The sequence below is a fragment of the Pelodiscus sinensis genome, chromosome 6, assembly GCF_049634645.1.
Source record: "Pelodiscus sinensis isolate JC-2024 chromosome 6, ASM4963464v1, whole genome shotgun sequence".
Classification (NCBI taxonomy): Eukaryota; Metazoa; Chordata; order Testudines; family Trionychidae; genus Pelodiscus; species Pelodiscus sinensis.
Genome location: NC_134716.1, coordinates 10,164,631 through 10,656,725, shown reverse-complemented (window position 1 = coordinate 10,656,725; position 492,095 = coordinate 10,164,631). Strand labels below are relative to the sequence as shown.

The 492,095-nt window shown below is 44.4% G+C and overlaps 7 protein-coding genes across 18 annotated transcripts; 4 read left to right on the top strand and 3 right to left on the bottom strand.

The window, feature by feature from the left end:
* The first annotated feature begins 60,663 nt into the window (after window positions 1–60,663).
* On the top strand, window positions 60,664–240,091 carry SVEP1 (sushi, von Willebrand factor type A, EGF and pentraxin domain containing 1). 3 transcript variants are annotated; one of them, XM_075931436.1, is made up of 50 exons: window positions 60,664–60,807; window positions 89,576–89,831; window positions 91,431–91,607; window positions 124,153–124,311; window positions 124,566–124,745; window positions 129,389–129,568; window positions 134,319–134,516; window positions 137,836–137,954; window positions 141,623–141,752; window positions 143,973–144,080; window positions 144,343–144,474; window positions 147,265–147,459; window positions 151,261–151,382; window positions 153,984–154,092; window positions 155,622–155,813; window positions 156,160–156,393; window positions 157,686–157,847; window positions 160,769–160,930; window positions 161,711–161,872; window positions 162,414–162,505; window positions 164,837–164,933; window positions 165,955–166,068; window positions 167,182–167,295; window positions 169,153–169,354; window positions 170,083–170,240; window positions 171,326–171,527; window positions 172,212–172,387; window positions 174,828–174,952; window positions 179,278–179,401; window positions 179,939–180,109; window positions 181,752–181,925; window positions 184,844–184,963; window positions 185,857–186,033; window positions 188,482–188,566; window positions 190,596–190,787; window positions 192,857–193,024; window positions 195,551–196,223; window positions 197,802–200,581; window positions 201,622–201,847; window positions 202,939–203,094; window positions 209,653–209,716; window positions 212,845–213,018; window positions 213,852–214,025; window positions 215,262–215,435; window positions 217,845–218,021; window positions 218,628–218,798; window positions 221,089–221,184; window positions 230,217–230,312; window positions 234,275–234,368; window positions 237,029–240,091. In XM_075931436.1, exons 2-50 carry the CDS (start codon window positions 89,744–89,746, stop codon window positions 237,057–237,059), a joined length of 10,386 nt encoding a protein of 3,461 aa, XP_075787551.1. In that variant the 5' UTR covers window positions 60,664–60,807; window positions 89,576–89,743; the 3' UTR covers window positions 237,060–240,091. The 3 variants fall into 3 exon arrangements, with proteins under 3 accessions (XP_075787551.1, XP_075787549.1, XP_075787550.1); XM_075931434.1 differs by lacking the exon at window positions 60,664–60,807 and adding an exon at window positions 71,855–72,660; XM_075931435.1 differs by lacking the exons at window positions 60,664–60,807; window positions 213,852–214,025 and adding an exon at window positions 71,855–72,660.
* On the bottom strand, window positions 67,889–71,480 carry LOC102446578 (uncharacterized). Of its 2 annotated transcripts, none has more exons than XM_075931437.1 (3): window positions 71,382–71,480; window positions 68,998–71,136; window positions 67,889–68,695 (listed from the first exon to the last, which is right to left on the bottom strand). In XM_075931437.1, exons 2-3 carry the CDS (start codon window positions 69,577–69,579, stop codon window positions 67,952–67,954), a joined length of 1,326 nt encoding a protein of 441 aa, XP_075787552.1. In that variant the 5' UTR covers window positions 69,580–71,136; window positions 71,382–71,480; the 3' UTR covers window positions 67,889–67,951. The 2 variants fall into 2 exon arrangements, with proteins under 2 accessions (XP_075787552.1, XP_006118056.3); XM_006117994.4 differs by having other exon boundaries at window positions 71,313–71,474.
* Window positions 240,092–245,761: 5,670 nt separating the features above from the next.
* LOC112545100 (thioredoxin-like) lies at window positions 245,762–291,950 on the top strand. Of its 2 annotated transcripts, none has more exons than XM_025182499.2 (5): window positions 245,762–245,955; window positions 275,843–275,947; window positions 284,663–284,722; window positions 286,711–286,776; window positions 291,835–291,950. In XM_025182499.2, the coding sequence occupies exons 1-5, from the start codon at window positions 245,926–245,928 to the stop codon at window positions 291,895–291,897; spliced, it is 324 nt and encodes a 107-aa protein (XP_025038284.1). In that variant the 5' UTR covers window positions 245,762–245,925; the 3' UTR covers window positions 291,898–291,950. The 2 variants fall into 2 exon arrangements, with proteins under 2 accessions (XP_025038284.1, XP_025038285.1); XM_025182500.2 differs by lacking the exon at window positions 245,762–245,955 and adding an exon at window positions 274,415–274,519.
* Window positions 291,951–306,895: 14,945 nt separating this feature from the next.
* LOC102459221 (thioredoxin) lies at window positions 306,896–322,369 on the top strand. Its single transcript, XM_006118848.4, has 5 exons — window positions 306,896–307,031; window positions 315,645–315,749; window positions 317,557–317,616; window positions 320,716–320,781; window positions 322,153–322,369. Exons 1-5 carry the CDS (start codon window positions 307,008–307,010, stop codon window positions 322,213–322,215), a joined length of 318 nt encoding a protein of 105 aa, XP_006118910.1. The 5' UTR covers window positions 306,896–307,007; the 3' UTR covers window positions 322,216–322,369.
* Window positions 322,370–327,854: 5,485 nt separating this feature from the next.
* On the bottom strand, window positions 327,855–347,055 carry PTGR1 (prostaglandin reductase 1). Of its 3 annotated transcripts, none has more exons than XM_014571414.3 (10): window positions 346,825–347,055; window positions 345,853–345,968; window positions 344,427–344,472; window positions 343,363–343,422; window positions 337,786–337,950; window positions 336,366–336,483; window positions 334,976–335,131; window positions 331,232–331,337; window positions 328,857–328,975; window positions 327,855–328,075 (listed from the first exon to the last, which is right to left on the bottom strand). In XM_014571414.3, the coding sequence occupies exons 2-10, from the start codon at window positions 345,956–345,958 to the stop codon at window positions 327,965–327,967; spliced, it is 987 nt and encodes a 328-aa protein (XP_014426900.2). In that variant the 5' UTR covers window positions 345,959–345,968; window positions 346,825–347,055; the 3' UTR covers window positions 327,855–327,964. The 3 variants fall into 3 exon arrangements, with proteins under 3 accessions (XP_014426900.2, XP_006118911.2, XP_014426901.2); XM_006118849.4 differs by having other exon boundaries at window positions 346,867–347,055; XM_014571415.3 differs by lacking the exon at window positions 346,825–347,055 and adding an exon at window positions 346,176–346,290.
* A 17,566-nt stretch (window positions 347,056–364,621) lies between these two features.
* SMC2 (structural maintenance of chromosomes 2) lies at window positions 364,622–401,674 on the top strand. Of its 3 annotated transcripts, none has more exons than XM_075931432.1 (25): window positions 364,622–364,774; window positions 365,816–366,050; window positions 367,608–367,757; window positions 369,350–369,472; window positions 370,696–370,734; window positions 370,914–371,024; window positions 372,893–372,937; window positions 373,575–373,808; window positions 374,882–375,031; window positions 378,292–378,525; window positions 379,408–379,567; window positions 382,115–382,232; window positions 384,096–384,234; window positions 385,451–385,570; window positions 386,571–386,775; window positions 388,515–388,650; window positions 392,916–393,040; window positions 393,826–394,019; window positions 394,563–394,706; window positions 394,973–395,167; window positions 395,671–395,871; window positions 396,748–396,864; window positions 397,285–397,445; window positions 399,381–399,528; window positions 400,694–401,674. In XM_075931432.1, the coding sequence occupies exons 2-25, from the start codon at window positions 365,883–365,885 to the stop codon at window positions 400,880–400,882; spliced, it is 3,606 nt and encodes a 1,201-aa protein (XP_075787547.1). In that variant the 5' UTR covers window positions 364,622–364,774; window positions 365,816–365,882; the 3' UTR covers window positions 400,883–401,674. The 3 variants fall into 3 exon arrangements, with proteins under 3 accessions (XP_075787547.1, XP_006118912.1, XP_075787548.1); XM_006118850.4 differs by lacking the exon at window positions 364,622–364,774 and adding an exon at window positions 365,138–365,269; XM_075931433.1 differs by lacking the exon at window positions 364,622–364,774 and adding an exon at window positions 365,169–365,259.
* Window positions 401,675–403,938: 2,264 nt separating this feature from the next.
* Window positions 403,939–488,120, bottom strand: ECPAS (Ecm29 proteasome adaptor and scaffold). 4 transcript variants are annotated; one of them, XM_075931431.1, is made up of 50 exons: window positions 486,668–486,916; window positions 483,222–483,342; window positions 476,247–476,377; window positions 470,424–470,557; window positions 466,985–467,103; window positions 465,341–465,490; window positions 461,986–462,157; window positions 461,294–461,433; window positions 458,801–458,882; window positions 458,470–458,589; window positions 458,206–458,291; window positions 457,898–457,976; window positions 456,632–456,681; window positions 455,994–456,060; window positions 455,779–455,901; window positions 453,138–453,241; window positions 452,210–452,333; window positions 448,586–448,666; window positions 447,512–447,725; window positions 446,704–446,795; window positions 444,486–444,620; window positions 442,660–442,825; window positions 442,029–442,201; window positions 441,266–441,367; window positions 439,546–439,669; window positions 438,403–438,548; window positions 437,229–437,283; window positions 436,329–436,443; window positions 435,264–435,329; window positions 434,835–434,952; window positions 432,743–432,910; window positions 431,564–431,643; window positions 428,516–428,621; window positions 427,427–427,474; window positions 426,510–426,631; window positions 424,460–424,610; window positions 423,764–423,829; window positions 421,134–421,223; window positions 420,821–420,887; window positions 419,779–419,870; window positions 419,618–419,684; window positions 418,808–418,999; window positions 417,275–417,483; window positions 416,491–416,534; window positions 412,121–412,313; window positions 411,211–411,355; window positions 410,435–410,540; window positions 410,162–410,250; window positions 407,424–407,495; window positions 403,939–406,690 (listed from the first exon to the last, which is right to left on the bottom strand). In XM_075931431.1, exons 4-50 carry the CDS (start codon window positions 470,535–470,537, stop codon window positions 406,551–406,553), a joined length of 5,364 nt encoding a protein of 1,787 aa, XP_075787546.1. In that variant the 5' UTR covers window positions 470,538–470,557; window positions 476,247–476,377; window positions 483,222–483,342; window positions 486,668–486,916; the 3' UTR covers window positions 403,939–406,550. The 4 variants fall into 4 exon arrangements, with proteins under 4 accessions (XP_075787546.1, XP_075787545.1, XP_006118913.2 ...); XM_075931430.1 differs by having other exon boundaries at window positions 470,424–470,540; XM_006118851.4 differs by lacking the exons at window positions 483,222–483,342; window positions 486,668–486,916 and adding an exon at window positions 487,158–488,120 and having other exon boundaries at window positions 470,424–470,540.
* Window positions 488,121–492,095: the final 3,975 nt, after the last annotated feature.

Sequence of the window (492,095 nt, the reverse complement as noted above, 5' to 3'; positions counted from 1 at the left end):
TCCTTTCTTTTTTCCCTTCTCTCTTTGTCTCTTGCTTGTCATAATCCCTGATGAATAGCTGAAATATACCACCTGTTCCACTGCTGATTGTGCTTTGCTTTTGCTTAGTAGATACATCTGCCAGAGCACAAGATGTCTGACTCTGGGAACTGAAATCTGGTCTTGTTTATCAAGGAGACTGTCAATTTTTCAGATTTGTTGCAGCAGACTGAGAAAGCAGCATCATGTCCTGCAAATAGACTCTTGAACCCATACAAGCGCTGGCAAAATGAAAGATTAACAGTGATCGGGAATGTTGCTCAATTTCTTCTCTGGAGGATCAAGTGTATTTCACTGTAATCTCAGCAAGAGCGTGGTAAATTCAGGCAACAGTTGATCTAGTCATTTTATGAACTGTACATGTTAAATCTAGGCATGATTATCTCAGTGATTTCTTATTATTGTCCAAGTCTCTATTGAAAAACAAGACACATTTTCAAGGGGGCCTCAATCCAACACCTACACATGCACCCAATTTTATTGTATGTTAGCAGACTTATTCAGCATTGCCCGGGTCTTTCAGGGCACAGCCTTGGGTACGTGGAGGGGGACAGGAGGCCGGAGGCGGGGTTAAAAGCATGTTTTCTCCCCCCAGTTTCCCTACTCTCCCAAGGCCTGTTCTCCTTAACCCCATGCCACCTCCCCAGCCTGCCCAGGGCCTGTTCTCTCCCCCTTAGGACACCTCCACAAGACGCAAGGACTTGTTCTCGCCCCACCCCCAGAACACACCCCAGGAGGGCTACTTACTGGTGTGTTGGCAGGCAGGATGGCGGAGCCCCTGCCCTGAGGGTCACTCCCATGGTGATACGACTGCCCCCAGAGGACACACTGCAGGACAGCTCTGCCCTGTGGTCTCACTGCCCCCAATAGACATTCTTATATCACGTCCTTCTGAAAGCAGACCCTTCCTCTGTAGGTTATGGGAAACTGTCCCTTTTCCAGGGCTTCCATTTGTCCTGACCTTGCTTTACATTAGGAGAAGAGGAAGCTGCATACCAAATTCGGTGGCCCTTGCTCTCACCGTTTAGGAGGAGTTCTTGAACAAACAGTCTTGCAGACAGACAAACTGATACACTCCAATATATATTTATATCTATCTATCTATCTATGGGTATGTCTACACTAGCTTGTTAGTTCGAGCTAGGTAGGCAAATGAGGGCAACCGGAGTTGCAAATGAAGCCCTGGATTTAAATATCCCAGACTTCATTTGCATGTTCCCAGGTGCCGCCATTTTTAATTCCCCCTTAGTCTGAACTCCGTGCCCGCAGCTACACGCGGCAGAAGCTTTTTGCAGAAGCGCATTGCAAAAACGATGTGCTTTTGCACAAGACAGTGTCCACACTGCATAGACGCTCTTGCGCAAGAAAGTTCTGATTATCATTCACAGAATGGCCATCAGAGCACCTGTGCTTTTTCTGATAGGCTCTTTTTGTGCAAGAAACCCCTGTTGAGCATCCACACACACCTTTTTGAGCTAGAACTCTTGCGCAAAAAGGAGTTATTCCTTGCAGAAAGAGGTGTACCTACACCACAAAAAGCCCTCTTTTCTGCCATTCTCCTGTACATTTTCTTGCGCAAAAACGTGCTTGAGGTGTGGATGTTCTGAGGGTATTTGCACAAAAACCCTGTAGTGTAGACGTAGCCTGAGGGAAGAAGATTCACATGCTGCATTTGAGTATAGCTGTCAGTGCCCTGTTCCTATAAAGCACATAACTAAAATAAGAGTCTCTCTTTGTTCCCTGGCAGATCACTATAGAATAACCCTTTACTATGCATGGGTCGCCTTCAACTGGGAGACTTCCCATTTCTTTTCAGTGAAGTACCAGCTTGCCAGGAGTTAACCTTGCACTGCTGAAAATCTTACAGCCTGGTTATCCTCAGCGACAGTGCCACAGGCAGCCATAGCTGTGTTTCTGAGCAGCTGGTGGTGGTCTTGATTTCTCTACAGAGTGACACCCCAAGCAGGTGCATAAAGTCTTGTTGTTCACTCTTCTCTAGTTTCAGCTCCTCTGACTTTAAATGTAATAAGAGGATTGTAAACTCCTGGGTCACTATGCCCATTGATTTATGAAACCTTCACTCTGTCACATGGTGCAACGGCTCAATGAGTGAGAAATTTGAGACACATTTAGAAATATTTTGGAGGGCCCGCATGGAAGTCAGGCAAGTTTACCCAACTTCTTACACTTCTGGTGGGGCAGGGGAACATCCCAGTGCATTCCCATTTGGCAAAATAAACCCTTGTATGGAAATGGAGCTACGTGGCCCATTACTAACTGAAGTAGAATGGATTTTATTATATGGAATCTTAAACAGACTAGAAGATGCAATCTGATACATGTGACTCCAAGGCATAACAAGAAAACCATGTATTAAAACCTGAAGACTGAAAATTCGCATAAAGTCTCTCATTGTAAAGTAGAATGCTTGTGTGTCTAACACAGTGATACTCACAGTTCTGTGATTTGGAAGCCACCTTTGCACAATTGCAGTAGCTCTGGTGCAATAACACTTTTGGTATTCACAGATTATCTCAATTTTTCAGTAAGTGGTGGAAGAACAGCACCTGAGGACAGGAAACCGTGAGTTAGGAGGAGGTCTGCGAGACCCCTGTTTTAATGATATCCTGTATTTGGGGCATTCTGCCTCTTGTCCTGCGTCGAGGCTTTATACAATGCACTTGACTGTGGCTTTTTGGCAATAACCTTGCAAAGGAAAATACTTTGACTCACATGCAAGATTTTGCACTGTGAATAAAACATTGTGCACTCCTGACCCATATTCATAAGCTTTGCCCTGGCTTTCCCACTCAGCACTTGTTTATTTCCTTAAGGTACCTACTCTCTGGTGAGGTCATTCATTTTCAACAGGAGTAACAGTGCAGTACTTTGGGGATATGTGCAGCCATTTTTAAAAATCATTACCAGGGCTGATATTTGTATTAAAACAGATGTTCCAAGTTATCCCTGTGCATCCCCTTTCCATACACCTGCCAATTGCATTTCCTTCCTTCCCCTACAGCATGTAGGACATGATCTAAATCCCAGTTATGTCTATAGGAGCCTTTCTAACTGCAGTCGGTTTTGCATAAGGCCCTTGGAGCCTGGCTGTGGTAAACCAATATGACTTCATTCATATTAATGCAATTAAGCCGCACTAAGCTAAGTCAATTTTCTGTCCCTGCAAGGTCCATTGTCTTGGGAGAGTGTCATAGTCCTGATCTTTATGTGTGGTGGGGGTACCAACCTCACACCAGAGAGGAAGGGGTTATGAAGTTGCAGCTGCCCCTGCACATTATGTCAGGAGCAGATGAAAAGTTCAAAAGGGGAGCGGCCAGTAGGATAGTTCCTGGTGCCTGGGCAGGCTGAGGGGGGGACACATGGGGATAGACAGCAGTACATGCCTTTCCTGTGGATGGTCCAAGCATCCCGAAATGAAGGTAGTAGGCTCTTTGTGAACACTGGGCTGTACTGTGGCTTGGCCTGTGAAATAAGAGAGGCCAGTGACTTGTTTTCTGGTACTGGCTATTTGTTTCCTTTTCTTTTTTCTTAGCACCTTTGCTCTTTTCCTTCTTTCCTCATACCCTCGAACGAGGAACTCAGCCAAAGGCTGGCATTCTGTCCCTGGGGCTATGACTAGACTGCAGCACTTTTCTGGGATACCAGAGGTATCCCAGGAAAACAATACCGCATCCAAGGAGCGCATCCACTTTTCAAAAAAAAAAAAAAACGGAAAAACCAGCATGCTCTTTTGCCACCCCTGTAAACCTCATTCTACGAGGCATAAGGGATGTGTCAAAAGAGGAAGTTTTCCCAAAATTTGATGCCTCTTTTGAAAGAAAAGCAGAAAAAGAGAAGCAAATTGCGAACGACAGTTTTTTCCGACTTTTCTTTGTAGTCTAGATGTAGCCTGGGTGACCAGCTGCCCCAGGATGGATGGTCAGAAAGTGAGTGAGTGCATAACCCTATTCCACCCCATGGGGGTTCTGCAGAGGGAGTAGGATAGTGATGTTAAAGGCATTGTGGATGCTTGTGTGATGTATTCAAAGAACTGGTTGGAAAACAGGCTTTTTCATGGAAAGTTTTTGACCACAATGAAATAAATAGCGTTTTCTCCAAATTGTCCATGGAAAACATCTGTTTAGTAAAAAGTGCATATAGAAAAAAAAAACCCTCAACTGCAAGCCAAAATATTCTGGCCAAACAGCAAAAATATTTTGATTCAGAAAAGCTGCTGTGGTGCCTCAGGGAGTTGTAATTCAAATGCCTAATGTCTCATGAGGCTCCATAATCTCTCCTCTTGGAAGGGGGAGGCAGTTCATCATGAGAGTCCCTGGCCACGTGCATCATGGTAGTTGTAGTACGTCAGAGGCGCCAAGCCCATGGAAGAGAATGTAGTCAAGAGGCAACTGAACTACAACTCCCATGAGACACAGCATCAGCATTTACTAATTGAAATGTTTCGTTTTTCAGGTTGGGGGGGGAGAAAAGGTTGGGCAAAAAGGCTCAAAATTTTCTGTTGAAAGCTGACACCTTTCACAAACATTTTAGTTTAATTAAAACATTTTGATGGAGAATTTTCAACTAGCCACAGTCAACTGTATAATAAAAACAAATATTGCACCTTAGCACTTACTATACTGTTTTCCATCTCAAATTTACCTCCAGCACAGGAAAATAAAACTGACCTCAATGGATCAAATTTTTCCCTGTTGCTTTGCACTCCCTGGTAGGGTTGCCAGGTGTCCGGTATTCACCCGGACAGTCTGGTATTTTCAGCTCCTGTTTGGTAAAAAAAATTCAGAGATGTCTGAAACACCTGAGATGTCCGGTATTTTCTGAATTTTTCCCCAGCCAAGAGGCAAAATTGCCGGGCACCTGGCAACCCTACAAACACTCAGTGCCCGGCCTCTCCACCATGCCCCCCGGGTCTTAGTGCTTCCCCTGGGTCTTAGAGCTCAACCGCGCCCCTGATCCTAACCCTGCACTAACTCTTAAAGGGGACATGCTGTTTTAATGCTGCTTTATTTTAATTTTTTTTTGGCTTACTTGGAATCCTTTATTTTTTCTTCATCAACTTTGGTCTCCCCCCCCCCACACACTTTTTCTCCCCCCCCTCCCCCTTCAGCAGAATTTTTCCCAGTTTTTTTTTTGGGGGGGGGGGGGGGAAGATGTTCGGTATTTTTGTTTCAACCATCTGGCAACCCTATTTGCTGTTCTTCACACTATAAAGGTGTCAATCAGAGTCATGCAAAATATTTACAGATCAGCATGGAAGCTCAGACAAGTCACAGCTTTTAGGGTTTGTTATAACCTATAAATCCAGACTAGGCTTTTCAAAAAGCTACCTAACACGCACATGGCCAGTTTTTAAAATGTATTTTGGTGTCTAAAGATACAAATAGTTGTAGTGGGATTTTCTCAAATGCCGACCTCCCACAATGAGAGCTAGGCACCTATGCACTTTTTTGTAAACTCCCTTTAGCATCTATCTGCATCTTTAGGAGGCAAATAGCTTTTATATTTGGCCTTTTAGAAGAAGCTTGTGAACAGTTTTGGGAGAACATGGGCTGATTTCTGGGGGTGCCTCAAAATCTTGTGAAATGGGCAGTTTCTTGCAGTGACGCCCTCTCACTTTCACTATGTTTCACCTTGAGATTTTGAGTTATTTGTAACTCAAACGCAAACAGAGGTGATGTGAATCCTGGCTGAACAAAACCAGAGGGGGAAAAATGGCACAGAACAACCAGGATTTGCACAGCTCCGCTGCTCATGTGTTACAATGGTGTTTTTCAGGGAGCATCCAAGATATTTTTATTGTCTCAATTATGTTTATGCTTGGAGATGGAGAAGTAACACTGCACTCTTAATAACAGAAAGCGAGAAATACAAATATGAAAGCATTGCTGTGAGTTAAAAAAAAAAGAGCTCTCTTTGTAGGAGTCCTTCTTGTACAATGTGGTAAGTGTTGATGGACTTCTAGACTCACCTGTCGCGAGAACCACAGGTCTGATGATGCATAGCCAAGGGGGGAAGGACAGAACCAGGTGGACCGTTTTAGCAAATAAAATATATTTATTTATGACAGTGATGAATTTATAGCATTTATTCTAAGATTTTTAATAGACCGTGTTAATAATGAATTTACAGTATTTATTATATTTATTCTATGATTTCTAGTTAAACGTGTCAGAAATATAAGAATGGAATGGCAAGGGGAATAGTCTCTATTCTAAAGATATCCAGCTATACTGATTAAATAACAGTGATAACTACAAACTCTATGTACTACCCAAAACAACTACAACACTAAGCTTATACAACAAAGAAAATCAAATCATACATACCAACTTACACAGCACACGGAACATTTCAAAGATATCGGTTCGATTGCGAAGGCCTTGGTTACTTCCAAGAGTCGGGGGAGGTGGCTGATCGGTTGATCAGGCCGGCAGCGCTTTGAAGCATACGAGAAGGCACACGCATGGTGGTACGTGTGTTGCGAAGACCTCCTCGAGCGAACTGTGCGATGGGTATTCATCCCCAAATCTGCACATCGCTTTCCCGCGCTTGCATATTGCTATATATGGGCCAACGGTCACCAAGTGGGGGGTCTGTGTCCCAGGGGTTGGGCAGAAACTGAGCAGGTTTCATGCGACCAGGTAAGCCCTCCAGTTCTCACGCCAAGGTGACGGGTGGGAGAATCTAAAGTTATTTTCCCCTTTTCACACCTTCCCTTTTTCTAAAGGCAATGGTATGCAGGAAGGGTGCGGCCAGTTTCACCCAAGGAGTACTGCAGCCCACTATAGCAAGAGCAGCCTGGCCAAACTTTTTACTGGGGGGGCAGTTTTTTTCTAACATCACCCACATGGCTAACTGATATTTCTCTCTTCTACAGCAACACTTCAAATGGAATCAGGGACCGAGGTGCACATATTCTTAACAAGGTGAAGGCAGAGCTGTCACAAGCCAGAGGAGAATGCTTGGGTAGCTGGTTGTGTAAAGGCGCTAACTCCTAATTACCACAAACAAAATCCCCTCAAGCTGGAGGCAGGGAGTAACAAGGTGACTTACAGCCCTGGGAACCCCAAGAACCATCAAACATCTTTAAGCAAAATGAACCTTCTTGAGGAGACACGTAACAACTCCTGTAGCTTTGTGATGACAAAGGCGGCAGCACCCTGTCCCAACAGGCACATGATGGGTGAGTAATGCTGGGCTTCATTTCCCAAAATAGTTTAATATGAAATCATAGTAAACTGTGCTGCTAAGTGATTCTCCTGCTGCAAGCCTTCAACAGAGGATTTGTCATAATATTTGTCTCTTCTGAGAGATCTTTGCAGTGTCTTGGCAAATACAAAAGCATTGGGCCTCATTCATCCCTGGTGTAATTGCACAGATTCCAGTGGAATTACATGAGGGCTGATTTTTCCCTCTCCAGCTTTTAATATGCTCCAGCTGCAGAGAGTGGTGCGTGGCGTGCATGTGTGTGTAGCAGGAGGGGACTTCCCAGTGGCAGATTGATAATTTATATGTCCTCTGGTGCATAGGCCACTTCTGTCAAACAGTTCACAAGTCCCTGGCTCGCCATCTGTTATCTGGAGTCATGGGGCTCCATCTTTGAGAGAATCCTTCTAGGGAACATGCGACCAAGTCAGCTATGATGACATGTGGGTTTGGAAAAGTGATGATGAGATTGATCAGATTTTCTGCATGAGCACTGAGGAATCCTACCAGTTTGTAAAATCATCAGCATAGGAACGAAGTATATAGTAAGGTTGTTAACGCACGATTAATTTACTGGTCGAATAGTTGATGGAATTTCCAGCCCAGTGGGAGCTCTTGTGCATTTAAAAGTTGGAACGCTTCATGGAGCCCAGGGCCAGCAGGAAGTCCAGCTGACTCGGGGCTCACATGGGCACTTCTGCTTTGAAATGCACAAGAGCCCCTATTGGGGACTCTTGTACTTTTATAAAGCTGGCACTCCTGGGCTCCAAGCTGCTTTGAAATGCCATGTGGAGCCCGGGGTCAACTGGGGATTCCTCAGCTGACCCCAGGTTCAGTGCACGCTGCTGCTTTGAAATGCCGGGTGGAGCCCAGGATGAACTCCCCAGGTTCCACAAGGCATTTCAAAGAGGCAGCGTCGCTTGGAGTCTGGGATCAGTTACACCCCAGCTGATCCCAGACTCCATGCGCCGCTGCCGCTTTTAGGTACCTCCCTTTTCTCCCCATCCTTTCCTGCCTCTATCTGTTATCTGGAATCATGGGGCTCCATCTTTGAGAGAATCCTTCTAGAGAACATGCGACCAAGTCAGCTATGATGGCATGTGGGTTTGGAAAAGTGACGATGAGATTGATCAGATTTTCTATCTGATCCTCTCTGATAGAGGCAGAAAAGGAGACAGGGGAACAACTAGTCGACTATCCTGTCTACTATCTGATAAGCATTTTCTTATTGGATACTTGACTAGTCAACTAGTCCTTTACATCCCTAGTGTATAGGTCTTAGGGATACCACTTTAATGGCAGAGCTGCTATCACAGCGTGACATGAGTAAGTGTTGTGGATAACAAAAAATTACCTCTGAAGACAGGACAAGAAGCAATGGGCTTAAATTGCAGCAAGGGGGATTTAAGTTGTCTATTAAAAAAAACTCCCCACCTATCAGGGGGTATGTCTACACCACCCTCCTAATTCGAACTAGGAGGATAATGTAGGCATACCGCACTTGCAAATGAAGCCCGGGATTTGAATTTCCTGGGCTTCATTTGCATAAGCCGGGCGCCGCCATTTTTAAATCCCGGCTGGTTCGAACCCCGTGCCGCGCAGCTACACGCGGCACGGACTAGGTAGTTCGGACTAGGCTTCCTAGTCCGAACTACCGTTACTCCTCATTCCACGAGGAGTAACGGTAGTTCGAACTAGGAAGCCTAGTCCGAACTACCTAGACCGTGCCGCGTGTAGCTGCGCGGCACGGGGTTCGAACCAGCCGGGATTTAAAAATGGCGGCACCCGGCAAGATGCAAATGAAGCCCGGGAAATTCAAATCCCGGGCTTCATTTGCAAGTGCGGTATGCCTACATTACCCTCCTAGTTCGAATTAGGAGGGTAGTGTAGACATACCCAGGGTGGTTAAGCACTGGAGTAAATTGCCTGGGGAGGCTGTGGAATCTCCATACTGGGTGGTATTTAAGAGCAGGTTAGACACCTGTCAGGGATGTTCTAGAGCAGTGATCTCAAACCCATTGATTGCGATTGACGGGGCAGTTGCGGTGTCTCCATCAGGCAATCTCTGGGTTCCCTCTGAACTGCGCAGCTGTGCACAAGAAGTTTTAGATCCACCCTGCTCATTTGCAGAGCCGTGCAGCAGCATTCACCAACATTTGCTTTCCTGCTGGAACAAAAGGTGAGTGGTAGTAGAGGTGGCTTGATGGGTTCTGGTCAGGCCACGTGGTAGCAGGCGGCTGCCCCCCTTTGCTCTGGCTGGAGCCAGGGTGTGGTGAGCCTGTCCCTGCTGGGTTCCAGTTCCAGCAGACCATATACTGACTGGCAGAGAGAAGTGTACATTTGCCTGTTTTTGACCTCTTGCTTTCATGATTTCTTTGTGCATGCTTGTGCAATAACAACAATCATATGCACAAATCCCATATGCAGCCCCAAATCCCCAACTTATTTGGGTAAACAATTTGCAACATTTTTATCCTAGCAATCATACAAGGAATTTGAACTTTATGCAAGAAGAGACAGGTAGATAATTAAGGATCTTTAGAAATAAAGGAGGGGAGAGCTTAGAAGGCAAATAGTAAAGTGAATACAAAATGTTGGCTGCTCAGAGTTGGATAGAGTGATGAGAGTCATTGTGAAGAAGATGTGTAATGTATAATTATAAATACTTGACTTTAGGTTTATACAGCATGAATTAAAATTAAAAATAGACTATTTATTCTACGACATTGTCTAAGGAGTAGATCTTGGGTTGCACGTAAATTCAAAAAATGACCTTCGGCTGAAAAAGGTTGGTGGCCACTGATCTAGATGGTGCTTGATCCTGCCATGAGGGGAGGGGAATGAACTTGATGACTCCTCAAAGTCTCTTCTAGTTTTTGTATTTGTATTGTATGATTGTATGCTTCTATGACAGCAATATATTTCTTCCAAACTCCTTAAATGTTGTTATAGGGAAAAAAAGGAACCAGATGCAGATAGTTGGAAATCTAATCAGTCAGTATTTCTGAATACCTAGCAGCCAAGGAATGCTGGAAACAAAATATTAGATCTATCCTGGATCAAGAGCAATGGAACAAAACTATAAAACTTCTTATATACATTTCAAGGCTCCTCCCTGCATGGAGCATCAAGACTAGGGGAGACAATGGTTCATTGCATGGGGCTATAGAATGGAGATCCTTCAGTAGGACATTGTTATGCTGATGGGGAAAAAAGGATTTCTTTCATTCCCAGTCATTAGGCTAGAAAATTGTTATGTGTGAGGAGGGGAAATAGGGAATGATATGTTCCCACTTTATTACCTCCACCAGTTATACCTATGACCACATCTACATTAGACCTGGAAGGTCGGGTTAAGGCATGCAACTTCAGCTACATAAAATTCATAGGTGGAGTTGGCTTATCATAAGTTGAGTTCCTGTTGACTTCCCTTATTCCTCACGACTGCCAGGAGTACATGCTCTGGGTGGAGCTGCCCTCAGGTCATGCAGGTCATAACTAGGCTGACTAAATCAAATGCCAGAAGAACAGTCTCTGCTAGTAGAAAAAACAGGACTATGTAGCACTTTAAAGACTAACAAGATGGTTTATTAGGTGATGAGCTTTTGTGGGCCAGACCCACTTCCTCAGATCAAACAGTGGAAGAAAATTGGCACAACCATATATACCAAAGGATACAATAAAAAAAATGAACACACATGAAAAGGACAAATCAAATTTCAGAACAGAAGAGGGATGAGAGGGGGAGGTAAATGTCTGTGAGCTAATGATATTAGAGGTGATAATTGGGGAAGCTATCTTTGTAATGGGTAAGATAATTAATGTCTTTGTTTAGACCTAGGTGAAAAGTGTTGAATTTAAATATGAATGACAGTTCAGAGGATTCTCTTTCAAGTCTGGTGTTAAAAGCTCTTTGAAGCAGAATGCAGGTAATCAAGTCGTTGAGACAATGCCCTTTCTGGCTGAAATGGCAAGAAACTGTTTTTTCTTTGTGATCCTGTCTAATATCTGTTTTGTGGGCATTGATTCTTTGGCAAAGTGTCTGAGACGTTTGTCCAATGTACATAGCAGACGGACACTTTCAGCACATGATAGCATAAATTATATTTCCTGCTCATCCAGCTCTATGGTTCTATGATTCTATGATCCCCTGCAAGATCTCCTCTCCCACACATCTTCAGCAAGCACACTTCCTAGCAGTGTCTTTGCCAAAGGCTATATCTACACTACACTGATCTATCGGCCCGCAATTTGAGTACCTTTTTCCGATAGCTTTTTTAGAAGAGACTTTTCCGAAATTTAGCCCCTCTACACTGGGCCAAATTTTGGAAAAGCCTCCTCTTTTGAAAGAGCCCTTCTTCCTCATGGGAAGAGGAAGACAGGGTTTCCAAAACAGCATGTTTGCTTTTCCACACAAAAAAGTAGAATCATAGAACCATAGAGCTGGAAGAGACCTCAGAAGGTCATCAAGTCCAGCCCCCTGCTCTAGGCAGGATCAATCCCAACTAAATCAACCCGGCCAGAGCTTTGTCAAGCTGAGACTTAAACACCTCTAGGGATGGAGACTCCACTACCTCCCTAGGTAACCCATTCCAGTGCTTCACTACCCTCCTAGAGAAATAGTTTTTCCTAATATCCAACCTGGACCTCTCCCACCACAACTTGAAACCATAGCTCCTTGTTCTGCCATCTGTCACTACTGAGAACAGCCTTTCTCCATCCTCTTTGGAACCTCCCTTCAGGAAGTTGAAGGCTGCTATCAAATCCCCCCTCACTCTTTGCTTATGCAGACTAAACAAACCCATACATATTTATGGATCATGCATATTTATCCCTCCCCGGAAAAGTACACAGGGAGGACATGACTCTTGGTGCACTCCAGTGCTTCCCAAAGGCAAAACTCATTAGAAGTCTGCGCATAAGTCACAGTGATGAAAGCTTGTCTCAGACTGGATAATTTAGAGAGGAGGTGACTTCCTCAAAGGCTAGAAACTCATCCCAATCTTCTCTTCAGTCTGGTGAGGAGATTCTGCAGTTTCCAGGAGCCATCTTTGGCCCAGCACTGGGGTTAGAGAAGTAGATCTGAAAGTTAAATCAAAGAGCAGCCAAAAGACCTCAGTGCATTAGCTGGCAGTGATAGTAGCTCAAATCCACACCCGGGACAGTGCTAGTGGCTGTAACTATTAGTGGCAGCATCAGAAACCGGACAACTTTCCCATCTCTGATCTATGTCATGATTTTTGTTACTTTAAAAACCAAGTTGTTTTCATACATACACATGACAATCTGAATGTCACCTCACACATAAATATCCCAACATGAATATCTGAAAGGAAAGATGTGCCTAAGAGATTTAGGAGCACAAGTCCCATTGAAAGATCTGTCCGTTAGGTTTGGGTTAACTTTTTCATTGTAGTTATAGTAAACTCCCATTAAATTCAATGGAAGTTGTTCCACTCACTCATTGGACCTGACAAGCTATTGGTAGGTAATTAAGGGAATCCACCATCTAATATCTCTGTCCTGCAACAATTAATCATGCAAGTACTTCCACTGAAATTAATTTTTAATGGGACCAAGATGAATATGAATGACTCATGCAAATGAGGATTACAGGACCAGTGACCAAATGTATCAATAGGACTTATTTGATTTAACCACAGTGTTGTCAGTTCTTGTGATTTCATCATGAGCTTTGTGGTATTTGGTGTTTTGTTTAATGCCTGAGCTCCTAGAGTCATGTGATTAGGACAGCATCTCTGCTGCACTTAAAATACAATTAAGTAAATTTCTTATCTCTTATCGTTGTTGAGAAAAGCTTGGAAATGTGACCCTAAAGGCACCAGAAGGAAAATAAAAAGACATCAATTTACTGTATTTTCTCCGAGGCCTGGTTTGCAATGTTTGAATTTTTGGGGTTTGGCAATACTGTGGTTAACCATACATTTTGACCAAGAATGCTCAAAAACATTATTTCAGTTTCTGGATTAGTTTTTTAGGACTGGTGCCAGTGCTTAATTCAGGAATTTCTTCTTTCCTAATGTTTCATGCAGTTCTTATTTTAGTGCAGTTTTTACATTCCAAAAACAACCACTTCTCCCCAAAAAAAGCCTGAGTCATCCCCAACAGATGAAATTCCTTAATGAACACATTTCCAAAAGTGTTTTTAGTTTCAAAACATCACTCTTTCACAAGACAACACATTGCTAGAAAGGCTAGTTTTAACTACTTTTCCATGAAGTGTCCTTTGGTTGCAATACAGCGATTAGAGTAATTATCTTTCCTTTCCTGGTGTCTGACATCTTGGGGCATGTCCTCACTCACTCTAGCAGAGACCAGTGATAGAAATGTAGCCGTGTTAGTCTGGTGTAGCTAAAGCAAAAAACAGGACTATGTAGCACTTTAAAGACTAACAAGATGGTTTATTAGGTGATGAACTTTCGTGGGCCAGACCCACTTCCTTAGATCAAATAGTGGAAGAAAATTGGCACAACCATATATACCAAAGTATATAATTAAAAAAATGAACACATATGAAAAGGACAAATCAAATTTCAGAATAGAGGGGGGATGGGGGGGAGGTAAATGTCTGTGAGCTAATGATATTAGATGTGATAATTTGGGAAGCTATCTTTATAATGGGTAAGATAATTAATGTCTTTGTTTAGACCTAGGTGAAAAGTGTTGAATTTAAGTATGAGTGACAGTTCAGAGGATTCTCTTTCAAGTCTGGTGTTAAAAGCTACCAGGAGCACTATTTGGCTATGTCTACATTATAGGGTTTCTCTGGGATACCATCCCGGAAAAACTCTGCCGCGTCCAGGAACCCTATAATGTACTCATTCCTATCCATTCTACATAATAGCCATTGATGGACCATTAATCTAGCTAGCTTTTTTCTGAACCCTGTTAAAGTCCTAGTCTTTGCCACATCCTCTGGCAAGGAGTTCCACGGGTTGATTGTGTGCTGAGTGAAGAAAACTTCCTTTTGTTTGTTTTAAACCTGCTGCCTATTAATTTCATTTGGTGTCCCCTAGTTCTTATATTGTAAATAAGTAAATAACTTTTCCTTATTCACTTTTTCATAGAATCATAAAATCATATGGCTGGAAGAGACCTCGGAAGGTCATCAAGCCCATCCTCCTGCCCAAAGCAGGACCAACTAAATCAACCCAGCCAGGGCTTTGTCAAGCCAAAACTTAAAAACCTCTAGGGATGGAAATTCTGCCACCCCCATAGGTAACCCATTCCAAGACTTCACCACCCTCATAGTGAAATAGTTTTTCCTAATATCCAATCTAGACCTCCCCCACTGTAATTTGAGACCGTCCGTACCAGTCATGATTTTATTGACCTCTATCTTATCCCCCCTTAGTCTCTTCGGGTATGTCTACACTACCACCCTAGTTCGAACTAGGGTGGTTAATGTAGGCAACTGAAGTTACAAATGAAGCCTGGGATTTAAATATCCTGGGCTTCATTTGCATCTTGCCGGGTGCCACCATTTTTAAATCCCTGTTAGTTCGGACTCCGTGCCCGCGGCTACACGCGGCACGGAGTAGGTAGTTTGGATTAGGCTCTCTCCCCGTGGAACTCCCTTGGTGGTACAGTTGACCCCAGTGGATGCTCAGCAGGATCTTGAGTACTATGTACAGATGTTGTCTTCTCACCTCAAAAAAGATATTTTGGCCTTAGAAAGGGTTCAGAAAAGGGCAACTAAAATGATTAGGGGTTTGGAAAGGGTCCCATATGAAAAGACTGGGGCTTTTCAGTTTAGAAAAGAGGAGACTGAGGGGGGATATGATAAAGGTCTATAAAATCATGAGTGTTGGGGAGAAGGTGAATAAAGAAAAGTTATTCATTAGTTCCCATAATAGAAGAACTAGAGGACACCAAATGAAGTTAATGGGTAGCAGGTTTAAAACTAATAAAAGAAAGTTCTTCTTCACACAGCGTGTAGTCAACCTGTGGAACTCCTTGCCAGAGGAGGCTGTGAAGGCTAGGACTATAACAGAGTTTAAAGAGAAGTTAGATAATTTCATGGAGGTTAGGTCCATAAAAGGCTATTAGCCAGGGGATAGAAATGGTGTCCCTGGCCTCTGTTTGTCAGAGTCTGGAGAAGGATGGCAGGAGACAAATCACTTGATCATTGTCTTCGGTCCACCCCCTCTGGGGCACCTGGTGCTGGCCACTGTCAGGCTACTGGGCTAGATGGACCTTTGGTCTGACCCAGTATGGCCGTTCTTATGTTCTTATAGCTCTCCCCTGCAGACTTGCTGCCCTCAGTGGACACCCTCCTATTGTGTCCCGCTGAACATATTGTTTTCCCTTTGCATGTTATGGAAAACTGTCCTTTTCCCAGGGCTTCCAGTTATCCTGGCACAACCAAACCCCAGGCTGGCTTTCAGTTAGGAAGCTGCAAACCAAATTTGGTGGCCCCTCGCTCTTCCCGTTTAGGAGGAGTTCTTGACCAGAGTGCAGACAGACAGAGGCACTCTAAAATAAAGACCTATAAAAACAGACTAACTCCCAGTCACAGGAGCAGCTCTGTCTGAAGGCTCTGCACAGGGAGAACAATTGGAGCTGGCTCTGCAGGCCACATCTTTAACCCAGTGATGGATGTAGCCTCCTGATCCAATGGGTGCATTTTGCTTCTGCTGTCTCCCCCTGCCAAGCGGCCACCAACCACCTGCAGCCTGTGTACCAAGCCCCTGTGGTGGGGGAGGCCTCCACAATCAGGGGGACTGCAGAGCAAGCTAGACATGAACTCACTCTGCAGTGGCAACTCCAGTCCCCTAGGTGTGGGCTCAGCTCAGCTGCAGCCATTGTGACCTGGCAGGCAGGGTCACAGCTCTGGTTTGGCCCAGCCACGGCTCTATCATGATAGAGGTGGCTGGGCCAAACTTGAGTGGCACTGCCGCCCCTTGTACCAGGTCTCAGTGCACGGAGCAAAGAGCTGGGTCCCACAAGAGAGGAGCCACCCTGGGTGCAATTGTGCTCACTTCACCTTTGGCAAAACTCTTAGAATGACGAGCTCGTCCTTTTCCTTCTTAAGGCAGCATTCAAATATTTTTGGTCTCGTTTTCTCCAAGATCTCAGCAGATCCTACCACGTTACAGCCATGTTAATTTTTGCAGAGCTCTGTGTTTGTGGTGCTTCTAGCTGGGTGTATGTCGAAAGAATTACAACGAGAGTCAGCCTGAGGTGACTCTTGCACAAGTGCCTTAGAAGGAAATGATGTAAACACCCCCTTTCTCTGTATCTATAAAGATTATGATTAGAGTCAGGATTGTGACCTAGGCATACAGTGCAGCACCGCAGAGGTGCTCTCTGTATGGGATAGCAACACTCGGTCACAGCACAGGGTCTGTCTTCAAGGTAGAGTTAAATCAGGTTATCTGGAGTGAGAGCAGCCACACTGTGAAATGAAATCAAGCTGCATTGTCCACACCGCACTCATACCTGTCTGACACTCACATGTCTGGGGCCGAGCTCATGGCTCATTGCCCTGCACCGAGCTGCGTGTCCATATGTCTCTCCATGAATTGTGGGAGACCTTGCCTGTCCTTTCTGGGAACATGAGGGCAGGGGAGAAGGCATTGGAGGTCGAGTAGCATTCAAGTGGAGTTAGCCAGTATCTGTGCTGCAGAGTGACTGCGTTAGCAGCAGAGTCGTCGTACTAACTCAAGCTGTAGCCTACACTTCCTGTCAGGCCAGTCAGTGTGAGCAAAGAACCACCACGCTTGAGTTAATGGGCTTTGTGTGGGCAGGATTCGAGCTAAGGACAATACTCAAGTTAATTGCCATGATCACAAGCCTGCCAAGGGGGAAAGCAGCTGCTGAGGTGGGGTTCGTCCAGCCCCCTATGAAGAAGAGCAGAGAATGGGAAGATAATGGGGAGAGCCTGGATTCTTCAATTCCCCTATCTCACTCTCACTACCATGGCCAGCACAGCAGAGTTAGTTTGGAGGGGCCATTATCTGCTACTGGTACAGACCAATATCACATGACTTTTCACCTTGAACCAAGCAGGACCAGGGAATTTAATTGTGACCCTCTGAGTCACATTTTATTCTCTGCTCTGCTCCTACAGCAGTGTGGCTACATTTTGCTCTTTACAGAGAGCAGATTGTAATGTCGCCCTCTAGCCCCGCCACAGAGCAGTTTTCCCCATGGACTGCAGAGCCTTTGGCGGAATGAGCCCCACCTGAGGGGAGTCAGGTACTTCCCCAGAGAGAGCCAGGCTAGCGTGGAGAGAGAGCCCAGCTGGGAAGAAGATGGAATCAGCAGGTGGGACATTTCTCTAGCCAGTGTGGCCTAGGAGAAGCCCTGAATAACCAGGGAAGTTACCAGCAGACCCAAGGGCTGGGAATATTAGGGAGGTAGGAATATTGGGGGGAATGAAGTGAAAGTAAAGGAGCCAGAGCAAGCTGCAGGGCCAGAACCCAGAGCCGAGGGTGGAACTGGGTTCCTCCCACAGCTCCAAGGCCGAGGGCCTACAAGCCCATTGTCAGGATTGTGGAGTCTAGCAAGGGGGCTGTAAACCAAAGGCTGACTGAGGAAGAGTCCCACAAAGAGTGGAATTTGTTTTCTTTCGGCTCTTAGTCCGGACAGTTGAGAACCGAGAGGAGTGGAGGGCTGAGCTCTTGACAGGAAAAAGCATATGAGCAATGTGTTGGCAGAAGGCTTGAGTCTAGCCTAGCGAGCGGCCTGTGATGCCGCGAAGGGCTGCTTAGCAGTGAGTAGGCTTTGTTAGAGCGAGTCTGCACTGCAGGGCTTAACTTGAAATAAGCAACACAAATTGAGCTACATCATTTGTGTATCTTATTTTGAAATTGGGAGCATCTACACAGTACTTATTCTGAAATAGAGCACTCTGCCTCCGACTTCCCTTATTCCTAGTACAAGGACGGTACAGGAGTCGGAGTAAGAAGTCCTCCAGCTTGACAGTATTTTGACAGTATTTCGAAATAACCACCTGCTGTATAGATGCAGACTACGTTATTTCAGAATAGCGCTAGTTATTTTGAAATAGTAGACATACCCTAACTAGAAGCCCTGTGATTGATCAGTTTGCTGTTTTATAATAGTATTTTAATAATCTAGTTTAAGTGTTGTCCACAAGATTAAAAATTACATGTGGAGTATAAGGTTTATAATTGCACAGCTGAATTACTGCAATCATGGGTTTCAGAATTGTTACAGTTAATTGTTACCATTGTAAAACTTCATCAGAAATCAGTTTTTCTTGGGAAAATTTCTCTCTCCGCATATGCCCTGTTTTAATTTGCTCTCTGAAATATTATAACTGCTGTCATTTGAAACCACAAAAAAATCCATTTGCATTCATGGAACTATGTTCTTCTCAAGCACAGGACAAAATCTTCATTAGTGAGGTGCAGTATCACCAGCAGTGATACTGAGCATTGGATCCTTTAAAAAAATAGGTGCTTTAGGCTCCCTAGTGCCCCTTGTCCCCAACTCTAACCACTAGTCAATACTGCGTCCTCAGCTGGTATAATTAATTTCAGTGGCATTATGTTGTTTTACATCAGCTGCTGTTCTGATCCATGCAAAAAGCCCATTTGTTTACTGTAAGCCTTTTTTTCTAAATAAAGTATTAAGGGGAATAGCGTATCCTATAGTACATAGCACACAGGGGCCCAAGTTTGACCCCGCCACCCCTCCATCATAAAAGAGGGGCCGCTGGCTGCTAGAGGCAGCTAAGCCAAAGCAGAGCATCACTGCAACTCAGTGTTCCAGATCACAGTTAAGTGCTGCTGGACTAATAAATGTGCACAAACCGCAACAAGAATTATTTGCAATTTGCTTAGAAACTCTGACTCTCTTGACTGGATATCCTGACATCTCATGTGCAAAGACAGGAAAAGCTCCATTTTGTTTTCTAAACAGAGTGGGGTCTGATTATATTGCTGGAATAGTCATGTTTATTTCCCTGCGGTGTTTGTTTCATGGCAGCTTAATAAAGTCTGTAAATGTTGAGCCAGAGTAACCATTAGCAATGGAAATAATTACAACTACTTCAGTGGACTTTTGTGCGTGTGTGCAATATTACCGTCTCACAGTCCCGTGAGTCATAATGACCAGATGGAAATTAATTTGTGTCCTGGCTGTTGGTCTTTTTTTTTCTTAATATAATCCAGTTTTCCTTTTCACGTTTCTCCCAAATGTCTGGAATGTAACAAACCAGAGTCACATTTGAAAATCCGCTCAGACCGCTCACATTTATGTGCTCAAATAGTCTAGTGGTGGTGGCCATGTAAGTAACTACACAGGTAGATGTGCTTAAATACATAGGAGACAAATTCTGTCCTCAGATCTATATATGATTTCCACTGACTTGTCTGGGAATTGCAGGTATATGCCTAAAGGCTGGATTTAGCCCTTACTAAATGCACCAACGGGCACAAACTATATCCTGTATTTCCTGTCTCGGTTAGACTCACTGGAAGTTTGTCATTAATAAAGATACCAGCAAGGAATTCCAAACACTTGGAGTCCGAGGCTTACCTGTGTCGATGAAGAAAGGCTTCTTTGTCGGGGCATCGCGTCCAGACTCCCCCGATCTGCCGACAAACAGCTGATCGGCAGATCGGGGCAGCCATTTAAATTTAAATGAAGCCGCGATTATTTTAATCGCGGCTTCATTTCCCTCTTCCGATCTGGCTAATCTACATGCCTCCGTCGAAGGAGGCATGTAGTCTAGACACACCCCTAGAGAATTCCTGAAGCCTTTGGAAGCCTTCCTTTCAAAAGAGTTCACTCTGGCTCCCACTGGGACGCCTGCTTTTTTTCTAAACAATAAGCACTTACTGAATGGAGTATGAAAATCTTTCATGAGGTTGATCCTGAACCATACACGTTAATGGGAAGATGCCCACAGACTAGAACAGCAGCAGGACCAAACCTTGGCTACCTAACTTCTTGTGATCACTACCAAATCTGCTTTCACTTGTGAGATTTGCTGGGTTAGCAACACTGAAAAATAGAGTATAGTCTGTGCAAGTTTTCCAAGCTGGCCCATCATCAGCATGCCTGACCCAATGGAGCCATTTCTAGGTGTAAGAGAACAGTTCGTTCTCCATCACCACTAACACCTTGGCTGAAACTATTCAAGAGGATGACAATTGTTGAGCTGGTTTTTGTGCTGGGAACATCAGTCCCTTAGAAACAACACTAAGACCACTAACTCAGGAAGGCCACCACACAGCTGTCAAATGCTAATGACTTTCAATCATAAAACCTAAGCCAAATCAGAACCTGTAGGTGACAAGCATCACATCTCAGTATAGATCCAGTCTGTCTTCTGTCTTGTCTTAAATATTTCCATCCCATAGTTTCAAGCATTCTTACTCTGCACTAATTATTTAGAAAAAGCAGCAGTAATTGGTTTCACATTATCACAAGAAAAAAACACAAACGCAGGAGTCCTTCATTCTATTCCCCACCCAACATTGAAGGATTTTAATTCTTCAGCAAACTTTTTCTTGCTAAGTCATGTAATACAGTATTCACATGTGATTTCATCCATAGTATTGGCTTCTAAGGTAAGTATAAATGTCATCTTCAGGGTGTCGTCTGCTCTAGTTTTAACACTCTGGTATTATGTTGTTTGTGTTAACACTGACATCTTCTGGTTGCGTGTGAAACTTTACTGAAGGAATTTTTTTATGAAGAAAGGCAGGTATCCCAGAGATAGATGACATCAGAATTTTTAATACTAAGAAACTATTACTGTTTTGTTTCAGCCTTCTCGTGTCTTGTGTTATTCCAGAGCTTTGAGTTAAGGAGATTAGTTGGTTTGAAGTACAGGAAGTCCCCGGGTTACGTACAAGATAGGGACTGTAGGTTTGTTCTTAAATTGAATTTGTATGTAAGTCGGAACTGGTACATATTGTAGGGGAAACTCTAGCCAAACATTTCTCCAGAGCTCAGTTTTATTCTCCCACACCTCACTTCCCTCCGTCCTTTATTCTCAAGCTGAGGTGTCTGCTGAGAAAAGCCACTCCATGTCTCCCTGGTCTGCTGGGGGGAACCCAGCAGACCAGGGAGACGCGGAGCGGCTTTTCTCGCCACGGAGGATGCGGGTGGCGGGACCGCGGCGCGTCTCGGCGGTCTGCTGGAGAGGGGAGCGCAGCTAGTGCGGGGTTGCCTCACCCCATTTGTAAGTAGGGATCCGATGTAAGTCGGATCCATGTAACCCGGGGACTGCCTGTACTTTATTCACTGCTCAAAATATATTCTTAGATGTTTAAGGCCTGAGGGAGCTGTTTAAGGCAGTGGTTTTCACACTTTTCTCATGACCCAGTTGAAGAAATTTGGTGATGTCCGTGACCCAACATATTTGACTGGAGTGTGGGCTCCAGGGTGGGGCTGAGGATGAGAGCTTTGGTGCGTGGGAGGGGGCTCGGCTTTGGAGGAGGGGTCAAGGCTGGTGAAGGAGGTACTTACCTTGAGCGGCTCCTGGTCAGCAGTAGTGCTAAGGCAGCTTCCTGCCTCTCCTGGCACCACAGACCATGCTGTGCCCCAGAAGCAGACAGCATCAGATTCACAGCCAATGGGAGTATGGAGCTAGTGTTAGGGGCAAGGGGCTGTGTGCGGAGTCCTGTGCGCTCTCTCTCCCATATAGGAGCCAGGCCTGTTGCTGTCAATTTCTGGGGTTCAGTGCAGTCTGTGCTGCCAGGACAGGCAAGAAGATGCCTTCACACCCCCACTGGTCACCTGATTCCCCTGTAGCAATGAGACCCAGTGCCTGACATTCCACCATCCAGTACTGGCTAAACTACTGATTTAAAATAATCTAGTCTGAACAACTGTATAACACAGGCCACAACTTCACTAGTTACCTCTGTATGGAGCCCAATAACTTGTCTTGCTAAAGCATGCCCTCTAGAAAGGCATGTTCATATCACAAAAGCATTTCCACAGAAGATTATAAAAAAGGCTAGTAGCAGAGCTGGACAGATGATGGAAATTCCACTTTGCAAAGAGAGTTAGGGATTTTTAAAATTTTACTTCATTTCAAATTAGAACAAAATCTGGCAATTTCAGAATTCTCCCACATGGAAAACACTAATAGTTTGGGTGTTTTACAGCATTTTTTTATTCTATTATACTTTAAATTCAAAATGAAAAGTCACTTAAAAATGTAAAGTTGAAACATTTTTCATTCTGTAAATGTCAACACAGGAGGATGTGACACTGACAGGGCTTTTTTTTTTCTGTCTCCAAAACTGACTTTCTGAGAAACTGACTATTTTCAAGAAGCATGTCCATTTCAGTGAAGCTACATTTTCAGAAAGAAAGTAGTTCCATTTAGGTTTAGCTCTTCCTAGATATTTAATATATTTAGTGACATCTTGCCCGCAAAACAGTCTGTGCCATGTAGCAAAATGAAGCTCAAGACTAAAACTATATAGGGTGTCAGTTATTTTATTTGTATTGATTTTGTTTGCTCTCTTGCTATTTTAACCAACAGAACAAATGTGATGGAGCAATTACTCTGGGAACAACATAGCTTTAAAACAACTCCAAAAGGAACTAAATCTTGTTTGTGGGTGTAGCGGGAATTTATGATTACATGTAATTATTTGATCTGGCTAAAATGTCAAAAATGAACCCCTAGAGTTTGGATCTGGGAGGCTGAGAAAGTGACTTTATTTTTTTTAAAGCATTGAGCATTCAGAGGCTCCTAATGACCCTAATAAACACTAATGGATGCTTGATATTTTTGAAATCAGGGGTTTCTGCACTGACAGAGAAGACATGAGTAATTGCCAGTGTAGGAACTGGTCCTAGGAAACAGAGGAACAAGGCAGTTTGGGGCTTGTGGGCAGACCACAAGGCAGACCCGGATCTAAACAGAGATCCAGGTCCACAGCTTGTTACAGAGAGAGCTCATACCCCTCCCCAGTCTGTGGCGCCACCTAAAGTGGTAGTACAGATGTCTCTAGATCAAGGGAGAAGTGGGATGGAAGAGGAGGAGGAGGAAGAGGAGGACCTTATTTAAGTTTTGGGGGAATTGGGTTTGTTGTGGCAGGGCAATGGGGGTGAACTCTTGCTTTGGCCAAAAGAGCAGAAACACTAAACTCTCCACTGGAGGAGGCCTTGAATAAAAAAGAGAAACTGAGGCAATGGTGCTAGAAAGTAAGGACTTTATGACAGAGACTGAGAGCTAAATCAAATGGTGCTCTATGTAACACATCTCCCAAAACACAAAGGCTACGTCTACACTGGCATGATTTTCTGGAAATGCTTTTAACAGAAAAAGTTTTCCGTTAAAAGTATTTCTGGAAAAGTGCATCTAGATTGGCAGGACGCTTTTCCGGAAAAGCACTTTTTCTGGAAAAGCGCCCGTGGCCAATCTAGATGCGCTTTTCCGCAAAAAAGCCCCGATCGTCATTTTCGCGATCGGGGCTTTTTTGCGGAAAACACTACTGTGCTGTCTACACTGGCCCTTTTCCGGAACAGTTTTCCGGAAAAAGACTTTTGCCCAAACGGGAGCAGCATAGTTTTTCCGGAAAAGCACTGATGATTTTACATTAGATCGTCAGTGCTTTTCCAGAAATTCAAGTGGCCAGTGTAGACAGCTGGCAAGTTTTTCCGGAAAAGCGGCTGGTTTTCCGGAATAACTTGCCAGTGTAGACACAGCCAAATGGTGTGAAAGTTGTTGACACAGTGAATATGTTGGCTCTATCTGTGCATGTTCCTTATACAATTAAACAGCTTTGGATTACTCTGCAATGAACTAGGTTTCTCATTCAGAGACCCATTTTCCATGGGGCATCGTAACTTAGACATAGGCTGAAAATTGTTGCATGGACAGGCCGTACAGAGAGGATGCTTATAAGAACAGCATTGCCACTTCTATCAAACTATCCTTTCTGGCCCAAGTCCTCAGGAATCCTGGAGACTTGATTTTCTAGAGAAAGGCAGATGTGTTCCTCCTGTTCTGCACTGACAGACGTGGGAGTAAGTTGAAGGCACCAAGACATGTGAAACAGATTGTTCCTTTCTAAGTGGAGTACTTTGCATTTGTCCTTATTAAACTTCATCCTATTTACCTCAGACCATTTCTCCAGTTTGTCCAGATCATTTTGAATTTTGACCCTGTCCTCCAAAGCAGTTGCAACCCCTCCAGCTTGGTATCATCTGAAAACTTAATAAGCGTACTCTCTATGCCAATCACTAAATCGTTGATGAAGATATTGAACAGAATCGGTCCCAAAACAGACTCCTGCAGAACCCCACTTGTCCTTCCAGCAGGATTGTGAACCATTAATAACTACTCTCTGAGAACAGCTATCCAGCCAGTTATGAACCCACCTTATAGTAGCCCCATCTAAGTGGTATTTGCCTAATTTATTGATAAGAAGATCATGCAAGACCGTATCAAATGCCTTACTAAAGTCTGGGTATACCATGTCCACAGCTTCTCCCTTATCTACAAGACTTGTTATCCTATTAAAGAAAACTATCAAACTGGTTTGACATGATCTATTCTTTACAAATCTATGTTGGCTGTTACCTATCACCCTATTATCTTCCAGGTGTTTGCAGATGAATTCCTTAATTACTTGCTCCATTATCTTTCCTGGAACAGAAGTTAAACTGACTGATCTGTAGTTTCCTGGGTTGTTTTTCTTTCCCTTTTTTGTAGATGGGCACTATATTTGTCCCTTTCCAGTCTTCTGGAATCTCTCCTGTCTTCCATGATTTTTCAAATATGGTAACTAAAGACTCAGATACCTCCGCTATCAGCTCCTTGAGTATTCTAGGATATTCTAGGTGACTTGCAGACATCCGACTTTTCTAAGTGATTTTTAACTTGTTCTTTTTTTATTTTATCTTCTAAAACTACCCCATTCCCACTAGCATTCACTATATTAGGCATTCCTTAATCATCAGACTTCATGGTGAAGACCAAAACAAAGAAGTCATTAAGCATCTCTGCCATTTCTAAATTTGCAGTTACTGTTTCTCCCTCCGCACTGAGTAATGGACCTACCCTGTCTGTGGTCTTCCTCTTGCTTCTAATATATTTATAGAAAGTCTTCTTGTTATCCTTTATGTCTGTAGATAGTTTGAGCTCATTTTGTGCCTTTGTCTTTCTAATCTTGCCCCTGCATACCTGTATTGTTCGCTTATATTCATCCTTTGTAATTTGTCCCAGTTTCTACTTTTTATATGACTACTTTTTGATTTTTAGATCATGCAAGATCTCCTGGTTAAGCCAAGGCAGTCTTTTGCCATATGTTCTATCTTTCCTATGCAGAAGAATAGCTTGCTTTTGGGCCCTTAATAAGGTCCCTTTGAAAAACTGCCAACTCTCTTCATTTGTTTTCCTCCTTAGTTTTAAAATATTTAGTTTTAATCCTCTACACAAGACTACAGACATTATGGGACTTCCAGCAGAATCCCAACAATGTACATGATGAGAGTACTACTGTCTACTAGCCTGACAGTAGTACCAGTTAGACTGAAATTATCTCCTGAAAGAAGGGGGAAGCTACACTCGTTGCTTATGGCAGGACAGAACAATTGAAAACAGGGAATCCCGTAGGGAACACATTTATAATGAGAATTATGGGGAGGAGGTACATTTTGTTGATTGAAAGGGGAGGAGCTATAGATCACTACACAAATTTGTGTGATGTGACATGTGCAGAATCATGTCATTAAAGGCTATTTCACCTGCTAAGTCATGCAAAAACTGCCTGGAGGATTTTGCCTTGATTTAGCTAACTTGAGTTAGGCACGCATCTTTTTTTCCTAGAAAAGATGCGCCCCAAAAGGGCAGAACCACGCCTTTTACAGTGAAACATTCTAAGGCTAAAAGTCTGTAGCTCCAAAACCTGACGTATCACATAGAGAAGGAGGATGAAGACTGCTCAACCTGCCCAGATCTTCAGTAGCTGTGATGCACAGGACACTTGCTGATGTTCTCAGCAGGCGCTGTGGTGCAGGTTGTGTTAGGAGCAGAATAAAAAAAGTAGTTAAGGAAGGAAGCTACAGGTTCCTAGGGTTAGACAAGAACACACAAGTGGAGAAGAGATAAGGGTAGGCTTTGCAGAGGGGCCTCTGGCAGAAAAGAGAAGAGGAAAAAATCATTTTGTTCACACCCTGAATTTCTAACATTGCAGCTTGACACACTTAGAGTTATGTCAGCCCCTCCTGTGCTCTTACTCCTGTCTAGTTGCTGTGGAGCAGTGCCCACATCCAGGAGGGTTTGGCAGGCCTCTCAGGCCACCCACAGCTAAGAAGGCCTCATTGGGTGGGCTCTTTTGATCTGGATGATTGGGAGCAGACGATGAGATGTGCTGAGGGGTGGAATTGATGGTAGGCAAACTTCAGATGCTGCTGTCAACAGCTCTGGCTGTAAAGAAACACTGGGGGGTGAGGATTGCTACTACTGCATGGAGAATATGCTGCAAAATTTGACCCTTCCAGACTTCTAAAGTGGGCATGTGGGATTGTGAACTCTCTTCCAACTCGGTAGCATAGCCTATGGTGACTCCTTTCACTGTAGCATCTTATTGACATGGAGTAGAACGACAATAGATTACTCTCTTTGCTTTGTTTGAAACCACAACGTTCATGCAAAGATGAAGGTAAGTCTCTCAAATATTTTAGGTAGCACAAAATTAGGGCCTGACCTAAAGCCTATCACAGGTTTTAGACTAGCCCTCTAAAGAGCAAGGAGGATCTGGATAGAAATCCTATAGCAACGGACACTAAAAGCAATTCAGTTCATAATAAAAAATATATTCACACTGGGTGCTACAGTATTGGCTCCAAACTTCCAATTTAGGTGCTTGAAAACTGATTTGATTTTCTAACGCAGTTAGCAGCAACCAATGATTTCAGTGAGAGCTGCTTTAATGGATTTGAAAGGTCACTTATTTAAGGTACCTACATTGGAAGTTGGGTGCCTAACTTGCAGTGCACATTTTGAAAACCTCACCGCCACCGTGACTTACTTCCTGTCTGCACTGGAGCATATATTTTAGAAACACATCCAATCTTGATCCAAAAATTCCCAGTGATGGGAAGTTTACCACAACCCTTGGTAAAGTGCGCCAAGGGTTGGTTGCAATCACTGTTTACAAACTTGCGCCTCTATTTCCAGTGTGAATTTGTCTCGCTTCCACTTCCAGCCATTGAATTACACCTTTGTCTGCTGGATTAAAACCCCCATTATCAATTTTTTGTTTTCCATATAAGTAATTACAAACTACAATCAAGCCACCACTTAACCTCCTCTCTATTAAGGTAGATAGATAGACTCAAGGAGCTCAGTCACTCCGTTTGTTTTCTACTTCTCAGAGGCACCAACAGTTTCTGTAGGCCCCTGGACAAGATGGGGAGGGGCAACTCTGTGCTCCCAGAAGGGGCAGGGCCTCATGTGGAAGGAGCCGAGGCATCCAGACCTCCATGCCACTGGCATCACACCAACACCCCAACCCTTAGCCCCCTCCAGAACATGTGGTGTAATGGTCTGGGAGAAATGAAAAGAGCCTGGGTCTACCACTACCGCAGAAGCAGCCACATCAGCTGGGAGCCCTGGGTCCCTTTGACTCACTGGGCCTCAGGGCAACTGATCCCTTTAACCTGCCCTTGGCAGGCCTGCTAATCCTGTAATCATTCTTGTGGCTCTTCTTGGAACCCTCTCCAATGTATCAGCCACCTTCCCCCCAGGCTTGTAGGCACTAGAAATGGACACACTTCCAGCAGCGGTCACACCCAAAACTGCATTGGCTCTTTTGGCCACAAGTCTTCACCCTACTAAGTCTTTTTCAGCATCACAGCTTCCCAGGCTAATCCATTGTTCCCACACTTACTTTTGGTGATATTAAAATTCATATTGTTGGCTTGTACCCAGCTTACCAAGCAATCCAGGTGGCTCTGTATTAGTGACTGTTCCTCTTCCTTATTTGCCACTCCCCCAGTCTGTGTCATCCACAAACTTTATCAATGATCTTATTCTCCTCCAGGTCGCTGATTTTTTTTAAAAAAGCATTGGTTCTGGCTCTACACCATTCAATCTGTTCGGGGCCTGTTAGAAACACATCATCTTGATGAGGAGTCCCTATTTTCATTTTGAGATCTGTTAGCCAGTTGTCACTCAATTTGGAATGTGCCCTGTCAATTTCATACTAGTTTTTCTTAATCAATACATGGTGGGTACCAAGTCAAATGCTTTACAGAAGTCTAAGTATATAAGATAAAGGCTTAAGTCATCTAGTATCCTATCCTATGCCAGCCCACAGTTGGAAAATCTTGTCCAACATGGACAAGTATTTTCTCTCTCTATATATATATAAAAAAATTCTTGTGGGATAACAGAGTGACATCATCATGTCATCTGTGTCCTCATGCCACTGTTTGCCTCTGCCTCCATCCTCAGCTGTATTCTGTGGCCGACACTCCCCCCAGCCATCTGGTCCCCTCTGCCATCTGAGCCCGACTCCTCCCCCCATGCTGTGCTGGATACCTTCTGCCAACCAAGTCCAACCCCTCTCCCCTGGGCTGCCCTGGGTCCCTTCTGCTATCTGAACCCAACTCCCCCCAGCCCTCTTACCCCTCCCATTGAAACCCCAGCCCGCTCCTGGCCAGACACCTACCCCCCAACCTGCTCCTGCCCCCTACCTCCATCCAGACACCTACCCCCAGCCTGTTCCTCCTCTCCTGGCCAGACACCCTGTCCCCAGCCCACTCCTGCCCCCTTCCTCCCGGACAGACACCTACCCCCAGAGAGAACAGAGTTGGCAAGCGTAGCGAGCAGAGGGCTCTGCCCCCTAGTATTTCTAAATAATCATTCCTGCAGAAACCATGCCATAGATGCCTTCTAACTAGTCTAGAGCACAGCTTCTTACCAACATTGTAACACAGGGACTAATCTTGCTCCCTTCCTTGCCCACCATAACCTAGATGTGCAAGGAAAGTAGGATTAGGGCCCACGCAGCTTGTTGCTTCATCCGTGGCTGCATACAATACTAAAACTGGCTTGTCACTGTGTCCAGTCATTGTGAATATGGCCTGAAGTCATCGTTGTCATCTTGGGAATTAACACACTCTGTGCAAATGTGTTTAACATAAGGTGCGATGCAACATGTTGTGACGTTATTATAGTAACACTGCTACTTCTGTCCCTCACCAACTCCCCTCAGAGCACTCCTTGGTCATTTTATCTGTTGTTATAGGCAGCGACAAATGCCGCATGCTTTGAAGGTACACTCCCGTTGCCTGTACATTAGTACTTTGAATCGCCATTGTAGTGATCACATGTAAAACCTCTCTCACTGTGCCCCAGGTTGCCAGGCAGCATCTCAGAAAAGAATAAATAGAACTGGTGATTGTCACTGCACAATAGCTGTAATCTGAACAAAATGAGGTATGCCGTACTACACAGTGAGGTATGCCGTACTACACAGTGAGGTATGCCGTACTACACAATGAGGTATGCTGTACTACACAATGAGGTATGCCGTACTACACAGTGAGGTATGCCGTACTACACAATGAGGTATGCCGTACTACACAGTGAGGTATGCCGTAATACGCAACAGGGGAGCTGATAGCCATGCTGCGCCCCTGGGAAAGGTTGGGAGGCTGGCTCCACATCCCATGAAGGGACGAGGCCTCCAGGAGAAGGGGCAGGGCAGAGCAACCAGCCCTTGGCACCACCCAGAGCATGCTGCACCCTTCTTCCCCAGTCCTTAGAGCTGCCCAGAGTGGCCGCACAGCACTCTGGTGGCACTGCTGTTGTTGCAGCAAGGGCAGTGGCTGGGAACCTTGGGCCCTTTAGAATCACTGGACCCCAGGCAGGTGCCTCATGTCTCCCCACCCTACTACCCCTGTGGGCAGGCCTGCACACCACTCATACCTTACGACAGTGAGGTTTACAGCCTGAGAGAGATCAACACAGAGAACACTCCAGGGAAACAAATTCATTGCCGCAGTGGATTCACTAAGTGGTACAAAGCTTACACGAGGCAAAAGTTCATTTCCTGGGGCCACAACACATCAACAAACTGATGCTGCCATTTAAGCGCCTTAGAGTCCCATCGGAATCAGTTAAACACATGGGTAAGTGCTTTGCTGGATCAAGCCTCTACCCTACAGCACAGGAAGGGATTTCCAAAGAAGCCAATGGGGATTGGGATCCCAACTCCCTTATTTTCGTTAGATAAGCTCAGTGCAGATTATTTTTGCACATTGCAGGGAAATGTGGCTACCTTCTTACTTAAAACCACACCCTCTGGGTGGGCATAGAAATTAAATCTTTTCTCTGTTCTTAGACCCATGGCGTGCAGCATCCCATAGCACATGGGCTAACGTGGGAGAAGTTAGGGAGAAGTACAGGTTGAACCTCTGTAACCTGGGACTCCCTGGTCCAGCACTATCCGTCATGCGGCAGGACCATGGATGTTCCAAGACAAGAAAGTCTGGGTGGAGGGCTTGTGGGTGGGATGCCCACTGCTGGGAATGAGGCAGCCAGGCACAACCCAGTGGGGCTGCCCGGTGGAGCCAGGATCCCAGTGCCCCAAAGCGGGATTGCCTGGCAGGGCCAGGAACTCAGCGTCCCACAGCAGGGCTGTCCCGCAGGGCGAGGAGTTCAGCACTCCGCGGTGGGGCTGCCCAGTGGGGCCAGGAGCTCAGCCCCATGCCAAGAGGTTAGTGCTCCACCCAGTGGCACAAGGAGTCTGGCACACAGGGAGTTGGGCTGCCAGGCATAGCATGGAAGGAGGTGGGGGGAACAGCAGCACAATGAGGCTGGCAGCAAGGGGAAGCCGGCCAGGAGGCTGGTGGCTGGTCCAGGGCTTGGGGGGAGCCGGTAGCAAGGAAGCCAGATATGACGTCCCCTGGTCCGGCAAAATCCCTCATCTGGGACCAGTCAGGACCCGAGGGAGCCAGACCAGAGAGGGCCAACCTGTATTTTAATATGGCAATGTGTTCGCTATGTAGTATAGGGTTCTTGGGTTTGGGTTTTTAAGTATACTAGCATGGGGTATTTGGAAGCTTTTGTGTCAAGCTAATACTCCTCTGGTCAGATGCTGAACTCTGTTAGGCCCATGTAAATCCAGAATAGGTCCACTCAAATCAATGTAGGTTTCCTGGATTTACACCAGGGCAAATGAAGTGAAAATCTGGCCCCATGCTTTTAAATCTCAGAGGCTGAGCCTTTACTAGGAGGAAGAAGTCTGCTCTTAACTTGAGTTGACTTGGATTTCTGCCTTTAGTTAGTTAAGACTATGCAGTCTGAAGTAAAGACTATAGGGAACCATGCTAACACTTGTGAAAACTACTTTATCTTCATTAGGATGTTTCCTTACATTAGCTAACTTAAAGAAACGCTTTTTTCTTACCTAGGGAAGACAAGGCCTCAGGGCTGAGCTACACTTAAGTTTTACAGCATAACTGTATTAGAAGTCTGTGGGGTTGTTTTAGCTTGTTTTTGTTTTTTTCTGTCCCTGACAAAGTTACAGCTTATTCCGGTTAACAATCAGTATAACTATGGACACTTTGATACTGGTGTGACTCTGCTATTGTAGCTGTGTTGGTTAAATATCAGAGAGAGAAGATGAGAGAACATCTTTTTTTTTTTTTTGGTCTAGTAAAATATACTATATCACCCACTATTCTCTCGCCACAATAGAGGATTCACTACATGGATATAGTTGAAGCTGCAATACTTTAAGACAAGCCCTAAGTGTTTCCACAAGGGATTACAGGGTTAGGTAGAACAGAGGAACCCTCATTTGTGGGTTTTGCACAAGGAACCAGCACTGCACTTAAGCCCTTAGGGTTTAGTGTCAGTTGTGCTGTCACCCCTCTCTTACAACCCTTTGGAAACAAGCGCCCAGAGCTGATAAACACACACAACTGGTTTCCTGTCACCTGTGTGGTGCAAGCTGACAGACAGAGGCTGTCACTTACAGCTGAGATTTTTCAAAGCCTCTTATAGGATTTGCAGGCCCAGGCCCCATTAATTTTAATGGGAGTTGGTTGTCAAAGTTTCTTAGTCTGAAAATCTCAGTCACTGTTGCTGTTTGAATATCTCACATCTGCTAAGGTTACTAAAACCAGCCATGACTTCTCTCATTTTCACTTACTGCTGGCTTGGTGTGGAAAGGTGTCCCACCGTGGAGGACGGAATAAGACAAACCTTCCCAGAAACTTTGTGAGGAGGAAAGAGTTCCTATATGAGTGCTTGAAGGAGATGTGCAGGAAAGATTCCCAGTCCATCTCCAGACACATTAACAAGCTGTTCCGATGAGTTCCCACACCCCGCATAGGCAGATCCCACAGATCTCACCCAGCAAAGTTGAAAGTCCTGGCCAGAGATGTCACATCCGGGCATTGTGGGACACCTACCGGAAGCCAAGAATGTCGGTTTTCACAGTGCTGCCTCTGTGGAGGTCGAATTTACCATTACTCCTTGTGAAAAGCAGGAGTACTGAAATCAACTTTAACAGCCCTTAACATTGCCAGAATGGGCTTGGTGGTGTGCACTCATTCTTTAGAAAATCAGCCTAATGCAGTCAAGTTCAACCTAAGGCTGAGGAGTAACGAGGAGTAACGGTAGTTCGGAATAGGACCCTAGTCCGAACTACCTAGTTTGAGCCCCGTGTAGCCGCGCTACACGGGGTTCGAAGCAGCGGGGATTTAAAAATGGCGGCTCCCCGCTTATGCTAATGAAGCCCGGGAAATTCAAATCCCGGGCTTCATTAGCAAGTGCGGTATGCATACATTACCCCGCTAGTTCGAACTAGCGGGGTAGTGTAGACATACCCATGGAGTGTAACATCAAGAAGACAGAGTGGAGAAATCTCACTGCAAAATGTGCTTCCAGCACAGACAATGTCTGTATTTGAAGATTGCTTAAAAGAAGCTGCTTGTCCTTATTTTGGGCTTTCTTCTAAGAGTCCAAAATGTGTTTTTTCACGTGTTCCGTTTCCAAAGAAAACTCCTGCAGTTATAGAAGAGCACCACTGGAGGGAAGCAAGAATCAGTGTTCTCATTCACATCAGTCAATTGCTGCAGCTTTTATTGTGCCTAAACATGATAGGTCCAATTCAGATGCCCTTTCCTGGGGAGACTGCAATGCTTCTATCTAGACCAAAGATAGTTGGTCTCTTGAATCACTAAATGACCTTTGAATCTTTACTCATTCAAAATTCCTGTTAGGATAGCTTTTTTCAGTCCCTATCAGCACAACCTTTAGCTCTTTAAACATCTCACTAGTATTTGAGGCATGCCCTCCATTTCAGAGGTCAGACAGCTGAATCATCTACCTGATTGCATGTATTACCATTTTTGCAGTAGCAAATGTTGTTAATCTGTTAGACTTTCTGTGTGTAATAAAGCATTAATAATTAAATGATGGAAACATATGGGTATGATTCTTCACTGTATTTTGAAGTTATAATCTGTGCAAACTGGGAGGTAATATTTGCCATCTTTGAAGCATTTTATAGCCATTTTGTACTTGCTTTGTTCAAGGCCCAAGACTGAGTATAGGGCCATATATCTGCAGGAAAGAGTAGAAGAACTTTCTGGAAAGTCAGATCACTTTTCAGCGGCAATGGTCATGATAAACATGTGCACACACGTCTAGTTAGTTACTGAGGTAACTGGGCCACAAATATATTGGAATGGCTCACAATTTTTAACATATTTAGCCTCACAACATTCCTGTGAGGTAAGGAAGTGCTAAATCCCTAATCTAAGGATGGGGGGAACTAAGGCACTGAAAGGCTACACAGATAACCTGTGAGGTGCAGGAAATTGAATCTAAATTTCCCAACTCCCTAGCTCTAGATATCCCAGCATAAACCAAAAAGTGATAGGTGCAGACCCTTCTATACTGAGTCAGAGTTGCTTCAGCACCAAAGGCGTCTCACTGCTTCCCAACTGAGGGCAAAGCTATCAGTGGTGAAACTTCTTCTGATCTTTCTACAGATGCTTTCTGAAAATTTGATTACTCTGCCATTCCTGCAAAGTCAGAACACTAACGGAGTCCCCAAAGCGCTTCCCCACAGAGCTGGTAATATGAGTCCCCTCCAAAGAGTGACTTTTGGTTGGTTTCTTTTGCAGCAGCAGGTTCTCAAATTGCAGTCCACCGAGCAGAGGGTGCTAGCTCCATCTTTGCTGCTGATTTTTTCAAGCTTAGAGACTGCCTGCCTGTGGAAGCACTGGAGACGAGCAACTGTAGGAGAAATGGAAAGATGGTCTTGCAGTGACAACGGGGGAGAATCTTGTGTGATCAGGGTTTGATTCCTAGTTCTATCACACTTCCTGTGCACCCGTAGTCTGCTCCAAGTCCCTCCCCTATAAGAAAGGGCAAAAATAGTTCCTTGCCCCAGGAGTGTGATGAGGATGGATGTGTGTTAATGACTGGGCATTAGCACAGGGATGAGAACGACACAAATAACTGAGTAGCATATGTTATGTGATGCTGTAGCTATGTGAGGAAGAAGAGCCCCTAACTGCCAGCAGGAACAAACTAAGAGTTGAGCAGAGATATTGCCCCTACCCTCCTGTCCACACAAAAAACCTTCTAACCCCAGGCTAGCAGCAGGGTTGCGAGTATACGCCTGAGCTTGGCATTCACTTCGTGCTTATCACACCAAGGTGCGATTAGTCCTTCAGACTTGTCACACAATTCCGGCTGAGCCGTAATTGCTGGCTTTCCCCCTCCCTTCTGCGCTTAGTGCTGTACTTCCACAGCCGTGGGACAAAGAGGCTGCCCCAGAAATGTGTCCAGTTTGCCAGGAATTGATACCAGCTTTCCAGTAAAGCTGTGGCGTGAAAATGATAAAACCCATAATGTGGGGGAAAGGCACTCAAAATGATAACTTTGGGGTTTAAAGAAAGAAATGGCGAGGCAGAAGCCAGCCGGCTACAAATTACTCTGTGGCTGGCAGACTGGATTCTTTCATGACATTCTCATTAAAAGTTCTTGCTGCCAAAGGCAGCTCCCTTTCATCTCCAGAGCTGTCTGCGTTAATGGGCATGTCTGTGCTGCCCCCTCCCGAAAGCCACAGTCTGATCCTTGGTCTCCGGGATGGGGGGAAAGTTCAGGCTCTGAGACCCTCTTCCCTCATTTCATTTCAAAGCCCGTCTACACCCCCAGCCATTCCCCCCTCCATTCCGAAGGGAATGTCTACTCTGCTCTTTCCAGCTCTGTAGTGCAAGCCCCAGTAAGTTCACAGGGACTCTAGCACTTGCTGCCACAAGGTTTTTGTTGGTTGTGTGGCTTTTCCAGCATAGATATGCCCAGTAATGAGCACCTCATTTGGGAGATATTTACAAAAAGTCTAGTTCTCATGTCGTTGCCACAGACAGTCGGACTATGCTAGGACAAGGGGGAGGGAGAGAGTACAAGAGCACCCTGCAAATGAATTCAGAGAGCAACCCAGTTTAATACACTGCTAAGAACCATGGACTATCCCACCAGAGCCCCACTCTAGCATGTGAGCTACTAGAGCATCACTGTGGACACAGGTCTGGCACTGGGAGGGCTTTGCAGTGGAGACGCTCAGTGCGGATTAGGCTAGCCCAGGCTAACCCTGCAGCGAAGACGTACCCATGCGTTCTCAGTGGAAAACAAGCCCGTCTTAAGTTGATGCTGAGTAGGAGTCAAGAGCATCCTCATGAAGATTGTTTTCTTGGGAGAGGGAGCGGGGCGTGAGAAAAGCAAAGAGGAGCAGAGGATGGGGAAGAGAGCTGGAGGCGACAGGGCTAGACAGATATAAGGAGTGGCAGCTAAAATAAAGAGAAACAGGAGACAGTGGGGTTTGGAAAGGGAAACAATTTGATTTTCAAAGCTTAGTCAGTGTTCATTCACTCATAAGATCAGAGACAGGCTTTGGTTTCCATGTTAACCACACATGCACAAATTCACTTCGTGCCCAGGCTGTTGGAGACCATGGCAGGGATGAGGGGTGAGGAAGTGGCCAGGGGACGCTCATGCTCTCTGAAGAACCTGACATACACAATATACAGAACACTGGAGAGGCCTGTTTAGAGTAAAGACATTATTCTCAGGGACCATTTTGTTGGGCCTGAAATTCTCAGACTATTAAGTTGCTGCTCACCCTCTGCCACTGAGAAAGGAAGTAGGGCCTCTGCCCAGATGATAGTGCTAGCCTTTGCCCCAAGCGGCCTTGTAGAGGGTGTGAGGCAGAGCAGGAGGTAGAAAATGTGTGTGTCTGTTTCCCTCAGCACCAAGTGTGTCACTGGTTCTGCTTTAGAACCCCTCATCTCTGTATTTCCCAGTCTTCTTTATTCCCCCTCGGACTGCAGAGTGTTTATTACCTTTGCATCATTAGTGCTTTTATCTTTGAGAGGAATATCCCTTGTGGAGTCCCGCAGACACTGTTGGAACTGCAGGCTGTCACTTTGAAGAGTGTCCGGAGGAGGGTGCAGTTTTTGGTGCTACTTGCAGGCCAGGTGGGTTCTGCGACAAAGCATGCAATTACCAGAGTCAGTCTGGAAAGAGCAGGCTTAAAGCAAGGTGACATGAGTTGTGCCTCACTGCCTTGGAAGGTAGGTTTTTGAATCTGTCTTCTTGTAGTCCCATTCTCGTCAGGGTTTCTCTGTTAGCCTCACAGCACACAAACAGAAAATGTCTATAAAAAAAGCATAAATACTCTTGCTGGAAGGTTGCAACATAACACTACTTTATTTCTCAGGCTTCAGTACACCAAATAACCCATATACAGAGAGAGAAGGCTGTTCCCTGAGGAAGTGAGGGTTAAGTCATCCCATCTGGCATTCTGGTGGCTTTCTCCAGACAGAGTCTAATCACACAGTCTGCTATAGAGCCCTCACCTGCAAACATAACCAGGCATCTGGCCACCCGCAGTTAAATTGCTTGCAATTCCAACACAGTTCTCGATACACCACATCCCATTTTTCTTCTATCCCCACATCCAAGCTTTTACTGAATCTTACAGCTTCTCCATGGACATCATTTCTGAAATCTACTCCTCTCTCCTCATTCCGCGGCAGAAATCCAGCTGTATCCCTTGGTTATCTTACCTCGACGTCTGTTTTCTCTCTGGTCTGCTAGAGAGAGACAGACCTCTCTAGCTCTTCCAAATACCCAACATTCAGCTTCTGACTAGCCCAGTCCCTTCTGCACAGCCCGTCACTGGTTTCTTTCTGACCACTTTTATATTGTATCCTCACTTTCAAAGTGCTGCACAATACCCATTCTTTTAGCAGAGCAAATCCATCATCCCTGACTGGTGAATCTGGTCCACTTTTCTGCTTGACTCCCAGTCCTGAAAACATTTAGGGGGCACATGCAAGATGTCCTGTTGAAGTCAAGGAAGCTAATCAAGTGAGCAAAGTTAAATATATGTTTACATACATGCCAGCCTGGGGTATATTGAGTCTTGCAGAGCTGTACTTTCCTAATCATTCTAGACAGTCTAAAAAATGTCAGCCATTGGGCTGTTTGTGAAGTTCATTTTTTTTTCTTTAATTCATTTTTTCACTGTTGTACTAGGTGCTGATCCTGTGGGTGCTCCGGGGCTAGAGCACTCATGGGAAAAATATGTGGGTGTTGTGCACCTACCGGCAGCCACCTGCATCACTTCTTTCCATCTGAGCAGCACCTGCTCCCTCTGTGATTAGCGTTTTTGCAGCGTTCTGGATTGGGGGGGAGGAGCGAGATGCAGCATGCTTAGGAGAGAGATGGAACTGGGTGGGATGAAGTGGGGACAAGAAGAGGAGGGATGGGCATTGGCCCTTGAGGGGACAGGGTGGAGTGGGGGCAGAGCCAGCCGTCCAGCACCTCCGAGCAGTTTTCAAAGTCAGTGCCTGTGGTCAGCATTGCATAGCAACGTTTCTGCTCCTTGATACCATTTTTTACAATCTCTCCTAATTTCGGCTCTGAGACGACCAGCTTAGTTATGATAAACTGAGTACTTTGATCTGACAACGGTTAAATGAAACAAAACATACCAAACCCACACCACTGATACTGATTCTGCCTTTCTAGATATGATTTAAGGGCCCGATTCTCTAACATTGCTCCATCGAACATGAAATACCTCAGTCCAGTTTCTCTTAAAATTTCATTTCTCAAAACATTTGATATAATGTTAAAAATGTTTTATATATTAAATATGTAGTTTCCAAAAGCTCTCTCCATTGGCCTAAAACTGCCTACTGTCTCAGCAGGAGCTGAGCTAGGCCAACATGAAGGGTGGGATTTTCAAAAGCTGAAAGTAATTTATGTAAGAGGTCTAGTGACTAACGCAAAAGTAGTGGAAGGGATGGAGATCCTGGCTGGCCATCCCAGTTAAAACCACTGATTCATGGAGACCCGGAGCAAGTCATTTGATTCTCTTCATGTGTCACTTAAGACCAGCTGTAAAACTAAGTAAAATGAAAATGCTAAGTGGGGACCAAATGCTTTATATGAGCTGAGTGCTCTTGGGACAAGCACAGACAAGTGGGCTAAGAAAGTTTTGTTTTTCTATCACCCAGCTACTCTACTCTGTTTAGCTACTCTTACCTGTATTGCAGTGTTATGGGTATGGTTGAAGCAAAATGCAGGACTATGTAGTACTTTAAAGACTAACAAGATGGTTTATTAGATGATGAGCTTTCGTGGGCCAGACCCACTTCCTCAGATCAAATAGTGGAAGAAAATATGGGTATGGTTGTGCACTATAGAACATGGGTATGGTTGTGCACTATAGAACAGTGCTAATAAAATGCAGTGTTTAACACTATGATTTTCAAACCTGAGTACCTGCTGTTGAGCACCTAAGTAAAAGTTGCTGCTGTTGTCAACGTATGAAAAGAAAGACATGGGAAACACATCCCAGTTGTGAAGGGTGAGTAGAGTACTGGTGTCGGCCCGTGTGTGTGTGCGTATGTAAGAGAAGGCTGTGAGGTAGCAATGGAATCTGCTTTTGAAAGCTGGCTTGAGCTCCCTGATATTAAATTCATAATGTGCCCTCTTTCAGTAGAACAAGGTCCTCGCGTTAACACCTTGAAATGATAGGAAACGGGTATAAATAATCTAATGCAGCTGTGTCCAACAGCTGAAATGTGATGTCGCTGCATCAGAAGGAAGGGCTGATTACCTCACTCCCACCCTCATGCCTTGGGTTGCAAAAAGAATGTACCTTAAGAAATGACCGCATGGTAGACAAAGCGTCTTAGACTTTCCCTTGTGGAATAGAGCAGTAATGAGTGAATATGGACAAAAGTTTAAACTCTTTCCAATTCTCAGACTTGCTAAAGATTTGAGGCTGCATTTAGAGACAAAGCCTGGCCAGCATGCATGCAGGCTATTGCTATGTGGGGGAAATAACTCTTCAGCTTGCCTGACATTAAGTACTTTGATGAACTTGAGGAAACATGTAAACTTAGCTCTCATTCAGCTAGGCATTAAAACATGCACTTAACTTTAAGCCCATGCGTTATTCAGTTGACTTCAGCGGGAGTATCCATGTGCTAAAAATGAAGCATATGCTTAAAGGCTTTGCTGGATCAGAGCCTGCATTAAGAATTATTTCTTGGAGGAGGAACTTTTATCCACTTTTCAATGGGGGTAAATATTTTTGACTGGGAACTCATTTAAATAATTTGAAGGAGCGGTTATGTAATTTTGAAATAAGTACACAGAGCTCATTAAAATTGGAGAGGGAAATAGAGCTAGAAATATCATTCCAAGGCTGACAATTATTTCAAATTATTACCAGGAACTTGCACACAAAAGTTTCACTCAGGCTCAGTACTTTGCTTATACAGAGATTGGTTTGGTTTAGTTTGGTTTCTTTCTGTTTCCCCCTTCTTCATTTGGGAAGGGAGGTTGTTTGTTCGTTCATTCCTGTTTCTTTTTCTGAAGCTTTTACATCCAGTGTCTCTCAATCACTTCTGCTCGCTGTAAATTGTTCCTGGACTGTTCTTCTCCCTAGTGCTCTCCCTGAGCCTGCCCATAATTCAGGTTTCACTCCGGCAATTGCAAATGTTTAAACAACCCTTTTTGAGAAAGAGTCTCTCTCTGCCCTGCTTTTCCTGGGACATCTGGGATACACAGAAGTACAGCTCTCCAACATCTCTTGCCTCTTCTTGCTGACTCTGCCATGTAAGTGAACCCTGCTGGGCTGCACATAGTGCATGACTCCCATGGTGACCAGCTGGATAAAGCTTATAACAGAATGGCTCCTGCTGGAGCAATCGTTTCTTCCTTTGAGACAAAAATTGGACCACTGTTCTGTTAAGTTCTCCAAAATCCTGTGTTATCTCAGGGCCATGGAAAGAAAGAAAGCCATCATGAGGCTGTTGGATAAATCTCTGAACACACACACACATACACACCAAGTAGCTGCATAGTGGCAATCAACAAATAAACAGACATTGCCAGAGAATGAATTGCTTTATTTCCAAACCCTAACATAAGCTGGGTTTGGCTGCTATTTTTGCAGATTTAAACTTCTCAACTTGCATTCTGCCTGCTAATTAATTGCCACTAAAACCCCTCTAACTCATCAAAGCCCTGAACTGCTTGAAGTCCCTGGAACGCTTTTGTAAAAGTGATGCCATCACCTTTTTCTCAAAAATATTGCCATAAATAAAATATAGAACTGTGGCAGCCTAAAGCGTTTATTTTTATGTGAGGAACTAGTTTGTTGTTTGTTAGTCACCCATAATCACTCTGTCACTCAAAACTCTTAGGGCGCGTCTACACAGCAGGGCTAAAGCCAAATTAAGCTACACAACTTCAGCTACATCAATTGCGCAGCTTAAGTCAAAATGGTTTAGTTTAGCTTTTGGTGCTGTCTATGTAACTGCCACCAGGCAGATTTGAACCTGGGATCTCTGAAACAGAGTATAGGCACCTCTATCCTCTGAGCTAAAAGCCAGCTTGCCTCCCAGCCCATGCTGTAGAGGTCACTTGGTCCTAACTTGCTGTGGTCTAGGTACCACTTGCATTGCTCAGTAACCACACTAGGGCTATGTCTACACTCCAGGCTTCTTGCACGAGTAATATGCAAATGAAACTAAGTGTGGAATATTGTCGAGCCTCATTTGCATACCTAATGACCCACCATTTTTTTCAGAAGAGGTTCTTGCGCAAGGAGTGTCTACACTGCCCCTTCTTGCGCGAGAAAAACCCTCTTGTGTAATGCCGTTACACCTATTACTTGACAGGAAGAACAGCATTGCGCAAGAGGGTTTTTCTTGCGCAAGAAGGGGCAGTGTAGACGCTCCTTCTTGCGCAAGAGCCTTTTCTGAAAAAAATGGTGGCTCATTAGGTATGCAAATAAGGCTCGGTGATATTCTGCGCTTACCCTCATTTGCAAGAAGCCGCGAGTGTAGACATAGCCTAGATGTGTGGGTTACATCTACACAGCGGGAAGTTGAAGGTAGAGCACTCTTCCACCAACTTCCCTTATTCCTTGGAAAATGAGGGTTACAGGAATCAGAGTAAGAAGTCCTCCAGCATGACATTATTTTGACATTATGAAGTAACTGCTTTCAGTGTTATGTTGGAATAACTGATAATAACTGACGTTATTCCGAAATAACACTGCTGTGTAGATGTACCCGGGGGCTATGTCTACTCTGGCGGGTTCTTGCACAAGAACCCGCAAGAGCGTCCACACTGCCCGCCTGCTCTTGTGCAAGAAGATTTACAGTACAGCATCAGAAGACAGGGCTTCTTGTGCAAGAGCTATGCTCTTTTCTAACAAGTGTGAGCCCTCTCTTGTGCAAGAGGGCAGTGTGGACGTGCAGCAGGGGTTTCTTGCACAAGAAAGCCCATGGCTAAAATGGCCATCAGAGCTTTCTTGCACAAGAGAGCGTCCATACTGCCATGGATGCTCTTGTGCAAAAGCACATGGCAGTGTGGACATGTTCTTGCACAAGAGTTCTTGCACAAGAACCCTTGCACAGGATGTTTTTGTGCAAGAACCCGCCAGTGTAGACATAGCTGTAAAGTGCCACACTCCATTACATATAATGCCTAATAGAGCTTGACTCTTCTTATTTCCACTTCTGTGTTAGTCACATCATGTTCTGGCTTCCAGGGAGTTACTCATGATGCACAATAGAGATGGGAATCAGGTTGGGTTGTTCAGCTTTACATTTTTGTAGACAAATAAGCTCTTTTTCCCCCCAGCAACCATTCAAGAGCAATGTCAATTATCGGTAGTCTAACCAATCTCACTTTAACTCCAGTTCACAAGTTTGGGCAATCTGTTAAAAGATACCTGCACTTTGTTTGAACTATGCTTGCTAGTGATGCTATACAAGCTTGCAAGTTCTTCAGCTTCTGAAATTCAGCATTGGTCCTGCTAATAAATAACTGATGGATTTTTAAATTTGACTATGAACCCTTCCTCTTGCCCTGTGTTCTAGCCAAGCGTCTTGTGAGAGAGAGTCTTGCTCATCAGTTCATCCAGCTCAGAGAAAACCTACCTCTGTCTGCTAGAGATAGGGAAAGAGTGCCCCATAACTGAGGCTAAAATGCATATCTGACAAAGTGGGTCTTTGCCCATTAAAGTTTATGTTCCAATAAATCTGTTAGTCTATAAGGTGCCACAGGACTTCTCGTTGTTTATCCCACAATAATAAACAGATGCATGCAATGTTCTGGGTTGCTTTCTTGGAGTTGGGGGGACTCTTGGAACATTCTCTGCATTTGACAGAAAAAAAGACCCTCTGAGGCACCACAGAGACACTAAAATAAGAGAAATAAGCACTGCAACAGCTGTGTCAATGTCAACAGGCATTGTTTTACCTTTGAACTCATCCATGGGTAAGCCACAGTGTGAGACTAAAATGAAAATGAGGAAATCAAGGAAAATAATAATGCAGGAAGCTTGAAATAATGTGGGTCTCATTTCTTTTAACATAAACACTTTTTCTGTAACCTTGGTTTCAAGCTTCAGTATCTCTGCTGCAGATAACTTGCAACAGTAGCACTATGAAAATCCCAATTTTGTGTGTGATCCAGTTTAACATGGGACTAGCACGTAGTGAGTCAGGTGTGACATACAGGCTAGAGTCTCAGGCTGGTGTATGTTGGCACGGGTCTTCTGAAGTCAGTAGGAGCTGTTGATAGCTCCCCTTGTCTTCAGTGCAGCTGTGTCAAATGTTATGCCAGTTCCGATACTGGCCCTACGTTTATGCTACTATGCAATGCCTGACTCAGAAAATTAATGGGTTGGTGGAACTGTGATAAATGAGACTGTATTCTGCCCTGTCTTTATCTTCTCCCCTTTGCATTTTTTTCATTGACTTTATTTGAAGAACCTGTTGGAACACATTCAGTGTAAGAGGCATGTTTTTACTATATAGAAATCAAAACAAATTAACAAGAAAATCATGAGAAATTTCTGCTCCCTATTTACTACAGTCCAGAGCCTGATGCCTTTGCAGCAAATAGCAAAACACCTTTGGACTTAAGTGGGGCCAGCACTCAGCTGTGTGAAAACCCTGTTGGCTACGTCTACACTGGCCCCTTTTCCGGAAGGGGCATGTAAATTTCAGCAGTCGTCGTAGGGAAATCCGCGGGGGATTTAAATATCCCCCGCGGCATTTAAATAAACATGGCCGCCGCTTTTTTCCGGCTTTTAAAAAAGCCGGAAAAGAGCGTCTAGACTGGCCCCGATCCTCCGGAAAAAGTGCCCTTTTCCGGAGGCTCTTATTCTTACTTCAAAGTAAGAATAAGAGCCTCCAGAAAAGGGCACTTTTTCCGGAGGATCGGGGCCAGTCTAGACGCTCTTTTCCGGCTTTTTTAAAAGCCGGAAAAAAGCGGCGGACATTTTTATTTAAATGCCGCGGGGGATATTTAAATCCCCCGCGGATTTCCCTACGACGACTGCTGAAATTTACATGCCCCTTCCGGAAAAGGGGCCAGTGTAGACGTAGCCTGTGGGTAGAGGAAATCCCGCCCCTTCACCCCAACAGAGCATGCTCCAAATGCTGGAGCAGTACAAAAGAGACTAGCTCAGCTCATTCTGGGCTAGCTACTGGAGGAGAAGGACCTCCAGCAGGAGCTCCAGAGACCCGGCTAGTGGAAGCGAAAGACTCAGGAGACCAGCGCAGAAGGAGCCCAAGGTAGAGGTGGCTGCAGGGGAACCAGAGGATCCAAAGACCACATGGAACAAACCTGCACCAATGCTGGTAGGAAGTGACCCAGGGAGGGTGTCAGAGTATTATCTCCCACGCAGGTGAGCTCAGTGTGTTTCAGTCGGAATTCCCACTGAGCGAGTGGTAGAAACCTCTGCTAGTCACAGGGCCCTGAGTGAAGCAGGGTGGGCCCAGATTCCCCAACTTGAGCTGTTGACCTCTTATTGACTCTGGCCATTAGATTATGCTGCCCTCAACTAAGTGCCATCCCCTGTTGACACTAGTCATTAGACTGTACTGCCCTGAGTTAAGGGCTGTCCCCTATTGACTCTAACTGTTGAGATACACTGCCTTGGACCAAGAGCTAGCCCTTATTGACTCTGGCTGTTAGGCTGTGCTGACTTGAGTTAAGGGCCATCCCCAATTGACTCTAACCATTGGGTTAGGCTGCCCTGAGTTAAAGGACTACCTATATAGACTTGAGCCATTTGGCTGTGCTGCCCTGAAATAAGGGCTACCCTATTGACTCTAGCCATTAGGCTGTACTAGCCTAGACTGAGGCTTGTCTTTATGGACTGCAAGAGATTGCTGGCAATTCAGCAGCCAGAAAGGTGGCATCCACACCCCTGGGTACTTGCAACCCAAGATGAGGGGCACATACACCATGACACTTTCTAAGTGAAATACTGTACTTTATCCTTAGCTTCAGCTTACTTTAAAGTCCTCTGGACAACTACGTAAAACAAAATCATTATTTGAATGAAGACAACTTGTCAAGAAATGTATTCATGACATCAGAGAAGGACACCATGAAGCCAAGAGACCAGTAATCCCCTTGATCCTGAATTACTCATCAAACAAGTAAATTTCCATCAACAAACATGTTTGGGAAGTTTAATTATAGTAGCTGTTCCATAAAAGAATTTCCAGCTGTGGCAACTGTTTGAATTATATTGCGCATGTATGTCATCTGTTCAGACTAATTTAATTCAGCCCCTTTGTACATATGCATTTGGATACAGTCTCTACTTACAGTCAATCATCTTTTTATTTTACTGAGGCAACTTGCCTTACTCAGTGTACAGGCAGTCCCCGGGTTACGTACAAAATAGGGACTGTAGGTTTGTTCTTAAGTTGAATCTGTATGTAAGTCGGAACTGGCGTCCAGATTCAGCCGCTGCTGAAACTGACCGCCAGTTCTGACTTACATACAGATTCAACTTAAGAACCCCAAGTCAGCTGCTGCTGAAACTGATCAGCAGCTGATTCCAGGAAGCCTGGGGCAGAGCAACTCTGCCTCGGGCTTCCTGTAGTCAGCGCTGGTCAGTTTCAGCAGAAGCTGACTTGGGGACGCCTGGGGCAGAGCAGCTGGGGTGCTGCTGGGTTGCTCCAGTAGCGCGGCTGCTCCTCGGTGCTACTGGACCAACCCAGCAGCACCCCAGCTGCTCTGCCCCAGGCGTCCTGATTCAGCCGCTGCTGAAACTGACCAGCAGCGGCTGAATCAGGACCTGGGGCAGAGCAGCTAGGGTGCTGCCGGGTTGGTCCAGTAGTGCCCAGAGCGGCGCTGCAGGACCAATCGGCAGCGCCCCAGCTGCTCTGCCCCAGGGTCCAAAACAAAAGCCTGGTCTGCTGGGGGGGGCACACTAGCTGCGCTCCCCCCCTCCAGCAGACCAGGGACACGGGGAGCAGAGCCGCAGCGGCAGCGGGGTGCCATGCCTCTGAGGCTTTGCTCTGGCAAAGCCTCAGAAGCGCAGGGAACCGCCGCTGCTGCCGCTTCAGTCCGGGTGCCTGTGGTCTGCTGGGGACGGTCCCCAGCAGACCACAGGCACCGGGACTGAAGCGGCAGCAGCGGAGGGTTCCCGCGCTTCTGAGGCTTTGCTCTGGCAAAGCCTCAGAAGCGCGGGAACCCGCCCGGTGCCCCTGGTCTGCTGGAGACGGTCTCCAGCAGACCAGGGGCACCGGAGCAGCTTACGAACAGGGCTTTCTCGCCCCGGAGCTCGCAGGTAGCAATCCGCCACCTCGACCTCCGGGGCGAGAAAGCCCTGTTTGTAAGTGCGGATCCGACATAAGTCGGATCCGCGTAAGTCGGGGACTGCCTGTTGTGAAAGTAGAAAATTATACTGTAAGAGAAAGATGAATTGTACTGTAATAATTGAATAAGTTGAAGGAATTCTGTTTGTCTTTTAAGAGGAAGAAGAAAAGTATGTTAATGTTGATTGTAGGTATGCAGATCAAGGTGCTAGCCAATTTGGGCCTGAGTTTAGCAGGAAAAGGAACATTAGGTGTTAGACAGAAAGCAATTCCAGATAATCAGGGAGATATAGCCAGGAGATTGCTGTGTGCTTGATATTGAAATGAAGATACTTAACCACACTAATAATGTGAATTTTTCCACACCCTTTGATCTTGTTAACTTGGACTTTTGACTGTATAAAATCAAGGGATTTGAACCTTGTATGGTACTCACATTTTCTGAATGCATTTTAGCAAAGCTTTGCTGAAATAAACAGAAGCGGTCTAACAAATCTGTGAGTCCTGTCTAACTTTGACACTGTACACAATGAACACACAGGGCAGAATTATGGTTTCATGAACAGCCATAACTAGACAATTCCCAAATATTAAATACTTGATTTTTGCAACCTAAATAATATACAGTACTTCTAATATAGTATTTTTGTCTAACTACACTTCAAAATGTATATTGCAGAAGTAGAGAAAGTCCAGTTGGTATATGGAAACTCTTTTGTGCCTGGCATTGTGTTAATATAATTGGAAAGCAATACTAAAAGAGCAGGCTGGAGGATGACAGTTCTATTTTGCAGCTACTTTTGAGGTTGCAGCATTTAATTTCATTCCAATGAGGAACAAAAATAAAACCTTCCAAGCATGTTCACAAAATGGAATTGTGTTTTCAGCTCACAAAACTCGGGGTTTCCATTCTCCCAGCTCAGAAGTGACCAGAGAGCCCTGCAGAGCAAAACCCTTCCTGATGAAAACTTCGTCCAGACAGTTACAGCTCCACACAATTTTTTCGTTTATATGAAACAGCATATTTTGATGAAATTACACTTTGTCAACAAGTCCCATCTGGCTCTAAGGCTACGTCTACACTGGCCCCTTTTCCGGAAGGGGCATGTTAATTTCAGCTATCGTAATAGGGAAATCCGCGGGGGATTTAAATATCCCCCGCGGCATTTAAATAAAAATGTCCGCCGCTTTTTTCCGGCTTTTAGAAAAGCCGGAAAAGAGCGTCTACACTGGCCCCGATCCTCCGGAAAAAGTGCCCTTTTCCGGAGGATCTTATTCCTACTTTGAAGTAGGAATAAGATCCTCCGGAAAAGGGCGCTTTTTCCGGAGGATCGGGGCCAGTGTAGACGCTCTTTTCCGGCTTTTCTAAAAGCCGGAAAAAAGCGGCGGACATTTTTATTTAAATGCCGCGGGGGATATTTAAATCCCCCGCGGATTTCCCTATTACGATAGCTGAAATTAACATGCCCCTTCCGGAAAAGGGGCCAGTGTAGACGTAGCCTAAAAGATTAGTGCCTAAAACATGATGAAGTATAACCTGGCTTTTGACCTTCCTATGCATATTTCTTCTGTTGGAGTTGAATACATTTAGCTTGCATAGGGGGAAAGGAGTATGTGGATTAACACACTTGATTGCAGATGACCCTAATAATGTACTAAATGCCCAATGGATTAATATGCTCCATAGACACATGCAGGATATCCTACAGAATTAGCTGTGAGCATTGAAATCCCCCATAAGATTTCCTTCATGCAAGATATGTTTTTTTACAACACATTTTATTGTCTAGATTTGGGTGATTTCTTTTTATTGGCTAGCCTTCCAGCTGCAACTTGTTTTCAAAGCACTTTTACGTGATAAACACAATGCATCAGATTTTCAGCTGGTGTAAGGATAATGGGAGTCCATTGAGTTCAGCTAATTCTTAACATTCTTTTTCACATATGCCCTGACCCAAAGGCCATGGCACTCAGTGTAAACATGCCTACTGATTACAGTGGGCTATAGCTTGAGGGCCACACAAGGATTTTTGCTAAATACTGTAAAACTAATCACACACCTAGGAAAAGTTAACTCTACTCTTATAGCCCTGTAAACTACTCTTTTCATTGTTCCTCATCAGTTTTCCTTTTCTCGTTGTTTTCCTCACTCCTTCCTATGTGGAAATCTTTCCTCCCCTCCAAAACAAAGTTTTAACCTTCTAAATATGCTGTTCACTGATCTGACTCTGTAAGTAGGTACACGGTCTGCTTTCACTCTCTTGCCTTCAGTTTCCCCAATGATGGAGAGAGGACAAAAATAAAACCAAAGAATGAAAGAAAATATAAAATAAACATGAGGAAAGAAATAATAAAACTTGCATTATAGTCCAATGTTTGTTATTTTGAGCTAATCTTTTTATTTTAAATGGCTGTTGCTCAGTACTTTGTACAGACTGCAGCTGATAACTTTCTGTTTTCATTACTTTAAAAAAATTACATGAAATAACCATCAAAACATAACTTTGTCCAAGGGCACATTGCGGTATTGCTTAATACTTTTATTAAAGTTGAAAAGCAGTTTCCATTAGAACCTCCACTTTTCAGCTGGACAGAATGTTGCGTAGGAGAGGAAATGTTCCATTTTTGGGGTGCTGTGTTCTAAAAGTCAAGATAAATATATTCAGCTGTGTCTGAAATTGGCCCTGATTCAGGAAAACACTTAAACAAGAGCTTAAATGTAAGCATATGCATTAGCATCCCTCCCGAATAGGGCTTTCCTTGAGAAAGAAGTGGGGGGATGGGAAGGGTGCATACACACACATTATAGATAAATTCTTCCCAGTGTTTTGTTTGTCTCTAATTCAAAAATTAATAAACTAAAAAACAACGATAGACTGGTCATCTGAAGAAGTGGGCTGTGCCCACGAAAACTCGTGGTACCATCTACATGCTTTGTTAGTCTATAAAGTGCTACCAGACCATTTGTTGCTTTTTAGCTTATCCTGTACAGACTAACTTGGCTATCCCCTGAAGCTTCAAAAATTAATGAAGAAAATACTGACACTGTCAGTTTGACACATTGCTTATGTCCTCATATTTATTTCAGTATCTTATTGTTGTAAATCTAATCATCTACAACTTTTAGGGTAGGAAGCCCAGAGAAGTTGTGTTAAATTCTCTTAAGTGTGGGAATAGGATTTGCCCATGGAAATACAACAGGCTGCTGTCCTACCGAGAGCAGCACAGGCAATGAACATTTTCCAGCAGACAAACAGTTACTAAGAAAGGACTTGCAGGCACTGCAGAAACGGGTCTAGCAGTGTGACTCGTGCCTGATTTGATATACATATTTTTAACCTCCTTGGTTAAACAGAGATTCCTGAGCTTCCCAGCTGGATCTGTGCAAGGAAATAGAGGATGCATTACATGACTTACATCCGAGTAAAGATAAGGATATGCCAGAGACTGAGAGCAAAATGCTGCTACTGCCAGGCTCCAATTCAGCAAAATATTTAAGCATGTACTTAACTCTAGGCTCGTACTTACTTCCGAGTGAAGTCAAAGAGACTTAAGCACGTTCTTACAGGTAAGCACGTGCTCAAGCAATTCGCTGAATAGGGGTGAAATGGTCCTTTAAAGGGCACATGTCTCTTACGCAGTTAGCTATTGGGAGCATGGCCTGTAGTACATCGCCTAGTACAATGGGTCCCTGAGTGAGGCAAGGTAAAAAGTGCAGTGTTATAAAAGGGTGGCTTGCAGTATGGGCTGGAGAGCCAAGTGCTAAGTCACTTCTCTTATTCAGATAAGAGCCACAGCTGGATCAAGTGCTCTGAGTACAGGCAGTCCCCGACTTACGTGGATCCGACTTATGTCGGATCCGCACTTACGAACGGGGCTTTTCTCGCCCCGGAGCTCACGGGAGGCGGGTCGCCACCCGTGTCCACCGGGGCGAGAAAAGCTTCTCCCGGTCTCCCTGGTCTGCTGGGGGGGTCCAGCAAAGCCGCTGGACCCCCCCCCCTCAGCACACCAGGGACACCCGAGCAAAGCCGTTGCCTGGCTTTGCTCGGGTGTCCCTGGTCTGCTGGGGGGGTCCAGCGGCTTTTCTGGACCCCCCCCCCAGCAAACCAGGGGGACAGGAGCAAAGCCGCCCAGGCGGCGGGAGTCCCGCTGCCTGGGAGGCTTTGCTCCGGGGCAAACAAGCAAAGCCACCCAGGCGGCGGCTTTGCTGGGGTCTCCCTGGTCTGCTGGTGGGGGAGGGGGCGCAGCTAGTGGGCCCCCCCCCCCAGCAGACCAGGGAGACGTGGAGCAAAGCCCCGGGCCTGTGGTAGAGCAGGTGGGGCGCTGCTGGTTGGTCCCGCAGCACCGCTCCTTGGCGCTACTGGACCAACCCGGCAGCACCCCAGCTGCTCTGCCCCAGGAGTCCTGATTCAGCCGCTGCTGATCAGTTTCAGCAGCGGCTGAATCAGGACACCTGGGGCAGAGCAGCTGGGGTGCTGCTGGGTTGGTCCAGTAGCGCCGAGGAGCGGCGGCGCTACTGGACCAACCCAGCAGCACCCCAGCTGCTCTGCCCCAGGCGTCCCCAACTCAGCCGCTGCTGAAACTGACCAGTGGCTGACTACAGGAAGCCCCTGCCCCGGGCTTCCTGGAATCAGCCGCTGATCAGTTTCAGCAGCAGCTGACTTGGGGATGCCTGGGGTTCTTAAGTTGAATCTGTATGTAAGTCAGAACTGGTGTCCAGATTCAGCCGCTGTTGAAACTGATCAGTTTCAGCAGCGGCTGAATCTGGACGCCGGTTCCGACTTACATACAGATTCAACTTAAGAACAAACCTACAGTCCCTATCTTGTACGTAACCCGGGGACTGCCTGTATAGTCAGTTAAGGGGGCGGGGCTGCTCCAGCAGGACTTCAGTGGAGTCAGACCTAGAAAGGGATAGCAGAGTGATGCTGCCATGGGTCCCAGGGGAAGGGACAGTTCTCAGAGAGAGAGGGGCTGTGTTCAGCAGAAGTCTAGGTGGAAGACCTTGTCTGAGTGCTTTGGGAACTTGGTTAATATAATGAAAAACCCAGAGCCCAAGAAGGGCTGTGATCTGAAGGGAGATGATGTGGAGTCTGTTGAAGAGGGGAAGGTAGGGACAGGGAACTGGAGAAGCTCCCTGAGCCACAATGTCTGCTCGATTTGGCCGCCAGCCTGGCTACAGATGGAAAGGTAAATAACTGCTGTTGAAATCCACCAGGGCAATGCTATTATGTGAACATCTCCGCCATCAATGGTATTGGACAAAACACCCTCATCTCCTGGCACATGCACATACAGCCACAAACAGAGGCAACAGTAGCAGAATGTAAGGGGGGGGGGGAAATTTCCTTGTTAAGCAATTTTTCAAACAAACAAAACAAATCTTGAAAAATATACAAAACTTTTTATTTTTATAAACAGGTCTAATTGGGATGAATAGTTTAAAGCATATAAACATTTGTTCGCACTCATAAAGATAAATGTTTTAAACCTGTTATATTCCTTCACAATATATTGACTTACTCTTGCTTTACAGTCCTATTGTAACACTGTATAGGTACAGCTAGACTGTGAGGATCTATTAGGAAAAGATACGCAAAATGCAGTCTGCATTTTGCATATCATCTTCCAATACTTTTGTCAAAGAGGCTTTTCTGAAATTTGGCCTGTCTAGACTGGGCCAAATTTTGGGGAAAAAAGCCCCCTTCTTCCACGGGCTTCCAAAAGAGCACGTTTGCTCTTCCACAAAGCAGAAGAGCAATCGTGTTTCCTGGACGCAGCAGAGTTTTTTTTCAGGATACCTCTGGTATCCTGAAAACTTCCCGCAGTCTAGCTGTACCCAAAGTTTAACAGAAGACAGATCAAAGTAATAATGTACAGTTATGCCATCCTACCAAATTATGTAGACATGTTCAATTCAAAGTTGCTCGGGATACATTAAATATAGCTTGGATTCATTCTGTTTTGAACTTACTTGTAGATTTTTCTGTCCATCTAGTACCTGTATGACTGCAACAAGCTTCTAAAATAGGGGCATGAATTCTAATTATTAATACTGATGTCAGGGTTTAACATAGGAGTCCAAAAATGGCATTGTTATAATTATATATAAAGTGTGTATTGTAAATAAATTTGAGCACCTGAGAGAACGTAAGAACATAAGAATGGCCATACTGGGTAAGACCAAAGGTCCATCTAGTCCAGTAGCCTGTCTGCCGACAGTGGCCTATATCAGATGCCCCAGAGCAAGGGAATACAACAGGTAATCATCACATAATCCCTCTCCTGTCATCCATTTCCAGAGAAACAGAGGCTAGGGACACCATTCCTACCTAACCTCCATGAATCTACTTAGGTATTTTTGCAACCTTGTTAAAGTCCTAGTCCTCACAATATCCTCTGGCAAGGAGTTCCACAGGTTGACTGTGCGCTGTGTGAAGAAAAATTTCCTTTTGTTTGTTTTAAATATGCTGACTATTGATTTCATTTGGTGATCCCTAGTTTTTATAGTATGGAAATAAGTAAATAACTTTTCCTTATTCACTTTTTCCACACCAGTCACGATTTTATTGACCTCTATCATCTCCTCCCTTAGTCTCCTCTTTTCTAAGCTGAGAAGTTGAAGTTTTTTTTAATCTTGCAGGACCCATTCCAAACCCCTAATCATTTTTGTTGCCCTTTTCTGAACTTTTTCCAATGCCAATATATATTTTTTGAGATGAGACAACCACATCTGTACTCAGTATTCAAGATGTGGGTGTAACATGGTTTTATACAGAGGAAAATAGTCAAATTGCAAAGATGTGGGAAGGGTGATGGGAGGGTGGGGACAAAGACAAAGGACAATGGTCTCTTTGTTCTGTGTTTGTACATCTCCAAATACAATAGTGCAAGTCCAGGACTGGGGCACCTCTACATTGTTGCAATTCTATCACTGTGAATAATGAAGAAATGAGGAGTAAAGGATCTTTCGGAAAAGGGTTTTATTTTCTATTAATCCCGGTCCAAACAGCTGTTTTTCTTTCGAAAAGCCCCTTTAAAAAAAAAAAAAAAAAAAAAAAAAAGCCCTGCAGCCGCCATTATGCAAATGAAGCATGGGAAATTTAAATCGCAGCTTCATTTGCAATTTTGAAGTATCTAATTTACATCCCTTTTTCGAGAAAAGGGATGTAGTTTAGACACAGCCCTAGGATTTGTACCCTACATGGCACCTTACACTGCCAAGCTGTGGCTGTTGAGTATCACTGCTTGCCACCAGCCAAAATCTTTCACTGCCACAGGAAGGACTGAGGCTACAGGAAAAGGCTCTGGCATCTCCCTGCTACTTGACCTTTTCTCTTGCTACCAGAATCTTTTACTGTGGTGGGGAAAGTTTCGGCAGCAGCCCTGCTTGTAACTACACACCACAGCGTGGATGCAGTCTGCTTTTCACTGTGCATGTAGGTACCAAAGAGACCTCTGCCAGTGTAGACATAGCTGCTGAGAAATGACCAGGGGACCTGCAGTGCTAAAATCATGAGCTAAAGAGTCAGGTTACATCTACACTGGCATGATCTTGTGCAAAAAACTCTTTAGCGCAAGAGTTCTTCTGCAAAAACTCTTCCAGAAGAGAGCGTCTACACTGGCATGTGCTTTTGCGCAAGAGCATCCATGCCAGTGCAGACGCTCTCTTGTGCAAGAAAGCTCTGATGGCCATTTTAACCATAGGACTTTCTTGTGCAAGAAATTCATGTTGCCTGTCTACACTGGTCTCTTGCACAAGAACAGTTGCGCAAAAGGGAGCATCATAGTTCTTGTGCAAGAAGCCCTGATTTCATACAGTAGAACGTTAATTACTTGCGCAAGAACACGCGGCCAGTGTAGACAGGCAGCAAGTTTTTGTGCAAGAGCGGCCGCTTTGGCGCAAGATAGCGCCAGTCTAGACACAGCCTCAGAGCTCTCTCACTGGGGTCGATAACAGCTCAAATCTTTGTGGATCAGCACAGAAGAGGATTTGTAACAAACACTGACTAGTGGGTTCCACTTTGCTTTTGTTACAGGAGGGAGACAATATGTTTTTACGTGAATTTCATGTTTTCCCAAATGCGCCTTGGGTTATGTCTACACAGCAGCATTCTTTGTTGTTTCAGAATCCCTGACGTTATTCCGAAATAACAAAGTCCGCCTCTACACTACAAGCAGTTATTTCAACATAATGTTGAAATAATGTCGAGCTGGAGGATTTTTTACTCTGACTTCTGTAACTCTCTGTGACAGGGTCCTTGCTCTGCACTGGCCCTTTACGGGCAAAAACCCCAGCCCTGAGTGAGGGCTGCGAGTAAAGCCCCAGCTGAGGCAGTTCTGGCTAATGAGGGCCCAGCTGAGGACAATATAAAGAAGGGCTCCTTGAGGGAGTGGAGGAAGCTCACTCTTGCTCTGGCTAGAGAGTGGGAGGGACCTGGCTGCTTGGGAAGCAGGAGGCTTCCTAGCGGAGGAGCAGTGTTGGGGAAAAGCAGGCAGATCTGGGAAAGCTCTGGCCAAGCAAGCCCCCAGGCTGCAGGGCCTGAAGCTACTGGGGCTGCAAGGGGCAGGCAGGCGCAGCAGGGCCACACCCCTTTACCAGTGAGTGGCCATGGCAGGCTGCAGTTTGTCCCTCAGACAGGGGCTAGATGAAGACTGGCAGTGGGTGACTGAGGCAAGGTGAGTACAGGGGAACTGGGTCCTCCCTGGGAGGAGAATGGGGTGCCCTGGGAAGGGGAGAACACTGGAGTGCAAGAAGGGTCAACACCAGCCCCTGGCAGGGGGGCTCAGACACTAGAGTGGGCACTGCCAGAGGGCAGTGTCCTGAAGAAGATGCTGAGGTCCATAAATGACATGTCTGGACTAGAGGGAAGAGTGTGAACATGGGGGGACACCAGCTAGAGGGAGGTGTCCAGTGAGTCAACAAGTTAATTCCCAGAGTAACCAGCTGGAGGCACCAGGGTGGTGAGTCTGCCCCATGACACCCTCATTGCATGAGGTGTAAGGGACGTGGGAGGAAGAGAGCTCTTTCTTGGACTTCCTGCTGTGTAGACAGCACCAAAAGCCCCGTTAAGCTATTTTGACTTAAGCTATACAATTGACATAGCTGAAGTGGTGTAGCTTATTTCGGCTTTAGCCCTGCTGTGTAGACGTGCCCTCACAGATTTGGTATTTTGTCACTTTTATATTCTGTCAGATGTTACAAACTGTATCTATTTAAAAAGAAATTGGGAGTGGAGCCCTCTCCATTCACAGAGAACAGGTGCACTGCTCTACTGGAGCATGTCTACACTACAGAGACCCTTTGACTTCCTGCAGTGTAGATAGCACCAAAAGTCAAGGTACTTTGACTTCAGCTACGCGATTAATGTAGCTAATTTGACCTTATCCCGTAGTGTAGACGTGCCCTCTGGTGTACCTCAGTCCTGATCTGAAAGGACTACATCCAGAATACCAACCTCAGAGTCAGAAGTAAATTTGCTCTCCTTTGCCATTCAGTTTGTGGACTGGTTTGAAGATTTTGGCAATAAACCCCAATTCAGAAAGCACTTTTAAGCCTGTGGCTTATGTCCCTCCCTATGCAGCAAAGCACTTAAGAGAGTTAAGTACTTTAAATGAAGTACTGTGCTTAAATTTCCTTTGCTGAATTAGAGCTGAGAGGAGTGGGAGGTGTTAATTCATGGCTTTTTGCTGAGCGTCCAATAATGAGCATGAGGCAGGCCCCAGTAATAGCACACACATGGGTCCATATGTCCTGTTGCTGAGCATCACCTGTTGTAAAGTGAGAGCGGGGTGTTCTCAGAGGGCATCCCATTCTCCTTTGGTTTGCTGCTGAGCAGTGTGCATTCTGGGACTTTCCTGTTTGGACATCATGGGGACACATAGCAGAAACCCAGATACTACAGCTTCTTTACAAAATCATAGAACATCCTGTTTCCATGCTGTACATGCTTTGAGTGGACTAAGGCAATTTTTGAATTGCTGTCAGACAACGTGGACCCAGCAGTGTTCAGCACCGCTATACTGGCAATCTTGCATGTGCCGAGGCTGCTTGGGCTGTGTTTGAGCTCTGAGAGCTGGATGGTTTTGATTTAGGACTTTGTATGCTACACTGCTGCACAGATGACGTGGCAGCAACAGAGATTCTTCTAGAGGGGGGAGCAGAACATAGACAGGGAAGAAAAGCAAAAAAAACCAAGGAACTATTATTAGAGGACTGGTTGCTGGAGAAGCTTCATGGCATTCAGTGCAGATTTGGCATAAGATTGACCCACCATCAGGCCATTGGCATGCAGGCACAGGATGCCGTGGAAAAGGTACTGTTGTGCTGGGTTTTACAGTTTGGTAATGTTCAGGAGGCAATTGATGGCCTTCCGTACTTAAGATTCCCCTCCTGTACCAGGGCAATCAATGGGATTCATGCCTACTATTTGGTTCCCCAACACCAGAATTCAGAACTCATAAACAGAAAGGAATGTTCCTCTACATTAAGCCATTAGCAGTACTCAAACAGAAGCAAAAAGCTGTCTTACTACTGCTTCCATAGCAGCAAAATGACCAGGGAGTGTGCATTTGGCTGTTTGAAAGAGATGGACTAGATTGGATGATCTATTTGTGGAATAGATTGGGAGGAGCAGAAAAAAGACATCCCAAAGGTTATAACCGCATGCTGTGTTTGGCACAATATTTGCGAGCGAGATCCTTAGCAATGGGTTGAAGACAGGTGCAGAGACTTGTTCTGTTTGGGCAACCCAGGTGTCGTCCAATGCAAACAATTGGGGCAAGATTATCAGGGAAGCCCATTCTGAGTGCCCCTGTCTAAAACTGGGCAGCTGTTCATCCAGCTATTAATCTGTGGAAGGGGAGGAGGTGCTTTTTGTGCTGTTCAGTGTTTAATACCTGGTAGAAGTGCAGTGGCAGTCCCTATTGCATCTTGGCTTTGCCTATACATGTTTGTAAACCTTCTGAATTAGAGCACATGTAAATATTTTCTGTTAAAAAAATTAACTGTTAACTCCTTGCAACCCCTTTAAAGCCTTTTATTTTTAAACAATCTATTATGTAATAAAACAGGATAATGGGGGGGGGGAAGTCTTTATTTAGCAAACAGCACTCTCCAGTCCCCTTCCTCCAGGTTACAGCTCCCTCCGAGACCCTGCACCCCTTCTGACACTCCTCCACTAGGCCAGAATCCTCTCCTGTACCTATATCTCCTTCCTGACCCTGCACCCTAATCACCTGACTGGAGTCAACCCCATCTTTCACTCAAATAACCTTTCAGACCCCAAACTCTCTCCTGCACCCAGACCCTACCCAAAGCTCCCTTCCCCACCCCACCTCTGTCCCAGACTCCACAACCCCTCCATAGAAAAGTGCAGCTCTTGACCACTTACCAAAATCTTGGAGTGCCCCCCTCCCATCCAAAATTATTGCCCATCCCAGTCTACAGGATCAGCTTCCTCAGACCCAGTCTGGGAATTGTGGTGATTTGTTGTAGGGTAGGGATCAGACTTGCCTTCTCCCAGACCATAATCAGGGGCCTCAGTCTCAGAGATCCTGGCCTTCTAGGAAGATGTCTTCACTGGCCACCTATTGCTCATTCCTTGATAGATCTTGCTGCTCATCTATGGGTGGGGAAGGCAGCCACAAGCTGCCTGTGGTTGGGTGGCCATGTAGTAATGTATCCCCTGAGGGATTTTTCCAGTTGTCCCTTTCTACGCTGTTTGCTGTTTATCCAGCATGGCTCAGCATTCCTGTCAGGGCTCCTACCAGACATCTGCCTCACAATGTCCACAAAAGCCTTTATTCCCATGGTTCACCCCATTAGCTTCCAGCATTAATGCTTCTCTCCAGATGGCAATAAGATCCAGGATCTCAGCATGGCTCCAAGAGGGATGCTTGATGAACTGGAACACAGGAGATAATTGACCAAATCTAGCTATGTGCCTGCCTACAAACAGGGGAGGAGGAGACACAATCAGCTTGACCCCTGAGCAGGGGAGGGCACACAGGTAAACAGGTCAGTAACAGTCTTTTGCAAAGCAGATTAGAGGAGGGAGGAGAAGAGGGTGGTGGTGTGAGACTGCCAAAGTAGTTTGCAGCAACACTGCATGCACATAAACAATAGTACAGACTAACTCCCTTTGCAGCAGTTAGTTCACTTTGAAAGAGAATGCCAGAGATTGCAATCAATGCAGAATCCATTGCACTACAATTATGTTGTTACATAAGCCTTTTCAAAGTGGATTAATTCAAAAAGCTGCAGATTAACTACCCTGGGTAGGCAAACCCTTAGGCTACGTCTACACTGCCAGTTCTCCTCCCCTCCCTCCCTCGCCCTCAGAAAATATGCTAATGAGGGATTAATTAGCATAAATTGTGATCTCAGTAGTATTTTCTGCCAATCCATTTTGTGCAAAAACAAGCAGTGTAGACATTTTCTTTTTGCGCAAGAACCCCTTCTCCGCAAGATCAGTATACCTCCTTTTTTGGGGCACAAGGATCTTGTGGAAAAAGGGTTTTTTATGGAAAAAGAAAACGTCCACACTACTTGTTTTTGCACAAAAACCCCAGCATAAAAAGGGATTGGCAGAAAATATGCAAATGAGTCTGACTCATGCAAATCTTTGCCGAGAGTGTAGACGTAGCGTTAACGTCCATTGTGGCTGTGGGTTTTGAAGAGGTGCAGACCTCCGCCTGCTCAAAGTCACCAACCACTATTATTTACCAAAAGTATTTGCCTCTAACATGTATAGCATGGTGTCTGGTAGCTTTTCCAGGGATGGTTGTATTTCAGGGATAAAGGGGTTATGTACAAACAATGTGAAACACTTGAGGTAGTAAAGCACTGTCTGAATGTAAAAGTAACAGATACTTGCATATATGTGCTACTTGAATTCTAAATAGTTTTTTTCCTAATCAAGTGATAACCTTATCACTTCTCAAGAGAGCACTAGTGGCATTGATTTCCCATCAGCAGAGCCCCAGATGCCTGGGCAACATTGCCACCAAAATACTGCATCCCATAACTAAATTTACCTCATGGAGTTGTGTTAAATGCACCAGACACATGTTCCTATGTCATTGCACCTAATGGAAAGTGAAAGTGCAGAAGGAGATTAAATGAAGGTATGTGTCAATTAATGCAAAGTTCCAATCTATGGAAGTTTAGCTTTTTGGACTAGCAAAGGACAATACTTTAAATCAGTGGTTTTAAAACTAATCTGTGTCATGGGTGGTCCCAAGAGTGCAATCTGTACAGTAGAGGTATACAGAGTTATGGCAGCGAGAGCAGGTTCATCAGGGAGTCTCTCACTAACAATCGGCTCCACAAAATAGAAAAGCTGCCGAACTCCTGCAACCTACTTACTCCTGGGCTTCCTACTTATCCCAGGGCAATCTTTTCACTCTAGCAAATTAGGACGATGTTCTGACGGTACCTCTGTCTAGATATTTGTATAGTCCCATCAGCCCTTGCATCTGAGCATGGCCATAATCACTAATGATGGTTTCTTTCCTTGGGGAAACTGAGTCACATACCGGTTTAAATGACAGAATAGCTGCAGCCAAGCCTGGAACTGGATTCAGGAGGCCTAGATTCAAGTCCCGTGTCAAACTCCCCATCTTCCACAACAAAACACTTTCTGGAGGGGGTGCCAACAGTCAAGCTCATGCCTGTAACGAGAGGGGGGCGCTTGTAACTTGATCTCTCTCGCCTCCACCCCAGCGCCGGGTGTTGTCTCCGCACCGTGTTTCCAATTAGCCTGGCACTCCCGGTGCCTGGATTCGTCCCCCCAGCGCTGCTCCACGCCAGACAGCTGGGATCAATCAGGGCTCTCGGTGCCGCTGTGTTTGCTTTGGGAATGCGGACAGGCTGAGCTGCGGGGGGCTCTGGTGCCAGGGGATCCCTCAGCAGGAACTGGAGCCCTGGGGAGGGGAGAGCCGGGAGAAGAGCCGCGGATCGCGCCTGCCCCCTTCCCTTCCACCCCTCAGTAGGCAGCGAGCGAAGCGCTGGCAGGGCCGGTCTCTTTGCAGCCGCGGGGGGGCAGCGCGCAGGGAGCTGATCCCCGGCCCCGCTGGCTGCCCGAGGCGGGGGAGCGCGCGGCTCCGCTTTGCCTGGACCATGCGGCCCCTGCTGGCGCGCTGCTGCTGCTGCTGCTGGGGGAGGGAGGTGGCGCCGCCTTGCTGAGAGCGCTGCAGCCGCCGGCGCACACCACGGCCGCCAAGGTTGAGCGGCTGGGCCGCCTTCAAGCGCCAGGTGCGGCGGCTGCGGGAGCCGGGTTCCTGGTGGACGAGTCCTCGAGCGCGGGGCCCGCCAACTCCTTCAGCGAGCAGCTGCCGGAGAGAGGGGAGTGCGCTCCCGGGCCCCCCTTTAATTGGGTAACTGGTTAAACACTCGGTTCACATCCCTGCTTTATCTGCAGCTGGGTGTTTGACAAACTCTCTAATAGGTCACGTATTTAAACAGAATTCTTATTGAGTTCAGTGGGAATTTTGCTTTGAAAGGAAATCAATAAGGATTCCAGCCAGTGTGAGGCTCAGCATTGATAGGGTCAATTATTTCCTCCTCTTTGCTCCATATAGTTGATAACGGTATATAATGTTCACTTTCTAGTGTGCTCTAGAGTAGTGTGTGGAAATAACATTTAAAAAAACATCTGCAAGGTAATGCTGTAGTTGTGCGATTAAGCTATGCTATAGGCTCAATATCATAAGAATTTTCTAAAGTTTAAAAATTAACCTTAAGTAATTGTGTTATAAATACAATTTAAGTATGTTACAGCTCCATAGAAATGAATCAGTTTTCCTTCCCCTGTAATCCTAACAATCTATTTTTAAAAACAAGCAAAGAAAATCTTTGTTACACATAGATGATTTAGTTGTACAAGCACAGGTAAATAAGGTATTCCATGGATACAATAGTATTGCTGTCTTCTACATTTTCTTAATTGGGCTTGATGATCACTTCATGATATGGCAGTGTATTGAGAAGGAATGATGATACTACATTTTCACTGAACTAGCAGCATCCTATCTCTTGGTTTAAAAGATTAAGTTCTGTCTTCCTTCTTTCATACAAATTACAACTCTAGGGATATGCTTTTTTCTAAGAACCCAAAAAAAGATTTTGTTAGGTTTAAAATGCCACTGTTTGAGTTAACTTAGGAAAATACACATCAATGTAATAATCAGCTTTCTTTTCTTCCTCTGAACTATTATGTTCCTGTTCTCTATTGTTAGCTGCTTTCTCTGACAGCAATGATTTTTTTGTCTTTTTTCCCCCCCTTGTTGGCCCCACTTTTTTTTTCTGTCCCAATATGTGTAATACAATGAAATCCAACATCCTCATCTTTTCCAATTGGCAGAGTTTATTAAACAAATAAAACCAAGAGCCCTTGAAATAATTAATGAATCCCAGGTAAATCGTTCCAGGCTCCCAGAAATAGTACAAGTCATGTGTGGGTTTATCTGTAAATACAGGCAGTCCCCGGGTTACGTACAAGATAGGGACTGTAGGTTTGTTCTTAAGTTGAATCTGTATGTAAGTCGGAACTGGCGTCCAGATTCAGACACTGCTGAAACTGACCGCCAGTTCTGACTTACATACAGAATCAACTTAAGAACCCCAGGCGTCCCCAAGTCAGCTGCTGCTGAAACTGATCAGCAGCTGATTCCAGGAAGCCCGGGGCAGAGCAACTCTGCCTGGGGCTTCCTGTAGTCAGCGCTGGTCAGTTTCAGCAGAAGCTGACTTGGGGACGCCTGGGGCAGAGCAGCTGGGGTGCTACTGGACCAACCCAGCAGCACCCCATCTGCTCTGCCCCAGACGTCCTGATTCAGCCGCTGCTGAAATTGACCAGCAGCGGCTGAATCAGGACCTGGGGCAGAGCAGCTGGGGCGCTGCCGATCCCCAGCTACTCTGCCCCAGAGTCCAAAACAAAAGCCTGGTCTGCTGGGGGGGGGAAGCACACTAGCTGCGCCCCCCCCCCCCAGCAGACCAGGGACACGGGGAGCAGAGCCGCAGCGGCAGCGGGGTGCCGCGCCTCTGAGGCTTTGCTCTGGCAAAGCCTCTGAGGCGCGGGACCCCCCGCGGCTGCGGCTTCAGTCAGGGTGCCTGTGGTCTGCTGGGGACCGTCCCCAGCAGACCACAGGCACCCGGACTGAAGCCGCAGCCGCGGGGGGTCCCGCGCCTCTGAGGCTTTGCCAGGGCAAAGCCTCAGAGGCGCGGGGAACCGCGGCTGCTGCCGCTCCAGTCTGGATGCCTGTGGTCTGCTGGGGACGGTCCCCAGCAGACCACAGGCACCCGGACTGAAGCCGCAGCCGCGGGGGGGTCCCGCGCCTCTGAGGCTTTGCCAGAGCAAAGCCTCAGAGGCGCGGGGAACCGCCGCTGCTGCCGCTTTGACTGAAGCGGCAGCAGCGGCGGTTCCCCGCGCCTCTGAGGCTTTGCTCTGGCAAAGCCTCAGGCGCGGGACCCCCCCGCGGCTGCGGCTTCAGTCCGGGTGCCTGTGGTCTGCTGGGGACCGTCCCCAGCAGACCACAGGCACCGGGTCTCATGCGGCAGCAGCGGGGGTTCCCGCGCTTCTGAGGCTTTGCTCTGGCAAAGCCTCAGAAGCGCGGGAACCCGCCCGGTGCCTCTGGTCTGCTGGAGACGGTCTCCAGCAGACCAGGGGCACCGGAGCAGCTTACGAACGGGGCTTTCTCGCCCCGACTTCCGGGGCGAGAAAGCTCCGTTCGTAAGTGCGGATCCGACGTAAGTCGGATCCGCGTAAGTCGGGGACTGCCTGTACTATAGATTTGAACAGTGATGGGCAACCCAGGCTAGTGAATACACCGCACGAGTGGCCCTCCATCTCAGTAGGCCACAAGATTATCATAACCAAGACAGTCTCCGAGGATAGGGTAGTTTTGTTAATTATGTTTGTGTACCTAGAATTTGCAGGGTGTGCCGATTGAACCATAGCAGCGCTCTAATTGTCTGCAGAGGGAGCACATGGCTCTTACAGTCATTGTTGTGTGCAATTTGCATGCACCTCATGACCTTGCTTGATGTGTGTTTCAGTAATACTGGTAGCAAAAAAACCCCTATGTGAATGGAAAACATTGGAATCTGGCAACCTTGTACATAGTCAGGGCCAGCCCAAGCCCTTTTGGTGCCTTGGGCCCGAGCGTGCGGCACCACCCCAGGGCACATGTGCAGGCCTGCCCCTGGGGCACATGGTACATGTGCTGCCTGGCCCGGCCTGGCCAGCACTGCTGGCGCAGGCACCAGGCCATGCAGGGCCCCACAGCCGTGAGGGCAAGGGCACTGCTGTCCGGTGCCACGGGGCCGGCGCTGCTGGAGCCAGGTGCGTGGCTCCTGATGGCAGCTGTAAGGAACACCGCGTGCCCCTTACAGCTGCCATCAGGTGCCCCCCATCGGTTCACCCATGCCTTTGTCCGGCCCTGCACATAGGCAACCATAATCAAAATGTCTCGTGGTCCACATGTAGAATGGGTCTCCATGGTATGACGTAATTGTCACTAACTTCACTTGTCTGCCTCCACAAGTAGAGTACCTGAAGCATTGCTTTAGAATCTCATGCAAGGAGTGCTACACTTTTAATATATGGTATGTCATGTAATGCTGCTTCCAACAGATGCTGAGCCTTCCGCATTCAAAAAGTGAAAGGGTTCTCTTCTGTTCTTTAAATATTTCCACTGTCTGTGGAGGGATCTCTGGAAGATGTTTGTGTCAGAGGTGCTGTCTCTGCTGTGCTGTCATCCTGGATGTTTACCATGACTTAAACATTTACTAGACACCTAGCAGATGACTCCTGATATGTGGAAATATGAAACATGCATTAATTAGTGTGAGCCCTGAGTGAGGGCCTGAGAGAGCTTTTATGAGAAGTTTAGCTCCATCATTCACAGCTGCTGTGATTTTCACCAAAGTGCTGTTCCTGGATCCTATTCCATACTTTCCAGATGTTTGTCTAGTGGGTCTTTTTCACATGTTCAGGGTCTAACTCGGTGATGGGCTACATACGGCCCATTGGGGTTCTGTGTATGGTCCGCAAGACATTTTGTTTACCATTGCAGGGTTTCCAGATTCAGCTAGTTTCAATCCATATTGATTTTTCTCTTCCAGTATTACTAAACCGACTCACCTGTAAAGCAAGGGTGTGTCAAGTGAGGTGTGTGCTCATTGCACACAACATTGACTGTGAGGGGAGCCATGCCCGCCCTCTACATCCCATCAAAGTATGGCTGTGGTTCAATTGGCTCCCCCCACAAGTTTTAGTATACAAAGGCAGTTAGCAAAGGTACCCTATCCCAGGACGCTGCATTGGTTATGGCAATCTTGTAGCCCACTGATATGAAGGAGGGACAGTCATGCAGCCCACTCATTGGCCCTGGTTGTCCACTGCAAGTCTAAGCAATTCCCATATTTTGAGTCAGGAAGAATTTTCTCCCCAGGTCAGATTGGCAAAAATCCTCCAGGATCTCTGCCATTCTTCTTCTGTATGGAGCATGAGACACTTGCAGCTTTAAACTAGTGTATAAATGGTGGATTCTCTGTAACCTGAAGTTTTAAAATCATTATATGAGGACGTCAGTAACTCAGCCAGAGGTTAGGGGCCTATTACAGAAGTGGGTAGATGAGGGTCTGAGGCTTGTAGTATGCAGGAGGTCAAACTAGGTGACCCTTTTGGCCTGAGTCTTTGAGTGAGTCTGTATCATATCAGCTCTTGTCTAGTAGGTGTTTGGTACATTTGAAGACCCATACCCTTTAGCTGCTGAAAAGGAAAGGATCCAAAAGCTTCTTGATGCCACTTTATTAAGCAGTCACACTCAGTTTCACTGAGTATGTCAACACTGCACACTTGTTTCAAAATAAGCTATTCTGGAATAATTATAAAAAATAGCTTATTTTGAAATAACAGGTCTACACTACAGGCAAACCTCAAAATTAGTTCAAGGCAGGCTTCCCTAATGTAGACGAGCTACCTCGATTTAGAGCCCCAGGAGGCACCGGGGAGGAGTAACTTAGAATGGCCCTGGTGAGGGGCCATTTCGAAATAACAGTGGAGCATCTACACGTGCCTTATTTTGAAATAGCGACTTCAGAATAGACGTTATTCCTCATAGAATGAGGTTTAGTCACCCATTAGATAAGCTCAATCATGTACAAGGTCCACCAGGCTGATTGAAAGAAGAGGCAAGTTAATCATGTCAACCTTCTGAAACCATGGCAAGCACTGGAAGGGTTACTTAGTAACCCCATCCCTTGGAGCTGGCACTGGGACCGCAGGTACCGGAGTTAGCCAAGAAGGAAGGACCACAGCTGGGTGACACACTGAAAGTCAGTGGAAGCAGGTTCAAAAATTGATAGAAGCTTTAAAGAACACCTTTACCACCTGCCCTGGCTGGAGGATAGTCATAACCCGTTCCTCCCGGCCAAATAGTGTGAAAAGGGACCCGCCCCCTACCAACACGGATGAGGGAGACTGTGGAAGGTGAAGTCCAGACGATTGTAGACCTAGGGGTGATTGAGAGATTGGCGAGTGGAGGAGCCCTTTGGTTCTTGTCCCAAAACCTGAGGGTAGTCGATTCTGCATCAACTTCTGCAAGATCAATGTGATATTGAAATTTGATGCGTACCTGATGCCTAGAACTGAAGAGATGCTAGACTGTCTTGGAATGGCTCAATATCTTATCACCCTGGACCTGTCCAAAGGATATTGGTAGATCCCTTTAGATCAAGAGTCCCGGGAGAAAATGGTGGTCTCCACGCCCTCTGGCCTGTTTCACTTTGTCTGGATGCCTTTTGGCCTTCATGGGGCCCTAGCCACCTTCCAGTGGATGATGGACCGATTATTAAGCCCCCATGCAGCCTACGTAGACAATGTGGTAGTCTACACTACAGCCAAGACTGGAATGAACATTTATTACAAGTGGCGGCTGTCCTTCAAACACTCCAGGATGCCAGCCTCATGGCCAACTCTAAAAAATGCCATATTGGATGGCAGGAGATTACCTAACTGGGGTACCGGTTGGGGTGGGGATTGGTGCCCCCCCCTCATGAGAAAAGTAGAGGCTGTCTAAAAGTACCCTGCTCCTACCACGAAGCATAAGGTACGGCAGTTCCTTGGGCTGGCTAGTTACTACCACCACTTTGTGGTTCAAACCTTCTGGCATCGTTGACCAAAAATAGACTGCAACGAGTACTGTGGTCTTTGGAATGTGAGGAAGCCTTCCAGACCCTGAAGGACGCATTGTGTAGAGAACCGGTCCTTTTCAGCACTGACTTCGACTGACCCTTCATTGTACAAATAGACACTTTGGAAGTCAGGCTGGGGGCAGTACTCACAAGACGTGGATGGGGAGGAACACCTTGTCCTTTATATTAGTCAAACTCTTTCTTTCCTAGGGAGTGAAACTATTCCGGTGGTTATGGCCATTAAGTGGGTGGTTGAAGCCTTATGCTATTACCTCCTAGGGGACTCGTTTATACTAATTACAGTCCACGCACCCCTCAAGTGGCTGCACAACATGAGAAATGCCAATGCCTGGATAATGCGACTGTATCTCACCCTGCAGCAGTACACTTTTACCGTACAAGACCAAGCCGGGGAAGGTGAATTCCAATGCTGATTGCCTGTCCCGGGGGGGGGGGGGGGGGGAGATCAAGTGCCCAGCCCCGTGGACCAGGAGCTGGACTTAAGGGGGGAGGGGTATGTAGTGAGCAGGGATGGCTGCTCACTGATCCTGAGGAGGAAGAACTTCTCTTTGAGCCCGGGTGGGCTGAGACGGAGCCTGCCTCTCTAATTCCACAGAGGCCCAGGAGTGGGGCAGGAGGCATAAAAGTCCAGCCCAGGAGCTCAGTAGGTACCCAGCCGCTGGAGGAAGCAAAGGCCTGCCCTGAGTTCCCATGCCAGGAGGGCCCTGAGGATCTGGCAGAGGTCAAGGAGTGGCCCGTGCTGTCAGGCCCTGGCCCTGAAGAGGAAACTTTCTTTACCCTACCCCAGAACACAGATTACCAGGACCCTGGAACCCGCAGTGGACCGAAAGCCAGGTAGAGACTGAGGGGGAAGTTGGAAGTGGCCCAGGGGAAGCAGACAATGGCAGCAGCAGGTGTGGGGCCAGATCCTCCAGCGGTGCGACCGCATGTGCGACACCATCTCCACCCTCATGTCACACATCGGCCATGTCATCCACTATGGCATGGCCTTGCCTCACCCTGCTGCCCTCCCTGTGCCCATGCCCTCTCCTGCCACACTCATGCCCTGCCCCCCCACTGCACCCCATCCTGCCCACCTTCCCATTCTGCCTGCCCCAACCCGGGCTGAAGGGCACCGAGGCCTCTGCACCCGTGGACATGCTGGAGGAGCCGCCCCTTCCAGCAGTAACTCCCTCTCCCAGTTCAGAGCCCCCTCCCACTGCCCACCCTTCATCCTTATGTAAATAAATAGTTTATTGTTGGTTAAACAAAGTTGTGTTTATTGGGAGGGAAGGCTTGGGGATGTGGATGCGAGACAGAAGTGACCTAGTGTGGAGCCTGGGAGAACATCTCCCTGAGGGCCTCTCGGATGCGCACCCTGTCGTGGTGCGCCTGCCAGCTGGCGGCTGTCTGGGGCTGCTCGAACGCCTGGCCCTTGCCTGCCATCCACCCTGGGAGGAAGGCCTCCCCCTTCTGCTCCACAATGTTGTGCAACACACAACATGCTGCGACCACCTTAATGTTCTGCTCACCCATGTTGAGACTGGTGAGCAAACAATGAAATCTCGCCTTCAGCCATCCGAAGGCCGCTCCACCTGGTTGCGGGCCCAGCTCAGGTGCAGGTTGAATCTTTCTCAGCTGAGGTCCATGTGTCTGGTATATGGCCACATCAGCCATGGCATCAGGGTGTAAGCTACGTCCCCCACAATGCACGGTGTCATGCGGATGTCCCCAACCATCAATTCCCACTGGGGGAAGAAAGTGCCCACCTCCATCCTGTGAAACAGGCTGGAGTTTCGGAGGATGCAGGTGTCCTGCACGACCACCCCACATGTGTCTATGAAGCGGCCTCAGTGGTCCACAAGGGCCTGGAGCACCATCGAGAAGTACACTTTGTGGTTGATAAAGTGGGCCGCTCGATGCTCCGGTACCTGTATGGGGATGTGGGTCCCATCCATAGCTCCCCCACAGTTGGTGAACCCCCAGGGCAGGGAAGCCAGCCACGGTTGCATCCACGTCCCGCAGGCAGATGACCCTCTTGAGCAGTATGTCGTTGATGGCTCTGACAACCTGCAGAAGGACACACAGAAACACAGGGAACACATAGAATGAGCATGGAGGGTGCATGAGCCCTTGGGGGTGCCTGCCTCCTCCGATGCCCTCTCCTCTCAAACACACAAGGGCCTCCTTGCCCCGGCACCCCACCACCACCAGCATGGCTATGTGAGGGAGGGATGGCACCATCCTCTGGGTGACAGGGCTTCCCCCACACCATACCCTCCCAGCCTAGAGTCTTCCCTTTTCCTGGGCTGGGACTGCAGCCCTTCTCTCTTCTCTCCCCCCCCCCCCCCCGCCCTCTCCCAGGGCCTTACCTGCATCAAGCTGGCACCCACTGTGGACCTGCCCACCCTGAACTGGTGTGCCACCAAGCAGTAGCTGTCCGCGGCAGCCAGCTTCCACAGGGTGATGGCGACCCTCTTGTACACGGGATGGGTGTTGCATCTGTGAAGCACAGGGGCAAGCCAGGCACACAGGTCTAGGAACGTCTGCTTCCGCATCCAAAAGTTCTGGAGCCGTTGCTGGTTGTCCCATTGCTCCAGGATCAGCCAGTCCCACCATTCAGAACTGGCATCAAGTCTCCAGTATTGCCTCCCCACGGTGGGGTAGGGATGCCACAGCAAAGCTGCCGCATCCAGGTAGAGAGAGTCCAGACAGCTCAGCGTCGAGCTCATGCAGGAGTAGCGAGGCAGCATAGAGCAACAGCTGCACGCACTCCAAAATGGCCGTGTGGAGCCAGAGCAGGCACAGGGCCATCCCTGGCTCCATAGTACAGCAAGGAGAAGGCAAAAGTCCCCAAAGGCACTAGGGCACAAGCTGTGGTGTCCAAAGAGGCTGAGGGCAACCACAACAAGCACTGCTACAGCTTTGAGTCCCTGCCAGAGCTCCCAAAGCATGCAGCAGCAGAGAAACAGCTGTCCAGGGAGAACCCTTTAAGTATGTCTCAGAGAGGCTCCAGTCCCCACCCCTGGAAGGTCCTGGTGCCCTTTTGCCCTGTCCTAAGTGGTTCCAGGGGGGAGGTCTTTGTGCAAGAGCATCCCTCCAGTGTGGATGCGCTCTTATGCAAAAGCACTTCACTTTTGCGATGTGCTTTGAGCAGCGTGGATGTGCTCTTGTGCAAGAACTCTTGAGCAAAACAGTTCTTGCGCAAGAAGCCTGCGGTGTAGACATAGCCCCAGTGTAATGCATGCTTGTGTGCTGCTTATAGCAAGAACATGTATTGGAATTTGAAAGACATTCCTATACATAAGCGTGCACACACAAGCACACACCACATCAGAATGTTCATAGGAGGGTTTTTGGTAAGATTGTGTGTCCCATCATAGCAAAAACCTGACACCGGGGCTACTCAATACGCAGCCTATGCCTGTGGGTCACATGCAGCCCATGTCCCGTTTGTTTGCAGCCTGCGGTGTGGTTTGGGTTTACACAGGGCTCAACACACAGCCCGCGGGTGGGAGCCAAAACAGAAAAGTAGTCCATATAATGGTCTCCTGTTGATATGCTTTTTAGAAGTTAAATTCCTGGACTGTCACTGCTCATTAAAAGTGCTGTCATATGGGTGGATATCGGGTAAATATTGCATTTTATTAATATCAGTAGAACTGACTTAAATGGAGGTTGTGTGTTGTGTATTCATGCCTGTCGGTGTGAAAGAAGCTATTTGCATAGATATTTGCATGTCTATGCAACCATGCTTAAGTTGCGGTCTTCGGCATACGTTGTGAGTATCATTGTGGCCCCCAGGGCTTCCAAAATTGAGTAGCCCTGCCTTATACCGTCAACGTTAATGGCAAAACTCCTGTTGATTTCAGCAGGAACCGAATTTGGCCTAAAATTTTACATTTATTGTTATCACCGTAAAGAATAAATTAACACAAAGCATAGAGGGTCTGGTACTGTAGGGTATTTAGTGCCTTTGTTACCTTCTGTGGGCTAGACTTCACTGCCCTTCTCCAGTGTCTAAAAATCCCCACTCCCATAGAATGTACTAGATCCAGATTTCAGTCTGTGAGGAATTTCAGCAAGAATTGCCCAGTGTCAGCCTCCCTACATTCCAGCTCCAAAGAAACTAAAGAAATGAATTTAATTAAATAACGTTATAAAATCTTATGAAGAAACAATCTAATTCTTAAAACAGAATACAGCTATTTTATAACCCACAGATAAAGTCCATAGTTACAGTAAACATGAACAATTCAGTCCCCACAGACACAGTAAGAAGAGACGAGAGATCCCAAAAGCTTAGTTTTAGTTCACTAAAGTCTCAGTTTGTGACTCTGATCTTCAAATCTGCACCATATGCTGAGTCTGAATCATCTCTCAACTTGCTTGTAGGGAATCCTCAGCTGGAGTCCAGGCAGGCTCTTCCTCTGCTATGGATCACTGCTAGGCAGCCAGCTCACTGATTAGCTAGTCAGTTAACTCACCAGTGAACAGACTTAAAGAAAACCCTGTTACAAGAAAATACAAAAATGGAGACTAACAAAATAGAAATGACTCTTTTCCCATTGCTACATTTACAGAGAAGCTGGAGCATCACACTGCCTGAGAAAGTGAACTAAGACAGTCTGGCTAAAATCAAAACAGCATTTAAAGTGGACAATTAACACAGAAGAAGATATTTTACCTCCCAGGTTTTCCTTGCTAAAAGTAGCATTGCTTGTAATCCCTGGTAGAGGGTTAACAACAACGGTACCTGCTGCAGAGTGAGGGAAAGCGGTCTGCTTGCTTGTTCAGGGAGTGGAGGGAGTAACACTCCACTCACTCCTACCTCCCCAACAGAGGTCTCTTAAAGAGATAGCTCCCTATTAGATGCATGGGTTACACCTTCTGGAAGGTACATATCACTTTTAACTCATGCATTTGGATGACTTCAGGACACTAGGTACTGTGAAGGGTGGAGTCTGAGAAGTCCAGGCAAGTGGACATGTTAGGATGTTAACAGAAGTTAGCAGACACGTCAGAGATGTGTTCTCTTCTCACTGGGCATACACAGAAATGCGAGTGGAAGTCAGACGCAGGAAGCGAAAGGAGCACTGACACACACTCCCGGTGCCTGGATTCATCCCCCCAGCGCCGCTCCACGCCAGACATCTGGGATCAATCAGGGCTCTCGGTGCCGCTGTGTTTGCTTTGGGAATGCGGACAGGCTGAGCTGCTGGGGGCTCTGGTGCCATGGAATCCCGTCAGCAAGAAGTGGAGCCCTGGGGAGGGGAGAGCCGGGAGAAGAGCTGCTGATCTCGCCTGCCCCCTTCCCTTCCACCCCTCAGTAGGCGGCGAGAGGCAGCGAGCGAAGCACTGACAGGGCCAGTCTCTTTGCAGCCGCGGGGGTGCAGCGTGCCTTGAGGTGCATGGGGCAGTGTGCAGGGAGCTGATCCCCGGCCCCACTGGCTGCCTGAGGTGGGGAAGCACGCAGCCTCTGCTGGCGGAGGGGCCAGCAGCCCCACTTTGCCTGGACCATGTGGTCCCTGATGGTGCTCTGCTGCTGCTGGGGGGGTTTGGTTATGGGCTGGGCAGGTGCGCCGCAGCCCCCCCTCAACTTTACCGCCCTGGCCCTGGCCGCCGCTTCGCAGGGGGCTCTGCAGCTTCAGCCACCGCCACCAGCGGACACCACGGCTGCCAAGGTTGAGCGGCTGGGCCGCACCTTCAAGCGCCAGGTGCGGCGGCTGCGAGAGCACAGCGGGCGGCTGGAGCTGGTCTTCCTGGTGGACGAGTCCTCAAGCGTGGGGCCTGCCAACTTCCTCAGCGAACTGCGTTTTGTCAAGAAGCTGCTCTCTGACTTTCCCGTGGTGCCGGCTGCCACGCGCGTGGCTATTGTCACCTTCTCCTCCAAAAGCAACGTGGTGTCGCGTGTGGACTACATCTCCCAGCGCCGGGCACGCCAGCACAAGTGCGCGCTGCTCAGCCGTGAGATCCCGGCCATCACCTACCGCGGAGGTGGCACCTACACCAAGGGCGCCTTCCAGCAGGCGGCGGTAAGGTCCGGGGCACATGGGGTGGCGGGCACCCATTCAGCCCTGGCCACGCTCCTGCCGGGCACCCACCCAGCCCTGGCCATGCTCCTGCCGGGCACCCAGCCCTTGGCACACTCCTGCCAGGCACCCAGCCCTTGGCACACCCTTGCCAGGCACCCATAGTCACACTGGGCACACCCCTCCTGGGCACTCAGCTGCTGGGCACCCATCCCATTGGCACACTGGGCACACTCCTGCTGGGCATCCACCCTATTGGCACACTCCTGCTGGGCACCCCGCCCTGGGCACACCCCTGCGGGGCATCCACCCTGGATGGGCAGCCACTTGCCGGGCACCCTCTCCATTGGCATGCTCTTGCAAGGCACCCACCCAGCCCTGGGCACATCCTTGACAGGCACCCACCCCTGGGTGGGCTGCCACCTAGTAGGCACCCCTCTGGATACATCCCTGCCAGGCACCTAGCCCTGAGCAGGCAGCCACCTACCAGGCACAACAGTCACCAATCAGGCACCGGCCTCTGAGCACACAGCCACCCGACACCTGCTCACCAGTGCATTCACAGGGTGCACACACTAAACATGCTTACCCACGTGGGCACATAACTACTGGACACACCCATCTTCAGTGGTGCGTATGCACCTGTGTACATTGCCAATAGTATATTCAATATAAACTCAAGGGTGGTTGTAAGTGCATAAATACACTATGCATGGCCACACCTAGGAAAGAGACACATACTGTATGAAATCTACCATCAATTAACATACATGCACATTTTCTTCCTTACTGGACACTGTTCATGTGTTACCAATCATGTAACTGATGTATTCTTATATAAAATACAACTCATTTGTGTAATGTTTGTAAAGTGTCTCAAATGCTATGGATGAAATCTTTGACCCACTTAAGTGAATGGACTTTATTGGGTTGAGGAGTTCCCTCACCGTGTGCACAAACGAACATGGGCAAGATATATACTCGCAAAGACAGCAATTCTGTACTATGTTACATAGGAGTATCTACTATGGGGTTTTCAGAAGTGTAAACTAGGGTATATGTATGAATGTCTGTGTGTATAAACTTACTGATTAGAGGCATGTGTATTCATTTCTGTAAGGAGCTCTGGATCATAAGGGGTTCACAGGCATTACTGCAAAAATAAATGATATTGATAATGACATATTTCTACATAGGAATATTCATGTTTACACAGATGTCTAATTTTCTGTTATGTTGAAGTACACATCATGGGTAAAATTTTCAAAAGCACCTAACTGAGCAGCTTATGCTTCTAAGTCACATTGCAAAAGTAACATAGGAGACGACTTAAGTGTTTAAGGATACAGCTGTAATGTGAAATACATAAAATGTATAAATACAGCTCATATGTGTTTGCATGTGTTCAAGGTACCAGGTAATGTGAAGGGTTTGAGTTTGAGAAGTGACTGAAATCCAGGCAAGTGGACATGTTACGATGTTAACAGAAGTTAGCAGACGCATCAGAGATGTGTTCTTTTCTCACTGTGCATATGTAGAAATGTGAGTGGAAGTGAGACGCAGGAAGCGAAAGGAGCACTGACACACAGGGAAGCTACTTCCTCGATGTCAGTGTGAAGCAGTGAAGGATTTGCATTCATTTTTTTTTTGTCTTGAAGTTATCCTGCAAAGGTTTCTCCATAGAAAATAGTGGCAGCAATTAATCACTAAGAATGTGTCTAGACTACATCTCGCTGTCGACAGAGAACTTCATTTTTTGAGGAATACAGGATCGGTCAAAAAAAGGCTTTATTTTTTGACAGCTCTGCATCTAGACTGCTGGTTTTTTTCAAAAAAGCACCGTTTCGAAAAAAAGCAGTGGCCATGTTTATGCTAATGAGCCACGGGATATTTAAATCCCTGCTTCATTAGCAATTTCAATGTGCTTGATTTGCATCCCTCTGTCGACAGAGGGATGCAGTCTAGACATAGCCTAAAGATAAAACTAGGGATTGTAGTGGTTAGATGGATAACTATTTAACCCATAAGCAATTGCTTGTTGGTTAACAGTCCTAGTTAACCGCGACAACCCCCCTTTCTCCCGCCCATGTGCTCTGCATTTAAAACTCAGACTGGCAGGCTGACTCAATCTCAGCCCCGGCCTGCTGGTCTGAGATTTAAATGAAGAGCATGCGAGGGAGCTGCCTGCAACTCCGCGCTCCTGGCTCCACTCCCAGAAGCCCCACGCTGCTGCCTCTGTAAGAGGGGCAGCAGCGTGGGGCAGCAGGCAGGAGTCAATCTGTGCAGGGAGCTGGTTTAAAAAACAGCTCCTACTTGCCACCCTGTCCATGGGGCACCTCAGCTCACCGTGGACAGCGGCTGCTCCATGAGATGCCGGAGCAGCTTCTGTCTGGGGTGTTCCAGGCCCCCCTGCAGACAGGGGATGCTGCTGCCTCTGATAAAGACATCTGGGTACTCATCTAGCTCTGTCAATCTGTTTCTTCACTTCCCCAGGTGGGTATTGAAGTTTTAAGAATGCCTGATAAAGATCTTGTAGGTGTTCGTCTCTGTCTGTGGGATTGGAGCAAATCCGGTTGCATCTTAGGGCTTTTCTGTAGACAACAGATCATGTGATGTGTCTTGGATGGAAGCTAGAGGCATGTAGGTAGGAATAGTCGTCAGTAGGTTTCCAGTATAGGGTGGTGTTTATGTGACCATAACTTATTTGCACTGTAATGTCAAAGAATTGGATCTCTTGTGTGGACTGATTCATGCTGAGATTGATAGTGAGGTGGAAATTGTTGAAATCCCTGAGGAATTCCTCAAGGGACTCCTTCCCATGGATCCGTATGATGAAGATGTCAGTATTTTAAGGGAGTTATTTAGAAGTATTTTATGCTACTAATTATTAAACTAAAAAAGGACAGATCCTCAGCTGAGGTAAATCTGCTTTACTGAAGTAGAAATGTTGGGCCAGTGTTGGCAGAATTATATGTTACACCCTATCTCTTTCTAGACACACCTGATCTTTTTTAAAAAATCTGGTTTTCTTCTAACCTGATATTGATAGTGTGTAACAAGCCAGTATGTCAAATTCAGTGTTCTGTTGTTATCCAATTAACAAATGTGGCAAACAGTGGTTTACAAAATAATGTAAGCACATTTATTAGTGTCAACAATTTTAATGCTTAGTGTTTGTTTAAATAAGTGTATGCTGCTTGTGTTTCTTCTTGATGTCAAAACATAGACATACAGAGTTATTCTTATCCATTGGGCTGCCCTTGCTGATCAGACTTTAATTTCAGCATGTTTAAAAGATAATTATTTTCCAATTTAGTTTTAGATATTTTTTGTGCTGTATTTTAAAAATGCAGCTCTGCTCTGAAAACTAAAGGGTGGGGCTTACCGGTTAGCTAGTTAATCATTTACATCCCTAACTATGACGGTCACTTTTCAGAGTACAACCATAGTTGAAGTTAATTTGGTGCTGTGATTGAGAGCCCTGGATACTGAAGTTCTCTGTGATATTTATTCACAAAATAAGTACTGCATGGTTAGTGGCAGTGTGACAGGGCCCTTGCCCTGCACTGGCCCTTTCAGGGCTGGGGGTTTGGCCCTTAATGAGGACTGAGAGGGTAGCCCCACTGAGGCAGTTTTCACTAATGAGGGCCCAGCTGGGGGCTATAAAAAGGAGGACTTCTGGGGTGTGTCTAGACTACAGGGTTTTTTCGAAAAAACTTCCTCTGCATCTAGACTGCCTCCACGTTCTTTCAAAATTAAATCAAAAGAACACGGCTTTTTTTTTCCGACCATGGTCAACCTCATTTTACAAAGAAGAATGCCTTTTTTCGAAAGTGCTCTTCGAAAAAAGGCATTCTTGAATGCAAACAGGCCTTTATCGAAAGAGAGCATCCAGATTGCCTGGGCAAAAGTGATTGCAGTCTAGACGCTCTCTTTTGAAAGAGGCTCGTAGTCTAGATGTAGCCCTGGAGGGAGGGGAGAACTGACTGCAGCTAGGGTTGCCAGATGGTTGAAACAAAAATACCGAACACCCTTCCCCCTGCCAAAAAAAAAAACACTGGGGGGAGGGTGTTCGGTATTTTTGTTTCAACCATCTGGCAACCCTAGCTTCAAATTCTGTTGAAGGGAAAAACGGGAGGAGGGACGGGTGGGGGAGACCAAGGTTGTTGAGCAAAAAAAAAAAGGACTCCAAGACTTATTAAGCAAAAAAAAAAAATTTTAATAAAATCGCATGTCCCCTTTAAGAGTGAGTGCAGGGAGAGGAACAGGGGAGCAGTGGAGCACTAAGACCCGGGGGAAGCATTACTGCCCCTTGTAGGGTTGCCAGGTGCCCGGCATTTTTGCCTCCTGGCTGGGGAAAAAATCAGAAAATACATTTTAGGTTTCTCTGAATTTTTTTTTTTACTGGACAGGAGGTGAAAATACTGGACTGTCAGGTGAATATCGGACACCTGGCAACCCTAACTGCAGCTAGGGACAGAGAGCAGCAGGGACCAGACTGCCAGGGAAGCAGGAGGCTTCGTGGAGGTAGAGCAATGCTGGAGAAGGAAGGCAGGGCTTGGGAAGCTCTGGCCAAGCAAGCTCCCAGGCAGCAGGGCCTGAAGGAAGGCCCGAGGCTAGTAGGGCTGTAGAGAGGCAGCCGTGGTAGGCAGGGGCAACTGGTTCACACCCCTTTGCCAGTGATGAGTGGCCATGACAGACTGCAGTTTGCGCCTGAGGCAGGGGCTAGTTGAAGACTGGCAGTGGGTCAATGAGGCAAGGTGAGTACGGGGGAACTGGTGTTCCCTGAGAGGAGAACAGGGTGCCCTGGGAAGGGAGGACCCTGGAGCGCAAGCAAGATAAACACCAATCCCAAACAGGGGGGCTCAGGGATGAGTGGGCACTGCCGGAAGGAAGTGTCCTGAAGAGGATGCCAGGGACAAAGAAACACAGGGAGACACCAGCAAGAGGGAGGCATCCAGCGAGCTAATTCCCAGAGCAACCAGCTGGAGGTGCCAGAGTGGTGAGTCTGCTCCAAGACAGGCAGCACATACCTTTCCATACTATTGTTAATGATCTTAAGAGCTGCCCCAGAGGGGCCAGCTCAAGGAGTGAAAGGGTAATTCAGGCTCCTTGGCAGTTCAGATCTTTGACCTTCCTGCTGAGACTGTCTACAAGTGAGCTATTCAGCATCCTTTGGGAGGTCAGGTTGTGTAATGTAGACAACCCATCCAATAGGAATCAGTGCATTAGCACCCTGATAGGATAGGATATAACCATCACAAACATTTGATTCAGAATAAGAAAAATCAGGTATTTAACAATGTCCATTGTTTTTAAAGTTCCATTTGTAAATGCCAAAATTTGTATGATACCAATATGCAAACTCAGCTATTGCCCTCCCACACACTTCACATACCTTGCAGGGCCAGCCAGATGCTCAGAAGCTTTTCTTCTGCATATTCAAAACTTGAAGCTGATAGGTACTTGACTTATATTGCCTCATCTTCTCTTAGGGCGTGTCTACACTGGATCCAGAAGATGTAAATTCCACATAGAAAAGGCTTATTCATGCTAGCTCTGATTGAGCTATCGGATAAAAATATCAATGAGGCTGTGGTGGTGAGAATTACTAACTAGGGAGTGTTCAAGAGTGGTGCCATTTAAACGGGTAACCGATAAGCGTGAGCTCAGGCTTATTGGTTACACACAGCTCCTGGCCTGGCTCATGGGGAGCTGACTACTACCCTGCACTGCTGCCTTTGTATCAGAGACAGCAGCGTGGGGTGGCAGCTGGGAGCTGGTACACATGGGAAGCTGGCTGCCGCCCTGCGCTGTGGGTGTGTGTAACGGAAATTTTCTGTGATTATACGGCTACCAAGTTACTCACACTGTAACATCCTTAGTGCTAACTATCATGAATGCTTATGTAGGGTCGGGGTAGGATTGTACCCAGGGCAGCTAGTCTACCCTGCCCTTTACACCACCATGGTGACAGTACTAGTTTTAGCACAGTAGTTCAATCAAAGCTAGCATGGGTATGTCTTCTCAAGCTGGAATTTACTTCTTTTAGCTCTAATGTAGGCATGCCAGATAAATCTATTCTGCAGTCTGGGTTTAATTGGCCATTCTGGCAATATAAGCATAATCTAGATAACTTGGGTACCAGGAGCACTGAAGCTATAGCAGCACTGTTTTCAGTGCAGCTAGCTGCCAGAGTAAGTAACCAGAGTGTGAGGTGAGCTTGAGCAGCCTGTACTGAAGGCTGCACTGTTATGGTTTCAATACTACTGATGCCCAAACTAGCTACACTAAGTTCTCTGCGGTGTTCTTATGCATGCTGCAGTCGCATCCTATGATTGCAGTGAAGATAAACTCCTAGACCACACAAACCAAGTTGAATATCTGAGTATATCTGCACAGCAAAACAAAAACCCTCACATGGCAGTAGGTTTCAGCCCCCTGATTAATTGAGGGGTGTGACGGGTCAGCCGAGGCCCGCACTGAAACTGGCAGGGCGTACGGAGTGGGACCAATCAGTGCAGGGAAAGAGTGCCTGCTGGTGGCCCAGGGCGAGACACTGCCCCCCGACCCCGGAGCACCAGGACGTAACCCCACCCCCTGAGACCCAACGCTCCACATGTCAGGACGTCGGGGGAGGGGAGAGGAAGGGCAGCGTGGCCTCCGGCGGGCAGTTTAAAAGACGCCGAGAAGGTGGAAGCGGAGGGAGGACCACGGGGAAGCGATTCCTCCCTCTATGCTGGAGGCGGGAGCACTGGACCCCGGAGAGCCAGGAAGGGGAGTCCAGGACCCACGCCAGAGTGGTAAAACCCGGGGTTCCAGGACTGGAGGCCCTCAGGCCAGGGGGAGGTTAGGAAGCAGCCTGGGGCAGAGCACTTTTGGTGCCCGTGGGCTGACATGTTATGGGGTGGGACCCCGTCAGCCAGGTAAGGGTAGTACCCGAACCCCATAGGGCCCCAGGCTGGGACCCGGTGGAGAGGGTGGGCCCAGGTCCCCCTAGCCCCCACCCCATTATCTCGCATAGTGACCGCATAAGTAAACTTGAGAACCTCGAAAAGGACAGTCACCCCAGTGGGACGTGACTACAGAAGGTTGACCCCAGGGTGGGGTCCAAGGGCCACGGGGTTCCTTGGATGGAGGGCTCGCTGGGCCCTACTCAACCCGAAAAGGGGGGAGCTGGGAGCTCGCACCCCTCTAGCCGCTGGGCCCCGTGGGCTTTAAAACGGTGGGCTTACTGGGCCTCACTCCCGAGGCAGGAAGTGGGGGCTCGCACCCAGACAAAATCCATCACAAGGGGGCTCATACTTACAGGGCTAAAAATAACATTTGTGCTCAGGCTTTCTTGGCTAAGCCAATTTCAACCTGTTTTGCACTGCCAGGAGCAGGAGCACCATGTGTACTTCTAGCATTTGACTACGAGAGATCATTACAATCAGTATCACATGGCAATGTGTGTTTGAGTTTCTTGAATAATGCCAAAGATCTTAATGCACTAGACATCTTGTGGAGGTATTGGAAATTAGCCATCTAGCTGCCTGCCATTCATGTGTCATGTGTAGCACAGAAGCTCTTTCCAGATTGTTTCATCCCATTTGGTCTATCCGCTAAGCCAGTAACGTTCTCATAGAGTTTAAGGCCAGAAGGGCCCATCACGAGCATTTAGTTTGGTCTTTTGCATATCACAAGCCATAGAACCTCCTCTACCCTGTTAGTCACGTGACAGACTCATAATCTCTGGCTAGATTACTGAAGTGTTCAGATCTTGATCTCAAAACTTCAGGTTACGGAGACTCCACCATTTTCTCTAGTTCAAGCTAGGGATTTAATAGTGTAGTCGATTAACTGATTAACCGATAAGCAAAAGCTTATTGATTAATGCCGTCGATTAATGCTATATTGATTAACACACATTCCACCACCCCTCAGTAAATGTTTATCAGGCCTCGCTCATACCAGGTCTAGGACCTATCCCCACTGTGGCTCTGCATTTAAAATGTATTAGGAGTGAGGCAGACAGGCAGCCTGGCTCAGTCCCAGCTCACGCTGGGTCCAGGAGTTCAGCTCCCCACCAGACAGAGCCTGCTGCTGCCTCTGTAACAGAGGCAGCAGCACAGGGTGACAAGCAACCAGTTCCGGGTGGTTTTGAACTTGCTCCCTCACAGACCAGCTCCTACCTGACACCCCACTCTGATATAGAACCCTGGGGGACTATAGAATAGTCAAGTAACTAATAAGAATTCAAGAGGTTATTCAACTACAGTAATTCCTCATGTAATACTGTAGGGTTACATCTAGACTGGCCCCTTCTCCGGAAGAGGCATGCTAATTTCTAACTTTGGAATAGGGAAATCCGCGGGGGATTTAAATATTCCCCGCGGGATTTAAATAAACATGTCCGCCGCTTTTTTTCCAGCTTGGGGAAAAGCCGGAAAAGACCGTCCAGACTGGCGCGATCCTCCGGAATAAAGCCCTTTTCCGGAGGATCTCTTATTCCTACCTTTTCCAGAGGATCGCACCAGTCTGGACGCTCTTTTCCGGCTTTTCCCCAAGCCGGAAAAAAAGCAGCAGACATGTTTATTTAAATCCCGCGGGGGATATTTAAATCCCCCGCGGATTTCCCTATTTCAAAGTCAGAAATTAGCATGCCTCTTCCGGAGAAGGGGCCAGTCTAGACGTAGCCTAGATGTGTTTCTGAAAATGTTCGTGCTAAGTGAAAACGTGCTATCCAGGGTCAATTTTCCAAATAAAAATAAGGGAAAAGATGGGGGCTGCGTTTCAGGTGGTGGTGGCAAAGTCAATTTTTTGTTGATGCTGGGTCGTCAATGTCAGCATTCGATATCTAGCAACACAAGTCACCGCATTTTGTTAAAACACAAAGATAAACACGTGAGTGAGCGGAGGAGCACTGTGACTATGACTATTCATCCGCTCATGCGTATTACCACCGTTTCTGCCAACTTATACCACCGAGCGAAGTAATCCGCCACTTGATTATTTTCTTGTTATTTCGAGGACGGTTGTGTTATTCAAAAAACATTCCCTAAAAAAAAATTGTGCTATTGTGAAAACATGTTAAGTGGGCATGTGTTAAACGAGTAATTACTGTATTCAGTTAATGGATAGCTAACCTCCCTAGCTCAAACCAGCAAGTGACCTGTGTCCCACGCTGCAAAGGTAGGTGAAAATCCTTCACGGTCTCTGCCAATCTTACCTGGGGCAATATTTCTTCCTAGCCCAAAATATGAGTACAAGCTGGAAACCGTGCAGAACTGTTTTTTAAGAAGAGATTTGAATGAAGAGGGGGAGATGAGATGACTCAGAAGAAAGCAAAAAGATGAAAGGACAATAAAGGAAAAATGCATGTGTAGGGATCCATTTTGCTTGTACATGCACCAATCAGAATTACTGTAATAGGTGTCAGAATAATTGATTCACTACATAAGTGATTTGGTTTAACTGAAATAACTTCACTGTAATAGAACATTGCAACAGAATTAGCCAATCCCTGTCTGAAAATAGTAGTTGTGCTGGGCTTTTATCTAGAAGCAAGAGCCTGTTTCCTATGGCACTAATGTTCTAATCTATGCTCATTTAAGGCATTGTACCATCCTTAATTTGTGCATGCTGCTCTCATTTTGGAAATGTGGAAAAGGAGCAGTGTGCCTGCAATTATGTATTGGGCAAGAATGGCGTGCATTAGAGTAAATCTCTCCCTGGATAATTCAGGGAAAAAATCTTGAGAACACCAAATAAAACAGACCTGCCTGACTTCATTTATTTCCACTGTTTCTGTCCAAATGTGTGGAGAGCAGCAGTCTGTCTGAGGTCTTAAAACAAAATTACAAGCAGAGGTCAGAACCACTAGCTATCAACATAAGCCCCTTTTGAATGAGAAAAGCCTCAAAAAAATAGAGCAATCATTTTCAACCAGAGGTCTGGGACCCAGGTTCAAGGGGGTCCTCCAAGCAAGATCAGTGATAGACTTGCTGGGGCTCAGGGCAGAAACTCTAAGCTCTGCTGTGTAGGTCTGAAATCTAGGGCCCTAAGCCCACCACCTAGGGCTGAAGTAGAATCCTGAGCAACTTGTCTTTGTGGGGTGCCCTGTGGTATGCAGCCTTGGGTAACAGACCTGCTTGTTACTCCTTAATACCAGCCCTGGCTTTATGTGCAGAAAACAGTTGTGGTACAGGTGGGCTGTGGAGTTGTTACAGCTGTTGGTCGGGGGTGCATCAGAAAGAAAAAGATTGAGGAACTGTAAAGAAGAGGATGCATCTTCTAACAGCCAAAACAACAGTGACAAAAAAGTGGGTGAAATCGGGTGATAATACTTTGAAATTCTATTGCCTCTCCCATCCAGCAGCCTCAGAGCACTCTAACAAATGTCATGCGAGGCACTCTATGAGGTATGATTCCTAATTGACAGATAAATAGCAGAGTCACATGGCAATTAGATTACTTCTCTACTCAAAGCAATGTATTAATATCTCAAATGACCTCATGACAGGGATTTTGAGACTACTCTAAATTAGACCTTTATGCATCTTTCTGTTGCTCACAGGTTACAAATGAGGTAAACATACAAGGGCGTTGGTACAGAAAGGACAAATGACTCTGTGGATTGGTAATGAAATGCAAAGAAGCAGGGTGATTGCTCTCTAAAAACACTTCATAGTTTCTACAATTGATAGTGGTAGCTCAATATTTCCTAGGTATTCTCTCCACTACCTTTAAGGTGTCCTGTAAATGTTAGCAGCAGAAAATACTGTAAATCCTGGGGTAACATAATTTTGGCATCTAAGATAACATTGAAACCTAAGGGCAACAACTCTGCTAGTATGACTCCATCCCAGCATGCCAGGGATTATCTGAGCTGAATTAGTCCATCTCATCTCAGTTCTTCATAGACTAGTGTCTTAAGCAAAAATGGCATTTTAGCTGGCAAAGACCAGCTATTGAATGGGCACACACACGGAGCTACTCTCTCACTTCAGAGGCAAGGCAAGCAGTAGCAGTTCCTGTTCTGTACCTGTTCAGTGGATAAGAGGTCTTTAGTCTCAGATGCTGCCAATCCCTTACCTTTCACAAGCTGGAAGTTAATATTTAAAATATGGTCAGCTAGCCCTGGAATTCTTATAAGAATTATATGTCCTAACTGCTGAATTTCTAAAGCTGGATTTTGTGTACTAGCTTTGTTACACAAGACTACATTTTTACAATTCTGAGGGCTATTCCTGGCACAAGGGAGATGGCTCATCTGCCAGATACTTGTACAGACTGATCTGAGACTGAATACAATGCAGATGGTAATAACTTTTTGCTAATGTGAAAAGAATGTTGAATTTTGTCGTAGGAGTAAAAGGATCATCTGTTGGATGCATTGGATTGTTTCAGTCACAGCTTAAAACCTGAAAGAAGGGTAAAGAAGAAAAACTTACTACTGACCCAGCCCAATAATTAACCAGTATTTTGACTATTTAATTATATTTTTGTTCGCCCTTTAAAATTACTTTGCTGTAATTATGTATGGACCACATTTTCAAACAAGTCATTTGAGACCTAATTTTCAGAAATTCTGAATACAAAGTCAAGGGAAACTGTGTGTTTTCAGTGCTTCTGAAAAATAGGTCCTATCCAAATCTCCAGTAAAACTGACCTGATCTAGAAAAACCACTCATGCCTTAACTTTACGTGTGTGGATAGCGCTGCTGAATTAACAGGGAGGAGCACCTGAGGCAAGGAGCTCAAATGACACGCCCATGCCCCCTCGCTTAGGCCAAAACTTTGAAAGGTCTCAATTCTGCCTTCTTCCTCTTCTACTCCTCTCATAGGACTGCTCTGCTACCTACATATGCAGCAGCAGGAGACACAATTTTCTACACTCTAGGTCCTACTGGCGCCCTCCCACAGTCTGGCACCTGAGGCGGCCGCCTCAGTTCACCTCATGGTAGGGCTAGCCCTGGATTAGAGACATGAATAAAGTTACTTGTTATAGGGTAAGGATGGGATTTGAATCATTGTACTTGTTGGATTAACATTTTTAGAATAAAAGTGATGTTTACAGGAGTTTTTTGGGAGGGCTACTGGGAGAGGAAGCTATTACAGATTTTTATGAAATAAAACTGATGAAAAATGTCTGACAAATGTTTTTTGGGGGGGGCGGGAAAATATAATCCATTTAGCCTTCTCAGTGACCACAGAGAAGGGTAAAATTTTCCAGAAAATATCCAACAGTTATAGATCTACACTTTAAGTAACCTGTGTTTAATGCCATGTTCATAAAAAGAAGCAAAGCAACTAATTGGAGGATCTATCGCAGGGCTACTCAACACACGGCCCGTTTGTTTGTGGTGCAGTTTGGGCTGATATGAGTTTTAGTAGTTAAATTCCTGGACTGTTGTGAAGCCAAGATGAAAAAGTAGTCAATATAATGGTCTTCTGTTGATATGCTTTTAGAAGTTAAATTCCTGGACTGTCATTGCTCAGTAAAAGTGCTGTCATATGGGTGAAAATGGGGTAAATGTTGTATTTTATTAATATCAGCAGAACGGCCTTAAATGGGACCTGCATGTTGTGTAGTCTTGCCTTAATCTTTGTATTCATGCCTGTCTGTGTGAAATAAGCTATTTGCATATATACAGAACCACACTTAAGTTGCAGCCCTTGGCATGTGCTGTGAGTATCATTGTGTCCCCTGAGACTTCCAAAGTTGAGTAACCCTGGTCTATCATGTGCATATAACTAGATTTATCCAGTGTTGCTCTGGTCCTTAAATAAGCTATGTTTTCCTTCATTTAAATCCTTGTTCTGGGATGGGGTTAGGGTTGCGGGGTTCCGTATGCAGGCTTTCCTTGGAAGAGAGGGCTGTTAATTTTTATATTTTATTATTTTATTATACATTAAAATTTTATTTTATATGTTATTATACATTAAAATTGGCAAGGGCAGCTACTGCTTAGCACAGATTTAAATATCTAATGTTCTAGACCAGGGTGAGTCCTCTTTGTGTTGTAATGAAACTGTCTGACACTTTCACGAAGAAAGTAAGATAAAGATTCGGTGTATTAATTAGCGCACCAGTTGTCAATATCCTAGACAAATAACTCCTGGTTAATGCCAGGAGAGGAGAGAGCTGTGTAATGAGTTGGGGCTAGTAAGTTCAGTGCCCTGGGATGGTGTAGAAAATTGAAATTAGTCCAAAGGTTGCTGCTCCTTGGAACACACCCAGCTGCCGAATCAACACACCCAATGCTGAACTGGTGCTCTGACATGATGCTGCTGCCACGCACTATGTAGCCAGGCTGGCAGCAAGACCCACACATGCGGGTGCCTGTTTCCACCTCTATGTTGTTGGAAAAATCGCAGCCATTTGAGGGAGGGGACTCAGCAGTTGTGCATATTCCACAAAATTCTATTGTTAACCCACAACACTGCCATGATTTTCTTAGGGCCCTGGGGTTCTAGGTCTTAGGATGAATGAGTGGTAAACAAAAGGAAAGCTGGCCTGATAGATAGGATATTAAACTTGATTCCTGTGCCAGCTCTGCTACAGACTCCCTGTATGGCCTTGGTTGTGTTACTTAAAGTCCCAGTTCAGGACAGTCACAATAACTTCAGTAGGGACTTACATGCTAAAATAATCAAAGCCATGTTTTCTTTTCTGAACTGGTTTCTGAATCTCTCTGGGCCTGGGCAGATAATAATAATTATTATTGAGCAGGAATAAGAATTCTGCCTTGCCTATTTCTCTCAGGGATTGTCTCTCACTAGGTATATGTGCAGTGACCACCACAGTAGGGTCTTGATCTTGTCTGAGGCTCTGCTTGGCTACAAATAGCAAAATGGAGCCAATGGGAGCCGCGAGGCTCCGTGGCCGCGGCGCCAGTAAATAAAGAAACCAGTTAATGTGTTTCTGAAAGTGTTTTCACAGAGCACTTTCAGAAACACTGATCTAGATGGTACTTGATTCTGCAGGGAGGGCAGAGGACTGGGCTTGTTGCCCTCTTGAGGTCTCTTCCAGTTCTAGTGTTCTATGATTTCTATGATTTTATGATTCTTGCCAGCAAGTTAAGGAAGTATGCATTGGATACATGGACTGTAAGGTGGACAGAAAACTGGCTAGATTGTCGGGTTCAGTGAGTAATGATCAGCGGCTCGATATCAGGTTGTCGGTCGGTTTCTAGCAGAGTGCCCCAAGGATCAGTTCTAGGGCCGGTTTTGTTAAATTATTTGTTATTAATGACCTAGATGAGGGGATGAATTGCACCCTCAGCAAATTCGCAGATGACACCAAGCTAGGAGGAGAGGTAGATACGCTGGAGGGCAGGGATAGGGTCCAGAGTGACCTAGAGAAATTAGAGGGTTGGGCCAAAAGAAATCTGGTGAGGTTCAACAAGGACAAGTGCACAGTCCTGCCCTTAGGACGGAAGAATCCAAAGCATAGTTACAGGCTGGGGACTGACTGGCTAAGTAGCAGTTTGGCAGAAAAGGACCCGGGGATTACAATGGATGAGAAGCTGGATATGATTACACAGGGTGCCCTTGTAGCCAAGAAGGCTAATGGCATATTAGGGTGCATTAGGAGAAGCGTTGTCAGCAGATCTAGAGAAGTGATTATTCCCCTTTATTGAGCACTGATGAGGCCACATCTGGAGTATTGCATCCAATTCTGGGCCGCCCGTTACAGAAAAGATGTGGACGCATTGGAGAGGGTCCAGCAGAGGGCAACCAAAATGATTAGGCAGCTGGAGCACATGACCTAAAAGGAGAGGCTGAGGGAGTTGGGCTTGTTTAATCTACAGAGGAGAAGAGGGGGGATTTGATAGCAGCCTTCAACTTCCTGAAGGGAGGTTCCAAAGAGGATGCAGAGAGGCTGTTCTCTGTGGTGCCTGATTGCAGAACAAGGAGCAATGGTCTCAAGATGCAGTGGGAGAGGTCTAGGTTGGATATTAGGAAAAACTATTTCACTGGGAGGGAGGGGAAGCACTGGGATGGGTTCCCTAGGGACGGGGTGGACAAATTCCCTGGCTGGGATGATTTAGTTGGGGTTGGTCCTGCTTTGGGCAGGGGGCTGAACTCGATTACTCCTGAGGTCTCTGCCAGCCCTACGATTCTATGATTACCTACATAGTAATACACCCCACATGTTAATGCATTATCCTTATCTCGGTCCAAAGAGTTACAGTTTGTGGCTAGGAACCCTGAATGGCAGCACAAAATGCTACTTCTGCACTCTGGACTTGGGATCTTTAATTATTTTCTGAGTCATTGTTCACACAGAGTCCACTCTTGGTGCCTATGCTCTGTGCATACAAGCTCAGAGGTTTTGGCCAGCTGTGGGGGTGGTATAGATTAGACAGGTTTCAGTTAACCTTGACAGCCTTGCTCTGAACAGAAGTACTAGCATCATGACAGATGTTGAGTCATTGGGATTTGATATCTGATCCTCGTGTGATGCTTTGATGCCAATTAATGATGGATACTCCTGGTGCCCGCATATTACAGTAGGACATGTCCTGGGACAATGTCACTTCCTCCATGTGCACCCAGGGAGAGAGCGCTAGAGGGAGGTTAGGTTGAAATGGGGCCTGACAGAGAAGGCTCTGCAAGCCTCCTTGGATTCTGGAAGTAGAGCAGCACCAATGGCTCAGATTTGGGGTCCATCATTCTTGATTAGTTCCTGATGAGCCGTGATTCTAGTCTGTGCTCCTGAGCTCACATTCACTTAGGGTACGTCTACAAAGCAGTGTTATTTCAGAATACCTGACGTTATTTCAGAATAACAGTGCACGTCTACACAGAGAGCCATTATTTGGAAATGTCGAGCTGGAGGACTTCTTACGCCAACTCCTGTAACCCTTATTACATGAGGAGTAAGGAAAGTCGAAGGAAGTGTTCTTCCTACTGTGTAGACAGCGCCAAAATCCAAATTAAACTATTTCGACTTCAGCTGCACAATTGACGCAACTGAAGTTGTGTAACTTATTTCGACTTTTGCCGTGCAGTGAAGACATACCCTGAGAGAGCCCATTAGACTGCCATTATGTTGGCATTGATGTCTGGCAGGGGCAGAAATTTCCAGCTAAATAACTATGCTTCTAAAGGCATCTAGTCTGTTTCAGGACATCAAGTTTTAACATTGTAAGCAACCAAAGCTTCTGACATTTTTCACACAACCGCAGTGTTGGTGTACAGCTGACCTCTGTGTGGTGATGTATCTATTTCAAAGTCCTCAAAGGATTGGTGACTCTTGTACTAGCCACATGGCAAAGGATGTTTGCCTGCCATTTGAAACATATTTGCAGTATGGCATCTGGTTATACTCCCACCTGCGGTTGAAGGGATCTGGTAAATGGTTTTGCTCTGGACAGTGATTTTTTCAGGTGTGGAACCTGTGATAAACTGCAAAGTACCACAGCCAGGTCCTCAGTTGCTTTAGGTCATCAAAACTCTGTTGCCGTTTTCCAGGTTTACACCATCTGGCCAAATGGGTCTTAAGTTGCATCTATAGTATACTAGCCATCCTACTTGTTACCTAATCAGAGTTGATGAAACACTAATGAAGGACTTCTCACTCTATTAAGGACTGTGTGTTTGAATTTTATTTTTATTTTTGCCCTCTGCCTGAGCAGATGATTTTTACTTATCACTGTAAAAAGTGGCTTATTGGCCCAGGGTCACGAATTCACATCTGGATCGTGCCAGGAGTGTGCGCATATAAAAACGAGTCAACAGCTGGCTTGATAACCACCATCTCTGCTTAAAGATTGTTGATCTTCTTGTGCTAATATTGGGTGGTCTAGCAAAACTGGATTAAATCAGAAAACAATAAAAAAAAGGAGGTGCCTTATGGAAGAAAGGGCTGTGTATAAGTCAGCTGTTTCTAACCCTTTGCTTTGTACTGTTTTATACTCTGTTATAGCAAATACTGCATCACTCACGTGGAAATGCTACCAAGGTGATATTTCTTATTACTGATGGATATTCCAATGGAGGTGATCCTAGGCCCATCGCAGCATCTTTACGAGAATTTGGAGTAGAGATCTTCACATTTGGAATATGGCAGGGCAACATCCGAGAACTGAATGACATGGCTTCCCATCCAAAGGAAGAACACTGTTACCTGCTTCACAGCTTTGCAGAGTTTGAGGCTTTAGCTCGCAGAGCTCTTCATGAAGGTACTATATTTTACTAAATATGGCTACTTCCCTAGAAGTATCATGTCAGGTTCCATAGAAAGTGTAGGGTCTGGCTGGAAATAAAAGGCCTTGTGAAATGTTCAGCTCTCTTTTCTTCTGTATTTTTCTTGCATTTATTTGTATTATAGTCAATGGAAGCCAGCAGATTTCAGGACTTAAGGTAAATAGTAGATTTCTCAACAGATTGGGTCAGATTCTTCTCTTTGTTGTGCATCTGCATTGCCCTTTGGACTAGTTTCAAGGCTCCATTTTACCTGAGTAAGAACTGGATAAGAGTGTCAGGGTTTGGTCTGGTAGAGATTTTGCCTAAATAAGGACTTAGGGCCAGTTTACGATGGCACATGGTGCAGACATGCCCTAGTAAGGATTCCAGGTTTTGTCTAAGTATCAATAAAAAGCCTTTATATGGTTTTTTTAGATATAAAAATTCTATGGAGTGGAATGCTTTCTGATGTTTACCTTTATGAAGAATTGTCATTGAACCAAAAAAAAAAAAAAAGCATTAGAGTAGCTGTTAACATAGGGAGGATCTTCACCTGGAGTAAATAAGAGTATCTATGCTAGCTTGGAAGGAGCTATGCAGTTGCATATCAACTGAGGATCTAGCCATGAGTATTCATGTAGTTGTGATCTAAGTAAACGTTCTGCTTTAACATGAATATGATACATATCTATGACCAAATTGTTTTGGTGTAAGGTGGTGGTTTTTTTTTGTTTTTTTTAATGGGGGGAGGGGACTTTATGCAGAGGCATGGAGGAAGAGAATGTACCTATTAGTAACAGTCACATGTTCGGTGACAAATTGATCTCTTAGAGTCATCAAAGTTAAATTCATTTCGATGGGACCTAATTTGGGCCCTTGCTTCCCTTTTAATTCTTGTGTTGAGATCAATGATAATTTTACCTAAGTAAGGACTAAAAAGAAGCTGAGTAAAGACTTCAAGATTTTTTTCCTCATACTTTTCAGTGAGCATTTTAAGGATTTAAGGATATAAGCCATACATTTCAAAGAACTGAAGTTTAATGTCTATCTTTTGGTCCCTCCCCCACTACAGAAAGAATGTGGACAAATTGGAGGGTCCAGAAAAGGGCAATGAAAATTATTACGGGGCCTGGTGCACATGTCTTATGGGGAGAGGCTGAGGGAACTGGACTTATGTAGTCTGCATAGAACAGAGAGGGGAGATTTTATAACTGTCCTCAATTACCTAAAGGGGAGAGGGCCCAAAGAGGATGGAGCTAAACTATTCTCAGTGGTGGCAGATGACAGAAAATGAAGGAATGGTTCCAAATTGCAGTGTTTGGATATTAGGAAAAACTATGTGGTGAGGCACTAGAATGGGTTGCCTAGGGAGATAGTGGAATCTCCATGTTAGAGGTTTAAACCCATGCTTGACAAAGCCCCGTCTGGGATGGTTTAGTTGGGGTTGGACTGGATGTCCCCCTGAGGTCTCTTCCAACCCTAATCTTCTGATTCTGTGATCACCAGAAATGACCATAGATTTGGAACTATAAGGCTTTCAGCAATGTTTCACTAAGTTTTAACTTTGTGGTGTTTATGACTGATTTGTTATACAGATCTGCCCTCTGGCAGTTACATTCAAGAAGATATAGCCCAGTGTTCATATCTCTGTGAGGCAAATGAGAACTGCTGTGACATCATGGCAAGCTGCAAATGTGGCACTCACACAGGCCAGTTTGAATGTATCTGTGAAAAAGGATACTACGGTAAAGGATTACAGCATGAATGCACAGGTCAGTCTCCATTTTTCAGATTCCTCAATTTGTCTATATATCCTAAATGTAAATACAATTCAGATCACATGATGTCATATGCTTTTCTGTGTTCAGATCCAGAGCTACGAGCCTGATCCAAAGCAATGGAAAAACTCCCATTGACTTTATAGGTTTTTTTTATCAGGCCCATGTATGTTAATCTTATTGCAAGAAGTTCTTACATTAAACTCATGATAGGCTGAATGGTCTTGGATTTTCCCACATTGTCTTTCATTTGCTAGAGAAGAAAAAAGTTTCAGTTGCTAAGCAGAAATGAATCATATTTCAATAACACTTGTGTGACTGTTTTTCTAACAGCATTGCTAAAAGACTGTTTACAAAAACAATGTTCTAACTGAGATAGAGACATTTATTATATCCTATAGTAGAAAAGTGAATGTGGTATTTTTGAATTCCTAGATTCCATATAGTATTGTCCAGGAACCAATATGAAATAGGCACCATAGGTAGCTTCATAATAATAGACATTCATTTATTACTTTATTTTCATATATATCCTGAACTGCTTCAAGGGAAACAAGGAGGAAAATTATTCCACTGATGTTTTGTGCAGTTGGCTTTCAACTCTGATAAGAGTTATTATAAAAATATGACTGGATGGCTAGTAGCCATTTTGTCACTATGAAATACCTTTTTACAAACAAAATTGAATTCAATTTAAAGTTTTCTTTCAAACAAAAGATCACCTAAGGAAGTGCTTTTTTAACTAAATGGAATGATTACAGTAAATGTGTGGGAAATATATTTGAAAAAAGGATATACAAGTTTTGTCCAGTCTCATTAACTTTTATGGGAGTTGAATGTCACAGTTATCAAAACTCTTCTTAATTTTTTTCTCTTTAGTTTATAAACTAACTAAAATAAATGTACGATAAAGTTAATACTGATTTATACCAATCTTAATTGTCTCCAACTCTCACATGTGTAATCAAATTTTTCACCAGCTGCCTCATGAAATGTTAGCCTGCTCTGCAGAGTATGCGAATTACAAGAAGATGACCATGCTGCTGTTTGTTTATTTTTTGAAATTAATGTTCTGTGGTTGCTCATTATAATTTGTAATTGTTGTCAGCCTCAATGAATAAAGTGGGAAAAGACATTGGCAGATCTAGGACCTAACGATGAAGGGTTTCTTCTCAGATCTCTGTGAAATGGATGAGCAAAGCATATCATGATGTTTTGTCTGTATCAAGAGGAATAACAGAGAACAGTGAGGGATCTGAACTATGATGGGAAGGTTTATGAGATCTGACCTGCAGGTGAAAAGTGCCAGTGATATCATAGTCTCTGTATTCCCATAAGAATAGAGTCTGCTGGATAGTTGAGGCTCAATCGTACTGCATTTGTTGATTAGTAGCTTTTTGAGCACATAAGAGTGTTGGCAGGATGGCTGCACGTCTGTGAATGGCATTACAAGAGAAAAAGATGGGACTGATGGTGTTGACCAGCGGCAAAGGGATTTTTTGGGTTCTTCTTCAAGTGGTTGCTCATGTCCATTCGAATTAGGTGTGTGCACTGTGTGCACCGCATCTTCCAGAGCGTTTTCCCTAGCGGTACCCATAGCGCGGCGCCCCCTGGAGTGGCGCCGCCATGGTGGGACATAAGTACACCTGCCGGCACTGCCCCACCTCAGTTCCTTCTTACCGCCCGTGACGGTCATTGGAGTGTGTCTCTCTCTTAGCTTAGTTAATGGTTCCCGTTTCTCTTAGCATTGTAAATAGTTCAATTAGTTAGGTAGTTAGTGTCTACTTCATTCTTTGTTATTCCTCCCCCTTTGGGGGTGAGGCGTGCCAGGGCCGCAAGGCTTCAAGGCGTGCGCTGTCTGCGCAAAGTTCATGCCCAAAGGAGGCCCACACGACAGCTGTCTGAAGTGTCTGGGTGAGAGCCACCTCACAGACGCCTGTAAGATCTGTAAGTCTTTCAAGCCGCGCACTAAAAGGGAGAGAGTCTCTCGCCTAAAACTTCTCCTCATGGAGACAGCTTTACAGCCAGCACCGACTGGCCACCCTACGGTGCGCAGTGCACTGGTGTCCACGCAGGATGCCCTGCCTTGGGCCCGGGCCTCGGCGTCGAGAACCTGGCACCGGTCTCACTCTCCGGCATCAAAGAGGGTGAGAAAGTCTCGTGGGAGGTCCCTGTCTCGGAAGACCACGCTGGCCCTGCACCATGGTGCCGACTCACCGGTGCACACATCCTCTGCGGTGCGGCATAAGCGAGCAGAACGCCCCTCTAGCCCAGGGCAATTGCCCCCACACTGCCTGTCCACGCTGGACACCTTTGAGGTGGCGCAGGACCTCATCAATCTCACCACCTCCCCATCGTCATCGGTTGAGGTGGAAGGGTTGAGGTTGCCTACGCCAGAGGCTGTGTTGGCTCGGGCTTCACCTCTGCACCGGCATGCCCAGCAGGTTCAGGGTCCTTATGTGTCGGGACCATCCCCGGTGGGACCAGTATCGCTTACCTCGGCATCAATGCAGTTCTCGACGCCGGCTCCTAAGCCTCACTCGGCACCCAAATGGGCTCGACCCCCATCAGTGTTGGGTTCTCTCCCGACCCCTCATTTGGCTGCACCGGTGCCGTACCACCCTAGCCTTGTGGCAACGTCTGCGGCACTGTCACCTTCGACGCCGACTCAGAGTACCTTTCCGGGACTGTGCCTCCAATCGTCGGCACCGGGCTCTTCAGCACCGACGCACGTCTTGGCACCATTGCAAGCACTAGCACCGACCATGTGGACCTTGCCGGTGCCCCAGCCGACGGTGATGTCGTCCTCTTCAGGGTTCATCTCGGCACCGTCATGCTCTGCGCCGGAGATGCAGCCGGCTCCAGGATAGTGAGTTTGTGTAAATGGACGAGACTTCGTTGATTTTTGCACAGAGCACGTCACACTTCAAATTTCTTTGCTTTCAAGAATATTTCAAAGTTATTTAAGTAAAATATAGTCTCAATTTAAACTTTTTTTAATCAGACTTTTCTGGTTCTGCTTCACAAGAAGGAGCATACCTTTCACTGCATTTCTAGGGCAAACACATTCAACACTTATACCTACCTCTCAGTAGTCTGTAAAGTTAAATACTGATTTTATTAACTACTGTGGAAGTCAAATGCATTTTCCACTTGGCCAGGCATTATAAAACTATCCCCACCAGATCCTGCACTTTTCCTCTTCTGCAAAAAAGTGACTGCTCTACTACGAATGTGCCACTGAACAAGAATAATATAAACCCATGACTTCTATGCATGTGCATTTGGCAACTGCAGAACAAGGTGTTAGTTCAATAGCACATCAGCAATCTTCTGTTAAATCAAAGTTTTATGAGCTGTCCTATATGACATGCAATACCAATGAAGTGCCAAATTCTGCCATCTGCTGTGCATATGCATCATCTGGCATAGTTAATGAAAGTTGCACAATTGTATTTTAGGATAGGATTGGCCTGTTCTTGTAAATATAACTTAATCTGCTGAAGTGTTGTGTTGCCTCTTAGGAAGAGAGTCAGACAGAAGGGCACATGTGTTCCTTAGAAGAAAAACATTTCTTGAAACCTTGTTTTCTGAAACAGATTCCAGCATTTTTTATTGAACTTTTCCCTGCTGAGCATAAGTATGGTTTTGTAAAGCACAGGAATTTACAGACTGAATGCTAATTTGTATTCATGGCATAATGCGCGGGAAGGCTGCTGGCAAGTTTGTTTTGGTGGGACTTATTGATGAACTATGATTCATTTTGTTGCCTTTAATTTTCAATATTTTAAACTTATGTATACCTCTATGAATCATGTTTAATTCAAAGATAGGAAATTATTCTCTTCCTCTAAGTGTAAGTGTAAGTGTGTGTGTGTGTGTGTGTGTGTGTGTGTGTGTGTGTGTGTGTGTGTCTTTCATTCATATATAGGCTGTGTCACTGCCTGTCCTGCAACCTTGGATGCCTCACAATGCAGTGCTGTTGTATCTTCTAGCTTCTAAGAAAAGAGGAGACTAAGAGAGGATATGATAGAAGTTTATAAAATCATGACTGGTATGGAAAAAGTGAATAAGGAAAAGTTATGTACTTGTTCCCATAATATAAGGACTAGGAGTCACCAAATGAAATTAATAGGCAGCAGGTTTTTCTTCACGCAGCACACAGTCAACCAGTGGAACTCCTTGTCAGAAGATGTTGTGAAGACCAGGACTTTAACAGGGTTCCAAAAAAGAATTAGATAAATTCATGGAGGTTAGCAAGGATGGGTGGAATGGTGTGCCTAGCCTCTGTTTGTCAGAGGCTGGAAATGGATGACAGGAAAGGGATCACATGATGATTACCTGTTGTGTTCCCTCCCTATGGGGCATCTGGTATTGGCCACTGTCAGCACACAGGATACTGGCCTAGATGGACCTTTGGTCTGACCCAGTATGGCCCTTCTTATATTATGTTTTTATTATTGGGTGGGGCCTAGCATAGGGCGCACTTCCTGTGGCCAGGATATATGAGCAAGATGAGTGCTAGAATGAAGGACATGCCTGCCACCCAGTACCAGCCTCCCCAGTGATCCTGAAGGCCAGGTCCCTTGCAGGATGCCGTGCGGGGAGAGAGGGCAGTGCAGTGAAGAAAGTAGCAGGGATTGGGGAATAAGGTTTCCTAGGGCCAGGTTGTGAATATGCTCTGGTACGTAGATGGCCTGTGGGCTGGGCGTTTGAGACCCTTGGTTCAAATTAAAAAATAAAAGAAGTTTATTAACAAAAGAGTATAGGCTTTGAGTTCAAGTGTAAGAGAAAGTTAGAAATGGTTACAAGTAAATAAAAGTGAAAACATGCATCTAAAACGCTAAAACTTAATCTACAGATTTTGGTTCGAAGCTTTTTGTTCAGCATGGCCTTTCTCACCTGCAGTCATCCAGGGGACTGACCCTTTCCTTGGTCAGGATCTTTCCCAGAGACCCTTTGGTACAGGGCATTCATCATCTTAGGTGAACGAGCAAAAGAGAGAACGTGGATTATCTGTCCCCTTTCTTTTGTAGTCCAGTGTACCTTGAAAGTGGATTCTTCTGAAGATTGCTCCTTCAAGGCAAAGATTATTCAAATGGTAAAGGAAATGACATAGAGTCTGATGGTGGAGGAGTGTCTATGATCTTTCTTCCTGCTTGTGTTTGCTGATTTGCTTTGTCTTCTCTCATTTCCTCCCCTTTCTCATTAATGCCAGTGAGGTGTTAGTTTTCACATGGCACCTCACAAGACCTATTTTGTACAAAGATTATTACAATAGTGTGCAGGGTGTAAATGCAGGAATGCTTTGGATCACAATGTGCTTTTTATTACAATTATTTTATTTATGCCTTGGTTAGACATGTGGTTTATATGGCATTATATATGGGGCAACAGAATAATTGTGTAAAGGCAATGAAAGCAGTACTTTACTTCTCTAATGACCCCAAAATGTCCTTTGGGGAGTGTGCATAATTAAAAAATAGAGCTCCGTGCTTAGCGTCAGACAGCAGAAATTGGCCCAACACCATCTCCAGTATTGTGGCTGACAGTCCATATAAAGAGTGGCAGACCGAGTGTTCTCTGCTTTATACAAACAAACGAAGTTGAGTGAGTCATGGTCCAGACAGGAATCACACTCATTCAGAGATTTCCATGCCAGCTGTGACAAAGAAAGTCCATGGAAGGCAAAATATGCAACAAAATGGTGGGAGAAAGAGACAGAGAAATGTGACAGTGCTAAATTATACTTGGAGGTATACATCATTAGGAAGCTGCTAATATCTTGGCTGGCCAAGGGTATTGTATGGCTCTAGGTATTGTGCAAACCTAGTGAAGAATATTTGATTTACATCCCACAAACATCGCCATATGATCAAAGCAGATATCTTATGTTTCCTCCTTCTGCTTTTAGGTGCACCTGTCTTACATAGACTCTTAGATAAAAACACAGCAGCGGTCAGTCAAGAAAAAAAATTGCCATTTCACTCTGCCAGTGTACAGAAATAGACCTAAAATGTTGCTGCCATCCAATCATTCTTAAGCTAACCTATTAAAGTTTATTCTCTACAAAGCCGCACTGAAGGCTAAAATGTAGCCTCTTTATCTGCTTCCGCTCCTCTCTGTGGCTGGGTTAGAGAATGTATCATCTTCACAGCCTTCCTTTACTGGCAATGACGTTCTTTAGAGTTAGGCTCTCAGGAGCAGGACTCTTTGGCAACTTGAGTTCTTCATGGATTGGATCTCCTCCCAGAGATGTGATGCCACCTAAAATGTGGTGTCCTAGGTGGCCACTTTACCAGTTAATTTTAATCATGCCCCTTTAAAGTTGTCCTGTTGTCCATGACGTGACAATTGTCTACAGTCAATAAGACAAATATATTCTGTAGTGGTTTTTAACTGAAAAATATGGACTTCATTTTTACAGCACATGCAGTTCATGAAGATGATGTGTGGTTGGCAAAGCATGGATTAGTAAATAGAAGATTTATACCCATATTAATTTAAGTGCACATATTAACTGTAGTCAGGATGGTTTCTTTAAGGTTTTGGAGGATGTGAGGGTTTTTTTTAATTTGCTGCATGAGAGTGGAATATGAATACAAAAGTAAGGAATTTAAATAGTGCCATCTGGCTGAACTATTGAAGAAACTGTCTACGCTTCAAACTTGTTTTTAACAGGGCTACAACAAAGCAATTATAATCCAAGCATATGACAGCTCAGTTTTGTGAGCAAATACAATGTTAATGAAAGCTGTGCAAAGCCTTTGCCATGAAATCTGAAACTCCATGAAATTTTGGCTTCATTACAAGCTTGAAACCCAGATCAAGTCCATTGAAAGATTTGCGAGCACATCTGAGCCAGCATGAGTGAGCTTGAGCAGACTTTCAACCAGGAGCGGCCCGAGGCGGGCTGTGGCAGCTGGCACCCCAGGCGGAACACGCGATCGGTGCCCCTGCCTGCACGGCCATCAATGGAATGACATCATCATCGGGTGCCCCGTTGAAGGCGGCACCCTAGGCGACAGCCGAGTCGGCCTATTGCCCCTGCTTTCAACTTTGTGCTGTCAATGGGCAAAAATCTTGGTTTCTCAAGGTTTGGACCCAAATGTAGTGAACACAACTGAGCTTTTTGTTATCAGATTTTCAAGTTGTTCTAACTTAGAAATCCAAAGGAAAACTTTGTGGGAGGAGGGTGGTAGTGGTGTGTGAACAAGATTAAAAACAAGAACTTATTTTTGAGGGGCTCCTAGTGATTTTTACAAAACTTAATGTGTATGTTCTTTTAGTAACTGTTTGCTCAATAGAACAGGAAGAATCTTGATACTAATCAAGATTCCAGTAGGCTGTCTAGAGAATGGTAGACAGCTACTTTGGCATTTTATGTTGTAGGAAAGATTCTGATCCTCTGGGTAGCCCTTTCTCTGGCCAAGAAGTTCCCTAAATTTCCTCCTTGCTGTAGTAGCAAGTGGTGGGCTGGACCAGCCACTGTTCATTATTCATGCTCTGGGTTGTCATGCTCCAGAGTGTATGGCATTTCCAAGGCATGCTGTGCATTTTTCCTTGTAACCATCATGAAAATCACACTGGAGAAGCATCATCAGCTGGCTGAGATCCCACCAGTAAAAGTAGGGTGAGGAAAGAGATTTAAAAAAAGTGGAGAATGGAGAGATGGGTTCTATGACACTTCAGTGAATTTTCTGAGAAATGTTGGCCATTTTGCTGGTTGGGCCAAGGTGTGATTTGGTTCCTGTTTTATCCAAATGGTTCAGTCATCTCTAGTTTAGACCTTAGTAAAAAAGAATTTCTGCTGAGGCCAGGAGTTAGTAGATGGAAGAAGGAGCATCTGTTTAGAAAAAATATCAAATGCATGGGAGCTATAAATGGTGTTGTGTTCTAAGAACACTAGCCAATTAGCCCATCGTAAGACGGGATTTTCAGGTCTCTCCTCCACATCGGTCTTCTCTCCTGAGCCTCCGGTCTCTCGTTCCGTCTTTCTCTCTCTCTCTCCTCCTCCTACTGCCTCCCCCTCTCTCTCTCAGCTCTCCCCCACCTTCTGCCCCTCTCTCTGTCTCTTTCTTTCTCTTTTCCTCCTCCTCCTGCCTCTCTCTCTCTCTCCTCTGTCTCCGTCAGGGATGCACACGCCCGGGTGAGTCCAGCTCCCTGTCGGCCAATTCCCTCTCCTCACCCCCCACCAGCCAGTTCCTCCTCCCGATTTCCCACGGCCAGCCTCGCTGCCCCCGACTCCCACTCATGACCAGCTTTGCTTTCTGCAGGGCTGACCCCACCCCCGACCAGCTTTGCTTCCCACCGGCCGCCGCTCCCCCTTTCTCCCCTGGCCAGCTACACTGCCTCTGACCTCCCCCAGCTCTGCTTCCTGCCCCCACCCCCCTCCTCCCAGCCAGCCCTGCTCTTCTCCCGGCCGGTCCCTCCCCCCTCCGGCCCCCGATCAAGGATATCTGGGTTTTTTTTACCCTACCCTTCTGATGTACGTGTCCGGGGGGTGGGGTCATGTACGTCATCGCCCCGCCCCCCCTTCGCCTCCCACCGTGGCGCTTGGCTGAGTTCTGCACCGCTCAGCTGGGCTGCCACGGGGGAGCAAGTGGAGCAAGTGGCCGTTTGGGCTTCCCCACGGTGGCCCGGCTGAGCAGCGCAGAATTCAGCCAAGCGCCATGGCAGGAGGCAAGGGGGCGGAGTGGTGATGTTCATTGCTAGGCCCTGTCCCTGGCCATGTACGTCACTGCCCTGCCCCGTCCCTTTCCCTCCCTCTGTGGCGGCTCGGCTGAGTGCTGTGTGCTAAGCCAGGCCGCCATGGGGAGGAGAGGCGGGGCAGTGAAGTACACAGCCAGGCGGCGGGGCCGTGTACGTCACCGCCCCGCCCCGCCCCGCCCCGCCTCCTTCCCCTCCCACTGTGGCGCTCGGCTGAGTGCTTGGCCCCTCAACCAGGTCTCCGTGGGGGAGCCCAAACAGCCGCTTGCGCCACTGGCTCCCCCGCGACGGCCCGGCTGAGGGGCGCAGCACTCAGCCAAGAGCCACGGCGGGAGGGGAAGGGGGGGCAGGGCTGTGACGTACACGGCCCCCCCCCAGCTGTGTACGTCACCGCCCAGTTCTCTCACTGACACGTTTCCAACCCCAAATCCAGTGAGCCCATCTCTAACTTTCATGCAGTGACGTGTGGCTTCAGGCCCAGTGATTGCCCCTTCCACACCTCATCACACTGCCAGGGAGGGAAACTGCCTATCGCCCCCATTGGGGAATGGCGTACCCAGGCATGGATCTAGCCTGAGCTCCCTTAGCAGGCCCAGAGCCGCCCGAGGCTCCCTGAGCAGTGTGGCTGCAGCAGAACCATGACATCGTGGGGCTTCCCCCGTTGCCTGCTGAAACCCTGGGGGGGGGGGGGGTTATCCAGCATTTGGGTTTTTTAGACTTATATGCTAAAAAACTCAAAAGTTATTTCTATTTTAAATAAACATTTACCCACATGAACCCAACTTTTCCTGAAGCCTTTGGAAACTGATTTAATAATGTGTCACACTACTTGTCAGAGTAGAAAGCAAAGGACAGGCCAGTAAAAATATTCTTTTTTTTAACAAATATATGCCAGTAAATCCTTGATCTCAGATAATTTACTAGGAAATACTAGTTTAAAGAACAGTGTGGGCACTTTAGTTCTATTTTTCATTACTGTATGCTTTGATATGGTAGGAATGGCTCTGATTCAAATTATGAAGTCAGATGAGCAGAATCTTGTACTCTATTACCGTAATAATTTTGCTTAGACTACAAGAGGTTCCTGGCACTGAAGTAACTTATGAGCCACACATAAGTAACTTCTTTCATGAAGATTGGGAGTTTTGGATAAAAGCTGATTTTGTCTTACACACACAGTAAAAGAGGCTCATATGGCACTGTGTGACTACATCTACACTACAGGCAGTCCCCGACTTAAGCGGATCTGACTTATGTCGGATCCGCACTTACGAACGGGGCTTTTCTCGCCCCGGAGCTCACGGGCGGCGGGTCGCCACCTGTGTCCTCCAGGGCGAGAAAAGCTTCTCCCTGTCTCCCTGGTCTGCTGGGGGGGTCCAGCAAAGCCGCTGGACCCCCCCAGCAGAAAAGGAACACCTGAGCAAAGTCGCCGCCTGGTCTACAGGGAGACGGGGAGCAAAGCCTTGAGCACGCCCACAGCGGGACAGCTCAGGCGCGCTTGGGCTGTCCCGCTGCGGGCGTGCTCCGCGGCTTTGCTCCCCATCTCCCTGGTCTGACCAGCAGACCAGGGAGATGGGGAGCAAAGCCACGGAGCACGCCAGCAGTGGGACAGCCACAGCGCGCCTGGACTGTCCCACTGCCCGCGTGCTCTGTGGCTTTACTCCGTGTCTGCCAGGTCAGCAGACCAGGGAGACGGAGCAAAGCCGTGGAGGACTTGGGCGATCCCGCCACCCCCGTCTCCCTGGTCTCCTGGGGGGGGTGCAGCTAGTGCCCCCCCCCCCAGCAGACCCGGCTTTTCTTGCCTACCCCTGGGGTAGAGCAGCTGGGGGCTGCCAGGTTGGTCCCGCAGCGCCGCTCGGGACCAACCCAGCAGCACCCCAGCTGCTCTGCCCAGGCGTCCTGATTCAGCCACTGCTGGTCAGTTTCAGCAGCGGCTGAATCAGGATGCCTGGGGCAGAGCAGCTGGGGTGCTGCTGGGTTGCTCCAGTAGCGCCGAGGAGCCGCGCTACTGGAGCAACCCAGCAGCACCCCAGCTGCTCTGCCCCAGGCGTCCCCAAGTCAGCTGCTGCTGAAACTGACCAGCGGCTGACTACAGGAAGCCCGAGGCAGAGTTGCTCTGCCCCAGGCTTCCTGGAATCAGCCGCTGATCAGTTTCAGTAGCAGCTGACTTGGGGACGCCTGGGTTTCTTAAGTTGAATCTGTATGTAAGTCAGAACTGGCGTCCAGATTCAGCCGCGGTTGAAACTGATCAGTTTCAGCAGCAGCTGATGCCAGTTCCGACTTACATACAGATTCAACTTAAGAACAAACCTACAGTCCCTATCTTGTACATAATCCGGGGACTGCCTGTATAGTAAAGTTAAAGCTTTATATGAGTACAGATGAAAAAATGAATGGAAGGTTGTTGGGGTTTTTATTAGTGATCTAATTACCATAGCTCAGAGGTGGGGTTGGCCACACAGACCTATGCAAAAGCGAAAGAGACGTGGATCTCATCCTCTTCAGGACAGAACTTGTATCCAGAATCAGTCCTTTCAGCACAATGAAATAACAACCTCTGGAACCAAACAATGTATTTAACACCATAAACTGTCAATGTGATAGTTTAATCACAGCAGAAGACTTGGCCTGCATCACTGTAAAGAGAGAAAATTGATATTGTGTCCATCTGCTGTGGTTCCCATCCTATACCCTACCTTTATGTTTACCCTACCAAATGAACCAGGATTTTGCCCATAGTCATATTGCGACAGATATTAGGCCTGATTCAAAGCCCATAGAAATCAGTGGGAATCTTTCTTGTTAACTCTAATGGGTCTTGGATCTGTCCCTTTGAAATGAGTGACTCATTCCCTTTCCTTCTCTAAGGCTCATATATCAAGCTACATATGCCTTGTACCACATATGTAATAATTACAAAGCATCGTAGCACCTTCAAGAAAAACTATGGTTATCCCGAATCCTTCTCAATGTACACTGCAGCACTTGGCTTCTTTAGTGGCCAAAATTGAACTGTTCTTCCACCCCTTCCTAACATGACTTTTATTAAATGTTGAATATTTTTGCTCAAAATTTGATCTGTAAAAGTAGTAAGAATAAATGAGTATTTGGTACCATTAATAGGAAAAGTTAAGAATGCATAGATATTTTTGTTGAACTGTATAGAACTTTATTGGAATTTTGAAGTTTTCATCTTAAAAACAAAAGGCAAAATCTTTACACATAAGGAGAGAGTGTTTGGTTAATATGCATGGATCTTAGAGGTACTAGGCCAAATCTTCAACTGAGGTAAATGGGTGCAGTTCCACTCATGTAAATGGAGCAGCACCTACTTACAGCAACTAAGAGTTTGGCTCATTGTTTTGCAACTCTTGTGTTTTTCCATGAGCATTAAAGAAACCTACTGAGAATACCTAAAAAAAATCCCAACAGGATATAAGGCCCGTAAAGTTCAAGAAATGGGTGTTCCCTGATAAATTGCCACAGTAAACATCCATGCAAAATTTTGTGTGCAGTTTGCTTCTGCAACAATGTGAGAAGGTAAAGAACAAGGATTTGCCTTCATTATTCTGGCTATTAATTTTGCAGATGACTCTCTTTTCACATTGATTTTTTGCATATGTAATTGTTGGAGGGATAAGGTCAGGACAAAACTACAAGCAGCGTAATGTTGCCCCTGACATGTAGAAAGAAAGACAGGCCTGAAAAAAGTCTCACGCTGGAGGGGTTGTGTTAACATAACCTCTCTTAGGTGCACAGGGACCAGTGACTTAACCTGAGCCCCACCAGCTCTCAAGAAAAGCTTCTCATTCCTTCCCAATTCCCAATGGAGCTACTATCCTTTTGTCCCCACCAGAAAAAGCCTTCTTGCTTTGAGGTGCGGGGATTGCATTTCAATCTGCATTGTCAGGGCAACACTGCAGATTTCCTCCCAGAGTCATGTCTGTGTGGACAGTAGCAGTAGAGCACTTTTTTTTAACTTTATTTGAATCATTGCCATGATTTAGGGATATTAATGCCACAAAATGCTGATTTAAAATAAATGTTTGACAGTAATATAAAAAAGAAGAGCAGAAAAATTCACAGTTGTGGGTGGAAGATAGCAACACCTACACACACAGCATGTGGGCAATTTAAATTAATAGGACTGCCATGATTTTTTAAAGACACGTATGTACCTTCTGTTTTAAATATCTGCAGAGATGTGCTCAGCTCCACAGGAAAGGATAACTGACAACTTACTGTGTTTTCTTCTCCCGGCCATGATGTCATTCTGCTCTCTCTCCACCACTGTGCCTCCGTCTATCCCATCAAACCTATGTATCTCTGGAACCTTCCCTTTGTTAAAGTCTGGTGTAATAACCAGACTTCTCAAACCACCCATGCCCACAGCCACAACAAGGGACACATGAGAGTTCTCTATTCAGGAAATTTAAAATGCTGTGAGATTAAATCTTGTACAGGTTGAACCTCTCTAGTCCAGTAACATTCATGGTCTGTCATGATTTTAGTTCGTCGGATGTCCACTTATCATGGGTGTGGCCAAGTGTCCTGAAGTCCCAATAAGTTTGTTTACAGCCACCAGTCCTGGCTCTCCGTGTTCTGTGCTGTTATTTAGCTCGAATTTACCCCAAATGTCTTCTAAGAGCCCAGTACGCAGTGGAAGGGCTGGTAGTACAGCTAAACCTCTAGTGGTTCCGCAAATTCTCTGGTTTGGCACCAGTCAGGTGCCGAGGGTGCTGGACTAAAGAGGTTCAATTAATAGTCCCCAGTGGAGGCTCCTGTACATTTCAAAGTTGGCTGCTGCTGCACCCTTGCCCCCTCCCATGGAGCTGGAGCTGGAGGGAACTGGCTAGTGTGTCGACTATCCAATTGGTCGTTTACATCCCTAATCTCCACTCAAGCGAAGCTCACCATGGACGTCATTATTTGCAAATTTTGGTAAGCTATAAACTACCGAAGATCCTATCTTGGATCTGTGCTGGTCAATGTGAGCTGGAAAAGGGGGTGAACAGTGAGGTGGCAAAATTTGCAAATGATACAAAAATTTCTTGAAACAGCCAAGTCCAAAGTGGATAGTGAAGAGTTTCAAATGGATCTGCCCGAGTGCATGAATACTTAGGTTTAGGTGACCTGGCAATTAAGGGGATACAAGGAACTGGTATTGGTACTAACTGACAGCCTCACAGCATCTGGAAGAATAAAATCACTGAGAAGCAGATGAGGCTCTTGGAGGAGCTAGTAAGCCAGTGAAAGAAGGTCCTGCCAGTCAGCTGATACAAAGCAACTCCAGGGAGACCATAATCCAGAGAAGGAAGAATGAGAGTGACAAGCTAAGTATGTTAGTCCCCAGAAAAGACAATAAAGAAAAAACAACAATGACAGACAAAACTAGAAGCTAGAACCTCTTTTGGTGCTAAGATGGTGGTTGCTTTTGTAGATATTTTCTAACCGAAGCCACTGTTACTTAAGATCAGAGGATAGTGGATCCCTGCCGGTCCTTTTAAAAAACAAAATCTTTTTTTTTTTTTTTGATAACTCCGTTGTTCAGGTCATTTTAAAAACTCACGATGTTATATATTTAACGTAATCAGTAGAGGATTGCAAAAATTCAGAAAAGCTAGGGACGGCTATACAATCAGGACAACAGAAGTTTATTGAACTATATACTCAGAAAAACTTGATACAGAACAGTTTCACAATATTGTGCAAAACAACTGGCAAAGGCACCACTTCCGTTTTACAGTTACTGGCCTAAAATCAGTGCACATCCCTCAACACTTTCGAGTTAACAAAAAACTTTGACACTTCTCTTCGGCTGCTTAGTAAATAAACAGAAATAGTGGCATATGTTCTCAATCTGCATAGCCATGTACTAGGTCTCTGGTGTGTGGAGTTATTGCTTAATAGGGTTATAAACATTATTGTTAAAAAGTATATCTAAGGGTGTGTCTAGACTACAGGGTTTTTTTCGAAAAAAGTGGTCTTTTTTCAAAAAAACTTCCCCTGCGTCTAGACTGTGGCAGTGTTTTTGACCGTGGAAAACCTTGTTTTACGAGGAAGAATGCCTTGTGCTCTTTCGAAAAAAGGCGCAGTGTAATGCAAAATGTGCTTTTTCAAAAGAGAGCATCCAGACTGCCTGGGTGCTCTCTTTCGAAAAGGCGACTTGCTTTTTCAAAAGTACTGGTTGTAGTCTAGATGCTCTTTTTCGAAAGAGGCTTTTCGAAAGTATCTTTTGAAAAAAACCTCTTTCGGAAGAGGCTTGCAGTCTAGACATAGCCTAAGTGATAAAACAAAAATAACGGACATTGGAGAGAGGGTAAACTTGGTGCCTAATTTGGAGTGGCAGTTTGTTGAGTGTCTGGCAGAAATGACTTAATTGCCCTGCTAAACGTTTAAGTTGCTACATTCCCAAATTGTGATTCAGCAGCTGGAGCTGCTCTGATCTGCGAACTACAGGGGTCTGAGTGCCCCCCCCCCTTCCTGTGGTGCACAATTTCTGTTATTGTCCATGGGATTTACAGAGGATGCAGAAAAAAAATTTCCCAAGGAATAATGCTGGGCTGCAATTCCTTATTCATGCAGAATTATTAATACCAGTGCAAGAAGAAGGAAATCCCAACATCAGGAGTCCCTTAGCTATTGTGGATCTTCTGTGTTGGTTGGACCTCCCTGGTCCAGCTCCCCCCAGACGTGACCGGTCCTGGACAAAGGAGTTTTCTGGACCAGGGACGGTCTGGGAGGAGGCCACTAGCCTCCCCACTGGGCTCCTCTCCCCAGCCTCCTGGCCCCACAAGCAGTGGCAGCCTTGGCATTCCCAGCAACCCCATCAGCCTCGTGGCAGCCCCCCAGAACTCCCATCGGTACCATTGGCCTCACAGCAGCCCCGGCAACCCCACCGGCTGTAGACTCCCTGCCAGCTTCTATGCCCCACCGGCTATGGGTTCTGGTACCCCACTGGCCCTGCCTTCTGGCTCCGCTCTGAGCTGCCAGCAATCTCTGCTGCTGGGGCTCTCTAGTCCTGCAACATCTGTGGCCCTTCTGGACCACCACTGTTGTTGGACCAGAGAGTCCTGGACCACAGAGGTTCAACCTGTACTTTTGGCGGAGCGGCCATCAATGCCAATTTCCTCATTTGGGTTAATGGGAAGGTTTGTGGTAAATGCTTTGAACCATACGTTCTGCTTTTTTTAAATAGCATTGCCAATGGTTCAATTTTCAATTGGAAAATTTAGTTGAAAGTCCAGTCTTTGGGTGTATTGACTGTACACCAAACGACAGGTAAGTATGGGCGAGGAAGAGAGAAGGCGGTAGGTCGTTAACCCATGCCAGCCCTTAATTAGCCAGTGCTGCTTCCTACCTGCATCTCATGGGCAGGCAGGCTCTGTGTCAGCTCTGGGACAGAGGGAGTCCAGCTGGGGGAGGCTGGAGTTATGTGCAAGAGGGAGGTGGGAGAGCAGAGAAAGAGGGGGCAGGGCCTTGAGGATAAGGCAGAGCAGTGGGATCACCTGTGTTTTCAAAAATTAGAAAGTTGACAACTCTACCTTGGGGGGAAAAGAATCTCAAAACGCGTTCTAGAGTGAAGAAAGGGCAGCGTGGGGACAGATGGAGATTTTGGAAACCAAGTCTTGCTCTCTTGAAGTAAAACTTTCGTCCCCCGCATTTTAAAGATTAACACCAAAGATTATTTTTGCTGTGAAGGAGGCTGGGGTGCTTCTGTAGGGTGGTCTGAGTTACATGGTGTTGACCATACTGTTTACAGTGTGGGTTGTAGATTGTGGGATAATAGCTGATCAGGGTTGTTTATAGAGCCAGTGTTTCATTGCCCCTTCCTGAGTCTCAGCACAGGTTTGTTAGAAGGTTGGGGAAGCGGGGGAAGGAGGTTGGCTGTGTGTTTAATAAAAGGCCAGATTCTGCCTTCAGATGTATTCATGTGGCTTTCACTAAAATAATGCAAGTAAACTCATGACACTATATGTATATTTTGTTAGTCTCTCGGGTGCCACAGGACTTACTCATTGTTTTTAAAGTTTGCTTTTAATGGGAGACGTGTGTTATCCATCCAGAGGCAAAGTTTGATCCACAGTTAGGAATTTCTTTCTCTGTTTTAACTCACTTAGAATCAAAAGACTTACTGTAAGGATGGAGTTGTCCCACTGGTAGGTTTGTAGCTATTTTTCAGTCTGCCTTATTAAAGTACTTATTCATAGATTTCTTGATGTAGAGCTGTGTGTTTGCTCTGTTTCTGGTCTGCATCTCCTTTGGAGCTGTCTCCCCCTCCCTGCCTACAAGTTTACTCCCAACTCAGTTTAGACCTTTCCTGAAAAGAACTGGATTTCCTGTCCCAGTCTATGCTTGTGTGAGTGTTAATATGTGGGAAATGTTTATTGATTGAATATGTTTAAGGGACAAAAATTGTGAAAAAACAAACAGGATAACAGAGCAAACATTTAATGTTACTACAGGAATAGTAAAGTGGGAACTGAGTGCACATGGGGGACACAGATACATTCCTTTTGCATGTTTATATATTTAAATTCCAGGAAGCCGCCCACAGATCCAATGCACTTAAAACAGGATTATTTACAGTGCTTAGTGCCAAATGCTGTCATACCATGGATGATGCAAGATTTACTAAGGAACTTAAGTGTGTAATTATGTAAAGACCCATGTCCAGAAAAATCTTTTCTAACAGTTACATGTATGGAAGCAAATGCAGCATTGCTTTAGTTCACAGCTACTGAGTCAGGGTCAAACAGTAAGCAGGGATTTGAACAGAAATGCCTGTTTTTTAAAAGGCTTTTTATGTGGCAGAACAGCCGAAGTTACCTAAAACAATGACTTTACACACCAAAATAATGTAATTTCCTGGTGTGACTGCTTGGCAAGCCCAGAATTTGCTATGCACAATTTCCATGCCATAAAAATGTGTGGGTAACCATGGAATTAGGAACAAAGAGAAGCTATTGAAATCAGGCTACTGTATGAGTAGGGGAAAGGGCACACTCCCAATCCTCAGCTAATCGAAATTGACATTGCTGAAGCAAAGCCAATGAGGTTGTCTTAATATACACCAACTCAGGGGTTGACTTGGTGTACTTCATTTTAAACCCTTGATATTAGACCTGCATGAAGGTGACATTCTGGCTCCATTGAGGTCAGTAGGAGTTCTGTCATTTTCTCTGGTCAGGATTTTGCGCCCATTTATTAGTTTAGGCCTTAAATAAGGCGAATCTTTCTTCAGTGCCAGTCCTTATTCACTTTTGGTTTAAATGTGAGCCAAATGGGTAGTTGCATGCTTGCATTACTGAACTCAAGTGCCCAAATGCTGTACTGTATCAAAATACTGATATTCCTAATGGTCTCAGAGGCTTCCTTTCCCCTTCCTACTGTGTATTTTTAAAAAACAGCTGGAATGCACCTTTGATTTTTGTGAGCAACTAAAGTATTCAAATGGAATTAAAAATACATGTTTGCTGATCTCAGCCTGTATTTAAGACTGTTCACAACAAGAAAGTGACATACAGAATCCTTTGGAGTGACAAATGTTTTGTTTAATATTTTGCTGTCTAGCGGTGACAACAGGAATCAAGATTTCTGTTTTCCATTTCTGGAAAAAAATTGTCATGGTGCTTCAGGAGTTCACATTTGTTATCGGGTTGGTGAAATCTAACTATGGAACATACAACCCATGCAGGTTGTCTCTCCTGCTTTTTGACAGTCTGCCTTGAAGTTCACATTCATGCTTGTGACCTACTCCAGACAGCATGACTGTGAGATTTATTGTTCTTGAAATTTTTGCCTTTAATTTGCTACTGCCAAGGCATTAGGAGAATTTTGGGATGAGAATGCAAAGTAACTACTCAAAGAAGGCTGGATTTTGCAATTCTTATGGTTATTTGCTATCACAATGTAATACTAGTAATTCTTAGTCACATTGGTTTCAAGATACTACAGATTGGACCTCCCTGGTCTAGCACCATTGGGATCAGAGTGGTCTCAAACCAGGGAGTTTGCTGCACTGAGGAGGTGAAGACTTCCCTCTGGGCTGTCCACCCTGTTCCTGGTCCCAGCTGAGGCTGCTCTCCTGCCATACCATCCCTGCTACTGTTGGCCAACTGAGGCTGCACTTCTCACTGCTAGCCCAGCGTGGGCTACATCCAGACCCTGCCCGGTCGGGGTCTCTGATCCAGCAATATCCATGGTCTGCCAGATCACAGATGTTGCCAGACCAAAGAGTCTGGGATTTCAGAGATTCACCTGTATTTGTAACAGAAAGGTTGCCCTCAGTAGACCTGATTCTGTTCTCGCTAATTAAGATGTAAATCATCAGTAATTCAGCTGAAGGGAGTAGAATTGCACAAGCATAAAACTGATGTAAGAAAGGAAACCCAGAATGAATTAAAGTTGCAGATTTAGAATTGCAATGATCAAAATGATTTCATCCCTTTAATGCAGTTCTTTGAGCAAAAGCAAGTTTTTATATCACCCACTGATTCTCAGCTCAGCCCAGTGGAGTCCAGAACCAAAGGTGGTTGGAGCCACATCATGTATGGAGAGCGTTCCCATTTCAATATCTAAATGGCTCAGGTTCATTTTGGACAGATGGGGGTATATTAGCAAGTTCCTCAGTTCCTAAAGGATTGTGCAAAGCAGATTGCTGTGAAACCCACTCATAAGTAAACCTTTAATCTGATCCGTTATTAGCATTAAATGTGGAAAGTACGGTTAGCAAAAGGGATTATTTATGAAATGTAATTTGGTTTGAACAAATTATGCATTTTAAACTATGTGAAACCTATTAAATTAATATTTTAATCACTAAGTCTGATTCTTCTCTCTCTCACACTGGAGTAAATCAAGACTGACTCACTGAAATTGCTGAATTACACTGGTGTTTCTGAGAAGGAATTAAGGACCTGTCTTTCTCTGGCGTTTAGTGGATTTAAAAATTTAAAGAAAAATTACTCATCCACAATTTTATTCATATATTCAAATAAAAGACTTTGATGCTAACATACAGAAATATATATTTTCTCCATACGAGCTTCCATACTATCCTGTGCATGTAGATATGTGTTGGAATGTTACTTTTTACAAACTGGCTTTCATTTGTCACTTTTTATTTTTAATATTTAAAAAAGTGACTCAATACTGCAGCCTTAAATGTTCAATGAAATCTGTGAAATTAATGTTTTATATTTTCACTTCACCGTGCTAAATTGTTCCAGATGGATGATTTAATATATTAAGTTAGTAATTATAGCAGATCACCACATGCCACCAGAGCAGAATAGTTTCTATTAAAGTCTGCCCTTAGATTTTTTGCAGCTCTTACTAGGTTTCTGTGTTTCTAGTTCAGCTTCAGGTGGACTTTTACCCTATACTTCTGCCTACTTAGATGTTGTGGCGTTATGATTTTCTAGCTATCATATGCCAAATTTTCTTGCTTGCTTTTCCAGGGGAAAAAAACCCATGGATGCAGAGTAAAAATAAGCAGTTCATTTATGACCTTGAATATCATAAGCAAGATGTAGAGGATTCACAAACATAAGAGGCATATGGCACTTTCTTTGTGGGAGTTATTTGCACAAAAACCCCTTGCGCAAAAAGAAATGGCAGAAAATATGCAAATGTGTCACAATTTATGCTACTGAGTCCCTCATTAGCATATTTTCTGCTGAAAAAACTTGTAGTGTAGATGTAGCCTATCTAAAGAGCAGTGGTGCTACGGCTATTGTAATAGGTTATTCCTAAGGATGAGTTTAAATACATACATGCACACACACATATAAATTGGCAGGTATTGATCATCACTTCATTTATGCTAGTTGCTGTTAGTTATAACCGCAGAATTAACAGAATCCTTCAATTGTTACAGAGCTAGAAGAACGCTGTTTGGTACTCTCTGCTTGCCTGCACATGACCAGAGCTTTTCTGACATTTGTTAGACAAGTGTTTCCTACCTCCTAGTCATGGGAAGAGGAAAGAGAGGACACGCTCACTCATTTCCCTAGTATACACTCCCTGGGTTTCTTAGGAAGAATTAAATCCAAACCCTATAGTTGTTTCTTCAAAAAAAATCCCAGTGGTGGCCCAGTGCCTGTCATCTGCTCATCTTCTGTGGAAGGAAGGAACAACTCACCACCAACAGGAGCTGAAGTTTTTCAGTCTGAATGATAGAGCAGAAAGTAGGGGGAAGTGAGATTAGCTACCTATTTGACTGTCTGTTTTCATATCAAAGTGAGATGGGGGAAGTAGCCCAGCTGGTTGGCCCCTGAAGATGTCAGGACCAATAAGATTTGATTTACCCATGGCAATTAATATGGTAATCTTAATAGCTTAAGGAATATTGCTATCAATTAAGCCTTAGGTACGTCTACACTGCAATGCTATTTGGGGATATCAAAGTATCCCAAAATAGCTATCCCGCATCTTCACAGCAAGCCCGTTATTTCGGGTTTGCTTTTCTGATGTCCCTGTAACCTCATTTCATGAGGCATAAGGAACATTTTGGAATAACATTTTATCTCAAAATTTGGTGCTGTGTAGACAGCACCAAATGACAAAATAAGCTATTTCAAAATACCATGGAAATAAGATACACATATCTTATTTCAAGTTATGGTGCTATGTAGACGTGCCCATAATGACCTACCCAGAGAAAGTGCACATATTTTTACAGTGGTATGCACTGTGCAGAATGACTGTACTGTGTAACAATGAAAATACATGTCCTGTTATCAGGTAATATGTTTTTAAAAGAAAAAAACAATTGATGACAGCAGAACTCTTAGGTGTGGTTTCTAAAAAGATCATCTCTTACTTGTCCCCTTCAATTCTCTGCTGCAAACATCTTTTTTCTTCTTTTGTCAGAGAGAGAGGTTATTCAGATTACTTCCCCATGACTGAAATTCTCTCTTTTTCTGTAGCTCTTGTGCAGTTATAATCATCAGAGACCTTTCAGTTATCCAGTCCTTTCTCTGACATGGGCAGTGACTGAATTGAGTAATGTGATAGCATAAGGAGAGTCCATGTCCAGCAGTACATCTACAGTTTAGAGGTGCCATTTACAGTTTAAAGGATGCCTTCGCCTTAAAAATTACACCAAATTGCATAAAAAATAATGAGGGGCTGATACTCATTTATACTAAAGCCCACTTATACTTACTTGAAGGCTCCTTTTTATTGCCAGAGTAGTAAATGAGATTCAGGCCCTGGATTTTAATTGAATTACTGCCAATACCAGTAAGGCCAAAGTTTATGCTCTAAGACTTCCTTCTCAGCCTCCATCACAGAGTTTGTTGCAGACAGAGCTGAAGGAAAGGCTACGTGACTGAAATGATATTTATTATTTATATTATTGTTGCACCTCAGAGCCCCAGTTTTGGCTTAGGACCTTGACCCTATTATGCTAGGTGCTGTGCAAACACAGAACAAAAAGATAGTCCCTGCCTCAGACACTTTACAATCCAGCCTGTGGATACAGACAGATGGAGATGTACAAGGGAACAGTGAGACGATATTGGTCAGCATGGTGGGCTATGGCCTCAGCACACGGGGGCTACGTCTAGACTGGCCCCTTCTCCGGAAGAGGCATGCAAAGCAGGGCAAGTCAGAATAGGGAAATCCGCGGGGGATTTAAATATCCCCCGTGGGATTTAAATAAACATGGCCGCCGCTTTCTTTCCGGCTTGGGGAAAAGCCGGAAAAGAGCGTCTAGACTGGCGTGATCCTCCGGAATAAAGCCCTTTTCCGGAGGATCTCTTATTCCTACTTGCAAGTAAAAAAAGCGGCGGCCATGTTTATTTAAATCCCACGGGGGATATTTAAATCCACCGCGGATTTCCCTATTCTGACTTGCCCTGCTTTGCATGCCTCTTCCGGAGAAGGGGCCAGTCTAGACGTAGCCCAGCAGTCTTACCTGTTGTCCAGTCTTGTGTAGGCCTTGTGGCAAAGGAGAGCTCTAAGGAGGGTTTTGAAGCACTACACAGTGACTTCAAGCTTTGTGGATGTTTACACAGAGCTTCTTCCAAGCATGAGGGGCAACATGGGAAAAAGCAGGAAGGCACTTGTTTGAATATTTATAAGTGGGTGATGGAGCCAGCACCCTTGGCCGATCATAACTCCACACCAGACTGGCTGTTCTCGGTTGCCTAAAAAGCCTTGTGTAGTCTATTGCAGCTGGGCTCAGGCCGGTGGTATAGGATGTGTAAATGACACTGGTGAAGTTATTTCAGCTAGAGACTGATAGCCATGTAAGACCAAGAGAAGTTTGTGCTCGGTGTGCGGTTTCACAGGTGAAACAGATAAAGATTGAGGCTTGTGCCCTCACATTGCTAAGTGATAATTCTGCCTCTGGAACAAGATATGAGTGGGATAGGTCCTGTCGCAGTAGCAAATGTTTCAGTTATAAAGAAGACATAGAACACTTGGTGGTGATAGCTTTCCCAATGGGGAGAAACTCCCTTAATAATGCTAGAATAGTGATAGAGATGTAGCCGTGTTAGTCTGGGGTAGCTGAAGCAAAATGCAGGACAATGTAGCACTTTAAAGACTAACAAGATGGTTTATTAGATGATGAGCTTTCGTGGGCCAGACCCACTTCCTCAGATCAAATAGTGGAAGAAAGTAGTCACAACCATATATACCAAAGGATACAATTTAAAAAAATGAACAAATATGAAAAGGACAAATCACATTGCAGAACAGGAGGGGGATGCGGGGGGGGGGGGAGGAAGGAAGGTAAGTGTCTGTGAATTGATGATATTAGAGGTAGGGAGAGTGGGATGTTTGTGAGTTAATGGTATTAGAGGTGATAATTGGGGAAACTATCTTGGTAATGGGTGAGAGAGTTCAAATGTTTGTTGAGTCCTTTTTGGAAAGTGTCGAATTTTAACATGAATGACAGTTCAGAGGATTCCCTTTCAAGTGCAGATGTAAAAGGTCTTTGTAGCAGAATGCAGGTGGTTAAGTCGTTGAGACAGTGTCCTTTCTGGTTAAAATGGCAAGAAACTGTTTTCTCTTTGTGATCTTGTCTGATATCTGTTTTGTGGGCATTAATCCTTTGGCGAAGTGTCTGAGATGTTTGTCCAATGTACATAGCAGACGGACACTTTCGGCACATGATAGCATAGATTATATTTCTGGATGCCCAGGAATATGTGTTCTTGATCTTATAACTCACTTGGTTAGGTCCAATAATGGTATCAACAGAATGAATATGTGGACAAAGCTGGCAACGGGGTTTGTTGCAAGGGAAGGTACCAGGGTTGGTATTAGTGTGGTATGTCCTGTGGTGGTTGGTAAGAATCATCTTGAGGTTAGGTGGTTGTCTATAGGAGACTATGGGTCTGTCTCCCAGAGCCTCTTTGAGTATGGTATCCTGTTCCAATATAGGCTGTAGTTTATTGATAATGTGTTGGACAGGTTTAAGTTGGGGGTTGTAGGTGATGACAAGTGGTGTTCTATTGTTGGTTTTCTTGGGTCTGTCTTGAAGTAGATGGTTTCTAGGTATTCGTCTGGCTCTTTCAATTTGCTTTTTTATTTCTCCAGGTGGGTAGTTGAGGTTTATAAATGCTTGGTAGAGATCCTGAAGCTTCTGGTCTCTGTCAGTGGGATTAGAGCAGATGCGGTTGTATCGAAGGGCTTGGCTATAGACGATGGATCGTGTGGTGTGTTCTGGATGGGAGCTGGAAGCATGTAGGTAACTGTATGAGTCGGTGGGTTTTCTGTAGAGAGTGGTGTCTAATTTTCCATTGTTGATTTGTACGGTGGTGTCCAGGAAATGGATCTCTCGTGTAGAATGGTCCAGGCTGAGGTTGATGGTGGGGTGTAGGTTGTTGAAATCTCTGTGGAATATCTCCAGTGTTTCTTGGCCATGCGTCCAGATCATAAAGATGTCATCGATGTACAGTAGGTAGAGGAGGGGTGAAAGGGGACAGGAGTTGAGGAAACGTTGTTCTAGGTCAGCCATAAAGATGTTAGCATACTGTGGGGCCATGCGTGTACCCATGGCTGTGCCGCTGATCTGGAGGTATAAGTTGTTCTCAAACTGTAAATAATTGTGGGTGAGAACAAAGTTACATAGGTCTGCTATCAGGTTGGCAGTAGTGTCCTCTGGGATAGTGTTTCTAATTGCTTGTAATCCGTCTTCATGTGGGATGTTGGTATATAGAGCTTCTACATCCATGGTGGCAAGGATGGTGTTATTGGGGAGGTTATCGATGTTTTGTAGTTTCCTTAGGAAGTCAGTAGTGTCTCGGAGATAGCTGGGGGTATTGGTTACGAAGGGTTTGAGAAGAGTGTCTACATAGCTGGATAGACCAGTAGTGAGCGTGCCAATACCAGAGATGATGGGACGTCCGGGGTGCCCAGGTTTATGGATCTTGGGAAGTAGATAGAACAATCCTGGTCGGGGGTCAGAAGGTGATTCTGTGTGGATTTGTTCCCGAGTAGCTGTGGGGAGGCTTTTAAGGAGACAGTGTAGTTTCTTTTGGTATTCCAAGGTGGGATCAGAGGGGAGAGGTTTGTAAAATGTGGTGTTCGAGAGTTGTCTGGTTGCCTCCTGGTTATAGTCGGCCTTATTCATAATGACCACAGCACCCCCTTTGTCAGCTGGTTTGATTACAATGTCTAGGTTGTTTTTGAGACTCTGGATGGCATGGTGTTCAGCGCGGCTAAGATTGTGTGTCGCTTGTTGTCGTTTGCGAATAATGTCAGTCTGTGCGTTGTTGCGGAAGCTGTGTATATAGAAATCCAGATTGTAATTCCGACCGTCAGGGGGAGTCCATATAGAATTATTTTTCCTTTGGTGTTGATAGGAGGGATCTGGTAGGTCAGATTGATGTTCAGTGGTGGTTTGGAAATATTCTCGGAGACGGAGGCGGCGAAAAAAAGCCTCAAGGTCACCACAAAATTGTATCCAGTTTGTGGGGGACGTGGGGCAGAAAGAGAGACCCCGGGACAAGACAGACTTTTCTGCTGGATTGAGTTTGTAGCTGGAGAGGTTAACAATATTATCCGGTGGGTTGAGGCAGTTGCTGTTGTAGCCAGTGGTATGGAGCAGGTTAGAAAATTTATTGTCTTTTCTTTGTTGTAGGGAATAGAAGTGTGTATAGTAGATTTCTTGTCTGCTGGAACAAAATACTTTCCCCAATTATCACCTCTAATACCATTAACTCACAAACATCCCACTCTCCCTACCTCTAATATCATCAATTCACAGACACTTACCTTCCTTCCTCCCCCCCCCCCCCCCGCATCCCCCTCCTGTTCTGAAATGTGATTTGTCCTTTTCATATTTGTTCATTTTTTTTAATTGTATCCTTTGGTATATATGGTTGTGACTACTTTCTTCCACTATTTGATCTGAGGAAGTGGGTCTGGCCCACGAAAGCTCATCATCTAATAAACCATCTTGTTAGTCTTTAAAGTGCTACATTGTTCTGCATTTTCCTTAATAATGCTGGTAGTCACTTAAAACTGTGCTGTCAAAAATCCATGATGAGTACATTTCTATTTTGAAACTGCTGTTAAAAATAGGATTGTCATTTGCCTGGCCATTTCTTAACAAACAAACCAAACTATTTGCTTATGGCTTTGACTCAGCTATCTTTGAGGAAATGCTTAAAAACAACAAATAGTCTAATAGCACATTAAAGACTAACAAAACATGTAGATGGTACCATGAGCTTTCGTGGGCACAACCCACTTCATCAGTGCCCACAAAAGCTCATGATACCATCTATATGTTTTGACTTTAAAGTGCTACTAGACTATTTGTTGTTTTTTAAGTTTTTCCCTGTTACAGATTAATTCAGCTACCCCTCTGAAGCTTGTGAGGAAATGGTTCTTTCTAAGATATAAGTACTAGCTCTTCACATAAGATGGTTGAACATTCACATTTCCTTTAAAAAGAAAAGTCAGAATTTTTTGCAAGTGAACAATTTTTGTTAAGATGCTGTTTTTACGGGTCCTGAAAACCTAAGACTGGTAGCTTTAGCATCCCTGAACAGACATTAGAAAAGCTTTTCCACATAGCTTGGTTCAGGCACTGCAAAATAATTGGCTAGCAAGCTTTTTTTTTTTCTTCTTTACATCTCTGTGACTCACCTGAGCAGGAGCTGCTGGTTGTGTATTAGTTTGCATGATGATGCACATAAAGTTTCATGAATGGCTGAACTGATATTACCAGTCCACAAAACACAATTTGAACCTCACGGTGAAGCAATAGTAGCAGTAATTATCCTGACAGAAAACTGACATCTGAAGAACAATAGATTTCCTAATGGTCTGATGCTCTCAAAGCTTATCTCCAACTTAATGGGAATGGACAGAATGAGTAAGGGGCTCAGGGGGAGTGTTTGAGGGGATATTACTTTGAAGGTCAGTGTCCATATAGTTATAATGGCCAGTCATTCAACCAAATGGGATGGGAAAGCCAGCTAACAAACTATCCCCTGAACTGCTCAGGCCTTAGGGACCAATGCACCCCTCCCCCACCCAGAGCATAAAAGGGGGTTGCCTGGAGGTTGTAAGAGGAGGATCCTTTTGCAGATTGGAATGCTGTTTATTGCTCCAAGGCCAGAAAGGGCCATTATGAGCATCGAGTCTGACTTCCTGTAGCACACAGGCTACAGACTCTCATCCAATGAATCCTGCATGGAGTCCAGTCCAGGATGTGGAGTGGGGATGTGAACAGGAAACCAGTTAACCAGTTACCTGGTAGTCATCACCCTTATTGGTTAAATGGTTCCCCAGGGAGCACCCTCCCCACCCCCATCCACAGAGCTGCTCTAGCCCCACTGCAGAGGCTGGGAGCTTGGAGCCATCAGCAGCTCCAGCACATGGCTGGGAGTGGGAGCCCCACAAGCTATGGGGCTGGAGTGGTGAGATCCTGCTAGTCAGTTAACCAGTTAAACATTAGGTTAACATCAGTTTGACCGGTGAACTGATTAACTGGGATTTTATATTCCTAATCTGGAGGAAGCAGGCTAAAGCACATCCCTTGGACGAGGTCTACACCAGACCTGGAAGGCCAGCTTAAGGTACGCAACTCCAGCTACATAAAATATGCTGGAGTTGGCACAAAATGAGCTAAATCTAGCTAGGGGCATAAAGGGTAACAAAAAGATGTTCTACAAGTATATTAGGAGGAAGACCAAGGACAGGATAGGCCCATTGCTCAGTGAAGAGGGAGAAACAATAACAGGAAACTTGGAAATGGCAGAGGTGCTTAATGACTTCTTTGTTTCCGTTTTTGTCAAGATGATAGATGGTGACGGGATGCCTAACATAGTGAATGCCAGTGGATATAGCGTAGGTTTAGAAGTTAAAATAGAAGAACAAGTTAAAAATTACTTAGAAAAGTTAGATGGCTGCAAGTCACCAAGGCCTGATGAAATGCATCTTAGAATGCTCGAGGAGCTGATAGAGGAGGTATCTGAGCCTCTAGCTACCATCTTTGAAAAATCATGGAAGTCGGGAGAGATTTCAGAAGACTGGAAAAGGGCAAATATAGTGCCCATCTATAAAATGGGAAATAAGAACAACCCAGGAACCTACAGACCAGTCCATTTAACTTCTGTGCCAGGAAAGATAACGGAGCAAGTAATTAAAAGAATTTATGTGCAAACATCTGGAAAAAAATAAGGTGGTAGGTTACAGCCAGCATGGATTTGTAAAGAACAAATTTGGTCATATCAAACCAATCTCTTAGCTTTCTTGGATAGAATAACAAGTTTTGCAGATAAGGGAGAAGTGGTGGACGTGTTATACCTAGACTTTAAGGCATTGACATGATCTTGCACGACCTTCTTATCAATAAACTAGGGAAATACAACCTAGATAGGGCTACTATGAGGTGGGTGTAGTTATTAATGGTTCACAGTCCTGCTGGAAGGGCATAACAAGTGGGGTTCTGTAGGGGTCTGTTTTGGGACTGGTTCTGTTCCATATCTTCATCAGTGAATTAGATGATGACAGAGTACAATTATTAAGTTTGCAGATAATACCAAGCTGGGAGGGGTTGCAAGTGTTTTGGAGGACAGGGTCAAAATTCAAAATGATCTGGACAAACTAGAGAAATGGTCTGAGGTAATTAGGATGAAGTTTAATAAGGGCAAATGCAAAGTACTCCACTTAGGAAGGAACAATCAGTTTCATACATACAGAATGGGAAGTGACTGTCTAGGAAGGAGTACTTCCTAGGGGTGTTGTGGAATTTCCACCTCTGGAGATATTTAAGAGCAGGTTAGACAAACACCTGTCAGGGATGGTCTAGATCAGGCCATTGGATCCGGCCTGCAGAGACAGTGGGGAGCCCCAGGCAGGCTCTCCTGTTTGGTCTGCAGCCCCACACGCCTCTCAGAAACACGGCTGTGGAACGCTTTCGCTTTGAGTCCGGAGGGGAGGGGGAAAGTTTCAGACTCTGCTCCCACTCTCAGCACAGTCCCATTGGCCTGTTTCTGAACAGACCCTGGCAAGTGGGAGCTGCCTGTTTGAATAACAGGCAGCCACAAAGCTCAATCCTCCTGCTCACTCACTCAAAGACATGGCCGAGCAGGCAGAAGCATTTTAAGCTCTGCAGTCCTTTGGCTCTGCAGGCTGGCAAACTGGTAAGTCTCCTGATGAGAACCTGCCTCTGGCACCTCAGCCCTTCCCTTCCTCAGCCTTCTGCCGTACACTCCTGCCCCATTACTCCACATGCACACATACTCCTTCCCAGATCTGGCACCCCAATCTCCTGACTAAGATAACAATCTCTTCCTACCCTAGGTCACATCCCAAAACCCTGCACCTCAGTTCCCTGCCCTAGGTCACAACTACCTCCTTCACCCAAACCCCCTCAAAGACTCCATTCTCCCTCCTGCACCCCAGTCCTTTACCCCATGCTCCCTTCTGCGCTCAACCTCCATCCCACACTCCGCACCTCCTCTATTAATACCATGGAAGTGTGTGGCCCTCGACCACTTTCCCACATCTTGGGAGTGGCCCCTCATCAAAAATTATTGCCCCGGTCTAGATGATGCTTAGTCCTGCCATGAGGGCAGGGGACTGGACTCAATGACCTCTTGAGGTCCCTTCCAGTGGGATTCTATGATTCTAAGCCAAGCTTGGCACTGTCCCCATTGCAGGATGCCACCAAGAGCAAACACTCCCTTCAGCTTCCCCTACTTCTCATGATTTCCAGGAGTACACATGCTGGCCAGGACTGCCCTCAGCGTTCGATTTACAGGTCAATACTAAACCCACTAAATCAAATGCCAGAACGTTGATCTCCGACACGGCAAGTGAAGGCATGCCTTTAGAAAGTCCTCCAATCTTGTTTTAGAGAGTCCCGCTTAAGAAAAAGCCACATCATCTCTCACTGATCTATTTCAATAGTTAACTTCTCTCTCTGCTAAAATTTGAGTCAGTGAAAACTTCAAAGTATTAAAATCATCAGGATATTGGGCTATTCACGTCTATCTGCCAGGAAGCCTATTAAGAGAATTGTATTTCTGTTGTTGTTGCACAAGGTAGTGCAGTTTCCATTACAGCAGGTTGACAGTGCCATGAATACTGCAGCAAAGGCAATTTAATTGAAGTGTCTTCAGCAGTGGTGGATAACTATACTACAAAATTGTTCATTTTCAGTGATAAAGATTCAATTTTTCTAAAAAGCTTAATCTGGGCAGATATTGGCAGTCAGGGAAAAAAAAGTGTAATGTTTCTTAAAACTATTTCAATGTAATGTCAGTACAAATCCTGAATATAGAGTAGATGGTGCACTCTTGTTCATTTTTATGCTCTCATAAAAGAGAATCTTTTCTTTTTTTTAATGAAGTCACAGGGGAACTAGAAGCAGCTGACTGCAAAAACATGATATAAGTAAATGGCATTTTTGAAAGTGTTGTTTTCAAAAGTCACTTTAAAAAGAATCCCTGTTCTAGTTGTGAGTAAATTTGCCTGGCCTTTCCTTAGCAAGATGCAAATTGACCTTTTAAAATATTTTTATCTTTAATTCCTTCCTTATTGAGGTGCTTCCATTTGGAATAATGAGCTATTCTACAACATAGACCCAGCAAGCTGCTTTACAAAACGCATATTTTGCACCACTAGTCATTTTATCATCTAGTTTGAATTGAAGCTGCACGTTTTCAAAGAGAAACATAAAAAATATGATCTGTGGGATATATTTAAGCAGCAACCAAGTTCAAGAAAATAAAACTCTAAATGTTCTAGATATTTTTCAATGGATTCGTCCTTAGATGTCGCTGACTAGGTGCTGATTGTGTGTGTGTGTGTGTGTGTGTGTGTGTGTGTGTGTGTGTGTGTGTGTGTGTGTGTGTGTGTGAGAGAGAGAGAGAGAGAACGCACTATTTGTCTTAATAAGACATATGTCTAAGTATTTACCTTTACATTCACTCAAAGTACAGAATGGATCCACTTCTGTTAAAAAAGAAAGATATAGGCACAATCTGAGACTCTCAGAAATTAGACCTCTAATACTTGAAAAAGATAGATGACAGTTGGTGCTGGAAACAAAGGACATATTTTAAAGCATATAAGGTTGAGCACAGTTCTCTTGAAGCTACAGAGCCGAATTCTCCATTTTTTTGTATCATTTGCAACTGTTTACATCAGTGCAAAGAGGCTGTAAAACACTTGTAAACCAGACTGGTATGTTTTGCATCCACATTGCACTGATGTAAATAACATAAAAGTGGCCATACTGGTCAGATCAAAAGTTCATCTAGCTCTGTGTCCTGTCTTTCAACAGTGGCTAGTGCCAGGAGCCCCAGAAGGAATGAATAGAACAGGCAATCATCAAGTGATTCATTCTCTGTTGTTCATTCCCAGCTTCTGACAGGAATATACTAGAGACGCCAACCCAATGCAACCTTTTGCCCCATTTCCATAGTATTTGGGTACCTCACAATCTTTAGTGTATTCATCCCCAGAACACCGTTGTGAGGTAGAGCAGTGCTGTTACCCCCACTTTACAGATTGGGGAATGACTTGTCCAAGGTCACTCAGGTAGTCTGTGGCAGATTAAGGAATTAAACCCTGATCTCCTAAATTTAATGCCCTAAGAATTGAACTATCCTACCTCTCCTATTTCTACCTCAGTTAGTCCATATTATTTGTCTGTCTATTCTCTGTTGACAATATCTCTTAAATATTTCTCATGCATATTTGCCTACAGTTCAAATTGTAGAGTAGGATATAAACTACTTTAAAGGCTTTGGGGAGTAATTGTTTACATGAATTGCTCCATGTGCTATGATTCACACCATGTATATAGCATAGCCCCTAGATAATAAAGTCAGATGCCAGATTCTGTGAATTTGGCATGCCAAGAATTTTTTATTTATTGAGCCTGATCCTAATTTTGTCATGTTTTGGAAACCTTGGGCATTAGTCTGATCTCATTTATGCAAGTATAAATTATTAATAGCTCCATTACATCAGTGGAGTTACACAAATGTAAAACCAGATTGAGGCACCTTATATAGAAACTAAATTATGGGTCCAAAACTCACTGAAGTAAATGGAAAGACCTCTGCTGAGTTCAGTGGGCCTTGCTTCAGCTCCTCTGTGCATTAATAACTTTATAGACATACAGGAGAGACAGAGGTTCTGTTGTAAATTTGAATTAATGACACATAAACCGAGCTGGAGGGAGAGCAATTAAACATGAAAGGTGGTAATTTCCACATCTCAAGATACCCTAAAAAGGAAATGGGCGTTAAAAAATCCTTACAAAAAAAATTAGTCCAGGGAATTTTCAGAAAAGATGGAGTCTCCCCTTTTCTTCTTCTAAAAGTTATCTTTTATTTGATAGCTTGCCCATCTGGAACATATAAGCCTGACGGTTCACCCGGTGGAATTAGCACTTGCATCTCTTGTCCTGACGACAACCACACCTCTCCCCCTGGAAGCACCTCCATCGAGGACTGTGTCTGCAAGGATGGGTATCGTGCTGCAGGACAGGCCTGTGAACGTAAGTCTTTCCAAACAGAGAAGATGAGTAGAGATGACAGGCACATTAGGACACATTGACATCTTAGCCCTTCTTGAACTGTTTTGCTGTAAATGAGATGGGCAGGCGTCTGTGGGGTTTATTACAGTGTTTCATATTCATGCCTCCCAGACCATAGATACTATCAATGGTTTTTTTTAAAGCCACATTAAAGACATAAACAAACCGAGTTGGAAATAACACAAATAATGCTAACCCTGTTGTTGTATGATTAGTTGTGCACTGCCCTGAGCTGCAGCCCCCTGAAAATGGCTACTTTATCCAGAACATCTGCAACAACTACTTCAACGCTGCCTGTGGAATCCGATGTAAAGCAGGATTCGACCTAGTTGGGAGCAGCATACGGCTTTGTCAGCCAAATGGTGTCTGGTCTGGTTCAGAGTCCACATGCAGAGGTAAGGAAGCCATTCCTGTGGAAAAACCTTTTGACACGAGTTATGTTGTTGTTAATAAGGGTTTGAGGTTTGTTAGTTTTGCTGATTGACAGGCCTATAAACTCCAAATGAAGGAATATTCAAAAGAAAAATCCCATGCTGTGGATTTCATCTTCCGATTTACTAAAATGGGACAAGAAATCTTCAATAAGAAATGCAGAGTGATATAAACTGCTAGAAATACAAACCCTGGTAAATATTCTGCATTGTCCTTTTTTACACACCTATCCAGTTTATGACTAACTTTATTCAGCTAACACCAATGGAACTACAAGAATAAAGTTAAGATTTTAAGTAAAGTTAGGGTTAGTAAATAAGGGTATGTCTACACTACCACCCTAGTTCGAACTAGAGTGGTAATGTAGGCAACCGGAGTTGCAAATGAAGCCCGGGATTTGAATTTCCTGGGCTTCATTTGCATAAAGCCAGGTGCCGCCATTTTTAAATGTCCGCTAGTGTGGACTCCGTGCTGCGCGGCTACACGCGGCACGGACTAGGTAGTTCGGACTAGGTAGTTCCTCCTTTCACGAGGAGTAACGGTAGTTCGGACTAGGAAGTCTAGTCCGAACTACCTAGTCCGTGCCGCGTGTAGCCGCGCGGCACGGAGTCCGCACTAGCGGACATTTAAAAATGGCGGCGCCCGGTTTTATACGAATGAAGCCCGGGAAATTCAAATCCCGGGCTTCATTTGCAACTCCGGTTGCCTACATTGCCACCCTAGTTCGAACTAGGGTGGTAGTGTAGACATACCCTAAGAGTTTTCAGGATGAGGGTTTCAGAATATTCATGAGGGATTCATATGATGAATTAGATGCACATTGGCTTTGGAACCTGGGGGCATAAACTTCAATAATGAATATTCTTTCCAAATTTCTGGTTTATGATGCTTGGGTTTATTTTGTCAAAGGAAAAAATGGAGAGTTCCAGGCCACATGTATAATCTCAGAAGAGTTTTGACTGTGGTTCATTGGAGAATGACTATTTCCTGGAGAGTGAATGTGAAGATATATTAACCGGAAAGGAGATAATCAGAAGGAATGAATGAGGATGACATGCTGGGAATAGGGAGGGGGCTGAAAAAGTGTCCCCAGAGGACCTCTTGCGGCACTAGTAACTTTATTTGAACATTGCTTGAGTAGATCAGTTCGCAATTACATCTTGCTGCTGGCTGTGGCCTAGTACATGATGTAATAGAGGAAGGAATCCATCTTCTTGTTCCACCAATGCACATGCAGGACATCTTAGCCAGTTGTGCAGGTCTACAAAGAATGCGGGGTTCCTTTCTGACTTCCTACAGGCACTTATGCATTGAGACTGCTCTTCCACCTTCTACATCCTGTTCCGAGAAAGAAAGCTTGGAGCCACTCGGTGGCTGGTATGCAGGTCATGTTACTCATGGGTTACGTCTACACTTGCTCCCTAGTTCAATCTAGGGATGCAAATGTAGCTGACCGAAATTGCTAATGAAGCGGGGATTTAAATATCGCTCATTTTTTTTGAGGAGTAACGTTAGTTCGAACCAATGTATCCCAGAGCGCACTTCTTGGTTTGAATCAGCTGATGAGTGGAATAGCGCGCGGGCGAGATTATGCTAATGAAATGCAGGATATTTAAATTCCCGCTTCATTAGCAATTTCGGTCAGCTACATTTGCATCCCTAGTTCGAACCAGGGCTCAAGTGAAGATGTACCCCCAGGTAAAGAATGTGTGGTGAAGACAAGGGGAATGGACAGAGCCAGAGATATGCTCTCATGGCATCCCACCTTACATTGCATAGCAAATTGCTACATGATCTGATGCAGAATATTGTTGCTGACCTTATTCTCCCCCTACACCTTACAGTGACCGTGGAAGGGGTGAGAACTTGCAATGGGGGGGGGAGGGGTTTCTAGTACTTTGGGAGAGGTAAGCAAGATCCCTTGGGTATGGCCCTGTCTTTCCACTAGGCAGGGTACAGAGTGATATAGTTTGAAAATCCAGCTGTGGACTGATTGGAGTATTGGGAGACCAGGTCCCCATGAGACTCTCTCTTACAAAAGAGTCCTCAGAATGAAAAAGCTGGAGAGCCCCTATACGGAAGGAAAGGACTGATTAATTTTCACTCTAATCATCTGTAGTATTGTAGTCTCCACACAGAGAAGAACAGTCTCAAGCATGTAAAGTTTAGAGAGTCCCCCTCGCACGCTCACTTTTGAGGGAGAAGCTATTCTGTCTTCTGGTTTTGGGGTGCAGGTGGTTTCTTTTTTTCGGCAAGGTTTCAGGTTTCCTTTGAGCTGTTATCTTCACGTGGCATTAATTTTCCTTGAAGCATGTGGAAGGTATCTTTTTTTTCTTTTTTTCCCCTAGCAAAATACATCATGTTGAATATTTTCTAATTAAAAAAAACAGTCTAGCCATATGCTTTGTCTGCCCTATTCCATTCATTCACGAAATCATGCTTTAGAAAAGAGCAAGATCAAAGATACAGTTTATGGACTGTCTCATTAATCCTATCAAGTATTTTATCACATCAATTATGAAAGGGCACCAAAGGATTTTAATCCTTCACACTGCTTTAGATTTCTACGTTGAACATTCAACATTTTGGCATGTTTGCACTACGTAGCTGAAATGTGCCATGAGTGTGATAAGTTATGCTTAGCCCCATCAAGCACACCTTCTGCAGTTTGCAGCAGCTATATAAAATTAAGCTAAATACTGCTCAGCTACAAAAAAACCATTTAATCACAAAAAATGTACTGTGACAAAATATAGAGGATATATTTTAATGTACATTTATGGGGATTTTTAGTGTTTGGGAAAAGTGCCAGATTGATAGTCCTGCCAAGTGGATGGTCTTGTGGTTAAGGCAACTAGTCTGCAATTTGGAAGAGCTGGATTCTGTTTCTGGTTCTGCAGCACAAGGTTTGTAGCGTTGCTTTGTGTAGCCACATCACCCTGAAAGGAACAAAACAATGGCCATGCATTCCTTCCACACCACCAGGTGAGCAGAATCTGACAACAAAGGTAAGGAGACAAATGCTACCACCTGTCAAGATGTATAGCACTAATCACTTGGTGACCATTTCTCCATTGCTTCCAGATTTATTCCAGTTGCCTGCATAAAGCCTCTAGGAGTCCCCTGCTGGCCCCATGCTCCCCACAGCACTTTTGCCTTTGAAGTGTAGCAATAGCCCCACTATTGCTACACTTCGAATATGGAGGCATCCTTATCGACTAATCAAACAGTCGATGCAAATTGCATCGACTATTCAATTAGCCAGTTAATCTAAATTTAACATCCCTAATTGTAATATGTTTACTTACTGCAATTAAGCTAAAGAATAATAAAACTAGACTGAACAATGCTTTCTTGACTTCATTAAGTATCTAGTGACTGTACTCTAGAATGAGGCCAGATCTACACTGCCATTGAAAATCAGTGCAAGAATAGCACATGGATTTGGAAAGAGTGGCAGTATTCTGAACCTGAGTGAATATGAGGCAGCCATAATGCCTAGATGTGAGGCAGCTAACTGGGTTGCCACGCATTATAGTCTGATTAATAGTTGCTGCAAATCATGCAGGTTTTTCTGATGTGTTTATATTAAACTCTCTCTGAAAGAAACCTGATTTTTTTTTAAATCTCTTGAGGTTTGTAATCCTGACTGTTTGTGCAGCTAGATTTCATTTGATTGATAACTGATTAACTTTGTTCTCTTACTATCTTTAGGAAGTTATATAGTCTGTACACTTACATGCACATGTTTTCTCCTCAATATATGCAATAGACTACTGGAAAAAGGAAAGAGAGCTGCCAAGTTTGCTTAACTTTGAACTTGTTTGGACAGAAAGCTAGTAGTTTGACTCCTACATTGGCAGAGGGACACTTGGTAAAATGAACATTCTTAAACACAATATAGAAGTTCCCCAGGCCATTACAGTCATGAGTCATTCAAACCTTCACCTTCCCTCATCCAAGTCAATGGAAGTCATGGAAGCAAGATCTAGCTCTAAAAAAACCACAGTAGATTGCAAAATAGCCGCTTCTTTTCCTTTTTTCTATTCAGTGGTGCTACTGCTGAATTTGTTAGACAAGACGGATGCACAAGATCACATTTAATTCCATGTTTTTCTGGAGTTCATCTTCATTATGTAATAAATCGGTGTTGAGATGCAGCATTATGATTTCCGCAAGTAAGAAAACAAAACAAAACTTCACACTCAGTTAAAGCTAATCCTGCACTTCCAATGCAGAATCATTCATCAGATCCTGCCAGAGCTAACTGAACAAATCTTCCTGAGTTACTGTTCCTTCAAAGGAACTTCTTTCACTAGATATCCACCTAGCTTTCCCATCTGACATCTTAGAGGCCTGATTTTTCAGAAAGGGATAAGCCCCCACTTTGTGAAAATCAGGCCTCCCATAAGGTGTCTCCACATGAGCATGCAAAGTCACTACTTGTTTTTGAAACTTTAGCTCTATTTATAAGCCCAGATCACCAAAATGTTATTTTTACTTTATCCATTTGAATGACAAAGCATCTGAGAAGTGACATTGAAATTGCCTGTTTTAACTCTTGGTTTATGGTAAAAATGTAACATGCTTGTTTTCTCATTTGCAGTTCGAACGTGTCCAAAACTTCACACACCTGAAAATGGACGAATTAATTGTTCATCGGGTGATGTCTCCTACAAGACCGTGTGTTTTGTGACCTGTGATGAGGGCTATGAGGTGGAGGGAAACTCCAAACTCACCTGTCAAGGAAACTCTCAGTGGGATGGAAAGGAACCAACATGCGTGGGTATGGGGGTTTTTGTTGTTGTTGTTGTTTTTTTGTTGTTGTTGTTTTATGTCATACCATGGGGAGGATTGGTATTAGGAAAAGAAAACCTGACCTCTAGATGGCTGGTTGAAATCCAGTCCAGATAGGTCCCTCCTCTTCTGTGGATGTTTGGTAACCTGTATGAAACAATCCAGTTTCTAGTTGCCATGGCTCTCCTGCAGAAGAGAGCATGGCTGAATCTCAGTTACCCTCTGGAAGCCAGAGAAGATCCCTCCAGCTAAAGCCCTGAGGCATTTTGACAGCATGGAGGGAGTTAAAGCTACTGCTGCCTCCTTTGTTGAACTTCCTAGTACAAAGGCCAGGAGTTCAAAAGGCTGTGGTTGCTGCACATTGTGTCTGAATTACATTGGCAGAGCATTGTGGGGAAGCCTCCATGCCTAGGGCCTGCACGGGACCTGTTCTGTCAATAAGTAGAGAACTTTGGATGCCAGCACTTTTCATGACTGCTAACTTCATTGGACAATGTTAATAATTTTTAAAAGCCAGTGGGGAAAAAAGCAATACAGGAATCACGAGCATAGGTCCTGACTTTTCAGAAGTCGGGCTTGTTTGATACGCATGAAAATTGTGAGTGCGGGCAATGTTATTGGCCAATTCTGTGTCCAAATGGCCTATATTATGCCTAGAATTGTTTGCAGTTCAGGAACTACAAACACAGCAATGGGGATCCTGTGAGGACCAGGTTGAAATTGAGCCCCCGTGTAGATACATGCTTTAAAAACATCATGAAGATGAAGTCCTACATTTTGGGTTATTTACACTGTCTATTAAGAGCCTGATCTTGCTCCCAAATCAATGGGAACATTTAATTTAATTTCAAAAGAGCAAGACTGGGCCCTGCAGTGCTCTTGGATAATTATTATTGGAGAATTTACTGTACTCATCAATAGAGGCTTTGTCGTTTCTTAATTTTTCAATGTTTATACTTCAGTTCAATTGTATGACAAAAGGCTGCCTCTTGCTATAGGATGTTGTTGGATTCGTTTTGCACAATCAAGTAGCTTATATGAAAGGTTTTGCTGGATTTCTGAGTTACCCCCGGCAAAGCTCTGTTTTTGATGGTCCCAAAAATCCAGTACGAGCTTTCTTTTGATTGTTCTATTGCAAAAAGTGTTAGCTGAAAAATCTGGGCTCGTTCCTGCCTTGGCTGCACTCAAAGGTCACTTGGATAGACTCCCCATGCATGGAAAGCAGATGTGGAATTTTACTGATGGGATGACTGCAGGGTCAAAAAATGCTAACTAGATTCCCCAATAGCACATTTTAAAATATTATCCTTACTGATGTTCTAAATTACTCTCACTATTAAAAATGTGCAGCTCGTGTCTAGTATGAATTTGTCAAACTGCAGCTTCCAACCACTGGGTCTCAATATGCTGTTTTCTGTAAGATTAAGGAAGCATTTACTAGCATAAATACTTCCCAGTGTAGGTACTTGTGGGTTGTGATTAGGTCATCGGTTAACTTTCTTTTGGTAAACTAAAAAATATTTTACTCCTTAAGTTTCTCACTATAAATCATGTTTTCCAAATGTCAGGCCCTATTCACAGCTCTTTTCTGAACTTTTTCAACATATTGTTTGAAGTGTGGATATCACAACTGGACATAGCATTCCAGTAGTAGCTTCACTAATCATAGAATCATAGCATACTAGGACTGGAAGGGACCTTGAGAGGTCATTGAGTCCAGTCCCCTGCCCCCATGGCAGGGACCAGTTCTTGCTGTGTTACAACAGTTATTTTGGATTGTTAGGGCCCAGTTACTTGTATTTGCCACAAACTATAGGTATTTTTCCCAAAGGGGTGTGTGTGCATAATGTGTACTTAATAGTAGCCCTGGCCCACACAGTGAACCCTCCTTTTTTTGCCCCCCTCCCCCCCCCCCCCAGAGCTCAGGGGGAGCAAAATATCCATTAACAATTAACCCCGAAACCCGAGAATAGTTAATCTGGCCTATGGGAAGCCTTGAACCTCAGTCTTCCCTGTCCCCTCCTCCCCTTACGGGTCTGGAGTGCCAGGGGAGTGAGGTGTCTCAGTTGGGGCCCACATTAATGAGGATTGGGGTGTTTTGGAGAGGTGGGGTTTTTTTGGGGGGGTTTTTTGTTTTTTGTTTTGGTTTTTGTTTTGCTTTTCACTTGTGTGGTCCCCAATTGATTCTTTTTGTGGGTCAGTGGCCACACAAAAAAGGTTTCTCATTCATGCCATAAATAAAGACCATGTTTCAACCCTTTGTGTTGGACATAAATTAATATTTTACTTAATTTAAAATGAAGTTTGGTAAACTAACATGCAAAAGTTAAAGCACTGAATCTGTTTAATAATGTCAATTGATCTTTCCTTTCTTACTGGTTAAATTAAACTGTTCTTCCTATCTACTGCACTAGCAAAATGGCTTGGGTGTAATTATATAATTAACAGCAAGTTTCCATTAGCAGCTGGTAGTCCACAGAAAGATTTGTTTTCAGCCAGGTGCGCCACGGGCCAAAAAGTTTAAGAACCACGGTGTTACATTAAGTTCTGTTATCTACAATTAAAATATTTTATAGGCATGAAAACTTCTCTCTTTTTCTTTCTAACTTGCATATAAAATTAATATTTTCACACCACTGAACTCTTTTGTCTCTTGCCCTCTTCTATTCCATAAAGAATGGTTTAGAGCCAATATCTTAGATTTAATTTACATCAGGAAATGTTAGTCTCCTTGTATTGTAATTCTCTGTACAGCGCACATGATTGTTGCAGGAGTACAAAATTACTTGGCATCAATGCAATGGGCAGTCATGCCATCTAGTGTTGAAAGAATTAGTGGGCCCGCTTTTTAAATGTATTTTGGCCAGTCTGCCTCCTCAAGATTTATGTTTAAAAGGAAGAGGGGAGGGAAAGAGACAGAGGTCAGTTAGTATCTGGCTGAGCATTATTCTTTGTCCTTTATGTTGATATTAATTTGTTAGTCTTGTGAATTGTGTACTCTGCTCACTTGGTTTCAGTCAACTTCATGTGTTGCAGTGTTTTACAGACATGAGACAGATTGATCTTTCTTATATACCCAATTTTCACCCTGCATTTTCATTGGCACGAGAAACTGAGATCAAACTCTGTCCCACCCAGTGCTAAATTATTTTATATTTATATATATATAGACTGATGTGACCCAATTACACTTGTTTGTGCACCCTTTAAAATCCAGATTTATTGGGTCAGATCCTAAACCTGTGTAAATCATTGTAGCTCAGTGGAGATCAGTGGTGCTAAGGCAGTTTCTATCAGCTGAAGAGCTAGGCAATGGAGAGCAGAGGACCTGTAGATTTGTAGGAGTCTGAGAGGAAAAAGATCTGATAGGCCATCCAGACTTGTTCCTCCAATAATACAGGATTGCTTCTTATACAGGCTAGTGTTTTGTCCGATTCAATGATATATGTCCTAAATTCTGGGACTATCATCATTTCCCCAAGAAGACTCTTCAGCTTTTCTTCCTATTCAATCTAAACTTTCCCTTTTTCATTTTCTTCACTCCCAGTTCTAGTCCCCTTTGTACCACTCTGCACAGTTCCTCTCCTCTTATGTTTGTGCCTGTCATTAAATCGTTACCATGTTCCTTTCCCTAAATTGCCACTTATCCAACCAGCTCATAATTTAGCTTCTTGAATTTTTACTTCCTGATTTTTTTTTTCTGTTTGAACTCCGTACAGTTTGTCAACAGCTTTCCCGTAAAGAAGTGCCCAGAACCAAACATCATTTTTACTAGTGGTAATCGTTTCAAGTTTCAGTGCAATTATTCTGTCTAAAATAAACATATAAAGACTCAAGGTGTCTGCAGATTGTCAAAATGATAAGATAGGAAGTGTTATGAATAATTTAAATGTTAATTGTTATTTTTCAAAAGCAGGCATTTCGAGTACAGGAAACGTTTATAATACTTAGATGCTTTCTTTGAAATACATTTTGTAGAAGTGCCAGCTTTTCAAGGACTTGACAACATTATTTTTTGTTTATCAATTAACTGTTCTGAATCTGAATCTTTTCTACACCACCAAATGCCATTTAAAGAAAGAATAAGACTCTACCATTGCTATTTGTCTTGGGAAGCAAGTCCCATAGGTTTCCTCTCTGTGAGTTCCTCTCTCCTCATTCCATGAGGAGTAACAGTTAATTTGAACTAAGGATTACCATTTCACTGCCGCGTGTAGCCTCGGGCAGTTACTTCGGACTAGAGGAATTTAAAAATGGCGACCGGATGGGAACATGCAAATAAAGCCCGGGATATTTAAATCCTGGGCTTTATTTGCAACTTCGAATGCCTACATTAGCCTCCCTAGTTCGAACTAGGGGGCTAGTGTAGACATACCCTAACAGAGTTTAAAGAGAAGCTAGATAATTTCATGGAGGTTAGATCCATAAAAGGCTATTAGCCAGGGGATAGAAATGGTGTTCTTGGCCTCTGTTTGTCAGAGGCTGGAGATGGATGGCACGAGACAAATCGCTTGATCATTGTCTTCGGTCCACCCTCTCTGGGGCACCTGGTGCTAGCCACTGTCGGCAGACAGGCTACTGGGCTAGATGGACCTTTGGTCTGATCCAGTACGGTCGTTCTTATGTTCTTATCTTCTTATATGCTCTTCTGCGTCATATTATGGGGTTCTTGTTTGCTGGTAACTTTGGATGTGTGTATTTTCTGTGTCAGCTGACATCTGTGTATTTACTTCCTGTAGAGGTGTATTGCCCCATCTTCCAGAAACCTAAGAGTATGACAGTGTATCCATCAGATTGTGGACAGGAACCATCAAAATCTGGAACACTATGCCAGTTGAGCTGTGCCCAAGGATTCATTTTGTCTGGAGTTAAAAAAGAACTGAGATGTACTTCTTCTGGGAGATGGAGTGAAAATGCCCAAAAGGCTGTTTGTAAAGGTATAGATCTGAACAATAATTTCCACTTAAAAGTAGATGTAGTTTCAGAGGGAAGGAGATTACAGAGTCGGATAAAGATATGTTTGAACCCGAGGCAAAACCTAATTAAAATGATCTCCAAAATGTACTCCTTCTACTGTTGCCTAACCGTAGAGGTCAGTATTTATTACTTCATTACAATTTTACAGCTCTGAAAGATTGTTTAGGTACATTTGTGATGCACCTCACCATTAATCATCCCTATGGAGACCCATCCCAGATATCCTGCTGGGGTTTATAGTACTGTGTGACTTTGTCTTGGGAGAAGAGTGAACTTACAGATCAAAGAATGAAGATGAGAGAAACCTAGGCATTAGACATCAGTGGGACAAAGATAAGATGCCATTTCAATGAAGTGGCTTGAATTTTTCAGGTGAAAAGGTGTTATAGTGAATAGTTGGACTAGCATGTGATTTCTGTTCACATCTCACTCCCTCATCACCATGAACCCTTTCTCCTGTTCTTTCCACTTCTCTCTGGCTATCTTCCCCTTAAAGGAGACTTAATTATGGGGCATTTTAATTCATCTGATTTAAATGGGGGTCTTTGAGTACAGGTTGTACCTCCCTCCTTGGGCACCCTCAGGACCTGACTGGTCCCAAACCAGGGAATTTGCTGGTCAAGGGAGGGTTAATGCAGTGTGTGTGGGGGGGGGTCCGTTTCCCCCCATGTCCTTCAGGAGCTCTGATTTTCCCTTTTCAGTCAGCTCTGCTGCCACACAGGGCTCTGCTCTCCCCTGGGCCGGGGGAAGGGAGCTCTACTTTTCACTTGCAGCTTAGCTGCCACCCAGGGCTCCACTCTTATGCTGGGGTCCTGCTCTCCCTGCAGTGGCTGGGGACTCCACTGCCGTCCAGAGCTCCACTCTCTCCCCCGTGGCTTTGCCGCCACCCAGGGCTCTGGGCCCCTGATGGTGGCCAGGCCTCCTCTTTCTCCCCAGCAGCTCTGCTGCCACCCAGGGGCTTTGCTAGTGCCCAGTAGCTCTATGCTCCCCCCAGCATCCCTATTGCCACCTGGGGCTTCGCGCTCCACCTAGCAGCTTTGCTGCTGCCTGGGGAGCTGCACACTGCACCCAGCGGCCCAGCTGCTGCCTGGGAGCTTCGCGCTGCACCAAGCGGCTCTGCTACCAGTTGGGGGTCTCTGCGTTCCTTCCAGTATTTCTGTACTCCCTCCCCCAGCATCCTCGCTGCTGCCCTCAATTGTGACAGGGAGCAACACACCCCGCCCAGGGAATCTGCGTTCTTCCCAGCTGCTCTGCTGCCCCCAGGGTTCCAATTTGGCCCCTTAGTTTGACAACACTCCTGGCCCCGGCCCCACAGTGCTCTCACCAGGGTCACTCGAGGATACCAGACCAGGGATGTTGCCGGACCAGGGAATTCCAGATTACAGGCAGTCCCCGAGTTACGCGGATCTGACTTATGTCGGATCCGCAGTTACGAACGGGACTTTTCTCGCCCCAGAGGACTGGAGCGGCGGGATGCCCAGATGCGCTGCAGTCCCGCCGCCCCCGTCCTCTGGGGCAAGAAAAGCTGCTCCACGTCTCCCTGGTCTGCTAGGGGGGGAGCCCCCCCAACAGACCAGGGAGATGCGGAGCAAAGACACGGAGCACGCCCGCAGTGGGACAGCCCGGGCGCGCCTGGGCTGTCCCACTGCGGGCGTGCTCCAAGGCTTCGCTCCCTGTCTCCCTGCAGACCAGGGAGACACGGAGCACGCCCGCAGTGGGACAGCCCGGGCGCACCTGGGCTGTCCCGCTGCGGGCGTGCTCCAAGGCTTCGCTCCCCGTCTCCCTGCAGACCAGGGAGACACGGAGCACGCCCGCAGTGGGACAGCCCGGGCGTGCCTGGGCTGTCACGCTGCAGGTGTGCTCCGCGGCTTTGCTCCCTGTCTCCCTGGTCAGCAGACCAGGGAGACGGAGCAAAGCCGTGGAGGATGCGGGCGGTCCCGCCACCCGCGTCTCCTTGGTCTGCTGGGGGGGGTGCAGCTAGTGCCCCCTCCCCCCGCCAGCAGACCAGGCTTTTCTTGCCTACGCCTGGGGTAGAGCAGCTGGGGCGCTGCCAGGTTGGTCCCGCAGCGCCGCTCCTCGGCGCTACTGTACCAACCCGGCAGCACCCAGCTGCTCTGCCCCAGGCGTCCTGATTCAGCCGCTGCTGGTCAGTTTCACCAGCTGCTCTGCCCCAGGCGTCCCCAAGTCAGCCACTGCTGAAACTGACCAGCGCTGACTACAGGAAGCCCGAGGCAGAGTTGCTCTGCCCCAGGCTTCCTGGAATCAGCCGCTGATCAGTTTCAGCAGCAGCTGACTTGGGGACGCCTGGGTTTCTTAAGTTAAATCTGTATGTAAGTCAGAACTGGCATCCAGATTCAGCCGCTGTTGAAACTGATCAGTTTCAGCAGCAGCTGACGCCAGTTCCAACTTACATACAGATTCAACTTAAAAACAAACCTACAGTCCCTATCTTGTACGTAACCCGGGGACTGCCTGTACAGAGTTTCAGCCTGAACGCTGAAACGTACCAAGATTTGGCAAATCTCAGGTTTATGATAGTCTGAATTATTTTATTCTTCAGTAGCAATCCCACCAACTCTCTTGCATGCACGCACTTGCAAACTTATACACATGCACGCACACACACGCTCTATAGCATGTCTTCTCAGGGAGACCCTGATCTGTTCCTTCCCTAATAATGACTGTGACAAGGTGCAGTCACATATAACCCCTTGGGGTTGCTTTCTGGTGTGACGAACCCATTGACACTCACCTTCTTGCTTTCTGGGGCTTCTCACCACCCTGTCCTGCTGGGCCAGATCTCCTCGTCTCCCCCAGCTAGAGCTGAGATCACTGCTCCTTCTCCCCCTCCCCCAGAGCAGTGCAGACACAGCATCCAGGAAACCAACCCCCAAATAGGATCCGAACCCCAAATGAATCTTTCACTGTGTGAAAGTTTCACACATTGAAAGCACACACAGGCAAAAAGTCCCCTTTATCAATGAAAGGAGGATGTACACATTGATTGCTCCCACAGGTAACAGTTATTTACACAGGGCTTGATAGTAAATAACAGTCATTTTATTAAGTTCAAACAGTACGATTTAAGTGGCTGTAAGTGAAAACAGGCAAAGTAAATTACAAATGTAAAATAAAAGAAAATGCATAGCTCGTTCTAACACACTGAAACAAACAGGTGCAAAATGAAATAATGAGATGGTACTAGTGACCTGGAACAGTGCACGCAGCAAGGCAGCTGAGTAACCATTATTGATTTCTCTTTCTCTCTCTCTCTATCAGATATTGAAGCTCCACAAATCAGCTGTCCAGACAATATTGAGGCCCGGACTCTGGAACATCAGAACTCTGCTAATATTAGCTGGCAGGTTCCTGTAGCAAAGGATAACTCTGGAGATGAGGTAGAACTAAAACATGTACATTTCATTTTGATGCAGTCCCTTTTTAGATATCTGTTTTAGAGATCTGGAATATCTTTATACCACTAAAATATCTTGTTTCTTGATGAGAAGAAGTTGAGAGATCTGTTGTAAACTTAGTATCTTCAGAATTCAGCATTTTCTCTGTTAGGTTTATGAGATTACTGAATATCCTCCATGGTGTTTTATAGGCATCCGGTTTTGAACAGATAATTCATGCAGCCAAAAGAAAGAATGGGTCCTTGTTTATCAATTACAGACTGGCTCTTTAAAAGGGAGCTCTCAGAATATGAAGGAGTTTAGTAATCTGCCTTCCATACAGTCAGGTCCTTCCTCGAAGAAGTAAGCCAGCCTGTAACACCCAAAGGCTAAAAAAGAACCCACTGTAGTAAGTAAAATTCACTGCAGCACCATCAAGAAATACAGTCCCATTTCCTTAACACAATCAAGCTTTAAATACAGGCCAGCAACTTCCACTGAATTTATGGGCTAAAGGTGCCAACATACTCCAGTCAATGTCCAATGTTAAACAATGTCCAAGGCTCGTATGCAGAGATTTCAGTCTGCTTGATACCATGGCAAGCACACCATTAAAATCAGTCTCATTTTTTTAGTTAAAGGTAAAGAAAAGAAGGAAAAACTGCTAAAGCATTTGAAATGTAAAATATTGAGCAAAGCTTTTGTTTTAACAACATCCCTTGATCCCTTTCACTGGAGAGAAGGAAAAACCCCTTTAGAAGGAGAAACCCCTTTGTCTGACAGTCTCTTATTTTCTTTCCAGACTGCTGTACTCCTTTCAGGAGTCCAGATTATCTTATGTGCCCCCAAATTCCACCTCCCTTGAAAACTACTTACTTACAAAAATGGACACAAACAGACAAAAATGTCATAGCACACTATTACCAAAATATCGCATACTTCCTCATTATACTATATAATTATTAAGTACAGGCAGTCCCTGGGTTACGTACAAGATAGGGACTGTAGGTTTGTTCTTAAGTTGAATTTGTATGTAAGTCGGAACTGGTACATATTGTAGGGGAAACTCTAGCCAAACATTTCTCCAGAGCTCAGTTTTATTCTCCCACACCTCACTTCCCTCAGTCCTTTATTCTCAAGTTGAGGTGTCTGCTGAGAAAAGCCGCTCCGCGTCTCCCTGGTCTGCTGGGAGGGGGGTGCGCTAGCTTCGCGTCTCCCTGGTCTGCTGGGGGGAAGCAGCTAGTGCGGGGTTGCCTCACCCCGTTTGTAAGTAGGGATCCGTTGTAAGTCGGATCCATGTAACCCGGGGACTGCCTGTACGTCAATTGAAGTATTAATATTGAACTGACATTTCCATTTATAGCATATAGAGCAGTATAAACAAGTCATCGTATACATTTTAGTTTGTACTGACTTCACTAGTGCTTTTTATGTAGCCTGTTATAAAACTAGGCAAATTTCTATTTGAGTTGATGTACCCCCCTGGAGGGCTTCTATGTAGCCGTAAGGTACATACACCCCTGGTTGAGAACCATTGTCTTAAATGGCGTCAAAGATGGTAATAACTGTCTTTTTGGGGACAGGAGAAGAAATTAGTTGTGATGGGATGGAGCTGTTGTTCTTAAAGTCTAAGCCCATTTCATCCCATCTGGAATTCAGCTGGACCCAGCGAAGGTGGTGATGTATTCTGGCCCAGTCTGATCAGATTAAGGAATACCTGAGGTCTTCATGGACGTGGTGAGGATGGCTGTCATGAGTATGAAACTCACTCCTGTAGCCATTTTTCTCCACAAATCTTGCTTTTTAAGGACCCCCCCCCCCACAAGGGAATGGTGGGTGGAATAGGTCATCCATCATTATTTTGTTCATTAGTTAGGTCTACATTCAGATACCCAAATTTTGGTTCACTGATATCTGGCGCCACCTTTTTTTTGTTTACCGAGCGTGATCTCTTGAGCTATATCAGTAGGTCTTTTTGTGGGGACTAATTCTTCCTTCTTTCTCTTTTTATCTATTTTCCTGTCAACATTTGTTATGGGTTATTGTAACAACTTATGAATTTTTATCTACTTTTATAGTTAAGCTCGCAATTGGGCTAAATGTGTAGCCTAGTGATTACAACAATGGGAGGTATGTGTTAGTTTAGAATTTTTCTCCATACTGGTATGTAAGAAGTAATATTCTCTAAGTTGTAACTCTGGTATGTGAAAACTTTGGTTCCCAGCTGAGCCACTTACATTCGTGTGGACCTGATTCTCATTTATACTAAGGTCCCTTCCATTGTCAGCCAACGATCAGGGCAGTGTGTGTGTGTGTGCGCGTGTGTGTGTTTCCAAGAAAAGGTTTAACGTCCGTGCCTTTACTGCTAGGACTGGGGTCCCATCGCGGAGGGCAGCCAACAGGCTGACAGACGCCCCCAGAAGTTTATAGGAAGAGCTTATTACATCTCAGATTTCAGCTGCTAGGATACAGGATCCCTTCTCAGCGGGCAGTCTAGGGAAGACTGAGAGATGCCCCAATGGATCTGTCACCTGGGAGTGAGACGATCCAAAACACCCAAGCTCTTCCTATACCTGTCCCTTATGACCGGCTGAAGTTCTTTTAAATTGTGCTTGGTTCTGTTACAGCAACTGAAGGAGTCAGGTTAAAACTTAAACAGTTACAGGTTTATTAAAAAGGCTTATAAAGCATGTGGTTACAGTGGCTTTTGCTCTATTTCTTAACTGCTAGCAAATATAGATCTTAAAATGGTTACAAAGAAAATAAAGATAGAAAATAGAAATAATGGTACCAAGTGGCAGCTTAATCTTTAAAGAGCTCTAAATCTATGTGTACACTTAAGACAAAGGACCACATCCAGGTACAATTTTTACCCCCTTCTGTGCCTCTCGGTCCCAGCGTGTCAGACCAGGGTCGGTCCCTCAATTCCTAGGAAAGACGAATACGAAGTGGGCGTCCCCGTGGAACCTCAGGAGGTCAAACACCTAACCCAACCAGCAGATAGATGGCAGATTGACACTCAGAGTAAATGTGCTGCTGAACCCATCTTTATACCCATAGGTGCCCATATCCTCTTTCTTATCTAAGATGCCAAATTGTACTGGTCCGTTTTTGTGACGCCAGTTCTTGCAAGCAAGTTTCAAGTTAATTTACACTTGCAAAAGAGATAACTAAATTATGAGTACTGGACTTTTTTTTTACTGGGCGAGAGATGCCTCCCCCCCGCGGACGGCTGTGTGTTCGTATCAATATGGGTTTCAGTCAAGGGCACTCCTCTACAGCCCCTTGGTCAGCAATTGGTGTATCTCTGTTTACAGCCATTCAGGGTCGCTGAGCCCAGGCCTTCTGTTCAAGGCTTTTACTGCTTTGTGTGCCCTGCATGCTCCGGGAAAGCAAAGATGGATGTTACAGGGGGGTTCCTGTCTGGCTACACCATTACTTTGGCTATTAAAAAAAGTCTGTAGAATGGTGTAAAGGTAATTTATGCCCATTTTATGGCTCTTCTAATCTGCTAACGGGTGTAAAGTATTCTTAGTATAAATGAAAATCAAACCTAATCGGAAGACGCAGACATTTAATTTTAAAGAATTACTATTACATGCACATTTTGTAAAATAAAAATACCTGATTACTAACCTGCGTTTGTTTTTAAACATTTGTTCCTCTAACAGGTCTCAATTCATGTTACTCCAGCTTTTGTTCCACCTTCTTTCTTCCCCATTGGAGAAGTTGTGATCACTTACATAGCAGTGGACAAGTCTGACAATCAGGCAAGCTGCACATTCAGTGTCAAGGTTATCGGTAAGTGCTATTCAGAAGGACCTGGGAAGGATTCTGACAAAGATAACATGGTTTCATTTGATCAGAAATCAGAGATTCACCATTGCATTTAAGCACGCACCTGATTTTAAGCATGTTGAATTCACATGCATAAGTGCTTTGCTGAATGGAGGCCATCATTTGCACAATGTGTTGTAATTGCTGTCAAATGCTGGATTGTCAAATGCTCTGTTTGGATTGGCTGCAGCTAAAGGATTCATTCTGAATTTGGGGCTTTTCTGCATTTTGTAAATAAAGTTCATTGTTCTGTCAAAACATAAGCAGACATTAAGGTTAGTTAAATGGCATGCATCCCGTGTTTACTCACTTGCCATAGTTTTTAATTCCAGACCGAATGTTTCCCAAACCCACAGAGAGACTACACATTTCTGATTAAATAAATCATGCAAGTATTTGTTTGCCCAAGAATTTCAGACATGCTCTCTCTGTCAATGTCCTAGAGACATTCACCCTTTGAAAAGTTTACAGAACACAAATGGATAGTGAATACAGTTGATGCCAATGTGCAGTTTTTTTATGTGAGCAGATGTTCTCAAATACTTTTTTTTTTGCAGTAACCAGTTAGTTTTAGTGATGCTGCTATGAAGAGGTAAGGGGGTATATTTCTCTGCCAGGTTAGTTGGGAAGTTATCAGTGACTAGAAACTCTATGTTAGGTTTATAAAGGGAAAGACGACTTTCTAGCTTCTGCAATTTGGCTTGGCTGATGAGTTTAAAAAAATTGTTAAATAAGTACACAACGTTAGATGGTTTTGATGGATAAATATGCGTTGGGGCATGTCTGATGGCACCTGCCAGTGTTGTTTTCTGTTGAACCTAATTCTCTCACACCAGTTTTCTACCAATTTCAAGCAGAGTTACTCCTGAAGTACACAAGAGCATGTGACAGCAGAGTCTGGCCACTGTATTTCTAATTATAGACTCAACTAACAGTATGACTGACGTGTTTCTTGTTCACTTTGCTAGTAGTTTATTTAGGCAATTCAAACTTGATGGGATATATTTAGCAGTAATAAAGGTAATAGTTCAACATCCAGTGCATGTTGGTTAGCAAATGTGTGCATTTGACATTCAGCTGTATGCAGAGCAAGTGTTAGTTATGCCAGTTTATTATTCTGGAGACCTGATTCAAACTTGTATGTAGCTCATTTACCAATGGGTACTCTTACTGTTATGCCTAGGCTGAATTTAGTCTTCATTGTGATGGGAATATTGCAATGTAAGCTACAGTAAAAGGGTGGCTATTTATATTACACCTTCCTGATGGTTGATTTTTCTGATGCTCTCCTGCCACTTCTACGTATGAATTACACTCACTTTGAATACTTGTTCAGTGCCAAATCAGCATAAATTGCACTGCTTTCCCACTTACACGATTCTCTGAAACACATATCTTATGTCTGATTTAAATGGTATTTATGTCACTTCCTGAATTTTGCCCAGAGTTCTAATGGAGTATCATCTGCTTATCAAGTCCAATGTACCCTGGAATACTTTGGTGTCTGCTGTTATTTTTAACCACTAAACTCAGTGAGAGACAGTGCTCAGATAAATTCAGTGAATTAAGTATTATGATTCGGTGGCTATATGTGTCTTATGACGGATAGCTCAGTTGTTTTAGGACAGTGGTTTTTCAAACTTTTTTTATTTGAGGACCTCTAAAAATGTTCAAATGGAGGTACAGGCCTCTTTGGAAATATTAGACATAGTCTGTGGAGCTCTGTGTGTCCATGGCCCATAGCTTGAAAACCATTGTTTAAGGAGTCTTAAGTGGCTGTTTACATAGCTTGAGCCGAAGTCTTGTTGGTCATTTGGAGACTATTGGTAAATTTTTCTGACAGAGGAACAACCTCAGCTGCAAAGTTACAGTAAAGTATTCATTATTTAGGGGGTGTAAGATAGTGTAAGTGGCACAACAAGGAGGCCAAAGAATGATACTGTGCAGGAAAAACAACCAGTTGGTGAGTTTAAAATAAAGCCACTCTCCCTAATTTACTTTGCTTTTCCTAACCCAGAACTTTTATTCTTTTGACATATGTATTACAGTAACTTACACTCAGATATACACCCACTTATGCAGATTTACAGATGCAGAACTTAAAATACCCTTTACATCACCTGTGAGTTTGACTCACAACTTGTTCTGTAATCAAATTTCATGCTGTCTCTTCAACTTTTCCAGATGTAGAGTCCCCTGTAATTGATAGATGCAGATCTCCGCCTCCAGTGCAGGTATTGGAGAATGAGTACAGAGCAACATGGGAGGAGCCACAGTTCTCGGACAACTCAGGTAAGATAATGCACCTCAAAAATACACAAAACAGCCAAAGAGTTGATAGGTCCATACAGTTCTTACATGACACCTCTGAGATTAGGCTATCATTTTTAGCAAGTTTGAACAGGTCTGACTCGTTGCTTTCTGTGGTTGAGAACATCTTTTTCCTGAGAAAATGAATAAACCTAAATTTTCCATTGTGTAGTTGGCCTTTAGAGAGAGTTGCAATATACGAGGCCGGAAAAATGTTTTCACTGATTTTTCTAAACTGTTCTAGGAGCTGCACTGACTATCCATAAAAGTCATTCACCTGGAGATCTCTTCCTCAGAGGTGAGACAACAGTTCGATACACTGCCACAGACCCTTCAGGAAACAACAGGACATGTGAGATCCACATTATCATCAAAGGTTTGTTATTCTGATTGTCTTCTAGCCATTGACACACAAGTATTTAGTACTATTAAAAATGCAGCTATACCTGTCACTCACCACTGGTAAGTAACTAGTGTGTGTGTAATAGATAATATTTGTTGTAAATGAGTTTATGTATAACAGAGCCAATGTGCTTTTGCATTTCAGTCTCACTTTTTTTTACACCAGTGTAACTCCAGTCAAAACAGGTCCCTCCGTAAAATCAAAACTCTGTACTGACAAATTAGTATCCTGCATACATTCAAAATAGATATAAAAGCCACAAAAGGTTTTACTCGGCAGTTCAATAAAACTTCAGGAAATGTGTCCAATTATTTGCCAACAAGAAACATAGCCTAACATGCGATCTGCTATCTGTTCACCAAAATGGAAGATTTCTCTGGCCAGATTTTTTAATGGACTGTTACTATCCCATCAGGAAAAGGAACACTTTCTAGCCTTTAGAAATGTGTCTATATCTATATGTATGTATGTATGTATATATAAGTATGGGGATATGTGTTTATGCACAAACAAAAAGGGGGGAAGAAAGCCCCAACCAGCAGGCTAACTATCAGTTAGAAAAAAATCTATCACTCAGAAGTTAGCAAATGTAAATTTATGGTTGAAAATTCAACTTTAACTCTGACTCCTACTATTTGTGCCTTAAAACGGGGTCTCATTTCTACAAGTATTTAATTCATATTGTATTTAACATTGTATAAAGTGGAATTTTATGTAAATCCTTACAAAGAGTAAGTTATAAGAGAGCATACATTTGGCATGATTTTTCAGTCTCAATGAGATCTACAGAACAAGACAAGTTTGAATAATACAGATTTGGTTGTCTAAGGTTGTCACTGCCTGTGACCCAGTGGCCCCAAAACATGAGCCAGCAAGCCACAGGCAGCCAGCCCTCCACTGCTCCCCAGGAGCAATCTGCCAGCTCCCAGGAGACTGCCAGGGCCCAGAGAAGGCAGGTACCTTCCTGGTCCAGGGTGGAGATCATGGACCTTATTCAGGTTTGGGGGGATGCCCCCAACGTCCATGATCTCCGCACAAGATGGAGGAACGCGGCTGTCTATGGCAGGATAGCTGCCAGCCTGGCCGCCAAATGCCACATGCGAACCTAGAAGCAGGTTTGCATGAAAATCGAGTTGGTCCGGTCAGACCCCCAACCCTGAGCTTCCCCACCCCCTTCTTCTCCTTGCTTCCCCCTTCCAGCTCCATCCTCCCAGGTTTCCCCCTCCCCTCTCTCACCCTTTCTTCTCCTGCCTCCTTTCTCCAGTCTCACCAGAGTTTCATTCCCTCCCCCTCCCCCAGTTTTGTTAAAGAGAGTTTGTGTTCATGAAAATACATGTATTTTATTTGACATCAAGAAGCGAGGTTAAGGAGGGGTAAGTGGAAGGACGTGAGGGAGGAATGAGGCACAAGTCCCCAGTGGGGCAGACCAGGGAAGCTCTTAGTGCTCCTCATGGTAGAAGCTCTCCCGCAGGGCCTCATGGATACTGACAGCCCCCGATGGACCTCCTGGATGGCAGCCTTCAGAAAGTGCAGCCAGGCTCACAGCAACGCATCCAAGAGAAACACCAGAGTGCCCAGGGGCAGCTCTGGCTCCATGTTCCAGAATGCTGTGGTGTCCCGAGTGAGGGCAACCAGAGCATGCAAAGACAAAATGCTTTGCTGTCCCTCATCGAGGTAGGCAAGCAAGCAGGGAAACCTGAGAACTGGCTGTACGGGGGGAGGGGGAGGGGGGAAGTTCCTTTAAGCACAGGCCTCAGATAGTCTCAGGCAGCAGCCACACAAAGTAACTCCTTACCTGATGTCCTGCCGGACCTGGTTCTGGCCAGCCTTAAATACTATTCAGCATCCACTCAGTGTGGACGTGCAATTTCGAAATATCAAAATGCTGTTTCAAAATGCATTTTGTATGTAGATGCGTTATTTTGAAATAAGCTATTTTGAAATAACTATTTCGAAATAAGATATTTTGAAATAACGCTGTAGTGTAGATATACCCTTAAATATTAAGAGAGATTTCTAGGTGAAACTTAATTCCATATTAAAATTGTTTAAAAGTTATTGTGGTTTAGAAAATCAGGCTTACTTGTTCTCTGACTTGGCTTTATTTCAAGTTTTTGCATATTTCAAACTTGATATCATCTCAAACTCTGGGCCACTGACCATCAAACACTAACAATTTTAAAACTATCATGAACCTATTTTCTTCACTCTTGGCTTGGTAATTATATCTTACTGATGCTTTAAAAATCTGCCCAAATCTGAAGGTTATAGGCCTAATTTTGATCACTTATACACCAGCATGTATGAAGAGTATTCCATTGAAATGAATAGAATTACATCAGTGTAAAGCTGACTGACATCAGAATTGGGTCTTGTATGTAATGTATTGTAACTTACTGTGTGTATGGTTGTATACAAAATTCTAGTTGTTATTATACATTATGTTAATAGATGAATAATTTAGAAGGCTCTAAAGAGAGATACAAGGCTTTCAATTTTGCATTTCCGCACTTTTGAGTGCTTGATTTTTTTTTCCTCAACCGTTACTTTCCTGGATTTTTAACTCCCAGGATGGGTTTTTCAAAAGTACTTATTATTGGCTAATTTTCTTTCCATTGAAGTCAGTAGTAATACTCCTGTTGACTTTGGGTGGGAACAGTTAGATGAAGTGCTTTGAAAATTCTGTTCTTATGGGTTTCCTGTGTACTTGTTTATATTACTCTAGAAGCTATCCATATGTGAACTGAATATACTTTTTCACAGGTTCTCCCTGTGAAATTCCCTTTATCCCAGTGCATGGGGCTTTTATATGCACAGAAGATGATGCAGGTGTTAATTGCACATTACGCTGTATGGATGGTTATAACTTTACAGCTGAATCAACTGAAAACTACTATTGTGCCTATGAAGATGGTATCTGGAAACCACCATATTCTACTGAATGGCCTGACTGCTCTTGTGAGTTTTTATTATTAACCTTTGTTTTTCTGCTGTAAAATGAGCTTGTAGTGTTTAGTGAGGAATGTGATTCAGGAATTAGAAATTATACCTGTTTTTACATATTAAATTTTGTATTGACCCTTCCCGTGAACATTTAAGAGTCTTGTACAAAAAGGGCTTTAAGATTATAGTGTATTGTTTTATAAACTGAATAAAATATAACAATACATTTGAATCCTTGGGATTTACAAAATGTATAAAGCATGTTAAAAAATTGAAATAATTTGTCTACAGACTCAACTACCAGCCTTGTTATAACTGGAGGAATGGATAAGAAAACTTTAGTAAGCTGTTTGCAAAAAGTTTTTTATCTATGGCAAACCAGACTTTCTAAACCTATCTAATTTGAGTAAAACAGTGCAAATTAAAATGCATTTAAAAATAACTTTACAAAAAATAGTCCATTGAACTTAAACAGTTGTGATTCAACCAGTGTTTGCTAGGCATTCCTAATTTGAAATATGTCCAACCAAAACCTCAGCTTGGACAGGTCCAAACTCTGGAAAGCTCATGATACTATTTATATATATTTGTTAGTCTCTAAGGTGCAACAGGACTACTCATTTTATTTAAAGTTCCAAACTCTGGGGTCATTTGAAATCCAAATCTGGATATAGGTCCAGATACTTCAAATGAATCCCATCTTTGTGATGTGTTGTATGTGTGCTAAATAGACCTTTCTTACACAAGTAGCCCTGTAGACAGGATTGCAGGTTGAGGATGTTATAATTATGGGTCTCAATACCCAGAGTTCTGGGTTGCTTGAAATATTAATCAGAATTTTCCATTAAGAAATTGATGAATTATGGTAACCAACAGATATTTAATAGCTAGGAATGTCCACAGTAAGCAGTTAAATACTGTGAGTGTATTGGAAATGTAAATTTATCAATGGATGTTCAGCTGTTGCCATGTTCTGCTTTATTTTCTAAAAGTAGTGGGATACATTTTATTGGAACAATCAAGTTGACTAGTTTTTTCTTCTATCCTTATAGTCGTCTTTTGTGATTTTCAGTTAAAGATAACCTACTGAGTTCAGATAATTTTAGTATAATCCTGTCCACAGTATTTGTCTGAAACTCTTACTATAAAATCACAAACAATAAAAGTTTCTTTCCCTAACTAATAGTGGCCCAACTTAAATGTAAATCCCAAATTAAAAAACACAGTAAGATAACCAAAAAAAGTGCCACTGTGGCTTAACAACCAGGTAAAAGAAGTAGTAACAGCTAAAAAGATGTCTTTTTAAAAAGTGGAAATCAAATCCTTGTGAGGTAAATAGGACCATAAACTTTGTCAAATTACGTATAAAAATATAATAAGAAAAGCCAAAAAGGAGTTTGAAGAACAGCTAGACAAAAATTCAAAAAGTAATAGTAAAATGTTTTTTAAGTATATCAGAAGCAGGAAGCTGGCTAAACAACCAGTGGGGTCCTTGGACAACCGAGATGCTAAAGGAGCGCACAAATATGATAAAGTAATAGCGGAGAAGCTAAATGAATTTTTTGCTTCATTCTTCACAGCTGAGGATGTTAGGGAGATTCTTAAACCTGAGCCATTCTTTTTAGGTGACAAATCTGAGGAATTGTCCCAGATTGAGGTGTCATTAAAGGAGATTTTGGAACAAATTGATAAACTTAACAGTAACAAGTCACCGGGACCGGATGGCATTGACCCAAGAATTCTAAAAGAACTCAAATGGGAAAATGTGGGACTATTAACTGTGGTTTGTAACCTATCCTTTAAATCAGCTTGTGTACCTTATGATTGGAAGATAGCTAACATGACGCTAATATTTTTAAAAGGCTCTAGAAGTGATCCTGGCAATTACAGATTGGTAATTCTAATGTCAGTTCCAGGCAAATTAGTTGAAACTACAGTAAAGAATAAAATTGTCAGACATGTGGATGAATATCATTTGTTGGGGGAAAGTCAACATGGTTTCTATAAAGGGAAATCATGCCTTACTAATCTGCTAGAGTTCTTGGAGGGGGTCAACAAACATGTGGACAAGGGGTATCCAGTGGATATAGTCTATTTAGATTTCCAGAAAGCCTTTGGCAAGGTCCCTCACCAAAACTCTTGGCTACGTCTACACTGGCATGATTTTCCGGAAATGCTTTTAACAGAAAACTTTTCCGTTAAAAGCATTTCTGGAAAATCGCATCTAGATTGGCAGGGCGCTTTTCCGCAAAAGCACTTTTTGCGGAAAAGCGTCCGTAGCCAATCTAGTCGCTGTTTTGCGCAAAAAAGCTCCGATCGCCATTTTAGCCATCGAGGCTTTTTTGCACAAAACAGTACTGTGCTGTTTACACCGGCCCTCTTGCGCAAATGATTTGCGCAAGAGGGCTTTTGCCCAAACGGGAGCAACACAGTATTTCCGCAAGAATACTGATGATCTTACATGAGATCGTCAGTGTTCTTGCGGAAATTCAAGCAGCCAATGTAGACAGCTGGCAAGTTTTTCCGCAAAAACATATGATTTTGCGGAAAAACGTGCCAGTCTAGACACAGCCCTTAAGTAAAGTAAGTTGTCATGGGATAAGAGGGAAAGTCCTTTCATGAACTGATAGCTGGTTAAAAGACAGGAAACAGAGGGCAGGAATAAATGGTAAGTTTTCCAAGTGGAGAGAGGTAACTAGTGGGGTCCTCAAGGGTCAGTCCTGGGACCCATCTTGTTTAACTTATTTATAAATGATCTGGAAAAAGGGGTAAACAGTGAGATGGCAAAATTTGCAAATGATACCAAACTGTTCAAGATCGTTAAGACCAAAGTAGACTGTGAAGAACTTTAAAAAGATCTCTCCAAACGAAAGTGATTAGCAAAAAAAATGGCAAATGAAATTTAATGTTGATAAATGTAAAGTAATGCACATTGTAAAAAATAATCCCAACTATATATACAATACGATGGGGACTAATTTGGCTACAACTACTCAGGAGAAAGATCTTGGAGTCATTGTGGATAGTTCTCTGAAAACATCCACTCAGTGTGCAGCTGCAGTGAAAAAAGCAAATAGAATGTTACAAGTCATTAAAAAAGGGATAGAGAATAAGACAGAAAATATCTTATTGCCTCTATGTAAAACCATGGTACACCCACATCTTGAATACTGCATACAGATGTGGTCTCTTCGTCTCAAAAAAGATATATTGGCATTGGAAAAGGTTCAGAAAAAGGCAACAAAAATTATTAGGAGTTTATAATGGGTCCCATATGAAGAGAGATTGAAAAGACTTGGACTTTTTAGCTTAGAAAAGAGGAGACTAAGGGGGGATATGATAGAGGTCTATAAAATCAGGACTGGTATGAAACAGTGAATAAGGAAAAGTTATGTATTTATTCCCACAATATAAGAACTAGGGGTCACCAAATTAAATTAATAAGCAGCAGGTTTAAAACAAACAAAAGGAAGTTTTTGTTCATTCAGTGCACAGTCAACCTGTGGAACTCCTTGCCAGAGGATACGGTGAAGGCTAGGACTTTAACAGGGTTCAAAAAAGAGCTAGATAGATTCACGGAGGTTAGGTCCATCAATGGCTATTAGCAAGGATGGGTAGGAATGGTGTCCCTAGCCTCTGTTTCTCTGGAGGTGGGAGGATGGGGAGGGATCACGTGAGAATTACCTGTTGTGATCCCTCCCTCTGGGACATCTGGTATTGGCCACTGTCGGCAGACAGGATACTGACCTAGATGGACCTTTGGTCTGACCCAGTATGGCCGTTATGTTCTTATGTTTATGTTCTAACTCTTTTCAGTAAATCGTTTTGCAAATCATGGATTTAAATCCTTTGAGATGTTGTATAAAGCATCGCGATGTGATGACAACAACCTTCTCAAGAGCTTCGCTGAGGCTTTTCAGAGTGCACTTGGTAAAATGGTAGGTTAGTAATACTCTTTCATTTTTCATAAACTCTTTTTACCTATGTTGTCTTTTTTTCTCAATTGTTCATTATTCTGTATATCTCAGAAACTTGAAACTGAAGTCTGTTTCATTTCAAAATATAAATATAAAAAAGCCTCCACTGTAGGCAAAGAACACTGATATATTATTGTAATGGTTACTGTGCAACCCATTGTACCATTTTTTGCATCCACAAATGGGGGAGTTAACCTCAGTCTTTTTGTCTTGGAGTTGTAGTATGGTTTTCAATAGTGCCTCGTGACTTAGGGCTGATCTATTTGATTACGTAGTTTCTACCAAGTGGGGGTTTAAATCTGATCTTCACTAAGTGTTTGTGTGGACTCTGTCCCATGAACTAGGTAGACATAATATTTGATGCTTTTGCAACCCCCAACCAACCTCCCTGGAATAGCATGTTTCTTGAAATTTGGGGACCATGGCAAACATTCAAATTTGGGGTCCAAATGTAGGCAATTTTTAGCCCACTGTTCCAACCTGCAGCGCCCACTTGCTGATATTAGAATAGGTAAAGAGCTCCCTGTCGGTAGCGGCTTTGAAAGCCTGGCCACCTAAACATAGATGCTGAACTTTCTTTGAGATTGTGGCTGAATGTCTGGGTGACCTGTTCAGACTACAGAGCACTCTGTCAGCAGACCGGGTGCGCTAGTGGATAGCTGACAGCCGCTGGGGCACAGTCTTGAAGTGGGTGACAAGAGATTGCAAGTAAGTTGCACGGTTCCATCTAAGAAAGCAGCAAACTCACTAGGACCCAGTGGTGTGCTGAGTGCAAAGGGGTAGCATGCTCCTTATCTCTCCCTCTGTGATGGCTGCCTCTATCCAAGGTCTATACACTCCTATCCATCATCCCAAAGCAGCCCCTCAGCCTGTTTCTTCCCCCTCCACTTGTCGATTGCATGGCTACAGGGCAGAAGAAGCAGCTTTTTGAGGAGCGTGGAAGTGGCTTCCATGCCTCTTGAAGCTGTGCTGCCCCAGAACTGAGGGCTGTGTGGGTAGAGGACAATAAGGGGTCGGGGAAGAAAAAGCAACAACAACAAAAGCATCTTCTCTGCATGGACACAATAGCAACACCCCTGCCCGGCAGCCTTCCATGTCATGTCATTTTATTTGGCTCACAAACCCCAAAACTTCTGCACCGCTGCGGTCACCTGAGCCACACTCTGAATGGTGCAGGACAAACAAGACTTCAGTCATTCTCTGATTTAGGACAACTTTGTCTTTCCCTCCTATTTTCTATCTGTAGAACATCCTGGCTGGCTTTCCTTCCATTCCTCCTCTTTGACAGCATATTCATCAACTGTTCATGAGCCCAACGTGCAGAGTACAATACAAATATTAGCTAAATTGACAACCTTGGAATACGGGTGCAAAATACTTGAAGATTTACCCAAGCATAAGCATAAGTGCAATAAGCTGGAAAAAGCAAATCCACAAGTCCATTTAAATGTGTCCAATCCGTTTCCAAAGTCTTCTGGAATCACAGCAGTGATCCAATAAGAAAAAATATCACTAGCTTCCAAAAAGACACACTGCAGGGATGAATTCTAAGTGAGAGCAGAGGGGGAGAAAGTAAACACTAACCAAAGCCACTTCTTAAAACACTTCCTGCAGCAAGGAGATCCTGAAAAGCAACAGACAGGGTTCAAAAAAAAACTTGGGTGCCGCGGCATTCAGCTCTGGCGTGGTCACCACTCCCTTCGCTAAGGGAGCAATTCTCCCTTAGCCAGTCCATATTGTGGAGAGTACATCACTTCACTTCACTTCCATTCTTCTCCCATCCATTATCCTGCTACAGATATACTGAATTATCTGTAATGCAGAAAATATTTTCATCTTAAATTGTATAGCGTATTTTCTTTTGTACAGCATGATGGTATGTTGCAAACTACTCTGACTGTAACACCGTCTTTTAGTGTCTAGTTTTATTGAGGAAAGGGTTACAGTTTTGTTTAGGATTAGTAAAAGCTCACCATAAGATCAAATTACTGTAAATTTTCATGGAATTCTCATAATCTACTATGTTCAGCAGGATTTCAGTAAGATCTTTGTCTATAACATTATAAACCCACTTAAGTGAAACAGGGAATTTCATTTTAAAGCATATAACAGTGGGGAAATCAAACTTTTGAACAATAAATTGGCTAAGCTAGAAGCACAGAGTTCTGCACTTTTATAGTGCCTCCCATCTGGGAATCTTACAAAACTTTACAAACATTAATGAGGTAAGCATCTGTGGTGGCATTGAGAGGTACTGTTATCGCTATTTTGTAAAACAGAGGCACAGAGAAGTTAAGCAATCTACACAAAAAGCTGGAACTGAGACCTAGGGCACTGACATCCAATTTTGTGCTTTAATACAAAACTAGCCATTCTCTCAAATGATTTTCCTTATTGTGCATATACCCATGCACAAGTTCCCATAAATGTGGTTTGATTATAATAGCTATGCAAGATGAAATCTGATGTCAGAGAGAGGGCAGGACTAGGTGCCTTGTCCTGTGATTAGATTATATAATTTGTTTGTTTTTGTTCAATGGCTTTTCTTATTTCTGTTTACAGGTCCCATCATTCTGCAATGATGTCGACGATATTGACTGTAGATTGGAGGATTTGCCACAGAAACATTGCCTAGAATATAATTACGACTATGAAAATGGATTTGCAATTGGTAAGTTAATTACAGTGTGTGGAACATTCTAAGAAAAAACCAGAGCACTTGAGAAATTAAAGAGTTAAACAATAGTTCTGGGAAGCTACTACCCTAGCCTGTCTAGTTCTTATACTGCACATATATGGAAAAGATGACTAAGGTACCTCAGGGTATACAAGAACAATAAAACCATGAAAGTGTTTAGCTGGCCTTGCAAGGAAAGGGTTTTTAAAAACTGTACATTTTCAAACCAAAACATTGGAGAAGGAGACATGATGACCTTGGGAATTGTTAATGGAACTGAGGGAGTCTTTTCATTTTTGTCACTGGTTTAAATCAAGCCTGATTTATGTGCACAAGTTTACATATTAGCAGTGAGTAAGAATAACTATGGGCTTTAAAACTTCATGATCAGGGCCGTGGTTAGGGTTAGTAGTGGCTGAAGGTAGGAGGAAACCATGATGGAATCTCCATTTACTTCTCTGGAATATCTCCAAATGTACATCTGTGTAGCTGAGATCAGAATTTGGTTCATGTTCTTTAAAAACAATAGTTTTAAAAGATCAGTTCTGAAATAGTCCTGGGGTTAAGTTTAGATTAATCATTTATAATCTAAATAACAGTGCTCAGTTATAGGCAAATATTTATACTTCCTTTTTTTTCTAAAAAGAGATGCTGAATGGAACACGCAAAAGTTCTTCAGTTCCAGACTTTATAAAAAAAAACACATTATGTACAGAACCGCTTCTTTAAACAGCCCAGGCCAAATGAATGCATGGTACAATTTATGACACTAGGGGCTGTGTCTAGACTGGCAAGTTTTTCCGCAAAATCATCTGCTCTTGCGGAAAAACTTGCCAGCTGTCTACACTGGCCGCTTGAATTTCCGCGAAAGCACTGATGATCTCATGTAAGATTGTCAGTGCTCTTGCGGATATACTATGCTGCTCCCGTTCGAGCAAAAGTCTTTTTCCGAAAAACTTTTGCACAAAAGGGCCAGTGTAGACAGCAGAGAGGTGTTTTCCGCAAAAAAGCCCCGATCGCGAAAATGTCGATCGGGGCTTTTTTGCGGAAAAGCGCGTCTAGATTGGCCACGGACGATTTTCCGCAAAAAGTGCTTTTGCGGAAAAGCGTCCTGCCAATCTAGACGCGCTTTTCCGAAAATGCTTTTAACGGAAAACTTTTCCGTTAAAAGCATTTCCGGAAAATCATGCCAGTGTAGACGTAGCCTAGGTGTCGTCCGCAAGATATAAATTTGACCCAATATGCTAAATATGTACTGGATAGCTAAGAGGATTGAACACGGAGGCTTTTGCTACAGAGGATTTATAAGTGAGACCCACTTCATGAGTGGTCAAATGTGTTAATCTCACAGCAGTTTCATCTCCTACATGAAATAAGTGTGAGGGTCTAGTCCTCCTGGACAGATGCCCACATCTCAGAAACTGCTGCAGGGTGGCACTTATTGGCATTCTTGGAATGAGCTGAAATCCAAAATAAGTGTGGAGACAGAACTTCCTTCCTACCATTTTTGCTTCTTGTTGCAGGACCCGGTGGCTGGGGCGCAGCAAACCGTCTGGATTATTCTTACGATGACTTCCTTGACATAGTGCAGGAAGGACAGCTACAAACGCCTCTCTCTGGCTCTGCGAAAACAGCACCTTCCCGGGTCAAGAGGCACAAAAAACTCAACATTCCAATGGCAGATCACAAAATTAAGTTAATATTTAACATCACTGGTGAGGAAAAACTTCCCATTCCTCCTCCTATTAAAATGTATTCTTAACAAAATATTGCATTTTCTGCAGTTCGTGAAGCTGGCAGGAAATGCAGCCCACAGGTTTCTGACTGAGTTTATATCCACATTTTCTCACTACTCATATCTTGGGTAGCATTTTAATGGGGTCTGTACTAGATACATTGCCCACTTAGGTTTGTGTGGTCATTTCCCGTTGACCGTAGTAAGAATGATCACAGCTTTTTTTTCTTTTTTGGGGGGGTCCATTTTTATAGACTCCTACGGCCTGAATGGCAGTAAAGTCTGTAACACATTTTGTATGCATGTGTTTTCTTTTTAAATCCCAGCTAGCGTGCCATTGCCAGATGAAAGGAATGATACTGTGGAATCAGAAAACCAGCAGCGACTTCTTAAAACTCTAGAAACTATCACAAACAGGCTGAAAAGGACACTCAATAAGAAGCCCATGTATTCTTTTCAGTTTGCCTCTGAACTGGTTGTTGCTGACAGCAACTCCTTGGAAACTGAGAGAGCCTTTCTGTTCTGCAGACCAGGTTCAGTGCTCAGAGGGCGAATGTGTGGTAAGCCAAAAGCTCTCTAGCTCCTCGGCCTTATATCCTATATATGTGGGGAGGAGGGGATTTTAAATAAAGTCTTGGGGAGATATTTGCGTGGGGCGGGGTATTGTCACAGGCATGCCATAATCACAGTAGCCAAGACCCGCTGAAGCAACGTGTTGTATAATGCTTTATGCGGTCTGACTTCTGAAGGGTGGTCTGCTCCAAAAAGTGGCTCTGTGAAAAAGGCACCTTGCCTAAAACCTCTACTCTATATATGACTCACACTTGTGATGAAAATGATTACCCACAGCCTTCTACTATTGTTATCTCTGCCTACCCAGCATAGCTGAGAGAGACAGAGTGAACTGGGTCTGTTCCTTCTGTTGAGGGGCACACGCCCTCGACGGACTGGAAGGCCCCAAAGTTTGGCTCACTGCCCCCTTTCTCAGGGCAAACACAGCTCGTAGGCTCAGTTCATAGCAAATTTCCTTCTATCAGAGTAAATACTGCCTACAGGCCTAGTTCAAAGCACAGTTCCTTCTCTCAGTATATACAGCCCTGAGACCTAGTCCACAGGGAAGCCTCCCAGACAGCTAGGTAGCTGGATTGTCATGGGGAGGAGAGGTGGGGGGACCAAGGCCCTCCCGCTCCACCGGTCCCAGCCCAGGCCCCGTTGGCAGTGGAGGATTCTGCTGCCTGCTCGGCGTGGATTCCGGCTGAAGCGCGCTGAGCACCAGGACAAGCACGCGCCCTAGGCCACTTCCTGCCCTTCCCAGTGCTCTGCTCCGCTCTTGGGTGTCGCTCGGTGGGTTGGACCCTTCCGGATGGCCTCCCTGGCCGGGCTGTCGCAGGGCTGCTGCCACTGGGGCTGCTGCGAAGGCTGTTCTGGAGCTTGGGCGGGCCTGAGCTCCTTCCCCTCTGGTGGTCAGCCTCGACTGAGCTGCTCCAGAGGCTTTTATAGTTTGTCTCCAGTGGGACCATGCCCAGTAGGGCTGTGGGGGCGGGGCCTTCTTGGTCAGCTGGGCCACGGCCATTCCCTTAGCTTCAGTGCAGGACTAGGGCACCCTGTCACACCTTCCTATGCATCATGCACATGAACATTTACAATGTTCCAGTCAGTTCCCCCTGGGCAGACCTACTCAGATCCATGAGATTGCACAGATGTCGCTGAATCCACGTAGCCAAGATTCTGATAAACTGTCTTAGGTTAAATGGAGTTGCCTTGAAATACCAAGAGGACTATCTGTCTATTTGTCAAGTATTCCATGGCTAAACTGAGTTTTTATTTTATTTTCCCTTCTCTGAAATCCCAGTTAACTGCCCTTTGGGCACGTATTATTCTCTGGAGCATCGCACTTGTGAAAGCTGCTGGACTGGATCGTACCAAGATGAGGAAGGGCAGTTGGAATGCAAAAGTTGCCCATCTGGGAGCAACACCGAATACCTCCACTCCAGGAGCATCTCTGAATGTAAAGGTACGAGCTCAGCATTCAGACCATGATCACTTTTAAAGAAATAAAGGCCACTGCTTACTTCTAGAGTTTGGAACTGTCGAGTATTGCAAAATGTTACTAGAATAGTACCATAGAAAATTGAATGGATTGTTGTGTTATTTACGGCTTATGACTAGATCCTGTATTGGTACATGTTGGGAGGGAAGAATACCAAGGTATTGAGAAGATATCCACAGTGCCACTACTTGTACTCATAAGCGTAAGTGGAACAGGCTGTTGAGGCCAGCAGCACTTGGCGCCTGAAAGGCAGAACAGCTCAACAGGCTATGAATGAGGGACTTCTTTGTCCCAGTTAATAATCCCAGGCTGAGAGAGTGACTGTTGCAATACTGAAAGGGAAGTGTACACTTGGGCTAACTCTATACTGCCATTTTACTGAGCTGCAGCTTTCAGGCTCAGGGGTGTGAACCCTTCCCTCTCCCAAATGCAACAAGTTACCGTGCCCTAAAGCACCAGTGTAAACAGGCTCCTGGCTGTTAGCGCCTCCCCTTGTGGAGGTGGTTTACATATAGAGCACTGAGAGAGCTCTCTCCCGGCACTTTGGACATGGCAACGCTTTCACTTTAAAGCAGTGCTGCAGCTACACGTTAATTTTAATTTTTCCCAGGAAAAGTATCTCTTGGCAGTGTCACTTCTGTGTGCCACCTTGCACCATTCTGCCTCTCAAACCCAGGAGAAAGTTCTCACTTTGCAGCTGGCTTATGAAATATTGGTATTTGCCCAGTTACTGTTATTTAATAGGCTTTGTTAATCAAAATTTGAATTGCTAACAAGAAATAATCTGTGTAGCTAGGAATGTCAGTGTGTAGGTGACTACACAATTAACTGATAAGCCTGAGTTTATCGGTTAATCTTGTCAACTACATGCACTTCCCCCCTGCTGCCTCTGATACAGAGGCAGCAGCACAGTGGGACAGGTGGGAGCCGATACGCATGAGGAGCCGCCTGCTCCCTCTTGCTGCTGCCTCCCACAAAGGCAGCAGCCAGGGTGGGCAGTGGAGGCTGCCGCGGAGCAGCCTTTGTCCATGGCAGGCCCAGGCTCGCCACAGACAGAGACTGCTCCATGGTGGAGCAGCCTTTTTCTGCAGGGAGTTCGGGCCCTCCCACAGACAGGAGCTGCGGCGAGCTGCTCTGTATTGGAGGCAGCAGCATGAGATGGCCGGAGTAGGGCCAGGAGTGCATTGAATGCCAGTCCCACTCCCGGGACTATCAAATAGTCAAGTAACTGTTAAAATGTGATGAGGTTACACAACTATTCAATTATATGCTATCTAACTCCCTGGCTGTGTCTAGACTGGCCAGTTTTTCAGGAAAATCAGCTTCTTTTCCGGAAAAACTTGCCAGCTGTCTACAATGGCCGCTTGAATTTCCGCAAAAGCACTGACAATCTCATGTAAGATTGTTAGTGTTTTTGCGGAAATACTATGCTGTTCCCGTTCGGGCAAAAGTCCTTTTGCGCAAAAAGGGCCAGTGTAGACAGTCCAGATTTGTTTTCCGCAAAAAGCTCCGATCGCGAAAATGGCAATCGGGGCTTTTTTGTGGAAAAGCACGTCTAGATTGGCACAGACGCTTTTCTGCAAAAAGTGCTTTTGCGGAAAAGCGTCCGTGCCAATCTAGACGCTCTGTTCTGAAAATGCTTTTAACGGAAAACTTTTCCATTAAAAGCATTTCCGGAAAATCATGCCAGTCTAGACGTAGCCCCTATGTGCAGCAGCAGGTTAGAATAAAATAAACTACAGTGAGTTTATGACTTGTAAATACACTAGAGCAGGCATGTCCAAAGTCCGGCCTGCGGGCCAATTGCGGCCCATGTTCTGGTTTAATACGGCCCCCCAGGTAATTTGGCAATATCTATCTTTTATGGCCCTCAACGAATCCATATGTATTGAGATGAATACATTGAAAAATCTCAAGTATCAGAGGGGTAGCCGTGTTAGTCTGAATCTGCAAAAGCGACGAGGAGTCCTGTGGCACCTTATAGACTAACTGAAGTGTAGGAGCATAAGCTTTCGTGGGCAAAGACCCTCTTCGTCAGATGCATGCATCTGACGAAGTGGGTCTTTGCCCACGAAAGCTTATGCTCCTACACTTCAGTTAGTCTATAAGGTGCCACAGGACTCCTCGTCGCTTTTGTAAAATCTCAGTTAATGTCAGTTGGTCTAAATCAGTTATAAATATATTTGGACACAACATGTATACTTGGTGTTATGTTCCTGTTCATATTTTTTGAACTTAAAAGTTGACAGACAACCTTTATTACCAATAATATGTAATGTACTTTACAATGTTCCTGACATATATTTCAGCTTCCTGGATTTTTTTTTTCATCTGGCCTTCAGATATGAAAGGCAGAGTGATTTTACACCTGTTTAGATTTGTCATCCATGTGAGGAAATGAAAAGTATGCCATTTACAATAAACTTTGCATAAAATAGTTAATTTGCATTTAATTTTAATGGTTCAAAGAATGTTAGGCAAAATGGTCGGCCCTCAGGCATGTTCACTTCATCAAGTCTGGTCCTCTTTGAAAAAAGTTTGGACACCCCTGCACTAGAGGTAATTTACAGCCCATCAGCCATAACAAAATTGCATAGTGTGATTTAGATGTGTTCATGAACTATTTATAGTGAAATTAACAACCCTAAGAATGAAATAAATCCATTTGGAGAGGGAATTGATGCTATGTTCTGTCTGTACACTGTGAAACACAGCATAGAGCACTGTCTTTTGGCTTACAAATGTCTTAGTAGCTCTTTCTTTCAAGGGTTGCCTTTCAATATATTATCAGGCATAGCCTCTATATTTAGGCAACAGGGAACGTGCATTATGTTAGATATATGTTAGCCTTACGCCTAATCAGTATGTATCATTTTGCCTTTTAGCTCAGTGCAAGCAGGGAACGTACTCCTTTAATGGTCTCGAGACCTGCGAATCATGTTCTCTTGGCACATACCAGCCTGCATTTGGATCTAAAAACTGCATCTCCTGTCCAGAAAACATGTCAACAGTGAAAAGAGGAGCTGTGGATATCTCAGCATGCGGAGGTTTGTGAAGACAAGGCCAGGGAAGTTCCTGAAAACAAAATGCTACTAAAAGCCATCCACTATAGCCCCACTTATCTGACCTCAGGTCACCAGAAACTCCTTGGCTGACTGCAGTGCAGTTGTGTCACCCAGCAACAGTGTCCATGATTTTTTACTGCAAATCAAACACGTGTTTTTCAGAAGGATTTCAGAGCTAGGGCTGTGCTGTATGCACACAGAATTCTAGCGTAAGCCCTGTATTAGATAGCCAGATGGTTATGTGACTGTAAAATCTTTCCTTTTTTTATAGAAAGCATTACTAGATGTTATGTAACAAGCATCCAGGCACTAGACCGTGGATTAAAATCCTGAGGCTTTTATGGGTCTGCTTTCAAAGTAAACTACCATTAATGGGTTCTGTCTTGGCCCAGGCCCCAAAGATTCATGAAGAGAAAAATCTATAGTGAGAGTGGAACAAAGAAGAGAATCTGTCTCATGGTCTTGACCTTGTTGAAAATATGTTTATGAATTGCCGGGGCCGCAGCAGGAGGCGTCTGGTTGAATTTGAAAACTGTTTCAGTGTAACCATGGTTACATTTCTCTGGCCTTAGGTTTTATAAAGAGTTTATTTGGGGCATTTTTAACCTGAGCAGCCCTTTAAATAAGAACACTTTAAATGTGAAAGTCTCGTGATTATTGGTCTAGTCTTGTTGGACTGCAGCAAAAACTGCCTTTTGATGGTAGGAAAAAGACTATGCCCTGGGATCCAGCACTCATGAGAGTTTGTTATGCCCTTTGCAGTACCTTGTCCAGCAGGGGAATTCTCTCGCTCTGGTTTAATGCCTTGTTACCCCTGCCCCCGAGACTACTACCAACCAGACCCAGGAAAGTCCTACTGCTTATCTTGTCCCTTTTATGGGACAACTACGATCATTGGTGCCAGATCCATCACAGACTGTTCAAGTAAGTTGATTCATTTTCTCCAGAGAATGTGACTGAGGGTTGCAGGATGTGGCCGTTAGTGAAAATGGGATATATTCAAAAAATAATTTCTACCAATGCAGCGCCCCAGCTGTTCCTTCCCTGGGTTATCTCTTGTGTTATCAGAAGCTATCAGTCACACAGATTTGTGGATCATTGTGCGATATGGACTCAGGTTCCCCATCAGTGTCTAGATCGTAACCCCGTTGAAAACAATGAGAGTTTTGCCTTTGGCTGATAGAAACTATCCTGAGGTAGACAGACTAATGTATTTTTTGTGATGATCTAAGCTCTAACTCAGGACTGGAGAGAAATAAGTCCAAAGAGTGAGTTCGCAGCTGTGAACTCTTTCTTCATTTGATATTGATGTGCATGTTTTGGAATTGGATATGTTTTACTGTAAGTCTTGGTATTTATTCCCACAAATCCACTTCTCTCGTAACATTTTTAAATGCATCAATGCAATGCAATTAGGGTCTTGTCAAGCTGCATTAACAGCTGCTTTCATAATAACCCTGTTTAGGTTTTGGCTCCACTTTCGCAGCGGCCGAGGAGAGCATAATGGTCCCAGTCTCTCCAGAAAATATCAGCAAGCAATACAAAGTCAGCAGTCAGGCAAGGACAAGATTTTTTTTTTTAATGGTGATAGCTCTAATGCAGGGGTCTCCAAACTTTTCAGCCCGAGGGCCACATTAACTATCAAACAGCAGTTCGGGGGCCGACTACACACTTGAGGTCCAAATAAAAAACAATCAAAACATGGATGTTGTTTTTAATTATGTATTTAATATTATTTTATTCAGTTATTATTTAATAACACATTCATACACTACACATGAACACCTGTATTAGTGTGAATGGTGAAATTGTTTCCTGGATGCCAAAATAGCAGACATTTCTGGCTTTAGATTTGTTGTCCCTAACATCAACAGTGACCTGAGATTATCATCGGACAAGTTTGTTCTCAAATTGTTCTTCACGTATTTCATTCTTGAAAATGTTTGTTCACACAGGTATGTTGTTCCAAAGATTGAAAGGTACCTTGATGCAAAAGTTTTGACATTAGGAAAGTCTTCCTTGGGCAAAAACTGGTAAAAACCCACCAGTCCTATTTTGAGCTTGTCCCTAAGGAGGTCATTTGCTTGCAACTCAATGACTTCCAGCTGCAGTTCATCTGGGCAACTGGCCACATCTGCTTCAAATGGGTTTTGAAACAATCTCACTTCTTCTGCCTTTGAATCCAAAAAGGTCTCCCCGGGCCGGATGAGAGGGCCTCGCGGGCCGCATCCGGCCCCCGGGCCGTAGTTTGGAGACCCCTGCTCTAATGGAAGAAAAAGAGTATCTGATGCCAATATTAAATGGATAATGCCATCCATCATATAATTGTGATACTGAGTTTATTTTGCAAACTATAATCACCATGTGGACTTCAGTTAGTGGACTAAAGTGATCAAACATTGTGTACTATAACCCCATAGCTGGCTAATACATAAATATATTAGTCCAAATTCACAGCCTTATGCAACAGAAATTAAAAAAAACCTGTATGTGCATTTTCTAATAAATTACCATTCAGTGGAAGAGCTTAATAACGATTCACTAAAATACTGCATTTCAACATTCTACTGCAATAATAGAACAGCCTTTGGGAGGAGATTTGATCCAATCAGAGACAGTCTTAGATTTAAACTTAACCTGACATAAAAGTCTCTAAACTTTTAATTTAAAAAGTAACAAAAAAACCCCCAACTCCTTACAGTTTGTAGATCTGCCCCTACTCTCATTAGTAGCGCCTATGTTGGAATCATCTGTGTATTTCTCTTTTATTTGGTCTCTCTTTCATATTAGTCTTCCAGAAGACTACTGGCTTCCAGGTTCTGGTTATGAACTATTTGCATTTATTTGTTTTGATTCATACAAATTTAAGAAGAGATGCCAGATAAGTCTTGTATAACCCAATTCTGCAAATCCTTTCTCCTGTGATTAGCCCTAGTGAAATACATGGGACTGCTCATATGGAGACCATTCCTATGGCTTTTGGTTTACATGAAAGGGCCCAATTCTTGTAATTCAGAAAAGACCACTCTGTTTCACAAAGTTGTAAGAAGCTACATTACAAGAACAAAGTTGGTAAGCTATAGGTTAGACCTGAACTCACATGCTTGCTGTTTCCCATTTAAGTCAGTAGGACCTTTCATGTACTTAAGTACATGCTTGTGTACTTTGTTGAACTAAGGCTCTGCTACCAAAGTACAAATAAATAACAATAACCAGGATGCAAATATTTGAAAAACTCCCTTCCATGCCACTAGCTTCCTGTGTCTATTTCTGTATTCTTTAGATTAGGGATGGCCAAATGCAGTTCATAGTGCACTCATCTCTCCCAGTAACTAGAAATGGCTGATGGCAGGGACAGGTTATCAACCTCTGTGGATGACAACAGGGTGGAAAAGAAATGCTAGAGAACTGAGGTGTAAAGATTTTTTTTTCAAATGCTATTACGGTGTTAGCTTCCGTGGAGGAAGAGCTGCAAACATCTAGTAACTGGTAAACAGAGCACCCAAAACACCCATTACAAGCATTAACTTCAGCTGCTTACATGTTTCCTCCATAGAACAAAAAATGGAGAAAGGGAAAATTGACTTCAGAGAAAGTCTCACAATTTAGCACATTACATATTTTTTGTTCATAAACTGTCAGTTGAGAATGTTTTACACAATTACAGAACAAAAATGGACGTACACTGCAAAGAGAGAGCAAGTCAATGAATAAAGATAGAATTAGTGTAGCAGATATAAAGAGAGCTAAAAGTTTATGACCATGAGTTAGGTTTGCAGGGTACAATGAAATAGCTTGCTGTTTAGATTTGGAATAGATATTTTTCTATGTAATACCCATGGTGTATCTCCACTTCTTTGATTACTGTATTGTTCCCATCTGTGACAGGTTTTTCATGAGTGTTTCTTGGAACCATGCCATAATAATGGCACATGCAAACAACTTGGAAGTGGATACATTTGCATATGCCCACCTGGATACACAGGTAAAGTGTGTGTATGTAGAGGGCACATAGTCTCCTCATACTGAGGTTATCAGAAAGTACTGTTCTAAGAAGAAATTATGAAAGAAAATGATACTACTAGCAGAAAGAGCACATAATATAATTAATGAAAATCTCTACTGCTGACACAGGTTATTTATTATTCCTCACATTTAAAAAAATTAACTGTTTCCTTCATTGTTATATGGTTTATCTCAGTGTTTGCTCTCTAAGGCTACATCTATACTTACCGGTGGATCAGCTTTCCAGAGGTCGATCTTCTGGCATTTGATTTAGCGGGTCTAGTATAGATCTGTAAATCGAACACTGAGGGCAGCTCCAGCCGGCACTTGTACTCCTTGCAGTTGCGAGGAATAAGGGAAGTCGACAAGAATATTTCCTCCCATCAGCCTCCCGCTGTGTGAACGGCATGGAAATGCAATTTAAAATATGCTGACTCCAGCTACATAATTAACGTATCTGGCATTGAGAATCTTAATTTGACCTTTCACTCTCATGTAAACCAGATCTAAGAGAGATTTTCAAAAGGCTCACAGTGGCCTACACTGCACTCCTGGAGTTAATGGCAACATCCACATTGACTTTAATGGGAGCAGTGTTAGAGCAAGACCGACTACATTTGAATTTCCCACCTGTTGGCCACAACCGTGAACTGCAAGGATTGAGAAACTCACACTGCGGTCCATTAATCCCATTAGATCCACCATTGCATGAAGCCATTGTGAGCTCTGCAGTTGCTCCAAAGCAACTGGATATGTTATAGTTGCCAAAGGTTATTTTTTAAAGGAAGTAATGTAGTAAGTTTGGAGATCTGGAGCTGATCATTTAGTATTTTATTATTACCTGATCTGTACCTTTCTGATAGCACTTGTCATGGGTCTCTAGTAAATTGCTGTGTGTTCAAGCAAAGATAGTGGTCTGTAATGCCCTCCGTGTTTCAGTGATATAATCAGACTTTTTTTCTATGTTCTCAGTTGTGACCCTGCTTTGTTTTTCATTTTAGGCTTAAAGTGTGAAAAGGAGATTGATGAGTGCAAGTCATCCCCTTGCCTCAACAATGGAGTTTGCAAAGATGGGATTGGGGTGTTCATTTGTCAGTGTCAACCAGGCTATACAGGTGACAGAAGTGATGTAATTGCTTTATAACTCCTCTTCAAAAGAGTGTCAGTTCCTTGTTGCATAAATAAAACAGACCTCTCAGGGTTATGCTCATTGCTTCACTCACTTCAATGGCATTATAACAGGGATGAATCTGGCTCATTAGGCAGAAAACCTTTGGTGTAGGTGAATGTTTTGTGAAGTAAAGGAATTAATATTCAAGATGCATTCTGTGTGTGTGGGTGTGTGTGTGTGTGTGTGTGTGTGTGTGTGTGTGTGTGTGTGTGTGTGTGTGTGTGTGTTTAGTAATACTTCTGTTCTAAAAAGAAAAGGGATAACTAGTGTTTTTGTGGAAAAATGCAATGAAACCTAATCATATGGCCCTGATTCAGCAAGATTCTAATGCAGGTGTCTAACTTCAAGCATGTGAGTAATCTTACGGGTATCTAATTGATATATTTTTTAATTTTTATTCTTTGTCTTAGAACAGAAACATTATTGAAAATGCACTCTCTCTCTCTTTCTGTCTCTCACTCTCTCTCTCTCTCTTTCACACACAAATACACACGCACACACATCACATGCTTAAAGTCTGGCATCTGCTTTCATACCTTGCTGAATCGAGATCTTAATCAACAATTTAATGATAAAGCTACTTATCAAATAAGTATCCTCCTACGCTGATGCACAGATATAAAAAAACCTAATACTTTTTACCAAAGCAGTCCCTCCCCTAGATAACATTAGTCTGTAAAGAGCTTTTTACATCAATATGAATAAAAATTATACATGCGCTAAATGCTTTTTTAAACCTTGAGCTCCACCACATACAAAGTCTCTCTAACTGTGTGTATGGATAGGCAACTGTTCACGCTGGACCGCATCCTGGAGAGATTTTTATCTCCTGAGCAATAACCTTTTATGACACAAAAAATATTTGTGCATCTGACAAAGTGGGTCTTTGCCCACGAAAGCTTATGCTCCAATTTTGCAGATCCAGACTAACACGGCTACCCCTCTGATAAAAAATATTTTGCCATTATGGCTTTCAAAACCAATCACTAGATGATATGTACCATGTATATATTAAAATACTATGTCTATCATAACTTGTAACCATTGTTGTTTGAAGGTTTACTGTGTGAGGAAGATATAAATGAATGCAGGTCCAACCCATGTGTGCATGGAGCACTTTGTGTTGATGACATCAATGGTTATCACTGCACATGTGCGGAAGGATTCACAGGTAAGTTATATTTCTCAATTGATTGAGTTTTTATTTTAGTCAGTAAAGTTTTACCTTATGCTCACTAAAGTGTACAGTGTTAAGAGCTGAAGTTACAAACTAACATAGCTACCCCCTTAGAAAGAGTATGGTGTAATTCAAAGATGTCTTAATATATTTGCTATAGTTATGCATTGATCTGAGCGTGTGTAATAGCTAGATGAGAAGAGGTGGTCAGGTTGCTTCAGGGACAGGACTGGAAATCAGATGATCTGGTTTCTGTTCCCAACATTGCATGACCTTGAGCATCCACCTTGATGAAATACTTCGGATATACAAATATCAAATATTATTGTTATTGTTTATGTATTATTATATAGCATAATTATGAACCAAATCATCTGTGTCTCTATTAGAAATTGCTTCCTATCCCATTTAGCTATGCAACTTTCTGTTGCTTAGTATTTTGTAAAAGAATGATGTTCTCTTCCTGGGTTTCCAAATTGCCACAGAGTTATGACTTTGAATCTTACGCAGTTTCTGCAATTTTGCATATTTCACAACGTGGCATTTTATGCGCAACTAAGCTCCTGGATAGTCAACTTAAAAAATGAAAAGGTTCCGACCTGATGTCCTTTGTAGCAATATTTTGTCTCCCCTATATCGCTCATCATTTGCTCATAATGGTCTCTTAACTTCTGATTGTGTTTTTAAACTATCCTTAGGGCCCATCCTGTACTCTTCACACACACAACTGCCAGGGAATGTATGGGTTAATGGGAATTTTGGTGATGAAAGATCCAGCCTTTAACTCCTGAGTACAGTACATTTAACATGAGATGCATTTCTGAAAATGTTCGTGCTAAGCGAAAACGTGCTATGAGGAGTCAATTTTTCCATTAAAAATAATGGAAAAGGTGGAGATTGCGTTTCAGGTGGTGGTGGCACAGTCAATTTTTTGTTGGTGCTAGGTCGTCGGTGTCAGCATTAGATGATGTAGATGGAACAGGGCTATGTTGTTCATTAGCTGATTTTTTGTAGATTGAACACGAAAAAACATTTTGATAGAGAGCTGCTTTGCTGCTTTTTGTTTTTCGTTGTAAAGTTGCTTGTAGCAAGCTATGGCGCTTTCTAAACTTTTCGCTAGTTTTGAGCTCCATTCACAATCAGAATCATTCTCATAAAAAATGTTTATTACATCACTTATAAACACAAGTCGCCACAGTTTGTTAAAACACAAAGATAAACATGTGAGTGGAGGAGTGCTGTGACCACGTGTATTCATCCGCTCATATGTATTATCACTGTTTTCACCAACTTATACCGCCACACGAAGTAGTCTGCCACTTGATTATTTTCATGTTATTTCGGGGACAGTCATGTTATTCAAAAAACATTCCCTAAAAAAAAAATTGTGCTATTGTGAAAATGTGCTAAGAGGGCACATGTTAAACGAGAAATTGCTGTATTGTGACTTTGCCACTTACAAACTGACAGATGTGACAGACTTCTTACTTGAAGAGCCCAACTTACTAACCAAGTTGATTGCACTTGTTTCTCTACATTCCCAGTAAAAGCTTTAGTTTTTAAAAATATTGACAATGTGTAATGAGGGCTTATTTCTTTAATGGTGAAATTAATTTCTGCGGGTCTTTAACAGTTGCATCCTATCAGTGCAATTATTTTATGCCAGCTACTCAGTTAATCTGTTGTTTGCCATTCCCCAAAGAATTCTGTGTAATTTTAATTATCTTCTAGATTTGTCAGAGACGCGGAACCCTGGAAATTGCTCCCTGACTGTTCCTAACAGATTTTGAATCTTTACATTGAATATAAAGCTTTGATTTGGTCTCTCTCTCTCTCTCCTTCTCTCCCCAGGCACTCGCTGTGAAACAGAGGTGAATGAATGCCTTTCAAACCCATGTCTAAACAAGGGCATTTGTGAGGATCGGATCAGGAGTTTCCGCTGCAAGTGCCTTCCTGGGTTTACTGGCATCTTGTGTGAAAAGAACATTGATGAGTGTCTCAGCAGACCCTGTAAGAACGGAGCCACCTGCAAAGATGGTATCAACAGCTTCAGGTGAAAAACATAGACAGTCCCCATAATATACAAATCTAGATGTGCTGCAGTGTCTGGGTTTCCAAAGATTCTAGCAAGGGCTTTAGAGCTTATCTGCCAAGTAGTCTCAATAGGCGCCTCAGGGTGGGAGGAAGATGGATATTTAAAAAGAAAAAGAATGTGACAGGGTTAGTTTAGCTTTTGTTTAAGGTGTGGTAGATACTGAGAAGAATGTGGCAGAGGAGGGGTAAAAAGTAAAATTGCAGAAGGGTTGCAGTACTTACAGTGTGAGGAAACTTCCAGGGTACTGTTTTCCTGAGTCAGTTTTCCCCCATACTGAGACATGGGGGAGGAGACCCTTGCAGGCATTTTTAACCTTTTGCTATAGCGTTAAGCGATGATTATCAATTTGTATATCCCATGTGAACAAGCTTCCTGTGATTGCTAGGCTGGAGTAGATACGAGTTTTGATAGACCTCTGCTCTTCCTGTCTTCTGTTTTTATATTTCATCAAGATGAAGTGAACCAAAAAATTATTTCTGGATGCAGATCAGAACTTCTCTGGTGTTTCTCTGTTCTGGCCCATTTTACAGAGAGGGACCCATTGTAAATTTCAAGGTTCCATCATATTAGAGTGTTTCTGAAATGTGCTGGTGTTTTATAGCAGAAACACAGAGTGCTGCCAGTCTACAGATATGTGAGGGTTGAAAGCGGATACAATAGCAGAGTGTTTTTGTTTTCATCCTCAGGTGTCAGTGTGTGACAGGGTACACGGGACTGCACTGTGAAGTGAACATCAATGAGTGTGAATCCAATCCCTGTTTAAACCAAGCAACCTGTGTGGATGCCTTGAACTCGTACGTTTGTAAATGTCCCCCTGGCTTTACAGGCAGCAGGTGTGAAACAGGTACACAGGACCAGAGTGTCAGCAAAAGGTGGCGTGGCAAAGATTCTGGGCAAGAATTATGCTAGCTGAGTTAATGCCACATGGCTTCTCTATACAACAGCTAGCACAGCGGGGGGTCTGGATCCTGAGCAAAACTGTTGCATGCTACAGCAACAGAAACAATAACAACAATTTCAAATGCAGCCCATAAATACAAAGTGACATCATGCAAGCTATTGCATGCAACAATATTTTGATAATGATTTTCTTTGCTTAAAAACACAGTGCCCTTTTTGTCATGCATTGTAGGCCTGTGAGGTTGTGCTTCCTTCACATGTCCTACTTAATTAGCTCATTGTACTTCATACATTACTTATGATGCTTTGCATCAGAAAGCCATAGATATTGTGGTAACCAAAGGACATGTGGGTTCCACTGTACAGTTTTAAAGATAACTGCTCAAATTCAAACCTGGTGAAATTCCTTTGACTTCAGTAATGTCAACAACAAAGATAAATTTGGCTCAGTAACATTTCTGGTCATCTATGCATCATCCCCTCACTCAGTAGAACAGTTTCTAGTGTCCAGGTCTTTATGAGAACTGCTATTGAATGCATAATGGGTGCTGTGTTTGCACAGAGTATGCATTTGACTTCCTTGTAAAGCCCTTTGCAGTAGCTTCAACATGAAAGACACAAATTCTATTCCATATGATTTTAACACCATAAATAAAGAACTATATCTCTATTTCGTCTCATTGTAGCAACAGGTCCAGTCAGGCACTTTTGGATATAGGATGGCTATATGGACAGGTTAGTTGTTTGACAGAGAGCTAAAATGAAATCCAGTGTTGTGAAAGGTTCATGTTCATTATCCTACCAGAGATTTTTTATTACACTTCATAAACCCTGCATCTTTTCTAGATATTGAAGGTTCCACGTGAACACCTTGTAGACTAGAAATAAAATATTTCTAGTTCAGTCCAGTTGAAAGCAAATATTTTAGCCTGGTTCTGTTTAATTTTATTGCCGTTGATGAAGCTTCATTTAATTTGCTGATACATTTGCAAGAATGTAGATCTGAAAAAATGTTCTTGTTTTCTGCAGAACAGTCCTCTAGTTTTAATCTGGATTTTGAAGTTTCTGGTATCTATGGCTATGTCATGCTTGACAATATTCTCCCATCACTCGGTGACATCACCTGTGCATTCTGGATGAAATCAACTGATGCTACTAATTATGGGACTCCAATTTCCTATGCTGTGGAGAATGGAAGTGACAATGCATTTCTGCTAACAGATTACAATGGGTAAATCAACCAGGAATAGTATAATCTTTCTTCCTAGATTATAACTGGGTTTTCATTGATAGAGAGGAGTCTAAACTAAAATGCTAAATTCCAATGAGTCCTGTCTTTGGGAGAGTTCATAGCTGAATCTGGATCAAAACTGTGTACCTGGAGTTGCTCTTTCTTACTGATTTCTCCCTGTAATTCCAAACCTACTTTTTGCCATTGGTGTCTGCAACAAAGTAGCAATGCTCAGAAGACAGAATATTTCTTCCTAGTCTTTTCTTTTTTACACAGAATAAAAAAGATGCATTTACAATAAAAGGGAGTTTACAGATAGGCACATTGATTGTTGTGACCCTGTGGGCAGTGGGCTGTGGGATACCAAGAACAACTCAATTTTAAGAATCCACTGAAAAACATGGCTGAAACTCATTTGTTTGGTAGTATTTACAGAGCTTAACATGTGGAACTTCCCCCTTATTTCCCTGTCTGATCCTGATGATTCCCAGATCTTCTCTCTGGGCTCCAACATGATAGTAGGGACTTCCTTTGTGAGCTGGAGAAACTTAACCTCCTTCAGTAAATTACTTTTTGTGTGTAGGGAGTAGCAAGCAGGAAGAAATTGTTATTTTCTTGGAAGAGAATGTTGCATTTATTAAACTTCTGAATGTGAATGTGCCTTGGTATCTGTTTTTTATGCAGCTGGGTTCTTTATGTGAATGGGAAAGAGAGGATCACAGATTGTCCCTCTGTGAATGATGGCAACTGGCATCACATTGCAGTCACCTGGACATATACAGATGGAGCCTGGAATGTGTATATTGATGGGAAGTTGTCTGATGGAGGCAATGGTCTATCTGTAGGATCAAAAATCCCTGGTATATCTTGTTAACATTTGTTGTGCTCTGTTGGCGCTTTTCTCTTGTTAGTATAGGTCTTGTGAGGCATTGGAGGCTCTATTTATTTCTATGTTTAACATGTTCAGCATTTATATAGAACCGAATTTGTTCATTCTTCTTCAGGCTGGGTAGTACAGTAAAACTCCATTGGTCCGGCATCCAATGCTCCGGCACTCCTGATGGTCCAGCACCATTGGGAACCCGGAAGTGCTCCGGGCAGCCAGACAATTGGAGCTACTCTACGCCCGGCTTCCTCGATTCAGCCGCTGCTGAAACTGACCAGCAGCTGAATCGAGGAAGCCGAGGGCAGAGCAGCTGGGGTGTTGCCAGGTTGGTCCTGTAGCGGCGCCCGTTGGAGCTGCGGGACCAACCCGGCAGCACCCCAGCTGCTCTTGGGGACGCCTAGGGCAGAGCAGCTGGGGTGTTGCCAGGTTGGTCCTGTAGCGGCGCCCGTTGGAGCTGCGGGACCAACCCGGCAGCACCCCAGCTGCTCTTGGGGACGCCTAGGGCAGAGCAGCTGGAGTGCTGCTGGGTTGGTCCCGCAGCACCAAGGGGTGGCGCTACAGGACCAACCCGGTAGCACCCCAGCTGCTCTGTCCCAGAAGTCCCCAAGAGCAGCGGGGGTGCTGCCAGGTTGGTCTTGCAGTGCCGAGGGGTGGTGCTACCGGACCAACCCGGCAGCACCCCAGCTGCTCTGCCCCAGGCATCCCCGATTCAGCCGCTGCTGAAACTGACGAGCAGCGGCTGAATCGGGGATGCCTGGGGCAGAGTTGGACTATCGGAAGGAGGGGGCTATGAGGGGTCTGGGGTGGCATCCCACCCCAGCCCAGACCCCTCATGCCCCCCCTTCCGATACTCTGGCATATCTGATAATCAGGCACCCCCTGGGTCCCAAAGGTGCCGGCTTATCGGAAGTTTACTGTATCTTAATCCATACAGCCAGTGGGAATACAGGCTGCGTAAGCGTGGCAGAATCCTACTTATAGAAGAAATGTATGCTAAACTGATTAGAGAATGTTTTAGTGAAAATTACTCCCGGTGTTAAACTCAGGAGTGATTTTGGTTTGGAAGCATGTACTTAGAGACTTTTTTCTCACCCTATTTGAAGTTTCAGTAGTACCTTTACTAATGGCGTGTGGCATGTTTTACATTCACTAGAACAGTGTTTCTCAACCTTTTTTATATAAAGTACCCCTTTTTCACAAAAAAAATTATAAATACCCTCAGTACCTATAGTTTTCAGACACATAAATTTTTTTTCTGTCATTGCAACACATTTCTTTAAACAACTTAATTGTAGTCAGGCAGGCGGTGAAATTTTTGTGTGTGAAAGGTACAAAAATAATAAAGTGCTGTAAAACTTAAAACAAAAATTCAGTGTTCTCCAAATTTCAGTTGTGTTGACGTACCCCCCAGACTTCTCATACCACTGGTTGAGAAACACTGCGTTAAAATATGAATGACACAACTGTTCTATGTCCACTTCTTTCATTATTTCCTTTGATTTGAGGAAGAAATGAGGATTTGTTTATTGTTGGGCCCAAGAGGAGGATGATCAAGCCCTTAACTACCGGCTTGAAAATGGGAGACACTTAACAGGTTGCATGACACACAGTATTTGTGGTGTGTCCCATTCAGAGCAGTGGCAGCTCTGGGCTTTCCAGCGATAAGCACTGATCATTTAACATCTTTTAACTTCACCACCCACAGAATGAATATTCCATTTTAGAACAGTCTTCTTCGAAACGTAGCATGGCTTCTGTTTTAAGTAGTGAAGCTCCCTTAGGGTTCTGTGCCTCCTCCCTCTATTCCCAACTATGCTGTGTTTCTAAAACCTGGGTACAAGGAAGGAAGGAATCTGGCACCTCTGTCGTCACTCGCATGCCCATGTAGTGCCACCTACAAACTGCTCTTCAATATTAGTGCTAATATTTGATGAGGTATAACAGAATTAACTTGTGGGGGGCATTAGTTTTTGCTATTAAATGTTAATATGTGGTTCTGTTGTTGGGAATCAAGGTGCTCCTTTTTTCTACGTGGTATTTTAATGCTTAGTATAATTTTGACACTCTGATAAGGCATAATTTAAAGCAACAGTTAACCAGCTGTTACTGTGCAATCTGTTATGCCAGTTCATAATTCCCTTAATTGTTCTGTCATAGGCTTCACAGTAAAACCTAGTTTAAGGGTAGCCGCTAAGAGGAAAAGGTTTTTCTTAAACAACTGCTTAAAAGTATCCTCAGTTTCCAGTAGAGGTTAGTTTAACCTTTAAACATCACTGCTACTGGGTGGCCGATTTTTGTGGGTTCTTTGGGTATTTGACAGTTTTCACTATAAAGTGTTTACTAGCCTCAACCACTATACGGTCGATAACAGTGATTGCCAGAGCAGTAACATCTTCATTTTTCTTTGTGCTTAGGTGGTGGAGCCCTAATACTTGGACAAGAGCAAGACCAGAGAGGAGAAGGATTCAATCCAGCAGAATCTTTTGTGGGCTCTCTTAGCCAGCTGAACATCTGGGAACGAGTCCTGTCCCCACAGGAGGTGAATATTTACTTAGTAGTTTGGAATCCAAAAGAATCAAAACTTTAAAATAGTTTTAAAACATTTTTGCCTAATGGGCATGATCCAGCACCCACTAAAGTTAATGGGAATCTAACTTGCCCTGTGTTGAGGTGATATTTTTATAGCTGTATATCAGTGTATATAGTATACAATTAAAAATTGAAGATTTTAGCAGAGCAGGTCTTCAGTAACTGTGGAGGAGAGAGAAAGGGAAGGAGAAAGCATAAACAAAGTGTATTGTAACCATAGTAGAGTCCTCTCTACCAGAGAAGGGAGGAAACCATGAAATCTTCAAGAGAACGTGCTCTGTTGGTCACATTTACATGGGAATCACTAAGGGCTTGATTCTACTTCTACTTATGTCATTGACAAAACTCCCATTAACTTCAGCACATGATCCAAGTCTAAGATACTACAGTGCTAGGCTCTATGGAAAACCTTAAGCTGTGCAGAATGGCAGCTGTAAAAGCTCAGGAGCTCTAACAATCAGGCCACTTTTATTTAGGTACCAAAAATATGGATTTTGGTGCCTGAGTTTAAGCCCTGAGGTTCAGAAATGTTGATCCTGCTATCGGGAGATACAGTCAAAGGATCAATGCTTGATATGAGCTGGGACCCACCGGTATAAATACATCTCTGGATGTTTTTCCCCTCAGAAGAAAACAAGCACCTGCTCTTCGTCAGATTTTGATTTTTTAGATTTTCTCAACAGGAGGTCGGTATTATCTAGCATCATTACCAGTACTTCCACTGCTTACTGGGCTCTTAGAAGACATGGAGAGGTAAATTCGAGCTAAATAACAGCACAGAACACTGAGAGCCAGGACTGGTGGCTGCAAACAAACTGTTTGGGACTGCGGGGAAACTTGGCCACACCCATGATAATTGATCATCTGGATAACTAAAATCATGCCAGATCATGGGTATTGTCAGACCAGAGAATGCCATATTAAAGAGGTTCAACCTGTAATAAGTTTTTAAGAGGTACAGGAGCTAAAAAAAAATCAATCTTTTACTCCAGTGTCTCACTGTCCCTATTCTGATGGGGTGTTTATTTCTGCTGGTGACTTTCTAATGTTTTCCTTTGTTCAGCGTTACCCACAAGTTCTGCCATAAATTTTTTTGCACTTTGTGTGCTGCCAACGGTTGCAGTCTCATCTCAAATCACAGGGATTTGGGTGCATTGCAGTAATGTGGATGTGAGTGCAAAGAAATGCTCATTTCCTGTGCTTGAAGTCTTCACTGCTACGCCATACAAATGGGATTTCCAAAAGTACTCTCAGCTCTGGCCTGACTCCAGTCCCAGTGACAGGAATGCAAAACTTGCCCCCCACACTGACTTCAGCAGGGGCAGAGTTCAGCCAATGAAAAGTGCTTATGAAAATCCTACCCTTCAATTATGGTATGCACCATAATCCATGGTCTTAGTGCTAAAAAACAGATGTGAGGCCACAACAGGAAAACTAGCCAAGTAAACTTCCCATAAACTTTTTACCTCTTTTGTTATTAGAGCTTGAAATAGTAAATCATCTTCATTGTCTGTTTGTTTCAGAGTTATTTTATACACTAGAGGCTTAGCCCTCTGAGCTTATTTGGTAAGACTTTTCTTCCGACAAGCCTCCATGAAACAAGACAGAGTAATGTTGTATGGAATCTGTTGCCAATTGAATAAAAGAGAGGCTAAATGAACACTTTTTAAATACTTCTTTATGTGTACTCTATTGACACGTCCATCTTCTTCAGCTCCAACCCAGAGCTCTTTCATTTTTGCTGGAGCCTGGGTTGGGGTTTTTTGGTTTGGTTTGTTCTTCGATCAGGTTAATGTTCATAAAAGATGTTGACCTGACAGCAGTGTAAAATGAAGGTCTCGTACATCAGTCAGTGCAAAGTTCCCTTCCACTCGTCCCTTCCCCGTTCAAGATCTTCTCACCTTTGATCCGCATTAAGTTGATGATTTCCCCTCAAATTCCAAATGGTTCCAGAACAGATTCACTCCCCAGCCTGGACCAACTGCAGCAGTTCCTGCTTCAGGGAAAGAATTGTTTGAAGGTGCTTCAGTAAAAACAGGTCCAGCAGCTGATGCCTGTTCATTGCACCAGATCCATGCAGTTGTTCAATCTTTTATACTTCAGTGTAAATCAGACCAACGGTGGGGGTGAGAATAGTTTGGTCACCATAATCAGTGAATGCCTGCCCTCTTCCCTCAGGCTGCCAACAAGATGCTGAGAAGTGTGTTGGTGGTGCGGACACTTTTCCTTCAGAAACAGGACAGAAAGCAATCACTCATTTCATGTAGGCCACTCACTTTTTATTTTCCATCCAGCAGGAAATATCCCATCAGACTATCTTGTCTCGTCTTCTAACCAGGCCAGTCCCCTCCCAGTCCATCACTGTACAATGAGAGAGGGGATTAAAGCCACATTAACACCTTCCTCCTTGGGCTGTTCTTCCTTATTCTGCACATTTTTCAATCCAACTTTAGTTGTAGCCATAAAAACCATCCTTTTTTCATCAGGGAATTACTAGAGTTGCTCTTCAGCACAGTCATGGAATGCACAAATTCCAATATCAACATGTTTTCTTAAATAAATTACCATCTTCCTGCAGAGGAGTACTTCTGCCCTGCATATTAGAGGGATGAAAACCCTTAATCTTCTTTTACTGCACATTTGTCTCTAGTACGGCATTTATCAATTTAAACAGCTTCTTGGCTGACAGCAATGCTTCTGTCTTAGGCCAGCAAGCGAGAGCATTAAGATATTGAATAGGGCCTTTGCAGTTATTCCAAGAACTAATTTAATTTTGTTTCCTGTGAACCACAGTGAAATTGGTCAAGGCTGATTCTGAGACCTTACGTTCCACTTTCTTTATTCTATTGTCTGATCATCCCCAGTTTTATGTATTGTTTTAGAAAGTCCATAAATACCCTCAAGTTTAAAGAGAGTTAAAAATCTGTGTATATAACACAACCAGCAGCCTCTCCTCCAAGATGATGGAGTCAGCACACTAGGACCATTGTTTTTAAAGTTATAGATATGGTGATGGGAACTTACATTTCTTACAGGTCTGTCCTATTGCAACTCAGGTGCCTGTCAGATCTTTAAATAGCTTTAAATAGCTCCCTCCTGGCTTTTTCCCTAGCTCAGCCAGTTCTTGCTTGGAGCTGTGCACCCCTTTAGAATCATAGAATCATAGAGCTGGAAGAGACCTCAGGAGGTCATCAAGTCCAGCCTCCTACCCAAAGCAGGACCAATCCCAACTAAATCAATCCAGCCAGGGCTTTGTCAAGCTGGGACTTAAAAACCTCTAGGGATGGAGATTCTACCATCTCCCTAGGTAACCCATTCGAATGCTTCACCACCCTCCTAGGGAAATAGTTTTTCCTAATATCCAACCTAGACCTCCCGCACTGCAACTTGAGACCATTGCTCCTTATTCAGCCATTCGTCACTGAGCACAGCCTCTCGTCATCCTCTTTGGAACCTCCTTCAGGAAGTTGAAGGCTGCTATTACCTCCTTAACTTCCTGGGAAGAATATTGTGAGAGATCGGATCAAAAGCCTTGCTAAAGTCAAGGTATATCATATCCACTGGCTTCCCCATATCCACAGAGCCAGTTACCTCAACATAGAAGCTAATCAGATTGGTTAGGCATGACTGGCCCTTGGTGAATACATGTTGACAATTCCTGATCACTTTCCCCTCTTCCCACTGCTTTAAAATGAATTCCTTTAGGATCCCCTCCATGATTTTTCCAGGGACTGACGTAAGGCTGACTGGTCTGTAGTTCCCTAGATTGTCCTTCTTCCCTTTTTTAAAGATGAGCACTACATTTGCCTTTTTCCAATCATCCGGGATCTCTCGATCTTCATGAATTTTCAAAGATAATGGCCAATGGCTCTGCAATGACTCTTGCCAACTCCCTCAGTACCCTCCGATGCATTAAATCCGGACCCATGGATTTGTGTGTTTAACTTTTCTAAATAATTCCTAACCTGTTCTTTCTCCACCAAAGGCTGCCCTTACGTTCACCTCTGGTTACAGACTAATGTGGTTACCCCTCTCAGACACTGTATTTACAATTTTATTAAAAAAAGAAAAGATGCCAGAAATAAATCAGTTCTCTGTCCAACATTTACCAGGCATGCACAGGTCCCAACAGCAAATTTTAACTTGACTCTCATTACCTCAATGGTCTATGATTCCGATTTTAGATTCAGTACTGCAAATGTGAGAGGAAATTTTTGTCTGCATTCTTTTCCGTCTGTCAGCAAATTCTCTCTAACCATGTGTTTTGAACCTTAGGTAAAATCCCTGGCTACCTCCTGTCCAGAAGAACTGCGAAAAGGAAATGTATTGGCTTGGCCAGATTTCCTGCCGGGGGTTGTTGGAAGAGTGAAGATAGATTACGGGAGCATATTTTGTGCTGGTTAGAACTTTATCTCCTAGAAGTGTTTTTGCTCCACGTAATAACACAGTAATACTGCTTATAAGGTTGAATGTACTCTAATGTGGCCCGGGTCATACTAGCCTTGAATAAATTATTTTGATAATTTAATAGTTGGAACATTCAGAATTCATTCCTAAAATTCCAGTGTTTTGTAACAAAAGTTCATTGGAATCTTATTAGAGATTTATGGCTTCCTCTATTGAGATGTTGAAAGACTGATAAATCATGAATTTGGATCAAAGGGAGGATTTTTCCACTCATTCACACTCACAGTTGTTTGAGTAAATTATGGTACAGTTTTGTTTCCTCCTTTTGCTTGGAAATATCTTTTAGTTCATATATGTGGATGTAGTGAAGCTCTTTGAATTTGAGTACAATATATGCATTTTATCGTAAAATACTTTCCATTGATTTCACTCCCAGATAAGGACACTCAGCATCACAGATATTTAAATAACAAACACATGTGCTATGTTTCCAGGCTTACTCTGCTGTGTGTGTGTGTTTTGTCCTCAGATTGCCAGTCCTTAGAAAGATCCATACCTCATCTGCGGGCCTCGTCGACTGATTTAAAGCCAGGGTCAAAAGTGAGACTTTCCTGTGATCCAGGCTTCCAAATAGTGGGGAACTCTGTCCAGCACTGTCTAAACTTGGGACAGTGGACTCGCCCTCTTCCCCGCTGTGAAAGTGAGTGGATTGTGTTAGCAAACAGATTGTTGTTACGCTGTCAGTCACAGGCCATGTTTAGGAAATCTTGACTTTTGTTTGGATGGAATTAAAACAAGGACTTCTGAGAATGGATGATTTATCCAACACTTCATAGCCTTCCAGGTCTTGCCCCTTAGATCAAATTTTAGGGAAAGAAAAAGCTTAAAAATCAACTATATCTGACTTTTTTCCCCAGTATTGATGAGACTGAGGCAGCCATTTGACAAAGCTCTGCTCCTGCTGACATCTGATTTCATAATATTTGTGGAGGTGGTGGTGTGGACTAGCACTCAGCAGAGTGGGTTTGTTTCCCAGCCCTGTCGCTGACTTGCAGTGTGACCTCGATTTACCCCATCTGTAAAATGGGAATAATTATATTCCTTCCTTTTGTAAAGCACGTAGAGATCTCTGGATGAAAAGCACAATATAGGCTTGATCCAAAGGTTGTTGGAGTCCATAAGGGTCAAAAAGCTTTGAATCGGGCTCTATGAGAGCTGGGTTATTACTATTAGCTTGATCCACTGGAAGTCGTTCCTTCCTTAGTGCTGTCAAAGGCTAATGTCCTTTTACCCCTGACATTTCTCTTTGGTATTGTCCTGCATGAAATTGATAGTAATCCTATTTAACTATGTCTGTTATTTGGCCTCTGTTACCATGCTATTAAGCACCTCACAACATCCTTGTGAAGTAGGGATTTGCTTTTGTGCCATTTTACAGGTGGGGATCTGAGTCACAGACTATTGGCCAGACTTTTAAACATATTTTAACTCCCATTACAGTCTGGCCACTAAATGACTTGTCCAAGGTCTCACAGTCTGTGGCAGAGCAGATAATTAAATTAGGTAAAAAAAACCATCCCCATACCTGAAGCAACCTTGCTGGCAGCCTCTGGCATAGAGCGTGAAATTCCTTTTCACTTTTAGATATGTCCCCTGTGCACCAGAGTTGAAGCATGATGACAAAGGATGTGTGGAGGAGCGTGCCTTTTTGCTGGTGGTGCTGAATTTAAGCCTGTGGACTCAAAGAAGATTCAATCTCTAGGCTGTCAGCCCTTTGCCTGTATGAACATTCTAGTCCAGTGTTTCTTAAACTGTGTTCTATGGCACACCGGTGTGCCTCGGAGAAAAACAGAATTCAAAATGGCCACCCTTAAAGGGGCAGGTGACCTTTTTTTTCTCAATAACTTTCCCCCCGACCCTTTTTTTTTTCTTTGGTCAATAACTTTCCCCCTTTTTTTTCTCAACAAAAAATCCTTGGTGTTCCTCATAAAAAAAATTATTGTTTGGTGTTCCTCGGTCTTAAAAAGTTTAAGAAACACTGTTCTAGACACATGCACACATTAATCCTCAGAGGGTCTTGCACTGCAGTTTTCACTGCGCATTTCTTATTTACTGCCCGCCACTAGAAAATCCTAACTGTTTGCTGACAGACACAGTAAAAACTAGAACCAAAATCATCTTCGATACCATTTCTCTTACCTCAGTGGTGCTATGTCACACATGAATTTGGCTCTGTGATTTCTTCGGGATTTCTGTCTTAACTGCACTGGTGCCAAGACGTGATTCACGGACTGTGTCTGATCAGCTAATGGGTTTTTACTCTTCTTGCCTATGGTGTGCAGGAATCAGCTGTGGAGTGCCTCCACCTCTAGAAAATGGCTTTTATTCTGCAGAGGACTTCTTTGCGGGCAGCACAGTTACTTACCAGTGCAATAATGGCTATTATTTGTTGGGAGATTCAAGGATGTTCTGCACTGACAATGGAAGCTGGAATGGCATCTCTCCATCTTGCCTGGGTGAGATACATCACTTGCGTGGCCGCATTATTGATGTTACAGGCTAAATCCTGCTCCCCTTCCTCTCTCAAAACTCCAGTTGACTCCACTGGGACTTTGACATGAGTAAGACTTGCTGGATAGGGCACACTGTGATTTGCATTTGATTTATGTTTATTTGAACTTGTATAAGTTAATCTCACACTCTAGGCTCATTAAGTCATCAAAAAAACATGATGTCTATTTTAAAAGCAAAGCCAAAGATCTTCCAATCCAGCATAAGTTCCCTTTATAAAGTTTATAACATAACATGGCCTCCAACAAACTCCATTATAACCTCAGAACTGATCGCAGCCCTTCTGTTGTTCTACCCACTCACTGTTCTCTCTCTCTGTCAGAAAAAGCTTGTGAAAACAGGTCCATTTTATAACTGGTCCTAAAGTTCACCATATGTGGGCCCCACCAAGCTGCACAATTTCTGGAGGACTGGGAGCTGAAGTCATAGACTCTTAAAAACCAAGACCTTGCACTACATGCCAGGGGTCTGAGTGTCCACAGCCTACCATGTTGTGTAGTCATTTACACCTGTAAAAACTGAGAGTGCTTTGAGTGGGAAACACGGTGTGCCTGATTCCTCATGCCCTGCACCCAGGGGCTGCCCGTGGATGTAGGCAACCTCGGCAGTTGCTTAGGGTGATGGTTTAACACGGCACCCAATGATGATGTCACGCCATTGAGGGCTATGGAGGCGGGGCGCCGATTGCGCATTCCGCCTAGGGCACCAGTTGCCGACAGCTCTCCTTGAGCCACTCCTGCCTGCACCTTATGCGGTCATTAATGCCAGTTTACAGTGGATGTAAAATGCAACAAGATCGGAATGGTAACAATTTGCATGCCCTTTGCTGCAGTGTAAATAACTGCACACAGTGGAGAGCAATGGAGGCTCAGTCCCAACCATTCTTATTTCATAGCATTTTATAGTCACTTTGCACTCTCTTGAAATGGGTGTAAGCTGGTGACAGTTCATGCAAGTCAATAGGGAATTAGCCTCCTCGTGTTTTATCTGTTAACATTTTTCATCGCCGTCAACAGTGTGAAAAGCCTTTTCTGTACAGAATTATTGTTTGCATTGGATTGTTTGGTTAAATGGTTAAGAATAGGAACACACTCCTCAGGAGTAGACAGCCCTTCTTGGGTGTGTTCATTTGTTGCCCAGTTACTCCAGTTTTGTTGTGCTGTTTGCAGGGATTTGGATAAATGCTTTGCTCACAATAATCACAGCAATGTGTTTACATTTATGGAGCCCATGTAACATCTGTTCTGTCGAGTACTTTTTAATGAAGAATTGTCTTGCTCCAAAACAGTCTGGTTTATGTAAAGACTAATCCCTGATGCTACGGATTTTTCAAGAAGATCGTTTTGAACCATCCCCTGCAATATGTAACTCATTGTATACATACCAAGTGTGCTACTCCATGGTAGGAAGTCAGTGCTTATAATATGAAATGAAACAAACTGGGACAGAGCCTGTCTCTTTTGTTAGATTGTTGGTACAGTACCTAGCATTATGGGAGACCTAGATCTTTGATAGAGATTCTTAGACACTATCATCATTTACATAATTAATAATCATTATACATGTCTATCTCATTTTAACCTTTCCAATATCAGACAGTAACTCCAACATCTTAGTAGGCTTCTCATGCGGTAACAGTCTATTCAACACAGGAAGGATTCTTTCTGGCTACGTCTAGACTGGCATGATTTTGCAGAAATACTTTTAGCGGAAAAGTTTTTCCGTTAAAAGTATTTCTGCAAAAGCGCGTCTAGATTGGCATGGATGCTTTTGCGCAAAAAGTGCTTTTGCGCAAAAGCATCCATGGCCAGTCTAGACGTGATTTTGCGCAAGAAAGCCCCGATCTCCATTTTAGCCATCGGGGCTTTTTTGCGCAAAACAGTTCTTCCCTGTCTACACTGGCCCTCTTGCGCAAGAGGGCTTTTTCCCGAGCGGGAGCGTAAAAGTATTTGTGCAAGAAGCACTGATTTTGTACATTACAAAGTCAGTGCTCTTGCGCGAATTCAAGCGGACAGTGTAGACAGCTGGCAAGTTTTTGCACACGTGCAAAATCTTGCCAGTCTAGATGCACCCTCTGTGTTTTGTGGTCAAAGTGCTTACCTTCTGGGCTAAGCAGTAATGTCCTCCACTTTACAGATGAGAACGCTTAAGACTTGAAGAGGGGGTAGAGTAGATCTTGGAGGGCACCTCTACACTATAGCGTTATTTCAAAGTAATGTGAATTATTCTCATTATTTCAAAATAACAAGGTGAGCGTCCACACAGCAAGCCTGTTTCGAAATTATTTTGAAACAGGTTTCTTATTCCAGAATAATAAACCCTCATTTCACAAGGAATAATGCCTATTTTGAAATAGCAGCAGTGTGGATGTTCACAGTAGGGGAGCCTGGCTTGGACTAATTTCGAGGCTTCTCTGTAGTGTGGACGTGCTATTTCAAAATAGTTATTTTGGAAGTTAAATTCACGGAGTAAAATAGTCTTCACTTCTATCCCAGCCGTTTGCTCAAATAACTTGAGAATACCCCCTTCTCAGTATGAACTTACATTATCTATTCATTTGCCTTCCTGGAAAAAAGTAATTAGCATAAGAGGACATTTCTTGGATTTGATGGGAGTATTGCCCGAGTGTGGAGTAACAGACTTTCTAGTTTCTCCACCTGTTTGCCATCTTTCATTTTACAAAAAATTAACTATTAGAATAATAAATAATATGTATGCAATTTTTATTTCTACTGTTATAGTGCATCAGAGAGGTCACTGAGATAATGGTGGGTTTTTAATGATGCCATTTTAAATGATTCTGCCAAACATTCTGAAATGTAAATTGAAAGCGATGTACATTTCAGGACATTTATTTTTGCAGATGTCGATGAATGCGCTGTTGGATCAGATTGTGATGAGCATGCTTCTTGTCTTAATACAAATGGATCCTATGTATGTACTTGCATCCCTCCTCATACGGGTGATGGCAAAAAATGTGAAGGTAATGAAATAAAATTTTCAACTACCTGGGGATGTGAAAGGTTAATCTTCCTGTGTCGATTAACTACTTCTTTGTGGTATGGGATGGTGGGTAAACAAATAACACACTTTTTTCTTGCAGCCTAAGCACATTTGCTTTAAAATCATGAGATAGTCAACTTGGATCCAACTGCCAATTTTTATAGTCTGGTAGCACTTTAAAGACTAACAAAATATGTAGATGGTATCATGAGCTTTTGTGGGTACAATCCGGTTCTCATGATACTATCTACATGTTTTGTTGGTCTTTAAAGTGCTACGAGACTATTTGTTGTTTTTCAAGTTTTTCCTGTTTCAGACTAACTCGGCTACCCCTCTGAAATTTTTATAGTGTGACTCTTCAGACTAGACCTGTGCTTTCAAATGCACAAAGAAATACATAAAATGTAGGTGCCTAAATATAGATGGGTACCCTAATTTTAGGCACTGAAGTTTGAAAATTTTGACCTAAATAAATTGCTGGGTCAAATGCCAGTACGATGCTAAATTTGGAAACAGTTCACCTGAGTCCCAGTCCAGTGCCCTATATTCCGGGACCACACTGCCTCCTATGAAGGGGGAAAGTGAGATTGGAGCTGGTTAACGATACCAGTTTAGTCCCAATGCAAGAGGGCTCCACTGCACTGAAGTTAGTTCACTTGCATAAGCTTATAATGGACCCAGTTTACATCAGGAACAAAGAAAAGCTGAGGAGACTCTTAAAATATACATACAGGGCCTTCCCCTCTTCTCTCCCTCCCCCTTCTTTTACATCTGATTTTCGCAAAATGTCAAGATAGATGTCATTACCCTTGTTTGCAACTGTTTTTCTTTGGTGATGCTGCACTGCCTGCCATGGTGTGTCTGCTTTTACAGAACCAGTAAAATGCAAAAAAACAGGAAATCCAGAACATGGGCATTCTTATGGCAATAATTACAGTGTGGGTGGTGAAGTTATTTTCTCCTGCAAAGAAGGTTTCCAGTTGATCGGAGCAACTAGAGTCACGTGTTTGCAGTCTGGAGAATGGAGCCACCTGATACCCTATTGTGAAGGTATTGCTCTTGGGGACAACTGTGGTGTGCAACATAAAAGAAAACTGGACAATTGGTGGGACAGCACAGTGCAGGAAAAGAAAGAATGGGGATGATTCATCCATATAGAAATGGATGGCTCACTAGAAAAAAACAACAAATGGTCTAGTAGCACTTTATAGACTAACAAAACATGGAATGGTATCATGAGCTTTCAAGGGCACAGCCCACTTCTTCAGATGACCAGAGTTTTGAATTTAGGATGTGCAGACCCAAAATAAATAGGGGATAAAGGAGAGGGGGGAAGGGAAAAAAAGGAAGGGGAAACAAGGAGCTTTATGTGCAGAGACTTTATCTCCAGGGTGGCCAAAAAGTGACCAGAAAGTGCCAGCTGGCAGTGACTGAGAAGGCCTTCAGTCATCTGGAGGCCAGTTCTCACTGACGCATCCCTATTACTGATAAAACAAAACCATAATTGTGCTCCAGGAGCAGAACCAGCCATAGGGATAATTCCTCCAGACAGGACGGGTTAGGCATTTTAGTAGTTAAAGAATTAAATCTAAGCATAAGAGAGAAATGAAAGTTGTGAAATACACAGACCAGTCAAAAACTAAAACTAACCCACTTTGCAAGCAGTAAAAGTAGCAACTCCCCCTCTCCCCCATGGGTTACTTGTTGGGTCAGGAGATGAGAGGGAAAGATGGTGAGTGTTTCTGAGAATGACAGACACACACACAGTGTGTGAGAGTGACAGAGATTTGCATTGCCAAACTCCCTCCATCCCCTTCTCTCTGCGGAGATGGGGTACAGGAGTGGGGGGAGGAGGGACACCCTGACATCAGCCGCCCCTCTTCTCCCTCCAACACCCTGCGCAGCAAGCAGAAGGCAGAAGCAGCAAGACAGTGGGTGGAGAGGCAACTGATGCGCCAGCACTTGAGAGCTTCCTGGCCAAACCAGTCAGGATCACCTGTCAGAGGCTCCAAGATCTACCAGTAGATCCCGATCTACTGGCTGGTGACCACTGCCTTAATCCAATACTAGAGCCTGCACTCCAACCCGCTGCCCCAGCCTGGTGAAAGTGGGGGAGGGAGCGAGCAGGGGCAGAGCCTTGGAAAAGGGGCACAAAGGAGGTGGGGCAAGAGGATTTGGGTTTGAGGTAGATCTTGAATTGCACTTAAATTCAAAAAGTGATCTAGTGCTTAAAAAGGTTGTAGACCACTGATCTAAGGGCTCTCTCAAGCAATGCAAACCATCTGTGTAGCAGTCCTCCTATGCTGTCACATTTTCAACTGGACCTAAAAGCAGATCTTTAAGAAGGCTGGCTACTTTTTCTGAAATGTTATATAAAAGGACATTATCAAATTAATTTTGATGAAAAAATTAGAATAAAAAATCCATTGGAAACAGCTGTCTTCAAATGAATGTTGCTCTGTGGTTCTTTTATCCCCCCTCAACATTGCAGCGCTTAAAATCTTCACATGAAGCTAACTAAAAGCAAAAGTGAAACTGACATCATTGGGTTTCATTATCCAAGCTGAGAAACACATAAAAAGCAAAAAGCATAAATAATAAGTAGAGTAGACAGTCTACAATTCTGTCTAAACAACTAGAAGTCCTTTGGCACCTTATAGACTAACAGACGTATTGGAGCATAAGCTATCGTGGGCAAAGACCCACTTCGTCAGATGCATCTTCAGACTAACACGGCTACCCCTCTGATACAATTCTATCATCTGTTATATTAGAGTAGACGGTGATATTAATAAAATAAGTAAAGGAGAATGTCTTTGATTTCGCAGCAGCATCAGTGAGTGATTGTGCCCTTGACACAAACAATTTACCTCTTAGAAATAATGTGTCCAGATTAGCCATTTTGTAACATTAAGGTCCCAATTCAGCAAAGCACAAAGAATGTATTAACTTTACATAGCTTATGAATCCCATCGTTACTCAGCAGAGCATGGATTTGAAGGTAAGCACATGTGTAAGTGTTTTGCTTAACAGAAACAAAGTGCTTTTCTGACCTGGTACCTGAACTACTGACTACAAAAATTGGCCTGTGCTGTGGCCATTACCCCTGCTTTCACAAAGCACTAGTGTGCTGATGCAGACAATCTGGACAGTACCATGGAGCAAGGTTGTATTTTAGACAATGACGCATTTGCTTGCCTGGATGATATTTTCTTATAGGAAGACAAGAGGCCCTTTCAGCTTCTTGTTCCTGAATTAGGGGGAAAGCATGACAGGAAAGCAAATAAGATGTTTCCAATAATTTACTAATAAAGCTATAGCAAAACCCTGCTTCCCTCACTCCGGCAAGTCCTGACTCTGTCCTCATTACAAATACTTGTGTGAGTAAGGCCAGTGGGACTCATCCCTAGTAGGCATTTCCACAGAAAATGGAATTTTTTCTCTGTATCTTGGATCAGTGGTGTCTGAAGAACTGTTTTTGATGTTCTCTCTTTAAAGCTGTATCCTGTGGCAATCCAATTATTCCAGAAAATGGTGCCATTGAGGGCTCGAATTTTACTTACAGCAAGAAGGTGCTATACAGGTAAGAGATTCATTATGTTTGGAGTAGTACTGTAGTAAAAGTCTGGAAGGAAATGAGAAAAACAGCAAGGCTATGTCTACACTCGTGGCTTCTTGCGCGAGTAATATGCAAATGAGGCTAAGCGTGGAATATCGCCGAGCCTCATTTGCATACCTAATGAGCCACCATTTTTTTCAGAAGAGGCTCTTGCGCAAGAAGGAGTGTCTACACTGCCCCTTCTTGCTCAAGAAAAACCCTCTTGCGCAATGCCGTTACACCTATTACTTTTCAGGAAGAACGATAGTGCGCAAGAGGGTTTTTCTTGCGCAAGAAGGGGCAGTGTAGAGCCTCTTCTGAAAAAAATGGTGGCTCATTCGATATGCAAATGAGGCTCGGCGATATTCCACGCTTAGCCTTATTTGCATATTGCTCGCGCAAGAAGCCACGATTATAGATATAGCCCAACTGTATTTAATAAGAGAATGGCTGACCTGCACAAGGGAGGAAGGGGAGGTGATGTAATATTATTTTGTATGTATTGAGGTAGCGCCTATGGGTGTGTCTAGACTACTGAGTTTTGTCGACAAAAGTGGACATAACGTCGATAGAACTCAGCAGTTTTGTCGACGCTGGTATACCTCATTTTACGAGGCATAACACCTTCTGTCGACAGAGTTCTGTCGACAGAAGTTGTTATTGCCTGTAGGGTTGCGTCTAGACTACAGGGTTCTGTCAACAAAGCAGCTTGCTTTGTCGACAGAACTCAATGTGTCTGGACGCTCTTTGTCGACGGAAGTTTTGTCGACAGATACTGTCGACAAAACTTCTGTCGACAAAACCCGGTAGTCTAGACGTACCCTATGAGCCCTAACTCACAGACCCTGACTTCAAACACAAAATAGGGCCCTGTCTCAAAGTGCCCATAGTCTCAGTCAAAAGACAGTAGGTGGATGCAGACAGACAGATGGGAGAGCAAGAGGAAAAATGCAACAGTACAGCCAGCATGATCGGCTGTGGTCTTATTACACTAGCTGCTGATGTTTGTCAGGTATTTTGTAGGCATCATGTTAAAGAAAAGTTTAAGAGGGTCTTTGACTGGCCAGGATAGAAAAAATCACAGAAGTTGCTGCAGAGTAGGAAATGTGTTTTTAGTAGTATCCACTGTACATGCTGTAAAAACCACATAAACGCTAATACTATTATGGCATAGTCCCCTTTTGCTTTGCAGATTTGATCCAAAATCTACATTTCTGGTGAACCTTTGACAAATTGGGCCCAAGTACATTTTTCCTGTTTTCCCAGAGAAACAGCTTTTTTAGTGAAATCTCTTTGGTGTTTCTACAAATTCTGAATAAAATATTCAGCATTAGCTCAAATACTATTCCATCCATGCTGTCTCCTGGGATATGGGATATGTCCAGTGGCCAGTAGAAGGGTGAAGGAACTTAAGGACACATCCACAAAGTAGGAGACCCAGTGTCTCTCTGTGTTTTTGTCCTTTGCTTTCTATTCAGGCGTGAGCCTGCAAAACCTAACCAATCTAGGATCGATTTTCCAACAGAGACTTGGCAATTTAGGAGTCCGTGTCCTATTTTGAAAAATGAGCCGAGTACTTCAGAGCCAAAATCTCATTGGAAGAACATGGGACTTCGATGCCTATGTGTCTGTTATTTTTGTAAATGGGACTTAGGCTCCTAAATCATCCGGGTACTTTTGAAAATTTGACCTCCTGGGAATCACATAGATATTTAGTGGGATGTGGATGAGGGAGAGTTTCCTTAACTACAGGGGGGAGGGGCCTATAAAAATCTTGAGCCTATAAAACCATTTTAGATCTCTGAGAATATTTAAGTTGAAACCACAACTGTTCTCTTTTGCATAAAGCTGGTGGAAACTTGGCTGTTTACCAGTGAAGCTAAATGTTTGTAGTCACACTAATCCTGTGCACTTTGTAATGTGGGTGGTTGGGCAGGAGGAAAGGGATGCTTTGGGAGAATTCTGTACAGGCAAGAGATGTGTAATTTATGGTGATTTTCTTCTTTTAATGCAGATGTAACAAAGGATACAATCTGATGGGTGAAAAGGAAACATTGTGCCTTGCTAGTGGTGCTTGGAATCATGCACCTCCTTCCTGTGAAATAGTAAAATGTCCTAGCCCACAGGACATAAACAATGGGAAATACACACTCAGTGGCATGACATACCTTTCTACTGTATCATATGCATGCAACAATGGATACAGGTAAAAGTTGTAGAGTCAAGTCACAGACATTTTGTGCTGTGAAAACTTGCCGGAATAGCCAATTCATGTCTGGTATAGATGGTCAGAGGAACACAATAGTGGATTTAAGATTTTTTTTTCATCTTTGAAGTACTTCTTGTGTTTCACACAAAATGCAAACACTTGTAGGAAGATCATGGAGCATCAGTCATCTTATTAATATTTAATTTCTCTTTATCCCCAAGCCATAAAGCACATTTCAAACATATGGAAATTAACCCAACATCAGAATCATATTTAAAAGTTCTGATTTGCACTGGAAAGGCAGCAGTATGCTTAATTAGCTTTTCATGTTCATGCAAGATTATTTTTATTATTTTACAGTGATCTTAAAATGCCAGCAGAAAAAGGACTTTCTGAACATTAAAGTGGCTTATGCAGCCATTCTAATGAATGAATAAAATCAGTACAATAATGATTTATTTTAAGCATGTGCTTTCATTTTTACATGTGTGGATCGATTTTTTTATAATAATAATTAATATAATAATAATTTAAAATGCACAAACCCCATTATATTAAAAGAGAGAGCCTTAATCATATTACCTACCATGCAAATTAAAAAATCCTTATCTATATCTGTTGTAAACACACACCTATATTGACATATGAGTATACTCTGAGCTTAACTTTCCTATGCCTTTCACCTTGTGCAATTAGTTGTATCTGTCCAAATGAGGGCAAACAGGTGTGAAATGATAACACTGGTGTACGAGAACGGAGGATTCTGATTTGGTAGTGTTTTTACACAGTGTTTTGTGCTCAGTTTGTTGGTGTAGATTACAACATAAACTACAAGGCAGGGTTGAATCATGCCCTCTAGCTATAGTACAGGCTCAATCTTTCATGCCTAACTTGGGCATAATTCCTACTAACATAAATGGAAGCTTTGTCTACAGCTGCAGAATTACACCAAGCAGCCAATATATGTCATATAGATCATGGCTCCCTTTATATATGAAATGTATTACATGAAAACCACAGTTAATGTGTAATGTTGTTTCAAAAATACCAGTTCCAACAATGTATTTTGAAGGCTCCTTTGTATAGTATGGATGATTTTTTTTTTAATTCCCGCATAAAGCCTAAGTGATTGGGCTTTTTGTGGACATGTTCCCTGGGTGTTTGGGAGAGGGACTCCACTGTCCTTTTTCATAGTCACCATTCCAGCCTACAGCAGATCTGACTCCCAATTTGCCTGGATCCGGCCCCTAAGACTCAGGGCTCCCCTCATCATTGTGGAGGTGCCACTTCAGCCCTGCGGCTCCCCCTCCTGCCCAGACCCCACACCCTCCCTCCACTCCTGCACCCTACCACCCCCCCAGGCCTACCAGCCCCCAACCCACTCCTGCACCCTCCCTCCCTCACACCCGGACCTCACACCCTAAAACTGCTTCCCAGCAGCCCCTGCCCCAGAGCAGGGGGGACACAAAATCTACTAGACTAGGCTCTGGTGCATGAGGGGAATGTGGAGAATGTCCGCCTGCTTCTCAGTCGGGGTTTTTTAGGTTTTTTTGTTGTTTTTTTGCTTCTCACTTGTGTGCAGTGACCAACCCAAAAAAGGTTCCTCACCCCTACCCTAGAGGGAATGAATGACTTTTTGAAAAAATGAATCTAAACATCAACATTTCCTTTAGCCTGTTGGGTAAATCAAGTTTCGGTTTCTACAGACAGGCATTGTGATGACTGCATATAAATAAATCACTTAATTCAAATACTGATGGCCTGATCTTCCAGACCGTAGTTGGGCAAAACTTCCATTTGCTTCAGGGGGCATTTTATGTGTGTAATTTGAGTGCTGCAGACCAGAATAGCCTCTTGTCAGCTTTCTCCTCTAATAGTTCTGGTCTCCTGCAGCTCTGGACAAAGCCGTGTATTTTGTGAACAGAGGGCAAAATCATGGCCCCAGTGATGTTAATGCCAAACTTTCCCATGATTTCACTGGGGCTAGAAGTTATTTCCAAGGAGACTTCTGTCTTCACCCCCATACAAACTGTAGATACAAATTAATAATACTCTAATTCTCTTAGCCTGCAGGGTCCCCCAGTACTTGTGTGTGAAGCTTCGGCGAACTGGAACAGCACACCACCAGTCTGCAAAACTGTCTCTTGTGGGTCCCCTCCTGCCATCAAAGATGCTGAGATCAGAGGGAATAACTTTACTTTTGGCAACACAGTCACTTATACGTGTAAGGAAGGGTATGTAGATCGGTGCCACTAGAATAAAGCCCCTGATGAGTAAAAATTGTCATGCCGCACCGCAGCTTACTTCTTTTAAGGCTTTGCCCTACTGCTATTCTTTGACGCTCTTAGGAACGTGGCTGTTCTATAAATGCTCGTTGTTGTAACTAGATGAAAATGCAAGGGGCTTCGCGGTTTTGGTGAACGTGGAAGTTTGTGCATGACACAAATAGCCCATTTGTCAGGTTTCACGGGCAAGTTGGAGGGGATACATACTGGAATGGGAGCACAACAGGGAAATCTGGTTGCTGACATCAGTAATACTGGTGATTCAGTTGGAAGCCCTTTCCCCCTAGTCGCTGTGGAAACAGTGCCCGGCGTGGTGTGGTGCCAGTAGTGCCATGTTTCAGAGGAGACATTCTGTAAAACCCAGGGCTCCCTGGCTCTCTTCACTAGAGAAATAATAAAATAAATAGAGAATGTTTCAGCAGTAGATCTAAAAGCTCATCACAGTCTTTTAATGTGTTTATCCTTGCATCACCCTTGCCAACATTCCCTGGTGTCCCAGCCAAATTCTAATTTGGGTAAATTACATTCTGCCTTCATGATCATCTCTCTGCAGTTTCAGCTGTGCAGTTTCCTCCTTCACTTTCAGTCTCTGTAGTATTTCTGTACATTTGTAAACATATGCCATATTTCACCCCAGAATAGGATGCAAAGTCCCACAAAGACTTTCTCATACATGCTTACTATCACATACTCTGAGTAGTCCTGTTGAACTCAGTAGAGTTACTCAGTGTATATAGTTAAGCATCCTGTTAAGTCTTTAGAAGTTCATAGAGCATTTTGTTCTCCTTCTTGATGAAAGGAATGAAATAAATGTACCATCATTCCCCTTCTACACTGAAATCTTCAACATTGTGTGTTATATAATTGCATTAAATCCTTTGATTTCTTTTTTTTAATATTTAGACTCAAAATGCTTTGTTGTTGACAGTACAAGTATCTTAAACAGATCAGCTAAAAAGCATTTGAAGAAAACAAATGTCACCTGTATGGCAATGAATAAAATGATGGATCATATTAAAATTTGGCCCTTGTATGTGCTGTTTTTCCTGGAATCCCAACCAACAGTGTCTGTGCAGACAATTCAGAGTACTTTCACAGATGTGGGCAACAAAATCTAAATAGACAGTTTCCAACTCAACTGCAAAGATTCATTAGAGACTTTCACAGTAGTTTGCTATTCATCCTCATTTTGTATGAACTCAACACAGAAAATGCAGGACTTTAAATAAATTCAGACAACACGTGTGTTTAAACAGCTGCAGTTTAAGTGAGACGATTGGCAGCATGAAGTGCTGCTTATGAGCCAGTCCCAGAGACTGATTAACTAAATATTATATTACTCACCAACTACATATTAAAATTGCATGTTTCTAAAAAGATTAGAAGCAAATTACATGGCATGCTGAATTTTAAAAGTGTTTTTTAATATATGTGGGTGGTTTCTTAAGGCGCCGTTATTACCAAATGACAATATACACATTAACAACAACATTTTTAGCTAACTAATGCCGGATTTTGTACTGGTACTTATTTCCATAGTATCTGAGTATTTCATAGGTCAATTAGATTGACATAGCAAGTACCCTGTGGAATTTCATAGTCTTAAACTCTTCTTCCCTCTATAGTTGTAAGAGGCTCTGTGCGGCATAGGAGTTTTTGATTTGTTTCTATTTGGTGGGGAACATTGATGGTTATTGTAAATGTGGTTCTGATTATGGTGGAAAAGCTTCACCAAAGGGTAAAGTCTTGCTGTATGTCCAGGTAGCCACACTATCTAACCTATTTTTCCATAGATAACAGGCTTATCCATAGCCAGGGCCATCCCTAGGTGGTGTTGGGCCTGGAACAACCCCCCTTCCTGCCCCTGCTCCTCCCCTCCTGCTCCCATTGCACCCCTTCCCCCAAGCTCCCTCTCCTGGAGAGGGATTACTGGGTAGGTTGGGGTCCTCCCACACTCATCATGGTGGCAGGGAGCAGAGCAACTGGACCCCAGGCTGTTCCACTCCCCCGAGCCGAGCTCTCAGCCACATCACGCCATGCAGCAGGCTGGGACTGGGTCATTCCACCTACCACTGTCACAGTGAAGTAGGGTTCCCCAGCTGGGAGATGACAGAGCAGGATGGGGCTGAGTTGCTCTGCTTCCCATTGTTCCTGCCACCACCGATAAGTGTGGGCCTGACCCCTGCTGCTAGCACCAGGCCCCCCAGCAATCAATCCCCTTTGGGGCTGCCCAAAGCATGGGGATGGAGCAGCTTCCCCAAACCATCCCAAAGACAGGGTGGCTCTGTCTGTACCATCCATTGACGTAGTATCTAAGCAGTAAACAGTCACACTAGAGTTGCATGCTATTGTCTACAGTGGACCCCTCCCAGTTATAGGAAGTTCTGCTTGTAGTTTTTAAGGGCAAGTGGGGTGGCTGGTGACTTCAGTTGTCAGTCTGACTCCAGATGTTGTTGATCTTTTCCTGATCCACAGCTACACGTTAATGGGCCCTGACACCGTAGAATGCTTAGCCAGTGGTGAGTGGAGCATGGGCCACCAGCAATGCCTGGCTGTTTCCTGTGATGAACCTCCCTATATAGAACATGCTTCCTCGCACAGCGCCCATCGGTTGTTCAGAGATGTAGCTTATTACTACTGCTCAGATGGCTACAGCCTGGAGGACAACTCTGAGCTGTTTTGCAATGCTCAAGGAAAGTGGGTGCCCCCTGCTGGCAAGAAGATGCCTCGCTGTATTGCCGACTTTTGTGAGAGGCCACCCACAGTGTCGTACGCCATCTTGGAATCACTTAATAAAATAAAGTTTCCTGCTGGTTCAGCCGTGAGCTTCAAGTGTATGGAAGGCTTTGTCCTAAACACGTCTGCTAAGGTTGAGTGCAACAGAGGGGGCCAGTGGATTCCGTCTCCTTTGACTATCCAATGCATACCGGTTCGCTGTGGGGAGCCGCCAAGTATTAAAAATGGCTATGCAAGTGGAGCCAACTACAGTTTTGGAGCAGTGGTGGCTTACAGCTGCAACAAAGGGTTCTATATCAAAGGAGAAAAGAAAAGGACGTGTGAAGCCACAGGAGACTGGAGTGGGAACATACCTACCTGCCATCCAGTGTCTTGTGGAGAACCACCCAAGCTCGAAAACGGATTCATTGAGGTATGGTTTTCTAAGCTGCTTGCTTCGCTGGCAAAATGGGGGTGTCTGAAAGATTCCCACTGGGTAGCCCATGGAAGTTGAAATAAGCTGTAAGCCAGTTTGATAAGCAAAGGAATGATGGGGGTGGCCTTGTATCAGAATTAGGCTTCTCAGAAACACAAGCCGATGAACAGAATTTCCTGGTATGAGCATGGGTCTGATACAGGAGATTCAGAGTTTCTATAACATTCATAAAGCACTCTACCAGTTGATTTTCCTAATGTCTTGCTGTGTATTCATCCTCTCCAGTCTGTGGGCCAATTCGCACAGCTCCCTAGAGTTCTGTCCAGGTGCTGCAGCTAACTCACAAACCTTGCTTTTGGGGGGCTTGCTACCGGAAACATCTGATTTGAAATAAACACATAACTCTGGGATGAATTCTTCCTTTTGGATGTACACACAGCTCCCACTGAGGGCAGAATTTGGCCTAACTATCACATTCATTTGAAATAAATTAAAAAAACTAGAAGTCAATAACCTCATCAGAGCTAAAAGGCGTAATGAATGCAGCTTTCCTCTTATTGCTCGCCTCATGTTCTACTCCAATGTATGAAGAAGTGTTTTCATGGTAAACTTCCTGGGTTATGAGAATAGATGTAAGAGCAAAATTTTTTTTATTTTAAAGATCTAGCTTCAATTAGATTTGAGGCTGGAGGGGGAACAAACATTCTCTCTCCATTGATGATGGTGCAAGAACAAACTATAGGAAGAAGGGGAAGGATACATCTCAGAAATCAAGATTCCAAGAATGAAATCTCGCAACCCAAAAGTGCCTTTTACCACAACTGTGATTGTGACATAGTGGTCCTCATGTAATTAGGTAAAAAAAACATTCTGTGCGATCCACCCACATATTGTAGGGAGCAAGGCTGATAAAAGCGAGACAGTTCCACTAGGAAAAAGTGGAGAGTGCATAATGGCTCTAGAACCATTTTAAATACTTAAGGGAATAAACTCTTATTAAAATAAACTTGTGTTCTTTCTGTTGTGAAGGCCAGTTATACGGGAGTGGCTATCACAGCTGAAAAAAAGGAAACTCCTCCCCTAGTACAATTATTATCATGTATTGTCATTAATATTGTGTTTCTACCATGGTAAGTATGCATTGCGCTTATAAAGTTTTCTTTGAAGTTTTTACTTGCAATCTCAGTTCTATCCCTGGAGAGTAAAGGTTAAATTAAAGAGCCAGGTCATTTGTAGAAGTCGCCTCTGCCTTCTTCCAACCTGCTGTTGCTCTTCTCTCTTTTTGTGTACATGGGTTTGTTTGTTTGTTTGTAATTTTTTGCATTTACGGCAAGGAAAACATTTTCTAGCTTTAAATTATTGAATGTTCTATTTACTGCAACTCTGTTGACTTCAGGGGGTACAAGTCAAGGCAGAACTTGCCCCCTATTTTTCATTTCAGACATTTCTTTCTTTGCTATCAATCTTCAAGTCTGATTTATGTCTGGTTAGCAAAAGACTAACAAAATCAAAATTCATCTGCCAGGCTCAAGAGTTTTTCCATCTTACTTACCATTTCTTTCACCCATTTTACAGAACACGACTGGCCATTTCTTTGAGAATGAAGTGCACTACCAATGCAATGCTGGCTACAAGCTTGTTGGAACCTCAGTATCAGTCTGCCAAGCAAATCGTCAGTGGCATAGTGATTCACCAACTTTTTGTGTTCCTCTCAGTTGTGGCAAACCACCTCCTATCCAGCATGGATCTGTCAAAGGAGAAAACTTTGATGTGGGATCCAAGGTTGAGTTTTTTTGTGATGAGGGCTATGAACTGATGGGAGATGCTTCTTGGACATGCCAGAAGTCTGGGAAATGGAGCAAAAAGCAAAGCCAAAAGTGTGTGCCAACAAAATGCCCAGAACCACCACTGATTGAAAATCAGCTAGTCTTGAAAGAGATGGTTCATCAAGTAGGTGTTGTACAGTTTTCCTGTAAAGAGGGCTATGTCTTGCATGGTTCTTCAGTGCTGAAATGTTTGCCATCGCAACAGTGGAATGATTCCTTTCCAGTTTGCAAGGTTGTATTGTGCCGTGGGCCTCCATACGTTCCCTTTGGTGAACCTTTGGCATCCTCTCTTCATTTTGGTAGCACCGTGAGGTACACCTGCATGGACGGGTTTTTACTCAAGGGAGAATCTAAAATTCAATGCCAAGCTGATGGCTCCTGGAGCTTTCCATTGCCAGAGTGTATTCCTGTAGAATGCCCCCAGCCTGAAGAAATTCAGAATGGCATTGTAGATGTGCAAGGACTGACTTACCTCAGCACAGCACTGTACACTTGTAAACCAGGCTATGAATTGTTGGGAAATACGACTATTTTCTGTGGAGAAGATGGTCATTGGCTAGGCAGAAAGCCAGTTTGCAAGCCTGTTGAATGCCCTAAACCTAAGGAGATTCAGAATGGCAAATATTCGTACACAAACTTTCACTATGGGCAGACTGTTAAGTATTCATGCAACAGAGGATTCCAACTCAAAGGGCCAAAGGTACTGAGCTGCTTAGAGACAGGAGAGTGGGATGCAGCTGTTCCTTCATGCAAATCCATAAGCTGCGACCCACCTCGGCCCATTGAGAATGGTTTTGTGGAAGGCGCAGACTACAGCTACGGCGCCATGATCATCTATAGCTGCATCCCAGGTTTCCAGCTGGCCGGGCATTCCATGCAGACTTGCGAAGAAGTGGGCTGGTCTAGCTTTACTCCAGCGTGCCTACCGACAGACTGTGGCCTGCCTCCCCATATTGACTTTGGGGAATATGTGCAGATTAGAAGTGAAGAAGGACATTTTGAAAGAGAACATCTTACCGAGAGCCCTCCTCTTTCCCACACGTTAGTTGCTAGTAATGGGAAAGATATAAAAAATCCTTTGAAGGAAACTAATGCAGTACAATTGACTAACTTTTTATATGGAACAGGAGTTATGTACACGTGCTACTCTGGTTATGAACTGTTAGGAAACCCCATACTAGCTTGCCAAGAGGATGGGATGTGGAATGGTAGTGCCCCTGCCTGCATATCAATAGAGTGTGACGTACTTTCACCCCTAGAGAATGGCTATTTACATTTCACTGAGAATACACTAGGTAGCTTAGTGCAATATGCCTGTAAACCAGGGTATAAGCTAATTGGTTCCAACACAAGGCTGTGTTTGCCTAACCGACAGTGGAGTAATGCAGCTCCATATTGCAAAGTGGTATCGTGTAGCACCCCTAACAAACTGATGAATGGAAATATAAAAGGAGAAAACTACACTTACGGGAGTGTGGTCCGCTACGAATGTGATCCTGGGTACCAGTTAAATGGCTCGGATAAGAGGACATGCCAGGATAACCAAAAGTGGGATGGGAATGAGCCCATTTGCATCCCTGTTTCTTGTGGCCACCCACCAGTTCTGGAAAATGGCCAAGTCACTGGAGATGAGTTCACATTCCAGAAACGCACTGAGAACCGCTGCAGTGAAGGCTTCCAGCTACATGGGGATGGGAGTAGAGTCTGCCTTGCAAATGGGACCTGGAGTGGGATCCCTCCAGTCTGTAAACCCATCAGGTGCACAGTGCCACTACCTCTTCCCAATGGAGTAATTACTGGATCAGAATATGGCCGTGGGAAAGACATTCACTATCGCTGCAATGAAGGCTACATATTGCATGGTGCATCCATACTTACCTGTCAGGCTAATGGCACCTGGGATACAGAGGCGCCATACTGCGAGCCAGTCAATTGCGGACCCCCCGAAGATATCTCCCATGGGTTCCTGAATAGTTCAGGCTTCAGCTATGGGGAATACACACAGTACCTGTGCTTCCCTGGTTATGAGTTACATGGAAATCCCCTGCGGCAATGTTTGTCCAATGGTTCGTGGGGTGGAAACCTCCCCTCTTGCCTCTCCTGTGAATGTCCCATGCCGCTGATTCAGAATGGGGTTGTTATTGGGCATGATTTCCACTGCGGGAAAAGGGCACAGTTTCAGTGCCTGGAGGGCTTTAAACTACTAGGGCCTTCTGAACTCTTCTGTGAGGCAGCTGGCAAATGGAGCTCTGCTCTTCCGCACTGCGGGCGGATTTCATGTGGCTCCCCACCAACCATCCCCAATGCATTTATCCTTGGACGCAGCTCTGTGGACGAGAATGCAGTACTATATAACTGTGCAACTGGCTTTGTCCTACAAGGGGGGCCAGAGCTGACTTGTACGGAGAAGGGTGTTTGGAGTGAGCCGTATCCACGCTGTGAGCTGGTGTCCTGTGGACCCCCACCTTCCATTCCTAATGCAATGGCTGTGGGAGAGGCCCACACCTATGGAAGTAGAGTCCAATACAGGTAAGGAAGCTGCTGTAATTACATCTCCCTGAAATGTCCAAGGAATGAACACAGGATCTTTAAAGCAAATACATTCAGTTAACGAAAGGCTGTGGAGCAGACCTCATGGGGGAGGTTAACACACAGTCTGGAGATTCCCCCACCTCAAGCAACTCCTCACTCCAGCCTCGTACTTTCCCCACAAACACACAGTGCATCATACATGTAAGGTGTGTGGAATGCACAGCATAAGAATTTGTGTTACAATTTCCAGTGTTGTGTCTGTGAGGCTGAAGTGACTGTATTAGCAGCAGGGTGGATTCTGTCAGAGCACGTGGCTAAAATGAGGGATGGCTGGGCAGATGGGTCCTGAAGGTACCTGAACAGTACTCTGCTTTTAAGGGTTTGGCTGGATGGGTTTTCACTTAAGCACCCGTAACTGAGGGGGAGGGAGGGTTGCACATATACATACAGACAAACCATATGGAGGGCCAAATCCTCCAACCCCCTTGCACTCATTGCAGGACTCTGTGGGGTAAAGCAACTACATCTTTGCAAAAGTACTTTAATCTCCCAATATTGGGATTTGGCTATTCCCTGGAGCAAGCAAGAGCAGCCTGAAGGCTGTGCATGGCCCCCAGGGTCAGCTCCAGCATCTGGGGTTCCCCAGAACGTTACACCTTGGCCACCTCCCTTTCACCCAGCCAATACCCTCTCTGCCCAAACTGTAGGAATTGCTACTGTGGCTTTACATCACATGGAGGTTCTGCCAGGCACAATGCAGCATCAGGGGGATGAATCCGTCCTGGTCACTTTGTGCTGCTGGGGCAGGGTGGCGCATCCAGGGATGGACTCAAGATCAGACCAGGATGTTCAAACTCCTGCCATGAAACAAAAATGCCTCAACCTGTCCCAGCAGATTGTCCTGAAGTGATACAGAAGACTATAGTCACCGCTAATAAGAAATAAACATTGACTGTTGAGCCACATAGTAGGTTTTGTACCTTGAGGCAACGTACACACGTGTACCACAGCCATCCAATGATTGTGATGCATTGCAGATGTCTGGACGGCTACATGATGGAAACAGAAATGGATACCTGCACTTGTCAAGAAGATGGACAATGGTCTCCTAAGAGTATTTCCTGTTGCCTCAGAAAATGCCCCATGCCTGCAAATATAACCAATGTAATTCTTTCTGGTGATGAGTTTACTGTGAATAAGAGCATTACTTTGTCATGCTCAGAAGGCTATACTTTGTCAGGAGCAAGCACATCTATATGCCAGGTAAAGAGCGTCGGCTTTTTTTCTTCTTCTTCTTCTTTTTAAGGTGCAGATTTCTATCTTGTCCTTGAGGGGGTGTGCTCATCTATGGGTGACCCTGGTTGTACAAAATACAGCTGTGATGCACTGTAAAATATATGGTAGGCCTTGCTCCTTCCTTAAGGAAAAGAGACAGGCTTCCAGATTTGGGAAACAGTCCTTGCCTCTAACTACATAACTGTGGCTAAACATTCTTTTTCACTCTCTGAATTCTATTTTAACTCTTAATTCCAATTTGACTCCCACTGAAATTAATGGGGATCATGCCTCTTGGCATCTTAAAATATCTCAGCCCTGGTATTTGTAAACAACAATCTTCTTCAGCGAGGTTGCTAGTAACACTTGCGGCCCCGATCCTGTAAGCATCTATCCTTCTGTTCACCTTCAGGTTTGTAAGTCGTCCCATTAGGGAAACTGCTCATGTGAGCCACGTTCAGCAGGGACATGTGCAAGATCAGGGCCTTCCAGTGTTCAAACTAGAAGAATTTATAAACCGTCTGCTCCAAGTTTGTGTTATTTTTTGGCTTTCTGTTGAGCCTGCATTTGCAGGGGTCCGTTTGCTCCTGCTTTCTGGCCCACAATAGACAAAAACATAAGATACAAATGTAAACCGGTGAGAACAACAATTCTGCTCTCCGGTGTTTGCTGAACAGATGTGTGGGTGTTCAATGTATAGAGTACATTGGAGAAGAGGGTTAGGGCACGGAGTTAAGATTTAAGGAAGCTGAGTTTTGTTCCTGGCTTGGTCCCTGACCTGCTGTGCAACCTTAAGTAGTTCTCTTCACACCTCTCTTGAGCTTGTTCCCTTCCTGTTCTTTCTCTGTAAACTTCTCCATGCGATCATGCCAGGTCTAGCACAATGGAGCCCTGGTACAGGTTGGGACCTCAGAATGCAAAAAATAAAGAATGAGAATTACTGCCAATCTCTGTACTGAGAGATCTCTCTTCCACAGGTTTTCTGAGTTCTTCGTGTAATCATATAAAATGATACATTCTTTTCATTATTTCTACATTTGCTAACAAGCCTTAAAAAGACTTTTTTCCCCTCTTTTTAGCACAATGGCAGCTGGGTGCCGTCATTTTCAGATGATATCTGCATTCCAGTGTCTTGTGGGAAACCAGAAGTCCCAGAACATGGAGCAGTGCTCGGTGCTAGTTACAGCTACCAAGATGCAGTTCTTTATATATGCAATGCTGGCTATGATTTACAGGTAAGTCCATTGAATCTATAGTGTAAGGTCCAGTGTTATTAAGATTAACCCTTGAATTATCATCTTTATTGTTCTTACCTCTTTGTTTAGTAGAATGTATTATGACTGTTCCTTACTAGAAACACCAGAGATGGCTTCCTGCAGGAGGGGTCAGGGGAGAAAGCCCTGAGCCGCCCCACGAGATCTGGCATGCAGGGAACAAGTGGGGAACGTGCGCTGCCCTTTTCCTTCCCCCAATATGCGGGTAACAAGTGGAACCAAAAATGGCTCCATGCACGCTGCCCTTTTCCTTCCCCTGGGACACGCTTCCTGGAGGCTTCCTTCTGTGATTCGACGCAAAAACAAGTACACCCCCCTCCTCCTCATGCCCAGACCCTGCGCTCCCACCCTCTCACTCATCTCTCCCCCCAGCCAGACACCCTGCCCCCAGTCCGCTCGTGCCTCTTGGCCAGACACTCTTCCCCCAGTCTGCTTCTTCCCCCTGGCCAGACAGCCTGCCCCCAACCTGCTCTTGCTGTAACTCCCCGACTTAGTGCATCTTCCCCCTGACTATCTCAGAGCACTTCACAAGCACTTAGTGATGCCAGCCTCACAGTATTCCTGGGATGTAGATAAATAATATCTGTGTTTTACAGATAGAGAAACTGAGGCAAAGAGGTTGCAGCAGTTTGTTCATATTTACACCAGGGCAGAGCAGGGAGCAGAGTCCAGTGGTTTGGGCTCTATCCAATGCTTTTATAATTAATCCAGACTCTCTTACTGAAAACAGCAAGTGCCGGTGGCATTTTAGACTAACAAATTTATGAGGGAATTAGAGCATAAGCTTTCATGACCTACAACTCATTTCCTCAGATGCTGAAGAGAAAAAGAAAGAAAGAAAGAAAGAAAGAAAGAAAGAAAGAAAGAAAGAAAGAAAGAAAGAAAGAAAGAAAGAAAGAAAGAAAGAAAGAAAGAAAGAAAGAAAGAAAGAAAGAAAGAAAGAAAGAAAGAAAGAAAGAAAGAAGGATACAGAGATGGGAGTGTGATGACAGTGCTAATTAAATCTGAATGGATGTGGCTAATCTCCAACAGTGGTGAGAAGGTGAGAAATACCTTGATCTAGATAAAAATATGGAGAGGTTCTCACATTACAATAGGTAATTTCCCATTCAGATATGCTCATCTTCTCACCACTATTACACTCCCATCTCCGTGTTCTTTTTTTTTTTTTTTTTTTGTCCTGTCTTTTTCTCTTCAGCATCTGAGGAAGTGAAAGGTAGCTCAGGTGAGCTTATGCCTGACTCTCCTAATAAATGCCTTAGTCTTTAAAGTGCCACCAGACTCCTTGTTGTTTTTGCTAAAACAGACTAACGAGGCTACTTCTGTGAAACCGCTCTTGGCAAAGCAATGATTATAGAGAAAACAATAGCAAGTCATAACCATAACAAGTTACATCCTTCTGATTCTTCCCTAAGTTATGAAAGTGGTCTCTTAACTTTGCCAAATCCCACCGTGAGTCGGGGAGGTGTGCGAGGTTAATGTGGGAAAGAGCCATGATAAGCCCGGGGATAGTTCTGAAACAGAAGATACTTAGATTGTGAGCTATTTGAGGCAGAGACCTTTTCGTTGTTCTCTATTTTTACATGGTCCATGACAACGGCTTTACTGCAATACACATAAAAATACAAAATTTAAGTCAGCCTGCCAGAGCTCAATCCTACAAGATGCTGAACATTCTGGTCTTCCCCTAGACAAGTATTTATGCACACACTGTACGTTGCGGGGAGGAGGGGTGAATAGTTTTATTTGTCTGAAGAAGACAGACAAGACTGCTCTTCTGAATCTGTTCAAGATATTTTGAGGTTAGCAAAAAAAAGAGGAACCTTGCAATAACACCATTTGTATATACTGACGGCATATTTTGTAGTGCTGGCTGGATAAAACTTCAGCAGTGGACTGATTTGGGGACAGAGGCTACCTCTCTGTCAGAGACAGAAGAAATTCACTGTAAAATTTTTCCAAATGAATAATACTGCTGCTTGTAGAAATTATTCCACCTACACCCTCCGGTGTTAGTCTTGCATCCCTGCTATTAAACAGAAGTCCCCTACGCTCCTTTGAAATGCATTGCCACAGCATAATGACCTAAGAACAAGCATAGTTTAAAGTAAGCAGCTGCCTTTGATGATAGATGCTGTTCATGTGACCATAAATTGTAAAAGAAATAAGACTCACACTAAGGGTGCATCTACTCTGCACCCATAGCTGAAAATAAGCTATGCAATTTGAGCTATGCAAATTGCGTCACTTATTTCAAGTCAATTTTGAAATAGCTTATTTTGAAATTTGGCGCTGTCTATACAGCACTTATTTAGAAACTAGCCAATTAGCCCGTCATAAGATGGGATTTTCAGGTCTTTCCTCCACCTTGGTCTTCTCTCCTGAGCCTCCGGTCTCTCGTGCCGTCCCCCTCTCTCTCTCTCTCTCTCTCTCCTCCTACTGCCTCCCCCTCTCTGTCTCAGCTCTCCTCCACCTCCTGCCTCTCTCGCCTTCTGCCTCTCTCTCCATCTCTTTCTTTTTCTTCTCCTCCTCCTCCTGCCTCTCTCTCCCCTTCGTCTCTCCCCGCCCCCTTTCCCCTTCCTCTCCCGCTGTGGCACTCAGCTGAGTGCTGCCTGCTCAGCCAGGCCGCCACGAGGGAGGGGGGTGGGGCAGTGACAGCTAGGGGGCAGGGCCATGTATGTCACTGCCTCGCCCCCCCTTCTCCTCCCGCCACGGGGGAGCCCAAATGGCTCCTTGTGCTGCTGGCTCCCCTGCGGCGGCCCACCTGAGGGGCGCAGCCCTCAGCTGAGTGCCACAGTGGGAGGGGAAGGGGGTAGCTGTGTCATACACAGCCCCGCCCCCTGGCCATGTACATCACCGCCCTGCCCCCCCTTTCCCTCCCTCCGTGGCGACTCGGCTGAGTGTTGCTCACTCAGCCAGGGCGCCGTGAGGGAGGAGGGGCGGGTAGGGTTGCCAGTGTCTGGCATTGTACTGGGCAGACGGTATTTGCGTTCTCTGACTGGTAAACAGCAGCGGATTTGGGGTGAGCGGGGCAGCTGCCACGGGCCCTGCACTTGCAGAAGCCCGCGCATGCGCCGTGTCAAAGGGGGGGCCCCACGAAATTGTGTTGCCCGGGGCCCCGCGGCACTCTCATCCGCCCCTCCTAGTATAAAAAAATCAGAAAATACCGGACATGTGCAATTTTTCCGGGTGCGCACCAGACGGAAGCCTAGCGTGGGCGGGAGAGCGGCTGGGAGTCTTAGCTGGGAGGCAGGGCCGGAATTGCTGCTGGGAGCCCTCAGTCGGTTGAGTGTGAGGAAGAGGGGAAGCCTCCTTCTCGCTCGTGCGTCGCCAGGACCCTGCACGGGACAGGCAGCAAGTGTCCAGGTCAGTCCTGCTCCCGCCAGCCAATTTGCTCACCCCCACCCTTCCCGGCCAGCCGGTTCTCCCCCACGTCCCCTCCTGATCTGGCAATTACAGACCGGTAAGTCTAACTTCAGTACCGGGCAAATTAGTCGAAACAATAGTGAAGAATAAAATTGTGAAGCACGTAGAAGAACATAATTTGTTGGACAAAAGTCAACATGGTTTCTGTAAAGGGAAATCCTGTCTTACTAATCTGTTAGAGTTCTTTGAAGGGGTTAACAAACATGCGGACAAGGGGGATCCAGTAGATATAGTATACTTGGATTTTCAGAAAGCCTTTGACAAGGTCCCTCACCAAAGGCTCTTGTATAAATTACATGGCCATGGGATAAGAGGGAAGGTCCTTTCTTGGATTGAGAACTGGTTAAAAGACAGGAAACAAAGGGTAGGAATAAATGGTAAATTTTCAGATTGGAGAGGGGTAACTAGTGGTGTCCCCCAAGGGTCAGTCCTGGGACCAATCCTTTTCAACTTATTCATAAATGATCTGGAGAAAGGGGTAAGCAGTGAGGTAGTAAAGTTTGCAGATGATACCAAACTGTTTAGGATAGTCAAGACAGAAGCAGACTGTGAGGGACTCCAAGAAGATCTCACCAAACTGAGGGATTGGGCAACAAAATGGCAAATGAAATTTAATGTGGATAAGTGTAAAGTAATGCACATCGGGAAAAATAACCCCAACTATACGTACAGTATGATGGGGCCTAATTTGGCTATGACAAATCAGGAAAGAGATCTTGGAGTTATCGTGGACAGTTCTCTGAAAACTTCCACGCAGTGTGCAGCAGTGGTCAAAAAGGCAAACAGGCTGCTAGGAATTATTAAGAAAGGGATAGAAAATAAGACCCAGAATATCTTACTGCCCCTGTATAAAACTATGGTATGCCCACATCTTGAATACTGTGTACAGATGTGGTCTCCTCACCTCAAAAAAGATATTTTGGCCTTGGAAAAGGTTCAGAAAAGGGCAACTAAAATGATTAGGGGTTTGGAACGGGTCCCATATGAGGAGAGGTTAAAGCGACTGGGACTTTTCAGTTTAGAAAAGAGGAGACTGAGGGGGGATATGATAGAGGTCTATAAAATCATGAGTGGTGTGGAGAGGGCCGATAAAGAAAAGTTATTTATTAGTTCCCTAAATAGAAGAACTAGAGGACACCAAATGAAATTAATGGGTAGCAGGTTTAAAACTAATAAAAGAAAGTTCTTCTTCACACAGCGTGTAGTCAACCTGTGGAACTCCTTGCCAGAGGAGGCTGTGAAGGCTAGGACTATAATAGAGTTTAAAGAGAAGCTAGATAATTTCATGGAGGTTAGGTCCATAAAAGGCTATTAGCCAGGGGATAAAATAGTGTCCTTGGTCTCTGTTTGTCAGAGGCTGGAGAGAGATGGCAGGAGACAAATCGCTTGATCATTGTCTTCGGTCCACCCTCTCTGGGGCACCTGGTGCTGGCCACTGTCGGCAGACAGGATACTGGGCTAGAAGGACCTTTGGTCTGACCCAGTACGGCCGTTCTTATGTTCTTATATATGATAAATCACTATTCTGAAATGTCCTTTTATCCTCGTGGATTGAGGTTTACAGAGACATTAGAATAGCAAGCCTGTTATATTTTTAAATAATGGGTGTGCTCAAAAGATGCAGAATACTTATTCCGGGTTACCTCCGGTATTCTGAAATAGCACTGCAGTGTAGATGTAGCCTTAGAGGTTAGACTAAATGTCCTGTAACCAAAGAGACAGTTTATAGGTCATGTCCTGAAAAATTGCTTGTAACAATTAGAGTGGGTAATTCTACTAGAATATATAGGCAAGAGGATGAGTGACAAGGCATAGAATGTGTGAGTGGGACTGGATAAAAAATGTAGTATTTAATTGCAGAACGCACCTCTGCCCAGCTACTTTTGAAGGAATAAGTTAGGCCATTTTTCCTGAATTGAAAAATGAGAATTGGAATGAGGACCCAGCTAAACCATCTTGGAAACAGGTGGGATACTGCTGGCAAGGATGCAGAATAATCTTAGATTCCCATCCCTGTGTTTAGAGCACAAAGGTGTGGGGGGGAGGGGCTCCCCAGATCCAGCGCGGGTGATGCTACCTGGCTGGTGGTGGCTCTCCTGGAGCAGCAGGGCTCGTGCTGCCTGGCCGGTGGCAGCTCCCTCGGGCTGCCCTGCTTGCTGCCCCCTATGGTCATTCTGGAGCATAAGTGTCCTTCTTACTTGCTGCCTCCCTGTGGTCATGCTGGAATGTAACTGTGCCTGCTATTGGACCCTTCCCTTTCCGTTTGATGAGAAACAATCCCATTCCAGGCACATCCCATTGTCCTGGCACAACAAAACCCTGACCTTGTTTTAAGTTACAAGAGGAAGCTGCACACCAAATTTGGCGTTCCTACCGCTTACTGTTTAGGAGGAGTTCTTGAACAGTCACACACACACACACAAACTCTCTCTTATATATATAATTGATTATTAGATGTGACAATAAGAATTCTGTGTATCTGAGTGCATGCTGAACCTTCTCATCTACTAAAATTTGACCCCCTTAACATGTCAGGATGTGCCTCTCATTGACATTCACCTGCTTCTTCCTTGGGAGTTCTATTTGATCCGACCCTAAATCTTGCATTCCTACCCAGTTTGTGGTTGCTTGTGCTATCAATGCAGCATCTGCGAACTCTCTATTTTCCTCTCTCCAAGACTGAGAATGGCATGTTCTTTGGCAAATTTGTTTTTCCCCATTTCCTCCTGTTGAGGACAACAACAGACTAATGCATATGTAGAGCAGCTAAGGAATTGCAGCCAGGTACAACGATTTTTAAGTCAGCCTCCCCTCCCCCATTCTGAACTTAGAAAATCTGTCTCAGGTGTTACCCAATTTTAGGACAGAATTGTGCTCTGATGTTCAACTGGTGGCGCTTGGTTCCAACATTCCACCGCCCCTCGCTACGTGGATTTCTATTGAAGGGAGCATGTAGCAGGATAGCAGAATAATTAAGTCAAAATTGGTCATGAAAAAATGAGAACAGCTTTGAATATCTTCTCCTGCAATGCAGTAAGGGCACAATCCTGACGATTTTATGCCCTTCGTGAGTCTTTTCCATTTGTCTGATAGGGTGATGTAGAACGGATCTGCCAAGGGAACAAACTGTGGAGCGGAACAGCACCAGCATGCAAAAGTGAGTTCTAAATTAATTTTGTCTGTCTAGTTTGCTTTGGGAATGTTTTATATGGCAAGTAAGTATTAACCTTCAGTTTGTTTTGTCTGTTACTTAAACAATCACTGCACACTTAAAACTGTAATGTGACTATTATGACACATTTGGCAAAATTGCTAGCATCCGAAGATAATGTTGTTATTAAATAAACCACAAGGCATCCTTTTTTTTTTTCAAGAAAACAACTCTGCTAGACAAAGCATTTTGAGTTCACAACTTGAGACACCTTAAAGGGTTTGTTTGAGTGATAGGACATGGTTGTTGTTTTCTGTCACCTCCTCTCTGCAGTTTAATTGAGTAAAGCCTTGGGTAACTTTTAAGTCTTTATTTTATTTCTACAAAAAAGAGACCGGAATAGGGCTCTTTCTAAACCTCCAAGGAAAAGATATCCATTGTGTTATTCATGAGTTCAATTATATAAAAAACCCATTACATGTTTAAGTTGCACTTTTGTAATAGATATTGCACTATTGTACTTGTATGAGGTGAATTGAAAAATAGGATTTCTTATATTTACGGTACAATATTTGTAATAAAAATAATAACATAAAATGAGCATTGGACACTTGGTATTCCATGTTGTATTTGAAATCAATATATAGGTTGGACCTTCCTGATCCGGTACGACTAGTCTCACATGAGGGATTTTCCACACCAAGGAAGGTCATTTTGGGCACCCCTGGTGTTGCCCTCCCATGGGTTCCCCTCCAGGCTTTCTGACTCCCCCCACAGCCCAGCTGAGCTATGTGCCAGCTCCTGCTCCTCCAGGGGCGGATGAGAGTTTTGCGGGGCCCAGTGCAGCACAATTTTGTGGGGGCCCCCCTTAGGAGAAAAAATAGAAAAAAAGGCGTCCCTCCTGTGCCCACTCCTCCAGTAGCCCCACTCTGATGATGTGAGCTACCCCTCCTCATCCCCTCTCCTAACACTTCTCTCTACACACCTGCCCTGCCTCTCTTCTCTGGTGCTGGTCCCTCCCCTGCAGGTGTCTGCCCTTCTGCTTCACCCCCAGAATCTCCTGGCACCTGCACCTTCCCTTACCCCTGCACCATCCTGGTGCCTCCCCCTTCCCTCACTGCCCCTGCCCCCTTTGCCCTCTTTTTCCCTGATGCCCTCCCCCTCACCACCTTCTGCCCCCATTCCCCTCATGCCGCTGTGCCCTCACATATGCCTTGCTCCGTCCCCACCTTCCTCTTGCCCACCCCTTCTTTCAAGCCTTCTCCCAGCACTTCCCCCTCCCCAATGTCTTACCGTCTCCTCTCCCAGCATCACTCTGTCCCTCTTCCCACTGACACCTCCCCTCCTGTCCTTTTCCTCATTGTCTCCTCTTGGACCCCTGGTATTTGTCTCTCCTCCACTCTGTCCCTTGGCGTCTTCCCCTTTCTTCTCCTGACCTATCCTCCTCCCCTCAGCACAAGCTTCTTCCTCTGCCATCCACCTTCTGCCTTTCAGTTTGCAGGGCGGCCGCGACCCCGGCCCAGGCTCCAGACCATGTGCCGAACCAAGCGGTGCAACGCTGGGCCACGCAGTTTTCAAGTCCTGGGCTGTGACGTCATGCCACGCCTGGGCGTCTCCCCTTTCAGCTGTTGCGTGGTGTTTCAGGGCTGTGACGTCATGCACGCTGCATATGCGCTCCCTCGGCCCCATATGGCCCGTACTGGCCAGCGCCAGGGAATTTAAAGTGCAGGGCTGCAGTGCCCTGTCACAATCCCTCTTCTCCTCCAGCAGCCGCCAACAGGTCCTTCAGCGGACGGCACACCGGGAAATTCCCAGTATCTCGCTGGGTCAGTCTGCCTCTGGTGCTGGCGTGGGGCCTATTGGAGCGCGGGGCCCGGGGCAGCCACCCCGCTCACCCTGCCCTATATCCACTGCTGCGCTCCCCCTTCTTTGCATTCTTGCTGAGCCCCACATTGCCCCTTCTCCCCCACCCTCTACATAGCACCCTTCCAGACCATGGATGTTGCTGGACCAGAGAGTTCTGGTTTATAGAGGTACAACCTGTATTTGAAAATGTAGAAAACATTCCAAAATATTCTAATGCATGTTAGACTGTTACTGTTTAACAGCTTCAGAAGGGTAGCTGAGGGGTATGTCTAGACTGCATCCTTCTGTCGATAGAGTGATGCAAATTAGGCAGGTCGACATTGCAAATGAGGCAGGGATTTAAATATCCCGCACCTAATTTGCATAAAAATGGCCACCACATTATGCCGACTCAGCACTTTGTCAGCAAAAAGTGGCAACTCTAGAGGGGGATCTGTTGAGAAAGAAAGCCTTTTTCGACAGATCCCTTATGCCTCCTGCAAGGCAGACAGAGTTAGTCTGTAACAGGAAAAACTTAAAAAACAACAAATAGTCTAGCAGCACCTTAAAGACTAACAAAACATCTAGATGGTTTCATGAGCTTTTGTGGGTGCAACCCACTTCTTCAGATGACAGGCGTATTATAAGTCCAGATCTAGTGTAATTGTTCATTTGACAGCTCTAGTAGTTACCTATTGTAAACACAGCATACACCAGAACACAGCATACACCAGAAGGAATTTGTCGGGCAGTGTTGGAGCAACACTTCCTGAATGTTAGCTACATTAACAGAAGCTCTCTTCCACTGTCATAGCAGTATCTGCATTGGTGGTTTTGTCGGCATAGCTAAGTTAGTCAAAAGGTATGGTTTTTTTACACCTTGACAGATGTAGGTATACTGTTGTAACTTTTACATGTAAGCCAAGCTTAAGACACTTGCCTTGATTCTTGATTTTACTTTTTGTTTTCCTTTTCAAGTTTATCGACATTCAGGGAGGCTATAAAAGGATTTTGTAATGCCTTTGGCTAAAGCCAACCTGCATCGCATTTGTTTTCAGGGGTACCTGGCAAGGCCCAACAGCATTCTGGGCAAGTTGTTATGTGGTCTCTTTGCCAGTGAATGGAATAGTCTGGGAATGTTTGCATTCATACTGCACATATGACAATTATATTTCCTCCAATCTACCTGCTCTTCCTGGGCTTCCAGGAGAAGATTCAAAACGGGTTGTGACCGAAACAGGCAATTTTTAAAGGCATTTGACTAAAACAGTATATTTTCTGTCATATAGGGATCTCCTGTGGACCACCAGAATCAATAGAGAACGGATCCGTTCATGGGGAGAAGTTCCTATTTGAAGATGAAGTTTTCTACAGCTGTAATCAGGGCTTTGAACTACAGGGACCCAGCCGAAGAATCTGTCATGTTAACAAGCGATGGAGTCCCTCAGCCCCTTCGTGCGTGAGTAAGTGCAGATCAGAGTGAGATGAATGCCTCTCTAGAGCAGCAGTGCTAGATGGACTAAGGGAAAAAGTCCATTGGTGGTTGAGTGCACCAGCAGTAGTTCATTGCAGGACATGTCAGAAACATGCCGGTGCGGACAAGGCCTAAATGAGTGGTTATAGTTTGTATTTCCTCTTTGACCCTGATGCAGGTTCGGTCTGAAAGATGCTGCAGCAAATTCTCCATCCAGTTGCACCACAAAATGGCATGGCCTGGAGTTGCGCTGGTTTAAATGAGGGGAAAGCTTTGCCTGTAATGTCGGACTTTTATTGTGTCATGAACTAGGATCTTGCACTCTGCATTGATCTGTTGAAAGGGTGCTGCTACTGATCTGTTTTGTTGTGTTGAACTCAAATCACTGCAGTATGGCAGTTTTGCCGTCAGAACAATGGGAGGTGGGAAAGTAGATATAATTGCTGTGGGCATTTCATAAATGCATTCTGGGGGTATCATCTCCTTTCCCAAGGAATTCTGTCCACCCTTCCTGATTCACCTCATACCCCCGCCTCCCACATTGTGCTGCTGTGACGTGTGCTGGTGTCTAGGTCCCTTTTCCACTTCATCTCTGTACACAGTGAGGAGTGGGTGCCTATTACTTAGGCTGCGCACCTGCCTGAGATTCTGTCCCTCGAGATATTGAGTCATCTCTCCTTATATCCTGCTTTTGCAGCCCCCGTTCCTTCCCTTTGACTTTCTTTAGCTCATTTTGTGAAGTAGGGCAAAAGAGAAGAAACGAAAACAAAAGGCTTTGTATAAATTCTGTAAAGATGATAAACTCCAAGACTTCTCTTCTAGGGATAACATGCGAGCCACATCCCTCTATAGAAAATGCAGTGTCCGTGGCCTCTGGAAGCGCATACAGAAGTAACGTAACCTATGTGTGCAATTTTGGATACCATCTTATTGGGCCCCAAAATATCACGTGTCTTGCCAATGGGTCCTGGAGTAAACCCCTCCCATCATGTGAAGGTAACTGCTAAGTTTTATGCCCTGGTACCCATTGACCTACGAAAAACAATCATTACCATTCTTATTGGCATGCCAGGGTGTATATTGTGCAGCCAGAGAATCAAACCTCTTTCTGGAAGCATTCTTCTGGGGAGCAATGAAGTGCAGTAGCTCTTTTTATATTACTACATAACTGGCACCCAGTCAGCTAAAAGTATTACAGGAAATGATTCCCCAGAGTGGAGAGTTGTTGTTAAGAGCAGAAGGCTTCCCAGGCAGAAACAATATTCCTTGAGGGTCTTGATGTGCAAGGTACCCTTAATATCTTTATAAACTTAAGTGAGAGTTAAGGGCTCTTCCCGGTTTACCAAAGATTGTGGACAATGAAAACAAATTATTTTTCTCTGAGTGGCTCAGAAAATCCATTTGAAAAACAATTTTAATGATTAATTATATTTTAGCTGGTTGGCTCCCAGTGCTAAGAACTTCAGAATACTTCTCACGGCAAATTTAGCATGTGAGCTCACTCGCTTTCTCACACACATACCACTTTACTCAATTCAGGCTGCTTAACTATGCCCTGTTATTCCGGCTGAAAACCAGAGTAACGTACAGGCGTGTTTGTGTTTATAGCTAGGAGGCAGAACTGTCCACAGAAAAGCAGAACATGAGCCCTACCACAGATGCTCTCTCCTTCCTGTCAGCTGGCATCACTTCTGTCTCATGTGGTTTCAGGTCCCATCCACTTACTCTTGTCCAGGCCCCCAGCTCATCTGGCTGCTTGGGTTGCTGGGAGTCAAATGGAAGAAGAGCCACGGAGCTGCCTGTCATTTGACTAGATGGCAGCACAGCACAGCTCACCCGACTGCTTCTCCTTCTGGCTTTGTGCCATTTGGAGAAAAGCAATTGTCACACCCCATGAGACCAGTGATAGCTCTAGCCAGTTCCAGCTGCTGCAGCGAAAGAACAGTGCTCTCTGGGATTTTGCTAAGTGGAAAGAAGGGAACCACTGACGCTCAATCCCCTTCAACTAACCAGTGTCCAAAGTCTCATGGCCCAACTCCCTGTGATCCTCTGAAAAACGTGCCTGATGTTTGCCCTTTCTCCATCACTAGGAGGAGCTCATCCACCAGCACTACTGATTTTTTTGTTAACACTTTGTGTCATTGCTCTGCGGTTGCTGTTATAAACAGGGCATTACTCTAATGAAAACATGGGCCTAATATCGTTTAAATTAATGAATTTATTTCCTTGCAGAGACAAGATGCGAAGCTCCGGTTTCCGTGGCGAATGGAAAGGCCGTATATGAAAATAACACAGTTGGCAGCAGAGCAGCGTATTACTGCGAGAGAGGATACAGCTTGGAAGGGGAACCCATAGCAGAGTGCACAGGAACTGGAGCCTGGAGTCACCCCATACCGCTGTGCAAAGGTAAGTGTTTGCTAACCCAGCTTTATGCTAGTGTGACTGAGCGAAATCGGTCGAGTTCAAATCAAATGTATTTGTATATCCCCGTTTTTCCTCACTTGGTGAAACTCTGTAACTTAAGTGAAACTTTCCCTACATAGCGAAACATAATATTCTGCTAAAGCTGTATTTTTGGGAGACAGCTACGTGCACAGTAAAGAACTGGATAGTATTGAGACACATTAAAAATAACAGGCGCCTGCAAATATTTGTGAAAATGAGAGAATTATGTGTTCAGCAGCTGGTGGTTTTATTTGGAAAAGAGCTTTCAATGGTTTCAAATATCGTTATTTTTCCATGTAACTTATTTGACTGTAACTCATCTTAAATCTGTCTTGAGTTGCACTAGCTGGATCATCTCATTTTTTTAAACAAGAGACCACCATGTCTCTAGTTTAATAGAAAAGCACCCCTTCTGCTGTTGTACATATACTTCTGTATATTTTCCACATTTATCATGCAACTCGTCCTATTGAAATCAGTGGAAGTGCTCCCATGAGGAAGTCCAAGAGGGTTTAACCCAAAAGTGCAATATGCAGGAAAAATAGGATAGAGCCCCACAAATCCATGGATATCCTCTTTATATCTGCACCCACGGGTGACAGTGTAGATATCCACAGCTCATTTTTGCACCTATAGGTGCAGATGCAGATACAAATTTTGTATCTGTGCAGGGTTCTAACAATAGGTAACCTGTAAACTCTATTGAATATTAATGCTCTTCACTGTGGAAACCGTTTGGGACAGATTCCCTGGCTCTCTGCCACTGCTTTACACTGCTCCAGTTCCACTAACCAGACTCAAGTCCCACTGAACCCATAGGATCTGCTTCTGGTTTACACTAAAGCCTTTTTAAATGGCCCTAGCCACGCCCAGGGGTCTTAAAGCAATGTAAACTACATTGATACCCTCTTTAAAACCTGCTTCTATTGCTGTTGTACCAAATAAAAGCAAGCAGGATCTTATGAGGGGGATAAGGCAAAAAGCCACATTTATTGTAAAGATAATAAAAATAAAGAAAAGATAGAAGCAAACAACGTTGTTTAACTACTTATTCCTAACACTACTTAACCCTTATACACTTTATATATATAACCATTCATTCATACATCCATTCATTCAAGTTCTGTGTACAGTTACCAGCCTGGAAGTTGCTTGTGACAGAATACTGGCCAGGTACTCTGTACACAAGTGATGGTAGTGGGGAGCGAAGTCCTGATCAGATGCGCATCTGAAGCTCCTGGTAGGCTGGCAGCAGAACCTTGGACTCTGATTCCATAGTTTTTTAGTCCAGTTCTTATAGGAATTTCTTCCCATGCCAGTCTATGGAAATTGCTGCATCATGCTGATGTCTCCAGGGTGGCTGCCAGGTGCTCGTCAGTGATCTCATCGGGTGGACCTCCAGTTTCTCCACTTGACACCTTTTGGTTGCACTGGCACCTGACGCCTTCTTCAGCCCTTTGTTGCTGTATTCTCAGGCTGGCACCTCTCAGAACCATTCACTCATCATCCAAGCACTCTCTCTCTTACATACATTCCCTAATTAATGTTTCCCATACAATATTTTTGTATAATAATAACTTTACATATATCAGAGTTGTAGTTACAAAAAGTTTCTGGGTGGTATTGCTTAAAACATTCTCTGAGTGCTGAGTAAAGTTACAATGTTTTAAAGAGAACAGGCGTCAATTAAGTAACAATGCCCTTAGTCAATTACAGGGCTTGGCTCCCATAGCAGAGTTAGTGATTTGACAATGCATTGTTACAATGTATCTTTGCAATGTCAATTTCAAGCAGCCCCTTGCACAAACTTGAGCATGCCCTGGAGCACAGAGGGGGGGGCTGTTTCTGGTTACATAGGATTATATTCTTAACAGTTCTAAGTTACATGACCTAATACATTATATTCTAAAGGGGCAATAATAATAATAAATCTAAACATTTAACAATCTTAACAAATAATAATAAGAAGAAGAATTAATAATAAATCTAAATACTTTAAGTTGTGGGGAACAAATTATAGGGAGTCACTTCCATTTGGGGGAATCACATTTTTAATACATTAATATGTTATCCCTACATTGCCAGGGTGAAATCAATGGGAGTTTTGCCATTGGTTCAGGCAGAGTCAGGTTTGAATCCCTAGCAGTATGTTCCCTAGAAGTAACATTTGTGTAAATGGGAATCAGGCTTGTTATCTTTATTTTCGGATCCCAAACCTCACAACATTACACCTGTTTAAAGATTAAACTTGGGAGCAGTCAGTCCCTTCATTCTGCTGGCTTTGCAATTTGATAATGAAAAGAGGAAAGACTTTGCAGACATGCTTTACAATTATTTTTTCTCCCCTCTCCTCCCCGTCCACTTGTACAGCAAATCCTTGTCCTGTGCCTTTCATAATCCCAGAGAATGCCCTCTTGTCTGAGACAGAATTTTACGTCGGTCAGAAAGTATCTATCAAGTGCAGGGAAGGTTATCAACTTAAAGGACCAGACGAAATCACCTGTAACCCTGATGAGACGTGGACGCCAGCAAGAGCTAAATGTGAAAGTAAGCATACAGACTGAGTTTGTGGGAAGCTGGCTGGGAGATGCATGGTTGTCTTATATCCCTCCGGCATATTTCTTTGTTTGTGGATAACCCTAATGACAGGGCCTAATGTCACTCTCTTCTACTTGCAACTTCTAAGCACCAATATGTAAAAGCGATCATCTTGAAAATGGCTGCCACGTGCATTATACATAGTCAGTATTTGGTTTGCTATGCTACAATTAAGCCCTCTCTCCTGGTCGCCATTTTCCCTCTCCCCACCATGCCCGGTTTTCCCCTTCTCTCCAGTGCTCAGTCTGGTGTTAGGACAGAGGCCTGTTTTCACTGCTGGACGCTGTGTACATAGAATCCCAGAACACTAGAACTGAAAAAGGATCATGAGAGGTCATCAAGTCCATTCCCCTGCCCTCACAGCAGGACCATTTCTCTGCACCATGCAGGAGCCTCTGTCTGCAGAGCTCTCTTCCCCACACTCTCCTTTTCAGTGTTCTCCATCCTGCAGGCTTGCACTCTAAACAAACAGGGAGATTGTGTACTGTAATGTGAATAAATCTCCAGATGCTGCGACTCACCCATTCATTGTGGCTTCTTCTTCTTTTTGTTTAGAGATTTCTTGTGGGCCCCCTGCTCACATCAAAAATGCCTTGGTTCGTGGTACATTTTATCAGTATGGAGACATGATCACCTACTCATGCTACAGCGGGTTCATGCTGGAAGGGTCCCTTAGAAGTGTGTGTTTAGAAAACGGAACATGGACAAAACCGCCTGCCTGCAAAGGTAAGAGTGGTTTTCCTAACCTCCCATAGAAACACACAGGGAGAAACTCCCATTTGACTTTCCTGAAGCCACAGATTTAACCCATAGCATATAAAGGACAAACTCAGCTCTTTCTGCTTCACTCCTCAGTTTCCTCTCTCAAGGACTGCATATCCCATACCCTAGATCCTCTCTCTCTCCAGAAAGTCTCTCCCACATTAGTTATAATCAGCTGGGGTAGCAAGTCTCCTAGTATGGATGTGAGCGACTAGTCGAGTAAGCCTAGGCTTATCCAGTAGTTGAGTAATGGTTCAACTACTCGCTTTCCCCCACACCCTTGCTACCTCTGTATCAGAGGTGGGGGTAGGGGGAGAAGCAGGATCCAGTACTGGGGGGAGCCCCTTAAAAGCTGGTTCCCTCCCAGCAATGCCTCCGGAGTACAGGGAGGGGCAGAGAAGGCAAAGGCCTCTGGGGCCGTGTCCAGACTCAGGGTTTTTTTCAGGAAAAGTAGCCTTTTCCCGAAAAAACTTCCCCTGCGTCCAGACTCAAGCCGCGTTCTTTCGAAATTATTTCAAAAGAACGCGGCTTTTCTTTTGATGGCGGTAAACCTCGTTTCACGAGGAAGAACGCCTTCCTTCGAAAGTTCCTCTTTCGAAGGAAGGCGTTCTTCAATGTAAAGAGGCCGTCTTAGAAAGAGAGCATCCAGACTTGCTGGGTGCTCTCTTTCGAAAAAGCGGATTTCTCTTTCGAAAGATCCGCCTGCAGTCTAGACACGATCTTTCGAAAGAGGCTCTTTCGAAAGATGCTTTCGAAAGAGCCTCTTTCGAAAGAAGCCTGCAGTCTAGACATAGCCTGGGAGAAGTGGGCTGACTACAACAGTGGAAAAACCCCTTTTGTTCATGTAGAATGCAACTACCCTGCTGTGCTCCAGTGGCACAGCTCCAGTACAATAACTTCTGCAGTCGCCTCTGAGTAGCGTAGCGCTGCCTCGGTCCCACTGAAAGGGATGTAGTAACATATCAAACTATTGAGCAGTTCTGGCTGACACGCAACTTGTTAGTTCCATCATTCTGCTCTCTTTCTGCCCTGTGCTTATAAAAGTGAGTGGTTCTGGTATCATATAAACCACTTACACTTTGGCGTTAAAAAAAAAACGGCCTAGAAGTCCTGCTCCAGATGAATCTGGATCCCTGTTGCTCACTGTACAGCAATCCCCTGCCTTTCCTCTTTCCTTCTCTCCTTTCTCCAAATACCAGTGGCTTGGAGATGAAGGAGTTAATGCACAAACACACAAGGCACTGTCTGAGATCTGGTAACCCTAGACATATTAATGCAGTATGTTAATAGATTCCCACCTCCTTCCTTAAAAGGGGGGGGAATAAAAAGGACCAAAGATGTTTGTGAGAGAAAAGGCTCATGTTTCCCTGATACACATGTGCAAGTGATCTTTTAGAACTGCTTTTTAAAGAAGGCTGAATATTTTCCTAACAAAAGGCCTACAGTATCTAAGGCTTTGTGGTCTACATCAGGAGCAACATGAAAGCAACCAGCATAATGAATCACAGCATTTGTAGCTTTTGGCACCAGTGGTTAGTTATTAATGTCCCAAGCCTGCACGAAATGTCTAACCCAACTAAACAAATTAATGTGAATATTATCGTTAAAAATACAGGCTGTGTTAGTAATTGGGAGTGCTGAAGTGCACAGCTGCACTTGTCTGAACCGCATCTCGTTACAGATCACACGCCCTACTCCGATCTCAGTTTCCTTAGGGTAAGCTGGAGTAATTCCACTGAACTCAGTGGAGTTACACCACCATAAGCTAATGTGAGTGAGATCAGAATCAAGTTGCCAATTGGGAAGCCAGTGCAATATTCATGGAGCCTATAATCTGCCCACTACTAAATACAGGACAAAAGAGCTAGTATGAGATCTAAAAATAAAAAAAAATGCACATTGTTTTAAAGGACATAAGTTGAATTTCCTGAGCAAAAAACAGTGTTATGTATCTTTTGTTTTTCCTCTTCAGCATTTCTCATATTAGTAATTTCCAAGACATGGGAACACCAAAAATAGGTGGTTTAGAGCTTCATTTGGCTCTAAAACAAGGGGCTTCTTTAAAATGCATAGTTTGAGAGATACAGTTACAGTCTTTTCTGTTCTATTCTGGATCTTGTACCATGCTCATCACCATGGTATCTCTTATCTTCTGTCTCCAAATGAATTTTGTATTTATATATCACTTTTGGTGAGCAACACTTGTACAATTAAGAGATCTGTGTTTTGACTGGATTGTGGTGTTGTTTTCCAGCCATTTGTCGATTTCCGTGTCAGAATGGTGGAGTCTGCGAGCGACCAAATGCATGCTCCTGTCTAGAAGGCTGGATGGGCCGTCTCTGTGAAGAGCGTATGTACATTATCTCACAATGTAGCTTGAAAGATTCACAGTAGATAAGAAAGATGAAGTTATGGGATTTCACAGTAGATGTGCTGGGAGATTTATTGAGTCAAAAGGCTGTAATCTGTTGTGTTTGGCAAATGAGATATGGACTGCAACAGAGGACATATATGATCTTGCCCAATTGTATGGAACGAAAGTGTTCCAAACAGAAAACAGCATAGTGCTAAATTAATCTTGATCTGGAGGTCGTGTGTACACATAAACATGCACTGGTTTAGTTGACCCAATGTAAAGCTCTGTGTGCATGGTCCAGGGGTGGGCAATAATTTTTGAAAGGAGGCCACTTCGTGAATTTCTAAAGTGGTTGCAGGGCCTTGGGCGGAAGGGGCGGAGCCAGGAGTCTTTGAGTGCTCCCCTGCTCACAGACCCTGATTGGCCTAGGTGTGGGGGAGCATGTGAAGTCTTTGTTCCTGCTAGACGCTGCATGCCCCTAGTGGTGTGAGGAGACTTCCCGCACTCCCTCTGCCCCCAGGTCAATCAGGAGGCACACTCCCCCCTGCCAAGGAAGAACACACTAGCGTCAGGAGGGGGGGCTGAAGGGAGGCTCTCCCCTTAGTTTGGGAGGCACCTCCCCTCCCTTGCCCTTGCCATGTCTTCCAGCCGTTGAGAAGGGCCTAGGTGTGGGGGAGCGGACTTAGTCTATGGCTCTCCTGCCCCACCCCAGCAGGGGAGCGTGGTTCCCTCCTGACAGGGCGGGGTGGGTAGCAAGAGACTTCGTGCACTCCCTCTCCCCCAAGCCTTGATTGGCCTGGGGGTGGGGAGAGCCTGCGAATTCTCCTCCCCACGCCAGGGGTGCATGGTTCCCTCCTGTCCCGCGTGCCCCTGGCAGGGGGAAGAGACTTTATGTGCTTCCCCGTTTCCAGGTCTCAATTGGCCTGGGGGTGGGAGAACTGCAGGGCAGCCAGCCCCTTTGACACCTCTGTGATAGTCTCTTGTTTGGGTTTAAGAAGGACTTGCTTCAGTTTCATTTAAACTTTCCTAATAAAAGGAAATCTGCAGTGTCCAAACCAAAATAGGTATGTCCATATAACTTTTTGTAGCAGTTTAACTAAATTAAATCCAGCAAATCAAATCACTGAATTTAGTCCTCCCATTGTATCGGGGTTTTGATAGGGAACTGTCTGGGTGTCTGGCTGGTGAGTCTTGCCCACATGCTCAGGGTTTAGCCGATCGCCATATTTGGGGTCGGGAAGGAATTTTCCTCCAGGGTAGATTGGCAGAGGCCCTGGAGGTTTTTCGCCTTCCTCTGTAGCATTGGGCACAGATCACAGCTGGAGGACTCTCTGCATGTTGGGGCCTTCAAAGTATTTGAGGGCTTCAATATCTGAGACATAGGTGAGAGGATTATTCTAAGAAGGGTGGGCGAGATTCTGTGGCCTGCACTGTGCAGGGGGTCAGACTAGATGATCATAATGGTCCCTTCTGACCTTAAAGTCTATTAGTCTATGAGTTTAAAATCACCCCTGACATTAAAAGAACACAAATTTGCAGACATCCACAACTCCAACTGACTTCTTTGGAAATCTTCTTGAACAACAGCTAGCCAAAAACTCAAATACTAATAACAAAATAGCTGCAGGCACCCAAAGCTAGCCACGCACCCACAGCTAGCCAAAAACTCAAAAAGTAGTAACAAAATAGCTGGTGCCCACAACTCCAACTGGCATCTTTTGAAATCTCTTTGAAGAACAGCTTCTTGGAGCACAACTAGTTAAAAAAAAAAAAAGTTATTGCAAAAAAAATGTTAAGTAAATCCGAAGCAGGGAGCCTGCTAACCAACCAATGGTGCCGCTGGACAATCTAGATGCTAAAGAAGCACCCAAGGATGATAAGGTGATTGTGGAGAAACTAAATGAAGTCTTTGCATCCATCTTCATAGCTGAGGATATGAGGGAGATTCCCACACCTTGAGCCATTCTTTATAGGTGACAAATCTGAGGAACCGTCCCAGACTGAGGTGTCATTAGAGGAGATTTTGGAACAAATTGATAAATTAAATGGTAACAAGTCCCCTGGAGCAGATGGCATTCACTCAAGAGTTCTGAAGGAACTCAAATGTGAAATTGTGGGACTTCTAACTTATTCTGGTTTGTAACCTATTCTTTAAATGATCTTTTGTATTAAATGACAAGAGGATGGCTAATGTGATGCCAATTTTTAAAAAGGGCTCTAGGGGTGATCCTGACAATTATAGGATGGTAAGTTTAACATCAGTACTGGGCAAGTTGTTTGAAACTATAGTAAAGAACAGTATTGTCAGACATGTAGATTAATATAATTTGTTGGGGGAAAGTGAATATGGTTTCTGTAAAGGAAAATTATGTTTCACCAATCTACAAGAATGCTTTGAGCAGGGCAACAAGCATGTGGACAAGAGGGATCCAGTAGATATGCACTATACCACTAGATCCCCTACATACTATAAATACTATATCCACCAGATCCCCCTTCTCCACATGTTTGTTAATCCCCTCAAAGAATTTTAGGAGATTGGTGAAGCATGATTTCCCTTTACAGAATAGCTAGCTAGTGTATTTAGATTTCCAGAAAGCCTTTAACAAAGTCTCTCACCAAAGTCCTTTAAGCAAAGTAAGTTGTCATGGGATAAGAAGAAAGCTCCTCTCATGGACTGATAACTGGTTACAAGACAGGAAACAAAGGGTAGCAATAAATGGTAGTTTTCAGAATGGAGAGAGATAACTAGTGGGGTCTTGCAAGGATCTGTACTGGGACCCATCCTTTTCAGCATTTTCACAAATGAACTAGAGAAAGGGGTAAACAGTAAAGTGGCAAAATTTGCAGATGAAACTCAACTGCTCAAGACAGTTAAGTCCAAAGCAGACTGTGAAGAGCTTCCAAAGGATCTCGCAAAATTCGGTGACTAGGCAACAAAATGACAGATGAATTTTTATGTTGAAAAATACAAAGTAATGAGTATTGGAAAACAGAATCTCAACTATGCATATAAAATGATGGGGACAAAATAAGCTGTTACCACTCACGAGGGAGATTTTGGAGTCACTATGAATAGTTATCTGAGAACATCCACTCAATGTGCAGCAGCAGTGAAAAAAGCAAAAGACAGGAATATCTTACTGCCTCTGTATAAATCCATGGCAGATGTGATCATCTTATTTCAAAAAAGATATCTTGGCACTGGACAAAGTTTAGGAAAGGGCAACAAAAATTATTAGGGGTATGAAACAACTGCCATGTGAAGAGAGATTAATAAGACTGGGATTTTTCATCTTCGAAGAGAGACAACTAAGGAGGTCTGTAAAATCATGACTGGTGTTGAGAAAGTGAATAAGCAAAAATTATTTACTTATTCACACAATATAAGAACTAGGGGTCACCAAATGAAATTAATAGGCAGCAGGCTTAAAACAAACAAAAGGAACTCCTTGCCAGAGGATGTTGTTAAGGCCAAGACTTTAACAGGGTTCAAAAAAGAACTAGATAAATTCATGGAGGCTAAGTCCATCAATGGTTATTAGCCAGTATGGGCAGGAATGGTGTCCCCAGCCTGTTCTTCCAAAGTTGGGAATGGGAGATGGGAGTGGATCACTTTTATTGTTACCTGTTCTGTTCATTCCCTCTGGAGCACCTGGCATTGGCCACTGTCAGAAGACAGAATGGGCTAGATGGACCTTTGATCTGACCCAGTATGCCTATTCTTACGAAACTAGCCAATTAGGCCGTCATAAAATGGGATTTTCAGGTCTCTCCTCCACATAGGTCTTCTCTCCTGAGCCTCTGATCTCTTGCTCTGTCTCTCTCTCTCTCTCTCTTTCTCTCTCCTCCTCCTCCTACTGCCTCCCCCTCTCTCTCTCAGCTCTCCTTAGCCTTCTGCCTCTCTCTCCATCTCTTTCTTTCTCTTCTCCCCCTCCTGCCTCTCATTCTCTCTCCTCTCTCCTCTGTCTCTGTCAAGGATGCACACGCCCGGGTGAGTCCAGCTCCCCACTGGCCGATTCCCTCTCTCCACCCCCCGCCAGCCAGTTCCTCCTCCCGATTTCCCAAGGCCAGCCTTGCTGACCCCGACTCCTACCTCCCAACCAGTTTTGCTTCCCGCTGGCCAGCCCCACGGCCTACGACCCCCACCCCCGACCAGCTTTACTTCCTGCTGGCCTCCCCTCCCCCATTCTCCCCTGGCCAGCTACACTGCCTCTGACCCCCCCCCCCCCCCCCAGCTCTGCTTCCCGCCCCCACGCCCATTCTCCCAGCCAGCCCCACTCCTGTCCCGGCCGGTCCCTCCCCCCTCCAGCCCCCAATCAAGAGTGTCCTTTTTTTTTTTTACCCTACCCTAGTGACGTACACAGCCAGGGGGCAGAGCCATGTACATCACCGCCCCGCCCCCCTTCCCCTCCCGCCGTGGCGCTCAGCCGAGTTCTGCGCTGCTCAGCCGGGCTGCCGTGGGGGAGCAAGCGCAGCAAGCAGCCATTTGGGCTCCCCCGCGGTGGCCCAGCTGAGCAGTGCAGAACTCAGCCGAGCACCATGGCGGGAAGCGAAAGGGGGCGGGGCGGTGACGTATATGCCTGGGCCCCACCCCCTGGCCATGTACGTCACCGCCCCCTTCCCCTCCTGCCATGGCACTCGGCTGAGTTCTGCGCCGTTCAGCCGGGCCGCCGCGGGGGATCAAGCGGCCATTTGGGCCCCGTGCTCCCCATGCAGCATGGGGGTACTGCATGGGGACCATGGGGCCCAAACGGCCAGTTGTGCCACTTGCTCCCCTGCGGCGGCCCAGCTGAGCAGCGCAGAACTCAGCCAAGCGGCACGGCACGAGGCAACGGCGCCCCCCAGAGGTGACTCGTAACACTACAGCGTTATAGAGTCTCCGACATTGAGCTACAATATATATGATTGTGAGGGCCCAGCACCTGTCAGGATCATCCTTAGGCTATGATAATTCATCTTGCCATTGCGGGAAAATTTGTACCTAATTCTTCAGTATCTTTCAGCTGGTCATACACACCTGTGGAAAAAATAGATTTAAAATTCTACCATTCTGATTTGGTTGCAGCTAAAACTCAGTTTGATCTGAGTTTATCCAGTTACACAGATGCAAGGCAGTAGAGATCTGGGTCTTTTATTTATATCTGCAGCAGGCAAAGGAAAGCTAGTTGAGAGAAAGAACATCTCCCATCTTTGCTTTCCTCTGCTTGAACAGGATATCCTGGCCACGTGGCCTAGGCTTGCAAACACATGTGGTTTGCATGCCCTCGTTCTCAGAAATGTTGTTATTCCCCAGTCTCTCCCCTGTGTAGGAAGTGCAGTGCGGCATATTCTCTCCTGTCAGAAAGACGGCCTGGGTCCTCCTTTGGTCAGTCATTCATAGACGCTGTGCCTGGCAGAAGTGAAGTAGATACAAATCTGTAACACACTTGGTTTTGTCCACATCCTGGGAGGAGAAGTCTGACAACTGAATAGTTGAAAGAAAAACACATTTCAGTTCCTAGGGATTTAAATACATATTATGTCGGTGATTAGACAGCTTGGGGTATCTTAAGAGGCCCCCGGTTTGATTCCAGCATTGCTTGGAAATGGCTGAAATCTCTATTTGTGATTTGTGTAACTGGGACCTCTGCCATTCATTGTCAGATTTGGCAGTCTCAGCAGAGAACCTAAGTACCCAATGACCATGAAGACTCTAACAAAGCCACATCCTGAAATCTTTATTTAGCCCCCACTGAAGCAAAATTCCTAGTAGTTGCATGAGAGTTTTGCCTAAATAAGACACTGAGTAAAAGCTGCATAGCGATTTCAGGACTTTGCCCATAATTATCATTTATACAGGGCCATAGTGTGTGCATTGTGCTCTACAGACAAAACAGACAGACCATTGCCCCAGGAGGTTTACAGGCTAATCCCAACATGACTCAGCATGGTAAAGCAGTAAACTCAAGAAGTTGTGGGTGTGTTGTGGGAAGAACAAAAGTACAGCAGTAAAAGACTGGCATTTAGGCTTTGGATTATGCACGTTTGTTTGCTAATATACTTACAAAATGTACCAAGTAATTTGCATAGTTAGACGTGTGTAGGTCAGATACAGTGAAAATCCTCGGGCATCAGTGGTAGACAACCTGCAGCCCATTGAGCTACTTATCTGTGGCCCAAAGACATTTTGTTTACTGTGGCCCATGTACAGATGGCCAGATTCTGCTGGTTTTCATCAGTGTCATTTTTTTCCTACCAGTATTACAAAAGTGATACACACTTAAAGCCGGGGCACCTGAAGTGAGGTGTGTGCTGATTGCACACAACACTGAGAGAGCCGTGCGCTCCCTCTGCATCCAATCAAAGCAAAGCACTTTGGTTCAGTCAGCACATCCTCCAAATTCTAGGTACCCAAGCGTAGTTAGCAAAACTGCCCTATCCCAAGAGACCTTCTTGATTATGTCAATCTTGTGGCCCTCTGAGAAGAAGGAGGCCACTCACTAGCCTAGGATTCCCCTCACTACTCTGATTCCTTCTCCACCTCCTGACTTTCTGCAGTCAGTCGTGCTCTGCACTCATGGGAGCGGATGCCAGATTTCCTCCTGTAGTACAAAGAAGCTGTGAGCAAGGGACTGGTCTAGGGCTGAGTTTGTAATCTTGGGAATGTCATTTAGGCCCACCACCTCCACAAGGGTATTAGAATCAGTAGCACTTATGAACCTGACCCCTTTGTGGGTCTGGCCTTAGGCTCTTTGTCTCCATTCTCTGTCTGTAAAATAGCACTTCCCTTCCTCTTTGAGGGTGTTGGGAGGATACATTCGTTCATGCTGGTGCCACTGCATAGCTATTCAGGTATACAGAAAGGCAAATATTTCCTTCTATAGTTAGTAATCAGAGATGAACCTGAACCGGGGCAAACGCTCTAGGACTTCAGCAGACCTGCCGACAGTGGAAGTGCAAAGGGGGCAGTTGCCCCAAGGTCCAGCTATTCAAAGCAGTCTGGGGCTCCTGGCCGTTGATGCTGCACTGGCGGCAGCTGGAGTCCTGGGCCCTTTAAACCACTGCTAGAGTGCCATGCCATGTTCTCTGGGCAGTGCCAAGGTAAGCGGGGGGCTGCCATGCTCCGGACAGCGGCATTGAGGGCTGCCGAGGGGCCAGTGCGATATACTCTGGGTGGCACTCAGGGCTGATTGCCCTGGCCTTGCCCTTTCTGGAAGCATGGAGCCGTTCCGCTCCCCACCTTGCCCAGAAGCCTACAGAGGCTGCTGGCGCCCCTGGACTTCAAGGTTTTGAAATCCCAATCTGAGTCATGCTGCTTGGGACCATCTGTAGTTAATACATTGTCAGTGTACCTAGGAGTATTATAGGTAAGTGGAAACCCCATGGAAAAGAACAGCAGATTCCTTTACAGTTAATACAGGTGAATTCAGTTAAAGTATTAATATTGTTTGTCCTGGCCCTCACACCATACTTAAAAACAATTCATCAGATCCACTTACTTCCTGCAGCTGCTGAGTCTATGCCTGGGCTGTGCTGCACTATATGAAATGGGCTTATGAAAATGAGGAGAGAAGATCTGGCAACCCAGTAGTTTGGCCTTCCAGATAAATAATGCCTTGATGTGTAATGTAGTCTCTTTTTTGCATCTCTATTTCCCTTCTTTTCCCCATGCCAGACTTTGTATGTGCATGCACGCACAGACACTTCCCCCTCTTCCAGGTTCAGGGTGAGGTGAGCGTGCCTAGCCCCTTGCAAAGTCGATGAAACGTCATAACCGATTTCCTTACCTTCCTGATAACAACGATGCCTTCCCTAGTCTCAGCTTTGGAAAACTAATGTTATGCTCCTGGTCATTTTGATCTGCCATTCCAATTTATACCCAGCCTCCCTGTCGACACAAAGGAACAGACAGCTGACTAGCTAGATTAGCGTTCCTATACATACACCACACTCTCTCTTGTTTGTGCGACAACAGTAACTGAGTGCGGAGTCACATGCAATGGGTTTGAAACGGCCTTACCTCACATTGTGGCATTGTTTTCCCATGCAGAGAGAGTCAATAAATAATGCATAAGGATCTCATCCTTACTGGTGCTGTGTACCACCTGCACAGCAGATGCCCATGCTGAGCAGCCTCTTGCAATCAGGCTTCAGCTGAGGTTACAAAACTCTGACAGGATCCAGTAACCGAATATGTCCTGGTACATTTCACTCTAGAGCGGTAGGGGGGAAACTTATAGCATGACTGGCTCTGCCTCCTGAGAAATGTGGAGGGACACTAATTCCTGGAGCATGGGGCTGGAGCCCCGCAGCTGCCCCCACATGTGTGGGGCTGGAGCCCCATTGCAGGAGACCCTGCTGCCCAGGAAGCCAGCTGCAGCTGGACAAGCAGCCCAGCCAGGTTGGGAGTGGTGAGGGGGATGCAGGGTGCCTGCTTGGGAGCCGGTGGCAGGAGACCTCCCCTGATGCAACAAATTCTCTCGTTTGGGACCAGTCCGGTCCCGACGGTACCAGACCAGGGAAGGCCAACCTGTATCTAGCTCCAGCTGTCATGTTTCTTGAGCACCAAGAAGCACACAGTTGTTCTCATCTAGTCCTTGTTTGTTTCTTCCTCCCTTTTTCTTCCTTCTCTTTTCTCCGCACTGGTACATAAAAATCTTCAAGTATGAAAAAGGTGCATGAAGAGAAGGGTGGTAATTGTTCAGCGTATCCACTGAGGACTGGACAATAAGCATTGGGCTTAAATTACAAGAAGGGAGATTTAGGTTACGCGTTCGGTAAAACCTGATAACAGTAACGGCAGTTAAGCACTGGGATAAATTGCCTAGAGAGGTTATGGGATCTCTATCATTGGAAGTTTTTAAGTGTGGGTTATACAAACACCTGGTGTCCGTGATAGTCTAGATAATATTTAGTTCTGCCTCAGGCACTGGAGTAGATGACCTACTGAGGTCTTTCCAGTCCTGTATTTTCTGTGAATGGTATGGGGCCTCTCATGCACAGTACACAATGCAAGTCCGTCTTCTCCCTTTATTTTTTCTCAGCAATATGCATCCTGCCTTGTCTGAATGGAGGTCGCTGTGTGGCCCCATACCACTGTGACTGCCCAGCAGGATGGACTGGATCACGCTGTCATACGGGTAAAACTATTTTTACTCACCTATGTTTCCTCTTGTCATCAACACCTAGCATGTCCGTACAGAGGCGTTTTACAAGAGGCTCTATGGTAACCACTGAATGGCTCAGGGAAAATAATTGCTTAATATTCTTGGAGGGGTTGAGCAAGCTTACCCGACCTCGGAAAGAGCAGAACGAATGAATCTGAATTACTGCCCAAATGTAAAAGTTGCTGAACACTTGCAGTTCACACCAACTTCAATGGGATTGCAGGTTTTCCCCACCTTTCTGAGCCCCAACCTTTGCATTTGCATTTATCACTTTGATTTAACCCACTATCAATTTGTGAGGAAAACGGAACCTCGCACAAATAATTCTGGGCAGAATTAGACCCTCACCATTGAAGATTCATGTCACCTAGTGTTCATTTGTCACTTGCTGATGGCGTGGAAGAAAGGCAGGGGAAATGAGTTGGACGACTTAGTACTTTAGACAATATAAACTCAAGTGATTCAGTTTGTGCCTTGTGTGCAATATATTATCTGACGGCCTCAGACCTTCCATGCTTCCTGCTCATTGTTGGTTTATTCCTTTGGAATACTTGAGCGTCTGTCCCTACCTCTCGGGGTAAGCCATGCTGTGTAGGTCAAGGTAAATTGAAGGCAGTGTGCTGGCTGTGAGAGTGACGGATGCTCTGCACAGGTCCAGCACCCGCACAACGTTGCCAGAGGCATTTGGTCTTCAGAAAGCAGAGGAAAGAGGCAGCCCCACTCATTATTCATTCCAGGTCAGAGTCTTTCCAGGAGGAGCATATGCACAAGTTCCTTTAAAATGAAGTAACACGAGCTCCCCTCAGCTCTTGCCTGTGCCACTAATGAGGTGCTTGAACAGTTCAGGGACCAGACTGCATTACCCCCAGACTTGCCCCCTGGCGTACTTCTAGCGGGCAGCAGCTCAAGGCAGGCTCCCCCTTCTCTGTGCTGTCATCCAAGGAGCATGTGTACTGCCGTTGTGGGTGCTGTGTGTTTTGGTGAGGGAAGCATTTGCCTGCAGTTTCTCTCCTCACTTTTGTGCCCATGGGGGAACTGGAATGCCAGCCTGAAGAATCTAGTTTAGACAGCCCAAAGGATGGAACACTTGGACTATTTTCAAACCTCCAAATAGATTGAAACAAAGGGGAAAAAAATTCTGTGCCTTTGGCTCACTGAGTTGCACTGCTCCTGTGGAAATGCATTGAAGAATTGTGGGTCTCATGCTTCCCTCACACTGGTATAAATTAAATCGAATTGCACGGTCTTCAGCAGACCTACCCTGGAGTGTGAGTGAAAGGAGAATCAGGCCCGGTTCATATGAACATATCGCACACAGGAGCAGAATGTGATGTAGATGTTTATCATGGATGTTTATAAGTAACCTGTTGGATTGGATAACACTCTATTAGTCACTTTATAAAAGATGTATTCATTGTGAATTAACCCTTTATAAGCAGTTTCAAATGGAAGCTTAAGTGTAGTACAGTTTAACCAGCGTATAGGGCCTGATTCTGCCCCCATGTAGCCCTGTACACCAGTTAATTACATTCAATAGGATTACTCTTAATTTATGCTCATGTAAGTGGGCATCATTGCTGGGCCATTAATTAATGTTGTGACTATGAGGGAGATGCCACATGATATGCTGCAGTCCAAAGCCTTCTTCTGAAACTGAAGATGCCCAAGTAAAAATTTTAAAATAAATCTAAGAGTAAGAAAACGTAATGTTTTCTGAAGAAATATTGGTGTATGCAGCAGTATTTCCTCTGATGATTTTCAGCGTACTGTAGGAATTATTGCTGATGTGCCAGATGTCTTAGGAGATTGGAGACAGGACACACAGCATTTCTCTTCAGCCATTTGATTCCATGCCAGATTAAAAATAACCCAAAATTGTTATCACCCTTCTCCAACCCATATGTCATTTCTAGGGGACAGGTCTGCCCATCACAAAATCCACCATCAGAACTGGCATTGTCATGAGCGTTTTCAGTAGAAGGGCCAACATTAGATTGGTTATGGAGATACTGAACTCACCTCCCACTTTTTAGTCGGTTTGTTAAACTTGGGGTTTTGAGACACATTGGTGGCATAAGGAAGTATGTACTACTGCTGCCTAGCGGTACCTATGCTGTGGATAAGGAATTAAAACAGTTGCATGGTTTATTTAAAGAATTTAAAATCGTTTTCAATGTGACCTAATTCATGATATTTAATATGCAAAGAACAGTCCATTTTTGTAATGGCATGCCATAATTTTGGTGCTGTATGGATTCCCTTTACATGGATGAGGGCAGTGTAATTCCAGCTGCTTTTTGCCTATTCCTGCCAGGTGCTCTCCTTTCTGTCTTCTCTGGTTCCATTTTTTAATCAGTTTGCAGACAGTAGTGCATTGTCAGTGCCTATGTGTTGTCAACTGCTGCTGTCTTCCTCACTGTGTTTTGCTTTTCCTCCCCAAGACTGTATCATCTGCTTAGGAGACTCTACATTTTTCAACTGTCCTGTGCTATAACTTCCTCCATTAGATGAAGCTCATTAAATGTGTCTTCTAGTCTGTCCTAGTAATCATATCACACTTCATCTTGTGTTAAGGTTGACAGGAAGACGTGGGGCTTTGTCTTTTTCTCTCTGTCTGATGTCCATTTGGCTGACACAGCTGCTTTGTGTTGTCCCCACACTACTCTGCCAAATAAATCGGCAGGCCTGGTATGTTTTACTTTAAAAGTGCCCTGTGTAGTTCACTTACATTTAGGGTTGCCAGGTGTCCGATATCGAACCGGACAGTTCGGTATTTTCACTTCCTGTTTGGTAAAAAATTCAGAAAATACCAGACACATAAAATGTCCAGTACTTTCTGATTTTTTCCCAGCCAGCAGGCAAAAATCCCAGACTGTCCAGCTCAATACAGAGACAGCCTGGTAAGCCTAGTGCTTACCGGGTTCCGCAGGGGAACTGTATGGCCCAGCACAGGGAGGCAAGATGGCGGGTGGCTGCCGGCAGCCTACTAGGACCGAAAAGCCTCACCACACAATTTTTAAAGGGGCTATGGTGGGTTTTTTTGTTTTTTGGAGGTGGGGTTTTTTTTGCTCAACAAACATTTTACTGGTGTGTTGTTTTGTTGTTGTTGGGTATTTTTTCTGAAACCATCTGGCAACCCTACTTACACTCTTGTCGTGGCTGTGGTCATTCTTTGCTTCCACTCTGTTTCCATGTTCAGCTACTGCTTTACTGAGGATTATTCCACCTCGGAGGCTAGTTTTTAACTGTCTCTTCTGCTACTTTCTCCTTTTCATCTGTATATTTCCCCTGTTCTGACTATGTTGAGTTTCTGTTTTTCTACACTCAGTTCTGGATATTGTTTGTCTCTCCCATTCCTAGCAAACAATAACATCCACGTTTCATCTCTGAAAATGAGGCTGCCTTTCCTATTGATCTCTTTGATGTGCTACATTAACTCCTCCTCCTGCTTAAATTTGCATTCTACTTCGCTTGCTTGGAGCAGAAACACGTTTTAGAGCCAACATACAATATTCCATTGAATGTTTCATGCTGTTATGCATATCACTGCAGCTAGCAGAAATAATCAAGAGGGTCAATTCACACTTCTTACAGAGATCCACTTCTGAGCTTATTGTTTCCAGAGCAAATTGTCACTTGCAAACACATTTTCAGGCTTGGGATTATTTTAATGATAAAGTTTTGAGAAAAGTGAATGTAACACCTGGGCCCCTCGTGTTCTCTGCTTGTGGCACACAAAAGTTTAGTCTCCTGACAACTGTAAATACTTTAGCCTAAGCCAGGTTATTGGGTTTAGTACAGCAGGGTGGGGTTTACTGTGCTCATTCTGTGACTAACAGAATGACACATGCAGGGCTAAATGGATTTTCAAAACGTAATCTCCCAGATGAAAAGTATTCTAACCCTACTGAGTACATGTGTGTATTTGAATGCAGCTGTGTGCCAGTCTCCCTGCTTAAATGGTGGGAAATGCATACGGCCAAATCGGTGCCACTGCCCCTCATCATGGACTGGACATGACTGCACAAGGTAAGTGCTGGGGAACACACATCAGGTTGTGTCTCAGGCTACAATGGAAAGAAACATTAAATAAAAAGCAGACCCCGTCAGAAGCCCCAGTAGAGATGAAAAACATTTGGCATGAGTCAGGTGGGGCATGTAAGCAGCATGCTCTCTACCTGTGCAAGGTAGTTATAGACAAACTCTCACAGTCATAGCTAGGCACTAGACCAGTGCTAGCTAATAGGTGGACCGGGGGCCAAATCCAGACTGCCAGATGCTTTCGCACAGCGCCTAAATCTTTATATTTACTCAGTGTAGTTGTTATTTTTTATTCTTATTGTCTCTGGAATCTCAATCTTGACTAGACCTTGCCCAAAAATAATTGACTACCCCCATACTAGGCACTGATTGTTCACTACATGCATTCTCCTCCCCCCACTGTTGGAAGGCGGGAGCTGGTTCCCCCTCCAACCTCGCGCTGCGGCCTCTGTTAGAGAGGCAGCAGTGCGCAGGGCGAGGGGGGTGGGCAGAGGCCAGTAAGCATGGAAAGATGGCTTTTAAGCGGCTCATTGCACATGCTTTTAAGCGGCTCATTGCAGGCTCCACGGACCTGCCTGTGCCCTCCTGCTCTGCACTGCTGCCTCCTACAAAGGCAGCAGTGGAGGGGGCCCAGGCAAGAGCCTGTACTTGGGGGGGAGCAGGCTCCGTGGTGCCTATCAGAGGCAGCTGCGGGGGGAGGGGAGACAAAGGAGACTATTCCGCAGCAGCAACCCTGTCTATGGGGGGGTCAAAGCTCCCTTGTCTGTGGAGCAGCCTCTATCCGTGGGGAGCTCAGCCCCCCCATGGACCAAGGCTGCTGCTACCCCACACTGCTGCGTCTCTGTCAGAGGCAGTAGTGCAGAGTGGTGGGGGGCTCCGCAGGAGTGGGGCTGGGAGTGCACTGGCTGCTAGTCCTGCCCCTGGGGATTATACTCAAATAAGCATGTAACTGCTGAAAAATGATGTGGTTACACAACTATTCAATTACATGCTATCTAAGGGTATGTCTACAGTGCAAAGTTAATTCGAAATAACAGCCGTTATTTCGAATTAACTTTAATAGCGTCTATACATGCAAACCGCTATTTCAAAATTAATTTGAAATAGCGGAGCACTTAATTCGAATTTGGTAAACCTCATTCCACGAGGAGTAACGCCAAATTTGAAATAGCAATTTCGAATTAAGTGCTGTGTAGACACTTAATTCAAAATAGGAGGCCTCCAGCTTTCCCAGGGAGCCTCTGGACACAACCAGGAAAACTTACTCTCCTCCCCTCCAGCCCCGGAGCCATTAAAGGGGTAGACCCTGGCCACTATGCCTGTGCCAGCTCCAAGCCTGCCAGCTCAGAGTCAGCAGTGGCCACCGGGGCCCCTGATCCAGTGGCCCCAAAACATGAGCCAGCAAGCCACTGGCAGCCAGCCCTCCACCGCTCCCCAGGAGCAATCTGCCAGCTCCCAGGAGTCTAATGAGCTGGAGAAGGCGGGGGCCTTCCTGGTCCAGGGTGGAGATCGTGGACCTTATTCAGGTTTTGGGGGGATGCCCCCAACGTCAATGATCTCCACACTAGACAGAGGAATGTGGCCTCTATGTCAGGATAGCTGCCAGCCTGGCCACCAAAGGCCACATGTGGACCCAGGAGCAGGTTTGCATGAAAATCAAGTTGGTCCGACGAGACCCCCAACCCTGGGCCCTGAGCTTCCCCTCCCACTTCTTCTCCTTGCTTCCCCCTTCCAGCTCCCTCCTCCCAGGTTTCCCCCTCCCACCCTCTCTTTTCCCAATCTCCCCAGAGGTTCATCTCCCCCCCCCCCAGTTTTGTTCAATAAACCCAGTTTCTATTTTTGAATATACATGTCTTTTATTTGACATCAGGAAGGGGGGTTAGGGAGAGGTAAGTGGAAGGACATGAGGTAGGAATGGGGCACAAGCCCCCAATGGGGAGGACCGGAGTGGTTCCAAGGGCTCCTCGGGGTGGACACTCTCCCACAGGGCCTCCTGGATGGACAGCCCCCCGATGGACCCTCCGGATGGCAGCCTGCAGCAAGTGCAGCTGGGCTGATGGCAATGACGCCACGAGACGCACCAGCATGCCCAGGGGTAGCTCTGGCTCCATGTGGCCAAGTTCTGTGGTGTCCGAAGTGCGGGCACTCCAAGCCAGGACTGCTTTGCTGTCCCTCATCGAGGTAGACAAGCAAGCGGGGAACCCTGAGAACTGTCTGTCCGGGGTGGGGGTAGGGTCCCTTTAAGCACAGAGCTCAGTTAGCCTCAGGCAACAGCCCCACACACTAAGTCCTATCCTGATGCCCTGCTGTCACTGGTTCCAGCCAGCCTTAACTTCGGTTCAGGGTCCACTCAGTGTAGCAAAACGCTATTTCGAAATAGTTTTTGTGTGTAGATGCGTTATTTCGAATTAACTTAATGCAAATTAACTATTTTGAATTAAGATAATTCGAAATAGCGCTGTAGTGTAGACATACCCTAACATCCTTAATTATTTGCAATATAGTACTCACTGTCAAACTCTGATATGCTCCCTCAGTCTACCTGGCTGTAGACACTTCTGCTTTCATTTTGATGTGTCTCTCCCAGTCGATTCATTCGTTATATTACAGAACACTAATAATGTCATTTTGTGTGTTTGCTAATGCAGGAAAAGGAAGGCTGGACTCTATCCCTTTTAAGAACCAAGGATCTGTTTTATACTAAGGAAATATTTCTTTGGCATAGCCACTGGGGCTTGAAACCTAATGCATTGTAAATCAAATTCAGTGCTTTTTTCCCCTTATGATTGTTTTTGTTTTGTATTTTATTTTGTGATATATTTTTCAATACTTTTCCATTTTTTAAAGAAACCGTCTGTATTTTTCATATGCAAAACTATAACAAATATATGCTGCTACACACAAACAAATGTACAAATTCTGCTGTCCATTGAGGAAATAGCTTCTATACATTTTGGTCCTTGCCATTCTTTGAATATGAATAGTTAACTAAAATACACTTTACTGCTAACCAAGAGTAAACAGGATGTTGCAATTCTGGGTAATATTTTCCAAAGCCATTCTGTAATGCAGCAGTTAGTAGACAATAGTCTAGATAGGCTAAACTGAGCTGTGGAACATTCCATGGTACTTTGAACCTGATCTCACATAACAGCAGGTCAAATTGCTCCTAATTTTCATAAAGCCAATCTCAGCGTGCTGGCTCTCTGATACAATAGAGTTATACCAATGTCATGTTAGTGAAAGAGGAGAATCAAGCCCTATAATTTTTGCCAAAAAGTATTAATTTTCTTTGAAAATGGTTTAATGTGAAGGTGTTTGTGTTATATTTACCTTAGATTTACTGGTGAAACAGTCAAAAGTGTAGACTAGGTGGGAGAATGTGTGTTGCTCAGAATGAAACAGACCAACAAAGCTCCAAGGGGCATATCCATGGAAACAGGTGAAATTGACAGGTGATATTTGTGGTGTGCAGAACCATCAGTGAGCCAGAAAAATACTCTCTCTTACACACACCATCCACACCAAGTAAGAACTACAAAGTGCACAATCCACACGGGAGTGAGTTATTCCAAGCCATACATAAAATCTGTCACACACGCTCTCAGACACGCTATTGCTGAACCATCTTAAGAAATTACTATCTTAAGAAACATGCACATGAGTGTCCTTGTTAGAGATGCCCCTCGGTATTATACACTACTGGTCCAAATCTCTGATACTTACCTATTGCTAAGTAAAAGGAAGGGGGTGAAAGGAATTCTTAGGGGATGGAGTGTGTGCGGTATCAGCATTAGAGAGTAAAGTCTGATATGAAAGGAGTTTCTGAACACAAATTTGGCTTAAGACCCTTACCTGACATGACTTCCTACAAGCACTCTGCTCACCATGTTCAGAATGCTCATGTAATAATGCAAAATTAGTATCAGCATTAGGAAAGAAGAGGAAGTTATCTTGTGCAACTTTACATACTCTTACGCCACTTGTGTGCACTCCAATTCCACTCCCATTTCTTTTAGATTTAGGTTTCCCTTATGAATGTGTCAGTGAAATGTAGTAAAAAACAAAGAGAAGTTAATAATTATGTATGTGCAACTGCTATGGCTACCAGTGAAAGGAAAACTTACTATGATTGTGGTGCTAGATAGAGACAGAGAAAAATGACAATTGGATCCTGCAATGATAGCAGCTGCCAATTTTTTTAAAAAATGGTAGATTGGTGAAAAAAGGAGAGAATTTTGTAAAATGGTTTCCTATCTCAGTTCTAATGCAAATTAAATTCCATTCTTCAACCTGCAACCACAGCAATCAATTGATGAAGATTTCCATTAAGATTGTAGCATCCTCTAATTGAACAGAAGCAATTGGAAAAATAAAGGAACTTATCAAGCTGAAATAGTACCAGGGAGCTATACTGCAGCACCCAACTCCACTACAATGGGTTTCCTTTACAATTTTGATGTAATCACTACTACAGAATATGATAAAATTGTGATAAACTATAGTCCGCTCCAAAGTCAAATAGCTGCAAGCATGTGTGTGTTAAATGAATTCTGCCTTTGGGGACGGTCTCTGAAGTGACTCACCACCATTTATCACTACACATTTCCTTTGCCTTTCTCTTTGCTATCACTGCAGCTCTTAGTTTTCAGTTTATATTTTGTTTAAAATTTCCTTGGAATTTAGCAGAGTTTATTACAAAAATTTAAAAACTGACAAAAGTCAGTGCACAAAATTAGCTTCACAATTGTGTGGGTAAATATGGAGAGATGGGAGAATAGAAAAAAACAATAGAGACGAGTAAAAGTAAAAATGGTTTAATCCTGTGGTCAATTTCATGAACTTTACATTAATAATATGTACACATCTGCACATCAGTGTATCTTCTGCTACATTACTTTATTTTGACAGGGAGCCTAATAGTTACATTTAGACACACTTATTGTTAACACAAACACATCTACCTAATGTATTGAGTTTGCTTAACACAATCAGTATTTTCATGGACTTGAGAGTTCAAGCTTTCTGTGAAAATCAGTAAAACCCAAGAATTTTTGATTTTTAAGACCCAAGAATTTTTCAGTAAAAAATCAGGTAAAACTGAAAACAAAAGGCCTTAGCTGTCCCACACAGAGTGTTACTGGGGGCCTTCTGTTCCACATGACCTGTTTTGCAGTACACTGCCCAGAAACTACAGACAATGGAGTGAGTGGGAGGAAACTGAGCAATCTTTTTATATACATCTATATATATTGTTCTTGTCTCTTTACAAAAACCAAACTGTATCTTTTCTACTGTGTTTGTAAAGTGTGTGCACTTTCCTTGTGGTGCCTGGATTCTGTTTTGCCCTGATACTGTCTTTGGAGTAGAACAGTGTTGTATATGGAGGCACTTTGTGCTGATAGGAGATTGCTTATGAGGATCAGCACAGCCACATGGCCTGCTTCTGGCACTGAAAGTTCATATGTTAAACAGGACTCACAGACCAGTCCAGAAGAACCAAGTCCTTTGCAGAGCTGCTGGCAGGGCACAAAGGCTATTGTAGTTAATGGTATTTCACTATTTACAATAAGGTACTCTGAGGAGCAATCTTTTTGCAAATACTGTATTGTCGTGTATGTCACTGCCTGTGGTGTGTGTTAAATGACTTCTGTGTGATGCACTTTACACTGTAAATAAAGTTGCACCCTGTTTAGTACCTGTAAATATAACTTTGCATTCTTAATTCCTAACAACAGCTTCTTGTATCTGCCAGCTCTGCATGACGATGTATGAGTTTGGATTGATAAGAGAAGTGGATCTCCACTCAAGTGCAATGATTAAATCACTAATAATCATCCTGAAAGACTAATCCAGAATGTCCAAACTTTTTTTTTTAATGAAGGCGTAATTAGCAATGTTTTTTTAAAAATCCTCTCTTCTAGTTGGAGATGTATTAAATGTGCATGGGCCAAACTCAGGACTGGTGTAAACAAATAAAATTGTCATCAAAGTCAACATCTGCTCTTTGCTACCTATGGGTGAGCTGGATTTCTCCCAAAGTGCTAAGCCAGGCTTTCTACATTATGCACTGAGAAGGAGTTTCTCAGGGGAATTTAAGGCAATTTTGAAAAGTATCCAGTTTACTGAAAGGGAACTGGAAGGCAGACTCCCTTAAACTCTCTTGAAAATCCCAGGATATTGTGGAAGATATGCTATAATAGAATGTTGCTACTATTCCATAGAAGGAAAGCATAGAACAAGTTAGCAAACCACCCCCACTAGTTGCAGGTCACATGAGAAATTGAACTGAATTTGCTGAAAGTCAAGTCTGATTATGGATACTTTTGGTTTATTTGGTGGCATTGGTTATCTGTTTTCATGCAGTTGCAGCCAGTGGTTCTTCCCACTTGTCCCTGGAGTCTACTGGGGGGGGGGATGGAGAGGTTTTTGCCTCAAACTCCACCCAGCAATAGGGCCATATGACCCAATTTTTGCCCAGTGGCATTAAATACCGATGCAAACTCTTTTCCCACTCATTTCTTACATTTTATGCTGCCTTTTAGACCAGTCCTGCTTGTAGGTTTTAACAGCAAGCGTTGCCATAAATTTCCTGGCTATGTCTACACTGGCAGCTTCTTGTGCAAGAACTCTTTTGTGGAAGAGTTCTTGTGCAAAAACTCTTCCACAAGAGAGCGTTTACACTGCCATGTGCTTTTGTTCAAGAGATGTGCTTTTGCGCAAGAGAATCCATGGCAGTGTAGACGCTCTCTTGCGCAAGAAAACTCTGATGGCCATTTTAGCTATAGGGCTTTCTTGTGCAAGAAATTCATGTTGCCTGTCTACACTGGCCTCTTCTGGAAGAGCTCTTGCGCAAGAGGGCTTATTCCTCGTGGGGAGAGGAATAACTCTTCCAGAAGAAGCCCTGTTTTCCAACACTGTACTGTAAAGTTACTTCTGGAAGCATGCTCGTGCAGTGTAGACAACCAGCAAGCTTTTGCGGAAGAACAGCTGTTCTTGTGCAAGAAGTTGCCAGTGTAGACATAGGTGTATAGTTGCTTTTGCAACAACTTTTTGTTTTCTTGTTAACCTAAAGAAGGCAGTGTTGTCTTACTGGGTGATTGGGGCAAGTCCCTTCATCTCTTTGCAACCCCTCTGGAAAACCAGAAACCAGGGTGATGTGAAAACTGTCTTTTGCGAAGCGGTTTGAGCTCTGGAGAGGATAGAGAGTCAATGAGTGACTCATCATAACTAAATGGAAGAGTTGGCCTCTCTACAAATCCCTTAAGGGAGCATGAAGCATCCAGAGAGAGACCATTTCCACACTGCAGGACAATGTAGCACTTTAAAGACTAACAAGATGGTTTATTAGATGATGAGCTTTCGTGGGCCAGACCCACTTCCTCAGATCAAATAGTGGAAGAAAGTAGTCACAACCATATATACCAAAGGATACAATTTAAAAAAATGAACAAATATGAAAAGGACAAATCACATTGCAGAACAGAAGGGGGATGCGGGGGGGTGGGAAGGGGGAGGAAGGAAGGTAAGTGTCTGTGAATTGCTGATATTAACCTTTAATATCAGCAATTCACAGACACTTACCTTCCTTCCTCCCCCTTCCCACCCCCCCGCATCCCCCTTCTGTTCTGCAATGTGATTTGTCCTTTTCATATTTGTTCATTTTTTTAAATTGTATCCTTTGGTATATATGGTTGTGACTACTTTCTTCCACTATTTGATCTGAGGAAGTGGGTCTGACCCACGAAAGCTCATCATCTAATAAACCATCTTGTTAGTCTTTAAAGTGCTACATTGTCCTGCATTTTGCTTCAACTACCCCAGACTAACACGGCTACATTTCTATCACATTTCCACACTGAAAGGGAAAGGTCACAATTTCACATACTCGACTCAGTCCTCCATGATGATTAACCCTTCCCTTTGGACTGGTCCTTCCCTGGACTATACCTGACAGTAAAACCACTCAATAACATTTATAAAGGAAGAGAAACAAATAACTTATTTTTTAAATCAGCCTCCCTGCAGTTATTTATTTTTCTTGCATGCACCCATCCACCCAATACTGCTGTTCCCATCTGGCTAGTCATCTTTCCTGTGCTATTGGAGCCATCTGCACTGACCGGCAGACCTACCCCACCTACATTCACCCTTCAAAAGCAATCCCATTTGCCTAGGGAGCACAGGATGGAGGGTCCACGTCCCACCCACCCTGGAAGCAGCAGGACAGCCAACACAGGGTGCCTTAGGGATGGAGCTGGCGCCCACATTTGGAAAGCAGGATAAGGACTTGGTATGGAGTTGGGACAGGGCATCAGCCTCTGGAGCACAGGATCATGGGCTTGATCCCACTCAGGCAGCAGCTGGGCAGCCAACACAGGCTGCCCAAGGATGGACCTGGCCCTGGCATTAGGAAGGCAAGCTAAGGGACCATGGGCTGGGCTCTTAAGTGGCCTAAGGTGGTGGGTTTTAATCCCACTCCCCAGGAGTAGCCAGACAGCTGCCCCAGGGATGGAGCAGTGGGGTTAAGGCAGGCTTACTCCTGCCTGGCCCTGCACCGCTCCTGAAAGCAGCAGCTGGCATGTACAGCAGTGGATCCATGTGCTGCCCTTCATCTACAGGCAGTGACCCCACAGCTTCTACTGGCCACGGTTCCCCATTATTGATCAATGGAAGCTGCAGCATGTGGAGACCCCCTGGCTCTGCCCCTCTCAGGGGCTGCAGGGACAAGCCAGCCACTTCCAGAAGCTCAATTTCCACAGGGATAATTACTCCAGACATGACAAGTTCGGCGTTTTAGAACTCACTACTCAAAGAATTACATTTAGACATAATGGAGAAATGCAAGTTATGAAATGCACAGACCAGTCAAAAACCAAAACTAACCCACTTTGCAAGCAGTAAAAGTAGTAACAACCCCCCATGTACTTGTTGGGTCAGGAGAGGAGAGGGAAGGACAGAGTGTGTTTGTGAGAGTGACAGACACACACACAGTGTGTGAGAGAATTTGCATTGCCAAACTCTCTCCATCCCCTTCTCTCTGTGTGGAGACAGGGAACAGGAGTGGGGAGAGGAGGGGACACCCTGACATCAGCCCCCCCCCCCCTTTCTCCCTCCCACACCCTGCACAGCAAGCAGGAGGCTTCCTATGGGCAGCTACAAGGCAGAGGGCAGGAGCAGCATGACAGTGGGGGGAGGGGAAACTGAAGTGCCAGCACTTGATAGCTTCCTGGCCAAACCAGTCAGATCACCTGTCAGAGGTTCCAAGATCTACAGGACAATCCTGATCTACTGGTTAGTGACCTGACCACTGGTCTAGGTTCTCACTCTGCTGCCGTCCATGTGTTTTCTGAGCACCTGACCTGTTCATTAACGTGAACACAAAAATCAGACAACCTAACTGTTTCTTCAAACTGCAGTTCCTGTTGGCTCCTTTCTGCTGAATGGCTCCATAATCAAGGATTCCCATTGTCCACACTGCAGGTTCCCTGGGAGCATCACACACTTGGGGTTCTGCTGGCTACAAGCTGCACAGGAGTGGTTTATATAACACCAATCCTGAGCTGGACCAATACATACTGTGGGCTGGATTCTCAGTGGGTGTAAATCTGCACAGCTCCAGTGACTTAGTGGAGCTCCACTAATTCCCCCTACCTGAGAATCCTATTACATAGAGACAGTCCTGCTGAGGGAGGCAGTTTCTCTGCCCACAGTAAGGCAGGGAGCTGTAATGTTTGGCAATGAAAACGAGTCCACATGCGTGTCAAATCTGAGGTGAGTGTCAGTTCCAACGGTAATCGGTGCTATGGTCATTTCTGTGCTGTTGTAGGAGAAGCTGGAATGTTCTGTGCAAAGGACTCAACAACTTTTTGCTCTTGCTACCTCTCCAGATGCCAGTGCCATGATACCAAAGCTGTGCTAGTGTAAGGAGGCCATCTTGTCTCCCTGGAGCATTCTTGGTGAGTGTGCGCAGTGTCAGTCCCATGCCTGACTGAATAAGTCGTGAAAAGGCCTCCGGGCCTACCGTTTGGGTGCAGTATAGGGATGTTAAATTGTAATTAAACAACTAATTGAGCAGTCAATGGAATTGCCATCAATTAGTCAATGCGGGGGGAGGGGGGCACTCGCTACCCCTATTGCAGCTCTGCAGTTTGAATGTAGGAGGAGCTGGGAGCACAGCTCCTATTACATTAAATTGCAAAGCCACCACGGGGTTAGCACCTGGGGGCAGTGTGGTGCCCTGGGAGCTAACCCCCACTGTACCTCTGCCTTTAAATGTAGGGTAAGCAGGGTCTGAAGCACTGCTTTCAATGCAGCCCGCTGAAGGGGGAGAGCAGCCCTGGGGGTGGTTATGCTCACTCAGTTGTATAGCCCTGCAAGATAATTAACTGTTGAAATGTAAATACAGCTCATGCTGGAATGGGGAAGGAGCCCGGGGTCCAGTTCAGCCAGTACTATAGGCCCAATGGATGGTCAGTTGTTGGAATGGAATGTGGTGTATTGTAACTAATTTGGCTGTAGTGGGGTCACAAACCATGTTAGCTCTAAATGTAGGAATTGTAAAATATGACACCAGTGCTTGCAGGAGATACACTGCCATTGTAAAGAGTCTCAGATGGACAAGCCTCCCCCTTCCAGATTCAAGTGGACTGAGTTGGGGGAAAGGGGCTTGAGCCAGCCAGCTGCATGCCCGCCAGGTGTGAGCTGTAAGATTGGTTCAACCTGTCTCCTTCCCCCCGTTCTAAGGATAGATCTAAAACTGACTCCATAAGGAGTCTCTTTGTTATTCTAGTGGAAGCTGGAATCTTTTGGCTGGCCTAGGTGGTGGCTAAGAGCTGGAATCACTAAGGGTACGTCTACACTACATGCCTCTGTCGGCAGAGGCATGTAGATTTGTTTATTCAGCAAAGGTAAATGAAGCCGCGATTTAAATGATCGCGGCTTCATTTACATTTACATGGCTGCCGCGCTTAGTCGACAAACAGCTGATCAGCTGTTTGTCGGCTCACCGCTAGTCTGGACGTTCCCCCGTCGACATCAAAGCCCTTTGTCGGCAGCCCCGGTAAACCTCATTCCACGAGGAATAACGGGGCTGCCGACAAAGGGCTTTGATGTCGACAGGGGGAATGTCCAGACTAGCGGCGAGCCGACAAACAGCTGATCAGCTGTTTGTCGTCTCAGCGCGGCAGCCATGTAAATGTAAATGAAGCCGCGATCATTTAAATCGCGGCTTCATTTACCTTTGCCTACAACCCTAATCTACGTGCCTCTGCCCGCAGAGGCATGTAGTGTAGACACAGCCTAAGAGCTGAAGTCAGTAGTTTGGCCTGGAGCCAGACCCATTGCGACCAGTGGCAGTGAGTGGTGAGGGGTCGGTAGGAGAAGTGGCAGGTGGCTAGTAGGAGCAACAGCAGGCAGCCAGCGGGGCGGCTGGCAGAAGCAAGCGGACCACAGGACCAGCACAAAGGAGGCATGGCCTCAGGCTCAATGAATGGAATCATCAAGGTGATGTGTCTGGGTCTGCACTGACTGGACAGAGCTGTAAATGCGGTGTTTGAAGTTGGAGAACGTTTGGGTAGGTGAGTGGGACACTTACATTGCTGGACTTGTGAGCCTGAGAGGCAAAGGACATTGCTCAATCTGCTTGAGCTGGGATGGTTACTCATGGGGGTTATGAACTCTGGTTGTGGTATTTTCCCAAGTTAATGCCGTGTGACTTCTCTCCCTCTTTTATTAGACGTTTCTTTTCTATGCTCAGACTCCGTGCTGGCGAGCGGGGAAGCATTGCCTCTCAGAGGCACACAGGGGTGTGTAAATTTCCCAGGGTACTGGGTGGGGGCTGAGCTGGTTCTGTGTGAGATGGATGAAAAGGGACCCCTAGATATTGAACCTGGCCCTGGCTGCTGCCGGCGCTACCTGGCAGAAGGGTTACAGTAGTAAGAGCCACCCAGCTCTTCTGACATTTAAAAGGCAGCGCTGTAGCACTGCTGCGCCTCTGCCTCCCCTTCCCCACTCCCCACACACTGCAGAGACAGTGCTGGGGGGAACTTGCTTTTAAGCCATCTCTTCCCAGCACTAGCTCCTGCTCCTCACCCCCTGCTGTCTCTGATAAAGAGGCAGCAAGGGTGGGGGGGAATATGAGTAGTCGACTCGACTCCCAGTAAGCCCAGGAGTATCAGGTAGCCAACTATTTGGCTACTTTTTTACATCCCCGGTGCAATAGTCATGGGAATGCTCCTGGCAGAGCTGCCCCTGTTGTGCCAGAGAGAGGAGGGGCCAAGAGGCCTTTCATCTCTGAGCCAGAAAAGGAACAATGTGTGGATCTGCTGCACCCTTCCCCTGAAGAAGAAAACCCCTCAGAACAGGTGAAGCGGAGGAAGACCTGACACTAAAGCAGCCAGGTCGACTTGTCCCTACAGGAAGGGAGCCATGCTGGAGTTGACATGGGAAGGACGTGCACTCAGCCCGTGCTGTGGGGAATGGCTGGAGGTGTTCTTGCTGCAGAGGGCAGCATCAGAGGATCTCCTTCGGAGGCCTGCAGGGAAATGTGCTCTCCAGTAGCAGCTGCTGAATCTGTAAAGCCAGGCCAGGGCCTCACAACCAGGATCTAACGAGGGCACTATGATGTTTTAAACAGTACCAACCAACAGCCACCCTCAATGGTTTCAAAAATTAACCTGATCATAGATTCTAAAGATAATGGACTCTTCCAGCAATTCTATTACATTATATGATGACCGGTCTGTAGTAGGGGTACATCGTAGGCACTGCTACCAATGTTCTCTGTAAGCAGAGCGCTTGGGCCGCCATCCGGGAGAGATTCAAATGCCAGCCAGCTGATTAGAAGAGCGCCCACAGCAGCAAGTGTTTCTGCATGTGGTGCACATCTACACATGCCTCAGTGCACATAAAATTTATTCTTGCACATGGATGTAAAAAATTAGAGGGAACATTGACTGCTACAACTGACATGTTATGACACAAGGGGAAAGTAATACCAAAATGAACAAACCCCAGAACATAAAAGCAATATTTCAAAATTTTGAAACAAACGTATTCCAAAACCACAGTTTATTGGATATTCCATTCCATGAGAACAGCTGGAAGTCTCTGTTTTTTCATTCTGGATCCAAACAAGAACCGATTATGAATTGTCAACATTTCCTGCAAAATGGAAAACCCGAGTTGTGACCGGCTTCTTTGGCATCACCCGGGGCAGTGTCCTCTTTTTAAAGGCAGTTCTTGTGCAGAGGATGAGAAGTAGCCACAGCCTCCCTTCACCTGCAATCATGTGGAAGTCAGTCACTGGGATTTATGGACAGTTTGGGATACAAGTAAAAGGGGACGTTGAAGTTGATGTATAATGTATTTTCAGTTTATTAGTGCTGGTCCCAAGCTTCAGTTCTGATCCAAAGCTGGATCAGAAAGTTCTCACAGTTTAAAAAGTGAGCAGCCTTAGGGCATATCTATACTGGGGAGTTATTTTGAAATATTAAGGTAAACATCCACACTACCAAGCCCTTATTTCAAAATAATAAGTCCTGCTTGTGCAGAGGAATAGCTTATTTTGAAACATTTATTTTGGGAGTTATTGTTTTGAAATAATTTATTTCAAAATAATTTTCCAGTATAGACATAGCCAGAGGGTATGTCTACATTACAAAGTTAATTTGAACTACCAGCCGTTAGTTTGAATTAACTTTAATAGCAGCTACACATGCAAACCGCTAGTTCGAATTTAATTCCAACTAGCGGAGCGCTTAATTCGAACTAGGTAAACCTCATTCTACGAGGAGTAATGCCTAGTTCGAATTAAGTAGTTCGAATTAAGGGCTGTGTAGCCACTTAATTCGAACTAGTTGGAGGCTAGCCATTTCTAGCTTGCCCTGGTGGCCACTCTGGGCCTAGCCAGGGAAACTTTTCTGCCCCCCTCCTGGCCCCAGAGCCCTTAAAGGGGCATGGTCTGGCTACAGTGCCCATGCCAGTTGCAAGCCTGCCAGCACCCAGCCAGCAGACCCTGCACTTGCCACGGCATGAGCCAGCCACCCACTGCCACCCAGCCCTCCACCTCTTCCCAGGACAAGGCTGGTGGCTCCCAGGAGCCTGCCTGGTGCTGCAAGAGGCGGGCGCCCACCTGGTCTAGTGCGGAGATCGTGGAACTCATTGAGGTTTGGGGGGAGGCCTCCAACGTCCACAACCTCCGCACTAGGCACAGGAATGCAGCCATCTAGGGCAGGATAACTGCCAGCCTGGCCATCAAAGGCCACATGCGAACCCAGGAGCAGGTTTGCATGAAAATCAAGTTGGTCCACTGAGACCCCCCGACCCTGAGCCCTGAGCTTAGAACATAAGAACATAAGAATGGCCATACTGGGTCAGACCAAAGGTCCATCTAGCCCAGTAGCCTGTCTGCCGACTGCGGCCAACACCAGGTACCCCGGAGGGGATGGACCGAAGACAGTGACCAAGCAATTTGTCTTGTGCCTTCCATCTCCAGCCTTCCACAAACAGAGGCCAGGGACACCATTCCTACCCCCTGGCTAATAGCACTCCATGGACCCAACCTCCATGAATTTATCTAACTTCTCTTTAAACTCTGTTATAGTTCTAGCCTTCACAGCCTCCTGTGGCAAGGAGTTCCACAGGTTGACTATGTGCTGTGTAAAGAAGAAGTTTATTTTATTAGTTTTAAACCTGCTGCCCATTCATTTCATTTGGTGTCCTCTAGTCCTTCTATTATGGGAACTAACGAAGAACTTTTCTTTATGCACCCTCTCCACACCACTCATGATTTTACAGACCTCTATCATATCCCCCCTTTTCTAAGCTGAAAACTCCCAATCTCTTTAGCCTCTCTCCATACGGGACCTGTTCCAAACCCCTGATCATTTTAGTTGCCCTTTTCTGAACCCTTTCCAAGGCCAAAATATCTTTCCTGGGGTGAGGAGACCACATCTGTACACCGTACTGAAGATATGGCTACCATAGTTTGATACTTCCCCTCCTCCTTCTTTCCCTGGCTTCCCCCTTCCAGCTCCCTTCTCCCAGGTTTGTAATGAGTCCACCCCATTACACCCTCTGTGTACAAACCCATAGACAACTGCTTCCAGTAACATGAGCCCCTGTAGCACAAAGCCACTAACCAGCTGCACCAAGCCAAGTCCCCACCTCTACACTGGTGCAGTGCTGGTTCAGCCCCAGGTGAGGCCACATGCACAGCCAGCTGACTGGGCCCCGGGTGCAAGGTCCAGGGTGCAAAGGCCGACCTTCTTCCCTTGCCCCAAGCGATCTTCTATTCTCGATGGGTAGGGTCGGTCTAACCACAGGCTGATGGGTCCTAACCGGAAGCATATGATGTGCCCAGTCAGGCGGAGGTCAGTGGGAAGACAGCTAGATGCCCTTTGGGGGCTCAGCGGATCATTACCCAGGAACTCAGGCACCAGGAAGCAGCTTGTGGAGGAGGTGCCCCTTCAGTTCATCCTGGATGGGCTGGTGCCCTTTGGCTTTGGGGGACATGCTGTGGGACCAGGACCAATGAGCTGCACTAACTGTGTAAGCCTGAATGTGACCTTGCCCCAAAATCCCCCTATTGGCATCAACAGGCTTAGTCCTGATCTATAAACTGACTTACGCAAGCTCACGTCGGGGCCCAAATTTGTATTCATTGGAAGGCAACTGCCAGTTGAATGGCAGTTGATCAACAGCCAGTTGATCAACAGCCAGTTGAATGGCACGGTGCATGCTGTGCAGCTGGAGGTCGCCTCCCAGCTGTCCCATGGGACTGTACTATCCTGGGGTGTGTCTAGACTACATCCCTTTTCTCGAAAAAGGAATGTAAATTAGACACTTCGAAATAGCAAATGAAGCCGGGATTTAAATTTCCCGCACTTCATTTGCATAATAGTGGCTGCGGTTTTTTTCCACATGGGGCTTTTCGATAGAAAAACAGCAGTTTAGACGGGGGATCTTTTGAAAATAAAACCTTTTTTCGAAAGATCCTGTAAGCCTCATTTTTCATCTGACAACTCTGTCAACAGGCGCGTTGGCGACCTTCAACAGATGACTGACAATGTGATCTGCAGTAACTGCAGGCCAGCTTTGTGCATGTGGACATTGAGTCACACCTCGTCCACAAATTAAGGATGTATTTGGGAGGAGAGAATTGCAAACGCCTACCTCGTCCCCCCACAGCCTTTCAAGTTTTGCCTTCTGAGGGCATTTTTTGTCTGGCTGATTGTCTGTTAATGGAATGACTCACAGTGTCATGCATATGCTTATTTTGAGCTGACCCTGTCATGAAATTGTGACCACTTTTGGCTGGAGTTCGAAGGACTGTTCACCAGCCAGTCTTTGTTGGCGTCAGGAGGTGAGCTCTATCAGCATAGGAGGATGCATCTAGGCTCTTTTATTTTTTTCGTTGTAATGGATTTACTGTAAGACTAAGGCCATGTCTATACTATCAAGTTTTGTCTGCAAAACTTATGTCAACACCCAAAAGTCGACAAAACAAAAATCACCAGAGGGTGTTCACATTTGCTTCCTCTGTCAACAGATCATGTCCACACTGGGGGTGCCATCATTGACAGTGTGAGCAATGCACTGTAGGTAAATATCCCACTATGCAGTGTTGTGGGAAGGCAGAGCTGATCCCTGCACATCTTGGGATTCCCTCTGAGTTCTCTGACATTATCCTCAGCTCCTGGGAGTAGCATGCTGAGTAGTAGTGTGAGCTCTCCATGTTTTGAAAGGGGAGGGGGGGGGGGGTGAATGCCTGCAGGGCATCAGAGATCACAAAACACTAAGCAGAGCCATCAGGGCAGGGATTGTGGGATACTGGCAGAAGCCACTTCTGTGGACAAAACAAAGAGCAGAGTCTATGCTGGCTCTTTGTTGACAAAAAAGGGAGGGGGAAAAGAAAAAAGTCTCTTGCAGGAATGGAAGTTTTTTGTTGCCAAAACTGGGCATTTCCCCCCACAATAGTCACACTGCAGCAGGGTGTGCAAGCTCACTGTTTTGTCGCCAAAAGGCAAACTGTTGATAGAACTTCGTAGTGTAGACAGACTTGGAAAAGCCGTGTGTTAATTTGAAAGCCTGGGCTATTATGGTTTGTACTAGCCTCTGAAGAGAAAGCAAAGTGGAGCGGCTGGCCTGGTGAGGCTGATTTGCTGGGGAACTGTGCAGCCTGGAAAAATGCCAGCCAGGAGGGAAAGAGAATCATAGAATACTAGGACTGGAAGGGACCTTGAGAGATGCGGTTCTCCTCCAAGAGAGGGCCCAGATGCAGAGGTGGGAGTTTAGAGGAGGTGCCCATCCTAGCTCAGCGAGGGGAATACAGATGCCATTGCTCTGAACTGTGAAAAATAGGGTTCTTTCCTTCCTGTCCAATTACAGGGCACTTTGTTTAGGTTATCTATGCCCTGGTGATGTTATGGTTGTGCAAGTACTAATCAAGGAAATCAATCAAACCCAGCAGTGGGCCTGCAGATAATTAGGCCCATGTGGGGCCAAGACCAACTCCCTTAGGGTATGCCTGCACAGCAAAGAAAAATCTACCATGGGCCTGGGTTTGGAGGGGGGGGGGAGTGGGAAGGCTTGGGCAGCAGGGTTGTTTCATTGCTACGTAGATGTCTGGGCATGGGTATGGGCTAGAACCTGAGCTCTGGGATCCCCACCTGCCACACAGTCCTAGATCCCAGGCTAAGTAGACAGCACTAGGTAGATGGAGGAATTCTTCTGTCAACCTAGCTACTACCTCTGAGGGAAGAGGTGAGTTACCTCCTCTGATGGAAGAATCCCTCCTATCAATTGTCTACAACACTAACGTGCTACAGTAACACAGCTGCAGCCACGCTGCTGTAACATTTTCAGTGGAGGCAAGCCTTAAAACTTTATGAAAATCCATAAAGGGCTCAGCCGAATTGTCAGCTCTGAATATTCAGGAACTGTAGAAAAGTTTAGGTTTCATTCTGGATCTGAATGTACCCATTGGAACCATCCTGATGACAGGCCCATGGCAAAACACTCTGGCTGTGTCTAGACTGGCAAGTTTTTCCACAAAAGCAATTGCTTTTGCGGAAAAACTTGCCAGCTGTCTACACTGGCCGCTTGAATTTCCGCAAGAACACTGACGATCTCATGTAAGATTGTCAGTGTTCTTGCGGAAATGCTATGCTGCTCCTGTTCGGGCAAAAGCCCTCTTGCACAAATGCTTTTGCACAAGAGGGCCAGTGTAGACAACGCGGTATTGTTTTGCGGAAAAAAGCCCCAATTGCGAAAATGGCGATCGGGGCTTTCTTGTGCAAAACTGGGTCTAGATTGGCACGGATACTTTTCCGCAAAAAGTGCTTTTGCAGAAAAGTGTCCGTGCCAATCTAGATGCTCTTTTACGCAAATGCTTTTAACGGAAAACTTTTCCATTAAAAGCATTTGCAGAAAATCATGCCAGTGTAGACGTAGCCTCTGGGTATGTCTACACTACAGCACTAATTCGAACTAACTTAATTCGAATTAGTTAATTCAAAATAAGCTAATTCGAATTAGTGCATCTAGACCTAAAAACTCATTCGAATTAGCGTTTTGCTAATTCGAAATAGCATGTCCACATTGAGTGGACCCTGAACCAAAGTTAAGGCTGGCCAGAACCAGTGCATCAGGTTAGGACTTAGAGTGTGGAGCTGCTGCCTCAGGCTAGCTGAGGGCTGTGCTTAAAGGGACTCGACCCCCACCCCAGACAGACAGTTCTCAGGGGTTCCCCGCTTGCTTGTCTACCTCGATGAGGGACAGCAAAGCAGTCCTGACTTGGAGTGCCCTGAGTGCCCACACTCGGCACATCACAGCACTTGGCCATCAGCCCGGCTGCACTTGCTGCAGGCTGCCATCTGGGGGGGTCAATCGGGGGGCTGTCAGGATCCAGGAGGCCCGGCAGGAGAGCTTCCACCCCGAGGAGCCCACAGAGCCACCCCAGTCTTCCCCACTGGGGGCTCATGCCCCATTCCTCCCTCACCTCCTTCCACTTGCCCCTCCCTAGCCCCCCTTATTCTACAAATTGCATAGTTTATTTCTAGTCTAAATTGAAATAGTTTATTTTGAAAGTTGGGGCTGTCCACACCCAAATTTCAGAATAAGGCACTATTCCGACAAATCCCTTAACCCTCATGGAACGTGTGCCTGCTATTTCAGGAAATAGCGGGCACTTTTAAAGAGGCAGCGTTGCTATTTCGGGATACTTCTGGTATCTCAAAAGAGCAAGGCAATCTAGACGTAGTGTGGAATAAGGTGCACTATATGTTGAGGCTGGGGTAAGGACAAAGGAGTTGTCTCCAAGAGGGGAAGCTCTCTCATCTGGATTGGGCCAACAGACTGAGAGACAGAGACACTCCACTGAGGGCCCCTGGCTGGGCCCCTGTTAGAGGTGTGCCCCAGAAGGGGGTTGCGATACACAGGGTGTGACTCAGCCAGAGGGCTGAGTTGCCAAAGAGGCTTTTGGTATCAAACTGAAGCAGTGCAGGAACCCACACGTGGCCAGATGGGGAGCGTTTGTGTGAGCTGAGTGCCACCCCATTACAGAGGGTCTCTGCTGGGATCCTTCTCCTATTTCAGTGACATTGTATTATTTGTTATTGGGCTGTTGCTATTTTCAACAAGTCCCCTCGGGGATGCTCTGCTGGAGTTACAGCTTCTTGCTTCAGCCCCTAGGGCGAAGTCAGTCACCTGTTTAATTTGTGAACCTGAATCTCCATGGTAGCTGTCTCCACACCCCGCTCCCCTGGCAGCCTGTGGCAACAGCCACAGGCACCTGCCGAGCCAGTCCACCATCGAGGTTTGCTCTTGGGGCTGCCAAGAAGCGAGATTTCAAACTGCCCTCTCATGGTCCTGTGCCAAATGTTCCTCAGAGGCCCTGCTCCTGCACCAGTTGAAGCCAGTGTGAATTTTGCCTCAGTAGGATCGAGACCCAATTCCTGCCACCTCCTGCCTGCAAATCTTCCATTGTGAGGAAGGAGCAACAGCCCCCTTGTTTTCGCAGCAGACCAGTGGGGTGTAAAAGTGTGCGATAAAACCAGTGAATGCTGCGGCAACGGGGTCTCATAGCTGGACAAACAAGAATTAAGCCAGAAATCCACATGCCAGCAACAAGCTGGTCCCATGACTAGCCGGCCGCATCACTGTGTACTAGAGCTGTTCAGACATCCCAGACTGCATTGCTTCATGTGCTGTTCATGTTGTTCCGTGTGCATGTCCTCCGGGGACTCTGTCTCCTGCCAAGGCCCCGTAGAATAGCTGCCCCACTTCCCCGAATTCACTGCCTACTCACATTGGCTTCTTTGAGCACAGACACCTTTCTATTAACAGAAAGGGAAAGTATCGATCACAGCAACGCCTCAAGCCCCAAGAACACCTTCCCTCAGAGGGGATCCATAGCATGGAGCTTCACCTCCACAATGGAGAGGGGGGGAAATATTAGTCCTCTCAGTTTACAGATGAGAAAGCAAAATGAGACTTGCCAGAAGTCTCACAGGGCATTAGGGCAGTGCCAGGCAATACAGCTAACTTGCTTTAGCCAAATCGGCCTTTAGCCAAATTGGCCCAGGGCTTTAGCCAAATTGGCCTTTTTCTTCAGACTGCCTAGTGACTTCTGACTTCCGAGAATCCTGTTCTGTCATTTCCCTGTAGCCTAAATGGGCTGAGTCGGAGAGCACTGATAAGAGCTCCTGGCTCACCGCAGTCTAATTGTTATTACTACACAAAGCACGGGCGGTTTTTCCTCGGAAAATAGGTGGGGGGAGGGAGGAAAGAGGGGTGCTCCTAGGCTAATTCTTACGGCTGGGTACAAGTAGCATTTTGCTGCAGATCCACTGTGCTTTTTCCTTCCCCTCCAGAGCAGGACACTGATTTGCCAGCCTTTCAAACATTCCTTCATTGTCTCTCTTCTAGCGTTGTTCTGACTGAGCTCTGTCACCATCACATTCTCTCACGTCTCTTTAGAAGTCTCATGCGATATTTTTCTGTTTCAGCTTTTTCCTCTTTCTCCCCTACATCCTAGGTCGATGCCCGAGAGAGGAGAGGGCATTCGCAACCCTGACCCTTTCTTTGTTTATTTGTTTGGTCTAAGAAAATGCAGGCCATTTACATCAATAGGCGACAGGAACAACTCCCAGGCTGTCTGTTGAGGCTATATTAATAGATGGCCATCTGTTCCTGGAACTGCTCACAGACTGGCAGAGGAGAGACATTTCCAGAGCTAAATGGGCACTGGCTTGGAATTTTTCACAGGATGAGCCCTACTCATCTTTAGCAGGCCAGTAGCTCTCTCAGAGAAAAGGAGACAGGCAGGTTTCATTCTCGGGGGTCATCTCCAAGGCCAGTAGGAAAAGCAGCTCCTCAGACAGGCCCTGCCAGTGGCTTTCTCTTCTAGAAGGGAGATGGCCCAGACTCACCCATGTCCCTTGGCCATTCTACTATATTGTACACATCAGCCGGTCAATTTTATAGTGGTGCTGTGGTTGCCTGACCCTTGATCACCAGGGGTGACTAAGGTAGTGATGGAAGGGTGCAATCCTATTCCTGTTGGAATCAATGAGGGAGGGGGGTGGAGATGACAACTAAGTTCAATGGGAGCACAACTGGACTCATTTCTGTGCATGGGGGTGGGTTATTTATTTACATTGAAAAGCAACAATCTTTATTTTAAAAGAGTTTTTCCATGTCAAAGTAGTTTCTTAATTGCTCCTTAGTCATCTAATGAGTCTTTTGTATGTTTCTTGGATATGAGAGTTCCCACTAGCATGCCAGTGGATGAATTTAGTGTTGTCTAGAACCATAGCCCAAGTGACATTCCGACAATTCAAGGAAACTGTTTCTTTTGGATGACTCACACCCAAAACAGATTTCTCCTTGGACCATGGATGACCTTCAGAAAAAAAAGAGAACATGCACTGTGCCAAGGCGTTCTATATATCTAATCACTCCAAAAATACACTGCCTGCCCTTTCTTATTCCTTAAATGGACACTTTGGCTTCACACGGTTCAAGACACTTGTGAAATGTGTTTGCATAAAGGTGCAGTTTCATAGACCCAGAATAATGTCAGGCTGTAAGAAGGGACCTGAAAAGAACAGCAAGTCCACCCCCTGCATTGGGACAAGCTCCAGTCTACCTAGACCATCCCTGAAGGTGTTTGTCTCACCTATTCTTAAAAATCTCTGAATATGAAGCTTCCACCACCTTCTTTGGTAACCTTTCCCAGTGCTCTGCTAGCCATACAGATGGAAAGATTTTCCCTACTAACTATCATAAATCTACCTTGCTGCAAACTAAGCCAATTACCAAGTCTACCTTTGATGGCCGTAGAGAGCAGTCACTGATAATGACTTTAATGTATTTGAAGATGTTGTCACATTCTCCTTTGGTTGTCTCTTCTCCAGACTAACCATGCCCAATTCTTTCAGCCTTTCCACATAGGTCAGGTTTTCTAAGTCTTTTATCATTTTTGTTGCTTTCAATTTGCTCTCAGTCACTCCAACTTGTCCACATCTTCCCTAAACTGCGGTGCCCAGAACTGGACACAACTGGGGCCTCCTACTGAGGCCTCACTAGTGCCAACTAGAGTGGGACGATTAACTCCTCTCTTCGTTTTTCACAACTGCATTACAGTGTTGACTCCTATTCAATTTGTGATCCAGTCTAGACCCTCCCTCTCCCCCTAATCCTTTCAGCGGTACTATCATCTAGCCAGTTATTCCCCATTTTGTTGTTGGGCATTTGCGTTTTCCTTTCTAAATGAAGTACTTTGCACTTGCCTTGTTTACATTTCATCATGTCAATCTGAAACCATTTTCCAATTCGTCAAGGTCACTTTTCATTCTAATCCTGTCCTCCAAAGTGTTTCCAACCCCTCCCTACTCGGTGTTATCCACAGATTTTATCAGCATACTTTCCACTGAATTATCCAAGGCATTAATGAAATATTGCATGGTACCTGACTAAGTCTGCCAACTCTTCTGACCCAGTGGATCGGATGCCATAGCATCCAGTTCTTGAGAGTTGACAACCTTGCGCCAGCCTAAGGCCTGACTCTTGTGGGATCCCAGTAGCTACACGCTCCTAGTTTGACAGGAACCATTGATAAATACTCTGAGTACAACCTTTCAACAAGTTGTGCACCCACCTTATAGTTATATCATATAGACCGTGATTATGAGAATGGCATATGGAAGAGTGTCAAAAGCCTTATTAAAATCAAAACTACTGCTTCCTCTCCCCATCTAGTAATCCAATCAAAGAAGGAAATTAGGTTTGGCATGACTTATTCTTGACAAATTCATGCTAGCTATTCCCTTACAGAACTATTATCTTTTACGGGTTAAATTTCTCTAGTCTGGCATTCTTTGGTCCACCAATATCCGTGGTCTGGCATGATTTTAGATACCCACTCCAATTATGATGGGTGTGGCCAAGTTTCCCGCAATGCCATGAAGTTTTTTTATAGGCACCAGTCCTGACCCTCAGTGTTCTATTCTGTTATTTAGCTCTAAATTACCCTAAATGTCTTCTAAGAGCCCAATAAGCAGTGGAAGTGTTGGTAATACTACTAACAATATTGACCTCCTGTGATCTGGCAAATTCTCTAGTTCAGCACCATTCAGGCTCTGAAGGTGCTGGACTAGAAAGTTTCAGCAGATATTTACTAATTAATTGTGTAATAATCATGTTGCAGTATCTTTCCAGGTATCAAAGTTAAGTTGATTAGTCTATGCTTCCATGAGTGTTCTTTGTCCTCCTTTTTAAAGACAGGTATTATATTTGTCTTTCTCCAGTCTTCTGGAACCTCTCCTGTCTTCCATGAGTTCTCAAAGATAATTGCTAATTGGTCTGAGATTGCTTCCGTGAGGTCCTTAAATGATCTAGTATAAATTTCATTAAGTCCTGTCAATTTGTATAACTTACCGGAATTTTTAAACCTGTTCTTTGCCTGGTCTGACGAGTTTTCCTTCCCCCTTGCTGTTTTAATTGTGTTAAGTACTGGTCATCGTTATTAACCTTGCTAGGGATGACTAAAGCAAAATAGGCATTAAAAAAACACCTCTCACCTTCTTGATGTCATCTGATACTAATTCTCCTTTCCTGCTAGGCAGAGAACTTACATGTGTTTGGGGCTTTTTCTTGCTGCTAATATATTTAAATAACCTCTTCTGAGTACATTATATGACTCCTGCCACTAGACAGGAATCCAGGCTGAGAAGCTAGGAAACCTCAGGAGATTAGGCTGGAGGTGGGGGAAATACCAGCAGAAAGTGAGAGCTGCTTAGAAGGAATGTGACTGCTTACCTACGCAGAGCAACAGAGCACTCCTGCAAGGAGGCAGCCGCAGTGGAGAGGAACACAGGGGGCAGTAGGAAGGGTATCTGGGCCCCAGGTTGCAGGGAATGATAGACTATTCCAGACTGCGGGTGTAGCAACATGAAGATGTGGATTGCTCAGAATAGCTCTGGAATGGCTGCTGCGTTCTCGATCGCAGTGTGCCCAATCCATTGCACTAGGCTATACCTGCTCTCACCCTTGGCTTTGTGCACTGCGTTGTCCCTGAGGAGCAAGTGTCACAGTGGTCTGGAGAGTGACTCTTGGGTATTGGTGTAGCAGGGCTTGCTCCATGAATTGCTTTCAAGAATAACACTACTAAGGCCTTAAACTGCCAACAGAAGCTGCCTGGTAACTTGGGGAGAGATGGAGGGATGTACTCACAGAGGCCTTACCCACATGGGGGAGAGTCAAGGAGCCTTTGCAGCATGTTCAGTTTCAAATACACTTACACTAATTCAGCTGGAAGGCAACAAGTGTGTGTCTCACTGTGCCCAGATCCTCAGGATCAATGGATCCTCAGGATCAGGGAAGCCGTCTGATTGAATTGCTGAACACTTGTGAAGCACTTCTTGATCCGTGCATGGAAGAACTCAAACCCCAGGGATTGCATCAGTGGTAATAGAAGGAAATTTTCCTCTGCAGGAGGGACAAAGAAAGCTACTGCTATTTTCAAAGCTTCTATGATCATTAAGAACCAAAACCCAATAGTTTAAATGGAAATTGTTAGTCTAAATCTTCTAGCTGAAATGAAAATCTCAGCCCCGTACCCTTAATATACAAAAGAGAAAGTTCAGTGAAAGGACCAAACATAAACTGACCAGGGAGAAACCTATCAGCAACAATCATGTTTAAATATAGTTGTTGCTATTACAACTTATGGTGCAGATGACGTAGTTTCTAACAATTTTTTTTTTAATGAATTTAGCTGCTTTATCTCCACTCAGAATATCCAGGAGCAGATTGAGATTTCCTTGTTGGGCAACTGTATTTTGGGATACTCAGATGGGATTTTTCTTGTATATTTTTTGGACCTGCAAATGGATTGTAAATGATTGACTGTGAGTATACGGTAGGAAAGCTGAAACAAAATACAGGACTATGTAGCACTTTAAAGACTAACAAGATGGTTTATTAGATGATGAGATTTCGTGGGCCGGTCTGGAGTGGGTCACTTCCTCAGATCAAATAGTGGAAGAAAATTGTCACAACCATATATACCAAAGGATACAATTAAAAAAATGAACACACATGAAAAGGACAAATCACATTTCAGAACAGAACGGGGATGGGGGGGGGAGGGAAGGTAAATGTCTGTGAGCTAATGATATTAGAGGTGATAATTGGGGAAGCTATCTTTGTAATGGGTAAGATAACTAGCTCCTTTGTTCAGACTCAGGTGTAAAGTGTCGAATTTTAGCATGAATAACAGTTCAGAGGATTCTCTTTCAAGTGCAGTCTTAAAAGGTCTTTGAAGCAGGATGCAGGTAATTAAGTCGTTGAGACAGTGTCCTTTCTGGTTGAAATGGCAAGAAACTGTTTTTTCTTTGTGATCCTGTCTAATATCTGTTTTCTGGGCATTGATCCTTTGGCGAAGTGTCTGAGACGTTTGTCCAATGTACAAAGCAGACGGACACTTTCGGCACATGATAGCATAAATTATATATCTGGATGCGCAGGAATATGTGTTCTTGATCTTATAACTCACTTGGTTAGGTCCAATAATGGTATCAGCAGAGTGACTATGTGGACAAAGCTGGCAACAGGGTTTGTTGCAAGGGAAGGTACCAGGGTTGGTATTAGTGTGGTATGTCCTGTGGTTGTTGGTAAGAATCATCTTGAGGTTAGGTGGTTGTCTATAGGAGACTATGGGTCTGTCTCCCAGAGCCTCTTGGACTATGGTATCCTGTTCCAATATAGGCTGTAGTTTATTGATAATGTATTGGACAGGTTTAAATTGGGGGTTGTAGGTGATGACAAGTGGTGTTCTATTGTTGGTTTTCTTGGGTCTATCTTGAAGTAGATGGTTTCTAGGTATTCGTCTGGCTCTTTCAATTTGCTTTTTTATTTCTCTGGGTGGGTAGTTGAGGTTTATAAATGCTTGGTAGAGATCCTGAAGTTTCTGGTCTCTGTCAGTGGGATTAGAGCAGATGCGGTTGTATCAAAGGGCTTGGCTATAGATGATGGATCGTATGGTGTGTTCTGGATGGGAGCTGGATGCATGTAGGTAACTGTATGAGTCGGTGGGTTTTCTGTAGAGAGTAGTGTCTAATTTTCCATTATTGATTTGTACTGTGGTGTCCAGGAAGTGGATCTCTCGTGTAGAATGGTCCAGGCTGAGGTTGATGGTGGGGTGTAGGTTGGTGTTGTTTACTTGTGATGAGTCACATAAAGCACATAGTGTTGTTTATATGCCCTGACTGGGTGATTGAGCAAGCACTGCTGGCAGAACAGGCATTTCAGATTTGATTTCCTCTGGCTACTCATTCACAGGACTCCAACATTCCCTTTCTGCAAACCTCCATGGCACTAAAACCGGAACCTTTAGCAGTGACCAGAAAAGGGGGCATGTGCCGGCCTCAAACCAAAGTCATTCAAAAACCCCAGAAAGTCACACAATGTTTTTGCACTATTCACCGCTGGCCAATTTCTTTTGTGCTTGTACAACACCTGGCACAAATGGAGCTTCTTGGCACTATAGTAATACAAAGGAGTTATTAATCAGAGAGCATGCTTCATCTGGCTGAACCTGTGTAAGCCAAGGCCAAGATATCCGCCTTTGAAGTAGTTTGAGGTCCAGGGATAAATAATACTGTTAGACACGCTCCAAGTACGTTTATTAAGTATAATAATGTGTGTAAATAAGTGCCCGAGGGAACACATGATATAGGTTCAACCTCAGGCCTCCTTCTCCTATTGTGTGCTTGGGTAGCCATTGATGCATGTGCTTAGTGAGTGTGCAAAGCAATCACTCTCATCGAATAGAATTTGAGTCCCATTTGGCACAGATGCAAAGGACACCACCACACTGTGCAGTGCACTGAGGTCTCGGGCCCAAAGAACTCTGCATTTCCAGGATGCAAAAGAGAGGACAGCGCTTCCCTGTGAAGTGAGGTGAAGGAAGTACGGGCCACCTGCCACCAAAGCCTCAAGGTCCATTTCTAAGCTGCTCCTGGGAGAAACCTCACCAGGGCGGTAATTAATCACAGGCAAATGTCAATCAGTAAGGAACAATGATGAACTTAACATAAGAACGGCCTTACTGGGTCAGACCAATGGTCTATCTAGCCCAGTATCCTGTCTGCTGACAGTGGCCAATACCAGATGCCCCAGAGGGAGGGAACACAACACGTGATCATCACATGATCCCTCTTCTGTCATCCATTTCCAGAGAAACAGAGGCTAGGGACACCATTCCTACCCATCCTGGCTAATAGCCATTGATGGACCTAACCTCCATGAATCTATCTAGCTCTTTTTTTAACCTTTTTAAAGTCCTAGCCTTCACTGCATCCTCTGGCAAGGAGTTCCACAAGTTGACTGTGCGCTGAGTGAAGAAAAACTTTTATTTGTTTTTAACCTGCTGCCTATTAATTTCATTTGGTGACCCCTAGTTCTTTTATTGTGGAAATAATAACTTTTCTTTATTCACTTTTTCTATACCAGTCTTGATTTTATAGATCTCTATCATATCCCCCCTCCCCTTAGTCTCCTCTTTTCTAAGCTAAAAAGTCCAAGTCTTTTTAATCTCTCTTCACATGGGACCCGTTCCAAACCCCTAATCATTTTTGTTGCCCTTTTCTGAACTTTTTCCAATTCCAAGATATCTTTTTTGAGATGAGCGACCACAACTGTACGCAGTATTCAAGATGTGGGCATACCATGGTTATAGAGGCAATAAGAGTCTCTGTGGGTATGTCTACACTACCCCGCTAGTTTGAACTAGCGGGATAATGTAGGCATACCGCACTTGCAAATGAAGCCCGGAATTTGAATTTCCCAGGCTTCATTTGTATAAGCGGGGAGCCGCCATTTTTAAAACCCCGCTGGTTCGAACCCCGTGCAGCGCGGCTACACGGGGCTCGAACTAGGTAGTTCGAACTAGGATTCCTAATCCGAACTACCGGTACACCTCTCTATCCCCTTTTTAATTATTCCTAACATTCTATTTGCTTTTTTGACTGCCGCTGCACACTGAGTGGATGTTTTCAATGAACTATCCACAATGACTCCAAGATCTCTCTCTTGAGTAGTTGTAGCCAAATTAGTCCCCATCATATTGTATATATAGTTGGGATTATTTTTTTACAATGTGCATTACTTTACATTTATCAACATTAAATTTCATTTGCCATATTTTTGCTCATCACTTTAGTTTGGTGAGATCTTTTTGAAGCTAAATTAGTATCCATCATATTGAACGTAAAAATGCTCTGGATGCATTTACAGGAAAATGTTCCCTGCCCAGCATTCTTACAAGAACTGTTCCCTATGAACAGCTCCATTGCTGATGTACAGCAAAGCTAGTCTGCTGTAGATGACCTATGGAATCCAATGTAATTTTAGTGCAGTCTTGGGGAAATGGCCGGGAAAATTTACCCCATAAATAACTCTCGTGCTCTTCACCTTGATGATGATGATGATGATAATAATAATCCCAGACTAATGACTAATTACTCACCTGTCAAAATAATTACTAGCCCCTGAGACCTGGAGCTTTCTCTGGAACATTTTATGACGATACTTTCTTATTGCCCAGAATTGACCAAAGTCCAAAATTGATTCACTTTCCCACCTTGCCAAATTGCACTTAAAAATAACCATTGCACTGCCATTCCTAAAGCAGTGTTAATAATTGCAGTATGCCAATAGCTCCCATAGGTGAAGGTGTTGCATTAATCATGTAAATCAGCCTTCTCTGGAGGGCTTTATGCTGCGACTCTACAGATTGAGTTTGACGCCCTGCCCAACACATTCTGGGAAAGGGGTTAACTTCTGCTCCACTATGAACTGTGGATTCAATTGTACTGTCAGGGCTTCATACTCCTCTCAACCGAGAGCAGAACTCCCATTGACTTCAATGGGAGATTTGCACAAAGGCTTATGTAATAATGTAACTTGCAAAAGTCTGATTTTTCTCTGGTGCTGAGGACAACGCCAGCCAAAGTCCTGCAGGTGCTCAGCATTTCTACACTTAGGCTGTTATCCACCGTGACTCAGGCTCTGTCTAGACGACACTGGTCTATCCGAAAAAGTTACACAAATTGCGCTCCGCAATTTTCATACCTTTTTCCATTGTTTTTTTCGGAAGTGGTTTTTATGAATTTTGACCAGTCTATACTGAGCCAAATTTCAGTTAAGACTCCTTTTTCAGAAGAGCCCTTCTTCCTTGTGGGAGGAGGAATACAGGGCTTCTGAAAGAGCGCGTCTGCTCTTCCGCAAAAAAAAAGCGGAAGAGCAGACACGTTCCCTGGACACGGCGGAGTTTTTCTGGGGTATCCCCAAAAAAACCCGTAGTGCAGATATAGCCTCAGTGGGAAAGCCCTCTCCATTTAGGCCCATCATTCTTCCTGCCCTTTGCTTCCTTCCCTTCCTAGACTTTCTGTTTCTCCCTCTTTCCCGCTTTTGTATTTTTCCTCCTTTTCTCCCCACTGTACTTCCATTTCTGTAGCAATTTTCAGCTCCCTCCTGTCAGCATCACTTCCATCACTTTCCCCCTCTCACCAGCTAACATGATCAGCAGCAGTGTTCCCTGTAGGCTGAGCATTTTGGCAGCCACTGAGGAGAGACTCAGGTGCTGGTGGTGCACGTCCACACATGCCGGGGTGCACAGGCAAAATGTATTCTGTCCACAGATGGAAAAAAATAGTGGGAACACTAATCAGCAGTGACATAAAGTTGCCTTTTAGAGCATCCTCATTAAGCTTTAGAATTACAACCAGCAGGACTGTTCTCTACGATATTGTTTTGAGCTGTTTGTTTGCAGACAAGGGCAGACATCACATTTCTCTACAACCACGAGGTCTGGAAATGTCCTTTGGCCTTTAAATTAAATCCTGATTCTGTAGCTGTGCAATGAGGGTTCAGGGTAGAGCAGAGCCAGACACAATGTGGCCAGTGGATGAGGACTATAAGGGTACATCTACACAGCGCCCCGACCTTGAAAGAAGTGACGCAATTTGTGCTACACAAATTGCATAGCTTATTTTGACCTTATTTTGAAATAAACTATTTCAAAATTTGGAGCTGTCTACACAACAGATATTTTGAAATAACAGGTGCAGTTAAAGATGCAGAATTGGTATTTTGGGATACTGCCAGTATCCTGAAATAGCCTCACTGTCTATACCTAATTGAGAATACAGGTCATTTTTCTAAATTACTATGCCTTCATCTGCTCTGGAGAGAGACATTGCAGCAAAGAGCTTACTACTGTCATCTGGGACAGCATCTCAGTTTCCAAGCTGTGTATCTGTGTTCCCTTCAACACCTCTGTGAATTGTGGCCTTGCCTTTTATATACTCAACAAGGTGCAGTTTCAGATATTCCAGTCATCTATGTACAATGTGCCGACCTTTTTAATGTACTGAGTGTAATTGCTGAAGTCATAATCATAGAATGCTAGAACTGGAAGGGATCGCAAGAGGTCATCAAGTCCAGTCTCCACCCTTACAGCAGGACCAAGCACCATCTCTAGATCATCCCTGACAGATGTCTATCCAACCTGCTCTTAAATATCTCCAGAGATGGAGTTTCCACAACCTCCCTAGGCAATTTATTCCAGTGTTTGACCACCCTGACAGTCAGGAAGTTTTTCCTAATGTCCAACCTACGCTCCCTTGCTGCAATTTCAGCCCACTGTTTCTTTTCCGATTTGGTAATTAAGGAAGTGTTTATACAACTGTCATGATTTTACTGGCTGCTTTATAAATGCGAGTGACATCTCTAAGCACAGGGCCAATCACTTCCTTCCTGAATGCAGAAGCAAGCAAGAAAGATGTTAGCCATTTCCTCCTTTCAGGGGAGGGGGGATCTCCAGGCCAGCCTGACTAATCCTGAGGCTGGTCAGACCAGAGGAGACTGGCGCCTGACAGCAGTGGGAGGTGCCTGCAGATCAGCTCTCCACTGCTGACCTGAATGGTGACTGCTTTGGAGACTGCCCCAATCATCCAATTCTGCAGCTAGATGGCACAGCCTTGGGCAGAACCACCTGAGAGATAAATCTCTTCCTTGTTGGGTCAGCATTCTGGGGGAGCTTATGGGGACCCTGCCCTCTAGCTCTATTAATCAGCGATGTCTCATCCTGTCTACATCAGTTGTATTTCCTGCTCTGTAATTTAGTTGCTGTTACCACACCCACTAATACAGCAATTGCACAAGCATGTGCAGACCTGGCTTTGAAAGGCACAATGGGTTGCTGGCTCACTGAATTGTCCCTGTGCCAGGAGTCTGCTTAGAGCAGGGGTAGATGATAATTTTTGCAGGGAGGCCACTCGAAGGATCTTGGTAAGTGGTCACAGGCCACTCAATATTAATGGAGGAGATGTGTGAGGTCTGGGACGGAGTTTGGGTGCAGGAGGGAGCTCCAGGCAGGTCATTGGGGTGCAAGAGAGGCGTGCGGGGTCTGGGAGGGAGTTTGGGTCCAGGAGGAGATTCTAACCTAGGGCAGAAGGTTGAGGTGTGGAAGGGGGTGTGAGGTGTTGGCTCCGGCCCTGGTCGAGAGGTGCTTATCATAGGTGGCTCCCAGCTAGCGGCACAGCACGCAAACTACCTGCATGCCAGGGTGGCCCTGCACCACTCAAAGTGGCCAACTGCTACTGGCAAATGTGTCTTTGCGTTCCCCTTGACGGGGGGGGGAGGGGACAACAGTTCTCCACTTGCTGCCCATGCCCACAAACACCATCCACCGTCCCCTTCCTCCAAAGGTGCACACAGAGACATGCTTGTTAGGGGCAGCCGGTTGCTTCTGGGAGTAGCATGGCCAGGGCTGCAGCAAGCAGGCAGCCTGCCTGAGTGACACACTGTGCTATGGGACTTTTAGCAGCCCAGAGAGTCATGATGGGCTGGAGGGAAATGTTTGGTGGGCCAGATCCAGCCCACAGGCCATATTTTGCCCTGTTTTAAAGGGTTTGTTCACCATGTATCTCTCTACAGTGCATCCCGGCCCATGGACAGTGTAAGAATTTAACACTTCCTATAGGTGCGCATGTCCATAGAGTCAAAGATGCAGAGTCCAGACTCATCTAGTCTGACCTGTGGCGTGACACAGGCCACAGAACATCACTCACCAATTTCCCATGACTCCTGCTTGAGCTACTGCAGAACTTTCAGAAGATATCCTCTCTTCAATTATAGATTCCGAGTGATGGAGCATTCGACATATCTCTAGGCAAGTCATTTCAAGAGTTAACTAACCTCACTCTTAAAAAAAAAATTGCACTTTTTTTTCTAGTCTGAATTTGTCTAGCTTAAGTTTCCAACTGTTGGATTTCACTGTGTCTTCTTCTTCTATCTGTATTAAGAATCTCTTCCACGGGTGTAGGTACACTTAAAGTATGATCAAGTCGCTGTTTAACCTACTCTTGGATAAACTCAATGGATTGTGTTTCTCAAGTGTCTGGTTTTTTTCATGTTTTCCATACCTCAAATCATCCTTCATAGGGCCTTATGATTTTCAACTGCCATGCCAGCTCTTTACTGAAGCCTTTACAATGTTTCAACATCCCTTTTGATGTGTGGTCCCAAAACTAGACACGGTGTTCTAGCTTTACTGCTCCTGTACACAGAGGTTATACTACCTCAGTGTTTTGACTTAATATATCCCTGCTTAGCTTTTATAGTTGCTGTGTAACATCCTCTCTTGTTACCACCAACATAGAAAATATTTCCTTATCACTGTACGAGAGTCCTACTTCCTTCCAAATATGGAACAGACATGTGTAGTGAATACTGCTGCCTTTTCTAAACCATGAGTGGCAACTTTACCATCTTTACCTAGCATCAGACCCATATCACTGTTAGAAATTCATTTGATTTTGACTAATAGGAAGGAACTAACCAGTTGAGAGTTTGAAAGTGGAAGGCAGCTTGGGTGAAAATGATCATGAAATGACAGAGTTTATGATTCTAAGGAATGACTGGAGGGAATACAGCAATATAAAGACAACGGAGTTCAACAAGGTAGCCGTTAGCAAAATCAGGAAGTTGGTAGATAAGATCCTCTTAGGAAGCAAGCCTCAGAGGAAAAACAATTTAAGACAATTGGCAGTTTTTCAGAGAGATATTATTAAGGACATAAGAACAATTGATTCCACTTCATATTCATTCTTATATTTAAGCTTTCACCAAGGTTAGGTTTATTATTTTTCCAGCTTAGATCTTTTGGCCTGGGCTTTGATAATGTCTGTAGTCTAGCAATGTTGAGTTCCATCTTTTCCTTCCACATTTCAGCCATCTGATTTGAACTTCATTTGTTATAGTTAAATGATTTAAATGGGATTGTTCGTGTACCTGCTACCGCCATCACAATTCATTATTTACACGCTCATTTGTTAGGAAGTCCCCACTTCCTTCAGAATGACTGTGAGGCCTCCCATGTTGTGTGTGGCGGCAAATCTTGTAGTGCAGGGGTGGCCAATAAGCAGATTGTGGGACAAAGACAGCACATTGGCACTTAGGTTCAGCCATCATAATGGGTACGTCTAGACTACAGGCTTTTGTCGACAGAAGTTTTGTCGACAGATACGGTTGACAAAGCTTCTGTCGACAAAGAGCGTCTAGACTATATCCAGTTCTGTCAGCAAAGCAAGCTGCTTTGTCAACATGGCAGCGTAGACACAAAGGATAGTTAAGATGCAATAATGCCTTCTGTCAACAGAACTCTGTCAACAAAAGGCGTTATTCCTCGTAAAATGAGGTTTACTAGCGTCGACAAAACTGCTGAGTTCTGTCGACGTTATGTCAACAGAACTCAGTGGTAGTGTAGACGCGGGTTTAGTTTTGTCGACAAAAGTCCACTTTTGTCGACAAAACCCTGTAGTCTAGACACACCCAAAGATAGGTAGTGCAAGTGCTGGTTTAACCTTTCTTTTTATTCCTTGTGACTGGGAAAGGGCTGTTTTAGTGTTCTTTCTTTCATTTTTAGCAATGGGGGAACACATCCGAACTAGTGCACATGACCTCAATATTGGTTCACAAGACAAAAGTCAGTCCGAAACACTATCTTCATGCCTTGATTTTTTATATTCAAACTACCCTGAGTCTGAGTTTTATGTTTGAGCATCTGAATATATTCGCCCCCTTAGCTAATTTAAAAGTTTAAAACCTTTCTGACTTCTCTAGCAAGTCTTTCACTTCAAAGATTGGTTCCTCTACTACTGAAATTGATGGGGCCCACGTCATACATCCTGTTTTCCCTGTATAAAATGGCCCAGTGTTCACTGAAACCAAAACACTCTACATCATTCTCTGGCTTACCTCCAGTATCTTTATCTTCTCTGACTCATGGGATAAAAAAGATCTTTGAGAAAATCACCTGTACTTTCCACTCCTGCTGCTGCTTTCAAAGAGCCCTGAAATCTTTGGTGTTCTCTGAAGAGACTTCAGAGGTCGTGTCATGTGTGCCAAAGTTTAATGTTAGCAATGGACTCCTCCTTGCAGTCTGCAGAATTCCATCCACTCTTTCAGCGATATGGGACAGCACTCAGTCTTGCTATCCTTTTCTCCACTGCGGAATGTTTTGTACATTCTTTGTATTAAGTACTTGATGAAGATTCTCTGTCCTCTCTTTGACTAGTCTATTGTTTCCTTTTAGACATGGTTGACATTTTCCAGGATTGGCTTGAGCACCGTTCCCAAGTGTGTCTTGTGGAGATCACTGTTCCTTCCTTCCAGTTGAATCTCCGAAGACTTTTTCTGCTGGCACTGCCCTGAGTCCCTGAAAGCAACTAGGTACTTCTGCATGCATTGAATTTTTCTTGACATCTTTCCTCTGTTCATCACAGACTGTCCCATCTCCTGGGCACTCATTAATGGATCTCAAAGTCACCATATTATTTCAAATCAATTTAAAAAGCCAGCTCAACAGAGAAGCTACAGAACTTAATTTCATTTACAAGTTTGATTCCTACAACAGAAGTCTAAACAAAGACATTGGCTGGATGGCCCGCTACATTCCACATCCTAATGACATGAAAAAACAAATAAAGGGTACTTCTGGTTGGTACTAAGTATTCTTATCAGCTTCGTTTAGCATGGACACTCTAATTGACAATTTATTTCCCCCCCCCCTTTTTAATTCCTTTCTCTCCTCTCACGAGGAGTAATGGTAGTTCAAACTAGGAAGCCTAGTTCGAACTACCTAGTTCGTGCCCCGTGTAGCTGTGCTACATGGGGTTGGAACCAGCAGGGTTTTAAAAATGGCGGCTCCCCGCTTATGCAAATGAACCCCGGGAAATTCAAATCCCGGGCTTCATTTGCAAGTGCAGTATGCCTACATTACCCCGCTAGTTCGAACTAGCGGGGTATTGTAGACATACCCTAAGGTACTGCATGTCTCTTTGCTGTTTTTTTAGTTTTTCTACCTCTTCTATGTTTGGGGTGTAGAATGTCTTATGTTTTCTGCACTCTGTCACAAACTGCCAACTCTGCTCTGGTTTCTATTCTCTTTTGTTCCCTTGAACAAATACTCTGCTCAAATACCCTTTAGTCTCTTTGATACAATGCAGAATCAATAACAGCCTTCAAGAGCTAAAACCTTTTCTCCAATACAGCCCTCAGCTTGCACGTCATTTACTGGAAGTCCAGATCTTTGGCAGAAAACAGATCATGGCACAACCTTTGTAAACTGCAATAGCTGGTCTATCACTCCCCATCAGAACTGGTTAAGTAAATTTGTATCTAGGGACTAGCGCCTTCACTTCTTCAAACTCCTGTTGGCCTCTTCAGTTTGTGTGAGTAGAACTCCACTGTCTCAATATTTAGAAAAATTAAATACAAAAGGGCATGAAACCAATTCATTTTTAAATTCAAGTGAATATTTGTGGAAACCTTTGGGCAGGAGGAAAGCAGCATAGACCCAGCTCTCATATTATTCTTTTTTTCATGTTTAAACATGTATAAACAGATTAAATCTGAACTGAACCTTGCATCTGAACAGCCCCAAACTTTGAGAAAGCTCATTTCCATATCTCTGACTAGACTTATCTCCAGTGTATTTCACTATTGGTATGTCTAGACTACATGGCTCCGTCGACGGAGCAATGTAGATGAGTTTACTAGACATAGGAAAATGAAGCGGCGATTTAAATAAATGGCTGCTTCATTTACATCAAAATGGCCACCGTGCTGTGCCCATCAGCTGTTTGGCGGCACAGCGGGGCAATCTGGACGCGCTGCGGTCGATAAGGGAAGCCTTTGTTGACCGCTGCGGTAAACCTCATTTCACGAGGGATAACAGATCTGTCGACAGAGCCATGTAGTTTAGATATACCCTATGTGAATTAATAAATGTGACCCGAGAGACTTACTACCAAAACCCAGGCTGGTCTGGGCTCTCTCTGCTCCCAAAAATGAAACTTGCAGAAATTCTACATAGATCCGTCTGGAAAAGTAAAGAAAATACTTAATTATTTGGTGATTGGATTGGCTAGCACCCGAATACACCTGGTACTAATTAAAGTTTCCTGTAGAGAGAGATGGTCTCTGTTCCTCCATTTTACATTAGCTGAAGTTAGAGAAGTGGTCATTTGGCTTATGATGGATGTGTGAATCAGCAGCGAGGAAATTTTGTGGAGTAATCTGAATCGCCCAGTGTAAATTCTAAGGATCATACTCTTGCCATGGCTATTGGTGGGTATCCATCATTGAATTTCTTGGGAGTGCATGAAGAAAAGAATTAGCCCAGGAGTTTTCTCACTGTACGCTCTTTATATTCATGTAGCCCTTTATATTTGTAGTTCAAAGCATCCCAGCTTTGAAAACAAACACATGACATTCTCTCTCATTATCTATGGATGTGGAATTGATTTTGCCTTCAATAAATCAGGAGTGACTCCACAGAGGCCAGAGGAGTTCCGACCATGTGAAACTAATGTGAGTGATCTGGCCCCACATCTCTGCCATACAGTTCTCTCCCTGTGACTAGTACTGGCTTGTTTTTTTCAGCTAGCATCATTTTCCATGTAGAGATACCGATCTATCCTTTGGGTGGAGAGTAAGAAAAGATTTAAATGAAAATAAAGTTTGCCCAGTCAGGGAAAAGGAGAAGCCTGGAAGCAAGCATTGAATAGGCTGTTATCTAGTCGGCTGATCTTTTAGAAGATTGCAATTATCTAGTGAAGAAATTGTTGGAATTTATCTAAGGCACTGACTCAGTTCCCTTTCTACTTCTCTGGAAATGCTTGTAAAAGGCATCTGTAGCATCAAAAAGAAGCTTAGGGCCTGGTCTTGCCTGTCACGTGTAACTAGCACACAAGGTAATGGGAGTTTTATGCATCCCACAAGCCTGATCCAAATTCCAGGAAGGCAAATGGAAGTTTTTTCATTGACTGAATGGCCTTTGGAGAAGGCCCAGAGATGAGCCATGATTATACTATGCTCAGTAGAGGCCACCCACAAGACTTGTTTTCACTTTTTTTGCTCCCTTCCCCACCTCCATGTTAGACTAATGTTTTCTTTTTATCTTGTTACTTACCAAAGAGTGATGCTCCAAACGCAAGGGCTACGTCTAGACTGGCATGATTTTCCACAAATGCTTTTAACGGAAAAGTTTTTCCGTTAAAAGCATTTGCGAAAAAAAAGCGTCTAGATTGGTACGGACACTTTTGTGCAAAAGCACTTTTTGCGGAAAAGCGTCTGTGCCAATCTGGACGTGGTTTTGCACAAGAAAGCTCCGATTACCATTTTCGCCATCGGGGCTTTTTTGCACAAAACGGTTCTCAGCTGTCTACACTAGCCCTCTTGCGCAAAAGCATTTGCGCAAGAGGGCTTTTTCCCGAATGGGAGAGTCATTGTATTTGCGCAAGAACACTGACGATCATACATTAGATGATCTTGCGCAAATTCAAGTGGCCAGTGTAGACAGCTGGCAAGTTTTTCTCACAAACTTGCAAGTCTAGATGCAGCCCTGGAGAAAGAGATGAGTATTCGCTGTCGGAGTGAGAGGATTTGGGAGATTGTGGTCATCAAAATCTCACCTGTGTCAAAAGTGAGAGATCACTGAGTTGCCATTCACTGGGCTAAATCCCAGGTGTCAGATTTTACTCTGCTTTTTATTCAGTCCTTACTTTCCCACACTGCCTCCCCCCCAGTGGGATTTTCCCTGCATAAAGACTGCAGGATTTGAGCCCCAGAGGCCTTGTCAAAACACAAAGACAAACATACATTTAAAGTGGAAAATGCAATTAACGTGAACTTTCTCCTGAATACATTTATTGAGTTGGTGCAAAATAGATTGTGAAAGGATTCAACTACCTTTCAGCCTTTTGATAGTCAAAGATCATGAAACTCTCTTACTGGTGCTCATGTTGAATGACACGTTTGGATGAAACTCTGTGACATAACGTTTCCATGGAACACAAAAGCCACGGATAATGTTCTGCATGTGCTATTATTTATATATTGTTTCTTAATCTCACAAATGTGTACTCACACGCGCACATAAAATCTCCCTCTACATTTATGCAGGGCCTGATTCTGAACTCACTTACACAGGTGTAAAGGAAGAGCAACTGCAGTGAAATCAAAGAAGTTACCCTGCTGCCAGGGTAGGGAACGTAAGGCCCGGGGGCCACATCCAGGCCACAGCTTGCCTGAATCTGGCCCCCTGAGGCTTAGGGCTCCCCCTCAGCATAGGGGAGCATGCACTGATGCTCCAGCCCCCTCACTGTTCCCCCGTGGGGCTGGAGCACATGGGGCCTATCTAGGCTGTGGTGTGCGAGGGGAATGTGGGGTGTGTCTTTCTCCTCCTCCCTGCAGGGCCACGTCAGTGAGGGGTTTTGTCTTCGGTTTTGGGGTGGGATCTTTTTGTTTGTTTTTGTTTTGCTTCTCACTTGTGTGAAGCCCGTGACTGATTTTTCTGTGGGTCAGCAGCCCCTACCCCCCAAAATAGGTTCCCCATCCCTGCTCTACAGCAAAACTAGCCTGAGATGAAAACCCAGCCTCCAATCTTTTGCAAATGCCCAAGGCTGCCTGGGTGGAGTAGCTTGCAGGATTGGAGCTTTAAGATTCTAATTCTGATCTCTGACCAATTTTATATCAGGGTGACTGTCTTGAGGTCGGTGAGGTTACTCTCGCTTCTTGCCAGCACACTTGAGATCAGAGACAAACCCAGAAGAAACACTCTGCTCCAAAGGGCGTCTAGTAGAGATGAGACAGTGATGTGGGACAACAGGAAGGCAGAGTGAGGAGGTTACTGGTGAGGAGAACAAGTAAGAATGGAGGGTTCCTGACAGAAGAATGTTTTAAGGGGGAATCTGAAGGAAACAGAGGGACAGGCCTTGGAGAAGTGGGAGGCTGTTCCCCTCACGGCGGAAGGTAAACAACACTCTCTGATGAAGCAAGTAATATAAAATCCCTGCTCCTCCCCCTGGGCAAAAGAAATAAGTTAATTTGCTCCCAGCTTAGATGACACATTTCACTATGTCACAAAGCCTCCTAACACTATGGCTAGAGCTGCACAACCTGGGGGGGGAAAGAGGGGAGAAGATGCCAGGAACCTGAAGCTTGTTTTCTGCAACAGTTCCCAGGCACTTCCATGCGTTATGCTGCAGACTATAGAAAATCAGGCAAGTAGCTAGGGGGTTAAAGAGGAAAGCAAACTGCTGTAGAAAGCTATAGCCAGCAGCATTTCTTCTGAAAATACTTTGGGACAGATCCTCCACTGCTGTAAATCAGTGTTGCTCCAATTGTGCCAATGAAATTATGCCAGTTTATACCCGTTATTAACCAGGCTATTTATTTTTGCCCTAGACTGGCACTATCTTGGGTGGGTTCGGTTCAGTTCCTAGTGGACAAGTGTCCACCCCATACAAACCACCACTTGGTGAGTAATCTCAGGAGGAGAAGGATAGAGCTAACCCTTCAGTCCTGGTAGGAAACTTCACATCTGGGTCAAGGCACAGGGCTGAATAGCATGAAGGACAAATACTGACTGTTCTCTGACTGCATAGATATTCTATTCTATTCAGGCACTTATACTATGATCCACAGGAATTGAGTGTCTCCCAGAAAGCTATTGTGACTAATAGCTGTCACTTGTGGTCTGTTCACGCATCCTTTCCCAAGGGCTGTTGCTACACTTCAAAGGCAAAAGCATGGGGCCAGTGTGGGACTGAAGCAGCCCCCTGCTGGCCCTGTGTTCCTCGCGGTGTTTAGCAGCAGCAGTGCCGCATGGAAGTCGGAGTCAGCTGGGGCCAGGCTGCACATGGCATTTCAAAGCAGCAGCACCACGTGGAGCCCAGGATCTGGCCCCTGGCTCCACACGGTGCTGCCGCTTTGAAGCACCCCTTCCTCCTCCTCCCCCCTTGCTGCCTCCTTCAGATAGGGGCAGCAAGGTGGGGGGGAAGCAACTAGTCAACTAGTGTATTGATTTTCCAATAAGCATTTGCTTATCGGATAGTCGACTAGTCAACTAGTTGTTCACATCCCTAGGCAGCACCCCCGATCATGTCTTATTATTATGCTATATCTGCCTTTATTTCATTCATATTTTCCTCTTTTGCGGCCTCTCTCTGCTTTCTCCTCTTTGGAGTTGCTAGTTACTATGGAAACAGTGATGTCATTGCTATGAGTGAGGCTTTTCAACATCCAATTTTCATAATGGTTTGCACTCTGCATTAGCCTAGCTTATATCATTGCGCCATGGGTTGTGAAAATAAGGGTGTTGCTATGAAGATTAACATAACCATATGATGTAGTGTGTTGGTGGGAAGCTTCCCATAGCTATATATCTGTGCAGTTTAACTAACAAATAAAAGTTAGTCAAGGCTGATGTAGACTTTTCTTATTAAACACTAAAAGATTGCAGCAGAGCAAATATCTTCAGGTTGTATATGTACTCGCTGTCTATGCAGCAACTCTTCCTTTTCACACAAATCTACTCCTTTCAGGGTGAATTTGATGATTTTTTGAAGGCCGCAGGCTCCAAACTTGTCGTTGTTGACTTTTCGGCAACATGGTGCGGACCTTGCAAAGCAATGAATCCTTTCATTCATGTAAGTACAGTATTACCATTCTAGAATGTTGTGTTCCCTGCAAGCTGAGTGCTTGGGCAGCCATCCAGGAGAGTTTCAAATGCCACCCTGCTGATTAGCAGAGTGCTCACAACCCCCACTGCTGGCAGCATGTGTTTCTGCTTGTGGTGCACATTTTGACATGCCTCAGTGCACAGAACAAAATGTATTCCATGCACGTATGGAAAAAAATGTAGATGGAACATTGGTGTGGGGGAATGGACTATGCATGGATAAATACCCACAAGGGCAGAGACTGATCTTTGTCACAATTTGGTAAATCCAGAACAACTCTACTGCAGTCAGTCGAATTACTCCAGCTTTACACATGTGTAGCTGAAACTCTCAGCCATAGATTGCCCCTTATACTTTTATTTGCAGAAAGGGCCAGGTGTTCAATTAGAAAGGAAACCACTAGGCACTCCATTGCAATCATCCTGGCTTCCTGGCTATATGGTCTACATCCATGGGAGATGACCCCTGGATTGTTCTTTAGACATGAAATGCATGTTCTGCGCACCCAAGTAATTTTATAATGAGGAAAAGGTCAGCCTTGATTTCTGGAAATAAAAAGGTTGGGGTGTCTTCAATACATGCCTGGCCCACCTGGGCCATGTGACAAGGCCATTGAAACCTGCTGCTGCCCTCACTCATCTCTGAATTTGGACCAACGTCACCTGTTTCCCACCTGAATTCGGGGGAGGTCTCTGCTGGCGAACCCTTAGGGCTTGACTGTGCCTGTTCAGTGTAGGAGGCACATGGGGAAAGAATGCAGAATGAACCTGACTCCTCCTGAGTGTGTGCGCGCCCCTGCTGAAGGGCAAAGTACAGCCTCTGGCCTTCTGTTCCCATGGTGCCTAAAGCTGTGCTAGAAGTCCCATAAGGGATCGTGGGACAAAGGTAGGATCTCCCACGTGCTGTACTAACCACCAGACCTGGGGTGGCATGAGACAGGAAAAGAGTGTAGCAGTAGCCACCACTGCTGTGTGCATCCATGGGGGTGCTAGGTAGCCTTCAGGAGTCCGGCACCTCTGAACACGTCCTCCTGCACACTGTAACTTACAGCTTTTAATGAGTTAGAGGGGGGGAGTGCAGACTAGTGATCTGAGCACAGAGGAAATTATGGACCTAATGCAGGAATTACAGGCAGTCCCCGGGTTACGTACAAGATAGGGATTGTAGGTTTGTTCTTAAGTTGAATTTGTACATAAGTCGGAACTGGCGTCCAGATTCAGCCGCTGCTGAAACTGACCAGCGGCTGACTACAGGAAGCCTGAGGCAGAGTATCTCTGCCCAGGGCTTCCTGGAATCAGCCACTGATCAGTTTTAACAGCAGCTGAATCTGGACGCCTGGGACAGAGCAGCTGGGGCGCTGCCGGGTAGGTCCCCGCAACGCCGTACCTCGGCGCTGCGGGGACCAACCCGGCAGCACCCCAGCTGCTCTGCCCCAAGTGTCCTGATTCAGCTGCTGCTGAAACTGACCAGCAGCGGCTGAATCAGGATGCCTGGGGCAGAGCAGCTGGGGTGCTGCCGGGTTAGTCCAGTAGCACTGGGAGAGGTGCTGTGGGACCAACGGCAGCGCCCCAGCTGCTCTACCACAGGCGTCCGCGAGAAAAGCCTGGTCTGCTGGGGGCGGAGGGGGTGCACTATCTGCCCCCCTTCCCCCTCAGCAGACCAGGCAGACGCGGAGCAAAGCCGCGGAGGACCCGGGCGGCGGGACCGCGGCGCGTCTGGGCGATCCCGCCGCCTGCATCCTCCACGACTTTGCTCCGCATCTCCCTGGTCTGCTGGGGGGGGGGGGGGGGGGCAGCAGACCAGGGAGATGCGGAGCAGCTTTTTTGCCCCGGAGGACGCGGGTGGCGGGACCGCGGCACGTCTGGGCGGTCCCGCTGCCCGCGTCCTCTGGGGCGAGAAAAGCCCCATTCGTAAGTACGGATCCGACATAAGTCGGATCCGCGTAACCCGGGGACTGCCTGTACTGGGGAGCAATTGTAGGGCTTGTGCTATGCAGGAGGTCAGACTAACCCCGTGGTGTCTAACACATGTGGCTATTTGGCTGGTTGAGTGTGGCTAGTTTGCTACCGCAGTAGCCACTGGTTACTGATTGGACAGCACGGGACTAGATGATCATTATGGGGCCTTTTGGCCTGAAAATCTATGAACTCTTTGAGTCCTACTTCCAGCTGAGTCACGGACACCTCTCTTGTCCCCTTTAGCAAACAGGGAGAATCATGCTTCTGAGGTGCGGTGAGGATTAATTAACCAGAGCTTACCAAGAACCCAGAAAGTGATGTCCTAGGTAGTAATATTATTCTAATGACATTTTCATTTCAGTGCTATAGAATTGTTCTGATCCTATGCCTTGATTCTGCCAAGGGATAACAGAGCAGGCCCCTATGCCTGTGCAGAGCCCCACAGAAGTCAACAAGCACCTGACTGATTCAGGAGCCCACTCACACAGATTTGGTTGTGGGACCCAAGCTCTCATGTGTATCACTCTCTTGGTTTGAACTATGCAATAAGGAGTCCAGGAAAGTGCATTAAGGAATCTAGGAAAGTGCATTAAGGACTCCAGGAACCTGAGGGTTTATAATAATCTACAATGAAAATTACCATTACCGGAAATCAGCACCACAGCGAGATGGAGAATGTTTCAACCCATTAGAGACAAGAGGCTTTCTGCAAAGTTCTTCAAGTGAACCACCCCATTGGTGGTTTTGCTGCAAGATGTGCTAATGTTTAAAAAGCAATGATGCAAACTCAGTTATGAGGCTGAGGGCTGAGAAGCATACACTCTTCCAAGACACAAACGTTCATGCTTTTGCATCTGCCTCTGAAAGATGAAATTAAACAGAGGAAGAGTCGCTCTTAGGCCAACAGTTCAAACCTCAGCCAAGGGATCGGTCTGTGATATTTATTTGTGTGTGCATACACTGTGCAAAAATCTTCCCAGAGCCCCAGCTGAGTGTGCTGCTGTGATATTAGTTGGGACTCATCAGGCAAACAAAGCAGCCTTCAACCTTGCTGCATTGCTGCTGTGTGTCAAGAGTCTTGTGACTGGAAAACACTGTGGCAGTGCATTAAATGGATTTTGCGAATCTGCTGACTTGCACTCAACATTTTTTTTTTGCACTCAACATTACTGTGTACAATGAGATTGATCAAACTGTGGAATAGTGTTCACCAAGGGAAATTTCAGAAACCCTGGCACATTCATCTTTTACTACTAATCTCAACAAAAAAATGGGCTATGCACTAGAAGGAACAATAACAACTCTTCTTTTAAAACTACTTCATTTTTGCTAATAATGCCCTCTAAACAAAGCATGGTCACCATAGTGTGCTGTTGGGCATTCCTGCAGAATACTGTAACATCTCCCTATAAGGGAGTCTTGCATTGTCAGGGAAATGGACAGGATGATCTAATAGGCCTTCTCTGTCTTCTCTGATTCGGTGCTCTGCTCTCGACTCCTGGAGGAATTCTCCGTCAGTGTGTGTATACAGAATTCATGTCCCCTGCAGATTTCTTTGCTTCCCCTCAGAAAAATGACTTTCTGGAAGAGGAAGTAAAGTGAAGCTGCAAGAGCAGTCACACACTACTCTTAAGCAGCACTGGTACGTCCCTTCAAGCACCCAGAGCAGCAGACACTTTAGGGCAGGGAGACATCCCAGCCAGTTGCTTTTAACCTGAGCTGGGTTCAGCTGCTAGTCCCAGCTGAGCTGAAGGCTGGAGAGGACAGGGCTTCCTCTTCCCCTGAAAGAATTAACTGGGGCTCTGGCAGTTCCCACCCCCAGAAACCTTCCCCAGCTGCATGACGCTCAGCATCCTGCTTCCTGTACCCATTGTTCCTCAGCTACAGGGGAGGGGTCCTTGTAAGGGGATTTGTCCCCCCACCCAACCAACCCCATGCATCTGAATCTCCAATACCCAGACATCCCTGCTAAGCCTCACCCAGTACATGCCTAATCTTCCATCCCCAAATCCCATCCCACTGAACCTCGCCTGTGCATCTGGAGCCCCCCCCCCCCCGCACTTAGATCCCTGCCTCTGGACCTCCATCCCTGCATCCAAACCACCCCCTGCTGAGCTCCCTGAACTCAAACCACCATGCAGATGAACCCCACCCACCTGCCTCACTCTGACCCCACCTGCCCCATGCCTCTGACCCCCAGCTAGCTATACTCAGACTCTGACCCCACCAAGCCTCACTCCTGCAGTATCCAGGGCCCCCCGGTGAGACCCCAAGGCCCCTCTGCTGAGCCCCAGCCATCTTCAACTGGAAGCCGCTGCAGAGTCCCAGTGCCCCTGCACCTGTAACCCCCAATGAGCCTTTATGCCTATCCATATCTACACCCGCCCCATTGCAATGCCCAGATTGTCCCACACAGAACCCTGTCACCCCACACCTGGATCTCCACCTCTGAGACTTCTTTACGCTTGGATCCTGCCTGCTCCACACATGGTGCACCAGTCACAGGGGGGCAAGGTCCCAGGGTCGGCCCAGGCCTTCTGCTGTGCCAAGGATGGGTGCAGCCTGAGAGTGGGGGCTCTGCATGGTGATCTCTCCCCTTCATGGAGCCAGGGACGTGTGCTCCCCACTGCCATGCAGGAGTCTCTGCGTTTATTCATTAACAAATAAAACTGGCAGAATTTTAAAATATTTTGTGAGAATTTTTAATATGGGGGCACAGAATGCCCTCAGGAGCAGCCCTCCAGCCCTAGAAGTGGTCTCTGAGATGGATGCTTTCACTGCCCGTGTGGTACTTTTTCTGTCATAAAAGGAGACACAGAGAGAGGCTTTTGGCTACTATCCCACTGTGCACTAGTTACTTCTTAGGTGGCCGGTCTGGTCTATTTCCTGAAGTCCACTGCACAGAGGCCAAGAACAAAACGTGTCTTTTTCAGGATAAATATCCATGCCAGGGCTGCTACCGAGAGACTCGCTGTTGAGAACCGTCAGCAATTCACTAGTGTCGCCATGGCTGAGGCTGGCCCAGGAAAGACCGGGATTTTGGTTCTGGGTTCTGCTTTTCAGTCTGTACAGATGTACAGGATTTACTATTTTGGCAAATACTAAAGAAAATGGCTTCACTCCATTGTTAGCACAGAACAACGTTCTCTGGAGATTTCAACAGGGAATTCTTTGGAGAATGCTGTATTGCATGTCATCCCCTTGGCATTAAAACGTTGATGGAGTCTGGATTGCCAAGGTGTCTATTCTGATCCTTATTCTCACTCTGCGAATAGTCACATTGGCTTCATGGGGCCTCCTTGTGATGAGATGGGCCCCTCAACATGAGACTCAGGGTTCTGGCCCCAAATCAGTAGCAAATATATGGGAACAGATTCACTGATGTGTTCTGGTTGCTGTGCACCACGTCAGTATAAATCTGGTTTATACTGAAGTGGTGCAACTGCCCCTTTATTTAGGATCCCTGACACCTGATCTCCCCTTCCCATGCAAGTTCAAAGACTTCCCAGCTTCCCAAGAGCTCACTAGCATAACTGCAGAAAGTATTTTGAAAGATTAGGGATTATCTTGCCATCTTTCGCTTTCATATAGGGAATAAAATCATAGAACACTAGAACTGGAAAGGACCTCGAAAAGTCATTGAGTCCAGTCCCCTGCCCTCATGGCAGGACCCAGTACCATATAAACCATCCTTGACAGATGTCTACCTAACCTGCTCTTAAATATCTCCAGAGATGGAGATTCCACAACCTCCCGAGGCAACTTATTCCAGTGTTTCACCACCCTGACAGTTAGGAACTTTTTCCTAATGTCCAACCTAAACCTCCCTTGCTGCAGTTTAAGCCCATTGCTTCTTGGCCTATCCTCAGAGGCCAAGGAGAACAATTTTTCTTCCTCCTCCTTGTGACACCCTTTTAGATACCTGAAAGCCGCTATCATGTCCACTGTTTGTCTTCTCCTTTCCAAACTAAACAAGCCCTATTCTTTCAGTCTCATGTTCTCTAGACCTTTAATCATTCTTGTTGCTCTTCTCTGGACCTTCTCCAATTTCTCCACATTTTTTCTTGAAATGTGGTGCCCAGAACTGGACACAATACTCCAACTGAGGACTAATCAGTGCAAAATAGAGCGGAAGAATGACTTCTCGTGTCTTGCTCACAACATACCTGTTAATGTATCCCAGAATCATGTTTGCTTTTTTCGCAGCAGCGTCACACTGTTGACTCATATTTAGCTTGTGGTCCACTATGACCCCTAGATCCATTTCTGCAGTATTCCTCCCTAGACAGTCACTTCCCATTCTGTAGGTGTGAGACTGAGTGTCCCTTCTTAAGTGGAGTACTTTGCATTTGTCCTTATTAAACTTCTTCCTATTTACCTCAGACCATTTCTCCAGTTTGTCCTGATCTTTCTGAATTATGACCCTATTTTCCAAAGCAGTTGCAACCCCTCCCAGCTTTGTATCATTTGCAGTCTTAATAAGCGTACTCTCTATGCCAATATCTAAATAGTTGATGAAGACATTGAAGAGAACTGGTCCCAAAACAGACCGCTGTGGAACCCCACTTGTTATGCCTTTCCAGCAGGATTGTGAACCGTTGATAACTACTTTCTGAGAACGGTTATCCAGCCAGTTATGTACCCACCTTATAGTCGTCCCATTTAAGTTGTATTTGCCTAGTTTATTGGTAGACTTCTGGGATCCTGCTTTTGCCCTATGTCATGGAACCAGCACAGTGCCACAAAGTCCAGGCAGTGTGAGATGAAACACAGTGTTTTTCCCCTCACAGTTGCACAGGACTTGACATTTTCTGAGCAGTCTAATCCATGGACTCACCCTCCTCTTCCATTTCTTTTGACATCTGACAGGAATGACAGACTCTAGCTTCATTCCATTAGCAGCAAGAGTGTGATACTGGCGTATATGGCAGTGCTGAATCAGGCCCACCATTTCTCAGGAAATACTAGAACGTGCCAGGGAGCTGGAATCCCTTCAGGGGAATGATGTTGCTCCTGATTTCTATTCAAGGGAAAGCAAAAGAGGCATCATCACAGTATTACAAACAACTGAATGAGCAAGTGATATGGGCTTATGTTAAAATCAGGGTCAGGACTTGTTCCAGTCACTCAGTGTCTTGCCTGTGGAAAACCGAAGAACGCTGCCTCGAAAGCTGCTCCCAGTGACCTGTCAGGAAGGATCACTGCCTGCAAAAAAGAGCTGAAGGCTGACTTAGTGATCCCTGCTAGGAGGACACCAGGCTAATGGCACAGGATGGAGAATTAAAAAGCCCCTCCGCCCCTTATATTTTTTTTCTATTTGGCTCCCTGTGGATAAGTGCTGTGTTCCAGTTAGGCTCATTTGTTGCTCAGCAACTGTTTTAATCAGGCAGTGCCTAATGAGAGGCTTGACCCACACGCTATTAGCATAAAATGAGCAGCTAATGACATGAGAGAGCCCCTGAAGGGATTCCAGTTCCCTGGAACTTTCTGGTATTTCCTGAGAAATGGTGGGCCTGATTCAGCACTGCCATATCATCACACTCTTGCTGCCAATGGAATGAAGCTAGGGCCTGCCATCCTGTCAGATGTTGAAAGAAATGGAAGAGGAGGGTGAGTCCATGGATTAGACTGCTCAGAAAATGCCAAGCCCTGTGCAAGTGCGAGGGGGCAAACACTGTGTTTCATCTCACACTGCCTGGACTTCGTGGCACTGTGCCAGTTCCACTGCATAGGGCAAAGGCAGGATCCCAGAAGTCTATGCAGTGTGGTTGGATTTAGGGCAAGAGAGGGCTGAGCTAAGGGAAGGGTGATGATCTGACCAATGGCACCATGACTACATGGTCATACTAGACAGTCCAACAAATGAAATAAAGGCAGGGGCACAGCAGAGGCAAGCACCATATAATAACGCACTCATGGGTGAAGAGCCATTCCAGAGCTTGGGGAAAAGTCTAGTGTCCTCCCCAGCACAGGATGCTGGCTGAGTGCTGGGCCAGGACTTGCTCCCGTCCTGTTCCTGTTAAATCTGCTGGACAGCACATATCTAGGCAGGCTCCTGCTGTGAGCTGGGCGGTGGATTCCAAACACCAGCAGTTCTGGGAGATGTTTGGAGCTGAACTCCAGTATAACATTAGTGGCCAAATGTGACATTTAGATCTGGGAGCAAACCCACAAAGGTCAGTAGCCTTTGGCTCCAAGGTTTTGGTTTTGAATTTCATCAAATCTCTCCCAATATTCTTCCAGAATTTCTGGGTAAAGGATAAGCTAACTAGTCTAATGACTTGAATGTAGTGCTAGTGAGAAGCCAGCCCTGGTCCCCTAACGCTCTCTATCCCTGTAACAAGTCCAGCACCAGCTGAAGTTAAGGAAGCTTCCCAACAGTGTTCTGCCAATTTGCCTCTACAATGACCCATCTGGAAGGAGACTATGGGATACAAGCAGAGTTCATTCTCAGCCCAGAACGGAAAGTAAAACCAATTAGGGACACCCAGTAGTTGTAGAAGTATTGTGGGCAATCACAGCAGAATAATCATTCCATCAGAACATACCATATCCAGAGACAATCACACAGACTGTCTTGGGCTCTTACTACTTCCGAGAGTTAATACAAAACTCCTGCTATGTAATAGTGTAGCTTCTGTACGGCAGAGGTAATGTTGACATACTGTGGTGCTTGTTAATGAAACTTCAGCAAACAAATGTATTTATTACATTTATCCTAAAGGACCTGGCTGTTCGGTATGACAATGTCGTGTTCTGTAGTGTGGATATCGATCTGGCAGAGGTAAGCTATGGAAACCATGTTCACTGAAATCACGGTAGGGATGTTAAATGGCGTTTAATCAGCCAATCGACCAGTTGATGGAATTTCTATCGACTAGTCGATTAGTTGATGGGAGAGAACTGTGGAACTGCAGCAGGGTTAGCTGATAGAGGCAGCAAGGGGGGAGAAAGAGACTAGTCGCTTATATCCCTAAATCATGCTGATGTATAATAATAATAATTAATTAATTAATATCTGGGTTTTACCATCAGTAGATCCCAAAACATGTCTTTAATGTTCAACAAAGTTAGTCCATAATCTTAAAAAATCCATGTGCATTTAATAAGTAACTTCTCACCTACACAGTCAGTCCCACTGACTATAAAAGATATAAGCCCATTTCCACAGGGAATCTTAGGGTACCTCTATACAGCTGGGTTAAAGCTGAAATAAGCTATGTAACTTAAGTTACGACAATTGCGTAGTTTAAGTCGAAATAGCGTGTTTTGGCTTTTGGTGCTATCCACACAGCAGGAAGTCCAAGTTAGAATACTCTTCCTCCGACTTCCCTTACTCCTCGTAAAATGAGGGTTACAGGAGTCAGAGTAAGAAGTCCTCCAGTTCAACATTATTTCGACATTATGTCAAAATAACTGATTGTAGTGTAGACACGGACTATGTTATTTTGGAATAACATCAGTTGTTCAGAAACAATACTGCTATATAGACATAGCACCTTTAACTAGTGATGTGATATAGATTAGAAATGGACCAGAAGAGAACATCTCTGTGAAATGGCTGCCTACTGTCCAAATGTTGATCATTCAAATAAAATGGAACCAGATTCAAATTACTTTTGGTTCAGTGCAATTACTCCTGATTTACACTGGTGTCATTTAGATCAGATTCAGGGCCAAGTCCCTGATACAGCTATTGTGAATTACCAACACTGATGTAGACAGTAAAGAGATTGCGAGTTGCCTGCTTTTTAAAAATGTTCACCTAGAAGAGGCCTGGAATTTTTAATTCTCCATTGTGCTTAAGAGCAGAGCACACCTCTTTACTTGCTCTCCATGGTGCAATGTTATATCCTCACTTGTAGCTCAGTTACACCACTTTATACCAGCAGATTGGGTGACCAGATACCAAGTGTAAAAAATCAGGATATGGCAAAGGGAGAGGACCCAAATATCAGAGCTGCGCCTATAAAATCTAAACCTCTGGTCATGCTAACAGCCAAAGCAAACAAAAGTCTATAACATTTTACTAAAAAGAGCATAGATCTCCAGCCAAACATTAAATGGACAGTCCACTGCCTCTATTTAAGGAGCTGATGTTTTATTTACCATGTTGTAGCAATGTCTGCTTTTGTGTACAGCTGTGAAATATATAGACGCTTTCACATCAGCATGTGAAAGAGCTAGAAAAAAATCTCAACAGCACCTTCAAGCTCTTGTTCCTTTATCAAGTGGGGAGAGAAAATTGTGAATAATTAAGTTGTTGCAGACATTGTGCAAGGAGTATGGTAACGAGGGAGCTCATGGGCTGGATACGTCCCATCAAAGAAAAGAAAATGTGGCCCAGAAAACTGTCTACATTCATAGGCATTGTCAGACATCAGCATTGTGTGTCTATGTCTGACCCTGTGAATCAGGAATTTGACTCCTCGTGTACAAATCTGCAAAAGCACTAAGTCACTCAATTGTATTCAGTGTGAATGACAAGCACACATGGCATCTCCCTGAGTGCTTTTGTAAGTTGTTCTCATGAGTAATAATTCTGGGTGCCGTGTGCTATGATTTTATCTTGCCATATAATAGCTCAATGGTTCTGTGCACATAGCTTTTTTTCTGGTTTTTTATCTTACGGGTAAATGTCCTGTATTTCTCTTGGCTCATTCATTCTTAATTATTATAGCTGTTCACCTGAGAGCAGGCTCTTAGGTTTTAATGAATGATTCTAGCACCATTGCATTAGGTGATTTGACGAAGCTTCTCTCTCTTTCCTAGGATGTGGCTAATTCTTGTAAAGTTGCCGCCATGCCAACATTCCAGTTGTACAAGAAAACAGAGAAGGTACTATTTATGTAACCTTGTGTCCAAGATGAAGTCTGCTCTGCAGGCAGTTCTGGGCAAGAGAAGGCATGTGCAGGGATGCAGTAGGAAAAGTTCCATTCACCCCTCAAAGGCATCTGTTCCAACTCCCACAGAGCAAAAACACACACCCCAGAAGAGTATAGTGAATTATAGGAAAGGTAAATATTTATTTAGAGGGATGAAAGGAGAAAAACAAGGGAAAGAGAAAGGAGAACAAGTAAAATAGGGTTGCATCCACTCTGAGCACATCTACACTATGTGGAAGATCGACACGCCTGTGTTCGATCTTCCAGGGTTTGATTTAATGGGTCTAGTAAAGACCCAATAAATCAAACCCGGAGGGTGCCCCCATCAGCATTGGCAGTCCTGCTCCTCACCGAGAGTAAGGGAAGCCGACAGGAGCATTTGCTCCCATTGATCTCCCGCTGTGTGGATGGTGTGGAAATGCGATTTGAGATACGTTCACTCCAGCCATATAATTAATGTAGCTGAAGTTGCATATCTTATTTTGACCTTCTGCTATAGTGTAGACCAGGCCACTATGAGGGCCTGCTTGCTGCAACCCTTCTGTCTGGAGCTCCAGACGCACACCCTGTCACTTCCTTCCTTCTCTCTTTGCCTTCCCTCTCCACTCCCCAACACTTTTTCCTTCTGGAGCAATCAGCACTTCCCCGCCCTCAGGAAAAAGATTTAGAGACAACATCATGCTCTTTAAACCCCATGGTATTAGCTAGCAACATTAAATGATAATGTTGGCTCTTTGTTTTGTTTGTATGGCAGCAAAGGCTAATAAGTGGCTATATTTCTTCTTAATGACCGCTAAACTTGATTCAGAGGGATTTCTCTGAAACTCCTTCCTGTGTTGCACTAAGAAAAAGAGCTTCTATTTTCTAAATATTTCAGGCTTTTGTGAGTGCCGAAAAAAATAAGACCTTTTTTAAAAGAAAAAAAACCCTCAGCTCTAGGATTGGCGCCATAAACTTGGAGTCTGGAGCTTGAATTTTCCCAGAAATTTGAGGTTGTTGAGTTCCGGGGCTTTGATTCAACCCATTAAAGCATTTGGATCTAGAACCAAACAGCTGCAGATTTCAAAACCAGGTGGCTTGGGGTTTTTTTCTCTGGCGCCCTCTAGATCAGACCAGTGGGTCACAGTCACAGGGTGGCTGGTCCCTGTGACTGATGCGGGTCCAGCTCCCCTGTGTCAAAAGAGCTGGATGAGGTCCCAGAAGGAAACAGGAGGTACACCCTGGGGGAAGGCTGAATGCAAAGAGCATCCCCAAGCCAGAGAGCCAGGGCTGGAGATGACGGAAGTCAGAGGAGCAGCAGAGGAACATATCCTCTTACATCTTCAGGACTGGAGAACTGGAGCTTAGGAACCATAAGAGGGGCAGGGGGAGTGAGGAGGCATCCCTGGCAAGAATGCTCCCCAGCAGCGCAGCTGGAGGGGACAGCTGCTGGGAAGAGAGGAACAAGGACAAGAGAGGTTGGATAGAGACCCCAAGTGAGGGCAGAGATGCCAGTCTGCGGGGCATCGAGGGAGGAAATGTATTACGTTTTAATGACTACTTGCACAGGAGTAGAAATGGACTGTGCCTGGGAACTTGTTTGGGACTATTATAGGCAAGCAACACGGGAATGCAGGGGCAAGATTAGAAAGGCAAAGGCACAAAATGAGATCAAACTAGCTACAGGCATAAAGGGAAACAAGAAGACCTTTTATAAATACATTAAAAGCAAGAGGAAGACCAAGGACAGGGTAGGCCCACTGCTTAGTGAGGAGGGAGAAGCAGTAACAGGGAACTTGGAAATGGCGGAGATGCTCAATGACTTCTTTGTTTCGGTCTTCACCGAGAAGTCTGGAGGTGTGCCTAACGTAGTGAATACAAGCAGAGAGAGGGTAAGTTTAGAAGATAGGATACACAAAGAACAAGTTAAAAATCACTTAGGAAAGTTAGATGTCAGCAAGTCACCAGGTCCTGATGAAATGCATCCCAGGATACTCAAGGAACTGATAGAGGAGGTATCTGAGCCTTTAGCTATGATCTTTGAAAAATCATGGCAGACAGGGGAGATTCCAGAAGACTGGAAAAGGGCAAATATTGTACCCATCTATAAAAAGGGGAATAAGAACAACCCAGGAAACTACAGACTGGTCAGTTTAACGTCTGTCCCAGGGGAAGATAATGGAGCAGGTAATTAAGGAAATCATATGCAAACACTTGGAAGGTAATAAAGTGATAGGGAATAGCCAGCATGGGTTTGTGAAGAACAAGTCATGCCAAACTAATCTGATAGCTTTCTTTGATAGGATAACGAGCCTTGTGGATAAGGGAGAAGCGGTAGATGTCATATACCTAGACTTTAGTAAGGCATTTGATACGTCTCGCATGATATTCTTATTGATAAACTAGGCAAATATAACTTAGATAGGGCCACGATAAGGTGGGTGCATAATTGGCTGGATAACCGTAGTCAGAGAGTTGTTGTTAACGGTTCTAAATCCTGCTGGAAAGGGATAACAAGTGGAGTTCCTCAAGGGTCTGTTTTGGGACCCGTACTGTTCAATATCTTCATCAATGATGTAGATATTGGGATAGAGAGTACGCTTATTAAGTTTGCAGATGATACCAAACTGGGTGGGGTTGCAACTTCTTTGGAGGATAGGGACATAATTCAAAATGACCTTAGCAAGTTAGAGAAATGGTCAGAGGTAAACAGGATGAGGTTTAATAAAGAGAAATGCAAAGTGCTCCACTTAGGAAGGAACAATCAGTTCCATACATACAAGATGGGAAGCGACTGTCTAGGAAGGAGCATGGCGGAAAGGGATCTAGGGGTCATAGTGGACCACAAGTTGAATATGAATCAACAGTGTGATGCTGTTGCAAAAAAAGCAAATATGATTCTAGGTTGTATCAACAGGTGTGTTGTAAGCAAAACTCGTGAAGTCATTCTGCCGCTCTACTCTGCACTAGTTAGGCCTCAGCTGGAGTACTGTGTCCAGTTCTGGGCACCACATTTCAAGAAAGATGTGGAGAAATTGGAAAGGGTACAGAGAAGAGCGACAAGAATGATTAAAGGTCTAGAGAACATGACCTATGAAGCCAGGCTTCATGAACTGGGCTTGTTTAGTTTGGAAAAAAGAAGATTAAGGGGGGACATGATAGCGGTTTTCAAATATCTAAAAGGGTGTCACAAGGAGGAAGGAGAAAATTTGTTCCTCTTGATTTCTGAGGACAGGACAAGGAGTAATGGGCTTAAAGTACAGCAGGGGAGGTTTCGATTGGACATTAGGAAAAAATTCCTAACTGTCAAGGTGGTCAAATATTGGAATAAATTGCCAAGGGAGGTGGTGGAATCTCCCTCTCTGGAGATATTTAAGAACAGGTTAGATAGACATCTGTCAGGGATGGTGTAGATGGAGCTTGGTCCTGCCTTGAGGGCAGGGTCTGGACTCGATGACCTCTCGAGGTCCCTTCCAGTCCTATGATTCTATGATTCTATGATTTGCACAATGTTCTATAATAACCCAGCTGTCTGGCTTTCGACCAAACACTTGGTAGAAAAGGAATCTTGGCGGCACAGCCATCCTGTCCATAGGACAGTTTGGGCTGGACACACCAGGCTCTGCGCTTTGGGAGGCCCTATGGCAGCTGCCTAAACCGTCCTATGGATGGAACCCATGGAATTAACTGGGGGCCTGGCACCGGCCTCACCAAGGGATGGCGCAGTAGACTGCAGCATGGAGCAGGCTGCCAGGCCACTTAGGCTTCCAGTCTGTGCTGCTGCCTCATGCCAGGCCAGGGGGAGGGAAAGGGGTGGAGAGGGGCGGAGCAGGTCCAGGATTTGGGAAAAAGGGAGAGTGGGACTGGACACTGGGTGGGGAGGTTGCCCCAGGCTCCGTGCCCCCAGAGGAACAGCCATGCCTGGAGGCTCTAGTCAGTGCCACTGACCAGACTGTTGACTGTCCAGTTGATGGTGCCACAAGGGGGGGGCTGGCAGGCTCCCTGCTAGCTTCCACATGGCATGTCTGTCCTCCGCTTCCTATATGTAAGGGCAGCCGGGGGCTCTGCACCCTGCTCCTGCTCCAGTGCTCCCTCTGCTGTTCCCATTGGCTGGGAAATATAGCCAATGGGAGTTGTGGTGGTGCCTGCAGATGAGCCAGGATGCAGAGCTGCCTGGCCTCACCTCTGCATAGGAGCTGAAAGGGGGAGGGGCCAGCTGCTTCCAGGAGTTGCTTGAGATTGGCGCCACTCGGAGACTGTATCTGTGACCCTCTCCCAGGCCCCAACACTCTCCCCCAGCCCCTGGCCCTGAGGTTCCCCACCCCTGTTGTAAAAGGTAAAGTAGCAGACTCACTGAAGGGAGGGATAGCTCAGTGGTTTGAGCATTGTCCTGTTCTCTCCCCAGGGCTGTAAGTTCAATTCCTGAGGGGGCCATTTAGGGATCTAGGGCAAATCTGTCAGGGATGGTACTTGGTCCTGCCATGAGGGCAGGGGACTGAACTCAATGATCTCTCCAGGTCCCTTCCAGCTCTATGAGTTAGGTATATCTCCATAACTGTTTATTTACAGACAACCAAGAAATACAGATTGCACACAGTGAGGCTCACTGATGAATGGACAGACCTCCTAGAAGTAAATACAAAGTAGTTTTGCTTGTAGGGCCCTGAGTCAGCCAAGTGTGTAAGCATGTACCTGTGTTCCCTCAAAGTCAATGGAACTACAGCACCTGTTTAAAGTTAAGCACAGGTTTAAAGTATTGCTGAATCAGGACCGAAAAAGAGGAGACCGGATCTCTATTCTTGTGTTGAAACAATCCCTGAAAATGAATCTCCTCATGTGTAAGGTTATCCAGGTGTGTAAGTGTTTACAGAATCAGAGCTTTAGTGTGCCAAGCTTATGAAGTTTTATTCTTTACCCCAAACATTTTTAAAGGAACTTTCTAAATTGCAATTCACTGCTTTATCCAATCAGAAGTTTGTGCAAAGTAACCTTCTCTTTTGTTGTTTTGCCTTATCTCTTGGTTTGTGACTAGATTTGTGAAATTACTGGCACCGACACCAAGAAGTTGGAAGCAAAGATTGAAGAACTAATGTAGTCCCCGCAGAAAACAAAAACAGAGGTGTTCCAGTAAAACTCACTTTCCGTAGGCTCATATGTATCCATTTTCTTTCAGTCCAGTTATTCAGAATTAATACATCAAAAGTATGAAGATTCTGATCTGTATATGAAGAAGTTAAGGTATGAGAATGGAACTTAAGAGATCTGGGTTCATTCTTGGCAATGAGACAATATAGGACTCAGCTTTGTACAGGCAGTCCCTGACTTACGCGGATCCGACTTATGTCGGATCCGCACTTACGAACGGGGCTTTTCTCGCCCCGGAGCTCATGGGCGGCGAGTCTCCCTGGTCTGCTGGGGGGGTCCAGCAAAGCCGCTGGACCCCCCCAGCAGACCAGGGACACCCGAGCAAAGCTGCTGCCTGGGGGCTTTGCTCCTTTGCCCAGGCGGTGGCTTTGCTCGGGTGTCCCTGGTCTGCTGGGGGGGTCCAGCGGCTTTCCTGGACCCCCCCCCCCCCCAGCACCCAGGGAGACAGGAGCAAAGCCGCACGGGCAGCGGGGTCCCTCCGCCTGTGCGGCTTTGCTCGGGTCTCCCTGGTCTGCTGGGGGGGAGGGGGCGCAGCTAGTGCGCCCCCCCCCCCCCCCAGCAGACCAGGCTTTTGTTGCGGGACGGCTCGGGTAGAGCAGCTGGGGTGCTGCCGGGTTGGTCCTGTGGGAACCTACCGGGCAGCGCCCCAGCTGTTCTGTCCCAGGCTCCAGATTCAGCAGCTGTTGAAACTGATCAGGCTGATTCCAGGAAGCTGGGGGCAGAGCAACTCTGCCTCTGGCTTCCTGTAGTCAGCCCCTGGTCAGTTTCAGTGGCAGCAGCTGAATCTGGAGCCAGTTCCGACTTACATACAAATTCAACTTAAGAACAAACCTATAGTCCCTATCTTGTATGTAACCCGGGGACTGCCTGTATTTTTGCCACACATATAATTTGGATCTTGTTTGCCCATTGGTATTTTTATTTATTTAAATACTTGCTAATGTGTATGAAAAAAGGGATCCTTACTACTGTGAGTTAACAAAGGATGGACATGGCGTGTGTGGCTTCTGCCTGGCTAGATGGGTTTTGTGAACAGGCAAGAACAGTTAAAGTATTACAGGGCGTGGTGGGATATATAAGTGCACATTTTAAGACTCCTTCAGCTCCTATCTCAAGGAAAGGTCAAGCAACCACTCAGGAGAGGCAAGGAGGGAAGGTATAAAATACTAAAGAGCCAAAGAAATGCTTGTTCCTGACCATTGCACAACCTCACTCCTCCCATGGGATACAAAAGATATGGGACAAAGACCGCAGACTCATGACCCCCCACAATGGAACATGACCATAAATTGTAAGGGGTAGGACCCAGGGTGTGTGTTTCAGATATAATTATGCCCACGGGGTGGAGAGGATGGGTCACAGGGAAACAAGTCTCTGTGGCATCAGAGTTATACATATGCAGTGAGGCGACTGCCCCACACAAGCAGAACAGGGGAGGACTTATTAGGAACCAATAGGAGGAAGGCTTGATGAAGCAGTCAATCAGGGCCAGGCTTGGCCACATAAGAAAGGCTGCTCAGCAGAGAAGAGGTCAAACTCTACCTGGAGGGCAAGGGTGGAGCTCTGGCTAGCTGAGGAAAGCATCCCTGACAGATCAGTGCTGGTCAGGGTCTATTCAAGGCCCTGATACAGTGGCAGAGAAGGTGCTAGAGCTACAGGGAAGTGGCCTAGGGAAACAGGCAGCAGAGCGTGGAGGAGGAACAAGGAGTGGCTGTCAGCTAACAGGTCCCTGGGCCAGGGCTCAAAGCCATGGGTTCCCCAGGAAGGGGGGCGAATGGAGTTGGGTCACATCTGGAGGACCATGCCCTGAAGAGAACACTGTGGTCTGGAAACAACATGGGTCCAGAGAAGATCCAGACAGTGGAGACAGTGAGAGTGACAATGGATATGAAGCTAATTCCCAGAGTGACCAGCAGGCAGCGTCCTGATGGTGAATCGCTTCCCGTTACAATATACTTACTAGAAACTCATCTCAATAAACATCAGATGACTTGCAGTTTGGACTTCTGTTTTCTGTCTGCATCACTAGAACTCAGGGCAAGGGTGAAAGGAAAAGCCCTCTAACACCACACAGTTTCTGAGTGAAATCCTAGTTCCCATTTACTTCAGTGGGGTCAGGATTCCACCCTGTATGTAATCTTGGGCCTGTCACATAGGGCCAGTTTTTCTAAAGAGCTTGGGGTCTCATTTGTAAGTGCTCAACATTCAAAATTGACAGTGGGTTTTTCAAAAAAGCACATTGAGTGCTGGCCACTTAATAATCTGGCATTTAATTTTTGGTTCCTAAATGGTAGCTGAACTCTTTTGATAACCTGGCCTTAAATCCAGTCAGGTGGAAGAGGAAGTCTCAGGAAAGAAACGGCAGCTCCCATTGTGATGTGAGACCCATCATGCTGAGCTCTTTGGAAACACAGCTATTTATTCTGGCCTATAAATTGGAATAGAGTTCTTTTAAAAACCTGTGCACTTCTGTAAAAATCTGATCCTTAATCTCCCAGTTTCCTCATCTATAGAGTGAGGTTAATAACACTTAAGTACCTCCCAGGAAGGGCTATTTTGAGGGTCCCAGATTTTTCAAGGAGAAGCACAAGACAAAAGTCTACACATAAAAGTGGTGAGTCAGCATGTTGTTCAGACAGGCAATGTTAGCAAGCTGCAAACAGACACACACACCCTTATTTCCTATTCCTCTGGCTGTTCCCCATCGCTCATCCAGGAACAGCTACTTTTCAGTCCATGCTCAAGCCATGTCTACACTACACAGTATAATGAAGCTTTACAATTTTCTTATTTCCCGTTAAAATTAATATCTCCATTCCCCTAGGCAGCTGTGAAATTTTCTTCCACAATGCCGAGTCCTACTAGAGGGAGAGAGAGAAGAACAGCTTCCATTCATTTCTTGCTGACATAGAGGTCTTGCCTTTGTTTTCTCTCTAAATGTGAATGGTGACAAGAAATCTAATAGATTTAGCTAGAGATTTCATTTTCTAAATTATTTCCCGCCCATCAAATTTTAAATCTGGGATTATCCCAAATTATGGCTTCCTTCTGGCAAAAGGGATGGATCCCCACTCCCCCCACCCTAGAAAGTTTCAGGTTTAAAATTCAGCATGCAGAGCCAGCGCAGAAGACTCCAACAGGCAAAACTGAACCTAGGAATTCTGGAATTTAGTGCATGAGCCTCTACCACTCAAGCTAAAAGCCCTCTACCTTTCAGCTAAGGCTGTAGAGCAACGGTTTCCAAACTTTTCCAGATGAGGACCCATTTTGACAATTCAGGAAGACTTGGTGACCCAAGGCAATTCAAAAACGGGGGAGGAGGGAGAGCAGAACCACCTAGGGAGACACTTGGCAACCCTTTTGAAATGTAATGGTGACCCATATTTGGGTCCCAACCCATAAATTGGGAAACCCTGCTGTAGAGGAAGCTCATTCTTTATCTCGGTAAGTGGCCACTACATGGGACAGTAACCCACATCAATAAGTTGTGTGGGTTACACATATACTTACAAAACTGACTGTACCATATACCAGGTCTCGGAAATGGTTTTATGAAATCTTCCATGGCCTGTGTGACTCAACCACACAGTGACTATTTTAAAAACAAACAAATTAGGGGACGGATGAGTGGTAGCCCCAAAATGCCTTCCTCATGCATATCTCCTACTACACAAACAGAAAAGAAAGAAATTGTATGATATATGCATATGTGATTTCAATGCCATGTTTTGTTTTGTTTTGTTTTTTTAAATATGTAGTGAAATTTCCCTGGTTAAAGGTAGTATCTTGAGCAGTGAATTGCAAAATGATAGCTTGTCTTATTTTATTTTCAAACTACTAAAGACTCCTGGCCAAAAAGGGAGGTTTTCCATTGCCTTTAATGAGCTTTGGATCAGGCTTTGAGAGATTTGTAGTCTTTCACTCCCCTGTCAAGACGCAGATAAGGTCAGGATCCTGTGTTTCCCCTGAAATTATTGTGGATATCAAAAGCACCAAAATCAGAGCAGGTAACTGCACAGCTGACTTTGGATCTGCTATTTTGGTTGATCTGTCACCGTCTTATTTTAGTTGCTGTATGTATTTATTATTAATCCAGTGAAAAGGGGAGCATAAATCCTTGTGTTTTTATCAGTTGCTGTATCCTGTTGCTCTTCACCTGCTAGTTCATCAGAACTACAAGGAGAACATAGATTCTTAGCTATGGTGCTGTTCAACATTTATCCTTTTAGCGGATCTGCAACTGCACAAGTGGAAATGTGAGTGATCTACCTGGAGTGAAAATATATGTTCTGAAGCTATATTGAAATGGACATTAACAAGATACTAAAAAGTTGGAGTGGCACAGTTGTTGCTGTGTTGATGCTTTGCAAGATTCAACGTTGTAGCTTGAGCCTGTCTTGAGTGGCTGAAATTTAGAAAGTTTTGGATTCACAACTGGATTTTGATTTCTTGCTCTCTGATTTGGATTCAGATCTAGACTTTGAATCCCTCTTCTGTTAGTCTGGTCTGACCTAAAAGGTCATTCACTTTTTTCTATATTTTGATACTTTCAGTGTTCATCGTTGTAAAGATGGCCTGAAGACCAAACATTTCATGGCAGGTAACAACAGACTGAAATGTTTCAGGGAGGCACAAAGCCAACAGCTCTCACCCCTCTCCGTCAGCCATTGACTGGTTGAAAATGCCCTCTTCACATATCAGTGTACTAAAACTGGCCTCAGGGTAGAACTTGCAATGGCAAATATGTATACAGGAATGATACCACCTCTGCATTGCAGAAGGTGCATGTAATACTCAGTCAATCACACAAAACTGTTCTCTATTTACAATAGCTAGCTCTGCTTGTGAACTGGAATAGTTTCCAAACTAAGCAGACGATTCCAGCCTCCTGTAAACAAATAACTGTTAAAGCTCAGGCAGTCTTCAGCGGCCATTGAGAAACTGTGTATAAAATTGTGTAACAACAGCTGACCATTCCAATTTATATGAAGTGAGTGCAAAGAATGTAAATATTAATTCGGCTTGTAGATGATTACCCAATTCCCTCCAACTCACTTTTGCATCTTTTGGAGGAGACACTATTTCTTTAACCTGGCTGTCCAGAGAAATGATGTACAGAATTTACAAGGCATTATGGTCTTGTGCATGAGTGACAGTTAAAGGTATGACATGACTGTGCACACAGCTGAGCCTAATTAGCCATGAGTGCAGCTTGTCACCAATCCATGTTTACAGCTGCGTAAACAGCATGTGCAAACTAGCCAAGACATTTTGCATGCACATTTACATGCTTGTCTGAAAATCTGACATTCTGAGTGTGTAAAAGCAAGATTTTACAAAACCTGAGAGCAATAGAAATGCTTCAGTGATGTTTTTAGATGAAAATGGAAACATGCTTTTTTAAAATGAAGAAACACTCTATGTGGTATTTTAACCCTATCACTGCAGAACTGAGGGACGGGTTTTTAAAAGTATATATGCACCTAGAGATGCAGATACATGCCGAGTGGGATTTTCTAAAGCACACTGGTGGCTAACTCCACTGAAATCCATTAAATGTTTAATATCACTTGTAGTGGATTTGATGGGCCTGGTGGTGAGGGGAAGATTATGTAAACATGCAAATGAATGGATGTGATTGACATGACATCAGTCATGTAAAAACATACTTGTGTGAGCTCTGTAAAACGTAGGTACAGCTGTATTTAGGAATGTGTTAAAGGAAAGATTACAGATGTTACAGACCAAAATGCCTGCTTTCAGTTTTGCTAGTGGTATTCAAAAGTTTTCTTTGATTTTTCCATTTTAAAAAATAAAATAAATAAGCAAGGCAGGGGAGAGGCCTGAAAATAATTATGTAGTATTGTGTTAAGTATGACAATGTACTCAGCATCTCCAAGGCAGGGCATGGCAGGAGAAGAGAAGAAAGAAAAGAGAAGAGAAGAGAAGAAAGTAAGGCTAGGCCTACACTCATAGGGAACGTCAAAGCAAGATATAAAAACCCAGCTACATTAACTACTTAGCTGGAGTCAACATCCCTTGTTTCGCGTTTCCCTGCCGTCCCCACTGCAGAAGGTTGACAAGAGCAAACGCTATGTTTGGCTTCCTTTACACCTCCCAGAAGCAGGAGTACCAGCAGCAGGCACAGGCACCCTCTGATTTCAATTTAGTGAGTCTTAACTAGACTCACTAAATCAAACTCCAGAAGATTGATTGAGGCAGTGGCAATCTTCCATTTAGTATAGACATGGCCTAAGAGGAGGCATGTGGGGTGGTACCAATGCTAGGCACTATTTAGAGTTAGCATTCATCCCGGTTTTATTTGTTAAAGAGGTTCCATCATAATTACATTTTTTCCTTCCTTTTTAATCTCAGAAACAAGGCCAAATTTCTTTTTATAAAAAGAGGCTTGAGTATCATGCACTCCATTTGCATGTTTACATTTGCCTGTGTATTTACCACATTCAAGCATGCAAACTGGGTGACTGACTATGCATACAAATCTTTATTTAGGCAGCCAACTAGCCCTGGGTGCTGGAAGCTTTCATTTCGTGTCTCTTTTAGGGTTTTGCACAGTTATGATAACTATAGTATACCAGGCCTAAATGTTTCAACATGGTTCATGATCAGCAGTTTTTGGGTGCTCAACATGAAACACTTGAAAGGCTTTTCAGGCAGCTGGTGCTCAGTGCTTTCTAAAAATCAGGCCCTTTTAAGGTATCTCAAATTGAGCACCCGAACATTCAGGCACCTAAAATCACTGGTCACTTTTGATAATTTAGGCCGGTGCATGTTTGTAATTTATATGTACAGGCTCAATAAAGATGTGCTCAAATGAAGATGTGCACTAATCTGCACGGTTTTCGGGCATGGAGCTTACGTTTGTGGGTAGGACATATATTTGTGGCTGAGACTTCTTTTTTTACACATTTTGATGTATAGCGTTCTACAAATTTCCAAGCAAAATAGGGAAGGAGAGTAGAGGGGAAAGGGGAAAAATCATGGAGAAACTGAGGATGGAACAAAGGAAGAGGAAGAGAAAAAGTGCAAGGAGACAGTGGTGGAAAAAGGTAGCCATGCCAAAAAAGATCATTTTATGGCATTCAAAGGCAAAATAGTTCCTTTTATCAATCTGTGGTCTGAATGTGATGTAGTACAGACAATGCAATAGTTAGATCTCTGCTAGACAAACCCTGTCTGTTACAGTGCTGCTTCCAAAACTCCACAAAGCACTTTGTCTATGCTCACTTAGGGTATGTCTACACTACCCCGCTAGTTCGAACTAGCGGGGTAATGTAGGCATACCGCACTTGCAAATGAAGCCCGGAATTTGAATTTCCCGGGCTTCATTTGCATAAGCGGGGCTCCGCCATTTTTAAATCCCCACTCGTTCGAACCCTGTGCCGCGCGGCTACACGCGGCACGAACTAGGTAGTTCGAACTAGGCTTCCTAGTTCAAACTACCGTTACTCCTCGTGTCCTGGGCATGGAGGCCCAAGGGCTTCAGCCTCAGTCAGGGGCCTGGTCTCAGATCCATCTTGCAGGTAGACTGTGGGCTGGGGGCTCACACACTCCACCCCTCCTCCACCCGGAAGCGCATAGCCCGTGCTGGCGTTCCAGCCTTGCCTCCACCCCTGAGGATGCAGTGCCAGCACCAGCTTCCCTCTGCTGGGGGGGAGTCCTGAGTCTTGCAAGCCAGATCCGGCTCATGGGGGGCTGGAAGCAGCTCCTTGCACTGCCATTCCCCCTCCCCTGGCAGGGGGGGAATGACATCACAGGAAACCATTCACCAGCCAATGGGAGCAGTAGGAGGTTGGGCCTAGAAGCGGCAGGGGGCACAGAGCTAGGTAAGTGCCTCCCCATCTCCCTCAAGCCCAGACCCCTACCCCCTCTCACACAGCTATCCTACCCAGATCCGCTAGCCTGCTCCTGCACCCTCCCTGCCAGCTGGATCCCCCCACCCTCAGCCCACTTCTGCACTTAAGCTCCCAGCCAGATCCCTCACCCCCCGCTTGCTCCTGCAATCCCCTACCACCCAGACCTAGGGTTGCCAGGTGTCCTGTATTGAACAGTCTAGAATTTGAGCTTTCTGTTCAGGAAACAAATTGAGGAAATATAATTGATCAAATAGAAATGTCGGGTATTTTCTAAATAAGATGGAATGTAGATTGTGATGTAATGGTAAGTGTGTCCAGTATTTTTGTTGAAACCATCTGGCAACCCTACCCATACCCGCACCCTCAGCCTGCTCCTGCACCCTCCCTCCTCCCCAGACCTCACACCCACACTCCCTCCTGCAAGGATGGTTGGCTGGTGATCTGCAGAAAAGTTTGCACTGAGCAAGGTGGTCCGTGGGCCAAAACGTTTGAGAATCTCTGCACTAGGTGGCAGATTTTACACCAGGGATGGGCAGCCAATAGTGGGTGAGTTGCATCAATGGCCCTCCTTCACCTCAGTGGGCTGCAGCAGTCCGCAGCCCACTGGGTTTCCACCTGTGGCCCTGCAGCTCCCCTATCTGCTCCTCTCCCCCATTCGCCTCTGGCGTATTGGGGCATTGGAGCCTGTACTTACCTGCTTCTCCTTCTCCATCCCAGACAATAATTGCCTGATTTATATTCTATCCCTGCACCTGCCCTTCCCTCCCAGAGCTGGAATGCTGCAAAATACTTTCTGCAAACAGCTGACTTGCAGCGGACCAGTTGTGGAAGGGAGGGGGAGGAGAAGGAATGGCGTGAGAATTAGGAATATAAATGACTAGTCGACTAACTGATAAGCAGGAGCTTATTCAGTTAGTACTATCGACTAGTCTCATCCCCCCCCATCTCTCTGCATTAGAAGGGACAGGGGAGCCAGCACATGAAGATGCTGGCTCAGTCCCTGGTCCTGGGTCACTCATTACACAGCATGGATCCTCCAAAACAGATGGGAGCAAGTGGGGAAGATGCCTGGCAGAGGGAAGCAGACAGGGGTGTGCGGGCCACAGGTGATGCCCCAGTGGGTCACATGTGGACTGTGGGCCACAGGTAGGCCACCATTGTTTTACACCCACTTTGCACAGGTTTAAGTAAACACAGGAGGCTCAAGGCAGCAGAGAATCAGGGCCTGTATGCTTTGAATGTGGTAGGGACTCATTTCCCTTTTTTAACCTCCCCGCCATTTTTCCAAGTATTACTGTAGATGCCATGCTGGTCCTTATGAGCAGTTCATGTTTAGCTAGTGACATATGGAAAAATTTTATGAGATAGCATCCACTTTTCTTTGTGACACATCCCAGCATAACTTTAAGCACAGCAATACAATTGTTAAATATTCATTGCAATTTTATGTGTGTCTTATACAAATAAAAAATATAGAAGACCAGAGAAAAAGGAGCAGTCATGCAATTCCCCTTTCCCAGTATTAAAGAACTGAATACAGAATACACCTATCAGGAACATCCTTAATTACATTTCCAGCACTAGAAATACTCTGTTCTTCATTTTATCAGATCTGACATCTCTGTTGCTATAACCACGACCTGTGGCAGTTTTATTGTGGCAACAACTGTCTGGGTTATTGCAGAATGCATGAGATGCTCCAGCATTTACAATGCAAATACCAAAAAAAATTCTATTTAGAATCCTATTTAGAATGCACCACACATTTGAATATTCAGCTAACAAGCTCGGTTTGGATGCATATCCTGCCTGCCTGCTGGTTGTCTTTAATACAGTCATGAAACCAGAGAGATTGCACTGGTGTAATTAAAGACAAGGTCTAGCTCTTCCTCATTTACCCCAGTTTGACATTGTTGCAATTTCACTGACTTCAAGAGAGCCAGTCCTGACACACGTGGGAAGGGAATTAGGCCCAGAATTTGGCCAATAATCGTTCAAAAATTATAATGAGCTAAGAAGTCATCCCTTCCCTCTTCTCCTCTACCCATACAAAAAAATTAAATGCAGAGTTCAAAGTGTTGGTCACAGTGGGTAATCGGGCATTGGAGGAAACATGCTGGAGGCCAATAAACTCAACAAAAACGTAATGCAGTACACACTGCAATGATTGTCGACAATAAAGGCAGGGGAGAGACAGAGGTCTCATGCGGAGGTGGAAGTTTTCTATTACCAAAAATCTGCATTTGCTGCAACTTTTGTCACATTGCAGTGTGAACACTCTCCAGGTTTTGTCGCCAGAAAGGGTTGCAAGTGTAGACAAAGCCGTAGTGTCTTATAACCCTCTGTTACAAGATTAGCCCAATAGATTTTGAGGGTATATTCTACTCTTGTTTAATATTCTTTAATGTTGATAAAGAGTGTGTACTGATGTGGAAATGGACTCCTAGGCATTTTCCTGGGAAATGTGATCCTGCAGTGGGATCTATTAGTGCATACCTTGCACCCCTGTCACGTCCCAAAGCAGGACTGGTGCTTTAGGAACATCAGTTGGTTCAATAAACTGAAAAGAACCTAGTGAAGAGTGATTTCCTCATTCTTCTGTAGTGAAAAAACATGGCAAGAAGGAAGGAAGTTTGATTTCGCTGTGGCAACGTGATTACTACATTGAATCAAGTAGTATTAATACTTCGCACTTCTGTAATGCCTTCTACCCACAAGCCTTCATGCACATTAAAAAGATGAATCCTCTTAGCTCCACCAGAGGTTTGATCCTACTCTCACTGAAGTCAATGGCATACCTTCCATTGGTTTTAATGGTGCAGGATTAACCCCCAAGTTCCCATAGGTAAGTATAATTATTCCCACTTTATAGATGAGAGAATTAAAAGCGACAAAGGTAAGAGCCAACATTTTCTAAGTTGGGTGTCTTGTAGTGAGGCAGTGTAATACAGCCGGTCCTCGAGTTGCGAACGGTCAAGTTATGACCATACGCATTTATGACTGAAGTGGTCGTAAATGCGGTCCCCGAGTTACGAACGCAATCCATGCTTACGAACAGCGCAGTTGCCATGTAACTCAATGGGCTCCGAGTTAAGAACACTTCGAGTTATGGCCAAGTGTTTGGTCCGTAACTCATTCATAACTCGGGGAGAGGCTGTGTAACTGTCCTGATTTTGCTAAGCAATGGCAATTTCCCAGTGAAGTCCCTGGGAACTGCTTGCACGCCTCCTCACCTGGAAAGCAGATAGGGTTGCCAAATGGTTTCAACAAACATACCGGAAACACTTGACATTACATCACAATCTACATTACAGCTTATTTAGAAAACACCGGATAGTTATATTTTCTCATTTATATTTTCTCCATTGGTTTCCTGAACAGAAAGCTCAAATACTGGACTGTCCGGTTCAAAACTGGACACCTGGCAACCCTAAAAGCAGACCTCTTTCAGTTAGGTGCCTAAATATGGAATTAAGTGCCTAGTTTTAGGCATCTACCTGTTAAATAGGTTTCATAAATGTATCTACCTTTAAAAGGTCTTGTGGGGATTTGATAATATTTACAAAAACAATCTGAAGATTAAATTCATTCTGGGCTAAACCCTGATGTCCTTATTCCATTTTTACTCTGTGCTTACTGCAGCAAAATTCCCAGTGACTTTATAAGTACTAGGTTACTATAATTGTGGAGCAATACACAGGCTTTTTTAAAAAGTCCAAGTACTTCTTAGTTATCTTCAGTTTCAGAGGTTACTCAGCATCAGTCTCTGATTTGCTAGCAGTTTGGCCATGAGACCCGGTAAACTATCATGCAGCAAGGTGGAAAGAGGCCTTATGCTACTTTTGTACTTCTTTGTATTTTGGGACTAGATAGGGCCCTGCTATTTCTCAGTATAAATCAGAGTAGCCTCATAGCCACTGTAATTTACAGTCAGTTGTCCATGGAGCACAAGGGTATATTCTGGCAGTTGAGAGTAGCAGATCACAGCAGTGGTTCTTTCCTGGCCATGCTTCTAGCATTCCTGTACCTCAAGCTTTAAGAAGGGGTACGTAGCTCCATTATGCCAGTTAAGCACCACCCAGATAATTCTCTTACACAATTACCCACTCTCTGAAGCCTCTAGTTTTATGACCCTATATGCTGCCAAAGTGACGAAAGTGGCCTCAGGTATCTATATATGGTATGTATGAGAGAGACATTTATCCTCTTCACAAAAGGAGAGGAATAAGCAAAAGGTCAAAAAGTACACTGTAAAGACTGCACATCATCTCCCAGGCAGGATAAATCATCTGAGAGCTTACCACATGGTGAAAATCCTTTAAAGACACAAGGAAATGAAATAATAAACACATCTTTTGCCGGAAAGACTGTAACTAACTAGCACAATATCTGTGAATCCAGTTGATAAAGAACCAGGGATTTTCCCTAATGCTTGGTGAAAGGGGATATCTGCTTATGCGGAAACAGAGATAAAGCGTTTATTAGATGTTTAAAATATTTTATCTTTAGTCAAACATTTACCTATTTAACAATTTAACATCTTTTATTCCCTTTGGCTTAGTCTCCACCAAATTCTAAAACATGTAAGACATATATATTTTATAGAGTACAAAATATTCATGTGATTGACCTCAGTGCAAAGGACCTAAAAATCTATTCATCTCAATAATCCAGCCACAATTATAGGGGCACCAATAATCATGTTCTTTGGAATCAAAAGATAATTATGGAGTCACTTTTTACAATCACTCAACTAAATTCATCCCAGGATTTTAAGGCACGCAACGAACACCAAAACATATTAAATGAGCCCCCAAATACATCCCCTCTTAAAAAAAACCACACACACACACAGAATATACAAAAAACAAAAATATACTTTTAAAAGTTCCACACAGTTTAAAGAATTCTAATGAAATTGTCCATTTTAAATATGCAAAATATTTCTGAACCTAGTGGAACTTTAAGGGTGTTCACTGTATCATTATTATTATAAATATACAATCAGGACTAGTTTAATTTAAGCAATACAAGTGACTACTTGAGATTTCATAATTGTAGGAAGTCTGTGGTCTAACACTGACTTGGGAACTCAGTAACCTTCCTGACTGCACCTTCTGAAAGCAAAAGAAGAGAAAACTTCATGGCAACTTGTGAACTCTCAAAAAATCATAAATCATATAGAGTTGACTGAAACTACTTAAATAATGCACACTGGCTGGAGTTTTTCCAGTAATATAAATTGTAAATAATGATATTTCACAAGCAGCAAAATCAGCAATGAACCACTGTGGGCAAGGAATGACGGAGGGAGGAGAGAAAGCATCTGAGTTCTGGGTGGTGCCTAAGCATGTGAAATACTTCCTGGTAATCATTACACAGCAGATATTTCCAAAGTCACTGAGCTTTTAGCAAGAACTGAGAGCCATAAGCTATGTAAGAAAATGTAGGCCCGCCCTTAGCATGTGGCTGTGATTAATGCATTTCTCACTATTTGATCAAAAGTTTCTTTAATGCCAAAAATTCCTCTACCTACCACTCTCTTTTTCTCCCATGTCACACTAAAGAGGCCCCATTTAATTCCAGAGAAACAAAAATACATGCTAAATAGGATGTATTTCCATCCATGTAATCATTTTTTATTTTCCGTAATTAAAAAAAAGAAAAATATCCTTTATTTCTTAACATCTGTTTTCAATTTTCCTGGAAGAAAAAATGCTTTCACATTTCTTATGCTATTATGCTAAGCATCTTTGGCCAAACTTTAGGGATCTTTTTTGCTTGTTTACTTTTCCAAGTAGGCACCAAAACACATTACCACAGTTTCTAATTTGTGTATTTTTAATTTGTGTGTTTTGTATTCCTTTGATGCTTTTTATCAGTCGGTGCTGGTGTATTGGCTTTTCATATATAGAGAGATTAATCAAAACTGCTTGCCTCAGAAAATTTCAAATTTTGGTTGAAAAATGTATCCTTACACCAAAATACTGCAATTGAAAACAATAATTGTTCAGTATTTGAACTCCCACCAAAAAAATGAAATTTTCAGTGAAATCCTCACTCCACCTTTTTTTAGCACATTTTGTGGATTTGGAGGTTTTCAATTAACAGACCATGAATTGGTTTTCAATACATCACACACTTTTATTGTTTCTTCGGCTACGTCTAAACTGGCATGATTTTCCATAAATGCTTTTATCGGAAAAGTTTTCCGTTAAAAGCATTTGTGGAAAAGAGCGTCTAGATTGGCACGGATGCTTTTCCTCAAAAGCACTTTTTGCGGAAAAGCGCCTGTGCCAATCTAGACATGCTCTTCCGCAAAAAAGCCCCGATCGCCATTTTTGCGATCAGGGATTTTTTTGTGCAAAACAAATCTGAGCTGTCTACACTGGCCCTTTTACGCAAAAGCTTTGCGCAAAAGGGACTTTTGCTGGAACGGGAGCAGCATAGTATTTCCGTAAGAAACACTAATTTCAGACAGTAGGAAGTCAGTGTTCTTACAGAAATTCAAGCAGCCAGTGTAGACAGCTGGCAAGTTTTTCTGCAAAAGCAGTTGCTTTTGTGGAAAAACTTGCCAATCTAGACACAGCCTTCAAGTATTAAACGCTTGTGCTGGGCCCTGATGTGCTGTGTTCCCGTCACAAGAGGGGTGGCTAGGGCAAATCTGAGCTACTGGCTCGCTCCCAGCCCCTGGCAATTTTCTTGGAAGAGCGGGGGGGGGGGGGGGTGTCACTTGCAGATTAGCCCACCCCCCCCCAAAAAAACCCGTCTGCAGCCCCGCCCAGCGCAGGGATTGGGCTGCATCAGCGCTGCCCTGTGTCCCTCCCAGGCAGGGGCAGGCGGCGTCTCCCTCCCTCGAGACCACGGGGGAGAGATCTGCTGGGGGGGGGGGGGATTTCTCAGGGTGTCCCTCCCCCAGTCTCGCCGCCTAGCGAAGCGAGGGGGCAGCACACGCGCCGAGGGGAGCGGGCGGGAGCGCGCACTGGCCCCCATGAGCGATGAGCGCGCATCCTCCTCTTCTGGGAAGGGAAGGGAAGGGAAGGGGGCGGGCGAATCGCGCGTGCGCACTAAGGCCAAGGGGGGCTGGCTGCTATATAAGCGCGAGGGTGGCACCCAGCCCGCCACAAGCACTAGCCGGAACAGCCGAGTTGTGTGTGTGACGAGCGCGGGCAGGGCGGCAACGATGGTGAAGCGCGTGGCGAACCTGGTGCGTAGCCAATGGCGCCGGCGCGGGCGCCGCGCTCTCCCCGCTGCCTACGGGCTGGGGCGGGTTCGGTTGGGCGGCGGTTGGAACTGCGGCAGCCCGTTGGCTCGCGGGAGCGCGCGCGGCCCCGTCGCGAGGCGGTGCTCTCGGGTCTGAGAGGCCCTGGGGATGGGCCTTGCCCAGTGCACGGCTGGGGGGGCTGCGCCGGGCCTGTGCGGGGAAGGGGGCGCGCTCCGCTCGCCACTGCCCCTATCTCCACACACACCTGCTGGGTGTGGCCCTGCGGCCGCTGCCACGGAGCGATGAGCCCGCGCTGGGCCTTGGGTGCGAGTCCGCCGCGCGTGTGCTACGGCCCCGGCTTGGAGTCCACCTGTCAGCGTCACACCTGCGCCTTTCCCTGGGCCCCGCGCGGCACGTGGAGGGGCCCCACGTAGCTGCCTGGGGGGGGGGTCTCGATTCAAACGGTGCACAGCACCATTGCTTCCCCTCCCCCCCCAGCCCTCAGGGCATTGCATGGGCTAGAGGGGCGCTCAGCTGTGGGGACACGAGCAAGGCTCTTCCCATGCGAATTCTGCGCTTGGGGCGCAAGCTGTAGTAGCGACAGCGAGGGTGGGAGCCGTCTGTGGTCTGCAGCAGTTTAATTAGAAAGCTGAAGCGAAAACTGATAGGCTGTGTTGACACTGGGCCACTTATTTCGGAAAATCAGCCGCTTTTCTGGAATAAGCTGCGAGCTGTCTACACTGGCTCTTGAATTTCTGGAAAAGCAACGATGCTCTACTGTACAAAATCAGCCGCTATTCCGGGAAAAACTATTCTGCTCCCACTCGGGCATAAGTCCTTATTCTGGAACACTGTTCCGGAAAAGGGCCAGTATAGACAGCCCAGTAGTCTTTCCTGGAAAAAAGCCCCGATCGTGAAAATGGTGATCGGGGCTCTTTTCCAGGAAAGCGCGTCTACATTGGCTACAGACGCTTTTCCGGAAAAAGGGCATTTCCAGAAAAGCAGCCTGCCAATATAGACGCTCCTTTACTGGAAAACTGAAAACGGAATAGTATTCCGTTTTAAGCAGTTCCGGAAATTCATGCCAGTGTAGACACAGCCATAGTGTAAGCTCTGCCTGATGTCGAAATATAGCTTCTTACCTGCCACTAACAACAAGAGCATTTTCAAGTGAAAGCACAAATTTGTTTACACTGTGCAGATGATTCATTGATACTGGTTACATGTCATCTCCATTAGATTTGCTGCTAGTGTGATAGTGTAATGATTACAAGAAGCATGCAGATTCCCTTCTTTGGGGAGGGCCTCAGGTCTAGGATTCTTGCTGTTCATCTGTGCTAGTAGCTTTGCTCAATAGCCTGGAAACTAACATAAGAATGGCCATACTGGGTCAGACCAATGTCCATGCAGCTTAGTATCCTGTCTTCTGATAGCGGCCAATGACAGATACTCCAGAAGGAATGAACGAACAGGTAATCAAGTGATCCATGCCCTGTCCCCCATTTCCAGCTTCTGACATACAGAGCCTACTGGCAACATTCCTGCCCATCCTGGCTAATAAGACTTGATGGACCTAACCTCCGTGAATGTATCTAGTCCTTTCTTGGACTCTGTTAAAGTCCTGGGCTTCTCAACATCCTCTGACAAGGCGTTCCACAAGTTGATTGTGTTGTGTGAAGAAAAACTTCCTTTTATTTGTTTTAAATCTACTATTTTATTTGACACCTAGTTATGTTATGGGAAAAAGTAAAATAACTTTCCCTTAATCTTTCCCCATAGCTGTCATGAGTTTATAGACCTCTGTCATATCCCCCACCTTGTGACTTTTCAGCTTAGAAAAGAGGAGACTAGTCTTTTTAATCTTTCTTCATATGGCACCTGTTGTGTCTGTGTGTGTGTCTCTGTCTCTCTCTCTCTCTCTCTCTCTCTCTCTCTCTCTCTCTCAAAATTAAATAATTACAAACTCCCAAAGTTTCTTAGCCAAGACTTTCAGAAGGGTGACAGGCAATCTAGGCTAGCGAGTGGGCTGCATGGATAGCCCTTCATTTCGGCTGTAAGAGTTTCATATCTAAGACAATCATATTTTCTTCCACTATTTGATCTGAGGAAGTGGGTCTGGCACACGAAAGCTCATCACCTAATAAACCATTTTGTTAGTCTTTAAAGTGCTACATAGTCCTGCATTTTGTTTCAGTTACACCAGACTAACAAGGCTACATTTCTATCACTATCCTGGGAGAGGGTCTTTTTTCCAACTGCACTTAGCTTAGAATTTGTGAGGTGTGACAACTGAATAGTAGCAGAGCTTTCATTGGATGCAGAGGAAGCCCATGGCTCTGAGTCCATGTTGTGTGATCAGCACACACTGCTAATATCAGTAGGAAAAACTGAGCAGAAACTAGTATAATCTGGCAGCCCCACCCCAGGAAACAATGTCTTGTGGGCCACACACCGAACCCTAGTGGCCTCAGAGTCCCCAGGCTCCACACAGTGCTGCCACTTTGAAGCTTCCCCTCTTCTCCCCCCCATCCTCTGTTGCCTTTTTCTGATAGAGGCAGCAAATGGGGGGGGGGGGGGTAATAGTTGTTCATAGCCCTAGTTTATACCTCCTAGATGGATTGCTGCCTATCAATCCACCTTTTAGTGAAGATATGTAGTCCCTTTCCAGAGTTGTGAAAAGGGAGGTGCATGCCTTCAGGATAGCACAGCTCAATACTGAGTGGAGCCCAGAGTACAGGCATTGTGGGATACTGGTGGGAGCCAGTTCTGCAGTTTGTTCCATTGACATTCTGTTCATTTTTTGTCCACAATAAAGGGCTGGGAAAAGTCTCAAATGAAAGCTTTTTATCATCAAAACTGGGCATTTTTCACAACAAATTGCACTGGTATGCTCACTAGTCATATTGCACTATGTATGCTCTGTTTTGTCACCAAAAGGAGGTTTTTTGCAACAAAACTTGTTAGTGTAGAGACATTTTTCTTTAAAACGTTGGAATAGCATGTCGAACAGTATTTATAGGTGCTCAGGTAAGCTAATGCCTCAACCCGTGTTTTAGTGCTCAGTCTCCTAGTGTCACCAGATTATCATTTAAAGTAATGCTAGTTCTTACAAAAATTGTATTGGCTCTTTTTTGATCCCTTAACTTCCTGGAATTGTTTGCGGCCATGTACAAGATGTGCCACTAGTTGTCAGAAATAAAGGAGTTTCATATTGTACAATTTAATTATAGACAGAGACCTTGGTGATTAGTGTCACTACAAATTCATCTGAGGTAGCTACTTTGAAATCCAGGCTTTGTAGCAACACACAAATCTGACTTAGCAGTGTGAAAAGTTAGTGGATAAGCATCACCCTGGCTATAGTTAACCAGTGGGGTCTGGAGCTGCAGTGGGCAGGTGAAGGTGCTGCACCCCTGGCAACACTTAAGCAGATAACTGGTGAAATGGAATTTTACATCCCTAATCTTTGAATTCCACAGTACAGCAGATTACATAATTTACTTGTTGGCTGAATATTATCCACAGTGAAATCGCATGTGGTTTGTTGTGCCTCTGTTTCATCTGTAGTATACAAGTTGTACTGCTTTTATCCTCCATCTGGTCAAATTTCTGAATTATAACATTAAAGGAACACAGTAATATCTTAAAGTGGCTTGAATTAGAGGTAAGCAAACCTAGTGGGCTTTTAATTGCCTTCATTTAAATGTTTTGTGTGGGGAAATTATACCCTTTGGCTATGTCTAGACTTCCCCCTCTTGCGCAAAAAATGCAAACGAAGCAAAGCATGGAATATTGCTGTGCCTCATTTGCATAATAGGCTCCATTTTTACACAGAACCCCCCTCTTGCAAGAGCCCCCTTCTGCATTTTTTTTTCTGGGAAGAACTGCTCTGCAAGAGGGGGTTTTGTGCAAAAAGGAGCTGTGTAGATGTCTCCTTTTTGCGCAAAGCCTCTTTAATTAAGCAAATGAGGTGTGGTGATATTCCACACTTTGCCTCATTTGCATATATTTTTGCACCAGCGGGGGCAGTATAGACATAACCTGTGAGTCAGGTACTCAGACTTAAGTTGTGGAAGTGACATTCAGCCTTAGTACAAAATATAAATCTGTTTCCCAGAATCCATGGAGTAGTGTTGGCTCAACTGACACACTTTCACAAATGTAGATGGTGTTGTAGGTTTCACTACAAACATCTCTCAGCTCTATCTGCTGCACATGTAAGCTGCTTAAATAGAAGTGACTCCATTATTTGCTTGTAGAAGACTTGGCTATTAAAACCTGCAATAATTTGCCAGGAGTAGACTTCTTAAAATGTAGCTTAGCCGTATACTGTGTGTGGTGTTGCTCTAGGAAGGTAAGACAGTGTTTCTTAGTGGAAAGTGTTGGCTTACACATTGATTCACCTAGTTTCCAGTTTGGGTACTGACCTTCACTCCACTTTGTTTGCCCCTTTGCAAAAATGTGGATATTTACCTGACTTTTGTAAAATGTTTTGAGATTCCCATAAGGATGAAAAACTTGTTCAATGGGAACTATCCGTTCTATTCTCATTATTGTCATCTTGGGTACTCAAAGGAATGAAGATGATGCAATGATTTGGAGTAAGGGTAGGGAATCTAGACAGTTTTATTTTGGTCTTGTCATATGTGTCACATGAAGCTAGGTGCTTTGAAAAATCCAACCAGTGCTTGGAATCTAGAATTACTATGTAGTTAGTGCTCTAACTTTGTCAGCATTTAGTACTGTGAGGTAGTCTTCTACATTGTTATAGTTGGGGTGGAGAGCAGAAATCCTTTCCCTTAGCAGTGCTGAAACCTAAGTTTGCCTTTGTGGTAAATTTTCCAAGACTAACTCAATAAATAACTGCAACATAGAGCTGATCTCTGATTCAGTCTTGAGTTAAATTTACTGATAGAAACTTGAAGCTGTGATTGAGTGATATTAACATAAGACAGGTATGAATCTTTCTCTTGCTATATCATAGCTTCTGATCAGTGGAAATGAGCTACATTACAGTACATTTAGTTTAGAAACTCACATTGCTAGGCTCATGCCCATTCTTACAGATTCTAGTAGAGCAGTGGCCTCCAACCTTTTTACACCCAAGATCACTTTTTAAATCTCAGAACAGGGGAAGATTTACTGCCCTGTCCCTTCCTTGAAGCCCTGCCCTCTGTTCTCCTCCTGTTCATCACTTACTATCCCCAGGCCTTAATTACACAGTCTGATAAACAGTGTATTTTTAAATTATGCGATATATAAAATTAAAATCACGTGTTTATAGTTATGAAATAAATGGTCTGTTTTTTATTCATGCTCTTTAAATCTAAAATGAAACATTTATAATTATACATGTTTAATTATCTCTGCAGCTGGGGGCAGGGGAGAGGGAACAGGGTGCCAGTGGGGACAGAGTTCTGTAGCTGGGGGCGGGGGGCCAGTGGCAGCAGAAAGACCTCTGCATCTGCCTCCTCCCAGGATTCCCCCACCCACTCCCCCGAGGGAAGCCAGCACATGCCTCCTCTGGGCCAGACCCCCCTCCCCTCCCTTACATCCCTAGTTTGGTACTGTTGTCTTAGCTAAACTTGTACTCACCTGACAGCTGACAGAATACTTCATTGTAAGCAGGAGTATTTTTAATATCCAGATGAGATGTTATAACTTTAACTGGCACTGCTGGCTGACAAGAAGCTAAAGGCAAGATAAGAAAATTCTATTTAACTCCACTTTGCTGCTCATACCAGTTTATGCTGTCTTTCTGTTCCTAATAAACAGAACCATGTACATTTATCAGATCCCCTAGTTACTATTCAACTAACTAATGGATTTAACTTTCTGCTTACAAGACTAAACCTGAGCCTGCAGGCAGCTTGAGCTATGTGATGTCAATGATACCTTTCAGTGCTGGTCAACAGTGCTCCTCAACTATAGAGCTTAAATCAGGGTTGGGGAACCTCAGACCCAGGGGCCACATCAGCCACCAATTTGCCAAGGCTCATGGGGGGGGGGGGGGAAGAGGGCATTTCCCCCAGCATTGGGGAGTCCATGCTGGCACTCCAGCATCCCTGCTGCCCCACCATGGGGCTAGAACATAGTCTAGTCTATTTGGCTGGCCCCCCAGGCTCCGGTGTGTGAGGGAAATATGTGGAGTGTCTTTGTCATCAGTCAGGGGGTGTTAAGCATCTGCTTATCCGATAGTTGACTAGTCCTTATAGGATAGTCAGTCAACTAGATGATTATCTCTCCTCCCCCCCCCCCTCGTCCCCAACCCCTGGCTGCCTCTATCAGAGGCAGCAAAGGGGGAGGGGGAAGGGAGAGGTATGTCAAAGCAGCAGTGCTGCATGGAGCCCACCTCAGCATTTCAAAGCATCACTGCATGGAGCTGACCCCAGAATCCATGAGGTGCTGCCCCTTTGAAATTCTGCTGTGGCATTTGCATGGAGCCCGGGTGAGTCCCCAGCTAGTTCTGGGGAAATGAGGGCACTCCTGTATGTTTCAAAGCTGGCACACCACTGTGCAGCCCAGAGTCAGCAAGACTTCTGCTGGCCCGGGGCTGCACTTAGAGCTGGGGCTCTTGTACATTTCAAAGGAAGAATACAAAATTCCATGAACTACTTGACTAAAGATGTTGAATATCAAGTAATTTACTAGTCAGGGGCCAGATCAGTGAGGGGTTTGAGGAGGTGGGTGGGGGGGGGGGGGGCTGCTTCATTTGTGTGCAGCCCCTGACTGATTTTTTTTTTTCTGTGGGTTAGTGGCTCCCCAATCCATAAGTTCCCCACCCTGGCTCCAATATTTGGAACCTGAAGTTATATCCAGGTTTCATGTCAGAAATGCCTTGTCTTTTGGTTTTTTGAAAGGAGATAGCAGGGTACAGACAAGGGAGAAGGGGATCAATTTTTAAGCCTTACAGATCACCCCTCTGTCTATTTGGTACCCAAAAACCCCGTCTTTACAAAAATGTTTGGTCACGTTTTCCTCCCTAAATCTTCTGACTTGACAGTTTTTAAAATGCTACTAAACTATTTGTTTAAGTTTTTCCAGTTATTTGAGGGTACTAACAAAACATGACAGTCTTAAATATTTTGGTAATAAACAATAATTTTGGCTTGCAATGTAGGTATGTAATCTTATAGTCTGAACATCTGCTTCCTTCTCTCTGATCTTTTCTTTAGTTAGTGGCATAGGAAGTATTGACACGTCCTGCATAAAAGCACTAAACCTTGCAGGAAAACTTCCCTTTTTTATTTTTTATTTTTTTTTAATTACAAAGGATGATCAGTTTAAGACTGAAGATTATAGAACTGTTTCTTCAGTGCGGCGTGGCTAGATTATATGCTGTTAAAGGATATGTAGCTGAAATGAGAGATGTAATTCCAATCTATGCTTCTTGGACTATGGGAGAGACACTATTGTGCCATGAAAACAAAAGTTATGGCTTCAGTAGTTACAGGCATACCTGTAACTACTGAAGCCCTACCTCTTGTTTTCATGGCACAAAACCTATTGCTTCAGTGGTGTTTCAGATAGGAATGTAAAACTGGCTAAATGTAACCACGTAATGGCTAAAAATCATATCAGTTACACATGATATGGGCTCTGCAGTATAACGCAGAACCCACAGCATGAGTAACCGCTATGATTTTTAGCCATTACATGGTGTAACTGCAGTTTTATATTGCTCTGCTGTATAATATGTAAGCTTTATACTGTAGAGCATGCAGTGATGCCTCCTTGGGAGCAGGGCTGGCAAGGGCTGTTTACCCTGCTCCTGAGGAGGAGGTTCTTCAATCAGCTTTCCTGGAGAGGGCTGGCAGCCCCTGCTGCTCCCACTCCCAGGGAGCCAGCATATAACCTGCAGTGGGGGCCTGCAATGGATAGGAGCTACTCCAGCCCCTACTAACTAACCAGAATGAGTAAGCCTTACCTGTTGAGTGAGGCTAACTGGTTAACCTTTTACATCTAATTTAAAACTTCTACAGTGTAGGCTGGAGGAACTGGACAAACCTGACTGAAGTTAAAATGTCATTTTCAAGAACAGTGGACTAGAAACAAACCTTGGGGACATAAGAAGCTGGATGGGTGTTTCTTGCAGATTAGACTGACAAGGATTCTAAAGAGCTATCCGAGATCCTTATGTATCAAACATGCCAGAACACTGGCAGCATTTGCCTAACTAGTTAGTGCAATAATTTGATTAAAACTGAACAAACTCTTGCCTAACCTGCATGCCAGGTTCCTTTTAATGCAAGCTAAAAAGGAAAATGTAGTCAGTAGTATTGCTTTTCTTTGGCTTTGTGTCAGCCAGTACAACAACTTTCTGCTGTTGGGTAGAAAATTACTACATGAAAATACTTGTTCTATTGCTGCAGAAGTAAAAGTACTGTAATAGCTTTTGGGTTGCTGAGACACCATCTTTTTGGACTTGTGCTAGTGTGTGTTAGAATCAGTGGATTTCAAAGTCTTGGTATGCAGTGCTGGCTATTGGGATTGAGCAATGAGAATATCCAGTCTGGAAACAGTATGAATTACAAAAGCAAGCTGGTCATAAAGAGATGTGACTGACTTGAGCACACTTGCAAAAATAAAACTTGGTATTGAATCTCTTTTCTACAGGAAGAATTTCAGACCCTATTGAAATGTGCTGGTGATAAGCTTGTAGTTGTTGACTTCTCGGCCACGTGGTGTGGACCATGCAAAATGATAAAACCTTTTTTTCATGTAAGTAATGCCAAACTCAGTACTCTGCCAGCTTTTACAGCTGAGACTTGATTATTGCAATGGTATTAGTCAATGGTATTGCTATCCATAATGACCTAGTTTGATATCTGAACTGTCTTGCATTACTTAACACTCATTGAGAGACTAGCAAGAACCTCAGTTGTGACCTATATGTGGTATTCCTAATATGTCCAAATAATTCTTTGCCATGCTCTTAAAGCATTTCCCCCGAAAAGGTGAATTCCTCACAACTTATTGTGGGGATCATAAATTGATAAGGCAAACTAATTCATTTCTCTGGCTCCATAAGACAGTTTTATGTCAAATGACTTTGAAGTAAGGATAAGTACTGTGTAATTCACTAATCAAATAGTTGATGCATTTGTGAAACACCACAGCATTTCAGAGGAACAGCACCACATGGAGCCTCGGGATCAGCTGTGTAGCACTGCCCCTTTGAAACGCCACTGCAGCGTTTCAAAGCGGCAGTGCTGCACGGGACCCTGGGCTCTGTGCGGCGCTGCCACTTTGAAGTACAGGCAGTCCCCGGGTTACGTACAAGATAGGGACTGTAGGTTTGTTCTTAAGTTGAATCTGTATGTAAGTCGGAACTGGCATCCAGATTCAGCCGCTGCTGAAACTGACCGCCAGTTCTGACTTACATACAGAATCAACTTAAGAACCCCAGGCGTCCCCAAGTCAGCTTCTGCTGAAACTGATCAGCAGCTGATTCCAGGAAGCCCGGGGCAGAGCAACTCTGCCTCGGGCTTCCTGTAGTCAGCGCTGGTCAGTTTCAGCAGAAGCTGACTTGGGGACGCCTGGGGCAGAGCAGCTGGGGTGCTGCTGGGTTGCTCCAAAAGCGCCGCTCCTCGGTGCTACTGGACCAACCCAGTAGCACCCCATCTTCTCTGCCCCAGGCGTCCTGATTCAGCCGCTGCTGGTCAGTTTCAGCAGCGGCTGAAATCAGGACCTGGGGCAGAGCAGCTGGGGTGCTGCCGGGTTGGTCCAGTAGTGCCCAGAGCGGCGCTGCAGGACCAATCGGCAGCGCCCCAGCTGCTCTGCCCCAGGGTCCAAAACAAAAGCCTGGTCTGCTTGGGGGGGGGGGGAGGAGGGCTAAAAATTCAGTTGCACATTTACAAAACTACTTTTTAACATACCTATTGCTGTATTAGTCATAATTCTGAGGTTCTGCTGTTTCTACTTGTTTTATCAAGAGTAAACATTTGATTAACGAGTCACATATTAAATACTTTCAAGTCCCAGCTGTATTAAAACTTCTGACTTTTCTTTAAACTTTCACAAATTAATTTTCACTTTGAATTTTAAACTTTCACAAATTATAAACTTTCTTCACTGAAAAGGGGAATCTACAATCTATAAAGCTATTAAACAGAAGGGGAATGATATCTTGAGATCTATCTTGAGGAAGAGTACATGTAACTTCCTGCAGACTTGTAAATCTTCCTCCAACTGACTTGCAACTTGATGTTGAAAAATTTTGGCTTACAAATGTGCAAATACAGTCATGCTAGAGACAAATCTGTCACAATGATTTTGTGGTTGAGGGTCCTCTCACTAGTCTTAGTTTAAAGTTGATTAGTGGCGCGAGTTGGCCTTTAAAACTTTTAGTAAATGGCATTCTACTATCAGGACATGTACCACTAACATTACAAGTCATTTTAAGACTAACTGAATTCTTGACATGCCATTTCTCTATGGCAAACAAAATAAGATTGTCCTGAAACATTCTTAAACTAAGCTTATATGAAATAAAAACCAAGTTAACTTTTTTGTTTTAAAACTTTAGAGTCTTTGTGAGAAGTACCCAGACGTAGTATTTCTTGAAGTTGATGTGGATGATGCTCAGGTAAGATGTTCAAATAATACACCAACAGAAAATACTGTGACACAATTTCTGCATTCTAACACTGGGAAACATGTCTCCTAAACTTGATGGCAGTTGCTCACAAAATGGTCAGTGTGTGCAGCAGTGATTTAAAGCAGTGGTTCCCAACCATTTCCAGATGGAGACACATTTTGACAATTCAGGAAGACTTGGTGACTGAAGACAATTCAAAAATGGGGGGGAGGAAGGAGAGCAGAGCCACCTGGGAAGACACTTGGTGATCCTTTTGAAATGTAATGGTGACCCATATTTAGGTCCTGACCCATAGGTTGGGAAACCCTGACTTAGAGCAAGCAATTAGATTGTTTTTCTAAAAGGGGTATCTCGCTCCTCCCCACCTCCACCCCAAGAAATACTAAAGCATTGTCATGTACTCTAATTCCTAACAAACTCTAATTGACAAGAAATTGGTCTACCTGCTAAAATATCTCAATTCTGTAGCCCAGGGCTACTCAACTTTGGAAGCCCCGAGGGCCACAATGATACTCACAGCACATACCAAGTACCGCATCTTAAGTGTTGCTGTGTGTGTGTGTGTGTGTGTGTGCAAATTTCTTCTTTCACACAGTGCTTCCAGCACTTCCTCCCTTGGGGCTAGAAACACTGACACCCTGTACCCATCTGTTCCAGCCAGCCCCTCCACTTGCGTCTTTCAGTGCTTGCCCTGCCTGGGAGACACCTCCCCATTGTGGAGCATGTTCCCAGTGGAGGCCATGTTCAAAGGATCCCACCTGTGGACCATGTTTTGAGCCCGATGTGTGAGCCCAGTGTGTAAGCCCATGGTCCATGTGTTGAGTAGCCCTGCTGTACCCTTTCAGATCTAAAACTCCTGTAAATTTGTTATTCTCATGCATGGAAGACAAATACCAAGAATGTCTTTAAAAATCTGTTAGTAAGATTTATATAATAGGTGGAGTCCTGTCATCTTAAAGTGTAAACTTAAATTTGTTTTCAGATCATCAGGGGATGTTTTATGTTCCTAAAAGCCCATACAACAGGTTTTCAGCTGATCCTCTATAGCAGTCAATTGAATTCTTAATATCCCAGCCCATTGCATTCTGGGTTTTTATTATTCTTCCTGTGAAGCATTGGGGGTGGCTATTGCTACAGATGGGACATTGGATGGTAAGGTCTTAGGCAGTGTTCCCTCTAAATGTGTCAGTGTGCAGAATGAATTTTATGTGCACCAATATGGAGCTAATGTATCACTTAAAAGTAATTCTGCACACTGGGGGGGTGAGGAGTTGGGGCAGAGGGTTGCCATGTGGGATAAGGGCTGTAGCTGCATGGGAGTGGGATTTGTGAGCTGCCTAGGCCTGTAATCATGGCCCAGGCAGCTCTGGTTGGTTGGTTTCCAGCCCCTGGAAGGTGAGGGGGATTGTGATGGGGTAGGGGCAGTGTATGATGTCCTCTTTGAGGAGAGGGTGAGACTGGCAGGAAGCTTGACTGAGGGTCCTGCTGGGCTGCTGGCCAGGAGCTGCTTAGGGTAAACACCACCTGGCCAGAGCCTGCACCAGACACCCTAACCCCTCCTGTGCACCAGCCGCAGGTCACATCCCAAACCCACTGCATGCCCATCCTTGTTCACAACTTCTTCCCAGACTCTGCACCCCGGTCTCCTATCTGGAGTGCCTTTTTACACCCAGACTCCAGACCCTCTCCATTAATAGAGAAGCGTAGTCCTTGATCACTTTCCAAATTCTTGGAGTGGCTCCATCAAATTATTGCCCAACCCTGCATTAAGCTCTGATAACCACTCAGCTTCCACTTGGCCCTCATACAAGTGAAAGAACTTAGTACAGGGCTGGGCAAAATATGGCCTGAGGCCAGATCTGGCCTGGAGACCACCCTGCGGGGACCCTCAGACACAGCTGCCATGGTTTAAAACACGGTCCCTGTGGCTCTCTGCTGTGCAGGGAGAGGGAGGCTTCTGTGCAATCTCCTGCCCCAGGCCAATCTCTCTGCTCCTATTGGCTGGAAACAGCCAGGTGGTGTCCCCCCCCCCCCCCCCCCAACCTGGAGTTGAGCCACATGGAGGGAGCAGTTTGTATTTTCATGTGGACGTGGCTGCAGCAGTCAGGGAGCCCCTGTCTGCTGGCCAGGAGCCACTTAGGTAAACTCTTCCCAGCCAGTGCTTGCCTCTGGCACCCCAACACACCTACACCCCAACTTCCTTCCCCAGGTTACTATCCAAATGATCTGCCCCAGGTGACCACTCTCTCCCAGGTCCTGTACCTCCCTCCTACACCCCTCCTCCAGGCCAGAATCCTCTCCTGAACCCATACTCCCTCCCTGGCCTTACACCCCAATCCCCTGACCCAGGTCACAACCCCCTCCTCCACCTAAACACCCTCAGACCCCACACAGTCTCCTGCACCCCAGTCCCTTACCATGTGTGCCCTTCTGCACCCAACATAGACCCTACACCCCTGCCACAGGAAAGTGTGACTCTTGACTACTTTCCAAAATGTTGGAGTGGGCCCTCCCAAAAAAATTATTGCCCATCCCTGATTTAGTAGATGCTTGTATAACGCAGACATTCAGGCCATGTCTCTTCTTGCCAGAGGATTGACACTCTGATCAGTTCTCTGAGGTTCCAGACCCACTGTCAGCGCCAGTACTCCTTGCTATTGCAAGGAGTAAGGCATGTTGATGGGAGTATTTCTTCTATCCTCCTCCTGATGTGGGGCTGCCTAGAAAACTTGTGCCAGGTCCACTGACTCCAGCTACACATTTCAGAGCTAGAGTTGCGTATTTTGCATCACTTTTTCTCCACCAGTTCAGGCCTGGCCTCAGCTGTGAAATGCATTGTATGGAAGAAAGTTAGCTTTCTGTAGTAGTATGCTACTTTCTACAGAAGCAGTCTTGTTGGTCTTAACAAATTCTGCAAGAGGACAACACAATTGCTAGTTGTAAATCTAAAACAGGACTATAGTATGTCAACTACAGATTAGCAAGTAATTACTTGGTTCGCCTTCATTTTCTGTAGTCTTGCACAAGTTTCATTTCCTGTTAATTTGCTGAGCTAAAAATTAAACATTCCACTGATCCTTCTTTTAGGATGTTGCTTCACACTGTGGAGTCCAATGCATGCCAACATTCCACTTTTACAAACAGGGCGCAAAGGTAGGCTTTCAACATTTTCAGTGATATAGGATTGAGGGTGGTGTAGGGGGATTCTGGATGCCGAAACACTATTGGTTCTACAATAACTATGTGTATGGGCTCAAAAGTTGTAGTTTTTTAAACATGGAGCTGCTGGAAGTTATTCTAGGGGAAAAATGGAACGCTGGGGCAGTGACCCTAAACAGAAGAGATGTTTCCTGAGTAAGTCTCTGGATAAGAGGTACAGTATGACTGTCTTACAGTAGCTTGCATCTCTTGATCTCATGTTTATTCTTGAAGTATTGAATTTGTTACCTCATCTTCAGCCATACACCATAATTTAGTGTCAATTTTTTGACACATCAATCTAAACTCCAGGTGCTGTAAAGAGAACTTGGGCCAAAACTTCTCTTGCGTTCTGTCAACCTAGAGATGAGCTTGTGATGTTTAGTAGCTTTATTTGGTTGTGTTAGTTATGAAATAATTGGATGGCTGTACTAATATTGAACAGGCCCTTCATTCATAATTTGTCACTTTGAATGTTTGCTAGTGTATAATCAGGCTTGCAGACACGCTGCTCATAACGCTTGTACAGGTGAGGAAGGGCCTTCTGGGGTAGGAGCTGTGACTTTCAAAACCTAATTTGGCCATCAGAGAAATATACCTCAAATGTTGAGTGGATTGAGATTATGGACAAGATGTTAGATTCATTCTAGAATCTCTAGTAACTTTCTCTCTTTAAAGCTAGACCTATCCTGTTGCTGCTGAAGTGTGGAGTCCTATGGCACCTTACAGGCTGACAGATTTATTTGGGCATAAGCTTTCCTGGGTAAAAACCACTTAAGGAATCCTGTGGCATCTTAAGGCTTGTCTATGCAGATACAGGCTAACTTAGACTTATTGCTGCTGAGTCTGTCCCTTGTCCACAAATCTATTTAGCTGAAGAAGGTTTTTAAAGTGCTACCTAAAGTTAGTTCATGTGGATGTGAAGTAGTATAACACCTTAGTGCACTAGGTGAAGACCTGGTCTTGCACACTGTTAACTGCATAGCTTATGTGACCTCTGCAGCCAGTTTTGTGGATAACATGCAAGATATCTGTTAAGAACTTAAGTTGTACAACATTAAACTTAATATTTTGAGAACCCTTTGACATGGGATATGCATAGCTGCTTATGAAATATGTTAAATTTGACGTCTGTATGATAGGAATCAGTAGGAGGTGCTTGGAGAAGAATAAAAGTCTGGCCCAAGGGATGGGTAATACTTTGGGATGGGGCACTGCAGAATGCAAACTTGAAGTATTGTTTTACTTACAAACATAGGACTAAAATGCAAACTTAGTTGGCTAACATCACTGTTCTCAATGACCATTTTGTAACTTTTGTTACAGGTACATGAATTCTCTGGTGCAAACAAAGAGAAGCTGGAAGAGAATATTACCACGTTCTGCTGATCAACCAGTATGAACAGTTAGTGTTGACTGTTTATATGTGGCCTGTAACTTTTTCTACTTACAGAGACTAATCAAGTTAACTAAATATGTATCCAAAAATTCTGTCCCTTCAGACTGTAAATGAGTACAATAAAATGTAAATTCTTCACTTATAGATACTGCTGCCCAATGTGTGAAACTAGGCAGCTTGCATAAGATACAGCTATATTGCTGCTTGGGAGTGGATGACTAGATGGTCCAGTAGAGAAACACATTACCAAATACTAGCTACAAAGTCAATCCCCTCTGTCCATCTGAAATATTCCCTTAAAACTAGATGGCCGTTGTCATTAGCAGGGCTCAACAAATTCTGGAAAACCCTACTTGCCAGACAAGACACGCCACCCTCACCCCCAAAAATGTTTTTAATAGCATAAATTCCTAATAACAGTAATTACTAATGTTGTTGTTAATAACTTGAGTAATATTTATTAAATCTTATAAACCTCTACCTTTTCCCTCTGCTGCCATGTCTCCTCCCCTTGCTCCATCTCCCTTGGTACCTGCTGCCCCCCAACTGTCCTGACTCACTGCCCTCAGCCTTCCTGAGACCTGCACCCCTCCAGTAGCCCTACTCTGATCATGTGAGCTACTCCTCCTCATCCCCTCTCCTAACACCTCCCTCTACACACCTGCCCTGCCTCTCTCCTCTGGTGCTGGTCCCTCCCCTGCAGGTGCCTTCCCTTCTGCTTCACCCCCAGAATCCCCTGGCACCCACACCCTCCTGGTGCCTCCCCGTTCCCTCACTGCCCCTGCCCCGTTTGCTCTTTTTCCCTGATGCTCACCACCCTCTGCCCCCGTTCCCCTCATAGCCCTGTGCCCTCACACATGAATTGCTCCATCTTTGCCTTCCTCATGCCCACCCCTTCTTTCTAGCCTTCTCCCAGCACCTCCCCCTCTAACCCCCAGTGCCCTTACTCTCTTCCCTCCCACTGACACCTCCCCTCCTGCCCTTTCCCTCATTGTCTGCACTTGGCCCCCTGGCATTTCTCCCCTGTCCCTTGGTGCCTTCTCCTTTCTTCTTCTTCTTCTCCTGACCCTCTCCTCCCCTCAGCACAAGCCCCTTCCCCATATTTTTCCCCTCCCCCAGGGCCAGCTCTAGGTTTTTTTGCTGCCCCAAGCAAAACACTCCCCCCCCCTACTTTTTGAAGTCTTTTACACATGTTTGCATTTTGCAATGGGTTTTTCATTTTTTAGCCCTATAAATAGCAAATATAACTTTCATTTGTTTTTTTCCATAAAGGCAAATGAACTCCCCCTTTCACTTGCTGGATCACAGCAGCCTTTTCTCTGCCCAGCCCCTCCCTATGAACAAGCACCCCATCACTCCTGACCCACAGGGGAAACAGGGTGCAGGGACAGCACAGAACCAGAGGGATGCAGGGAATGGGGGGGGGGGGGGGGGCGTACAGGGAACGGGAGGCACAGCCAGAGAGACGCAGGGTGCGGTGGTGGCACGGGGAACGGGAAGTGCAGAGGGATTGGGGATCTAGGAGCAGTGCAGGGAATGGGCAGCACAGACTTGGGGGGGGGGGGGGGTAGAGATCGGAGGGGAGCAGGGTGCAAGGGCGGTGCAGAGCCAGAGTGGCAGGGAAGAGGGAGAGCAGAGGGTTTGGAGAGCAGGGGCAGCATGGGGAATGGATGATGCGGAGACAAAGGGTGCAGTGAGCTGGGTGATTAGCTGGGAGTGGTCTTTCACTGGTGAGGGGGTTGGGCCATGGCAGGACTGGAGCCAGTGGGGCAGGGCCTGGCTGTGCCGCAGCAAGAGCTGAGCTGCTTTGGCTCTTTAAAATCAGTGCGGTCATGTCAAGCCAGTGTCCTGACATCTGGCTTGTGCCTCATCTCCTTGCGCTGGAGCTTCTCACAGGCAGCCTGGTGCTGAGAATGACTGCGCTTCCCCCTTTCCGGTGGCGCTCTGCTCCTCCACTCAGCCGGCGGATCGGATGGGGCCACGACGCCCATAGTGCGGGCTTTGGCCAGCCCATCACAACTGCCCACCAGGCCAGTCTGCCCCTGCACTCGCCAGCTGATAAAATCTACTCACCGTGGGCGAATGCATTTGTTGAGCCCTGCAAGTAGTTATTAAACATGCAAAAGCATGTTTTGCCTTCTGACTAGGTCAAGCAAAATCAAAATGAGGGGTCCAAGCAACCTTAGCAAGATCGATGTCACCAGCTGACAATGGCTTCATTGTCTGACAAAATTAAAGCTTTTTTCATTTGAGTCTAAACTCTGGTGCTGTCACGAGTCAGGGTCTCATTTATACAGCCTTGCACAGATACAAATGTGGATAAGCATCCACCAGGCTCAACTGATCTGATATGCTTCTGCAGGTCTGTGATTACTAGGTGGGGGGCCCTTATAGGGTGATTTTGGCAACCTGTTGCACCCTTTCCCTGGGGGGAAGGAGGGAGTTGCCCCTCCTCTGCTTGGCAGTCAGGTGGGGGTGGCGGAGAGAGCCCTGCACAAGAATCTGCTCCATGATCTGCAGAAAACCACATCCACTAATCTATTCTGTACCTTTTAATGACTCCTTGGAGTGCTCAAGGACCCATATTGCCATGGGGTAGTCCCTTGTTCTCAACTGAAACAGGACCTTGGGCCACTAACAGTACTGTCTTTCCCTGTGGTAAATACAGACAAGCTTGACTCATACAGGGGCCTTGTACTATACCCCTTTGGGGAACAATGCACTGTGGGTTTTTGCATCTGCCTTCCAGAGGGGTTCTGCTGTTAGTCAATTGTTCAGTTATTGGGGTTTGCCTGGTTTCTTTGATTCTCAGGTGATGTGATTTGGTTTTACTAACACCATGTCTCTCCCTAGTCAGAGAGCAGGGTTAACTCTTTAGCAGCCCATGGGTAGCAGTGCAAAGTAAAGGGAAACTGGGGCAAGCACAGTCTTGACAAAATTAGTCAGACTGAGCTCAGCTGACTCAGCAAAGCTAGGAATATTTTGAGCAACATCTTGTGCATTAAATCATCAAACAGTACAATACTAGAGTTTGTGGCTAGGAGACTTATTACCTGACTAGCAGGCAAACCCTGTTGACTAGGCACTTATAGGAAAGTTCAAGAAATTAAATGATGAATAAAAAGGAAGTAAACAGTTAAATTTGTAGGATTTTGACTTCAAACATTATTCATGTTGAATAATTCTCATGCATAGTACATTTGAATCAAAATCATAAGGCTTCCATTACACTCTAATTTGAATTAGTGTGATTTGTAACAGTAAAAATTTTCTTGTCCTTAAAGTGAGTTGAATAGGCAACTTGATTTTAGTTGTTAGAAAATATTTATGAACTCTAGTCATAAATCATGACACTTTTCTGGTGGGGGGGGGGGGGGAATTAAACCCTTCACCCAACATATTCCAGTGTGTAAATAGTGCATTGAGTTAACTTAAGTGGCAGGATTGTTTATGCAAAATTTTATATCTGTAGGGGTGTATCAGGCAGGGTCATCCCAATGGGTTCCCAATAGGTCCTCTGAGATATCAGTGATAACCTTTCAGCTGCATGTGCTCCTTGTCTAACTCATTAACCATGCACAGTTAATCAACACAAGACTAAGACCACAAATCAGAAGGATGGAAAGCTCTTGACTAGGTTCATTGCCAAGTGAGGTACAGTAATTGTCTGAACACACTTGCTACTGTGCCATTATACCTATGTAGGCCGTGACAATGGATTAACACCCAAACACTCTGGATTCTAGTGTTGCCTCCATGGTCAGTTGATGACAACCCTCTGGGGTACACTTATACACATACAAATTACACAATCATGTTACAAATTACACAATCATGTTACCTAGAGGCAACCATTACCTTCTACATGAGGTTGGATCACAATCATGCTGTCATTTTTAGACCTGGTCCTGAACCTAGATTGGAATGTAATTTGGGAAGAAGGGGGGGGGGGGGGAGAGAGTGCTGGTACCAAGATACACTAGGCATAGGCTGTAAGCACATTCTAGAGTATCTCAGAATATTTCTGTAATACCAGCCTTGTTCTTGCCAATTTCTGTGAGCAGGGCCTGCCTCTCGCTCACAGCTTAACTCTGCTTTATCTTACAAGTACCTGGCCTGTGATACATGGGCTTGTTTCAGACCTGTTACCTACTGTAGTAAGATATCACAAAGCATGACTTTTGTGCAAATAAATCCACAAACTCTTCAGAATATCAAACATGGAGTTTAGTGCTACACTCCCTAGCAGAGTTCTGAATATTGTAAAATTTACAAAACCTCTCCGTGCTGATTGAGTTTAGGCATTAAGTGTCCAGTCCCCCATTCTTCAGGCAGAAGGCTAAGCTGTAGTATGACACTGGGCTAGGGCTCACTTTTGGCCAAAAGTGCTTCCATCTCCATGAAGAGTAGAGCTGCAGAATATAAAATCCCACTGTCAGACTCAAGCCCAACTTGCTATCTTGCTTTTCCTAGCTGACTTCTTAGCCTCTCAAGCAGTGTTCCTTGGCAGTAGATTACTCACATCCCCAACCTTCAGGCAGTTTGTGCAGGTAAGACAGTTGTACTGACAACTGGAAGGCTAAAGCTATTTATACCCAGTGATTATTATTGCTTTAGCATTAGGTATAGGACACTTCAGGGTTGGGGGTTTTCCTGTAAGATGTTGACTCATTTGGCATCCTGGAGCCCGTGCAGAACCTAGTCTGTCTTGGCAATGGGAGCCTGTTGCCTAATTTTAAGATGCATTGGCTTCTGTAGCACCTAACACATTCAGCATTCCTTTATCTGTTAGCCACAGAGAGCCTAGGTCCTAATATAAGCCCCCACTTGGAAGATGTGAGCATGCTTCATGAATTAGTTACTGAGTGAAAGGCATCAGGCAGAGGCTCCCTACATCTTATTTGTTTGTAGTGGGTCGGATATTCCTGTTGTAGAGTTTACTGCTTCTATGTGCACCTGCAGAAAGCTCTGTTCAAGGTACTCTCCATTTTTAGGCTATTCAGTATCTTTTAGCTGAGCAGTAGTCTATCTAGGTCTCACTTAGCTATTCCAGAACACATGAGTTTACTGCCTGTGAGCTGAATGCAAAGGCATGTCACCACTACATTCCTGCAGAATTTCCTAGAGCGGGATAAATGTGAAGTTTGAGTGTGTGTTAAAATAAGGAGCTAGCCTGAATAAATTGAAGTAACACAGATGGGAGAAGGAAAAATTCAGATTAAACTACCAGGATGGCAGCTGTTGCTATTATTCTGACTATTCTAAGTTACAGCATAAAATCTACATCTTACGGCTCTAGTACAAATCCTATTTCAGTGACTTCACTAGCTAGCTGCATTTGACTTCTCTCTGTGTGGAGCTTAGTTCACATCAAGCTCTTAAACATCTCAGTTAGGTTCCTTGCCTTTAAAGGTCAGCTCCTCAGTTGGTATAAAGTAGTGTACTGCTCCAGCAGGATAGCCTGGCTGGCCTTTCAAAATGTCCATTAAATTAGAGTGTATTCCTACATGCCTCAAATCAGAAGTAGCAATGGTGGCTGATTATGGTAATAATATTGGATTATAATTGCTTGGCTGCTTGTGGCATTGAACGGCGCATTCTTATTTCAGGAAACAGTTGGAGACCTCTATTTTGAGCATGTTAGATTACTTTAATGAAATGGCAAATTACAGCTGAGCATTTGGCCATGGCTTTTCAGGTTGTAGAAAGGTTTCTTATGTTGAGTGAACCACATCCTCTTTACACTTTTACTACTGCTTTTCCAAGGTTTTCTCCCTTTAACATTCCCATGAAAGCGGCTGGCATTTTTTCAAATCCTTCAGTAACATGTTCTTCACACTTGATTTTCCCCTGTACAAAGAAAAATTAAAGTGTTACCCAATTTTCTTCTGCACCATACTGCTCAACAAAAGTGATTTAAACCTAGATTCTGCTTTTAGTAGTTCCTCTACCATCCTTCCTCTGGCTGAACCCAGATTATCTATGGAACATCAGTTATTTCTGCAGAGGCTAACTGCAACAGGTCTAACATTTCCATCTTCAGCTATGGAGTGTTAGAACTTTCTTCCTCTCCTTGTAAATGTAGTTACCAACACTTAAGTGTTCAGAAGCCATAAATAGACACACCCCCTCCTCCCCAACTTCTAGGTCCTTTGAAGCTTAGTGTTATCTTTAGGGATCACATTTCCAAGTTTCTCTCTGCAGCAAACAGGTGTGATAAGTCACAAGAATTGACTGTTTTAAAGTGGAAAAGAAAAAGAGCAAGCCTGGATGTAAAATACTTGTTTGCTAAGGGGGAAAAAAGGCAGTATTTGAAATGGGTCATGTTAAAAGACTTGCATTTAGGGGTGTCCTGGACCCCTTCTTGCATGTTAGCTAACTGTCTTTACACTGGAAGGGAGCTGAGTTTGGTGCCGTACCCCTTTAGTTTAGGTTAATGCATGCCCTATTCTTATGTACTGTGTTCAGCATAATGTTTTCTCCCCTCTCCCCTGCCACTTCTCACACACTCAAGGGATATGTTGGGTGTGGAAAAGTAGTGTATGGCAGCAGATTTAGCTCTTGGTAATGTAGGCAAGGAAGGAAGTTGCAGCGGGTAGTGTAGTCTTGGGAAACAGTCACTTCTTTTTACCTCTACCACCCATTTTAATAGTCTCTTCAGGGCCTCTTCACGCTTGTCATTCCACCGGGAAACGATAAATCCTTCCATGGAAAGCTGGTTGAAGAGCATTGGAATCTGAACATAAGGGCCTGTTGGAGATGGTTTAAAAAAAAAATCACTGGTAATATTACTTTGTTTAAAACTAAGCCAATATGCAGCAAGGCGAAGCTTCTGTACTGAGATGCTGATAAAGCCAACCTAATCTGTGTGTTACCAACCCAAGTTTGTACTTCTTGACCAGATAGGGCTCTGCATATAATGGTGATGTGTGCTGGCCCCTCCCCCTTTATATGCATAGCCCAGTGATTAGAACAAGGATTTTGGAAATCCCAGCGGGGAGGGATTTAAGTGCCTAAAATAGCAGCAAAGTCAGGGCTACCGAGGGCTGCAACATAAGTGGTTGCATGTACATACAAATATATATGCAAATAGCGTCTCTCACACACGGGCATGAATACAAAGATTAAGGCAAAACTACACAACACAGGCCCCATTTAAGTCAGTTCTGATATTAATAAAATGCAATATTTACCCAATTTCCACCTCTATGACAGCAGTTTTAATAAGCAATGACAGTCCATTATGGAGCGTGTTCCCAGTGGAGGGCTATGTTCAAAGGATCCCACCTGTGGGCTGCCTGTTGAGCCCTGTGTAAACCCAAATTGGGCCACCTGTCGAGTAGTCCTGAGCCAAGTGCTCCAGTCCTCCTGTGAATCTAGCCCTTAGTATAGAGATATCAGCCTAATTTAGAGAAAATATTGATGGTGCAAAATTCTCAGTTCTAAATGACTTAGGGGCTTAAATGCCCCAGTATGTAGAAAAGAGACTAAGTCATGTCTTTATGGAAAGTCATGGGTTCACTGAAAGCCAGTAGTGGGATTTAGACACCTCTGTCCCTTTTTGACAATGGAACCTGGAATGGCCTAACAGATTGTCATCTACAACTCCCCTTGAGTTCACTTGAGTTGATGGTGCTCAGTTCCAGTGCAAATCCGTCCATTAAAATTAAAAACATCTAAAGGCCTGAAGAAAGAACTTTCCCATAGACCATGGTACTGTGAAATCAGCTTTGCTACAGAAATTGCATGCCTCAGTAAACCACTGCTATTTACATAAACTGTATGGCTGTGTCTACACTGGCGTGATCTTGCACCACAGCGGCTGCTCTTGTGCAAAAGGTTGCTGCCTGTCTACACTGGCCATGTGTTCTTGCGCAAGTAAACTGATGTTCTAATGTATGAAATCAGGGCTTCTTGCGCAAGAACTATGATGCTTCCGCTCAGGAAGAAGCCCTCTTGCGCAAGAGCTCTTCCAGAGGAGGCCAGTGTAGACAGGCAACATGAATTTCTTGCACAAGAAAGCACTATGGTTAAAATGGCCATCAGAGCTTTCTTGCGCACTAGAGCGTCTACATTGGCATGGATGCTCTTGCGCAAAAGCACATTCCAGTGTAGCCGCTCTCTTCTGGAAGAGTTTTTGCAGAAGAACTCTTCCGCAAAAGAGTTTTTGCGTGAGAATGCGCCAGTGTAGACGTAGCCTATTTGTTTACATAAAAACATTTGTCAGGTAAATACTACCCTAAAGCTAAAATTTGGAATCCTTGATGATAAAGCAGCTCAAGAGGAATCCAGTTCATCATTCTTTACTGCCCTCTCTTGGTGCGCAAGAAATACTCTACTAAAATTTTATTTCACACACACCATTTGTCACCAGGTCTCTACTACGAGGAGTTCTCTGGTTGTAGTCTGCAAGGGTTCCCTTCCTTGCTATTACTGGCATTTTAGATGAGGGGTAGTCACTTCTTTTCCTGAGAATTAGTAATTTACACTTATTGGGCAGTTTATTTGTATGGCTCTTGCCCATCACTAATCTCTCCATTTGTTTTAAACCAGCATTCATTCCCCCCACTTCTCTCCTGATGAGATGGTAACAGGACAGTGAGGTTTAACTATCTGGAACTGTTTAATGATAAATATCAAAGATCAGCTACCAATTTTGGGGGTTCTCCAAGCTGAAGGGCATATCCATCCCCTCCCACGCTCATTCCTGTTTACTCACATACAGCTTTGACTCCGATGAGCCATGCTGTTTTTCTGTGAAATTTTACCTGGTGAGAAAGAACTATGGATATTTTTTTAAATTTGGGGCAAATACATCTTTGAGGCACAGAATGATTGTAATTAATGTTGTCCTAAAACTTCAGCATTTGCGTTACATTTGCTCCATATAATATATAATTTCACATTTAGGCAACATAAAAACATTAAAAGAATTCAAAGAGAAGATGGCTCTCTTTCTTCATTATTTCTCCACCATAAAAAAGTAACTGACAAAAACACTCATACCTTTCTGGGGCACTGTGTCATTGTACCCAGAGATAGCTCCGCATACAGCAATCCTCCCAAATCTCTTCATTTGATTAAGAGCAATACTTGAAAACTCTCCCCCCACCTAAGGTAGTCAGAACATAAATAAAAAGTTACAAATAAAATCCTCTAGGATCATGTAAACAGAGGCTGATCCTGTAAACACTTAAGCACGTATTAACTTTTTTCATGCAAGTTCTCCCATTGAGCAGTGCACGTCTACTGGGCAACTAGTCACCAAAGTCAAGTTACTCATATGCTTCAGTGCTAGTACTATTGGGCCCTTATTTGGGAGCATCTGATTCAAAAGCACTGCTCTGGACCCATCTATATTATTGGTCCCATACTATCAACACAGAGGGCAGGGTCATCTTGGCATTCATTTGCTGTTTAGATAACACCAACTGTACAGATTTTAAAAACACATAAAATGACCTAGTGCCTGCCCTGAATTCATATAAATTTAAAAAAAGGACAGGGAAGAGATTAAATTTGAGAGCAAGATGAACACCTTGGCTCTAATTTAATATCACCCTGGGAAGGTAAGTGAGCTGGTACAGAAGGGCTGGTATGAAGAAAGAGGCGGGTGGTTAGCAGTTGAAGTCAAGCCAGAAGTAGAGAGTTTTTAGGAAGGGCACAGAGAAAAGCAGCTGATCTAGGGAAAATGTGAAAAGGGAAGTGGACCATATGAAGGCTTTTAATGGAGGTATCCGAACCTGGCAGAGCGTTGGCATGAAGGGGGCTTGAAAGACTAAGTGCTAAGAAGTAGACTGGGTGGGATCTAGAATGTAAGCACCAGAACACCAAGTGAGGATTTCTGCTGACCGTATTTACATTTAGGCTGTGTCTACACTGGCATCCCTTCCAGAAAAGGGATGCTAATGTAGCACTTTGGAATAGGCAAATCCATTAACATGGCTGCCACTTTCTTCCGGTTTGGAAATAAGCCGGAGAAAAGCGCCAGTCTAGACGTGATTCTCCGGAAAATAAAGCCTTTTCCGGAGGATCTCTTATTCCTACTTCCAAGCCGGAAAAAAGCGGCAGCCATGTTAATGCAAATACCGCGGGGGATGTTTAAATCCCCCGCGGATTTGCCTATTCCAAAGTGCTACATTAGCATCCCTTTTCCGGAAGGGGTGCCAGTGTAGACACAGCCTTACAGTATATCCCATTATAATTTAAGCACTGGGATGATCAGATTTTCTCCAAGGACCTGCCAGATACAGCAGTGCTTTTTCTTTAAACCGTTAGACAAAAGGATAGCAAGCCACTGTTCCACAGCTTGATCACAGAAAGCACTACACAGTCTGCATGAGAAGTATTTCGTTACAGCCTCTCCTTATCTTGACAAAGCTTCAGTGGCAACAGTCTCTTTCCCTTTCCCTGGAAAATATGAATCAATTTCCCCATGTTTCTAAGTTGAAAACTTTTGTTGTTGTTGTTTTCTTTGTGCAACTGCAGTTGATGTCAGCCCACTTCTGGGAAAAGTTTGTAAATCCTGATCCATAGCCAAGCTATTTCCAAAGGGTGTGCCTCAGCATTTTAGGAGAGTACAAAAACTAAACTACTTCTGTGTTTTCTTCATCCTTATCACCCTCTCCTCATATATGGTCTTACATTGAACCACTAGGTCCTTAGGGAGGCTAGTTTTCCGAATGTTCACCCAACATCTGCAGGGCATCTGAGACTCTATTGACAGGGATTTAAAGGTGTGATGTGAGATCGTGTCAGATGGGAGCGTAGGGCTTAACTTAACTATTTTGGATCTGCTAAAAAGAACCCCAAAACCTTGCCTTGACTTGCACTTTTAAAGGTATTATTTCACTAAGTGAAATCAGTGTAGCTCCCTCAGTCAAACACCACACCTTTAAATCTTAATCAAGCAGAGGCTAAACAGCAGGAATATGCTAGAACTGAAACATGGCTGAGGTAGTCATGGTATCAATGAAAAGTTTTCTGACCTGAGATCCAAGACAATGTGTCAAGGGCTCGATCGCACCAGGAGACAAAGAGGGCAATTGCTGCAAGACCAGGTGATTCTAAAGGGCCTGGGGCTCCTAGCTGCCACTACTGCAGCAGTCACCCAGAGTCCCGGACCCATTAAATTGCTGCTGGAGTGCTGTGTGCACTGAGAGCTGTGGGGGGCTGGTCTGGTGTGCTCACTGTCCCGGCCCTTCTGCCTGAGGCTCGTTCCTTCCAGGAGCGTGGAGACAGTCCACATCCCTCCCTTGCGAAGGGGCCCAGCATGGCTGTGAGCCCCCCTGCTTAGTGGGCATGTCCTCTGCTGCAAGTCAATATCAACAAGGAGTCCTGTGGCACCTTATAGACTAACAGATTTATTGGAGCATAAGCTTTCGTGGGCAAAGACCCACTTCGTCAGATGCATTTTGCCCACAAAAAGCTAATGCTCCTATAAATCTGTTAGTCTATAAGGTGCCCCAGGACTTCTCGTTGCTTTTGCAGATCCAGACTAACACAGCTACCCCTCTGATGTAAGTCAATAGGTCACCATTGAATGGAATTCATCTACATCAGGGGTGGGTAACAATTTTTGATGGGGGAACCAGTCCAAGAATTTGGTAAGTGGTCAAGGGCCGCACTCTTCCATGATATCAAGAGGAAGTGCGGTGGCTGGGATGGAGGTGGAGTACAGAAGGGAGTGGGATCCGGGAGGGAGTATGGGTGAAGAAGGGGCTGATACCTGGGGAAGACTACTGGGGTGCAGGGTCTGGAAGGATGTATGGGTGCAGGGTAGGATTGTAACTTGGAAAGGTGTAGGAGGGGATGCAGGGTCTGGGAGGGGGTTGTAACCAGGGGCAGGGGATTGAGGTGCAGGAGTGGGAGTGCAGAGGGTTTGGATTATCTGGGCAGGGGTGTTGGAGGCTGGCTGTGGCCAGGAGGCACTTAACTGCACAGCTCCCAGCGAGCAGGTTCCTCAGACAGGCTCCCTGACGTCCATGCCCCCCCCCCCCCCCCCCCCCGTGCTGCTCAAGGGAGCCGTGTGTGCTGCTCTGAACGCTGTAAGCCTGGGGGAAGGTAGGGAGAGAGATTTTGTGTGCTGCCTGTCCCACAAATAGGCAGCTCCCATTGGCCAGTTTCCAGCCAATGGGAATGGTAAGATTGTGCTGGGAGCAAGGTCAGCACGCAAAACCTCCCCCCCACCTCAGGCTCACAGTATTCAGAGAGCTGCTCTGAGCAGTGTGCAGGGGCAAGGCAGGAAGGGAGCCTGGCTGAGGCTCCCGAGGGCTGGATCTGGTGGCTTGAAGGGCCATATTTTATACTCTGATCTACACCAATTTGCCTCAGTTGCCCAGTTGATGCAAAGAGATATAGGTGACAGTGGGCAAATTACTTGATCTACTAAGTCACAGTTGAGTGTCTTAAGCACATGACCATCCTTTCACGCCCCCAGAATACCTCTGACCTGCCACTGATGAACCACCTTAGATTAATTTTACATGTATTCAAATTATGACTTTCCAATCCCCATCTCTCAAATAGAGAGAGAGCAAGAACAACTGAAAGCTGATTCCGTTTCATCGCTATTCCTCCTTCCCCATTGCAAGCCAGCAATTTAGGTAGCAAAAGAGGACTTGGAAAATAAATACTCCGATGAGGCTATTTCTCTCAGTACTATGCCCAACATTCCCAGTACACGTGCACGTCAGAAAGAAGTGAGCCTTCGCAAGGCGCTTGCACTCTAGCTAGCCCGTTTGAACTCACATTATCAAAGTAGCAGTCGTAGCCATCAGGTGAGGCTTTCTTCAGGGCTTCTTCCAAGGATCCCACCGTCTTATAGTTAAAGGCTTCATCAAAGCCAATCTGTTTCAAATAAGCAACCTTTTTATCTGAGCCAGCACAGCCAACCACTTTACAGCCCTGGGCAAAAAGAAAATACATGTCAATTCTCAGGTTTCAGCATGAACCACAAACGATAAATGAGGTGCCACGTGCCACCAGACAGCAAAACCTGTAACTTTCTCTGCCCTTCCTAGCTTTTGAAAGCTGTGGATTCCCTCCTCCCCACCTCCCACTGCCTTAAGATGCCCCATGAAAGCTGTATTCCACCTACTTCTCTTTGCCATGCACAGAAATCTCTCTGCAGGCCATGTGGGACTTAGGACACATGACCTGCTATAGTAAGTTATGCTGTAGGAGTTGTCTGTCCTACATTTCAGTGTTTTAGCAACAAGGATTCAAAAAAGGAAGATACCAAATAGAATTCTGAGATTGCCACTGAAGGGGTAAATTTATGATGTGTGACACACAGCCCACGTAACATTCACATTTCAGACCATTTCTCTTCTGGGTTATTGGCAGGGACAGAAAAATGTTTCTAAAAGCACATACACCCCTTTCGCCTCCTCTCACCACACACTTGCAGTCTTCTTTAAGTTACATATATTGTGTGGTGCTGACAAGTGAAGACAGGCTTGTGACGTAGTGGCAACATAGTTACAGCTACACACACTGGTGTAGGAAGGGCTGACAACTCGGGCCTCTGGGACAACTGACAAAGAATATAAAAGGAAAACACATGCTGTGTCCCTGGCAAAGGAGAGTGCTGGTTACAAGGTTTGCACCAGCTGAATGATAAGTGCAGGCAGGAATTTGATTGTGGCATATTTTCTTTCTTTTCTGAGGGCAATACTCTGTTTCTCATCTGGCTGTTCACTACCACGTTGCTACATGTGCATAGCTAACTACATCTGCTGTGGTCCTGGTTCCTGTAGTCAGCTTCTCTGCTTTAGGGGATTATAGGGACACTACTGACAGGGAGAAAAGATCAACTATGCATACACAATGCAGACTGCTTGGTCCTCTTTTCAGGTCTAGCTCTGGTCAAATGGAGTCAATGGGGCTTCTCAACTGAGCAATGGGGCAGGGTGGGGCTAGCAGTCCCAAAGAGCAATAATAATTGCAAACAACTACATCAGTTTAATTAAATTCTCCTACTAGAAGTGCCTCGTCAGAGTTAAACCACTGATCTTGGAGCTAGTCCCATTTCATCTAATCTCAGAGACACTTTGTCCCCTTTACTCCCAAGCTCTCAGATGCCTCCTCTCCTTCACCTGGGGATCGATGGTGTTCATATGAACAATAAGCCACTCACTCCGATTTTAGCAAGCTGCCCCACCACTGAACCCACAGCCCCCGCTGCTGCAGTAACCAGCACTGTGTCTCCCGCTCTGATCTTGCAGATCTCAAACAGGCCGAAGTAGGCAGTGAGGCTGAAAGGGAAAAGAAACATTGAGTGGTGATTGATGGAGATATTACAAACACAAAGTTGGGTCATGCTCCATGTAGCCGACCAGGGGAAGGGATCTCTCATCCCATTAGAGATTCCTTTTCCTCGTTCTATATGAAGGACTAGGAATTATTTATAATGTGTACAAAATCCATTCAAGCTAGTGGAATATGGAAAACTATACATTTTGCCTGTGTTTAAAATGTTAAGAAGCTTCTGTTCTGCACAGATCACAAATAGCAAGTTGAAAGTTTTCCACCTGGTGTGTCCTTCTACAGGCAGAGATAAAAAAAAGAAAGGTAGGAGGAACTAGGCAACACAAAGCACGAGTGGAATGGAATTTCTTCTGTAGTTAGAACAGGGTTACCATGAACAGTTGCTCTGTTCAATAGTCACAGATGTGCTTTTGAGGCTGCTATTTGTAGAGTTCTACAGCTGCATACATTTCCATCTTTGCACAAACTCTGGACATAAAGTGAGCTCAGCAGAGCAAGATCAATATTATGAATCCTGTCTAGTAACCTTTGAAATCAAAAGGACTCCTTCCATCAACTCTGTCTGTTGGAGTGGACCCTTGGTCTGCTATTCAATTCCAGCACAGTACTCTGTCCCCATCACCTATGGCCAAGAAGCAACTGTCCCCATGTAGGGGAAAGAGGCACCAAGTGGAGACAGAGCTATAAACTTCCCACCCTGAGATAGATCAAAATTCAGTCCCTCTGAATTCAGTGGAAAGAGCCCCTCGGAGCATGCATTGATTAGGCTCAAGTGTGGCTTGGTAGAGCATTCCCACAGATGGCTGGGCATCTCAATGCAGTGAAGTTCAGTTCGGCTGTGCTAGACAAAGGCTTTCTCAAACATTTTAGCCCATGGCTCACCCTGCTCAATGCAGATCTTTCCACACACCCATGATGAAAAAGTGGGTGCAGGATTAGGGATCTGGGCAGGAAAGGGCTTGGGGAGGAGGAGTGGTGTCTGGTTGGGATTTCAGCAAATGGGAGCATCAGGGAAAGCCTACAGGTGGGCAGTTTCCTGTGCTGCCATTTTCCAGCCAGCGGGAAGGAGGAGTGGCAGCATGCAGAGTTGCTTCCTACCCCCTGCAAGCTGGATCCAGCCCACAAGGCTTGGGTCTCCCGCCCTGCAGTGGGAAGCCAGACTCGCGAGGTGGGGCAGGGAGGAATTAGCTGACATAAGCCCGAGGCCCACCCATGAGACGGTCATGGACTGCTAGTGGTCTGCAGACCACACTTTGAGAACCACTGGTCTAGCATGTCCTGTGACTTACCCTGGCATGCCAATTGTCCCAAGAGCCAAAGATCTGGGGATCTTTTCTGGCCAAAAAGGAAGCAGATGTAGATCTTTCCCATCAGAGATGAAGTGAGTTCTCCAACCTGAATTAGCCACGACATAGGTCCCTACTGGATAGGTGGGATTCTTGCTTTCCACAACCCTGAGAAGACAACCAAAAGCCACCACACATTACAAACAGCTCCTTCTCCCTAGCTTTATGAAATATTTACCTAGGGTTAACACACAGCATTGTGTGAAGGTTAAGAGGTAATGCTCCCTCTAGGCAGGTTCTTGCATAACTAGCTATAATGGACATTTTTCTGAAACTGGAGGTACTGGCCATAAGAATTATCTATTGGGGACACAAGTTTGATACAGTATGGTGTTAAAGGGGGATGCCACGCCAACCCCCTGACAAACACATCCTAGAATACGCAAGGAGCTGATAGAGGAGGCATTCAAGCCTTTAGTTATCTCTGAAAAATGAAAGTCGGGAGAGATACCAGAAGACTGGCAAAGGGAAAATCTAGTGCCCATCTATAAAAAGGGTAAAAAGGGAAATAAGAACAACCCAGGAAACTACAGACCAGTAAGATAATAAGGTGTAAAGACCAAATCATGTCAAAACCAAGCTGATAGTTTTCTTTGACAGGATATCAAGCTTTGTGGATAAGGGAGAAGTAGTGGACATGTTATACCTAGCCACAGTCTTGCATGACCTTCTTATCAATAAACCAGGGAAATACAACTTAGATGGTGCTACTATAAGGTGGGTGCATAACTGGCTGGATAACCATTCTCAGAGAGTAGTTATCAACGGTTCACAATCATGCTGGCAGGGCATAACAAGTGGGGTTCTGCAAGGGTCTGTTTTGGGACTGGTTCTGTTCAATATCTTCATCAACAATTTAGATACTTAAACGATTATTAAGTTTGCAGATGATACCAAACTGGGAGGTGTTGCAAGTGCTTTGGAGGACAGGGTCATAATTCAAAAGGCAGGCCTGTCCATGGGAGGGAGTGCGTGCAAGGAGCGGGAAAGCACCAAGTAAGTATCAAGTAAGGTCTCCCAAGTAAGTATGCTCTGGCTTGCTGGGGGAAGGCTGGGGCTGATTTCTCTGCTTACTTGGGGGCCTATGGTGGATGCATTCACACTCTTGCGGTCCACATTTACACACACACACACACAAAAACCAACCACACACACACACGCAAGCATCTCCCTCCCCACCCCCCCTTCACACACACACAGAAATTACTGCATACAGGTCTGAAATGTTCTGGACAAACTGGAGAAATGGTCTGAGGTAAATAGGATGAAGTTTAATAAGGACAAATGCAAAATATTCCATGTAGGAAGGAACAATCAGTTTCACACATACAGAAGGGGAAGTTACTGTCTAGGAAAGCCAAACAGGAATCAACAGCATGACACTGTTGCAAAAAAAGCAAACATGATTCTAGGATGCATTAATAGGAGAGTTGTGAGCAAGACACAAGACGACACATTCTTTCGCTCTACTCTGCGCTAATTAGGCCTCAGTTGGAGTACAGGCAGTCCCCGAGTTACGCGGATCCAACTTATGTCGGATCCGCAGTTACGAACGGGGCTTTTCACGGAGGACGAGAGCGGCGGGACGCCCAGATGAGCCGCAGTCCCGCCGCCCGCATCCTCCGGGGCGAGAAGAGCTGCTCTGCGTCTCCCTGCTCTGACCAGCAGACCAGGGAGACAGGGAGCAAAGCCTCGGAGGACGCCTGCAGCGGGACAGCCGCGGCTTTGCTCTGCGTCTCCCTGGTCTGCTGGGGGGGGGAGCGCAGCTAGTGCCCTCTCCCCCCCCAGCAGACCAGGCTTTTCTGCCCAGGACGCCTGGGGCAGAGCAGCACTCCAGCTGCTCTGCCCCAGGCGTCCCCAAGTCAGCCGCTGCTGAAACTGACCAGCGGCTGACTACAGGAAGCCTGAGGCAGAGTTGCTCTGCCCCCAGCTTCCTGGAATCAGCCACTGATCAGTTTCAGCAGCAGCTGACTTGGGGACACCTGGGGTTCTTAAGTTGAATCTGTATGTTAGTCAGAACTGGCATCCAGATTCAGCCGCTGTTGAAACTGATCAGTTTCAGCAGCGGCTGAATCTGGACGCCAGTTCCAACTTACATACAGATTCAACTTAAGAACAAACCTACAGTCCCTATCTTGTACGTAACCCAGGGACTGCCTGTATTATATCCAGTTCTGGGTACCACATTTCAAGAAAGATGTAGAAAAACTGGAGAAGGTCCAGAGAAGAGCAACAATGATTAAAGACCTAGAAAACATGAGCTAGGAGGGACGACTGAAAGAATTCAGCTTATTTAGTTTAGAAAAGAGCAGACAGAGAGGAGATGGTAGCAGTTATAAAGTATCTAAAAGGGTGTTACATGGAGAAGGGAGTAAATTATTCTCCTTTGCCTCCGAGGATAGGACAAAGAGCAATGGGCTTAAATTGCAGCGAGAGGTTTAGGTTGGACATAAGGGGTATGTCCACACAGCAACATTATTTTGAAATAATTCAGTCTGTGTCTGCGTAGCAGGCAGTTATTTCAAAATAATATCTAAATACTGTCAAGCTGCAGGACTTCTTACTCCGACTCCTGTAATTCTCATTGTACTAGGAATAAGGGAAGTTGGAGGCAGAGTGCTCTATTTTGAAATAAGTGCTGTGTAGATACTCCCAATTTTGAAATAAGCTACACAATTGACATAAAACTCAAAATAAGCTTCATGAATTGAGCTAAACCCTGTAATGTAGGCACACCGTAGGAAAAACTAGAAAAAATTATCAGGGTGGTTAAGCACTGGAATAAATTGCCTAGGGAGGTTGTGGAATCTCCATCTCTGGAAGTATTTAAGAGCAGGTTAGACAGACATCTACCAGGGATAATTTAAATCAGGAGTGGGCAAAAGGCTGCCAGCAGGCCGGATCCAGCCTACCAAGCCACCGGATCCGGCCCTTGGCTGCCTCTCTGGGACCCTTAAAGCATAGCACAGCAGCCACTTTAAATGTGGCTGCTGTATTCTGGGAGCGAGGAGAGAGGCTTTGTGCTCTGTCCTGCCCCTCAGCAAAATCTCTCAGCTCCCATTGGCCAGTCTCTAACCAATAGCAGCTGAAATATTTCGCTGGTGGCAGGGCCAGCCAATGAAGCCTCCTTCTTCCCTGCCCAGAGCAGAGCCAGGTGGAAGAGTTTTCGACTGCAGCCTTCAAGGTTCCTACAAGGTTGCTGACTGGGAGCTGCCTAGGTAAGCACCTCCCAGCCAGAGCCTGCCTCTGGCACTCTCCCTCCCCCCCCGCCAACTACCTGCCTCAGGCCACCACCCAAACTCTCTGTATCCTTTCCCCCAGGTCACAACTGCCTCCTAGACCCTGCACCCTCTCCTAGAGCCCCTTCCTCAGGGTAGAATCCTCTCCTGCACCCATACCCCCTCCTGGACACTGCACCCCATCCCTCTGCCAAACCCCCTCCTTCAACCAAACTCCCTCTCAACTCCACACACCCCCTACATCCCAGTCTCCTATCCCAAGCTCCCTTCTCCAACCTCTGTCCCAGACCTCAAACCCTCTCAGTAGGAACGCAGCCATTGAGTACAATCTTGGAGTGGCCCCCCATTAACATTAATTGCCCACCCCTGATCTAAATGGTGCTTGGTCCTGCCATGAGGGCAGGGGACTGGACTTGATGATCTCTCGAGGTCCCTCCAGTTCTAGTATTCTATAAGTCCTGAGAGGGGAAGGTTACAAAAGTGGTACATAACGGGCAGAATAGAAGGGGTGGTTCCCTATTCAGTAAACCAGGTCCCTTTGCAAAGGCTGAAGACATTTCACCTTCTAAAGGCTGCCCCTATTGTAGGACAGGATGGGCTTTTTAAGGACAACTTGAAAACTACATTGGTTTGAGACTCTTGCATCTTTTGACACCAGACACTACACATTCCCCAACTTATTTGGTAAATTGTTCCTGGAAAATCCATAGATTCTATGGCCAGAAAGCATTCCTGTGATCGTCTAGTTTGCTCTCCTGCATAACTCAGGCCAGAGAACTGCTCCCAAATCATCTTAATTTTCAAGGGAAGTGTTACAACTATTGATAGTACTCAACCTCTCGTGCAGAGGATTAGGGCTTAAATTTTCTTCCAATTCCTGGTTTCCCACACCGGAATACAAAGAAGTCGCCAAGGAATGCTGTAGTGTCTCCCCATACAACACTGAAGTAACCATATACCTCATCAGAAAAAGGAGAAAAGTAACAAGAGTATTCTCAGCTGGAATTACTGACTGCACAGTTCCTGGGTGAGCAGTTATTACACAGCACGTACTGTATACAAGATGTCATCTCAAGATATGACCACTTATGCAACATCGGCCTTTTTGTGACTGTCTTGTAAGAACTCACTTCACTTGCGTTGCTCATGTGAGTAACACAAGTGTGGATTGTCTCTTGAGGCCTAAAATCAAGCTCTAGGTAGTAGGCTGTATGGCTTCATAGGATGTACTTGCTTTGTGGCAGGTTACAGACTCATGAAGAACTGCCAAAGAACACAAGAAATACTGACTAAAAGGTGTAGCTAGTTATTTGACTGTATTTGTGGTTTATAATGAAAAATGTTTGAGACCCTAAATACCCAAACTTAGCCAAATTTATTTCTAAGGACAAACCGCAGAGTGCAAAAAGGAGACATATGTATTAGGGATGTCAAAATGCAGTTAAAAAACCCTGTAACCATTACAAATCATAGCAGTTACCTGCGCTGTAGGCTCTGTAGTATAAAGATTAGGGCAGACAGGGAGCTGTTCCAGCCTCTACTGGTTAACCGAAACCAGTAAGCCTCATCCATTAAAGGTAAGGCTTACCAGTAACTGGTTAATCTTTTATATTCCAATACATACCCTCCTTCCCAGAAGCAATTCTTTTCTTGCAGCGTGTTCTCTCAAAGGTGTGCCTCAACAGCGAATACCCCAAACCCACTCATTTATATCATAACTGATTAAGAGTTAAAAAGCACTGTATATGTCATCCAAGATCTGACCCATCTGATCCTGCACTTATTTTTCTGCATCTTTTCTTTTCTCTCTTGTGGATACTACATGCCAAACAAGTTGGAAATAGAGGTACATCCCAGCCTCTGCTAGGACACACCATGTACGTACCTTGTCTTTGACAGCTTTCCCAATGTCATTTGACAGGACTATGCAGCATTTTAAAGACTAACAGCTGTCTTTTGTTTCAGCAAGACCAGCCTAACACCGCTACATCTCTATTACTATTCTAATGTCATTTGGCTTTGCAAAGTGTGGTGGGTTACTTGACATGGGTGAACAGGGTCATGAGGAGAGTGTAATGCATTCAGTTATCATAACTTCTCAACTCTTCATATATATAATATATGTCATTATAGTATACTGCAACTGGCTAACAGAAAGTAGTATAAGCTGCATACAACCATCTCTTAAAGCAACACTGTACTTTCTTTAGTGCTTGGAGTCTCCCATATGGAAAGATAATAGTAACTTGGGGGAAGGGGAGGAAATAAATAAAGATCTTACCTAGCAACCTGAGTGCCCACCATTGTGTCCCCCTCCTTCATAGATATTGTACTGTATGGTCTGAAACACACAAAATTGAGGTAAAGCCTTACTGTAAGTGCAAAATAGTCACTACAAATTATTCTCCATTTTCTGATTAAAAACACAGAGCACTGAGGGTCTAGCTGCTGACCATGTCAGGTGTCTGTGGAGAGAGAAAGAGTTATGTTCTCATTTTAACAACTCATTCCCCTAAAAATACATATATATATATATTATTCCTCACTGATCACTCATGAGTTCCACCTTGATCAACTACTGTGCTGAGATATCTAATTACAAAATGCTAATCCCCTGCTGTTACAAGGTCACAAGTACAATTAGAGAACACAGCTTTTACCTTCAAGATAAGGCATTGGTCAGGGATTCAGAAATTTTTTTTAATTCCTGGCTCTGCCTCAGGCATCTTTTGTAAACTTAATCTCCCGGTGCCTCAGTTTACCATCTATAAAATGGAAATAAATGACAACACTTCCATTCTCCTGTCCCTTGTATATGTAGACTAAATTCTTCAGGACAGGAGTGTCTCTTGCTCAGTGTAGGCACAGCACCTAGCATGAGGCCTCGACCTCAATTGAAGCCACTAGGTTCTCTTGGAATGCAAACAGTAATAACAATCATTAGGATTTGAAGCACAGAAGATCAGAACTGCATTTTACCGGAGTTCCCGAACTGTCTATTAAAATTCAGCAAAACCCAGAGACATTTTATGGCTGTAATGTAATTACTACGCAGTTCGCCCTGTCTACTCTGCATGACTGAACTGCACGTTAGCCTCAGTTTGTGGACATGGGGAGGATACTGTGTTTTAACTAGATCCACCAATATGGAAGTTGCTACAATGCAGAACGGACATTGGTGAAAACATAGATGGGATGCTGGTGTTTTTAATAGGGCAGTTAGCCCCTGAGATGACAGTGACTAGCCAGATGCTCTGAATAAACCCTGCTTTTAGGAATCAGCTAGCAATTCAAAGTAGTAACCTAATCCGGTATTTAACTAAAGAGGTAGAAAGAAAAGCATACCTCATGTAAGGATCAACACTGAGGAATACAGATTCAAACAGCACATCTGCAATAAAAAGGTTTAGCAGTTACATTAGGTCAGTGCAAGATACTTTTCCTTACTATTGGTCCTATCTGAATTCCCTTCTGAACTCAAATCAAGTTTCTAGGCTTTGCCTATGACTGCTATGCTGTTAGTGGAGAAGGCAAACGGCCAGAGCTTTGTGTTTTGTTTCTGAGGAAGGAAGGTTTGGGGGGACACACCTTTTCTTCTCAGCCTGTCTGCCTTTCCTGTTCACCAGGGATGGGCAAATGAGGGCCCAGAGACTATATGTAGCCCATGAGATCATTTTATTTGGCTCACCATGGATGTAATCATGGGCAGACCTGGATGGCCCACCCAATTAGACTCCAGCCCCATCCAAATCAGAGCCTGAGAGGAGGTGGCTCTGTCAGCATGCAGAGTGAAGGAAGTGGGAAGAAATGAAGGAGAGGAGGGAGCTCTCCCAGTACCAGGAGCCAAGGAAGCAAAAAGACTCTGCTGGTCCCAAGAAGAGAATGCTGAAAAGGGGGAAAAGAGGCTCTTTCCACCACCTGGAAGGGGAGAGGCAGCTGCTTCCTGGCACTGCTGGATCACAGCGGAATTCCCCCAGGATGGCCGTGGTGGACACTGCCTGGAGTTAGTGAGCGGGGGCAGTGCTTCCTGAGTAGCAGAGATAGGTGCAGGGGGGTCAGAGGGCACATGCAGGCTTGCCCACATTTCCGGAGATCACGGAGCTGGACATAGGCAGGCGTCTGCTGGTGCGCTCTTCTGCACACTGACAAAAGGTCAGCCAGTGAAGACGTGCATTTAAACTGTGTGTGGAGTGGGGAGGGAGCAGGAGAGAATTTAAAGATTGTTCTATAAGGAACTTTTTATTTAAGAACAATCTTTTGTGTTAACATGCTGCTCGATCCCTTTCCTTTGTAAGAAACTCAGCAGTCCAAGCACCTACACAGAGAGCTGCTTCCTTTTAAGGCCCATGCCAACCCTCAACCCCCATCCTTCAACCTACAAGACATTCTTACTTCTCTGCAGTCAACTGGGTAGACCTGTTCCCAGATCTCTGAGGTAAAAATGGGGATCTTCAAAAGTGCCCAGCATTGACCTAACTCTGTTCTCATTAGAGTCAGGGACTGATTGACTTCAGTGGAACCAGAGATGGGTCAGCGCTGAGCACTTCACAAAAATCCCACACAAGCTATCTGCTCATCCACATGAGCACTGATGAGACAGGGGATTCTTTGTCAAACCACACAAACGTGCACATCTTTGCCAAAACCCAGACAGAACTTTTGTAAAACTCAGTTCACAGAAATGTATTCTTTTAAATTTCCACACAGCGCTATGAGTAAAAAGACAAAATAGAATCCTAACACCATCTATGTAAACAAACATTTTCCTTACCTCCATCCTTTAACTTTGGCAGCTCTACCTCTTTCAGCTCAAAGTCACTATCTTTGGGGAAGCCCTCAAAATGCTTTTTCAGCACCCAAGACTTGGCTCGCACCATCCTGTCCCACCTGCACAAGACGACAGAACAATCAACATGAAAAGCTGGGATGCAAACAGCTGCACAGCCATTTTGACCCGGTCTCCCATTGCAAAATTAGAGGTTATCAGGCACCCCCGTATATGAGCATCTCATTCTCTGTGCTTAACCATTTCAGGTGAAGCAATGGCCCCAAGAAATGTCAATAGTTTGTCGGGTCTTTTATACTGCCACTTACCAAGATTTCTTTTTTTAGAAGTACCTTTCCTTGCCTTCATGAAGGATGCCTGAGAGCTTTTACCACTCCAGTCCAGGGACCCTTCTAGCTATAGAGCAGCTCAGGAATGAGAGGACATAAATGTGGCTTACATGATCTCAGTCCCTACTCCACTGAACTGTGAATTGTGCGCCACGACTCTTAAAGACGCAGCAGAGAACCTCACCCACATATTCTAAAAGAAATTGAAGGTGCCTGTCTATTTGATTATAATTCTCAATTAAGGGTGTTTTCCTTATGCCAAGTTAAATTTACATATTCACGCTGGTTAAGTGGACTCACGCTGAAAGCTCAAATCACAACTACAAAGCCAATTAAAGCCTCTATATTTTAACCTTGCTACTGTGGATAGCCTTTCCCCACACTTCTGCCAATAGGTGGTACAAAACAAATGGAAACACTTGATAAAACACAGATTTTAATAATAAAAAATTATTATTATTTCAAACAAAGACACAGGAATTTCTCAAGGTTAGAAATACAGCACATTAAACTGAGAGCACCCTTTGATCATTAGACAGCCCTAGGAAACTTTCCCAGGTGAACCTTAAAAGTGTTTATCACACACACATGCACAACCTCTTTCAGACCCTTAAAAAACTGGATGTACCTTTGCACCCGCAAAAAGAAAAGGAGAAAAGTGGATACTTAAGAGATTTGCACTCTTCAGTTCCTGCTGGTAGGAACCAGGTGGTGTTCTGTTGGCTGCTTTTTGTCAACAGGCTCAGCAGATCAGAGCAGACGCTTAGTCAGAGACTGGAATAGCCAGCGTGAGAATAGTGAGGTTTCTTCTCTGCATGGTGATCAGTCTTACAGACTCGAACCTTATCTTTCCTTAGGTGGGAAGCCAATGTCAAAGACCAGGCTTTTTATCCCGTGGATATCAATTTCCCTTGCTCCGCCCCTTAGTGCTTATCTTCAAGTTGTTAGCAAGTCAGATGCAGAAGTGATTAGACTTAGTCCAATTGAGTTCATTGGTAGAAAAGATTCCAATTCATCAAACATTAACTCATAAAAGTATCCTCCATGACGCAGCAACTCTAAATATATGAAACATTTGCAAGTCACTCTGATGGCTGATCCAGGAGCCCCCCGAAAATATACTGCCATTCAGATGAGACGCTGTTTTGGGGACAGCAATAGTGTCCTCTGGTCACAAGTCCAAAGGAGATATCATCTCATTCGCCTATATGAAAAGTCCTACACTGAAATCCAGTTAAAAACTAACCTTGTTAAAAAAGAAACTACTAAGATCAGGCACTCAATGCACCCAACTATTTGCAAAGCAACGCACAGCACTGTTATCACTACCTCTTTGCTATTCTCAAAGCAGGCTTGTGTTCCTAACAGTTTCAATATCTTCTCTGTTTTAGAACTCAGGGACTGTTTTTGTAATTTTTATTTTTAACCTGAATCTTTTGTCAAAGTTTACTTTAAAGACCACCACCGGGGGCAAGGAGGGAACCTTATTTATCTTTAAACACTTTCTTGTTTCTGGGCCCAGTGGTAAAAATTTTCAACAGCAACAAAATTATCTAAGAGCCTAAGTAAATTTCAATGAAACACAGGTTCCCGAGGCTTGGATTTACAAAGGTATATTGGTGCCTAGCTGCCAAATGAGGATCTTGGTGTGATGGGGCTTAGGCTCCTAATTCATTTGAAATTTTGATAATATATATATCTATATCTATATGGTCATTTGTTCTAACAATCGTCTTTCTTGTTATCCACCTAGCACTGCCAGACTCCCTTAACAGTCAACAAGCTGTTAAATATTAATAAGCTTCAGTGCCTCAACTTAATGCATTGTAGTGAATTGTGTGGCATGAGAGGGACACTGAACAGATTTCACTATCTTGGGCTTCACTGAGAGGCCCAATCAGTCTTTCCTGTCATAATAATCACACACACCAAGTTCAAAGTCTATGCAGGATTTCACAAGGTGAAGAATCAACACAAAGCACCAGGCCTAACTACAAACAAGCCAAGACAGAAGTACATTACTTTGGCCCACTATGAAACAAGCAAACAAAGAAAAACAAAAACACAAACAAAACTTAAACCCAGGCATTAATTGGCATTCATTAACTGTCAATGTTGCACAAGTGCATTAACTGGTTTAACAAAACAATCAGCAATATTCATCCATGCACTGTGTCAAGGACTAGAAACAAGCCCCTTAAATTCAGCAAAGATAAACCATCCTAAATCCCAGCAAGAACACAACTTTCATTTCAGGTTCTGTCTTTTTTATACAGCCCTTAACCATCTAACAAGAGCCACCTTAAAAGCAGCTCCCTGTAATCAAAAATATTGCATGCTCAGAACTAGAGGAAAAGCCAGATGATATTGTTATCTGTAACAATAGACACTTTGAACACAAATAAAAGAGCAGAAACTGACTCACCCACTCTTTGCTTTTACTGATTTTGTTAATATACCAATCACAGACCTACACAACTGCTCCAAAATGTCTTAAAGAAACATTGTACAAGTAGAGTCTGAGGAAATGAGACTCATTTCACCTAGTGACTTTTTAAAAACCAGTCAGCATGAAAACATCATTGGTCAAATTTTGTCCTGACTTACTCCCTGCACTTCACAGAAATCATATGTTTAACATAGCTCACAATCCTAGAGATCATTTGCTATGCAATCTCTTTTTAAAACACTTCATCTGTAATCTTATTTATTAAGTGTGTCTGTAAGTCTGTGTTCAAATTATGATGTCCACTTTAGAATGGGAATAAAACAGTTCAGTCACAGTACAGGCAGTCCCCGAGTTACACGGATCCGACTTATGTCGGATCTGCAGTTACGAACGGGGATTTTCTAGCCCCGGACGACGGGAGCGGCGGGACGCCCGGTCCCGCTGCCCACATCCTCCGGGGCGAGAAAAGCTGCTCTGCGTCTCCCTGGTCTGCTGGGGAGGGTGGGAGGAGCCAGCAGACCAGGGAGACGCGGAGCAAAGTGGCGGAGGACCCGGGCGGAACCGCGGCGCTTCCAGATCAGCGCCGCGGTCCCGCCCGGGTCCTCCGTGGCTTTGCTCAGCGTCTCCCTGGTCTATGTTTCATATATTTAGAGTTGCTACGTCATGGAGGATACTTTTATGAGTTAATGTTTGATGAATTGGAATCTTTTCTACCAATGAACTAATTGATACTCAATTGGACTAAGTCTAATCACTTCTGCATTTGACTTGCTAACAACTTGAGGATAAGCACTAAGGGGCAGAGCAAGGGAAATTGATATCCCCGGGATAAAAAGTCTGGTCTTTGACATTGGATTCCCACCTAAGGAAAGATAAGGTTCGAGTCTGTAAGACTGATCACCGTGCAGAGAAGAAACCTCACTATTCTCACGCTGGCTATTCCAGTCTCTGACTAAGCTTCTGCTCTGATCTGCTGAGCCTGTTGACAAAAAGCAGCCAACAGAACACCACCTGGTTCCTTACCAGCAGGAACTGCAGAGTGCAAATCTCTTAAGTATCCACTTTTCTCCTTTCCTTTTTGCGGGTACAAAGGTACATCCCGTATTTTAAGGATCTGAAAGAGGTTGTGAATGTGTGTGTGATAAACACTTTTAAGGTTCACCTGGGAAAGTTTCCTAGGGCTGTCTAATGATCAAAGGGTGCTCTCAGTTTAATGTGCTGTATTTCTAACCTTGAGAAATTCCTGTGTCTTTGTTTGAAATAATAATAATAATTTTTTATTATTAAAATCTGTGTTTTATCAAGTGTTTCCATTTGTTTTGTACCACCTATTGGCAGAAGTGTGGGGAAAGGCTATCCACAGTAGCAAGGTTAAAATATAGAGGCTTTAATTGGCTTTGTAGTTGTGATTTGAGCTTTCAGCGTGAGTCCACTTAACCAGCGTGAATATGTAAATTTAACTTGGCATAAGGAAAACACCCTTAATTGAGGATTATAATCAAATAGACAGGCACCTTCAATTTCTTTTAGAATATGTGGGTGAGACGCTGAGCAAAGCGGAGGAGGACCTGGGCGGGATTGCGGCGCTTCCAGATCAGTGCCGCGGTCCCGCCCGTGTCCTCCGCTACTTTGCTCAGCGTCTCCCTGGTCTGCTGGGGGGGGGGACGCAGCTAGTGTGCCCCCCCCCCCAGCAGACCAGGGAGATGTGGAGCAAAGCCCCGAGCCTGTGGTAGAGTAGGTGGGGCGCTGCCGGTTGGTCCCGCAGCACCGCTCCTTGGCGCTACTGGACCAACCTGGCAGCACCCCAGCTGCTCTGCCCCAGGCGTCCCCAACTCAGCCGCTGCTGAAACTGACCAGCGACTCTACAGGAAGCCCCTGCCCCGGGCTTCCTGGAATCAGCCGCTGATCAGTTTCAGCAGCAGCTTACTTGGGGATGCCTGGGGTTCTTAAGCTGAATCTGTATGTAAGTCGGAACTGGCGTCCAGATTCAGCCGCTGTTGAAACTGATCAGTTTCAGCAGCGGCTGAATCTGGATGCCAGTTCCGACTTACATACAGATTCAACTTAAGAACAAACCTACAGTCCCTATCTTGTACGTAACCCAGGGACTGCCTGTACTCCATGTCTACAGTTCATAGATGCATTTGATGCCCTTGATTTTGGTTGAGATGCACAGAAAATATTCAACATAATGTGCTGCCTTATTGCACCATAATGCAAAGTGTTAAGTGCTTTTATGTCAATTGTATTAACATTTGATTGTCCCACATTCCAGGCATTTGGGAAGTTATTCTGCCTTAAGGCAGCTGAGGTGATTTAAGTTTCATGTTAGAGTACAACTTTCTTTTATTCCTTTGTCAGAATTGTTTCTCCCTACATTATTTACTTATTGCAATTTTGCAGTTGGATTCTGGTTTGGTTTTGCTGCCAGTCTCAGTTCATTTGGCTGTATTGTTTGTACGTCTGTTTTTGTTCATATTCTCTCTGAAACAGCTTAGAGGCTTTCAGACATGCATGACTGAAATGAAAATATTTATTCCTAAGCACAATATATCCACTATGCAATAGTTCAGTGGTGGTTTTGTGTTGTCAGTAAATGCGCAGAGTTAAAATTCTAGAGAAATGATTTGGGGAAGCAATATCTTATCCTGCTCTCTCTCTCTCTTTCTTACCTGGTCTATGCAATTGTTTAACACTCCTGCCATTCTTAACATTTTTGACGCACCCACCAATGAAACCACCCCAAGGAAGTTCATAAATACCAGGCAGATTATAATCTGGAAGTGACATCATAGGACTCAACAGGCTCAGACATTATGGGGTCTACTCTTGGCTCCATCAATGAGTTGCTTGTGTCACGTAAGAGCTGATATTTTGAGCAATCACAAATCCCACTGAATTGCCCTTATCTGCAATTCATGTCCCCCATTGGCAATATGGGGATAATAATGCTTTCCTACCTTCATAAAGCACTGGGAGGTAAATGTGCTGTTTAAGAACCAAGTATTAATAGTAATGAAATTATTTGCAGGACAAATTCCTCATACTGCATCATGAAATCAGAACAGCTAAACCAGCACGATGCTACAGTACATAATGGGACAATGACACTGCATTCTCACTTCCTTCAGTACCATTAGGAGAAGCTGACAGGATGTTACTGTGCAAATGCAAAGTCATCATGTATCAGCACTGCACTACAACCTAACATTATGATGTTGCAAAGTCAAAATTCAATACTCTCCCAGCCCTACAAGCTAGACTCAATAGGGTGAAGAAGGCCAGCGAGAACCTGAAAACCTCCTATGAATTTTGCAAATGTGGGCAACTCTACAGTACTGAAAAGCCCATTAAAATCTATAATGTCTGGACACGTACAAAACTGAGTTGTAAGACCACAGATATCTTGTAGCCCAGAATATTTCAGGGGATTGTTGATTGACAGGCGAGACCAGCAGTTTTCACTCTGAGGATCGTGACCTCCCAAACAATAGGTGTCAGGGGACCATAACCACCATGTTTATTTTTTTTCAATTGTTCAAAATTATATTTCTAGTCCTTTTGGTCATGGAGGAAACTTCAAAACCATAAGCATCAGCTGATTTAGAATGGGAATAATGCCTGGCTAACATGCACAGGCAGCCTGAAACGATATTCCTAAGAGGTTTAAACTGCTCCGTTAGTCTCAGCCAAGGCGTGGTGGACTCTAAACCTGTGGCCATGAAATGTGGTATTTTCCAGCAAGCCACAGAATTCTCCATTTTTGCTGCTCCTTCCTCTTTATGGGTCCACTTAGGGTTGCCAGGTGCCCGGTATTCACCCGGACAGTCTGGTATTTGCAGGCTCCATCAGGTAAAAAAAACAGGAAATACCAGACATGTGAAATGTCTGGTATTTCCTATTTCCCTGGGACGGAAGCCCAGCGGGGACAATTTTCCCCTGCCGCATGGGGTGGGGGAGTGAGGAGTATGGCAGAGTCATAGTGAAGGGGGACAGGAAGGGGCACTTCCCAGGCACCATGCTATGGGGGCTGCCGGGCTGGGGTGGGAGCGGAGGGCATGCTGCACTGGCCCACGTGACCAGCAGATACCAGGGAGCTTGCCACATGATGCCTCCCCCTACACACTGTGAGCAGGGGCAGCAGAAACAGCCACTTTAGTAAGATTAACTTACCCAGCCATCCCATTTGTCCGCTGCCTGGCTCTGCGGGGGCCGGGGGACTCCCGACACTGGGGATGCCTGTCTCAGGGGGAGGGGAGAGTGCACTGGGATGGGGAGACACTGGGGGGGCCTGGCTCTGAGGTAGGGATGAGTGCATTGGGATGGGGGGTGGCACTAGGGAGGACTGGCTCTGAGGCAGGGGTGAGTGCATTGGGATGGGGGGTGGCACTAGGGAGGACTGGCTCTGAGGCAGGGGTGAGTGCATTGGGATGGGGAGGCACTAGGGAGGATGGCTCTGAGGCAGGGGTGAGTGCATTGGGATGGGGAGGCACTAGGGAGGATGGATCTGAGGCGGGGTGAGTGCATTGGGATGGGGAGGCACTAGGGAGGATGGCTCTGAGGCGGGGTGAGTGCATTGGGATGGGGAGGCACTAGGGAGGATGGATCTGAGGCAGGGGTGAGTGCATTGGGATGGGGAGGCACTAGGGAGGATGGCTCTGAGGCAGGGGTGAGTGCATTGGGATGGGGAGGCACTAGGGAGGATGGCTCTGAGGCAGGGGTGAGTGCATTGGGATGGGGGGTGGCACTAGGGAGGACTGGCTCTGAGGCAGGGGTGAGTGCATTGGGATGGGGGGTGGCACTAGGGAGGACTGGCTCTGAGGCAGGGGTGAGTGCATTGGGATGGGGGGTGGCACTAGGGAGGATGGCTCTGAGGCAGGGGTGAGTGCATTGAGAGTTAGTGTATGGTCCCAAACTGGAGGGAGTAGTGCAACTTTTGCTTAACAACTTTGGTCTCCCCCCTTTTTTTTCCTCAACACAATTTTTTCCCTTTTTTTTGAGGGGGAGGGTGTTCGGTATTTTTTGTTAAACCATCTGGAAACCCTAACCACTATGCCAATACTTCTTACTCTTCAGCTTTCCCCTCAAAGGGAAAATAACTGGATTAGAATGTATGTGCCCTGCTCTGATGCAGTGAGCCAGGTAGCAGGGCAGTTACCACCCTCCTTTCCTTATCCATTTTCCCCTCTTTTATGGCTCTGCCACTCACACACTGACTTTCCTCTCTTTTGGGAAGCCAGGCCCAAGCATACTCCAAATTGCTTCTCAGCTACTGTGATATTTCAAAGGGGTTATCACAGCAGCCAGCAAAGGATTCTGAGGCCTGCTTATGACCATCAAAAGGAGGAAGCACTGAGCCATGTGGAGAGGAAACAGCTATCTTTACTAAAGAAACCTATTAAATTCCTTGAGCAACAAAACACAAATTCACTAAATCCAAAGCCAGTTTTTTTAAATGACAATGCTTCAGTCTTCACAGCTGAGGACGTTGGGGAGATTCCCGAATCAGCACTGTCCTTTGTGGGTGATGAATCTGAGGAACTGTCCCGGATTGAAGTGTCATTAGAGGAGGTTTTGGAACAAATAGAAAAACGTAATGTTAACAAATCTCCGGGACCGGATGGCATTCATCCAAGGGTTCTAAAAGAACTCAAATGGGAAATTGCTGAGCTATTATCTGTGGTTTGTAACTTATCCTTTAAATCGGCTTCCGTACCTAATGACTGGAAGGTAGCCAACGTGACACCAATATTTAAAAAGGGCTCTAGAGGCGATCCTGGCAATTACAGACCGGTAAGTCTAACTTCAGTACCGGGCAAATTAGTCGAAACAATAGTGAAGAATAAAATTGTGAAGCACGTAGAAGAACATAATTTGTTGGACAAAAGTCAACATGGTTTCTGTAAAGGGAAATCCTGTCTTACTAATCTATTAGAGTTCTTTGAAGGGGTTAACAAACATGCGGACAAGGGGGATCCAGTGGATATAGTATACTTGGATTTTCAGAAAGCCTTTGACAAGGTCCCTCACCAAAGGCTCTTGTGTAAATTACCTGGCCATGGGATAAGAGGGAAGGTCCTTTCTTGGATTGAGAACTGGTTAAAAGACAGGAAACAAAGGGTAGGAATAAATGGTAAATTTTCAGATTGGAGAGGGGTAACTAGTGGTGTCCCCAAGGATCAGTCCTGGGACCAATCCTTTTCAACTTATTCATAAATGAGCTGGAGAAAGGGGTAAGCAGTGAGGTAGTAAAGTTTGCAGATGATACCAAACTGTTTAGGATAGTCAAGACAGAAGCAGACTGTGAGGGACTCCAAGAAGATCTCACCAAACTGAGGGATTGGGCAACAAAATAGCAAATGAAATTTAATGTGGATAAGTGTAAAGTAATGCACATCGGGAAAAATAACCCCAACTATACGTCCAGTATGATGGGGGCTAATTTGGCTACGACAAATCAGGAAAGAGATCTTGGAGTTATCGTGGACAGTTCTCTGAAAACTTCCATGCAGTGAGCAGCGGCGGTCAAAAAGGCAAATAGGATGCTAGGAATTATTAGGAAAGGGATAGAAAATAAGACCTAGAATATCTTACTGCCCCTGTATAAAACTATGGTACGCCCACATCTTTAATACTGTGTACAGATGTGGTCTCCTCACTTCAAAAAAGATATTTTGGCCTTGGAAAAGGTTCAGAAAAGGGCAACTAAAATGATTAGGGGTTTGGAACGGGTCCCATATGAGGAGAGGTTAAAGCGACTGGGACTTTTCAGTTTAGAAAAGAGGAGACTGAGGGGGGTATGATAGAGGTCCATAAAATCATGAGTGGCGTGGAGAGGGCCGATAAAGAAAATTTATTTATTAGTTCCCTAAATAGAAGAACTAGAGGACACCAAATGAAATTAATGGGTAGCAGGTTTAAAACTAATAAAAGAAAGTTCTTCACACAGCGTGTAGTCAACCTGTGGAACTCCTTGCCAGAGGAGGCTGTGAAGGCTAGGACTATAACAGTGTTTAAAGAGAAGCTAGATAATTTCATGGAGGTTAGGTCCATAAAAGGCTATTAGCCAGGGGATAAAATGGTGTCCTTGGCCTCTGTTTGTCAGAGGCTGGAGAGAGATGGAAGGAGACAAATCGCTTGATCATTGTCTTGGGTCCATCCTCTCTGGGGCTCCTGGTATTGGCCACTGTCGGCAGACAGGATACTGGGCTAGAAGGACCTTTGGTCTGACCCAGTACGGCCGTTCTTATGTTCTTATGTAAGGTTCATTGGCTTTCAAATGGCAAAGATCTTAAATGTGTGTCTGAGCGCAGAGAACACCTAAGGATTTTTCTGGCCAAATGCAGCTCTGTCATAGTTGAGCAGGTCACTTTGACTTGTTCACGTACTTTTCTCTAGGAGCTGGACAGGACATGGATTCTCCACCACAGGGTTCCAACTCTCAGCACTGGAGGGAAATTAGGGGGTCACAGTTAGAAAGAGAAAGGGCCCCAGATGAGTCCTGGCATGAAAAATGAGATTCCCACTGCGGAAAAGATTGAGAAACCAATGGGTGAGACCATCATGCATTCCTAGTTTTGCAACACAGTAAATAAAAAATTCAGGACAAAGGTTCCGCATATAGAAAACCAAAAAGAAAGAATATAACATATTTTAGAACATTAACTATGATCCCAGTAACTATGCCCAATTTTAACGTCACAAATAAATCTTCCACTAATTAGAATCAGGGTTTTATGTTGAAAACACAGATTATTAGGAAGCCCGCCAGCTCTAACGTGCATTTATACAAATTGAGATTCCTAAGACGCTGAAATCAAGGCATTTTTCAAAAATCTAAAATAAGGTTTACTTGCTTGTTTACCCCAGGCTATGTCTAGACTAAGAGCCTCTTTCGAAAGAGAGCGTCTAGACTGCACGCGGAACTTTCGAAAGAGCAAGCCGCTTTTTCGAAAGAAAGCACCCAGTGAGTCTGGATGCTCTCTTTCGAAGAAGCCCTATTTACATTCAAGAACGCCTTCTTTCGAAAGAAGCACTTTCGAAAGAAGGCGTTCTTCCTCGTGAAATGAGGTTTACCGCCGTCGAAAGAAAAGCCGCGTTCTTTCGATTTAAATTCGAAAGAACGCGGCTGCAGTCTAGATGCAGGTGAAGTTTTTTCGGAAAAAGGCTACTTTTCCCGAAAAAACCCCTGAGTCTGGACACAGCCCCAGTGTCTAGGAAGCCTGAAAAACTTTCCACTAGATTTCTTTTCCCCACTTCCCAACCACTTCATTTAACATCAGTTTTTCAAGACTTCAGCTCCCACTCAGGCCCAAATTAAAAGGTCAGATTTTCATGGACAGCGCCCAATGTGCTGAGTGTTTGTGAAAAATGTTATCTTAGGATATATCTTCACTGCAAAAATCCCCACAGTAGTGAGTCTCAGAGCCCAGGTCAACTGAGTTGGGCTCAACAGGTCTTGCACTATGGAAGCTGAAAACAGCAGTGTAAATGTTCCTGAACCTGCGTGGGAATAGTTACACTGCTTGTTACTACAGGCCTTACTCGGGAGTTCTAGATTCTAGTAACAAATGACTGCTTTTTCAGAAAAATCTAACTTCTAGTATTCAAGAGGACATTAAGTTAAAGCCTAATTTAAAACAAACATCCCTCTCCAAACCAAACCACAAATTTCATAATCCGTGTTAGGGCTGTTACATGTAGTTTAATCAACTAATTGACTAACTGATTAGTCGATAAGTGGGGGAGGTAGGGTTGCCAGATGGTTTCAACAAAAATACTGGACACACTTGACATTACATCTTATTTAGAAAATACTGGACATTTATATTTTCTCAATTTGTTTCCCGAACAGAAAGCTCAAATCCTGGATTGTCTGGTTCAAAACCGAACACCTGGCAACCCTAGGGGGAGCCGCAGCAGGGTTAGTTCCCAGCCCGGGGAGCTAACCCTGCTATGGCTCTGCCTTTTAAATGTATTAAGAGCTAGCTACATTTAAACGGCGGAAGTGCAGCTGATTCCCAGCTTGCACCTGGTCCCCACAACTCCCTGCTTTCCCTGTCCCTCACAGACACAGTGCTGGGGGAAAATGGCTTTTAAGAGGTAGAAAGAGGCAGAGGCCTCTGATAGAGGCAGAAAGGGGTGGGAAAAGGGGAAGTGACTAGTCAAGGAACTAGTCAACTATCCAATAAGCAAAAGCTTATTGGATAGTTGACTAGTCGCTTACATTCCTAATCCGTATGATAATAATACACTCTTACATTAATAAAACAAAGAATTTTTGAAATGTTGAGGACATATTATACTGTTCTTTTTTCACCAATATATAGCCAGAGAAATTTCATTAACTTCAGTATATTTACACTAGTGAAACTAAAGTCAGACTTTGGCTCTTACAGCATGGCTACGTCTACACTGGCCCCTTCTCCGGAAGAGGCATGCTAATTTATAACTTTGGAATAGGGAAATCCGCCGGGGATTTAAATATCCCCTGCGGGATTTAAATAAACATGGCCGCCGCTTTTTTTCCGGCTTGGGGAAAAGCCGGAAAAGAGCGTCTAGACTGATGCGATCCTCCGGAATAAAGCCCTTTTCCGGAGGATCTCTTATTCCTACTTTACAGCACAACGTGGTAAGAGAGGGAAGTAGGAATAAGAGATCCTCCTGAAAAGGGCTTTATTCCGGAGGATCGCGCCAGTCTAGACGCTCTTTTCCGGCTTTTCCCCAAGCCGGAAAAAAAGTGGCGGCCATGTTTATTTAAATCCCGCGGGGGATATTTAAATCCCCCGCGGATTTCCCTATTCCAAAGTTGTAAATTAGCATGCCTCTTCCGGAGAAGGGGCCAGTGTAGACGTAGCCCATTTCTTTCCTCAGTCTAGACAAGGAAAATATATTTAGCCTCACTTTTTTTAATAGTCGGTTTCACATTCTGGTTTTCCTGCACAGATCTGATATTGCAGTGTTTGGCTTACAAACACTGGGGAGCTATCTAAAATACATTTTCACTGTAATTTATAATTTAAGGAAACATTTCTATTACTCTTAGATTTCAGGAAAACACTGTTTAGTACAAAGCTTAGACTTTGGCCAACTCTGAGCAGTTTCTTTTTCAGAGGTGTTTTGAGATAGGCACAGAATTAGATTGACTTTGCAAATATGTTAGCCTAGATAAATATGCCTTTTAATGATCATTAACTCAGTCCCATTCCTGCTATTCATTCCTATCACCCATTGCTAACCTGGGCAACTGTTAAAAGACACAGTTTCTTAGACACAGATGTTAGGTTCTGCTTTGTTCTGTTTCACCTCTCTTCTGGCACCAGGAAGCAGGGCACACCCCACTGTAATTATCTGCACTTTCTCTGACGCCACCTGCTGTATCCTTGTAACACGACAACTAATAGCTCTCTAGCAGCATGGCCGCAAGGCAGAGTTCCTAGAGTGAATGCTTTCTTAAAAGAAAGTCTCCTGACTTCTGTCTCTTCTTTAAAATGGAAAATCATTCCTGGCCTAGAACACAAGGACAGCCAGAACACACCTGTTAACACTACAGCATATCTGGGTTTGGGGGTTGGAGCCAGTGATATTATTTTGGCTAGTTCCTATATTACAGAAAACTTGCAAGAGCTCCTGCGCAAGAGGGCTTACACCTGTTAAAAAAGAGCGTAGCTCTTGCGCAAGAAGCCCTCTCTCTTACCACACTGTGCTGTAAATCTTCTTGCGCTCTGCGGATTCTTGCGCAAGAATGGCCATACTTGCGCAAGAAGCCGTGAGTGTAGACATAGCCCTAGTGATTGTTCCAGACCCCTCTGAAGGTGGATGGGCTGAAGCAGCAGATGCTGGATTGAATTCTATTAAAATGCTTTGGATTAAAGTAGTAATTCACACATTTGAAGACTGGGGCGGTTGAAGTGCTCAAGGCCAGACAGAGTGGAAAATCCTAGACTCTCTTTTGAAAGAGGAGTCTGGTCCAGAATCATCAGGGGTACCTATGTAGGAATTATTTCTTACAGCAGCGCTATGCTTTCTGCAGAGGCAGGGGAGGTGGCATGCGCTTCTCTTATTCAGGCACTGCTGAGACTTGGTTTAGCCCCTGAACTGACACAGTTTGCCTGTTCTGCTGCCGTAACTTCTGTCTTAGCAGGACTCCATTTTGTTTAATGGACACCATTTTGTTTGGGCCAAAAGACAATAAAGATTCTGTAATGGTTCCCTCTCCCATGCTTTATGAAAGTGGCTTATGAATACAAATATACACAACTCAAAGATGCTTTGAACAAAATACCTCATAGAACCTATCAATCTTAATGCTACAAGTGGTGGGTTCTGTATCTCTTATTTTGGTGTATGTATCATTCTTGTATGTAAAGTTAGAAATATGGCACATGGAATAGTTTATGGTTTTAAATGTGCAAATTAAAGCCATCAAGGGTGTTTCCCTCAGTATCTGGAAACAGCCCCTTTTGTCCTGTAAGTCTTAGCAGTGGTTGGTTTTAGGAAGACGTGACCTAACTGGTAGGGTCTGACCAGGTAATTTTCCATGGAAAAGTGGAATGTAGAGACAAAGAATTCCTGCCCAAAAGGAAGGCTATTTAAGATGCAAAGTTTTCAGGCTCTGGGTCTTTGGCTGGCATGTCACACCCAAGAGGATAACCAGGGACACCAGGGAAAAAAGATCTTCCCTGGCTTGATGGTTTGGCTGAAATAAGAACAGTTTTAGGGTGAGTTTGCCATAAGCAATTGTGTTAGAACTAGCTATGCGTTTCTTGCTATTTTAAATTTGTAGTTCACTTTGCTCTGCCTGTTTTCACTTGCAACCACTTAAATCCTACTGTTAAGACTTAATAAAATCACCTTTATTTACTATCATGCCCAATGTAAATAATTGTTACTTAGGGGAGCAATCAGTGAATGATTTATTTGAGGTCCTGATCCCATTTGGGGAGTGGGTTCCCTGGAAGCTGTGCCTGAAACTGCATTCTCCTCAGACCTGAAGCAATTCAGTGTCCGCATTGCTCTTCGGGGTGGGAGGGAGGAGGAAGGCGGTGATCTCAGCTTTGTGCCTTGGCTTGGGGAGACCAGATCTAGCCCCGCAGGACATGGTGGCGAGAAGCCCCAGAGAGCAAAGAGGTGAGTGTCAGTGGCTTTGTCAGCACTCTGGGAAGCAACCCCAACTGGTCTTCTGTGACCGCACCATATCATAGATTCCATATTGGTGACCTGACCTTTCACTCCCTTAGCCAGTTCATAGAAATACAGCCTCAAGTCTCACCGCGCCGCTGCCACTTCCTCCATCCTATCCCCTGGCTGCAACAGAGCAACTTCCTGTGATGCCGACTGCCCCCAACCCGCTGCAATACACAGCAATCTACTGCCCCGTTACCACCACTAGAGCAATTTATACTCACACTGCTGGCCAGAATGGCTAATTGGGCATTGTAGGAAACATGCTGGAGTTCAATACACTTGACCAAAAAAAACGTACTGTAGTACACACTACACAATTGTTGGGCAGGGAAAGACAAAAGTCCTGTGTGGAGGTGGAAGTTTTTTGTCACCAAAAGTGATACAATCAAAACAAAATAAACACGTATAAAATTGACTAATCAGATTTAAGAACAGAGGAGGGGTGAGGGGGGGAAGGTTAGTGTCTGTGAGGTAAGGACATTAGGGGTGATAATTGGGGAAGTTATCTTTGTAATGGGTGAGATAATTAGCATGCATCTCACCCATTACAAAGATAGCTTCCCCAATTATTACCCCTAATGTAATTACCTCACAGACACTAACCTTCCCCCCTCACCCCTACTCTGTTCTTAAATCTGATTCATCAATTTTATATGTGTTCACTTTTTTTTGATTGTATCACTTTGGTACATACGGTTATGCCAATTTTCTTCCACATATTGATCTGAGGAAGTGGGTCTGGCCCATGAAAGCTCATCACCTAATAAACTATCTCATTAGTCTTTAAAGTGCTGCATAGTTCTGTCTTTTGTTTATCCTTTTGCAGACAGTGTAAATGACACCTTTCCTCCCTCTACCACCTGCCCCTCCCCCCCCCTTGCAAGAACAGGCTCTTGTCTCTTCATCTCCTCCTAACAGGTGTTCTTAGCACAAACAGAGCAGGAGCTATTTGCATTAAATATTCAATGGCTGTGTTTTAACCTTGAGTGAACTGGAACAGAGGGTGGGAAAGACTGTAGATAGTATCATGAGCTTTCGTGGGCACAGCCCACTTCTTCAGGTGACTTCTTCAGCCCACTTCTTGGCACGCCACTTCGGAAAGGCTGCCAACCCCTGGTCTAGCAGTTTGTATCACGCACCCCAGCCAGCCGCAGGGCTGTAGCCACACCCTGCCGCGCTGCCGGGTCCGTTAGCTCCACCTCCTCTGGACCGCTTTCTCTCTCTCTGCCCCCAGGGCTGCTGGAGCCACCATGCCTCCTGAGTCTGTGAGGATCTGGCTGGGAGCACCCCCCTTACAGGGCCCCGCCTGGCATTACAGCTGGGAGCTCCCTTGCAGGCACACGGGAGAGAGGGAGAAAAGCTACAACCCGTTATATGGCCGATAAAGAACATATACAAATTCCGGAAGATGATGGGAAAGGAGTGGGGGAGGTATCATAGGTGATTTTTGAAGAGCCCATAGAACATAAAGGGAGCGTGTGTAGCCCCGGATGTAGGGAGTTGGTTGTTTTATAGAAACTCAGCATATATAGGTTAGTAGGGGCGCTTTCCTTAAGGCAGGACTACTCAACACGCAGCCCGCGGGCCACATATAGCCCGTTTGTTTGCAGCCCACAGTGCAGTTTGGGTTTACATGGGGCTCAACATGAGGCCCACGGGTGGGAACCAAAACAAAACAGGAGTCAATATAATGGTCTTCTGTTGCTACGCGTTTTAGTAGTTAAATTCCCGTACTGTCATTGCTCATTAAAAGTGCTGTCATGTAGGTGGAAATTGGGTATATACAGTAATTCCTCATTTAACACATGCCTGCTTAACACGTTTTCGCGATGGCACTTTTTTTTTTTTTGTTAGGGAAAGTTTTTTTAATTACACGACCGTCCCTGGAATAACACAATTTCCCTAGCTGGCCTGTTGCCGGCGGCTGCGCGGGGCTTCCCCTGCCTCCCTGAAAAGTGGCAGAGGGTTTGCTGCTTGCCGTGCCGTTCCCTGGCGACCCCCCCCCTCTCACCGGACGCAGTGTGAGTCCTGGCAGACCTGTCACAGGAGCATACTCCCAACCCAATCCCCCTCCTTTCTCCTCCCCTTCTCTTCCCCAGAGCCAAACACCTCCCCTCCCTGCTATAACCCAGTCTCCTTTCTCCCTCAACCTTATGTCCCGGTCCCAACAGACACCACCGCTTGAAACGCAACCCCCACCTTTTCCATTATTTTCAATGGGAAAATTGACCCCGCATAACACGTTTTCACTTAACACGATCATTTTCTGAAACATATCTATAGTATTAAATGAGAAATTACTGTATTGCATTTTATTAATATCAGCAGAACTGATTTAAATGGGGCTTATGTGTTGTGTACTCTTGCCTTAATCTTTGTATTCATGCCCATCAGTGTAAAAGAAGCTATTTGCATATATATGCAATCACACATAAGTTATGGCCCTGTCAGGCTTCTCCCCCACTCTGGCATGATAAATGCAGAAGTGGGGGCCCACAAAAGTACCCCAAAACCTTCTCTCTCCAGGCTGGGTATAAAACTCCCCCTCCCCCCCAAAAACTTAAAAACCTAGATTTTGGGGATAAAAATCTGCTACTACCACCCAAGTAATGATAAGGAAACCAGGGAAGAAATCACTTGGGGAATCTCACCCCTAAAGTAAAATCAGGACACACAAAAATTAACCAATACCAGGTTCCTAAAAAAAAGAAGAAAAGAAAAAGAACTTTTATTATTACCACAATACTCCTGTTACAAACATAAGGACTGGATGGAAAAGTCACCAATTAATATAGTCATGGGGGGACCTCTCCCATGGGCCAAAAGCTTAGTTACAAAGGAGAGGAAACCCCATTTTTAAATGCACAGACATCAGATTCCCATTCCTAAACCATAAAACAATAAAACCCAACGGATTTATCTAAACTTTACCCTTACAGATAATGAAGAAACTTTTCTTGGAGGGAGACATTTTGTCTGTCCCCCTCAATAGCTGGAGAAAAACTACCCAGGGACAAAGGAGGGAAAAACCCCAAAATTCCTTTGTCCCAGTTTGAAAGTTCTACCTATATTTCTATTGGCTGCTTGCCCTCTGGTTAGGTTAGGGACACAGTTAACCCCTTAATCCCGAGGCTGCTGGCTAACCCTCATGGTCAAGACAGACCCACAGCTTGTGCTGTATCATTGTGGCTCCCAAAGTTGTGCCCTGCCCTAGGGAGTAGACCTATAGATTTCATTAAGCCATGCGATATTATGAGGGTAAATGAGCACCCCACTGTGTGCCCTATTTCTGCACGCCCGATTGTGGAGGGCAGTAAATACAAGACTGCTCAGGGGATGAAGCCTGAGCTTTCCCCAGGGCGGACCCTGGCCTGGGTTTCTACGGGGCTCACGGCCGCTAGGGGGCGAGGCTGATGCCCCCCGGCCTTGTCCCACGAGGGTGGGTTCCTCCTGCAGCTCAGCAACCGGCTCCTCCTAGGGCCGCAGGAACCACTGCCCTGTAGGTGCCAGCTGTTCTGCTGCCCCGCCCCCCGGGAGCATGGGCTGGGCTCGCGCCACCCTTCGATGCAGGAGGCCCCCAACCGCCTTCTCCACCTATCAGGTTACAGGGGCGGGGCGGGGCGGGGCGGGTCCTCTCCCCGCCGGGTCTGTCCAGCGCAGCCGCCGGAATCAATCGGTTCCCCCGTTTAAAAAAAAAAACCAACCAAACAAAAATAACCCAACAACAATCTCCTGCCACGGGCGTTGATGGCGCTGCCTCGCTTCGCCTCGAGCCGTGGCCCCGCCGGCGATATCACTCAGGCAGCCGCAGGGCTCCCGTCCGCACTCGCGCGCCAAAATTCAAGTACGCGGAAGGGCGCGAGGCGGCCGGAAGGAGTCTAGAACCCGGGGGCCAACCGCCTGCCCGGCTTCCCCGCCCCCACCACCCAACCGGCCTCGGCAGGTGAGAGGCGGCCGGACCCGGGTTCTTGACGGCGGGGAGCGGGTCAGTGGCCGCGCTAGGGAGCCGCCCTGAGCGACAGGCACCAGCCGCGGCCCCTCACCCGCCCTGGGCTGGGGCAGGCTCCTTCCTTGGTGCCTGCAGAGGGGCGGGTGGGTCTGGGAGCCAGGGGCCCGCCTGCTGCACAAGCCTTCCCAGCACACGGGCCCGGGGGGGGGAGGCAACGGGCCAATTTCACCTAGTCACTGAGTTACCCCCCCCCCCCCCCCAGGCCTGCACTCCCGCCCCAGGCACCGCCCGGCCGCACTCGGGTTTCCCTTCTTCAGGGTGACAGGAGCCACGCCCAGCTTCGTAAAGTTACCCCCCCCCCCCCCCCGTGAAAACGGCTCTAGACAAAGCACTGGCAGGTGTCCCCAAACCCGAGACCTGCCGCTCCAGTCTCAGTCTGGATGGCCTGAAAGTCACATTTCTAAAAATAGCAACCAGCGGTGGGATATTGTGTGTGTGTGTGTGAATGTAACAGTTGTAAATACAGACGCGCCTGGCTTTATCTGCTCTTTTGCTCTTAAATTCTCAAGTCTGTTAATACAGTGTTAAGACTAACACAAAGTCACGTTTTGCTCTGGATACAGATAACAGCACACACACTGTTCCAACACCACTGCCCTTTACAATTCTCCTTCTCTTTTCTTCAAAATACGTTTGTCTTGTCTTTCTCCTACCCCATAATTAATCTTGTAGTTTTTTGCTTGAGTACTGAAAAAACTTATTAATAATCTGAATAAGTTCATGTAATCAAGGGAATCTTCAGTGTAAGTAATACTTGTTGGGGGACTCAAACTCTCCCTTGCGTAATTGAGATTCAAATGACTGTGGGTTTACTGTTGTGGCAAAAAAATCTTATCACATTTCTGCATGTGGGACCAAATACCATTGTCCGTGCTAGAGTGGTATATTCTTTTCCATTTGTTTTGTACTTTGGTTTATATTAGGAGTGCACTCTGATTTTACTAAGTCTACTTTTGGTTTTTTTTAAACACACAGGATTATAAATGTATCTTCATACCTGTTGGAGAAAGATTTGACCAGGTCCTCCAGAGAGCCAGAAAATATGCATATCAAGTCAATCGTTCTTGAAGGATTCAAATCCTATGCCCAGAGGACAGAGGTCAACGGCTTTGACCCACTTTTCAATGCTATCACCGGCTTAAATGGCAGTGGCAAGTCCAACATCCTGGACTCTATTTGTTTCCTGCTGGGCATTTCCAACCTATCTCAGGTAAAAAGGAAAGAGAGACTTCAGTTAGGAAAAGTCTTGTTGATAAATGCAAAGTAATGCATTTTGGAAAACATAATCCCAGCTATACATATAATATGATGGGGACTAAATTGTTACCTCTCGAGTGAGATCTTGGAGTCATTGTAGGTAGTTCTCTGAAAACATCCACTTGATGTGCAGCAGCAGTCAAAAAAGTAAAGGGACAGAGAGTAAGACCAAGAATATCTTACTGCCTCTATAGAAATCCATAGTACACCCACATCTTGATTACCGCATGCAAATGTGGGTGCCTCATCTCGAAAAAAGGTATCTTGGCATTAGAAAAAGGCAACAAAATGATTTGGGGTTTGGAGCAGCTGCCATAAGAGGATAGATTAATAAGACTCTGCAGCTACAACGACTCTGCAAGCTTCTTGCACAAGAACAGCTGTTCTTGCATAAAAACTTGCAGAGCGTCTACACTGCACACTCGTTCTTGCACAAGTAAATTTACAGTAAGGCATCAGAATAGAGGGCTTCTTGCGCAAGAGTTATTTCTCTTCCCACGAGAAATAAGCCCTCTTGCACAAGAGCTTTTGTGCAAGAAGGCAGTGTGGATGGGCAACAGGGATTGCTTGAGCAAGAAACCACTATGGCTAAAATGGCCATCAGAGCTTTCTTGCGCAAGAAAGCGTCCACACCTGCTATGGACGCTCTTGCACAAAAGCACATGCGCTCTTGCGCAAAACAGTTTTCACACAAGAAGCGTGCAGTGTAGACATAGCCTGCCTATTCATCTTGAAAAAGAAATGACGAAGCGGGGATATGATAGAGTTGTGGGAAAAGTAAATAACGAAGAGTGTTTTACTTCTTCCCATAACAAGACCTAGGAGTCGCTACATGAAATTAATAGCTAGCAAATTTAAAACAAAAGGAAGAACAGGCTGAACTTCTCTAGCCTGGTACCCTCAGGGCCTGGTCAGGGATATTAAAATGCATTTATTTTTGTAAACATGTAACTGATGAAATTTACAGTGGTTACACATTTACATACAGGAGAGGGGGCAGGTTTTTAAGCTTCCTCTTATCCTAACAAGGTCAAGGTTTGGTTGAGCCAGGACAATGGGATATGCCTGGAATTCTGTTGCTTATCATAAAGTGGAAAGAGGTCTGGTAGAAGGGAGTTATACTATGGAATGATTGGCGGGGGGGGGGGGGGGGGGGGGAGCAAGTGCCCCAGCAGGAAGACATTGGTTTGCGCAGCTGACATCCCAGCTTGTCCTGGTTAGCAGGTGCTGGCTGCTGCATGGCCACCAGTCCCAAGGTGAAAATGGCCACCAGAGTATAAGGTGGCCCTGCGCAGCCCTATCTTCCCCCGGGGTGAAGCTGGGGGGTGCATGCCTTCTTCCATTCACCCCAAACTCTGAGCCAGCCTGGGAAGGAGCCAGCAGCCAGAGTGCACGGCCCTAGCCCAGACCTGGGCAATGCTGGGTAAGTCTTCTAATTATTAATAGTGCATGGTGTAAAACAATGCAATGACTTTCCGTTAATAACTGTATTCCTCTTCTACATCTTTAGGTGCGAGCATCCAATTTGCAAGATTTGGTTTACAAAAATGGTCAGGCTGGAATTATTAAAGCAACTGTGTCAATCACCTTTGATAATTTTGATAAGAAACAGAGTCCATTGGGATTCGAGGCTCATGATGAAATCACAGTCACCAGGCAGGTAAGTGTTTAGCATCTGTGTTTGTCCACAAACAGGTATTGCCACCATTCTTAATGGAAAATGTGCTAAAATAAAAGGTAGATTGTATCATCTAGTTGAAAAAAAAAAAAACAGAATTCAATGTTGTAGGGTTTTTTAAATGCCCTTTACCCCTATGACTCAAGTAATTGTGCACAATCAGATTCCTTCAAGTAAGATTCTAAAGAATACTTGAGTTTCTTTTTCTTGATTATGCACCAACTCTCTTTTTTTTAATTACTCTTTTGAAAACTTCATTAATTTGTGCTGTTAAAGTAACATTTTCAATAACTCAATAACAAACTATATGTAAGATTTGAGCTAAACAACTAAACTAGAATACAATAACTATTTACCCTTTCACAATTCATACTACAAATTTTGTAGTATTAAATATGCCATAAACAATTACTCAAGTCTTTTAAAGTGAAACACACCCCTAGTAATAATATTAACATTGCTGGAACAAGCAGTATTGTCCTATGCAGAAAATGATGTGCTTCCCTTTTCTGTGCTTCTCCTTTCCCTTTCTCATGTTTGTAGCTGTCTTAATATTGACAGATGCTAGCCTGTCCTCTTGGGACACTGAATTCATTTTTTCACAGAAAAGATATGGTAAAGCTTTCCTACACTGCCTCAGAAGCAGTGTAACTTGACAACAAAAGGACCACTTCTAGAGTAACTGATTTCCATGACCCGTATTAACCATAACCTGCCTGAAACTGACAAGTTTGCTAGTTGTGGTGGGCGGGTTTTCTGGTCTGAGTCTCTCAATTTTTTTCTGCCTTCCAGGAAATTGTCAGAGGTACTTGCCATGGGGTTTTGGTCACGTTTTTGCTTTTGAGGTAGAGGATTTTGAAACTGGTTCAGGATGTACCTCTCTGGTCTGTGGTCCAACATGATTTTTAGTTAGTCAGTTGTCTGTTTATTGTGGGTGTGACTTAGTTTCCCGCAACCCAATAAAGTTTGTTTACAGCCGCCAGTCTTGGCGCTCAGTGTTCTGTGCTGCTGTTTAGCTCTAAATTACCCCATATGTGTCTTCCGAGAGTCCAGTAAGCAGTGGAAGTGCTGATAACGCTGCTAAGCATAAGCCTTTTTTAATGCTTTATCTACTTATTTCCTTGCACCAGTACAATACATTTGTTTAACGACACTAACACTTTGTTATGAAGAGAGATAAGTCTTGGCTAGGCATAGGCTTATATAGGGTATATCACTATAGTTATGTGTTATTAAGCAGCATTGCAAGGATTGTTCAATTTATTCACCTCAGTGAAATAAAAAAAAATATTCCCTGCACCTTTCCTGTGGTTCGGCAAATTCTCTGATTCAGCATGAGTCAGGACCTGTAGGTCAGTGCTGAATTAGAGAGGCTCAACCTATACTTCAAACAGTTGTTTGTTTTGATCTGTGTATTTTGTAATTTTAATTCCTTCTGGGCCCATTGAAACTGTTTACAATTTGTTGTTTGCTCCGATTCCTACATCTAATGTTTCTATTAGTTTGTATTCTTAAATAGTAAAGCCATTTTTATTTTAGTTCATTGTGAGTATCCCATTTTTCTTTTTCTCAAGGTTGTCATTGGTGGTAGAAATAAGTACCTTATCAATGGTGTGAATGCAAACAACACAAGAGTGCAGGATCTCTTCTGTTCTGTTGGACTCAATGTCAATAACCCTCACTTTCTTATTATGCAGGTATTGTATACGTATTCCCAGGGCTCGACAAATTAGGCAATCTACTCGCCTGTGGCGAGTAGATTTTAGCGCGGCGGAGCCATGCAGCGCGGTCTGTGCATGCACAGTGCGGGCTTCTGCATGGCTGGCGAGTGTGTCTCGCCGCCGCTTGGCGAGCCCTGTGTTTTCCTAAAACTGTCTTTCCTTTGTTATTTAATTTGGGAATTTTTTTTTCATTAGCTCTACACATTGTTTCTTTTACCACAGAGGCTTCCATACGTTGATTGGCATCAATTAAATCTCTCAAAACCAATGTGTGATAAAGAATGTAATCAAAATCAGCCAGACAGGGTGCATCTACACAGCAATGTTATATCGGAATAATGGCCGTTATTCCGAAATAACAATGCGAGTGTCTACACAACAATTCCGTTATTTTTTAAATAATTTCAGAGTAATGGACGGCTTATTCTGACTTCTGTAAACCTCATTCCACGAGAAATAATACCTATTTCACAATAGCAGTAGTGTGGATGCTTCACTGCTGCTATTTCAAAATAGCTCCTCCCTTGGGCCATTCAAAGTAGTTACTCCCCAGTGCTTCCTGGGACTCTAAATTGAGGTAGCACGTCCACATTAGGGAGTCCTGCCTCGGACTAATTTTGAGGCTTCCCTGTAGTGTAGACGTGCTATTCCGAAATAAGCTATTTTGGAGTATTTCTTCCAGAGTAGCTTATTTTGAAATAAGTGTGCAGTGTAGTCATACCCTAAGAGATTCCAAACTAGGAGTGAAAGCAATGTGCCTGATTAGTGTAACTAGGTCAGTATGGCCAATTTGAGAGAGCTGCTAACGGGCCACTCTGGTTTGTTTATTTAATGGCTTTGGAGCTGTTGAGTAAACAACTGGAGCAGCTGGTTAACAGCTTTTTCAGAGTGGCCTGTGGCCCACTTTGAGAAACTCTGAACTGGGTATTGCAGGTTGCTCTGAAGCAAAGTTACAAAGTGAAACACATATTTAATAGCTGTCTGTGATTTGCATCTGAACTTTCAAGAATGAAATAACTAAAGCCAAACCAAGTATATTCTTTTAGACAGAAAATAATTAAAAAATATTACATTACCTGATAGTTTTGCTTGAGAATTTAATATAATATATAAAAGCTTATAATTCATAGGACAGTGACATATAATTCATATGACATTTTGAGTTTATGGGCTGTACTGACTTGCCTTTGTATTTCTAGGGACGAATCACGAAGGTTCTAAACATGAAACCTCCAGAGGTGAGAACACAAATGGAGTTTCCTTTCTTTCTCTATATCCTTTATACACGTAAGACTTTGAGTTGACTGTACTGAAGCAACATTTTAAAAAAAAGTGGAGAGGGAAAAATTTTTGTTTGAACTGCTGATTTTGAAGCTATTTCACAAGCGTGGGATTTTTTTGTTTTTTTGTTCTTCAGATTTTAGCTATGATTGAAGAAGCAGCTGGTACAAGGATGTATGAGTGCAAGAAAATAGCTGCCCAGAAAACTATAGAGAAAAAAGAGGCAAAACTGAAAGAAATTCACACGGTACTATGTGTTTGTAATTGTGTGGCTTTTTAATACATCAGTGGTAGCAGTACATTGCTGACTTGAGTGACTCAGTTGACTGTTCAATAGCCTTAGAAAGAATGAAAGCTCTTCTGCCACAATAGAAGAGGATGTACTTGACCCATTTGCAGCACCATGGCTCCCTTCTCTCCTTCCTCACCTTCCAATTCATTGTATATTAGGACTAATGGTCAATCAGTTAATTCATGCAATTAACTAAAAAATCAGTCACAATTGTATTGTTAAAATAATGCCAACTGAAATTTATTACATTTTAATTGAGTCTATTACAACACAATACAGTGTATATAGTGCTTACTTTATATTTTATTACAAGTATTTGCACTGTAAAATGGTAAATACAAGGAACAGCATTTTTCATTTCAGTTCATAAAAGATTAGTAGTATAATCTCTTTATCATAAAAGTGTAACTTAAAAATGTAGATTTTTTTCTTACACAACTTCACTCAAACAAAACAATGTAAAATTTGAGAGCCTACAAGTCCACTCTGTGCTGCTGTTTGTTCAGCCAATTCTAAGTCAATTTTGTTTATGTTTATGGGAAAGACTGCTGCCTGCTTCTTGTTACAGTGTAAACTGAAAGAGAACAGGCATTCACATGGCACTTCTCTAGCCGGTATTGCAAGGTATTTACAGGCCAGATACGCTAAATATTTGTATGCCCTTTTATGCTTTGGCCACCATTCCTGAGGACATACTTCCATGCTTATGATGCTTTAAAAAAAGAAATTAATTAAATTTCTGACTGAACTTCTTGGGAGATAATTGTATGTCTCCTTTTCTGTTTTACTGACACTTTGCTATATATTTCATGTATAGCTGTCTCAGATAATGACCCAGCACATCTTCATTTTTAAGAACATATTTTCATAGCAGATTTGACAGAACACACCAATGTGAGATTTCAAAAGATAGCTAAAGCACCCAACCGAAGATTTAAGACTCTGAAGTATGATCCAAAATCTGAGAAGGACAGGGCGCAGAGCATGCTTTCTGAAGTTTTAAAAGAGCAACACTATGATGTTGTAGAAACTACAGAACCCAAACAATGCAAAAAGAAAATCAACATTCTGCTGACTTCTGGCTCAGATGATGCAAATGAATTTGTATTGATCCACTGCAGAGATGATCATTATGAGCAGAACCCATCATCAGCATGGACATACGTCCTCTGGAATGGTGGTTGAAGCATGAAGGGACATATAAATCTTTAGTGCATCTGGCATGTAAATATTTTGCAACACTTGCTAAAACAGTGTCATGCGAATACCTGTTCTCACTTTCAGGTGACATTGTAAACAAAAAGTGGACTGTATTATTTCCTGCAAGTTGTAACCAAGCTTGTTTGTCTGAGTGATTGGCTGAACAAGAAGTAGGACTGACTGGACCTCTAAAGTTTTACATTGTGTTATTTTTTCCATACATAATTTTACATTTGTAAGTTAAACTTTCATGCTAGAGATTGCACTACAATACTTGCATCAAATGAGTTGAAAAATGCTATTTCATTTTTTACAGTCCAAATATTTTTAATAAAAAATAAAGTGAGCACAGTACACTTTGTATCATGTTGTAATTGAAATATATTTTAAAATGTAGAAAACCTCAAAAATATTTTTTAAATGGTGTTCTATTGTTTAACAGCTCAATTAATTGTGTGATTAATCCTGTTTTAGTTCCTTTAGTTGCTTGAGAGTCCTAATAGTTATGGTTTTTGGAAAGTTTGTTTTCCCTGCCTAAAGCTCTGTATTGTGGCCTGAGTAGTAGGATTTGGGAGAGTTTTCAGATTTACATATCTGAAAATATATTGTTTTTTGTGTTTCAGATTTTAGAGGAAGAAATTACTCCAACCTTACAGAAATTGAAAGAGGTACTGACCAGAGAAACATTTCTGGCTTTAAAACAAAATTAGTAATATGCTGGGAGAAATTACACTGGGGAAGGGGCTAGTTCTTAAAGTATTAGAAAATAACATGACTAACTCAATCTTTTATGGTTTCATTTTTTTTAAACAAAATGCTCTTCTAGACTCCAAAACATTTATACAGATTTCTAGTTCAAATATGTTTCTTAATGTGGAAAACGTGTTTTAAAGAGATCACATTTTGTTTTCAGATTTCTAATTATGATAGTAATTCAGTACCTGCAAGAAATTATGAGGGTAAAAATTAAGACCGTAGCAAGATGAGGTGTTCTATTGCTAATGCTTTGCTAAACAGGCATGTGTGCGTATAACGTGCTTGATGCTTCAGAGGAATACCACAGTGTAATGCATATTGCTCGTTGGGTACTATTGTATGTGGGAAAGAAGAATCTTCATTGCTTTCTCCTCCATCTATGGGAATTGGCACATGTCCTTTGAAATATGAGATTTGATTACTCATTTTGGCTTATATAGCTACAAATAATGCTCATCAGAAAATTGTACAGAACTTTTCTGTAATACATCCATTGTATATCAAAACTTCTAATGATAGCTTATTTTTATTGGGGGCCCTTTGTTTCAGGAACGATCATCCTATTTAGAGTACCAAAAAGTAATGCGAGAGATAGAACATTTAAGCCGTCTCTATGTTGCATATCAATTTGTTTTGGCTGAAGAGACGAAGGTACGTTCTGCTGATGAGTTAAAGGAAATGCAAGCTAACATAGCAAAACTTCAGGAAACCATGGCTGAAAATGAAAACAAGGTGAAGGAACTTAACAAAGAAATAGCAGAGATGGAAAAGAAGAGAGATCAGGTAAGTGAGAACACAAATGTTAATGTTATGTATATATTAATGCTAGCAGACGTACCAACATTGCCCGGGTCCTTCGGAGCAAGGGCAGGTGGTGTGGGGAGTCCAGGACTCAGGGCAGGGCCTTGGGGATGTGTGGGGGGGGGGGGGAGGGAGGAGGAGAGGAGGAGAGGGGTGCAACAGTGAGGTTTGTGGAGGTGAGGAGGGGCTCGGTCAATCTGGCCACGGGTCTTTTCTTGCCTCCTAGCTGCTTAGTGCATTTTTACTCCCCTCCCCTCCCCTCCAGCACTGAGGCCGGGGGGGGGGGGGCGGGTTGGGGCTGGGGGACTATTTACTCTGTGTGCTGGCAGGTAAGATGGCAGAGCCCCCACCCTGCTGGCCACTCCCTTGATGGTACGGCTGCCCCCAGTTGACACTCTCCTGTATAGCTCTCTCCTGTAGGCTTGCTGCCCCAGGGGCCATGTTCATATCGCATCTCTCTGAACAGCAGCCCCTCCCTTTGCATGTTATTGAAAATAGTCCTTTTCCTGGGGCTTCCAGTTATCTTGGCACAACCAAACCCTGACCTTGCTTTAAGTTAGGAGAAGAAGAAGCTGCATACCAAATTTGGTGGCCCTAGCTCTTACCATTTAGGAGGAGTTCTTGAACAAATGGACTTGCGGACAGACATGCTCTAAAAATCTATGTATTTGGTTTGGTTTTCTTTGGATGTCTTGCTGGGAACCCAGCACTGGAGACAGCAGCAGCACAGAAGTAAGGGTGGCAAAACTGCAACTCTCCCTACAATAACCTTGTAGGTTCCTCACCCCTATAATTACATCATGACATTGACAATTTTAAAAATCCTATTACTATGAAATTAATCCAAATGGACTATGAAGTTAGTAGGGCCCTATTTATGAGGGTTAAAACTAAAATGTTGCTTTAAGTGGGAATGGTAAGGACACTCCCCCCCCCCCCCCCCCCCCAAACCTCACAGTGTCCCTAAGTGCAGCTGGATAGAATATACAGTATTTTATGCTTATTATACAGGTTTCTTTTAGTGTGAGTTACTATTTTTTCCCCTTTGATTATAGGAAGTTGGTGGTGTACTTCGTTCACTAGAAGATGTTCTTGCAGAAACTCAGAGAGTTGATACTAAAGCACAAAGTGCTCTTGACCTCAAGAAACAAAACTTAGAAAGTGAAGAGAAGAAATGTAAAGAACTAGTAAAAAATATGGAGGAGGTAAAGAGTCAGGCTCTCTTGCTTTTAAAATTTCACTGATTTCTTTAATTAGTATACTACAAACATCTTCAGTAATATATAATACCCGTATGTTGACTCATATTTTTTTTCCTCTGACGTTTGTCTAAGAGGAACAAGAACATTGGGACAAATGTATGGCATAAATATACAAGGGCATTGCTATGCTAGAGATACAGAATAAGTGGCATTGCCTTTTTATAATATCATGTATTAGAGAAAAAAGGCTAAACTTGCCCTTTAATAAAAACCTGATTTTTTTTTTCCTCCCTTTAGTGTCACCTATGACTGGATTTTTTTAGCATGGTTTTTGTGTTCTTAATATAAAGAATATATTCTCATTAGGAATTAGATGTGTGCATGAGCAGAATACGGTCCTGCATCTAGTATTTTCATTTTATGGAGTTTTGGGAAGATCACAATATCTTTAAAATTAGGGCTGTCAAGGGATTTAAAAAATCACAATTAATTGCTTGATTAAAAATTAATCCTGCAATAGATTAATAGAATACCATTTATTTAAATATTTTCAATGTTTTCTATATTTTCAGATATACAATTACAACAGAGAATACAAAGTGTATAGTGCTCTCTTTATATGTTTTATTACAATTATTTGCTCTGTGAAAAAGAAACAAAATATTTTTAAATTCACCTAATACAAATCAGAGAATCATGGAATACTAGGACTGGAAGGGGCCTCGAGAGGTCATCGAGTCCAGTCCTCTGCCCTCATGGCAGGACCCAATACTGTCTAGACCATCCCTCAAATACTGTAGTGCAGTCTCTTTATCATGAAAGTTTAACTTACAAATGTAAAATTATAAATGAAAAAATAACAGCATTCAAAAATAACTAAAAGTAAACTTTATAGAGTCTACAGGTCCAATCAGTACTATTACTTGTTTAGCTGATCGCTCAGACAAACAAGGTTGACTACAAATTTGCAGGAAATAACATTTCCTGCTTCTTGTTTACAATGTCATCTGAAAGTGAGAACGGGTGTGTTCACATGGCACTGTTTTAATCAGTGTCGCGAAATATTTATGTGCCAGATGTGCTAAAGATTCATATGTTCCTTCATGCTTCAACCACCATTCCAGAGGACATGTGTCCATGCTGATGATGAGTTCTTCTCAATAATGATCCAAAGCAGAGCAGATTGATGCAAGTTCATTTACATCATCTGAGCCAGATGCCACCAACTGAAAGTTGATTTTCTATTTCAGTGGTTCAGGTTCTGTAGTTTCAGCATCAAAGTGTTGCTCTTTTAAGACTTCTGAAAGCAAGCTCCGTGCCTTGTCCTCCTCAGATTTCGGAGAGAACTTCAGAGTCTTAAATCTTGGGTCTAGTGCTTTATTATATTTAGAAATCTCACATCAGTACATTATTTGCATTCTGTAAAATCTGCTTTGAAAATGTTCTTAAAATTAACATGTGCTGGGTCATTATCCAAGACTGCTATAACATAAAATATGTGGTAGAATGTTGGTAAAACAGAACAGGAGACAGTTCTCTCTCTAGAAGTTGTCAGAAAGTTTAACAATTTTTTTTAACAATTTTAATAAGCGCGTCCTCTGGAATGGTGGCCAAAGCATGAAATATGAATGTTTAGCATATCTGGCATGTCAATTCCTTGAAAGTGAGGGTGCCTGGTCTCGCTTTCAGTTGATATTGTACATAAGAAGCAGGCAACAGTATATCCCGTAAATGTAAACAAAATAGTCTTAGAATTGGCTGAACAAGAAGTAGCATAGAGTGGATTTGTAGGCTTTCAAGTTTTATATTATTTGGTGTTTGATTGCAGTGTGTAATCTGGTAACTGTGTAGCTGACAAAACTTTTGTCAGTAACACAATTAACCGCTGCAGCTCTGCATTTAAAGTATTTTGGACGCCGGTGGGCAGGCACACTAGCTCTGTCCCAGCTTGTGCCGGGTCCCAGCAGCTACCTCTGCTGTGTCTCTACATTTAAAATATTTTGGGAGCCCTCATCAGTTTCTCGTTTAATCCGCTACCCTATTGCATCCCTATTTGTAAGTTACGCTTTCACGATAAAGCGATTGCACCACAGAACAATAAAAGCTCTGTTATCAGTCATGTTGGGGTCTGGGGAATGCCGGTTAATCGAATATTCTGGTTAACTGAAAGTTATAATTTACCAATGGAATGCCAGTTTTTAAAGAATTAAAATACAACAAAATGAATAAAGTCTAAACTAGTATACAAGTTACACTGCACTGCGATGTGTTTTTTGAATCACTTGGGTGTATACAGGTAAAGTTTTGTATACAATAGGTTATCTTATGACACTGCATCACATAAGCAGCACGTGAGATACACCCAGATCACTAAATACACTCAAATTATACTGAACTTAATTTAATGTTTGATTCAGAAGGCACTTCATGAGCTTGCAGTACCGCAAGGTCATCATTATCGACATCAATTATCATTGTAGATGCATGTGTAGGAGATTGGGCTGAATTTATAATGACCCTATGAGACACCCTGGAAGCTTCTTTTTTTGAATCAAACTCTGATATCAGCTTGCTTGTCTTCTGCCACTTTTTTTTGTAAAAGTAGAGTGCAGAATGTGTGATTGCATAACATGCTGGGCAGTGGGTTTGTCCTCGTTACTAGAGTGAAGATTTTTGTATTGTGAGATCTATGAAATTCCAGTTAATTAACTGCTGGATAACAGAGCTTTTATTGTACTTTTCTAAGGTGAATTGGAGAAATAAAGTAAGCACTGTACACTGTGTTGTAATAGAAATCAATATATTTGAAAATGTAGAAAATAAAGAATATTTAATAAATTCCACTTGATATATTGTTCAACAGTGATTAATCATGCAAATTAACTGTGAGCCCTATTTAAAATGTTTCTTATGAGAATATGGATGCTCTGAAGATTAAATGAGATTGTCACAGTTCACATTTGTCTTTTTTTTAACCTGTTACTGGTACTTAAGAAAACTTTTTTTCTCTAATCTCTATCAGTTACAGTAATTTTTCTTATTTATTTTGTGCAACACTGTGTTTTTGCCCTGCTTATGTGGCTCGCTCATGCAACAATAAGGGTAAGATAACATTTTTGAAATACAATATGTGATTGTGTTATCAATGGGCCTTGGAATATGGCATCTAAAACTATTTGTATTTAATTTTTCAATACTGTTTAGATTTCAAGTTGATATTATTCTCTCAATGGATTTGATTGATCTGGTTTGTTTTACTAAAGGATTCTAAGGCTTTAGTGGCAAAGGAGAAGGAAATAAAAAAGATAAAAGATGGGCTAAATGCTCTGCAGGAGGCAAGTGATAAAGATACAAATGCTCTAGCTGCTGCACAGCAACATTTTAATGCCGTCTCTGCTGGTCTGTCCAGCAATGAAGATGGTGAAGAAGCTACTCTTGCTGGCCAGATGATGGCATGCAAAAATGACATTAGTAAAGCAGAAACGGAGGCTAAGCAGGTAAGAAAAGAAGCTAATCATGTTCCTCCCAGACAAGCCTTAATATTTTTTATGAACTTTGTCTTGAAAAGCTTTCTGAACATTCCATTTATCCAAAAATGCTTAATAGGGGATGCTCTGTAAGAGGCAAAACATAATAGCATATGCTAGCACTAAGTTTTTAATGGGGAGGCAGGGCTCTGAAAGTCCTGATTTTGGTCATGGTAGTCATGAAAAGGTTCATTTTAATTTTAAATAATTCAGATATATGCCAAGGTATGTTGGTATTTGTTATAACTTACACCAGATCTAGGCAGAAAGATTAGGTTGACCAATTATGTAGCTCTAGTGGTGTAAAAAAAATTCATATCCATAAGTGACATAGGTCAATTTAACTAATCCCCCAAGTGTAGACTGTGCAAGGGCAAAGGAAAAATTCTGCTGATGATTTAGGTACCCCCTCTCAGGGAGGTGGATTAACTACACGAATGATCAAACTCTTCCTGTCACTGTACTGAGTGTCTACACTGAAATGCTATAATGGCACTGCTGCAGCACTTCTAATGAAGATGTAGCCTTAATCATCATTTGGTACATTCATATTAATTCCTTTGTCCCAATCTCATTAATAATGTTCTCAAAAGGTTTTATCATTTGACACTGAAACTTCTCATGTGTGAAAAGCACAGAGTGCATTGTTCTCATCAGTGTTATTTCCAAACTCTGTTTGCCATCTACAATTGAATTATGTTTATAGATGCTAAGGATGCTATTTGACATTACTGTATGTGATAAGGATCCTGAATGATAACCCAAGCATCCAGATAATGTAGAAATTCTACTCTTATGCTATGTATTGTTTGAAAACTCCAGGTTCTGTGTTTATCCTGTATTTTACCATAGGCTCAAATGAAGCTGAAACATGCTCAACAAGAATTAAAGACAAAACAGACAGAAGTAAAAAAGATGGACAGTGGCTACAAGAAAGATCAAGAAGCATTTGAAGCTGTTAAAAAGCTGAAAGAAAAACTAGAAAATGAAATGAAAAAGCTAAACTATGAAGGTTTGTTGAAGAGACTTACTGGTAGAATAGCAATTTTGGGATGGGTGGGTGGAAGTATAGGATCATCTAGAACAGGGCTGGGCAATACAGCCCGGGGCCTGGATCCAACCTGCCAAGCCACCAGATCCCGCCCACGGCTCAGGCACACAGGCACACGCAGCTGCCACAGTTTAAAGCTCAGTCCGAGAGTGTCTTGCTGTTCTGGGGGGGGGGGGGGGGAGGCTTCCTGAGATCTCCCTGCCTCCAGCCCAATCCTCAGCTTCTAGTGGGCAGAAATAGCTGGCCAATAGTGGGCAGAAATAACTTAGTCCCCTGGAAACAGCCAACCAATAGGAGCTGAGAGATTGGCCAGGGGGATGGGGGCAGAAACAAGACTCTCTTTTTCTCTCCCCCCGCCCTCTTTCTGGGAGGGTGGAGGGAGCAGTCTGCAGTTTTAAGTGATATGGGGCTGCAGCAGGCAGGGAGCCCAGTCTGCCTTGGGGGTGCTGCAGGCTTAGGTGTGTGCCTTCCAGCCAGAGCCTACCTCTGGCACCCCAGCCTCTCCTGCACCTCAGCTCCTCCAGGTCACCATCCAAATCCTACCCCTGGACACAACTCCCTCCCAGACTCTGCACCCCCTCCTATACCTCTCACCCAGGCCCGAATCCTCTCTTGCACCCAAACACCCTCCTAGATCCTGTACCCCGTTCCCTTGTCCCAAGTCACCACCCACACCCTCTGCAGTCTGCACTCCCTTTTCCCCTTCTCCCAGGTCACAGCTCCCTCCCAGACTTTGCACCCCTTCCTAGTGCCCCTCTCCCAGGTGAGAATCCTCTCTTGCACCCATGCCCCCTCCCAGACCCTACACCCCAATCCTCGACCCAGGTTACAACTCCTTCCTTTGCCCAAACTCCCTCTCAGACCTCACACTATCTCCTGTACCCGAGTCCTTTACCCCGTGCGCCCTTCTGTGCCCAACCTCCATCCCACACCCTGCACATTTCCTCCCCCCCTCCCCCCACGAAAACGTATTGCCCATCTCTCATCTAGAAGAACCTGGTGTGAAAGAAAGACCCTGAAAACATAGGAAGAGAACTCTGAAGAAATTAATATTTCTGCCATTTTAATGAATGGTTACAGTATAGTGGAGATAGCACAATAGAATTAAAGAACATATGTAGCTTTTTTACTTGGAGCAGGTAAGAGTTCAAACGGTAGTTTGGAGTTGTATGATTGCCTGTTGAAAGTAAAAACACACTAGTGGGCCAAGATTTACACCAGGATAAAAGTTACCAGATAGCCTTTCTTTTTCCCCTTTCCCACCCTCTTCCCAGTAAAGGGCATGACTTTTATTTACATTAAGGCACTACTGACAACATATCATCAATTTGAGGCTCCTTCACAGTGCAAATGCAGAGCCAGTGTGTAAAGGGGTTCTGATGTAAATGAAAATCCAGTCCAAAGTCTAACAGTAAATGCAAGTGCTTGCCATTTCAGAAAATCTAACTAATTTAAGTGCTCTACTTTAAGTACCTAAGGGTATGTATCTACACTGCATTCCTCTTTTGAGAGAGGAATGCAAATGCAGACAAACGAAATTGCAAATGAAGCACGGATTTGAATTTCCCGTGCTTCATTTGCATAAACGTGTCCAGCTGCTATTTCAAAATACCTTATTTTGAAAAAAGCTCTGTCTAGACGCAGTTATTTAAAAAAAAAAAATCCCTTCTTTCGAAATAACCATTACTCCTTATAAAATGAGGAGATATACATAAAATAATATGTATATCTACTTAGCACATAGCCTAAGACATAATGAGAAGTCCTTTCTTCTTCAAAGATTCTTCCAGTTTTAATTTAAACAAAAATATTAGCACCCAAATATTCCAAATAGCTGTAAATCAGAAACTTGGAATCTTTCAATCTTTAGTGAGAATTATAGAAAAACAGTACAGTTTGAATCTCTTAAATCTGAGACTCTCTGGTCCAACAACATTCGTGGTCTGGCAGGATCATGAATTTTGCTGGATCAGAGAACCCTGGTGCCTGGGAATGTGAACCAGTCAGGGAGTCCAGCTGAGAGGAGCCCCACCATCACACTGGTGAGTCCCATCCCTGGAGAGCCCTGGACAGGCAGCACAACCACAAGATCAGCGAGCCCTATCCCTGCGGAGCCTTGTCCTGGCATGGCAGCAGCGGGTCAGCCATGAAGTCCTGTCCCTGGGGAGCCCTGGCTGGGTGGGGTAGCAGTGGGACTGGCAAACCTGGTCTCTGTAGAGCTCCATCCCGGTGCAGCAGGAGCAGCTGCAAAGCCCTGTCCCAAGGAGTTCTGATGGGGCACGGCAGCGGCAGGAAAGCCGCAGAACTTAGTCCCCGGAAAGCCCTGGGCGGGACAGAAGCAGGGCAGCCGCAGAGCCCTGTCCCTGAGAAGCCTCGGCCAGGCAGGGCAGAAGTGGGGCTGCAGCGATTGGGGAGCTCCATCCCCAGAAAGCCCTGAACTACTTCATACCTATATATGCAAAGAGTGTGACTAAAGAGTTTAGTGATATGTTTGTTTGGCTCTTTTAGACAAAAAAGAAGAAACTCTTTTAGCAAAACGGAGAGAACTTTCTCATGAAGTCGGTCTGTTGAGAGAATCATATGAAACCTTAATGGCCAAGTTTCCCAATCTACGGTTTGAATATAAGTAAGCAGGATCAGATTAACTCCTTCTGGAGGTCTGGGGCTATTAGATTTTGTTGGGGGCCCTTAGGCTCTTGGGTGGAGCCAAAAGTGAGGGGTTTAGAGTTACAGGAAGGGACTGTAGGCTGAGGCGGTGGGTTGGATGGGAGAGGGAGTGAGGGGCTCCAACTAGGGTTGGGGTGGGGCGCTCTGGGGTGGGGCTTAAGCCGAAAGATTGGCATGCATTCAGGAACTCCAGACAGAAGGTAGTTGGGGGGTTGCGGTACTGGGCACTTATCTGGAGCAGCTTCACTTTGGTGGCACAACCCATGGAGAGAAGGGGCAGATAGCTGAGTGTGCTGCCCTGTGCTTGCCTGCAAGGCTCCATCCCCCACAGCTCTGATTGGTCATAATTCATGGCCAATGGGAACTGTGAGGGAGAAGCCTGCAGGAAGGAAAGCATGTGGACAGAACTTTGTGGCACTTGAAGCTCAAGCTTGGTGGAGGTGGGGAAACAGTAGTGCATGGAGTCGCACTCATTTCCCCTGCCAGGCAGGGTCAGAACACAAAAGCTTTAGTGGCTGCAGCCTGGGGCCTGCAACAGGTCCTACACTTCCAGTGTCCTGGAGATTTCTTTGGGGTTCCCCTTTAGCCCAGGGCCTTGGGTTGCAGCCCCTTAAGCTTTCTTAATCTGTCCCTGCAAGTAAGGCCTCAAAATTGTACTCTAATGTTCATTAAACATCCGTGAACTTGGGAGAATGAAAATTCAGGAGGCCATTGTTTTGCTATTGATACAGAAATAGTTTGCCTCCTTTTCCATTTCTGACTTATGGCATGATTAATCTGCCCAGGTATTTAGGATAATATATTATCTGGCATTTACACAGCTCTTTTTACCCGTCAATGTCCAAGCACTTCACAAAAGCAGTAAATATCATTAACTCCGTTTTACAGATGGGGGAAATTGAGGTATGAAGTAACATGATTTGCCCAATGTCCATCCGGCCATAGGTAGAACTAGGTCTCCTGAGCCCCAGTCCAGTGTACCTTTCACTGGGACAAGTAAAATTCAAAACAGCAGATGCATTTATTATATGCTTGCAAATGTTAGCTGCACGTTTCTTATGATACCGCATCAAAACTATTATTCTTTTCCCATAGCAATATTATGGCAGCTAATTACAGATCCGTTTTGTACTTTCACTATCGAGAAAAGCAGTTTTCTTTAAATGTTCAGAGGCATTAGTATTTTCAGTTACAAGAAGTTTATCTTTTTGTCTAAACTTTTTATAATTAAATGTGTGTGGCAGGGAAAAAATTGCTATGATCCATTGTTATATATTGTGTGTATGCACCTCTTTAAGTTGTGCCTTGGACAAGTTCATTCAAATCTAAAACAACACGTAAACAAAAGTTCATGAAATTATTTTTTTATGTCAGAAGTTAATTAACTTCATAATCTCTGAAAACCTCTTTCATGTAACTATGTAAACTACTCTAATGAAAGATTTATACCTCATACCTAATTAATAGAATTTATTTTTGTAACTTTAATGCCAAAACTGTCAGTCAATTAAAAATATTAGCAATGCTTCCAAACTTTGTTAGCTTTTTAATAAGTTAGTTTTGCATAACTATTCGTAGTGCCAAGTTTTATGAACAACTCGAGGCAATGTTGATGTCAGGGTTCTTCTATTTATTCCATAGCTGACAGTTTACTTGGAAACCCTTACTTATTATGAAATTTTAAAATTATTTGGCTGTCTGTGGCTTCAGAATATTGTATATCTGTATATTGTGGAATTTTTACATTAATATAAATGTGTTTGGAGTTTGTCATAAGCTGTTTTCATCTTAAGTAACATAATTTTTTTTAATTTATTTTAAGAGATCCAGAAAAAAATTGGAATCCAAATCATATAAAAGGGCTTGTTGCCTCTCTAATCACTGTGAAAGAGATCTCCACTGCAACAGCTCTAGAAGTGGTAGCTGGGGGAAAGCTCTATAACATTGTGGTGGACACAGAGGTATTGTTTCTTAACACACAACTTTTGAGTACATCCCTTTGGCAGTATTCAACCCTGTGCTTTAGTCATGAACTTCTGTCACTACTCCTTGGAGATGTGTAGTTAAAACTTTGCGCACTAAGGCCAAGATTTTTCAAAACCAATTAGTTAGTTCTGGGATTTCAATTTCAGACACTTCAAAGGGATGCAGGTTTTCATAAATTATTGCGCACCTGCACTCTGAAAATCAGGCCCCTCTAAGTTATCTTCAGTTGGTCCCCACTCCCAAATTTGAGGCCTCCTTAAATCTCTAGTCACTAAAAATCATCGCCCACAGCAATAGGGTATCCTTAAGCAGATACCTTAACAAATAGAGAATTTATTTTAGTGAGTATGAATTAATTTAGGTCAATGGAATCCTGCCTTCTTAGGCAAACTTTAAATTCTCCAGTATGTGTATCATTCCTATAAGAGCACCAAGGAGTCCTGTGGCACCTTATGGACTAACAGATGTATTGGAGCATAAGCTTTCGTGGACAAAGACCCACTTTGTCAGATGCATGTAGTGGAAATTTCCAGAGGCAAGTATAAATATGTAGGCCAGAATAAGGCTAGAGATAACAAGGGAAATTCAATCAGGGAGCGTGAGGCTCACTTCTAGCAGCTGTGATAGAAATGTAGCCGTGTTAGTCTGGTGTACCTGAGGAAGTGGGTCTGGCCCACGAAAGCTCATCATCTAATAAACCATCTTGTTAGTCATTCACAGTCTTTGTTTAATCCTAAACTGATGATGTAAAATTTGCAGATGAACTGTAGCTCAGCAGTTTCTCTTTGAAGTCTGGTCTTGAAGTTTTTTTGCTGCAGGATGGCTACCTTTAAATCTTCTACTGTGTGTCCAGGGAAATTGAAGTGTTCTTCTACAGGTTTTTGTATTTTGCCATTCCTAATATCTGATTTGTGTCCATTTAAATGACACAATTTCCAGAGGCGTATTTATACCTGCCTCTGGAAATTTCTACTACATGCATCTGACAAAGTGGGTCTTTGCCCACGAAAGCTTATGCTCCAATACGTCTGTTAGTCTATAAGGTGCCACAGGTCTCCATGTCGCTTTTGCAGATCCAAAATAACATGGCTACCCCTCTGATACTATTCCTATAAGAAATGTTTTCAATTGTCTTCACAATTTGACATGTGTTTTTGTATCTTTCTGTAATTTTTTTCCCCTAAATTTTAGGTTATTGGTAAAAAACTGTTAGAAAAAGGTGAACTGAAGCGTCGATACACCATAATTCCACTAAATAAAATTTCAGCACAGTGTATTGAGCAAAAAAAAGTGATGGCAGCAAAACACTTGGTATGTCTTTAGATAAATTCTTTTGCTGTGTAAGTTTTTCTTAAAATTGGCATGCTTTATTAGTTGTTAACCATCATGCACAGGGCATGTTTTCAACAATGATTACTTGGAATGGGGAATAGGGTAATATCAGTCATGCCTATGTCATAATGGCAGTTATTTCTATGCTATTTTTATAAGAATTATAGAAGTAATTGTATCTTTAAAGGGTGACTTGCTTAATTTGAAATTTGGCTGAATAGTGAATTACCAGAAACAATATTCTGCAGAAGCACAATAGATGGGCTGAGTGGGAATGGCAAAGCTCCGTGCCGAAAAAAAGCGGCAGCCATTTTTATGCTAATGAAGCGGGGGAGATTTAAATCCTCGCTTCATTAGCAATTGCGATACGTCTAATTTGCATCCCTTTTAGGAAAAAGGGATGCAATCTAGACGTAGCCTTGTTGTTCACAGGTGCTTTAAAAAAAACTACCTCCATGAACTACCAAGTTTTCGGGTGGCAAGTGAAAGTATGCTTTGTTGGTACGAGCACTCTTCTGTTGACAAAGCAAAACCCTCTAGTAGAAATTAGAAGTATTTTGTTGGCAAAAATACCAGCTGACTTCTAGCATTTATACAAGCTGACTTCTAGTGATAAGGCTGTAATGACACAGTCCTGTTGCTAAAAGCTGTGTAGTGTAGACATACTGTAAAGATAGAGGAAGGAGAAGCTGATCAGAACAATAAAGTTTTGTGTTGCTAGTCGCAAAGAAGGGAGTGAACCAAAATTAACATCTGAGAGAGATGCATTACTGAGCATATTTGACTGAGGTGCCCATTGGTAGTCTGACTAGAGAAAGAGAGAGATTGAGTCAAGGTTTTTACCTACAGACATGTAGTTCAAAAGCACTTATTGAGGAATTCTAACATGTTACAAAACCTTATAATGGGAGCAAGAAATTGGATTTCAAAACTCTTTAATTCATTTGGAATATTAATACTATATTCTTTTGATTGTTAGGTTGGTGATGATAATGTGCATTTGGCCCTCTCTCTGATTGGGTATGAATCTGAACTACAGAAGGCAATGGAATATGTCTTTGGAACAACACTGGTTTGTGATAACATGAATAATGCCAAGAAAGTGACTTTCAACAAAAATGTTATGAAAAGAACTGTCACTCTTGGAGGAGATACCTTTGATCCTCAAGGGACTGTGAGTGGAGGTATTTTTTTTTTTTTTGGCTACCATATCTTCTCCACTGACTGTTGTACTGCTTTAAATGTTTTGACAAATGCTAACAGTAAAACTGTATTTAGAACCTTACTCTGAAAAACTTCGAAATCTATTTGACAGAAGATGTATTCAAATCCCAGTTATGCAAAATGGAAATGAAAATACTAGAAAAAAAATTATTTGCCTTATTTAAATTGTTTGAATTAAAAGTTATGACTGTGTAAGAGGGATAAATTTGTCCCACCAATCCTTTGAATTTGGCCCGTGTCCTGTCCTGCTTGGACCCTCAGGAACAGAGCAGCTCCAGGCCACTCAAAGTTGTTGGCTGCTCCATGTGCCTCTCTGTGCCATGTGGGGAAGCACTGCCCTTGCCATGGTCTCTCAGCTCCCAAAGGCCAGAAACGGGAGCTGTGAGATTGCATCCGTTGCCTCCACCTCAAGCACAATCGCTCCCCCTGACCCCTTCTCCGTGGCACAGAGGAGCACATGGAGCAGCCAGCCACTTTGAGTGGTCTGGGCCTGCCTAAGGTCCCACTGGGCCAGGATCTGCCTAGATAAGCGCCTCCTGGCCAGAGTCTGACTTTGGCACTTCCCTCCCACTAGGGATGAGAATATTTAACCAGTTAACTGGTGGGGACTGGAGCAGCTCCCAGCATGCCAAAAGCAAAGTGGGCCTGCCATGGACAGGGGCAGCTCCGGTCGTCTGGAGCAATCCATGTCCCCTGCTCCACCCCCTTTAATCAGTTAACTGGGTAAACAACATGTTTAATCACTTAAAATGGGATTTTACATCCCTAACTACCATACCCCCAACTCCCCGCCCCCAGGTCACCACCCAGATCCTCTGTACCCACTTGCCAGGCCATAACTCTAAGACCTTGCATCTCTTCCTACTCTCCTCCAGGTCAGAATCCTATCTTGCACCCATACCCCCTCCTGGGATTCCACACCCCAATCCCCTTTCATAACCACCTTCTTAACTCAAACTCTCTCTTAGACCCTGCACCCTGTCCTGCACCCAAATCCCAGCATCCTTCTGCACCAAACCTCTGTCCCAGATCCCACACCACTGTGACTTGACCACTTACCAAAATCTTGGAGTGGTTCCCCATCAAAAATTATTGCCTATCCCAGTTATAGAGTGTTCCCTGTGCACATCAAATGTGCTGGATAATCCATTTATAAATGGAACAGAGAGATCTGATTGAAACTCTCTTGTAGGAAGAACAAATATGCTTTTGTTTTATACCAGAACAATATGTGGTATTACCATTAACCAGGAAAGAGAAGCCTATCTAAAAGGAGGAAAATATCATTAAGTATTTCAATTAAACCCACAAATGTATTAATAACATAATTAAATAATCCAGTGAGACAGGTACTTCAAAATCTTGCAAGTTCAGTGAGACTTACCCTATTTTTGCCCAATTTGTTAAGCAATAGCATAAAAACTTGGATTGATCAACATTAAGAGCTTCCAGTCCGGTAACACTTCAGTTCCAGGAAATCTGGAAAAACAGATGTGGATAAACATGCCTTAGTGCCAGAGTAAGAAAACATTCTGGATTGAGAACTATTATAGGTTCAAAGTTTGCTTTAAAAGCAACTCTGGTTTTGTTCTCTCATGTCTTCCATGTGAGTAGCCCAGTTTTTAAATACATCCTTCTATTTAAGTAATTAATGCTAGGTAATCAGTCATCCTCAGCTTTCTGTTCTTTCACTAATCAGGCGCACGTCCACAGTCTGCATCTGTTTTGTCCAAGCTTCTGGAAATGAAAGATATTCAAGAAAAATTGAAAACAAAGGAGTCTGAGCTAGAGACAGTAGAAAAGGAGCTGGCAAGCTTAAAGAACACTGCTGAAAAGTAAGGGTTAAAAAATACAAGATTCTATCTTTTTCTTTCTCTTTTTATATCTATCTATGTATGTATGTCTGTATGTATGTCTGTACTAAAAGATTACTCAGCATTGCCCCGGTCCTTAACTCAAATAAGTTTTTTGTTTTTCTTCATTTAAATCATTGCACTTGGTGGGGCTGAGTATTAGGGCTTCAGTATGCAGGCTGCCCCAGCCCTCTCTCACCACAGCAGCTTCAGGCCAAGTGAGAAGTGCCTGTCCATGGGCCACTACAGTGGGCACAGCCAGGGAGGGATGCATGTCCCCCAGTTGGGGGCAGGAGGAGGGGGGGAAACAGAAAAAAAGACACATTCTCTGAAATATATAGATGTCCCTGTCCCCATCTCTGGTCCCTTGCTGCCCCCCTGTGGTCATTCTACATCTACTGTAACTGTTCCTCCCTTCCTTTCTATTTTATGAGAAACAGCTGAATTCCAGACACATCCCATTGTCCTGGCACAACCTTGCTTTGAGTTCTAATAAGAGAAACCTGCATACCAAATTTAGTGGTCCTAGTTCTTACTGTTTAGGAAGCGTTCTTGATAGAACTGACTCACAGATGGGCAGACATAGTTTGTATGTATCTCAAATAGATAGTAGATAAAGATAATATAATACTAGAAGAGCACAGAGGGTCAGATGAGGTTTTGTATGAAAGCCAGAGTAGTATGACCACTGAACTACACAAATTAATGGGAAGGCAAGGAGATTTCTGGACCACATCAGCAGGAAATTATAGGTTGGACCTCCCTGATGCGGCACCCTCGGGATCTAAACAGCCCCAAACTAGGGAGTTTGCCAAAACCAGGAGAAGTCATTGCTCCCCTGCTTTCCATTGGCTATCGCTCCTGGGCTCCTCCAAGTCATTTGCCTGCTCTGTGCCCCACCCCAGCCACTGGACTCCAGTGGCTTCCCCTGCCAGCTGTGGCTTCCCGACCCTCTCCTGCTGCTGGGTTGGCCAGGACTATTGGTCAGCTACTGATCCCAGGCACTGGAGCTCTTTGGTCCAGCAACATCTATGGTCCTGTCTGACCACAGATGTTGCCAGACCAGAATGTCTCAGATTTTAGAGGTTCAGCCTGTAAAATATATGAGAGAGCTTATATTGTTCCTATGCTTGGGGAAAATCGCATGATGCTTTCCTGAAAACTGTATTCAGTTTTCACCTTTTCCTATTCACTGAAGTGCCAAATGAATTTCCTGCAGTTCTATTCTGTAACTCCTATCTAGGGTAAAATCAGAATAGGTGAGAATTATAAGAACATTGAAATTGCATCAGTATCCCCCAAAATATTTGGTATTTGGGAATTTAAATCAGATCTTATACTTAGATAATATTTTTGTGAATTTAAATTTAAAAATAATTGTGGAATCTTCAATGTCTTCTGTGCAATATATTTAGGCAAATAAAAGTCCTTAAAAAGAAAGTAAACTATGCACATGTTGCACTTGTTTTTCAAACACTTTCAACCATTTAAATGATTTTTCCCCAAAAACCTAGATAAATGGAGCAAACCAGTTTCAAACTTTACATGAAAATGACACAAGCGTTAAAAATATTGAGTCTGACCATGTACAATTGAAAGGTTTAGCTGTGATTTAGACATCTCCTGTATATTTGCTTTTTCATAAATAGTGCAGTTGTTGCATGCCCACAAGATGAACAAGTTTAATTAAGTTATGATAAATAGCCTAATTTGAACAGACATTTTCCATTTTATCTGAAAGTCCTGGTTATCCACAACCATAGTGTATCTAAAGGCTATGCTGGGGACAGTCAGGCATGCAGAAGATGAACATGCTGTTTGAAGGTACAGGCAGTCCCCGGTTTACGTACAAGATAGGGACTGGACTATAGGTTTGTTCTTAAGTTGAATCTGTATGTAAGTCGGAACTGGCATCCAGATTCAGCCGCTGCTGAAACTGATCAGTTTCAACAGCAGCTGAATCTGGACACCAGTTCTGTCTTACATACAGACTCAACTTAAGAACCCCAGGCGTCTCCAAGTCAGCTGCTGCTGAAACTGATCAGCAGCTGATTCCAGGAACCCCGGGGCAGAGCAACTCTGCCTCGGGCTTCCTGTAGTCAGCCGCTGGTCAGTTTCAGCAGCGGCTAACTTGGGGACACCTGGGGCAGAGCAGCTCGGGTGCTGCTGGGTTGGTCCAGTAGCGTGGCCGCTCCTCGGCGCTACTGGACCAACCCGGCAGCACCCCAGCTGCTCTGCCCCAGGCGTCCTGATTCAGCCGCTGCTGAAACTGATCAGCAGCGGCTGAATCAGGACTTCTGGGGCAGAGCAGCTGGGGTGCTGCCGGGTTGGTCCAGTAGCGCCAAGGAGCGGTGCTGCGGGACCAACCGGCAGCGCCCCACTTGCTCTACCACAGGCCCCGGGCTTTGCTCCATGTCTCCCTGGTCTGCTGGGGGGGGCACTAGCTGCGTCCCCACCCAGCAGACCAGGGAGACGCGGAGCAAAGCGGCGGAGGACCCGGGTCGGACCGCGGCGCTTCCAGATCAGCGCCGCGGTCCGGCCCGGGTCCTCCGCGGCTTTGCTCAGCGTCTCCCTGGTCTGCAGACCAGGGAGACGCCGAGCAAAGTGGCAGAGGACCCGGGGCCGGACCCGCGGCCGCTTCCAGATCAGCTGGAAGCGCCGCGGGTCTGGCCGGGTCCTCCGCGGCTTTGCTCAGCATCTCCCTGGTCTGCAGACCAGGGAGACGCCGAGCAAAGCGGCAGAGGACCCGGGGCCGGACCCGCGGCCGCTTCCAGATCAGGGAGACGCTGAGCAAAGCCGCGGAGGACCCGGCCGGATCCACGGCGCTTCCAGCTGATCTGGAAGCGGCCGCGGGTCCGCCCCGGGTCCTCCGCCGCTTTGCTCCCCCAGCAGACCAGGGAGACAGGGTGCAGCTTTTCTCGCCCCAGAGGAGGCAGGCGGCGGGACCAGGCGTCCCGCCGCTCCAGTCCTCCAGGGCGAGAAAAATCCCCGTTCGTTACTGAGGATCCAACGCAAGTCAGATCCGCGTAACTCGGGGACTGCCTGTACAGTTTTAGGCTGCTCCCCAAGGCTGGAGGAGAGAAAAGAAGGAGCAGGGAAGTTGATGCAGAAGCCTCCTCGGAAGTGTTCAGGCAGCACCAGGCACACTCAGTCCCCCACTTCCACAACTAGCAGTACAAATAGTAAGGGCTATGACTGGTTCTCAGTGCCAGGAAGCACTCAAGCATCACCAAAGAGACTTCTCTTTTTCTTCTCTTCCTCCTTTGCTTCCTGGGTTTTTCTCCGTCTTCAGGAACTGGCATTACTGAGGTGAAATCGCATGTTAAAATAGCTCTTGCGTTTATCTGAATGTCCAGTTACCCAAATATTTTGGATGCCCTCCAGGCCATTCAGATAAACTGAATTGTACTGTAAATTTCATAATTGAGACTATACAATATTTATCATTGCACATATATATAAATGTTTGCTATATTATCCTAATAGATATGGCATGAGTTTTGAATACTGGAGTTTCCAAGTCATGACTGATCCTTAGTCTTATATTCACCATTTTATAGTGAGGAAAATTAATGCTTGTCTCTTTACCTCTGAAAATATAAAGCTCTGTGTACATAAGTTTCCTGTAAGCTGCACAGCTGCCTACTTAGCCCTGTGCTAATACTCAAGGCACCCATGCTAGGTGCAGAGAAGAGTCGCCCCAACCTAGTCTCCAGCCTGGTGGCTGGAGGGGGGGGGACAGTCTGAACAAGGTGCCTCTCCCCTAGCGTGAACACAAACACCACCACAACCTGGTTGCCTGACCCCAGAGGAGCCTCCCACTGCCATGGCCCAGATAGCTAGGCCCTGGTAGAACAATTCTCTCTCGCTGTGGTTGGAGCAGCCTGGACCAGAGCCCCGGACACTGGCCTGGCCCCAGAATCCCCCTCATACCTCCGCATCCCATTCTCTGTCCCAGCCCCATCCCTGAGTCTGCACCCCAACCCTTTGCCCCAGTCCTGAACCCTTCAACCCTTGTCCCATCCAAGAGCCAGAACCCCTTGGCTCTACCCCCGCCACATGAATTTAATGTGCGCCAATATGAAGGTGATGTCACACATCACCTCCATATTGGTGCAAATAAAAAAATTTATGCTGCTCAGGGGTGGGAAATATTAGAGGGAACACTGGTATGTACCCTACAGTAGTGGTATGCCTGTAACTTATCATGTGAATACATCTGATTGTGTCTGCTATGATCTGTTAAGGTATCGCCAACTGAAGCAGCAGTGGGAGATGAAATCAGAAGAAGCAGAGATATTGCAAACTAAACTTCAGCAAAGTGCCTATCACAAACAGCAAGAGGAGCTGGACACCCTTAAGAAAACAATTGGTGAGAGAACAAGTTGCTGAAAATGTGAAGAACATTATTTGGTTATTCAGAGTAGACTTTTATTTGCTTTTGGGATTGTATAAATCTAAACCCTTTTAAGTTCCATTAAAACTTAATTTTAGGGATTTTTGTTTAAGAAATTCAAAAAAAGTTGTAAATTAAAATAACAACGGACCAACTCAAATGAGTATACAGTTAAGATTGCTGATTTTCTTGTTTAGCATTTGCATCGTATATAGTTTGAATCCTGAGAAATCATTTGAAAAATACTCGTTTTCATATAAAGGAGATCTGGAAAGAAGGAATAATAAAAGCAAACTGGTTCAAGAGAAAAAATTTGGCATATATAGTGGTAGTGTCTGACACTATTAGGAGTGAAGGAACTGATAGGATACCAAAGATTGGTAGATTACCATTCAATGAATTAGTGTGTTATGTAAAATGTGTATTTATTTGACATATAAAGAGCGAGCTTATTTTTTGTTTAACTTAATGAGAGAATTTCAATCTTACTGTATCCTCCCATATATTTTTTGTGTGCTGTAGTATTTAGGTAACATTTATAGTAATCTATGGACAAGGGAATGCTGAAATTTATGAGATCAGCACTTTAGTTAAAAAGCAAAAAAACAAAAAAAACCCAACTTAGTAAATGTGGTGGGTTTTTTTTTTTGTACTAAGCCTTGTTAAAATTGATTTGGCGCCCTGACCTATAGGCATATTTGTAGAGGTTTAGTCAGGGGCTGGAAGAACTGCCAGGTTCAATATTGTACGTTTTGATTCAGATGAGAGTGAAGAGACACTAAAGAAAACCAAGGACATCCAGAAAAAGGCAGAAGAAAAATATAAAGTGCTGGAGAACAAAATGAAAAATGCTGAAGTGGAGCGTGAGAAGGAATTGAAAGATGCCCAACAGAAGCTAGATGGTGCCAAAAAAAAGGCAGATGCTTCCAGCAAAAAAATGAAAGAAAAACAACAGGTAAATCTTCCACTGTTGGTAGTAAGTTCCACAATCCTGAAAAGCCTCTACAATTAAGCAGAAGTGTGTACGTGCATGCGTGCGTGCGCGCTTATGATTTTCTTAAACCTTATTGCACTGGTCCCCAACCTTTTGGGGCTTCCGGGGGCGGGGCTACACAAGCGCTGTGCGGCTGGCAGTGGGGCCGCGCATGCGCCGCAAGGCTGGGGTCCGGGGCGCACAAATGGCTTGGGCATGTCATTCGGCGGGTGCACATAAATTCCCCGTGGGCACCGCATTGGAGACCACTGCCTTATTGGTTTCAGTGCATGGATGATATTTTGTAGCCAGTGACACATACAGAAATTGATGATACATGATTTATTCTAGAATCATATACTCTATCCTTCCTTTGAGGCTGTCTGGTTACAATGATGTTACAGCTGTGGTTGTGGAACTGTTGACTTTTGACCTTCTGCAGTCTTTAGTCAGAAGCAAGCTGAATATTACAGCTCTCTATTCAAGTCTAGTCTTTAATACATGTTCAACATATCATCTGTTTAGGAAGTTGAAGCATTAGTTCTGGAATTAGAAGAGCTAACACGAGAACAGGCCTCCTATAAACAACAGATTGAAGCTGTGAAGGAAGCTATCAAATCTTACCAGGATCAGATTGATGCTATGGCATCTGAAGTATCTAAGACAAAGGTAGGTCTAGAAAAACTGGAGGTATTTTGAATACTAAAGACAACTTGGTTCTAATATGTTTTTCATCTCTGTGTAGCTTGAAATATAGACTATTAAACACCATACTATAGATTATTCAGTTTGATGTGGATTTTTTTTCCATCACACAAGATGTAAATAGTCTACAGGACCTTACTTCAGCCTTTTTATCCTTGACTGAATTTCACAATAAATGTATCATACAAATTGGTTAAAAGAGAATTGAGTATGCCCTTTTTGTTTTACAGGCATCTGTAAAGAAAGCTCAGGAGGAGCTGGCCAAGCAAAAGGAAGTAATCACCGCCCAGGATAAAGAAATTAAAGCCAAATCTACAGAGACTGTAAAATACAGAGAACAAAATAATGAATCTCAGCTTAAGGTTAAAGAGCTAGAACATAACATCAATAAACACAAGCGAGAGACTACTGATGCTGCCGCCAAGGTATTCAGAGAACTCTTCCCTTCTTTGACTACAGTAACCAGAGGTGGTGTTTTCAGTGACCATGGGCAATGAAGTCTTTTTTTTATCTATGCACTGCTATGCTGGTACATATCTCAGAGGAGAGAAAAGTCACAAGTGTTTATCCATACATTGTCCCATAGGCCAACAGAGAATGTCTGTTTGGGAGAGAACCAATGAAGCAGATACTGTTATATCTGCTGGACAAGCCTATTAAAGAAGGTTGACTTGAAGACAGTGTTAAGAGCATTGTGGTGCTATTTGGAAAATCTAAGTTTAAATCAGAAGGTCAAACACCCATTCAAAAACTTTCTCCATGTTTTGACCTGTCTGACTTTTCTTTTTTCTTCAGCCCTTAAGTCAATGTTCTTTTGATGCTCAATCTGTATTTTGTATACTGAGATTTAATGTTGTAAAACAACTTAGGATGCCAGTTCTTTTTCACATAAATGCTCTGAACATATGTACTTTGTACATGTTTCCAGGTGGCTAAACTGCTGAAAGACTATGAGTGGATAGCTTCAGAGAAACAGCTTTTTGGCCAGCCTAACACGGCGTATGATTTTAAAACTAACAATCCTAAAGAAGCAGGCCAGAGGCTGCAGAAACTACAGGAGAAAAAAGAGAAGCTGGGAAGGAATGTCAATATGAGAGCTATGAACATGCTTTCAGAGGCAGAAGAAAGGGTAAACATTTATTTCTTCAACCTCAAGAGTCGGTACAATTTGTGGCATATCTATTTATGGGTAACATGGTTTATATCACCTGCACACTACTACTCAGTTCCTCTGCTTGAGCCTTACATTGTTTTGTTCAGAAGTCAATGGCATGAACCATTTTTAGTTATACTTGGATGGTAATACATTTTAACTGACTATGCATTAGCAATTGATTGACTTTTAGTGACAAAAGCTGAGTTTCCTTTTTTAAAATTGCATTTTGAGTATCATACCGGCATTACTGTGTCTACAGCAATATCATCTAAATACCCAGATGATACTACTGTTTTGAGTATTAAATAAAAAAGAACGCCTTGCCAAAAATATGAGCCCATGGTGTTGGAACAGTTGGCCAAGTGACATTTTAGCTTCAGTATAGCAATAGATGGCTAGATTTAGTGCATTTTCCATAGCTTTGGTGCCAAATGGTAATTAAGTGGTAAAAATGACAACCACTGTTTACAGGATGGAGGGAAGCATCCCTCGGGGTTTAGTTTTACCATTTGCTAATTGTTATAGTCAGGGCTTGCCAAGAGGGCGGCGAGCCTTGCTCGCCAGCTGCGCGGTTCAGCACGAGGCACATGAGCTGACCGCGCTGCGTGGCTGTGCTTGCTTGTAATCTACTTGCCACGGGCGAGTAGATTACACTAATTATCGAGCCCTGGTTATAGCAAATTTCAAAATATGTTTAGAATAAATTACTGAAAGCCTTGATAAGTTTTAATCTGGTAAGTAAAACTACTCATGTGCTTAAAATTAAGCATCTGAGTATTTATGGGATTAGAGCCAAACATGCTAAGAACAAAGTTAATTGAAACCAATTTTCTCTCCTAATTGAACCAGTATAATGACTTAATGAAGAGAAAAAGAATTGTAGAGAATGACAAGTCTAAAATTCTTGCTACTATCGAAGAGCTTGACCAAAAGAAAAATGAAGCTTTGAATATTGCCTGGCAAAAGGTATGTTATTTCAGCTCTAGCTTTCACCTTCTAAGAGTGTGGCCATGGCTCAGCAGGTGGGGATGGGATGGGACACAGATGAGGCAAGGGGGCCCGGGGGCACAAGGCCAGGAACAGAGCTAGGTGACATGCCATCTACCCCAGGTCCCAGCTATACACACCAACCCTGCCCCTTTGGTTCTTCATGCCCCAGAGTTTGGGGATCTCATGTTTACATTTTGAGCTATGGAACAAAAAGTCTCTTGTCATCTAGCACATTCTAAGTTTCTGTTGGACATCCATTTCCATCAGATTAAATTAAAGTGATGACAGGGAGCAGAAATGAAGTGTTTGTTTATAAGGCTCTTAGTTTAAGTATACAACAATTACTGTTAATGATTCAAAGATGGTTAGAAATATTTGTGGTGGTCTCATTTTTAGGTGAACAAAGATTTTGGTTCAATTTTCTCTACTCTTCTACCTGGGGCCAATGCTATGCTGGCAGCCCCTGAGGGGCAAACTGTCCTAGATGGTCTGGAATTCAAGGTTGCCTTAGGAAACACCTGGAAGGAAAATTTAACAGAACTTAGTGGAGGTCAAAGGTTGGTGTGATATATATATTTTTAATGCTTTTTGTTTTCTCCTTCCCATCTTGTGTATAGTAGTCTGATAATATGCCATGCAGATTTGGTCTTCTTTTCCCACTTTGCTTTCCTTAAATAAAATACAGGTGTATTTTATCGATTCACACTTTAACATCCAGAGCTTGTAATGGAAAGTGCTGGGCTAACTTTTATGTATCTACATAATGGAGTCATTCAAGAACAAAGATAAATTTAAATAATTGATGAGTACACTGCTTTTCACAGGAATTAAGACAAAATTGTGCTGTTGAGAAGTGGCATAAGTGAAATAAATTACAAGAGTTGCAGTAACTCTAAAAATATTTGATAATATTTAGGAGTTGGCAACACTGAAGATTCCCACGTTTGGTTTGTAGACTCTGATTCCTAAGTACAATGTGGTGGTCCCCTGGTTCAGAAGTACCACCACCATGTCACTGAATGCTTTAGACCAGTGTTTCTCAAAGTGGGCTATGGCCCCACTTTGAGAGAGCTAATAACCGTCTGCTCCACTTTGTTTATCTAAGAACTCTGCAGCCACAGAGCCTTGTAGTGCCCATTGGCGCTGGTTCCCTGCAGCCCGCTTTGAGAACACTGCTCCATACCCCACAACAGGCCTGGGCAAAATGCAGCCTAGGGCTGGATCTGGCCGTCAGGCTGCTCCTGCCCCTGGGATAACCCATTGGCTGACTTCTGCCCAATAGGAGCTGCCTGTTTGAAAAACAAGCAGTGGGCAAAGCACCACTCCCCTCTCCCCTCAGTCTCTCTTATTCATCATTGCACATGGCCCCTGCAGCCTGTGTGGGGGCGGAACAAGCAGGCTGGCTAGCTGCCTAAAAAACCTGCTGGGCTGCTGGCTGGGAGTCATCCAGGTAAAAGTCTCCCAGTCAGAGCCTGCCTCTGGCACCCCAGCCCTCCTTCCCCCCAATCCTCTGCCTCCCCAGTCCTGCCTTCTACCCCACAAAAGCAAAACCCTCTTTCCCCCTCCTGGACCCATTGCATCCCAATCCCCTACTCAAGGTAACAACCCAAACCCCTGCATTCCTCCTGCACCCCAGTTGCCTGCCGCAGGTCATGACCCAACCTCCCTCTGCCCTAATTCCTTGTCCTAGGTTACAACTGCCTCTTTCACCCAAACTCCCTCCCAGACCCCACTCCCTTTCCAGACTAGCTACTGGCTATCATAGCAACAGTGTAGACCAAGGGTGGGCAAGATAGGGGTCCACTAGCCATATTTGGCCTGCCAAGTTGTTTGATCCAGCCTGAGGCTGCCCTGCCGCTCTCTTGCCCCCAGGCCAATTGAGGTGTGGAGGTGGCGAGAGCACACAGTCTCCTCTCCCCACTAGGGGCACACGGTGCTTAAAGGGAACTGTCAGCTATTCAAAACAGCTGGCAGTTCTCGCTAGGCACCACACACCTCTGTCAGGGCAGAGGTGGGGGGCAAAGATTATGCTCCCCCACCCCAGGCCAGTCTGATTGGCCTGGGGGTGGGGGAACATGGAAAGTCTCCTCCCCCTACCAGGGGCAGACCTCACCTAGATGGAACAACCTCCTTCCGCCTGAGGCCCTACCCCTTCCAAAATTGGTGGAGTGGCCCCCCTGCAAAAATTATCGCCCACCCTTGATGGTAGATCATGAGAATGAAGTTCCAATTGTGAGTTTTGCTGCAAAGTAACAAACCAACCTGAGAGATCTTTAAAGGCTATTTAATATCTTAACTTTTGGGCAGAAATCTGAGTTTCAGTATATCAAACCATGGTGTGTGTACTACTGCTCCAGAGCATCTCATATCTGTCTACATTCAACAGAATGTCCTGGATGCAGCAAAGCTGCTTTGGAAGAGTAGCCAAAGGGGAGAGGAAATATTTTTCCCCTGTAGTTTATAAGAATTATCTGTCTTTGGTCTGTTTTTAGGTCCTTGGTGGCTTTGTCCCTGATCTTAGCCATGCTTCTCTTCAAACCTGCTCCAATTTACATCTTAGATGAAGTAGATGCAGCCCTTGATCTTTCTCACACACAGAACATTGGACAGATGCTTCGCACTCACTTCAGACATTCCCAGGTATGATCTTGCAAATGAAATAACAATATGTGGTGGTTTGAGTAGTTCATTACTCTTCAAGAGAGTGTGAGTATACAACTGGGGAAGTGTAAAGTGTTTAGATCTTCTATATTCATAAGTCCCAAAACTTTTGGTTAGGCCAAAAAACAAGCTCGTGTACTAGGCAATAAGGACCCTTCATTTCAGATCAAACCATGAACAAACAACTTGAAACTAACAGATAGGAGGTGAGCCTCCTTCCTTATAGTTGAGAAGGACACTTAACTCTCCCTTGACAGCTGGAAGGTGGTTCTCCTTCAGTCTTTCCCACTTGCATGAGTGGGTCTCATTTGTTTGTTTCACAGCAGCAAGTGTTCCAACCACAATTGCCAGTAAAAGTATGTTCAGAGCTTTCAAATGAGTCTCAGTAACAGGAAGACCAGATTGCAGAGCTGGGATGAGGTGAGGGGGGGTCTGTCAAACCCATGTTGATTCTGCTTTAGATTGTGTGGTTGGGCCATAAAAGTGCCCTTAAGTTCTTGTACATGAATACCACGTGATCGCCAGATGAACAAACATTGGAGTGATATGAAGATTCTCTCCACTGATTCCTGGCACTATTTGTAAAGGTGCAAACTGGAACAACAGAAGTTATACGTTTAGAGCGGGAGTCCTCAAATCTCTTTAAGTATAGAACTTAATAGATGGATTAATTCATGGACAAAACCCTTCGTATTTGCTAATATGTAACAGCTCTGTACCAGCTACTGCAATTTGTTACTAAGAAAACAACCTGGGGAAAGTAATGAGTTTTACACTAGAAGGTGAGAAAAAAAGACTGGAACAGAACTCTGTAAAAATGCTTTAGTTTGCAGAATTATCACTGTGAAGTTCCATGATCTCAATCCTAGACCGGAGTCATATCCTGTCTGTGTTTTGGGCAAGGGAGGTGATATGGTTTCAGGTGACACATTTGGGAGTGTTTCTGGAGAACTAGTGCCCAGGGGAATGGACAATAACCAGTTAGGCTAAATGGAGCAGTGAAACTAAACTGTTGCTTTTAGACTGTCTCCATGCCTGATATTACTTTATAAAATCCTTATCAATCTTCATTTTAAAAATCTCTATTATCTTTTTGCATTCAGATTATAGTTTTTATATTGTGGAAACGTTTTTCTTTCTTTAGTTCATTGTGGTATCCTTGAAGGATGGGATGTTCAACAATGCAAATGTCCTCTACAAGACCAAGTTTGTAGATGGTGTATCCACTGTAGCAAGATATACTCAGTCGCAGAATGGAAGTAGTGTACCTGCACAGAAAAAAGCTGACACAGCAAAACAAAAGAATAGACCCAGACCATATGTGGATGCTTGAAGAGCAAACTTCCATCTGCAGCAGTTGGGTAGAATGTCCTATGTGTGTTGTCTTTATTTTGAAGAGACTTAGAAAGGCCATTGTAAAAACAGTACTAAATTGCCAACTTAAAAACCTGAAGTGACCATGAGTGAGTTGGTAAATACTCTGGCCAGTTTTTATTCTATACATTCTGATTGTAATTCATATTTAGAATTATCATTGTATTTTGTTTTCTAAAGAAAAATCTGGACTGAATTTGCACTCACTTTTGCCTTTCCATGTTTTATAGACATTTCCTCTGTTATCCTACTTACCTTCCTTTTTTGTGTTTCACACTTGAATTTCTAACTGTCCTTTTTTCTCAGGCAAAGCATAGTCCTTGTATTGGCTTAACCTTTTCATATTCACCCTAATTTGTTTGTTCTTTGTCCCACACACAATTTAATGTTTTCCTCCATTATAATTTGTTTCTTCCTATCATGATTCTTTAAAAAGGAGAAACAGGTTTTTATATTCTGACATCATGTAAATGTGTGAAATATCAGTAAGGCATGCAAATAGGAACTGCAGACTAAATGCTTAAAAGAATTCTTAAATTTTTTTTATCAAAAGGCAATTGAAAATACTTATGAGAGTTGTTTGCTAAAGAATACAACATAACAATGAAATGTTAGTTTATACTGCTGACTTTTTTTAAAAAGCAAAAGGAAGAAGGTGTCTTACTGGCCAAAGCTATGACTTTGGTACATGTGCTAAAATTGTCATGTTAATATTTAACTTTTTGTATTTTCAATAAATGACTCAAGCTGTTATGACTTTTTCTTTTCTCACCTTGTAAGTAACCACTTAACTGAGTGGCATTAATTAAGTTTGAAATACCTGCTTCAGACTAGTCTGGGGTTAATCAGTTATGTAGTTAATAACCAATAATTAGTTGAATTAAAGAGAAAGTTACTCTGCAAGAATTGTTTGATTCTGGATCACTCTTTCAGGTATCTTGCTGATAGAAATGTAGCTGTGTTAGTCTGGTGTAGCTGAAACAAAAAACAGGACTATGTAGCACTTTAAAGATGGTTTAATAGGTGATGAGCTTTCGTGGGCCAGACCCACTTCCTCAGATCAAATAGTGGAAGAAAATTGTCACAACCATATATACCAAAGGATACAATTAAAAAAATGAACACACATGAAAAGAACAAATCAAATTTCAGAACAGAAGGCGGATGGGGGTAAATGTCTGTGAGCTATTGATATTAGAGGTGATAATTGGGGAAGCATCTTTGTAATGGGTAAGATAATTAGCATCTTTATTCAAACTTGAGTATAAAGTGTCGAATTTAAGCATCCTTTTCATGTGTTCTTTTTTTTTAAATTGTATCCTTTGGTATATATGGTTGTGACAATTTTCTTCCACTATTTGATCTGAGGAAGTGGGTCTGGCCCAAGAAAGCTCATCACCTATTAAACCATCTTGTTAGTCTTTAAAGTGCTACATAGTCCTGTTTTTTGTTTCAGGTATCTTGCTGACTTTCGTCAAAATTCTTCAGATGACAAACTACTGCTGAAAAGAAGTTTCCTCCATCCGAACTCACCTGGAGCTCTGCCAGGAGCCACAGGATCTACTGGTGGTTTTCTTAAAATTGTTTCTGGAGCTTTCAGCTTTTTTCATATAGATACTGGATCTGGAAGGGATAGTAGTAGCTTTGTTCCCTGGCAGTGAACAAATTCTTGTCGATATCAACTAAAAAACCAGATGTGCCATTGTACCAAATCCCAGCGATGATTCCTTTTAATTGGACATGGTGTTCAGTATGCAGTGCATCTTCAACAGTGCAGTACCTAACCGCAGCAAGTTTAACTTTTCCTAAGTTTTTTAATTTGCTCTTCCTGAAATCACAGTCCACCTCTAGTTAGGTGCTAATCTGGTTTCCCAATAATACCATTTTACTGATGTTTTTTCCCTCCCTGAGCCACAGTGGAAGATAGTTCCTTCCTTGTCAAAGCCTCTAGCCTCATAACATGTCCATAGCACCTAGAGCACCTGTGGCCAAGGGTAGTTCTAGTAGCTACTTTCAGATCCATTACTGAATGCCCAGGGAGATTAGTTTTCCCCTACTGGTTTGGCCAATGTACATGGCAGAGGGATATTGTGACACTTGATGGTATGTCGGCCCCGATCATCTTGTGGCTATGTTCTGTCAACATATCTACACAAGTGACACCATCACAGAATTGGCAATGGGGTTTGTTGCAGAGAGGTTCCTGGGTGTTTTCTGCTGTGTTGTGTGGCTGCAGGTAAATACTTGCTTCAGGTTGGGGAGCTGTCTGTAGGCAAGGACTGGCCCATTTCCCAAGGTCTGTGTGTGAAGAAATGGTGACCAGTGATATGCCTTAGAATGCAGCCAACAGCCTAACCAGGGAGCTGCTGTGTTAGCTCATGTATGTGGCTAATGATAGTGGGCATTACCTAAATCCTGCCCCTGGATAAATCTGGTCTGAAGAAAGTTGTCTGGCTCTGTTTAGTGTTCCATAAGTGGGAACCCACTACCTGCTGCTATTGACCTTGTTGAGCCTAGCAGTTGGAGAATTTGTTGGGGCTGCCAGAGGGGAAAAAAGTATTGGAAAAGGTGGCTCTTTTATCTAAGCAGCAATATGGGCTGATTTGATACAGAATGCTCTCAACCTCTCCTGTTGAAGTTGCTATCTTTATTATCCATTCTGGCTCCTTTAGGGCAGACCAAACAAAATACTTCCCAGTAGTAGAGCCACTTAGAACTTACAGCAACAGTGCACAACCCAGCATGCATGCAGTTAGTGAGATGGCTTATTCATGTAGGGTGCAGTTGTGCATGGGATGTACTTTTTCAATAGCAAAACACTCCCATGCCAAAAAGGCCACTGTGAACTCTTGCTTTGCTATATGGTTTCTGTACCAAAGCTCTGGCTGGGAGCTGCTCAGCATTGCATGCTATTTTCAGGGAGGGGTTAATGTGCATTTTGGTAGCTGAAGCTCATGGCGCTGGATAGTTGAAACTGACACATTTGTAGGGAAAAAATTACAAGTTGCTTCCAAGAACAGGTCATGCACCTTTATTTAATGTTACCTTTTGGTAAGTGGGTGGGTGTTCCTTCAATCAGTCCATTTACATACTTCAACAGCCACATACAGCTTGCAATGAATTCAGTGGAGACCCTTGCAACATTAGAAAACTCTTAATATACATCCAGTTAAGCAACAGCTTGCAGATTAGAATGAGTGCTAGTGTCAGACTTGCACACCTCACTCTTGGTATACAAAGCAGCATTGCAGCAGCACAAGAAATGCCCGTTGGGCAAAATACAGTGTGTTTTACATAGTGCAATCACTTTCAGAGGAAAAACTCTAGGAAGGCCACATCTATTTGTTTTGTCAAGTTTACAAATGAAAAGGGGGAAATCAAACCTTTGTTTAAATTCATAGCAACGTCTGTGCAGGTAGAGTCTGTGTATCGATCGGCACATGCTTTAAAAGCATTCTGAATCCACACTTTTAATCATTTAAAAACATATTGCTTTAGGAGTCTGAGATTGTAACGGTCTCCAACTTCACAATCCTGACCACAGCTGTCAGTCCAGATGTCAATAGAATTTATAGAATATGTTCTATGTATTAAAGACCTAGTGGAAAAACATTGGCTATGGCAGTTAAGCCAGTTGGCTCTAATCTTAGCTACTGCCTCAATACACACAGCCATGCTGAAATCAAGGTATCCCAGAGACTTGGAGCACTTGTAACTGTCTGTTGCTTTGAACTGTATGAAAGAACAAGTTAGATGAACAACTACAGCAAAGCAACATAGGGGAATTCTCATCTTGTACAAAAATCAGCTCTTCTGAAAAGATTTCATGGAAGGTAAGTTGTTTGTTAAATGGTACCATCTTAAGTGATTTGTCCAGTAAGCTCTTAAAATTTACAAGTGTGCTTGGTTAGCCAAACAATGTAAACAAACAGCAGCTCCCTGCCACTAAGTAGTAGATCAAATGTGTTAGCACCAACTCTCAGCACCAAAGAATTGCCTAATGTGTGCTAATGACTCGCATTAGTGCAGGCTGAGGTTTTCAGATACAGAAGCACTTATCAAAGTCTTGCCCCATCACTGGCTGAAATTTACTGATCAGGTGGGCATAGCCTACATTGCCCCTTCCCCTTGGTACAGCAGATTAAGATTATACAGTAGCAAAAGCATTGAATGTGAAATTAGCACATGGAAGGTAGGTATTGAAGACCCAATCCTGAACGTGCCAGCAACAGAGAGTAATGATCCCTGGTGGAGTTATTTGAAAGATTCTCATCCCAACAGATTAAATCAGAAAGGGATTAGAGGGAGCATGTAAGAAAATGACAAATCTTCCTCTGCTGAACTCTGTGGCTGCAAGATTGCCAACACTCATGATTTTATTACACAATCAGCAAAGCAATGCCCAATCCACATTCAGGTTACAGTGATTGTTTCACATTTCTAAAGCCTGTTGTCACAGCATCCAGGTTTATGCCTTTTCTCTGAGAAGAGGAAGATGATGGGGAGGTGGGGGAGAGGAAGGGTAGTGGATATCTAATCACAATTTTTACTCCATGTTAATGCAGATATGGTCTTAAGTGCAAATTAAAAGTATTTGCTAGAAACCAATGTAGACTGGCAACTGATAGGATACAGAATGTTACAAACATTGAGAAGTTTAAATTGTTACAGCTTTCCAAAGCAAGAACAGTAGTACAAACACTGGAAAAAACCCTACTACTATAAAAAAAACTTCCATCATGGCAAACTGAACACTCTGGAAAAACATTTTCTAGAAAAAGGGGGGTGGTATTTTTTTGCTGCAGTTAAGGAGTGTCATGCAAAACAACTTTGAGAAGAGCAGTGTTACGCACCTGTCCTTTCTTACAGATCCAAACCAATCCCAGACAGCCCATTAAAGTGCTCTTTCATGTGCATACTTTGAGAAAATAGTTGTCATTTAAAATTTGGGAGGTAAGATCTGTTAGCTGTGAAGCAGGGGATTGGGTTTGCTAAATCCACTCAGTCAGAAATGGAAGAAATAAGCCAACAGTACTCTGTGTCAGGGAGGACCAGACGGCTAGTAGAAAGATGGGTGTTCTGTGATTAAATCTTACCTCAATGAAGTCAATGGAAGTTCTGCCATTGATTTCAATAGAGGCAGGATTTCAACCCTTGATCTCCCGGAGAGACTACTCACTATTTGGGCATCAACTATTAAACCTCCACCTGCAAGACATGGTGAAATGAAAATAAGCATTTAAACTTTCCAGGGTTCTAGGTTCTTCAGCTCCCTTCAGCAATTATTTATTTGGGATCCAGAGTAAGTTACATACTTTGCCTAATTTAAGAATAGGATTCTTCTTGCCCTTAATACTTTTTTAGGTCACACATACCAAGTCTTCTAGGGCAGATCATTAAAGGTATTTACTGATGCAAATATTTTTTCCACAACTTCGAAGTTGTTTACAAATCAGATGCTTTAAAACAGTAAAATACAATTAGTGGGGAACAGAAATTAAGGCATTTTTTTATTTTGGCCAAGGAATGATGCATGCTACAGATTAGTCTTCATTTCCCCCCTTGGTTTTCAGATCACACTGCACTTTTTTGTTTTACATGGCACTTTGCTGTTGGTGTTTTACTATTTAGTAAAGGTTTTCAAGTGTTTTCTTCAATAACGAGGCTTTCTCTTGCAGCTCAGGTCTGCTGTCCAATACCATGGTAGTAAGCGAACCAATGAGGAGCTCTCTGCTTTCCAGGGGCAGGCTGTCCCATTGTTTAGACTCTGCACGGATAAGGAGAGACAGTTTTCATATGAATACCAGGATGATCCAAAGTAACTAGGCCCCTGAATGTTATGAAACAGGAACTGCTTTGATTTCTATGCTTGATCCCAAATCAAAATTCAGGCAGGGGATCGGTCACAATTATCAACCATATGGGGGAAATTCAGCCTGCCTTACACAGTCCCTGTTCAGGTCTTAAAGGGGATGGAACCCCGAAGTGAGACTGAGGGGCTAAATTCAGCACAAGTGTTAGAAGAAAAGTACTTCCTGCATTGGCAAAACTCCAGGGGGCAGGCAGCATTTGCACCAGTACCTACCAGGGAGCAGCACAGATGGGCCAGAGCACAATCCAAAAATCTGATACCTTGAGTCCAGGCCAGAGCTGGAGACAGAACTTTGATAGCCTAACTCCCAGGCCTGTGCTTGCTCCACTACCCTCCTTCTTGAAGGGTTCTCACCAAAAAGGGGGCATACCATGTATTCCTAACCTTAGTATTCATCCACAGCTTCTCCGAGCATAACTCAGAATGTCTGCCTCCCACTTTTCCTGCCTCCACCCCATGTCAACACTGTCCTTCCAGATGAAAAGGACTATGTGCAGCTGGTCACCCTGCAGAATAAATGCAGAGCAACAAAAGGTATCACCTCCACTCTTCCAGGCCTTGGGGCCACAAACTGAGCTGGAGTCTCAGACTCAGATCTTCTGCGTGATAAGCAGACAAAGAACCTCACCTTTAAGTCTGGTGAGCAGCAGTTCTATCACTGACAATGCTTCTGTTCTGATGGAGGTGTAGCTTTTATTTTCTGTGGAGGAAAAAAATGCATTCAAAGCTGACTATACCTCACTGGCACAAATGCAGCATTAGCCATTGGTTGGCACCAACAACTTCAGATTTTGTAGCGCAGAACACCTGTCCATCTCACAAGCCAGCCCAGAAATCCCCCACTGGTAATCAACTGAATTAACAGCCTAGAGTCTGCCAATACACATCTGTCATCTGAAGAAGTGGGTTGTACACACAAAAGCTCATGATGCCATCAACATGTTTTGTTAGTCTCTAAGGTGCTTCTGGACTGTGTGTTGTTTTTTAAGTTGTTCCTGTTACAGACTAACTCGGCTACCCCGCTGAAGCTTTTGCAAATACACAGACTCCCCAACCATGTTAGATAAGCATCATGATACAGTACCCACAAGGCAAGCACTCTGCATGTTGAAGAACAAAGCCAGTGAAATTGCTATGCCGTCAGACCGCCCCTGAGAAACAGCTTTACATAGTGGAACCTCCTTTCCACAAACCTGTGGCCCAGCAATGCTTAAAATAACCACCCGGGTATTTCCTAAACAAACAGGATATTAGGTTATGTTATTTGGGTGTTCACTGCCAAGCATATGGCCAAAGTTACCAGAGGTCAAGTTGTTTTCCCATGACCATATCTTATACAACAGCTTCCCTGGTCCTCAACCAGTGGGGTGCAAAGGCCAATCCTTACTCATGCACTGGTCCTCTTTGGTCTAAAAGGACTGGAGTGGCATAAAAAGAGCCTTGTATCTGCCATTGGGACAGTGTCCTCAACACGGGCTCTGCAGGCAGCAGTAGTGGGGAGCAGGGGCCTGTGCTGGGAGTACAACAGGACTGGAAGGGCACAAACGGTCTCTTTTAAAGGGGCAGTGCAGATTCTCATCCATGGTTTCTTTCTGCAGCCCAGCTTCTCACGGAGCTGAGAGGCTTGGGGAGCTCCCCTCCATTGTGCAGGTCCCAGAGGTGCTCCACAGCTGGATCAGTGTGTGCTGGCCACGCCCACACCCCCTCCTCCCACTTGCTGCCAGGTCTTCTGCCTCCATTACTGCAGTCAAGAGGCGGTTCATTTACTCCCATCCCTTTACTGCCCTTTTCAGGCTCTATCAGGCCTGATTTCTCCTGGATCTCAAGGCTCCCTCCCGCCACCTTTCTGGGTGGGAGTCTGTGCAGATACAGCCACCAGAGCCTCTACTGCAACACCTTCCTGCTGAGCTCCCTTACCTCATGGTGCAGTGGCCACACAAGTGCAAGTCTAGATCCCAAGGGTGCACTGTACATGAGGGATCCTTCCCAGGAGCAACAAAAGGGAAAACTGTGCCCAGCCACTTCCAAGCAACCAACCCCTAGTGCCTGCCCTCTTTGGGGTGAAGAGAGGCTCTGATGAGGACTTCATCCAGCCTTCCCCAATACAAGTCAGACAACTCTCATAAGAGGACCCTACCCCTGCTTGAGAAGCATGGGACCGTGAAGGAAAGCGCTGCCAGGGAGAAATTCCTCCGGGATCTGCACACAGCAAGTCTGGGTGCACTCCGGCCACCACTGCTCACAAAGCTCACCAAAAAAGCCCACAAGGAATAAAAAGGGGGAGGAAAAGGTACAAAATAATCCAGAAGACTCTCCTCTGACAAGTCAGACTCCTCCTCCACAGCTGAGAAAGGAGAGCTTTCAGAACCCAAATCGGAGTGAGATTTGGAAAAAATGCAGCATTTTTTTTCCTCCGAGAAGTCTGAAGCCATGTATAAAAAGGCCGTGGTTACAGACTAGATTCAGCTTGAGCAAGCTCATGAGGACGAGCATCAAAGCAAATCCCTTCCCTCTAAATCCTTCCCAGAGGCAGCAAGTCCCCTGCCCTCCTCCTTCAAAGACAGAATCAAGGACAAGCTGATGCGACCTTCGGTCTTACTGGCTCAAGAACCAGAGGACACTGACAGCTGATTCTGCAGTAACCTCCCTAGCACAGAGCATAGGTCTGTAGGGAAGAATTTCCTTTCTTACAGACAGGAGAAGGGAAGCCAGGATTTTTAGTGCTTGATTTTTAAGCTTAAATTCATAACTTCACTAGATACAAAAAAATCCCAGCTGGAATAGTCTGTGGATGCCTGGCTCATTACATCAATCTACAGCTATGTAGGGCCAGTCTAGTCTCTGGTGTAACTCCAGTGGCTATGACAGAACTGTACCCAGAGATAAATATGGGCTATGGTTTTGGGTATGAATTTGGCCTAGCTATTAAAAAAGGCTAAACGAAGAGACTGGTAAAATTATATTTCATTAAAATATCAGTTCTCTCTGTGACTTATCTTCTGCAAGGGAAACACTTAAACAGGCGAGGTTATGGATGTGTGGAAAGTACAGCCCCGAGAGGCACCTACACCAATCTCCCATCACAAAAATAAAATAAAATAAAAATAAATTTAAAAAATTACTATTTGAGGAAAAAAAGGGGCACTCCTGCTCTGGTTGAAGCATCATGGGAAATAGAGTCTTCAACCGTCATTCCAAGGGAGATATTTAAGGGGAATTCAAGGTTGTGGGCTATAAGGTTACAGACTGCACTTCAATGAACATGTTCAGAAAGACAGATTCTAATACATCCCCAGCCAACTCCCAGGAGCCAACCATTTAAATGAACTTTTCATCACCCACAATCTGCTGGCAAAATATATTCACCTAAAGAGTGGGTGACAGATGGGCAGGTTTCCAACAGGATTTCTGTCAAAGCTCCAGGGTCCGCGTGCTCCTCTTCAAAAAGCATTAACCTAGCAAATTTAAAAGCAGCATGAGTCCCGTGCTGAAGGAAACAAGCTATTTTCTGGATCTGCTTGGCTTGCTCTGATGAATCATTACAGACAACATAATTGTGCATTTGTCACAATTTCATGACAAGGATTGAAATGCCTGAGAGAGCATGAAATAAAAGTGAAGCACAAGCAGGAAAATTACCCTTGAAAATAGGCGTTCATGGCCTGTAGCACTCCAAGCTGCACTTTCCACGTACTGAGCTTCAGACGCTCACACATTACTTTGCACAGTTCTTGCCTATAGCAGCCTGAAAACAACAAATGAGGGTGTCATGACATTAATAAGGACCCAGCAGAAGCAAACATTCCCTTCATCATGCTCATGCGCCAAGGAGACGTCAGACCCTGCAAGATCAAAATATCCTCCCACCCACAAAGGGCCCTGAACCGGTTAGTCCAGACAAGGCACCACTTCATACACTGGGACCTAATCACAGGCAACTACATCCACATTCTGCCATCTCAAAAACAGACCTGATTATTCAGCCGTGCTGAGTCCTGAAGTTCCTATCCACATCAGTGGATGCTCAGCACCTGGGAAACCCAGGCCACTTATTTAGGTGTCTGCTTCAGCTGTCCTGCAGCATTTAGAAAACATTGGCCTCCATGTCTCACCCCCCACCCTGGTGCATGGCATTTAGTGCACTTGTAAGGACCTGTCAGTGCGGGACAAGCCTGGGGAGAGGCAGGCTATGCAGTGTGCATTTCTTAGGGTGCAAAGTCAGAGCATCTTCCCCAGCTGCTGTTCATCACTGCCCTGAGGATATAGCCAGCAGACTGACCCCACTGCTCAAGCAAATGGCACTTGAAAGCCCTACATATTCCTCCACATGCCTTCTGCTTGAGCAGAGTTTTTTAAGCCAATGCTACTTGATCCACAGGCTGCCAGCTTTGCTCATTATCTTGGATTTAACTTACGCTGCGTCTCCACGTTCCTAGGCCAGGCCTTGCCCAAGCTCTCAAAGGCACAGAGCAGAGATTCCATCTGAAGTTCTTTTTCTTTTTCGTTCTCATCCTCATCGTCATTCTTTGGTGAACCAGCTCCCACGCTCTCTGGAGAATTCTGGAGAGGTACCAGGAAGCAGGCAAGACCAGGGGATTATGCTCAGTTTACTTCCCAAACCACCAGCCCCTGTATCTAGTCCTTGTATAATCCACACACGCTACATAGTTGAAGAACTTCAATTCACTGATGTTTGTTACCATCAGGAAAAGCTACAGAAATATTAATAATTTCTATGCGGTCTTTAGTCAAAAGAACGTCAAAGTGCTTTAATAACAGAGGGCCTAATTTTCAAAGATGCAGCCACCTTTGTAGTTTCCATTCACTCCAACTCCAGGGAGGCGGGGAGAAGAGAAGAGAATCACACTATAAAAGGATTCAGGTGAGGGGGCTGCAACTTGTGGACATAACTTTGTGCAGTGGGGGGTTTGGAGGAAAACTGCTGTGAAAACAGAGTGGGCAAATCCCTGCCTTTTGAGACAGTGTCATGGGATCTTTAGTTTCCTACACAGCAGCCAGGGATTCAGATTTTAACGTCTGACAGGAGAAGCGCTGCACACTGAAAACTGCATTTAGCTTCACCGAAAGAACGAGGAGTCAAGGTTAGACAAATCAAAAGTTGGGATTGGCAGAAAAACCCTGTGGGATTGCAAATGGGAGCCATTCACACCTGTACTGGGCCAGTCTAAGAGCTTTTCAAAGCATCGGGGGACGGGACAGGATGGGGGGGGGAGGGGAGAAACACGCGGACATGCATTCACTTGGCCAGGTCTCCCACCCGCAGTTGGATTGCAGAAAAAAGACATCGAAAAGTGGAAATTTCACCTTCTTTATCATTGGAAAGACTATGTCCGCCAGCTCCTGGAACCGGTCTTCCTTCGTCACCTTCAGCACGTCTGCTGTGCATCGCAGAGCAACCATCTTGTACTTGAGGTTCTCTTTGCGACACTCTTTCAGGACAGCCTGGACCACATCGTTGATGCTGGGCTGATTAGGCGCAGGCTTCTGCAGCTCTGCACTGAAACACCAGAAGCACATGGAAGGTCAAACACAAGTTACTCCCTCAGTAAATTATTAGTGATGCAAGAAGCCTTGAAGACAGTCATCCCCATGCCACCATTCACAGACTGCCCATCTTTTTAATGGGTTATTCCAACACATACAGAGTCTTGCTGGTGCTGGTGAAGAGCTCAGACCTCGGCTGGGTCCTTTTCCAGGCCTGGCCTGGCTGTTCCAAAGTGCTCTAGACAGTATCTTCTGGCCATCCCCCAAAATACCCAGTAATGTGCATGGAGAAGATGCAGGCGTGGAAGGTGCTTCCTAGGGGCACTGGCCTCTGGAAAGTTTCTCTCAGAAGAGAGAGAGAGATTCCTTGTTACTTGGTGGAATGCTATTGAGGAGAATCTCTAGGAGCAAAAGTTACCCCTTAGCTCCAGAGTGTGTGAATCTCCCACCAGTAGCAGGGAAATCCTTCTCCCAGCATTCGTCAGTGTACACACACACACACACACACCTGTTCCAACTAGATCAATGTTTCACGCTCTGTGCCTTCATTCACTCCCTTCTCTAAGTATATTTCTATACTGGAGCTCTTCCTCCACCTTGCAGTATCTGTTGTTCCCTTCCCTCCTTGTTCCCACTTCCTATGTTTTTCCCCTGCCTCCTCACACTCTGGCAATACAGCCTCCCTTGCCCCGAGTCATTTCCTCTTCCATCCCTTAGCCGCTCTCTTAATCCCACCCCTCTATCTTTCAGACATTCACCGTCCCACTCCTTCTGTCCTATCCCAACATCCACCAAGGAGCTTTGCTGCCATCTCTGGTTTGTGCCCAACAATCCTCAGCCCTGCCCCAATTCTATCACATTGGTTCACATCGGAGGGGAGGGGAGGTAAAACGTCTCTGTCCCCGTCAGAGATTGGGATGGTCTGAGGAATCACAGAATCATAGGGTTTAGGGCACCAAGTCCAACCCCCTGCTGAAAGCAGGGCCAACCCCAACTAAATCATCACAGCCAGGGTTTTGGGACAGGACTTAACCGCTAGGGATGGAGATTTTACCACCTCCCTAGATTACCCATTCCAGTGCTTCACCCTCCTAGAAAAATAGGTTTTTTCCTAATATCCAGCCTAGACCTCTCCCACTGCAACTTGAGACCATTGCTCCTCATTCTGCCATCTGTCACTACTGTGAACAGCCTCATCAAATTCTCCCTCACTTCTTCTCTTCTGTAGACAACTCACCTTGTGCAGTAACAATGGTTCTTTGAGATGCGTGTCCCTACGGATGCTCCACTGTAGATGTATGTGCGCCCCTGTCGCTCTAACTGGAGATTTTTGGTAGCAGTGTCCACATGTGCTCTCCCAGCCTCAAGGCAGACCACGAGGGAATCTAGCACGCGTGGGTGAAAGCCCCGCCCTTCCTTCTCCACTGCAGAGCCCCACCAAGAATTCCAAAGGAGAGGGGAGGAGGGCAAACTGTGGAGCACCCATAGGGGGACACATCTCAAAGAACCATTGTTACTGCACAAGGTGAGTAACTTCCTCTTTGAGTAGTGTTCCTACGGGTACTCCACTATAGGGGACTCCCAAGCAGTACTCACCACTGGAGGCTGGAACTTTGGAGTAGAGTCTGTTACTACATAGAGTACTAGGGAGTAGAAGATGGCGGCATGGGGGAGTCAAAACTTTGGTGATCACAACGTTTTCAGAGTGCGTGGGGCAGAGGCCCAAGTTGCTGCTCTACAGCTTACTGAGATAGGAATATCTGAAAGGAACGTGATGAAAATAGACACCGCCTTGGTGGACGTGCATAGGGATTCTGGATGGAAGCAGGAAGCACACTGTGCTGTTGATAACAATGATGAATGCAACCAGAGACACAAATTGGAGAGTCTTTGAGCCAACATCACAGAGATTTGGGATCTTTCTGTGGAAAGGAAGCGTTTAGATTTCCTCAAGTCCTTACATTCTCTCCAAGCAGAATGCTAGTGTTCTAACACGCGGAATATGCAGAATTCTCTCTCTGTTGTCACAAAGTGGGTTTGGGGAAAAACAGGGAGATGGGGCTGTTGTCCCTGCATTTTTCCATTTGACTCAATAGGGAGAAGCTGGAGATGTGGCCTGAGAGTTACTTTGCCTTTCAAAAAGGCCATGATTGGTGGGTGTGCCATCACCGCTGTGCCTGGCTGAGGAGATGGCAATTAGAAACTGACCATCTCTTGTACACGTGTCTTCATGGACACATGAGAGAGAACACGTTGCCTTGGACTCAGAGAGGTCTAGTCAAAGTCCTGAGAGCTAGGTTCAGACCCCAGGCTGGAGAGGGTGGTGTCACACACAGGATGAAATTCCCAGTACCCTTAAGGAATCTACACATCAGCAGGTGAGCAAACACTGAGCATGTGATTGCCTGGTGGTGGAAGGATGTTTGCACTGCAAGATGTGCCTTAACCAAGCTCAGCAAGGGTACGTCTACACTGCAAAACTATTCCAAAATAACTAGCGCTATTCTGAAATAACTTAGTCCACGTCTACACAGCAGGCAGTTATTTTGAAATACTGTCAAAATGCTGTCAAGCTGGAGGACTTCTTACTCGGACTACTGCAACCCTCACTGTATGAGGAGTAAGGGAAGTCAGAGGAAGAGTGCTCGGTTTTGTAATAAGTGCTGTGTAGATGGTCCCTATTTCAAAATAAGATACGCAATGGACGTAGCTCAATTTGCATAGCTTATTTCTAGTTAAGCCCTGCAGTGTAGCTGCATCCTGAGAGTTTTGAGGTCAAAAATATAGTGTAAAGCCAGAGGGAGGGAAGAGGAGACTAGGTCTGTGTTTAAATTAATAACAATTTGGAATAATTTCCATTTTGAAGCTAAGCCAGTCAAGTGGTCAACTTTGGCTGTGTAGCAACACATCTTTTAGCTCATCAGAGCATTCTTCCTCTAAGCCATGGATCTCAGGAGACACAGCTGCAGGCGAAGGACTCGTAGGTTGGGGTAAAGGAACAGGCCAGTGTTTTGAGAGATCAGATGAGGAATCAGCCGAGGAGGAACGTGAGGGCAAGTGTGTCAGAAAAGGGACTCAGACTTGTCTTGGCCAAGAAGTACAATCACTTAGTCTAACTGAATTTTCAACCAGGCCTTGGATAGAAGAGACAACAGAGAAAAGGCACACAAGAGGTGCCATGGGAGGATGAGGGCTTCCCCATAGTTTCCCCAGGCCAGGCCTGGAGCAGTAACGAGAACATTTCTTGCTCTGGTATATAGCAAAGAGATCTGTAGTTAGGGTTCCCAAAGGGCGAACAGACGTCAAAGCCCCTCTGAGTGCAGTTCCCATTCGGGGTTGGGACAAATTCCAACCGACTGTCGGTTGTCATGTTCTGTATCCCCGGTAGGTAGAGTGCTGGAAGGAGCACACCGTGAGGGATGCACCATTTCCAAAGTGAGTGTGCTTCTCTGGGGAAGGGAGGGAGAACGGGCACCCTGTTGATGATCTATGTTTTATGTAAAAGTCGCATTAAGTCCATCATGACCTTCGCGTGGCTGTTCCTGATGAAAGGCAGGAAGTGCGTCCAAGCATTCCTGCCAGAACTCAGCTCCAAAAGAGTGACATGAAGGGTCACGTCTGAGGAAGACAGTTTGCCCTGAACCTCATGGTTGTATACGGTGAGCAGCCCAGGCAAAAAAAACCAAGTCTTCTTAACACAGGGCGAGGGTGCCCTCAGATAGTGAAAGAAAACTTGAGTTTGTATTTGGTACTATTTTTTAAATCCCAAGGGAGTTTAAAAAAAGGGGGGGGAGGGGGAAACGAACCTTTAGGGAGAATAAAATAAACAAAACCAACTACGCAATGATGCAGATCAGGAAGGGACAAGTGCTCTCTCCTGTGAGGCCAAAGGGAAGGAACTGAGGGGCTTCCCATCCCCCAGTGCAAGACAGCCTGGAGGGAGGGAGTGCTTATGCCAGGGTCTGTGCACACTGCTACTAAAAATCTCTGACTAGAGGCATGCAGCGCACATACACCTACAAGGGAGCACCCACGACTCGATTAACTACCTAGTCCTACAATCTCATACTGCTCCCTGGAAAGAGCAGTGGCCATGAATTCCCCCTTCAACACAGGAAAGGCAGTGACTGCGTGTAAAGAGGCACAGTGAACCCTTGCTTGGCCGATGCCTTAGCTAGAGAGACAGTTACCTGCACGCAGTGACGACACTGGCGATAGCTTTCAGCAGCTCTTCCTGTGAGCATGAAACAAAAGAAAGAACAACTTCACTTTCCCACTGCACAGCTTTCACTGGTACTCCCCGCTCTGTGGCTCAGGCAGATGCTGCAGACACATGCCAAATGCCACTCTTCTCCATGAGGGGCACATTGTTTCCATCACTCCACTTCAAGGTGCATGATTTTCATCTCCTCCCCCCCCCAGTGCTGAACAGTTCCGTGGTGAGCCAGCTCACGAGATGCCTACATCCCAAAGTTACACAGCCTGATTCTCACTCACTATTCTGGCAGCATAGCTGGGCCTTAGTGTCTAAATGCCCACTACCAGGGCACATGAAGTAGCCTTAAGAGCCAGATTCTCATTACCTGAAGTATTTATTTTAACTCCGCCTGCTTAAGTATGCTACTTGATGCATTCAGACCCATTGCCTATTGGGCATAGCTAGAGTTTCCCCATTTCCACCATCTTCTGTTTATTGGGGTTCCAGGCCGTGTTGTTTAAAAGCATGCACAAGTTCCGCTTGCTCCAAATCAAACCAGAACAAAGCAGTATGTCCTGGCCACAACACCTCACTGCCCCTCTTCATCTCACCGGAACATACAGGACCGGATGGGTCCATCAACCAAAGCAAGATGCATTTGGAATCATTCCCTGCAGGAATGGGAAAGTTTATGGCTCTCTATGTACCATTTTTGGGCTAAGGGACTGAACACCAGAGCCTGTCCCAATGCACTGGGCCCCAAATTGTTTCTTTACCTTTCCCGTCCACGTTCTTCCGGACAGACCTTGCAACAATGCAACGAGCACCATTCCCAAATGGGGCGGTACCAGGGTACCAGTCTGTTTGGCAATAGATGCCATGGCAGCTGCTCCCTGGGCTTTCATCTTCCAAGACTGGGACTGCAAAGCCTTTTGGGTAATGGCGATCAACTCCTGCATATACAATCTAATGCCACCATAAGTGCCTGTGTATCAAATACAAAGGAAAGCTGTAATTTTATGACAGCAAAGGAACAAAAAGCTGATCCTCAAGCAGTAAAAGGATTCTCCTCTTCTGGCTGTGAGCTGAGTCACCACAGTATCCTCCAGCTGACTCACTGTATGTCTAAAACTGGGAGTTGTAAACAAAAAGTGTCATGATTTCAGCTACAAATTCAGTGTTGCAAGTCTATGGGTCCTTACCCAAAAGGAGTGCGGGGGGAGGGGAGTCACAGGAGTTGCAGTACTGCTACCTTTACTTGCGCACTGCTGCTGGACCAGCACTGCGGAGAGCTCGGCTCTGAACGCAGAGCTGCCTCCAGCAGCAGTGCAGAAGGAAGATTGCATGGTATGGTATTCTCATCCTTCTTTCTGCACTGTTTTCTTCAGAACTAGGTCCTGTGTTAGAAACTGCCACTTACTGACCCCCCAACTCTGCCACCCTTACTTCTGCACTGCTTCTGGCAGGTGCTCTTCTGGCTGCCCATTGGTGGCAATACCATAACTGCCCTAAAATAACCTGGCCGACCCCCCCGCAGCTCCATTTTGGCTTAGGACACCCAGTTTGAGAAACACTGGTTCTCCCCATGAAATCTGTTTAATGGAGGCTAAAAGCACAAAACTGGTTTCACAGTGGGAGAGCAGATTTCATGAGCTGTGACACATTTTCATGGCTATACATTTGGTAGAGCCCTAATTATGGGTTATCCCAACTTTGCGTACAGGGAACTGAGGCACACAGAGCCCATGCGACTTGCCCAACCTGTGTGGGAGAGCAGGGAACTGAACATCTCCCCCCAAAATCCAGGGCTACAGCCAGAGCTACTGGGTCGTCCTTCTGATAAAATAGCTGGCAAAAGGCAGCAGGCTACCCCCTGATTTAAGTACCTAAATAAGTGGCTTGATTTTCACATGTGTTGGCACCTAGCAACTCCCACTGCCTTGTCACTCAACCCTCCCTATGATATCTGGAAAGTGTGAGAGGTGGGCAGGGTCTCTTAGAGGAAAGGAAGATTGTGTTATATAACAACAACATAAAATAAAACAAGATAAAAATAATAAAAGCCTGGTTAGGATGAGCAGCGAGTCCTATTAAAAACTGCTCCCTAAAGATACGATAATATTAGTTTTTGTGTGTTTTGATTTCAACTGGTTAAAAAAAATAATACCACAGATTCTCCTTTGGTTTTTCAAAAGTTTTCTGCACAATTAAAAGTTAATTTTTTCATAGATTTTGTGGATACTGTTTCCTCTAATTACCCAGCAGCCCCAGCTATAAGGAAGCCCCTATCAATTTCTAGGTCAGCTTACCTGGTACGTTTTCCTGCCATACTTCAGTCCACAGGTTAGAATCATCTTTCTCTCCTTTCTCTTCATCTGGGACCTCATGCATGCCCAGAAATGCCACAGGCAAGACCTGTTTGGCATGGTTCTTCAACACATCTGGGCTGTAGCGCCCAATGGCATGAACAGTTAAAGCGCAGCCTATCCTATAGACTGGTTCTGAAGGATAAGGGAAGAAAATAATGACAAAGTTTAGTCATTTGGAGCCAGAAACTTCTCCCCCTCACTGGCAAGTATCCAGAGTGACTCCATGGAAGCGGCAGAGGAAGTCACATGGGTGCATATGTTTTCCACTAGTTATTCGTCTAGTTCATTTACACCAGTGGTTCTCAACTCGTTTCAGTCCACAGACTACCAGGCCAATCAAAAAATTTTTTGTGGACCACCTCCTTTTTGAGACATGATAAAAAAGCATCTGCTCAGCACGATGGCGGCAGCTACACTGACGCTCAGAGCCTCAGAAGGGAAGTTACTGGCAACACAACATGGTTGAGTACTAAGTGACACTATGGATGACGCGCCACGTGCTTGTGAACGTGGCGTAAGACAGCCTAACCGCGGCGCCTGCTCACACCATGTGACTTTGGACAAGGTTCCCGTGGGCCACCGAAAAAATCATGGACCACCAGTTGAGAACCACAGATTTACACATTAGGATACTGCATCATGAACAGCAATTAAAAATAGTAGAACATGCCTTCACCAGCATCTCCACTCCCCAGGAACCAATTACCTGCATCATAGGGCAAACCAGATATACCAACAAAAGCCACATACCTTCCTTCTCCATGTACCAGCTAGTGAGCTTCTGCAGGAGTTTCTCAGTGCTACTATCCCGGGCAGTCTTTAAAAGTCAGAGAGAGACTCAAATCATTTAAATGTGTGTAACTACCCCCTCAAAACAATATAATAAATACAACTAAAAGAAACCAGCTCACCCGAACTAGATGCCCCATTGCAAATGCAAAAGATTTCTGCACCACGCTGTTACGATCAGTCAGCCCATTGAGCAAAGCACTCATGAGTTTGCCTATTTGAAAAGAGACAGGATTGATTCTAACACCAACTTGGACTTGCACTGTTATGGGCTACAGTGACTGAATTTTATGACATCTTTTCAGTTTCTGCACCAGTCACTCACTCAGGTTTGTTAATCATGCACCATGAACATCCTTTACCAGGATGATAAAACTCTGTCTGGCCCCGTGTACACAGGCAAAACTGAAACCTGTTAGGGCAGCTGTGCCTGTAGTGTAGCCCGGAGGATGCTACTACTGTTCTGCCCAGTGTGTGTCACACACAGCCAGAGCCGACCTAGAAGGGCATCCGATTTCAGCATAATTGTCCCAGCCTGTAAAACTTTCCCTTTTTGAACGTAGACTAGAGCTGCCCTGGGTGCCCAAACCACGATAAAGCCTTGGATAATCCAACAGCAGCAGTGACCCTCATTAGGTTGTCAGTAGGGACCGAACACAAGACTTAAAGGTTTCCGAGCATGAGCCTCTATTGCCCAAGCTGAAGGAGAAGTTCCATCAGCTTGAAGGCAGCAGAAAACTCAAACCGGCCATTGCCTTTAACGTGGTTTTCCCTCGGCTGGGCAACACCAGAGAAGTCTTATTCCAGGGAGGAAACATGCTCTAGCTCTGTCAGGGAGACAGTCCAGTCACACTGGTAAAGGAAAAGGTGTTTGTACCAGCAGTTCACACACACACACACACACACACACACACACACACACAACTACGGAGAGAGAGTCTGCTTTACATAGCCAGGAGGGGCTGGAGGGACCTATTCCAGGTCACTGCCTCCAAACCTCTTTGGGCTTAACCCTACAGTCCTTTTCTGCCGGCAGCAGCACCAGGGGAGGTCCAGAGAACACAAAGGGCCCTCTGGGTTAAGGAATAGCTATCATAAAACCATGCTGTTCAGAATACATTCTAAAAGCAATGTAAACCACGCCCCTCTGAAAGCAAACCTTACCTGAGTAGGGCGTTAAATCCTGGGGACACTGCGTGGTTAGTGACACAACTACGCTAGCACAGCCTCCCTGAAAGGTTTGAAGAGAAAAATCAATATTATTCTCTTGTTCTACAGAATCCACCAGCTGCACAACAAAGGCCAGTTGATTAGTGAATAGGTTAAAATACGTTGTGTGAGCGGACGGGAATCCTGCTCGGAAATTAACAGTTTTCATCTAGGACAGCTGCTGCTTCTGAGTGAGACGCACTACAGTAAGGTTAGCATTGCAGCATTCTGCCTCCCCCACTGCCCAAGTCTTAGTAAGCACACGTACCTTGGTGCCCAGGCCTACTCCGCTTTTGATCAGCTCACAAAGCCTAGGAATGAGCTCACCCAAGACAGACACATCCAGATACTGCAAGCACTATGGAAGGGAAGAATGAAAGTGTAAACCTTGGAGAAGATGCTGAAGTCAGGTCTGTACCATACACAGAAAAGATGCTGTTTGCTTTCAGTTCACGGCACTCGGAAGGTTAACGAAGCACTAATTTTGAAGGGGTGCCGTCAGGCCCTGTACATAGATTACAGCAGCCTGGTTCACTACTTAGTTACACCTAGCATACACTGGGGCGATTCTACTGAAATCAACTGCTGGCCGCTTGTAGAGCTGGCGTATCAGAGTGCTAAGTCAGGCCCCTCTGTGTTTTTAAGAAGATATAAAATAAAACTGTTAAGTGAATAAATCTGTGGGTTTAAAATTTCCGTGGGGATGTAATCATTCCCCAGCAGTCATGTGAAACCCCCGCACTGCAGCGCTCACACACCAGAACCAGACAATGCTGAAGTGATTTCCACTCTCAGTCATTCATCTAAGTGTTTCCCAAATAGTGCTCCGTGGAACCCTGGAGTTCCGCAAAGTGAAAGGGTTCCACAAGAACCCGATCGCTCTTCCCCCCAAGCCAGTCTTAGGGGCGGGCAAGCTGGGCAGTCGCCTGGAGCCACCATTTCAAGGGGCTGCCAGGATCTTAGGGGTGGGCCGGCGGGGTTTTTTTTTTTGGTCACCAGTTCCCGCCCTTTTTTTGAGGGGGGGGGGGTCGACTAGTTTTCCTCAGTGGGTTTTTTATAAAAGGGTTCTGTAGCCAAATAAAATGGGGAAACACTGATCTAAGATGTTAAAAGCAAATGGAAGGAAATTTATCTTCTAAAAAAATGGCCAGGTCACTCTAATACCGCAACATCAAAAGCACAGCACTTTCCTCCAGTTCCTCCTAGATTTAAGTCAGTTTAAAAAAAAAAAAAAAAAAAAAACACACACACAACAAACCACTCCAAGATATATTGCTCATGGAGTTACACTGGCAGTACCGAATACCTCAGATTATTAGGACATTTTGCAAAGGGTAAGATTGAGCCATTCGGTGGAGCCCAAGGCGTGGTGCATAAGCTAGGGTCTGATGTCTCAAAGACAGTCCTCTGAGACCAATACTTCCTGTGAGTAATTTGCTACTGCCCTTTAGAATCATAGAATACTAGGACTGGAAGGGACCTTGAGAGGTCATCAAGTCCAGTCCCCTGCCCTCATGGCAGGACCAAATACTGTCTAGACCATCCCTGATAGACATTTAAAAGGCATTTAGAAGGGTGTCTGATCCCCTGAACCACATGAAATTATTTCCACATGAGCAGGAGATGCACAGAAGAGAAGACGGCTTTTCTGCCTTTTATACCACATGGCTTCACTGTGAGCAGAGCTTATACCCACGAGCACTGGGGTGTCTCTGCTCTTGGGGAGAACAAGAGGGCACCCCCGGGGGGGGAACTCAATTCTCTTCAGTCCCACTGCGGCCAAAAGGGCGCGAAAGCCCCAGCAGCAACATATTCTTCCTCTCTCCTGTGAGGAGAGCGGCTAAAATCTTCAGGACACCATTGCAGACACAGTAACTTACAGCCTTTCATCCAGAGGTGCTTTAGAGAGACCACGCCACTGCCGCCCTGCCCTGCCCCCCTCTGACCCTCAGAATAGCCTCTCAGCCCCGTCAGTCATGTAACGGAGATTTTATCAAGAACAACTGGGACAATCGCCGACTCTGGTGTTTATATTCTCATCTGCCTCCATGAGACAGATTGGGTAAAGAGTGGTAGACACGGCCCCATCCCTTATGAAAGTGGCCACAGAGTTCACACTGAAGAGGCCACGGCTGCCTGTCTCGTTCAGAAGGCAGCCCCTCCAGCGGAACAGCGTCCCACCACTTAATGCGATGCCTCAAGTGAAGGCTCAGCTCAGGAAAAATGAGGTTGGAATAACCCACAACACTCCCAACAGCAGCTGGATTTTCCCTCACGGTTTCGCACTGAAGTACTGTCTTGGCCCAGATCTATAGGTCTCAAGAACTAAAAAACCATTGGTAGGACTGGGGAAAGGGAAACATAACAGCACCTTGAGCCAGTGTCCTAGAGGAATTCCCTCATACTTCCTCTCAGAGACCCTCGCTGGGAACAAATTAGGATTGTGAATATTAAGGCTATCCATGGAGAGGAAGCCATTGGAATCTTAACGTTATCCCTCCATGCTAGCATTCAGCATCTCTTAAACTGCTGAGTCTCCCCCCATGGAACAGCATTAGAGGTCACCCTTAAGAACAATGCATTCCTATGCTCTTCACCACATCATGGGCAGCTGCTCAGCCTACTGTCAACTCCACCCACCTCAGTGGAACCATGACAATGGACACCAGATAAGGATCTCCCCATGTGTCCACATGGCAGCTGGAAGACCAGTAGTTCCCTGCATGAGGTACTGGGAAGAGAAGGCATTATCCAAACAAGTAGGTGAACAAGAGCCCATACCTGAGGAACTTTGACAATCGAATGGCTGTCCAATAAAAACCAGAAGAAAAGTTTCCCCATCATTATCCACCCTCCCACAAGTCTACTTTAGGACTTTTCCTAAATCAAAATACCCACCATATTAATTGTTTCCATCATGGGAGATGATTTAGCAGCACTAAGTCTTGCACTATCCATTGCAGCCTAAAGGAAACAGAACAAACAAAGCAGACTTAATCTGACACCAGTGGGAAAAACCACCAAATCTCAGCATCAAATGGAATCGGTTTCCCCAAACTCTGACTAGTGCCTGTTTTCAGACACATATGGGAAAGTAGCAGTAGCCTAATAGCCCTCTCCAGTAGGAAAGCCCAGAATTTAACGATGGTGCTGAAAATACCCCCAAATCTGATCTACACAGGACCTTACACTAGGATTACCAATGGTGCTGCAGCTATAGCATTTCTGGGAAATGGTGCCAGATTTATTAGCGTAGATGCAGCCTACATGTTTACTGAGGTCTCTGTCACTACCATAATTTTACTCTGGGTTGAAGTTAGATTTACTAACACTTACTGTCAAGATTGTTCTCCCCCTCCTCCCCCCCCCCCGCTTTATGAAAGACTGGGTGCAACTCAATACATTTTAAAACATCCTCCAGTAACTCCATTGTTCTCTGTGTCATATAAAAGCAACCCAACTGTTCAGTAAATATATCAGCTAATTCCCATAACCATCTGGGATGCTTTTCACTCAGAGTTGCTGATTTATGTCTTGAAGCTTTACATCCTTGTGAAATACTTCGAAAACTTGTCCCGTGCTTGTTACACTTACTTTTTCCTGATCTGTAGCCCGCAGACTTAAATAATTGAGAACCTGTGGTTCCAACACGCTTAAGGACTCCAATAAAGCTGGAATGAGCTTTGGTGCATGAGGTTTCAACATAACACCAGCACTTTTACTGATTTTCACCAGAGTGTTAATGCTGGAAAAGAAGTGAAGATCACATCATCTCTTTGCCACTCTAACTATTTACAAAAGCCCTTTCCCCAGCTGTAGCTTGTATCAACTCCAACACCATCAATTTAGGAATGAATAAGGATCTCAACTATTTAATGCATTACAAAGGCAATTTCTCCTCTCTGGATATTCACATCTCCACACCAAATTCTGTGAATGATCCACTTCAGTGTCTCTCAACCAGTAGTATGAGTACCCTTAGAGGTACTTGAGAGAAGTCTGGGGGGGGGGGGGGGGGGGGTATGTCAACACAACTGAAATGTGGAGAAAACTGAATTTTTGTTTTAAGTTTTACAGTGCTTTATTATTTTTGTACTTTTTACACCCAAAAATTTCATCGCCCACCCAGCTACGTTGTTTAAACACATGTGTTGCAATGGTAGGAAAAAAGTAAGAGAGTGTGAGAGAGAAAAGGGGTACTTTTTTTTTTTTATAATAAAGATTGAGAAACACTAATCCGCTTCCACCCTGACTGGATTAGCCTCATTAAACACAAGCAACGTCTTGCTTCATTAACACAAGCAACTTCTTCTTTACATATACACCCGTTTCTGTAACTTACACTTCAACTCATCTGATGAAGTGGGCTTTACCTACAAAAGCTTATGCCCTAATAAATCTGTTATTCTCAAAGGTTAGGTCTTGACTACATTCCTCTTTAGACAGAGGAATGTAAATGAAGGACTTCGAAACTGCAAATGAAGCGCTGGGTTAATTTTGCATTTCATTTGCATAATGGATTCTGATTGCTTTTTTGAAAAAGGATTTTTCGGGGGGGAGGAGGACCACAAACCCAATGCGGTCTAGATGCAGTTCTTAAAAATAAAACAAAAAAACCACCACACCTTTCGAAAGAACCCTAATGCCTGAAAAAAATGAGGATTACAGGTTCTTTTGAAAAAGGGGTCCGTCCCCCCGAAAGAACTGCATCTAGACCGCGTTGTTTCCCCCTCCCACCCCCGAAAAAGTGAGACATGTTATAGTTTATTGTGATTTAATTTTGCTGATGGTAATGTTAATAGGATCAAATTATTTCTACAAAAGAGCTTCACTTTTAGCTTACAGCCAACTTCAGAACCTTGATTACTGCTTCATGTACTCCCCTGGCAGAAGGATTACAAAACAATAAATCAACAGCAATACGTGCCAGTCTCAAAGGATCCTAAAGGACTATGGAAACTAAACTGTATCCTCTCAGCACTACTGAAATGCAGCCACCTCTGGGGTGTGTGTAACTCAGCACAAAGAATGTTGGAAGAGTGAGAGAAAAGCAGCTAAGAAACACTGGCCAAGGAGACACAAGAGCACTTTAATAGGGGCACACAGAGCAGACATCCCCAGCTTGGGAGGGTCTATAGAAGAGTCTCACATACTACAAAAACTGCCAGGTGGTCTCAGTTTACCTGCTGCAGAAGGATGGAAAGCTGTACTGACTCCTCCTGAGATCTGAATCTGTGCAGCTGCACAGAGTCTTTCATTTGTTGCCCCTAGACCTTACCTGAGCCCTGGGTTCAGGAGCTCCTCTCCTTAGGCTAGGAGAAGGGCTGTTAGATGCCTTCAGGAACTCTTCAAGTGCAGAGACTGGAGATGTTCTGAATTCGATACTTACACCATTGCACCAGCCCTCTGTTTAGTAAAAGAAATGGCACTCTAGGAAACCCCTGGAATTCTCTGAACTGCTGTTTTAACTGGATGAAAGCAGGAGGTAGTGAGCAGGTTGTTTTTTATTGAGGATGGGAAGAAGGGATTAAAACAGGACGTGATTAAAGGACTCTTTGCAGTTCAGATGAATAAACTTAATCTCCTTGTGACAAACACACACACAGGCCCAATTACAAGCAAATTTAGAGGATGTAAAACAAACCTCAGAGCTCGAACTTCAGTCACCGTGCTCATCATTCCTTTGTCTAGCAGGCAGGGCAGCAACACTGCGATAGTTCTCTGGCCCACTGCTCCTTTGGAGAGGTCGCACATTTTCACACACACCTACGGACAAATCAGGGAGTCATGCCACAAACGTCTAAATCTTCCCTCTGATTTAACCCAGCACCTTCCCACACGTGATGGGAAAAGTTAAAGATGAACCAGAGCAAACCAAGAGGGTCCCATTCGGGCTGGGTGTATGTGGATGCAGCCCACTGAAGTCAGAACAGTTGAGCCTTATCACATCAGGTCTGGATTTGGCCTGTGATTAGCACCATTATTTTTTAAATGAGAAATGTATCACTCGGCCAAATTCCAGCTCAGGGCTCTGCTTCTATTTGCTCCTGAAAAGTAATGTAAAGACAGGCACCAGGCTTCTCTCCAAACCTAGGCATGGCACCACCCTGGCCCTCAACAACTGGAGGTGGTAACGTCCAGGATGGAAACACAGCTGCAGTGCAGGTTACTTCAGTTCGAGTGGCCTAAAAGATCAATGATCACAACAACAGGTTCCAAATTAAGTGAGTCTCAGACCCCAGAAAGGGCAGCTAAATCCTGTCTAGTCAACCCCATTTCTCTGCAAATGTGCACTGTGTACTACCTATCTATCTAGAAGAAGGAGGGTACATAGGGAAGCAGATTTCAGATGTCTTCCTTCAATGTGTCACAAGGATATCAGTGTGCATGAGATGCATGATTACACTTATATTTCTCTCCCCGGGCTGTAACAACACTGCACCTTCGTACCAGGGTAGTGTACATGAGAATAATCTATAATCAAACGACATTCTTAGACAGGTGGAAATGAACTATTATACCCAACCATACACAGTCTGCAATGAAGCAGGTCAATTTTACCTTACTTAACGTTTTCAGGGCCAGTTCTGCTGCTTTTCGTACAGACTCCTATAGAAAAAGTTAAAATTCCATTAATGTTTTAATTAAATTATTTTATCATTACTGACCTCCTTGAACTATCTGTACAAGTACTGACAAACCTGATTCATAGCCTGCAGATTACCTTGAAAAGATCTCTCTGCATATGGTCTACTTCCTATCACTCAATTTGTTCCGATTCCCAAAAATAGGATCTAGATCAAAATCAATTTGATCCTGATTTATAGCTGACTGTTCTTTTTCCATTAAAAGGATTTCCCTTGCTTTGCTTCTTCCATCCACTAATGTTGGAGGATCTGCCCTTTTCCAAAAGGAAGCATGAAATCTCTACTGTATGCTTTGTTCTCTTCTCAGAAGCATTGCTGAGGAAATCTGTTGTATACAGTTTTTACCCACATCATATTTAGGGCTGGGGTTTTTTTGCCTTTCACTACACCACAAAAATGACGCAGTTTCAGCTAAGTTTGTGAAGGTGACATGGCCTAACGTCTGCACCTCCAATCACTGAAGCTTTAGCTCTGCTTGAACTCACAGGCAAAGTTCAATGTAAGGAAACATACGGCTTGATCCTGTCCACTGAAGCATGGACACCACTTTCATATATAAGCGCTCCTGGCTGGACTACTCAGATATCTGAAGTTAAGCATATGCTTAAGTGTCATGCTGGGTCAGGGCCAGACTGCTGAGCACTTCTGTAACACTGTGCACAACAGTATGTGCTGCATATACACTCTCAAACCTACTTGCACTGCCAGAACTGTACAAAGTGCTTTGGATAAGCTGAGTGAAAAAGGCCTTGGAAGGAATCCCAACATTTTAAGAACTCAGATGACGAATTTCCTAAGCATTTTACTTAGTGGGGCATGAACAGCAGTGAGCACCTCTGATTTCCATTGGCTGCAGTGGGAGGTGAACCAGGACCAGCTCCTAGCTAGAAACCGATTCTTCCCAGAGATACTTTTCTAAACTTGAGGGAGGTAGGATATTCCCTCCAGATAGGATAAGTACACTTGAGATAACAGCCAAGAACTTAACAGGAAGCTGTATTACCTTAATATCATCTTGTACTTTGAACAGGGTTTCCCATATTTCTGGAAGTTTGTCAATAATGTCATCCAGTGGCCGGCCTCTTAACAAGTCATTCAGTGCTAGACAGCTGCAAAACAGAGATAAAATACAACACAGGAATAAAATACTACAAATCAAAACACGTTACATTTATCTAAAAAAAAAAAAAAAAAAAAAAAAAAAAAAACTTCCAAAGGGAGACCATCCTTGGCGGGAAACACCCCTGGGCCTGACTCCCTGTTTACACAAAAGCCACTTTGCATTATTGTGGCAGTGTAGAGTCCTGAAAGGCAACGAAAGTGTAGGCCCCCCCACTACAAAAAGGATGTGGACGCATTGGAGAGGGACCAGTGGAGGGCAACTAAAATGATTAGGGGGCTGGAGCATATGACCTATGAGGAGAGGCTGAGGGAGTTGGGTCTGTTTAGTCTGCAGAAGAGAAGAGTGAGGGGGGATTTGATAGCAGCCTTCAACTTCCTGAAGGGAGGCTCCAAAGAGGATGGAGAGAGGCTGTTCTCAGTAGCGACAGATGGCAGAACAAGGAGCAATGGTCTCAAGTTGTGGTGGGAGAGGTCCAGGCTGGATATTAGGAAAAACTATTTCACTAGGGCTACGTCTACACTGGCCCCTTTTCCGGAAGGGGCATGTAAATTTCATGAGTCGTCGTAGGGAAATCCGCGGGGGATTTAAATATCCCCCGCGGCATTTAAATAAAAATGTCCGCCGCTTTTTTCCGGCTTTTAAAAAAGCCGGAAAAGAGCGTCTAGACTGGCCCCGATCCTCCGGAAAAAGCGCCCTTTTCCGGAGGGTCTTATTCCTACTTCGAAGTAGGAATAAGACCCTCCGGAAAAGGGCACTTTTTCCGGAGGATCGGGGCCAGCGTAGACGCTCTTTTCCGGCTTTTAAAAAAGCCGGAAAAAAGCGGCGGACATTTTTATTTAAATGCCGCGGGGGATATTTAAATCCCCCGCGGATTTCCCTACGACGACTCATGAAATTTACATGCCCCTTCCGGAAAAGGGGCCAGTGTAGACGTAGCCTAGGAGAGTGGTGAAGCACTGGAATGGGTGACCTAGGGAAGTAGTGGAGTCTCCATCCCTAGAGGTGTTTAAGTCTCGGCTTGACAAAGCCCTGGCCGGGTTGATTTAGTTGGGATTGGTCCTGCCTTGGGCAGGGGGCTGGACTTGATGACCTTCTGAGGTCTCTTCCAGCTCTATGGTTCTATGATTCTAGAAGAGAATCTGGTTCCAGAATAAAACAGTATCTTATGAAGCCCTGCCTCCTTCAACAGATTCCTTACCTATTTGCAGTCCCTGATTCACCTCTGCTTTCCTCCATTTGATTCTGGAGGAATGGCACTGGCATAAAACTAGATTAAGGGAGTGGTGAATCACACCTGTTAATTGCTATTCACTGCTTTCCCCGACAAGCCTGCCACCTCATTCAGTCTGTATCTGCTTCATTGCATATTTAAAAGAAATGTTTATATACCAAAGTGCTACATAAAAGCCTACATACTGCTGTCTACTTCCCTTTGACACACGCAGACTGTAATTAAAAAAAACTACCAAATGCAATCTGGTTTTCAATCCTTGTAACAACCTGGATCAAAACCAGTTTTCACCCAGACACCGGTAAGACACGTACACGGCAATAAAAACCTCCACAGGAATGAGTCTCAGAATCTGGGTTAGCCAATCTGGACCTCGTCCTCCATGCAGGATCTCAGAGTCCATGCTCTATGCCAAGCCCAAATATCTACATTGCAATTTTACAGCTGCATGGCCCAAACCCCGTGAGCTTGCATCAGCTGACCCAGACCAGGCACACCCCATCACAGTACAGTGAAGACACACCCAGGAGGCGCTGCTCCTTCTGAGGCATCTGCCTATCAAAATGAAGCAGAAAAGCTCTTCAATTAAGGATTTACAGGTTTTTTCCCCTTAATGAATGGGGACAGCATTTTATTCTCCCCACTCCAGTGTTTCTCCAGAACTGCTGAACTAGTTTGGGGCCAACTTTTAACAACAATAAAAATTCAGCCTTTGACAGAGACCAGACCGAGAAAATTTCATCCAGGAAAAGTGAAAACTGAAGAAAGTTCTGAGTGACCAAAAAAAAAAAAAAAAAAAAAAAAGCGTTTATAATGGAAAAGTTTAAGCAACTTTAAGTACAGCTGCTGCAAGCATATCCATTGTAACACAGCTCTAGGGTTGTTTCCTAGCCTAAAGAGCCTAACTCGGGGTGGGGAGGTGGGATGCAGCCACTTGATGGAGAAGGTTTGGAGCACAGATCAGATGTTTATGCTGGTCTGTGGAGAAGCTGTATCAAAAAACATGTAGTTAACAGCAGTTCATTACCAGCAGTTCATTATCTAGCTGCATCTTCCTCTCAGCAAGTCTTTGTACTGCACAGATAAATGGACTGTTGGTACACTCTGACCGTAACATAGAACACCTCCGCGCTTCAACTCCCCCCAAACTCAACCAAACACGCCACATGCACTGCAAGTCTCAGAGCTCATGTCATAGCTACCTGAGGCTCACGCTATAAAACTAAAAAAAAAAAGCAAAAGCATTATAGACATTTCTGCTTGGGCTGGAGCCGCGGCTGTGGGTCCCTCCATACTCACCAGATTTCAGAGCCTGAGCACCTAACAACATGGCTCTTTTTAACCCTACACTGCAAGCCCAAGTCAGCTGACCCGAGATGTGCTACTCACTGATGCAGAGTTTAGCCTGCAGTGTGATGCACCCTAGAAACTTTTCATGCTCTAGGATCCCCAAGAACTTTGCAATGAGAAAACCCTTTTCTTCAGAGCGTTTAGCCCAGTATCCCAGCAGGCTGAATGGGGTCAAAACACTGAAACAGAAGGCACTGTGGTTCATGCTGAGGTAGGACATTTCAATCCCGATGGTGGGTTCCTCCCCAGCCCCTTTTCCTTTTTAAATCGCATAGGGCTTTGTACTGGAAAAAAGAGACATGCTGGCAGCTTTGTTTGACGAGGAAGAGGTCACTTTTGACCTATACCTGGATTCTCTGATCCTCCACATGTTGGTGGTCAGGTTGCTGAGCAAGTCATCCAGAATCTCCTTCATGTATTTATCAACCTGGAAGAAAAGGGAAAATGATAGACGAGGAGCAGCCTGAAGCTTCCCACCAAAGCTCTCGTCTCAACCAGATCCATGTATTTGGGTCTAACTGCATGCCTGGGGCAACAGCTAGCCAAAGATCTGGACTTCTGCTCGCAACTGTTAAGCTTTTCCACCTTTCTGAGAAAGGGCTTTGTGGGGGAGATCCAGCACCCTCAAAGATACTAATCAAAGGAGAACAAATCCTGATCATCTGTGAAAGATCAGAGTTGACCTTGCCTGAGCTTGTTCTGGCTCTGGCTGGCTCATTTGCTCCCATTTGGAAGAAATTTCCTCTCCTCTGGTTCAGATCCCAAAAATGGGGGGAGACACAGTAGCCACATGGAGGAGGGAAAAGCTAGAGCCCTCCAGCCCTTTTGTTAAGGAAAGGTTTGGAATCAGAAGCAAACATGCCTGAGAGCATCTCTCAGTCTGTGTATGTAGCTTCATATGAGTTTGGAGCTATAAGAAGAAAACTCATTCATCCATTCTAGAGTTTCAGGAAGTCAGGGAAGAGAGGACCTAACACTGCGTTTTCCTACCTCCTATAGCTAGGGGCAGCTTCTTCCACTAAGTCAGCAACAGCTTCTGGCAGGACCTCTTCCCATGCAACTGCCTCACCACTTCAGGGAAGCTGATCTTTGGCTGCCACAATCCCACAGCTCTCCTCAGCCACTGGTGGGTGAACTGCACCCTCACCAAGCGACAGGGGCTCCTAGGGGCTTCTCACAACAAAGGCAGGAAATGCTGCAACCTCCTACTCTATGGGGAATGAGAACGTGAGTGTGGTCCTCGCGGATGAGCTCATGGAAAGAACTTCCAGGCATAACAGGCATCTGTGCATCTTCCATTTCTGCCAATGAATGTCACATCCCCAGTTCTACTTGTCTATGTTAGGACTGACTACACACAGTAGCAGATTTCCTCCTCCTCAGACAGTACTGATCATCAATGCCTTTCAAAAGTTGCTCCTCAGCTATTTTGCTGCTGAGAATCCTGCAGAGGCATGTAAGCATGTGGCTTTGCCCTCCAACACCCCACAGAGCCAAAAGGGACATGCTGACTCATGCTCACTCACTGCAGATTTGTCTGTGACAAGCGCGTTCCAAATGCTGGTCATAGCCTGTCGAATGCCCATATTGGGGTCAAACTGGTAACGATAGAGACGGGGAACCAGCTGGGGAAGAAATGGAGCCAGCTGCTCTCCAGCCTTGGTAGCGATCACATTGAAACCAAATGCTGCTCCCTAAAATGAGGAAGAATGGATATATCTGTATATATGGATACATCTCACTTCAGCAGACAAGTGCTTCTATATTACTCATTTGGGACCCAAAGTTGGCCCCACTAAAGTCAATAGCAAAGCTAAGATAATCAATGTAGGATCAGATCCTAGTTGCATCCCTGATTTGTCATAGCTTAATTACATCTGGTTGGTAAAGTGAAGCCAAATATTGACTTTAAGGACCAATCCCACAGCTTTGAGCCACAAAGGTTTCCAACAGGTGACAATGCATGTGCCATGAAGGGAGGCTGGATTAATAAGATATTGCATGTTCTTCCTCGCTCGCTCCTTTTCCTTTTGAGGCATTTCCTTGGAAATCCTATCTAGAGATGGTGAGTGAGAGGGGTATAAATCTGTGCAGCAGTAAGCATTACATAAAAAGCAGATTTTTGGTGAAAAAAAAAAAGAGAAGTGTTTCCAAAAGGAATCAGGTAGGAGTTTTCCCTGTGCACAAACTATGTTATATTTATAAAAACAGCACTCTTAAAAAAAATCTAAGGTTAAAAGAATACGAATACATATCTTCTCTACATTTCTTGAAAGTGCTTGGGACAACTGCTTTGTATTCATCATGGTTCAGATGAACTCAAATGGCACTACTTCATGACAAATCAGGGATGCGACTAGGATCTGTAGTAGGAAAGGGGGGCAGTCAACCCTCATGTTGAAGTGGTCAGTGTCACTCAGCAAAATAACTGCTTAGCAGTGGAAGGGAGTACAGAGTCCAGCTCATGGCACCGGTTGTTTGCAGTGCCACAGTCAGTATTGCAGAGCTGCCATTTAGCTTTGGACAGAATATCGTGTCACAAATTTAACCTCTCCCTCCCCCCCCAACAAAACCTCAAGGCAGATAAAAGCAATGTCCCCTGTGGTGCAGGATTCTAAGACTAGTGGCATAAGACAATTGTAACAGGATGGCAAAATCTACAACCCCACTGAGGACAGAAATCTCTTCTGCTAGCAGACATTAGAATCCAGTATAAAGTTGGAGCTTGTTAACTCCACCAGACTATAAGAGAAAGGTGTGAACCTCTGCTTATATGAATCAAAGGGCAGAGATAAGGAGGTCCTGCAAGAAACACTGTAACTAGTCATGCTTTGGAAAAAAGCTTAGATAGGGGCTTATGTTCTGCTAACAGTGGAGTTTCCAATGAAACCAAATCCCAGCAAGGGAGCAAGTGATGCACTTGTGCACAGCAGATAAGTTATTGGAAGCACACAGGAGCTCTGCTTGTTCAGTTATTAAAACAACTTATTTTGTATTTAAAATGGGTTAATGAAAAAGGAGGTCACATTTTTAAAAATGTTTTATGTTTGGCTTATTTAAATTAAGATTTTATTAATTAGAATGAATAAAAATGATGGTTTTTTGACTTCAAGAAGCATGACAAGTTTGGCTTTGACAAAGGCTATAGTGGCTGAAACATGTGAGTATTTGATCTTGAGGTAAATAAAATTAAGAGGATCACTTCAATAGATGATTGTGATAAGCAGTGGTCTCAGCACCATCTCAATATCTTGAGCGCCACTTGCCTTTTGTTAAATGCACCTGGTTTTTTGCCTTAAATTTAGGCTTTAAGCTCTTTGTTAAATATTTGCAGTGCAGCTACCACACTGTGCCCCTGCCTCTATTTGTTACCACAGTACAAATAATAAACAAACAACAACAGAATGGAATGTGGGGTGTGGATTCAAGCAATGCAAACAGTATTAAGGATTTGTTGCAATCATTTGAAGAAATCTGTAATCCATCTTTTTACATGCTGGTAGACTCACCCTAGCACAAAGTATCTTATGGCCAGAAATTGCCCTTCAATTGTTAGAAGAGGAATGATGCAATTATTGGGATTCTTTATAGCTCACATAGGTATTTCTGCATTGTTACCTTGCGTGAGTTCCACATGGCATGGTGATTGGCCAGATTCATGAATTTATACACCAGGTCTGGCTGACTGAGGTCACTTGCCAATGAACAAAGCTCCTTGTAGGTAGAGAGACCCTGGCTTGGGAAGAAGGCAGGAAGGAAAAATTAGTGTCACTTTTCAGACACTGATATCGCCACAATACCTGTAACTACCATAAAGTCAAGTCATGCTCTGGAGCAGAATTTATAAGCAATTTAGCTAAAAGATAAACATGCCCAAGCAGGACTGCAGAAAGAGCTTTAATAGCTATTAGAGAGGTAACAAGAGTAACAATCAACATTCTAGACATGTAAAAACCCAGGAAGGGAGGCTTTGGAAGAGTCTGTAGCTCTATAACTACAGTTCAGTGTAGAATTACACTTCTCAGGGAAAGTCATTACTGAACCTACCCATCTGGGGTTTTGCCTAGGGACCCCTGGAACACCACTGTTTCTCCAGTCACTTCATGCTTGACTCTGGTGATAAAACAGGACAAGTGTTAGCTTTTCTATGCATTATCCATGAACACAGACTATCATTCATACAATATACATCTGGACACCAGTGAATTTATTTCACTGTATCTGCGTGGTAAATTCCAGTTAATTGGGACATAATCCTGCAGGCCTACACACATGCTTAACTTCCCTCTGACTCCAGTGATGCATAACATTATGCATGTGTTTAAGTCTCTGAAAGGATCTTATTGTTCAATACTAAAGTTAAAAAATGCAATGTATACAAATAGCTGCTTTTTATTTCCATCAGTATCTGGTCCCATTCACTAGGGCATAGGATCCAAGCACATATTTAGACAAAGTGTCTATCTCCATTCCAAAAGGGCAAAATACAATTTACATCTGTTTCTTAGCCGCAGCTACCACTGAATTTTCCTTATATTGTCTCATTCTCCTACTTTCTGGTCCTCTGAAGTTAGCAGCACCACTCACATTGATTTCTTCTAACCTTTGTTGTCTAACTTAACAGCTTCCTCCTCTCAGCAGGGGAGCTATCCACTATACTGCAGAACCATCAATACTTGCTATGTAATCACTTTCGCTAGAATCAAACTTTTTAAAAAATATTAGAAATAAAAAAGCAAAAAATAATTTCTAGACATTACTCCTAGCATCAGGCAAGCAACAGTAGTCCCCTGCAAATAGCTGCTGGGACTGTAAATAATCCAAAGCAGAAAGGACATTGGACTGCTTGGCACAAAAAAGAAATACATCTTTGTTAAAACTTGAACAAACATGAAATACGTTTGACCCACAAGGCAAACCCCCAAATGCCTCTGTAATACATCAGCCATTCAGAACAGCTCAACAGGCTAGAGCTGATGGTACTTAGTTATCACATACTGTCAGACATATGAGCAGTAGGTGAAAGTTGACTTCCACCCCTCTGATCCTAAGAAACGTCTCTCCATATACCTATCTACCTCTCACACACACGAAGTTCTGCACTCACCGTACCTTTTCCCAGTCATAAGTGCATCAACAAGTGTGGTGACCAGCTCTTGTTGATCTTGTTCACTGCCTAGTTCATACACGAGCCCCAGGCCTTTTGAAGCAACGTCTTGGCTAAGTTCTGCAACACATTTCATACAATAAAGCCAGGTGTGCAAGTAGAAAGAAAAATATCGAATAAGAGACCCAATTAAAATGGGAGCTAAAAATGTGATCTATTAAATTACACCAACACTATCAAAATCACAATCTTAAACTGTCACAGTTGGGTGTGAAACGAACTCCCGATTCAACAGATCACATGTTTTAAGCCCATTAAAATGCTACCAGCTCGGGAGGACACATTTCATGCACATCTTCCCTATTGCTTTGCAGCAGCCACAAATGTTCCTAGAGCTCTATATTTTTTGCTGACATCAAAAGGTGCTGGGGCCTAATCCAAAGCCAACAGAAAGATTCCCTCATACTGATTTCTGGGCGTTTTGAATTAGCTTTTGAATTCCTTGGACTGCATCTATGCAGGTGGATCCCTGGGCTGCACCCTATTTATTTAAATGGAGCACAGTCAAAGCCTCGCCCATGTGTATGCAACTGCAGGCCCTGATACACAAACCGAACAGGGGAGTCCCAGTGGTCTCTATTCCACTATAATCCCAAGATAGGGGGAAGCATGCCTGCCAATGGAAATGCTGATGTAGACAGGTCAAGGTAGAGAGAAATGTTTCATTTGACTTCTCTACAAAACAGCAGGCTAATGTGTCCATTTTCTAGTAAAAACAAAAATCTTTCAAGGCTGAATAATTAAGGTTTAGATGATTCAGTGTAACTATACTGCACGGCAAAGATCCTCTCCCCTCTGCTAAGAAACTGTTCAAAGACGAAGCACATTGATACGGTATTACCTACCATCATTATCAGACAGAACTGAAACAAATGCACTTTGGATCTCCTTGAGATGAGACTGAAAGATAAAAGAACATGTGTTTTTTATTCTGTGTTTTTGTCTCCTTTCAATTTTATCTTATAGGGTTTAGCAGATACAGTCAGTCTATTTTATTGCCGTCACAACTGTAATTCAAACAGATGTTACAAGAACTGCACTTGTTTCCTGAGAAGTCAGGAACAGGCCACCTAAAAAATGCAAAACATGATCTCCAAACATCAAACACCTTTCCTCAAACCTCAAAGCAATTTACAAAGCAACACAAATATTATTCCTTTTTTTCAGATGGGGAAAGAAAAGACTGGGGAGGGAGGTTGTCAAGTAACTTGTCCAAGGCTACGAAGTGAATAAATCAAGAATCTACATCTCCAAACTCCCAGCCCCTGTCCTAGTCTGAAGACTGCATTGCCTCCTTGAATATCCATTGATTTTGAGGGAGAACTCTGCAAACATAACTCAACATGGGGTAACTTTGTAAGTCTGAAATGTAGCAATAAACGTATGTAGCATCTTTCATCCCTAAGCATTTTGATAACTACGTACAGACACTTTGCTGCTGAAATTTAGCCACCTTGGAACACATGATGGCAACAGACTGCCTCATCATTGCCTATTACACCAGAGGGCGAGGAGTGGAAATTTTGGCCAGAACCACTGGGTTGAAATCCTGTGCTTAGGCAGAGACCCAGCAGATCTTTAACTGCCATACAGAGTGGACAGGCCCTTAGTTAAGGCCTCATCCAAAAAAATTCTAAACTCAATATCAGCTTACCTGCCTTTGCAGAGCAGAATTGACCCTGCTGGGATTTGAACCTGTGGCTCCAAAGAATCTAGAAATTCCAATTCTGATTTATTCTTAGAAATTCAATGTTCTTTAAAAATTGCAAAGACACCAGCTCCTTTTGTCTAAGAGGACAGGGCTTTGAGGCTATATCCTGCAACCCTTATGGGCACAAAACCCACAGTGACTTCAGCAGAAGTTGTAATCTTACAGCCTTAATAGGCCTCTAAGAGCACTGTGATCCGAGGGCATGCAGCTGTCACATGAAGTGCTCAGAGAGCCCATAAGGAAGGAAAGAGGCAACAGGGGCAAGAGGAGAGAAAGGCGGCAAGAAAGAGGCAGAAGCAGATTTTCACCTTAATTTCTTTGTGCGTGCTTAGCTTCTTCACCAGTGACAGAAGCCAGATGCAGGCTGCCTGCCTGATGTGGGGGTTAGGGCTGACAAAGTGCTTATTCAAAATGAGGTCCAAAACCCAGGGGACCACATCGTTCACTTTCACATCTGTATGAATGGAATAAAGAGATGAGGAAGATTACATTCACCCTGAAACACACACATGCTTATTGTAACTGGATCCATTCAATCAGATCAGTGGTAGCTCTTCATTATGGTGTCAGTGGGAGGTCTGCATGAGTGAGGAATGCTGAATGGGCCCCTCTTGGCCAAGTCTTAAAATATCCTTGGCCAAGACTCTTAAGATCCGGTGCTGGAAAAACCCATGACACTCCTTGGACTAGAAGGAATGGTGCAGACTTTGACTGAGTCAGGTTTTTATTAGTACCCAAATTCCCCAGAGGGACCAACCTAGCTTCTACCTGATCCTGAAAATACATATACACGTGCTTAACACTAGGCACAACTGAGAGTAATGAGACTACTCAAACCTACAAAATAAAGCATGTGCGCAGCATTTGCAGGAAAGGGGCCCAAGACTGCATCTATGGTATTTTGTAGGCAGCATTTTTCATGCTCACTTTCTTCATGTTTAGTGAACAGAATGTGCACTTGGATGCATAAAAATCGAGTAGATATCCAAGTCCATGCACATGCAAATACAGCCTGTTCACAGAAATCCAATAATTTGGGTACAAACCCTCCCCGCAAGAAAAACCAAAGATTCTGTTTTAAAGTCTGCTTTGGGAAATTTGGCTCTTACTGTTTAAGGATTTTTAGATATGACAAGCATAGGAGAGCATAATAAATGATCAAGGTATAAAGCAGTTAATTGTATACTAGTAAGAAGCTGACTGAAACAACACACGTTTTCAAAATCTTCTCATTATCTGTTGATATTTTTCAAAGTAGTGAAGAAAAACACCCAGCAAATGGACTGGTGAAGCGTCCAATTCTGCAAGGTGCTGAGCACTACTTGGGAGATGCTGGGAGCATCAACACTGACTGACTATAATTAGCATCCCAGAGATGCTCTGCTCCTTGTAGGACAGGCCCCTCAGGTTCTTCATTCCACTTCCCAACCTCCTGAATCAACAATGTCTACCTGCAGGAGGAGTATATTCTTCCTCGGTGACCATCCAAGCATCCCGGGCAGCCACTGAGCTGGTGCCTATTGAAGCACTGGTAATGGCTTCCCCAACAGTGAACTGAAGTTCTATTTGCTTGGCCTGAAAAACACAGCAGGACCTCACTTAATAATCACCTTGTTAATGAACATCCAGATAATTCTCACCCCTGCTTGAAGTCCCCTGCTCGGAGTGCTGCATTTTGCAGAGATTTTCAAAGCTCCCTAAACCATTTGGATGCTCAAAACTGATGGCAAACTGATGTACAAATCCCTTGTTTGACTTTGGAAACCTCAGTCCTTAGCTTTTACAAAATGCTTTATGGAATATTTGACAGCCTGCTATGAAGTGATACTGTAAGTCATTAAAAGCATTCTGCATTTGTCCAAATCAGTAAACAAAGCGGGACTGGTGCTGCAGTGTCCTTGGCTGAAAACCTAAAGGGTTATTCGCTTTTTTCAGCTCTCCCAGTCAGTGTAACATATGGAGGTTTTATTGCACTCAGACGTAAAAAGATTCCCCCACCCACCACTTCAGGAAACAAATGGACATTAAATGTTCTATCTGGTCACTGAAAAGCTGAGCAGCACATTCTAAGTTTAAGAGGTGGAAATAAATTCTTTTCCACTCACAAGGGACACATGGCAAGATTTAGTTTGGTTCGGTGTCCCTTTTCTCCTCCTCCTCTCTATTCATTTTATTTGTATCAGGACCAGAACAGGCAATGAACTTTGCTTCTCATTTAGTTGTGTGTACGTACACACACACACACACACACACACACACACACTTTTTTACTATTACATATAGCCCTAAGGCCTGATTTTCAGAGGTGCTGAGCACCTACAGTTCCCATTGACTTCAATTAACACACCAGTTTCTCAGGTCTAAGCAGAATCATTCCCTTAGCTTACAGTCTTTCAATATTAGTTTCCCACAACTTCAGATCAGGATGAGTCCCTTTCGTGGCTTGTACAATCATGTCATGTTACAGGGTTTGGCCATGGCAGTTATATTTGATACTCACTAGTCATGTCTGCATCTGCTAAAAAGTGATTATGATCAACTGAGAAAGGGAAAACCAACCTGCAAATGCAGAACACTATCCCGCATCTTGTTCAGTAAATTAGCAACTCTCAAATACAGTGCAGAATTGGAAAAATAAAATACATTTCCACAACAGAGCAGAGTTCTGGGATTAACAAAAATCTATTGCTGATTTTATTCTAAAATGCTTAATGCAACAGAGCTATAACATTCCAAGTCTTCCCAACACAATTTCTGTCATTTGTTTACAATTTGTCACAGGAACAAGATATTTTCACATTCAAGGTGTACATTTACTACATTTTGAAAGACCAGATTTTCAGAAGTGGCCTCTAAAAGAACCATTAACACAAGCACTTCCGCCTGGGCTTAACTTTACAGGCACAAGCCGCCCTATTGGAAATACCTATGGAAGTGTGTGTAGGACTAGTGAACTAAAACTGAGGTCACCGGCTTTCCATGCACAAAACTTCTCTTCTCGATCTACCTGCCTGTTTTGCAAACAGAAAGATCAGACCTGAAAAAATGGAATGAGTCATTTCAAAGAGCCGCTCCATGTCCCTTTGTAAATGTGGCCCAAAGTATTCAGTAGGGTAATCTTATCTCAATAAGCATCTCAGTTAGTTGTAAAGGAAAATATTAGAGCCTTACCTCCACAGAATCCATGAGTCCTTGCAAGAGCAGTTTCTGGTGTGGAAAGTCTCCATCTCCCACTGGAAAGTAACCCAGTGTTTGTATTGCTCGTTCTTTCATCTTAAATATAAAATCACAAGATTTTATTCATACACGCAGTAGGCCTTTTTCTATATAGGAGGACTCCTAACGTGAAAACCAGAGCTCTATTCGTATGCTGTCACACATCCCACTCAGTTTAACCACACACTCTTAGAAATCAGAGATGGAAAAAACCTACTAGCTGATTCAGTATATCCTCCTGCCAATAGACAACGTTTCCCTACAGTACAGTACTATCTGGACAAGAAACCCACTAGAAAATGCCCCAGTGGGTTTTTCCCTCACGCCATCAGAATTCCAGCCCATAGCGTGTCCCTTTCACCTAGGACTAGAAAAGTTCTTCCTGCTTTCCAGCCTCACTGTCCCATTTTCATCCCATTACTCCTAACCAAGAAGATAAAAACCCCCCACAAAATTATTATTTATTGAAGGGATTTTCTAACAGCTTTTAGCCTAATTCTCCTGAACTGAAGCGAGGGGTAAAACTCCCAGTCAGTGGGAGCAGAGTAGTTATATCAAGACTGAGCACTTTTTGAAAATGTCATCACCAAGGCTGTAAGGGTGACATCTCTCACTTTGATAGGTCATCACACTAGCTTCACTGTAAACCCAAAACAAACAAGAATCAACACAGAGAGAGAATATGCCAGAAACAAAACTTAAACAAAACAAATCTTGCCTTATTTGTTTCCTTGCCAGAAGGGATTCTGGACAGTAAACTTTCAACAAGATGCAGCTTGGTAAACCCGGTGCCTTCATTGGGAATCGGCAAGGGGCCGTTCCTGCCAATTTCCCCTAGTGCTGTACAAGCAGCAACTGCCAGGAGTGGAGAGGTGCTATCCAAAAAGGAACCTACATAAAACCAAACAGGATGACTTGGTTCTCGTCCCTACAATCCAAGTGCAATCAAAAGTATGTATATATAATTTTTTTTAAACAAGAGGCCACATTTTTCTCTAACAGAGAAAACGAGAAGTGAAGTCAGAGTTAAAACTGAGTAAAACTAATACAAGTGAGGGAAGAATATGCCACAAAAACACACCTGCTCATCTCTCACACGGGAGCCTCTCTCTTAATACTGGAGTATCGAGCATTGTTTACATCTGATTAGGCAACAGTGATGGAGACATTTTTAAAGTCTGGCAAATCCATCAGACATGTGTTACTCAGCAAGAAGTGCACTGTCAGTAGATGCAGCCAACCTGAGAAATACCCTGAACCAGGTGTAAATGGAAACTATGTTTACACAGATTCTCATGTTAAGTACCATCAGTGCCAAGGTACAATACAATAGCCAAGAGTGAAGTTACCTATTGTTTCTGTTGCAGTCTTTATGAGCTGGTCTTGTTCTGGCATGACAACAATATTTGGCTCTTCTATGTCATGCATTTCCACCACTCTGATTTTCCTTTTGGCTAGGTACCTTCCAACTGTGAATCCCAAAGCCAACAAAGACCCATGCTGGATTTCCGGGTTCTACAGACAACAATAATATTGCAAGAAGTTTACATAAATACAATCACGTGTTTTACATAAAGCATCCATGAAAAGACAGATGTATAGGTAAGGCCCAGGACACAGCATGAAAATTCTGAGCTATAGCGCAGCTTATGGGGCGGTCTGTAAATGGCTAGTATTGTCAATATTTACTACAGAATTTAAGCTTCCCGGGGTGATTTTCAATAGCCAGCGGATGTAGGAGGTCACAGCAACCTCTGTTCCTAAACCGCTTAGGATCTTTTGAAAACTTCTCCCACATAACTGGGAGAGCACATCTGTACTCCTTTCGTTTATAAATGTATCCTTCTGTAGGTCAGCAGTACTGTCTTACCCACATTGCACACACAACAGGGGTCAAGTTCTGCTCTCATATATGTCAGATAAAATCCCTTCCATTCAGTGGAGTTACTCAAGAGTCACACTACCGTGAGTGAGTACAATCTGGTCCAGTAATTCTAGATGAGGTTAAAAACTGCCTAGTGGGATATAAGATAGGAAACTCAATTATAACATATGTCAAGAAAACTATTTCAGTGTTGATCTTTGAACTGGAAATGTCTTGCTAATATATTTATCTACTGGCTAGATTCATTGGAAAGGATACTCAGCAGGAATAAGGCTGCAAGATTTAAAAGGTGCAAACACCAGATTTTTTTTAATGTTTTTATTTGATCCACAACATATTATCTTGAGGGGAAAAGGAGAAGAGTAGATCTAGATGGGACTAGAAAAGCTCAAAGAGGGAAGAAATGTTATCACAAAAAGTATTTATTTTATGAGAAGACAGATTCCATTTTATTTCCAATAGCTCAGCTTAGCTTTAACACACAGAACCTCTCAGGATAACATGGTGCAAAGGCACTAGTAAAACAGATTACTGAGATCTATGTAGGGATTAAAATCAAATAAGTTATTTGGGAAAACATGGCTGAGGGATCTGACCCCTTAGATTGCAGCAGATGAGTTACATAAAGAAAGTTATTTACTTAGTTTCTTTAAGAGAGGATGTTTAAATTCCTCATGGTTCACAAGTCTATCAAGGGACTGAGGTAAGCTGCAGAGATAGGGACAATGAGAGCAAGAGAAAGGCTCAGAAGGAAAACACTTCTAGTAGTGATAAAGTTACAGGAGGTAAAGGCTGTTGTCTTTAAAAATCAAGCCCTACCTAGCAAAGGCTCCTGGGTAGGCCTAGCTTTCATTGCCCTGCGCTAAGGGAGGGAGCTATGGCGTAGCCAGGGGAAGGACAATGAATGACAAGTTAACTATTTTCTAAATTCTTTGGTTAGTTTTAATTGCTCATGAATAAAAACTTATAGCTGCTTGGGGTAGTTGGTGCAACTCATTATCATGCAATGGTATAAGGACTATTTAATAATCCGCTTCTTAATTGTTCCCAACTGTCCTAGCTTTGTGTAGGAGAAGCGTCCAATATTTACTTAGAAGTACTGTTCTGCTCAATTACAGCAAATTTTTTTCCTAGCTCCAACAAGAAACCAATTTCTTCAATGGTGCTTTTCCCTTTAAAAGAAAAATCACTAAGTCTCATAATTGTACTGCATGCCCAGAATTTAACATCTTCATTTAAAATGTCACTAAAAAAAACCCTACTAGAAATGGATAAAGTGAATGTAATTACATGATTGTCTTTTGCTGTCTTGATCAGCTGCTGTATAGAGGACTGAAGTTCGTTTCCAGACATTGTAGACAACACTACAGAATACAACAATGCTGCCAACTCACGCATCTCTTCCTTGTTTGTATTCATCAGACTCTGTAGAAGTTAAAACAAACCCACAAAGACTGTACATACATCATCGATGTTCTATCTTCAATGGAGTTCAATACATCAGAGGGAGGTACTCAATTAGACTTCATATTTTACTCTAAAGTCTTTTTAAATCTGCAGTATCATCACTTAGGAAGAACGGCTCATGCGCAAAAGGGGGTTTTTGCACAAAGAGGAGCCGTCTACACAGCTCTTTTTAAGCACAAAACCTCCTTGTGCAAAAGGGATCCGAAGAGGAAATGGAAATGCGAGTGCGACATATGTAAATGAGCACTCCGTTTGCATTTTCTCTTGCAGAAAAGCCTTGCAATATAGACAAAGCCTAAGTAATTTGCTTAGGATCCAATTCAGCAGAGAACTCGTGCTTAGGTTTCAGCATGAATAAGGGGGCTATTCACATGTTTAAAGTTCATATGGTGTTTAAATGCTTCCATGTTTCCCAGTCATTAAGAGCTCAAAACCCTGTGGAATTGTACAAGACAACATTCCTTAGCTCCATAGTGCCAGAGTAGACTTTTCTTTAGCTTTTAATCTCTTCACTTAATAAATGAAAAAGTGTACTTAAGGCAAAGGTAGTGTCACACACATACAGAAGTTAAGAAATGGAAGTTACAGTTTTCACAGCAACATTAATTCATATTAAAAATATACTAGGGGGCTACGCTCGCAAACTCCCCCTCGCTCTGGGGGCAGAGTGTATGGCCAGGAGGGAGGGAGCAGGTTGGGGGTGCAGGGTCTTGGCAGAAAGGGGGAATGTTGAGCTTGGACAGCAGAAGGGACACAGGGTGGCCTGGGTAGTGGAGACCTGGTACAGCCGGAGGAGGACGGGGTGAAGGGGAAGCGGGGTGGAGGAGGGGCCCAACCCCAGCAGCTTCTCCCCTGGGGCATGAAGCGGGAGACAGGTGGAATACCCCATGCCTGGAGGGGACAGCGCCAAGGTTGGCCATGGCAAGTGGCTGAGGACAACAGTGGAAGTGGTCGGTGGCGGCAGCATTAGGCTGCAGATAACATCATTCCGCCGTCCCACAGGAAAAAACTTTTTAATATATGAGAGAGTTATTATGGCAGTGTTAGCATAACAAAAGTAAATTTGTTTCCTGATCTGTCTTTTTTAATTATTTATAACCCTATTTGTTGCAATTAACTCTACACACAGAGGGATGGGCTGGTGTCTGCAGAGAGGGAAATGCAGAAAGTGTTATACACTAAAACACTCTCAGGTCATCTGAATCCTGTATGAATTTTGTGAGTGGGTACACACGTGCGTACGCACACTTGAAGGATTCAGGTGACCTGACATCATCAGAAATAAAAACAAAAACACAAACCTAAGAAGTTTATCACCACTAGAATACTGCCAATGGAGTTATATATCTTGATTCAAAGCTTACATCAGTATATTAGCCTGCCCTCTACCTACCAACCTCAAGAGAGCTGCCAGAGCAGCTTCCCGCACAGGTAGATTGCTACAGGGTAAAATAATACCCATAAACGACTGGCGAATGGGAACTGCTGTGATACGACTGATAGACCTGGCTCTCAGGGGATGTCTACATTGTAATAAGACACCTCAGCTGGCCCATGTCAGCTGACATGGGCCGGTGGGTTTCATGCAATGGTGCTGTTGCAGTACAGAGGTTCGAGTTTGACTATGGGCTGGGACACCATGAGGATGGAGGGTCCCAGAGTCAGCTGACATGGGCCAGCCACAGGTGTTCAACTGCAGCATGGACTTACTCCTTTTAAAATCTCCCAAGGTGAGGGAACATAGGTTATTGTCTACACTGCAGCTGGGAACATGCTCCACAGCACAAGTGGACAGACAGGCACTAGCTCTGCTTGAGCTGTGGGCCAGACTGAAAGGTTTGGCGGGCCCTGCTCCCCCTGTGCTGATGTCACCTGTAATAACAGTAAGTTTATTAAAAAAAAAAAAAACACACACGCCACCATCAGACAATGTGATTTGTAAATGAAGTGCCCTTTATATAGAAAAATCCAATGCCTATAGGATGAAATGACACATTTTGCTAACATGAACAAAATAAATCCCCAAATGTATGCAACATACCTTTATCCAATCTATCTTATCTACAAATCTGGTAGCTAGTTTTTCTGGGTATACCGAAACAACTTCAAGAAGACAGTACATGACAGGCAAACCTAAAGAATAATTAAAGAGTCCAGTTATAGAAAAAATTGCATTTTATTTTCTATTTACAACAAACGATAAAAACAGGCAGATGATGCCCACATCAAACATCAATGCAAATTAAAAATCCCAGAGACTACAGAAAGTCCAAGTCATAACTTTACTGCTGAGCACTCTCTCCTGATGCCAGAAAGGCTAAGAGTTGGTATGTAAACGTATATTTCGAGTCAACTGTTTTAAAGATACATGAGTAGTTTGTGACCAAACTTGAAATTGCCTCAGATATCGGGTGGAGTTTCAACAGACAAGAGCACAGGCACGGACTTTTGTTTTTGCCGGTGGATGTTCACTCATTTCTGCCTCTCCCCTTCCATGTAAGTGGGATGAAGGAGAAAGGCGGGGGAAGGGGTGGGGGAGAGAAGAGGGGCAGAGAAAGAGGACAGAGCCACAGTCCAGTCATTAGGGCCCACAGAAGATTAATGCAACCTGGTATATGCTTAATCACCACCCCTATTTTTTTCAGCAGGTCCTTAAGCCTCAGAGCACCCATGAAGTCAGCACCTATGTTCAGGTGTGCGAAGACTATAAAAAACACTGATAGTACCAGGTACTATTGTGGCATCCTCTCTAAGTTCAGGGTGTTGAGTACGCTTAGCCTATGCTCATTTCACAAGTTATAGGAAGAGCTTTTCTTCTTTCCTCAGCACTGTGACCTGTGGCTCCTTACCTCCGACACTGGACAACAGCTGCTGAAGGAGGCCAATATAGATCTGCACTGGGTTGGTTTCTCCACTTTTTGAGGAAGATATAAAGTTGCCAGCCAGGAGGTTTCTGATGTAACGGCCAATTGCTGGAGCATGGTCTTGCATGTCAGCTAAGCTCTGAGAGGCTGGCACCACCCCTGCGCTATGAGCAAGACACATTCGCAGGTACAGGACTATCTAAAAAGAGAAGAGAATGATACAGGGTGGAAGGCAGTTCACAGAGAAATACAAGTCAGAGAAGACAGGGAAGGAAGGTGCTATGTTTAACTCGCTCAAGAAAAATACAATTTCTGATTCAACTCCATTTAACAAAATAAAAGCCTGGCTATATTACAGGACATACTCTAATACACTACAAACATAATGCACGTTGCACTTTTTGCAATACATTAAACATTCTGCAGTCTCAACACTTACAACAGGAATTCTGAGTCCACACTGAAAACCTCTGACTTCATCTAATTATAGTTATGGTATGTCCCTCAGGGACGGATGGAGGAATATTTGGGGGGCTCCACTGGCCCCTTGGGCACAACCAAAAACTAACTCAAAGGGGGATGCTCAGTTCAAAAAAGTTTGAAAACTGCTGGATTAAATCATAACTCAAATACAGAAGTGCTTCTATACCAGTGTTATTTGCATCTTCTCTCAGAACGCAAGTTACACCAGATTAGTGTCCTGTAGCCCATTTGGTTAGTAATATACCATGTGGATTTGGTTTGTTGTGTCTGAGACTCATCGAGGACATCAGATCACCCTCCTGTAACTAAGCAGTATCTTAGGGTGATAAGTCTTCAGCTTTTGATTTCCAACCGCTGGGGGACACCATCAGTGACTTCTTTTGCGAGGTTAGGATGGCAGGTGTGTTCACGGTGGTATGGTTAATAAAACCTCCTCAGAAAACCATCCCTGGACACATACCAACAGCTGAGCTGCTTCAAGTCTCCCATTTTAGGGGAGATTGTTTCCCCGGGGGCAATTTCTTTCTGAACCCACATGTAAGAATGTCTCACTATTGCACTGAGACACACAATTACCTCTCCAAATGTAGCAGGATTGAATGGCAGGACGGCAGTTCCAGTCATGTATTTAGCAGGAGTTTTCATTCGGTGGGAGGCCTAAATAACAGAACACGTATTTAGCAGCAGTACACACAGTACTGTAAATGGTTCATGTGACACTTCCCTCGCCTGATGAGAATTGGCTTATGAGTATTGTGACAGACCCAGACGAGCTGGCTGCCACAGTCTAATGGAGGGCAGGGATGCAGGGTGCTGGATAAACAGTTCTCTTATTCACTGAATAAACTTCCAGAGTCTGCTACCCTGTAATTAAGGCAGGTATACACCTGAGGCTAATTAATAGCTGGCCTGAAGGAGCAGGCTAATCAAGCATCTGCAGGCAATTAAAGCCTGGCATGCTGCTTTGAAAGATTCCCCCCAGGTAAGGAAGGCAGAAGGAGAAGAGGGATGTACCAAGAGGAGAAAATGTGTTTTTTTGGAGAAGCTAAGAAGGGAAAGATTCAGTCAGGTACCAGAGAAAATACAATAGAGGGAGCATTTGGGGAAGCAGCCCAGTGAAAAGGCTGTCGTCTTGGGACTATAGGTGGGCCCAGGTCCCCCTCCCCCTCACAACCTTCCTGCACCACAGAAAGACCTGATTCTGGGAGAAGGTGGTCCAGGAATTTTGGAGGGATCTCCCCCTCCCCATTCATTGACTTTGCAAGGATGAAAATGGTTCAATAAACTGTTCCACGAGGAGTACAGCTAGTTCAGATTAGAAGCCTAATCCGAACTAGCTACTCCGTGCCGCGTGTAGCCGTGCGGCACGGGGTTCGAACTAGCCGGCATTTAAAAATGGCGCCGGCCAGCTTCATGCAAACGAAGCCCGGGAAATTCAAATCCCGGGCTTCATTTGCAACTGCGGATGACTACATTACCCCCGCTACTTCGAACTAGCGGGGTAGTGTAGACATACCCTCTGGGGGCACCTGGCATTGGCCACTATCAGAAGACAGGATACTGGGATAGATCGACCTTTGGTCTGACCCCATAAAGCTATGGCTCCCAGAAGCCTAATGGCTTGATCAACTCAACAAACTTGTAAACTCCCTTGTCTTATAAGTCCAACAGTATTTTGTCCTAGGAAGACATGTGACCATGCTACCTGGTACTGAAATCCATTTTGAACCTGGTATTTTTCCACTAAAAGTTTATTTAAGCAATGGGAAGCTATTAACTTTTTGTTTTCAGCTGGCCTTTAAAACTGCTTCCCCCCCCCCCCAAGAAGAAACTTGAACTGTGAAAGACTGTAGACCTAACAGAGTAAAGATCATTCTCAGATTGAAGCTTTTACCTGAAATATGAACTGTTTAGAATAGTGGTCTCCAACCTATTTAAGCACAAGATCACTTTTTAATTGAAATGCACTGTAGGGACTACCTCAAACCTAAATGCCCTTGCCCTGCCTCCTTTGTACCCCTTCTTTAAGGCCCTGCCCCTGTTCACTCCATCCTTCCTCCCTTTCATCAGGCAGGGGGAAAAGGTTGGGGCGCAGGCTCTGGTCTTGGGTTAAGGGATGTGGAGCGTAAGAGGGGCTGAGCTAAGCCTGGAGCAGGAAGTTGGGATGCAGGATGCAGACTCTGTAAGGGAGTTTGGGTCTAGGGGGCTCAGGGCTAGGGCAGGGGTTTGGGGTACAAGAGGGGGTTTATGACTTGGGCAGCAGTTCAGGATGCAGGCTCCAGCTGAACACTGCTTACCTCAGATGGCTTCTGGATGGTGGTACAGTGGAGCCAAGGCAGGTTCACCCCTGCCCTGGCCCTGCACCACTCTCAAAAGCAGCCAGCAAATCCCTCCATCCCAAGCCCTGTGCTCCCCATCCGTTCTGTGGAGATAGGATACAGGGGGGGGCACCCTAATATCAGCACCCCATCCTCTCCCTTCCCTGCCCAGCAAGTGGGGGGAGAGGCAGCTGATGTGCCAGCATTTGATAGCCTCTTGGCCAAACCAGTCAAGATCACCTGTAAGAGGCTCCAAGATCTAACAGTAGATCCCGATTTACTGGTTGGTGACCACTGATTTAGAGTAAGAATTTACGTACAAGTTTCTTAGATTAGAACTAGCTATACATTCCCTATTCATTTTCATTCAGTAATTTACTTTGATTTGTCTGTTTGCACTTGCAACCACTTAAATGCTACTTTTTATTACTTAATAAAAGACACTTTTGTTTATTATCAGGCCCAGTGTAAATAAATGTTACCTTGGGAGAGGGGGAAGCAACCACTGTGCATATAGGCATCCTTATGAGCTTTCCCTGTGTAAAACTTATCACAGTTCTAGGTTTCAACAGTTATGTCCTCATATTCTTTGCTGAATTGGGGGCCTAATGAAGCACAGACAGCCTAAGCAAGCATCCAAAGTCAAATCAGTGAAAGAATTTGGATCAGAGCCCATTACTCCAGTTTCTTGAAACACTAGGGCTGTGTCTACACTGGCCACATAACCCGTAATAGCTATGGAAATGAGAGAAGTCAGAATAGGGAAATGCGCGGGGGATTTAAATATCCCCCGCGGGATTTAAATAAACATGGCCGCCGCTTTTTTTCCGGCTTGGGGAAAAGCCGGAAAAGAGCGTCCAGACTGGCGCGATCCTCCGGAATAAAGCCCTATTCCGGAGGATCTCTTATTCCTACTTGCAAGTACCTTGCAAGTAGGAATAAGAGATCCTCCGGAATAGGGCTTTATTCCGGAGGATCGCGCCAGTCTGGACGCTCTTTTCCGGCTTTTCCCCAAGCCGGAAAAAAAGCGGCGGCCATGTTTATTTAAATCCCGCGGGGGATATTTAAATCCCCCGCGCATTTCCCTATTCTGATTTCTCTCATTTCCATAGCTATTACGGGTTATGTGGCCAGTGTATACACAGCCTAGATCTTACTCCTCCTTTACATTTAGTTCCCTAGATTTTGAAGAGTTAAGTTAATTTAGGTAGGGAAGTCATTTTGCACATTGATCTTGTCTGTAAAGTGTTCATTATATGGACCTGCTCCAGCACACATTTATTATTTACCACTTTCATGTGAAAACAAATACTTCAAGGTGTCCCTGAAAAGGTGAAAAATTGGTTTTATATCCTTCGATGCTTCTATTAAAAAGAGATCTGCCAAATGGTGGAGGTGAGGGGTCAGGGGAGAGAGAACAGAGGGTTCTCCTGTTTGTTTTGACACTAAAAATTCAGGTCATACTAATTTACTAAGGTGAAGGACTGCAATCTCAAGTGACATCACAAGAGCCAAGAGAACAAAAAAGTGAACAAAGGGATTTTCAGTCATTTAAAAAGCCCCAGAATTTTAAATCACACACTTATTTAACTGGAACGACTCAGATTTTGGATAAAAAGTTTTTGCTAGAGATTTAACACTATCTCCCCCCAATTACATTATATTTGCTGCTGATGCAAAATGGTGATGCATCAATACCGAAGTGGATTGGAATGTTATACAGGCACACCTTGAAGAGTGGAGAACAGAAATGAGATGAAATTTAATAGTAGCCTAATTTCTACTACAAGCTGGTGACTCATCAGTTGGAACTGACAGAGGAGGAGAGTGACCTAGATGACCCTAGTATAAATTCTACCACAGTCATTCTGCCAGGCTGTACCTTGTCTTGAATGTAATGGACCATTTCGGGGAAAGAAGGCATCTGTTTACTGGCACTTTCCTTTTCGTTTTTACCAGGAAATGTTCTCAGTACGCGCTGTGCTTCTCCATGCACCTCCTCCCGTCTTTCAAACAGAAAGATAAGAAAGGAATGTTACTTCCATAGAGCAAATGTTATTTAACAAACGAGAGTTAATTTCTTGTGGGAGAGGGGCTCTGAGGAAAGAATGTTGTTTTTAAGCAATGCAGAGAACTAGCAGCAGATTACAGAAAATAAACAGCCTTTTGATTTTGGAAGAAACGAGACTGGACAATAAGAGATCCTCTTGACTTACATAGAACGCTATTCTCATCCCTACAACACTGTCCCCATCTTACCAAGCTGATGTCTAAGCCACTTCCAATCTTCCTATCCCCCTGTTCTAGAAGTTGTATTTTCCTCTCTTTACTTATTCTTTTTCACTATTTTATTACTCTGTCCCTTACCTGACCCACTGCAAGCCTTCTCATCACGTACACATCCAAACCTGCAGATCCCCAGGCTCCCACTAGCCCCATGCAGTACAAGATGTGCTAGCTGTAACTGATTTATTTAGCTTTATCCAATTGTATGCTAGCTTGGTAAATCAAATCTTGAGCACTTCAAGTTTTCACATCATCAGTCTATCCTCACCTAGGTTGGAGTGTTGCTTTTCTATCTTTCACCCCACCTTTCTGTATTTAAAAAAATAAAAATAAAAATAAAAAGATTCTGTCATGGGTTACTTATGATTTCTTTTCCTCCTCTGTAGTTTGTCAAGATAAGGCAGAACTACAGGTCGTTGCATGTCCACCATTACTGCTACAACACAACAGCCAGTTTCCAAAAATCTGCATTGATTTTTTTAAATTTTAATCACAATACAAAGTTAACATCGCCTGATACTTACGGATCACCAGCAGCTAAAAGCAGTAAGTATCTGGAAGGAATGTGATCTGGCGGGAACACTGTGCTTGCAAATTTCACAGCCACCTGACGTACTTGGACTTCAGGCTGAAAAAAATTATATTTGTGTCAACACAATTGAAAGCTTTTAGACAAAGGCAACTGCATGAGAAAAAAAAACAAAACCTTAAGATGAACCTAAATAGTTCCAACAATAAAAAATATACTTCAGTAGAAGGAAATAATTGTTTTGCCCTACAAGTTACTGACCTAGGCAAACTAGACACGTGTCTATATGGTACCTCCACCGCAGGCATTGATGTTTGTTTGGTTCTTTAGTGTCTACTTCAATAAAAGCTCTGTTAACTGGCACTCAATTAACCAGTATTTAAAATCTCTCTCAACACAAATGTTCAGTATACAAAATATCTAATAACAGTGTTCCTACTTCGTAAAATACTCTATTACTTTGAAAATTTAAAGCCACCTCTCTGAACAGATTTTTGGTGCTGCAAGGAATAGAAAAAGCACCAGTTTTTATAGTAGCACAAAATGGATAATTAAGTGTGTAAGTACACATGTATACACATTTCCTTTTGGGAATCCTGGGCCATGATCTCAAGCCCTTAATCATCGAAGCAGTTATAAGACAAGAATTTGCAGAATAAGATGATAATAAATAGAATCACAGTATCAACAGATGGAAAGAAAAACTATTGGCTCATTAAACTCAGTCTCTCTACAAAGTTGGATAGACTGTCCAGATAGAAGGTAAGTTAAGTTCTCTCTTCAGGCCCAGATATCTAAAACTGCATGGGCAAAATTGTCATGCATTTACATACTTAGTTTTGCACAGGTAACTGTACATCTCAGGAAATGCATGCACAGCTAGCCACAAATTGCAGTACCTCCATGTGCATATTAGCTGCACGACTGCAAACAATTCTGAAAGGACAGGCCTGGATCCAGGGAAATTTTTAAACAAAAAATGAAAGGTTCCCTGATATCTTTATTCCAATCAGTAGACCATTTTCTAAGCATTACACTTCTTTACATTGAAAGCCCCCACATAGATCTAACACTGACAGAGACCAGAAGCTTCAGGATCTCTACCAAGCATTTATAAATCTCAACTACCCACCCAGAGAAACAAAAAAGCAAATTGAAAGAGCCAGACGAATACCTAGAAACCATCTACTTCAAGACAGACCCAAGAAAACCAACAATAGAACACCACTTGTCATCACCTACAACCCCCAACTTAAACCTGTCCAACACATTATCAAGAAACTACAGCCTATATTGGAACAGGATACCATACTCAAAGAGGCTCTGGGAGACAGACCCATAGTCTCCTATAGACAACCACCTAACCTCAAAATGATTCTTACCAACCACCACAGGACATACCACACTAATACCAACCCTGGTACCTTCCCTTGCAACAAACCCCGTTGCCAGCTTTGTCCACATATTCATTCTGCTGATACCATTATTGGACCTAACCAAGTGAGTTATAAGATCAAGAACACATATTCCTGCGCATCCAGAAATATAATCTACGCTATCATGTGCCGAAAGTGTCCGTCTGCTATGTACATTGGACAAACATCTCAGACACTTCGCCAAAGGATTAATGCCCACAAAACAGATATTAGACAAGATCACAAAGAGAAAACAGTTTCTTGCCACTTTAACCAGAAAGGACACTCTCTAAATGACTTAGCCACCTGCATTCTGCTACAAAGACCTTTTACATCTGCACTTGAAAGGGAATCCTCTGAACTGTCATTCATGTTAAAATTCGACACTTACCGACAAGGACTTAACAAGTCTTTGAACTTTCTCACCCATTATCAAGACAGTTTCCCCAATTATCACCTGTAATACCATTAACTCACAAACATCCCACTCTCCCTACCTTTAATATCAGCAATTCACAGACACTTACCTTCCTTCCTCCCCCTTCCCACCCCCCCACATCCTCCTTCTGTTCTGCAATGTGATTTGTCCTTTTCATATTTGTTCATTTTTTTAAATTGTATCCTTTGGTATATATGGTTGTGACTACTTTCTTCCACTATTTGATCTGAGGAAGTGGGTCTGGCCCACGAAAGCTCATCATCTAATAAACCATCTTGTTAGTCTTTAAAGTGCTACATTGTCCTGCATTTTGCTATAGATCTAACAGTACAAGGAAAATGGAAGAAAAGAACATCTCTAACAAAACAGAGTGGAGACAACGAAGGGGATTTGAGCTAAGTGAATGATAGGGGGTTTTTTTTTTTTTTTTTTTGTTACTTTCAAGCCAAACACAGAGGGTTTTTTTGGGAGAGTGGGGGGCCCCAGATGAAATTAAAAACCATACACACACTGAACTAAATGTTTTACATGTCAGCTTGAAATTATGACATCTTCTAAATAAAACGCTTCAAGACTTCTTTAAAAAAAAAAAACATAAAAACCCAACCCCACAAAAAGCTCTTCTGGCCAAAACTAATTTCCTGTACTCACAAATGGAGCCATGAAAAATGCATTTGTGGTAAAAACTTATATTACATTACCCCAAAAATATTTTCTTAGTGCTACAGGAGATACAATGTGGAGAAACTCTTCTTTAAAAAGTGACATTTGTCTCAAACTACCTTTATTAGGTATGAAGCCACAAGGGCCTCCATGAGTGTACGCTGTGCTCCTTCCAAACTACTATATGCTCCAACCATCATAGACAAGGCCTCTTGAATAGCAAGTCTGGTGTCGGGCTCTTCCTGCAATAGGAAAACAAGAGGATGTGTTACTCTCTGATGTGTCCACCACAAAACATTTAATAACCTTTCCCCAAACCTGCATTATCACCTACCTTGCACAAAGCTTCAAAAAACTGCTGGACAAGAGCTATGTCCTTGGTAAAGAGCTGAGGCATTCGGCTGAAAATAGAATCATTTGAGAAGGTTAAAAACAAAAAAACCCACACACACACACACACCAAACAAGCGTGAAATGCATTTCGTGTCACGCTTTTCTCTACAGCTCACCTCAACATCCAAGCCTAATCTAATCAGCACAAAAAAGATGTTCCAAATTATCTGCCCCCACCACCACGCCGTTACTCCAATTCACCACCACTAAGTGTGGCTCAGAAATCAAGATGTTCTGTGAGACAGCTCATTTGATAGCAAGCTCGAAACTTCTGGACACAGCTCAGAGATTCACGTGCTTTTAAAAACCATGAACTAACAAAGCTGCAGCAATCTAGAGAAGAGAGCCATTTTTACATCTTCTCTGCATACTTCCATGAACTATCATTAGTCGGTCATAGCATAACCATCCACCACCACGTGCCTCAGTTTACAGATGTAGAGCTGTCACAAGACAGTGCTACCCCACACACTGTGCTCTGCTGCCAATGGCCATGTGGCATGATGAGAACTCATTTGAGTTACAAATTGTTTTAGAAAAATAACGGACATCCCATTACTGAAAATGCACTTTAGTTACCTGGAAAGTTTTCCAACGGCTGAATACGCCATTGACAGCAGTTTGGGATCCTTGAATATAAAACAGTAAAGAGCCAAGTCAGCAGATGGACACGCACGCACCCACCCCCATCCCCCACAAATATGCCTTTACTTTAGATCCTGTCTCTTACTGTTTTAAACGTATTCCAGGGACACACATCCCCAGAAAATAAAAATAAAGTCACAGAGCAAAGCACCTTGTAAATGAAGAACATAACAGTTATGTTCTTCCAGCAGAAAAATGGAAAATTATGACAAAAAAGCTGAATTTATCTTTCAAGAAGGAAAAACTGCTGGGATGTGGTAGGTACATGAAGTGGTGAATAAGTGAGACACCTTCCAGCAGGCTTGTCTAAATGAATGACTTGCACATGGCAACCTGGAGTGTCAGTCGAACTCCAATGAGTCTGCTGTGAAATAACTGGTGGCAAGGACCCGCTGCTGCACATTACAGAATGTTTAGCACACAGCAGCAAAGTTAGTGTGCTGCAGGGTAGTGCATGGTAGAGTGACACACCAGCCTGATGTGCAGTAAGTGTGCTTCTACAAAAGCCCCAGTCCTAGAAAAAAAACAACATATGTGCTTAACTTCAAGTACATGAGTAGCCCCATTAAAGTCTTGCAATCAATAGGACTACTCACATGAGTAACTTTAAGCACTTGCATGCAAGACTGGGAACTAAATGGCATGCCAAAATTCATACAGGAAATTTATGGAAGAGCAGGAAATATAGTTTAAGTCGTAGTTCAATACCACAAGATCACCTTTCCTCTGACATCTGCTCATGAAAATATTTCCTTATACATTCTTTTAAAATCATCATAATGCAAGAGTATAACAGAGACAGCACAAATCAGACCACTTGATTTTTTCTTTGTAAACCTAAGCAAATAAATCCTTGCAGTACTGCTGTAGCTGTGTTGGCCCCAGGATATTGGGCACACAAGATGGGTCCCTAACTTTTGTTTGCCAGAAGCTGGGAATGGATCATTTGGCGATTGCCTGTTCTGTTCATTTCCGTGGAAGCATCTGGCATCGGCCTGTCAGAAGACAGGTTACTAGGCTAGACAGACCTTTAGTCTGACCCTCAATGGCCACTCTTACGAGAGGTAGTATCTTGTATTGGCCCAAAAACTATTGGTTTATTTCACCAACAAAAATTGGTCCAATAAAAAGATACTACCTCACACACCTGGTCTCTAAATAAATAAAAGTAACTCTACAACAAATAGCCTTTCAACTCACCTCTTTGTATTCATTAATCAGTTTCGTAAGTCCATTTAAAAGCATTGGGCCTAGTGGCTTTATTTTACTTTCTGGGCAACTGCAATTTAAAAGAAGATGTGTTAAAATATATGCACTTCCTTCAGTCCCTGTCATCTTCTCTGTTCTGCTAGTACTACAGTTTAACATAAAAAATATTTTATCTTTTTGTAAAACCCACTTGCAACAGAAACATTCTTTGCCTTAAGCACAGCTACATATTTAGCATGCAAAGTTGTCTCTAAAAATTACTTTAGTTTTGCATCTATTACCGTAAACTAGTTGCTTACCTTATACAAATATGATGTACAAACTGCAGAGACAGAGTTCTGAGTTTTGTGTTTGTGTTTGCACCAAAGAGTCCATCATATACCACCTAGTGGAAACAAGAGAAGATTGGATACAGTGATTGGTTTAATTTTTGAATATTATTTGCACTCCCTTCCTTCCCTAGCCATCACATGCCGTGATTACATTTAATTTCTAGGCACTGGAAGAGTTGCACAATAAGAGTAAATGTGTTGTGATTAGCTACTGTGAGGTTAAGGCGATACCTGAATATTAGCTGGAAATGTTTCTGCAGCTTGTCTGGAACGTAGAAGATGAGGAACAATCTTTAATTTAACCCGGGTGCTGACTGGATCTCGTTTCAGTTCTGGCTTAAGAACAGCTCCCTGTCAGGAGCAAGGTGTGAGATTTATTTGAATGTTGCTATTACTAACTTAACTGCTAAACTATTGTTAATTAAGGAGCCTGTATTTAAAAAAAAAACCAAAAAAACCCACTCAACTGTTTAGCAAAAACAAAGATCAAAAGAGCAAACTCAAAATGATTGCTCTATCTAGCAAAAAAATAGCATGAATAAAGCAGGAACAAAAATCTTACCTCTTTAGTTTTCAGTGGTATATCTCCAAGGTACACTTTGTACATTTTATTGACGATAGTAGGATTATTCCAGTCAATTAAGCTAGAGACGTGTTAAAGCAACATGTTAATTATGGCATCATAATTTTATTTAATAATACATTTTACAGATTTTGAAAAAAAATCAAATCTAATTAGCTTCAACTGCAGCCTAATTTCACCTTCTCACCATGCAAAATATAATTTGCAGCCATCAGGTAAAGAATAAAAAGTTACAGGCAACTCCATGGCTGCGTCTACACTGGCCGCGAGTACTTGCGCAAGAACACTGACGTTCTAATGTATGAAATCAGTGCTTCTTGCACATGAACTCTGATGCTCCCGCTCAGGAATAAGCCCTCTTGCGCAACTGTTCTTGCACAAAAGGCCAGTGTAGACAGGCAACATGAATTACTTGTGCAAGAAAGCCCTATGATTAAAATGGCCATCAGAGCCTTCTTGTGCAAGAGAGCATCTACACTGGCATGGATGCTCTTGCGCAAAAGCACATCTCTTGCGCAGAAGCACATGCCAGTGTAGACGCTCTCTTGCGCAAATACTTTAACGCAAAAACTCTTGCGTTAAAAGTATTTGCGCAAAATCTTGCCAATGTAGACGTAGCCCATGTGTTCAGGTACTCCACAGATGGATTTTTGCTTTCCAAATAAGCCATAAAAAACCCACTGTTGTGCCCTTTTATTCCTTCCCCTGACATGGGAAATGTGAATTTAGAGTTGGTGAAAAAAAATCATGACTGTCCTAGAGAACAAACATTACTTCTTAGCCACAACACTGGTCTGGCCTGGGCATCAGGAACCACAAACTTCCTGCTTTCGTGTTTTGTCTCTGACCTGGCTGGGACACTCCTATGAGGGAGAAGATACTTCAAATCCAGGCTCATTCATCCTTGGCCTCCCTGATGAGATTGACATTCGGTTGACAATCACTACAGTGGTTTTAGCTATAGGTACCATTGTAGGCTAGGAGGTAGATTTAGTCCAAACCTGTTTAGCACAGGACACATAATAACCCATTGATCAGAATAAGTTTGTCACTGTAAGACCTGGGATCTAAGCAGTGACTGTGGACCTTTCAGCCCAGTGTCCCATGTTGTCCACAACCAAATGAGCAAAAAAACACAAACACAAACACACCAACACCCCCCCCCCCAAAACCTGGGAGGTCAAGTACAACATACTTTTGGCTACAATGACTGATCCCTAAACATGCGGTTAACATATGGGACCTCTAGCAGCTGCATATATCGAACACACGATGGGCTGTGTCTAGATTGGCAAGTTTTTCCCGCAAAAGCAACTGCTTTTGCGCAAAAACTTGCCATCTGTCTACACTGGTCACTTGATTTTGCGCAAAAGCACTGATGTTCTACTGTCCGAAATCAGTGCTTCTTGCACAAATGCTTTGACGTTCCCGTTTGGGCAAAAGCCCTTTTCCAGAAATGTTTTTGTGCAAGAGGGCCAGTGTAGACAGCTAAAAACTGTTTTCTGTAAAAAAGCCCCGATAGCAAAAATGGCGATCGGGGCTTTCTTGCGCAAGACTGCGTCTAGATTGGCACAGACGCTTTTCCGCAAAAAGTGCTTTTGCGGAAAATCTAGACGCTCATTTCCGCAAATGCTTTTAAACGGAAACACTTTTCCGAAAATCATGCCAGTCTAGACGTTGCCAATGTGTTCCAACAAACATGTTTCATGCAGAGGCACTTCTTAGGGCATACGGCAGCACCACAAGGGGAAGAGAATGGACAGGCACTAAAGAATGGAGTCATTTCCTCAACCACCTTACACCAATGAATTAAAAAAAAAACCTCTCTGGCTCTGATTGAAGTGTATTGGTAATGCTATGTGGACAAGACTTCCCATCACTTGCTTATGCTATACTTGGCTCAAGCCAATACTATTAGCCCCATACTGACATGAGTACTGAATTCACCCACATACAAGAACAGGCATACTGGGTCAGATCAAAGTTCCATCTAGCCCACTATTCGGTCTTCTGACAGTGGCCAAAGTAAAGTGCCCCAGAGACAATGAACAAGAACAAGTATCAAGTGATTTCCCCAGTCATCTAGTACCAGCTTCTGACAAACAGGCTAGGGATAGAATAGTCATTGATGGACCTATCCTCTCTGAATTTATCTAGCTCTTTTTGTACTTTGCTGTAGTCTTGGCCTCTACAACATCCCATGTCAAGGAGTTTCACAGGTTGACTGAGTTGTGTGAACCTACTACCTATTAGCAGATTTGTTTATTTGAAACCTGCTACCTATTTAGAAGGCTGGTCAATCCAGCTCCAACAACAGTCAGTTTGTGTACAAATAAGCTAAGAGATCAGTAGCACAACTACTCTGAGAGAATGTTGTTGTCCCTTCTCAGCATGCCATCTTTCGGGATCACTACATCAACTGCAGTGATTATTAAAAATGCCAGTGCCCAGGTTTTAAACTGAAGCCATTACCTTTGTTTGCTTTTCAGTTCCAGGTCTGCTGCGGTGGCTACACTGTGCCGTGTGTCGCTGGAGGCGATTACCAGGTGTATGACAGCTTCAAGCTCTGGTACCTGCTCAGCTTCAATGAACTTTACTATCCCCAGTTTGCACTGTTCAGCAACACAGAAGAGAAAGTAAAAAAGTGACTGACCGGAAGACGCGCTACATCCATGTAAGGTTTTAGCAGACTGATATCGTAATGCTAAGAGAAAAACGTCATGCTCTTTCCATCTCTTCAACATGCCCACATGGGAGAAGCTAAGCTTTTTAGATGGCAAAGAGTCTATTTGCATGGGAGGGTTAACACACTTGATAGAACAGGTCACAAATGCTCTTAGATCTAAGAAGAACACACAAAGGAGGACAGCGCTCAACTGTGTATTCACTAGCAAGTTCTAAAAAGGTGTTCTAAAGTTAGAGGGAAAAACTCAACAGCTCAATAGTGGCAGCCTTACACCTCTGTTTCACTACCAAGTGCAGGTTTCAGAGCAATGTGCACATACAGAGACCTAGTCAAGCTGGACAAGCCATATTTTTTAGCACGAATGCTACATTTGCTTCCCACCATGCATTCCTTGCATGTGGCAGCCGTTGTATCCACCAAGTCATTTCACTGAAGTTTCCCTTTCGTACACCTGCATAGCCCATGTGATTTGCATTACCTGTTCCAGCTGTTCAGGTGTCCATGGGCTATCTCCAATTACCCGCTTGGCTGCATAAAAGCTCATCCCTGGAGGAGGCTGAGGAATCCCCGAACTTCCAGCACTACTGGATGAAGAAGAGCCCTGTGCTGATGGCACGTTTTGGCGACTCTGTGATTCATTCAGTACATACCTGGAAGGAAGAAAGGAACACTTGGAGTGGACCTGTTAAAAATACCTGACTAAAATCAATTCCTCATTACAAGCCCTAAGTGATCAAAATAAGTGTCGCTCTTCCCTCCTTCTCAAATATTTTTTACCACAGCAGAGCCTTGCCAAGTAGCATTAGTGATAGAGAGACCCACTGCATGTCAGAAGTTAGCCTGTAAGCAAACACCAGGTGCATTACACAATGTAGCTTGTTTATTGAGCGAGTACTTCAGAGGATACTTTCCTGCCTAGCAGCAGGTCTGCAATCGTAAATGCTGCAAAAGGAGCAAAGGCCCAGTAACTCTGGACTTCCTGATAATGCTTTGGTATTAAATGTTTGTTGAGAGGGACGACAGATATTTTGGTGAGAGTCAGCAGGTTTGTGGATCAGTGAATTAATGAGTTTTAGCTGTGTTAGTATTTTTTTGCCTAACTGGAGCCTATAGGATCCCCTCAATTTCAAAGAGGAGACTGGGATGCATGAGAACACACAGAAGGCAACAAAGCAGGCCTGTTTCTGCTCAGAGGACAACTCAGATGTGACGAAGGGAGAGCAGTGGCCACACCCACACACCTCCCCCCTCCCCGCCTCCGCCCCCGCCCAATATAGTCCTTGGAAACAACCCACTTCTGCAGTGTTAATACTGGAGACAGGCAACAGAATCCACATTTTCAGGCACTGGTCTTTGCAGGCTACCTCGGCCTTGGAGTTGGAGGTTTCATTTCCAGCATGGGTAGGCATACTGACAGTAGCTCAGGAAAGTGCTCCTGCACTAGCTCGGATGGAGCTGATATGCTAACACAAGCACTGAAGCTGTCGGGCAAGTACAATCACAATCTGGACCTAGGTACTTATTAGTGTGGCTAGCTCATCCCACCACCTGAGCTGCCACAACTGCATGGATGTTTTTATCATGCTAGCTCCATCAGGGTGAGCACAAATACCTCCAGCTTCAAGTGTCAATGACTGGGCCAACCTTTCTGAGAGCAGCCACACGTACTTTGAGGATGCAGGGGGACAGTCACTCCCCATGTGTGCTGCAGAGCCAGCTAAACCCACCAGGACATGAGAACTGTGGCTCATAGACCAATGGGAACAATTTGTTATTGCTCTGAAAGAAACAGTCTGCTGTGTGGTCAGTGTACAGGGGCACTGAGGTAGAAAACAATCTTATCAGGGCCGATGAATGCTCATCCCGGCTCTGGAGAACAGCCTTTGATGCACAGAATTTGAACAACTGTTTGATTTGGGCTTTTAAACCCTTCTTTAAATCCTACAGTAAACTGAAGCCTCCAGGAAACATTTAGCACTAAAATGTATGACGACAAAACAATCCAGTAAATGGGCAATAGGCAACTGGGAACAGAGATCAGACCTTGTAATTCACTCCAAGATCAGAACATAATAAAGGAAGCTGCTTATCACAAAATATGACTTAGGCTATGTCTAGACTACATCCCTCTTTCAAAAAAAGGGATGTAAATTAGGCAGATTGAAATTGCAAATGAAGCCTGGATTTGAATTTCCCACGCTTCATTTGCAAAATGGTGGCCGCGCGTTCTTTCAAAAAAGGGCTTTTCGAAAATAAAACGGCCGTCTAGACGCAGCTCTTTCAGGGAAAAACCCCTTTTTCGAAAGAACTGGTAAACCTCATTTTTTCCAGGCATTATGGTTCTTTCGAAATTGGGGGGTGGGGTGGAGGGGTTTCAAAAGAACCGCGTCTAGACAATGGTTTCACTTTTGAAAAGCCCTTTTTTCAAAAGAATGTGCGGCTGCCATTATGCAAATGAAGCATGGGAAATTCAAATCCCAGCTTCATTTGCAATTTTGATTTGCCTAATTTACATCCCTCTTTCGAAAGAGGGATGTAGTTTAGACATGCCCTTATAGTCCAGGAATACAGAACCTTGTACTGCCTGATCAACAACTATAGCCTTCTACTGAGATATTCTTTCCCCTACAGGCTTTGCCACTAAATACAACAGAATGTAATCAAGGTCAATTTAGATAGCACTCATTTATCAAATTCATGACTTCAGTACATATGGACCAAATATGACCTGTGAAGCATATCACAGAGCAAGTTCCACTGAGCAATTTTATGCAGAGAGGCAAATCAAAGTTACAACTGGCTATGCATGGTTTCCACACAAAGGCCAAAATTTTTAAAGATGGCCAGTGATGCTGGATATACAAAGTGAGAGGCCTCTTTAAAGATGTCTCAAGCGGAACACACAACACCACTGATCACTTTTGAAAATCTTGGCTGCAGCTCTTTGGTGCTTTTGAAAATCCCATTCAAAGTGCAACAAAAGCACTAGTCTCACTGTAATACAATAGGCCATCTCCTAAGTCATTTACGCACATCAGAATATCCCACCATTCACCTGCAATCAAGTGTGTCAGGGGCAAATTCCTACATTTAAAATAATTTCCAGCATCTTTCCAAATGACTGCTTTCTGAATACCACAAATAAGTGGCACAAACAGAGTGAAATGGGAGGAGGCTTTTGAAAAGTGCTGATTTAATATGCATATACCAAAAGAGTGAGATCAGTAAAAGCACACAAACTAATGCATGTATACAAACATGCTCTGAGAGTTGATGCACACGCCAACACCAGCTGTTAATGAAGATTATGACATCTCTAATGAGAAGAAAGTCACAACATAAATCTTGTCCCTATGGGGAGGAGATCCTATGAGGTACAAGCCCTCATTGTCTGTTCCTATCTAAAGCGGTTGTGTGTGCTCAGAATCTCGGAGGATCGGCCCCCAACAGACCAAGTACAGAAATTAGGAAGTGAAGCGGGGAAGATAAGAAACCATTTTTATTTTGTTGTAGAAGCATAATTATTTAAAATCATAGATTACCCCTCTAAGGGCTTGATCCATCTCCCAATCAACATCAATGAGACATTTGTAAGACTTAGATTCAATAAAGCACTTAAGCCCTTTGCTGATTAGGGACAGATTACTCACAAACTTAAAATAAGATGCCTGTTTAATTACTTTCATGAATCAGGGTCTCATCAACTTTACTGGAAACAGATGAAGGAGCACACATTAAAAAAAAAAATCTCCTTTGTGCACACTTGTGAACATCCACCATACACAAGGTATTCCAAGTGTTATAGGGTTTTGCTACAGCTTGCCCTCACTTACCCATAAGGCATAAGGAGCACATCCAACATAAAGTCCAAGAGTAGCTGTACAGTCTTTGGTTTTTCAGCAAGATTAAATGGAGAAGCTGCTTTTGATGGTTCCACAGGATATTTCATGTGAAAAAGGGTTGGTATTAGAAGATGCATTAGGCTGAAAAACAATTACATTCACTGCAACTATTTACAAAAACACCTTTTGATTCTTAGCATTAAATATACAAGCTGTACAGCAGAGATTTAAGCAAGGGCTTTACATTTCAAAAAGTCTTTTCATTTAAAAAACAAAACAACAAAACAAAACAACCAGATTCCTATTCTGGCAGCTTTCATTTGGCACCCAACATGCCTAATAATGGGAAACAAGGAGCAAGTTTCAGGGTTTGTGTTTAAACAAACAAAAAAACCCCACCAAACACCCACAACCAAGGATAAGAATTTTCCATGTCCACATTTTAAAAAAACATCGTTATGTTGAACTTATGTGAATTCACACAGGAAATCTAGCTTCAAAAATTGCAACCAACGAGCAACTCTGAGAACACTACACCTTTCATTCAAAACTTGAGGGCTGAGCATCCTCAAAGTCCCATTGACATTAACTAGAGTAAAGGAAGATTAGCTCAGGGGGTCAGGCAGAGAGTTAGGAACAGTCTATACGCAAGATCTGCTCACTATACACGTACAGAGATTTCCAAAAGGATGCAGCACCCAACACGTTGCTCACATGCTATGCTGAAATCTTGTCTCCACTGTAGTTAAATGAAGTTTTGCCACTGAATTTAATAAGGCCAAGATTTTACCCAAATTCTTGTTTAAAATTAAACTACTTTGTTCCACTCTGGAAGCATAAAGGCATCATCCAAGTGAGCGAAGATGTCATTTACGGTCATTTTAGGGCCCTTTACACTGCCAGATGCGCTTGGCATGCAGCAGCTCCTACACCTAGCCTGTAATTGTATCTTACTTATTAGGGTATATATTTCCAGATGTGACATGAGTTTGAATGTTTCAGTTTTTGGGTGCCCAACTGAAGACACTTTAAAAGGGCCTAGTCCTCAGGGGGCCAGTGCTTAACACTCTCTGAAAGGTGTCAAGTTGGTCATCCCAAATCATGAGCTGCTTTTGAAAGTTCAGATGTACATGAGCTACAGTATCACCCCGGAATCCCACACACTGAGTGCCTAGTGCATGGGTTCCCAAACTGAGGGGTGTGCCAAAATTCCAAGGTGGGGAGGGGGTGCGTGCGTGAGAGGTGAACCCAGATCCCTTCCCCCCCCTTTAATTCCCCTCCCCTAAGTTTTGCTGCTGTTTGTTTTTCAGCTCCAGTCACTTCCTTTTTTTTTTGCTCAACAAGTTTTGCTGCTATGGGGCAGGGAGGCGTGAGGATCTCAAAAATCAAAAAGGGGGCGTGATGCTGAAAAGTTTGAGAACCACTGGCCTAGTGTATGCTGAATTTATATAATGCCCAGCACAAGACAATCCCTGCCGGGATGCGTCCTTTATGCTAACTAATGGCCAGGAAGTAAAGTTGGATTTCTGAATTTGTTATCCAAGATGCAAATCTTTCTAGGTAATCAAATGATCACCAAGAAAAAGTGCCTTTAATTCTAATGATATAAGCTTCTTTTATTCCAAGCATAGATACCTGTCTTGCTGTGGTTGAGGTTTCCCTTCCATTGCAGTGAGGAGGGTAGGCGCCAATTCACATTGTTTTTCCACAGGCAAACGAGGGTAACCCATCTTAACATAAATTATAGTAAAATTCTGCGAGGATAAAAGAAAAATATGTACACACATAGCATCAATGCAAAAGAAAAATCAATTTTGTTAAAGTAGCCTTATATGGCACATTTCTGACATTGTATGCAACAACTTAGGGTCTGAAAGACCAAGCAATTATTTCTAAGGCTCATGATGATTAAATGAAAGTTTTACACTGGCAGGTTCAGCATCTAGTCAGCGCTTCTGATTCCCCAGTAAGGCACCGAGATGGAGCGTACTCTCCCCACAATGGGACTGAATGGGTAAATTAGGCCCAATTAACCCATAGATGAAAGTTGAAGGAGGAGCAAGGAAGCAGGGACTGATTAATCACACATGAAGCTCAGCTGGACAGGAACAGAAGTGTTCTATAAAGCCACATAGCTGGCAACAGAAGGGGGTTGCAAGAAAGTAGGCTGCAGTTACTTCTTGGGTAAAGGGAGTTGCATTCAGGAATACAGAGGGTAGTGCACAGTCACTCCCTTGGCCTTACCTTTGGATGCTTAGGTATTTGCAGATCCCATTGGCTGCAATCCACTGTTTCCAGCCAATGGGAACTACAGGAAGCAGTGTGCATGAGCCACCACTTCCCACAGCTCCCCTTGTCCGGGAACTGTGACCCGCAGCCAACAGAAGCTGCAAGCAGCCACACCTGCAGACACTCAGGGTAAACAGAGCATCTGGTGGACCACTGGAACTGCATCTGGCCAGCAGGCCACTTACTGCCCACCACTGGTGAAATGCCTAGCTAGAGCTAATCTCCAGAGCAAACAAGGGGAGGCGCCAGCTGCAGGGAGTGCACCCCATAACAGGCACGTAGAAGAATGCTTCTCACTTTCTCAGGTCCCCTTTTCTGGAAAGATCCTGAACTATTGGTAACCATGGAATTCTGCAACTTATGCAGGAGACTCTTTGAAACCATTTCTAAATCCTCCTTGTTAAAAGCTGCAAGTAAAGTTAAAAATAAGAGCTGTGGGATGGGACAACACAAGCGATCGATCACGGAAGAGGAATCCCTTGCACTGCTCAAGAGCTCAAATCCAGCTCAGGTCTCTAGTCATGTAGAATGGTTACCTGCTGTAGGTTCAATGATCTGGTTGAAAGGAGGGGAAAAGGGGGTCAATCTAATTCCCTGTGTCTAAGTGCTCATATCACATGAACTACCACTAGAGTTTGCAGTCTTAACCCAACAACTACAGACTAAAGACCCAAGGAGATTTTACTACTCTCTAGTGCCACCAGGTGGTGGTGGCTCAAAGCCAAAACTTAATCATAATGGCAGGATAATGTGGGAACAATATATCTGTACTATGGTTAAATAAGGATTCTGTTTGCACGAGCAGGAATTTTGAGCCCTCTATGAAGATACATTGATCCAAGTAATTTTTTAAAGACAAAGTGTGGCTGAAAATTAAGTCCAGATGTCTGATAAATATTTTAAGGATTTGCTATATGCATCAACCATTAACTACCCATGTTACTCCAGCTGGATTAAGTTAAACACGGACCCTCATTTACTCTCATCTTCTAAAAAGGTTAAAGCTCTTCTCATGCACACATGACCCTGACTGACCTGACTGACTTTTTTTAAATATCACACCATTGTATGAAGTTAGTGCACAGTCCATTCTATTCTGAGATGACTTCTGTTGTATTTAGTGCAATTTTTCAGTAACGAAATATAAGCAGTGATCACAACAGAAAGGAAAGCAGCACCGTGAAATAGACCAACACAATGCAGAGGTAAGCTATATTAGGTTTCTTTGTAGACAGGGTATTTATTAAACCATCACAAAACTGACAACACTCTGAGAAAAGAGAAGTTACTCACTTCTCAAAGAACAATCGTTACTGCACGATGTGTCCCCCTGTGAGTGTGCCACAGTTGGAGTTGGGCTCATCCCGGCACCACAGATCAGAGACTTTCAGAGCAGAGATCGGGTGGGGTGGGACACTCCTGCCTTTGAAGTAGCGCGCATAGCCCACTTTTCCTCTGTTTCTTCTTTGACTCCCTTGCGGGCTGCTATTATTGCCCCAAGAAGGGGGAGGAGGGTGGGTCGTGAAAGACCCACTGGGGGACACATCTCAAAAAACGATAGTTACTGCACAAAGTGAGTAACTTCTCTTTCTTCTTCAAGTGACGTTCCTGTGGGTGCTCCACACTTGGTGACTGTGTAACAGTGCCCATTCAGATGGATGGTGAGCACATGCGCAGCCCACCCGATCACTGCTCTCAAAGTCTCCAATCGGTGGTGTCGGGACAAGGCCAACACCAACAGTGGAGCACCCACGGGGACAACACTCGAAGAAGAACACATTATTTTACTTAAGTATAGGACTGTTATAACGTTTTTGCCATAAAAAAAAAACACAATGGTGGTACACAGAGCTGCTTTTCAAGTTTACCTTCAAACAAGATGTTTTTCAGTGTTCTACAGAATATGAACATCTTGTAAATCCTTGGCCTCCTCCCAGAGAAATCTAATGTGCAATTTCTCCCGTTGCTCTTGCTTTTGGCCAACCAGTTGCTTCCAGCTCTCCAGTGGAAGTGAATTTGACTTAACAACAATAGAACAGTCTAAACATTTCCAGCTCTGCTCCCACAGTGATATTTTCCATTAAGAATATGCCTAGGTTAGCAGCAGAATGATGAGGTCTTCTCCTGTGCTTTCTAATGTATAATTTCTGCAGTCTTTTGCATTAAACTAGTATGGGTATTTGAAATGCACACACTATAACTCAGCTAAGAATTGTCTTCACTAGTTTTACAAAGTGATTAGTAGCGTTTGGTCTTTAAAAAGACACTGAATTAATAAATCTGATAAAGTTTCGCCTCTGAAAAAATAGGGAAATTATTCTCTCTCTCCTGCTTTGTGTCTCATCTATTAAGGCCCTGATTCTAAAATAACTTCCACGTACTACTCGTGTGTAAAGACAATCACTTGCTTATATAACTGTAAGATCAGGGACCTAACCTGGAACTTCTTCAGGGCAGGAACACACTCAGTAGGTGCTAGTTCACTACATAGCACAATGGGGCCTCTAGGTGCAACTAATACAAACAATAAATCTGTCAATTTCAAGCACTGGTATAAGTTGGAGAAGAAATCGAGTAATTTGTTGGTTTCATAAAACTATTCATTTCACCACACTGATGGCATACAGTTTTTCTTTTAAGTCACTTTAAAGCATCTCTCTTATCACAATAATATGCTTCTGAAGGGAACTGATAGAGTTAAATACCACAAGGAACCTCTAAAGAATAGAAAGAGCTCATCTTTATACAAGTGATCGGGTAATGTTCTTGAAAGAACAGTACTTACAGTGACAAAGGAAACTGCAGCAGGATCTTGGTATTGGACTAGTAAAGTCTCTACTGGGAGTTGGATTTTTGGACGACTCTTGATGCGTTTGTTCAGGTGAACTAGCAGCTCCATAACCTGAGAGGGAGAAAAAACTATGAACCTCAGGTTAGGGTTCAATAAGTTCCCAGAATAAAATATGGCCCGTTAACCACGGAACAGCTAAAGAGCTCTGCATGACTTCGTTCCCCAATCTTTGAGAAGATGTCTGCCATCATTATTGTATTATCCATTGGCCCGGGTGAAATATGTTGGGGGTCTCCAGTCATTTTCTGGAGGACTGTCATGCACATCCCAACCCCATCTACCACAAGTGCTGCCCTCGTTAGCAACACTGGCAGAGATGCCAAAGAAGAAGTGATTATGGACAGTGAACTTCTCTCCATATAGAGTTGGCTGCTGTAGGTCAAGATGGAGGAATGCCAGCAGAGTGATGTGGGGAAGGTGGCAATGTTGCCCTCAGTGCTGTACCCTGTGGTCAGAGGACGATTTTAGTACCAATAATCTAGCTCCTGTGGCAGGTGCTAAATCAGTCTGAGAAAAGACACAGGGTACACGTTAAATGAGACAGTAATTAAACTGAGCTAGAACATTTGTATACCATGTGCTTCCTCTGGGTCCAACAGTCTACAACTCCATGCTGCACACAGTTAACTCTGCTGCTGCAGCAGCTGGGCACAGCCTACACACCATACACCAGTGCTTCTCAACCTTTTATAAAGTACCCCTTTTTAAAACAGAAGTTAAGTATTCCCAGTGTAAAAAGTACAAAAATAATAAAGTGCTGTAAAACTTAAAACAGAAATGTAATTTTCTCCAAATTTCAGTTGTGTTGATGTACCCCCAGACTTCTCTCAAGTACCCCTAAGGGTACTCGTACTACTGGTTGAGAAACACTGCCGTGCACTATCAGCTTTCCTGATGCCTCGTTGAGAATGGGCTTTGGATGAGAGTATGCTAGCTGACCCTCAGCCTGGAGAGCACAGGCAGGCTAGAGGGAAACAACTGGAAACAGAGCTCTTTGGCTCTAACCGGTCGGCCATCCCTGTTCTAAAGCATAGAGGTACAGGTTGGGCCTCTCTTGTTTGGCATCCTTGGGACCTGACCGGTTCCAAAAGAGGGAATTTGCCAGATCAGGGGAGGTCTCCTCCTACCAGCCCACCTCCCCTCCCTGCTGCTGGACTTTGCACCTCCCCCGCCCCCTGCGGGCTTCTGTAACCCTAGCAGCCTGGGCTGCCATGTCCCTGGCACCGCTACCAGGGCTGACTCATCCCTGGCCCTGACCCCAGCCTTGCTACTGGGGCTGATGCTGCCCCCGGCTGTGCTACCAGAGCGTCGGTTCCAGCCCCAGCAACTCCGAGCCACCAGTCCTCTTGCTACTGGGGCTCCCAGCCAGGACCATGGATGTTGCCGGATGAGGGAGTCCCGGTTTTTGGAGATCCACCCTGTATTAGTATTTCTCATGGAAAGCCTATAGGCAGAGAACTACTTTCTGAAACATCTGTTACATCTTCAGAAGCAGCCTCAAATATAGCATGTTGCAATAATCCCCTTTGTAGTAACAAAGGCCTAGGTAACCAGGCTGAGCACCACATGAAAAACAAAAGCGTTGTAACTTTTTCATGACCATCTAGATGGGAGAAAAAGCATTCGCTGCAGCTCCAGGAACAGCAGAGATTGTAACAAGTTATCCGAGTTGCTAACTGAGGTAACAGAAGATGTCGCCTCTCCCGGCTGAGATGGTAAAGGACAGCCAAAATAGCTGTGGATAGAGTGCAAAGAGCCACGCATTATATATTTATTTTTAGATAGATAAACACAAAATGTAGTGATAAAAATGATATTACAGGACATTTTGGACAAAAAAACAACCCACAACCACAATAAGAGTCTCTAGGTCACTTAAAAAATTCACGGCCAGTCCATAGATCTTCAGAGAACTTGACTAGGAACAAACATCAAATTTAAAAAAATAATAAAAAAAAAAAAAACCCACACCTTTAAAAATACTCACTAAATATTCTCACTAAAAATAAGCATCCCTACCATGTATTTTAAATTTAACACTACAGTCCTATTATGTCCTGTGAGTTTTTTTAAATTAAACTGAACTGAGATGTAAATTAGCACAATCTGAAGTGCCTTTTTCACTCCAGCTTGTTGATCTCTGGTATTGGTTTTTTTTTTTTTTTTTTAAACTTATGACGATTATGACTTTTTTATAGTTCTAAAAATGCAGGTCTGTCCCAGACTGCAAATGTGAGAGGTTCAAAAACAATAAGGGAGAGACTCATATCTCAGAATAATTGCTTCAAGCTGGCAAACAATATAGCCTTTGAATATTCTTTAGAGAAACACAGTGTAAACCTGATACATGCTGATATTTAAATTCCAGGGCAAAAAAAGAATATGACATTTGTGCTGGCTGCCTTATTCTGCATCCATGAAGACTTTGAGTTTAAGTGCTTCAGCCCCTCCTCCCCTTCCCCCCACTCCAACCCAATGCCGTCCGCCTCCCCCAGAGCCAGGCACCCCCAGTCTCCCCCATTCTAACCCATGCCTGGGTTCCGAAGCCGCCGCTGCCATGCGCTTCTCCCTCCAGGCACTGGGGCGCGTGCGCAGAGTGACCAGCCGTGAGCAGGCACTGGGGCACAGCTCAGAACTAGCAAAAGCCGCATTTCTTTAAGCAAAGAACTGCATGCAGCTCAAGAGCTACGGGTTGGCCACCCCTGCTCTAGAGTCTAGAGACTGCACTGGGTAGCTGAGATCCCCAAAGACTGACAGATTTCAGCTGGAGCGAAGGGCAATTAGCATTTCAGTTTATGTCTAGGTGCAATTCATGCTGTTGATTTTGATGTAACTTAGCTTTTCATTTGTGGATCAAAATATAGTTCCCTCTCCAAGCTCACTGAATGAAGGATCCAACAGTTGCATAAAAAGCTTCCATAAACAGGTGAACAATAACATGGAACTGAGGTGTCATAAAGGAGTCCATGAACTGCTGCCCGGTCAACTAAACACCCCAACAAAGATGACATGTAAGAAGCCTCAAAACAGTTAATTGTGGGCACTTTATCTGCAACAATCTCTTATTGTTATTTCACAATAAGAGGTGGCGGGAGGAATTACACCCAAAACACATTATGCGGGAGAACGAAATATAACAGATTGTCATTGTGGCAAGAGAACTTCCATATGCGATGACCATTTGTGACACCAGGTCAAGCCATTCAGGATTGCAGCTGAGAAAGCCAGTCTGAATCAGATGGGTCTGGGTTGGAATGAGGAGGTATTTGATTTTCTGAGTAAGTTAGTTAAGAAGGCATATAAGAGTTTCAAGCTAAGCGGTCAGCTTCAATTTCCCACTCCCCCCCCCTTTTTTTTTAGGGGGGGGGGTGGCTAACATTATGTCATGTCAATAAAAGTCTTAGTACCGATACAATTTTCCCAGTATAAAATATGTCTTATGTTGCTGATAGAACTTATTCCCAAATGAGACTAGGCTATGCTGCCACAAGCACTGATAGATCCAAAACTACATCTACATTGCAGGTTTTTGCCACTGGAATGAAATCAGAAATAGGAAGATGCCAGCATAATGCATCTCGCTTATTGGTCTTTGTCACAATTCAGCAAGCATTTAAGTATGTGCTTAAAGTTAAGCTTGTGCTTAGTTCCCATTGACTTCAAGTGCATTTAAGCGCTTTGCTAAATAGGGACAGACTTAAACAGGGAGGGATATTCTTCGCTGGAGTAGAGCCAATGTTAGCACAGACCATTAGGCAGATTTTAAAAAGCTGTCAAGTGTCTGAAAACATGCCATATTTTTCAGTCTTTTGTGGTAGTTATGAAGTGAGACTAAAGTGAGCAGCAAATTGAAAAGCAAGGTTTTAAGATAATAATGAATCAAAAGTAGAGCTTGTGTTGAACAATTCTCTGCACAAATGCATAGTACGTATTAGATCTTTGCTGAGGTTTATGAGGGATCAGGTTTTTTAAAATCACCTTTGATGACTGTTAAACATTTAATTTAGAATAAATGGTAGTATATATTTAAGATTAGAACCATAAACATAATTAAAAAGCTAACAGAATAATCGTGAAGTCAAGATTTAAATTAATTTTCAAAACAAAATACTAGAGGAATCAATCCCTCCCTTTTCTCATCTGTCAAGAGCAAAATTCAGGATTCTGTATTTCCCTTGAGAGAGCTGACCTTATAAACACTTGACAGCACAGGAAAATGATTGGTTATGTTCATGATATCTTTTTGCAGGGAAAATATCCAACTTTGGTCTAAACAGGAAAGTAAAGTGAATAATAATTCTGGTTTAAAATGTAATGTTAAATCCACATACAATCTGATGTAACAATGAAGAAACCTTTTAAAATGACATGCATATTTTTAACTCATACTGAAATTTATTAACTAGATTCATCAGAAAGAAGAAAACACCTCACATACCCAGACACTAAGGAACTTCATTGGCTGGCTGGATGCTCTCTCTCTCTCTCTCTCTCTCTCAACATTATACCCATTTCAGGTACTCCTATATGACACTACACACCCTACTATGTAAAATCTTTGTTCTTCAGCATGTTGACAACAATATACTTCTAGTACCAGATTTTCAAATGTTCAGCACTCACAATGGAGAGCAGATTTTGGTGCTTAAGTTGGAGCACAACTCTTAAAAATCTGGCCCTGAATGTAGCTGTTAGGCTTTTTAGAAAACTCTGACCATATTGGCACAATAGTTTCCTCACTTGTACAAGATTTAACACAGTGAGGGTAGGAGGGAAGGAGCAGATTCCAAAAACAAAACAAACAAAACAGAAAAACCAACTTTTTGAATCTCAGTAATATCCCACCCCTCAGTTGCTATCCCAAGATTACTAGTATAACCTGTAAATGATGTGGAAGTTTCCTGCCATCTCTTTGGGGGAATCTTACTGAATTAAATTTAAGTATCTTTGGAGTGTATTGTATGAAATGCAAAGTGTATTATTACTGGGGGCCTTGATGATCAAAGGACTATAATACTCAATGTGGTAAGGCAAGAATGAAATATGGTAGGCATAGAAAGGAGTGATTTTATACAGATAGATACTTTGGGGGGGACCCATTATGAGCTACAAGTGGTTAGGAATTTGTAACCACAGAAAAATTGCATGGTGGGGTCTGAAGGACTTTCTCTTGCCAGAGCCCTTGCTGGAGTTGGGGGTGGTTTGCAGTAAGTTTATTAGCATGTGTGTAGCTTCTTTTGGTTTTTGTATTGCTTTCATCCGAAGAATATGCTTGCTTTGAAAGAGTTGTGTGGTATAACTGGGGGCAAATACACTGTTTATAGTCTCCAAGGAGAAAGCAAAGTGCAGGCGCAGACCATCTGGCTTGCTGAGGAACTCCCTGTGTAAGGTAGGGTGTGGTGCAACCTGGAAAAAAACCCAGTCAGGACAGGAGAGATCAGGTTCTCTGCCCAAGAGAAGTGACAGCTGAAGAGCTAGGAGCCTATGAGAGGGTGTCCTTTCTGGACCATGAACAGGGGCGGGGGAAAATTCAGGTGAAGTTGCCATGAACTGTGTGTGATACAACCAGTTAAGTGAATGATAACAAAGACTGCAGGTCTAATAGGAAACAGGAATGACTCTACACATCACATTAACACTTCATAGAATATTTTCCCTTATGGAAAGCAGCCAGTAACATCAAACAATAGGTACATCATGGTTGACTACATCTCCAGTGACCAGTAACTGTAAATTCTATGGTAATGGCACCCTTACCTTTTTACGCACTCCTTCCTGCGTACTGGACAGTTTGAGCAGGACTGGGGGTAGGAATTTGGATATAATGTTCTGCAACTGCTCATCTGTTTCTGCATGGCCAAGACGTAAGAATACACGTTCAAGCTGATCTGTAGTTTAAAAAAAAAAAAAAAGAGTTAATTTGGAGTTAGCTGAAAGTATGGTAAGGATTGAACATATTCAATCAAAGCATGAGCTATTTTTAAAATGGTATGCAGTTTCTGTTGCTGAAAGCCATCGATCCATCACCTTTCAAGACTGGACCCATCAAATAGCCACAGATAGGTTCAGCATGGATAGAAGCTGTACAAGCTACCACACATTGCCCCGCTTATGGGGCATCTCCTTCAATACTTCAGTCTCTACAGCTAGCAACCCTTTGGCCTCGCTGTTTTGACTGCCAACCAAAGTATCAATTGTGGTTGTCATTTCTGAGATACAGACATCTTTCTGCTGGACTCTGGACAAAAACCATAAAAAGACCACCAAACAGCCACAGAATGGCAACAACTTTTGGTCTATTATTATTTTTATTGCTGTAGTGTCTAGGAACACTTACGAACCATGACCATCTTATGCTACAGAGTGCCCAAACAGATGGTCCCGGCACATAGAGCTTATAATGTAACCCGATATGAATTAGATCCAGCAAGCCAAGGAATGGTAACGGAGCATAGAACCTATCCACTGAGTCACTTAGTCTCCCAGAAAAACATTTATGAAGCTGAGCAAACTACTTGGATTTGCTATTATTTGTTAATGTTTGTTAACCCAGTTTTCCAGTGAGGTTGTCACCAACAACAGGAATTAAATGGGCATGATATTTTGACAAATTATAATGCAAAAGACTTTGAAGGTCCTATCACTGACATAACCATGTTGCAGTGTTACTGCCATCCATACCAGGAAAAAGAGTTAAGGTCCCCATGCAGTTAGTCGTGACAACCTATCAAGCCCTGCTACTACACATCAGAGGAAGCAGCAGCAAAAAGGGGTCTAACACAGACCAATGTCAAGTAAGAAGGAAGTACTCTTCTGCTTGAAACACCCAACAAGGGAAAAGGTTTGAACTTTGGTTATGCCCTTCAAGAGGACGCCTTTGATGGGTTGGGGCATGGGCTGCTCAGATTTGGGAAAGGGAGAGGCCCTCCTATCACAGAGGTTTAACCCTGTAGTCCTTAGGAACCAAAAGCTCCCATGGAAATCAAGGAGTTTTGGATGGATAGACAAGGAATGGAGGGAATCAGTCAACAGGCATCACGGATGTTAAAGTACAAACACTGTACCTGCAGATCTGAAGTGATTTTTTAAACATTCAAGGGCTGAGCAATAAGCAGCCCCTGGTGCCAGACACAGTTCACCAGAGTTAACCATTGACAGGCCATCAGCATTTTTTTACCGGCATGTCCACAGGTACGACTGCTCACAGCTCCCACTGGTCACAATTTGCCATTCCTAGCCAACAGAACCTGTGGGAAGCAGTTTCCTGGCCCACACCACTTCCTGTGGCATTTCCAAAGGCCTTCCTGGCTGAACAGGGCAGGGGTAAGCAATAAGTGGCCTGCAGACCAGACACACTTCACCGGGGTTAGCCCCCAGATAGATACTTGGTTTACTTTTTCCAACTGTGCTCCAGTTATAACAACTGGCTACTCAAAGAATATATTGAAAAAACACAACAAAAACAGTAACATGACAGATTAAAACAGGTTTGAAGCAGTAAAAATCAGAACCATTAAATTAATTTTAAAATATTTTTAGGCTGATTTTACCACCTACTATTACCATAAAAAGTGTGCAAACGATTCTCACTGCAGTTTGTATACCGTGTGCAACTGACATGGCTTTTTATAGTCTGTTCTACCCTTCCCCCCCCCCATACAGAAAGTAGGGATGTGAAAGTGTAACCGTGTACACAATTAACCAAGGAGTCTGGGCTCACTGGTTAACATGCATGGTTACACGCAGTCACTCCCCGCTGCTGCCTCTCTATCAGAGGCAGCAGTGTGGAGGAGCATGCAGGAGCTGGTGCACATAGAGAGCTGGCTTAAAACCACCTGCCCCCACACACTGCTGCCTCTGATATAGAGGCAGGGAGAGCAGGTGGGAGCTCATGCAGAACTCAATGGAGCTACTGATGTGTGTATGTGTTTGCAAGACCGACACTTGTTTTTTTCCTGCTATTGTAGGGTCTTTCGGTAGCAGGGGGAAGAGTTTTAAGAAAATGTGTTTGTAAACCCAAACCACAAAGATCGGGTGGGGGACTCAGACAATTTTAGAACTAATTTTACTGATCAAATGTTAGGAGTCCTTTCATATTCGCTCATTCTGCACTAAAAAGTAGAAGAGCAAAATCAATCTTTAAACCACTGCTTACAGCAGCACCATGGTCAATCTGTGTATAAAGCAATGTGATATTTTTAGAGGCTGTAATAATTTTTTCACATGTAGGTAACAGCATTTCCATGGTAACGAAAGGATTTCTAATGTCATTTCTAACCCCTTCTGGTTCTTTTCCAATCTATACGATAAAAGGATGTGAAAGGACATTGGTTGCAGAACTGATGAAGATGTTCTTTCTCCTGGTGAGAGATAGTAATACAAATTTCAGATAATACTTGTGGGTTTATACAATATGTAGTAGCTTTAAAAAAAAAAAAAATTCACAGACATTTGTATATAGCAAAGACAGATTAATGGCAAGGCCCAGAACCTCTGCTTTGTGAACTTTAAGTGACTGCCTAGGGAAGTAATGGAAGCTCCTTCACTGGAGATTTTCAAAAGGAGGCTGGATAACCACCTGTCTTGGATGGTTTAGAGACAGATCCTGCTAAACTACAATCCCTTACAGTCCCCCTTCTAACTCTATGATTCTATGACCTCATCTCCTATATGTTCCACAGTCATCTCTAATCAGACATTACATTGTGATATTTACGGGTCCCGGAATCTCTCCGGCCTCAAAGCTGGATCCTTCAGCCGCTGAAGACAATGGCAAAATCCAGCAGGTATCAGAGGATTTACTGAGCCTTTCTTCTGTTTCTGTTATATGGTCATTTTCCATAAACACTGGAAAGTGAGGGGCAGGGAAGATTTTAAAAACTTTTAATGTATTGCACCTCTGAAAAGGCAGTTTTATCAACCATCTCTTATCACTTAGATTAAAACAAGAAAATAAGATCTTCTAAGTGTTCAACCTCAGCAGCATAGCTCACCGTTTATAAAAAAAGTCAGCTCTCACTCAGTTCAAATGCTATTTTTTTCTGCATCCAGTTTCTCCTCCCCTCCTCCTATACTAAAAGCATTAGCTCCCAGTGCATTTATAGCTGTTGTAAACAGCACATCAGCTGCTCTGTACAGAACTCTGATGTGTATTTGTGTAAGGAGAGAATATCAAGTGGCAGATATGAGGGACTACTAAAGCTAGGACATGTCAAACCAGATGTACTTCACAGCTGATCTAGTTAGCATAACTAGAAGGATGTACACTTGCTTAAAAACAGCTGTTACTGAACTAAGACCGTTTTATAAAAGTTATATTGTGCACATGTCCTGGAATTTTCCTCCAAAAGGCCACATGCCCTTCCCCCCCCAAAGCTTACTTCTAACTGAGCAACATTGAAGTCAACTTCATTCCAGGATGGTGGGGGGGGGGGGGGGGGAGAAGGAGGAAAGGCTGAGGTGAAACTAAAAGAAAAGACTGCAAAATGAGGCTTCCATTTCTCCAGAAGTTAAACATCTGATTCTGCTCCACTCTGGACTGGAGGAGCAAGATAACCAATTTGGGAGTCCAACTCTGACAATTTTAATGGAAAAAAACAAGCTGGTAACAGGACTTGGGTACATCTAGAGCAGGGGTGGCCAACCCATGGCTCTTAAGCAGCTCTTTGCTCAAAGAAATGTGGCTCTTAGGGTTATGGCTCATTCAGAGCTACATGCCCAGACGGCTCTCGGCCACTCTGCGCACACACACCAGAGCTTAGAAAGAGAAGTGCTTGGCTGTAGCAGTTCCAGTGAGACCCAGACATTGGGGCAGGGAGGGGGGGAGAAGGGAAGGAAGGAGGGACTGGGGGTGCCTGGCTCTGTGGGAGGAGGTGCATTGGGTTAGAGAAGGGGGGGCTGGAGGTGCCTGGCTCTGGGGGAGGGCGTTGGGTTAGAGCGGGGAGACTGAAGCACCTTAAACTAAAGGCTGTGTCTAGACTGCATCCCTTATACAGAAAAGGGATGCAAATTAGACACATTGCAATTGCAAATGAAGCGGGGATTTAAATCCCCCCTGCTTCATTTGCATAAACATGGCTGTCACTTTTTTCCGGCTCAGAGGTTTGCCGGAAAAAAAAGCCAGTCTAGACACGGATCTTTCGGAAAATAAAGCCTTTTCCGAAAGATCCCTTATTCCTGATCCTCAGGGATCTTTTGGAAAAGGCTTTATTTTCCAAAAGATCCGCGTCTAGACTGGCGCTTTTTTCCGGCAAAGCTCCGAGCTGGAAAAACGCGGCAGCCATGTTTATGCAAATGAAGCAAGGGGGATTTAAATCCCCGCTTCATTTGCAATTGCAATGTGTCTAATCTGCATCCCTTTTACGGAAAAGGGATGCAGTCTAGACACAGCAAAAGTCTTCATGGATGCAGAATAAGGCAGCCAACACAGATGTCATATTTAAATTCCAGGGTGAAAAAAGAATCAGCATGTATCAGGTTTACACTGTGTTTCTCTAAAGAAAATTCAAAGGCTATATTGTTTGCCAGCCTAAAGCAATTATTCTGAGATATGAGTCTCTCCTTTATTGTTTTTGAACCACTCATATCTGCGGTCTGGGACAGACCTGAATTTTTAGAACTATAAAAAAAGCCATAATCTTCATAGCTTTTAAAAGAGAGGAAACCATACCAGAGATCAACAAGCTGGAGTGAAAAAGGCACTTCAGATTGGGCTAATTTACTTCTCAGTTCAATTTAATTTAAAAAAAAACTCACAGGACATAATAGGGCAGTAGTGTTAAATTTAAGATACATGGCGGGAATGCTTATTTTTAGTGTGAGAATATTACTGTATTTTCAAAGGCTTTTTTTTAAATTTGATGTTTGTTCCTTGTCAAATTCTCTGAAGATCTATGGGCTGGCTGTGAATTTTTTGTGACTAGAGACTTTTTTATTGGTTTTTAGTAAATGGTCTGTTAATATTTGTCGTCTATTACTAATTTTCATTTGCCTGTTGTATATGTTTAAATCTGTATACTAGTGCTGAATGTGAGCCAATCAGTAAGTCATTAACTGGTCATTAGCAGCCAATCAGCAGACTAGATAACTCTCTGTTGGATAATCTACAACAGAACTGAAATGTCCTGTAGTTTTATTTTTAATCACTATATTTTGTGTACTATATATATCTATAGGTATATAAAAACAAACATATAATACGTGGCTCTCTGCATTCTATCCACAGCTATTTTGGCTCTTAATCACTAACTGGTTGGCCACCCTGATAGAGTGATTAAAGTAGCAGATTGGGATTCAGAAGTATTGTTTATGGCTCTACCACAGCAGTCTCCAACCTTTTTAAGCACAAGATCACTTTTTGAATTGAAGTGCAATTCAAGATCTACCTCAAACCCAAATACTCTCGCCTCACATCGCGTCCTTCGTGCTCCTTGCCGCACCTTCATCTGAGGCCCCGCCCCGGCCCTGCTCAATCCATCCTCCCTCCCCGATCCTTTCACCAGGCTGGGGCAGAGGGTTAGGTGCAAGTTCCGGTCTTCGGTTAAGGGATTTGGAGTAGGGTTGCCAGGTGTCGGTATTGTACCAGACAGTCCAGTATTTGCGCTCTCTGTCCGGTAAAAAAAAAATCAGAAAATACCGGAGATGTGCAATGTCTGGTATTTTCTAATTTTTCCGGCTGCGCACCGGATGGCATGGGCGTGGGAGTGGCTGGGAGTCCCAGCTGGGAAGCGGGGCCGCGATTGCCGCTGGGAGCCCTCCACTGGTTGAGTGTGAGGAGGAGGGGAAGCCTCCTCCTCACTCATGCATCGCCGGGAGCCTGCACAGGACAGGCACAAAGTGCCCAGGTTAGTCCCACTCCCGCTGGCCAATTTGCTCACCCCCCACGCCCCAGTCGGCCGGTTCTCCACCACTTCCCTTCCTGATCTTCCCCAGCCAGCCCCCCTGCACTGCCCCCCAGCTCTGCTTCCCACCAGCCCATTCCTCTTCCTTGTCTCCTCCGGCCAACACCGCTGTACCTCTTCCTGTGCCCGCCAGCTCTGCTCCCCGCTCCCCCTTCCTCCCGGCCAGCCTCGTGGCCCCCAATCCCCCCCAGCTGTGCTTCCCGCCCCCCCTTACTCCCAGCCAGCCCCACCCCCTTCCGGCCAGTCTCCCCTCCCCCGATATCCCAAGGCCAGCCTCGTTCCACCCAACCCTGCCCCCCAATGACCAGCCCTGCTTTCCATTGGCCCCCCCCCCATCTCCCCCAGCCAGCCCCGTTGACGCCCCCCCCATTTCCCAGCCAGCACCACTCCCTTCCTGGCCGGTCCCCCACCACCCATGAAGCATGGTTTTTTTGTTTGTTTGTTTGTTTTAATATTATATGATTACCTGGTAACTGCTAGCAGTGATCCAGGTTCTTGGAGTGTTTGGGTTTTTTTTTTTTTGGCTCAACAACTTTGGTACACCCCCCTCCTTTTTTTCCCCCCTTCAACAAAAATTTTTCTGGTGGGGTTTTTTTGGGGGGGGGTCCATATTTTTCTTTCAGCCATCTGGCAACCCCAATTTGGAGTGTGAGAGGGGCTCTCAGCCGAGCTTAGGGCAGGCAGTTAGGTTGTAGGACAGGGTTCAAGTTGCAGGTTCTGGGAGGGTGTTCGCATGCATGAGGGCTCAGGGCTAGGGCAGGAGCTTGAGGTCGAGGCAGTTCATGACTTGGGTTGGGGTTCAGGATGTGGACCTCAGTTGGGCACTGCTTACCTCAGCTGGCTCCTGGTGTAGTGAGGCTAAGGCAGGCTCACCCTTCCCCAGCTCTGCACAGCTCCCAAAAGCAGCCAGCAAACTTGCTCTATCCCTAGTCCTGTTGTGCCCCCACTCTGCTCTGTGGAGACAGGATACAAGGTGGGAGACGGGGGCGCCTTTACTTCAGTGCCCTCCTCTCCCTCTCCTGCACAGCAAGCAGGAGGCTCCTGGGGGAAACAGTTCCAAGGCAAAGGGCAGGAGATGTGCGGCAGTGGGAAGAGGAACAGCTGAAGTGCAGGCACTTGATAGCCACAGGGCCAAACCAGTCAGGATCACCTGACAGAGGCTCCAAGATCTACCAGTAGATCCTAATCTGCTGGTTGGTGACCACTGCTCTACCACAATCTTGAATTACTTTAGGAGAGCACTATTAGGGACCTGGCCACACCACTAGTCAAGTTTATAAAGCGTGATCTTTCACTCTTGGGAAGTATTTTTATGTTTTCATCATACTCCTCCATATCAGAGAAAAGTTTAGATACAGATCTTAAATGTCAAAATTTGGATTTCCATGTTCAGTGTGTCAGGTTTAGTCTCCCTTTAGATTACTACCCAGTCTCTAGATACAACACGAGGGGGGGGGGGAGCCAGTTTCAAAACACTCATAGCTCTAGGCCCAATTTATGGATTTTAAATTAGGATTCAAGCAATCACTGTTTAAGTTGTTCATCTACCAAATCATGAATATCCTCATGGAAAAAGTTTAAGCAAGCACTTTTTTCCACCCCCTCAACAAAAAAGGTAGTAACAGCTCATCTATTTGATTGCTTCTACAGACCAAAGTTTATTACAGCTAAATATCTACAAAACAGGGATAAATTGGATTTCTGGTCTAAAACAAAGTCATGGTTACTCTTACAGGAGGCTCATTATCCTACCAATCAGATCCCTAACAAAATACAATGTGATGTCTAATTTTAGTCTCTCACATCCTTCTTCCTGAGAAGTCTGCCCAGTTTTCCCCTCTCCCGGTACTACTTATGTTTCTTGTTAAAGTTCATCTTTGACTGCACAACTTTTCCATTTATTCATAAGAGGTAGCATTAGAAAAACCACCAGCATCCCTTTTCAAAAAAAAAAAAATACCCACTACCCTCAGGTCAGAAGGCCTGAGTAATTTCACAAAGTGTGAGAGCAAAGGAAACAACAGTGATGTATCATTGACTGTTGAGGAAGAATTTCATGGCTGATGGGGGACCATAGAGTTGGAATAATTTTTCTAGACTACAGAAAATGGTCATGACAATGATTCATCCCAACTCTCATTTGAGTAAGCATGTTAACATTTGTGTCAGACTTGAAAACAAAAAAACAGAATTATTGACAGTAGGGACTCCACTAGTATTTTAGTGTTCCATTGTCTATACCCCTCACCCAACAGTTTATAGAAACTAGAGTTCTCTCCAAAGAGAGGACACAGAAAAGTTACACAGCAAACACCAACGTGTGGTTTAAATATGACAGCTTGCAGCTTGAAAATCCTTAATAGCTTTCTTTCTTCTGCTGAGTTTCTGGTGGTAATTCAATTCCACAACCAAGTCAAGTCCAAAACACCATTTTCCCCAGCCCACACATCAGGCTCATAGTTCCCCCAGCTGGGTTATACATCATCTGAAAACTAGTTATACCTCAGGAGATGCAGCAACAAGAAAACATTCCCTTAACATTTTATACTTCTTCAGAGACAGGTTTATACTTACTGCACCAGAGTCACCAGTAGATGTGAAGGTTAAAAAACCACCCAAAACTGGGTGTCGATTTCTGACCAGCAAATGAGTATTTTTAAACTTACACAACTACATTACTCAAATTCTGACTTCTATCCTCATCAGCACTGAGAACTGCATGGGCCCACAGTGTGCCATGCAATTCTTAATGCGGGATTAGGAACATCATTTGCACAAAAGAAGACTGAAATGGATAAATGTGTTTTCCAATATATTTTATTCTTACATTACGTTTCTACTTTAAATCCAAACAAAACATATCAAGCTCTGGAAGGGGAGAGTTTTCATATTTTTTCCTTATAATGAAAAAATATACAGTGACTGAAGGCTTATCTGTATCTACAGTGTGCTTTCAGCAGAAAATCTGAAGAAGAATATAAGTGACCAGAACTTTATAATACTTTACACATCTGTAGCACTTCTGATCCATGCATCTCTAAGGACTCTACAAACATTAAGCTTCACAATACTCTAGTCCAGCAGTTTTCAAACTTTTGTACTCCTGACCACTTTCACACAACAAACCTCTGAATGTGACTTCCCAGGTCCTATAACTGACAGGTTCTACCTCTCCCCTCCCCTTTTTCTTCTGTTATAAATTCTGGGTTTATGTTATCCCTCTCGAGCTCATCTGATGAAGCGGGGGGTTTTTCCCCCACAAATACTCCTGATATATTTGTTAGTCTCTAAAGCTGCTACAGAACTACTTGCCGTTTTTAAAGTGATTAACATGGCTACCCCCTGAGACCTTACAAACTAAAAAACACTTTTTAAAAAAATGTTTAGCCCTATCATAAATGCTGGTGGCAAAGCAGAGTTCGGGGTGATGCCTGACAGCTCACAATCCCCCAGGTAATACCCCCATGGCTCCTGAGCGCGCCCCCCACACACACACACACACACTTTGAGAACCACTGCTATTGCCTGATAAGGGAGAATAACTAATGACAGATCAGAGATGGAGAACGGAGTCCAGGTGGCCAGGACGGGGCTTGCCCAAGGTCACCCAGCGAGGAGCTGGCGCCCCCCTGCAATCACTGAGCAGGGCAGGCAGAGCTGATCTGCTCTAACCACTGGGCCAGGCTCAGCTGACAGCCTGGGACCGAGGACTACATTTCCCAGCCGGCCTCAGTAGCAGTTCCTGCGGCGGGCCCCACGCCCAGAAACTCTCAGCTCCCCAAGCTGGGCCCAGGCCCCTGGCAGGGACGGGGACACCGGGCGGAGGGGCACTCCAGAGCCGGGGCGCGCAGCCTCAGGCCGGCGCCACCCTCCCCTCGCCCTGCCCCGCGGCTGGGCCGCTCCCCGGCCCCAGCGGGCAGGAAAGCAGAGTCACTGCGGCGCTGCCCGGCCTGTGCCGGGGCTGTTCAGCCCCCGGAGCCGCAGGCTGGGGCTCGTGCCCCCCCCCCCCACACACACAGCGGGGCGGGCGCTCGCCCCCTCAGAGCGCGCTTTCCCTTTCGCACCATGACTGCGCACCGCCGCGGCCTAACGCGGCTCCCCCCGCCGGGGCCCCGGGGCGCAGCGCCCGGACACTGGGGCGAGGAAACCCGCATCCCCCCCTCACAGCCCTTCCCCGCTCCCGCCGCAGCGCCGGCCCGGCCCCAGCGCGGACACGCGGCGGGAGGGGAAGGGGGGGTCCTGTCGGCCAAGAGCCCCCCCGCGCGCAGCCCCACTTACTCAGCTCGTCCTGGGCGGCGGAGGCGGCCGCAGCCATGTTGCCAGCCGCCGAGGGGCGGGGGCGCGCGGCTCCGGAGGCTCCCTTCGCTCAGGGTGGCTCCCAGCCCCGGTCCCTCCCCTCCTCGCCCGGCTCTCTCCCTCCGCCGCCGCCTGGCCCGGGGCGCCCGCCCGCCTGCTCGCCGCGCCCGCCGGCAGCTCCCGCGGAGGGGGAGGGTGCGCGGCTCTCACGCCCTCCCCCAGGCCAACCTCCCTCGCTTCGCTTTAGTTTTATATTTAGAAAGAGCTGAGCCATCGTCCCAGCCCCCCCGCCCGGGCCGCTTTCCCCTCCCCTCCGCCACGCCACCGCCTGAGACACCGGCCGCCCCGAGAGCTCCGCTCGCCGACGGGCGCCAGGCACTAGCCCCGCGGCCGCTCCATGTGCGCAGCGGCCCTGGGCGCCTTCCCTCGCCCTGCCCCCGCACGCGGCCTGCCCCCAGGCCGGGCCACTGACCTGAGTCCAGGCTGACCTCCATGGCTCCCGAGGCACTTCTCTCCACTTGCAAGGGGGTCGGGGTGGTGGAGAGGCTCGGGTCAGCAGCACAGCGACGCCGCTGCCTTTCTCCCCCTATCTGTGGTAGCTGCTTGTAGCAGTCTGGAGGATTTTCTAGCTGGGAAAGGTGTTGCCCGGGACTTGTAGCCAATGCCGACCAGGCACAGATTTAGAGGAAGTGTGAAACACCCTCAGAGGGGTGCTACTTCCTCCCATCTGTCCTCCCAACAGCCACTAGGGTCCTGGCCATACCCTCAAGCTGCTCCAGGAGGGACTTTGTTCCCTTACCTTAGTTTTTCTTTGCAAGCTACTTTAGACTTTTACATGGGAAGTTATGCCCTAATAGCTAATCCTGATTAACTATCCAATCTTTAGGTGCTCATAGATTACCAGTTCTACCTATTTGGTTTTCCCTTTTATATTTTTATACCCTCTGCTCCTTGTTTCCCACACCCTTCCATTTTTTTCCTTCTCCCCTATTTCGTTTGGATCTGCACATCCTAAGCTCACAACTCCAGTCATCTGAAGAAGTGGGCTGTGCCCACAAAACCTCATGATACCATCTCTTGTTAATCTATAAAGTGCTACCAGACCATTTGCTGTTTTTTAAATGTATCTATGTATGAATATTCCTATTCCAGAATAAGAGTGGTTTATTCTGAATTAGCAGCACTTTTATGCTGGAATTAGTGTGTCCACACATGGACTTAATGGGGAATAGTTAAGCAGCTTTAAATTCACATCCTGCCATATTCGATTACTTTTCATGTGTGGACACTCATACTCCAGAATAGGTGTGCCTTATTCTAAATTAGAGCTCAAACGAGTGGATTAAACTATATGGATTTAAAGCATTTCCATTAGACTCCTCCACTCTCTGGATATGTCTACACTGGCATGATTTTCCGGAAATGCTTTTAATGGAAAAGTTTTCCATTAAAAGCATTTTTGGAAAAGTGCGTCGAGATTGGCAGGATGCTTTTCCGGAAAAGCACTTTTTCCAGAAAAGCGTCCGTGGCCAATCTAGACGCGCTTTTCCGCAACAAAGCCCCGATCGTCATTTTCGCAATCGGGGCTTTTTTGCGGAAAACACCACTGTGCTGTCTACGCTGGCCCTTTTCCGGAACAGTTTTCCGGAAAAAGACTTTTGCCCAAAGGGGAGCAGCATAGTTTTTCCGGAAAAGCACTGATGATTTTACATTAGATTATCGGTGCTTTTCCGGAAATTCAAGCAGCCAGTGTAGACAGCTGGCAAGTTTTTCTGGAAAAGCGGCTGATTTTCTGGAATAACTTGCCGGTGTAGAGACAGCCTCAGTGTTTCTAATTTACAAATACTCTTTTAAAGACATTAACAATCCTCATCTAGTGCTTCAACTCTCAATGGGTACCAACATCAAGGTATAATACAAAAATCCACCAAGGAACAACTCTGTCTCCTATCCTCCTGGTACCTATATTTAAAAAAAAAAAAACACCTCTGCATTTGGGAAAGAATAGAAGTTTCATATTTAAAGCCTTTATTTTAGCCATGAGGTTATTCTCACTGAGATATTATCGAACCCTGTTAATAGAAAAGACAAATGTTAATTCTAAGCAACTTTAAACATAAGGTTGAATTGTATAACGGAAAACCCAAAACCTAACAAATATATTAGCACTTCCTTATATACAGGGCTTGACAAACAGCGGCAAAAGTCGCTCGCCAGCCCTGCACTGCGCATGTGCAAGAGCCGCGTTGTGGATGTGCGCACCGCTGGTAAACGGGGCACACAGCTGAAATCTATTCGCCACAGGCGAATAGATTCTATAGTTTGTTGAGCCCTGCTTATATAGAATGTACACACATTCCCTTCCTCCATATCTTTCCATAGTATAATTTACAGAAGACCCTACAGTGCCCAGCTTTTTTATAATAGCTGTAGCTTGTCTGATCCTTGAAAGTTGAGCCGTTTTCCTTAGAGACTGAAGAACAAATGGACTGGAAATATTCTGGCATTGATCCATTACCTATTTGTTCTTTTTTTTAAAATCAGGGTTTCCAGTGTTAGAAGTTGCAGTTTGCTCTATATGGGTATGTCTACACTGCAAAGCTATTTCAGGATACTAGAGGTATCCCAAAATAGCTATCCCATGTCTTCTGAATATGTCCGCTATTTTGAAAAATAGCAGACAAGCTATTTCGCCATCCCTATAAACCTCATTCTACCAGGAGTAAGGAATGGCTCAAATAGCGCTTTATTTCAAAATAGACTCAAAATAAGCTATGAAATTTGCATAGTGCAAATTGCATATCTTATTTCGAGTTTAGGGTACTATGTATATGCACCCTATGAATCCAGATGGAAGGGGAGAGTGATCTCATACCAGGAAGCGTTGCGTGTGTTAGTGATGGTGCATGCACAGTTAGCCTGCTGTCACCAGAAGATGACAAAGACACAGGACACCAAACTGCTTCAAGCCCTAGTCAGAATGGCTACAGCACAGGAGTTCAAACTGAGGGGACTGTGAATTTCACCTAACAACAGTGTTTCCTCCTGCACAAACTGACTAAAGCTGATAAAGAATTGAAGAAGCTAGTTCTGGAAAAATTGGATAATAAGACTGTCAGTGAACTATTTTATTTTTGTAGCAAAAGGTGCAACAAACTGCTTAAGTGAAATGTTATCATCCTGTGGTGAGAGTTGGGTCTATCAAAAATGGGCTGGCAAGAGCTAGTTGTGTTCATGTCAAGAAAAGGATTTAAGAAAATGGGAACAAACAAGCAAGAGAAGGAAAAGTTAATATACAGGCAGTCCCCGAGTTACGCGGATCCGACTTACGTCGGATCCGCAGTTACAAACGGGGCCGTTCCTCTCCCTGGTCTCCAGCAGACCAGGGAGAGGAAGCAAAGCGGCGGAACACGTGGGCAGCGGACAGGGCTGTCCGCTGCCCACGCGCTCCGAGGCTTGGCTCTGCTTTGCCCCCCCCCCCCCGGTCTGCAGACCAGGGGGACGGGGGGTGGGGTGGGGCAAAGCAGAGCCAAGCCGCGGAGCGCGCAGTCAGCTGACAGCTGTCAGCTGGCCGCGTCCTCCGCGGCTTGGCTCTGCTTTGCCCCTCCCCATCCCCCTGGTCTGCAGACCAGGGGGACGGGGGGGCAAAGCAGAGCCAAGCCGCGGAGCACGCGGGCAGCGGACAGCCCAGACGCGTCTGGGCTGTCCGCTGCCCGCGTGTTCCGCCGCTTTGCTCCCCGTCCCCCTGGTCTGCAGACCAGGGGGACGGGGAACAAAGCAGAGCAAAGCCACGGAGCCCGAGGGCAGCAGGACAGCCACGGCGCGTCTGGGCTGTCCCGCTGCCCCTGTGCTCCATGGCTTTGCTCCGGACACCTGTGGTACAGCAGCTGGGGCGCTGCCAGTTGGTCCCATAGCGCCGCTCTGGGCGCTACTGGACCAACCGGGCAGCACCCCAGCTGATCTGCCCCAGGCGTCCTGATTCAGCCACTGCTGGTCAGATTCAGCAGCGGCTGAATCAGGACACCTGGGGCAGAGCAGTTTGGGTGCTGCTGGGTTGATCCAGTAGCGCTGAGGAGCGGCGGTGCTACTGGACCAACCCAGCAGCACCCCAGCTGCTCTGTCCCAGGCGTCCCCAAGTCAGCCGCTGCTGAAACTGACCAGTGGCTGACTACAGGAAGCCCCTGCCCTGGGCTTCCTGGAATCAGCCGCTGATCAGTTTCAGCAGCAGCTGACTTGGGGATGCCTGGGGTTCTTAAGTTGAATCTGTATGTAAGTCAGAACTGGCGTCCAGATTCAGCCGCTGTTGAAACTGATCAGTTTCAGCAGCGGCTGAATCTGGACGCCAGTTCCGACTTACATACAGATTCAACTTAAGAACAAACCTACAGTCCCTATCTTGTACGTAACCCGGGGACTGCCTGTAGAGAGAAATAAATGTAAATGAAAAAAAAAAAAAAAAAAAAAACATGGCAAGACTGCCATTTCAGTAGCATCACAGTTCAAATTAACAAAGAGGCTATTTTTATGATAACTGTGTGACTAGTTCCCAGTTTACTGGAAATGGTCTGATTTTGAGAAAATGCCTCAGCCTATTGTATCAAAACCAAGGGTTAGTCTGTTCCAGTTTAAATTTGCTGGGTGGCAAACCTTTTTGCTCTTATACACCTGGGACTGTAAAGGGCTACAAATCTCACAAGACTAGGTATATATAGGATACAAGGATAAATGTAGGGATAATTTAAAGAGGCTTTATGTTTTAAAGGGAGGGGTGAATTAGTGGAAAGGAATTAGTGAGGCAAAGTCATAAATAAATCAAAAGAGTTCATGCATTACATATTTAGCAGAAATTCAAGAAGATAAAGGGATGTTAACCACATTAATGCTTGGAAGGAGCTGACCATCCTTTGAGGCTGAGGAAGGCATTTTCACTGATCAGGCATTTTTTTTATTATACATCAATACTATTTTTGGATAGCTGGAGGGCCCTGTTCAGATGCCACAAGCTTTATAAAAAGTTTTGAGAGTTCAGAACTGTAAGGAATCAGAAAAGCACATTGAAATGAAAGGATGCCTCATTTTCACTATTAAATGAAATACACAAACCAGCAAATAGAAAATGCCAGGAAAGTTTGCCTAAGTGACTGGATAGTGAAAGCACAAAGAAAGCAGGCCTCAAGGTTGAATTTTTATCGAAGTCAATTAGGTGAGCGCATGCAGAAGAGGTGCTTATTCCCTAACGGAGACTAGAGATATTAAATACTGGTTACCTGAATAGTCAAGTATTTGGGGCCGGTCATTTGACTATTCTATAGTCCCCAGGGGTGAGGCCGGCAGCCAGTGTGCTCCGGCCCCACGCCACTCCATCTGGCTCCTAATACACTTTAAATGCAGAGCCATAGGGGGAGGAGGG

What these genes read in the sequence shown, in the direction of transcription:
- PTGR1 (XM_014571414.3), bottom strand. Translation starts at nt 345,958, where the DNA reads ATGGTGCGAGCCAAGTCTTGGGTGCTGAAAAAGCATTTTGAGGGCTTC. An exon ending in GTGGGCACTCAGGTTGCTAG is followed by an intron (nt 337,951 to 343,362) that starts GTAAGATCTTTA and finishes TTGTCTTCTCAG; the next exon opens with GGTTGTGGAAAGCAAGAATC. An exon ending in TATTAAAATGGGTGGTAGAG is followed by an intron (nt 328,076 to 328,856) that starts GTAAAAAGAAGT and finishes TTCTTTGTACAG; the next exon opens with GGGAAAATCAAGTGTGAAGA.
- ECPAS (XM_075931429.1), bottom strand. Translation starts at nt 486,704, where the DNA reads ATGGCTGCGGCCGCCTCCGCCGCCCAGGACGAGCTGA. An exon ending in AGTTCTGTCTGATAATGATG is followed by an intron (nt 436,444 to 437,228) that starts GTAGGTAATACC and finishes AATGTGTTGCAG; the next exon opens with AACTTAGCCAAGACGTTGCT. An exon ending in AAGTACAAGATGATATTAAG is followed by an intron (nt 427,475 to 428,515) that starts GTAATACAGCTT and finishes CTTTTTCTATAG; the next exon opens with GAGTCTGTACGAAAAGCAGC.
- LOC102459221 (XM_006118848.4), top strand. Translation starts at nt 307,008, where the DNA reads ATGGTGAAGCGCGTGGCGAACCTG. An exon ending in TGAAGCGCGTGGCGAACCTG is followed by an intron (nt 307,032 to 315,644) that starts GTGCGTAGCCAA and finishes TCTTTTCTACAG; the next exon opens with GAAGAATTTCAGACCCTATT. An exon ending in TTGATGTGGATGATGCTCAG is followed by an intron (nt 317,617 to 320,715) that starts GTAAGATGTTCA and finishes TCCTTCTTTTAG; the next exon opens with GATGTTGCTTCACACTGTGG.
- SVEP1 (XM_075931434.1), top strand. Translation starts at nt 72,145, where the DNA reads ATGTGGTCCCTGATGGTGCTCTGCTGCTGCTGGGGGGGTTTGGTTATG. An exon ending in ACAGTTCTCGGACAACTCAG is followed by an intron (nt 144,081 to 144,342) that starts GTAAGATAATGC and finishes AAACTGTTCTAG; the next exon opens with GAGCTGCACTGACTATCCAT. An exon ending in ATCCATCACAGACTGTTCAA is followed by an intron (nt 161,873 to 162,413) that starts GTAAGTTGATTC and finishes AACCCTGTTTAG; the next exon opens with GTTTTGGCTCCACTTTCGCA.
- SMC2 (XM_075931432.1), top strand. Translation starts at nt 365,883, where the DNA reads ATGCATATCAAGTCAATCGTTCTTGAAGGATTCAAATCCTATGCCCAG. An exon ending in TAGTAAAAAATATGGAGGAG is followed by an intron (nt 375,032 to 378,291) that starts GTAAAGAGTCAG and finishes GTTTTACTAAAG; the next exon opens with GATTCTAAGGCTTTAGTGGC. An exon ending in TTAAAGAACACTGCTGAAAA is followed by an intron (nt 388,651 to 392,915) that starts GTAAGGGTTAAA and finishes TGATCTGTTAAG; the next exon opens with GTATCGCCAACTGAAGCAGC.
- LOC102446578 (XM_075931437.1), bottom strand. Translation starts at nt 69,579, where the DNA reads ATGCTTTGGGAGCTCTGGCAGGGACTCAAAGCTGTAGCAGTGCTTGTT. An exon ending in TGGGTGCCAGCTTGATGCAG is followed by an intron (nt 68,696 to 68,997) that starts GTAAGGCCCTGG and finishes GTCCTTCTGCAG; the next exon opens with GTTGTCAGAGCCATCAACGA.
- LOC112545100 (XM_025182499.2), top strand. Translation starts at nt 245,926, where the DNA reads ATGCGGTGTTTGAAGTTGGAGAACGTTTGG. An exon ending in TGGATATCGATCTGGCAGAG is followed by an intron (nt 284,723 to 286,710) that starts GTAAGCTATGGA and finishes TCTCTTTCCTAG; the next exon opens with GATGTGGCTAATTCTTGTAA. An exon ending in TGTACAAGAAAACAGAGAAG is followed by an intron (nt 286,777 to 291,834) that starts GTACTATTTATG and finishes GTTTGTGACTAG; the next exon opens with ATTTGTGAAATTACTGGCAC.